The sequence below is a fragment of the Syngnathus typhle genome, linkage group LG18 (assembly GCF_033458585.1).
Source record: "Syngnathus typhle isolate RoL2023-S1 ecotype Sweden linkage group LG18, RoL_Styp_1.0, whole genome shotgun sequence".
Classification (NCBI taxonomy): Eukaryota; Metazoa; Chordata; class Actinopteri; order Syngnathiformes; family Syngnathidae; genus Syngnathus; species Syngnathus typhle.
Window position 1 is genome coordinate 4,167,540 of NC_083755.1, and position 555,606 is coordinate 4,723,145.

The 555,606-nt window shown below is 43.6% G+C and overlaps 38 protein-coding genes, 4 long non-coding RNA genes, 15 other non-coding genes and 1 pseudogene across 86 annotated transcripts; 21 read left to right on the top strand and 37 right to left on the bottom strand.

Moving 5' to 3' along the window:
- Window positions 1-1,404: 1,404 nt before the first annotated feature.
- ep300a (E1A binding protein p300 a) lies at window positions 1,405-19,271 on the top strand. 8 transcript variants are annotated; one of them, XM_061263906.1, is made up of 31 exons: window positions 1,405-1,963; window positions 3,488-4,176; window positions 5,069-5,239; window positions 5,509-5,839; window positions 6,105-6,224; window positions 6,379-6,618; window positions 6,730-6,835; window positions 6,949-7,077; window positions 7,193-7,310; window positions 7,387-7,543; window positions 7,681-7,755; window positions 7,843-7,928; window positions 8,097-8,249; window positions 8,437-8,913; window positions 9,567-9,972; window positions 10,050-10,168; window positions 10,281-10,344; window positions 10,466-10,641; window positions 10,774-10,862; window positions 11,558-11,638; window positions 11,925-11,981; window positions 12,063-12,140; window positions 12,234-12,301; window positions 12,374-12,524; window positions 12,642-12,788; window positions 12,928-13,041; window positions 13,145-13,310; window positions 13,422-13,589; window positions 13,665-13,826; window positions 13,930-14,229; window positions 14,409-19,271. In XM_061263906.1, exons 1-31 carry the CDS (start codon window positions 1,870-1,872, stop codon window positions 17,412-17,414), a joined length of 8,298 nt encoding a protein of 2,765 aa, XP_061119890.1. In that variant the 5' UTR covers window positions 1,405-1,869; the 3' UTR covers window positions 17,415-19,271. The 8 variants fall into 8 exon arrangements, with proteins under 8 accessions (XP_061119890.1, XP_061119893.1, XP_061119892.1 ...); XM_061263909.1 differs by having other exon boundaries at window positions 7,387-7,528; XM_061263908.1 differs by having other exon boundaries at window positions 6,105-6,218.
- Window positions 19,272-23,968: 4,697 nt separating this feature from the next.
- On the top strand, window positions 23,969-26,038 carry foxl3 (forkhead box L3). Its single transcript, XM_061304573.1, has 3 exons — window positions 23,969-24,197; window positions 24,757-24,925; window positions 25,001-26,038. Exons 1-3 carry the CDS (start codon window positions 24,091-24,093, stop codon window positions 25,442-25,444), a joined length of 720 nt encoding a protein of 239 aa, XP_061160557.1. The 5' UTR covers window positions 23,969-24,090; the 3' UTR covers window positions 25,445-26,038.
- Window positions 26,039-28,259: 2,221 nt separating this feature from the next.
- On the bottom strand, window positions 28,260-35,031 carry tom1l2 (target of myb1 like 2 membrane trafficking protein). Of its 2 annotated transcripts, XM_061304568.1 has the most exons (15): window positions 34,885-35,031; window positions 34,408-34,492; window positions 33,891-33,969; window positions 33,583-33,732; window positions 33,070-33,204; window positions 32,855-32,998; window positions 32,626-32,742; window positions 32,409-32,542; window positions 32,275-32,326; window positions 31,719-31,887; window positions 31,526-31,652; window positions 31,322-31,409; window positions 30,823-30,882; window positions 30,181-30,217; window positions 28,260-30,095 (listed from the first exon to the last, which is right to left on the bottom strand). In XM_061304568.1, exons 1-15 carry the CDS (start codon window positions 34,934-34,936, stop codon window positions 29,947-29,949), a joined length of 1,578 nt encoding a protein of 525 aa, XP_061160552.1. In that variant the 5' UTR covers window positions 34,937-35,031; the 3' UTR covers window positions 28,260-29,946. The 2 variants fall into 2 exon arrangements, with proteins under 2 accessions (XP_061160552.1, XP_061160554.1); XM_061304570.1 differs by lacking the exon at window positions 30,823-30,882.
- Window positions 35,032-35,242: 211 nt separating this feature from the next.
- atpaf2 (ATP synthase mitochondrial F1 complex assembly factor 2) lies at window positions 35,243-37,655 on the bottom strand. Its single transcript, XM_061304572.1, has 8 exons — window positions 37,114-37,655; window positions 36,999-37,043; window positions 36,770-36,918; window positions 36,584-36,681; window positions 36,358-36,438; window positions 36,068-36,180; window positions 35,809-35,924; window positions 35,243-35,717 (listed from the first exon to the last, which is right to left on the bottom strand). Exons 1-8 carry the CDS (start codon window positions 37,232-37,234, stop codon window positions 35,580-35,582), a joined length of 861 nt encoding a protein of 286 aa, XP_061160556.1. The 5' UTR covers window positions 37,235-37,655; the 3' UTR covers window positions 35,243-35,579.
- Window positions 37,656-37,828: 173 nt separating this feature from the next.
- LOC133171319 (glucose-induced degradation protein 4 homolog) lies at window positions 37,829-40,430 on the top strand. Its single transcript, XM_061304574.1, has 6 exons — window positions 37,829-38,020; window positions 38,354-38,413; window positions 38,573-38,680; window positions 38,754-38,855; window positions 38,929-39,059; window positions 39,137-40,430. Exons 1-6 carry the CDS (start codon window positions 37,829-37,831, stop codon window positions 39,198-39,200), a joined length of 657 nt encoding a protein of 218 aa, XP_061160558.1. The 3' UTR covers window positions 39,201-40,430.
- A 3,745-nt stretch (window positions 40,431-44,175) lies between these two features.
- Window positions 44,176-47,680, top strand: LOC133171316 (NADPH oxidase organizer 1-like). Its single transcript, XM_061304571.1, has 8 exons — window positions 44,176-44,327; window positions 44,406-44,486; window positions 44,563-44,635; window positions 44,726-44,909; window positions 44,974-45,170; window positions 45,614-45,712; window positions 45,997-46,114; window positions 46,592-47,680. Exons 1-8 carry the CDS (start codon window positions 44,253-44,255, stop codon window positions 47,250-47,252), a joined length of 1,488 nt encoding a protein of 495 aa, XP_061160555.1. The 5' UTR covers window positions 44,176-44,252; the 3' UTR covers window positions 47,253-47,680.
- Window positions 47,681-49,054: 1,374 nt separating this feature from the next.
- Window positions 49,055-60,155, bottom strand: tex2l (testis expressed 2, like). Of its 2 annotated transcripts, XM_061304676.1 has the most exons (15): window positions 60,139-60,155; window positions 56,681-56,786; window positions 56,397-56,592; window positions 54,249-55,533; window positions 53,975-54,175; window positions 53,360-53,669; window positions 52,896-53,143; window positions 52,664-52,813; window positions 52,496-52,595; window positions 51,988-52,120; window positions 51,556-51,693; window positions 51,246-51,455; window positions 51,029-51,149; window positions 50,761-50,963; window positions 49,055-50,695 (listed from the first exon to the last, which is right to left on the bottom strand). In XM_061304676.1, the coding sequence occupies exons 4-14, from the start codon at window positions 55,512-55,514 to the stop codon at window positions 50,787-50,789; spliced, it is 3,054 nt and encodes a 1,017-aa protein (XP_061160660.1). In that variant the 5' UTR covers window positions 55,515-55,533; window positions 56,397-56,592; window positions 56,681-56,786; window positions 60,139-60,155; the 3' UTR covers window positions 49,055-50,695; window positions 50,761-50,786. The 2 variants fall into 2 exon arrangements, with proteins under 2 accessions (XP_061160660.1, XP_061160659.1); XM_061304675.1 differs by having other exon boundaries at window positions 49,055-50,692; window positions 56,397-56,786.
- Window positions 57,338-58,679, top strand: neurl2 (neuralized E3 ubiquitin protein ligase 2). Its single transcript, XM_061304684.1, has 2 exons — window positions 57,338-58,255; window positions 58,330-58,679. The coding sequence occupies exons 1-2, from the start codon at window positions 57,493-57,495 to the stop codon at window positions 58,443-58,445; spliced, it is 879 nt and encodes a 292-aa protein (XP_061160668.1). The 5' UTR covers window positions 57,338-57,492; the 3' UTR covers window positions 58,446-58,679.
- Window positions 58,803-60,145, top strand: msrb1b (methionine sulfoxide reductase B1b). Its single transcript, XM_061304686.1, has 4 exons — window positions 58,803-58,941; window positions 59,250-59,392; window positions 59,456-59,573; window positions 59,671-60,145. The coding sequence occupies exons 1-4, from the start codon at window positions 58,887-58,889 to the stop codon at window positions 59,685-59,687; spliced, it is 333 nt and encodes a 110-aa protein (XP_061160670.1). The 5' UTR covers window positions 58,803-58,886; the 3' UTR covers window positions 59,688-60,145.
- Window positions 60,156-60,727: 572 nt separating the features above from the next.
- On the bottom strand, window positions 60,728-63,723 carry LOC133143158 (uncharacterized). The gene is made up of 2 exons (XM_061264951.1): window positions 60,853-63,723; window positions 60,728-60,733 (listed from the first exon to the last, which is right to left on the bottom strand). The coding sequence occupies exons 1-2, from the start codon at window positions 63,721-63,723 to the stop codon at window positions 60,728-60,730; spliced, it is 2,877 nt and encodes a 958-aa protein (XP_061120935.1).
- Window positions 63,724-65,092: 1,369 nt separating this feature from the next.
- On the bottom strand, window positions 65,093-100,456 carry LOC133171370 (uncharacterized). The gene is made up of 6 exons (XR_009718768.1): window positions 100,282-100,456; window positions 100,115-100,197; window positions 98,795-98,946; window positions 93,782-93,921; window positions 67,988-68,078; window positions 65,093-65,225 (listed from the first exon to the last, which is right to left on the bottom strand). It is a non-coding gene; the product is annotated as an uncharacterized LOC133171370 (long non-coding RNA).
- On the top strand, window positions 71,669-86,201 carry si:dkey-121b10.7 (heparan sulfate glucosamine 3-O-sulfotransferase 6). Its single transcript, XM_061304683.1, has 2 exons — window positions 71,669-72,406; window positions 84,736-86,201. Exons 1-2 carry the CDS (start codon window positions 71,958-71,960, stop codon window positions 85,361-85,363), a joined length of 1,077 nt encoding a protein of 358 aa, XP_061160667.1. The 5' UTR covers window positions 71,669-71,957; the 3' UTR covers window positions 85,364-86,201.
- meiob (meiosis specific with OB-fold) lies at window positions 97,339-98,818 on the top strand. The gene is made up of 5 exons (XM_061304685.1): window positions 97,339-97,436; window positions 97,830-97,961; window positions 98,051-98,123; window positions 98,187-98,382; window positions 98,453-98,818. The coding sequence occupies exons 1-5, from the start codon at window positions 97,379-97,381 to the stop codon at window positions 98,588-98,590; spliced, it is 597 nt and encodes a 198-aa protein (XP_061160669.1). The 5' UTR covers window positions 97,339-97,378; the 3' UTR covers window positions 98,591-98,818.
- Window positions 100,457-100,773: 317 nt separating the features above from the next.
- Window positions 100,774-102,870, top strand: mlst8 (MTOR associated protein, LST8 homolog (S. cerevisiae)). Of its 5 annotated transcripts, none has more exons than XM_061304680.1 (9): window positions 100,774-100,891; window positions 101,113-101,260; window positions 101,411-101,462; window positions 101,534-101,696; window positions 101,761-101,836; window positions 101,908-102,060; window positions 102,128-102,252; window positions 102,335-102,498; window positions 102,560-102,870. In XM_061304680.1, exons 2-9 carry the CDS (start codon window positions 101,132-101,134, stop codon window positions 102,676-102,678), a joined length of 981 nt encoding a protein of 326 aa, XP_061160664.1. In that variant the 5' UTR covers window positions 100,774-100,891; window positions 101,113-101,131; the 3' UTR covers window positions 102,679-102,870. The 5 variants fall into 5 exon arrangements, with proteins under 5 accessions (XP_061160664.1, XP_061160661.1, XP_061160665.1 ...); XM_061304677.1 differs by having other exon boundaries at window positions 100,790-100,891; window positions 101,084-101,260; XM_061304681.1 differs by having other exon boundaries at window positions 100,818-100,891; window positions 101,063-101,260.
- Window positions 102,871-102,975: 105 nt separating this feature from the next.
- On the bottom strand, window positions 102,976-104,642 carry bricd5 (BRICHOS domain containing 5). The gene is made up of 5 exons (XM_061264855.1): window positions 104,345-104,642; window positions 104,106-104,264; window positions 103,917-104,024; window positions 103,301-103,454; window positions 102,976-103,166 (listed from the first exon to the last, which is right to left on the bottom strand). The coding sequence occupies exons 2-5, from the start codon at window positions 104,127-104,129 to the stop codon at window positions 103,072-103,074; spliced, it is 381 nt and encodes a 126-aa protein (XP_061120839.1). The 5' UTR covers window positions 104,130-104,264; window positions 104,345-104,642; the 3' UTR covers window positions 102,976-103,071.
- Window positions 104,643-104,872: 230 nt separating this feature from the next.
- Window positions 104,873-106,955, bottom strand: pgp (phosphoglycolate phosphatase). The gene is made up of 2 exons (XM_061264856.1): window positions 106,104-106,955; window positions 104,873-105,849 (listed from the first exon to the last, which is right to left on the bottom strand). Exons 1-2 carry the CDS (start codon window positions 106,696-106,698, stop codon window positions 105,524-105,526), a joined length of 921 nt encoding a protein of 306 aa, XP_061120840.1. The 5' UTR covers window positions 106,699-106,955; the 3' UTR covers window positions 104,873-105,523.
- A 227-nt stretch (window positions 106,956-107,182) lies between these two features.
- zdhhc4 (zinc finger DHHC-type palmitoyltransferase 4) lies at window positions 107,183-109,968 on the bottom strand. Its single transcript, XM_061264906.1, has 6 exons — window positions 109,475-109,968; window positions 109,319-109,392; window positions 109,069-109,247; window positions 108,861-108,986; window positions 107,887-108,131; window positions 107,183-107,786 (listed from the first exon to the last, which is right to left on the bottom strand). Exons 1-6 carry the CDS (start codon window positions 109,595-109,597, stop codon window positions 107,487-107,489), a joined length of 1,047 nt encoding a protein of 348 aa, XP_061120890.1. The 5' UTR covers window positions 109,598-109,968; the 3' UTR covers window positions 107,183-107,486.
- Window positions 109,969-111,221: 1,253 nt separating this feature from the next.
- grid2ipb (glutamate receptor, ionotropic, delta 2 (Grid2) interacting protein, b) lies at window positions 111,222-124,439 on the top strand. Its single transcript, XM_061304878.1, has 26 exons — window positions 111,222-111,297; window positions 111,662-111,915; window positions 111,980-112,309; window positions 112,385-112,539; window positions 115,373-115,654; window positions 116,354-116,439; window positions 117,265-117,334; window positions 117,845-117,988; window positions 118,049-118,204; window positions 118,281-118,432; window positions 118,503-118,637; window positions 118,851-118,936; window positions 119,064-119,214; window positions 119,546-119,832; window positions 119,916-119,954; window positions 120,253-120,966; window positions 121,036-121,185; window positions 121,258-121,345; window positions 121,727-121,816; window positions 122,267-122,463; window positions 122,529-122,684; window positions 122,757-122,843; window positions 122,906-123,035; window positions 123,111-123,229; window positions 123,301-123,465; window positions 123,536-124,439. Exons 1-26 carry the CDS (start codon window positions 111,222-111,224, stop codon window positions 123,605-123,607), a joined length of 4,371 nt encoding a protein of 1,456 aa, XP_061160862.1. The 3' UTR covers window positions 123,608-124,439.
- Window positions 124,440-124,590: 151 nt separating this feature from the next.
- On the bottom strand, window positions 124,591-136,673 carry arhgap17a (Rho GTPase activating protein 17a). Of its 6 annotated transcripts, none has more exons than XM_061304883.1 (21): window positions 136,173-136,673; window positions 133,242-133,281; window positions 131,233-131,337; window positions 131,114-131,146; window positions 130,664-130,740; window positions 130,472-130,583; window positions 130,333-130,409; window positions 130,135-130,252; window positions 129,749-129,817; window positions 129,583-129,664; window positions 129,205-129,332; window positions 128,850-128,961; window positions 128,702-128,783; window positions 128,527-128,607; window positions 128,340-128,453; window positions 128,170-128,261; window positions 127,895-128,042; window positions 127,380-127,607; window positions 127,125-127,249; window positions 126,550-127,044; window positions 124,591-126,095 (listed from the first exon to the last, which is right to left on the bottom strand). In XM_061304883.1, exons 1-21 carry the CDS (start codon window positions 136,238-136,240, stop codon window positions 125,962-125,964), a joined length of 2,520 nt encoding a protein of 839 aa, XP_061160867.1. In that variant the 5' UTR covers window positions 136,241-136,673; the 3' UTR covers window positions 124,591-125,961. The 6 variants fall into 6 exon arrangements, with proteins under 6 accessions (XP_061160867.1, XP_061160864.1, XP_061160865.1 ...); XM_061304880.1 differs by having other exon boundaries at window positions 127,380-127,643; XM_061304881.1 differs by having other exon boundaries at window positions 127,380-127,643; window positions 136,188-136,672.
- Window positions 136,674-136,680: 7 nt separating this feature from the next.
- On the top strand, window positions 136,681-139,116 carry lcmt1 (leucine carboxyl methyltransferase 1). 3 transcript variants are annotated; one of them, XM_061304886.1, is made up of 12 exons: window positions 136,681-136,808; window positions 137,010-137,103; window positions 137,173-137,264; window positions 137,336-137,457; window positions 137,545-137,621; window positions 137,687-137,748; window positions 137,807-137,909; window positions 138,000-138,120; window positions 138,188-138,289; window positions 138,359-138,450; window positions 138,550-138,647; window positions 138,718-139,116. In XM_061304886.1, the coding sequence occupies exons 1-12, from the start codon at window positions 136,799-136,801 to the stop codon at window positions 138,738-138,740; spliced, it is 996 nt and encodes a 331-aa protein (XP_061160870.1). In that variant the 5' UTR covers window positions 136,681-136,798; the 3' UTR covers window positions 138,741-139,116. The 3 variants fall into 3 exon arrangements, with proteins under 3 accessions (XP_061160870.1, XP_061160871.1, XP_061160872.1); XM_061304887.1 differs by having other exon boundaries at window positions 138,362-138,450; XM_061304888.1 differs by having other exon boundaries at window positions 136,698-136,808; window positions 137,043-137,103.
- Window positions 139,117-139,175: 59 nt separating this feature from the next.
- Window positions 139,176-141,641, bottom strand: LOC133171471 (RNA-binding protein with serine-rich domain 1-A-like). Its single transcript, XM_061263853.1, has 7 exons — window positions 141,507-141,641; window positions 141,055-141,198; window positions 140,813-140,956; window positions 140,608-140,716; window positions 140,233-140,386; window positions 140,019-140,160; window positions 139,176-139,946 (listed from the first exon to the last, which is right to left on the bottom strand). Exons 1-7 carry the CDS (start codon window positions 141,524-141,526, stop codon window positions 139,844-139,846), a joined length of 816 nt encoding a protein of 271 aa, XP_061119837.1. The 5' UTR covers window positions 141,527-141,641; the 3' UTR covers window positions 139,176-139,843.
- A 267-nt stretch (window positions 141,642-141,908) lies between these two features.
- LOC133143246 (solute carrier family 2, facilitated glucose transporter member 11-like) lies at window positions 141,909-144,173 on the top strand. Of its 2 annotated transcripts, XM_061265089.1 has the most exons (2): window positions 142,608-142,748; window positions 142,850-144,173. In XM_061265089.1, the coding sequence occupies exons 1-2, from the start codon at window positions 142,743-142,745 to the stop codon at window positions 143,588-143,590; spliced, it is 747 nt and encodes a 248-aa protein (XP_061121073.1). In that variant the 5' UTR covers window positions 142,608-142,742; the 3' UTR covers window positions 143,591-144,173. The 2 variants fall into 2 exon arrangements, with proteins under 2 accessions (XP_061121072.1, XP_061121073.1); XM_061265088.1 differs by having other exon boundaries at window positions 141,909-144,173.
- Window positions 144,174-144,442: 269 nt separating this feature from the next.
- On the top strand, window positions 144,443-145,408 carry LOC133143159 (solute carrier family 2, facilitated glucose transporter member 11-like; annotated as a pseudogene).
- A 6,846-nt stretch (window positions 145,409-152,254) lies between these two features.
- On the bottom strand, window positions 152,255-155,028 carry LOC133171422 (uncharacterized). The gene is made up of 3 exons (XR_009718779.1): window positions 154,794-155,028; window positions 152,574-152,677; window positions 152,255-152,402 (listed from the first exon to the last, which is right to left on the bottom strand). It is a non-coding gene; the product is annotated as an uncharacterized LOC133171422 (long non-coding RNA).
- LOC133171420 (bone morphogenetic protein 4-like) lies at window positions 154,183-278,919 on the top strand. The gene is made up of 18 exons (XM_061304784.1): window positions 154,183-154,342; window positions 154,629-154,714; window positions 155,352-155,512; window positions 156,826-156,933; window positions 157,549-157,614; window positions 158,314-158,403; window positions 173,113-173,182; window positions 181,596-181,686; window positions 186,109-186,157; window positions 188,087-188,187; window positions 188,263-188,404; window positions 269,930-272,175; window positions 272,503-272,642; window positions 272,807-272,923; window positions 273,010-273,199; window positions 273,256-273,678; window positions 278,517-278,641; window positions 278,781-278,919. The coding sequence occupies exons 12-16, from the start codon at window positions 271,884-271,886 to the stop codon at window positions 273,663-273,665; spliced, it is 1,149 nt and encodes a 382-aa protein (XP_061160768.1). The 5' UTR covers window positions 154,183-154,342; window positions 154,629-154,714; window positions 155,352-155,512; window positions 156,826-156,933; window positions 157,549-157,614; window positions 158,314-158,403; window positions 173,113-173,182; window positions 181,596-181,686; window positions 186,109-186,157; window positions 188,087-188,187; window positions 188,263-188,404; window positions 269,930-271,883; the 3' UTR covers window positions 273,666-273,678; window positions 278,517-278,641; window positions 278,781-278,919.
- LOC133171419 (transcription factor Sox-9-A-like) lies at window positions 181,485-184,518 on the bottom strand. Its single transcript, XM_061304783.1, has 3 exons — window positions 183,810-184,518; window positions 183,480-183,730; window positions 181,485-183,053 (listed from the first exon to the last, which is right to left on the bottom strand). Exons 1-3 carry the CDS (start codon window positions 184,244-184,246, stop codon window positions 182,269-182,271), a joined length of 1,473 nt encoding a protein of 490 aa, XP_061160767.1. The 5' UTR covers window positions 184,247-184,518; the 3' UTR covers window positions 181,485-182,268.
- On the bottom strand, window positions 273,905-281,502 carry LOC133171417 (uncharacterized). Its single transcript, XM_061304782.1, has 2 exons — window positions 281,038-281,502; window positions 273,905-280,184 (listed from the first exon to the last, which is right to left on the bottom strand). Exon 2 carries the CDS (start codon window positions 280,104-280,106, stop codon window positions 274,668-274,670), a length of 5,439 nt encoding a protein of 1,812 aa, XP_061160766.1. The 5' UTR covers window positions 280,107-280,184; window positions 281,038-281,502; the 3' UTR covers window positions 273,905-274,667.
- A 2,606-nt stretch (window positions 281,503-284,108) lies between these two features.
- Window positions 284,109-292,119, top strand: vstm4b (V-set and transmembrane domain containing 4b). Of its 2 annotated transcripts, XM_061304786.1 has the most exons (9): window positions 284,109-285,006; window positions 285,346-285,753; window positions 288,453-288,506; window positions 288,580-288,687; window positions 288,774-288,807; window positions 289,351-289,475; window positions 289,905-289,969; window positions 290,251-290,412; window positions 290,837-292,119. In XM_061304786.1, the coding sequence occupies exons 1-8, from the start codon at window positions 284,958-284,960 to the stop codon at window positions 290,374-290,376; spliced, it is 969 nt and encodes a 322-aa protein (XP_061160770.1). In that variant the 5' UTR covers window positions 284,109-284,957; the 3' UTR covers window positions 290,377-290,412; window positions 290,837-292,119. The 2 variants fall into 2 exon arrangements, with proteins under 2 accessions (XP_061160770.1, XP_061160769.1); XM_061304785.1 differs by having other exon boundaries at window positions 284,110-285,006; window positions 290,251-292,119.
- On the top strand, window positions 285,760-286,785 carry LOC133171423 (uncharacterized). Its single transcript, XR_009718780.1, has 2 exons — window positions 285,760-286,004; window positions 286,141-286,785. It is a non-coding gene; the product is annotated as an uncharacterized LOC133171423 (long non-coding RNA).
- A 1,496-nt stretch (window positions 292,120-293,615) lies between the features above and the next one.
- On the bottom strand, window positions 293,616-305,478 carry polr3a (polymerase (RNA) III (DNA directed) polypeptide A). Of its 2 annotated transcripts, XM_061264660.1 has the most exons (33): window positions 304,777-305,478; window positions 303,981-304,685; window positions 303,396-303,531; window positions 303,171-303,308; window positions 302,750-302,921; window positions 302,510-302,664; window positions 302,177-302,416; window positions 301,897-302,059; window positions 301,623-301,759; window positions 301,445-301,548; window positions 301,233-301,374; window positions 301,022-301,162; window positions 300,888-300,957; window positions 300,598-300,725; window positions 300,326-300,464; window positions 299,860-300,024; window positions 299,612-299,784; window positions 299,380-299,491; window positions 299,041-299,159; window positions 298,826-298,963; window positions 298,571-298,741; window positions 298,179-298,292; window positions 297,908-297,943; window positions 297,457-297,543; window positions 297,311-297,393; window positions 297,071-297,241; window positions 296,870-296,963; window positions 296,707-296,799; window positions 296,110-296,274; window positions 295,783-295,947; window positions 295,514-295,645; window positions 295,262-295,394; window positions 293,616-294,915 (listed from the first exon to the last, which is right to left on the bottom strand). In XM_061264660.1, the coding sequence occupies exons 2-33, from the start codon at window positions 304,022-304,024 to the stop codon at window positions 294,767-294,769; spliced, it is 4,209 nt and encodes a 1,402-aa protein (XP_061120644.1). In that variant the 5' UTR covers window positions 304,025-304,685; window positions 304,777-305,478; the 3' UTR covers window positions 293,616-294,766. The 2 variants fall into 2 exon arrangements, with proteins under 2 accessions (XP_061120644.1, XP_061120645.1); XM_061264661.1 differs by lacking the exons at window positions 297,908-297,943; window positions 304,777-305,478 and having other exon boundaries at window positions 303,981-304,491.
- A 4,738-nt stretch (window positions 305,479-310,216) lies between these two features.
- tekt3 (tektin 3) lies at window positions 310,217-312,471 on the top strand. Its single transcript, XM_061264701.1, has 7 exons — window positions 310,217-310,781; window positions 311,051-311,134; window positions 311,198-311,268; window positions 311,350-311,493; window positions 311,558-311,780; window positions 312,045-312,199; window positions 312,255-312,471. Exons 1-7 carry the CDS (start codon window positions 310,245-310,247, stop codon window positions 312,469-312,471), a joined length of 1,431 nt encoding a protein of 476 aa, XP_061120685.1. The 5' UTR covers window positions 310,217-310,244.
- Window positions 312,472-312,503: 32 nt separating this feature from the next.
- LOC133142992 (uncharacterized) lies at window positions 312,504-356,290 on the bottom strand. Its single transcript, XR_009710335.1, has 6 exons — window positions 355,945-356,290; window positions 355,670-355,771; window positions 355,433-355,544; window positions 353,811-353,904; window positions 316,267-316,409; window positions 312,504-315,499 (listed from the first exon to the last, which is right to left on the bottom strand). It is a non-coding gene; the product is annotated as an uncharacterized LOC133142992 (long non-coding RNA).
- Window positions 316,781-322,353, top strand: pmp22b (peripheral myelin protein 22b). The gene is made up of 5 exons (XM_061264700.1): window positions 316,781-316,940; window positions 317,228-317,322; window positions 317,478-317,571; window positions 320,523-320,663; window positions 320,860-322,353. The coding sequence occupies exons 2-5, from the start codon at window positions 317,245-317,247 to the stop codon at window positions 321,018-321,020; spliced, it is 474 nt and encodes a 157-aa protein (XP_061120684.1). The 5' UTR covers window positions 316,781-316,940; window positions 317,228-317,244; the 3' UTR covers window positions 321,021-322,353.
- Window positions 356,291-357,892: 1,602 nt separating the features above from the next.
- hs3st3b1b (heparan sulfate (glucosamine) 3-O-sulfotransferase 3B1b) lies at window positions 357,893-366,683 on the bottom strand. The gene is made up of 2 exons (XM_061264215.1): window positions 365,905-366,683; window positions 357,893-359,873 (listed from the first exon to the last, which is right to left on the bottom strand). The coding sequence occupies exons 1-2, from the start codon at window positions 366,399-366,401 to the stop codon at window positions 359,255-359,257; spliced, it is 1,116 nt and encodes a 371-aa protein (XP_061120199.1). The 5' UTR covers window positions 366,402-366,683; the 3' UTR covers window positions 357,893-359,254.
- Window positions 366,684-369,127: 2,444 nt separating this feature from the next.
- Window positions 369,128-425,476, bottom strand: LOC133142736 (protoheme IX farnesyltransferase, mitochondrial). Of its 4 annotated transcripts, none has more exons than XR_009710252.1 (8): window positions 378,963-379,107; window positions 378,317-378,456; window positions 377,336-377,654; window positions 377,147-377,271; window positions 370,886-370,956; window positions 370,030-370,262; window positions 369,390-369,928; window positions 369,128-369,267 (listed from the first exon to the last, which is right to left on the bottom strand). XR_009710252.1 is itself a non-coding variant. In XM_061264214.1 (8 exons), the coding sequence occupies exons 3-8, from the start codon at window positions 378,401-378,403 to the stop codon at window positions 369,531-369,533; spliced, it is 1,233 nt and encodes a 410-aa protein (XP_061120198.1). In that variant the 5' UTR covers window positions 378,404-378,456; window positions 424,686-424,730; window positions 424,821-424,962; the 3' UTR covers window positions 369,128-369,530. The 4 variants fall into 4 exon arrangements, 3 of the variants coding, with proteins under 3 accessions (XP_061120198.1, XP_061120197.1, XP_061120196.1); XM_061264214.1 differs by lacking the exon at window positions 378,963-379,107 and adding exons at window positions 424,686-424,730; window positions 424,821-424,962 and having other exon boundaries at window positions 369,128-369,928; XM_061264213.1 differs by lacking the exon at window positions 378,963-379,107 and adding an exon at window positions 424,686-425,476 and having other exon boundaries at window positions 369,128-369,928.
- On the bottom strand, window positions 380,349-380,421 carry trnar-ccu (transfer RNA arginine (anticodon CCU)). Its single transcript has one exon. It is a non-coding gene; the product is annotated as a tRNA-Arg (tRNA).
- Window positions 380,829-380,901, bottom strand: trnar-ccu (transfer RNA arginine (anticodon CCU)). Its single transcript has one exon. It is a non-coding gene; the product is annotated as a tRNA-Arg (tRNA).
- Window positions 381,146-381,218, bottom strand: trnar-ccu (transfer RNA arginine (anticodon CCU)). The gene has a single exon. It is a non-coding gene; the product is annotated as a tRNA-Arg (tRNA).
- trnar-ccu (transfer RNA arginine (anticodon CCU)) lies at window positions 381,309-381,381 on the bottom strand. Its single transcript has one exon. It is a non-coding gene; the product is annotated as a tRNA-Arg (tRNA).
- On the bottom strand, window positions 381,466-381,539 carry trnar-ccu (transfer RNA arginine (anticodon CCU)). The gene has a single exon. It is a non-coding gene; the product is annotated as a tRNA-Arg (tRNA).
- trnar-ccu (transfer RNA arginine (anticodon CCU)) lies at window positions 381,630-381,702 on the bottom strand. The gene has a single exon. It is a non-coding gene; the product is annotated as a tRNA-Arg (tRNA).
- Window positions 381,947-382,019, bottom strand: trnar-ccu (transfer RNA arginine (anticodon CCU)). The gene has a single exon. It is a non-coding gene; the product is annotated as a tRNA-Arg (tRNA).
- trnar-ccu (transfer RNA arginine (anticodon CCU)) lies at window positions 382,404-382,476 on the bottom strand. The gene has a single exon. It is a non-coding gene; the product is annotated as a tRNA-Arg (tRNA).
- trnar-ccu (transfer RNA arginine (anticodon CCU)) lies at window positions 382,567-382,639 on the bottom strand. The gene has a single exon. It is a non-coding gene; the product is annotated as a tRNA-Arg (tRNA).
- Window positions 382,884-382,956, bottom strand: trnar-ccu (transfer RNA arginine (anticodon CCU)). Its single transcript has one exon. It is a non-coding gene; the product is annotated as a tRNA-Arg (tRNA).
- Window positions 383,047-383,119, bottom strand: trnar-ccu (transfer RNA arginine (anticodon CCU)). The gene has a single exon. It is a non-coding gene; the product is annotated as a tRNA-Arg (tRNA).
- Window positions 383,353-383,425, bottom strand: trnar-ccu (transfer RNA arginine (anticodon CCU)). Its single transcript has one exon. It is a non-coding gene; the product is annotated as a tRNA-Arg (tRNA).
- trnar-ccu (transfer RNA arginine (anticodon CCU)) lies at window positions 383,516-383,588 on the bottom strand. The gene has a single exon. It is a non-coding gene; the product is annotated as a tRNA-Arg (tRNA).
- trnar-ccu (transfer RNA arginine (anticodon CCU)) lies at window positions 383,833-383,905 on the bottom strand. The gene has a single exon. It is a non-coding gene; the product is annotated as a tRNA-Arg (tRNA).
- Window positions 425,477-427,070: 1,594 nt separating the features above from the next.
- fbxw10 (F-box and WD repeat domain containing 10) lies at window positions 427,071-431,107 on the bottom strand. The gene is made up of 13 exons (XM_061264952.1): window positions 430,629-431,107; window positions 430,267-430,440; window positions 429,742-429,872; window positions 429,568-429,669; window positions 429,400-429,506; window positions 429,132-429,335; window positions 428,950-429,071; window positions 428,636-428,790; window positions 428,433-428,575; window positions 428,193-428,354; window positions 427,961-428,130; window positions 427,740-427,897; window positions 427,071-427,235 (listed from the first exon to the last, which is right to left on the bottom strand). The coding sequence occupies exons 1-13, from the start codon at window positions 431,044-431,046 to the stop codon at window positions 427,071-427,073; spliced, it is 2,211 nt and encodes a 736-aa protein (XP_061120936.1). The 5' UTR covers window positions 431,047-431,107.
- A 387-nt stretch (window positions 431,108-431,494) lies between these two features.
- trnag-ccc (transfer RNA glycine (anticodon CCC)) lies at window positions 431,495-431,565 on the bottom strand. Its single transcript has one exon. It is a non-coding gene; the product is annotated as a tRNA-Gly (tRNA).
- Window positions 431,566-439,319: 7,754 nt separating this feature from the next.
- On the bottom strand, window positions 439,320-452,620 carry LOC133142902 (glutamate receptor ionotropic, NMDA 2C-like). Its single transcript, XM_061264530.1, has 15 exons — window positions 452,279-452,620; window positions 451,974-452,072; window positions 449,024-449,089; window positions 448,731-448,919; window positions 448,316-448,656; window positions 447,608-447,722; window positions 446,842-447,053; window positions 446,011-446,179; window positions 444,818-444,971; window positions 444,486-444,611; window positions 443,988-444,217; window positions 443,350-443,510; window positions 442,906-443,093; window positions 441,909-442,141; window positions 439,320-441,823 (listed from the first exon to the last, which is right to left on the bottom strand). Exons 1-15 carry the CDS (start codon window positions 452,618-452,620, stop codon window positions 440,309-440,311), a joined length of 4,140 nt encoding a protein of 1,379 aa, XP_061120514.1. The 3' UTR covers window positions 439,320-440,308.
- An 8,626-nt stretch (window positions 452,621-461,246) lies between these two features.
- bhlha15 (basic helix-loop-helix family, member a15) lies at window positions 461,247-463,185 on the top strand. The gene is made up of 2 exons (XM_061264698.1): window positions 461,247-461,508; window positions 461,925-463,185. The coding sequence occupies exon 2, from the start codon at window positions 461,950-461,952 to the stop codon at window positions 462,508-462,510; it is 561 nt and encodes a 186-aa protein (XP_061120682.1). The 5' UTR covers window positions 461,247-461,508; window positions 461,925-461,949; the 3' UTR covers window positions 462,511-463,185.
- Window positions 463,186-463,273: 88 nt separating this feature from the next.
- tecpr1a (tectonin beta-propeller repeat containing 1a) lies at window positions 463,274-469,105 on the bottom strand. Of its 2 annotated transcripts, XM_061264696.1 has the most exons (24): window positions 468,942-469,105; window positions 468,384-468,635; window positions 468,133-468,315; window positions 467,943-468,065; window positions 467,764-467,883; window positions 467,530-467,704; window positions 467,366-467,466; window positions 467,204-467,305; window positions 466,998-467,140; window positions 466,493-466,923; window positions 466,279-466,424; window positions 466,065-466,220; window positions 465,851-466,000; window positions 465,628-465,785; window positions 465,374-465,568; window positions 465,213-465,309; window positions 465,073-465,152; window positions 464,951-465,007; window positions 464,721-464,889; window positions 464,517-464,652; window positions 464,356-464,448; window positions 464,176-464,282; window positions 463,988-464,107; window positions 463,274-463,895 (listed from the first exon to the last, which is right to left on the bottom strand). In XM_061264696.1, the coding sequence occupies exons 2-24, from the start codon at window positions 468,606-468,608 to the stop codon at window positions 463,794-463,796; spliced, it is 3,369 nt and encodes a 1,122-aa protein (XP_061120680.1). In that variant the 5' UTR covers window positions 468,609-468,635; window positions 468,942-469,105; the 3' UTR covers window positions 463,274-463,793. The 2 variants fall into 2 exon arrangements, with proteins under 2 accessions (XP_061120680.1, XP_061120681.1); XM_061264697.1 differs by lacking the exon at window positions 468,942-469,105 and having other exon boundaries at window positions 467,366-467,704; window positions 468,384-468,634.
- Window positions 469,106-469,323: 218 nt separating this feature from the next.
- baiap2l1a (BAR/IMD domain containing adaptor protein 2 like 1a) lies at window positions 469,324-478,223 on the bottom strand. 3 transcript variants are annotated; one of them, XM_061264629.1, is made up of 14 exons: window positions 477,987-478,223; window positions 477,024-477,099; window positions 476,828-476,914; window positions 474,519-474,580; window positions 474,316-474,387; window positions 474,100-474,234; window positions 473,289-473,441; window positions 473,071-473,211; window positions 472,585-472,702; window positions 472,119-472,329; window positions 471,466-471,525; window positions 471,246-471,393; window positions 470,281-470,321; window positions 469,324-470,164 (listed from the first exon to the last, which is right to left on the bottom strand). In XM_061264629.1, the coding sequence occupies exons 1-14, from the start codon at window positions 478,035-478,037 to the stop codon at window positions 470,092-470,094; spliced, it is 1,428 nt and encodes a 475-aa protein (XP_061120613.1). In that variant the 5' UTR covers window positions 478,038-478,223; the 3' UTR covers window positions 469,324-470,091. The 3 variants fall into 3 exon arrangements, with proteins under 3 accessions (XP_061120613.1, XP_061120612.1, XP_061120614.1); XM_061264628.1 differs by having other exon boundaries at window positions 471,246-471,396; XM_061264630.1 differs by lacking the exon at window positions 477,987-478,223 and adding an exon at window positions 477,224-477,275 and having other exon boundaries at window positions 471,246-471,396.
- A 1,163-nt stretch (window positions 478,224-479,386) lies between these two features.
- Window positions 479,387-482,079, top strand: tmem130 (transmembrane protein 130). Its single transcript, XM_061264632.1, has 8 exons — window positions 479,387-479,538; window positions 479,604-479,674; window positions 479,739-479,910; window positions 479,978-480,123; window positions 480,199-480,283; window positions 480,346-480,548; window positions 481,089-481,195; window positions 481,473-482,079. The coding sequence occupies exons 1-8, from the start codon at window positions 479,531-479,533 to the stop codon at window positions 481,602-481,604; spliced, it is 924 nt and encodes a 307-aa protein (XP_061120616.1). The 5' UTR covers window positions 479,387-479,530; the 3' UTR covers window positions 481,605-482,079.
- Window positions 482,080-482,526: 447 nt separating this feature from the next.
- Window positions 482,527-485,028, bottom strand: nptx2b (neuronal pentraxin IIb). The gene is made up of 5 exons (XM_061264506.1): window positions 484,375-485,028; window positions 484,074-484,293; window positions 483,755-483,999; window positions 483,517-483,696; window positions 482,527-483,449 (listed from the first exon to the last, which is right to left on the bottom strand). The coding sequence occupies exons 1-5, from the start codon at window positions 484,813-484,815 to the stop codon at window positions 483,219-483,221; spliced, it is 1,317 nt and encodes a 438-aa protein (XP_061120490.1). The 5' UTR covers window positions 484,816-485,028; the 3' UTR covers window positions 482,527-483,218.
- Window positions 485,029-487,161: 2,133 nt separating this feature from the next.
- On the top strand, window positions 487,162-529,742 carry trrap (transformation/transcription domain-associated protein). The gene is made up of 72 exons (XM_061264289.1): window positions 487,162-487,309; window positions 487,849-488,042; window positions 488,361-488,410; window positions 488,486-488,596; window positions 488,659-488,763; window positions 488,897-488,980; window positions 489,146-489,202; window positions 489,279-489,404; window positions 489,618-489,695; window positions 489,966-490,054; window positions 490,585-490,681; window positions 490,752-490,890; window positions 490,991-491,069; window positions 491,523-491,757; window positions 491,823-492,159; window positions 492,232-492,329; window positions 492,424-492,618; window positions 492,693-492,884; window positions 492,960-493,125; window positions 493,194-493,450; window positions 493,515-493,715; window positions 493,835-493,986; window positions 494,888-495,087; window positions 495,188-495,405; window positions 495,465-495,662; window positions 495,733-495,993; window positions 496,061-496,222; window positions 496,298-496,394; window positions 496,503-496,624; window positions 497,370-497,540; window positions 497,637-497,705; window positions 498,907-499,026; window positions 499,100-499,219; window positions 499,417-499,581; window positions 499,646-499,827; window positions 499,934-500,132; window positions 501,959-502,087; window positions 502,481-502,747; window positions 502,829-503,035; window positions 503,875-504,033; window positions 504,394-504,528; window positions 504,811-504,921; window positions 507,914-508,060; window positions 509,711-509,924; window positions 509,996-510,124; window positions 510,515-510,664; window positions 510,730-510,929; window positions 510,995-511,116; window positions 511,661-511,874; window positions 511,962-512,141; window positions 512,313-512,459; window positions 512,526-512,645; window positions 513,099-513,386; window positions 513,456-513,593; window positions 513,664-513,776; window positions 514,109-514,244; window positions 515,636-515,827; window positions 516,788-516,983; window positions 517,359-517,477; window positions 517,555-517,701; window positions 518,627-518,727; window positions 519,703-519,904; window positions 521,117-521,278; window positions 522,716-522,806; window positions 522,888-523,093; window positions 523,168-523,429; window positions 525,173-525,398; window positions 525,485-525,702; window positions 526,214-526,398; window positions 526,462-526,665; window positions 527,973-528,167; window positions 529,116-529,742. The coding sequence occupies exons 2-72, from the start codon at window positions 487,943-487,945 to the stop codon at window positions 529,398-529,400; spliced, it is 11,529 nt and encodes a 3,842-aa protein (XP_061120273.1). The 5' UTR covers window positions 487,162-487,309; window positions 487,849-487,942; the 3' UTR covers window positions 529,401-529,742.
- The last annotated feature ends 25,864 nt before the right edge of the window (window positions 529,743-555,606 follow it).

Consider the following 555,606-nt stretch of genomic DNA (forward strand, 5'->3'; position numbering starts at 1 on the left):
CACAGTGGCGCTCATCAATTACAGTGGGATTGAAGCTGCCCATTGAGGAAACTATTGGACTTAGACCTCATCTAGTCACCATCTGTAAATCTTATGCACCTTTTCAAAACTCATGACATGCGTTCCTCCGTGCAATAGTATATTTGTGCATTATTTATGCAACAGTATGTGTGCATTATTTTTCCAACAATTTATTCTCATGAAATACATTGCATAGAATTGAATGATAAAAATATATTCAAGGTATGGTTATAATGATTCATATGCTGAGACTACTTGTTTTTTCAGTCTGCAGAAAGGATTTAGTTGGACAGAAGGAGCCTGTTGGTTCTCCATTGGACCCTAAGGTCAAAGGTAAGTATATTACCTTTTGTCTTATGGTTTGTTGTAAGGGAGATTATATTAAAATTTCTAGATAACATGAAATAACAGAATTGCCGTTGTGTTGATCTTTGTCTGTGTTTTGTGCTGGCATGTCAATCTTGTCGAGTGTGTCTCATTTTTGTAGCATTACTTTTTGTCGACAATTTATCTAGCTATACAACCTATCAAATACAATTTATTTCAAAACCACTTTTTGTTCTTTTTGTTCTTGTTGCATCTTGTCCAACATGCTCATTCTTTTGTGTTTTGGGTCAGGTTATGGTATTTTGTAAACAAATAATTGTAAGATATAATTAATTTAGTTAAATAATGTCTTAACTGGGGTGACGCAGGTTTCTGATGGGGCCATTGCACCCCGTCAATTTGGTGTTACGCCATTCTCACTCCAGCCAGGAACTGTCAGCTGCTCAGGTTGTTGAGAACGCCTATCTTTCCTTGCGCTTGGAACTAAGCAAAGGCATCACATTCTCTTTGTTGGTTGATAATCTGGCCCACATAGAAGCAAAAACTATTGGATGCAATTTGGGTTTGAAGGATGCCTTTGTGACATCATACTTGGACATTTCCTGACAGACCTCGCATACTGTATGATCATACATTTGAGGTCCTGGAAACAGTGATTGTCTTAAACTGTAAATTACAATTTAAATAACGTTGTTAACATAATATTAATGCTCGTGCAAAACAAATAACAAAACTTTGAGAGAGTTGCGCACATTATCTCCAAAGTGGATTCTATTTGGTGTAAAGTGGAGCTGCTTTGGTTCACTAAAATGTCAAAACTACTTTAATGTATATATTCTATGCACCTACAAGGAATTTGTTTATATAAAAAATCAAAAGCAGACGTTTTGAAGGGGCAAAGGATTTATTTATAATCAACTTTGAATGCAAAAGGGGGGAAACTTTTTTACCCCACCGCCGGATTGAGACGAGTCAATTTATTTTGTTGTATGCTCACTTTTATATATTTTTTTCAATTGACATCGCTTCATCCTCTCCCGCTCCCACCAGCGGAACCACCAGCACTTGGCAGGCAAACGAGCCGTCTCTACCCGACATTATCTCCAGTCAGACTCCGCTGGAAAGGAGGCTGAAATGACGGATGCAGCCATGGACGTGAGACCCAGGAACAGTTTATTTACATCCGAGGAAGCTGTCCAAGTTTAGGGGGGAAGCCGCTACGTGCGTTTTCCCCTCTTTACTTTCACCGACCCCCTCCTCCTACTCCGCTGGCAGAAATTTATAAAGAACAAAAAATCCGACGAGGGAGGGAGGAGGAGGGGGGCTGATTATACGCCGAGGCTGAAATCGAGAGGCGAACCCAGGGAAAGAGGAGTAATTTGTACACGGGACTTTCCCCCTCTTCATCCCCCTAAAGGAGGGGGAAAAGTCGCAATATTGGAAACGGAAAGGAATGAGCTTCTGACGGTGTGAAATCGTCCGCAATTGTCGATACTTTATATATTTTTATTTCGAAAAAATATGGCCGAGAACGTTCTGGACTCTGGCCCGCCTTCAGCCAAGAGGCCTAAACTCTCCTCTCCGGCACTTTCCGCCTCTGCCAGCGATGGAAACGGTACGTATGGCTTCAATATATCACCCGGGACTGTTTTATTTGTCAACATGGTCATTTCGCCTGTTTTTGTGCGCCTGGAAGCAGGCGAAGACGAGGGATTCCGCTTGTGTTTTTGTCGTAGCTGGCTAACGTTAGCCTTGCGGAGGAGCCATGGACGAGCCCTCTCAGCTAGCTCGCATGCTTCCAACCATTACAGCCGGGGCTAGCCACCGTTAGCCGTTTGCTAAGCTACCCAACCGAAGACTCCCGTGTTTAATTGCCTTTATAACCGGGCTTCGGTACAAATTAAAACCAAGCTCAAGTGGTCACGATGGGACACTACATTACACTGACAACAAACCAATAGCTTCCGGCCTTGTCTTACTGAAGTCATATTTTGCAAGCGTTTCAAACAAATCAAAAACCCGAGTTTCCCTTGATAGTTAGCAACAGTTAAAGGGGTTCATTAAGGCAGGGTCGAACTTGAGCTATTCTTTTAAACTGGTGCTTAAGCTTTAATTGCCATAGCTGGTAGTGGCCTCATCGTCAAACTGTGTAGCATGGAGTATGGACAGCGCCATGTCCAAAGCATCAGAATCAAGTTTGGCACGGAGACACTTCAACGTGCATGAAAGTCAGTCTTATCTAAACCTTGTCGTTTTCGTTTCACTTTATTTTCTGAATAGGTGTATTATGTGAAACACCTGCAATCAGTTTTCAGTGTCAACTTTTTGCCATTACACACAATTAATATACTTTGTGTTGTACATTCAAAGTACTAAAATGACTTGTCCTATGTTAGGGCAGTCTTTCAAAGTGTTGTGCATTTTTTTCCCTTGTGTGTTAAGTTGCTTTGATATAGTTCTCGCACCATCAAAATGACTTCAAAGTTTGTTTTTTGGAAAATGAAATGGAAGCGTAACCATCGGACATGTCGATTTGTGCGACTCTTTAACAGAATAGACTTTTTATCGTCATTGAAATAGCAGAAACCGCCTCAAGTTGGTTTTTGAACAAGAAAATATAAAGCAAATATAAAGCAAAAGCAACACCAAAGAACACAAAATTATGCAATGCAAATGGCAGTAAGGTAGTTATGGTCCATGTAGACAAGCAGCAAAGTAAGGAATGTAGGAAGTCAACTTATACGAACTATGCAGTGCAAAAAATACCTCTGATTGATTTATGTTAATATCTACAAAGCTGAAAAAGTAAAGTAGATCAGCTGTAGTAAGAAAATCCGAATGCGTGCTCACATTGTAGTATTAACTATTATTAAGAAGCAATTCAGTCATGTATTTTGGTCAACATAAATGTCTTTTTTTTTTTGCCTGTTCATTTTGCTGTGAAACGCAAAACAATAATTACCGACTTTGTTTCTATTAGCTATGATGCCGTTTTGCGCACATTTACAAGAGGGGTGTGTGTTTGCACATACAAACTAGCCTCAAGTGTGTTCATTGTATGTTCACTGTCACATAAAAAAAAAAAGTGTTATTATGCTTACAATCCTATGACTTATCCAAACTTTGTCATCCGTTTCAGATTTTGGCTCACTATTTGACTTGGAGCACGACCTTCCAGACGAGCTCATCAGCACTAATGATCCGGGCCTTGTCAATGGGGGTGATCTCAACCAGTTGCACACCACCCAGGGGGGAGGCCCCGGAGGTCTCGGTCCCGGAGGAGGCAGTGGGGGCCCAGGAGGAGGGATGGGATTCGGGCTCGGTCCGGGAGGAGGCGCCGGTGGCATCGGCGGAGGTCAGGATGCGGTGGCCAAGCATAAACAGCTGTCGGAGCTGTTGCGTTCAGGGGCGCCCACATCCGCCCCGCAGGGGCACCAAGGGGCCTTGGGGAGCACGGGAGGCCCTAGCGCCATTGGACAACACATGGCAAACATGAAGGCATGCCCTGGCCAGGTACCTCAGCAGATAATGGGGCCAGGACAGCAACACCTCTCCCCCCAGCAGCAGGCAAACATGATGCAGCAGAATGCCGTGGCTGGAATGATGGGTGGCATGAACAGGGCCATGATTGCGGCACAGCAGAAGGGAAATAACGGACAGACGCAAGCGGGCATGATGGGCAACCACATGATGAATGGTTCTCCCAGGATGGGCTTTGGGAATCAAGGGATGGGCAGCAACAGCAACCTGTTGGCTGAAACGTTACAGCAACAGGGAGCCAGTGGCCAGCCAGGCATCAGAGGACAACAACCTGGCGCTTTGAACAAGGTGAGAACTCTTCTAAACAATCATAATGGTATGAATTTTAAAAGTGCATGTTGTGTGTGTGTGTGTGTGTCCTGTTCGAAATTACAAGAATTTCTTCTGCTCATGTGTTTGACAAATAACTGGTACAGTCGCATGCATTGGATGTTATGAATACGTGGTAGAGGTTGCGAGGTTTGCTTGGTTGTCATTTCATCGACAGCAATATCTTGTCCCAGACCATCTATAAATGTCATTTGTTTTTTTCCCCCCCTCTACTATCCCAGGTTATTTTGTATATGTGAAAACATAATAGGAAAATAGCCCAAGTAAAATCAGGAGCGTTTGCGTACCCATGTTCTTGGTTTTGGATCGGATTCAAATTTGAGAAGAGTCATAAATATAAATTGCAAAAGGAGCTTCTGAAGCTGGTGACGAATGGAACTAGGGCAAAATCATAGAAATGGGAGCTGCTGATAAATAGATCTATCTATGCTTTCGGTCTAGTGAGAGAATGTGAATCGCTGTTAACCGCAAAAGATCCAGTCATTTAATTCCAGGTAGGCTGTTAACACTTGTGGCATGTCCGAATCGTTATGGTCGTTAGAAATTACATAGTGAGCCTGAGGGCATATTTCAACTATGTTGGTCACACTTTCATTCCCCCTTCTCATCAGGTAGATGTTATATAGAAGTCAGTTAACAGAACCATTTGCGATGATTGGTTGGTAGATGCCCAGTGGGAGACATTGTAATTAATTTCTTGCATTTGTGGTTTTATGAATAGATCATTTAACACTCTTTTGACTTTTGGCCAAGATTGCAGTCTCAGGCTTAGTTTTTAACAGTGCACAACGGCTGGCAGGAGGTTTGTCATCGTCCTTGCGCTTAAATGTTTTGCCATGTGTCGGTCTAGATGGCGATGATGAGCAACCAAGGGGTCTCCTTTGGTGGTCCTTATGCCGGGCAGGGGAATCAAGGCCTCGGTGGAGCGGGAATGGGCCCTCAACATCCCAATAAAGGCCCAATGGCTAACAGCCTGGCTCAGTTCAACATGGACAAGAAGAGTCAAGGAATGGCCACTATGGTAAGAAATACTGCTTTGTACTGTAGTTCAAATGTTTCGCTTCCATGTAACCTTGACACTTTATTATTCAGCTATCTGGCTGTTGTATTCTAAATGTGACTCAACGGTGACCGTTCACTTTAATCTTCTATCTGGCCTTGTCTTTCTCATTCTCCGCCTCCTCCTCCTTTTTTTTTCTTTATCTCTTCATTTAACTGTTCATCACCTTTTATGTCTTTGTGTACTTATCCTGTGCACCTTGCTCACGCCCTTTTATTTCTCTCTTGCAGGGCTCACAGCAGTCCCAGTCAGGTGTTAGCGGGCCCTCGGTTACATCTGTGGGAGGGGCACCTGGCATGGTTCCCGGTGCTCAGGGAGGACTGGTGGGTCCCGGCACCCAGGTTTCGGCGGCCTCCGCCGCGGCCGGGGCACCACCCACCGCTGATCCCGAGAAGCGTAAACTGATCCAGCAGCAGCTCGTTCTCCTGCTCCACGCCCACAAATGTCAGCGGCGCGAGCAGGCCAACGGCGAGGTCCGACAGTGCAACCTGCCCCATTGCCGCACCATGAAGAACGTCCTCAATCACATGACTCATTGCCAAGCCGGCAAGAATTGTCAGGGTCAGTTGACGAAGCACCACTCATTAATTCAACATGAATTACTTTTCCTAGTCATTCGCTATCAGTTCTTTACCACCATGTATTTTAATGAACTCGTCAAACAACAATTAAAAAGGATTATTTCAGTCGTTTGTTGAACAACCGTCAGTGTACAATTGAAAATAATGTGTCTGTTTCTGTACAATTTGATTTCTTTTTCATGGCTGGGAAGACAAACAGCAAAGCCACAGCAACAAAGTTTATTTTCATCCCTTTTCTTCCTCAGTCGCTCACTGTGCATCGTCAAGGCAAATCATCTCCCACTGGAAGAACTGCACTCGACAGGACTGTCCTGTCTGCCTCCCACTGAAGAATGCTGGGGACAAGAGGAACCCGCAGTGTGAGTGTCTGTATCCGACCAAAAGTTTTTTTTTCCCCCCCATTATTTGTCCCATCATTGGAAGATATGAGCTCCTTCGTATTTCTATTTATCAATTTGTCATTGCGAATTTTATGCTCAAGTGTATCTAATAGTCCTCAATTTTCATATGCCCTCACAGCTCTTCTGGGCGCAGCTGCCGCAGGTCTGAGCAGTTCTCTCGGGTCAGTCCCCGGTAGCCAACCAAGTGCTCCAAACCTAAATCCGCCGAGCCAGATTGACCCTAGTTCGATAGAAAGAGCCTACGCAGCCCTGGGTCTTACCTACCAGGGAAACCAGATCCAGGGTCAGCATTCTCAGTCTAACATGGTCAACCAGGCCCTTCAAGGCCAGGCTGGTATGAGGCCCATGAACCCGATGGGTAAGTTGGCTGTATGAAGACTTTTCAATTTACAGCAGTGAAGTTAAATGCAGTTTGATTGTTAATGAGTGATGCAGATGTGTAAAGTGATTGTGTTCTCTTCATGTCTAGGAGCGAATCCTATGGGAGTTAATGGAGGCGTGGGTGGTCCTTCTCAGAATCAGCAAGCCAACTTACTGCAAGACACTATGATGCATCTCAATGTGAATAGCCAGGGGTACGCAGGAAGAATCCTCCTGAATCACTTCAAACTAAACTAGTCCCTATTTCTCAACATAGTTTTGAACGTTAGCTAAGATTTGAAAGACGCCCTCCTTTTCTGTTCTTCAGTTTGATGAATGATGCCAGTGGGGTCGTCGGCTCCATGCCTGCAGCAGGCCCTCCTTCTACGACAGGAATGAGAAAAAGTTGGCACGAGGACATCACGCAGGACCTGCGAAACCACTTGGTACACAAGCTGTAAGTACCGACAACCCCCCCCCCCCCCACTCATTCTCATTTTGTCTATAGGATACTGACGAATGATCTGACCCTTTGTTAATCGTATTTTTTTATTAATTTTTTTCACCCGCAGTGTTCAGGCCATCTTTCCAACTCCGGACCCCGCAGCTTTAAAAGACCGCCGGATGGAGAACTTGGTGGCTTACGCCAGAAAGGTTGAAGGGGACATGTACGAGTCGGCAAACAATAGAGTAAGTTACCACAGCAGTTGATGATGCGTATTGGTATTTATTTGAATTTTGCTTTCTTTGACTTCTTTTGGGGCAGGCTGAGTACTATCACTTGCTAGCTGAGAAGATCTACAAAATCCAGAAAGAGCTGGAGGAGAAGAGGAGGACCCGTCTCCAAAAGCAGGGTCTGGGTCTTGGCCCTGCTGGTATGGGTCAGTCTCCTACTGGACTGCCTCCAAGTGAGTTTGGGGATGGTATGCCACATTTGTTACCTGACAATCTTACTAAAGGAAAAAAACAACTTAAGAATAGTTTCTTAAGAAATAGCTTGTAAGAGGGGGTTGCTGGACCCTCTTCGGCACGTACATAAGCATACTTCTGTTTTTCCCAGATGGTCCCCTCCCTGACCCATCTATGGTACGACCCACCGGACCCAATCAGATGGTCAACAGGATGCAAAGCCCAGGTATAAAATCACCGGGGACCAGCACACATTATTTCCAAAGCGATTGAAGCGCTAAGTGTTGTGCTAACAGTTGACGTGTTTTGCCAGGCATGAATCAATTCAATCAGATGGGGATGCAGTCTATGCGCCAGAGGTCCACTCCTCCTCTCCCCTTGGGAACATCTGGCAATCAGGTCAGTGCAAAGTAAAGTTGACTTGTGTCTACAGATTTATTACTGGATGATTCTCTTCCGATTGTTGTTTTGATTAGGACCACAGTGGCAGACGACTGCTGTTTAATCATCTATTAGATGGACACATTATAATTCAAAATCCTCAATGATTTCTATGTTTACACCTAGATGGGAATGGTGGGACCGAGGATGGGTCAGCCTAATGTCAACCAGCTCCAGAACCAGTATCTGTCCCAGGGGCAGTTTCCTGCCGCAGGGCCTGTGGTCGGAACGGCTCCTCCTGGGATGGGACAGTCTGGACTCCAGGGAGGCATGGCACAGGTACGGTCATAAAAGCTATGTTCAGAACACAATACTTGCTTGCTTCTCATATTCATTATGGCTCTGCGCTGTATCATGTTTTTTTTTTCTTTTTGCTTAATTTGAATTTACGGAGAAATATTTTTGCCATATCAACAAATGATAGTGATGTTTTCATGACCCTTTATTGTATTTGTCCTCTTCTCAGACGCAGATGGGCACTCCTCCCTCTCTCCCAGTTGGTAGTCCATTAGCGCAACCAGGTTCTGTAAGCGGAATCTCTGCGGTGGGACCCATGGGTCCTCAGAGTGTTGGTGGTGGAGGCCCCAACTCCACCGTTGGAGCCCCTACCTCCTCCATGACTCCGAATGCAAACCAGCAAGCCAACTCCATCCCCCATTTAGGAGCCATGCGCGGCAGCTCGCCCTCTCCGGCTCACAGTCGCTCGCCCACGCCTCACCAAACCCCCCCCAGACTCGCCGGCTCCCAAACCCCTCAGCCTCACACCCCTAACGCGCCGCAGTTGGCATCACTGCAAGCCCCCCAGCAGACCCAGCTGGGCCAGGGTCCTGGCTCCAACAAGCCCCTCCAGCAGCCGCACATTGGGGCTGGCTCCACTACACCATCCCACCCCGGACTTGGCTCGGGCTCAACACCACATGGGGCTCAGCTGCCACGCACTCCGGTCAGTGTTGTTTAACTATTTGCACTAAAGCCCTAAAATAAACACATTTGATAGATACAGTCTTTCCATGTTTCGCTGCACCGTTCTAATCTTCTAGTCGTTGCCTTTTTGTGTTATGTAACAAAAACTGGAATTTTGTATTGTCCTCAAAATGTGTCTCTGAGAATTGCTACTTGTAAAGAGCAACAGTCCTTGACTGTGTTCTTTTTATCAGTAGAACATTAAATTATTGCATTTATTTCCCCTCACTTTAACTGAGGTTATTTCTTTTTTCTCTCGCTCTCTGTCTCTCTCGCTCTGTCTCTCTCTCGCTCTGTCTCTCTCTCGCTCTGTCTCTCTCTCTCTCTGTCTCTCTCTCTCTCTGTCTCTCTCTCTGTCTTTCTCTCTCTCTCTGTCTTTCTCTCTCTCTCTGTCTTTCTCTCTCTCTCTGTCTTTCTCTCTCTCTCTGTCTTTCTCTCTCTCTCTGTCTTTCTCTCTCTCTCTGTCTTTCTCTTTGTCTCTCTCTGTCTTTCTCTCTGTCTCTCTGTGTGTTTCTCTCTGTCTCTCTGTGTGTTTCTCTCTGTCTCTCTCTGTCTTTCTCTCTGTCTCTCTCTGTCTCTCTCTCTGTCTCTCTCTGTCTCTCTCTCTGTCTCTCTCTGTCTCTCTCTCTGCAGTTGTCCCAAAAAGGTTCGTTTCAAGCAGACAGCCAGGCTTTGACTCCAGCCTCGGTCAACAGCCTGGATAATTCCTCTCAGCACGTACAGTCGGACTCCACGGGCGCCACCCTCGACCATAAGTCCGAAGTCAAGCTACAAGATGATGCGGAAGACAGCGACTCTGGCGCCGGCTCCAAGGGGGGTAAGCTCGGCAACGTCGCAATGGAGGAAAGTCCTGTGAAAATTGAGGTGAAGAAGGAGTGTTCTGGAGAAGGAGGCAAGGTAGTACCAATGGATACATCAGCCGCCCCTCCAACGTCGCTGGTCAAAAGTGAGGACAAGAAACCCGAGGTGAAAAAGGAGTTAAAAGACGAAGAACAATCATCCGACTCAGCTGTATCACAAGCACCAGCAAAAAAGAAGAGTACGAACAAGTTGATCTTAAATCTACTCTGATGACTTGTTTTGTATCATAACCAAAATGTGTTTCCATTGTTCAAGTTTTCAAGCCAGAAGAGCTTCGCCAGGCCCTAATGCCAACACTGGAGTCCCTCTACAGGCAGGAACCGGAGTCGCTGCCCTTCAGGATGCCTGTTGATCCACAGCTGCTGTGCATACCTGTACGTAGGCAAATTATAGACACTTCCTCTGTGGCTTTTCATTTTGGTCAACAATGTTTTGATTTGATCCACTTTTATGGGATATATTACATAATCAGGATGTTTTTTACAGGACTACTTTGACATTGTGAAGAACCCTATGGATTTGTCCACTATCAAGCGGAAGCTCGATACAGGTCAGGATTTGTTCTTAAAGATTTTTTTTTTTTTTTTATCTTGCAGAAACATCTACTGGTTTGGGGTCATTTGCATGTTACTGTAGGTCTTCTCTTATGACGCCAAGTGTTTTGCTTCTAGGTCAATATCAAGATCCCTGGCAGTATGTGGATGACATCTGGTTGATGTTCAACAACGCTTGGCTGTACAATCGCAAAACATCTCGAGTCTACAAGTGCTGCTCCAAACTGGCGGAAGTCTTCGAACAGGAGATTGACCCAGTCATGCAGAGACTTGGCTACTGTTGTGGAAGAAAGGTGAGATCTGGGAAGAAATAAATAAGCAGTAGCAAGTCATTTTTTATCATAAGTTCCAAAATGATGTTGTTGTTTTTTTTTGTTTAATAATAATATATTGCCACAACCAATTTCTGTGCTTGTGCCCATCAGCTGGAGTTCTCCCCTCAGACACTGTGCTGCTATGGAAAGCAGCTGTGCACTATTCCCCGAGACGCTGCTTACTTCAGCTATCAGAACAGGTACAGAGGAAGGAATTTCCGATCGAGGGAGCTTATACATGGGCCTTCTATAAATCAATCTTCTAGTATCGTTTTGATAAATGACAATATTGTAGAAATGAGAAGTTCATTTACGTCTTCTCAAACTCAACATTTTTTGCCTAGTTTCCATACTTTCATCACACCACCATTAAAATTAAGAATTTCAATGACTCTGCGATTAAGCAATCATTTGTGTTTATTTGTTCATGTGTGTGCATAATATCTTGTGCTGCAGTTTGCTTCCCCTGTTAAGGCACTTATTGTTTGTGCTCCCCCCCCCCTTTGCACTTAGCTGTTGATTTTTTTTTTTTTATGCTCATCCTATTTTGTGTCTAAATAGCTAATCTTTGCTTTGCCTCGGCTCTCTGCTCTTGTGTTGTCATCCATGTTTGTCTTGTCATGTTCCTGGCCCCATGTGACTTGTCTCTCCTCCCCTTCCAATGGTTGTGATTTTTTTTTTTGTCCTGCTCAATGACCCCCTCCCCCAACCCCAATGTACCAAACATATGACGGGCTTTTGCGCTGACGACTTCCTCCTGTCCTGTGCTGCCACTTCTGCTTGCTGCCTTGCCCATGTTCCACCTGGGGACTGCCCTCCCATGCGCTGTCGGTCATTGACTGTGCTGTTGGGGAAAATGGTGTAGTTCACCAAAATTTGGGCTTATCGCTGACAGGTACCACTTCTGTGAGAAGTGTTTCAACGAGATCCAGGGAGAGACCGTGTCCCTGGGCGATGACCCCACTCAGCCGCAGACGTAAGTATTGTTCTATTCATTAACAAATATGAGTAGGATACATTTATTTTCAAAGTGCTGCTAACCTCAGTGCAAATGACCTTCAAATGAACAAGCCAAACTGTTCAACTGTATTTCATCTGCTACAAATTACACCATTAGTTTTTTGGGTTAACGGATGTTACTTTTATTTATTAATTTTGTTTTATGTTGCGAGTAAAAAAATCAAACCTCGCAGGGCACTTTGTTTGGTTTTCATTTTGCTACTGAAGTGTTCTCGTGCTCACTTGACTTCAATTTCTTTCAGCTCTATTAACAAAGATCAGTTTGAGAAGAAGAAGAATGACACACTGGACCCTGAATTGTAAGTCAAACCGCTCACTCACAGGCATCAAAATTGACCAAATCGCATGTAATGTGTGTCTTACGCCTTCTTGATTTTAAGGCTTGTTGAATGTTTGGACTGTGGACGCAAGATGCACCAGATTTGTGTCTTGCACAATGAAACAATCTGGCCATCGGGGTAAGGGGACTGTGTTTTTTTTTCTTCTTCTTGTCATCACAAGGAAAATGATGTCGTTGGCTTAAACTCCATTTTGTTTTTGTTATGCCTCAGTTTTGTATGCGATGGCTGCCTCAAGAAGTCTAATAAAACAAGGAGGGAGAACAAGTATTCTGCTAAACGTAAGTCGCTCTTTTTCTTGAGTTATTCTGCGGAATTATGAAAATTACTTACCTGTTTTTTTCTCCCCTCAGGGTTGCCTCAGACAAAGTTAGGCTGCTTCCTAGAGACGAGGGTGAACGACTTTCTGAAGCGTCAGAACCACCCAGAAGCTGGGGAGGTCTTCATCCGCATGGTGCATGTCTCGGACAAAATTGTGGAAGTTAAACCTGGCATGAAGTCCAGGTATGTCAACAACAAAGAGGCATTGTGTTCAAACTGTTACCAAGTCACTTCCTTTTTTTTTTTTTTTTTTTGCAGCCGCGGTTTTAAATTGTAGGCTTTTCTTGATTGTCTTTGCAGATTTGTGGATAGTGGAGAGATGTCGGAGTCTTTCCCGTACAGGACAAAAGCCCTTTTTGCATTTGAAGACATTGACGGCGCAGATGTCTGCTTTTTCGGAATGCACGTTCAAGAGTATGGATCAGACTGCCCGCAGCCTAATCAGAGGTATGCACATTTTGCAAGTAAGATTGGGAGCAACTGTGAATGATTTCAGTTTTTTAAAGTAAACAAATCTTCATAAATCAAATACTGCTGCCGCTAAGTTAATCAAATGAAATTCTTCAAACTTTTTTTTCCCCCCCAGACGAGTTTACATCTCCTACCTGGACAGTGTGCATTTTTTTCGACCACGAAGTCTACGAACGGCTGTTTACCATGAAATTCTCATTGGCTACTTGGAGTATGCCAAGAAGTTGGGGTAAGTCTTTGTTCATCTTTGCAGAAATCACGTCGCTCCGACAATCAAGCATAGGTTCTCTTCAAATTCCGTCTGCTCACATTTTTTTCGCTTTACTCCCCAGCTACACAACGGGCCACATCTGGGCGTGTCCACCCAGTGAAGGGGATGACTACATCTTTCACTGCCACCCTGCTGATCAGAAGATTCCCAAGCCAAAACGCCTCCAAGAGTGGTATAAGAAGATGTTGGACAAAGCTGTGGCTGAGCGAATAGTGCACGACTACAAGGTAGAGAGGCACAAATGTCGTTTTTCTTTGGCTTGCTAAAGCTCGCTACATTGAACACTCCCAAACCTCCATTATTCACTGAAAACTCACAAGACCTTTCTTCTCTTGTAGGACATCTTCAAGCAGGCGACAGAGGATCGTTTGACCAGCGCCAACGAGTTGCCATACTTTGAAGGTGACTTTTGGCCCAATGTGCTGGAAGAGAGTATTAAAGAGCTGGAGCAGGAAGAGGAAGAGCGGAAGAGGGAGGAGAACAGCACTTCTAATGAGAGTATTGATGTAAGTCTAGGAGTGTTGTAAACACATCGAGTTGTGCTCAGTGACACTGACACCCCGCACTTCTTTTGTGCGCAGGACAGTAAAGGTGACAGTAAAAATGCCAAGAAGAAGAACAATAAGAAGACGAGTAAGAATAAGAGCAGCCTGAGTCGAGCCAATAAAAAGAAGCCAGGGATGCCCAATGTGTCCAATGACCTTTCACAGAAGCTCTATGCCACCATGGAAAAACACAAAGAGGTACGAGCAAATAGCTCACTGCACGTGAGGGCTGGGTTAACATATTATTTTATTGATGCTGTTCAATGGGCGTTTTTAATATTACACGTTTGTTTCACTGTAGGTCTTCTTTGTGATCCGGCTGATCGCGGGCCCAATGGCCAACGCGCTGCCTCCCATTGTCGACCCCGATCCTCTGATGGCCTGCGACCTCATGGACGGCCGAGACGCTTTCCTAACGCTAGCCCGGGACAAACACCTGGAGTTCAGCTCGTTGAGGCGCTCTATGTGGAGCTCCATGTGCATGTTGGTGGAGTTGCATAACCAAAGCCAAGACCGCTTTGTCTACACTTGCAACATGTGCAAACACCACGTGGAGACTCGTTTTCACTGTACCGTGTGCGAGGTGAGCTATGGAAAGGAGGCAAGTGTTGCGGGACTTTTTTCTTTATTGAAAACATCTTTTTGCTTGGAAAAAGCAAATGATTTTTATTTACGTCTCATGATTCATTGGGGTTGTAGTGCCAATATTCCTAACTTTTTATGAGGTAGATTAATACAAGGAATGATGAAAGTAATTTCTCGTCATGTCATTTCTCGCAGGATTATGACCTTTGCATCACGTGCTACAACACTAAGGGCCACGAGCACAAGATGGAGAAGTTAGGCCTTGGTTTGGACGACGAGAGCAGCAACCAGACAGGCGCCGCCACTCAGAGCCCGGGAGACTCCCGTCGCCTCAGCATCCAGCGCTGCATCCAATCGCTGGTTCACGCCTGCCAGTGCCGAAATGCCAACTGCTCTCTGCCTTCCTGCCAGAAGATGAAGCGCGTCGTACAACACACTAAAGGCTGCAAGAGAAAAACCAACGGCGGCTGCCCCATCTGCAAGCAGCTTATCGCATTGTGTTGCTACCACGCCAAGCACTGTCAGGAGAACAAGTGCCCGGTGCCCTTCTGCCTGAACATCAAGCAAAAGCTCTGTCAGCAGCAGCTGCAACACAGGCTCCAGCAGGCCCAAATGTTGAGGAGGAGAATGGCCAGCATGCAGAGAGTGGGCAAACCGGCTCCGGGGGGCAACGGCCTGCCCTCTCCGGGAGCCAACAACGGAGCGACCGGTCCCGGTACGCCTACGTCTGTCGGAACGCAGCCGACCACGCCGCAGACACCTACCCCGGGAAATATGCTGGCGCTTCCTCAACAGCAGGGAGTCGGGGTGAGCCCGATGGGTGTCACTGCTGCACAGCAACAGCAGGTTCCCCAGCAAAGCGGCGCCATACCTCCTCAGCATCATCTACACCATCAATTTCAGTCAATGGGCGCAGGTGGCGGAGGGGGGGTGATGAACTCCCCCCAGCAGCAGATGGGGATGCCTCAGCTCCAGCAACAGCAGCCCCCCAGTCTCCAGCAATTGCAGCAGCATGCTGGCCCTTTGCCGCCGTACAATCCCAGACCACCGGGAGCTTCTCCTCTCCACCAGTCACTGGGCAAACCTGGACTGGGCCCCACCACCCCACCTCAGCAGCAACAAACACCCAGCCAGGTTCAAGGGTCCATGCCCGTTCAAGGCCAGCCGCACGGACCCCCTTTGGCGGCCGTCGAGACGGCTCTAAAAATCCAACGGCTAGCAGAGACCCAGAGGCAGATGGCTCAGGCCCAGGCTCAGATCCGAGGTTTAGGACAGGGAGGGATGATGGCCCAACATCCTCACCACCAAAACAACCCGGCCCAGATGGGCATGCCTCACATGGGAGCTCAGGGAATTCCCCCACAGGCTCAAGGGATGGTAGGCAGGACTATGTTAGACCCTCAGCAGCAGGGGATGCTGGCTGGGATGCAGCAAGGCGGCCCCCAGTCGCAGTTGCCCCCTCAAGTCCAGCAGCACCTACAGCAAGCCAACCAGCAGTGGGGCCCAGCGGGACCGGGGATGAACCCGCAGCAAAGGTCTGCCATGATGGGTCACATGGCGGCGCAGCAGCAGTCAGCGGTTGCCCAGCAGCAGCAACTCAACCAGCAACAAGCCCAGCCGGGAAACCGTGGGCTGATGCAGGTGATGTCAGGAGGGGCGACGAGTGCAGGGGGGCCTGGGAACCTGCCACAAGGGGCGCTGCAGGATCTCCTGAGAACTCTGCGCTCCCCAAGTTCGCCCCTCCAGCAGCAGCAAGTCCTCAACATCCTTCGTTCCAACCCCACGCTCATGGCGGCATTCATCAGGCAGAGAGCGGCCAGATATCAGGGGGCGCAAGGTGGACCCGGGGTACAAGGGGGGCCTCCGCAAGGTCCTGGAGGCGTGAGGTTCCAAGGGTCTGCCGGCGGGCTACCTGGCGTAGGAGCACCCGGGCCTAACCAGTTGGCCAGCATGGACAGCCAGCAGATGAACGTGAATCAATCGGGCCAGCCGGGAATGAACATGGCCCAGGGGGGCAGCGCTGGGGGGAGTGTGCCCACCATGGCTCAACTTCAGCAACTGCAACAGCAACAGCGCCCAATGTTGCCTGGCAACTTGCAGCAACAGCAAATGGCAGTCCTGCAACAGCAGCAAGGGCCCATGCAAACGGGCCAACAAAACAATATGTCCAGCATGACTCCTCATTTCAGAGAACTGTTGTTGAGAAGACAGCAGCAGATGGCGAACCACGGACAGTTCCAACAAGGACAGCAAAGCTTCATGCAGCCCGGCCAAGGGCAGCCAGGAATGCCCCCTTCTTCCCAACCCCAACCAGGGGGTGGCGTAAGAGGTCCGGGGCAGCAGCAGCAGCAAGGAGGCCCACAGGGCGCTCTGGGGCAGCAAGGTTACCCAAGCAATGCTTCCCAAGTGGCTGCCGCTCTCCAACAAAGGCTGCACCAAATGCAAATGCACCAACAACAGTCGCAAAATTCCATGGGAGGTTCTCAAGTGCAAGACGGAGGGCCGGGCGGCGGCGCGCCAGGGAGCGGTCAGCTTCCAACGGGACAAACCGTACCGGGGCAGCAACAGCAAGGTGGCCCCGTGCTACCCCAGACCTCTCAAGCTCTAATTCACCAGAACATCCACCAGAGGCTCCTCCAGCAGCAGCACCTGGGCGGTGGATCCCCGGCCCAGCACAGCAGCCCCATGAGCCCTCAGCAGCAACTGGCCCAGTCCCCGCACCCCCACCTCCAAGGCCAAGCCGGCTTGGGCCCGGCGGGGGCGCTGGGCAATCAGGTGAGATCGCCGCAGCCCTCACCACGGCCGCAGTCGCAGCCCCCTCACTCGAGCCCGTCCCCGCGCATGCAGTCGTCGTCATCGTCCCAGCCGCAGCCGTCGCCCCACCGCATTTCCCCGCAGACCCAGAGCGGCTCGCCCCACCCCGCCCATATTGGCCAGCATCACCCCAATATGGCGCCGCCCCAACCGCCGCAGCAGCAGCAACAACCACAGCAGCAGCAGCCGACGGCGGGCGGTACCGTAGATCCCGGACAGTTCAGCTCGGACCAGAACTCCATCATTTCTCAGCTAAGTGGCATGGCAGCCATGCATGCCAACCAAGGGGGGCAGCCAGACATGTTGGCACCAACTAATAACAACAACAACAACAACAACCAGGAACTGGCACCAAACATAAACCACAACAGTTTGGACCACATGTAGCACACGTTTGTGTGTCTTCATGATAAACTGCCACCAGAGAGGGGAGTCCCAACTAAGGATTTTACGAGTTTTCCGTTTTTTTATTTAAATATTTTTGTGATGTATAAAATCGAACTCAAGCTTCCTATGGGAGATAGGCAGCCGAAAATCCAAGAAGTCAATAAATGAATAAATTAAAAACAATGGTAAGTTATTGCTGTTAATATATAGCTATCTATTTTTGCCAACTGTGTACAAATAGTGGAAGGGCAACATTTCAGGTTTAAGATATTTCTTCCATAGTCTATTACACAATATTTTTGGGGATGGATAATTTTTTGCCTTTTTATGAATATTTTTAAGATTTTAAATGTGGCAAAAAATTAGAGTTAACAAGCTGTACCTTTCCCCTACCTGCCCCCCTTTTCTAAAGGTTTTCCTCCTCCAATGTCCAGTCATGATTGTATCCATTTTGCAGAAGGATGAGAAGTATATTTTGTTTCTGAACTTTGGTTTTTCAGTCAGCGGATCATAAAACAAGCCTCAACAGATTTTGCATTTCAGCTCTTTTTCATCAGTACGTTCCACTTAAAATAAGATGTTTGGGGGTGGTTTTATAGATTTACTATTACACCCTCCCCCCTCCAAAGAACTGGCAAGGCCAATTTAGGTTTAGAGTTTGGGTTGTGATTAATTTAAATTTGTGTACTGTACATATATTTTCCATCCTGGCTTCGGAGCTATGAGAAGAGATTATATTTTTGTGTGTGTATTTTTATTTGAATGTTGCAGAGTTTTGCAAAAATGTCTGTCGGGCTTATCCAACTCCCTCTTTCATCCTCACAACTTGCTCTCAGCCACAAAATTTAATTCATTGTAGTATTGTACAAAGTTGCAAAGTGGGTGGATTTGATACTGTATTTTATAATGCAAATGAAATGACAAAAACATTGTGTATATAGTCGAAACAATTACAATTCCCCTCTTTACATTGGATGATTATGTATATCAAAAGGACACCCAAGCTGTACAGTGTTGAGGTTTTGGCTGACCTTCAAGGTTCGATATAGATGTTTGGAGGCAACCTGCACCGATGCGCCTTCCCCCCCCCCCCCCCTCCCCTTGTATAATGCTTGGAGTGAAGCATACGTTTAGTCACACATGAACAATCCCACAAGCTGGATGTGAAAAGCGCCAAGTCTATGCGACGCCGCGGGGTTTGATTTCTAGTCATGTGACCATAAGGATTTCAAAAGTGGTTATTTAGCTTTTTGCAAAGACAACAGTAACATGATCACTATTTTTCATTCAAAGGTTGCTTTGGGAGGGCGGGGGGGGACCAGGTGGCAATATATCTTGAGACTTATTTTATAAGAAAAAGAGAAAAAAGAACCAAGGAAAAACTGTCTTTTATATATAGATATATTATTTAATTTTATTTTTTGGGAAGTAAAACTTGAAGCTACAAGAATTATTAGATAAAATTGTTTTGTATTAAATATATGGTGATGCAAAACGACACTGCAGACAGTCATTCATTTTGCCCTGGGAGATAGTTATCCCATCCTCTTTGAAGAAATGTTTCATGTACATGATTATAGATGTAAACAAACGGTCACTGTACAAACCCACAGCAACTGAACAAAAATGTTTTGTTGATTATTTCCGCTCCAATAAAGAAGAGACTGGAAGTAATACTATTTAAATATTTGTTAAGTATTGAAATGGAATCTTTGACCACTTGTTTTGTTCTTGTTAAAAAAAAATTGGTGCTTGCTGAGAGAAAGCAAAAATAACTGTTGCTCCATTTTCATCTTTTTTTTTTTTAAGTTATTTTGGTGGTCTGACTGTTTTTGCCAATAAATTAATTGTACTATTTGTACTGTTTGGTATTCTTTTGTCAAACTTGCACATTTAATGGATTTTACTTGATGTAATTAATAAAGTAATGCCTTGAGGACCACATTCATAATAAACACTCAACTCCCATGCCCCCCTTTTTAAACGAATCGCTTTTAATTTCCCAAATTAAACTCAACAAAATTGTCACTGATGGCATCTCATTACCGACCAGGAGAGAGCGCTGTTCGGAAACGAAAGCAGAAAAGCGTTTTTTTTGTTTGTTTTTCCTTGCTCTCTTGGGAGCTTAAGATCAAGGGATGCTTTGCGCAGTTCGCTGTTCTAAAAAGTTCATATGACTTCGACCAGTAGATGTCAGTAATGACCGTTGAAGCTGGTGCCACCTCGCGTCTGTGTGACGTCACAGATCAATCAGCCAATCAGGAGGTGGGGGTGAGGGTGGGTGTGGCACTTTTCACTTTCAGTTCAGCTTTGGCCATGATTTTTCCCTAATAAACTGGCCTTTTTTTAGTTACGCTTGAAAATGGCGGCGTGTGACGTCACAGATCAAACAGCCAATCAGAAAGTGGGGGTGAGGGCGGGTGTGGCACTTTTCACTTTCAGTTAAGCTTTGGCCATGATTTTTCCCTAATGAACTGGCCTGTTGTTAAATAAAGGTTAACCTAAAAAAAAAAAAAAAAAAAGTGAACCCTGAACTTTGAACCCGCGGTGACCCCGTGGTGACCCCGTGGTGACCCCTGGGTGACCTTTGAACCCTGAACTTTCAACTCTAGTTAAAAATCGAAAATGTGCACATGACCCCGTGAACTTTGAACCGACCTTTGACCCCTGGGTGAACTTTGAACCGTAAACTTTGACCTTTGACCCCTAGCTAATTACGTTTTTTTGTTTTTTTTAAACCGGCATAGCAGAACGATCCATGGTCTTCAGATGCCGCGCTGTCGCCATCTCCTGGTCAGTTAGTGAAATGCTTTTGCTGATGTTTTTTTTTCTCTCAATTAAAACAAATCAATTAGCCAGTTGGTTTTCTTTATTTAATATCTATTATCAGACAAAACCAAATTGTGAATCAGTCACCTAGGCTATAGCAGAACAAACAATCCATGGTCTTCAGATGCCACGCTGTCGCCATCTCCTGGTCAGCTAGTGAAATGCTCTGCTGTTTTTTTTTCCTCTCAATTAAAACAAATCAATCAGCCAGTTGGTTTTCTTTATTTAATCTCTGATATCAGACAAAACCAAATTGTGAATCAGTCACCTAGGCCAGTGCTTCTCAAATAGTGGGGCGCGCCCCCTAAGCTATTCCTGGGGGGGCGCGTGTGACCCTGGGGAACAGGCTTTTTTTTTGGCAGTACTAGAATAAAGTGTAATTGCGCGTTTACTACAGCAGAGGGCAGTGGCGCTCTCATTGTTACTTCTGTCACGTTTGCGACAGTGCAACATTTTACGACTTACAAGACAAGTTAGGATAGTCACGGTGGGGAGGGGGGGGCGCGAATAGTTTTCTTCTTGCTAGGGGGGGGCGTAACAGAAAATAATTGAGAAGCACTGTATTAGGTACACGTGAAAATGGCGGTGTACCTAATTGAGTGTCCAAGTGACGTCACAGATCAAACAGCCAATCAGAAAGTGGGGGTGAGGGCGGGTGTGGCACTTTTCACTTAAACCAGGGGTGCCGACCTCCAGTCCTCGAAGGGCTGCGTTCCAACATGTTTTCCAAGTGACCCTCGTTAAGCGCACCTGCGTGAAAAGTTTTAGCTCCTTTCACGTTCTGCAGGAGCTAAAACTTTTCACACAGGTGCACTTAACGAGGGAAGCACACGGACACTCCATTAGGTACGCCGCCATTTTCAAGTGTATCTAATAACAAATATCATGATCAAAGGTCACAGGTGTCAAGCTCTAGTCCTCGGGGCCGCGTTCCAATATGTTTTCCAAGTGACCCTCGTTAAACACACCTGCGTGAAAAGATTTTGGTCATTTTCATGTTCTGCATGTCTGCTCCAGCATGCCCGCGACCCCCACGGGAACAAACGGTACAGATAATGCATGAATAGGTGGAAATTCAGATGGCAACAATGCACGCGGTTCGCCCGAAAGTTCAAGATGGAAGCAACTTATTTTTTTTAGGTCAGGCTGAGACTCTTGTATGGAGTAATGAGAGTCTCTCAAAGATCCAATTATTCAGTTTGCATCGATCATTACCGCAGTATTGCGAATACTGCCCTCTAGAGGTCATGTTTGCATTTTGCAGCGGATTTGATGGATGTTTTATTGTAATCCTGTTTGTATGACAAACATATGGCATTGAAAACTTGGGGGGGAAAAAACAGATTGTAGATTTAAACACGTCTGGCAAGGTCTTGGATTGGATTTAAAAATTGGATTAGATTTTGAAGGTCTACCTAATGTTAGTGCCAACAAGCAAGAGTGTACAAAGATTTGCATCCTTGTAAAGTCACACTAGTACTGTCCAAGACTAGCCACGCGTCGTCATCTCCTGCGCCAACGGGCCCACACACAGAGGCCCTCGCAGACCTCGGGGTGTTTTCCCCGCCTCGGCCGCCTCACGGGACCCGTCCAATTGCTCCGTTAAGAGTCCCACAAAAATACACATCCCCTCTATTTTATAGACACGGAAACAATTTATGGTCATTACAGATCATTACAGATAGCATCTCCAAAACTTCCCGTTGTTGACTAAATGTCTGCCGGAGTGGACGCACATACACACACACACACACACACACACACACACACACACACACACACACACACACACACACACACACACACACACACACACACACACACACGATACAGTCAAAAGAGTTAAATGGGAGGAAAGAAAAAAACAAAGATGCAAAGCGTTTGTTTGTTGGTTTGGGCTTAGCAGTTTCAACTACAGCAGCAGAGATTAGACCAGGGGTGGGCAAACTTTTGGACTCGCGGGCCGAACTGGGTTCTAAATTTGGACCGGAGGGCCGGACAAGGAGCAGATGGACGTAGGTGTTGTGTGAAGTCATATAAGCGACCTGTAAAGGTCATTGCATAAAAGATCTTGGCCTTTAGTAGGTAGTAAAGCATGGATATTCCAAACATTTTTTTTGAAAACAAATGCATTTATTAACAGCATTAAAAAAATAATAATAATTCACTAAAAAACTGCTATCAGTGATTCTCATAAAATACGACACTGTTATTATGAATAACAATCTCCATCACTTCAGTGCCTGCAGGTCAGATTAATGAAAGATGTTTATCTTATGAGATCACATCAAACGGCAAACATTCTGACCAAATATATCATCTTGAAGAATCGGTGAAAGCATACATCCAAATAAAGTAATCAAAACAGCAACACGGTGAGGGGTATCTGAAAATCAGAGCAGAGTTTTAACTCGCAAACACCTGGTAACAGAGGTGAGGAAACGGGAAACACCTCCTTAAAGTAAGCCTTAAGAACTTTACAGGTTAAGATTAGTCGCAAATAGGTGGTGCATGAATGTCCTTGAGCATCCTGCATTATTTGAAAATGAGAATGGTCGCTAGTTTCAATCCCTGCTATGTGTACAAATCATATTCAAAATGCATTTTTTTACAATAAACTTGAGAGCCTCCCGTTCATTTTCAGTGGGAACAGTGTTGTTGGTCTCCCTTTTTTGCTAGTGCGTCATAGTCTGGAGTAAAATTTGTTGTGGCAATTCTTAGGCGAGATCCGAGGTGTTGGTCCGTTTACCTTGATCTGTGACGGGTTGATGTTGATGTGGCTGAACGTCACGTCGCGTACGTCGAGCCAAATTGTCCACTCTTTTTTAACATTCGGCACTCACTTCTTTTTTTCGGGCCACTCATTTTAATGGAAGGATTCCAGGGGAAGGTTTGTGGGTGGCTTTAGCGCAAAACTGCATCTGAAAGCTCAGCGCGCGAATTATAAGAATGCTGTCGTCAAAGCTCACGCTCTAAATTCGGGACTGATACGAATAGAGCGAGAGTGCGCCAAGTCCGTACTACTGAGTACGTACACGCACTTGTGAGTGTGCACCGAGCTTTCTGACACGGCTTCCGGTAGTAAATGCGCAGGCGAGCGCTTCGCCATCTACTGGGAAAACGCAGTCATTGCAGGCAAAATGACCAAAAAAAAAAAGTTTAATAATACAATTTGTTCAGGGTTGGCGGGCCGGATTAAACGGTCCCGTGGGCCGGATGTGGCCCGCGGGCCGTAGTTTGCCCACCCCTGGATTAGACTATAAAAAGAAGCAAAATAAAACATAAAAGCAGCTCGTAAGAGATGTGGACCACCCAGAACCTTCTTGAATGCGGCTCACGGGAGTGTTTTTCTTTCCCTTTGGACAAGCAGGCAGCTACTGTGAGATGGTCTGGACTGACTAGCGCCATGATCAATGTCCTCCACTAGAAAAATTAAAAAATAATGGATGATTTATGGTGTGTATTTTTTTTTCCCCATCCTAAATCTGCATTAAGTGGTTGAGGTCAGGGCTCGGTCAAGTTCTTCCACACCAAACTTGTCAAAGCTTCCACAAATAAAAATGCACTTGCTCAACATATTCTAATTTAGAATAACACTAACTTGTTGTTAGGAGTGGTGACAGCCATTCCCGGAGAGCATCTGGGGCAAGACGAAGGGGTGGAGGGGCTGTTGGGGATGTTGAAGGTGGGAGGGGCGGGGGGTCCGGTGGAGGAGGCCGTCAACGGTAGAGCTCCCAGTGGATGACAACCAGCTTAGCAGAGCAGCAGGAGAGCAAGGAGAAGCTGCTGGAGATACACAGTTATTTTCCCGAGGGGGGGGGAAGATCACACAAGTGTAAGCGTAGACATGTTTGACGCTTCTCACTATCCATTCAACTGTTTCAACTATGACGGAGACGCATACGCTTCCTGTAGCAGCGAACAGGAGAAGAAGATGTGTCGGCCCGCCTACAGGTAAGAAAACTTCCTCGTTTTATCTTATAGCACTGTTGCAAAAAAAAAGTTATGTCAAGACATTTTTTGTGCTATAAAAGATACTGTGTTGGTTAATTTCTTTTTTTATTAAAAACTAAGTTTATGGTACATTTATAATTTGGTTTTATATACTAAATACATTTAGTGACTTTATTTTGGTGCCTTTGAAATATTTTAATGAAAAAAATTTGATTTCCTTTTAAGAAATATACAAAAACTAATTTCAAGTTATTTGATTTTTCTTTCTTTTTAACCCCTTTTTATTTTTTCAATGTAGATTATCAACACAGGCCAAGTCTAGATTGTTAAATAGTTTAAACAGATTCCGTACATTTTAGGGTCACTCTAATTAAAATATAAATGTTAAGTTCACAAAATGTTGACTCAAATTCATGTTGATATAATAACAATAATAATATCGACAAAAAGATACAACATTTTAATGCGCAAATTTTTTAAAAATACTCTAATGAACTTTGATAAATACAGAAAGTTGGAACCGTTGCCTGATTTAAATTTACATATGTGTGTGCGTCAGCTACATCGCCCTGATCGCCATGGCGATCCAGCAGAGCCCCGAGCAGAGGGTCACGCTGTCGGGCATTTATGAATTCATCATGAGGAGGTTCCCTTACTACCGCTCCAACCAGAGAGCCTGGCAGAACTCCATCAGACATAACTTGTCGCTCAACAGCTGCTTCATCAAGGTGGACACGCAAGTCATTTATGCAGCATTTATGCGGAACGGTGGCCATTTAAAGCGTCTTACTAATGCGTCCTAGGTTCCCAGGACGGAGGGCAACGAGAAAGGAAAAGGAAACTTTTGGACTTTTGCCACAGGATGCGAATCCATGCTTGACCTCTTTGAAAACGGCAACTTTCGACGTCGCAGGCGTAGGCGGAACGTGAAAGTTGGCCTCCGCGACCCAGGAGAGGCCCCGCTCCGGCCCGCCGAGAGCCCCGGCAAGCAGCGCGCGCTTGCGGTCCACCACCCCGAGGCAGACTCCGACCTTCGCCCTCTGAACGCTTACAGACCTCGGCCGTGCCCCACGCCAAACCCCGCCGTCCCAAAACCCGAGTCGGAGATCAAGTTCAGCATTGACTACATCCTGTCCACCCCGGACCCGCCCGTGCCTGGGATCAGATCCTCACACGTAGGCCCGCCAGGACCGCCCTTACATGTTCTGGAGCCCCAGCACCTGAACCTGCACTTCTGGACCCTGTGAGGGTGGCGGGCCTGCTTGATTCTGGGGGAAACTGAGGATTTTTTTTTTTTCTTTTCCCAAAGACAATAATAATTCCATTGACTTTAAATTGCAATTAGGTGACAAACTAATATGTTGGCTTGAAACACGGAAATATATTAAAAAAAAAAAACTATCGTGTCAAATATATATACCAATACACGAATTGAAATAAGGTAATGTTTTTGTCTGTTTTTTTTACATTGCTGAATCCAAAATCTTTTCTTTAACCAAAATATAGCTTTAAGGAATAATTAGCATATTTTGTCAGATGTTGATGAACCCGTCAGATTCAAACAGATGATTTAAAAATATATATATATTCAATATTTAGAAAACATTACTGAGATTCCAAAGTATTTCATGCAAAATAAATATTGAAATCACGCAACAAGTTTAGCCTCATTACAAAAACACTGAGACTTAATCGTCGCAATGGTTGCTTATTCTCATGTGGCCTGTGATTGGCTGTCGTTCTTTGCAGAGGATAAAGAATAATCAATTCAATTGAATAGTAATGCTCTTTGTTTTATGTTTAGTTTGACAGTAAACCTCCACCAAGAGTGGCAATCAACAGCTTCAAGCCTGTTTCTTTGAACAAAGTAAACGCGGAATGCCGTAAATATTGCACAAAGGCGGCTCAGAATTAGCATGTAGCGTGCAAGCGGACATGACGGCTGGAGACGTGTTCCAAGCGCCTGCCTAAATTCTTTCTTTGTCGTTGACCTTTGGAAATCCTGATTGACTGACACTTAAATCCTAATCCACCCGCTCCTTATTAGAATACATGATATGCACCTTTTTGTTAATGGAAAAAAACAAAACACATATTTCCTGCGCGAGGCAGATCAATCATACTTGTGTGCCGCTGAAGGGACATTTTTCAATTTAACCTTTATATAATGTGTTGACTACATCAGAGAACACACTTAACATGAGTGGCATTTAATATAGCATAACACTTGCAAGGTGAGGCCCAGATGTGACCTTATTTAAATAGGTGGGGGGGGGGGGGTGCTTGCGGCTGAGCTTTAACAACGCCGTCCCCCCACTTCCACCAGCAAACCTCTGATGCTATTCTAATTAAACACTTTATACCTCCTTTGCAAATGCCCCTCATCGATCTGTGAGATTTTTTTTTTTTTTTGCATGAGGTGCCCCCCAGCAAACGTCTGCAGCGGCGCCAGTGTTTATGGATCAGCAAGTTTCCATTAAGAAAGTTGTTGATGTCGAATAGCGGGGGCCACGCCGTGGATATATTTGGGTAAATTAACTTAGCATAAAGTGCTCCGAGGCTACTGGGGAGGGGGGGCTCGTAGCAGCAACAAAGCGAAGGCCTGAAAAGTCACTGTGCTGGGAGAGATTGCGAGGAGCTACTGGGCTATTAAATAACAAGCCTCGCTCAAAATCCTCAACTTGAGCCAGTGGTTCATAATTGCTGACGCCGACCATCTTTCCCCATTTAAATAGATTTTGATAAGTTCATTAAATGCGTAAAATGAGCAGCTTTGGGCGAAGTAGTGTTGCAGGTCGGATTACATTGAGAAAGCCATTGATGTGAGACGCTTATAAAATCATAAACACAAATGGGTCATTTAGTTTCAAGTGATTATAATGAGGCTCGTGAAAGCACTGGGAAGGATAAATATTTGACAATTATTTATATTATCGATTTATTACGATGAGGATGTTTCCTTTGTAGAGTGCTGCAGGGGAACGAAAGAATTATCGAAATAAAGCCATTTATATTCTTAACATCATCATAAAGTGCTTTCTATTGCGATTGAGTGAAATCATCATGCGCCGCCAGCTAATGAGCTTTGTTGAAATACCCTTAAGTCTTTCTCACACACACAGACACATGTACGCGTGACCTTTACCATTAAATGGCAACCCCAAAAAAGTCGTCTTTACATTGACCTGGCACGTGGTGTTAGTCCTGTAATGAGAAAATCTACTTGTCAATCAATGGCCGCTAGGCGACGTGTTTACATTTTTTTATTTTTTTTTTTACTTTGATTTGTGATGGAGATCCTGCGGTGGTTGGTTGGCAACAGCACAAATGTGATTTGGAGTGACTGGAAGGGTTTTTGTATTAGTTTAAAAATCATGGGTGACATTTAAATCAAAATACAGCTTGAATATTGGCCAGTTTGTTTGCCAGGTAGGTAAACAGACCGCCCTAGTGTTGATTTCGGCGTCTACTGAAACATGAACAGCATCGCACTTGGAGTGGAATAAACATGCAATATAACTACAATGTACCTCAGCGCTGGCCATAATTGATTTTCTTCCACTTGCGATGACGTCACTTCATCTTACCACCAGAGGTCGCTGGCAAGCTGTGCTCTCCATTGGGCCTCCACAGATGAATGGAAATCTGCAATAATCCATAGGTGGTTATTCACTGAGTAAGCAATGTTAACCAGAACAATAAAAACGTTTTTGGGTATACTTTTACAAAATGATTTTAAATAACAACACAGCAAAGCAATTATGACTAATGGTCACCTTCAGCAAGCTTGTTTTAAATCTCCATTGTGAAAAACATACCAAACTGCCACTAAACTGCAGCCACAGACTTTTCATTTTGACTAGGAAAAAAAAAAAAGCTCCCTCCAGAGACAAAGGCATATTGCAGGATATGGCGATTCCCCAATTGGGAGGCCCTTGGTGTGGGGCCCACAGTCTTCCTGTCCGTAGGGGTGGGACGTAAGGGGGGGGATAATCAGCAGAGTTTACCACCGGTCAGCTTTGTTCATTTAACTCTTCAATAAACCCCACACTAAGGAGAATATCACACTTCCAAGGTTTTATTTAGTTCATGCAGATCTCAAAACACAAAGAGGAAAATCAAACCTCCACACACAAACATTAGCGTCTCTCTTCTTATAAAGTGTCCAGTGATGCACACAGAAACACAATGGTTCCGATGAGGGAGAAGTCCTAGGACCCATTTACACATCAAAGATGACACACTGGCATGGACGGACGGATTCACAAGGCTTACGGGACAGCAGCAATGTACGAGGTATGTCAGTAAAGTTCCAAGACTGGTGCCCCAAAAAAAAAAAAAAAAATCTTGATAGCTACCTATGGCGATGATGTTCTCAGCCAGGAACAGCTTGCGTGAAATTTTGTGACATCAGTCCTGGAACTTTTCTGCCACACTCCTTGTCTGACAGTCTACAAAGATGTTAAGTTGTGGGAGGAGAGGATGTCAACCTAAAAAATAAAATAAAAGATGGATCCTTCATGACACGTGATGCTTCTTTCCATGTTTACATTCAACCCACAAGAACACCAACGGAATTATTAACATCACACACATCAGCAATGTATAAAACATAAAGACTCCATAAAAAGCCACAAAAATAAACAATCCTTCCATAGATCATTTCCCCATATATTTTCCTTGAGCGCAAAAATAAAATACTCATCTGAAAGGGGGAGGGGGGTGATTACAAATAAATAATTTCTACACTTCCTGAATCTTTAATTACATCCAAGTGCTTGCTTGTCACACAGCTGATTTACAAAAAGTACAAGTTCAAATGCCACGCCACAGTCGAAAGCGCACTCTTGCTCTGAGCTCACGGAACACGTTCACGCCCGTCAAGAGCGTAAAAGGTCTGGTTTGTTGCGCCCGAGCTCATTTCTGACGAACAAATAGTGGCGCTGGAAAGGTCAGCTCCTTTTCTGAAAACATCAGCGGAGAGGAAATGCACACAAATATTGCGCAAGCAGCACAAAAGACTGATATCGAGCTGTATTTTGAACTTGTTCTCCTGAAAAACACATTTGGTCATTTCAACTAAAAGAAAAAGGAGAATAAAATACAACTGCCGTCCAACTTTTTTTTCAGCATTACGGTGACCGCACAAAACTTAACCTCAGCAAATACTAAGCCGAACACACACAAAAAAGGCAGATTGGACCCCAAATAAAACACATTTTGTACAGCTACATCAACTTTTTCTTTTCTTTTTTTAATGTCAACAGGTTCCCTATCCCTGTGCAGCATTGTGGGGCGCATCCATAGCAGACAGGAACTTTGAGCTCATTGGCCCTTCCCTTCCTCGCCCCCCGATACAATCCCACCGCATAATAAATTCCTCTGGTACATACGAAGCTTGAAATATACACACGGGATCATTTGTCATTTACACATTTACAACAGAACTCATGCCGGCTTACTGAAGGGGCACTAGCGGAAACGCAAAATTCTCAGGGTTTAAGAACCAAAGCTAAAAAAAAAGCATGCGTGGAGGTTTTATGTCCACATGCTAGCATGAAGATACGCATACAGGGACTGAAATCCCTTTTTTTCTTTTAACCTATGAAAATAGACTGTTTTGTTAGGTTTTTCCCTTTTAGACAGACAGATTCTCTTTGAATAAGGATACATCACTGCCGCTGATCGAAATAGTGTTAGTGGACGTGTTTTGGTCCGGGCCATCCTGTCAGGTAAGCGGCCGACAAGTCTACATGGCAAACAAAGCGTCCTCCGGTCTGTCAGACTTCTTGCGGCTGGGGCTTCCCTGCGCTGCGCCGGGGTCGCTACTCGGGGGGGACGGCAGGGTGGGGACCATCTCTGCAGCTTTGGCTCGCTCCTCGAGGAACTTGTCAAACTCTGAAAGCAAACAAGTCGATGAAAATCCCACACGTGCAAAATAGGTGTCCCTGGGCTAAATGCGAGTTCACGTTTTTGTACTAACCTTCACTTGTCACACCCTCCTCACCTTCATCTCCTTTCTGTAGATGGGAGACGGGCTTTTTACTTGTGATACTGACCAAACGGGAAAAATAATCCCATTCACAGTAGAGGCACTCTCAGAAGCAGCATGCAACCATTCACTATTTATGAACACTCATTTGTTAGTTCATACAAGGACCCCCCCCCCCCTTGCCATTCAATTACCACTCACTTAAAAAAAAAAATGACACCAATATGAATTATATAGCCAAAAACTTACAGATGGTTATAATAAAGACATGACAGGATTGCATATTTGGGTAAAATGAGCATGAGCAGAAAGCGTGCACAAGCAGATGCTGGCAATTCTGTTCTATAATGTTAGTATATGGCCCTCGAAATGAATATTAAAAAAAAAAAAAAAAAAGCATAAGACTAAAAAGTAATTTGTGCATTGAAAATGGGGTAGTCACAGCTTCATTGATGCTCATTTTTACAATATGCTGCCACTGGTTCCCAACAAGTGTTAGAAATACATTCTAAGATGTTAAAATTGAATGATCAGAGGGAAAAAAATGTATGTACCATGACAAAAGGATGAAGCGGAATGAACAAAGTAAAGAGGAGGCATAAATAATACAAAACAAAATCATGATGGGCTCACCACATCAGTACTGAGCCACTCCTCTATGTCATCCATGACAGAGGACTGACCTCCGACACACTAGAGGGCGACATCAAAAGGGGGTGGCCATGGGGAGGGGGGTAGCAAAGCCACAGAAGAAAACAAAACCCAGGCCCAAAACACAAAAATAATTATGACTAATTTGGAATGAAATAATACAACTTAAAATAAGTGATGAAAAAAGTTGATGAAGGCGTTCCACAGAGACTCCGTTTCAACCACTTTTGGCAAATTTTGTTTTACCCCTTGAGAGTTTTGCTTTATTTCTCTGAGCCCAGCCCTGCTTGTTTAGTGATGCGTTCATTTAAAAACAATCATTTACCACTGCTATTCTAATGATTCGTGTAGAAATGAGTGAATTAACAAGGTGCTACCTTGATTTGCAATTTGGCTTCGTGGGATCTGGCAACATTTGCTCCAGGGTGCATACTTCTACGTCTCTTTCAAACATATACGAACTGAAAGAGTGGAGACTCACCGTTGCTGCAGGTGGTTGTTGGACATCCAGAGTAGGAGGAGCAGCAGCAGCAGCAGCAGCAGCTGCCTGGCTGTCCTTTGCCGGAGTCCTAAGAAAGGAAGAAATACATATTTTTTTTCTTTTCATGTGTCATTTAAACCATTTTCGCAGTATGGGCCGGTTTGACACAAATTATTTTTTTGACAGATTGCCGATTTGCCTTACATCTTATTAGGTTCAGGGAGAGATCCGGTCCTGGTTTGGGCGAACACGTCAAAGTCATCCTGGGGAGGTGGAGGCTTGCCGCTGGATAAAGAGCTCAGAGTGCTGCTCACAGTGTCTGCGGCAACATCTGTAAGCAAGACACCTCACAACTTACCACATGCTCAACTTGAGGGGGTTACTGCGGTAGACGTACCCATTCCAGCGAGGCGAGACGCCAGGGAGGCCGGAGAGGATGCTCCCCCGGCGCTGGGGGTGACGCTCGGGGGCAAGCTTGTCGTGGCCGCATTGGGCATGTTGCTGACCACTGCTGGCGAGGCGGGGCCCAGATCGATCAGGTTATCCTCTGTCGCTTCGCTCAAGACCTGACGGGAAAGGGAGAATATTACATATTGTGAGTCAACGCAAGACTAAATCACACTTGAGCTTATCTTTTTTTTTTTTCCCGGAATTTTGTGTATGCTGCACAAGACAATGTGTGGAAATGAAATCGAGCTGATGCAGTTCCAGGACAGTATAAAAATTCAAAAGACTACTTAACGGGCTACTGAGCTAAGGGAGGGCGACCGACACTGGCTTCATACTTGCCTGTCTCAGCTAGCCACAGAAACAGAGAACAGAAAAGAAACGTGAAAAAAGATAGTGAATAAAGTGACATGACCAAAGGGCGACAGTGACCAAAAAAAAAAGTGAAATGTATACAGTGCCTTATTCTAAGGAAACCCAACAAAGAGAAAAATAAGCTGACTCACCCCATTGTTGACAGTCTGAACCGTAGACCTTCCGGATCTGAACCTCTCGTATCTGCAGCGGCACCCAAGGCACGTTAACAAATACGTGTCACAGTCCCGTGTGTAGCCCGTGACAACCGTCTGCGTCTTCTCACCTTTCGTAGCGCAAGAAGATGTTATTGAGGTCATCGTTTACGTGCAGCAGCTCCTCGGTCACTGCCTCGTTGGAGACGCAAGAGATGAGCTCCACTACCCTCTGCTGCATGGCTCTGCAGGTCCTGTTCAGCTCCTAAAACACACACCGTGTGAATATATGCGAATGGGATGAGTGGAGAAGCATTACGACGCACACAAACACGAGGGCTTCCTTGCCTGTAGCAACTCGTAGTCGGAAGCATCCTCCTGTCCCGGGACCATCTCAGTCAACATCTCAGACATGACTTTAGTGTTTCCGCGAACGACATCCAATTCACTGCGCAGTCTGCAAATCTGACGAGGAAAAAAAAAAAGACAATGTAAAAAATATGTAGATGGCTCACTCCTCAACACAAAGCACAGTCATTTGACATTTCCAGTAGTTTGTACGTCTGTCTTATTGCACCTGTTCAGACGTTGGGTTGATGGCTCCGGACGGTTGAACGTTTGGAACTTGAGGGGTGGTGTAGGCTGCCGGAACAACATGCGGTGCAGGCTGAGGGGGGCTGCTGTACTGCAGAGTCGATTCTCCCTCTGGTGCCGATGCAGTCTGGGTACAAAACAAATCATGACACGAGAGGAGCATCGAGCCGCGCTTGCCACCGTGTGATGTCCTCCTACCCGCTGAGGTGTATGTATGGGCGAGAGGGTCTCCAGCTCCGACAGGGGGAACTCGATGCCTTTTCTCTTGAGCTCCTCGTAGATTTGGACAACGCCTGTGAGATCCGGACTGCTCCTGAACGCATCGGCCCATGCCTGCGATTGCAGTCACGAGACGAGGAATAGCGGGATTAAACAAAACCACTGGATTGATTCCCAATTTGCATTAGTATATGTACATCTGTTAACATGGTAACAATTCTTGCATGATGCTAGTGGAAGAAAACTGGTTAGCCTAATGGCTCGACAAACACTGCTATGTTCCACGCTGTAGTCGGAAATAAGAGCATTGCAAGGTTACCTAAGCCGAGCCCGGTAACATGAGCCGCACTGGGTGAAGCCCGAGAGATACTCGCTTTTATCTGACTGCTGCACAGCCTCATAAACGTGTCATAAAACCCCTCTTCCAATACCTCCTTTAAAAAAACATTTGTCGAGTGCCGCCAATGAAAAGCAAGTTAGTTGTGATCTTACCTGAATGAGCGCCAATACTTTGTCCTGAACGATGGTGGGAGGGTTGTTTTTAGGAGAGATGATTTTAACAAGCACACCGTCCACAAAGTCCCTGGCAGTGACCAGCGCATGAAACCTGTGGCCGCAGTTCTTTACGCAAGTCTCCAGCACCTGATGGAAGCAGGGGTGTCAAAACGATTGTCAAATGAACACCTCTCGTCATTGTAACTGTAAAATGAGGAAAAGTTTTCATATGAACTATCCCGAACAAACAGGACGCCAAACTTTGAGGTACAATGCAATTTCCTCCACCTCAGCTTTGCACTCACCGTTAAAGCCAGCATCACCTCCCTGTAGTTTCTATTGCCATTCAGTCTCTTCTTCATTGCTCTTATTGCATCTTTTGGCCTGCACACAACCACACACTAAAAATGAACACCGAATATAAAAAATATGCCTGGAGTATTTTCAAACAGGGAAAACAACCGAAACATTGAGCGATCCATTTAACAAGTCAATGATTTCCTCAAAGCTGGAGTGAACAGACTGTAATAATTAACTCATGGACTGTGATTAAATACGATAAGAATATCATACAATGAATACAAAGGAAGAAAAGCAAATTCAAGCAGACTCTTTATAAAGTGGCATGCACAAGCTTAACCCATCGGACACAAATTACAATCCACTAATCAAACACGCTCTGGACTTCACACAAGAGCTTAACTACAGCTGTGGAGCTCAGTATAAATCGTATTTGCAAAAGAGGAGATGATTTTCAAATGCAAAATACAATTGAAGCAGCAGAGAAGAGATCAATGTGTTGACTTTCTCTGTGCAACTCACCCGTCTTCTGTTTCATTGATAATGTCACAAATTTCCATGTTAAGCGTCCAGTCTTCATTTGGTAGGGATCCGTCAGTAGCTCTTTCTAGAATATAAATACATAGAGGGAGGGAAAGACGTTAAGTCACCTTTTATCAACGATTGCACTTAGGTGATGACTAATGCTTAGCTAACACCCGGCTAACTTAGCTCTAGCTCTGACTCGCCAATGCTCCAAAGAACGAGCAAATGTCTTCGCAGATAACATACGGCATATTATGGGATTATGTATTACAAACAGTTTGGTGTTGTCACCAATAATACAAGCAACATGGGATAACATGCTAGCTAGGCGGCTAACGGATATGGTTTAAAGCGCCCTGACGTTAGCTTGGTGCTAGCTTGTACGTAAACAACTTAAGCACAGATTCGATGCATATTCGAAACCTAAGCGCATATTTGAACACAATACAGTTAACGTGATGTCTTTTTACATACCAATGCAATGCCCCACTGGGGTACTGTACGGATTTCCCATTAGGAACTCCATCTTTGCTCGTCAACAAACAAGTCAGGTCAGGGAATAGTGTTGTTGCTACATCGGGAAACTTCCTCTATGCCCCGCCCCTAGAGGTATCTCATTGGCCGAGAAATTCTGCCCTTTATTACGATTGGCAGGTCGTGATTTCACTCACTGAGGTTAGACAATTATAAACAAAGGCTCCAAAGGTTAAGACCATAAAACGCAAATTGTTTTATGGTTGTGTTTCTTTTTCTGGTTTTGTAGCTTTCTTGCTATTTGTTTATTTAATTGTCTGGTTTACAACTTTAAATAACCATTACGATTTGACTGTATTGATGTGCATTTTATATGCATATTGTGGTAGCTCCTGCAAATCTATTGGTCAGAAATATTTAGTGCATTCTCCACACATTTAGCATGTTTCAATGTAGTAGACAGCAGGCTGGAAACTCAAAGGTTAGCTGGGATGGGCTCCTCTAACACACACACACACACATTTGGTGTCTGTCAGACAAAGAATGTATTTTGAAGGGTGGACATGAGCACAATGGGTGAGAGACTGAGCAGCCGTCAATACAGAATAAAGTTAACAGGATATATACTATTTGAGTCATACATTGTGTTGAGTCAGTTGATCTGGAAGCTTGCATTTCGTTCTTCTAGCTTCCTCTCAATCCTGCAAAAGTTTGCGTTTGACAGTCGAACTCTCAGACGAGAGGTGAACAAACAGAGCGCCGGCAGCAGTGCGAGCCCTTAGCTCATAAATGTCATAGTCGTGAGCCCACTCCACGTTTCCCCAGAACTGAATCTGCGAGGGAGGAAGACCAACACCTTATTAGTTGAGTCAACAGAACAATCTTGTCATTGTCGCTGAGCAAAAATGCAAACACAATTGTCACCTGGTATTCCTCCTCCAGCCTAGAGAGCAGCACAGCCTGCTCCACACTCAAATGTCTGTCAATAATCCCAAGTGATAACACGACAGACTTCAGCTGGGTGATGACGTACTCAAGTCCTACACGGATATAATCACATTATTATGTACCTCTACTCTAGTCAAATAACAACTTGAAAGTTGAGTCAAGCTGCTGGACCTTATATTAGTGATTTGACAAAAAGCAGCTTTTGTTATTAAGTAAACAATTGCACATGCATTACCTGTGAGAGACCAGAAGTTGTATGATTTGAGATGTTGGCAGAATGTCTCTTTGGTAGCCTGAGGGATCTCTGGGCCCATAATATTGGACGAGGACCCGATAGTTACGTTATATCTGAAATGCACATCATACTAATGAACATCTGGAAAGGCCTTTACAAGTCAAGCACTGTAACCTTATTCATCTCGATCAATCACAAATTACATCTGCAATGACAAACTCAAAAATTCCATTCCGACTGGTGCACCTAAAGTTGTGGCCGATGAGTTCATGCACTTCAACCATGATTACCTGTTCTCAATCCATTGCAATACAGGGTCCCACTCATTCTTCTGTAGATCAACCAAACCGTAGGGCTCGTCAACTCTGTAACTACACCAGATAAATATAGATTTGACAGAATTCCTCTTTTATGTCTTTCCATAACTTTTTATTACCACTAGCAGCATGGCGATAGCTAGTTTCAATCTAAGGTAGAAATGTATAAAGGTTGACGTGATAAGTGTAAGTAACATACCAAACAGTGTCTGTCTCCAGAAACTTCAATGCCGCACTGATCATTTGGTCCTTGTCGCGTTGTGTGGGATTGTCCAAAGCAGTGTTGCAAAGTGTTGTCTGCAAAAATAATACCAGGAAAAATCGATTTATATATATCTATCATATCTGAATGACACGCTCTTGAATGTCAGGTGACAAACTTTACCATGTGCATGGTGTAAAACTTGAGCGTATCCCTTTGAGCATCCCATTCAGTTGCCACGGCGATGGCGAGGGCTTCATTTGGCACGGTGAACAGCTTCCCTCCAGGAGTTTTCAGCTTCCTTCGGTCTAGGTTTATCTCAAATAAACCTCCTAAAGGAGACGATTGGGCAACATACATTATTATTTTACTGTAACATTTGTGATATATAAAACAAAGGAAGTTCACACACCTTCACCTTGAGATATACTGACGTCCTGATAAAATCGTTTTCTCTCTGTAGGCAAATAATGTTTTGTTGAGTGTTCACAGTACAGATCAAAAACATTATAAGGTAATTATCTTACCTGTCGCGGCCGATGAGGAGTATTTTAACGAGCATTCGAAGTTTTGAGGCTTCGTGCGTGTTTTACACTGCGACAGTGCTTTTCCGAACTGATGGTGGAGTCTTGCGAGGCTTTTAAACATTGCAGCGATGATGTGAAATCTTAAGCTAGGTTAGCTAAGGAGCATAGACAACGGGTTGTTGTTGTTGTTATTAGTAAACGAGACGCCACGTTTTTACTTGCATATTTGGGAGCATTTACATTTTTTACAATGCAATGGTTACCCGTGTAATAAGTCGACTGACAGATTTTTTTTTTTATCTCAGTTGCAGCCTCAGAGTTCTCAAGCACGCGTGTGACCTTCTACGTAGTCTGACAGCACTGGCGTAGTGAATTTTTAAGAGTAGGGAATTGTAGTTTTCCACATTACTATTTGCACTCTTATACAACACGAAAAAACTACATTGTAAACCGGCGAAGCTGTCATCCAAACGAACCAATGAGAATGTAGGATGTAAGCACGTCGATTAGGGTTAACCAATGAGTGGTGCGGATGCTTTTGCCTTCGTCGCTGCGACGAAGTCCACTACTTTCCTGGGAGCTCGGTCCCTGGCAAAGTACAGCTTTCAGGTTCCAAGGGGATTTTATAGGCTGGAGGACAGCTTCAGTCCCTGCAACGCTTCTTCGCGGACGCCGGGATCACGAAGACAGCGATTGACTAGTGTCAGCGGGAACCATGCCTGTCCCCGCTGGATTCATCAGCGACTCCCAGTGCGCGGCCTTCGCATCCTCGGCTTCGCTTATTCCACCGCCCCCGATCAACACCCGGCAGCCCGGTGTTGTCACCTCGCTGTTGTATAGCGGCTCCAAATTTAGGGGACACCAAAAGAGTAAAGGGAACTCGTACGACGTGGAAGTTGTTTTACAGGTGGGCAATCGGTGTGGTATTTTTCACTTGAAAGGTGAACTGCGAGGGGCAATGGTGATCGAGCTGTCAAACGGGGGCGTGATGATTGACAGTTAAAGAATCAATGAGCATGGGCCTAGCTCGCCAAGCTAGCAATCGCATAGCAATTAAAACATTACGACACATTTTATTCATAACCCTGATTTTGCATTTGCGGATATAAATGTATTTAAGTCCTCCTTTGTACAACTGCATGATTTTTGTGCGTTATATTCGGAATGGCGGCACATTCCTTTGGCAATTCTGCTTTGAGGTGATGTCAACATGATCACGTTTGTTTTGTTTTCCCTCAAGCACGTCACGATGGAGGACTCCTACTTATGTGGTTACCTGAAAATAAAAGGACTAACGGAGGTGAGCCGGGTTATTATCACTATCGGAATTGACATGTGAAATAAATGACATTCATCAACAATCTGCTCCATTTACTCCAGAAGCAATTTCATCGAAAATTTTCCACACACGATCCCCCTGGAAATTTTAAAACAAAAACCTAATTGTCTGTTGCGGCAGGAATACCCGACTCTAACCACGTTCTTCGCTGGAGAGATTATCAGCAGAAAACGACCATTTCTCACCCGGAAGTGGGATGCAGATGAGGATGTGGATCGTAAACATTGGGTAATCATTTACAACTAGATGTTTTAATTTCAGTTTTCTTTTAAAATGACCAGCATTTCATTTTTGTCATCAGGGCAAGTTTCAGGCTTTCTACCAGTATGCAAAGACGTTCAACTCGGATGATTTTGACTACGAGGATCTTAAAAATTCCGACTATATTTTTATGAGGTGGAAGGTAAGGTATCAGTTCATTGCCTAAGTTTGATACTGTACTGGTAATAATGTCGGGCATATCGGCTTTTCATTAGGAGCAGTTCCTGGTTCCGGATCACACAATCAAAGACATTAGTGGCGCTTCCTTTGCTGGATTTTACTACATTTGCTTCCAGAAATCCACAGCAACGATCGAGGGCTACTACTACCACCGAAGCTCTGAATGGTAATCATCGCCATTTTTTTTTCTTTGCTGCCGTAGCGGCTCACATTTCAAAACGTACGCTGTCTCACCTCATTCAGGTACCAGTCTCTAAACCTCACCCACGTCCCCGAGCACAGTGCCGCCATCTATGAGTTCCGGTGACCCCGGCTGGCATCGTGGATCCTGTTGGGATGGACTTGAGGCGAAGCAGAGGTCTGCAGATGCTACTGAGACTAGGAAAAGAAAAAAAAAAAAAAAAAGACAAAAGCCAACGTGGGTTAACAGTTGGGCGGATAGAGTGCGGACCAGTGGATGCGAAAGGACTTCTGAATGTATGTGTATGAAATGAGGTTTCTTAAAAAAAAAAAAAAAAAAAAAAGGAAATGCCGTTGTGTTCCCTGGCTGAAGCGGGTAAAGTCCGATCCAGCCTCAGAGCCCGGATGTGGTTCTTACCCGTCACCACGTTTAAATGTCTGGTTTTTGTTGTGTAAAATTTGGCACACTTTCTCAAGACACTTTATAAGCAAAGTCGGGACCGCAGCTTTCCAGACATTTGACAGGGGTTGGAACAGGATTCCTTCCAAGGGGAGGGGGGGTCTGCTTGGAGAAGCAACTGGGGCTCTTCAGGTTTTAGAGATGGAGCTTTAATCAGCCCAAAGGTTTTGACATGGCAGTATGTACATTCATTTGGTTGAAGCCGCTTCTTCGTTTGCCTGCCAAGAGAATATTTTTTCGTGATTCTATCACAAAAGATGGGACACTTTGCGGCACTTTTATGACCCTGAGCGGGTGACACGCTAAACATTTCCCATCCTTGATGTTTTGTCAGATATGCTTTTTAATCACAAGTGATTGCCGTGGATGTTGTTTATTGTACCATTTGCACAAAGATGAATAAGGATATGTTATTAATGCTAATGCTCACATGGCCCTGGTTCACAAGCTCAAAGCTGTACGGAGGAGGCTTGCTCATTAATTTTCGTGTGTTGGAGTGTTGAGAGACAAATCACATTATAACAGAGTATTTTTTTACCCGGCTCTGCCACTATGTGTTAAACTTTTTGAGTGTTTCGCTTAAATTATAAATCCCATCCTCTTCCTTCCATCGACGTCCCTTTTGACTATGCAACGTGTTCAACATAGCACTCTCCAAACACCAAGCCTCCATTGTCAAGAGATTTGATTCTATCCTATCCTTAAAGTATATGAAATCAACAAAAAAAAAATCTTAGTTAAAAGTAACTATTTTTGTTAAGATTCTCTACAAAGTCCCTAATCATGTGACTGTGCCATGTTTTTAAAGTTTATCAGAGTTGTATTATAACAGATCATTCTTCCGATTGAGCCTGAGTTGGATTGACTGATTGTAAAGAAAGAGAAATATCAAAACGACCTGCTGGCAGTGTGCTTCTGTATTTTCTTTTTTACGCATTTGCTTCCCCCTAGTGGTTGGTAATGGTACATGCTAACCCATAAGTAGCCAAGTTTGTAGGTCACCTAGATTAATGAAATAAAAGTAGGTTCTTTGGAAAGTAACCCATCACTTATTTTTTATTGATAGGCATGTTGCAATAGAGAATATGTAGCCCGGGTATTTTGATTCAAAAATTAATTATTTAAGTTTTTTATCAATAACTAACTAAGAATGCCATCCATTTTATTTCTTGATAATATTTAATCCTGGTCCGTGCACGTACTACTTTCCAGCATGAGAACAAATAGGTTTGATGATGCATGTCCATGATAGGGGAATGCCTTGTAAAACTAGTTTGAGCTATGAACATCCACGTCAGTGCACTTATAATCCTAATTGTGCAACAGACAGTGTACACAGGGTACGATACACCATCTAATTGTTGTTGGGCAACCTATTGCGTCGTCTACATAATACGAGTTCAACAGGTCAGCTTATGTAATGCTTTTTTTTTTATGAAACATTTTCTAAAAAAAAAAAAAGACTGAGGGGCGTCTTTTTTCAAGGCATGGAATTGATAACGAGCGGTGTCATCTTTTCTCCTCCGAGCAGGCCCCATCGGTTCATGCATCAATAAGCCTTGACGCATGATTGGACGAGACACAAAATATCCAACCAGAAGAAAAGGTTGTGACAAATTCAATACATTGCGAATCAAATGCCCTGGATGAATGACAAGCATGTTCCTCTTATGTAAAGGCATCTACTCAGGCGTTTAAGTCAAAGAGGCTTAATTGTTTTGTTTGTATTTTTGAGTCACTGTTACGCGCTTATGTAAAATTCATATGTCGGCTGGTGCGATACTGTTTAATGCACTCAACTGAGTTGACAATGAATCGGTAAACTCCAATCATCTGATACCAAACAGACGTTCTTGCAGTGGAATGAAAATTCCATCCATTCATTCATTCTCACGGGTGTGCTGGAGATTTTTCCATCTGACTTTGACTGAGAGTCAGGGTAGACCCGTATTAGATAAACACACTCATTCAGAAATAATTTAGTGTTTATTTTGCACAACTAGTTTCCACTCACTAAAAGATTTACTTTAAAACCAACAATGCAGTTAGAGTGGATTCAATTGCGAACATGCCAAATCAACTAATTCTTTTTATACATTTGAATAATAATAACAATCGGGACTTCCCCATATGCTGCAGATTAGATTTTTTTTTTTTTTTTTTTGATGCCAAGATTAGGTTTTACCGACAGAGGCAAGACTTAGTGATAAATTCTATATGACTCATTATCATTTTATATTCCTTTCTCGTGACCCTGCCTCTTTTATTGGCATGGAATTTCCAATCAGGACCATTTCATGTAAAAAGAGTAATTAAAAATGGCAATTTAGCATAATATATAGCTATATAAAATAATAGCTTTAATGAAATGGGTTTTGCTGTTCAGTGAATTCATTTCATTTGATAAAAGAATTACATTAGTATCAACTCAGATTTCCTTCCTTATGACAAGAAGTAGAATAAAGACTTCCTTCTCCGTCAGCTTCCTTGTTTGGTTTCTGTGGTGTGTCATCACCAAATGGCAGTGTAAAAAAAAAAAGAGATTAGGACTTTGGCATTCACTTCTGCAACATCTTCCTATTTTTAACGCATTCAAAGATCAACAGCTTCCATATTTATTAGTTATTAATAATGTAGCAGGATATTTGCAGTCGTACACGTGCGGGTTTGTTGGGATTTGACATATTACGGTGCACATGTTGAGCAGATGGATTTCAATGAAATAAATGCTGTGCACCTGCACAGCCCGTGCGAGGCGGGGGGGGGGGGGGGGATGAGGTGTCTGACAAAGGGATGATTGTGAAAGCAGGGAAAAAAATCAAGCAAATATTGTGTCAGGGGGGGGATTCCCTAGTGGGAAATTTACGCCATAAAAACTTATCTTAATGTCTTTTTATTTCCCAAAAAATATTTAAAATATTAAATAAAATAATGATTGATATTGGATACATAATAAAAATATTTCACTTTCCTTAGCACTAGTGGCATCCTCACAGCGTCCCATCAATTTCTTTCTCATCAAATTTCATACACTTCCTCATTCGCTGCAATTAGTAAAATTGTAGTCAGAATAATTGTCATGATCCTGCAACAACACAGCGGAACCCTGACCAAGATATTTTACAAATTACATCGACATGCATATTTTAATAATCTGCATCACTTTTAGCCAATATTATATATAATATTTAAATCCTCTTTATAGACCCAGGTGATTTAGTGTGTTATGCTGTCTTTACTTGTGCTTCAAAAAAAAAAAACGTGCCCATGCTTAATTTGGGAAAACTCACGTGGCTCCTCAACTCAGGTGTTGACATCTTCACTGACCTTTTCACTGATGCTGTTTGAATAATGGATGCTATGTGTGTGTGTGTTGTTTATATTCGTGTCAAACAGAAGAAATCCTGGCATTGCTTCAGACAGGAACTACACACTCACATCATACAAGGGCTTGAGATAAGCCACTCAAGAGTTTTTCACAGAGCGTCTTTGAAGAGACACCTGTGACTCTCACACACACACACAATCGTATACAGGCAAAGTTCTCTTGAGTTGCTGATAAGGAATATTGCTGCCACATGACAAGTCTGGGATAACTGCACGTGCCGCTAGGGAATCCAGGAATCCTTCACTTAATTGCAGAAATAAAAACAAAAAGCCTCAGTCTAAATACACACACACACACGGCTTCATACCTCCCTGGAGCATTTCTTTAGCAATGTACAGCAATGTAGACACAAGAACTTTATGATGGGTACAAAAAAAAAATCATTACTCAACCCTTTGTTACATGACTACGTCAAATTTGGAATTTACATTCCACAATGCAAGCTTGCGTGCTCATCATAAAACACCATTCCTTTGCGCGTCATATTTCTTTCTAGCACAGGAGTGTCTCTTGTCACGCAAATCTCAAATGAAAAGAGACAACTTGTCATGTTGAATCGTCTGAAATGACAGAGTCTGCTGCATGTTGAAATTTGCAGAGATTTAACATGTTGATTACTAATCAGCACACCGCACGCATCAGGCTTTATCTAATATTTCAACTTCTCAATATGTCTCGGTGCAGATGCACACCAGCAATCACAAACACAAAGTTCAAGTCATGTGACTTGGCTTAAACTGCAAAGTAAGCTTTATCACCTCAACTCCATTTAAGTTTCTTGAGTCACAATTCAACTATAAAGTGTGTCGGAAAAGATCCAGGATTGCTCTCAGCTAGGAACTGTCAGATGCACTACTGTCGCCTCTTCTCGCACCCTGAGCCAAACGCAAACCACAAAACCAACTGACATGGCAGATAACTTTGTGACATACTTTTCCCTTCATCTTGCCATAAACAACAAAAGCTTGTGATTTTTCTTTCTTTCTGAATTAAAGGCAGAAGAATTGCTATTGATATTACACAGCAAATCATTTCTTTATGATTCTCTCCATCCATAATCACACGCTCTATCCATCTATCACATAAATATTCTCAAACAACATCTAATTTGTTGTAAGCACATACTGTACATGTTACGTCATTCTCGTGTACGTGCAGTCTGCGTGCCAAGTCAGATTCGCAAGGCATTGTTTTTGCCAGGAGTTTGTGACTCCGCCCACTAGGCACATGGTTACTATTTAAACAAGGCAGCCAGGCAGCCAACCAGCACTGCAACACTCCCCAAGCATCACTGTTGGCAGCTTTTATCCCCGCCAAAGTGACCAGTCAAGATGCCGGGAGAAAAGCGTTTTGTGTTCTCCGTTCGTATTATAGGAGCCATGCGCAGGGAGACACCAAAACTCAAGGTGAGTGTGAAGCTCCAAAAGTGAACCTCATTTGGATTGATAAATGTATTTTTTTTTTTGGGGGTGGTGCTTTTACAGATGTTTGTGCTATCAGTGCTGTGGTCGGATGAGAATGAAGTGATTATCTACAGGTCTCATGATGATTTCAAGAACTTTCATGTAAGTTGAAATCATCATTGGGAAAGAACAGCTGTTAAATTTCTCAAGTTTTTAAAAAAATATATTCTTCAAACAGAGGCAGCTGAAGAAGAAGTTTCCTTACTTCAACCCTTCGCAGAATAACAACAGAATGATCCCCAAATTTAGTGGTTAGTGCATTTAAATTTGAATGACTATTGATGAAAATCCAAAGATCATAGATGGCAGGAATTAAAAATCAAGCCATGTCTTCTCCTCAGGGGACTCTCAGAAGAACGGCCTCCAGCAGAGAGGATCGAAGCGAGCTATTCAACGCATAAAGAACTTGCAGAGTTACTGCAACAAGCTGGTGACGTGCGAACAAACGGTGACCCGTTGTTCGGAGTTCGTCCAATTTTTCACGCCGCTCGACCGCGACTTGGATGGAGACTTCACCAAGAACAGGTAAATTACTCCTCAATCAATGGTCACGTGAAGGCAAACTAACCCGCTGACCTCTGCTATTCAGCGTCATGATGCTGCTGTCAGATGACAACTCAGATGGAGGAGGGGGAGGAGGAATTGACGAAAGTGCCTCGGTCACTCGACCGTTTGTCACCGAGACGTATCGTTGCGTTGCTGCCTACGAGACCAAAGACATCAAAAACCAGCCCTTCAAAGTAGCCACGGATGAAACCCTCCAAGTCCTGATCAAGGACCCTGCCGGTCAGTCAACGACTATAAATCTAGCTCCATTTTTTAAAAATCAACCTTTAAGTACTAAAAAAAAACATTTATATATATAAAAAGTCTGCACACCCCTGAATTCCAGGTTATAAAATATAAATAAGTGTCCATACCACACTGACAGCTACACACATACTGTACATTTCTACATACCACCAACATGTGAAGATATTTTAATTACCGCTACACGCTGTTCTTCTATTACAACCTCGCCCTTTCCCACGTATGCACGTATCATATTTTCGAATGAATTAGAGGCACGTCGGAAAATTTAGGTGCGTACTTTTTTCCGAATTTGCACTGTAGTTTTAATCCATTCCATAAAGTTGAACTAGTTTTTGCTAGTTCCGCCTAAATAAGCATTGTTGGAAAAGGAGGGATTTAATCCTACCTGTTTAATTGTCTGTCAACTTTTTCATCAGGTTGGTGGTTGGTGGAGAATGAAGACAAGAACATTGCCTGGTTTCCGGCTCCTTACCTGGAAAAGGAGGAAGATGATGAGAGAGGACTGCAGAGGGAAGGTAGGACATTTGTGTTACTTCTAAGAGTATCATTGGATATTTTAGACTAGGTGCGCCATCCACTCTTAAATATAACCTCGATTTGAAAAACCAACAAAGAGGTTTGTTAGGAATGAGTCATAATCAACAAGTGCAACCTGTACGGAGAAACAAAGCAATTCTTAAAATGGCTTGTTTTGGAATGGCCTATTGCGTCAACGTTTTCCGCAGTTTGACCAAAATCAACAGACAATTTATTCATGACAAATTTGCTAAACTGGTCGTCTCTGTGTTGTCACATAAAGGTGCTTTCTACTGTGCCGTGAGAAATGTCGTCACCAAGAAAGCTGATGAGCTGTCTGTGCCCATTGGTTCTGTTGTGGAGGTGCTTAAGATGTCTGATGATGGCTGGTGGCTTGCCAGGTAACCTAGTTAAGAATAATAACCTTGAACTTACACGATTAGAGTTGATGCTGCTGTTTTATTTTACGGACAAATGTGGAGAATTTAAATGGAAGCAATGGAAGCTCTCTCAGTACGAGTTCTTGATCTGTCGGAAGACATATAGGTATTAATTAATTACGGAAGGACATTTTTTTTCTGTATCCAACTTAAATTAATGGGAGAGGTGCTCCCATTATGTCAGAAACCAGTCTGTGCTTTGCATTAAAAAAAGGGCACGGTGACTTGCAGTGAAAATTGATGACATTTAAATTAGTTCGGCATTGTTCCAAGACTATACCTGCCACACCGGCCTGCCCGGCTTGGCTGTGGCTGGTCTGCCAAATTAGTATATGGTTATGGAAAAAAAGGGGTTAAAATTCCAGATTTCTTTTTTTACTCTCTTAAACGGTTTGTAAAGGTTAACAAAAGTTCTGGAACTTTTCTGTTTGATTTTAGATTCAATGGCAAGGTGGGCCACGTCCCCTCCATGTACCTGCAGCCCTACAGCAACCCTCGTTCGGGTCTTTTCACTTTACAGAAGAAGATGAGTAAATCCACCCACAACCTGACCATCAGCGGGGTTCCTCTGGATGCTTCTTCTTCAGCCCGCATTGTCAGGGAACCCCACGCAGGGCAAAGGTCTGCAATCCAGCCCAGTTCTCGGTCTAGCGGCCCTGGCTATCTGTCCAGAGCCAGATCGATGGAACTGTTAGAGACCCAAAACCTGTCAGCTGTGCCCTCCCCGGTGGAGGTCAATAACGCCCGCTTAGAAAACCGCACTCGCAGCATTAGCACAAGCACAGAGTCCAGCATTTCTTCCGTCTATACCTCGTCTTCACGTTCCAGAGCGGACGTGTCGAGCGTCAGCCCGAACGAGTGCGGTGACCGGGGACGTCGCAACTCCAGCACCAGTTATATGAGTTATGGAAGTTCTTGGAGTTCTGGGAGCTTCAGTTCCAGAGACAGCGACACAAGCCCGATTACCCCGACAGTGCCACCCAGACCCAATAAAGAGGAGATTCTGAACCGGTGCTCCACCATGACCCGCAAAGCCGCCCTGGAGGCCAAATCTCGGCTCCAGACGTGGGCCGAGCCAACCATTGAAAGTTACTTGTAGGGACACCTCCCAAGTGACACACAAAGGAGTTCTTCATGATTTACTCACACTAGCTCTCATTCACTCTTTCTTATAAGCAAGTAAGCCACACGTACGTATTTTGCTCCAAAGTCATCGATCCAGTGATTCCAGAATTACTTGACTGGAGAAGAGAAGGAATACAAGTGTCATGTAGCTTCAATGAAGCACGAGAACGAACCAGGAGAAACAACACATTGTTGGTAAAAAAAATAATAATAATAATTGAGATGTTAAAGTGGATCGTTGGATCTCAATATTTTGGCTTAACTGAACACTTTCCTGATTTCTTCAAATAATGAAGCTGCTTCGAGAGACGCTGTTAGCAATTGTATATTTTACTAGCATGAAGAATAATAACTATTGTAAGTTGTATTATATGTGATATAAAGATTATTTGATAAACTCCCCACAGTTTACTGTCTGTCTTCTGTGATATATATCTGGAATGAATTTATAAATAAATAAAATAAATTACTTCTGCTGTCATTTTAGGAAGGTGACTATATTGAATATTTATAACGTAGAGGATCATTGTAAATTTTAATATACGCCGATGTTTGTCACAGACATTTATTTAGCCACGTTTTTCTATCCACTGCACTCAGACTGAACCGCAAAAACAAGCAACTCTTCCGTGACCATACACACACACACACGCACACACGCACACACAATCCATTGGAAGTTAACAATCATGACTCCTGTTTTGGCTTGACGACAACTTTCATTTTTTACCACAACAAAGGTTGCTAATCCTCCAAAGGTCCCAATGAATGAACTGATTGGAATGTTGGTTTTGTTTGTGTGTTTAACAAGTACAGTGGTTCCATTGTAGTCCAAATGAAAGTGAGAATTGGCTTTTAATTTAAGGTGTGGACTATTGGTAGGTTTGACTTTTTCACAATACATTGCCACTACGTATTAAAAGCCATTGTACGCCTTGTACGTGTTCTAATTTACTATAACATTTATTTTGTTTAAAGAAACAAAACAAAAATATTTGAGTAAATTATTAAAGATACAGACAAAACAAACTCTTGTTTGCATGTGAAGCAACACTTGGCAAGTGTGATCATCAACCATGAATCACGGTTTGGCAATGTAACGACTTTCAAAATATGAAAGGCTGTTTATTGCACTTCAGTAGCCTGTAAAGAATGATGTGAATGGACTGCGGTGCACGAGAGCCAACCCAGCTCGGCTAATTACGGGCGAGAACACGTGCATGGTCTTGGACTGTGGGAAGAAGCCTGTAGAATGGGAATATTTGAGGTGGGACAGGAACGGATTGATGGCGTTTCCATTGTTTTCAATGGGAAAAGACGATTTGAGATGCACGTGTTTTTGTGGCAACATTGTATTATATTTTTGGACAAATTATTTTGGAATTAGAGCACGCAGAAATAGCAGTTTTCGAGGTTCGGGGTCTGAAACTTGGCTGTGCAGTTTGCATATTTGCCCCACACATTCCAAAAACATGCAGGCTATCTTAATTGATGACAACAAAAAAAATGCCCGTTGAAAGAATGCAGCTCCGAGAGATGATGTGTTGCTCAAAAGTTTTGAATCTGAGACAACAATCAGCTTTATGACCTTGGATTCCAATTCCCAGCACAGAACAATTTCCCTCAGTGAGGAGCAACTTTTAATTATCTTCTCAAGGTGATGCATTTATGACTAACTGAAATAAAAGACTCTTTTTAAAAGCTACCATAAAAGTTTTAGTAGTTGCTCAAACGGCAGTATTAGTTTCAGAAAAATAATGTGGACAAATTGAATAAAAGAAACGCAATACTTTAATTCACGTTTTGCGCACACAATAGGTCATTAGTCACATTTCTGTTAGCATTGGGAGGGAGATATCGTCAGCCGGGAAAGCACGGATTGAATTTGCTGACAAAAGACAAGGAAATAACCAGTGAATGGTTGACCAAAAACATGAGACTGACTGGAAGAAGGGTCTTTTTTTTTTTTTTTGTTATACATTAGTCCTTGAGAATGCGTGCACGGTAATGTGAACAGACTACCCAACATTCTTGACGGATGACTTCAGAGATAAGGTTTCATGTGTTTAGATGGAGAAATAAAAACTAAGGTAATAAAGATAATAACCGAACAAGCATAGGTGCTATCAATAACTTGGTGACACGGTCATGCGTAGTTTTATTGAAGCGACTTAAGGTGCCGTGGCTCAACCACACGGCAATTTGTTTTTCCCGTACGGGCATTTAATTTTGTGTGCTTAATGAGTGCACTAATTATTAGTTGTTCAGTTGACTTGAATTAATTGCCACTATTCACAGTGAAAGGTTTCGCAACAGCAAGGTAAACACTTACTGATCTCAAGGTCATTTTTGTTGTTGTTTTGTGGAACTAATTTACAGTCAAATGTTAAAAGTTAATGTAATTCAAGTTGTTTGGTTAGCGCCCAGCTACAACATTGGCAGCGACCGTTGGGCTTCCAAAAAAAGTTGATATTATATTATTTAGATTTTAAAGTTCAAACTTAAATGACTGTTTTAGCCACACAATAATATATATATATTTTTTTTTTTTTTGCAGCATAGTAGAGTTATGTTGGATCGTCATCATCATTCATAGAGCATGACAGGTGACTGACTCAAAAGTGACTCAAACTAATTACATGCTGTTCATTGAAAAGCAAGCGTCTGAAACGAATTAAAAATAAAAACAAAAAGAAAAATACAATTCTCGGGATGCTTCCTTTTCATTGGCCAGCGACAGTATGTAATTATGATTAGTATTCAAGTCATTGAATGAACCCTGTGGTAAGAAGAACAGGGTGAGCCTGCTACCCCTGGTCTGGTTGTTGGCCAAAGCCAAGCGAGACTCAGAACAAGAGTGAAAGAGAAAACGGATACTCACCGAGGCTTTTTAGCAAAATTGATAAATCAAATTCAATAAAAGAATGAAGTCAAGTTTGTGTCTTTTCTTTCTTTTTCTTGTCATTTTTTTTCTTTTTTTTTTTTCTTTGTTTTTTGTTTAATAATCACCACCGGCCAATATCAAAGCGGAAAATAATCTCATAGGAATGTAAACATTTGTCCAAAGCATCATTCACCATTTTTTTTTACTGTCCAGAAGATCAGCACTCACCAACTTTTTCCAAACTGTTACTTGATGGGCCCTGAGTATTAATAGTCAGACATTCCTCAAATGTATCTGTAAACACACTGATATGAATGATTAGCAACATTGACTTAAAAAGGCAAAAAGACAAAAAATCAACCGCAACAATTCTTCATCCATGCAGCGTGTTGGTGACCCAATTCAAATTGTTCCTCATAATATTAATAACTCAAATAATAATAACAAATCTGACTTGCCATGTGAACACTAACAATAGAGTGCATCCATCTTCGAAGAACCTCCTGGTTCTGACGGAGGGATTGAAGTCTCTGCTTTGGAACAATAAGAGTCAAAACAGCCTCATGGCTCCATATGTGTATTTTATTTTTTATCTCACCTTCAATTTGGAGAATAGCGAATGTTTTACACCGGAGCCGCCCTCAGGTCCGACTCGTTTAAAGTCGCCTCGGGTGGATTAGGCTCTAAGGACTCAGTGGAGCTTTGGGACTGGCAGAAATGAGAAGATGCGCCGGGTTTGTCAACGCCGGCGTGCGTCATGGGTAAGTAGATGTCATCCATATTTGGCAGGACAAACACTTTCTAGGAAAAGAAAGCAAACACAACTAAGAGAAATTCATTCATTGAGGCAGGTTGTACTTCATTACCTGGAATTCATCCTGCAGTTTCTTTTCAATCCATTCGGTCACATGAAATAACGTCACCTCTCTTTCGCCGAGTTTGGGTCGGACCCGTAAATCCAGCTTGGGTGGTATGCAGAAGCTATACCTGCATGGGACAAAAGAATATTTAGTACAGAATGCAAGTATCAAGCTACTACTTATTATTTTTCATAAACATTTATGACAGTTTCCCGGCTCCCACCATATCCTGTCAGTAGGGGGCGGTGGAATGTTGACAACCAGAGACCCTGACAGCTCTTGAACCTCCACTGTGAGCAGCAGAGGCGTGTTTGACATCTCTTCAAACTTCTTCTTGATGAACTCATTCTCTGCTGCCTTCTGGAAATATTTGGATTTGGCGATTTTGTCCACAAATCTCAAAATCTTCTTTCCCGTCCTTCCGCCTCCTGTCCTGTAAGACATGATTAGAGAGAGGGGTGGGGAAGTATTAGCGTGGGCACACATTGAATTGAAGAGAAGGAAAAATGCATTCTAAGAATATTTGCAATTACCCATCGGTTGCAGACGAAGGGACCTTTTCCCCAGCGGGGCCTTGTGGCTCAGCCAGGAGAAACTCTTCATCATCAGACGAGCCAGCGCTGGAGGACTCCTCATCACTGTCTGCCAGCACACTTAGAATTGGTTTGCAGCTACAAAGGCAATTTGAAAAAAAAGTTTTAGCAAAGCACTAAAATGCTAAATGAAGACTAAATATGAAGTTGATGCTTCTTTGACAGGAGAGCTTACAAGCACGAATGTCTAATTTGCAGGGAGAGACTTAAAAGGGCTTGCAGAGGATGTCGAACTGTGGCTGGATTTTTAATCCACAAGTGAGCTTGTGCGACAGTCTGTGTGAATCTTTTACGTCATCCAATGTATCGTTTCTTTTTTTTTTCAATTTTTATTTCCCATGCCTACACAGTCCATAAAATATAATTAGTCACCGTGCATTTCCAGTTTCAGTCAACCAGTCTGTGTCCTGGCCGCCCTCTTTACCCAATTTGGACAAGTTGAATTTGGTCTGTAGGGTCATCTGCAGGGTGCCGTTGTAGGCCAGCTGCAGCTCCAGCCACAAGCCTGCAAAGCGGGGAAAACCGCAGAGGGGTCAGAATCAGTGCAGCACGGGTAAAACAAATCTCCCTCAAACCTAATCTGGGTCGCCGAAGCAGTTTGTGATTACGCGGCCTTGCATATTCACGATGCACTCCAAGGAAGCCACGTAACACATGATCTTTTCAAAACAAATATGGAGGCTGTGCTAAATTTAGAGGCCAGGTGCTTGATTTAAAACTCACCTTACAACGTGAGATGAACAGGATAATGATACTCGAGTATGTTGTTATGCAACCATTCGCCATAATGGCAGGGCGCGTCTGCAGGTGTATGCATGCGTGGCCACGTAAGCCAAACACACACTCAATAAAAATTCCCAAAAGAAATTTCAGTGCTCACCTCTGTGATTTATCTCTGGTCGGGAGGTAGATATGATTTTGGGGATAGAAGAGCCCATATCCAGCTCAGTCAGCTTCAGTTCATTCATAAAATAAGGCAACTGTCAAAAGAAACGACATTGTTTAGGAAGTATTATTAATAGTGAGGGAAGGTGGAAAGATGAATTACTCTGATTTTGCTGAGCTTCTTCTGGATTTTGTGTGAAACCACATCAGCCCAGTGCTTCTCCCACAGGAAGTCCCAAAAGATTCGACCAATCAGAGCGTTCACCCACAGGGCCGAGTTCATCCCAGAGCGATCCATGAGATCGCAGGTACACTGCGGGAATGAGATTTGAGTTGATGGAGGGCAGGAAATCTGAAGTCCCCCTTGAAGATGCTTCACCTTCAGCACGACTTACGTTTCCTTTGGGGCTGGTCTCTGCGCTGCCGACTCCGGGGCTGCCGAGAGGGGGCGAGTCTTCTACCGACAGAACCCCAGACATGTAGGCGGGGTAGTCAAGCAGTGAAAGGCCCCTGGTGGTTCTGCTGCCGGAGGAAGTCTGACTGGGAGGAACTGCGGGCGTGGAGGAGGTGTCGTCCTCACTGCTGCCCACTTTGCTGGAGCTGCTCGGGATATGGCTGATAGCCTGCGACAGTACTGGGTCACCTGCGGGGGGAAATGGATTTTTTTTTGTAGTTAGCTAAAAAGAAGGCTTGTGGAGGGATTCAATTTGGACAAGTTTCTTAGACAAAGCAAGACAAACACTCCAGTTGAGATCTGTATGTTCTCATAAATAGGATTGGCTTCGACATGTCAAGAATTGGAGCATGTAATCCATAATCCACACGTTGCTTTATCTAGAGGCCTTTGTGATTCTCCTACCCGATCGAGGCACACGTCCGGCGGACCTCAACCCGCCCCCTTCCTTGTCGGTGGATGCGAGCAGGAAATGACGAAACCACTCTTCCTTTTCTCTCCCGGTGCGGCCAAAGAGGTAAAGAGTTTTGGGTGGCTCCGAAAAATGTTGGCATGAACTCGTGGGCGTAGTTCTCGGCTGTTCTACTTCCTGACTGTCCTCCGACCTTCGTCCAGATTCCTCTTGGGAGTTTCCTCCACTGGCCAGCTGGATGCAGATTGGATATTTGGGGTTCCATAGTCGCTTACGAGCCAACACAGATGGCAGCAAGAATACCTTTGGGAGAGAAGATAAAGATTTTTTTTTTTTTTTTGTATAATATGTCCAAGTCAACGGATGTGACATAAACGTGAAGGTCATGAGTGCTAGGAAGTCTTTCTCACGTTGGCTCAAGATGAATTAACATCTGTTGGATTGGACATTCCCAGATGTATCATTTAGCATTCCATCTGTGGTTTTGGGTCAAATGTCTGCCAGATGAATTCATATTCAAATTGCAATAGGCATTTGTGTCCCTCTCAGGAAGACATAAAAGCGAAACCAACGAACCGTCACTTTTTATGATCGAATAGTACTCGTACTTTGCTCTGTTCCAGCCGGTAGCCGCGTGACTTTACGAAAGTGGGCTCGTTGAGTTTCTCGTCGTACGTGGCCCTGCGGCTGATGTTTGACTGGGGGGTGTCGAGTCGTAGACGGGATCCCTCCAGCGTGGCAAACACGGAGTGGGTCAGCGCCGAATGATACGTCTCCGGGTCGTAATCTTGAATCTCATTCATCCAACCCTTGAAAACACCAAACAAAGGAACAACTTATTCCAGTTTTTCTTGGGATCTTACAAAATCGTTTTGTTATTACCTTCATGATGTCTGGCTCAGTGGAGCAAGCGTTTAGAAGCGGTCTGCTCGGGGTAGCTGAACAGAAAGACCCGGAAGAGCCCATTCGAATCAGCACGAGTCCCAGCAAGAAACCCATTGCCAGACCAAGAGCCAGACCGGAGAAATATGGATTTAGAGGAAAGGTAAAATAACCGTAGGATAGTATTGCCACACAGAATAAACTCATGAAGGGTGGAGGATTGCTTGCGTGGAGTGAAGATGCAAGCTGTGCTGGTTTTGGGGCTCGCTGGGGAGGAACGATGGGAGAAACCCACATTGGGTCTCCATCGGAATAAAATCCTTGCTCTTCGTCGCTAAGATGGTGATGGACGGGACAGGCGCTGCGTGGGCTTCTCCCAGGATGTCGAACGGAAGACCAGTCGAAAACATCCCCATCCGTCCTGCCGCCACTTTTCACTGGAGATTCCAAGACGCCTGTGTCTGCGCTAGCTTCTCGGCCCAACCCTCTGGAAATGACCTGGGTGGTCTTACACGTGTGCTTGGGGCTGCCGGTGCTATCTTCTCTCCTGATCTTATTGAACATATTGCTCAGCGGTTCCTGTACCGCCTCTGAGAGTTTCCTCTTGGTGTCCTCCAGTTCCATTTTGAAGAAACCGCCTTTAAGACCTTCTCCGCTGGGAGATGGCGGCGCTGTCCGAGAATCGCCGCCGCCGCTTCGGTTCTTGGGTTGCGTGAGCTGCTTCAAGAGGTGGAGATTGAGACGCGAGTCCGATTTGGACTGCGACACCTCCGGCTCCGAACGGGAGAGCTCGGTGGAGATGGACTTCACCAGGTTGAGGAGAGGTTTGGGCCTGAGGGTGGCGCCTTCTCTCAGCTCCAGCTCCGTGGAAAGTGACTTCACCAGACTGGCCAATGGCCGATGCGTTGGTGAGGACGGGCCCGGGGAGAGGAAAGCGGCGGGGCAGTTACCCAAAGAACCGGGAGACGAGGGTGAAAGTGGAACGTGGAACGCTTGCGATCTTCTGTCCTCATCGCTGGAGATCTGCTTGGGACTCGAATGAGGATAGTCCTCGTGGTGATCTAGCGAGAAGATAAGCTCGCTCTCGTCCAGGCTGCTCCACTCTCCTTCCGTTCCAGTCAGCTGGATAACAATCCCTCGAGGGAGATGGCGTTTTGTCCCGAGCGGGTTCGGGACATCTGGGTTGTGGGCGTCCGGGGGGGTTCTGCCACCTCCTCTCGCATCCTTCTCGCATCCCCGCGCCAAATTGTTTCCGCTCGCTGCCATTTTTGGTGACTACATCACACTGAAAGAGAAGAATGGCAGGATTATTAATAAAAGCAGACTTTTCTTTTCATAGCCTCGTTCTTTCAAATGGTCTTGGAGCAATCAGATTGATGTGACAATATTACAGGTTTGCATGGCACGATGTCAACCAATTCCACAGCAGATGGTGGATTGTGACTAATCTGCTCGCACCCAAAATGCATGAGATAAAACCTCGGAGAGTCACACATGCAGACGTTAGACCTTCGTCATAGATTTTCACACGGGGTCGGGGTGGTTAGGTGGGGGCCGGAACATTTCCACGCTATGAATGCGATTTGATTCACCTTTCATGGATTCCAGTGAAATCATTTATTTTCGGATATTGTCTCAACCATAACGTCCATTTCAGTCAATAAGGCAAAAGTTTCAATTCATCTCATCAGACATAAACAGTTCCAATCTGCGATTAACATTAATTCAGGGTTTAACTTGTGAAATCTGACAAATCACGTTGGGATGGCTTATAGATAAGCCATCATTTGGCAGTGTGGTTTTCCAAGCTAGCTCATCTCTGTGACCTAAAGTCACATTCTAAGGTCACGAAATAATTTGGTGATAGTTGGGACGTTGCTTATTCTCACTGCTAATAAAACACAACGAATAAAAATGGACAACCGTGAAAAATAAATACACGTTTATAATCCTTCCAAATTTGAACTATTCTGCCCCGAATAGTTTGGTGCAATACCTCGACTCCAAACTCTCATGAGTTCCCGCCAATGATAATAATATAGAAAAAGAAAGAAAAGAAAAAGAGTAAACCTTAATACCTCTGGATTATATTGCACTTGTTTGCTGTGCTGAGAGATGATCTGCAAAAACAAAGACAGCAACACTCACCCGTCTGTTTGTGTTAAGCACGGGATAAAACGAAATGGTCTCCCATCGTCCATCTCCCATTGGCGTGCGGGAAGATCTGCCGAGTCTGCGTGAGCGCACTCTCCTCCACCACCATCTCTCTCTCTCTGTCTCTTTCTCGTGGGCTCACACACACCTCCTCTTAAGCCAAACTGCCCGTATCCAGATGTGTCATGCGCTGCAGAGAGTCACCAACTGATTATGAAAAGCGTGGCCGCTCGGCATGATAATCCAGATTTAGAGTAGGGCAGCCCCAACAGACGCACTCAAACTAACTCGCCCATCCGACGTGCTCGTACGGGATGCTCCATCAGTCTTCATTAGTCGGGTTGGCTGTCGCGGCTTTTTTCTAGTTGTGCACTTCATCTTGGCCTACATAAAGGAAAGATTCATGACAGTGTGAGGGGGTCGCTTGAGACATGCAGTTTTTAGGCCGTATTAGAATAAAGTGTAATTGCACATCCACTACAGTAGGTGGCAGTGGCAAGCTGATTTATTTTATTTTTTTAATTTCAGGCACATACAACTATTCAAATATTTTCTGTCCACCCCCGCCCAAAAAAAAATTTTCTCTGACTGGAGTCACTGATGTCATTCAAAATGGCTGAAGAATCGGAAGAATCACTCGTAAATAATTGCTTGTGGCATGTGACTGCTACTTTAACTACTCTAATTGCTCTGTAACGTCTAACCCAGATCTATATTTAGAGCACACCTTGAAAGAACAATTCAAATAGATCCCAATGTGCTAAATATAGCTTTTCAGGTCGGTGACATCACGATGAATGTATTCCAAAGTCAATGTGCATGAATTATCCAAGGGGCTCTGTATTGCTCAAGCGGGGGACTGCATGTTGGCCAGCCCCTCTTTACACCAACACACACACATGCAGAGACACACATACCTTACCATCTGTTCTCATGTGTTCAAAAATAGCCCAACCAGAAGCTTCCCAAGTGAAGTGATAGCTTGACCGACTGCTGGTGTTGCTGTCCCGATTGCGGAACTTGAGTGTTTACTTGCACTTTTCAATCATGCTCTTCCATTCCTAGCACTGAAGTGACGCCTTCATAAAAGATGGAAGCTTTTTCCAACCACTTTATGGAATTCCACCCGGTCCACGGGACCAACGTGCAACTGGACTACTCGGCGACCCAGGCCATACGTGTGGAGAGCTTCGCCAATGGAGTGTGCTTCAGCAAACAACCGTTAAAACCCGGGGAGATTTTTCTCATCGAGATTGAGGACAAGGAGCTCGGCTGGTGCGGCCACCTCCGGATGGGCCTGACCGCCAGGGACCCCAGGGACTTGGAGGTGGTTCCCGAATACTCCATCCCCGACCTGACTGACCTCGGCGACAGCTGGGTGTTTGCCATCACCCGCAACCACAATAAGGTCACGGAGGGGGTCGATGCGGGTGAAGGTGGTCAAGACCGCGGAGAAGAACTAGCCGGGGGTCAGAGACTCGGACGAGGGGAGGCCGATAATCGGGGTGACGCCAACAGCAAACCAAAGATGTTTTTCACAGACTCTCATTTGCACATTGACGACGTTCGAATCCCCAGAGACAAGCTGGTCGGCCGTAGCCGGCCTGGACGCTTCAGCCACATTCTGGATGACTTGTACAAAAGTAACGCTTTGCCGCCTACCGCTAGACGCAGCCGGATAGGAGTTTTGTATGTGGCGAAAGGCCGCGATCGAGGTGACATGCACATCGTCATCAACGGGGAGGACATGGGCGCTTCGGCAAAAGGCATCCCTACCGTAGAGCCTCTTTACGCTGTCGTGGACGTATTCGCTGCTACTAAGTGTGTCAGGATTGTGCAGGTGGAGTACGGATGTGAGTGTCAACCCTCATTTTTGGTTGTTTTTATCTCTTTGACCTCTTTCCTAAATGATCTGCTTTTTTTTAAGTCTCTTCTTTGCAGACACTGTGCAGGAAGTCAATCCAGAAGCACATTGTCCATAGAATGGCCATTGATTGGCTGGAGCTACCAGAGGCACTCAAGAACTTCTGCAAGTACGAGTGAAAACTGAAAATCCATAACGGGCAAAGCCATGGAGGAGTTTCCTTTTGATTCACAACGACAAAGTGAACTGGGATTGTTTACTATCATTTTTTTTTTTAGGAGTCAACTGGGATAAATAAGATTCATCCTGCAATATTGTGGCTAAAATTTCCTGTGGTGTAAAATTAACCAGAAAACCAGTTGGTGCAGTTGTACACTACGACAAGAAGCAATTAAAACGGAATGCTATCTTTGGATATTTTCATTTCAATTCAAAAGTCAAGCTCAGATTGTCAAACGCTGCCATCTAGCGGCCATAAAGTCAAATGCAATGGGAGGAGTTCCCGTTTAATCCCACGATAAAACAAAACACGGGATGCTGCAGTTTAGATCTGTTCTACATAGTCACTCACATCCCCTTGATTAATTTAAATCAATATTGATCGGGTGCACACCATCAACATGTCTTTCTGTCGATTTTTTGGCGGGGAGACCTACAAGGATCATTTTAAACCAGGTAAACCTGCATTGTTACATAATGTGTGACTAAACCTGTCTTTCGTGTGGATTACAATAGATGCAGGCCAGCCTTGACTATTGACTATTGTAGGTTTATATTGTCAATTACTGAATAGTGTTGGAGAATTATGTAACCATACGAGGTGTGATTGTGTTGATGTGATTGTGGTTCGTTGCCCGTGGCGACCAATTTTACTCACTGCCAATTGGGAAAGGTTCCAGTTCACTCACAAAGCTGTCATTTTTTTTAAATGAATTATCTATTTATAATGAATGAATATTTATTATTGAATTACTTTGATCCAGGCATGTACGTGTGCTCGAATTGTAACCATCCACTGTTCTCGAGTCGCTCCAAGTTTGCTCACTCATCACCGTGGCCCGCTTTCACCGAGACCATCAGAGAGGACAGCGTGACCAAACTGATGGAGAGCCTCACAGCTTTCAAGGTCCGTGTGGATTTAACTGCCAGTGTGAGGTGGGAATTTATCATCACGTGTGTGTTTTTCTAGGTTCTATGCGGCAAATGCGGCAACGGGCTGGGTCACGAGTTTGTAAACGACGGGCCGGAAGAGGGGGTGTCCCGATTTTGAATATTCAGCCACTCTCTCAAGTTTGTCCCCAATAAAGGTGAGAAAACTACTCGAGATAATTATTGAGTGGGCTGAGAACTAATCCAGGATGTAAAATGCATTCTGTAAATTTCTCTATTTTTTTTTCTTTCCAGGCAAGGACAAATATTAAAGAGCGAGTTTTCTCTGTTGTACATGGCCAGTATGAGCATGTGACGCAGCCAGGAGAAAGTCCCGAGAAGGACATCCTGTCTGCTGAAGTATCTCAGACCAGCCACTTACACACAACATGGATGCTGGACCACATCAAAATACTGCTTTAGCAAAACACTATACCTCATATCTAAATTCAAGCAAGTTATACACCACTTAAGGTCGAAGGTCAACAAATGTTTCACATGATCTATGCACTCTATTTGGTCCTATGCACAGTTTTTTTTTTTTTAAGATAATTTTTTGCCATTGTCATGTGAAATACAGAACACTTCATAAACAACTTTTGCAATTGCATCTGTAATTTGAGTGCCGTTTGCCGGGTTGTCCTCTAGAGGAAGCTATTCCTCCTTCATTAGCTTGAGGCTAACCTGATTCAAAAGTGTCCTTGTACAAAACACACTACTTACGCACTTCATCTGCCGCCTGTAGAAACTGGATGTCCTCTCGGTTTGGGTCTTTGAAGTTGAAGCTTTAATAACTTTCATTCATAGTTACAGGTAGTGCAACATTGACTCCTCGCTCGTTCTGTTTAACTATAACTCTCCCGCTCTCTGTGTCACGCCCTCTCACTTCCTCCGTGTCTTAAAGGGGTAGTGTCTAATTATCACGACACTACATCTCTCCTTTTCTTTTAAATGAAATGTCTTTCCTTAGTTTCAGCTTACTTACCCTGACAGAATGTACAATTGAAATAAAGTGGTTTCCAAAATACAGTCATGTAAAATTGTGATTCCGTATTATACTATGAATTCAAAATCAGATATACAAACACTTTAACAAATAACTAAGCTTAACATCTCTGAGCAGTACTGAACACACATTACTCTTGTGTCGATAACAAACATAACGGTGGCGAGAATTTGTCAGTGTCTCATCACTCTATGTAGCCTTTGCTATATCTCAGTGATGAGTCTTTGAGGCGGTCGTCTGTTTACCCTCACAGGGCGTCGCCTCCTGGTTTCAAGGTTAACGTGTTCAGGATCACCTGCTTGTCCATTAACACTGTCGTCATCACAGTTATCACCGTCTCGTGTTGTGAATGGGACTTCCGGTCTGTGCTTCAAGAGTTTGAAGTGCGATCTATGTCTTGTGAGTCTGTGGTCATGTCTCTGTGCAGTGACCATTGTTCCTTTCACTGTGATGACTTTGTAGGGGTTTGGGTTGAAGGGTGTCACAAGTTTTCCTGTCTTCCTCTGTTGTATTAGGACAACATCACCCTCCTTGAGCACCGAGTGTGACGCGTTTCTCCTTTCGTCCGCATACTCCTTCATTCTGTCCTTCCTCAAACCATCTGTCCGACGGAGACCATCATCACTGGGGGGATGGGAGATGGACGGTAGCTTTATATTTATGGGGCGACCATAGAACACCTCAGCCGGAGGCCGGTTGGTGGTATGATGAGGTGTCGCACTGTAGTTCCTGAGGAACTTGTATAGCTCTTGTTTCCACGGCTTGCCTTCCAGCGTAGCTGTGTGGATCGCTTTGGTCAGAGTCCTGTTGAATCTTTCAACTGCAGCGTTGGCCTGTGGCCAGTAGGGGGTTATCTTTCTGTGGTGGAATCCAAGGTATCTTGCAAAGTCCGAAAAGTCCTTGCTTGAGAATGGGGGCCCGTTATCGCTTTTCACCACTTTTGGAATTCCCACTGTTGAAAATATTTTGTCCATGACGGGGATGAGTTTGCATGCCGATGTGGATGGCAAAATCTCCACAAAGGGAAATCTTGAATACTCATCTATGAGGACGAACAGGTAGTCACCTGAAGGAAAGGGGCCACAGAAGTCCACCGCAACATCCTCCCAAGGCCCCTGTGGGAGTTCAGACATTTGCAGCGGTTGATGCTCAGTCTTGGGCGTGGATGATTGACAAGGAAGGCAGCGGGATATCAGTTCCTCGGTTTGTTTGTCTATCTTCGGAAACCAGACTTTCTCTCGGAGTAGCTGCTTAGTCTTGACAATGCCTTGATGTCCCTCATGAGCAAGTGCGAGTGCTCTGGATTGCAGGGTCACAGGCATGACGAGTCTGGTGCCCTTAAGAACGAGGCTGCCTCCATCCACCGTCGTAAGTTCTTCCCTAATGTTGTAAAATGTCCTCAGAGTTGATTGATCAAATTGCGTGGCGTTGTCATGCAGGCCGTCCCAGTTACCTGAGTGAATAATTCCTACAACATGTTGTAACAGTGGATCACCTCGAGTCTCCCGTTTCACTTCCTCCAGTGTCATCGCTTTGGGTACCGCATGCGCAGCAATGAAAGAGACATGCATTTCAGTGTCCACGTCATCTGTGATACTGGGCGTGTGGAGCGTTTGTGGGTGGCGTGACATGTAGTCTGCCGGGTTTGATTTTCCAGGTTTGTGAACAACTTCGAACTTGTAAGGTTGCAGTCTGAGGGCCCACCTTTCAATCCTAGCGGGAGGCTTGGACTTTGGGTTGTTGAAGATGAGCTCCAGCGGTTTGTGGTCTGTGATCATAACAAATTCAGCTCCATATAGGTATAAATGAAAATGCTCACAACTCCAAACAATAGCCAGCGCCTCTCGTTCGGTTTGAGAATATCGCTGTTCCACTGGGGTCAGAGCTCTACTTGCATAGGCTACGACGTATGTTTTGTTGTCCACCCTGTCAGTCTGTGCCAGGATTGCACCGAGACCAACTGGACTTGCGTCCACAATGACCTTTGTCCTTCTCTCGGGGTGAAAGTAGCTCATGACCGGACTGCTGATCAACCTGTCTCTTAGTCGATTGAGGGCCTCCGTATGTTCCGTCTTCCATGACCACTCTGTGTCCTTCTTTGTGAGCTCGCGCAGCGGTTGGGTAATTGAGGAGAAGTCCGGGATGAAACGAGCGCTGTAGTTAGCCATCCCCAGCAGGCTGCGGACCTCACTCGGATCCTGAGGGAGTGGCATGTGTGTGATGGCTTGTATTTTCTTCGGGTCAGGTGAGATGCCGTCCTTTGAGAAGATGTAGCCATAAAATTCCAGAGACGTCTTGTGGAACTCACACTTATCTCGATTAATTGTGAGATTGTTTTCATGGAGTCTTTCGAAGACTTCTTCCAGGGAGCGGTCATGCTCTGCAGGGGTGGTTCCAAAAATGATGATGTCGTCGCTGAAATTTCTGACTCCCCGTATTCCATGGAGCACATTTTGGATCGTGTGTTGGAAGACCTCTGCTGCTGAAGAGATTCCAAAAATGAGGCGTGTGTACCGTCTCAGTCCAACATGCGTTGAGAAAGTAGTGATGTATCTGGACTCAGGTGCTAGTTCAAGTTGGTGATATCCTGCATTGAGGTCCAGCTTCGAGAACATGGTGGCGCCGTTGAGATCATGCACGATGTCATCTACCGTAGGTGATATGTGTCTCTCCCTCTGGACAGCTTTATTCGGCAGGCGCATGTCTATGCAGAGGCGTAGTCTCTCCGGGTTTTTTGGTTTCGGTGACGCCACAATGGGTGACACCCACGGTGTTGGGCCTTCTACTTTTTCGATTATGCCTTGGTCCTCCAAGCTTTGTAATTCCTCCTCCACTTTCTTCCTCGTGTGAAAGGGAATACGACGGTGGGGCTGGACAACTGGTTGCACACTCGGGTCTATGTGCAATTTGACTTGGAAGTTTTTAAGTTTCCCCACGCCAGAGGTGAGCCTTGGATATTGTTGGAACAGCTGATCTGCTTTAGACATGTCCTGTGGCACGGTGTGGTTGGAGAGCACCACATGTATGAGGCCCAGTTTAGTTGCAGTGTCATGTCCCAGCAGTGAGCCGTGGTTTCCATCAACAACGTAGAACGCTGCCCGAGCTGTTCTCCCATTGGCAGAGACCGTTGAGGTGACCTTACCACGAAGGGAAAGGGGAACGTTTGTACCATAAGGGTATATCCTTTTGCCTGACTGCTCGAGTTTGAGTTTCGTTCTCAACGCGCCGTAGGCTCTTCGATCCAGGAGATTAGCTGAGGCTCCCGAATCAACAAGAACATCAATGCATTCACCAGCTACCATGACTGACCTCACTGGCGGTTTTCTCCCCTCCGCAGCTCTAGTGACAAAGATGTACTCATCATCCGTGCTCGAGTCATCAGCCGCGAGATGACTGATGGGAGCGGTGTCAGCACCGTCAGCAACAATAGTTTTGATTTGTCTGCGCCTGTTAGGCCACGACATCTCTTGTGCGCTCTGTGTCGGTTCCATTTTCCGTCCATGTTGACGGTGTTTCACCTTCATGCCAGGGCCGGAGAGACAGCAGCGGGCGAAGTGGTTGAATTTTCCACATGTCCGACACTGTAGACCTTTCGCTGGACATGCTGCCTGACCACCCTGATGAGGAAACGCACCTCCACAATTCCTACATTTCATCCCTGGCTGATCTCTACGGTCCATGTTTTCCATACGGTGTTCAGAGGTGGACCATCCTCTGCGTCTTGAATTGAGCATGGCTGCAACATGTCCAGTATCTTGATTGTTTTCCATGCCAGACGCCTGAAGTTCCGATGTCTCGAAAGCTCGGGCCAGATCCAATAGACCTTTCAGAGTCATGTCCGGGTCCCTCAGTGCCCTCCTCCTGAGACGTGATGATGTGCAGCAGAGTATTATCTGAGACTTAATTTCCTTGTCTACATTAGTGAATTCACAATTCTGAGATAGCTGTCTCAGTCTGGTGTGAAAAGCATCAACAGTTTCACCTGGGTTTTGTTTCGATTGTCTAAACACGTAGATTTCATATTCTACATTATGACTTGGACTGAAATATTCGGTGAGTAGTTGTACTGCCTTATCAAAATCACCTGGTTGGCCTCTTTCAGGAAAAGTCTCAAAGATATCCTGCACTTGTTCCCCAGCGTAGTACAGAAGCATAGCCTTTTTTCTTGTTTTATCAGTTATGGCAGCCGCCGTGAGAAATGTCTCAAATCTCCTCATCCACTTCGTCCATTTCAGGGAAAGGGAAGCCGGCTCTGCATGTACATCAAAAAGGGGAAATGCGGGTAAACCAGCCACACCAGCCATCGTTACAATAGGTTTTGTTCGACAGCGTTTTCTTTTCCTTTCCACAGGAATACCACTGTCCACGTGTGTGCGTAGCCGTTGCTAGCCCCGATCCAGCAGGCAAACCGTTGTGAGCGGTAGAAACTCCGTCGCGGGGATCCGTTCACGTCAGTCGCGCAATATCCTCGTCGCCATTGTAGAAACTGGATGTCCTCTCGGTTTGGGTCTTTGAAGTTGAAGCTTTAATAACTTTCATTCATAGTTACAGGTAGTGCAACATTGACTCCTCGCTCGTTCTGTTTAACTATAACTCTCCCGCTCTCTGTGTCACGCCCTCTCACTTCCTCCGTGTCTTAAAGGGGTAGTGTCTAATTATCACGACACTACACCGCCCATGTTTATGTGATTGAATGTGAACGTCGGGTTGCATGAGTGGCGCTTTCTGGCTCAGCTGCAGGCCGCATTCCTTGCGGTGGTGGCTTGGCAAAAGTCGCGGCGGTTTTGAGGAGTAGCCGGGCCGCCTGGTTAGAGAGGAAAGGCTGTCATTAGACAAGCAACACACACACGGTCATAGAAGAGTGTTTGGCAGACAACACATGGCTGTATTCTTGGATATGGCCCACGAGAGCTACTACTTTGAACTTTTGTTGATATATTCACTGGTGTCACGCTTTTCTCTTGCCTTGTTCGAGCTCTTGTTCCCTCGTCGACTCCAAACGGGCACAAATAAGAACTTCAATGAGTGTGTACAGTAAAGTCAGCAGGCCAAGGTATTCCAATGAATTACAGCCTCGGTGTGGCTCAGTGAGTCCACTCGTGGGTTATTATAGTTTCACATGGTTGCTTTGTGGCAGTGGAGTATTTATAATACATTAACTGAAAATACATTTGCAACCATTTAATATGTCTTCAAGGGCCCAAAAAAAGACAGTTTGATTTGGACGTAAAAGAAAAAAAAAGATGATTTTTTTTTTTGGGCTTTCAGCCACAATGTAAGATCCAGATCAGATTAAAGATGACTTAAAATGATCTCGGTCAGCCTCCAAGGCAAAAGCAGGTGTTGTGTATGACATCATTGTTATTCGATTGCGGTGCCAACACACACATACCATTTTTGTTTTGGGACTGCGCTTGCAATTGTTGAACTGGAACGACATTTTTTTTGTGTGTGGTTTACTGTCTGACAGAATACACTCGGAAAAAAAAAAAAAGCACATCCGAAAAGTCTGAGACGAAATGTGGTTTGGTTGCGATATTTGCGTGAGTGTGTGTCCCTCATCCTCACATCACACACAAAAGAAAGAAAATCATTTGATGATGTAAGTTTAACAGTGCAGCTGTGGTTTAATTTGATCCGCCTTTTGTAACTACTAAGTGTGACTTCCTGCTAGCATGTCCCAGAATGCACAAATTACCAGGCCCGGACTTGTTTCCAGACAGAGAGGGCTTATAGAATTTAGAGAGAGAATTTTCAAATTGGTTTAAGGAGATCAACAAAAAAAAAACGTGGTCACATTGATGTGCTTAAATACAAATGATCATCAAATAGGGTAGTTTCGGTAATCCATGAGACATATTTTTATTGAGACTACGAAAGCTCAATTGGCAGTGAAACAATCAAATGTCTGCTCGGATTGCTACTCGTAAAGTTTGCTTCAAGAACAATGGAGAAGTTGTCTGAGAAGTGCTTTGGTTACATCATTCATCCTTCCCTGTGGGTGACAAATTGGTGGTCCAAAAAGTTCAAACCTAAGTGTTCACAACCCGCAGGCAAGCTACGCAGCCAGCATGACGAACGTCACTTAGCATCTGGGCTAAATTAGAGCTAAATCCTCTGGACACGCAGCAAATCTCAACCATCCATCTTGCACTTCTGGCATGTGGGACCTTGCAGGCTGCAGCACCCCGGCGCGTTACACACTGGACCCAGGGGTCACCATATATCACGTACACACACGTAGCTGCCGCTCAATACGTCTGGCAACAGAGTATCGACACCTTTCAGCCTTTACGGGGTTTATGTTCGTCTCACAATGGCTGACTAGAAAAAGGCTTCATCATCTACCATTGGTTATTCTCCATATATAAACTGTGGAGCTTCATTTAGATAAAAGTAGTGCTCCACCACTTTAGTGGCATTTGTAAAAAAAATATATTTTTGTTGTCTGGGCGAGATGGCACATAAGAAGAAATATGACTTGACATACAATTGACTTGAGCCAACATGGCTGCCTCACGGTGTCTGTTGGTAAACACAATCCCGGAGCGCTGTCTAACCGCGTTATCTTCAGTCACGACACACGATAAGAGTCAACTTCAGCGACTGGCTTCAAAGCTGCTGAGCTCATTGAGGCGCTGCGACACACTCGGCAAAACTATTTAATCAGGAGCTTTTCCACGGCGACACACGTGCAACTGTGATACGCCATGACAGCCTGCGTGTGTGTTACGGGAGGTTAGATGAGGTTTGTTTAGGCTACCTGTCGTTCCTTCGGAGACGCATTCCTGATTTTTCTTTTTTTTTTAAAAATAGTTCAGTAACGAAGAACGGCGTCACCTAGCCTACTTTGGGTCTAACTTTGAGAAAATTATACCGCTAGCATCAGTCTTTATCTTGGCCTTGGGCTCCGTCTACCCGCTCTTTATATTTACAGCTTTTGCCGAGCTTCTGATATATCGTGCTCCTCTGCAGGATTTGGTAGCAGCGAGAATGGACTGGAGCGATTATAGAGCGGTCTTTATTGCATGAATGACATCATGACTGTAGATCATGGAATCGAAGGGTTATACTGGGCTCGGTAAATCGCATAGTAGCTGTAGCATGTCGTCCAAGATTCTTGTTGAAAGGTTCGCGTTTGGCAGAGAGGAAAATGGAAGGCTAGAGGAGGAGAGCCAACGTGCAAGAACACACAGTATCGAGAAGTCATATAATGTAATGGCTGAGTGTCTCCATACAGGACAGGGTGGTCTTATTAATTCAATGTAGACATGTTTGATAATTTGCCAAAAAATGCAGGAGATCATCTACAGTACCTTCTAAATTTTTTCTTAACTTTAAAATGATGGTGTCAAACTCAAGGTTACGGGGCCAGATTTGGTCCGGCAGATTTATTATGTGGCCTTATTAAGCGTCAGGTTCTTTCCGGAAAGCCAACTCAACTTTCTGCATATTTTGGGGACATCAATGAGCAAAAAAAAAAGAGGCATCACTTAAGGCTTATCGCGACAAACATGTCAGATGTAAAGAGATCAAATGTGTTTTTGTTGTGTCTACGGGGCCCACCTGACATGAAGTCACTTTGCTCTCTGTGTTGCTCCTCCGTGAAGATATTCTGGCTCCTTTCACATTGAAAGTGTGTGATTGGTCAGCATTCCTTCGACACAAATCAACAGCTCATTAGAATTTTTTTTTTTTCGAAAAGCAGCTGAGTTAAAGCAGTACCATTGTTTTTTTTTTATTGCTATTGACTCTCGGGGCCCCCTTCAGCTCTGATCCCTAAGGGTTTGCCTACCCTGTTGCGGTGGCCCATCTGAACTTGATTTGTTCCACTTCTTCCTTTTTCTCCCAAACAACCAGGCAACGTACATAAACAAATTAAAATAAATCGTATGATCCGCTTTTATCTCAGATCACCACAGTATATGTTTCCATTTCAGCAAATGCTCCTGATTCCCTAAAATGGCCTCGTGGTGGTCAGGGCTTGCACGCCACCTGTCAATTTGGCATGCACTTAACAGTTTGCAAACATGTTTTTGTCAAGTCTTCTTTTTTTTTTAATGAAATTGGAGATTTGACGGGACCCCATCATTAAACTACAAAAAAAAAAAAAAGATGGGTAAACAGGGATGATTTTGGTTTTGTCACGGAATAGTTTGACAGTCCTGTGCAGGCATGCTTGTCACGCTTTCTTTTGCTAAAACGTTGCGAGCTCTTAGGCCACACCCACGCGGTAATGCACGCTGTTGACGTGCCCTATACTTACCCGGCTCACCACAGAACTCTGCCCTGCAGTTACGGCGGGAGAGTGTGTGGCCTTGCAGCTGGCCTTCACACAGCTTCTCTTCACAGAATACCTTCTCCCGTCCATCCGTCCGTCCATCCTTTGTATATAATGTTCCCAAATTACCATTTTAAGAGGTTTGTTTTTTCCGACGATACGCCGAGTGTGAAATGCGGCCGTCGCGGTTAAATACCACAGAAACGTGTTGTTGTTTCGTCCTCAAGGCCAATTACGTTTCAAAAGAAAATATGACGTATGTACATACCACCTGTATTTATTTTGCGAAATTAACAGAAAATGCGAATCTTTTTTTTTTTTGTTAAATCCTGCTCACTACCAAACAGAATGGTGGATCTATCCCTCCACCTGAACTTTGATTAAGTAATAATAATAAAAAAGCTAGCATTCATCCTCTAATCCATGCTGACCTTTAATAATAATGGTAGGGGGATTGCGGTGACAAGCGTGCAGGGCAAGTGAATGTGCATGTGTGTGTGTGTGTGTGTGCATTCCATGCAGGTGAGCTAACAGGCCATTTGAAGAGCAGCTCTTCAGTAGGACATCTGCTTTATTGTATCCTCAGTGACTGCCTTTTTTTTTTTTTAACCCCACACAGTTTGCTTTGTTTCCATTGTCAAAATTATTAAAATAAGCAACTGACCGTTTGGCTACTCTGCTATTACAAATAACAGGAACAAATGAAACCACTCAACTAACCTCAACATAGGTGTTAAATTATGGCAGAAAATCACTACCGTATTTTCCGCCCTATAAGGCGCACCTAAAAACCTAGAATTTTCTCAAAAACCAACAGTGCGCCTTATAGTCCGGTGCGCCTTATATATGGACCAAATTCCTAAATTTAAACTGGCCCAAAGCATTGTGTCATGAAATCAATCATAAGTGGCCCGCTGAAGACTATGAATCATGACTCAAAAAGACTATGGATCATTATTTTATGATTATAAAGTAATTTGTTCCGTCTGAAGTTGAAATAAAAAAGATAAAATGGAGAATGATTTGATTTGGATTAAAAATCTGACATGATGCATTAATGGTGCGCCTTATAGTCCGGTGCGCCTTATATAAGGATAAAGTTTTAAAATGGGCCATTCATTGAAGGTGCGCCTTATAGTCCGGTGCGCCTTATAGGCTGGAAAATACGGTACTTTATTTTTGTGCTAATGAAGATCCTTAACACACCCCAACATAGTTCCTCAATTCTACCCCTTGATGGATTTAATGTGAAAGTCTGCATGGACAAAAAGTACACAATTCCACGCACAAAACATGCACTCCACATTTAATCTGATAACACGCCGCAAATTAATCTCATGACTTTTTTTTTTTTTATTGTGACGTTCAAAGGCCCGATAATGACGGGCGACGTGTTTGAAGCAGCCGGCGCTGGCCGTCAAAGGGAATTTCGGGAGGATTACAGAGCACAAGTGTGCGTGCTGAGCTTTGGACAGCTGTCGACGTTCCCACAGCCGCATGCATACCTGACAGGTGGACAGGTATTCAACATGGAGGAAGTTTGTTTATGCTTGTTTACAGTATGTTTGCACGTGCCAGTTGACATTTTATGCCACTAAGCATAAAAATGTACCTGTGTGGATCATATTTTGACATGCTGCTTACAAAGCTTTTTTTTTTAACCCAATGCTTCTAAGAAAGTTACATAACCAAATGTATTCAGTTGCATGCGTGTTCTAACAAGCCACAATCGGGGCTATCCACATTTCTTTTTAAATCAACTTTTTTTAAATATGGCAATAGGTGCATAAAAGATTCTTTGCATTGCATTGTAAAGTGAGGCCTTGCTTTTCAATGGACAGCTGACAAAACATCAACCCAAGTTCTTTTTTACTCGACTAAGTGGAGACAGAAGTTGTGCATTAGCAGTCATTAGCTAATGCTAGCTGCCAAAGTCAGATCAAATAAAGAGCTTAAGTGAATTTCGTCAAGCGGGTTCGGGCTTGGTTATCCAAGCCCATTTCAATTGAAAGTATACTTCTGTTTCAAAATGCACGAAATGTATAATGTTAAAATGCAAATGAGATATTTGTTCAAATTTATATCCTAGTTCTACAAACAGCCACGTCCGACAAAAAAAATAAAGTCAAGAAAGTTCATTATAGAACCAAAAAGTGACAGTTGTTTTTCCGACATTGCATCTGATCAATCCGTGGTAACTACAGACGGATAAATGATGTCGCCTCCGTTTAGGGACTCCTGGAAATTGACATACTGCCAGGTTGGAGGAGGCTGGGGTCGATTGAGACTGCCTACGCCCCCTCCGGGTGTGTCATCCGTATGGATGTACTGTCGTGTTGCGCCTCACGTGTTCTTGAAGGTGCCAATAATATCGGATCTATCCTGAAACACAAATAGTGTGTTTTGCTACAGTCCCAATTAGCAGCAGAAATGCCACTGATGGATTCTTCTCGGGTTGGTTAAAAACCTTTTAGTAGATTTCTAATTTTAGGAAAGCTTCAATTTTATCTTAATCAAAAAAAAAATGGGTGGTGGTTGTTCTAATTTCAAAATCAAAAAACATGACAATCCATTTTCCAAATAATCTTCCATTGTTAGTTTTTTCCAGAAAGCTGATGGGTGGTTGGGATCACTGCAGGTTGCACGCTCGCACAGAAATAGTGAGAAATGAGCTAGAAGTGATGGCACCTGTCTGTCCCAGAATGGCAAGAGTGCAAAGGTTAACTGAGTCACTGGTGTTTCCATGGGAGCGTGTGGTCAGAGGGGGGGCTCAAACAGAGCAGGTGGCCACTAAGAAGTCACATAAATCGGACTAAAATGTCCATGTGACAAGAAGATCAACATCATTTTCTTTTATATTGCTAACTACATTTTTGCTTGCAAAACACGGCAAAGGAGGCGTCAGCTAATTATTTGGGCGACTGACGATAGAGGGGCGTGCGTTTTGATGGCGAGGGCGTGGAAATGGCAGCTACTCGGGATGAGCAGATGAGCGCTTCCCCTCAGAGACACTAAACCAGCACAAGAGGATTCGTGTTGGACACTCAAGACTTTCAAAATCCTCCCAGTGGGGGGACTCGGGTCGTCTTGGGCGGGGGTGATCGTTCCTGAGAGGAAGCGCAGACAGAAGATGGGGCGCGTTTTGACGCACGGCGCGCAACTTTGGCACCACTTGTTCCAGCTCCGAGGAGATCTTTTCTTCTTTCGTCTTTCAAAACGTGCCTCTTAAAAACAAAAACATAACTATGAAGACTCATGGGATGTAGTAAATGGAGAGCTGCGTTCAATTTGGGACACCTCAAGGTGCAGTCCAAGCTGTCAGTCTTCTTGACCATGATCATCCTTTTTGTTTATCTCTTTTACTGCCTTAATGGATTCTGCGAGTCCTTGCCCAGACCCGTTTATGACCAACAGACTCACCACCACAAAAATGTCCACAACGACGCACAAGTGGCATCGCCGAAGCAAGCGTCATTTGCACGGGACCAACTATCGGACGTTCCATACGGCGCAATTAACAACACGATCTCCATCGCGAATAACTTTGGGAGCAAAAAGTTTCCTCAGGCTATCATCATCGGGGTGAAGAAGGGAGGAACGAGGGCTCTTCTGGAGTTCTTACGCATCCACCCGGACGTGAGGGCAGTCGGAGCCGAGCCTCACTTCTTTGACCGCTTCTATGATAAAGGGCTGGACTGGTACAGGTAAGATCCTGATTTAGATCATATAGCAACCGGCAGAAATGAAATCGGAATGTAGTAGAAACGACGCAAACTGAATTTGAATCAAATAAAGTAGGATGCGACTGAACAAAGTAGAAATGTTATACTCATATATTCCATAAAGAATCTAGAGATCATTCTACAAAATTCAAAATTACATATTGCATTACACGATCGAGTCATTTTTGACCAATTGAAAATAGATATCAATTTACAATCATTTCGATTTTTTTTTTTTGCTTTAGACAAGAGTCAACACTTCCTGAGTGCTACTCTTTGTATTTGTTAGTTCAGATCTGTTTGAATACATCTGCTGCTGTCTTCATTTAACTATCTTTCCCTCACGGCATAATAAAGCGCTCGAGCTATCTCTCTTTCTCTCCCTCACTCTTCTACATGCATTTGAACCGCCTATGCCAATGTTTGCTCTCCACTATCATCAACATTATAATACAGTAGTGTAGAAGGCCCATGTGTTCATCAAAAATCAATTTATGCATGAAATGCTTATTTAATGTATACACAGTCTGAATATTAAAGCTACACTTAAATATGGGTTATACTTCATAATTCGAATATATTGCAGACAGAAGGTAAATAAAAAAAACTGCATCTAAATACTTTCAAACAGTTCTTAATGCAAATTTACATCATACAAAAGTTAAATACAACTGAACTGTAGTTAGGCAGCGATCCTTTTGCATACCACTAGAGGGAGCCTATGGAACACTTGCATCACACCAAGAATCTTTGTTTTTAAAGTTCTTCTGACTCATTGTTTTCTGACTCATTTAAATGCATACATGACTCATATTGTGGCCCGACAATAAAGCTTCGACGTGCATTTGAATCAGTGACCAACTAAAAGCACACCAGTGAAGTTTAACGTCACTGCACAGTACACATTGCGAAACCTAGTGGTCGTGTTTTTCTTGACCGTTAGCCAAAAAAATAGCTGACTTTAATAATGCAATGTCTTGTCACTAGTCCATAAAAAGCAATGCTGTAAAAAAAAAAAAAAAAAAAAAAACACGACTACTGCACTATTATAAAATACTTACATATTCGGGACATGTGAAAATGTGCATACAGTTACCCTGGAGAGCGATAATTAAATCCTCGTGTAGATGTTACCTCGAGGGAGCCATAGGACAGCCTAATTTGATTTTAATTTCATATCAGAATTTAATAGTTACATAATACATCTGGGGGGTCATACTATTACGCAAAAAAATAACATTAGAATGTGGATGAGGAGCTTTTCTTTATCTTGAGTGAGAAATGAGGGAGGATTTTTACAGGGATTTAGTTTCTATTTGAGTACAGCGAAATACAGTTTAGCCAAGGGTTGGTCTGATAGGTCCATAAAGCACACATGCAGTAAAAAATAAAAAGTATCATCTGGCATGAAGAACACTATTTTATCATTGGTCTGTTTGATTGATTCCGAGGCATCTTCTCAAATTCAGCTTTCCATGAATAGAGCAAATAAGTCTGCATGATTACTGAACACAAGGATGTTTTTTGCACGGCATCACGCGTGACACTCTCGGTTATATGACACGGCTAAGAGCTCGGCAGTGTATTCAGTCCCTTGCCAATAAATTGCTGTTTATTGAGCTGACACGCTGCTTCCCAAAGTGTCTGTGTTGGTCCCCCTGGGGGGGTGGCCTCCATCACCAAGGCGAGAGGGAGGATGGGCTTAGTGATGCTCTTCAGTTAACTGGTGTGAACGCTATAATAGCCACTGTCATTATTTTAGTTTGGAAAATTTTTTGAATCGGAAGCGATTTTATTTAGAAATTTTAATTTATTTTTTATTTTTTTAAAGGACAAACAAGCCTAACGTACAAAAGATTAAGACGGATCAATACGGCCGTGTAATGATCAGGTCAGGGTGAGGCTCAGATGGAGCAGTCGACGAAAGCGTGTGTGTGTGTGTGTGTGTGTGTGTGCACAAGGCTCGGTTTGTTTTGGTTCGTAGCGCGTTTCACAACAGTGATGCAATAAAAAGCCAGGAGGTGCTCAGCTAATGCATTTCTGATGAGAGCATTGAATAGTGCGCCTAGTTCATTTGTGGACTAGTAAATGGACTCTCATGCGTATTATTTGTCAAGGTGGGTGATTTCATAATACAGAATGCGTCAATACAAAATAAAAGTTGTTGAGATATGCTTCTATAATCCATCAATAGAATTCACAAATAGCTCAATTTATTATTGAACCTGACACTAATAAATGTACGTCATACAAAAGATGTATGCACATACAGGATGCCATGGGGAATGTGGTCGTCATGGCGACTTCCCGCCATGCATGTCTCATCTTATTATTTTGCCGCAATGGTCTGTTTGGCTCAAGTGATTTATTTTTATGATCAATGGTGAGTGTATCATAGGTCTAATTATATTATTTGAATAAAACGACACCCTCGGATCGAAACACAGACTATTAATTTGAAGTCACCATCTCAAATTAAAATGATTCATTCTACGGTTAAAAAAAAAAAAACACTTTTTACTTTAGTCATGATCATTTCAGCTAATGGACTGGAATATGCCGCCGGTCCATAACTCTCATGTGATGTTATAAATTTTCCTCTTAGATTTTTGTGCCAGATGCACAGCTAAGAAAATTTTCGAGAAGCAGCAAAGTCAGATTTACAGCAAAGCCGTCGACGTCGTAAATTGTCCGCCTTCGCCGCGCCAGATTGACGTCGACTTGGAGGTCAGAGGAAGTTTCGGCTCAACAAAATTGCCATTGTGATCATCAAACCGCTGTCTATCACAAATATTGATTTGAAACTCTAATATGTCATTTTTATATGTATGTCAACTGTTTTATAAGCACTTAAGATGAGACGCTGGCAATTACGGATAAGGTTTTATTAGGGTGACTAAGCTCTTGAAAGCACCACGACGGGTTGCATGTAACAAGACCTTTCAAATGTTCCCTTTATGGCTTTCTGCTGATGTCAAACTGGCCGCCCCGTCCCTTGTACTCGTTTATACAGCTCATTATTTGTCGCCATCGCTCTCGTGACGAAAGGGCCGCTTTAGCTCGCTCTCTAATGCGCTGACAGCACACGTCAACACTGTGCGAATTGGACCCGTGTAATGACAGGTCAGGCATTAACACGGACAGCTCAGGGACACGCAGGGCGAGGGGGTGCTTGGATGACAAGGATTAGGCCCCCCGGCCGGAGTCAAACGAGATCTTTTGGAGCATTAGTCGCTCCCCCCCCCCTCCCCTTCACCTTGTACCGCACAATGATGGGACTTGTATTAGAGCGATGCCGTTTTGACATTTGGAGTCTTATTAATTAAGCAAGTTTTGGTTTCTTGTTAGGAAAGTGGAAAACGGGATTATATTTTACTTATATTGTTAAATTGGGGGATAATTAAATCTGCAAATTCTTATTTGCCAAAAAAATGGGGACGCTAATTTTCAAATTTTGTTGACTTGTGTCCAGCTTGAGTAAATTGACTACTTGATAGTCCCTAAGTGTGAAAGTTTTTTTTTTTTTATGCAGTGCCAAAGTCACCCCAGCTCACCTTCAATCTTAATGAGCGCCATAGAAAACAGATTGATGGATGTCTACTTTTCTCGTCCCGTCTTTTACTCCCTCATCTTCTTTTCCGTCCTCCTTCCTGCCCATTCGTGGTGATTTGTTGCCTATCTTTGACTTCCATTGCCATCCTTTCTTTCCATTTCCCCTTACCCTTTTTTTTGAACGAAATGAAAAGGAAATGAAAACAGAACCGCGAAATGAAAGGAAATGAAGGGAAGGGTATTAAAAAAAGACCTTTGACACTTTATTGCCGGTTCAAAGTCTTTCTCATCCTTTCACTCATTGCTCTCTTTTATTTCAACACACATGACGTCCATGTGTTATGATTCCTTTAGCATAATCGCACGCTAAGTACGACTCCCATATCAATTTGAAGGAGAGTCGTAGCGTGCCAGGCCAATCGAAAATCATGAAAGCGAACTGGAAAGTATCACTTTTAAACTCTCCGCTTTCAAAGCGCTGTCTGCTTCTTTGAGCTCCGACGAGAGAGCCTTGGCCCCTCGTGCTCAGCCGCGAACCAACTAAAACACATGGACATCCTTAAAGGAAGCATTTGGCAAATTGTTTTAGAACAAACGCTTATATGTGGAAAAGCCTCGGATTTGCCATCGACTGGAAGTGATTCTGCGGTTTCCTGATGGAGAGTGAACGATTTGTGCGGACGTGTGTGTGCGGGCCCGTTCACACCATTCTTACCTGAAGTTCCATCAACTCTTCTTCTCGCCACTGTAAACAGATAAATATTTGTCATTTGGCCGTATTGATCAAATCGTATCGATCCTGCTCCTCTTTGCTTTTATCACGTCGTTACAGAGGAAATGCATGAAGTATTCAATCATGTTGACAAGGGGTTGTTACTCCTCTCCGTCACTGACATTTACACCTCAAGGTCGGGGTGTCACCCGAGTAGATTTATCGGCTTATTGAGGCCACTCAAACTGTGCAATTCAAAGCCATTGGCCGAGTTCTTTTTTTTTTTTTCTTGTTAGGTCAGCGTCCCTAAATCTGTCTGCTTATCGACTCATCTTCTGCCCCCGTATTTCTTGCCTCGTGGCTTTAAGGGGAAGCGACGTTGCGTAATTCAGAAGGGAGCGAGATGCGCTACTTAGCCAAGAATGCCCAGGTTTTATTTCCTGTCGGTGAGTTTTCGAGCGATCGCGAGGGAATCTTTGGGTGAATTCCTCCTTGTGCACATTTTTTTTTTTTTTTACACAAGTGGAAAAAAAGAGCAATGTATACGTTATGCTGCAATAAAGAAGGCTTTGTGCAGCAGATGGAATGGGGGGTTGGGGGGGATGCTTTTTAAGCTGCATCAATGCTTAAAGGAAATACTTTTAGCAGGATGCATGTCACAAGCAATCAGCGCTACACGCGTGGAAAGAAATGCACTCGCCGGACCCAAAAATTAGGAACACCTGCACAATGTAGAAAAACCGCATCAAGCATTCAACTATTACAACGCTCAATTTTGATGGACGCTGTTACAGCGGTATTAATCAAACAATATGGTTATTGTTACTGGGGCGTGCGGTGGTTTAGTACTGCGTACTGAGAACTTGCGCTCGTCAAGACGGATAGCGTGAAATAATAGCCGCCGTCACCACAAAATAAACATGTCGTTAAACAAATACCGCAATGGCGCTTGTATTGTACTGTATTGCTGATGTTGGCAGCTGGTGATTTACGATCAAGAACCGCACGCTAAAATAAATGACCTCATTTTTTTTATAAAAGGATGAAATGTATACTTGTTATTTTTAAAGGACGATCGTAATTCTTGAGCTAATTCTTTTTCTTTAACTTTAACTCAACTTAATCCTGCTCTGACTGTGCCATTCAAAATGGAGTGCGAATTTAAATTCCATGCATGGACTTTGCATCTTTGCAAGAAAAACATCATCTTGACATGAAACCTAAACAAAAACAAATATCATTCCTGCCTCCCTGAAAGGTGACACTTTTATGCAAAATATTGTTTAAACTCCAGCTTTGAATCACTTTTCGCAATCTGCAGCATTGCAGGATTCATATACAATAAAAGTGTGACGACTTAATTATGGCTTCTTGTGGTTTTAATCTGACGTTAGTTTGCGAACAAAAAATATGACAATGAGCCAGAAAACTTTAATTATAAATTCACAGCTATAATTCATTTTAAGTACATGGTGAAGGAAGGCAATCCTCCCAATTTTAATTACTATGCGGTAACAGGATCAAGCCTGAGCAACAACATTGTTTTTGAAAGGTTATTTTTTCACACTCCACTTCTATTATAATTACCATTGTAGGTAAAAGACTCAAAACACTTGAAAATTGCCTCCACCCGGTTTAGTGTGTTTGGAAGGGCAGGTAATTATTGATTGTGTGTAGCTGTCAGTGGTGTCCACCTCTGCTTAATGTCTGACGACCATGGAAAGAAAAGTTGAGAAGAAGGGGCGGGTTGATTTTGCTCAGCATGAAAACCAGTCCTCATCCTGAAAGCAATAAAAAAACACCACCGCTGTATGTGTCGGTGCTAGAACTCTTCCTGAGTACGTCCTGTCTCCTCTGACGTAAACACACAGTGAAGAATCAGCTAACTGTCAGCGATGCTGGCCCTCATTATGCGGGGAAATGAGATTAATTATTCCGGGAAGACAGCCTGGTCTCAACAGTCAGGACAAGCAGGACAAGACATAGAGGGTGGAAACAACCAGAACCACTTACTGCCTCACTTCAGTCCAAATACATAATCTCATGGGAAAATTCCCATTAATATTCAATTTCGGTAAAGATGTGTAAACAGAAACACAAAATAGAAAAACGATATTAATTGCATGCAATTTGAAGGAAAATGCGACATTAGTATGTACGTATATATTTTTATTTATCTATCTTTTTTTTCTTCTCTATCAAAAGTAGTACCGTAATTTTCGAACTATAAGTCGCGTTGTTTTTCATAGTTTGGGTGGGGGGGGCGACTTATACTCAGGAGCGACTTATATACATTTATATGTTTTTTTTCACTTTTTCGGGCATTTTATGGCTGGTGCGACTTATACTCCGGTGCGATTTATAGAAAATTACGGTAGTTGTATTGGTACCTGGTATCGGTACTATTTAGAAGTTGAGCACTAGTGTGAAAAAAGCAGTGTCAAATATCTTGGAACCTAATTTGCTCTTGTAACCACAAAACAATACACACTTCAAATCCAGCAGAACGTTACAAGAAATATTTTTGTACACAATAGCCCAAAAAGGGAACATAGTGTAAAAAGACTGCTCAATGGTATACAAATAGCAATTGAGTGAAACGCTATTTCCAGTCCGACAATCTGGCTTTTATTTTCCTTTCAAAGAAGCTGTGAACAATGAACCTGAAAAACCGCAGGGAGCAACAGGCGGAAACTGCTCGGAAGTGACTTTGTCAGGATCAGACAGTATCGAGCGCTCTTATTGGCCGGCTCCTGGGGAGTTGCCAGCCAATTTCACATTGAGTCGATTAAACTTTGTCTGAGGCTGTGTACCGGTCTCCTGTGCGTATGCACATTTACAGGACTTGTTTTATTGGAGTTTTTTTATTTTTATGATTCTGTTGTTGCCTGGGATAGCCTTAAGCTCACCCGCTACCCTAATGAGGACAAAGTGTATGTAAACAAACATGCTACTAAATCCAAAGTCTCATCGCTATTAAGTACACGATGGCACTTTTAAAATGCTCAAGGGGTGCAAATAGTCCGCACAAGATCCTTATAAGGCTGCGCCGTTGCGAGTTTGAGCCTCTCCCGGAAAACACGCACTAATTATGTTTACTGGAAGAGACGAACATGCCTTGGTGACACAAAAGCTGTAGTATGAAATAAAGGCTAAAAACCACACCCGTTGGGGAAAAAAAAAAAAACTTTTCTTAATGGATGAAATATGTCATTTGTGTATGTTCCACAGTGCTCATCCACAGGGATATCGCAGCCGCATATTTCCATTTTAACAGCCCAATTATGGTACTGTGGTAAGGACACTATGACATCACTGGGGTCAGGAAGTAACGCCAATCTGTAATTTGCTCATCTCTCCGCCCCATCTTCAGCGGGTCCATCCTGTGTTTAGGAGAGCGGATTGAAGGCTGGGGGGAGTAGCGTCGAGATAAAGTGGTCCACATGTGGGCCCGGCGAGAACACGGCTGCAGATTTTCCCATTCGATAAAGCGAGCAATCAGTGGCGACGCGTATGCACGCTGATTGCTGAAGTACATAAACTATAATGTAATTAAACGCTCGGCACATGTTCGATAAGATACAAAAAGCGTAATCTAGATGGACAATCCAGACAGACAATGTTGCCCTAACAAAGCTAAAAATGTTCAACGCGGCGAGCAATTACGCAAGCAAGAACAGGAAACGGACAAAGTCAGCAGGAATGCACCAGCAAAGAGGAACAAGCGAGCTGGCACAGGGACGAGCCATCATAGCGGCCTAAATACATCGGGAGAGGTAATATGAAACAGGTGAAAGAGGGGGGGGTGAAGATAATCGCAAGAGCGAAAACAATTCTGACGGTGCAAAATACTTTTTCTTTCCTGAACAATGTCGTCAACTACCGGCCTGTGTCCGCTCCAAGTTTTGCGGTATTTTTTGTTTTGACACAGCTGTCATCATTTCATTCCCTTGTTAGCATACCGACAAAAATCACGTTATCTGCTTGACTTATGTGACTATTTACAGCTCAATCAAACATTCAACTACAAAGGGCAGCTTCCTGCCTTTTCCAGGTCACTGTGGTTTCTAAGGACCCTGAGTGACCAGTGCTCACTAACTTGTGGCTTTCAGTCCTTGTACTGGTCTGGTTTTCCCCTCAGCTACACACATTTTTCCACGCTTTTCCAACCGACCTACCCCAGAGATGCAAAACCTCTATGGCGAGAAAAAAACAAGACTTTTCACTACACAGAAGCGTCTGCCAATAGTAACATTAGGTGTGCGGAATTGTGTACCACACACGTGCACAGTTTTTTAAGTTCCCCCTGCAAGATGAGTGATCTTAAGAACCATAATGACAAAGTCAGAAAAAAACCCCAAATCAAATTGTGGTCTACTGAAAGGAGATATTAAAGTTCTTTGGTTGAAAACGCAACAAAATGCCCTCATTTTCCATGGAGTTGATTACAGTTTTTGCCGGCTTCTAATCGACCCACAGAGGCTTTTATTTGCTCTCAGTAATGACAAACGTCTCCCTCCGTCCACATCTTTGAAGCAAGCTTAAGTGGTTGAGGATGTTAATACTTTTTTGCATACATCCAGTAGATTCCATTGGAACAAAACAGAACGGGTTGTGTCGAAGAGGAAAGAGGGCAAGCGTGTATGAGCGTGTAGGGAAGAAAAGTGCACATGATGACAACTTGCATTAAATGATCCTCAGTGATTATACCCTGTGGCTTGGCCTCGTGAATCACTACCATCTGACTCTGAAATTTAGGCTGGAGGAGTCCATTTTCTCATTGGGTGAATGGTGGGGGGGGGATAAAGAGGGTCCGGAGATCTGGCTGTGTCGCCGCGGATCACGGCTTTCGGGGTACTGAACGTCAGGAGCGGAGAAAAACGTCCTAAGTCAGAAACACTTCCTTCATCTCCCCTAAATAGCTCGCACAAACACTCTCATCTGGTGCGGGGCTGGACTTTCATTGCTCCCAGATGTGGATCCGCATGTTAGGATAGTTGTGTGTGGTTATGTGCCAGTGTGTTGCGTACAAACATAATGAAAACGTGCGTGCCCTGAAGATGGAAACAAAGCAAAGGCGGGCAAGAAAACCAGTGTCTTTATATACATGGATAGTTCAAGAAAGCGGAACCGCTCATTTTGACCACAATCTGTTCTAGGATGTCTGTTATTTTCCAAATAGGAAATCTTGAAAAAAAAAAAGCCTCATCCGTTATATCCGATGCAATTAGGAAACAGACAATTTTTCTCCTGGAAGTATCTTTTTCGAATGAATTTGAGGTTAGCGCTAGCTATAGCATACCTCGCTCACATGTGTTCATATTCAAGTCGTAAACAGCAACCTGCAAACCGGCTGCCTTGTAAATGGGCCCTAATAAAGCTCAAGACCACACAAGACTTGTACACATGTGTACGGCCAGATAATCTGCCATATGTTAACACAAAAGGAAACGTCGCTTCCTGGATCCCTAAATTTAAGGGAAATTGGTTAATTAGTCTTTGCTTAGTTGTCCTACCATAAAAAACATCACAACCTAACCTCCCTTGTTGACAGAAAAATCTTTCCAAGATAAAGTGTCGTTCCAGTCTAGTGAGTGACTTGTGTTTTCTTTCCTGCCACTGTCTCTTTGCTCGGCCTCTATCGTGGATTTGTTGCTAACCGCCACCCGACATTCTTCAAAAGCTCCATCGCTGTGTGGGCTTCTTTCGTGATTGCGGGCCCGGTGGTTGCTTTCAGATCTACTTGAGGTCAGTCAACTGTGGAAGGTTTTCTTTCCAGAAAGGCAACATGGATGTTAGCTGCGAGACACGAGCTCGCGATGATCAATTTCAGGATTTCCTACTCTTGGTTAAACTGTGAAATACAAATCAAGCAATTTTTTTGAGATTATCCATGTTTTTTTTCAGAATTTTATCAGTCATATATACTAACTAAAGTGGGAGTTCATATTATTAATATTTATCCATATTACCGTAATTTTCGGACTATAAATCGCACCGGAGTATAAATTGCACCAGCCATAAAATGCCCAAAAAAGGGAAAAAAACCATATATATGTATATAAGTCGCTCCTGAGTATAAGTCGCCCCCTCCACCCAAACTATGAAAAACAACGCGACTTATAGTCCAAAAATTACGGTAGTTAGCAAGATACTTCCTGGTCCATTTAACATTCCGTAAAATGACATGGCCATTTAATTTTTAAAAAAAAAAATTAAAATATTTGTTTCTTTGGTTATCACACATACAGGCTTGAAGCGCTCCAATGGAAAAAGTGTCAACGTTACCCGAGGATGAGGCAGCATAGTTAAATGAGTGAATTTACTACAACAGCGGAAAAAAAAAAGAAAAAAGAAAGAGGTTCCTCAGTTGGAGTTTCCTCCCTAAAAGTGTTGCTAACTGTTCCTTGGCTCCAGATTCTACACACCACTCACGTCACACGGTGCCTGAAATAAATCTGTGAACCACAGTTTCACTTAAGCGGCCTCAGAGCGAGAGACTGCTTCTGCTGCTACTCACACTTTGGCCTCCATTGCTCTTTGAAATACACCCTCATCCATTTTCATCCAAGCTACTTTATTGTTTTGAACTTTTCTCCCCCGTCTGACTTTGTTTAGCTTCAGTCCATGTAATACAACTCTTACGAAAAGTTTGGTGTCGCCCCGATATAAAAGAGTCGTCTCCATCAAAGCTCTAGACGCCTTTCACTTAGAAACCGACCGCAAAGCCCAAACTAAATCTGCTCACTCCAGAGAAAGGGAGGAACTTTGCTGAAATAATCCGAGAGAGCTTTCTCACGTGTAACTGGCGCTGCTCCCCCACCGCGATGTCTCTCGCTTGTCAGATGTCTCGGAGATGGACCGAAAATCCCCCCTTTTGTCTCCCTTTGCGTGAGGGAAGTTGGCAGGATGCTTCTCACAATGGGGGTTACGACATTCCATTTTTTACCGCTTTGCTAGAATCTGCATGAAATATATGAGCCCAGTCCCTTTTTTGTTTTTACCATTCCATTCCCAATCTGCTTTGGCACGGCGGCCTCATCTTTTTTTAAAAGTAATACGTCCTCTGAACTCCAGTCGTCATCTTATACGAGCGATGAATCAAGAAATATGTCAACACGCCGAAACCTTGAAAACTCAAGAACGGACAAGAACAATAATAAGCGGAGGGCCAAAAGCAATAGCCGAGATTTAACGAGAACACGCGGCCCTCGGTGAGATTATCCTTGGATAACCTCGGGTACCATTGGCACCACAAATCTTGACAAGCGTCTTTTTTTTTTTTTCTATTACTAAGCAACACCTGCACAAATTCATGAGCTTGATCAAAAAAAATGCTTTTACAAAGATAATACCATTTCCAGAAAGGTATTAAAGTAGTGTACAGTTCTATACTGTCGGGAAAACAGTAGGTAGCTAGCATATAATGTGCCACATGGGGTTAATTATTCCACTCTTCTTCCAGAAGTAAAAAGGTGGAGGTATGTTCCCAAGCTATAAAAGTCAAGGCTACCTCTTTACATCTATTGCAGTGATGTACAACTGCGCTGTTTTTTAATATCGAGTCCCTCTCATGTCATTAAATAAAGCAAAAAGAAATTTGCTCAGCACCGTAAACTACAAGCAAAAATAAACACCAATGTTAAATGACTGGCGGTGTTTAATAAAATCGAGGAGACTTTCTCGATTGCATCTGTGGGGGCCTGGAATTATTCTAAAAAGAAAAAAAAAGAAAATTGACGAGTGACTCATAAGAAAGCGGACAACGGCTTTTGTGGAATACTACAGGGAATTCAAATGAGGCTACAAAATCAGCGGTTTGACAGCCATTCTAGTTGAGTGTGTTTAAGAGCAGGATGCAAGGATGTGAGTCATCTTGTGGTTTCCTACAGTAGTCGGCGCTGATATGGCCACTCCATCATTGTCGCAGGCATAATCACACATTAAGTCCACTAATAGCCAAGCACAACAATCAAGAAGCCCACAAGGCATCTGAAGTTTGGGTTTTAAGATTTCTCCCCCCCCCCCCCCCCCCCTTTCTTCTCAGGGATCTGATGCCCCGAACACTAGAGGGTCAGATCACCATGGAGAAGACCCCCAGTTACTTCATAACAAAGGAAGCCCCTCGCCGTGTCTACGCCATGAGTCGCCACACCAAGCTGATCGTGGTGGTGCGGGACCCGGTGACCCGCGCCGTTTCCGACTACACGCAGACCGTGTCCAAGTCGCCGGGCCTCCCTTCCTTCAAGAACTTGGCGATCCGTAATGCCACCACGGGTTTGATTGACACCTCATGGAGCGCGGTGCGGATTGGCATCTACGCCAAGCACTTGGAGAACTGGCTGCGCTACTTCCCGCTTTCCAGCTTCCTGTTTGTCAGCGGCGAGCGTCTGGTGACGGACCCCGCCGGGGAGATGGGTCGCGTTCAGGATTTCCTGGGACTGAAGCGTGTGGTGACAGATAAGCATTTCTACTTCAACCAGACCAAAGGATTTCCCTGCCTGAAGAAACCGGAGGGGAGCAGCAGGCCACGCTGCCTGGGGAAGTCAAAGGGCAGACCCCATCCGCAGATCCCCTCCCAAGTCCTGCTCAGACTCAGGGACTTTTACAGACCTTTTAACCTCAAATTCTATCAAATGACGGGTCAGAACTTTGGCTGGGACAACACAGCTTGACACCAAAGCTTTTGAAAGTTGACAGCGGCGAGAGACAATGTGCATTACCAAAGTTTTTTACTGTGTTAAACAGTCCTTGCAATCATTTCACTAGCTTTAAAAAAGGCAACAATCAAGCTAAATAAATGTTCGGTTTTATGTGGTGAGAATTTTATAGATTAGCTCTAGTGCTATGATTAGATTAAGATATAGCGCGAGGTGTGTCAGATAAATTCCAGAACTTGGGTCACAAAAGCAAAGCAATATCGCCCCCCTGTGGGTGCTTCACTACCATGCCCTGAGCATCTGACAGTTCCTGGCCAGACAGAACTTCCCATGCTCGAGAAACTTTCCTTGTCACCTGACCAAAGGGGCAACGTGTTCATGATAAAAGCTAGCGATGGGAAAATGAAGCTTCAATTTTGCTTCATGAACCAGTTGTATTTTTGGCTCCTCAAAACGGCACTGTTGGTTTTAAGAAAGGGTTAAAAAAAAAAAAAATGGACAAGCCCTGGAAATTTTCTGACACACCTTGTATATGCAGTAAGAGGCATTTATATTTCCTTCCCATGGAACTCCATATCCTGTACTGTCTTTACAATTTTACAAGATGAAAGCACGGAAAGATGCAGCGGAAAGAGGAGCAAACAAGCACTTTGCAAAGTGTTATTTATGTTGCAGAACTCTCTAATTAGAATTTTTTCTTGCGGAACATCCGCAGCCCGTACTCTCATTTAGCTGTACAGTTTATTTCAGAGATCCTAATTTATAAAATGACAAGATATTATTGAAATGTTTTTCCTGAGACTTTTGTATATGGAATTCTGCTGAAATTCTGACTAAAGTTTTTATTCTGAAATGTGTTTTGTATTATTTAGCTTAGTGACTTTCTAAACTTGCCGGCTTGGACTCCCCTGATCTGCCAATGAAAATATTGCACGAGTTTGCAGGGAAAGGGTCAATTATAAATTTGAGGTTAACATTAGGCAGAGCCTTTCTGATGTCTCAGCAATCAATTCAGCCGGCTGATTGGAGACCTGGCGATCTTTGACATCTTCAACCCTCCCCCCCTTCTCTTGACCTTTTGACCTGAGAGTCTGCTCATCATATAGTGCAGAGCAAAACCCCCAACTCAGTTAATGGAGTCGCGTTTCGTGAGCCACACACAATGCGATCTAGATCCTCAACAAAAAATAGGAAAGCCTCCACATTAAGATTGCATCATCAGGACTTCCTCTGCACGGGAGACAACGTGGATCAATAAGTGTCCGCTTTGTTTATAGGCAGCGAGGTTGTGCTTATATGTGCTATGTCTCACTGTCACTTTGATTTAGCTCAAGGGTCAAGCGTAGGTCGCCATTAAAAAATTGTAGAATATTATTTAACGCTTAATTCATGTGCGATCGATACGGAGTCTAAACCACACCCGGGGATTTATGTTTTTGTTTGATTGGAATATTATCGGCCTACCTTCATGATTTACATCAGCGGCTCTCAAAGTGTGGCAGCAAATCCCTCATTCATCATCGGACTGATGTTAGTGAGGCCTAACTATATCGATATGTCAACAAGACGCTTGAGCTACAAGCCCTTTCTACCATAAAGACCTGGCTTGGGTCCTAATAGCTTTGTTGATGCTACACTGAAATTCCGCTGATCCGTGTGTGTCTCCATGCAACAGTGAGGATGCACGGTATCCATCACACTTGAGGTTGAATAAATCCTAACTATACACAGACAGCGGATTATGGTTATTCATCATTATCATTGGGACAGAAAAAATATACTTTAGTACTTCCCTATCTGGAAAAACATAAGCCGGGTCACTTGGATCTCAAGGTGCTACACCTTTAGTAATATTTAAAAATATTCAGTGAATTAATTCTAATTTATTGTTATTTATTTATTTCAATTGAATTACTTGAATTTATTTTATATATACACTAAATTATTTAAAAAATAAAAAAAAATCAGTTACCCGTGGCCTATAAAAATGAAACGTTGCCCTTGAGCACACAAGTTTGCCCACCCCTGCACTTAAGCCATAATCTTGCTGGCTTTCCATTTTCTAAATTGCGTTGCTTCGGCTCACACACAAAAATCATCTAATTGAATGATAAACCACTGGAAGCCGAATATTTGGGATAAGATACATCTTGAAACAATTCTCTCATCATTATGGGATTGTTGGCAAACACGCATGACAACATGTATCTGACAGTAATGGAAGGGCGTGAGTCACTGGCTCGACGTTTTATACAAAGGCGACGGCATAGCTTCCAACTTAGCTCACGAGTGGGAGCAAACTTCAAAAACCTTTAATCCTTCAATCCTGCTGCCGTCTATTCATTAGAACTTCCTGACCGGCTAGCAAATTACACGGCATGAGATTGGTTTAATTATCCGTCCGAGTCCACTTTAACGGGCGGCGTTTTAATTAGTTTCAAAGTCAAACCGGTTTACATTGTGCGATCGGTCGCGGCTTCTCCAGCAGAATCCCGCCTGCGAAGGGTCGACCGTTTGCACCCGCGTTTCCTCTCAACCTGGCAGATCAAGGCAGCGCTGGAGACTCATATGATACGATAATTACTGGGAAGACATCCAAATCCCCGTTGCTGGATGCTTGTATGTTCTATTTTCCGTTTGAGCGCTCTCCTGCTGACAGCTTGTTAAATGAACGGGCCCTCTCGTTGATTGCGGCGCGAGCGAGCGCCAGGTCAAGTGAGGATTCGCGTTGCTTCGGCTCCAACGCGTTTGGTGGTTTGCTTGATTTACATTTCAGGGAAAGGAGGGAAAAGCAGCCAGGCGTTGACTAAATAAAAAATAAATAATTGATTTCGAGAATCGGCTCAATGTTATTGATGTTTGGAATCGGGTTGGCATTGAATGTGTAAGTCGGGCTGAGTCGGCAAAGGAGTAAACTTGCCCTCGGGGAGGATCATTAACACCTAATGAAACTGACCTCTCTGGTGGATATCTAGGGATGAACTTTGACCTCTTCCTAAAGTGCATGGCAAGTGCATAGCAAGTTCTTAGACAGAGGAGGACTCCGATACGGAACACCATGAAGTGCTTTAAGATCGACCCGTGGTAATTAGTTCACAAAAACTACAAACGGAAGGTTTCAGTCAGCGCTTTAGTTTGAGTTAAATATGGGGAAAAAGAACAACTGCAACTCCAAAATATATATATCTGGTTCCATCAAAAACACTTACATAGAAATGTTATCCTGTGTAATAGCAAGAAAATATTTTCTTGGTTTGTCATTATAGTAGTATGACATGGAATAAAATGAACGAAACTATGCTGTTGAGTCAACATGAACTTTTTTAATGTTTGCTTAACTCGGTGATTATTAAAGTGTGGTACGAGTTCCACTAGTGGTAAGTGGGGCTCTCCCATTGTGGTATGTGGGGGGGAAAAATTGAATGATATACAAATGGGGGGGGGAAATGCAAACATTTAAAGGGAATGTCAACTCAGAAATGTCATCATACATTTGTTTTTCAGTTTTACCTAACATCCTAATATCATGTTTGAAAGAAATAAAGACCCTTGCTTCTAATTGTATGTTTCCCTTTTACCTCCCAACCTTTGTTTTTATTTTCTCCCCCATCTGAGCAGAGGGTAAATTAGATGCCACTCCACATAACAGATGTCGGGGGAGTCATGTCTCCTCTCCTATGCCGCCTGTCCCTCTCCGAGGACTTACTTAGGTGGGATGAAGTTTCCACCTAAGCACCCATTGAGGAGAAACTCTTTGGGGACGTGATCGCCTTTCAAGAAGTTAAGAGAAATATTTCAACTCGAAACTTACCATATTTTTATTTTTATATTTATTTTTTATTATTTACATTATATATTATATCACATCTTATTTTTATTTCATATTATTGTGAGACGCAAATATTTCAACTCAAAACTTGCCATATTTTTATTTTTAGATATTTCTTATTATTATATACATTATATATTATATCACATTTTATTTTTATTTCATATTATTGTGAGTCACATTTTTATTTGCAGATTTGTGAATTGACCCCAAGGGCTGCACACAATAAAAAAAATAAGACACTAATAGTGACTGAGTGTCCTCGCTGACTTTCAGTAGTTCAGTCTGAGCACATATTAGCTGTCAGCATGAGAAAATATCATTAAGCTTTATTGTCTCCGGCAATGCCCCCAGTAGATTGGACCATGTCCTCTTCCTGTGTGCTGCTGGAAGCCGAGCTAAACTTAATTCCCTCATAGGAGCCAGAGATACAATATCCCATCTCATCCCTTCTAGAACCTAACAGGACCAGATTTCGCCTCCCCGACTTTCATTATTTAGCAATAGAGGACGTTTTATTGAGAGGCTGCAAACAGGTTTGAGATTTACAGTTTTTCATCACGGGCGCAGAGCATATCGAGATTTACAGTTTCGAACGGAGGAGAGCGCGTATAAGCGAATGACTGGTGGAGGGAAAAAAAAAAGACTCAAGTGTGACGAATAAGAGTAAAAACATGGGATTGACAGCAATTAGACTGAATTTAGGGGCAGAGAAGATGGAGGTGGTCCAGTGTCCAGGTCAGAGACAAGAGACAAGACATTCCCAAGAAAAATAGAATTTGCTGGCCACACGCATTTTCCAGCTTTCTTTTCCTTTCGCTCCATGACAGGAAACACATGGGCTGAAATAGAAGATCCTCATACTAACTACAAACAGATGTGGTCATCATGCACGTCTCAAAAAAAAAAAAAAAAAGAATCACGTATGATATGAATTCACTGACAATGTAGTCATAATTACTGCTGATCTGCCCCAAATTATGAGATTGTTTTTCCAGCCATAATGAGCCTATACTTTGCTGACGCTTAATTGAGCTCAAACACGAACCCTAATGAAGAAAAGCTGTAAATTGCCATAAGTAAATATTACGTCATCATTTTTCATTCCTTATGACAATGACTTGTCATTTACTTGGCTAATATCCTAAAGCACAAGAGCCAAGAATTAGCCATTTTTGCCATAATTGAGCAGGCCGAATTACTAAGGAATGACAAATTTATACAATTGAGGTCAGCATGGCCTTCGACAACCATTCCAGTTTTTTTTACATGATCCCATCGGAAATGTAATTTACCCACCCCTCAACGAAATGATACCCCCACTTACATCCCTTGATTGTAACGCTCCCATACAACAAAACTCCATCCCAGTATAATGGGGGCAAGGTCGTGGAGAAGTGGAGCTAAACAATTTGTGCAACTTCAAATGAGGAAATCAGACGGCTGAGAGTCCATTGCTTATTTATTCTTTCCAGGCGTGATTTTTTTTTCCCTTGAATTGCTATTTGATCACGAGTTAAATATTTAGAATGCAGCAACCACAAATTGCAAAAATATGTACAAATATTTCAAACTGTTATCTACCTACTATAACCGCCAGTGCCGATAGATGTAATAAACTGAAATTTACAACTCACCGTATCGTATTGAACGTGTATTATAACTGAAATTAATATTGACATATGAATGGGTAATTTAAACGCCAAAAAATCCCTTTTAGTGTTGGCACCTTGAGAAAATCCATCCTGATCCAACCTTAATCTATGAAGCTAACCAAAACATAGCTCTCATGCCACAAGGCGTCCATCTGCACCGGGAAGGCTTTGCGTTTTTTTTGGATCAATCTGCAGGCTGCATGCTAATCAGTCAAACACACACCAATGTGCACATTTGCCAAAAAACATCCCTGATCTGAGCTCAGGTAATAGAACACATCGTAACCAGCGCATGACCGGCAGCTGTGGGGCTTGATCAATAGGCAGCGAAAGGAACGAGTAATATGATATTGATGGAAGCACAATTACAGGGATGGTAAGCAGATGTATGTGATTTTACTTGTCTGTCTCCCCGCAAGCAGCCATGCGTGCACCTGGATGCGAGTTAATGCATGTAATTTTTTTTTTTTTTTACAACATAAATGTACCAAGCCTGATTTGGCGTTTTCTAACAAGCACTTCGCAGGCTCGGCATCGATCGGCCCGAGGCCTGCGGGAAATCAATTACACGGTGACTATGTTGTTAATATCAACATTACACAGGCTCTCCATTTACACATTTATCAAGTGCTACTGAGAAATAACCATAGAGGAAAAAAAAAAAAGTAGTAGCAGTTTCCTTTTTTGAGTCATTGGACATAGAAAGGTAGCCAGAGTGAAGGAACAGAAGGCCAACTCTGGTGGTCCAGAACATGACGTCACAGAAGAGGAAAACGACTTCGGGGTCAAAAGAAATGACCGATGGAAAGAGAAGGAGGAGGTAAATCCTCTAATCCAAATATAGCAGATGTCGGCAGGTTTTTGTGGCAGACAGACAGATGAAGACTGCGAACTTCTGGTGTGGTCACTATCAAGTCGCTGAAAGCGGGGGAAAAAAAAAAAAAGTCAAAGCACGTGTTTAGACAGCCAACAGGCCAAGTATAAGTCTGCCGCCACCCCAGACGTAAGTCATCACGAGCAGGAACTGAAATGCTGACACACAGGTCATGAAATTCCACTTTAATAGACATTGCACTTGTCTTGATGTATTTCCATTCCCTCCATGGCTTGATATTGATAGACAAAGTTTTGGACCGCTACATGCCCACCCAGTAACAACTTTCCCGGCCATCTGCTGTTTGTGTCTTCATCCGTTCCCAAAGTTCACTTAATTAAACTCGATTGGCTTTTCGTAGCTTGACGGTCGTTAAGCGTGTTGACGGCAGGAAGTATACACCCAGGTGGTCTCCGGTACAAGAGACCTCCAAGACGTCAACGACAGATATGCGACATGAGGAAAAAGTCCGACATTTGAATCGAGCTCGCAAGTCGGTAGTAGCCTTTTTTATTTTTTATTTTTTTCTGTAATCAAATCTATTTTCTTGGATCCGCAGACACCACAAAAGGTACTGGCACACACACTCAGTTGGATCTTGTTAATTCACCCCAGGCAGTCTCTCAATAATAATAAAAACCACATATAAATCTTCCTTCCATTTTAATCAAGAATCAAATCAACAATCATTGTCGAAGTGCTGTTGATGTTCCCTTTATCCCTCTGTCTCTGCGGCGCCCACAGGCTTCCTCTCGTGACAAGGAGCCACGTGCATGACTGGGACAAGGCCATAATTGGTTCCATTCCTTTTTATTAAACTTATAGCCTGCATTGTTATTAGCTTGCCTGATGCCTTCCATATGGGATGTTACTAGCAAAGGCAAAAGGAAGGCAGCTTTTTTTTTTTTTTTGCTTCCGATGTCAACGTTTGCTTTGAGGAACGGCCCAAATGTTATCCGATATGAATTCAGAACATTATCCCATCAGAGTAAATAATAGACTCATTTCTGCTGTGAAATTGCTTTTTTGTCTGCCTCTCATATTTTGATTCAGCTTTTCTTAATACAGTCCAAAGTCCCATTTTGGAGATCAGGCAGATGACAAATGAGGACAAAGATGAGGAATTGGTGTTTGGATTTACTTCTTAAGAAATGACTTCATTGCAGGATGATCAATGACGCACATGCATCAAACTTCTGTCGGTGAAATTTCCGAGCGTCGCCGTCGTTGTGATTCATCGAATCGCAAAGCGACAAAGAACGTCACCCCTCTGAATCTTTTGAGAAGAATCGTGCAAAGTGACAATATTCTATTTTACATCAACATAACTGCTAACTTCTCGCGACTTATATTGACAGGGAAAAAAAAAAAATACTGCATGAGGCACTCCCATCTGCGACTTTAATTACAGCCATTCGTCATTCAAGTTAAGAATGCTTTTTAATTTTTTTCACACGACACATAAGCGTATTAAGATGCGACTTCAAGGGAATATTATAAATAATTGACCTTTTTGATCTTACGAGCCCGCTGAAAATCTGTGGGAATGAATCAACTGCAAATTTGTGCTTCATTTATTTTTCCGTCTAACATTTAATTGAAAATAGCAAAGCTGTGCCCATCCTTTCGAGACAATGCGTCATTGTTCCTGCTTAACGTATCACTCGGCTGTCATTAAAGAAATGACTTGGCTCCCTTTTACATCCTTAGAACTCTTTTAAATTGTTAAAAAGAATGGGGTCAAATGTGGCGTTCGATATTTCTGTCGGCGGGGGGATGGAAGGATGTAAAGATTTGAGTCTGTGAAGACAGTTTGATGGACTGGCTTTCCTTAAGTATGCAGGGGTAAAGATGATGAATGGATTAAGTTTTCTCTTGGCATCGATACATTTTCACTGGCAGTATATCGAGCTCCAAGAGGAGGAAAATTGCGAGCGTGAGTCACTCACATATGATTCGACGTTAGCCGTGGTGTAATTCAACTTAAGTACATTTACTCAACGACTGGGGGCTTCTGCTAAATTTTGGCCTCCTTTACAGTTCATTCTACTCAAAGCAAACACAATTTCACTTACTTGAAATGACTGTAAGTGTTGTGGATGGCAGGAATCTGTTCATTTGCAAGGACCAGGACCCAGAGGAAATCAATCCAGGCAAACAAAAACTTCCATTCAGCCCACAGGTTGGAGATCAGGAAGTAGGAAGACCAACACCACTGTAGAGAGAGAAATAAAATTAATTTGATGAATGATCAAATATTGTAGCATATACACAAATGGTCCGCTAGGACAATAAAAAGGGCAAATGGATATTTATTTATAGCAAATCTATAAAAACTGTAAATAATAGCCTACACTTGCAATCGAGTGGTACTTCAAAAGTGAGTCATGAACTTGTAAAAAAATATAATAACAGACGTCTCATTTTCTGTTGATCCTTCTTAGATTTAGATTCGTGTGACTACAACCATAATAGCGATGCAGTGTGATGAGTCATGGGATTATTTCCAGATATTGTTCAGAGGATGAGACCTTCCAATGATCTGATCTCCATTAGAAACTATTCACAGTTGCTAAAGATTAGCACTGATGTTAATGTTTACATCTAAGCGGCTATGTTCTTCATTAGAGTTCTAACACAAAGTGGATTATGTGAAACAAAATTTAGAAAATGCATCACGATGGCACCGGTGGTGGTTAAAAGAGGTTGTCCCTCCGAGGCATGCCGCATGAAGAAGAGGCCAGAATTGTGGAAGGTAGACATGCCGGGAGACAGAAAACATGCCTGAGGGACATGGTACAAAGAATCCTTGTATATTTGTGGTTTTGTTTTTATTTGTATTATTATTTTTTTTTTAAGTACAATATTGTGTGTGTGTTTTTTTTTTAATAAGTTTGTGTGGCTGGAACGGATTAATGGCATTTCCATTCATTTTAATGGGCAAAGAGGATTTATGTGGTCACGGAATGTAGCTAAATATAATTTTTTATAATTACCGTTTTTGCTAGACATAACTACACATTTTCAGAATGTGCACCCTAGTCAAATGTCTCCTTGTTTAAATAGCCCCCCCCCACACACACACACCTGCAAAACATGCCAGCTGTAAATTTCTACTGCTTTTTTTCCATTCCATCTCAGTAAAATGATGGATGGCAATAGGCGCCACTGTTTTCCTTATTCATTCTGCTTTTCAACAGCTCATTATTAGCATCATTTAACATTTCCTGCACAGCGCTGTCTCCCTGGGTGAGACACCGAGCGCGCACGTTGTATGATTCCACCATGCAGACCAGTAAGTGTGCATTCCCTGCCTTGCCAACAACTGCAAAACCTAAACCTGGATAGGGGAAGGTTCTGGAACAAATTTGACCAGCCTATATGTTTAATGAGCTGAAGCAATACAATAATGGGACAATACAGCTCTTTCAGGAGCTGCTACAATAAAATTGTTTTCTTGTGTGCTTGTGAACTAAAATCACCGGTTAAATACGTCAACCTGTCTTTGGTTCCAGCACTGGAAAACCTGCTTCGCATTAAACCGCATCGCATGTGGACTTAGTGTAAACACAAGACTAAGACTTCCTGGTTGCAGAGGCTCTCCTAGATGAAGACCTGCACTTAGAAAAAAGACAACGCAGCGTAAGGACTAACAAATGTGCTGCAGGCCCGAAAAGACTTGAGCTTGGCGAGGAACTGTCATTCTGCTGCCATGCCTCTAAGTAGTCACTGGCGTCTGTATTTCATCCTCTCTGCTTTCGTGTTTTACACAGGGTTACGCTGCTGGACCACAAATCTCCCGTCTGGTGCCGTTGGGGACAGCCAGTTGCTAAATAAAAACCGTGGTGGCGTAAGGATTCAGATCAGACAAATCTGCTTTGCTAATCGAGGGAGAGACGAAAAAGTCCTGTACTTATAAATCGACACAGCCGCGATGGCTCCTGTGTTATATAAGATTAAATGATGTATTGTCTTTTTGCATTTTTACTTCGGACTGACAAGATAATTACACTTAGATGCTGGCGGGTGGATCATCATCTTCAAGAAACACATTTTAACTAGCATTCTTGCCTGATTATGTCAGCCAACTCCTCAAATGTAATTTCTTTTTTTTATGTGATCTATTTATGGTCTACTGCAAAAGATTGCACCATAAACCAAAGTTATACCTTCTTCAATACCCAATAGCGGATCAAAGGATGATTGATGTCACGTTAACACAGGCTGCGAATCAATGTCAATAAATCATTTCATCAAATTGCACAGTTTGAATTGATTTATAATGTGCTGTTGTGATTAATAGCACATAGATGACAAAAACAAATGACTGTAAAATTGCATCTCATTTGAATAATGTCCATAAATAGATCAATTCCAGCACTCCAGTAAATAATCAAATTCTGCTGTTTTCATTACAAAACCTATTGCGTGATGGACTATTCTGATATTCCTCCATGCTGTGTCAAATTTTCTCCACACATCGTGGCCTAAAACTAGAAACAGCCAAGCGTAAAAATCAAACATTAGTCGAAAGGGATAAGATATTCTATCCAATCAGCTAACTGTGAGGATTATTCAAACATGGAGATGAGACGGGGGAAAAAAGCTGCGTTTGTGGGTTTACCGTCACAGCTCTTCATTCATGCTTAGCTATAGAAGACACTATCATGAGTCAGATTTAGCTTTGTGCAATCAAACGGACAGGAAATTGTCACATTCATCTTTGCCAAGCTGTCTCTTGTTGAATCCCGTGCTGTGAATTATGATTGGAATAGATTAGCATGGCAATATCCACTATGTAGGCCCATGTTGCAACATTTAGAAGAAATGAAAACCATCTTGGCAAAAGTATTGGGACATCTCTTGCCATTTCACCTATGGAATTAATTGTTGTGTCCATTAATTCATGTGTTGCAAGAGATGAAGGGTGTCTTTTTTTTTTTTTAAATCAGCATATTTTTCACAATTTTGTCCATGTGTTTAAGCAGTATTTTTAACAATTTTGCATGGAAGGGGGAATTTAAAATAACATAAAGCACATGTTTTACTCCCTAGGGTCAATAAAGGTTGATTTACAGGAGGTGAAAAAACAAGACTGGAGTTGCGTTTTAAAATTGAGTTTTGGATTAACTTGGCTAACATTTAAAAGAAGACTTGAAATACCAGTTTTAAGCATAACTGCCACCATTAATTTAGCACAATATTAAATTACTAATTGCAAAACTAGCTATGTGAAGCAATATTCTGACACTTTTTTTTTTTACGAAAGGATTGATATTTCCATTCCTACAATATTTCCCACTGCCCCCGAAAGCATCAAGTTAACAAAAAGCCATTTTGCCACGACCACGTTGAACAAAGTTGAAGAGATACTGACACGACATTTTAAAACGTACTTGTTAACATTTTAGTGTTGGTTGTCTTTGGAGTTGTTAGGAAAAATAGTAATCTAGCAAAAGTGCTAAAAATGGCCGCGATGAACTACATTTGCATCTCTGAGCTCGATCCGAAATTGTCTAACCTTGTAAGTAAAAAAAAAAAAGGAAAAAGTTTTAATTCTTTTGGTCACATTACATTTTAATCACGGTGCATGCTGCAAGTTTGTGGCTGACATAGTTTTTTGAATGCCGGATTGCTTGATTCACGATAGAACTACTGCATATTCTTTCCAGATGGTGGTCGGCATAATAATAGGAAAAACTGATATTAAGCACTCCCCCGCCAGAAAAGGTATGTATCAAATGTATAATAATTTTAATAGCAGTACACTCAAAATATGATATCTATACCTTCGTGTCTTGTCATTGGAGTTGTTAGGAAAAATAGTAATCTAGCAAAAGTGCTAAAAATGGCCGCCATGAACTACAATTGCATCTCTGAGCTTGATCCCAAATTGTCTAACGCTGTGAGTAAAAAAAAGTTCTTTCGCCGCAAGTTTTAATTATTTTAGTAACATTAATTTTTTTTATCATGGTGCATGCTGAAAGTTTGAGGTTGATTTAGTTTGAACGCCGAGTTGCTTGATTTACGCTAGAACTCTACCTTCGTGTCTTGTCCGCTAGCGCCCTCTTCTGGTGAATAATTATAACGTGGTTTGATGATTCTTTCTCATTTATTGTTTAGATGCTAGAGTGGACAGACTCCTTTTTGGCTTCACAATTAAGGACTCTCCTGACTTCTTCATCAATGTGTTGGCCCTGGGAAGTGACGGTTACATTAATACGATGTCCAACAGTTACAATATCGGTGATGTTGGTGAGGCATCTTTCTCACTATCCATCAAAAATGGTCTAAAAAAAAAAAATGGTGCAATATTGCTGCATGCTTATTTATTATGTCTCCAGTCACTATAGAAAATCCATTGGTGGCCATCAAAGATTCAGAGAAGGAGGAAAGATTCTCTCCGACGACACCAAGGTAAGTAATACTAATAATATTTAGTTTGGAATGTCCCATTTCTCCTCTCTCTCTTTTTGTCAGTCCCTACAGGCTGATACTGTCAGAGTTTTTTTCTCAAGTGCATCTTTGTGTGGACATGGTCACCAAAGACCGCTTGCTGCCACTGATTCACATCCCAGTTAAGGACTCCAAGGACTTCTACAATCTGGGAGATATCCAGGCCAGCGGGAAGAATCTGGACGGATCGTTCATAAACATACTCGCTGCTGTGAAAGGAGTAAGTCTGCCATCTTTTTTTGCGTCCCGATTCACCATCATTTGCTTACCAGCCGCAATATTATGTGTAGATCGGCGAGATGAAACTATTTCAGAAATCAGATGGATCCCCAGGACAGAGGATGGAAGTAAAGCTTTTTGATGAATTGGTCTCATCCTTCTCACTGGTTTGGTGTGCCTCTCGCTTCAGTGTTGTGTATTTGTGCTAAACTCTGAGACCTCTCCAGACTAACTTCCCGACCTCCGATTAATTCGCAGTTGGGACAGAGAAGCCATTAAGCAAGTTCAGACTTCTGTGTGCAAAGGGAGCGGTAGGAATGAATGTTATTACTAGCTGTCACGTCCTATTAACATTTCCATACTAGACGCAAGCATAACTGGAGACTTGAGATGTTATTTTTGAGATAACTTACGCGTGTTTTGACTCGATTCCTCGTTCCAAGTGATCTTCATAGCGGATGCAAAGATTACCTTTGACAGCTTCCGCAATGGAATGACCGCAACAGTCAACTCCAAAACCATTATCACTGTCAATCCTGGTAAGCGTGTCACTGCGTCGTTCCACCTAAGTATCAACGACAATAAAACAAGAGTAGTCATTGCAAACTTGCACGCTCTGTCACATCAATCATCATTTGTCGTCAAGACACGCAAGAGGCCGGCCTGCTCTACAGATATGCTGCGGAGATGTTGAAATCCGGAGCTCTGGAACAAGATGACATGCCACGTAACTTACATAACCCATTTACTGCCAGCCCAGTTAAAATGTTTTTTTTTTTTTGTAATTATTAGCAGTGCCTACGATCTCAGAATACACCGAAATATTTGCATATCGAAATAATTGTGTACGATTTTGCAGTGGAGTCAATCACCGCCGTGTACACTGTCGCTCAACTGAAGGAAAAAAGCCAGGAGTCTCCGGAGCCAGTCTATGGCATCACAATCAGTTTCATCACCGGCTTCGATCTGGATTCTTCCTTTTCTAAAGTCATCAAGACTCGCTGGTACGCTCATTCGGCCACAGTGGATTGAGTTATTTGTCGGAATCATTGTTTTCTTGTCATACGTCTCAGCACCAATTGCAAGTTCCAGGTGACTGAGGGCATGCAGTATTGCAGCAACCAGGTGTGTCCGGGAAAGGGTCAAGTCTTCTCGTCCACAACTGGCTTTGACCTACTAATGGACCTCAGCGACCGCACTGGCACTCTGCAGTGCAACCTAAGAAGCCCCGTGGCTGACGCCATGTTGGAATGCACTGTTCGTAGTACAAACAGCACAATTACCGTATTTTCCGGCCTATAAGGCGCACCGGACTATAAGGCGCACCTTCAATGAATGGCCCATTTTAAAACTTTATCCTTATATAAGGCGCACCGGCCTATAAGGCGCACCATTAATGCATCATGTCAGATTTTTAATCCAAATCAAATCATTCTCCATTTTATCTTTTTTATTTCAACTTCAGACGGAAACAAATTACTTTATAATCATAAAATAATGATCCATAGTCTTTTTGAGTCATGATTCATAGTCTTCAGCGGGCCACTTATGATTGATTTCATGACACAATGCTTTGGGCCAGTTTAAATTTAGGAATTTGGTCCATATATAAGGCGCACCGGGCTATAAGGCGCACTGTTGGTTTTTGAGAAAATTTTAGGTTTTTAGGTGCGCCTTATAGGGCGGAAAATACGGTATTCATTTACAATCAGAGGGGGAAAAAAACCACATACTTTATATTTTCCTTTTGCTGCAGACTGAGCAGTTCACCCGTTTGACCGATTCCGATCGGTCTGCGTTGAAGTGGAAGTTTCTCCTGGAGACAAGCAAAACATACGTGAAGGTGAGGTAGCTATTTGCATTCTATCTCAAGGTAAATACGTAAATATTTCTGGAAAACCTTCCGTTTTAGATGTTCCGCTCCACTCGCACAAAGAGTGGGTTCCGGGCAGTGGTCCTGTCATGTTCACTGGTTGAAGATGAAGCGACGCAGCACACTTCAGCCCAGCTGAATGAGGACTGAGGAACTCACCGAAGATCCAAAGAGGACGTTCTAATGTTCATCTCCTTTAAGCATGACACCGAAACATTGACAGTTTGTGTTTGGATTGTTCTGTATGTTCTTCAACTCTGTTTTATACTAGTTACAATTTTAAAATGCTCAAAGCATTACACAGAAACATTGATAGTTTGTGTTTGGAATGTTCTGTATGTTCTTCAACATAAGTTACAGGTTGAAATGCTCCAAGCATTACACAGTGTTATAATTCAAATAAAGTCAAATAAGCAAATTTTCAAGACATATAGCTTCTCTAAGAAATAGAAGGTATATTACTCACGGTGTTCATACTTACGTGGCAGCTTTGTTCAATTCATGTTGAAATTATAGTAGTAATAAAACGAGTCAGCAGATGGCAGCTCTGGACGCTAACATAACGGAACGTTTATGTTCGAAGTATTTGTTGCTTGGGACTTATTTAAAAAGACGCACAGGTTTAACCAAACCAAAGGTAAACTTAATTTTCCAAGCTTATACGTCAAGGTCTTTTTTCCCTACGTTTGCTATATAGGCTCGTAAGTCTGATAAATTGTTCCTACTTAGCTAACGTTAGCTGCTAGCTTGTCGTGTTTTGCTAACGGAGTGTCGATATCCTCCATTAACTTCGTGTTTTGTTGTGTAGTAAAAAAAAAAACATTGACAGGTGCTGGTGTGCTGTACTCACTTTGACAGTGGCAGCCAGAAAAGAAACATGAACGTGAATCAGGGAACTGTGGGCAGCGACCCGGTCATTTTGGCCACGGCTGGGTACGACCACACAGTCCGCTTTTGGCAAGCCCATAGCGGGATTTGCACCCGGACAGTCCAGCACCAAGACTCTGTATCCTTCAGATGAGTATCACACCTAAGGTGGAAGAAAACAAATGTTACTTGCTTTTTTTTTTTTTTTGCTCTTAATTTAATAATTTACAAATTCTCTTCAAGGACTGTAAATCTGAGAAATTATTTTTTTAACGATTGTTTTTATCAGCAAGTGAATTCACTTGAAGTAACACCAGACAGGAGTATGATTGCTGCTGCAGGTTAGTTATTTTTTAAAAATGACTTGGAAATATCTTGGATTAAACTTTACCCCCTCCTCCTTTTTTTTAAGGTTATCAGCATATCCGCATGTACGATCTGAACTCCAACAATCCCAACCCAGTGATTAACTATGACGGCGTTAGCAAGAACATCACCTCAGTTGGTTTCCATGAAGATGGACGCTGGATGTACACAGGGGGAGAAGATTGCATGGCTCGTATCTGGGACCTGAGGTACTCCATTGCCAGACTGAATTAAGCTTCCCTCATTTAAATGTCACAACTAAATCCCGCCCAGGTCACGGAATTTACAATGTCAGAGGATCTTCCAGGTCAATGCACCCATCAACTGCGTGTGCCTGCATCCAAACCAGGTGAGATGTTTATTACAGTGGCAAATGTGTATTTAAAGCCATTTTGGTGAACTTCAAATGCATATTTTCAGGCAGAACTAATAGTCGGAGACCAGAGTGGAGTGATTCATATTTGGGATCTGAAAACGGACCACAACGAACAACTCATTCCCGAGCCGGAGGTGTCCATCAACGCAGTTCACATCGATCCCGATGCCAGTTACATGGCAGCAGTCAACAGCTCGGTCAGTGTCTCAACGTTACATTAAAGGCATTTATGAATATGTTTAATTGAACCCTAACCCATTCCAGGGTAACTGTTACGTTTGGAACCTGGCTGGAGGTATGGGAGATGAGGTTACGCAACTTATTCCCAAAACTAAGATCCCCGCACACAAACGCTATTCACTTCGCTGCAAGTTCAGCCCTGATTCCACGTGAGTCTTTGATTTTCCATCCTCACGCATAATTTGCACCCTACCGAATGACGCATTCAGTGATAACGCCGATGATCTCCAGTTTGTTGGCCACCTGCTCAGCGGATCAGACCTGCAAAATTTGGAGGACGTCCAATTTCTCTCTGATGACTGAGCTGAGCATCAAGAGCAACAATCCTGGAGAGACATCTAGAGGCTGGATGTGGGACTGCGCCTTCTCCGGGGACTCGCAGTACATCGTCACTGGTACGCCGTACTTTTATCGAGCAAATAAAAGGTTCATTTAAATGGCATTATTTCTCCACAGCTTCATCTGACAACTTGGCACGTCTGTGGTGTGTGGAGACGGGTGAGATTAAAAGGGAGTACAGTGGCCATCAGAAGGCCGTGGTGTGTCTGGCCTTTAATGACAGCGTGCTTACCTGAGGAGGAGGACTATGGAACATTGAAAGCATGACAGCATAAACATTAATCCAATTAAAGATGGTATACTTGCCATCACCTTTTTTTTCCCTATTGATTCTACCTGTTTATCTTATTTAAATAAATATGTGGTTTGTCTCATGTTAAATTCATTTGCTGTATTTTTTTTAGGGAGTATAAAATAATTCAAAGTCACATTCCAAAGTTGTGGTCCTTCATTGATCTGCAAACAAAGTGGCAAGAGCCTCGGTTTTTCTTTTTCTTTTTTTTAATTGAGCAACACTGACAATCTCATTTCCCTCAAATGCACTAACAGCATCAACGTTGGTTTTCCAATCTTGTTGACAGAGTTCAAAAAAGTTCCTAATTTTTTTCAGACATGATCAGCAGAGATAGTTACTCTGGTAAGTAGTAAAAGCAAACCGACACACAGATGCTGTTGGGAAAGCATATGTCGATGCAGAAATAGACCAGCCTCTGTTTGCCCGGCCCTGAAAAAAATATAAAGCATAGCGTAACTTTTAAAGCAACTACCGTATTTCTCTGACTTTACATTTTTTAATTTTCTCAAAAATCCACAGTGCCCCTTAATTAGATGTCGGATGGTCTGCTCTCCATTTCTTACCTTCTGTCCTCTTGGTCCAGTGGATTGTCCTATTCTGACACAGAAGCTTCAGCGGTTCATCCAAGGTCGAGACATCTGTCTGATTGGCCGACAGGACCCCCAAGAACTCTGTCTGCCTCCGGGTCTCGTTCACAGACAGTTGGAACTGACTCTGCTGGGGACAAAACAACAAGATGTTAAGATGACATATATTGGACATAACCATTTCAGCTTTTTGTAAATGAAATACAGCATAATATTGCTGCCAAGTGACAACTAAAATGGCCGGGTAGTATTTCACTCCAAAAAAAGAAGTCTTAAAAGCTAAAAAAGCTCCCCCCCACACACAGTGAGACCATTGTATCTGCTGTGGCCCCCTGTAAGAAGAGCCCAGGTTGCGGGGATCACATGTTCTGAGGAATCCAGCGGGAGAGAGACTTTAAAAGGATCTTCTTCATCCCTTTGCAGCGAGGTTAGTCATGCAGAACCACATTTTAAACGCTGAAGGATGAAACGTCTTGAATTAGTTAGAGGTGTTGATTTCCTGCTGAATATTAATTCTTCAGCGGAAAGCAGGTGCCTGTTCCAATACTTTTGCTGCTGAGTCACATTTAGATATAAATACACTACTTCCAACCTTGTGTACCGACGCTTGAAGAAGGGAGCGCACGTTCTCATAGTCCGACGTCTCCATGGTCCGCAGGAAGCAGCTCTCCTGGTGGACCGGCTGGTAACATATCAAGCCCTAGGAGAAAAAAGAAAAAAGGGAATTCAATGAGCCGCTTTTCTTCCATTGGATCCAATTCATCACTCTTGAGGGACGTACATGTTTAATGTCAAAGAGCACCATGGATGTTTGATTGGCCCCTGAGGTCACAGAAAAGGTCACCAGGCCGTTCTGCTGGTCTACGACTGCAGACTGGTTAAGGAGCAGGACCCCGGTCGGGTCTGGGGCGGTGAATCGGACTGTCTGATGCTGTTCATTCTTGGGGGGGAGGGGGGGGGAGCAAATAAAGTTTTTGGATTGATGTTTAGAAACAGGTTGAGAAATAAAATGAGCCAAACCTGCAAGTGTCGCTGAGGAAATCCAAGATGTCCGGTCAAACCTAAGACCAGGAGGCTCAAGATGAGGGAAGCAAAGAGGCTTATACAAATGGCTTTTTGGGGGATGCGACTGGAAGACGAGGAGTCCGATTCCTAAAGACCGGCAGGTTGATTACACAACATGAAGAACCGGGAAAATACATTTCTTACCATGCAGCATCTTCCTTCTGGAAGATTCCAACACCTCATCATCCTGTGTCCCGTCATGACTCCGTCAGTACGAAGCTGTGTAAATACTTGCCCGAGATCCGGTCCACCTGGCTGCTTTTTTTCCCTTCATCCCCCCCGAGACCTCCCATTCCCCCTCCCCTGGTCCCTTCAATCCTCAAATCACCTGAACTTTTACTGAGGAGATTGTTTTCATGCCTTTGACCTATCTTTTTGGCAGCCCATCTCAGTCCGGACAATAGACAAAGGCATAAAAGCAGCCTCAATACGGAAGGTATCTCTCAGCACTCTGGAGTAAAAGTGAAAGAAACAAAACTAATATGATGGAAGTTTATATTTAATCATTATCAGCAGTGCATGTTAGGTGCTAAAGCAAAAATATTTCATCATAGATTTCATCAAGATGCAACAAAATTATATATATTTATCTTCGATGAATATACTGTGTGGTTCCTGATAGTATTCTTGACATTGTTACACTGAGAATATATATGAAATATAATTTGTCACTTTTGAAAACAAGCTAGGTCGGGTTTGGCATCCCGTTTTTTTTTTTGTTCAACTTTCAACAATACTCTTTAAAATATTTAAACATTTTAAAATACATTTGGGTAAAAGAATGCTAAGAAAAAATATTGTAATTATGTAAGAATTAAGAGAACATATTTGATATACACGAGAGAACACATTTTAGTGTCTTTTAAAAGTTAGCATTAGCATCTGATTGTTTTGCTTGCTTTTCAATGGTTCAAATAGCACCTTTAAATGGACACCTCAGGATCAAATCTAGCTTTTATTATATTATATTATATTATTATTATATTATAGTGGCAAATCTAGTCTAGAGTAGTTGTGTCTTTTGTTAGACCACAGCAGATACTGCTTAGTTGTTACCTTATCATAAAGATGATAAATTATTAATATAAGATAGACAAGTGGAAGACGATGGTGCCCGCAAAAGTCTTTAGAGTCTCAGCCCTGCAGGGCCGGGAGCAGGTCGGCAATACTCTCCACGTAATAATCCGGCACCATCTTATGCTTCTCCGAGCAGCCGCTCTTCTGGTTGGCCTCGGCTTCGGCCACCGTGCTGACCCCGGTGAGGGTGAGGAGCGTCTTGAGGCCGCAGTTGGAACCCAGCATGATGTCTGTGTCGAGGCGGTCGCCCACCATCAGGCAGCGGCCGGGCTCCAAGCCGAACTTGGAGGCCACGCAATCGAACATGAAGTGGTTGGGTTTGCCCACCGTCGTGGCCTGGCGCTGGGCTGCCATCTCCACCGCCTGCAGTAGGCAGCCCGTACCTGAGAAGAGCAATTTTACATCTTATTTACTCCACTTCCATGAAAGTTTTCTTTATCATTGTTGTTAATGCAACTACAGTAATCTAAAAATCACTGACACACCCAGATAACGCAAGATAGTGGCAAAGCACTCCCTTTGCCCAAATAAAATTCAACTAACTTCAAAACCGTTCCTTGCCACCAGATGGCGCCAAATACATTTACATTTAAATGAACTCAATATTCAGCCGTGATGCAAACATATTTCTTCCTACCTGGGACAGCCGTGCCCCCCTCCAGAGGCAGCCTGGTGTCTCTGTTGGTCCCCACAAACAAACAGTCCGTCCGGGTGAGGTACTGCATGGCTCTGTTCACCTTCATGTAGCTGAAATCCTCATCAAACCCAACCAGCACTGCCTTGACGTCAGGCTCCAGAGGCACATTGGCCCAGTCGGTCTGCTTGCCAAAGATGTGGTCCGGTCCAAGTCCGATCTGCTGGATGCCGACAGCCTCCAGCTCCTGCTTCATGGCGTTGCTGCCGATCAGGTACACTTTGCCCTGCAGCTTGCACACAGTCTTCAGGTACATGGCGGAACAGTAAGCGGTTCCAAAGACCTCTTCCTCATTTGCGTTGAAGCCCAGTGTGGACATTTTATCTACGTACAACTTCCTCGTCTTGGTGCTGTTGTTAGTCACGAAAAAGACTTTCTTCCCGTGTTCCTTGAGCAGCTTGATGACTTGAGGCGCACCGGGGATAGCCTGGTCCCCCCTCCAGATGACCCCGTCGCAATCAAACAAGATGCTGTCCACGGATTCCAGCAGTTTGTTCGTCAGCTCGACATTGAGTCGTACGCATTTAGACCCGGCCATGATGCAATAAGCTGAACTCGCCAAGTGTTAAAAATAAACAAGCTATTTGGAGTTGCGCAAGGGGTTTCCCTTTCAACACCAGGAAATGTCTCAAGCGCGCAACACACCCAAGGTTACAACTCAAATACAAGATCAAACATGCCCGTAATACAGACTTAACTGTATAAAATAATATTTGCGTAAAACCTGACCTTCCAGTGAGCACTATGCTGACTCCGTTGTTACTTCCGCACCGGCTTTAAGATATAGGACCCTCAGAAGAAGCCACGCCCACTTAAGCGTCCGCTTCCGTGCCTGCCTACAATTACATTTTTAGAAATTCTTGCACACCCCCAAATTACTCAAACTTGCCCAAAGAAAATGTGCACATAAGTCACGAAATATAATTCATAGTACTAATAAAATATACTATATAATACTAAAGTACTCCATTTTGTGTGTTGTGGCAACATGATTGGTCATAACAAAAAAAAAAGAATTCTAATTAAAAATGCAAGTCATTTATTAGAGAAAAAAATACAAAAAATTCAGGCATTCTCATCCAGGTAAGGCAATATATTAGAAAAATGTACCACATCGAAATCTCCTAAAACGTTACCGAAAATTCCCCCCAAAATTAAATAGAGTAAAAAAAACAGTTCAATGATATAACAGCATGGAAGGAATACAGCAGTTTTTGTTTCTCTAGTTGGGGCACTTTTCCAGTCCATGCCAGATAGGGGATCACTTTTTTTTCCAAACGAGTAATTGGTTGTTGGATGTCAACAAAACAGCACAGTGGCAATGTCCTAAGTGCTTTTTTTCCCACCCGTTTTTCGAGGAAAAAAAACCTCTCTCAAATTCCGGAATATCCCTCGGCTATAGTAGTTTCTTTTAAAAGTGTGAGATGGCGTGCTACAGAAATGGTCAGCTGTGGCATTTGGCTGGCAGTGTTGACAAGCGTAGCCGCGGTTTCTGTACCACTCATTGGAGGTTTGGTTGATGAGCACGAGGAAGAGATGGAACAATAGGTAACCGGCTAGCAGCAAGAAGACGAAGACGACAAAACCCAGCATGAAGACGATTCGGGGGAAGGCCAGGAACAGTTGCTACAAAGGGAAAAACATTTCAATACAAGATTCAGGAATTGATGATACAGAAGATACTTGTTCACCAATTTACATTTCAATGCAAAAAAAGTCGTCTTACCTGGATGACAAATAGAGGCCCAGCCGTCTGTTGCTGGTCGTGCTCGTCAAGGTAGACGGCCCACGCGAGCCCCGAACGCAGCGCTGCTTCGAGCAGCATGTGGCTGCTCAGGATGGCGATGTCGGCCGCCATGGCGCACACGCTGAACAGGTAGAGCAGGAAGTAACGGATGTTGGAGGCGCCGATGCAGTTGTTCACCCAGATGCAGTGGTGGTCAAAACGCTGGACGCACTTGTTGCATATACCTGAAATAAAAACGTGAATTTATTCCATTACAGTATTTTCCGGACTATAAGGCGCACCGGACTATAAGGCGCACCTTCAATGAATGGCCCATTTTAAAACTTCGTCCTTATATAAAGGCGCACCGGACTATAAGGCGCACCATTAATGCATCATGTCAGATTTTTAATCCAAATCAAATCATTCTCCATTTTATCTTTTTTATTTCAACTTCAGACGCAACAAATCACTTTATAATCACAAAATAATGATCCATAGTCTTTTTGATTCATGATTAAATAGTCTTCAGTGGGCCACTTATGATTGATTTCATGACACAATGCTTCGGGCCAGTTTAAATTTAGGAATTTGGGCCATATATAAGGCGCACCGGACTGACTATATGGCGCACTGTCGGCTTTTGAGAAAATCTTAGGTTTTTAGGTGCGCCTTATAGTCCAGAAAATACGGTAATATAGGAGTCTTTGGTTTACAATTGTCCCAATATAGAAGAGATTATGAATGGCATTCAACTTTGTAAGAATATGTTGTCATGAATGGAAGCCACCTTTTGAGAAAATATGCAATGCAAGTCGTTGCAAAACAAATGCTTTCACTCAATGCCAGAGGCAATGAACAAAAAGCATGGAGGCAAACAAGAACCGATAAGATCCAAATAGTCTTTGTGAAAGAACAATGATAAACTCACAAGGAGGGAAGAATAACCAGAACAACGCAGACAAAGAACTCACTGCAGTGCTTGGAGCGGGCAGGTTTGATAAGATGACATGTTGGACAAAAGATGCCCGGGTGAAACAGCCTCTTGTCATACGGATACATGCTCAACTGGCTGGGGAGTGTCTTCTTTGTCACAGTGCCTGTAAAATAGCAAAAACAACTTGAGAGTGGAATGGACAAGGCACAAAATTAGACAAAGAGCCAACAAAAAAAAAAAGATACCTGGGTCGCTCTTAATGCAAATGTAGAAGAACAAAGTCTTGACCGCAAGTAGAATGTAAGGCACGGACAGGATGATGAGAGAGGTGCCCATCTCCACGCAGAAACCAAAAACTTCATAGGTGAACTCTGCGTATACAGCCGCCTCCAATAGGATGTGCAGATAGATGAACATGTTGCTCCTGCAGTGACAAGGAGATGCCGCTACGTAAGAGTGACTACGGCATGAAAAGTAGTTAATTTGTGCACACACCTTTGATGAAAGAACCTGTGCGATGTCCACTGAAAACACCGATTGAGCCATTGTGGAGTAAGTGGCGCAAGTAGCTGTGTAAGAGAAATCAAAAATACATCACTTGGTCCAACAGCGCCCTCCAGTGGTAGTTTACGGGAATATCAATAAACTTACCTTTGATGTGGCGTCAAAAATGTAATTAAATAGACTTTGTTGCTGCCCGGAATATTTGCAGACTAATATAATGGCCGTAAGAACTACCACAACGTAAATAGCAAACAAAGTGAGGAAGTCCATGGCTTAAAGGTGTTCACGGTTTAAACTCACCGAAACGCCGGTGGTATGACCTGAATTAAATGTTCGCAGTTGTTTTGGTAACACTTGAAGGATAAATGTTTCCGGAAGTAAAATGTCCGTCACATCTAAACTATTAAAGTGGACAACGTCAGTAAGCACGCATAGTTAAGTTATCAAACACGTTTCTTACTTTTTTCATTTCTCCTCAAACGCAAACACAATCATTTGAAAATCGATGTCACTTTAACATCTTTGGTTAAGTTGTTGTAGTTTGCGACGTGTTTATACGTTTCACGTTTGGTTTACGCCACTACTTCATGTAAACATTGCTACTTCCTTAGCATACGTGGCTAGCTAACGGCAATGGGTGGGGCTAAAATGTACGGAAAGTCTGAGGTGCCGAATTTAATTTGTTTAAACAATAATAACAACAATTAGTATTATTATTATGTTGTTGTTGTTGTTGTAATACCGCAATTCGTAAGAAAGCAAAATAACATACAGTACACCATTTATGGGTCATACACTGAGAAAAGTAAATTTGTTCGTGTTTTATCCAATTTATATGCAAAATCCTACATGTTTTCTGTTTATCTTATAAACGTCATCATTGCACGGTTATGAATTATTGGCCAAATTCTAGGCTGTAATTCATAAAACATAAAATATTTGTTCATGTATATTTAGGTCTGAAAGTCTTTATAATATTAGTAATATAATAAAAAGTATTGATATATCAGATAATTTAACATTTTTGAGTTTTCTGAATAAACTGGCATAATCTATTGTTTTCTTATGTGTCTGTCATTATAAAAAAAAACAACACAAAAAATCAACAATTCATCACAAGACACCCGCTGGATCTGGTAGCGGACTGGTCCGGGCTCTCATATTACAGCTCATGTTTCAAATGGGGGGTAAAAAAAATAAAAGTAATGTCCAGGAGCTATTGACGCTGACGACAAAGGTATGAGCTGCATGTTTCTAAATAATACTTTGCATTTTCTCTTTTGCTTATAAAACCGAATAACTGACATCCTAATATTGTTGATTTCAGATCTGCGTATTGCCAACTTTTTTGTCAATATTAAAGAACTTTAATGATTATTCATAATGCATGTGTTTTAACTAGAGGGAGGTGGAGGTAGGGCAACAGATTCAACACATAATCCATCTAATCCTGCAGTTTTAAGTCTTAAATGGCCCCTGCTGCTTCTTAATGGGCAGACTGCAAAGCATTCAAGTGAGCTGACGTTCCGATTAGTGCTCATCATCAGGCTTCCTTGCGTAATTCTGGGCCAGGAGCGGTCCCTCGGAGAGCCACCTACCCAAAAGAAGAGGAGGCGGAAAAAGGCACATGGGTGTATTTATAGAAAAATTAGGCCCTTTTTGGAGAGTGAATTATTAAGTGAAGTGCGCGGGTGCAAGCGTCCCAGTTTTCTGATTAACACGGCGAGCATCATGGGCCCAGGATGAGACGGAGGACTAACTCCTTCACAAACACACCAAGAAGCTGGACTCGCTTTTCGTGGACGTTGTCATTCTATTTATGGGGCTTTGGGTCAAGGGGTGATCAGGTTGATTATTTGGGAAGACAAACTGGATCTACAATTAGACTGTGAAGATGAAGAAATTTTTGCAAAACAAAAAAGGCAGATCGTCGTTGCGTCAGCCCAAACGGAGTCAATCCAAAGATTTCTGTGAGTGTTTTTGCTGTGTTCTATTGTGAATCCCAATTTTGTGCATTTATGTTCTGATTTAATGACTTCATGTACGTTGTGTGCTGATGGGAACGTTGATAGTGGGAATTTGTCTGCAGGGGTTATGAAGGTCTCTATCTCTGCAAAGACTCAATTTAATTGGCTGTCATGCAGTCTGTGAACCAGGTCAGGGACCTCTGGTGGTCCAAGGTGGAGAAATCCACTCTGCAGTATAATTAGAGGTGATAGTAGGAGGGAGTAGAGATTGCAGTCGTGTCAGTTCATTTGAACGTTACAGTTTGAGGAGCTTTTAAGCGGTTTTCCCTTTCAACTGATATTAGCTAACAACACCGTCCATCTTCAGTCCTCAGCATGCCGACATCCAACCAGGGCTGGCCTGAGGAATTTGGATTCCAGGTTGGCGGTAATGGACCAAGCTACATCTTGTCCGTAGAGGAAGGAAGCAGTGCCCAGTTGGCCGGCCTTCAAGCCGGAGATCAAGTGTTGGAAATTGAAGGCCACGATGTGTCGACGCTGGGGCCGCAAGCTGTCATTGCCATCGCTCAAACTCAGAAGAACATCCCTCCCAGCATTGGAGTCGTGTCTCGCATCCAGCAGGTTTGACATCAATTAATTCATCTATCGTTTTTTTTTTTTTTTTACGGTATTTTTTTATTTACAGATGGACATCACACCAGGCGCTGATGGTCGTTACGGTTTCACCATAGTAGGAGATCGCCCCCTGCTGGTGGAGGACTGCTCCCCCTTCTCCCCGGCCGGCCGTGTGGGTTTGAGGGCAGGCGATTGCGTCATGGAGGTCAACGGCATCCCCGTCAGGCAGCACGAGATGGCTGCGGCGCTCATCAAGTCCACCCAGGGGAGGACGTTACGCTTGGGTGTGCTAGGTCTCGGTGCGAAGCAAAAAATCAGCATCGGCGTAGAGGAAAATCAGATCGGAGGGGAAAACCCAAAAGCGGACCGTAAACACAAGGCTCTGGAGTTCAACAGGAAGGTAAGCAGACATGTTGGAATATTTCCACTCGGACTAGAATGGGACTCAATCGGATGGTGATTTCATCACCGGTAGGTTGAGCGGCTTTTAAGCGACGACCCAAATGTGAAGGAGAAACTTTTCAGCGTGTTGAAGCAATACGCAGCGGAGAAGAATGTCGAATGGTTGGCCTCCGTCTTGCCCGAAATCCTCATCACTGATGACCAACGTCAGCTGATCTCCAGTATCAGGTGAGATGTTTCCACTCATGGTTGTCTAACCAAGTCCAGACAAACTACTTGAGGCACTTGCTGTTGCTTAGGATTGGATTAGCCACACTTTGGATTTAGGTAGGTTCCATCTGTTAAATCCAGAGTGACCCCCTCTTTGTTTCATCCCTATCATACTTGCAATCTGATTGGCTGATAATGGATATGTTTAACTGGCCATCCAACCAATCAGCTAATCAGTCGATCTTGTTTTTTTTTTTAATATCGTTGATTGTCACTACCATCTGGTGTTTTAGGATATTCATAAAACTGGAATACTTCCAAAAAAATCCATTCCAGGCAGCCAGAATTACCTGTTTTGTCTGCTGGCCAAGAGAGACTGCAGTCTTTTTTTTTTTTTTTCCCACAGCTTGCACTTCCTAGCCAATAAAAGCGGCCAATTATTCTCGTACTACTCTGGCCGCTTACCCACAACTACTACAGTGCACTGTAAGAAGGCTTTCCAACTTGATTTTTTTTTTCTTTCCAATTGCGTCACAATGGTGACATTTGAAGTTTGACTCTACCTTTGCTCACTCATGAATAATTCAGCGGCACGGCCACTTATAATGCTTTATTTGTGCTAATGAAGGGCACTAACATAATTTTGCCTTTCCACAACTCTCTCACCAAGGGGATATTTGTCTTCTCCTCTGTTGTATTTTCCTCTCGCTCCAAGCCCCCCCCGCCTCCTCTCTGCGGTCCATCCCCACCTGACACTCGGTGGTGGAGGACTCCTGCACGATCCTACCCAATATCTTTTATCGCGTTGATTCCAGTCTGAGGTGTGCCCGATACTGTGTTGGCTAGTCGACGGTTCTGTTTGCGTTTTGGTATTTGTTTGGAACCATGGATGAGCGTTGAAACGATGAATTGCCTTGGGTGAGTACTATATATATATTTTTAAAATCTTTCTAGTGCCTATATTTATGTTTTGGATGAACTGTATTACATCTGAGTTTTTATTGATATTCAGCAATGAGTGCTGTATAATTACCATTCATCATTATTACAGTTATTATCTGTGGCTTCTATTCTTTTTTAATCTTAACTCACTTGAGTGGTTTAAGACTCCAATAAAATGTAATCTTGAAATTAAATATACCGATGTGGACAAAGGCTAAATATAGATTGGCCAGAACAAAGAAGAAAAGGAGCAGTTACCGTTTGCTGGAACTTCAGCACCATGGATAGCGCCAGTGCCAACTGTGACGAAAAAAAAACAAATACAATCAAAAATTAGTTGTTTTTAATGATGTAGATCTGATATAATAATAATAATAATAATAATAATAAATTATATTTATAACGCACTTTACATTTGGGGAAATCTCAAAGTGCTACATGGCAGATAAAAAACAAGAAAACAAAACAAGGACAAGTTTAGAACAACTGGACGACAACCAAGATATGAGAAAGAAAATTACGGAAATGCTAAGGTAAAGAGGTGAGTTTTAAGTCCAGTTTTGAAAGTGTCAGCTATTAGCTATTTTTAGCAACACGGAGACAAAATAATAATAATAATAATAATAATAATAATAATAATAATAATAATAATAATAATAATAATAATAATAATAATATTGCGTGTTTTCATTTCCCTAAGTGTGAGTTTTGCAGATTTATGATCAAAAAATTATTTCCTTAATTTTGTCATCCAAGAAACACTTATTATAATGTTTTTTTTTATTCTGCCTATTTTGTTTGCGCTAGAGAAGTATCACATTTACAGTTTAGCTTCATTTGCCTTCCTCTGAGTCACATCTGTGGGCCTCCACTTAAAAAGAAACGAGGTCTGCTCTTTGTAGTTTTCTCCTCGTCATTCTTCCCTTTGGAGAAATACACCCCTGCTTCCCTACTTGCTTCCTCCCCTCCAAGCTTCTATCAGACAATTATAAATTGTCTCCGCCTTATAATCGAGGTCAAATCGGGACACTCATTTAGTTTCCATGACTAGAAGCTGGAAACTTTATTTTTTTTGACGAGATGGCTGTTTTAACATGTCAGTCACTTTACATGTGGGGAAAAACAGCTTGGATTAGAAAAAAAATCTAAATACACACTAGAGACATAGCTTCATGGTACAAATAGATGACACAAGCGACAAATACAAAACAGCAAGGGGCTGCGTGGGTGTCGACACCGACATGGCTGCTGCAGAACATTTATTTAAATCCTATGGTTCTGTTTTTGTGGCTGCTGGTCTCAGCGTCAACACACACATTAGCAGTGTTTTGGGGAAAAAATATCAAATGGCTATAAATGGACAACAGCTAGAATCTTAATTGCCTATTGTCGCTATTATTTGCGTAAAATGAACAAAGCACAATTTAAATGGTCTTTTACAGCACGGCAAAAAAACAAAAACATAGGTGGGCAGTTTTGTTCAATTAGTAAAAGCGGCGAGGTCTTCGGGTCAACAAGATGATGACAGCTTGCCGCTTTGGATTTACGCTACGGTGACGAATGGGCGGAAGTGTGGGAGATGCTGTAGATGGAGAGAGAGAGTGAGAAAGAAGCAGAGGAATCCCAGGCTCATACACTCCCACACCTTTTTCTCTTGCTCTATTCAGGCTGCTGCAGTCACACTAGCCAGATTCAATCTCTTTGACTTCTCCTTCAACTCACAAAGATTGCCAGCGTGTCTGTTCAAAGCTCTTCCCTTTAAATTGGAGGCCTCGAAAGATTATATCGGATGTAAACATCGAGGGGCAACGTGGTGGACGTTTATCATTTGTTTCCTTAAGTGGATAAAGTTCGATCGAGATCTTCAACTCTGCTTCGTGTTTTCTTCACATGTTGCCATGTTGGCCAGAATCTTCATTCCCAAGAAGCACCGGCAGCGCTTCGACGAGTCCGTCTCTCAGAACGTAATCAACAGGCTGTGCCGCAGTAAGAGCATCAGCGAACCGCAAGGAAGAATCCGTCGCAGCCGGAGCGAGGATCACTCGGACCGTCACCGCGGAACCAAACGGGCCAGTTCGGTGCCCCGGGATGGAGGGGAGCCCGGTGGGAGGGGCGAGGGGGAACGAGATAGAAGCCACAGGAAGTCGGTCTCCGGGGTACAGACACACCCCGCTATTGGACCTAATCAAAGGTAAGCTCAAGCTCACACAACGGAAATAAAATGAAGATGGATGTTTAGTATTGGTGTACTTCTTCTTTCACTTGTTTCAATTTCTATCATTTGAATAGCGCCCCCCCTAGGATGCATGAAGTATAACTAATATTGCTGTAGCCTATCAATGACACGACGTGTGACTGGCATGTTTTTTTTTTTTTTTTTAGCCATTATCCTAAATATAAAAATGACTAAATACTTATGTGCAATGGGATCTTGGCATTGAGCAATGCCAGATGTACTTTTAAAAGGGTTCAAAAAGCCATAGAGTTATGTTACGTAATAGTCGAGGGAAGAAGGGGAGAGCGGGGGGGTCATGATATGAGTGTGACGAGCTGCTTTCTATAAGATCACTTGGGGAATCAAAATGGCTTCTAGCAATCTTTTGGTGCACTTTTACATCGAGGACCCCCCCCCCAACCCATCTGCATGTACTTATGTAAGAGCTGCCAACCTATAAAGAACATTTTTTTTAGCCTCTCGCCCCTGTTTACTTCTCAAAGAAGCTTGCCTTGATTCATCACCATGGCAACCTCCCTGTTCCTGCTAGACCGTATATCCTACATGTATATATTTATTCTCTTGTGTTGGTCTCCACTGGAGTAAACAACAATAGATGAAAATTGCACAACTTATCCCATATTCTTAATTTCACAATGCGCTTTTTTTCTACAGGCTCATTCGTGTCTACAGAGGCAAAAAGACTTTCGGCTTCACGCTGCGAGGTCACGCTCCAGTCTGCATCGATTCAGTCATTGCAGGTGTGATTCTATCTTTGAATCCAATTTTCAGCCCAGTGTGTGTGAGTGTATGTGTGTGTCTGTGTGTGTGGTGGTTATCAGTTCCTAGGCTTGAAGGCCATCTTTTGTTAATAATGAATGCAGCAGGAAGCTGATTTGACTCAGTTGAAATAAGAAAAGATAAAAGTACCATCACAACAACAATTTTTGCTGAACTCAAACTTAAGTGGTTTTGTATTCACCATGGAATTGAGATAATTCAGATAAAAAAGCACTAGAGGGGGGGCTGTAGGGGCACTGATCCCCCCCCTCAAGGAAAAAAATCCTAGCTGTGCCAGTGAACAAACAAAAAAATTGAAATTCTTCTGTCTGGACATGTGAGCGTAGGTTTATTTGCCCGCGTTGTTCCTGCGCGTGTTTCATGATGACGGCACAGCTCCCACCCACCACTATCTCCCACCATCATGTGCTGGTGAACATGTTGACTCAGTGGGCCTTATGGACGTCGGTATGGAGATGGTGGAGGTGGCAGGCGTGACTCTCATCGTGATCGCAGCTCCTCCGCCGAGGACCAGACTCTCATCTTTCACACTATGGCACCCGACGGACACTCATATTTAGTTTCCCGTGACAACGTTGTTACGTAACAAAATGTCACATGGACATCAGATTGTTTGCCGCGTGTCAGACAGACTGACGGATTCTAATGAGTCACCGTGAATCTTGTTGACAGTTTAGAAAGTCAAAATATTTATATTATATTAATTTATATATTATATTTATTATATATATTTATATTAATGGATTACAAGTCACATTTTTTTTTTGTCTTTATCACCCTATCAGATAGTCCTGCTGAAGAATGTGGACTAAAACCAGGTGACCGCATCCTCTTTCTCAACGGACTGGACATGAGGTCAGCTCATGTTTTCTATTCTTAATATTAATAACAGCAGCAATATTCTAATGCAAGTTTCCCTTACTCTAAAGTTTTTGTATTGCCCACTGCTGCTGTGTTAGATAATCCATCACAGAGCCTTTTTTTTTTATGGGTTACTGTCATCGTCTCGAACTCATTATATCACCGTAGCTGCATTGAGACCGAATATGCTGCCAGTGTCAGCTATAAATCAAAACTTCACAATGCAGCGAGATGAGCACATCTATCTTTTTTTTTTTTTTTTGCTGCTGCTGCAACTGTTTATATAAGCCTAACTTTCCTTGTGGGAGGCGTCGTAGTTCTTCTGCGTACTTTACAACTTCTTGACCTATGACACGGGTGGGAGTGAGAATAAAGAGTATTAGGAACACCTATTTAATGACACGAGGTTTAATATTTGGATGAACATAGTATGAGTCATCGTTTGTCTTTGCTATGACTCAAAGAACATTTGTTTGGGCCGCCTTTCATTTATTCCCTGCGTAGGAACTGTTCCCATGAAAAAGTGGTGTCAATGCTGCAGGGCAGCGGTGCCATGCCCACCCTGGTTATAGAAGACGGTCCGTCTGATTACTCCTCAGACCCGGAGGAAACTCCGACTCTGTCTTCCAACACTTTGCCGCGCTCGAGGTGAGTTACGGATTTTTGATCACGTGACCCTATGAGTGTGTAAAAAAAAATGTTGCTCAGATCTCCTATCCTGAGCTCCCTCCAATGGGTGGCGGAGATCCTTCCACCCAGCATTAAAGTCCACGGGAGGACATTTAGTCAGCAGTTGGAGCACTTGCTGACAATCCAGGAGCGCTACACTGTCTGTAAAGCCCTGGAGACTTTTTTCCAGCACAGGTCAGTTTAAATTCTTAAGCAAAGAAAAGTCGCTGTTGCCTTGGTAACTGTATGATTTTTTTTTTATTTGGGCCAGGAATTTGGATACGCTTATCGTCGATGTGTTTCCAGTATTGGACACGCCGGCGAAGCAGCTGATTTGGCAATTTATTTATCAATTGCTGACTTATGATGAGCAGGAACGTTGTCAAAGCAAGCTGTCGCGTTTTCTGGGTTTTAAAAGCAGCGGTGAGTTGAAGCGTTTGAATTGATTTGAATGGATTCTTTTTGACATTAAGGTTCTATTTTTGTTTTGCAGCTGTTTTAGATCCTGACGCCAGTTCGGAGCACCATCGGAGGAGCAGCTCCGTGCGAATATCTGGCACGTCGTTTCGTGGCGGAGTGCGAGAAAGAAGTTCGGATGACTGTATTATCGGAACGCACTTGGGAATGGGTAAAAGCTTCACACTTAAAATGTTGTCAACATTTTCTGGAATTTTCATTTTTTGTCACACCACTTAGCCTTGCCAGTTGCTATTAAAAAAAAAAAAAAAAAAACGGCCTTGCATGGCTTTTCGCTCTTCCACGCTATGCTTCATCCTCTCCCCCGTCTCAGCTGGGGAAGGATGCTAGAGGATGTTGCTCCTCATGCTTTATTGTGCTTCAGGAATTCATGTGGATGAATGTGGCAGTCAAGAGGAGAGGCAGTCAGGAGATGGAACCTCCTTCCCTGAATCTCCTGACCTCAGTCACGTAGGTATCATGCCTGCCCGCATTGGCATTAGCCAAGCTTGCTCCTCTCATATTTGAAAGTCTGCTATGACCTTCAAAGTGGAGTCTCCGCCCCCTTTTTGTGTGCTAATCATGCTTCCATTCATAGATGTCAGGCGTGTACACAGAGCTGGAGAATGTGTACGCAGGGAAGAGCGTGTCCCCATTGCGCGGGGGCACCCCGGCGGAGTCCGAGGGGCCGGGACAGACCGAGGCTTACGGCCGCTCTCTCTCCCCCCTCACTCTCCCCCCTCTCGCAGGTACTCCAAACACCCACACGCTCCAAAAGTGCTTCACTTGCCATCTAGACGGCGGTTGCTTTTAATTCAGTCGGGCCGGGATGGCAATGATGTCACGGTTACATAATCAAAACACTTATGTGACCCAATGTTTTAGTCATTTGTTTTTGGAGTTGTTGCAGGGGTGTCAAACTATGGTCCGAGGGCCAAATTTGGCCCGTGAAGACAAATTGTGCATTGACTTTGTGTCAATATTAAAATTGCAAATTGTCTTCACTTTTAAGAAATCGAGATTTTTATTACCTTGATTCGGTAGTCTTTGATTTCATGACTAGTTATTGTTACCTTCCAGGTAACCGTAAATCGGGCTTGTCCCTCACCTGGAAGGAGCCCCTCCCAACCAGCGTCTATGGGATGCAGCATCAAAGCAGCGTGGAATCCAACCCCTACGTCAGCTTAGAGAGCCCCCCGACTTCACCCCAACACAGCCCCGGCACGTTGGGCCGCCGCAAAAAGATCTTCACCTTTTCCCGCCCGCCCCGAAGCCGCGACACCGACAAGTTCCTCGATTCCCTCAGCGAGCAACTTGGCCACCAGGTCAATTTGGTGAACGTGCCGGGCGAGAACGACTATGAGGAGGTGGGAAATGATGATGATTATTTTTTTTACTTAAACTATGCATGACTATTATTATTCAAACTACACTTGTGTCACATGAACAGATATATCAAGGTGCTTGTTTCAGAAGAAGAAGTGTACCTGTAAGTAAAATATGATTCAAGTATTGGTAGAGTTTAATTAAAGTAGATCTGCCTTATAAGGACTGGAAACTCATTGACGTTGTATTCCATTTCACACACCAAAATATTTGCTTCCCCTGCACGGTATATTAAAATGGCGTAACTATGTTGTATTTATTTAGTGCATGTGTTTTACCTGCTGAATAGAAGACTGATGGAAGAGCAATTGCGGTGCAAGCCTGGAAAGAAACACAAAAGAAAAATGTCAAAAGTTTGGTCATGTTGATTTTTTTTTTCTAATTATGGTTTCCTTCCTCAGATGAGCTTCCCAGAAGATCAGGACATGGGCTTCATGCGTCGGCAGCTCAGTAGTGGCAGCAGTGAGGAGCACAGTAGCAGCGAGGACGTTTCTTCCCCCTGCTACTCTTCTGGCTCCGAGCACATCCCCCCTCCCCCTGAGCAGAGCCCCCCGCCTCCTCCACCCTTCCAGGTCTTGTTCCCGCCTCCAGTCCAGTTCACAGATCCCGTCCCACCCGCCCGTTTCTCCCCGGAACACGTCCCGCGCAGTCGGATGCCTTTCCATCCTCATCACCCCATCATCCCCCCTCCTCCGCCCCCTTTGAGGACCCTCCTGTCCAATCGCTCTCCCCTCCACAAGGTTCCGCCCACCAGGGAGGACGCCACCGGACGGCGTTTCCAAACACTATCCCACGGCCGCACCACCTTCACCACCACCACAATCCTGCGATCATCCCGCCCCGGCTACCTCCCCCGCCAGCTCAGCCAACCCCAACCCATTTGCCAGCCGTCCCCCCAGCCGTCCCCTCAGACGTTGCGGCCCAGCCAGCTAGTCCTGCACAGGCACCATCAGCTCCACCACCAACACAGCTACCAAGGGCCGATGCCCCCGTCCCTCGAAGATCATAACCCAACGCAGGGTCACAAACAAGACCCTGCCTCATTTCACAAATCTCCAAACTCTCACGTCACCCTCTCCAGCCACACCCTCAGACAAGACCCGGACTCCCAGCAGGTAACCACACCACTAAATAAGCCTTCAAAACAACACCACTGGACCACGTTTCCTATATTCTCATTTCAGGCTGCTCCACCTCCTCCACCACCTTTGCCCCCACCCTGCGAGCCACCCCCTCTGCCTAAACCAGGTCAAGCCTCGGACACCAACCACATGAGCGTGAAGAGGCTGCGCTGGGAGCAGGTGGAGAACTCGGAAGGCACCATCTGGGGTCAGGTGGGCTGTCATGCTGTCAAATTACGAAAAAACTTCCCCGCGTGGAGATTACAACATATCGTATTTGTTCAGCTCGGAGAAGATTCCGACTATGACAAGCTGACAGACATGGTGAAGTGTTTGGACCTTGATCAACACTTTGGAACTCAACGCAGATCCAGTAAGTTGGATGTCTTCTCATCTTTGTGTATCGTCATTTCACTGCACTAGTGCTCCAAATTGTGCCGCTATTTTTTTTCTTCTAGTTGGACGTCACTATCTGTGTTTATTGACCTTGTTTTGCTTGTATTTTTACAGTCCCATCAATCACACAGCTTGCTCCATTCTCCATAAGGCGCCAATTTTAGTGATAACACAGTTCTGGCGTGGAAAAAGACAAATTGTAGTCATCAATCAGTGACCTTTGACCTCAAGAAAGTCACAAGACAGAACTGTGTTATGAGCTTATCATCCTGGAATGTGTGTGTCTGCGAGTGTGTGTGTGTTTTATTGATCCCCGGTGCCTGGAGAGCACATCCTCACACCGTTGTTTAATTACCAGTGTCTCCATCAGAGCCGACCTTCCTGCCTGAGAACTTTAAAAAGAAAGATGTTGTGGAGATTCTGTCTCACAAGAAAGCTTACAATGCATGTAAGTACAAATAAAAAAAATAACATATTTTTTAAAATTAATTCAAATAAATTTTCATTTAAATAAAAAAATATATAAAAATGAAATAATTTTTTTAAATGAATAAATCTGGATTTCATAATAGGTCATCTTGCAAAACGGTTTCCAACGAAAGCCCTGTGTTGCCATGGCGACTGTTGCCTTCTTCTGTGCTCATTGTTTTTTTAAACAGAAGATGGTTTGTTGTGCTTTTTTTTATTAGCATTAGCGCTAGCTGTGCTTTGGCTGACTATTTTAGTATTTTTAACACTCCATAATGTGAGTAATTATTAGGACTGTTGCCATGGCGATGGAGGAAATCTTGTTACCATTCGACTCAAGGCTTGAAGAACATCCCCGAGGCTTCCGCCATAGCAAGCCAGCATTCTTCCAACCCTCAATTTTCCTGTCAACCTCCTTCCTTTCTCACAGCCATCCTCATCGCCCATCTGAAGCTCTCCCCCGACGAGCTCCGCCAGGTCCTGATGGACATGACCACCGACAGGCTGGAGCCCGCCCACATCAAACAGCTGCTCCTCTACGCCCCCGACGAGGACGAAGTCAAAAAATACGAACAGTTCGACCAGGACCCGGCCAAACTGAGCGAACCCGACCAATTTATTTTCCAGGTAACCACTACGCAATGCGGACAAGAACCAAAATTCCAAATACGATAAGTGGGGCTTTATTCCAGATGCTGATGGTGCCCGAGTATAAAACCCGTCTGAGGAGTCTCCACTTCAAGACCACCCTGCAGGAGAGGATGGAAGAAATGAAGGTGGCCTATGATTACATCTACAAGGCTTCAGTGGAACTGAAGACCAGCAAAAAACTGGCCAAAATACTCGAGGTGACAGCACTCAACACATTCGTCGCTTCTTCAGTTTTTCCATCCTTTAACACTGCTAAGCTCCGCCCACAGTTTGTACTTGCGATGGGGAACTACCTCAACAACGGTCAACCCAAGAGTCACAGGACAACCAGTTTCAAGATCAACTTCCTCACCGAGGTACCATCTTTTATCTCTTATTACCGATCGATCGTGTCTAATGGTTTCATTGCGTCTGCTAGCTCAGCACGACCAAAACGGTGGATGGGAAATCGACTTTCCTCCACATTCTGGCCAAGTCTCTGTGCCAGCATTTCCCAGAGCTTCTTAACTTTTCCAGAGACCTCACTACGGTGCCTCTGGCAGCCAAGGGTATATATATATATAATTTTTTTTATTTTTTTTTTACCTCTTAAGTCGCTTTTTAAGTGTCTCTTGCTTCTCCAGTGAACCAGAGGGTGGTGACCACAGAGCTGAGCGACCTTCACGCCACCATCCAGGACATCAGAGCGGCTTGTTTGAAAATCCCTCTCACCTCTGAGGACCACTTTGCTTCTGTCATGAGTGTACGTTATCTAAAATACAAAAACATATTTCAGTCTAGATTAAAATAATAATACTGTGTGATGTCTGGCAGAGCTTTCTGGAGAACAGTCACCCTGCAATCCAGTCTCTGGAGTCATTGCAGAGCAGAGCTATGGAGGAGTTCTCCAAAGTGGCTTCTTTCTTTGGAGAAGACGGCAAGAGCACCAGCACAGATACATTTTTTGCCATTTTTGCAGACTTCATTTCAAAATTTGAGGTGAGTGATTCAATTGGGACAGTTTTGTTGGGATATCAAAATACAGGAAATGATTGATTTGTCATTCCAGAGGGCCCTCAATGAGACCCAGACACCGGAGAACCCCAAAAGCCCCAGATTATCATCCCCTCTGGTTTGGTAGATACAACGCAGTCCGATTCCCACAACCAAAGTGCCAAAAATCACACATGAGACTGGTGACGCCACAAACAAACCAAGAGTCACTTCCTCTGCAGAAAGAATGTCCAACATCCATGTGGGAGATCAAGGGGTGCCCTCTTCTGGAAGAGAGCTGTTATTGCAGGTGCTCAGTACAACTATCCTAAAAATCAGCCTATGTAATTTATACTACAACAGATGATAGCCTAGATAGCAACAGATATTTATTGTAAGAATATAAAAATATATTTTGTGATGTAAGAAATTAGCAGGTAATTCATGACTGTTTGAAAATAGGAAAGTTTAGGTTTAGGGTGTCAAGAAAAAAAAAATCAATTACTGCAGAAATAATATAGCTCCTGAATTTTCCAAATAGAAAGGTTCTGCTTGTGTTAAACAAACAAAGGACCTGTAAATGATCCATTGTAAGTGCTATTCTGGTTACCATGGTGACCTCGTGACTCACAGTGTACCAGTAGCTGCGGTGTACTCTGTGTTGTATGAAATTGTAAATTCCCATGTTTTGGCTATGCACTGCTCATTGTTTTCAACGTGACCGCCCGGGTGGGCCTCTGAGCTCTGGTTTTGATTTTGTTGATGAAGAGTTTTTTTTTTAAGCATCGCAAAGTGGCTTGTTAGCTCTTGTAAAAGTCAACCAGAGCTGCTGCTAAGTATCGTAACCGTGTTTGTGGTCTAAATCGGTTGCATGTTGGTGCGGGTTATAGCAAACAACCTCCATTTTAAAAATGAACATATTGTTATTCTATGGAGCAAGTTGCCCCCCCCCCCCCCTCTTGTCTGTTTTGTGTTTTTAGTAGAAGTTGTGTGATAGCTTGACCGCCTACATTTGAGTTAAAGCTTTTTTTTTTCTGTTTTTGATTGATAAAATGATATGTCACTCACAAGCAAGGCCTCTCCCGTCTTATTTATTATATACATAAACAAAAGATAGAACTTTTACATACCTGAGTTCTTCATATACTTTATTTTCTTTGGAAAGGGTGTATAACCAAGCATTCATATAACAGATTTTATTCCACATTTCAGCTGACCGGACGAGAAACATACAAAACTATGGAGCTTAAAAACGCAGCATCAGCACTTCTAGTTTAATGGCATTTGTTGGTCTTGATGTGCAGTGTGGGTGGGGGGGGGGGGGTCTATAAGGCATTGAGTCACACGATCCGAGAGAAGGACATGTGATTGTCTCAGGGGGGTTGGGTGGTTGGTTGGGGGGGATCACATATTTTCAGGGCAACTGCAGCATCCAAGACTTTTTCCATTGGTACCATTTTATGTGTCAATCCCTAAAAACTGAACCTCTGCATTGCACACAAGAAAGCGAGCTAAAGAGAACAATCCTATCCATTCGTTAAAATATTTCCCCCGCACGTCACTACCGAGGTGACACAACATTGTGTTCTCAGCTCAGTGGGGAGTTTTATTTAAAAAAAGAAAAACAAAATATTGGTGGCCTGTGCTCATGTGCAACATCAGCTTCAGACAAAGAGGCATTTTTACAGAAAGAATCCTTCCGCTTACATTCATCACACTTGAAGAAAGGCAAAAAAAAATAAAAAATACTGACTGCTTGAGGCTCGGCGTGGGCGACACCCCGCTGCTTACAGTCTCGAAAGAATCGCGACAGGTTTTAGGGAGTAGCTACTTCCTATGACATCCCTGAAACACCAAGACAGCTTCTCGGAAATACTGCAGTAATACAAAAAAAAAAAAAAGCTGTTTGAGCATTTATTTAATATACTCTTGTGTTGTTTTGCTCTCACTAGTATGACAAATCTGTGCACGTCACTGAATTGTCTTATTAGTGAGAACAAAAACGACACGAGGCCTTAAAATGGCAGTCGAATAAATGCTCGGTAAATCTACAATGCTTTCCATCCAATTAAGGCTTTATTTACATGTAGTGACTGCAGCAAGTGTGCCCAGACACAGGGAATGTATACGTTTGAACTTTGGAGGTAAATAAATACAAGAGAGCGAGAGAAAAAAAAAAATGAAAAGGGGGAGAAAAAAAAAAAAGGTTGAGATGACTGGAAACCTGCAGTCACCGCTAAGTTTTTGGTTCCACCCTTTGTCATTTCATGTTTCGAAGGCCTTTTTTTTTTTCTCAACATTAAAAAATAAACACATCAAAAATCCCAAAGTAGCATATCATTGTCTTTTGTTTGCCAACTAACTCTCATGTTAGTCGGAGCTAAGATGGAGGATTTCTATTTTTTTTTCCCATGGATGTTTTGGTAAAATATTTGGAAAAGCCAAGCACACAAATCCCCGCAAAAACAATCGGCAGAACAGTGTGTGAGTGTGTGTCCTCCCTTATAGGACGGTGCTCTCGCTGTCCAGCTCACAGTCTCTGGAAGGAGGCGACGAGGAGACCGGCGCCGGCTGCGGGTCGCCGTTGAACTCCGGAACCAGAGTCCGACTCAGCCCTTTGAAGGTCATAGCCGGGTCTGAAAACCAAAAGAATAAAAGTTAGCACACATGATTCATGGGACAAGCGTGTCAGTCCACCCAGATGTGTGCTTCTCATCCAAAATTCATGCACGTGACGTAAAGTGCTGCGAGTGAACCTAAAAGAGTTCCACCAGTAGGTGGCGCTGTTGGCTTTGGGGTGACAAGCAAATAGAAGCGTGATGGGTGTGACTCCACATGAAGTGAATGTTGCGTTGCAAAAGAGGGTCATTTTCATGAGTCATGTGCACGCACGGATGTTGCGTGTCAGCTTTCGATACGCGATACGCCGAGAGAAGACGGTGTCGGATGGCCGCAGTGACACAAAGTACACGTCGGTGAACTACTGAACTACAAACCTCTTACACGAGCTTCTTTAACCTGTTAGAAATGCACATGTGACCGTTAGCGATCGAGCTGGAGGAGGAAAATGATGCGAGAGAAGGGGCTCACCCATCATCTTGTAAGCGGCGGCGCAGATACCGTTGGTGTCGCTGGCCATGGGGTTGGGCTGCGGAGGCGGGGGGATGCTGGGCCGGTTTCGGGGTTTAGGGACGGGCCGCGGTCGGGGGAGCGAGCCCGTCTGGTAGGGCGACGGGGAAGGCGGGGTGACGTCTGAGCTGGGGGTGACAGGCGGCGGAGGGGAATCCGGAGGGGTGGGGGAGTCCGGCGGCGAGGGGTCCGCGCTCAGAGGATCGCCAGCGAGTTGAGTGGGGGAACTGGCTTGCGTCGGTGGCTCCGGGGGAGGATGGCTGGGGGCTTGGATGGGCGGCTGGTTACTGGAGTGGCGGCGGGGCGTGCTGTACACCTGAGAGTTGGGGGACGTGGAGGTCGGGGAGTGGCTGGACAGGGGTCTCGGAGGGGGGCTTAAGGGCTGGGATGAAGTGGACGACTGGCCTGGCGGAGGGTTTGGCGGTTTGGGGGGAGCAGGGGCCTGTTTCTTGAAAACTGAGGATTGTGGGAGGAAGTGAAAATCATTTTTTTTTGTTGATGGACTGACTCATGACTGCTTTCGTGAGTGCTCTCACCTCGACGCGTCATATGCGGACTGCTCGTGGTGCCCGTCTGGCCGGCGGATTGGCTCCCTGCTCCAGAACCGTTCCGCTGAAGCAGGGGGGTCGGTGCGGTTGTGGAGTCTCGCGGCTTTGAGTTGCTTAATGGAGGCAAACGAAGACAAAACTTAAAATACAGAATCCCACACATGCAGGAGTTTGATGGAGTACTAAAAGTCCGTTGTCCCTCAGCCTCCCAGAGAGCAGCAGAAGCAATCAAGCAGCTCTTACCTCAGCTCCTCCGTGTTCTGCGCCAGAAGCTGCTGAGCGGCAGCGAGCGCGGCGAGACCCTGCGCCAAGCTATGATGGCTGTCGGGCCCCGCCGCCCCCGGCTGGGGCTCGGCCGAGGGTTGCGGGACCTGCCCTGCGCCTTGTCCCTGCCCCGGAGCCTCCACAGGGGGTAAAGGTGGCTGGAAGGCGGGTGAGGTGTGCTGCTTTCTACCTAAGGTGGTACTGCCTCTACGGAGGGTGTGGTCCGAGTACTTGTTAGAGGTGCTACTCGGGGGGGCGAGGGCGGCGGCGAGAAAGTGAAGGAGACAAACAGAGAACACCACAGCAGTGATTACACCAGAAGAAGAATCATCATAAACCCAGAATGAACCCAACTGTGTGTGAGTAGGGGTTAGCATCTAAAAAGCAGAAAGGTTAGTTTGTGGGACCCCCAACAAGCAAGCAAAATCAAAGCTAGCAAAGCAAAGTGCTTAAAGACCAGCTAAACAAACAACGGAAAGTAAAAAGCTGTTTACTTGTCTTTGCGGCTTGAGTCTGTCTCCGGGCCCACCAAACTGCCTGGTCTCTTCCTCTCAATTGTGCCACTGTCATAATCCAGATGGTTGTTGTGGTTGGATGAGGGTACGGGCATGGAGAACATGCCAGACACGTTGAAGTCCACATCTGAGAAAAAAAACAACATCTTGCTCTATTCATTGGAGAGACTATTAACTGTGAATGACTACAGGCCTTAAAATTGTTCAGAACCAGCTCCAAACTTCTTTGGGACGTAATGAAGACCTGAACCTACCCTCGGGAAAGAACCAATCAGCATGCTGGATGATGGGTTCGATTATGGACACCACATGCACAGATGTAGCCGCAGCCATTTCTGCCAAACTCCTGAAAGCAAGAACATTTTTATGTCGCAACTAAAATGTCAACATTTTTTTTTTTTTTTTTCATCATCATCAAACTCACCCTTCCGTTTTAGCCCAGAGCAGATTAGGTCCAAGAACAATGGCGATGTTACTGGGAGTCATTTTGTTGACTTCACTATCCTGAGCCAGTTTAGCGAGAAACTTCACCAGATACCTACACGCCGACGACAACGTCAGATAAAAGTTTACAATTGGTGAAGCATTGTAGGAATTGAGAGCTGGCTTACCTCAGGTTGGTTTTGTTGTTCTTAGGTAGCTTATCGCATACAAGCCACAGAGCCTGAAGCCTCTTGTCCGAATCTGATAAACTGAAACAGAAGAAGCAAAGATGCACACTGATGATATTTTTTTTCCTTATCTTTTGGAGGAAAATAAAAAGTGAAGGTCACATGTTTGTCTTGCCTGCATGCTTGTGTCCATTCATCATAAAGTTGGTGGGTCAATAAAGGTTCAGGGAGTTCTCTTAAGTAGGACTTCAGTGCTCCTAAAATTGCACAAATAGTTCAGAATTTCCCTCGTCGATAAAGACGAGTTCCGCTTTGGCTCGTACCGGCGACGGCATGGGGGTCGGAGTAGAACTCCTCCAGTTGTGAAGTGGAACAGTCCAGCGCCGCCTTGAGCTTTTTTAGCTTGGATGCCCCAGCTGCAATTCTGAACAGACCCTGAGCACATAGAAGACAAAATGAAGCAAAACCAAATCGAGATTACGAGACAATTTTCATTCATCGTCATGCTAGCTGAGCGGGCGGCGTTTACGCATGTGGAAAAAGCTATTTTAAGCTCGCTCTCCGTTAGCGGAACGGTTAATCGCGTCCACGGCACCGTGTGAGTTTTAATGAGCTGCGTTGGCACTTATTTCACTTCAGGCAGCAAAACTTTTTTTTTTTGGGGGGGGGCTGCTTTACCTCTTCCTTCATGCCAGTCTCTAATAGCATCATGACACAGGCCTCTATAGGCAGGGCGATTTCCCTCCCGCTCCTTTTCAGGTGTTCATCCAGCGCAGTGCCAAAGGCGGGCTTCTCAATCCATGAATCTGAACGCAAACAGAGAAATTCCTCATGAGCACACCATCACCATCTTTTTTTTTTTATTATTCAAAAACATTTGACTGTCACTCTGCTGTGGCCTGGAATTGGTCGAGGCAGCGTTTTTGTGGGGTCACAACAGTTTAGGTGAAGTCAGCAGGATTTATTGTGCGGCTGTTTTGTGTGGCAGGTGTTGCGCAACTCAACACTACACATTGAGCTGTGTGTAAAAAAAAAAAAAAAAAATGTTCGCTCTACCTTGTTGAGCCTGAATGGTCGGTAACACACTCTCCAGTAAAGTGAGAGATTTTCGATGATATTCCGCCTGCGCTTCGAGAAGCTACGGGAAGAGGAAAGAAGAAAATGATGTCATACCAAACGACATTCCCACGGAAGCCAACGTGGCTTGACTTACGGAACTCACCGTTACGAAATAACAGGCGTAGTCTCCTTCCTTTGAGAAGAAACTATACATGTCTGCAGCAAGTTGGTCCTATTCAGGATTTAAAAAAAAAAAGTCGTAAATCCTCCTGTAAGGAAACACAACTCTACCCGAGCAGAAAATATGACATAGTTCTTACAGCAGAGCGACACTAAAACACACCAATGACCAATTTCAACAGCCGACACACGCGGGCGGAAGCTGACGGGGCATTTTGGGACATCCGCGTGCGTCAGCAAACTGGCGGGGAAGGCCCGAAAGGTCTTGGAATGTTCACTCGCTGCTCTACTGTTTGGCCGGGGGCCTACGCAGACTATAAAAGGACAGACGGTATTCCTTTTAAAAGTCACCTGATTGCTTTTGTTTACCTTGCAAACTTCCATTTTGTTCATGGCCTCGTCCACCTCCTCCTTGAGAAGGTCCGCCTTGGCTGTCAGCGCTTGAGTGTTTGTTCCTGAGATTATCGATTTGGTCGCCTGCAACCATCTGCGTTTGGAGACGCCGCGATGTCAACGGGTGAGACGGAGCGGGAAAAAAAATAATAATAATTTGGCGACGAGACAGACCTCGCTCTGGCGGAATCGTAGTCCAGCACTAACTTGGCCAACTGTTTCCTCTGTTTCAGAATATTGGGGATGTCCACCTAGAAGAACATTTTTATTTGAAAAATCTGATTCATGACCCGCTTCTTATTTGGTTTCTGACCTCGCCAAGCTGGCTGAGAGGATCCAGCACGTCTTTCTCTATCTGCAGCTCGTGCTGCATCAATTCGGACGCCAGACGACTCTCGGCGTCCCCGCATACCTCCATCATCTTCCTGTCGGTGTAGATTGGGACAACCTTGTGACTTTTTGGAAGCGAGGGGGAAAAGATTTATCAAGCGATGAGCCAACTCACCCTATTAAAGAGTCTTCACCCAACTGATTTCCACCTTCCACCATAGCTTGGGACAACGCCGTCAGGGGAAGCTTTTTCTGCAGCGGATGGAAGACAACCAAAATTAGATTCATCTCAATCCGAAGCACTTGAAAATCAACCACAGTTTGTGTTCCTATTCCAAAAGCGTGAGGTCGAGGCCGATGGAAATGTCATGGAGACTTTCCATCGAGAGGTGCATTCGCAAAGTCAGGAAGAGGAAGTGAGCTTTCTGAGAAGAGAGCGGGAAGTTTAACGGGACACAAGAGGTGACTAGATGAAGTGAAGTTTTCTTTCCAAGCACCTTGAAAACAGGCAAAATGGATGCGTCCACCCAAAAAGTCATGCAAAGTGAATGGAAAGAGCTAAAGAAAGTTTGGATTTTTCTAAAACAGGCTAAGTTGATGGGACATTTTTTTTATTTTTATTTACCTGACCATTTCCTGTATAGAGGCGTGGTACGGACTGTAGTGAGTGAAAAAAAACAAAAAAAACACCGTAACGGATCAAGTCGCTATCTAGTGTTGGATCAGAACCAAAAGTCCACTCACGTGTCTTTTCTCGGCATCTGCGCCGATGTGTCCCTGTAGACATGAGACCATTTTTTTGTGTGTGTTGTGGGACACCACGCGCACCAACTCCATCCGCCGCTCAATCTGTTCGATAAGACAAAAAAACACACAAATATTTTGCTTGATGGCTTTGAGTGGATTTGCCTCGAGGGGAGTTCAAAGTTCAGCCGCGATTGATAAGGCCGGTCCCGCAGAGCAACGTTGGAATGTTATCTTGAAAGGCTCATCGGAAGCGTTTCCCATGGCAACGGTGGCCGTGTTAAAAAAAAAAAAAGGGCGTTGGGGTTACACAGGCTTTCTCCTGTCTGCGGCCCGGCGACACAGATCCGCTGTGTTTGCGATATAATACTCTCATTGATTAGCCGGTCAATGATGGGAGTCACAGTTATTTTGGTCGGAGGCCAAGTGAAGGTCCTTGTGATGCCAGGTGCTCGAGCGGGTCGGTTAGCGTCAACAATGTAGCGCGGCATTTCCCTCGAGGAAATAAGGAAAAGGCTGCTTTATCTCTGAAAAAAGCTGGCACCAGGAAAGGAAGAAAGCCGGGCTGAGTTTTAAAACAATGTTCCATGAGAACACCGGGGTCTGGAGGGGACCAAAAAAAAAAAAAAAGAAGGGGAGGATCAAGCAAATTCCAGACAATTGTGTTCCGAAAACAGAACTGAGTCAGAATTCCACCGCCTCCATAAGCCGGCCCCGTCTCCTTTTGGCCTCCCGTCGCTCTTACGTCACTCGTGACCCGTGGCGGCCCCCGGCATTCCCCAAACAGCTGGGTCGAGGACATACTCGCCAGACGCACGAGATCTAAATCGCGCTACTCGGGGCTGAGCGCGGTTCGTACTTGGCGCTAAAAAAACAAAACGGGGGATTCCCTTTATGGAGGAAATATTGGTTATGCATCGCTAGGAAATGGCTTCCTTTCAAAACAGGAAACAGAATTTTCCGAAGGGTACTACCCACAGGGTGTGTATCACCGGTTCTAACCAATTTGGGACAATCCCATGACGTACTACAGGCCAGGGAATCCCAGAAACAAAGAAGGTGCCTGTCTTGTTACCTCTATTTGTTTTTTGGTTTCTAAGAGAAAGGTGAAAAAAAAAAAAAATATGACTCACTCAGGGTGAGGTTAAATGTCAAGACTAATTTGCTGGCTATGGAAAAGTGTAGCAGAGGTTGCTTGCTCAAATTTCAAAGGAGCTCAACAGAAAAATAATTTTGAAAACATTAAATTCAAAAAATGTGCCGTTTGCTTATGTGTCGCTTATGTAACAATCGCTGCAATCTTCGTTTTCTCAAAGCGACATATTTGTCTTTGACCTGTATGGACGACAACACCCAGTTGCACACAAAGAAGCTTCATGGCTGGAATGCCTTTGGTGAGCTGCCACTATTTGGCGACAACTCCACCCGTTTCCTCAAGCAGAGGTGTTAACAGGCACAAGGAGATGTTACACATCACGCTGACCTCTGACCGCATGGCTCGGGGCTTCTTTGTTATTGGGCGAGTGTCCGTCAACAGTTCTTTGTTCAATGGGGAAAAAGTGAAATCTTAAGAGATTATTTGTTAAATTTAACCTAAATACATATATTTCTTATATATTTATTTTTGCTGTGTTAAGTTGTTTTTACTTGAAATGAAATTGTCAAATTTGCTTATTTTTAAATTTAAATTATATTGTTTTTTTCTGTTGACAGATCATTTTGCTTATTTTAAGTATATTATTTTTCTCAATTTAAATTTTTTTTGTCTTAAAATTTCCAGTGGAATTTTTGATCAAGTGAACGTCATCACTAAAAGAATGTAGCACGAAATTTGTGCTTAATAATTATTTATTTTTTTGGTGAACAGGACGCTGTCACGGATTTTTGTCAAATGCTAGAAAAAAAAAAAAAAGAAAAAAAACATGTAGCATGAGCAACACGTAACAGATGCAGCCTTTCCCTGGATGAGGTAACAAATGGTCACAGCCAAAGTCAGATTAATGGTTTACCTGTAAAAGGTCATCGCTGAGAACTTCTGTTTTCTCCGCTCTGCCAATGAGAAAGAAAAACAAAAAAGGAATCCATCAATACCGAGAAAGCAAAAGTAGCCATGTTGGATGAAAATAAATAAAAACGAATTGGGAAACTTATCTGGTACAACCAATTCCACAAAGCTAAAAAAATAAAACATATAAAATAAAATACTAATTGCAAAAAACATGGCACAGTTTCAAACAGGGAGTTGTTTCACCTCCAATTTGTATGTGATGACTCACACGTGGAGAGCAACAACACAGCGGTGCCCGACCCGATCCTATAATTAGTCAGCTAATAGTCGGGCCCGGTGAGGTCAGACAGATTAAATTCAATTAAAGGGAGAGGGCGCAGTGAGAAAGAACTAATGCTCACACCTTCAACCATTGCTACTGTGACTCAGCAGACTGCAGCAATGCACAAATATTCAAATATGGGCGGTTCTCAGAAAGCGTGGTCCTTTCCAATCAATGGATTTGACTTGACTGTCAGCCATCTTGAATCCGCCACTCACTTTCCTTGTCGCTAAACAAGACGGTTTGACTGAAGTCAACCTGCAGACACTCTTGAGTCTGCAATTTAGGTAACAGGAGCTTTGAATGAGGCTGTGGTCTTGATGAACTGTAGTAACCCCATCAGAGCTGCAGAACAGCTGCTTTCCATTACAAACATGGAGGCAGAGAGCAGGCAGTAACAGCGAGACCGACACAGACGGGGAGGATAGTTTGGGGGTTCCATGGAAAGAAACACAAATACTGAGGTTCGGGGATGGTGGGGGGGTTACGAGCGCTGAAGTCATCGAAAGCCAATGCATGGAAAAAAAAAAAAGAAAAAAATCATGACGTGCAGAGAATGAAGCTGCGGAATAATGTATATGAACTGAACAGAACTTTCTGCTCAATTTGGGGGGGGGGGGAGCAAAAATATTATAAAGTGGGATTGTGAAGCCACGGTGTGGGATTACTTGTTCCGCTGTACGCGTTCAGACGAGATATTTATGTGGTTTGGGTAAAATGCTAATTGATGTAGTCAGCAAACATGCCGAGCCGGTAACCCTGCATTCTCAACCAAGCTAACTTGGACTGTCTTCGCCGCATGGGAATAAACTTTGGGCGAAAATGCGTGTTCCATCCCCAGTCGGGAATGGTAACCATGGTGATTTACTATCAAAGTGGAAGTGGAGTAACAGAAGCCTGCCACCGGAAGCACAATAGAGCTTCTGTTAGCAGACAATCAGCGAGCTGACGAGCAGGGAGGGTCTTTCTCTTTGCAACAGTTGGCAGCTTGAGGCAGACAGTAATGGATACTGGACCTGGATGAAAGGAACCGAGAGAATCATTGACTGACTCGGTTATTTCCTCTAATGCAACTGACCATGTGAGCGATCTAGCTAGCCCTTGGACTAACGCTAATTGTTGTTGCGCAACATTTTTATTTTTTTTTTAAACTCGTTCACTCCCATTGACGGCTATAGACGTCAAAGATCTATTTTAACTGCAGGGACTTAGTTAACCATTAAAGAACCAAATATTTTGAATGGAAAATATTCAAATTAGCGCCAATTTTTCAACTTTTTCCGTCTCACCCGTTTCAACTGGGTGAAAAGCAAACTTTTGCGGTTGAACAAAACGCCGTCTCGTCTCGCTTGCCACTAAACCAAATAAACATCTGACACACCTTACAGTCCCTAGGGCAGATTCTCTTGACACTCAAGAAAACACCCATTTTCCCTTTATTCAATTGTGACATTGAGTCAGGAGGAAGTCGCCCTTCCGACGCCGACTGAATTAGTTCAGATTGCATAACGCTTAGCTAGCTGAGGCATCAGAAAGGATTATACAATGGTTTAGAATGTGAGATCAATATTGGGCTGATTAATCAAACCAGATCAACCAAGTCAACAATTACGGATGTTTTTCTTTCACCGGACTTTAACGCCAATCTGAAATAATCACGTGTAGCTTGGCCATGCATCAATCTTGCCAGCTCGGCGTCTCTCGCTAGAATGTGGCGGTTTGTCTCTGGGAGGCAGTTTCCTGTTTGCAAAAGCAGCAGAAGGAGAGATTTCCTCTCAGAGGCCGCATGCTGGACATAGCATAGTGCCTTTTGCACAATCGCAGGAACCCAAGGGGGGCAGCCGAGACGCAGACACGAATCCATGCACCACCTTCGGTTTTTGCTGCAATCCGAAACAGCAAATCACCTGGAGGAGAGGAAGGAGACTTGCTCGTGCGTGAAAGTAATGCATTCTCTCATGCGTCTGCTTTCTGCATCAAGTTCCTCTCAGCTTTAATTTACAACTGGTTTAGCGTATGAAAGCATATTATGAGGATACCAGCCGCAGTGGCTCTTAAAGCTACTTAGTGAACATTATAGGCGTGCTCTTGTTTTAGTGCTACACACGCTGTTCATAAAAAAAGTACAAGAGGTTTTTAGAATCAAAAATATCTGCAGACATTATGAATAAAGTCACCATGTCATTCATAGAGGCACAATTATGTCAATAATCATGAAAAGTATGCTTAGAATGTGCTTATCTTCAAGCATATTAAAGTCATTATCTTATGATAAGGAGCATTGTAATTGCATCTCAAATTATTATATTGCTTCATACAATGTTAACAGGCTGGATTCGAAACTTGAACCTCATCTTACTGTTGCTTCTGCATGCTGTAATGCAATTGAATTTTTTTTTAAAGAATCCCTTTTTTCTTTAAACTAATTTGGGAACTGCAAAAAAATAATAATAGAAAAACCAACAACACATCGTCTCCATTCATGTGACATTCCTTTCACAGCCTCATTGCAAGACTTTCACTGTATGAAGGAAAAGTTATGAAAGATAACACAATGCGCACACCTTATAAAGTTATATTACGGAAAATAAACAAGAATAAATAACGCACAGTTGCAATACTTGCCTGCCAACTGTTTGATTGGCGAGCTGCTTCATGCGATTAAACTGCTTCTTCATTTTCTGTTCCGTTCCACTCGAGTCGTCCGAAAGTTCACACTTGGAAAAAAATGTTGACTTGAGATTGTCATGAAGTTTGCACTGCCTCTCCCCGTTTTCAACTTTGCCAGCTGTCGCTATGACAGGCAAAACATGCGCGATCCATTTGAGCCTAAAGCCAATTAACAAGAGTTGGTAGCTTGCTAGCTTCTACGTTCTCCTTTCCCAAGTGGAAATGTCTTCTGGATGGTGCAACGGCATGGTCCAAGAACTTGCTCTTCACCGGTTGCGGCGACCTTTTGCAGGGGCCCGGACGGTGCCCGGTTGTTGTTTGCTTGGTGACACCCGCTAGCCGACGAGCTAATCCGTCAAAACGCTTTTTCCCCCTGTGCAAGAGGAGAGAGTGAACTGCAGGAGAGGGAGCGCGAGCGAGAGCGATGGAAAGGCGCCTGTCCACTAGAGGGCGATAATGCAACACATAGCTGGTTGCCAAGCGCCAATAAACACCGAAGTAAACCCTCCTGCGCATTATTGTATTTATATTCCAAACTTCACCGTTATAACTAGCCGTCCGAAACTATGATACAAGGTTTGCTTTAAATTGTAATCAAATCTGTTTTAATCACTGTCATAGTGATCTTCTTATTCTGTTAGTAAGGGTTAGGGTTAGTATGTATGTATCCCCTTCTTGTCTAATACGCACAATCTGCTAGCATTGTTAGCCTGACAGCTAGCCTCCTGCAAGAGTGCAATGGTAAAGTTGTTTCAATTGGTGAGATTTTGCATTTAGGATCGTTCATGGCAACTCGGCACCCCTTCACAGACACGGACACTTCCGATGAAGCAGTGAGGGCGACGTGTGATGATGCCACGGCGTGCAAAAGGTGAACTTTGGTGAACCTGCACTGGCTGCTGTAACTTTGCTTTTATTTTTCATGATGTCTGCTTTTTAGGTTCGCCATTAGTAAAGGCTACTGGAAAGATCCTTACATCCAATATTTTGTGAGATCTATTGGTGAGCGGAAGGCACCCGAAATCAATCGAGGTAAACAATGCTTCCCATGATGAGCCAGCGACTGTCACGTGATCACTGTTTGCCATTGTCTTATCTAACAGGTTATTATGGCCGCGTTAAAGGTGTCAACCATCTCCTTGATGCATTTATAAGGAAAACAGAATGTGATTGTCAAATCATCAATCTTGGTGCGGGGCTGGACACCGCCTTCTGGAGACTTAAGGTCAGTTTGCTAGCCAACTTGAGTGTAACGTGATCATCATAATCATCTTCTGCAAGCTTTGAAGTGATCATGGTGTGTTTGGAACAGGATGAAGACCTTCTGCCCAATAAGTATTTTGAAATTGACTTTCCTACTGTTGTGGCTAGGAAAATCCACTATATAAAGTAAGCTAACCATTTTCATTTGTATTGTACAGATTAATACATTTGTATGTTTTTAATTTACCTAGGTCCAAACCACACTTGTCCAAGCCCATCATCGAAACCCATTCAACAGATTCCTTGCTACTAGGTAAAGTTTATGATGATGTCACTGTTAGTTTACACCTAACGTGCATTTGTTTCTTCAGACGCCCACAGCCTTGACTCCGATCGGTATTGTATCATCGGCGTGGATCTTCGAGACGTAGCTACCTTGGATGAGAAGTTGAAAAAGTTCCATCTTAACCCAGAGTATGTGAGCATGAAATGTGGGTTTCATCTCGATACTGAAGATGAAAATGTATTGGCAGTGGCCGATTCTAAAGCGTGCCTGTTTTCTAGGTTGCCTACATTGCTGCTTTCAGAATGTGTCCTGGTTTACATGACCCCCACTCAGTCCTCCAATTTAGTTCGCTGGGCTGCCGACACCTTTCACACCGCCATGTTCATCAACTACGAACAGGTAACATTCATGCAGAGCTAGTTTGATTTACAAGTGCCCCGATAATCCAAAGGTTTTACATGTTCAGGTGAACATGAGCGACCGGTTTGGCCAGGTGATGATTGAGAATTTGCAGCGGCGTCAGTGCACGCTGGCTGGTGTCGATGTATGCCGGTCTCTGGACTCTCAGGTAATTTTATGAAATGTAACTTCTGTATAGACACAATTAAAAAGCTTCACACATAAAAATTGTTTGCAGAAGGATCGATTTCTCAGGTCTGGCTGGGATCACGCCGATGCTCTGGATATGGTGACGGTCTACAGTTTGCTTCCACAGGATGATGTGGCAAGGTAGTTTTTATCTTTATCTCATCAGACCACAGGATTTTTTTTTTTTTTACTGTAATTAGAAATATATATTTTTTTCAATATTGCTCTTATTTACTGCAGAATCGAGCGATTAGAGTTCCTCGATGAGAAGGAACTTTTGCAGCAGCTCCTTCAGCACTACAGCATCTGCTGGGCCACCAAGGACAGGCACAGTCTGGGTAAAAATACTTTTTTGTCTTTAGCTCATGTTGTAACCCGACCAACGCCGTCCGTATTCTGTTTCATCAGGTTTGTCAACTCTGGCGTTTTGACTGAAATTTCTCCACGTCGTTGGATGAGTAGTTATATAGAAAAGGAGACATGTGGATTTATCATATGTGCATCATTGGATTTGTTCTGCCGGCTTTTCATCAAGCCATTTGTGGCCAGTGCAGACAAAAACAATCAAACCTCTTTGCATGTCATTTGTAAGCCAAGTCATCAAGGTGGAATAGTGAAAGAATGTCTTTTAAAAAAAAAAAAAGTGCCATTTCCTTTATTTATTGATGAATTGCTCACCCCTACTCCTTTCCATAAATGCTCAAAGTAGAACGGAAAATACGCACTGTACTTCTGGATTTGCTTGAGTTATTTTAATACCATGAAATGGAGTCTATATTAAATATCTGAATGTTGTCAATTGAATAATTCGTTTTCTGTATTTTCCCCACATTTACTCTGGAAAAAAAACATAGCTGCCCAAGGCATTGTGTTGTTGTTGCAAAGTTTAAAAAAAAGATGCACTTATACAAACTAGAAAGGACAATCTTAGGTTACACAAATTGTACCTGTCTGCTAATACTGAAAACATTCACTCCCAATATACTTCAAAAAACTTAAATCTGGTAAGCATGCATAGACCTGTCAATTTTCAACAATTGATTGATTTACATTTCAGTAGTTAGTCTTAGAATACAAACAAATGAATATCAAAATAAAAAAGTCAAGATAGATACTTAGCCACATGACATTTGTGACCATCTCCATGCAAAAGTACAATAGAAAAACACTCCAATGTTTGACAAATTAAGATTAGTCGCACAAAATGTCAAATTAAATGAGTGCAACTGTCCACTAGAGGGCGACAAAAGATGACAATTCCATAAAGAACAAATGAAGTGGGAGCCAACAAAATAGGATTTCTAAAATGGTTGATACGGTCCACAAGTGTGTCTCAATCAGATTGTACATTTTATAAGTGCTTTAACTCGATGATATGCAGTTAAAGATTTTTCCGTTGATCTTTTTAACAATTGAAAAAATTAAAGAAAAGAAAAACTTGACAAGCAATTTTCTTATTGCTGCTCGCCTCTCAGCATTCACACAACAAAATTCCTTACTTATTTTTTGGGGTTTTTTTGGAGAAGGGGGGTATTTAGCGGGATGAGTTGGAACTGGACCGGGACTGGTGGCGACGGCGGACAGGTGATCGAGACCTACGCCGCACTGGAGAGCGTCGCCTTGGCGACCGGGGAGACCTGAAAGAAGAGTGACATTTATTTTGAAATGCGGCTGTAGGTTGGCGTGCGCATGACCCTGCTGCCATTCACCTCCTCCTCATTCGAGGCGGAGATCGTCGCCACATCGGGGGTGGAGGTGGCATTCTGCGGGGAGGCGAAATCCTCCGAGGTGGGGGCCGCACTGTCGGAGTCAGGACGGCTATAACTGTAATCTCCTGACCGTCAATCTGCCCTGGAAGAAAATACCAAAAATGAAATCATCTCAACATTAATGCCTTCAAATCCCACCACGGCCATCTTGTACCTCCATCCATGTGTTTGAGTGCCTTCTCCGCTTCCTCGGGGGTCTCAAACTCGATGTAGGCGTAGCCCTTCGACAGATGAGGGTGAATCCGGTTCATGGGCATGTCAATCATCTTGATCTTGCCGTAGGTGGAGAAAATCTCCTGGACATGTTCCTTCACAAAGCAAACAGACCCTTTGATAATGATTAACTCTTTTTTCCTTTACTTAACTGCCAAGTCATTACTAATAAACCTTATGACATCATTTTTTGGTCACACATTGACAAAACCACTTTGATTTAATATAGTCTTCAATTACTAATGTATTTGTAAAAATGAAATAAAAAAATACATGCCCTGACTCCTAATATACATGCATATCTGGTTTGAGTAACCTTGACGACATTTCTTGTCAGCCGGCCCAGGTAGACCTTGGTAGATTTTGAAGCGGGACTTCTCCGTCGCCGGTCGCGAACCCGATCGTCTTTCTTGACCACTTTGGACCTGTCGTCAGTGAATAGTCATCTCTGTTAGTTTGTCCTATATACATCTGAATACTTTCGGTAGTTTGAATACAAAATACAACAGGGCATTTTGTACTTTGAGGGGGAGCGCCGTCTGTTTTGTCGTTGTCGGTTGGGGCTTGGCGAGGACGACGACGATGAGGATGAACTGGAGCTCGAAGAACCGGAGGAGCTTGTGGATGAGCTGGAACTTGAACCCGAGCCGCTACTGGAACTTGAACTGCACCAACAAGTGGGAGGAAAATCATTTTGCTCACAGGTACACAGGAGTTGATATATTTAAGAACTTCCACATTTTTTAAATGAAGCATGTCTGACCTGCTGCTCCCACTTGAACCAGCGCGGCGTGTTTGGCTCTTCACTTTGCCCTGATCTTTTTCAGCCCCATCTTTTGAGGCGGCTGGTTTCCGTTTACCTCTTTGCTTACCCTTGTCATCCCCCTTTTTGATTGGCGAAGGCACACTGTTGGATTACAACTCTGATTAAATTTCAATACTGAAATGGACCACTGCATGTCTCAAATTAGTTCCAAACATTTACTGCATGCAGACAAAACTGCTCGAGAGAAAACTACAGTTAATGTCAGTTATTATATAAAATCAAAGACAAGGCATAAAACTCAATCGACACAAATGTTTTGATACATTTGACTTAAAGTAAAAACATGATGACAAACTGACCACCGATTGCTTTCATCCAACGTTTGTATCTTATGCTAGCAATAACTAAGTACTTCACATAAACTTAATAAACACTTTAGATGCACTCACATTTGTAAATCAAGACCCATTCCTTAATGTGATGTGATTAGTCAATATATTTCTCTACGAGGAACAAAATAAAGATATTAGTTTTTTTGTTTATATATACGTGCGACAATAGTCGCATTTTGATGACGTAACAAGTACAAACCCAATCAGCATCCTATCATAAAATTATCCCTCAGTTTGTTTTTTCAGGAAAAATATATTCGCTAAAACAATGTATTACTTAGTTTAAGGCTATGAAGACGTAATCCAGCATTACTTAATTTAATACTCTTGTGTTACTGATGTTTCAATACTAATTATAAGAGGCTGCAATGAGTATTCTTCTCCTTACAGTAAACGATGAGGTAATACATTTAGAATCTGGCAATACAAAACCACTTTCGTTTATTAACGCCCGTTATTCTGCCTGACAACCTTGGCAGGTTCATTTGTAAAATCCAAAGATCCGATCAGCATCTCATCTGCGATATTAAGACATTGCTTTTTGTTGTGGGACTACCATGTCTCACACGAAGCAGGCAGGAAATGCCCAAGAAGAAGCAACCAGCAAATCATCAGGTTCCAAAACACTTGCTCTGACAATCTGCTGTGCTGCAATCGGAGGCACCTTCGAGTATGGATACAATATATCGATCATCAATTCTCCCACCATCTACATCCAGACGTTCATCAATGATACCTACACAGAACGCAGTGGGTCAAGCTTGGCGACCACTCACGTGACTCTGGTTTGGACTCTTATAGTATCAGCTTTCCCACTGGGAGGTCTCGTCGGGGCCCTTCTTGCTGGACCAATGGCAGTGCGCGTTGGAAGGAAAAAGTCTCTTCTCTTCAATAACTCATTTTTGCTCCTAGCGTCTGTTTTTGTTCTGCTGTGCAGAGTTGCAAGATCATTCGAGATGATCATCTTGGCTCGGTTCCTGGTGGGCATTAATTCAGGGGTCAGTATGAATGTCCAGCCGATGTACTTTGGGGAAAGCGCCCCGAAACATCTCAGGGGCGCTGTGGCGTTTTCATCTGCTGTTTTCACGGCCTTTGGGATTTTCTTAGGTCAAGTTGTGGGACTGACGGAGGTGTTGGGAACAGAACCTCTCTGGCACTACTTACTCGCCAGCAACATGCTTCCAGGGTTAATCCAGATGCTGACGCTACCCTGGTTCCCGGAAAGCCCTAGATATCTTCTCATCGACAGGGGGGACAGAGAAGCGTGCGTTCGGGCACTTGAACGACTCCGTGATGGCGGTAATCCAGATCTGGAGATACAGGAAATACTAGAAGAACAGCAAAAGTATTCCGATCTTGGCTCTGCAGCTTCTGCTAAAACACCCTTGTCGCTTTTTAAGGATCCCGACCTACGAGCTCAACTCTGGACTGTCATGGTGGCGAGCAGCGCCATGATGCTCTGCGGCAATGACTCCATCTACTTCTACGCGTCCTACATCTTCCTTCAGGCGGACATCCCTGCTGATAAAATCCAATACGCCACTATCGGCACAGGCGCGTCTGAACTGACCGCTTCCATCTTGAGCAACCTTTTGATCGAACGAGTCGGCCGCAGGTGTCTCCTGGTTGGCGGCTACACTCTTATGTCGTGTTGGTCCATCGTCTTCACCGTCGCTCTCACGCTCCAAAAACAAGGAGTCGAAGGAATGCCTTACCTCAGCATGGCGTGCGTGTTCGCCTATATCCTTAGCTTCGGCTTGGGCCCGGCTGGCGTTACCGGGATCCTGCCTGCGGAGATTTTCGACCAATCAGCTCGTCCGGCGGCTTACATGGTCGCCGGATCGCTCATGTGGCTCAGTCTGTTCTTAGTAGGAATGATTTTTCCCTTCATCGTCAAGAGCTTGGGTAGCCTTTGCCTGCTGCCGTTCTTAGCTGTATGTTTACTGTCGGCCGTGTTTTTAGGGATCATGGTCCCGGAGACCAAAGGCAAGAGCCTGGCTGAGATCACAGAAGAATTCGATAAAAAGAATAAACGGAAAATACGGGCAAAACGATTGGACGAGCCAACGGAGGAGTTCAACATGCAGGCGGAAGTCACCAGCTTCTCTTCCTTACCAGAAGGTCTTGACCTTGAAGACTGAACTCAGGGAATGTGTCTTAAAGTCTTGCTGCATCAGAATCATTTTCAATTTATGACCTTATAAGGGACATGTAGCAAAATCTATTTTTATAATTTAATCGTATGCTGCATATTCGCAAAATTAGGGAAAGATGCCCTTGAGCATGTTTACAGAAACTCAGCCTTATTTATTATTCGCACTTTACCTAAATAATCACGCTCCACTTTTTTTTCGTGCCATTCGTTATTTAAGAACACCGCGTACTTGGTTTTGCGTAATCATTTACAGCACCAAAGATTTTACGAGTTTTCACTTGAACGAGCAGCGACGCTCGAGTTCGAAATACATCCGTGCAAAATAGACGCTCCTTTTTGTATGGTTTTCTTCTCAGGCTGTTAAATTATTTCCGAGCGGAACGTCAACTCTGAACAAAAAACAAACAACCCAAGTTTTTGTTCATGCATGATGCATATCTCTCTACTTTTTGTCAATATTGTTCCTGCCAAAGATATTTATCCCCCCACACCACTTCCTATTTCTTGTGCATATATAATTAGTTAGTCATTTAATTTCTACCTTGTGCAAATAAAACTGATATCCCGAAGCACTTTTTACTTTGTGACTTTTCTTCTTCAAGTCAAATTGGGTTACCTGGACCTTGAAGGTCATCACACAAGCCATTTAAGTTCTTCTTAAGCTAAGTTAAGCAGCAACCACCCAGCATTACAATGAACCTAAATCTTGGCCCGCAACGATAAAATATCAAACTGGACCTGAATACTTAAGCGATTCCACCCCCGACACAAAAGACTTTGCTCCTCATGTGGGTCGCCATTTTTTTTGTCCTTTGACTAGAACGTTCAAAGTCCTAGCATGCCGGCGGGAACTGCAGAACAAGACAACAGCAAAGCGTCGAGTTCCAAAACGCTTGCGCTGACCGTGTGCTCGGCCGCCATTGGTGGCACCTTCCAATATGGATACAATCTTTCCATCATTAATTCTCCAACCAGCTACATCCAGATGTTCATCAATAATACCTACGCAGAACGTTGGGGGTCAGGTTTGGAGAGCACCCATGTGACTCTGGTTTGGACTCTTATTGTGTCAGCGTTTTCACTTGGAGGTCTCCTCGGGGCTTTGCTAGCCGGTCCAATGGCGGTCCGCCTCGGAAGGTAGAATTCGCTACTTTTTAACAATTTATTTTTGTTTCTTGGGGGGTTATTTTTTCTTCTGTGTAGGGTCTACTCCTACGCGTCCTACATCTTCCTTCAGGCGAACATCCCTGCTGATAAAATCCATTACGCCACCATCGGCACAGGCGCATCTGAATTGACGGCTTCCATCCTGAGCAACCTCCTGATTGAACGAGTCGGTCGCAAGTGTCTCCTGGTTGGCGGCTACGCTCTTATGTCGTGCTGGTCCATCGTCTTCACTGTCGCCCTCACGCTCCAAAAACAAGGATTCATAGGAATGCCTTACCTCAGCATGGCGTGTGTGTTCGCCTACATCCTCAGCTTCGGCTTAGGCCCGGCAGGCGTGACCGGCGTGCTGCCCGCGGAGATTTTTGACCAATCAGCTCGGCCGGCAGCTTATATGGTCGCCGGATCGCTCATGTGGCTCAGTCTGCTCCTGGTGGGGATGATTTTTCCATTCATGGTCAAGGGTCTGGGTAATTTTTGCTTGCTGCCGTTCTTTGCTGTGTGTTTACTGTCGGCCGTGTTTTTGGGGATCACGTTCCCTGAGACCAAAGGCAAGAGCCTGGCTGAGATCACGGCAAAGTTTGATCAGAAAAATGGACGGATAAGAGAGCCTGGTGAGGAAAGAGGAGGAGGTGGATAGGTTATGATGAATCTGGTTATTGTGATAAATTATTATTAATTATAAATTGTCATAAATTAATTAAATTAAAATAAAAAACACATTTTTTGAACAATAAACTCCAAGACAGAATGAATGAAATTATTGTACACTTAAATGAAAAAAAATATATAAAATGTCAACTTGGCACCGTGCTACCAGCTGGGAATAATTTTTATATTATTTAATGGCAATAAACTAAGCAATTTATTGAACTGTGTTCATTTTATTGGACGTAGCTTGGAAACATTGCCACAATGCCAAACATTTCATTTCCAAACTTTTTCCTGTCGCTCACAAAACAAACAAAATTGAACTGAGTCAAGCCGAATACAATTTTTTAAAAGCATGCTATAATGAGTTTTAAAGAAGAGAATGAATGGAGTGTTGCAAGAACTCACCTGCAGAATTGTCTGCTCGTGAAGTGCTCTTTGCTGCAAGAACATTTTGTCAGTCACAAGTGCTTCTCTATGACAGGACACTATAATGAGTTTTCCTTGGCAACCACAAGTGGAGTTCAAAATACAAGTGAGAGCCATGAACTATAAATGCACAGCCCGTGTTAAAGAGTGCTTAGTTGCTATAGACACCCATGAGCTAATGGACTCTATCAGAGAAGTCTTAATTTAGAAATGTTCATTTAGAAATGAGACCAAAAGGATTGGTGTGGGATTATCACAATAGACAAATAAATACACTTTAAAACATGCAACTATTTTAAAAGAATGATCATGAGTAAATGCAGTCTGAATGAATACAAATATAGATACATAATTTTATATTTTATTTTAGTGTTTAAATATCACTCACTTTTTTAAGAGGAAGGCTGCAGGGCAAAAATACACGTACACGGACGGCACTGGACTGGTAACCTTGCTAATTGATGGTTGGCACCTGTTTGTATTGCACTGTCGCCACCTTGTGGTAAATATTTGAAATAACATGTTCATGTGTCGGTTTTAGCATGGCTGTTAAAAATAGTGAGTTTATATTTATTATTATTTTATCATATTTATATTCATATATGTTATCATTGGTATTATTATTATTATTATTATTATTATTATTATTATGTTTGTATTTACATGTCCCATTTCATATTTTAGAGTTATATTTTATATTTTACATTTTACATTTTACATTTTACCTTTTACCTTTTACCTTTTACCTTTTACCTTTTACCTTTTACCTTTTACCTTTTACATTTTACATTTTATATTTTATATTTTATATTTTATATTTTATATTTTATATTTTATATTTTATATTTTATAGTTTTAGCATGTGCTTTAGACTTATACCGCAAGAGGGCGACAGTGCAATTCAAAACAGTGCCAACCATCTTTTTACAAGGCTTCCAGTTCAGTGTGCGTATTTTCGCCCCGCAACCTTCCACAAAAGAAAAGAAAAGAAAAGAAAAGAAAAGAAAAGAAAAGAAAAGAAAAGAAAAGAAAAGAACAGAAAAGAAAACAAAACAAAACAAAACAAAACAAAACAAAAGAAAACAAAACAAAACAAAACAAAACAAAACAAAACAAAGCAAAACAAAACAAAACAAATACACATTTATGTTTACATTTGTTTTGCAAGCTGTTGCAAATCAACCATGAAAAATAGAAATCTGAAGATAAAATCACGTTGGTGTGCAAATTGAATTGATTGATGAGTGTTTACGGCAGCATTCGAGCACCCTCCAATCATAGTTACCCATAACGTGTACGGAATCTCATTTCCCAATCTACCTAGTGTGCTTCAATAAAAATAAATATAAATGGCAAATTCTGATTTCTCTTCTGGATGCCAAATAGAATATAAGGTTTGCACTATAATAATATGCATACAACACACACACACATACACACAACACAACACATAAGCAACCACAATAGGAGATATTATTAAAACCCAGTTTTCTATGTTCCTTAAGTCACCATGGCAATCCTACTAACAGACGATGGTAGCTATGCAACCTCCATTTACGATACCATTTTTATCTCATTAGTTGTGTCTACATTCGATTTATTTCAGCTAGACGTTTATTTTTATTTGTTTTATAGCTCTTCCAGGACACAAGAACGTATTCATTAACACCATCTTGTTTCATCTAACACAAAAGCCTACTTCAAGAATCATTTGGGAACCCGTGGGGCTTTTTATTCTCACTTATTTCCCGCAGGCTGAGCCAATGAATAGGCAAAAAGATACAATGGACCCTGTACAGCAATTCCTCACCGCAGGGTGTCAAAACAATTTAATTTTTTTTCCTTTAATTCTCTTTTTATATTCTTGTTCCATGAGTCAAACCACACCTTCCTACACATTTACATGAGATTGGGCCTACACAAGCTGACTTGTGAGCGGTGATACATTTTTATTTTGGTCAATATATCGTCATGATGACGTTTTGTTCATCTGCACTTTTTTTTCTTTCTAAAGAAGCTTTAGTTCCCCCGAGTGTCTTTTTTGTTGGAACGTCAATCCCTATGCCCTGCGGGTGTTTTGCATGGCTGCAAGTGACGACAATAAGAGACAACCAAATAATAAGGTGAGGTTGCCAGTGGGAGGGCAAAACATTCACTTTTTGTGACTATTGAACCCACAAGGTGGAAAATACAAAGTCAAAGCTTGGTTGTGATATATTTGTGGAAATATATTCTGAATCAAGCCCATATGGTAACTGCACCTGGCACGGACTCTTAGAAACGAAACATGAGAGTGTAAGCGTGTCAGATGCCAGCGAGCAGGTCACGACCTCCTGATACGGTTGTCACCTGTAGAGTTGACAGGAAAGGACAGCTTAAATAGGAGAGCAGTGGGAGGGAATCCAGGCCGATTGTTAAAAATAATACAGGTTTAAGGTTCTCCAGTAGCGGACTTCCTCTCTGCGCTATATTTGTTTCATTGATTTTTTTTCTTGAGTCACTCAGTCTTTCGGAAGCACACTAAAAAATAAACTTTCCCAATACTATGAAGTCACAGGAACCGCAACAAGCAATTTTGCAAATGAAATTTGAACTATATGCTACTTTGACTATAGAAGCTCTTATGACCATTATTAATATTGCATTTAGATAGCTTGTCTTTCTCTCATAAAATATTCAATAGTTAGTCTTCATTCTGTACTCCACAATCAGCGGACGGATTTTTTACTGTCATGTTCAATGAGAACAAAATTAATTTTCAAAAGTAACCTTATTTTCTTCTTGGTGATTATTAATCAGAAAAAAACGGCATCATCCTCAAAATATGAATAGTTTTAATCAACTGCCTTCTCTCCAGGATATAAATTGCAATTTATAGTCTGATTTAAAGTATCATCACAATCTTAACCAGAGCGTTTTTACATTTCCTCCTTTCCTGGAGATTATCTGCATTTATATCCATAATCATTGTAGTCCCGGTAAAATCCATACTGGCCTTCTTAAATGGGCTAATTTCAACAACACAATAAATAGGATGCATAAAGTGTCCTATATTTTTTTTTTTTGAGTCCTGGAGTATTTTGACAAAAGCATTTGAACTATCAGTAACTGTGGAGTATTCTTATTATTACAAACTTGAGTCATTTGCTGGTTAGATATTAAAGCTTGTCTTAATAAATAAATAAATGAAAATTGCTGATGGGCAAAACGGGATGATCCGGATTGCAATTTTCCACAGTAATGTCCGTGCGATGATGCACATCAGCAATTGCGATTCTGTTTATGCATGTACATAACTTAATAATTGATATCATCATCTCATAATGCTGGCAAATGAGTGAGCCATGCAGAAGAACCACAACAAACCAAAAACAACCCTAACATTCTTCGTGGCTCATCTCTTCTACTTTTCTTGGAAAATGAGTTATAACCTTTTTAAAAAGCGAGGTGCTGTTTTTCTTGAATTGCTCTGAATCATGTGAAGCAGACATGAAGAGAAGCAAGAAGAGAACTGACAACGACGCTGGCAGATAAAACATGACAGCGACTTTTTCCCCTGTGGTAATGAACCACCTTCAATACTGGACCTTTAAGCTTCAAGCGAGCAAAAGAAATTCTATGCAAGCTTATTTAAAATAATTGCTGAAGCTACTAATAGACAAATAAGAACATTCTACGTTACTTGAATGCACAAGGGTAAAAATTAGAAGTCGATTTTTAGCTAGCTACCCATTTCTTTTTTGCTTCCTAGTCAGCCTCAGTTTATTTTTAGAGCGTTCCGGGAGGGAAATCAAAAAGGGAGCAAGGATGACACAATCCCTTATAGATGGGTGAATGTGAAGAGGAGGAAAAGGACGAGTGGGAAGCGTGGGCACATCCGGGTTCGGGTTGTTGCTCATTGAAATACTGACAGCTGTGCTCACAAAAGACGGACACGGCTGGTAGAATCAATAGCTCACTAAGTAGGAGACTTGATTAATTAATTGGAGCACTCGTGACTTTATTCAATTTTCTTATCAAACTTTGTTTTTGCTTGGTCTTACTGTGCTCCTTGAGAGACATTCCGTTTTCTTCTCAACTGTCAAGCGTTTGGTGCTAAGCAGATTTGGTGTCGCCTGATGAAGATGAAATGGAGTCGGTCTATGCAGAAGATAAAGAATGTATGGCTGTTATTCTAAGTCTTGATGAAAACTGCAAATCAAATGTTTCTGCCTGATGATTCATTCAAATAATCCAATTGACGTCACCAGCAAACTCATTTGCGATCCTGCTGGTTGTTAATTGTCTCTCGTCATTCCAAAAATGTCCCTGAAGCAAAACTATGTTGATGTACACGTCATTTAAATTCGACATAAGGCCACCAGAAAGATGATACTATTGCAAATGGCCATTTTGCGTGAGTTGCCAATAGCAACAGCTTTTGTCATAGCCGTTATCCATCTGTGCCACACAAAATTGGTTATCAGCATCATCAGCAGTGTCAAGCGAACAGCTGAAGCCTCAAATATAAAGTAAAACCGAGAATAGTAACACTTGAATCCGAGCTGCTACAACATTTTGAAATGTCAGAAAGTGGCTTTTTGACAACACTATCCTTTTAGTTTCTATATTCCAGCGCTTGAAGGAGAAATAAGTGACAGACAGAAGAAAGCACTCAGGAACATGCTGGGTCAGGTCAATAAATTCAATGAAGATTTTTATTTCAGGTGTTTGACTATTGCCTCAAAAACACATCACTGAAAAGAATACAAATAAATAAAAGCAGACTGATTGCGATATACAAACACAATGTTTTTTTCTCCACTATTCAAAATAGAAGATACATCTTTACAACCTGTACAAATAAGACACTTATTGTTCATTGTACATTCAAATGTGTGTTTTTTTTATTTGTTTTTACATAACGTACTTTAACAAACACTCATTTTGTTGCCTTTTTGGGCTTATCTCGAATTTTAACGGCACAAAGAAACAAAACTTCATTTTAAACAGCCAGTTAACATTTAATCGAAGCAATTGACCATCAAATACGATGCTACAGCTAAGTAGGTGCCGCTAGGTCTTCTAAGCACATCACTTGCTGCTGCTAGAAGCCATTATCATTATCACATCATCACAACATTGTGCTTTACTGTACACTGGCTGACCTACATGCTACATGTCGGCTCCACTATTACGTCTTCTTGGCCTTCGACGTTGGATGCTAGCATTAGCTATAGCATTTTTTGCTACCGTTAGCTAAACTATGGATTCATTTGTCTTGTTATCTAGAAAAAAAAAAGAATGTATGTCAGCGGGAGTCGCGTCCGTTTGATTTAGCGAGGATCAAGGGAACAGTCCGTGCTGGGTTTTTTTTTCTTCGCTTTGTGTTCACTGAGGTATGCCTGGAATGGGATTTGCTCACCATACAATGAAAGGGGCACCACCAAGAGAGCATACAGCAGGAAAAGCAATTTCAAATACTATTTCCCCCCCACAAGGCTTCATCGTTCACATAGTGGCGATTTTTATGGATCCCAAACAATTGTGGATGGTTGTTATCCCGAACAGCATGGGTAGTGTTGACCTTTGATGCTTTTAGAAGTTGTCCACACAGGCATCATTTCTTCGCAGTTTGAACAATTTTTCACAGAAGCTTTCGTCCCATCAATTTTCTATCACCTTGTCATGCCTTCATATTTTATTTAGCTTGCTACACAATTGTAAACATTGCTGTGTCAAGTTTCAAGTTGAGGATCTGGATTTATTTAGAATTCTTGCATATCTCTGTGTCAGTTCCCCTGACGTGAGGAGGCAACTTTGGGGTTAGGGTATCAATAAATTTGATGGCATATTGGTGATGTCATGTAATCCTTCTGCTAAACGACACTCGGTCCAAATCGGTTGTTATTCATCTGTCCTTGTCACCGACAGTCACGCTCAAAGTGTTCCGTCAGGGATACGGCGAACATCGTCCATCACAAAGTACCCAGATCAGTGGTGAAGAACCCCCCCTCCTTCTTTTTCCTTCTTCTCAATCTGTGGGCTCGCCAACAAACGGCAGCCACCAGCAGCATCACGACACCGATGCAAAGCAACGCCACTGACACCACTTTGGTCTGGAGCAGATTGTTGAAAGTGAACGTCACACCCGTGCCCGCTATCCCGATAACCAGCGAGATCACCCCGAAAGGGAACACGCAGCGATACCAGGACTTTTCAGTGCCGCCCGTCGCTTGAGCCAGCCGCTCCAATGTCGGGTGAGACTCCGGAGGTTTGACTTCTGCTCCATCCACACTTGCGGAGCTGTTGAAATTCTGGTTTTCAGAGTCCTGGGGTAAGGTGTTTGCCTCGCTGCCGTGGCTGCAGTCCAGGTCTGGGTGAAGGACCGAGGCAGGGGGTTGGCGTCCGGAGGAGCAACCCATCTTGGAGCCAGCGTCCTTGGGGAACGATGCAGGAACGGGGGGATCCTCTCAGCGTGCGTTAGTGACTGATCGCTGCCGGAGCTCACAGCGCTACGACTGTCTGTGTCGCTCTTGTTCCTGTTGTTGCCCTCGATACTTGCCGGCATGTGCCTGCAATTTGAATGAGCGGACATTAAAATAAAAACACAAGGCTGAAAGATTTTTTTTCATGCTGGAAAGCATATTTGCATTGAAGTGGACTGAGCAGAAAACAGTGAGGCGACGGAGTTATTTTTAGCTCCAAACACACATGCACAAAAGCCCCAAAGAGAATCCACTCACCCGATTTCATCACCATCCCTCAATCCGTCACGTCTTCATTGCAGCCTCGTAGCACGAGCTCCAGCGTGCGTGTGTGCGCATCAGTGTTGCCATTGTCCATGAGTCTATATAATCACAGATGAGAAAGGGGAGGGGCTTATCGGAAGCGGTAGACATTTTGCAGCCACCCGATAGGCTCGGGAAGCCGAGAGGTCTCGGGAAGGACGGCTTTGGGTGAAGTTAACAGCCGAGTGCTTTCATTCAGTGGTGCTGGTGCATTATTCAATTTGAACATGAGTGCTATGAGAAAGGCTAGCACACGCAGATGAAAAAAAAAAAAGGCATTTATTGCATTCAGACTGGAAAAAAAAGATAAAATAATGGGACAACCACAGAGACGGTGAAAAATAAATGTGGCAGTTAATTTAATCTACATTTCATTTGTGATCATGTAAAGTTTACTCTGTAAACCATATAAGCACTGGAAATGAATCTAAATTCAAACTTTTTATTTTTATTTTGGCAGTTTTGGTCCTCCATAGCCATCTTAACACCTCTTAAATATGGCAAAGATGTTATTTCCAATTGATGTCACTTTGATTAGCTGGGAAAAACCCTGCTGTGCTACTGCATCATTTTAACACCCATTCGATTGCTCTAATTTGCAATATACTTACCCAACATAAGAACACACTCTCCTATTGCATTCCACCCCCCTCCCAATCTCCATTGTGTGCGTCATTCCCTGCATGACACCACTACCAACCGCCATGTGTGACATTCCCAAATGCAATATGCGCCCATGTTTATCACGCCTCTCTCCTTGACGGTGAGACACATTAGGCGGCCTCCAGGCCTCCCCTGGGAGACAGTGGATGTGTTTTTTATTCCTCAGCGTGGGTGTAGATTCAACCTGACTTTCCTCTTATTGTGAAGCACAGGAAAAAAATTCCTATGCCTAGGTTCTGTTTTATTTCCCGAGGTTTCATTTTAACAGAGGTCTCAGAGGAGCATCTGCTTAGGATGAAGTGATTTTCTATAATGGCTTGATCGTCAAATATCTACTACAAATAGTACGTATAGGGCCTGATTTACCAACATCCTACACAGTGGGCATTTAATTATGTGTTGGTGCTTGTTGCGCATAATTGACTAAGAATCGAAATAGCATCTGCTAAATTCTCAACAGATGTTAACGATGGTGGAGACTATAGTGATGCAAACAACAGTTCATTTGACTGTACTCAATTACTCGAATTATTTGTTCTTTATAAAGATTTGTTGGAAAAATTATTTCACCAAATCTAGGAATTTTTCCGTCAGTGATTATTTACTGAAGGATGGTGTATTCTTTGTTTATATCACATAGGCAACCACAAAAATGAATGCCAATGGAAGATCTGCAAGGAGTTATGAGACGCGCCTCGCGTCAGCCAATCAGCTTCCTGAGCGTCTTACGTGACGTACAGCGTCAAGTAATGGCCGATGTCACGTGATACAAAGTCACCTAATGGCCGCACAAATACCGGAAGTGTTAAAAATCGCGGCAAAATATGATAAATAAAAGAAAAATACGGTTAGGAAAAATAGTAAGAAAATGCGCTTCGTGTCAGCCAATCAGCTTCATGAGCGTCTTATGTGACGTACAGCATCACGTAATGGGCGATGTCACGTGATATAGTCACCTAATGGCCGCCCAAATACCGGAAATGTTAAGAATTGCGGCAAAATATGATAAATACGAGTAAAATACAACACGTACGCGGGAGCAGGTTTGGAAAACTATCTTGGTATGTTCCCCCTTTTGTTTGTTTGTTTGTTGTTGTTGTTGTTTACCGCCATTTTCTACATTGTCGTATTAGCATAGTGCTAGCCAAATGTTGAAACATTTATTTTTGTCCTCAGTTTTGCTGTAAAAATATAAAAAGTCTGCAGGAAACTTACTTGAAAGAAGGAACAGTGGAAGTGGAAGATGTCATTCCACTCCTGTCATTCCACTCACCTTAACTTGTGAAAGAACCTAATCAACCTGCTGTATTTATGTAGCTTTAAATATTTTCATTGTGAAACATACAGGGAGCACCAAAGGAGCAAGATGAAGTTTGAAATGAAGGAATTGGAAGTGTTAGTGGAAGAGGCTGACAATGATAGAAACCCCTGAGGTAAGCCAGCTGCCACATAAAAGCCCAGATTTGTTTCATTTAACTCGGCCCAAGAGCATGAAAATTTTGGAAAGCATACCCAAAAAACTGTTGTGAAAAAGGCCAGCACCAGCTGTCACTGTAGGTAAAATGTCCCAGATGCATGCAAATGGAGGTCTGGAAGGAGAGTTTTTTCTTCATAAAAATCTGGAATTACTCTTTCAGAAGCTCCAAAATCGCAGGAGAATTTCTTCGTCCCGTTTTTTCTTCTCTAAATGAGAAAAATAAATAGCCGAGTGGTGTCACTGCTAGTTGTTTTTGGTTAATTACGCAATTGCATGCATTCACTATAATCCATGACAGCCACAAATTGGTCGGAAATGCCACCCATTGTGTTGAGACGAGCCTATTCATCACCGCAGTCATTCACCGTCGGTAATCGCGGTAACTGGGTGTAAACGGGAGTGTTGTTTATTGTCCTTCATAAAAGGTCGTGTTTTTAAGCCTCCCAAACTGTTTGCATCACAAGTGTTTGCCAGAGCCGGTGAATTATTATAACCAATGAAGTTCATCTGACATTTTGCAGTACAAGTGGTTATTAAAGATGATACATTCTGGATTTTTTAAAAAATATTTGAGATTGCATTGTATGTTTCAGGTTTGGTGGCTGTGAGAGGAAAGAAGATCTAAAGTGATTGAGAACGGAGAAGGCGTTTTGTCAAGTGGCTTACATTGAAGATCCACATTGTCATGGCCACCTGGCAGCAACATCTCATGGCAACTGGTTGCTGTGGAGACCGAATGTTTTTATTTGGGGGGGTGAGTAAATAGCAGCGTACAATTGAGATTTTGACAAAGGCCGATTCCGTTTTAGTTTCGTTGTTAAATATTTGTTTTCATTCATTTTTAAATTGTGCAGTGTTAATGCATTGTCCACTTTTATCTCTACCAGAGAATTTTTTTGGTTCCCATGGCAGCTGGAATGACTCCATCCATTAAATAAAACAAAGCATTTGGCTCATTAACCAAACGTAATGAGCTGAGAGACGTTCACTTTTCCAGAAGCGGGTTGCAAACTCAATGCTATAATACCCCTAAAGTTGAAGCCACAGAAAATTAAACTATGATTGTTTTAATTAAAAACCCTTCAGAAGGGGCCAGCCCTTGAAACCTAGCAGCAAGCCGGCGAAGAATCACAGCACCAACCCACACTGCAAGTGAAGAGCACTAAAATCAGAGTTACTTTATCGCATTAGCTCTTTCGTTCTCTTGTAACCCACACACCCACCTGACGGAACAATGGTTCTTTAACCGTTTTGTAAGGTTGAGTCCCTCCACCTCCACAATCCAAATCGGTCTAACACTTCTAAGGCGTAGGAAATGAAAAGGCAATTGTATGCACGACAAAGACAAGGAAGCCAATTAAGAATCACAAAATGGTGGCACTAAGAGAAAAAGCAAAGCTCTGTGACAAAATAAATGGTGAAAATAATGCCATCAATCTTTGTCCGTAAGGTCAATTTTCTCTCTGACTATCACGATCTTTGACATTTACTTCATTAGTATTCTGCGCCAGAGCGGTAATCAAGTTATAGATTGGTTCTCCCGGCCATCTTTTGATTAAACTTATTGTTCCGTTACGCTTTATCTGCGGTTGAAGATTTAGATGAGACGCTAACAAATTCAAGCGTGCATTGCTTTAGAAACATCGTTTGTCATCTTTCCGTGGATTTATTTTTACTCCAAATGAATAATGTGGTCTTCAAATAAATTGTTATCACTTAAAAAAAGGCAGAGAGTGAACATCCGAGGGTTAGGGACACGAAAGATGCTGTTAGCCGACCTCCGCCACGCATGCATGCACACACACTGACACAAACACACACTGACACACACACATTGGGGTTGTTGCCCGGACGCTGTTGCTCGCAAATGCTCTGAGAATAATTGCCTGCATTTTCCACAATTGTCTCTTTTTTCTATTTTGGGCTTTTCGGGAAATCCCACAGTAGGTTAGTTATGTCAATGAGCAGCTAATCGAGGTCACAATCGGATAGTATGAATGAGGCTCTTCTGAATTATAAATCATGGCCAAATCCATTCATGTTTTTGCAATTTATTTTCATCCACAGCCACCAGGAAGATGTGCCGGCAGGTCCATTTGTATTAATGAGGCCCATTACCAACACGGTGACAGCATGCAAGCCTATCTTGGAATCATTCAATGGAGGAAGAGGCAGGTTGGATGATGAGTCATACTCGCGGCGAGCTGTTTATTATAGACACATTGGATAACGGCGTGTGGCCGGATTTTTTTTTTTGTTGCCAATTTGAACAGAAATAAACTCCTCGCAATGATGTCATGAAAATATGAACAGATGGCAGCAAATGATGCTTTGTAAACACATGAGCATTTTTAACAACTGACTTTTATACATTAGCAAATTGACTTTAATGATCTTTACAAATCAGGCTACTGCAGAAAAAGGCTTGAAGAACATTCCATAGTCCAAGCACAGGATGGCAGCAAAGCTCTGTCAAAATGAATAAGTAGCTCACGGTGCAACCATTTTACACAACATCTAAACCGGCTACCGAGGACATAAAAACAAACCTGCCATCCTTGAGATGCTTTCCTTACCATCAGCGGGGAATTTGTTTTATTTGCAATGATGACAGTTGGAGGCCACGTTATAAGATTTGTGATGTGCAATATGTTCCTTCATTACTAAGAAAGGCTCTTTTCATAGTCGATAATATCAGACACAGGAAGCACATATATCACCTTGACTCCCTTTCCTAACCTTGTTTGCTTTCTACTGTTTGATATCTCCTGGTCTTCTTTCTCTTTTAAGATTGCCCGGGAGTTCCATCCAGCTGGTCATGCGGGGGGAGTGGAAAGATGGTTCCAATTGAAGAATGTAAGTAATTAACCCCTCTTCCTCTCAAAACAACAACACCACATGTGCGTGGAGGGGCATCTGAGAAGGTTGTATCGATAGGTGGGAAAAAAAATGCAATCGACCAAATGTAGTCTTTGGACTACCCAAAAGTGACGCTATGTCTCCAGCTTTATGGTGCTGTATATGTACTGTAAAAGTTATTCAACCAAACAATCAGGTGGAATACATTCACATTTTCCAAATTAACAGACTTTTAAGGTGGGGGGAAAAAAAAATGTACATTTCCACTTGGCATGTTGTGCATAATGTGACACAAGAGGGGGGCATCGGAAAACTACCGACCAGGTCCAAGTATTTCTGGTACACTTGTGGTTGGCACGTGTCGCAGGGAATTTTCTCTGGGAATAGTATCAGAAACTGACAAACCAGTCAGAATATTGTCTTTAAAAGGAAGTCGATTGGGCATCTGGTATCAAGGTAGTGACGTGAAGTGTACCCCAGTGGAGATTACGTGTTGAGGTTCCTCGCCAGGTCCTGAGGCAGAGCCCTCGGGCAGTGGAGCATGGAGGAAGGGGAGAGTCATCTACAGATGTGGCAGAGAGAGCTTCCAGATGACTTGTTGCTAAGGAGTGGACAGCAATAGCATCAAAGTAGCAAAAGCATCTGGATGCAAGCTTGGGTCTTTTGGACTAGTATCTTCTGTCTCTGCACTTCCAGGCCAGCTGCGAGGACGAGTCTCTTCTGCTCTGAGGCCTTCCCGCTGCGACACACATCCGGAACACGGCACCTGAGGAAGTGTCCAGGAAGGTAATAGAGCAATCCAAATATCTCCTGAGGGGAGCTCATCCATGGGGTTAGCCCAGACACTTGTCAAAGCGACCTGCTTTAATCTCCAATCTGATCCTTTTGGGCAGATGTGACCAAGTCAAACCAAAAACTTGTAAATTACCAAGTCAATTTAGTAATAATATTGAAAAATCAATACTGAGTATTTAATGCAATAGAGGATTGGTATCAAACCCAAGGATCGGGGTCCAGATATGGCTCACCTAATCACTTTATGTGGCCCACAAAGACAAATTGTCCAGCTTCATGGGGTCAATACTAAAATTGTCCCCACTTTAAAAAAACAAAAAAAAAGAGATTTTGCTCGCTATTTTTATTACATTCATATTTTTAAAATATTGGAACCATTTTTACTCTCTCTATAGAAGGTAAGTTTGACCCTCCTGCAATAGAACAAGACCAAGCACGCTTGAATATATTGCTTATTATGTCCGTCTAATTTGAATGAAGCCCATCTGTTAAGCGTGACATTTTAATTTCAATCGAGGTAGCATGAGTCAGGGGGGTGTTTGAGGTCATATCTCACCATGGAGGTTCCTCTTTTCGACTGAGCGCAGACTCATCTTTCTCTGATCTCTGTATACTTTGGCAAGACCAACAAAGCCCCCCCTGCCGGTACAGAGCAGATATTGTCTCTATTCTTGGGGATGAAAAGGGAGAACGCTATCACCCAGTGAGCATCCTGGAAAACTTCAGCAAATGGTTTCGTCTTCCTCTTATTCCTCCACCTTTGAAGTATTCACTTCCTCCGGACAGCAAGTTGGATGCAAATTCATTTGTCAATGGATCCTTTCATTTATTATACAGAGAGTGTAGGGAGCAAATTTTAAATTTGGTTCAGATAAAAACACACTTTCGTACCTCGTTCTTATTGTTTCCTAGTCGAGCTTGCTGAATTAGCGAGGGGGGGGTTGCAGATGGGGTGAATGTACATTGTGTACACAAAGTGGTACCTGTGAGTGGAGGCAAAATGAAAATAAAGGTTTTATTGTGTAATCGAGTGACTGCTGCCAATACGGGGCAAAAATAGAAACATAATGTGATCCACCGGGGTTGCACAACTGCTTGTGGTTACGCCACTCGACATATGTTATTAAGTTCGCCAGGGGTGTCGCAGCCAGACGGTGTCGATTGGTTTGACGTCAGAGTGCGCAACCCTTTTGATTCATCTCAATGTGGACCAAACTAAAAAAAAAAAAAAAGCAAACAATTGACTTTTTCTCAAAGTCTGCAGGTTTGTCGAGTCTATCTTAGTGTTGGTCCTCGTTTGTGTGCGTGCATGTTTTGAGTACAATGTGGTTCCATTTAACCCTTTTTCTTCTGAGTGTGGCACCTTTTTTTTTTTTTTTTTTTTACCGGAGAACTGCTGTAGTGAAATTCCACTTAACGCCACATTTCCTGTTCGCTCAGCTGCATCTGAACAGCTGGAGGCAACTGGAATGACATACACACATATGTGCTCGCAAACAGGCCTTACTGCTAGCATAATATCGTAAGCATTAAAAAAAAAAAAAAGGCTAGTATGACATCTTTCAAATCAGTGCCATGACCCGGATTTATATCGACTTCTTTTTGAAGGAATGACGACTCCTGTCGTTTAACATTTGTTCTATTGTGTGCTGTAAATAAAACACAGAAATAGACTCAGCAGGATGATGCGTTTACTATAACAGCCTCCACAAAAAAAAAATGGTGTCGCCACCTCAGACACCTCATCCTGCCCTCAGCTTATTTTAGTGCCTGTTTTACACTTAAAATATCCTTTGCGGCTTACTCAAGCCTGGTACGACCTGGCGAGTATTGTTATGGTCGTTTTTTTTTTTTTGAAAATGATTAAACAACCGCATATTATTTTATCTGCTTATTTTTGAAAGTCTGTCAACTTCCTCTGTTACATAACAATGGGGCTAATTTATATAATCGGCCTCCACGGCAAATTTCTCCTCCCATGACCAGGCAAATATCCAAAACAAATCGGTTGTGTTAAGTATCCTATTATCCTTGGGATATATTTCAATAAAAACCATGTTATGAGACACTTGATACTATTTTTGCATTGTTAGCCACTTAATACATTTTTCAAAATATTGCCTATTATGTCCCATCTAATGGATAACGGCGCCCGTCTTTTTATAGGCGAATTAAACAGCGAAGCTGTCACATGCGTTTGTGAACTCATCCTTTAATAAATAATAATAAAAAAATGCCACTGAAGCAGGTGAGCATATTAAAAAGACACTACAATGACTAATGGACGTAATATCGTATTTGACTTCCTCCGATTTTAATTACCAACGCATTAACTTGAACCCGAATGAGTGTGTAGATTTCCCTGACAGATTAATAGCGGAGGAGGAAACCAGCGTGACTCATAGCCACCACCACCAGCCTGCATCTCACACACTAATAACTCCACTCTGGAGGACCTCACGAGTCACTGGCTCACCCCACGCGAGCCACTGCGATGCCCGCGGGGACTTCTTGTTATATTATTTCAATACAGAACTTCTTTATTCCGTGACCTCTTCAAATGTAGCGACAATGAAAAAGTCTGTGCAGCAGTAATAGACGTGGAAGTGGATGTTCCCTGAGAACTCAAATATTCCCACGGGAACTTCAACAAAAAAAAAAATTCACAGTTGAAATTAATGATTTACTATGGCTTCATATTAGTAATCTGAAAACTCAATTCTGTGGGAGTCATTTTGTAAGTGCATTTGGATTTAAAAAAAAAAAAAAAAGTTTGTGTGCTGGTAAAAGTCACGCCATGCCGGGGTCACTTGTCACTTGTGTATTTGCTGGATGTGGGAAGGTGCCAGTGGAAAAAGCCCTCACTCTTTTAAGGCAACTGCTTATTTCCCAGCACCTCACACTGGTCTTTTCCTCTCCCTACTTTGGCATAAGGCTGAGGAAAACCCTTAGAGTGTGTGTATGCATGTGCGTGTGTGTGTGTGTACGCCCTCGCACCTCGTCACTTCTGATGCTGCAGTGGGAAGCCGACGCTGCCAGGAGAACCCCAGACTGGCAGGCGTACCGAACGCCTACGCACACACTCACACATGCTTTTAACACACACGTGAGCCTCACACACACACACATATATTTAAATGCATAACACACAAGTCGTTCCCCTACACACCATGTACCAGCTTTTCCATAACTTTACTGCGTTTTCTCTAACAAGTCAAACTTGTTCTCTGCAATTATACTAGAGGTCAACTCAGAGGTGACGCAATTCTACACATGCAAACAAATTTATAATTGATAGCAAGGGAAAATCTATCATATAGGAAAGGGAAAGTTCTCGTGGTTAGCTTGGATGAGATTTGAGCAGAAGCTTCCTTTTTTTTTTTTTTCCAGAGTTGTCTGTTGTGGACAGTTTACATAGAGGTGCTTGTGTATGTGGACTGGAACAGGAAGTAGGCTTTAGGTTGCTCTGCAGAAATGTCAGCTGACTAGTGTTACCACCAGCGGATCAGAAAGCAGTCGGGCATCAGTGGCCCGTTTCCGGATGGAATTCTGCGTGCGGATAAATAAATGCAGGAAAATCAAATAGAATGCGGTTAAGTTGATGAATAATTTGGAATTCGTGGTTATAAATGAACCTTGACCTGCCGCAGGATTAGAAGAAATCAGTTTCTTCTTATGCCATGTTATGGACTAGTGGGCACAAATGAAGTCAGCTGTGTTTTCACGCATCTGCGAAAATAGGGAATTCAGGTCTATCATGCAAATTTAGACCGTACTGCTGATGTCAAATTTTGCAGTTAGATATGAACTATTTTCTTAATCAGGTTTATTGGGATTATAACTTGACAATAGTTATTTGGTATCCACTGTGGAAGTTCTGTTTCTTCTCTTTGTTCCCATTTGGAACCCTAGTCAACTTTTTTGTTGTTGGTTAAATTCCCAATGACAAACGTCCCTGATTAAATCCAGATGCACGTAAACATAGGGCCCGACTTCGACCCCATTTCTCCCTGGGGTTTGGATCATCTTGAGGTTTGGCACAAGAGCTGGAAGTAAGACCCGGATTAAGGCTGAATCCTTGGAAAAGGGATACGGATGTGACTCCAGTTTACAATAAGCAGTGAATAGGACAAAAATTGAGATGAGTCGAGAACAGATTATGACAGCGAGTTATGATATCACATGAACCCAAACAGTGATCTACTGGAATCGGATCTGATAGGAAGTTTGGAATCAGATGCATGAAATCGAAAACAAGATATAAACACGGAAATCATACGGCCATAAACAACAGTAACAAATTGAGTCTACATCTGCAATTGAATTTAAAATGAATCATCAATCCCAAATGTGTAATATTAAATTATGACTTTGTGTCTAATCCCAAAGAACAAAAAAGTATAGATTGTGTATTCCCTTGCCAAAACATTGTTTTAGCGTCAACATTCACAAATGAGGTTACGCCAGAGTCTGTTTTGTCGCATATTTGTGCACTATGCTGTTTATGTGTGTGGACTGAGATGATTGACACGATCCTGGCAGAATAACGTGACGGGCGCTCCAAGAAATGCGGCTGGTGGGGCTCAGTGCTGCAATTCGATCCTCGCCTTCTAACACTCAGCAAGAGACACAGCTCTATTTTCTCCTACCTGATCTTTTTCTTCCTGCTGTGTATCAACCAATAGAGCTCAATCTTTTCTACTGCCAGCCTCTGTTGCCAATGGACCAGCGGACTTGGCTCAGAACTACTCCCTTCCTCCGCGGCACTTAGTGCAATGGTACACAGCCAGTCCAGTCTGATCTCTTGCAGAAATGGCCTGGAAAAAAAAAAAAAAAAAAAACACTGCCTGAGGCTGCAGGCCGTGTTCTAATCCTCAGCAGTATGCCCAATAGTCTTGGCTTAGGCTGAGCTGCTCTCAAATACCCTCTAATTCGACTAATGCAAGGCTTTGGCTCCTTGGCGCTCTGCACTGAGAAAATCTTCAGAGTTTTGATATTTCTATTTGTTCTTTATCAGCGGCACTAGGGTGATAGTGATGTGCCGTGGAAACTAGTTTGTCTAGTGTGTACGTTTTGCTAATTCTACTTCTGCCTAGGTCAGCAAACGACAGACAAACATTCCTTCAATTGTTTGACAATCATTACAGTAGGGCAACAAAGAGAGGGAACTTTTTAAACATACGGTAAGGAAGTAGTGTGGTTTTGGAGCAGCTGCTTATTGGCTCCTTGTTTCCTGGTTTAGAGTATAAGCCCAAGTGTATAATGAGAGCACTGTAAACCTTTGGTGCTGCGGTCAGAGCGGGCTGCGACGTAGCGAACGTAATTAGAACCAACGTGAATCGAGTACCACCAATGTGGAAGAGTTTAGCATCACTGGGACTGCCATGGAGAAGAAGTGGATGACCTCAGGTTTTGAATCATTTTAGAAATAGTTCAAATAGGTACACTCGAAAGGTCAACAAAATTCAAAAAAAGGTTCATATATTATTTCGCCCCCAAATATTCAGCTATAATAGTTTCCTAAACATTAAGGGTTGTTAGGAAAACTTCTGTCGGTAGGAATAGCAATGTGGAATTTAGGCTGGAATTACCGGCTAGGTGCTGACAAGCTCCAGGTCCGACAGAAGTGATCAGATGGTTCTGCCAAGTTATGAAAATCCCTGCGGTTTTGTGCGTGCAGTCAAGTTTGTTGTGTGGTTTTTATTTGTCTTTGTTGCTGTGGATTTTCCTTGGAAGCTCCCAAAAGAGGCCACACATGCATCGACGTTTGGCCCGAGTGTGGAAAGTAAAGTTTGGGATTGGCAAGGTGGGGTCCTTTTTAATAGCGCTGTTATCTAACTTACAGATGGTTTTTGGAGTCGTCTTTTACCCATGGGAGGGAATAAATGAGCATATTTTGGAGGGAATATCCAAACATGCAACATGTTGCTAGCCCAATTCGAGGTTTGTTTTTGAATTGTTGTGGTTGGGGGTTTTGGCCCACACTAGGGATTTCTTGCAGATGCTAGACTTGTGGCAGGCTTCCTTGTGACAACAAACTTGCTCAGAATGCCCTGAGCATCTGACAGTTCCTGCCTGAGAACATTCCGCTCCAAAGGACTGATTTGGAAGGGAAAATAAATGTGTAGTTTGCATTAGGAATGTAGCACAAAGTATATACCGTATTTTCCGCACTATAAGGCGCACCTAAAAACCTCCAATTTTCTCAAAAGCCGACAGTGCGCTTTATAATCCGGTGCGCCTTATATATGGACCAATATGGGTTCGTGGATGAGGACTAATTTATTTAAGTAAGTGGTTTATTTTGTGTGTTGTGTGATATTAACGTTTGAGCAACGTTGAGTTATTGATATATTATTTGCACTATTTCAAGTGTTACTATATTGTGATTGCATTAACGTCGTTGAGTTATTTAGTCTATGCGCCTTATGATCCGGTGCGCCTTATCTACGGACAAAGTTTTAAAATGGGCCATTCATTGAAGGTGCGCTTTATAATCCAGTGCGCCTTATAGTGCGGAAAATACGGTACTAGTCCTGGAACCTTTATGACACATTTACTTTTTGACGCATTTCCTCATCGAAAGAGCTCCCATGACCCAACTTAGCCTTCAACGTTCATTTTGGTGATAGTAAAATGTCAACATGCTTTCACCCACACAACACGAACTAAACATTGTTGAGTGGAACACTCAAAACCACTAATGGGCTTAAATGGTGAATGACATCACAGCTGTTATGCCTCTTGTCATTTTTCATTTTTAATGCATCCCGTGCAAGCAGTGGCTGCAGACATTGCAGTCTCGGGTTGCACGTATTATTCTGTGCTTGGGTGTGCAATATATCAGACGAGTCTTGAGGGGAAAATTTTGCTATATTGCTAAAAGGTCCAATATCATTAAAATGGAGTCAAATATCACTCCCCAGTGTTTACGTTGGATTGGTGAACTAGTCATGTGACTAAAGTATCTCTGACCAGAACAAATAGACCACACAAGTAATTATAAAGACATGAGCATAGAAGTAGCAAAAATAGATCAGAGTAAAATACTCAGTGGAAATTATATGTGCTCTAAAAGTAGGCCGCCATTTTGCTTGAATCCTGATTTGTACGTTAAGGCTAATCGACCACATAGCAGTTGAAGAAATTCTCCACTCTGAAAGAATTTGCGCAATGTCATGTACCCCAGACATCCAATACCAGAACCTAACCACCACCCAGAACTATTCCACGTATGCAGGAATGAACCTATTTTCACAATATTGATTGCCTCCAATTACGTGACTTTGAGTCAACCACCAATCACTTTTGAGTCTAATGGACTTTCCATTGGCATTGATTCCTTGGAACTGGTGCGAATATAAAACAAATATGTGGACCCCCCCTTTTTACGGAACACAGCGATAATTTGAAGCAATTTTACAAGATTTAAAATTATGTGAGGTTTGACAATAGAGTAAAACAATAGGCAAGGGAAAGCAAGAATGCAGTTCCAGTTGTAGCACCTAATATCAGCTTCTCTCTCGTGCCAGGTAGTAGTTAAGTGATATTACCCGAAGCGTAAACACGTAGGTATGTGGCTTTTACAGAATGAAACCATAAACACTTAGCACAAGATCTATTTCTAAGAAATGGAGATTTTAATACAGGGCCACCGATTATAAGAATACATTTGGTATATTGACATATTGAAAAAAAAATGCATGGCTCAGCTATGTACTATATCGAATCCACTGTGGCATAACATCTTTAAAAACAAACTAAGGAGTTAAAGAACACTCCTCCGAAGTTATGTAACATGTCTGCAGTTTTTATTCCAAAGCTTTTACTGTAATACACTGGCAACATTTTCACTCGCCCCCCCAATCCAAAATCTTTCTCGAGCCATATTTATTTTTGATTACCGTAATTTTCGGACTATAAGTCGCGTTTTTTTTCATAGTTTGGGTGGGGGGGCGACTTATACTCAGGAGCGACTTATATACATATATATGGTTTTTTTTCACTTTTTTGGGCATTTTATGGCTGGTGCGACTTATACTCCAGTGCGATTTATAGTCCGAAAATGACGGTAGTATCACCTCTTAAACCTATAATAAACTTCAAATGTATAATTTGAATCGGCCACTTATTTTCAATGCTACGATGCGAATAATGTGTTTTGAATTAGTTGCGTTGTCCAAAAATGTGACATTTTTGTAGCGTTCGTCCAATCGGCTTCATCCTGACATCATATCCTGTCATTATTAGAACTCGGGGTTACCATGGCAACACTACCATTCTTTGTTGTAATTTGACAAGTATTCATATTGTTGTGCTTTTTTTTAATGCTAAACAAGTAATTTAGTGAGTGAGGTGATGCGGCCTCGTCTTGAGGTTTATTTTTTTTTTTTTTGAAGTTCATGTACGTATGAGTCATGACAGTACTCCGGGGAGTAAGCGAGCATGCTCAAAGAAACACAGACACCCTTTCCGGCTCTCATCTATAGTTTGCTCCTTTGCTTGAGCGATATTCCAGCCAAGGTGCTTCTCCCTGAACTCCCACATCATCATCAAAGTGGAATGAGTAGTGTAAGGAGTGGCAGGAAGAAAAAAAAAAAAAATGCTAATCACATCCCCGTGGGGTTTCAGCAGCGGAGGAAAGGGCGAAGTAAACAATTTTCTTTATCGTGTTTTTTTTTTTTAAGATTCTCATGCTTTGTTGTTGTTTTTTTTGCTGAGAAATAGCGAGGTGATTAATGCAGATCCCCTCCCCCTATTATTTACCCCCTTTTCTTCTGTTTTGGAAAAATTCCACCCTCTCCGCTAATTAATTCACAGCAGAATTAATGAGTGTGAGAAGAGATTGCAGAGGAGAGTGGAATTGGGGGCGAGTCATTTTGGGATGAATATGTGCACAATATTTAGACAGGAGAGTATTTCAACGCTAACTTTGAGAGGCTGACTAGAATTAAAAGTCTAAATTAAGTTTGCCTTCAGGCGAGTGGCACATTGAGTACAGAATGCTGAAGGGGCAAGAAGGATGAGGATAAGGAATCAAGATATCCTGATATGCGACTTAAAGGTCTGACTAATGGAAGGTGACGTATAAACAAACGGATGATGAGAGAAAGATGAGAGGTTCGGAGGAATAAGTGGCGTGGATCGTCTTTCCTCATCGGGCGGCATCGGCGTCCAAATGTACTTGCACCGACATTAGGACAAAAGTCTTCCTCAAGAATAATTCCCGTCTAAACTCAATCAAGCACTTATTCCATTTGATTCCGGGTCGAATAAATTGGTGGAAAGGCGTAACGAATCTTTGGATTGGCACCGCTTGCTTCTCGGCTAATTGTATTAAGGAACTGCAATGTGCTTATTCGTTCTCAAGTATCATCACTTGGACACTCTTTTGCTGTCCTCCTCCGTTCATTCTGTCTTCATTCCCCCTTGGCCACAATCTCACCTCAAGGTTTTCCTCCCACTCACCCATCCACATACGTACTTTTTTCCGCCCACCTACACTCTGTTTCACCTGCTTTCCACAACCGGGATCATTATTCAAGCTCCCCTCGCAGAATTATCCAAAGCAAATAGTGTGTTTTCTAAAAAATCCTACAGCCTGCTATTATCAAGAGGAAATGTAGCTTCCTTTTAGTTTAAAAACCCTGGAAAAGGAATAAAAGTCGGGACATGGTTTGTTTCATTCAACCCGTAATAATTCAGCAAACTACTCAGGCCTATTCTGCTTGTTTCTCCACAAGGTGAAGCCAATTTTAATGGACCTACAACATGTTCTCTACAAGCCGTGCACGTCTGGTAATGTCTAAAACCTCATTTAATTGTATTCCAATCGAGAGAGCTTTGCTAGAACGATTAAATCAAGATGGTCTCTGCTTGCTGATGTTCCTTCACTGTTTTTGGACCTTTCGGCTATATTTCCAGTTTCGGTGTAATCCCCGGCCGTGTTTCCCACCTCTGCATTGTGTCCGGCGTGTAAACACGCCGATAATCGGTATCAGTGTGTTTGTGTGGCTTTAAGATAGCGTGGGTGAAAAAAGCGATAAGGCTAAGTGAATGATTCCCTTCTCTAAACAGAGTTGTGCAGAGGGCAAAGCGGCTGCCATGGGAAGTGATTTGGCTTTTATTTTTTATAGGCACGTACGACTTTTGACCAAAATTTGCCGCGAAGTCAGGATGTAAATTTCGTTTTATGTTCCGCGACAATTTTAGGCCAGATTATGGTCATTTCTGGGAAAACGGCGTGGAGAGTCCTGAAAAGGAACTTTCCAAATAAGTCCACACATATCAAAATTGGGAGTGCCACATAAACAATGTTCTGAATGTGGAAAAAGTCATGAGCTCAATCCTGACTAACCCCTAACCTTAACCCCGCCTCCTCACATCACACACCACGATTTGGCCTTTGAGGTCAGCGGCCTTTTTCGTTTTACTATTCAGTCTGTGCAACTGCTTCCCATATTGAAATGCGTAAACATTTAAGACGACGACACACACCCCTTCTCTCACAAACACACCTCGAAGCCAGACTGTTGGATAAGCTTCATTTAGCTGCATCTGCGCAACACACTTCAACAGTCACACAACATTTACAATCCCCCTGTTACACTAAACAGACACACACATGGAATATGACTATGCACTTACGGATCAACGCAAAGCCCACATGCCCCTGCTACCAGCGTCATACATCACCTCCACGTCTATGTTATGTGGACCCGGTCTGGCGGTCTAATCCTTGAGCCATGTGGACCCGTTTGGGCCACTGCGTGCCACACCTTCCCTTTCTTTGGGTGGAGCACCCGGCTGCCGTCGACACTTTCTCATTCTGTCCGCGGCTACTGACAGCTGTGGAATGACCCTTTTTCTTTTTAACATATCTTTATGTAAATAAAGAAAAGATGAGAAAATAGTGGAAAAGTTCCATTTTTGATGATATGTGTACAGTGCGGATAGTTTCTTAAGAGTATGCTAAAAAAAAAAAAAAAATCCCTTTAGGTCATAGATAATAGGTTATCTAGTGCAACAATTTAGCTCAACGATTAAAAAAAAAAAAAAGTATTGATCACTGCCTAACTGGCCTGACAAATATTGACCCATTGTGACTTCCCAACTGATACATGATTTGAGATTTGTTTGCTTCACCTGTAGGAATGCAAAAGTGTGTTTGCAAAAGTAGATTGCAAACAAAACACAAGTTTTTTTAAACATCGGACTCGCGTAGTTTCACACCTCGAGCGTACCAATGTTTGGATCGTTAGGCCGGTTCATCCAAAACATTTTTTAATAAAGTATGTTTTTGTTTTTTTTCTCCCAAAAACCTAATCCCCCACTGGTGAGTCTGACGACATCTCCGGTGGGTAGCACATGTGCGGGATTATTAGACTCTTCCAAGAGAGGAGATAGTATTTCTTTCACTAATTTTCCAACTTTTTTACCATCTCAGATTTTTCTATGCAATCTGTTCCAGCTCAGAGTCAGAAATACGGGGTCTTGTTACCCAGCGATGAGGCCCTGTGGTAAGAAACAAACATCCTAGTCCAGACTTTCAGAGGAAGACTTGATCACAATCCACTCATTTAAATCCATATACGAACATTTTACCTTCTTACCGCTGAGACTGTCAAAAAAAAAAAAAGGCTGCATAGTTACAAAGTCTAGTAAATAATCACAAATATGCTATTGCATGACGTTTCTTCTGATGACATCACTGAAACTGGTTCAGTCAACCATCTCACTGCTTTAATAGTTTCTGGTGATGAGGATGTGCTCAGCAATGGAGGCGACGGGGGACATGTGAGTCACCGCATATTCATGATATCAGAATTCGGGAAGAAAACCATACGCTTGATCTGTCGCGAGTGCCAAGAATGAGAAAAGCCTTTTCGCTCATCCTCCATTGTTTTTATGTACGCTGTAGGTTTTATTAATACTCCTTGATGCAATTATAAAAATGTCTCTACCGTTCCCCATAATTGATTTTCATTGGCTGTTTTTTTTTTTTTAATCACAGCAGACTTTTACAATGTGTAATCTGTTCCCTCGCATGGCGTCATTTTTTATTTTGGCTGGCTGATGTGTGGATCCTTGTCCGCAGTTAAGTGACAAATTGAAAATAATCCACAAGTGGAAGGTAAATGGAAATAAAACGCGGTTGCTCGTGCAGCGTGACCAAACGGACCGTTAATGTGTTTATTCCTTTTTTGCTTCTCTGTAACTCTCAAGTATCACCCTGAGATTCGCTCATGCTGCACATACCTGATTACTTGGCATGACAACACAATCTACGTTGCGGAATCTAAAAACGAGATTTGTTTGCTTTTCCAGTAGTTTCCAATCCATAAGCACCGTTTACAGCGGAAAAAAAAAACACTTGAAGCATCAAACCAATACCACAGACTACTCTAATAGTAATGATAGAGTATCAGATATTACGGCAAACAGAAATAAATGATTTGGTTCTCTGCAAATGCAAATGTTAAGATAATACTTCAATCAATACGGGTGCGCTAACATCCACGAGTACCGTTTTTTTCCATGTATAATGCGCCCCCATGTATAATACGCACCCTAAAAATGGCATGTTGATGCTGGAAAAAAGCCTGTACCCACGTATAATACGCACCCAAATTTTGACTCCTACGTAAGTCCGTAAACGTAAAAATTATTTCAGACAAAAGATCATCTTTGGGAACAACCGGATGTTATTCTGCCGGTCAGTATCACTGGGCATGCGCTAGCAAACTCAATAGCGAAGAAATGTTTTGGATTTACTTTTGGTACGTTGTGACAGCAAACGAGCAGGTGATCGAGGAAGCGTCTGATATGAGAGCATTGTGTTCGTATGGAGCGTGTTTGAAGTGAACAGCAGAGAAGAAAGCGCATCTGTATGATATCCGGATTTTAAAAAAAATAAAATAAAATTGTACCCATGTGTAATGCGCACCCCAGATTTTAGGACAATAAATTAGTTAAATTTTGCGCATTATACATGGAAAAAAACGGTAGCCATCGACAACCTTTTTAAAAAAATAGCCAAAAGAAAATATTAGCCTCCACTTTGCAGCATGGAGAAATAATCATCGAAAAAAAAAACGAGGAGGAGGATAGACTGGCAGAGGACGAGAGAAGTAATAAAACAGAAATTCAGACATTGAAAATGTATTTGATAAAACAACACAGCATGGGGCGGTTCTGTTAGCTATTAGCTTACTTTGTTATTAGCTTACTTTGCTATTAGCATACTTTGCTATCTCATGGCAATAAAAGCCAATTATCTCAGCTACTGCATGCAGCTGGAGGGCAATGGCGATAAAAATATACAAGGAGGGGAAACAACAGATAAAGTTGAGAGCAAAAGACAAATGTGTGTAGAAAGGACAGGAAACGCCAGTGGAGTCAAGGACAGACGGACTGGAGGAGGGGAGGAAGCACTGGGCCCTTAGTCGGGAGCAAGGTGTTGTGTAACCTTGGCAGCAAGTTATCTAGGAATCAGCTGTTTTGTTTTCAAGCAAAAAAATAACAATAACAACCGTGTCGTTGAAATTGTTTTTTTTCGCTTTGAACTCAAACTATGCAGGCTTTGTTGAGATTTGGGATTACGTCGTCGTTGTCATGAGAAACTTTGCGCCATTCCCAGCGAAGGCTTGCGAGGTTGACGAAAGAGTGGCGAAACCCTGCGGGACTCCGGGTTAACCACTAACAAGCGGAGAGGCCGTGCGATGCCAACCGTGCTGTGCTCTAAATGGCCACTTCAACCAGCACAATGACAGACTTCTGGTGCCAGAAAAGAGGCTAGCTCATGCGGAATTACCGCCGATATTCACACAAGCGACAGGAGTTGTAAAACGGAAAACACAAGAGGGGAGGGGGGGAGCACTTTCATGTACTTTTATGTAATCTTTGTCTCTACCACAAAAGCAGAGAGGCAAAGAGATAATTGCCTAAGATTTCCAGGAACACCCAAAAAGTCTCGTAAAAAACGAACGTGTTATTTGATTAAAAGCAAGTATTAGTGTTTTGGGCTTAATTCAAAACGCTTAAAATGAAGTGACGTACTGTGAGGATGAAAATTGTATAATGTAGACTTTAGGCTATGGAAATAAAGTTGGATAAAATGGCTGTCAACTTTGTTCTCAGCCAAATTCAGTTGATACTCAATGGCAAGCTGTGTGGGTGAATTTGAGCCAACGTAACAATAAAAACGATTGTTGTGTTTGTTTGGACAAGCCGTCCAAATCTGACACTCCCCCTACGGCGCAAACGCCTGGCTTTGTCAGCCCAATAATGGCACCTAATTTGCTTGAAGTCAAAAGGACTCAGCGTTGAAGCAAAACAAGGTTGAACCAAAAAAAAAAAAAAAAGGGCTCTTGCCAGCCACCTTATTTTCCTACGTAAGCATCCTGTCAAATATTTCAGGCTTTTCCGTCCATTAACCCGAGGACTTGCGGTGATTTCTCAGAGACAGAGTGACATTCAGGAACTGCAGGGAAATGTCTCAGCTGCTTTGACAGGTTTTTTTTTTTTTTTTATGTCTACGAAATAGACGGTGATTTGCTGCAGGTAGGAGTGATGACAAAGACTCCATGCATATCCGATTCCAATTCGATTCCTCCTCAAATCCGATTTTCAATCCAATTTTTATAATAAGCTCATTGGCTCTTCTTCCTTTGTGTGTGTCTTTCCACATGTCCATGTCAGCTGTGAGGACGTGGCAAGGCAGCAAGTGGAGCGGGACTTTCCCAGAAACATTAGCCTCTCTGAGGACAAGGTGAGCTTGGTGGCCTGTCTGGCCGTCCGTCTGTTTCAATCCCATTGTCTGTCCTCGGCTGTTTGTATTCGAACGTCTTGTGCGCCTCCGCACTACAAAAGTCATTTTCATCATCAAGATACATGAGAGGCCTCTCTCGACGCGCCATGAAAGAAGGCAATTAGCATGAGGATGAAGATGATTGCCTCCGGACAGAAATGTTCCGTTTGTTTCCCCTTCTCTTCCCACAAGTCAAACAATGGCCCTAAGTCATTGCCAAAGTACGAGCCAACTTTGCCAGTCACAAACATGCCAACCGAGACGATTTCCAATTTCTGCGTGAATTTTTCCTTTCGATACCTGAGAGAATGTACCAAAAAAAAAAAAAATGAAAGCTCCATCCTTTCCAGAATTTCTTCCATTGGAACTAAATAAAATCTAGACGTGCCCAAGTGTTGCAATATTTATGCCCGGAGATTTCTCACTTTCCAAAATCCAATGAGTCATCGCAACCTGTCATGACCCATCTAAACCAAGGCTTGACATTTTGTTTTTTTAATGTTCACTTAAGAATAACCAATCATCTCAACCATTATAAAGAAATCATCTCGTCATTGCAATTCTCCGTCGACTGGTTTGAAATTCTTCTTGAGTTGTCTGGTTGGATGTTTGGAAACTCTCCGGTTTCTTCATCCGTCTTGCTTTTTTTTTTTTGTCAACCCTGTTCCACCAATATGCCGGCAAATTACTCTGTCACTCTCAAGTCTCGTATTGCAGAACCGAGTCATATTTTTGATGAGCATCAATATTTTGACGACAAAACGCTTTGTGTTATGATTAGTGACATCCATCCATCAATCAATCTGTAATTTTCCTTTGGGCGTTTTTTTTTTTTTTTTTTAATCCTGGAATGCAAACTAATGCTGTTATTATCTTTCACCTCAAAAACACAAAACTCACACTTGATCTCCCAAATTTTTTCTCACTCTCTCTATGCCAGGAACAATCTTTAACTTTGACAGGCCACAGGCAAAGAACCAAGTATTGCACCACTGGGAGGCAGTATTTCCCTTTCCATTATCTATTTTATATTTAATACAGAGCAGTCCTTTAGTCGTTTAGTTTTCTACTAGGATTGTTTTTCGCCCCAGCAACAATCAAACAAAAGTTTACTGTACCTTTAAATTAGCATTGGCAACAACATTTCAGCACAACATCTAATGAGATGATCCACAAAGTACGTCAGTGCCAATACACACACCCATAAACCCACACTGACGAAAAAGGTACACTCTGCTCCTGAGGCCACCTCACTAATAGACTTATTTTCTTCACCTTGGAAAATACGAGAGGAAGCCAAACTTCTCTCGCCTCCCTTTTGGACCACACCCATTTGCCCGCTCAATAAATTTGATGTTTATGGGAGAAGATAGTCAATTCTGTCAGGTTGGGGTTGGGAAGATTTATATTCAGGGTGTTTTCGGTTTAAAACTGTAAACTTCTAATAATTCCGAACCACAATGAGCAGCTCTTTATAAGGTTACTTTTTTTTCCTTAACCTTCCAGATGACACTATATAGCCTCTGCTTTTCCTTACTTACCTTTTTTCCCCCCAAAAAACTTTCATCCTCTGGTATTTTCCTATATTCCCCTCTTCTCCCCGTAATCTATTTTCCTGTCTTCTCTTCTTCTTTCCCCTCTCCCGTGGGGTCTCATCTTCTCTACTGTATCAACCTTTCATTATATCTTCTGCTTCATCTCGGATGCTCAATGCTAATAAGAAACATTTATAGAGTTGCGTGACCGTAAAGTGTGTGTGTGTGTTGTAACTGCAAACCCGCAACCCGAAACAAATACAACCGAAGAGGATTGCTTGGGATTTGTATTCATTTCCAGTCATTTCATACTTGAAAAAGCATTTAAGTGGAAGCTTGCGAGACTTTTGCAGGGTGCCGGATCGGTTTGGTTTATTTATTTTTTTGGCATTGTGGCGCACATGCTTCCATGATGTTGCAACTCAGGCTTAAAAATGACCATGACTGTGGTCTGCAAATCATCTTTGCACAAATGGAAAAAAAAATGATAAGTAATGTTTTTTTGAGAGGCAGAACAGTGTGAGTTATTGAATACCCCCCTCAACACATGAGACGCTATAATTACAAGCAACTATGGTGAGCCCAGTGTGTCTTCACGGTAAGATATTGTTACCCAAAAAGCTAACCGCAACATTGAACGTTTGCTCTTGAATTGCTGGCCATGAGCGCTGCGGCTTTTTCTTAATCGCACATATAAATGTGCTTTACGGCTTTATTGGGGTTTTTGACGAAAAAATGTTGGCCAGCTTTTATAGAAACTTGAATGTCAGTCAGCAACAACAACAAAAAATAAAAAGCTACTGCCATATTTGTGTGTCATCAGTCTTATTGGTTTAATACAGATGACATAAGATGTTTCCATAGTGAAAGAAATAAATAATAAATGCCCAAATCTGCACCTTTTAACCTGATCCACATTAAAAAAAATTATAGCTTCGAGCAATGCCATGCCAATGGCGCAGTGGGTGGGAGAACAGAGAGAAGAAAACAAACACAGTAGAAGTAGCGGTTGTCATAATTGAAAGCATAAACATTATAATTTCACAAACCCCTGCCGTTCTCCTTTCTCGAGGCTGCGGGAAATGTCGTTTTAAGGGTCATTGTTAAGGTCGTCAGGTTTAGCCAGCAGGTAATCAGCTTTGAACGCAAAGGCATCCCCGCCCGCAGCTGACGGAGCTTCACGTGCGACCACACACACAATTAGCGCACAATTACCCGAGTGAGCGCTTCCCACAATCAGCATCACACGACAATCCCTCCCCAATCACTATCAATGACCTCGTAATCACCGCACACGCTCAGCTAGACAGTCAAATGACGGATGGCTAGTGATGTCATCAGGATGTTATCATCTGGGCCGCTTAATGACAGGAAGTTTCCTCCGACAGAGGTCAAGGCTGTTTTTTTTTTTTTTTCAAAATCTACTGAGCTTCACAATTTGTGGCTATTTCTAAGATTTATAAGTAAAGCAACTATAAAATCCCATTCTCCTGATTTAACTCAGTCAAACATCTACAAATATTATCATTGGGTGTAAAGTAATCAGGAGACCTAAATTGCACGCCGACTACATTTGGGCTATTTAACGTTCATGCACTAGTGGTTGTGTTTTGATTGTGGTGTGAAATAGAGCATGGAGCTTGTGCATCATTAAGGGTTTGCCTGTACTTGCCGTTTGATTTCTGGCATGCGCGTTTACAACTTGAAAATAATTTGCAAGGCCTGTAAAGTTCATTTGGCTGCACCGTTTGTTTGTTCCAGAGTTTTTCACTGTTGTGTCTTTCTTGAAGGGCAATTGAAATGTAAAACTTTTGATGATTTATTTAAAGGCTTGTCATAGCAAAGCAAAAACATCTTGGAGATGTCTCTCTCTCTTTCTCGGACTCTCATTAATCAATGCCAGACCTCCCCACTTCCCCTGTCCATCCTTTGCAACCTTCATCCATCTTTTCCTGCCTTTCTTCTGTCCATTGCTGTCAAGCGCTTAGTTCTTCACGTTCGACATGATTATCACGGTGTCAAATCTGAAGAGGCGTCTTCAATAAAGGGCGCGGATGTGACAGATTAGCGGTAGCGGTGCTAAAATGACCATTTAACAAGTTGACAAGAAAATACACGTTTCCTCACAATTCGTCCGTGAACATCCATTTTTATGTAACCATTCTCAACGTCATTATTTTCAGGGCTTTATCTTTATTACTCCATTAAAAAACATACAGCGGTTTGACGGGTGAAGGTCACGAGAATAAAGAATGGCATCTATAATGGCTCCCACATTGTTCTTGGCAGCCTCGGTGAGACAGTAGCATGACAGATTTGATAAATGAGCCTTGTTAGATTTGGCAAGCCGAAGCCTCTCGTTAGCGCCGCGTGTAATATTTTTATCAGCGGTAAAAACGAGATGACAGCATGTAACCAAACAAGATGTTGTGATTTTAGTCTTAAAAATAAATGCATCTTGAGATGTTTACCACCCATAAGGAACCTTTCAAACCGAGAACAGAAGAATCCAAAAAACCGAGTCGTTTGAGTAATTAGCTTCCGAGCCATTTATGATGTCACAAGTGCGCCTTAGGGAACATTCTGTTAGGAAGCTGTTTCCTTTCACTGTCTTAATATATGAAGGACAAGCCTGTCTCTGGACACACACAATCTGCAAGTGAAGGACTCACTGGAAAATGAGCCCCGCCCCCCCTCCTGTCAAGCCAACTGTCAATCAAAATGACTAATGAGCATTTGATTACATCACTGGACCTCTAACGTTGAACTTGGGACCTTTTAGCCAGTCGAAAAGAGAGACGCAAAGAGGATGCAAAGATGGAGAGAGATAAAGACGTGGGAGATAGTATGAATGAGGGAGGGGAGGCGGGGTTTAACGAGTGAGATAATAATGAGGCCACGACATCCCCGCACATGAAGACTTGAGATGACAGATCTGGTTTCCATTCAACTCTGTTGGGGGCTTCCTGACTGAGGAAAAAGGGGAGTGAGTGGGGTGGGGGACGAGGACAAGATCTAAATTCCCCTCAGCTCTTCCTCCCTGCATATCTGCTCTATCTGCATCTTCTCCCTGGCGGAAAAGGGAACACCACAAAGTCTATTGTGCATATCTGTGACGGCCTCCTCCATCCCTCAAAGCGAGCGATAATCCGAGACAACGTTCCATCAAACCATGAGTCATAACCTCTCAATCTTGGGACCTCTTGAACCTTTTCTGGCATCTTGACAGTCTCCTTAGCCAAAAGAGCGTGTTTTGTCATGTGTATAAATTTGGATATGCAGAAGAACCTGAACGAATCATTTTTGAATGGTATTTATAATTTCCTATGTGAAGCAAATTACCTTAATGTTGGAAAACGTAAAACAATACGAATCCTTATTTCCATCAACAACATCACATTTTTTTGTTGTTGTTGTTTCACGTATGCCCGTAATCTTTGAAAAGATCACCATCTGTAAAAGATTATTGAAGTTAATACTTCATAGCCCTTTTTTTTAGGGAATTTAGAGCTACATAATACAAGACATAATCCCACCTAAAAACACAGGTAATGCAAGACCAACTCAAATCAACAATGGAAAGAGCAGAATAAGCAGCGGGGAGAGGATTAGTAATACACCATGGGAACGACAAGCGTTCTGGAAACCTTAATTATCGGGGGGAGGTTTTACATGCAAGGAAGGAAGGAAACCAGTGAGCAAGGAAGGAAGGAAGCAATGAATCGCAGTAATAAGGGAGACCTGCACAGAAGAATCCGGGTGTTCCTAATATTCTGGCCAATATGGCCGCCCCATTGGTGAGCTTGCTCATAGGAAACCTTTTCTAAAATCTCTCTGCTGTTCTTATCTGTTTCTGTCGCTCATTTTTATCGGAATCATCTGAAACGAGGGAAACGAGTTTTATTGTCCATGTTTTGCGATTGAATGTGACTATTAGTAGCATCACAACCGAGGTCAAAGTATAAACTTCTAAAAGCTATTTTGTTTCCAGAGCCAAACATGACTCCCCCATGGCCAGACAGACTGTTGTTGCTATTACTTTAACGGCACAGCCTCACGTTAGCAAAAATTGCTAATGTTATGAGAAGATGTGATATGATGACAGAGCGTCGCAGAGTGTTCTTTCAATCAGGTCTGTCTGAAGCATTTGTTAGTGTGTGTGTGTGTGTGTGTGTGTGTGTGCTCTCTCCCACTCCACTCCTTAAATTTCATTGCTCCAGGACTCGATTCCTCGGCACAAAACACAGACTATTGCTTCCTCCCGTTCTTGCCTCTGTTCTCCTTCACCCTCCGTTATCCGTCATCATTCAAATCTTCCCCGTCACTTTGAAATTTCGTAGACTCTTCAAACTCGTCGTTTTCTCAACACCGACATCCATTGTGTGACGTCAGACTACAAGAATGCTTCCGCTGTCCCAGACAGCCTATCGATTACGGAAAGTTATGATAATATGCTCTCCTGAATCCGCGAAATCTTTGAAAGGTTTGGTCGAAAAAGATAATTTAGAAAGCAGTGCAGGTGTTATGCAGAGGAGCAACATCTGCCCATGTTGTGTCCGACCTCTCAACTCACTCGACAGATAAGCTCCAGTGATGGATCCGAGATGTCACCAGGTTAAACTCGGCCTATCTATCACGGCTTTTCGCATATGTGCGAACGGCTTACGCTCGTGTGAGCCACAAGACGGATGGTTCGCACATTTCAGGGTCCAAAGGTTCTTGAGGGAGCGTATCAGTGGGAGGAGAAGCAGCAAAGAGATACGTGGAGAGGCCGTAGGAATATATATGAATAGTGAATGTTTATTTACAAAATTAAAAAGTATTTATGACCGAATCGTTTTGAGTCTGGTGAGTTGCAGTGAGTTCCGAGCCAAATCTTCCAATAGATATTTTGACAACGTCAGCAAAACAAAACAAAACAATGCAGCCCTCCTCTGTGTGGTTTTCATTTACTCTCCCAAAGCTTTTCAAGTCACTTTCATTAGTGCATTGTGCTTCTTAGCAGGCATTAAAACAGCACCTTTTGAATACAAACAGTGTTTTTCGAAGAACTCAAATCCCCCACCCCGCACAATCAGCGCTCAATCCCATTTTCCCTTCGCTCTCGTCAACAAATATACCTCGTTACAGTTTTATGCTTATGATGCTTGCATTGCGAGTTTGGCTTGTGCTTGATTTTCCAGAGCTGTTATTAACTCAAACACTGCCAGCTCAGTTAAAATGGACGTCTATTATCGTCATTGGCAGTGAATGAGTTGATTATCCTCTCTGCTTAATTTTCAGGGACCTATCAAATAAAAAGCGGTACAATTGTTAGGTGAAGCCAAAATGCACGTTAATATCAAAAAGCCTCCATAGAAATTCTTTGCCATCCTGCTCTCGTTGGAGAGTATTTAGCATTTGAAAAGACCACCCGTGAGTTCAGGAGGGCTTTTCAGCGAGGCGTTGCTTTAGAATATTAATTGTCTTTCTCCCCTTTTTTTTTTTTTTTTTCCCTGGGAAAAGCGGCGGCTCCTTTCATTGAGTCCCCAGTTCTGCATAAAGGATGCCGAAGAAATGTGAAGGAAATAAAAAAAAATTTGCATACACTCATCAATAAAAAAATAAAAATAGTCCAGCTTGCTTATTTAGGTCTTAATAGTTCAAAATTTCTATTAAATTTATAATGAGTGGTTAATTTTGCCTGTAAAATGTAATGTTGAGTAATTATGGAGATTTTGGCCCGTCATCAAGTTTATTATATGTAAAAGTGTTTTTTAAATTAAGCCCCACATTTTGATTGGGATTTGGAAAGAGATTTTACTCCTTGGATCCAAGCCATCTGACTCACTTCTTTTTTTTTTACAAATTTGCACTCGCTCCCGAAACAAACAATACAAGTGCATGCTGGAAAATCCTTTTTATTCCAAATCATGAGTTGCGCTATTTATCAGGAGGAACTTGGACTGTGCTGCAGATGAATTTGAAACTCAATCTGCATGTCGGCAGATTGAAATAATCAATGAAGTTACGCTGCAGTGCCTCTTGCATAAATGTCTCTCATCATGGGAAGAAGCGTTTTTGTTCCAAGCCTCATTGCAGGAAGGTACAGATAAATGCACCCCACTATAAAAATCAAAATATTGTCAGCATTTTTATTTATTTTTTTCCCCCTTACTGCAATAAACACATCACAATAGCCGCCCCTCCCAAAAAGCCTCTTACGGGCCCCACGGCGCCTCACCAGCTGACACGAGAGAGAGAGAGGAAGAAAATAAAGTGGGAGGCAAAAAGAAAACAAGGCTGCTGGGAAAACAAACACAGGCCGATTACTTGGCACTTGTCCGTTAACTCTTTCCTGGTGTATTAAAACGGTGTACCAAATCACGACATCAATTTGTGTTTAATAGCATTTTCCTTTTTATTGCAAATACAGATACAAAAGATTCTTTAAAGACAGCAAAAGTTGAGGGTGGGGGAAGTTGATACTGAGAGGTGAAAAGAAGCAAAACATATACACTGTAGAAACCTTCCAAATGATATAATATTTTCCAGTTCTTTCAGCCTTAATTAAAGACAATTCACAAATAACACATTTTGTAAGAGCGACCACCTCAACCTCACAAAAAAAAAGGCAAATACATACTTCATTTAAGTAAGATAAATAAAAAAACAAAGACGATTACAGCATGTACCATTTTGTATTAGTACCTCCTGGGTTTTGAAATCCAAATGAGAATGATGAGATACGCTGTGTACATTATAAAAAAAAAAAATAGTAAGACTAGAATGCAAAATCTTTCACAATAAAATTAAAGGAAATAAATAAATAGTATGTTGTTTTTTTTTTTTTTAAACAGGGGAAGGCTGAGGAATTGGGTTATATCAGCAGGGGACAGCCCAGAGGTCAAAGGTGACTTCCTGTAGCTGTCAAACACGAGCTGCTGGACGGTAAGTGTAATCTCAGCTGTTGGCACACACACACACACAGGGACGCGAACACACACTCGCACACACAAAAGAAGGAGAAAATGAACTGAATTGAAGGCACGGCTTGACTCTCCTCAATGTTGCTTTTCTAATGTTGCTCATACATGACATAAAAAAACCATCATTAAATGTAAATTGGAATGGCACATTAAGAAATTAAAAAACAAAAATGAAATACAACAGAAAGCAGACGGATTTAAAATACAAGCCTTTTCATTTTTCCCCGACAAATAACCTTCATAAACAACCTCGTGGGTTACAAACTACCAGCGTATGAAGACAAAAACCAAAAACAGTACCTACAGAAATATTAACAATCAAATCCTCACAGAGGACTTTCTCAAGTCTTTTCATCTCTTCTAAAAAATATATATCTATAAAGATTCTATCACGGTACAATAGCAAGGCACGGCGTGAGCCAATCACGAGTCCGACTCTCCTCCTCGTTGACTTCAAGTGTCTGATTCAGGCGGGACGTCTCGTTGAAATAAAGTGTTTTGGGATGCATGTATTTGGCTGTACATGGGTATTGGGGTGGGGGGTTCAGGGTCTGGTGAGCTGGGTGTAAACCGGCGCCTGCTCCCAGTGCTGGGGGTTGCTCTGGGGGATGGAGGGCACCCCCGTGTTGTCGGTGATGGGCGTGTACATGGGCCTCTGGCTGGGGCTGCTCATGTAGCTGAAAGTCGAGTAGAGGCCCGAGCCTTGGCCGGCCCCCGCGTGGGTGTAGAAGGAAGCGGCGCCCCCCTGGTGGTCGCTGAAGTCGTACTGCTGCGCCCTGGAGATGGCCGGGTACGAGCTGGGGCTGTAGTGCTGCAGATTGAAGGGGCTGTAGGCCACATGCTGCGGGGAGCCCTGCTTCTCGCTGACGTGGCTCGGGCTAAGCTGCTCCGTCTTGATCTGGGTCCTGTGCTGAGCCTGACCCGCCTCGGAACCGGCGTTGCCCCCCAATGTGGTGAGGGTGTGCTGCTGTCCCTGCTGGTTCTGGCTTTTAGGCAACCAGGCCGCTCCCGCCGACGGGCTGACCGGAGCGCCGCCGCTGATGCTGTAGCTGCCGGTGTAGGCGACGGGGGTCCCCGGACCGCTGACGGAACCCGGGTAGCCGTTCGGTGGGAGGTACTGGTCGAACTCGTTGACGTCAAAGGTCTCGATGTGAGAGATGACGTCGCTGCTCAACTCGCCGATGTCCACGTCGCGGAAGTCGATGTTGAGTTGCCGCTGGCTGGTGCCGTCAGGGAGGGATCGGAGACCCCCTTCGCGCTTAAGGTCCATCTTGCCTGAGTTGACATCAGTTTTGGGGGTAGTGGGGGGAGTCGGGGGTCCCTGTGAACCTGGAGGATTAAGGCACATGGTTTATATGCAGTACTTGTCAAGCAAGAAAAAAAACACACCCACTTAAGACTAACGCTGGCTAATTATGTTGTAAAAAAAAAGCGGATTGATTGCATTTTATGACATCACTAATTAGGCCCCGCCTTCTTACCATACACGCAAATGTACTGCAGTCTCTGTGCTTTAATTAAATTTTATGAAATTATTTTATTTCTTTACATTTGATTTTACTATATTTTATCATGTTTTAATTTTAAATTAAAAAAACATGTCACAAAGTGCGGTGACACATTAATGGCATTTTATATATTTTTTAAATTAAATTAATATAACCTATAAATTAACTAAGTCACCAATTTCACTGTGCATATGTTAGATCAGCTAAAAAAAACTTCTCAACCCCGAAATTTTGAAGCCACGCTCACCTGAGTGCTCCCCAGGAGAATGCACCTCTCCCAAACTGGAAGCTGGAGAGTCGGCTTGCTGCAGCGCTTTAAAGATGGCATTAGGAGAAATATGAGTTTGCTCGCTGCCGTCCTCCCCTTCGTTTTGTCCGTTCTTCACCGACTTCCTCCGCCTTGGCTGGTACTTGTAATCTGGATGATCCTTCTTGTGCTGCACGCGGAGGCGCTCAGCCTCCTCCACGAACGGCCGCTTCTCACCCTCATTGAGAAGTCTGTGCGTCAAAAAAGCAAGTCAATAAGTCACGAGCCTCTTTTGAAACGTGCCGTAAAAATAGACGATATCAAACTTACCTCCAAAGTTTGCCCAGCGTTTTGCTGAGTTCTGCGTTGTGCAGGTGCGGGTACTGGTCAGCCAGCTTCCTCCGCGCCGCCTGAGCCCAAACCATGAAGGCGTTCATCGGTCTCTTCACGTGAGGCTTGTTTTTTGTAGATCCGTTTACGCGCACCGGCATGGGCACAAGGGTCCAGTCGTAGCCCTTGAGCACTTGAGATACGGCGTCGCGTATGCAAGCGGGGAATTTATCGTCCTCGTCCTTCTTAAATTCGCCCAGCGCCGCTTCCACTCGGAGAAGCGCGTTCTCTGACGGCCGCGTATTTTCGGTGTCGGAACCGGAGCCGGATGGGCACGGGGAGCCCGCGGAGTCCTCGGACATACTCGGGCTGGGCGCATCGGAGAGACACTTGTCTTGTTCCTCCGACATCTTCAGGTAGGGGTCGAGAAGATTCATACGAAAAACGGTTTGCTGCCAAGCTTACGCGTAAAACAGGAACCGCTGGCGACTCTTGTGAAGAAACTTCTTCTTTAAAAACCACCAGAAGAAATCTGGTCTGCAAAAAAAATGTCCCTTTTTTTTGGCGTAAAATGGATTTGGAAATAAACGTCTTTACGCACAGTCATCCAAAGATCAGTGCGTCAATCCGCAGAAAAACCAAAACTTGTGTGGATCAAATATATGGAAAAGTTCTCCTTGCTCGTCTCCAAATAGAATCCCAGAACGCGTGAGTGCTCTGAACGGCAAAGTTGTGCGCACACTCACTTTATAAGAGCGTTACCATGGCGCGCAGGAAAGCCTGGATTTGATTGGTGGGCAGCGTGTGACGGAAACGTGAAGGAATTTGATACCATCACTTTCTCCTCTTGTGCACCAGCAAACACACGCACACGCGCGCATGCGTGCACGCGCAAATGCACCACACGTTGCACACCAGCTGCTAACAAATATCCAAAAAGAAGCCCACAGAAGAAAATTGCAATTGATCTAAATTCACTTTATTATGCATGTTTATAATTAATGTGCCTAATATAATAGTTGTTTAAAATGTGTCATGTAATAAGGAATCAATTGGACTGTTGAAGCAACTTTTAATTCTAGTACCTCATATTTGCCAATAGGGGGCGACAATAGTCAGCCAGAACCCACTAAGACTTTCTCCTTGGAGGGAGGATGGAGCTCCCCAGACTGCTGCAGTGCAACAGTTGCAGTTCACAAACACTTTTTTTTTTTTTTTTCCTGCTGATAGATAAAATCAGATTTTTAACCAAATCTTCCCATTTTCTCTTCTTCATCCAAATGCTTTTTAATATGCATTGTCTCTTCTAACTTTATTGAACCTGCCTTGCACACGCCCCATTTGATTGTTTATTATGCTTAGTGGAGATGTGGAAATGTAAATCGGGCTTGGAGCTAATGTGGACAACATGTGCTACCTGAAGTTACTTTTAATAGTTTGCAGATGTCGGGTCATTTCGGTGTGGCCGCTTGCAGATTACGCACACCCTCGAGCTTTTACTTTAACACGCGCTACGAGCATTTTTAAGATCTTTGCGTTTAACACAAATAGGCTAGCTCGTCGCAGTCGCGCGCGCGCTTCGGAATGTGACGCCAGTTTGCTCGCCAGGCGTCAGAGCTGCTTGGAAAAGTCGCTGTTTACTCTCCACAAAGTAAATACGGCTAATGGAGGTGTGCAAAGAAGAAAAGCAGAAGGAGGGAAGGGATGAAAAGAATCAGACAGGGTGGGAGTGAAGGTAAAATGTAGTTAAATAGAAGAAAACAAATCAACAAGGAATCGCGAGAACACGTATGATGCCTCGACTGTCAAAATTTACAAGGCTTATAAAACCCGGCGTCAGCTTAAATGACCTTCCCTCCCACAGAACGTCCGTTTAAATGCAGCAACATATGGCTGAACATACTTCCTCTCATCCTCCTCCACATGCCACACAGACCCCAGATCAGCTTTGATAAAAAAAAAGAAAAAAAAAGTTGCTTCCAAAGTAACTTTTTGCAGATGCGTGACTGATTAGATTTGTTTGACAAAGCTTTCGAAAAAATCCGTCTGCATTTCTGCGGTGGCTATCGGAGTCAATTTATATCCCCTAATGTACCCCTTGAGGCTAATTATTGGACGTCAAGGTTGCTGGATGACAATCCCTAAGGCCAAAATGGTGGATGCTACCAAAGCTGAGAATACCAGGCGGCAAGACGGAATGACGTCTTGGGAAACTTCTCATCTTGACTTGAAGCTACAGCGTCAAAATTTGAGCAAACACTGAGAGTCAACTGCTAAACTCTCTCTGCTTTTCTTTCAGGGCCGCTTTGCATTTTACACTCATGAAGAAGAAGACGACCGCAGCTCAGGTTTCTATTTTATGTCTTTTTTTTTTTGCTCCGTTGTCCAAACTGTCAATTTTTTCATCTCGTTGCTTCTAGAAAAGCCCGAAAGGTTTTCTGTCGAAAAAGCCGAGTGGCTCTTTTTATGACGTGTATTGAAATACCTAGGAAATGGAGAGAATTTGAGGAAAACATCTCAAGTCTGGGTGTGTGCAGCCTTCAGATAGGTGCGATATGCCATTCTTAGAAAGTCTGACGTGATGAATGGCCGCCTCGAGCTTGCGCGCAGCTGTTCCGCCCTGATCTGAGCGTCTGAGCACCGGGTGTTTGTTGACACAACGTCATTCAGCATCTCATGTTGTTTGAACAACACTTAGAGAAGACCCGGGCAACTCCCCGTGCGGGAGGATGACACTGTTGACCATCCATCATTTCACCAAATCGTTTCTGTCTGCCTCCACAGCAATCCAAGTATTATTTTAGCGCTCCCTTGTTGGAGTGAATGAGGAGTTTCATTTCAAGTGGCTTTGCTGCCATCTTGTGGTTGAAATGAGTTGAGCGCTTTCATTTGGACAAAAGTAGTGCTTAAACCGGCAATAATTTTGGGTACCACTGACCAAGCGTCCCTAATTAAGTCAGCGGCGAACTATGAAATCCAAATGATCACTTTATGTCTGCTCACTTTTTCCCCGGCAGCTTGACGCGCCGCTGATTAAAATAGGCGCATTAGTCGATCAAACCGCACCGTACGAGCGGTAGGGAAACCCGATCCGCTTCGGCCGAGTCCATAAAGCCACAAAGGAGTAGCGTTTCCCCTCCGAAGATATGACTTGTGCAAACAGGCCTCGCTTTAACAATAACAATGGTCTCAAGCAGCCGGGCCAAGCTAACTAATGACAGATCCACACCTTAATGTTGAGCGCTTGTTTGGGTTTAAGTGAGGGACGGCGTGCGTATGCGAGAGGGTGGTTTTGGAGGGGAAGAATGGCAGTTGTCAGCAGGTGGCTCGTGCCGCTGGAAAAGCAGGCCACGTGCGATGGAAGCGGAGATTGAAGGAGGAAAAACTCTGACGCAGCGTAACGCTACTCGAGGCCCGGCGGCGGACGATGTCCAACCATAACGGGGCGGCGCGTTGAGGCAGCTTACCGACGCTCTAATGAGGGCAACGCGGACTTTTTTTGCCTCGCGGCCAGAAGGGTTTGATTTCCTTTTCTTTCCTCGCTGTCTACAGATCAAGCCGATGGTAACCGGAGACCTAAAATGTTTTAATCGAGATAAGACTTGCGGGAGAAGAAGTCTCTAAAGCGTCCACTACAATTTTCAGCTTTACATGATGAGAGAAGCTGTCATTGACCTCCAAATAAATACATTTGATATGTTAGGGCTCTCTTTTCGTCTACCAGTGAAAATGAGTAGTTTTTGTTTTTTTTTGTAGACGGGTGCAGCAATAGAATTCTCAGCAAGGATGCTAAAGCAGCAATGAGATATCAAAATCTGTCAAATATTGCAAGTCCAGGTCCAGAAAGTAAAAATCATGCCATATTTTTGTTTTTAGCCACAGTTGCTTGGACGAGCTTCCTGAGTAGAAGCACCTGCGGCTAAAGCTAAACTCTTGTGTTTACCGTATTTTCCTCACTATAAGGCGCACCTGAAAACTTCCAATTTTCTCAAAAGCCGACAGTGCGCCTTATAATCAGGTGTGCCTTATATATGGACCAATATTGAGCCACTACAGTAGGCATGTCCAAAGTCCGGCCCGCGGGCCAAACGTATATATCTTATATATGGACAAAGTTTTAAAATGGGTCATTCATTGAAGGTGCGCCTTATAATCCGGTGCGCCTTATAGTGCGGAACATACGGTACTTGGGTTTGTTACGTCTTGCCAAAAATTGCCAAAATTGCCAATAATGAATTCACCATTTTCAATGAAAGGTACTTTATTATATTTTTTAGGGTTTTCGAAACACCAAATAACACATGACACTGTTGTGGGCTTTCCTGCTTTTCATGCCACTCGGGGCAGTGTGGTACCTGAATGTAGAGATTACACAGAGGTGAGTGTTTCTTTTCTTTTCTTTTGTTTTTGTTGTTGTTGTTACTGTTAAATGACCCCTCAGCTGCCAATGCAGAATAAATCAACAAGCTACACACAAGAAAGAAGGAGAATGTAAATATTTGCATATGACGCAACTTGGACAAAAAGAAAGATGGATGGAACAAAAATGGAAGGCAATGGACACTGAAAAAAAACCCCCAAGTGAAGCGACAAAGGTAAGCACAGCCATGCTGTGGATTTTTCATATTGGGGAAATTTGAAAATATTTTGTGAGATTTATTAATGTATTTAAATTGAAGGGGGTCATGGAAGTTGCAACACTTTGACAAGTTGACATATTTGGACATATATGTTCTATTTCAAATGAAATCCAAGTCACTTGAATTAACTTGAAATATAAAAATTTACCCCGAAAACACAAACATCCACCACAACACAAAGATCTGTCATTTTGTATTGCATGTCGCAGAAAATGAATAAGGTAGGTTCTACAAACTTGAATCAAAATGTCCACTCTGAAACTTTGTTTGCTACATTTAGACTCAGGAACAGATGTAAAACTTGATTTTCTTTTATTGGATAGTTTTCTAAATCCACCCCAAAAACACAAACATCTGTCATTTTGCATTGTATGTCGCAGAAAATGAGTAAGGTAAGTTCTGCAAATGACTAAGGTAGGTTCTACAAATGAGTAAGGTAAGTTCTACAAACTTGAGTCTAAAATGTCCACTGTGAGACATTTAGGCTCAAGAATAATGTAAAACTTGATTTTCTTTTATTGCATTTTTTTAAATTTATTTAATTCCGATTTACTGATAGCGTGAGCCAGCATGACCCACGGTAGGAACTTGGCAATGGAAAGTGGATGAAGTTCTGGGCGTCGTTGGGAAGTAATGAGGGATGTTGACTCTTAGGTGACGAGGGTGGGCGGATGTGACCACTAAACGAGACGCTTGCCAGGTAAACACGGCGCCATCGCCATGCCAGTGTGGTCTTGTTTGTGACGCAGTTTGGAGGCGGGACTTTTTATCGGAAGACACTGCAGACGATGACGTGGATACGTGAGGCGATCGGATTTAATTAACTAGCAATTGTTTTGTCATTGATACCGTGCCAATGACAGCCGTCCCTCGGGGTCCCCTCTAGCCTAGGGCCCTAACTTCCCGGGTTGCCTGCTCTGTCGCGCTGTCTCTGATTGCAGCAGTAATTGATTGTTTTGACAAAAAAAAAAAAAAAGAAATAACTGAGTTGTTGTTATGAAATTGCGCCCCCCACACCACCCCTTCTCTGAAACCCGCAAGCGAGTGGCGGAGTAGCTCAGGACCGCATGCAACAGTCAGCGCTCTGTCTATCTCATAGGCTCATTGAGTCGTGCGGTTTGGCAGGTCCGACGACGACGTAGGTGGTTCCCGGTGAAGATATGGAGGCCTGTGTGTGCCCCGGCTTAAGTATTCACTTTCGCTTAGCCATTAGGACACGCTACACATTGAAATAGTGTGAGTCGCCACGGAAAGTGGCCAGTCTGAGTCTTTTTGGCGTTTGTCCTGCAAACTCAAATTTAATATTCTAATAAGAGAACTCTTTTGGCTGAGCTAATACAAATAGGCCGGATAAGTGCTCGCTATAGCCCGTTCACGAACAGGCCTCGGTTATTGGGTACGTCCAGCTAAACATATACAGTAATGAGCGCGGCTCGATATCAAAGGCCCACGTGGATTTTAAATGTTGGCAATACGGGATGTTTGCTTGGATTGACCGCTTTTTAATCAACTCATTTGGGTTCTGTACATAGTGTTAATGCAGAGGCAAAACATAAGCTAAAACCTTTTGACGTCGGTCTGGGTAATACGGATTATGGGGGGGCTTAGACAACTTCCCAGAAGACACACGGCGCCCTGAAGGTGTTTTATCGCACAGGCGCCCTTTGTGCGACACCCTTGCCGTCTTTCGGGTTGATCTGAGGAAAGAGGTCAAGTTGTCGATGTGGTTCTCCTTCCTTCTATTCGACTCGAAGCCTTTTTATTTGAAAGTATCCATTGAATTATCATTTTTTGGTCATTTTGGTATACTTTTGAAATATGATGGCGCCAGAGACCGAATGTTATCCGCTGATAATATCTTATAGTTGCATAATATAAAGAGCTTCATTCACGGGAGTCTTCAGCAGTTGAGTTTTCCCTTTGCAAAGATATTTTTCAGTTTATTTCCAATGTTTACCTTCTTCCCTCCTGATGGTAAAGTATGCAGCCTATTAACAGTGTGGTTAAGTAGCTGGAGAGTTGGTATTAATTCAGAGTACTCTGACGCGCCGCCAGCCTCGTCCTGTGACGTGATGCGATGCGCCGTTGAAAATCCCGCACTTCAATGGCGGCCCCTCGCTAGGTGCCAAGTGATTTTTATCTCTGGCTAAACAGTCACCCTTCCAATCGGAGCTCTCTTAGGAGCATATGAATACACTTTACACTCACGCGAAGGAAAACAGGTAACTTGAGAGCAGGCTTGGAGCGAGAGCAGAGCCTGCAGGTAAAAAAGGGCTGCAGTGTGTCAGCGTACGTGCGTGTGTGTGCAGGGTGTCACTGTAGACTTGTTCACACTCACCGTGTGTCTGCGTTCCAGTAGAACTTTCAAGTTGGACGCCCTGAATGTTGACGAGCAGATTTAGTGCTTGTTGCAAATTTTGGAGAGTAGTGCTAGTTGAGAAAATATGTCATTTATTCTTTTATTCAACGTAAAGAATCGTAATTGCCCGTAGGTGCCACAAGATGGCGGCAAAGCGGACATTGTTTTTCAGAATAATACTCCTGAACTCACTTCAACATAGTTATTTGTTAAATGCCAAAGCACTGCTTTTGTCGAAATAAATCTTCAACTCATTCATGCGTAGTCACAAGATGCTAGAAAAAAATCGGAAGAACAACAAAGACCGCTACGTTAGCATCTCGCTATCCGTCAGTTGGCTAATTTCCATCTCTAGTTTATACAAGTGCCAAAAATTACATACACGTTTTACAATATTAGAAACCAAAAATCTCATTGGAAATTCTGGGTCGAAAGTTAAACCCAGTGTGCTAGTTTGTCAATCTTCTGGCTGCACATCAGATGAAAACATAGTTAGGAACTGCCTCTATATACTTTATTTTAACCTTTATGCACTAAAATTGTTAATGGGCCCAATCTGACCTTTTTCATTGACACGTGGGAGCTGCTCAGGGCGACAGGAGTTTTCTTTTCTCCGTAGCGCCGTAACAGAGGAACGTTAAACGCCTTGTTCTAAGATAACAAAGGCAGAGACGGTGTTTCTGTTCGGAGCGCTAATGCGAGCTCGGCTTTCACCATATTTGTCAGATGTACGTACATAAATCACAGCGCATTGCAAAGTTGTATAAAATCCTTTTTTCAACGCGTCGAGTATTTTGCTTTGCGCGACATGGAAAGTGGAAAGTTTATGGCGGCTTAGAAAACGTTATTGAGGCCCAAAGGAGAATTTATTGCAAAGCTTCTACTAAATCATTTCAGACAGACAAATATACAAATACAGCCCGAGAATTGTTGTAGTATGTGTCATTTTCTTGATTTTCGATACCGGTGCCGATTAATCATCGCCTTAATTAATCGTGGCTATTTTTCAACTTCAGCACTTTTGTTTAATTGCGCGTGTGGAAAAAAGAGAGCAATGGAAGGCTGCCTAGCATGGAAATTTTGTGTCTGGAGTGAAAACCACCAATGTTTCAATTGCGGACAAGGTGAGACGAAGCGTGTCAAAAACCTCTCCTCATCAACTTCCATTTATTTTATTTCAGATTTATATTTTCACATGCACGCGCGCAGAAATCCGTAGTCATATATCTCTGTCTTTCATTCGCTCTCCTTCTTTCAACACTCCTGTTTATTTAATTTTATTTTTTTTAGGGGGGGGGGGGGGGGCAAGCCTTCCAGGTAGCGTCACACTCATAATATTTGGAGTGGAGGGCAATTTATTTTCTTTTTATTAAACGCTGATTAATATGCAGCGTCGGGAGCGACTAATGCTGCGGGGTTTCGTTCCCTCGAGCCCGCCTCGTTCTCTGAGGTGGGACCTGCCCGCAAATGGGCTGGCCATTTACATAAGTCTGGTTTGGATGAATCGAAAAGGACTCATTTTCCATGTTCCTTCTAGTACTCTCTTCTACTGTCAAGTTCTTTCTTGGCTCCGAGATCTTGGAATTGTCAAGGCGGGAATGTACTAATTGCTCCGCTTTTGAGATTTGGCATAAAGTCCCCGTGTGGTTTCTATTAATTAGCCAGCATTAAAAACGTGATGGACGACAAGGGAGGAAGTTGAGCACGACGTTAACAATGCCGGCGATCTCTTGATTATTTCAACCCGCTTCCTTCTTTCCAAGCTAAGAACATTTCTTAGATGAGGACCCGGTAGGCAGAAATGACTCAGGTCGTCACCGTCACGTGAAAGCTGTCCTGGAACAACTTTGTAAGCGTAGAACATGCTGTTTAAAAAGGCCTCAGAGAGATGCCCTGTCATTTCCTGCTGGAAAAGCTGATCAATCATAGCTCAAGGAGAAAAGATGGCGGCTTTGGCAGGTCCGAGCAGAATGTTGAGTAAATGCAAATTTGGAATTGTATTTAATGTAATGTTTGAATACAGTAAAAGATAACCAATACATATAAATAAGCGAGATGACATTCATGATTGTGTACAGAGTAGGAACCCATTTTTTTTTTCTTCTACATTTAAAACAACACCTCGCGCCAGCCGCTCTCCATTTCCACCCGCTTGTCATTTATCAAGCGAGCACCATCATAAGCGTTTAGGCTGAACACAGAGCAGGCCACAGTAGCACCGAGAAGGAGTGGCAATCCAAATGAGCCTCTAACGAAGATGAGTTTATTTCCATAAGGAGGAATTATTTCATTTGTTTTGAGTTAGAAGCATGGTCACGTGTCAAATGAAACTCTTACCTCAAGGCACCATTGTATTTGGAGCACATTGTGACACATTGACACTTTAGGGGCCTTCATGGTTGCTGTCAAGAGTCCTACATAAAAAATATTATGGAACTACTATAGAATTTTTCTTTTTTAAGAAAAGGAAAATGTATTCCCGTCTTTTACTTTATGGGCTTTTAAGAAGTTTCCCATGGGTGGCATTCATTTCTGTGCTTTATTTGTGGAAAATCTATTCTTACTTCACAAATCAAGATGGACCTTTTTAGTCCTGCTTTGCCTTCAGTCAATCTTGGTCCACTTTCACAGTCTTTCTTCAGGGTACTTTACTGTGGCTAGTCGGTTGATAGAGCCAACATCAATCCCCAAATTTCCACGTGATGGACATTCAGCAAGTGGAATAATAAGCAGTGGAAGCATGCTCGGAGGGCAGTGTTTCACCAAAGCCAAGCCAATGTGTCATGTTCTGGCAACAAAAGCCAATCTGCTTCTGGCTCGCGCTCTGTCTGTCATTCCTCAAAACCTGGAGTGGTGGGAGGTGTAAAACATGATTTTCACACTCAGCCGCAGCACTTAGGACGTTTAAAGAGTGGCGATAAATCAGGACACACTTGTGCCATCCCACCAAACTGTCATTTTGTCGTATTTAATTTTGAGAAAGATAGTTACCGAATCTGCTGAAAGGTTCTTCGGGTCAATTTAGGGACAAGTCCTTGATTTCCTTTAGAAGGAATATGTGGTTACTTTGTTGACATCTGCTTCAGTTTTGAAATTGTGTCTTTAGGAACATAAATCATATCCACAAGGAAGTGTTCACATGATTTAAGAGGTATTTGGTGGTGGTGGGGGGGGATTTTTTAAACAGTGGCCTTCCTTCTATTGCCTTAAATTGTGTTCCCTTCATAGGAGTATGACTCAGCATTCTCCTCGGAACTCCAAATGTTCTCCCTCCATGTGAACATACATCCATGTTGACCAGCCAAGACGTTTCCTTGAAAGAATTCAATTCCTGCTGTGCTTTCCTTGAGCTGATGACTCTATCAGAAGTTTTGGGGACACCGCGGTTTGTGGCTCGGCATGCGTGCTTCTGGATGAATATGTTCTCAGAGTTGCCTCCCGCGGAGAACTCTGGCGCTCGGCCGTTACCTCGCTGCCAATCACGATGCGCTCATCCGGAGCCAGACGGGGACCGAAGCCAATCAGAATCCCAATTCATTTCCTGAGGGGAAATAGTTGCGGTAATGGTGGAGTTGTGGGCATGTATACTGACAACACAGACTGTATGAATGAACTGGACAGGCTTTCTGTGTTTTGTTGAGGGAATGCATTAAACTTGTCCTCTTGAATAGAGGACAACGGTGAAATTAAGGTTGGAGGATGTCTTCTTCAGGGTATGGCCTGTGTCTATCCTTTACAAATAATAATAATTGAGGGAACATTTTGTTAAATTTCCCTCAGGAAGTGATTGATTAGAAAAACGAAGTGGTCTTTCAATTTGCCATCTCATGTTCATCAGTCACGGCTCCGAATGAAACTAAGTGTGGCGCCACGGTGAATCCACGCCAGTGATGTGTCGGACTGATTGTTCGCTTCGTATTAATCACATCCACATCTTGTAATAAAATAGAATTTGGACTGGCAAGCTGATGGACCACCAGGGACCTCATTATGTCTCGCCTACTTTTTCTTTATTGGGTTCTGGATTTTCCCAGTCACCTGTTTTTCTTTTTGACTTCCTGTAAAAGTCTTATACGACTAGATAGTGCATCAATGTTTGAGGACAGGGAAAGAAAATTGCAAAATCCAGCTGAAGCTACCTAGCCAAGAGATAATCCTTTCCATATTATTTAATGAATTACAGCCATTTCTCTCTGTCTGTCCATTTTTTTTTCACTTCCATGTCTTGACATGATTCATTTCACCCCACTTTGACATTAATGTGGGTGAACATTATCCACAACATGAAGAACAAGTGTGATATCTGTGATTTGTAACCAATAACTCTCAGGCAGCTCTTTTCATTTTCTACACACACATTTGATGTAGTCAAGCTCACCACAACAGTATGAGCTGTTCTATAATAATAATTTTTTATGGTACATGAGGGCACACTTCAGAGTCGTTCAGGCATTCTACATGCGTGTACCGAATGGGCAATTTTAGCTGGAGTGCCGCTCTATTAGTCCAGATTTTTTAGGGTTTGGCATGCATTTATTTTCCCCTCCTGTGGTGAGAACAGAATGGGACAGCTCCCCTCGGCCAATTTGTGTGGTTCTGTTCCTGTCCCATGAATTAAGGTTGAAAATAGAGGTCCTAATGGGCTCGGCTCGGGGACCAGATGTCTGGGTCTGTTGGTTTTTGTGGTGGTAGAAGTAGGAGTGGGGGGCACAAAATAACAGGTGAAGGCAAAAATGCTTTTTCCATTTAGTTTTCTGCTTTGTGGTGGAATAATGATTGAAAAGATTCACCATTGATGTTTTGCTTGCCAAAGCAGGTGTTTAAGCTTTGGTTCCATGTGTTCTCATCGCATTTTTTGGATTGGTTGAGCTCACTTCTGGATTGAATTCTTGGCCCCAGGGGTCGCGGTTTCGGGTTGAGCCGGAGGAAAAGACTCTGCCAGAATTTGCATTACTCCATCTGTCAGACCTCAGACACTGTGTTTGCAATTCCACACATTCAGTGGAGATAGGTGAGGGAGAGATGGCAGGCAGGGCTAAGAATGGAACAAGATCAGCACTTTTGGACCAGGAACCTTGAACGGGGGAGTGATTCATGATTCAGCAAGAGAACCAGAGCTGGATGGATGATGGCTAAAATGATTATGATGAGGAGGAAATGAATCAGCAGCTAGCAAAGGAAAAGGTTAGACAACTGTAGAAGAAGCCCAGAATTGGGTGCACATGTTGGGCAACGAAAGAGAGCCCCCCACAACCAAAACGTATTCAGTTCCTTTTCCATTGGTGAATTCCCGTTGTTGCATTTTCTGCAGACAACACGGGTTCGATTCCCAGCCGTCGGCCCACCAAGCCAGGATAAATGGCTGGGTTTCATCAGGAAGGGCACCTGGCTTCAAAATGGTGCCAAACAAATCATGTGGTGGCAACTCCTGATTGGGAGGAGCTGAAATTGAACTACTACATCAAATTAAGAACCATAGCTTTGATTGTTCTACCAGTTCTGACTTTTATTGGTCTCTGTCAACACAGAGAGTTGCTCCAAGCCACCTAGACCAGTCTAGCATTTTTTTTACCTGCAGACCGCATAGGACCATACGCCAAGTTCTTCCAGATATGGCCACCATGAGGGAATGTGTGTGTGATACGTACACACATCAGTTGGAGCACATTTCCACTTCAATAATTGTCTCTCCCAGCACTTAGTCATATCCATGGTTGCCCGGAGACGGCTAAGTTTAGTAACCTCAAAATTGGTTGAAAACAAAATAATCTGGGTGCAGTGCTGTTTTTGGATGTGCAAGTTTCTTTATTTCTGACACGGCACATTCCAGCCGGATAACAGGTTTTAACCGGTTGTTATTATTATGCAGTATTGCGTTTCAGTCTTTTCGCCCTGTGTTCTGGTCCTCCGGCTCTGTGCAGCCTGGAGGATTTCATTCCAAAACATAGCAGAGCCATTCCAAAACATCACCTGATCATCGTTGCCGGCGATTTAAAAAATACTGACATTTACGTCATCCAGATTATGCTTCATCATTTTGATAGAACCTTTGGGCCATATAGCCTTTACAATCAATAGGATTTTCAAACCTTGACTGAAGTGGATACGACAGCCTGAGGCCAAATTCTTAACTGGTGTCCTGTTGCTTTGTGCAGTGGGCAATAAAGTAGCAGTAAGCAGCAGAGGGTCTTTACTTGTTCACCCCGTCTGTTTGATCTGTCACGTGTGCAACACATTGTCCTCCTGCCCACCCCACACGGCACGGAACCCCCCTAACCACTGTATCGCCTTAGGTGGAAAGTCACGAGTGCAGTACAAAAGGTAGCCACATAGCGAGAAGAGCGGTTGTGATAAGTCAGTTCATTTCTGCAATGATGGACGGCAGACGACTTTGTGGTGGGCCCAAACATGGTATGTTTGAATCCACTCATATAACAATATTGAGTAAAATGGACTCAGAGAACATTTAATTAAGATAGAACACCTCTGGTATCTATAGAAAGGTATCATCGTTTTTTGCTGCATACATGACCATTTCGCTCGTTGGAATTGGAGCACTGTGTGTCATTTTGTCCTAATCTCCTCTTGGGCAATTCAGTCCAAAACAGCCCCCATAGACCCCGCTTGACCCTACGCCTTGGCTGCAATTACAAAGCCGTGCGACGCACACACATACACACACATCACCAAACCTGTCCAAATTCATCCTGTGGTGGACAGATACCAGGACCTCCGTGGGCGTATGTTTCCAGAGGAGATGTGACCTTAATTGCTTAAGTCTTAAATTATCTTTAATTGTGCACACTGTGTTGCTTTATGGTAATGGGAGGGGGGGGGGATACTGGTTTGTGTGTGTGTGTGGGGGGGGGTCACATTGAGCTATAGTTACAGCAGGAAGCGGGGCAGCGAAAGGCCATGTAGTCACCTCCAGCTGAGTCCACACACTCAGACCAGCTTGAGTAGCACGCAAATTTGTCATTTACGTGTTCTCAAGTCATTTTTTTTCATTGAGCTCAGAACTTCTTGGGGACCTTCTCTGCCTCTTCTCCTTGGTATTAATTCTCAAGTCTCTTTCAGTCGACCTCAGCGCTGCTGTGTTTTATCAGCATGGAGTTTAATAGGCGGTCCGTCGATACCACTTTGTCATCCCTCCTGGATTTGACACAGGTGGGCGTAATACAACTGCAGCTGTCAGCCTGACAGAACCTCAGTGTCAACACATCAGCATAACACCCCGAGTCCCCCCATCCTATCCTTCATCGTGTCTTTTTATGTCCAAAGCCGTCCGGGGCCGGGCGACGACAGCGAGAGGTCGCAGCTTGACCGTCATTAAACTGTCAGAGGTCAAAGTGGAAGCAAGAACCTGACGTGTTCATCGATGTAAACCTGCTTTCATCATTGAGTGGAAGGAGAGGGGGATATAATTTTGAATAAATTAGTTTCCTATAGATTATATAGAATATCCGAAACTCTGAGCTAAACAGTGCGGCTTTATGTAGTCTGTATGTTTTTAAAGAAGTGTTTATTTTGTCTGAATTATTTCATTTGAAGCGGCGAGTGGAAGCTTTCCAGGCGCACCTGTGAGGAATGCAACATACCATGAAACTCAAAAGCTATCACAGGCAAACCCACGTCCGGGAATATTTACTGAAATGGTTTCTATTGACAAACTTAACTTGGATGAATGGGAGAGGCACTTCATGTAAAATATAGCATGTTGCCAGCTACATTTCTGTGGCTTCTACATGCGTGTGTGTGTGTGTGTTGATGCACTTGCAGCTGGATTTTTTTTGCAGCCCGGCCACTCGTCTTATGTGTGGTCCTTCTGTAAACATGTCAACAGTGCTACATGCGTGCAATATAAACTTGTGCACATCAGCAACATGCGACCAAGCGTGCAAATATAGTTTATGATTTGGGTGTTGCACATACGTTTGGTTCGTAAAGGACATGAATCAGTTTGACGTGGATCAACATTTAGCGAAATGTGCAGATGAAAATTGAATTGAAATCATTTCTTAGTCACGCAACATTTGCGTGCATTTTTAAGACGGTTCATAAATTTAGCATGTCTGTTTCCAGTCAACCATCAAGTTGCGCTAGTTAGCAAATGTAAAAATAACTCCTATAGCTCAATGTAATGTTTAATTCTGCGGCTAATTATTACTATTTGCGAACGTTTTTTTAAACGAAACAGCATTCTTATTATTTCACCTGTTTTATTCTTAATCCTTCAACGCAATATTAATCTCACGACCATCTTTTGACTAGTTCTAGCACTTAAAATATATTCTTGCAAAATGTCGTGTTTCATTGCCAATACAGCAGTGGACCTTTTTTTTTGCAAGTTTGATTGAAAGCGATAGATAGCTTACATTTTGAAATGCGATTATATAAAGGTATAATTGCTCCACAGTGTTGACTGATTTGTATGTTATGCTTGACTCTGATTGCAGCACTAAATCAATCAAAATAATCAAGCAATCTGTCATTATTTGTCCTTAACAAAGCACAGACACACATCGTGTGTTTTTCTTTGGGGAGTAAACCATTTATTTAAGTTCATTTAAATTTATAAGAATCGACTGAATGGAAATCTTTTTCTTCGACCCCTCCCCCTACCTTCCCCCTTTTTGGCGGGGGGGGGGGGGGTAGTTTTATGGCTAGAAAAACAGCATTTGTGGTTTTGACGGTCGAGGTTTGATGCAAACGGCTTTGGAACCTTTTATGCGACCTGGCGTCCAGGAGACTAAAGAAAATATTTTGCTTTCCACCCTTTTTGAGCCATTTAGCCTCTGCTAGGGGAAAAGGAGAGAGGGTCTGAAGAAGAAAAAAAAAACTTGTGGATAGAAAGAGAGAGGGGGGAGAAAAACTCTCCAAGGTCAAATGTCCTGAGTCGGATGGCTGCCAGATCTCCTCCACGACCACTTTACTTGCACGCAGGTATACATAAAACATATCGTTCGCATATGATTTTATTTGTCTTCATTCCACTGTTGCTATGCAGAAATACCCAAATGAAGTGTGCGTTAATAGTAACAAACAAGCATTTCCAATCTTGCTTTGCTTCCATTGGCTTTACGCTCATTAAGGACTTTCATCTGTGATTTTAGCATGATGTCATACATGCAGTTCTCGTCCTCCTGTGGGCAATTAGGATGCATTGTGGGGTAGCTTAATGTAAAGTCCATTACTTGAGATCGAGGCTTGATTACATTCAGGTCGCGCTCGGCCACACAGAGGACACGCTTCCACGGCCGGCGCGGCGAGGTGGCCGGCGATCCTGACTGGTTCACTGTACGCCGGTGGTCCCGTGTCACTCAGACCGCCTACCCAAAACGTTACACATAGCTGGGGGGGTTATTTTACCAAATAACAGATGTTGAGGATAAAATGGTGAAAAATGTACCCCTGAAAATGTATCCTCTTATTACATTTACAACATTTTTGGTTCATGCTTAAAAAAAGTCAGGCACACGCTTTTCAAGCTGATGTTGCTTAAATTGGACACTTCAAATAAACATCGCAAAAATTCAATGCGTCCTGCTAAAGTGCTGAGACGCAAACAGACAGGTTCAATATCTTGCAGTACAGTCACTTTAACTCAAATGCTAATGCTAACTTTTACAAGTGCTATTTTAATTGCCTTTTCAATATTCTCTTTGACTGAACAGTCAGCGTCAGTCCATCAGGTCGACACTGCGCTTTCCTCTTTGTTTGCTTGCATTCGACGTGCAAAGTGGTCTGCGGTTAATCCGCATCGTCCGCGTACATATTGGTACGTTGTCTTCGACTGTTTACACCGGGACATCTTTTACACCGCGGAGACGTTAGCCATGCACACCGTTTCTCTTTGGCGCCAACGGTCCTGCTTGTCTGTAAACAAACGGATTTGCAAGCGGCGAGATGTATGGGCTTGACACCCATCCCTCGAGTTTGTAAAGCTTTTAGTCACTCAGTCTTCGCGTATATGCGGCTAGCCGGCACATTGTACTTAATACAAAAACATAGCAGGAGGCTCTTTCTAACCGCAGCTACTTCTGATTGCCAATGGAGAGTGTTACAACACACTTCCAAGTCAGTGTGCATGTACGTGTTCGCTGATGCATATGTGTGTGTCCATGACATCATAATTACCTGTAGCTCCCTCAGGAGCAACATTGCCATGTGGGTGACCTAAGCAGTGACCTCATCTGTGACATCACAGCCAAAGGACACGGTGGCCAAACAGAAAGCAATGATTGAGCATGTGCTGAAGAAAGCGTACGTGCGGGTTTTTGTTTCGACTTTGTGCTTTTGCGGTGCTTCTGGTAGTCTTGAGGCCAGCAGAGAAGGTGTCGCTGTTCGATCACCATTCCTACAATCAGGAATTGAGGTCGCATCCCTGATAGGGACCTGCCCCCCCTTCTTAGGTCTTCACGATGCTTCTAATGACCCACCGGCAGTCTCTTCAGCCAGTAGTGAAACTGCTGGAGGGCTGGGTCGTGTGGTTGAAGGTCAAAGGTGAAAAAGTCAGCACTCCAACAGCGAGGTACTCATTTAAAAGCTGCTTTCATCTCTCTCTGATCCTGACCTCTCTGCCGGACATCAAGAGAAGAAGAGTGAAAGATTAGATGTATGGGCTTGACACCAACACATGCTCAAAGTCACTTTAGCATGTGACACGTCTCATCCAAATCCAGACACGCTTTAAAATAGTCACTTAAGGTTCATGTCATGTACCAAATAAATGAGAGAGGTAATACATTTTCGGTATGAATGAAAAATATATTCCATTCTAGCCTACCTGAAGTAGTGTGTGAGAAATTCTGCTTCAAACCTTGGTCTCTTATACACACTGTGATTTCTAGACATTTCATCACCTAGTGTAATTATGGACTCCCTAAAGACGCATTTATACAAGCTTTGAATCGCAAGAAACAGCGGTTGTATTTGGCAATGGGACTTTGGCAATTATTGGCGTTTCCCGACGAAAAATTGCAATAATTTTGCTCCCGCCTTTGGCAAACTGGAGCAGAGGTTTGGGACAACAAATCTACTGACCGCTTCTCCTCCAACCACAGGCCACCTTGAAGTAAACCCCCATCCTCATCTCCTCCTCCTCGTCTCATGACAAACCGGCTTAAAACACAACCAGTCTGCTTGTTTTCACCTCTCGCCCGCCTACCGAATTTGTGTCAAAACTTTAAAAAATCACAGCTCGGAAAAGCATCCACCGTTTGCCGTCGCCGTTTCCGATTAAAATAGCTTTCTCAATCGAATGCTATCTCCAGTAGCGGCGGCGGCACCACCCACGCTACGCATACACGCCAACCTCCTTCGGTAAACAGACGAGGCTTTTAGCCAGGGCCCGCGGTGGTCTTCACTGTGGTCCCACCTCGCAAAAGGATCCGCGCCGGCATCCGTTTGAAATCCAAAGCTGTCCGAGAAGAGAGATGCTACAACCTTTCCAGTCCTGCCTGCTAAACAGAAACCGTAAATCGGAAGCCCAACGTGCGATGGATGAGAGGTCAGGGGGCGGCGGGAAGGGCGACTGCATACAGCTGACTTGTTTGCTTAAGAAGAGTCATACATCTTGCGTTCGCAAATCGTAAGGATGCATCAGAGAGGAGTCAAACGCAACTGAAAAGCCTCACTGGTCAACTCACTCGGACTATGAAAGAAGCCATTCAAGGCCGCGGGTGGCAGCGGGTCTGGAACGTGGCTCGAAAAAATGAAAACGATTCTCAATCCGACGACCGCAAAAGATGTTTTTTCGGTAAACATTTTTAGCTTCCTCCCCTACACCCAAGAACCCCCTACTGATTTGGTGGTTGGTGGTGGGGAGATGTGGGATCCAAATGACTAACTAAGCAATATTTTTCCACAAATTCATTCAGGTATTTTTTTTTATTACCAACTAACGTAACTAAAAAGCAGTTCAACCGTGAATCCGATCTCAATGAAGAACTCCAATATGGGTTTTGTGGTGCCTTCAGATATAAATCATTTATCACCACTTTCACATATGCGCTTGAGCATGACCATGCATGTTGAACGGGTGGACACCTGGGGTGAACAAAGATGGCCTTATATCCCCACTATTGGATGCCGCTGTCATTCAACAGCATCCCAGCTGCACTGCATTCAACATTCAGCTCGTCGTGTATTCACACTCGTCGCCATAACAACATTTGAAAAGTAATGTCCCTGAAAGAGAGTGACAAAACTTTGAATACGAGCAACACGGACAATGAAATTGGGTGTTTGCAAGTGATAAAATCGCTTTCAGTACGGAAAGTTACCCCTGGCAGCAACTTCATCCCAATCATCAAGTTCTAATGTCATCACTTTATGACGCCACGGTATAATGAATATAGTGTTTAGGTGTACAGATCCAGTTCTGGCTCGTGGTTCTCAAGAGGGAAGTGTACATTTCTGTGGCATCCTGTATTTATTTGAAATACCCTCTGTCTGGTCTTGTAAGAGAGACATGGCAAGCGGGCATAGGAGAGCTTTTCTATTCTGGGATGCAGTGCCGCTTTCATGACACTCCCTTATAGTATGTATTGAAGAAATAAAGTCGTAAAAACCTCTCTCTTCTTTGCGCCAACTCAATTTGTCTCGAGTTTTATAAGGGGGAAAAAAGATTCCATTTTTAGTTTATAGTATACAATTTGTCTTCATTTCACCAATGAGGCTTTTTAAGTTTCAACGGCTTTGAGTCTTGGCTGGCTGGTCGGGATAGTTGGTGTTTTACCAAGCGCAGCTTTTGCACATGCTGGAATATATACCCAACCTGTTTTCTGTCCTGGTCGTAGTGTTCAGAAACTGACGTGCGACACTGAACCTGCACAGACGAGCGTTGCTCGAGACTACTGATGTTATTACTTGCGATGAATGCCAAGCTCAACAGTTGCGAGTTAGCTTAGCAATGTCTATTTTTTTTTATTACTCTTTACAAATTTAACATGCTTGATCTGGCATTAAAAAAAAATCTTACTTGATGAATAATACATTTGAATAACATGGATCTGCAAGTAATCATCTGTGATGGTACAGATTTAAATCAATCTCTTGCACGTGTTTGTAATAATGACCCACCTCACAATAATTAAGTTCTACAAAATGAAGCTAGTTAATCCGAAAAACAAACTGACACATACAACTAGCGGACCAGATCCTTTCCCTGCATAAAGTCTCCCTTCCCTCCTTACCTTGATGACGTGTCCAGTCACTTTCACGCAACGGGTTCAGGAGCCCGGCCGGTTATGTGAAACCCATCGAGCGGCGCGCTAACCTCGATTGGTTGTGACGCTTGGCAAACTCTCCAGCGTTTTCACGCACGAGGAAAACATTGACATGCGACTTCCTCCTGCAGTTTAGGCCGCTCTTCAGACGTCTTTCCAGTGGCTTCCAGTGTCGCACACATGGTTTGGTCCATTTTGCTTTGACTCGTGAAGGATTGGGTTCAGTGGCCTTGTTGTGGTGCTGACTGCTGCTTGTTTGGCTGGACTAGCAATGGATTCACTGCAGTGTTTATTTGAGATCAGATTGCAATCTGTCTGGCGCTACGGTGCCTTTTGGAAGGCCATGTAGACATTGCGGATCTGGATGGAGGTCATGCTGATTTATGGGGACTATTTGGGTTTTCAAATTTCCTTATCCGCAATTCTGAGGAAAACTGTACGTGGAGACAAGTGAACTCTGTAAGAGTGGAATTGAATTGAGAGAAAGAAAAGAGGCAGATAAGACCCCCAAGTGTTTTTTTAATAAATTAGTTTCTGTTCTTGTCATTGATTGTGGTCTGGCTTAGTCTAGTTAGGTGAGATTGCACCAACTAGTGTTTAGTCTTGGTAAACTGCTGCCAGACAGCCAGACTCAGACTCCACATTCCCCTCTTTCAAATGCCTTACATATTACATCATCATCTGAGCCACTGATAGGCCAAACCTCAAAGTATTTAGATTGAATTATTCCTGTGGCTAGAAGGGTAAATTGGCATTATTACTCAGTTAGCGAGATAAAATTTGCCAGCTAAATTTAACTTGCGTCCTTGGACAAGATGCCAATATCCAGTTTTTTTTTTTTTATTCCTACTCTGCTCTTTGTTGGCATTTCTCAAGGGCGTTCTTAGATGTATTCCACCCGTCTCCATCTGTGTTGCATTCAAGCAATCCGGAGCATTGTACCCTTCTGAAGGAGATCAGCGATTTAGTTACTGCATAAGCAGTACCACTCCCTTCATCTGGGATCGGCTTGCTGCTGCGAGGCCTCGTACTGCACTCTTACTTGCCGGAATTCAGATAACACCTTGAAAAAGTCATCTGATCTACAATGGGGAAGTATGTTATTGTTCAAAACACTGCAGCCAAAAGTATGAGAAGCAAAAACGGCCCGAGAGTACCAAAAACAATCCCGAGAAATAAGATCTACTTTCACCACTTATCTATATATCATGTAGTGTCAGGTTTTTTTTTTTTCTTTCCTCAAGTCATGCACGGCGTTCCCTTAAATTTGCCATTTGTTTCTTCTTCTTCCCTGCTGTGCCCTTTGCCACGGAGGGAAAGGAGGTAATAGCTTTCACTAATTTGGCCCTGGGCTGTGCAGTCAAAGCCATATGCCAGAGTGAATCTGCAAAGCTAACATTAGGCAGCATATATCTAAGGCTAGTGGCTGTGGGCTTTGACATCCTGTATTACACCTAATTGCCACCAGACATGACATCCAAGTCTCGCTCGAAATCCCCCATAACCACCTGCTCCTCGCTCTGTTTACCTTTCAAGCGGGAATAATGCCGGCGAGAGCGCGCTGCGAGTTCCTCGCTGTTATTTTCTGACACCTGATCTGAGGATTGGGGAACTGGAATGTCAGTCGAAATTTAAATGGGAGACGTGTAAGGATAGTTAAGGGGTATCCCCCTGTGCATTTTGTTGCGGGGCTACGGTGTATACTTTTCTGATTTATGTGTTTTTGTAAGTGTAATGAGAGAGAGGGTAATATGGAGGCAGAACCGTAATTAGGTGAATAATAAGTTTCGCAGTCATTTTCGTAACAAGGGGGGAAACTTTTAATGAATGCTATAGAGCGTGTCAAATAAATGTAAGCTACGTGCGAACATATGGTCGCAGCCACAATGCGGTGAGCCGACGTTTTTCGGCACGTTCGTACATTTCACCTAAATAGCGGTGTCTCTTGTGGCCTGGGTGGATGACTATTCCCCACTGTCAATGGAACATTTCACTGAAAGACATGGGAATATTTCAAACCCTGCACAGTGTAATGTGGCCTCAAAAACCACAAAAGTAGCCCTGAATTGACCGGAGCTCGGTTGCGTTATTTCACTGGACATCCAGTACCAAAAAAAAAACCCCAGTCTCCAGTTCAATGGAGTTTTTTTCACACCCATACCTGTTCGATTTCTCCGTTTTTGAGTAATCACGATACCGAGTACCGCCACTTTTGATATACAAACCCCCCTCAAAAAATACAAGACATTTTTCAGACTATAGCTGTAAGCAGCACAATCCTTAAAACGTAAGTCGACGGCCATCGATCTTTGTGTCACGTTGTGTTTTGTGAGCAATAGTTACATTGAAAAGAGATTTACAGCCCTAATCAAAAACTGGCTCGCAGATGGAAATGTAGCGTGACTTATGTCATGAAACTGTCCCCATTTGGATGCTGTGATCTATCATGCTATGGGAACCGTAAATGAACTGCTGTCAAGGAATAAAATAAAAACTAACAGGACAAAGTTTCACAAGCTTGTCCTGTGTAGTGCAAGTCTGTGCCCCGTTTAAGGCACACAAATAAATATATTTTCTTTTCGCATCAGTTGTTTCCCTAATCTCTGTGCCGCGGCATGATGAAAAACCTCTACAAATTCGGACCAGTTGTGCGGTAAATATTCCTTGCCTGTGATTTTGTTTGTTATTCGCGTTAGCGGTACCGCAGACTCTTCAGGCTCGCCTGAGATGAACCCGAGAAAATCCCTGTGTCACTCTCCATCTGTGCTGACAGGAAGCATGCGCTTCAGCCCCCATTGAACTCCCCAGTGAATAGCCTCAAACCATGGCCACTTGATGAGACTCCCTGGGAACGAGAGGCACTTGTGCAATCCAGGCGTAATCCCTTTTGGACACTAGGTTTGCATTACTTGTCGCAGTTTGGATCCTATTCGACTGGCAGGACTTTTTGTGTTAGCCTAAGTCGCTTTGGCGTTCCACAAGGCTCTATGTTGGGGCCTTTGCTGTTTTCATTGTATTTGCTGCCCTATTATTTCTACATCCAGCTATATAAATAAAGTTTTATTGTATTGTATTTTGGAGTAAATCAGAATTTGAACAAAGTATGACAGGGATAGAGTCTCTAACCCACTAGGTAGGCAGAGAGCAAGTGAGAGCAAGTCGGTGTGTCGCCAAAAATAGAACAGGGAATCCTGTTGCTTGTATTTAAAGGGCTGGGAAACACCTCCTCCTATGCGTAAGAGTGTGTCACGCTGCGGCACACGCACACACAAACAAGGCTCCCACTATAAATGAACTGTCACAGTGCTATTTTAGGTTGGGTCACTGGAATAATACAGGGCTTGGATGTTGCTTGTTCCACTGCATGAGGCGCGGAACACACAAAAACACGCAGTGTAAATTAATTCTCAAATTCCTGTAAATTTGTCAACTCTGTATAAATTATTTCACTCTTTGTGTGTCTAAGGTTCTTTCGTCCTGTTCCTGCGGTGCACTGTTCTGTGCTGAGTAGCATCTCTGATATAAAATATGATGCGGACCTGAATATCTAACACTCACCTCACCACCTCAATTGTGCAGTGACAAAAATGGAAAAGGACAAATGAGATAATTTAAGTGACCGATTAACCAAATCCCAAAGCAGTCTTGGTTTTCCAAAGACAGGAAGGTCTATGTTGCCTAAAGAAAAAGCGCTGTAAAGTTTGGCCGTATAAATAAGAGGAAATTAATTAAATGCAGGGCGGGCGGTTTGGCGCCATGGAAAGAATACACAATTTAGAGTCTCGCGCCAAGCAGCCAAATGGACAAAATGAAGGTGATCAGTCATATTTTGCTGCTTTTTGACATTAAGCATATGCTTTCTTTTTTTTCTCAGAGGTCAGCTAAGCAATTTAGACAAATTGGACAAAATTGCTAAGGTAAACATAGGGAGAGGTCCCCTAATGTTTCTTTCACTCTCTTTTTCTTTCCTTCAGTCTCTTTAAGACAATATTTTGTTTAGTAAATCCCTTACCTGAATTTTCTGTGACGGTACAGTGAGACAAAATGGCTGCCAGGGCTATCAGGGGCAGGACTGTGTCACCATCCGTTAAGCCAACACAAACCAAGTCCTTTGCCTTAGTAAATACTCAAACACGCCATGGACATCACATTTAAATGTATTTTAATACCGTATTTTTCGCACTATAAGGCGCACCTAAATTTTCTGAAAAGCCGACAGTGCGCCTTTGAATAAGGTCCGCCTTATACATGGACCAATATTGAGCCACCACAGCAGGCGTGTCCAAAGTCCGGCCCGCGGGCCAAATGTATTAATCTTATAAATGGACAAAGTTTTAAAATGGGTCATTCATTGAAAGTGCGCCTTATAATCCAGTGCACCTTATATACTACGTATGGACAAAGTTTTAAAATGGGCCATTCATTGAAGGTGCGCCTTATAATCCGGTGCGCCTTATAGTGCGGAAAATACGGTAGGATAATCAGAAATCCGTTGCCTCGCTCTACTGGCGCTCACACTACAGTTCATTATCTGAGTCGAGGTCATACTGGCCCAAAAGGTCCAATTGGACTCGCTTACCATTGGTGTCCACCAACATTGAGACGTCCTCATGTTGAGTGTGGCAGTGTTTGACAAGTTTTCTGCCACTTTATTGGATTTATGTGGAATTAAAATGACGATTGTGACCACACCTGCGAGAGTGAAGGACTAAAACATGAACTTACCCTTTTAAGTGAGGAGTCTTTCGTTTTGTTGTCATCTATTTATCTAATGACTCCTTCACAGTTTAGACAGTGAGCTAGATTCTGTCCACTACTATATGCCTAAAAAAGCACGGCGCTGCCATAAGACTAATCACCTAATTGCCCTGCCCTGCCTCATTAGAAAACAAGCCCAACTGGAAAATCGCCTTAAGTGGCTTAAATTAATGAGACTTTCATATTGGATGCTGAGTCATCAGAAGTGTGAGTCAGAGTGACGTCACCACAAGGGAAACGGCCGCTCCATAAACTGTCATTGGGGATTTGAGCAATAGGGAAGATGTTGACCTTCTGACCATCATTAGACATTTCAAACATTTTACATTATTCGGGACTCTTTTTCGACTGCAGCCATCAGCGTCTGCCAAGACAGACAAAAACAATTCAGGCATTTGATTTGGGTCAAGGCCTCCTAAAAGTAATGCCCGTAAGCCCCATAATATGGTAATTTGTAGCGGCTGGGTTAAGGTACGTGGATTTACCAATAGTAGGTCCAGCCTGGCTCAGATTGAGCTTACATTTGGGTTTGGATGGAGATGAGGGGCTCGCTAAAGGGGGTGAAACTGAGGTTATTTAATAAGGCCGCTTGTTATTCCTAAAGGGAACCAGGGGGAACTTATAGGCTGTCACTGAGCAGGCACTGACAACCTTGTAGACTGACACTCCATGTCTCTCCCATGAGGAGGGGGGGAGTAGACAACAAGTACATGCTAGTACATGCATGTACATATGAAAATACAGATAGTCAATGACGCACATTGGGGGGTCATAAAATCTATCTGAAGCTAATTTATCATGTGTCCATATAGCTATTTTCAGAATATATATTTTTTAATTTTGTGTGGGTCTTACTTTGGGCACAAAAAGGAAATGGATTTTTTAATTTGTCTATTTGCTGAGGCAGAAAGCAAAGTGCTTGATTGTGTTAATTAACATCTGAAAAGTACTTCATGATGTAGCAGCACATTGAGGTTAGGTCCAAAACTTTGACACAACCTGTGACCACGGCCGCCGACGACTGCCACTCGGGCTCTTGCTTATTTAAATGGTGCTTTTTAATGGAAGTCAGATGTGATGGTGTTTACAATATACGCCATCCAATTACCTGTGGATAACCAAACGGCAGAGGCAGTCGTGATACTCTGAGTACTCACTCGTGGCTTATAACCTTTTATGCCCTTTTTGTATCGGTGACCTTTTTCTATTTAAGAGACCCGGCAAACTTTGGAAAATAATTGTGAGTTGTAGATAGAGGAAAGTACCAATAACAGTGATAGAATAATATTTGGATGAATGGAGACAAATGGATAAAAGCATGAAATAATTTCCATATGAATAAATTTGTCAGTGAATGAGGTTCTCGCCATCCCACACAAAGCAGCCGTTTAATTGAGGAGCCACACATCTGAAGGCCACCTGTGACTTAGTTCATGAATGGAAGCAAAGGAGGAGAAGCTCCATCTTGGTAGTCCGCTTTAATTCATCTTGCAAACAAGACAATGTTCCTTTCATCATACTTCCATGTTTGGCTGTTTTATGACTCTGTTTTTCCGCACGTGCACAAAAGCAGTGGGCGATGATGGCCCCAGTGATTCAACTTGCTAGTCAGAAAGGTCAGAGTTCACGGGTTGTACGATGAGAATGGTGAATGGAGGAGGAGAGCGACAGGAAGTACGGAAGGCACAATGGGACAAAAGGCTTCCAAAAATGTAATCTAATACTAATCCCACTAGCAATAAATAATCGAGTACAATTGCATCCATTTTGATCCTTCCTGCTTCAGCAAGCAAAAAAATAGCAACAGTGATTATCATGTTCAACATAATTTTACCGTGATGCCAGAAAACTTTACATTACAGTGAATTATGGGATTAGGGACAGTTTCCATTCAAATGACACTTTCCCACACACTCCCTTTTTCCTTCAAGTTTCCGGATTTCCCTTGCCAAGCCACGATGGTGGTGGAAAGCCATCACTTCCCATCACAACTAAAAGTATAGCCCATCTATTTCCATAGGTCTTGGCTGGCTCACATACGGTCGAGTATATATCTATAGTTTTGTGGACTGATTGCAACCTTGGTATTTATACGTCATACGTGGTATTTTTTGCCAGCGATCATCAGCTGACATCGCCGTGCGGTCGGCGACGGCTTAAAGAGAAGCGTCGCAGAAAGCCAAAACACACCCACACATTTGTTAAAGGGTGGCCCGCTTGACGCAAGACGCAACAATTGAAACTGAAAGGAAGAATAACACAACACAATGCTTTATTATCCATTTTCCTTGGCTGTTAGCTTTTTTTTTTTCCATTTTTGTTTTCCTTATTCGGTTTTGCTCCAATGTGACAATCCTGGGTGATTACCGTGGCTGCCCTTAGCGTGGGTTCTGATGTGAGCAACTCATGCTGGACGGGGAGGAGCAGAGCACATCCGTAAATTTGCTTCCATGCTGTGCGCAGTGGAAGTGCAGAGGATGGAGCAGACTTGCACTGTTGAAAGAAGGACTGATCTCACACACACACACGCAGGCGCATGGTTTTATGTGGCCTGTAGTGGTCTGTAAAGGAATTCTGAACGGAACCACAAATGGACCAAGACACACAGCCAGACAACATAAAACTCAACCAACTGGTTCCTGCTCTTTGGCTTTTTCCTCTTCATCCACAGCGACTTTCTCATCGTCATCTGATTATTTATTTTCAGCTGAAATGATTTCATTCAATGTTATATTTTTATCAATATTTTTTTATGGACATATTTTTAGTTTTTTTCCTGTCAGATAATCTTTTCTACACACGCCTGCCTATTGACATTAAATTCAATGTCAGGTTATTTATTTTACTCTTTCACACTTGGCTTTGCATAAGGAAGAAGAAAAAACTCAAATTTAAACTTGTTTGCGCTTGGAAAGAATTTATTCCCCCCCTGACAAATGAGCTGCAAGTAACTGGCCAAGTAAACACTTTTATAGTTGACAACCTCTAAATAAATACTGGACATTGACTAAAACCAACATGTAAGTACACACAACTCATAACGGTGCACTTTAGATGATGACTCTTGGCTCAATCGTCAGGATCCACTTTTGTATCCTCGATTTCTTCCGCATCTTTAATTAATCGCGTCGCCTCCATCATCTCCTCAGGTGGTTGTCATTTTGCAAAAGAAAAAAGCTCATCAGCACGTGTGAGGTGGCAACATCTCCTCCTGACACAGGAGCCAGGACAAACTCAGAGTGTGAAAGCTCTCATTTATCACCGGGCACCACAGGGCTGCGAGCCCAGCCAAGCTGTAGCCGTGGGCAGTCGGGGGAAGGCAAAGGCTTGGGTAGAGTGCTGGGAAAAAAAAAAAGGAAGGAACAAGATCTTAAGATGCAAAGCAGGCTGCCAAATAGGAGGTTTATGTCGGGTGGGGTGATTTGGTTCTACCAAGCAGAATCAATTCAAATGTGCTTTTGATGGCAAACTCATGTCTTTATACAAATATCAGCAATGTGACATTTTTTTGCATTTGGCTATTTACACATGATTTAGTAAATCGTAGTTTTTAGTCCCATGTGTATGTGCGTGCAAATCTTTTTGGTCATTGTTGAATTGGATTTTATTTTTATCTCTTTGCTACCATGTACACTGGGATCGTATAGGCTGGTAATATATCAAATCATAAATAAAATATAAAAATAAATGATGTATTTCAAACAGTAAGCGCAAACCATTTGTAAACAAAATTGAGCACATAAAGTTTCAACTTTGGCCCATGATGGATGAATTAATTAATCATAAGATATATTACAAAAACGTTCTTTCACGTTATTAACATTTTTATTCAAGCCTTTAACTAAAGGAAAAAAAAAATCAGTGGTCCTGCCAGTTGAATATTATCTATTTTCAAGTCACCGCAAACAACAGTATACAAGTTTATACTCGTCAAAAGAAAGACATTTAAGATGGTCTCATTTAGAAATAGAAAAGCCCCAAAAGCCAAACTGTCTCTGTTTAGATTTGACATGGATATTGCTTGACACACACTGTACGTAAATTATGGGATATAGTTTTTTTTTTTTTTCTGCCCTCGGTACAAACCAGCCCTCATTAAAGAGCATCGTATTATGTGGTTAGGTTTGTTTGCGCTGCAGTTTACACACCAAACACAGTTGCCAGGCAGTGGAGATGCAGATCAATACCAAGCGGTGGAATACGTTAATTCCCATGTGAATTATGGTCGAGGGTGTGACGTCGAGCTTCGCTTTGAAAAATGTGGGACTGATTATGCATTGACTTGATCTTCTTGCCAAGCAACTGCGGGTCAGAGAAGAAAATGCAAATCTGTTCAAAGTCAGGCGGATCAGTTTGTCACTACGCTGGTTTTCGAGTCATTCGCGTTGTTTGTTGTCGCTCCCAAACATCAGCATTTTCCTTTCTCATTTTGAAAAAATTGAAGATGATTGAGCAGAATTTTCCAACTTCACATTCCCACGCTGAATACTTTTGCATAATAAATGAAATCATTTGTTACGTGCAAAGTGAGTGTGACACCTCTGGAACAGCCTGCTGGAAAATCAGCTTTCCAAATTCCATAGAATACATTTAGTGTATAGCCCAAAATTATAGAGCAGAACGAGAAAACATAAAAACACAAGACGGCTAATTTTATGTTGACTGAAAGTCATTTGAATGTTACAATGGAAAATTCCCGCACATTTAAAAGTTGTTGTGGTGGCTCCTGTCAATGACTTCTAAAATGCTTCATCCGTCTCAATAAATAATTCAATAATGTCGTATGAATTTATGTGGATGAGATCAACTCAAATATTGACAATAAAATAAAACATTTGGTATGAGAATTTTTACGAATCCCTCGGTTGATTGTGGCCGCATGTCCGATCTTAGCAACAGCTTTCGATTCCTTTTTTTCATAATAGCCCAAATTCCGACCACACTTGGGTCAACTTTAAGGGAAACGTGAAGAAACGGTCCATTGCACTCGAATCGGAACGGGAAATGTGAGACATATGAAGAGCTCAACTCCAGTCATCTCGAAATGATCTCTGCGGCGGAGGCTGGGAAAGGGGAGGGGGCGTTCCTTCCTCTTTTCCTGCATACTCATTGCCCGGGCGTCTTTTTAAAGTTCGACTCCAATGTTTTAGGAGGCAAAAGTCCGACCGCAGTACCAAATTTTATGTGCCGACTTGTTATTGTTGATTTAGTCTGATTCCAAGACTCATTAATGGACTTTGGACAGGTAGAGGCTACTCCTTTGGTAAATCGAATTAATTCAGCTGCATTCTTTGAGACATGTTCTAGAAAGAAAAAAAAAAAATCTCACATGTTACAAAGACCTGACTGAATCCACGACTCAACCCACACGCTTTTTCCAGTGGTTTTTAGCCTTGGCAGACCTTTACCAACTACAGCAATGCTCCAGCCTGTGCCCAATAGGAGAAGGTGATGTGCATAATTTGTTATAGATGTATTGCTCAAAATCTGAAATATAAACACAGCAGGAACGACAAGCTCGCTCGCTGCCCTCAAAACCACTTAGAATAACATCTCAGTTTAAGCGTTCTGGACGCTTGCATCTGATTAGGACAAACTCAACATTTGGATTTTTTTTTTTGTTGAAAGTTTTCTCCATCTCTTATTTTTGCATGTCAAAATGGATGAAGGCTTTCCATAAACACCTCGGAGGAACACAGGGAAAATTGCGTTGCGGGTATAGGAGACGCACGGAAAGCACAGATTTGGGATAATGAGCGTGTTGGGAAAATCGGACGTTGATCACGAGTAGTCAAATGCCCCCACTATACCACAACTTGACTTTTTTTTCTCGAACCGCATTATTGGATTTATTTTGTTTTCTCAGCTCCGGCTTTCTTTCAAAATCCCATATTACGTGCAACGGCGAATTGATAGCCTTCCCCTCGATAAAGAATGACTTCATAGTACTTTGACATTAAGAGGAAAAGGTCATAGACTGGAGTCCATATCCTCCCCGCCACCCCATCCAACCCTAACTCTCAATCCGATGCTCGATTAGCATTCGATTTGGTGGGATTTCCAGTCGCGCTGCACATCATACCAAAAGAATAACCCAAATACCTCAATGTCTGCTTCTGGTCCCTGTAAAAACATAGTTAGAGAGGGGAGATGTACGATGTGGTCGCTGCACCGCTCACACACACACACGCAATGTAATTGGACGGATCAGTGGAAAGGGGAATACGATACAAGCCAAAGCAATTTGGGGCAGGATGACAAGATATTGTGAGCAGCTGAGGAGGCCATAGAGGCAGGTGAGAATGATTTGTCAGAGGTTATTGTGTGGGCGGGGGTGCGTGTTCCATTTGTAAATGCGTTCAAACGTCGACACACAAAGTTTGTCTTGGCCTACATAATAGATCGACTGTATGTGCCATGAGAAGATCTTGGGCACCTTTTCATTGGCAGTTTACTTCTGTGACATTAAAATGTTCATAGGCAATAAAATTGTAAACACACATCATGTGTAAAGGCCCAACTGGTTAATGAACTTGTGAACCGGGAGGTCTCAGATAAACAAAGTGGCGTTTGAGCGGAACTGACGCTGATGTGCTTCACCTTCACTTAGCCTCATGTGGGCACTTGACTGAGTCCCGGCGGGGTCACGCCTAAGGCAGGGGGTCGATGTTTACTGGTATTTTCCCATCACTCTGCAGTCTGCACAGCTCCTGCAGGTAGAGAGATCACAAAAGCAAATAGATGACGGGGTTGTTGATGTTTACTCTGCTCTGATCGTATCCATAGCGACGCAAGATAACATTTGGGAGATTGGGAGAAGAAATATTATCCCAAGCAAGCTGACTTGGAGCAAAACAAACAATTTGGGTTGGGGGTACACACGATATTAAAAGAATCGCACCTCAGTGAAGGAGATGAGTGAAGGGTGTTTGTGAGTTGGCTTTAAGTATCAAGCCGTCACAGCTCAAAAGGGATTTTCATGCATTTCCGGAATTTAAAAAAAATACAGTGGTAAATTTGAAAAGAGATTTACACTGATGACCTCATGAAGGATTTTAATAAAATAAAATATGGATGACAAAAGTGATACTAATTACTGACGAGTATTTCCGACTATTTTAGTGTTGTGGTTTCAAGCTCGTCCCTTCAGACAAACAACGTTGGAAATGATTTCAGTACAATGATAAAAGCAAGGAGGAGGTCATGACGCAAACACTTTTGGGGTACAGGTCGCAGGTTCACACGCATTAATCACGCCTGTCCAGCTAATGGCGACAGCAACGCTCGGGACTCGGTTTGATCAGCTGAATTGCATGTGACTGTTGTCCCGGGGAAGTTGTCTCCCGGAATAACAAGCTCTTAATTGATTCTGGGATGAGCCTTCTCCATCCCAAGGGTTGCTTATTTGAACATTTGTTTTGGATAATATGATAATAGTGAGTGCAGATGTTGGAAAAGTACGTTCTGATCATCCAATTCTGCATTTTCAAATTATTTTTAGAATTCTCGTAGGTGACCTTGGCGCGCTATAAAGATTGTTACCATCTTAAAATTAAAAGTGGGCAATCTGGATAGCACAAAAGGGGGAGCTTGGCACAAGGTAACCGTGTAACTTGATCATCTGTGAGGGCACCGCTAATGCTAAAAGCTGCGTATTGGTTACGGAGCAACATGTGCTGCTGTCCAGACATCTGTAGCCAGACGTTTCCTTGCCAATGACAATGCCAAGACTTACCACAGCATAGTTTTAATATACCCAAGTGCAGGTACCTGCAGTCCTGACAACTTTCCGATTTGTGTGTTGAAATTCAAAAAGAAAAAAAGCTGCTGGACCTCTTAGCAGTAGAAAAACATCAAATAAAACAAGTGGAAAAAGTTGATTAACTTTGGGTTTGGAATATGGTAGTTAACATGTAAGCATGCAAGAGTTAAAATATGAGTTGGTTATTTCTTTTTCGATTTGTTGCCGATTAATTGACCCAGGAATTGGAAATGCAATGAAAAGCGCACCCCAAAGGCTGAACCATTCTAATCATAGCTTCTTCTTCTTACGTTGGCATCTCTCAGTTAAACAATAATTGGCTGCTTTGACAAAAAGGAAGGAAAACCAAAGTAAATAATTAGAATGATGATTTTACGGTGAAGATCTGCAGCGTTGATAATGGCACGTATTAATCATGTCATGCTCGTTCGTGTCAGTACGCCGTTTCATATTCTCGTCTCTTTGGATCATGCTTGATGAAAGACCACTTTGGTCCTGATTGGAGGTGAATAAGCTGTGTTGGCGTTCATTTCATCACGCAAAATCACGTTATCATACACAAAATGGGAAGCTCCAACTCTGCGGTGGGTGCGGACAAATGACAGAGACAAATGTTTGAAAAACAAAAGCGGTCGACGGTTGACACGATGAGTAAGACTACCGGAGAACGCTTTCCATCATGGAGTGATGTGCTTTCCAACTTTTTGTAGGTCACGCTCTGTTTTCCAACTCCTTTACATTTTGATGACATCATTTTAATCGTAGCTAGCACATCATCAATATTCTAACATCCTCAAACATATAACAAATCATAACATGCATTCGCTTTGATTTATGGTGTTGTAGTTTGGCCCGGGATGAGTCGAGAACTTGCACGTTGCAACCCGCTGACCCGTTGCGCTTGCGTGATGCAGTTGTGAACCTTTTTGACCCTTTAGGGCCACTGTACTCAACCTCTAACGGAACTAATCTATCTATTTAATATATTAATTTAAATAATCTATTTTAATATACGCTTCCCCAAGAGGCCTAGACAAGTTGAGATAAATCAAACATTTGCCTTTTTGACCCTTCAGGGCCACTGTATTCCAATTTTAATTGAACTCTATATCTATATAAATAATATTTTTATCTATTTCTTCTATTTAACTATTATTTTATCTAAATGTATTTTAATATATTAATCTAAATAATCTATTTTAATATGTTCTTCCCCAAGAGGCCTAGACAAGTTGAGATGAATCAATATTTGCTTTTTTGACCCTTCAGGGCCACAGTATTTCAATTTTAATTGAACTCTATAAACTATATAAATAATATTTTTAGCTATTTATCCATTTATTTAATCTAAATAATCTATTTTAATTTACTCTTCCCCAACAGCCCTTATGTGCAAACTAATTCAAGTTGCAATGAATCCAATTTTTGCCTGGCTATTGTTACCCACACACGACTATCACATTTGACAAATGTATTTCATTTTATTACTTTAGGCCAACAAGCCAAAAAGCGTTCAGCGAACCGTTTTGGAACTTGGCTCATGATTAATGACCGTTGCGGCATGTTGGAGTGAACCAACTGGAGTGCGCGTGTAAACACTCCCCTGCCAAAGTCTTCACCCTCAAAGAAAAATTAGGGGCGGGGGGGCGGAATCTAATGGGTTAATTGCGCCACCAATCTGCAAGGGTAGAAAATGCAGGCCTTTTTAATGATCTCCTTCCATCATTCGACACATTTTTATTATTTTCTTTCTCTCCACACTTTGCTGTCTGCTGCGCTTTAGTGTCATGAAAGAAAATAGAGGAATAAGTGGGTTCATCTATCTCTCTTTTTTTTTTTTTTGCTACAACGCTGTCCATGATGTTGGAAGTTAATGAAAGTATTCACAAGTTTATTGGCACGCTTCCCGGGATGGCTCCCTTGAGAAAGTTTGGAAGTTGGCAGCCAACGGTTTTGGTTATCATCTCCGTAAGCGTGTGTAGGTGTGAGATTGGAGACGGAGCCTCGGCGAGAAACAGGAAGCCGCTCCTGTGCCCACCTCAGCACAAGAAACACAATGAAAACATTCAGCAGTGCTCTTCGAGATTGTTCTTGGCTACAGAAGTTCTGTAGGAGGAAACGTAAGCTCTTCGTACTATTTTGTGTCTACTCAAACGTATGGATTTTTTTTTTTTTCAACCTGTCTGCGGCTGAGGCTTTGCCAAAAATTCTAAAATTAAAATTCCACTTAAAGGTCCTCCATTTTGTGTGCCCTGATCTTGACAAGGAAATGTAACTAATTGCCAACTTTTTACTATTGATACAGTATTTAATGTTCTGGGAGGCTTTTTTGGCCCAGCGCAAGTGATGGCGATGACGGTGGAAAACCGAGCGGCTGCTTTTCAGTCTGCCAGGCCTTGTACTGGGCAGCATTGTGGTCAGACCTCACTCCATTCAACGTGGTGATTAGTTTGTCTTAGCCGACCGCTGACCAGATGAATCCACGGGAGTTCCAGTAAGTGGAGCTCGAGACACTGAGGAGAAGATTAGTGTTTTACTTCCCTGAGAACCACCGCGCTTTTTTCTCTCTCACTTTTAAGGCTGCACGGGATCCCCCCCTCACCCCCTCAGTCTGTTCAGCCTCTTTTGGTTTGAAATATTCAACAAGCATGTCTAATGCTAATTGGATCCCAACAGGGGATACGTTAGATTCAAGTTCACCAGCGCTGCAGAGATTTCATTTAAGTATCTCGTTTATTTACGTACTAGATATAGTTTTTGGCTCATTTTAAAATATGGTTTGTATTGGAACCTAATTGTTTTGCTTGATCCTCTTTGATGCTAAATATAGCGCGGTAAATTACAGTTATCTCGACCTCTCGTTTTTACTTCGAATAACAATGAGCTCTTTATTATAACAAGTCATCAATTCATCACATTGTCTTCACATATTTATTTAAACCTCTGACAGTCGAAGCGTATCAAACTAGAAGACCGCTAAGTACATTGCAAACTTGTTAGCATGCTTCACAGTTCTCAGTTTCTGGGTTACGTTCAAAAACATGAGTTCATTGAAGACATTCCTGTCATTGTGAGTTTAGGCTGGATTGTTTGTTGGCCATTACGCTTAGCGTATTTTTTCGGGACTCTTGAAATCCTTTAGGCCAGTTCGCCCTAAATACGGACATTTTCAAAAATAGAGTACGTCTACCACCTGAATGCTCGACGGTATACTGTAGCGACATTTCAGACTGATTCCATTAGTCTTGCTTTTCTATCAGAACACAGTCTGGCTCTTTAGGCTGCTTTACTTTGGCCCGACACCTTATTATTGTCTAGTCATGTATTTGACTGGCCAATGTAATGAATGCCTCCATAGTAAGTCATATTTTTGCTGTTATATAAAAATGTAAGGCGAACGTTGCCTGGTGGTCATCACTGCCAGTCCAACCAATGGCGAGTTAGTCCAATTATACATTCCCACTTTTCCCAGTTGTGATTCAGCCTTGGGCCCCTATTAGCCGAACCTGCCCGCCTTGTAGGTAGCTTTGTCCGTCTGTTTGACAGTGTGGCCTCTACTGCCGACTTTGGGATTAATGAGAGCCAATGAAAGCATCTCCCCTCCCCTGCCCTCCTCGCCTTCCTCCTCCTGCCCGAGCGAAGCTGAAGCCAAGGCCGGCCATAGGCCTCATTATTAAGAGCAATGGCCAGGACTTAGACCCTGTCTGTGCAAACATTCAGCAACGGAATTGAGAGGGGAAGGGGGGGAAAAGGGAAACGGGCCCGCGGGGGGATGAGGTTTCAATGAACGTCAGCCAGCGTCTGCTCTGTTTGGACTGCAAATTATTGCTGGCTGATGCTCTATTATTTTACAACCAAAGATTGCTGTCGCGAGGAAGGGGGAGAAGAAAGAGGGCGAGTAAAAATGAAAAAGGAGGGAGAATAAGAAACTGTGGAAACTCTATGGATACGTCAAAAAAAAAAAAAAGTTAGCAAATACTATAATAATCTTTCAAAATATTACCGGAGCGCCCACAGCTGAAGCTAAGAATAGTTTGAAGAGAGTAAAGTGGCTGATGATAGTTCCCGAGAAGATATGAAGGGGAGGGAGGAGAGGAGGAGGAGGAATTGGGAAAAAGTCACATGATACTGTATTTAATTGTATCACAACAATCTTTGTGAGCATTTTTTGTCGTTTCTTTAAGGAGCTCCCATACTGCTTTTATTTGATACCGTAAAGTCACCCCTGCAGATTTGACAGCTTTCAAACTTGATTCTCAATCATAATCAATCATCAAGACTCCTTTCAACCAGTGTGCATGTGTGCGCGGTTTCCGTTAACGCGTACATGCGTGCGTCTTCTGTCGCCACATTGGAAAATGCCCCCCCACCCCTTGTAAAAGTCATGTGGCTGACGGGGAAAGCAATTCTTACCCTAATAAAATGATCTTGGATTTTAATGTTTTCCTAACACATTTGTACTAATATTGTAGCTCACACCTAAGTGTGGCTTATAATAGGCTGGCCCTCGCTGGCAGAGAAATAAAAATGCAACATTATACAGCCTGACCAAATGTTACACTGTTATGGGCACTTTTTGCGCCTCTCAATTGAGGTAATAAATTGAGTCTGATGGCTAATTTTAGGTGAAACCTAATACTTTGGGCTAACCTATGAGCCAGAAGGGACCATTTAATCCAAATACGTCTGGCGGTGACGCTAGAAGAGAAAAAGTCTGCCCCCCCTCCTCCCTCTCCAAACTAAGATTGTATAAAATTGATTTGCAAGACTTACAATACACGAGAAATGCACAGCGGACGTCTCTAATTGTCTCCTGGAGGAAACGTGAACTCGCCGTGTCGGCTTCGGCCTTTGAGCTTTTGGTGACTTGACCCCTTGAGGGATAGCGTTGCATAGCGTGCCAGTGCAATTAATGTATTATCTTACTGTACGAGATGGAAATCTTGGAATGATTAGCGTAGACACTCGCTGGGAGGATTACTTACCACTGTGGGAAGGAGTTCACTTCCAACTTCTGTACGACTATGCAAACACTGATATCATTATCAGGTTAAATGTGTTAATGTGAGAGGAATGTGTTACGACAATAACCCGGGAATACTATTTAGTCCATTTCGGAAAATGTATCTTCAAATTATTCGATTGGCGAAAATGTAGTCGTTCATTTATAACGAGTGAAAGATTTTATCCCGTATCCCTTTGTGCTATAAATCTCGACACCATTCCATTTTAAGCCCTGACTTTTTTTTTTTTTTTTCCTCTTCGCCATATGCTTAACTGCGGCGTCATAAGTGGCTCATAAATTGTGGCCGCCTAGTGCTGATATTTTAAGCTGCGCACGTTTGACAATGCAGCCGGCTAAAAGCTGTTAAACTGTTCTACATTCGAATGAACACAAAAAAAAACGTGATACACTTGGCAACCCGGCCTGGTGAGAAAAAACGTATCCGACACGGCGGCGTTGCGTCACACGACACGGAAATACAATATGACAGTAATTATATTTTGCATACCTCGGTGGAGTAATCAAATGATCGCCAATCTCCTTTAGGTAAATACAAGCGTGGCAAAGCAAACAAGGAAAGCTTGCGTGAGTCTTTGAGTAAATATTGCCCTGGTATAAGAAATTAGCCACAATCGAGTGTTGATAATTGTTTTTTATTTTCTCCCTAAACATTTGTAATTGCATCCAGAGTGTGAATGTGTGAGGAGGCAGCTGCGTCAGTGGCACGCTGCTATTGTTGCAAGTGCGGGGTCAAGTGGTCCCTCACTCGCGCCCACATCACTTAATCAGACAGGCGCACACACTCAACAGCACACGTGCGGTGTTTTTTTTTTTTTTATGTCGGGTTAAGCAGGAAAGGAATATATTGGTGTTGTTTTTAATGTATTTTATATTTAACAAGATTTGTGCTGTTTGTATTTAAATGTGTCTGGCTGACTGGCACACAGCAAAACTTATTGCAGCCAGTTGCACATTTTAGTAGAGAAGCTCCATAATAATGATTTATGATTGCGAAGAATGATTTATGTGCTCCGTTCTTCAGTGGGAAAAGCTGGATTGCTTCTTGTGCATTGAAGTTGCTCCAGACAATGTCTTTAGGGACTTGGAGTAAGAAAAAAAAAAGATGTGGGTGTTCTTGTTGCTTGACGTGGAGCCTCCCTTTTATGATATTTATATGTCATCTTGATTTGTTATTTTTTATGGCAAACACAAGGAGATTATTGGCGGCAGACTAATCAGAGTGACAGTGGTGACACAGGCTGGAGAGCACCCAATGTATACTTGGGGAACCACAAAATGGAGGCTCCGCCGCCGCTGCGGTGAGCCTTTTGACTTGACGTAACCTAGAAAAGCCAACAATTCCTCCGCAATTCTTTCTCCCTGCTCCTCTTTGACACACTCGTATCATTGAAAAGGTTTGCTTGTCGTTTCTCACTTCTTCCAGTTTGGTTTCTTTGGTTTCAACGGGGACGATCGAGTTTTCTCATAAGGGGAAAAAATTACTTTGAAAGAGCAAAATGGCGCCAAGGACAAAGCCACTGTTCCGGGTGGGGTTTGATACTTAAAAAAAAAAAAAAAAAATCTGTATGTTTATTCATATTTCTGCATCCTGTCCATCCGCTACGTGCGTGTAGACCACAAGGGCACGGCAGTCTTGCTGTCTACTGCCCGGTGTTTACTTAAAATGTGAGTCTGTGAAGTGAGCGTGATGCGGAGCACCTGCCCGGCCAGTCATGCTGCCGTGTGACGGCTACCGAGCTGGAAGCCTCCGGATGATATCATCAAACGCTGACAAGGCAGACAGGTCAAGGCGCCTGCGGTTGTTGCTGGAAAAAAGGCGGCTCCCTCCAAAATGCTTGTGTGTGAGCGTGTTTCAGTTGCACAACTTCAACATTTTGGTGCAAGTTTTTTTTTTTCATCAAATCGGAATGTAGTTTTTCAACCGACCTCTGATATCCTCCAATCAAGCTTATTTTTTAGCTTACCTTTACCTGTCTTAATAATACTCAGGCGTCGATTAGCACGTAAATCTTTTGGATATGTTTTCATCGTGACTACTTGTAATAATAATAAGCAACTTTGTGTTTGGCAACATACTTGAAGAACAAAAACAGGAAGGAGCCTCATCCCTCCTTTCCGAAAATATCGTACCTGTTGCCGCTGCGGTATTTTTTTTTCATTTCACCCTCAAGTTTGCTTCACCCTCAAGTTTGCTTGTGTCGGTCTGTCTCGACCACAGAGGACAGGTTAGCAAGGGTATGTTCTTTTTCCGTTCCCCCGTTATTACGGCCTATTTCCACCTGCAAACCTCCAGCGTTCCTCCGTTGACAGAATTTGTGTAATTACCGACGTCTACCCTTCACTTGCCACCTCATATCCTGAAACACAACATTTGCCGTGGCTCAAGGAAATGGAAAAAAAACCCTCCAATTTCACTAGGTACAAGTTGAATAGACAAAATATCTCCTGTCCTCCGTATCCCGCGTGCCACGTTGTAATCAAATCAGCATTTGGTTCGACTGACTGACTGCACGCTGTCCGCCCAAACATAATAACCCAGAATGCATTGCCGGATCGAGCCGCTATCCACATTTCAGCAGGTCAAAGTGTTTTGATTCACTAACATTCCTATTTGAGGAACTTCAAATGTTAGGTAAAGAAACATTAGCAGCTGAATGGAAAGCAGTGTGCGCACCTATCCCGTGCACGCATGTCGATTCCATCTATGTGTAATTTGGACATACACCTCTAAGCACACCTAAGTGTATCTAGCCAAATGTTTTTATACGGCTCCGTGACGGGCCGGAGCCTCGGTCTAACAAAGGCGACTATTCCGATGGCGCTGGTCAAGTGAAGGAGCGCTGGACGCATAATGACATCAAAAACAAACAGTGGTGAATGGGCACATGGTCCCTCTGTAACCACAAGGCTCTTAACGGGAAGAGTCTGTCCAGCGCCGCCGCTGCACAGCTCCGCCGCTCCAGGAAGACCCCGGCGCCAAGGAGTTAAAGTACACCTACTGTGTGCAATGTGTGTGTGTGTACTCTGTGCAGTGTGTGACATGAAATCTGCACCGCCACTCCCAAATATATATGAAACGGACACCCAGAAAAAAAAAAAGAATACAAGTCCATTTGTGCAGACATTTGCGCGCGTATATACAAATACAAACATTCTCGTATAGTCGCGAGGGGCACGTCCCAATCACGCACCAGCAACAATATTATCCTGCCATTCACTGTCACGCCGTGATTGATGATGCCAAGGGCAGGCCAGGCTACGGCGGCTCACTGCTTGGGATCCCCGCGATTAGCGCTCATGTAGCATAACTAGGTGTCTAAAAATCAGCATATTAAAATACGAGTTGGTGGCCAAAGAACACGCAACAGACCCCATATGGAGCGCTTTGTTGCTCCCAAGTGAAATGGTTGTATTTACGCAAAGCAAAAAGTAGATGTGATTTTTTTCGGAATGCGCCTGCCACTCGTGGGAGTGTTGAGAAATGAGAATCTGATGAGATTTGACGTGTGGAGAAACATACACACATGACACACAACATTAAGTGCACTAAGCACAATTAATGTTGCTTAGTTTGGTTGGATGAGTGTCCGATTGGTTCCAAATTGAAATTATCTTTTAAAGGTAGCCTACCTATTTCATGAAAAAATAATCCGATTTTTTTTTGTGCGTCACAATAAAACTTTTAAGATTTTACACTCCATAATGAGCCCAGCTGTATATGTTTATGTAAGACAAGTGACATTACAGCAAACCTCCTGAGTTGCTAAGTGTAGGCGGAATTGTCCAAAACAACAGATGTACATGGAAATGCGGACAGGCTCACTTCCCAGCTTGTCGTCTTCTTCGTCTGCCCACACGATTGTTTGAATAGAAATTAGATTTAGTCATGTTGTGTTTATTTTTCATCCCCACTTGCTGATTTTAAATTTGCACTCTCTACACATATCATAATACATAAAATAATGTTTGACTGACATTCTCAGAGAGGTATTCATTTAAAATACTAGCAACTAAAAACAACACCACCAACAAAAAATGCCGAGATTTTCTGGCGAAAATAAAATCAACAAAACACAATAACACACAATAAATGCTTATAAACTGATAAATCTTATAAATCTGGCCCCATGGCCTTGAGTTTGACACCTCTAGTAAAATCCAAACTGTCAAATGGTAGTGATAAAGCTCTCTCCATTTTCTCTGTTTGTTCAATACTTATCCTAACCAAAGCGGCCCGCAGTTACTTTGCCCTACATCAAAATAACCACAATATCCCACTCGCCGCTTTAAAACATCCTAATAAAACAGAAATCCGTTGCACGCCTCAGTAAAGCCCCCCCCCGACATCCCATTTGGGACATTTTATTGCTTTATTGGCATTGATCACGCTTGAATTAATATCACGGTATGACATGTAAAGCGTCCTCAGAGAAGTTGAAAAATGTACGAGGGAGAGTAGATCGCTCGTACGCGCTGCCAATCACCGGCAAATTCTCCACGCGTTAACTTCATCACGACGGGTGAAGCAGAAATGCTGAGAGACGTTTTTCAACCCCCGGCACCTCTCTGGGGTGTCTGGTCGTGCAAATGCCGCCGACCACAGCTGCTTCCCCACGTCGTTTTATTACACAAGGTCGTAACGTTTATCCGTACGCTGTTCTACAGCGTTTTTTTTCTTTCCCTGTGTATTTAGTCATATCGAACGAAAGAAATACAAATTAACAACATATGACTTTTATGTTGCCATTACGTTTCCCCGTTGCATTTTCTGGCACGTCGAAGGCATTTGGGATGAATGGTAACCCCCGCTGCTTTTAGCATCCTGTTCTTCTTTGATTCGGTTCTGGCTCTGTTATCAGCGAGCTTGATTTGGACCAAGAGAACTGAGGCCATCTCGTGAACTTGAACTAAATCCACTGATGTTGTTTGGATAGGTGCACGCAAGGCCTTGCGAGACGCACGGAAATGGCCGTGGACGTTTTTTAATGCACGTTCCCTGTTCCTTGAGGAGAGGTCCCGGGTTAAAAGAATTTGTCCGGCCAAGTAGGCTGTGCGAGCTGGAATTAGTTGAAAGAGAAATTTCTGGAGTGAATTTGGCTACTTCCAAGTGAGTTTAAGATGAGAACATTTGTGACAATGATTTAAAAGTAGAAGGTAACATCAATCATATTTTGCTCTTTGAGGCAGCCTACCAAGAACATCACAGTAGTGTTCCCATGTAAAACTCGAAGGAAATTGTAAAAACATATTCGGCAGCATTTGCTTCACCGAGACCTTTGCACAGCAACACCGAAACAAAATACAGTGGAGCCGTGATGTTGCATATAAAAGTGTATTTTGCGCCGTTGTGGGTGTGAACACAGCAAATCAAAGCGGGCTGATGTGGCTTCAGAATGCAAACATTTTAGAAGAAACCGATTTGCTCCAATGTGGACTCAAACTAGCAACTCCTTAGCCACAATCCTGTCAGCCTGCCTAATAGGCCACGGGATGTTCCTTCTTTTGGGGCTGCTTGTTGGACCCCTCAGCCAAGAATGTAAGCCACTGTGACAGTTCCTGGCAGCGGGCAGCAGCTCCACTGCTTAAGTTGTAACAGATCACCACATGGGATCCCACAGGGCGTGAGTTATGCTCCCGGCGCTTTGTCTTTGCCTTTTAATGGCTAGTTTATCGCTCATTTTTGTCGGCGGTTGAACAGAGGTTGGCGAGGAAATATTTGGATGCGTTATGTTGCCATTCATTTGACTGCTCAGAACACAGGAACTGTATATTGACAATATTGTCTTTAAGTAATTAGTCATCCGAAGTTATTTTGTATTGATTTTATACGCGTGAATCAGCAAGCTCGACATTTCATAGCGGCTTCCTTTGGCCGCGGCTTCTCCAGATGTTTAACCAGGGGAAAACTAAACAGCAAGGCTAACTCTGATGAGTCACCAGCGGCCCTATGAAATCCAATCCAGGCAGTGTCTGCCTTGAGAGAGAGCGTTTTAGGGAAAACAGTGTCATTACTACAGCCTGAGGTCTTGCAGGCCGGGGACCTTTCGCAGTGAACCAAGAATCGAACAAGATGAGAGGGGAGTGGCTTTAACTCGATACAATCGGGGAGCAGATGGAGCCCACGGGATGGATGGACAGTGGCGATGCCAAAGTCTTTGTTTGAACTGGAGCGAATTTGAATACTTGCATCATAGCGGGCCTCCAAGAATAATGTCAAAAGCTGATGACTCAAATAGAAAATAGAGAGTTAAGCTCGGCCTGTCTTGCTCAGTTAGCGCTGAGCCCCCGGGTGCATCAAAGGAGCTTTCAAACCATTGCATAATGGATCTACGCTTTCTATCAAATTAGCTTGGCTCGGCTTAAAATGTCAAAGCAACACACTTTGAAAAATAATGAAGTTGGGCGATCCATCCAAATATTGGAGATGTGTCACACTCTCTCCATCTCCCTAGCTGTTCTCCGTCAAAGCAAACCTAACGAGCTGCTTATGAAACGAGCGCTCGTGTATCTGAGGTGACGAATCGAAAGTCATGTTCTCACCTGTGATGTCATAGACCTGGGTGAAGTGACGGGTGAAAAAGCAAAGCGCTTTTTCCCCTGCTCTGGCATTTTAAGGACACCCAAGGGAGCAAGACGTCAATGTCACCGCTGCCATCATCGTCCTTCTAATCATCATCATCATCATCCACAGGAGCAAAACTCCATTTCGCTTCCATCCATTATTTTTACCCACTTGAGTAATTTCTCTTACCTTTGTTTATATTTTCACCTCGGCGTCGTGTAACTTGCAAACATTTACGTGTTATTTCACTTGCAGTTCTCTAATGTATGCACAGGCTTGTAATTCCATGTGCTAAATATGTGCAAATAATCAGGAGAGAAAAAAAAAGGCCAGATCCAAAAACAATCTATTTCTCACTTCCAAAATACACTCTCTACTTAGGCACGTGTTTCTTTCTATTTATATAAAAAGGCAATGTCTGCTCATATTTTTTTCTTTCTTTCCTGTGTTGGGGTTTTTACTTCCCTCTTGTTTTCCTTTGCCCCAACACACACACACACACTTTATCCTTTCTCCCGCACCAGCCTTGTTCTATTTGGGTTATATGGCTTGCATTACACAATCCACAATTTACATATTCAGATAAAGGGAGACATTTTTAGAGCTACTATTTCAGATGTGTGTATGAGAATCGCTAAGCAGTTGTGAGCCAGCAGACATAGCTGGAAAATAGGTGTAAGGAATTGGGTTGTTAATATTTTAGGGCCTTACTGCTTTCCAGAGGAATAAAAAACCTTGCCACGCTCAAAATATAGCATATTAATAATGTCGCAATTAGCATGGTTGTCTGGAACCATCATCAAAAGTTATTTTACTCACATAATATTAATTGAGGTGTTCTTAGCTCTCGTGACGTCAGATTCGGGCCGAGACTTGTTTGCGAGAAGAATGAGCGCTTTCAAATTGCATTTGGTGCTGTTGAACAGATAACATTGATTCTTTTCAGTTGCAAAAAAAAAAAAATCCTGAAATAATTGTCAGCCTAACAACCCAAAATGCTGTTTGCTTTTAAATTACGAGTTCGAAAAATCCAATATTTAGAGTAGAAAGTGAATGCTGGCATATGATACCTTCTAATTTGCTGGGGAGGAGAACAGCTCAGCTTTGTGCAGCCAAATTGTCCGATACACAATCTGAGGTCTAAAACAAACTGGGATCCTATGAGTTGGCACCGAGTGATGGGGCTGGAGTTCCAGCGCGCTGCGGCGTGCATGGTGGTGACCCGCTGTCCTGTATGCTAATACGAGCGGGACACAGAGTCCACTGTGAGCGGCAGCACAGTGGCCTGTTGTGACGGCGACTCGTGGAACAGAGGCCCTATATGTCCCTCTGTGAGTGGCACGTGTGTCCTCACCCTCTGCGGCTAAATATAGAAACAATAACAAAGGGGAGAGGGAAATGCCTGATTAAGGAAAAAAAACTCAGATAATATCGGTTCACGACCAATGAATAAAGCATAGAGAAATCATCGCTAAACATTTGTGTGGATTCATTCTATCATAAATATTGTGTCGAAAATTAAATACATTACATGAATTTAAAATGAAATGATAGTCATTATGATGTGGGTTATATTTTTTTCCCCCCACCTAAGCCAAATCTTGCAGTGTGAAAATGTCCAACATATTTTCTTTAACTGCTGCCCAATATTTCCAAATACAAGCAGTGCATGAGATTTTTCAAGCTGTTTATGTTGAACCAGCAGCATTTATTTACTTTCCAGCGCGGTGGCTGACTCCCAACCCTCCTGGTCCTTTAAGTGTCTTGTTATCTCTGTAAGATGTATTTGGCCAAGCGTGTTAGCGCCACGCGCTCTATGGGCGTCTTGTTCCCCGTATTTGCTTTTCGTCACAGAAGCGGCGAGAAGATGGATGAGTCTTTCAGAGCCGATAACCCTGTTTTCTGCCGTCATTAACTCGTAAGCAGGCCAACCACCCGTGTGATCCCTCTTCATCTCAAATAGACTGGAAAATGTAAGATTGCAGAGCTGTCCAGAGTGACCGCTTCTATAATCAGCCTGACCCTGATGGACAGCTTCGGTTAATACCCGGGAGCGCTCAGTGTTGGTCTTTCCTCGGACTCTATTTGCTCAAACGTACAAGAGAGATTCCTACAGGAAGATGGCGTCGGTACTTCCTCAAAGCGCAATTGATCCGGATAAACCGGCTTCCTACTGGGCTCAACGACATCGGGATTTGAATAAAGATGGAAATAAGGTTGACGTAAATACGCCACAATCCGCAACATCCCAAATTAATCAGTTTAATTCGCAGCGATGAAGCAGAGGAAAATATCATCGCAGCGGTCGAGAGAGTCGTCGTTACGGGGTTTATGTTGCGGACTGTATACGGTGGCGTCATCGTTCCCGGTTTGCTGCAGAAACGTCACGGTAGAGCTGGAACATTTTTTTTCTCCGCAGTCATGGGAATTGTAATATTCTCTTTGCTGGTTCTTCCCAGACTGCTAAGTCAAATGATACAATTAGAGCCCTTGGATCTCATTTTATATTCTTCGGAAGCAAATCGGTTTCAACGGGCTTCTATTTGAGACGGCTTGACACGTAAATGCAAAAAGCTTTTCGACCTCCTGTGCTCTCGTATCAATCACTACATATTTTAAGAGCTTAGCGGTGGGTGAAGCCCAATGAACAAATATTTGCCGTGTCCAGGCAAACATTTCCCTCATGTTTAATCAAAAGGCAGAACAGCAGAGCAGTGTAGGTGTCCTTCAGTGAATCTCAGCGCTAGATAAACACTTGCGGTGGACAGCGTGTACACAAATCTCCAGCAGACACGGGCATCGAGCGTCCACGGAAAAACCTTAATGTGTTGGTGGCATGGTCAATTTGACCTTGTTGAGAACGTGTGGTTAGATGTGTGCATTTGTCACATATCTTTTGCAAACTCGAAGATGAAATAAATCCAACGAACGCAAATCTGAAAGAATGGATGGATTTTCTATTCTCTACTGCTTAACCGTTGGTATTGCAAAAATGACTCACAAATCAACTTGGATGCCAACGTGAACCGCCTGTGTTCACCCGCTTCCACCGTAACAGAGATGGCTGGTGCCGAGTCAGCACTTTCTCCACTTGCATGCTGAGTCCGTCATTTTCAACACCCCTAACAGCCGTGTCAGGCCAGTGCCTGGTTTGACATACCGTGTTTGACAGTGGAAAAGCTGTTTTAATTCAAAATATTTGCCCAATTATTCAGAGACAGATGTGCTCATATTCTCATGTATTTGATTTCACGCAACTCGGAATAAAAAGCTCGTCCCCGTTTGCGAAACCCATCGGTGAGCAAAGTCCGCTTCGGGCGCGTTCGCTCGCGCCTTGGAGAAAAGATACATTTCAAATTGTCATCAAGGATTGTCCAAAGACTACACATGCCTTCACTGCTATACCGGGGTCTTGGCTCGAGGCTGTATTTGCACAGTTCCTCGTCCACTCCGGTAGACTTAGAGTTTAGTCGCACTATTACATTTGGGCTGCTCGAATGCCAACGAAAATGTTGTAGTCATGAATTCTTGCGTGCTGATTTGGCACTTGCCACGTTGTACAGCTACGATCATATTTGGGGCATATACCCAAGGACTTGTCAGGATGTTATAGCAAAACAAGCTGGACTCGATGGAAAAAAAGCAATTTATTCCCCGTGAGCCATCAAAGTTAAAGTCCAGACAAGCTGATGGATGAACCTGTCATGTCTGTTCCCCCGCCCCTTATTTGTCCTAGTTTGTTCGTAGCACTAGAAAGGGCAAAACTTCAGGAAGACAGACTGGAAACCATGAAATTGATATCACGTTATATACCGAAACCTGACGTGTGGTCAAACCCAGGCACACCCGCGAGCACAACCACCCGTGACATCTTCATAGCTTGGGTCCAAAGACTTATTGGATTAACACTTGGGTATGCACTTTCACGTGCGGCCGTTGGACGTTTTCTGTCAAAGAAAGTCCAAATCATTCAAAGTAATCTATAAAAGAGGTTTATTTTGACAAACTGCTCAACATGATATCCTCAGGCCTCCCAGACAATCCGATCATTTGATACTGCGAAATGCGCTTTTCCAGAGAGGCATTTGGCAAACGGACTGCATATTATTCGGGCAAAGACACTGGGATTCGACTTGTTTGATGGTAACTGTCTGGCAGTTTTATTTAGTGCAATGTTATAAGATACCCAAAGTGTTTCTGGATCTGGTGTGGCTCGTGTCAGAGCTCTGTTCTGATCCAATAAAATATGAGAGAATAGAAAATCTGGATCGGATCAAAATGGATTCGCGCGATGACATTTCTCCTACAGATCCAAGATCTTAGTTGCGCAATAGTAATACATTATTTTATCGAGAATTTAGTATTCTTTTACTATGCTCATGTGACAGATATGGTCAAGCATCTGCCGAAGTGATCTTACCAAAGAAATAAAATGCAATCTGAGAGGTTGTCAATATTTTCCCAATCTTTGACCTGATTATGCCTCGCTGAGGTGGACTTCAACTGAAGTTCAAGTAAAGAGAATCCCACAAATGGAAGCCGAGAGACCGAAAGACACGGACAGCGTGGCCTTCTTAATGGACCGTGACGGCTAACTTGAAAGTATCTGTTTTGCATCAAAGGAAAAATAGGAATATTATTCTTGACAACGCTATATAAAGTGCAAATTATCTAATCCCTCTGGTGTTTTTTTCCAGAAACTCTTAAAGCCGTGTTTGGCAGAAATATCCAGCAGATCCCAAAAGAGCCATTTAGCCTTAATATCTCTCAATATGCAAAACTTTCCAAATTCTCCAGCAGTTTTAGTTGGCAGGTGTTACTAACTATATTTTGGGGGAATATTTTTATGCTTAGCAACGGCCTACCTGTTCTCGTAAGCGTGTATCTCATTTGGTTCATGGTTGGATCGTTTGAACCAATAATGCATCGTAGCATTAGCATTTTAGCCACGACTAAGTAGCCACCGAACCCAAAAAAGGTTAGGGACCACTGCGATGAATAGTAACCAGCTTCAGTTGATTATAATAGTAAGCCACTAATAAGAAACATCACATTTGCGCAACTTTGTCTCATGTGTCCTTTGTCAGTTTGACAAACTGAAAGTTTCGCTCAGTGTGCTTAGTTTTCCCCAGACTACACTTAACACCAGTCATCGCTGACAGCCAGATATAATGATCCACCGCCTCTTATGGCCCATGCATCGGGGTCCCCTTTCAAAGCGAGTGATTCATGGGAGGAGAAAGTGTGGATAGACGGATGAGCAAGGTGACGCTGAAGATCCATTTTGACCCGAGTAAGCTGAGAGTGAAAGTACAGCAGACAGTTTGATTGGATGTAAACTTAAGCATGTCGGTGTTGTAGAAGGGAGGGGTTCTCCATTTGAGGGTACCCCAGGGGTGACGTTGCGAAGTAGCCCCATAAGCGTCAACAAACCTCAATGCTTCCAGCAGCTGTTCTTCATGTCTGGCTTCTGGGAAACTCATTTTGCCTACCACCGTTCTTGCTCCTGGATCAGATAGTAGGCCTGCTACAAGAAGTGATTTTTTTTTTGACACCACCCAACCTTGTCCTAATCTTGAGACTTGCACACACTTTGTCCTCCAAAGATAACATCAGTGTTGACCTTATGCCTTGTTAAAGAAGTGTTAATAGATGAGCAGTTGTCACATTGCAAAACTGCGATCTTAGAATCCAAACAATTACGAAACACATTTGAAAACATTGTTGCAAAAATGCGTAGACGAATATGAAGAATGCTGAGAATGCAAATAGTTTGGCTATGTGCAAAGAACAATGAACGTTAATGTTCCAGGGGAAATTCAAACCTTTAACCAAACAGAGCTGCGAAAACAGCACTACCAGTAAGCCTCGCCTCGAGAGGGGTAAAAAAGCAAAAACATACAAAAAGTCAGTCGGAAAAGAACAATCATTAATCAGTCTACAAGTTCTACCCTGAGTGGTGTCAATCCACATTGTCAACAAACTCCATTGTGGTTTACAAAACCAACCAGGGCCCTCCCCTCCAGAACTTGCACAGCTGCAATGCCGAACATGACCCAAATCTCTCTGAAAAAGCAAAACAAATAGATCACAAACATTGATGATGAACAGAAGTGCAGCATTGCGGCTAACACGGATCCGTAAAACATGAGCGTCTTTTCTCCAGTGCCTCCGCCATGCGCATCGTTAGCAATAACTTGTCATCCGACTGCTTCCTCTGAGATTATGGCTCTTTCCGTGGTAGCCATGTTCTTCGTCTGCAGCAGATATGACTCATCGGCGAGGCTAATAAGGGCACGGTCATGGCATAATGCAACAGATACATTGAATTAAACTTTCCCAGACGCATACACTCATAGCTCAACGTTGAGAGCAATTAAGCGTTTGGATTACATGTGACTTTGCGTGGCTCGTGTCCGCCGCTGCTGCCGGTCGACCCGACGGTAGCGCCTCCTCATGGTTTCCCTGTCAGTAAGGTGAGTCAGGCCGTGACTAAACAGTGAAACTAAGCCGCTAGCGTACATGGACGGGCACAAATGTGGAGAGTGCACCCGCCTACTCTCTATACACAACAATCAACTATTTAGACGGAGAGATGGAGGGTGGGGCCGTTTTGTTCCTTTTCTAAGTCTTGACGTGAACCTGGAAGCGTTTGGAGCCTTGGAGGCCAAATGTCTGGTGGGGGCTGGCTGGTCCTCAGCATTGGAAATGGGCCAATGCCAAAAGGCCTGCAAGTCTGGCCTGGGTGGCTTCTATTCAACAGGAGCCCATGTAGTGATTTCATATGAATTAGGTTCCACTGGCAGATATGTTTAGACATACTTTGAATGTTGAGCAAAGTCAGAATGAAATGCTAATGCTAACTTGATGTCGAATCGTAGCCTTCACTTTGTTTGAAAACTCTACTTGTGTGTTTGTTGTTTCCAATGGCCACATTGCCAGCGACATGACAAGACAGAGCAAGAAAAAGCCAGGCCAAGCCACTCAGGCATGATGTGGAATTAAGCAGTCGAACCGCACTAAGCTAGCCAATCAGAAGGAGACTAATGGGAGTACACGGACGTGGTATTTAGCTGTCACGAGGGCGGGCGGCCGCCGATGAAGATGCAACCACGATGCGGTGCGGCGCTGTGATTATGTTGTGCCGCCAGAGGAAAATCAAAGCGCTGATTATACTCTGCGCTCCGAGACTCGGCGGTCGGATTTGACCGACACTGCAATGACATCGGAGAGAGTTTCATTTTTATGTCGCGATCATCACAGCGCCCATTCGGCTCTGGCAATCCCTCAAAATGTTGACGCTAATATTGGCATTAAACAAAAGACAATCAAGGAGTTTTGTGTTGAAAGTCGTGACTGGAAAAATCCATTTCTCCGTTTTATTGCTTCATCCAATTACAAGCTAACGTGGGGAAGGTCATCAAAAATAAATGTTTTACATCATTATGTTATGAGCATTGCTCATGTAAACATTGGGATTGTCATAGCAGTAACGTGAATCGAGCCTTAAGTCAATACAGTCGCCTTATCCAAATATTTAACGCGGGTGATAGTTTGTTTATCCCCAATGTAAAACGTAATTAGTTTATTTCGCTGAACATTGTCTCGGTTCAAGGTGCGCGTGTGAGTCATTTCTATTTTGAATAGGAAAAAGAATCAAGCAATGTAAAAACATATTTACAAAATGTTCCCCTTCAAAATCAGCTCCGCTCCAATGCACCCTTTGTATATGATATCCATTTCATTTTACGAGATTCAATTAAATCTCCGCATTCCCCGACACCTCCTCGCAGTTCCTTTAGCTGACCATCCTTCAAACGTAATCTCCGGTGACCCATCCACAGCTGGCAAACAGCCTGTCACCGTCGACCTTTAACCCCTCAGCCGACATGGCAGCCATCTCTCCCAATTATCCGCAATTGGTCAGTTATTTTCTTAGGCCACCGAAATTACCATGCCGTCAAAAGTAAGCAGGCGATAAAATGTAAACGCTTCCATTTGCACATCAGAGAGGTGCGCGCCCTCACACATATGGGGCAAAACTTCAATTAATTAAACTGAAGCAGCTGTATTTGAAATCAGAAGCATTTAATAAATCCTTCATCGTAACTTCCCTTTGTGCAAAGAATCGGCCGTCCAATCCAATACATAGATTCCAGATCTGTGACGCCTTTTCCAAACAATACCTAGCATACGCGAGAATTAGCGTTGCTATGAAACCCCCATTCTTGCGAGCGAGGGAAAAACTGAGATGGAGCGAATGGAAGAAGCGCGAATGGAGACGTTAATAGTTGGGGTTTGGGTGACTTAGCTTTGACAGCCGTGATTACTGTAGTGGTAAAACAACAGTGCTTACAGGAAACTGCTGACTCTCATCCAGGACGGATCAAGTGAGATTGACATCGGGCATCGGCCGTGAGAGCGAGCACTGCCATGACACTGCCACTTCCAAAATAAATACGCTTCTCAATTGATCCGGAGAGTGATTTACTGTTCGGGGACGTTCCGAACATGATGAAGTAAGAGCCGTGGCCACTCTTGTGGAAACTCAAGCGCTACAATGCCCATGTTTTTATTGATGCTAACTCGGCATTTTATTTCTTTGCGCGCACGCGTACCTGTGTGACACAGTTTGGCTCGTGTGTGTTTACGTTGGGACGCAACTTCTCGCTGCTGTGTTTTTTTTCCTGCTCTTTTCACAACAACCTACGTTCCGCCTTGTTTGTGTTTTTGCTGACCCAGCCTCTGACGCACATGTAAATTGGGTCTACGTGTCTCCATTTAGGCCCAAATGGAGGGCAAAGCAAATCGGGTTGACCTCACGGTTGTTTTTCCATTTGGAACCAACGAAGTGATGTCATCAGCCTTGCAACTAAATTTTTTTTTTTTCTCAGCCTCTGCAAACACAGCAATTTGCCGGCTGATTGACAAGGCCATGATGTAATGCGCACCTCTAATATTTGTATTGACTCGAATATTATCTGCCAAAATGTCATTTATTTACCAATACGCCATTGCTTGGGCTCATTTTTCCGTCAAAACTCCGTCGTGATATTTAACTGACAAATTAGTGCTTTATTTACTTCTTTTCTTCCTCTAAGAAGAAAACCGCTCAACCAATCTTATTTTACTGAGGAAACTAGACAAAAACGAGGAGGGGGGTGGGGGGGAAGGAACCTTTATTGCCACGGTTTGTCGGGTCGCTGACTCAGGCCGGGGCGCCGCGCCGGGTGCCAGGCGCCAATCACACTCGTGTACCACTTGGAGCTGCGAGTCTATGCCACCCTGGCTTTTCTCTCAAGCCTTACCGCGAGACAGGAATAAAAACAAGGGATAAAGAGGAGGACGTAAAGAAATGAATACCCTCCCCGGCATGTGACGGGCTTCAGACATTTGGCAGGGTAGAAAAAAAAAGAAAAAAAAAAGGCCTGTTCTTGTCAATAAATCAAGGCTCTAAAAAGTTTTGTCATGCTTTCCTCTCTGCCTCAAACAAATGAGGCGTATCGGAGAGAAAAATGATTCAGTCCAAACAAGGTCTGAGGACATCGGCTCACAAATCAAACCTTATGAAATCATACCTGCGCTGCAAACTTACAGTATGACGCATACAAATGCGTGTTTCGCTAGATGCTCTCAAATACATCATCTAATCTTAAATACAAAATCTTCATTGAAGTGTATTTTTTTTAACTGTAAGGAAATATCAGACCTACCTTGATTATTAAAAACCTCAAACCTCACACAATTAATGCACAATTAATTCCTAGTCGACAGACACGGCAACTTCGTGCAACACAGCACCCGGATGTTTATAAAACATTTATTTTGAACAATATACAAAATTCTCACCGCTCTAACCAATACTGTATACATCATTAATAAAGACATAGTTTGGATGACAGCTTCTTTAACTAGGTGGCCCGAGTAATTCATTGGCATCATTAGGATCCTGACAGTGAAATGAGCGTAATTAAAAAGAATTACATGAAACACACACACACCAATCATTGCGCGAGAAGACAAGGCAGAGAGATAAATACATCCAACTGTATGTAATCATGTCCATGCCTGTGGGCATATGACAATAGATTATTTTTTTCATCGGAAAGGAATAAACTAAAAGGCATTTCCATCCTTGTCATGATGCGACTCCCACTTGGGGGGTTTTGCCCCCTCTTGTGGAGATGAGTTCAAGTGCCTCCAGGTGCTTGTTCGGGAGGCTATCCAGTGTAAATAATCAGCACGGCCTTGGGCAGAGTTGAGATTTTATAACAATAATATAGTGAGTTTGTTCTCCTATATTTAAAAACCTCAAAGCAGCATGTTATGCAATAAATCCGTTTTTCTGCACAGAAATAGTTTGATTCGACCACATAAGCAAATCGGGTCAAGTGTCGTTTTGCTTTCTGATCAAATTGCCTTTTGTGTATTCCACTTATGGAAATATAAAAGCTTTTCAGCCACTTCATAGTTTTGCTTGAAAGTGGAATGTACCCCCCCCCCCCCCCACAGCTGTTGCAAGAAAACCAAAACCCGTTAATGCTTTGTATGATTGTGGGTTGACGCTGAACCAGACTTTCCTTCCAATCCACCGTAGCATCTGCTGTTTTGGTTTACACGGAGCCGCCAGAGACCAAAAGCCACATTTTCCTCATGTCAAATGGTTCCGTCAACCCTTTTCTTCAATTTGACCCCTCCTCCCCCCCTTTATTACTTCTAATGAATCAAGTCAGAATGAAGGATCACAATCATTCTTCATCATCCTGCCATTTTTACAAGTAATTAAGCCTGAGTAAAAGTGGAACACACCATGTCAAACATACAGACGCTTGTTGTAATTATTGAAAGGGGGGGGGGGGGGGCGTAACCCCGTCTGATAATTGGTGGCTGTTTTAAGAAAATCTGCCCGGCTATCAGTCACCTAAATGGGGCGTAGGAGGGGCCCGAGCTCACACGCTCACGTCTTGAGCAGAGGAAACAGAGAGCCGGCCGGCTGTTTTTCAGGTTCACGGGAGTGTTGTTAGGGTCTCTCGCCGTAAACTAGCTCAGCTTCCCTGGTGGTCGGCCAAGAGAAATGGCGCGGCCCCTCGGGGAAGCGGATGACTCACAATGTGTGTTTCTGGGAGCCAACCAACCACCATCGTTTTGCTCCAAACACACTTGAACCTTAAATTCAGTCGGAGCTCCACTTTGAGAGCTACTTAATTTCCCAGTGCATTTGTGGAAGTGGTAAATCACGGCTGCTATTACGACTCCCGGCGAGCATTAATTGATAGTCATTTGTAACGGCGGAGCATGTGTCATTTTTCTTCGCTATTATTCAACCCGGCTGTCATGTTTTCAAACGGTGAGTAATGCTCAACGTTGGCTCTGTTCCTCACAAGTGATATAATCATCAAAAAATAGCTTCAGTAGCAAAGCGGCGGAGTAAATACATTCAAATAATAACGATTTGGAGTCGATTATGTAACTTCCTCCATAATCCCCAAAACGATCCGTGCTAATAAATTGCAATCTCACTATGCAGAAGCTAAAAGCTACATTAGAAGTTGTCATTGTGGTTGTCGTCGCTCTCCCGGTTGCTTGTCTTGGCTGTGACTGCGTTTCCTGTACGTGCTGTCAGTGCAGCTTAAGCGGCGGTGGCGACTGGGCAGCGGAGTGGAACATGGTAGTCACCGTACGGTAGTCAACCGTGGAGCCGGAGAGTCGCTGTCCTCAAATCTGGAGCGGAGAACTGGGATCTCACTGTCCGCCCTCGCTATTCCCTTTCTCTCCTTCGCTATACGGCCGCAGGTGTCACTCTTCCCTACATCCTCTCTCACTTCCATTTTCCCCTACGCTCTCCTTGTGTGGAACAGGTGACACATCGCAAGGAACCCAGCGGCCTGCTTCCAAAGTGACGGCATTAGTCACCTGAAAGCAAACAAACTGCAACTAATCTTGGGACTGTTTACCAGTAAATGTCACCGCAGCGGAGACGTAAATTGGTGTGGGTCGTCGCCATGGTGAACGCTCGCACCTATCCAACCTCTTCCACTCTGTATGGTTAATGGGAATTAATGACCCCCCGAAATAATACGGGAGGAGGCTGAAACGGCGTCTGCTTTCCTCGCCAGCATCTCCACCCTAACGTGGCTTGCCCGTCGGTGACGTCCAGCCAGGAATATGTATATGGCGGAAAGCTGCATTATGGTTTTCATTTTGGCTTTTATTATGACTGAAAACACAGCGACAGTGATGTGTGACGCGAGCAATGGCCGAGCGTCTCTCCAGCTTCGTGCCAGGTCACTAACGTGGAGTGGCTAGCCAGCTCTGAGGCTAATTTCATCTCATTACACGCGAGGCGAGGCAGGTAGACGCTCAAACTCTTTCCAGCGAAGGAAAATAAAACAACATGTGGCCGCAGCAACAGTCGCTCGCAAACCCGGAGTCCGCCTCGCTCAGGTAGATTCGAAACTCTTCCACCTGCTTCTTGCGACATCATTCAAGAATATGATCCACCACGTCTAAGCTCACCTCATCTCCCACGCCATTTTTATTTACTCACCTCTGTCTGTCTTCTCCAAAGATTTATATAGTGGTAGATTCAGTTTAGTATGTGAGCAGTGAGTTGTGCAAACCACATCACGACAACTCACACTCTGCCACACACTATAGCAGACTTCCGGTTATCTCCACACACACGTATAAGTTGCTGACTAATCATAATTCAGATGGGGGGGGGGGGTCGTGCAATCGTGGGTGGGATGTATGGATAGAGAAAGGTTACCTGATGTCAACACCTAAGCTGACACGCGTGACATCAATCTCTGTGTGGTCTTGGTTTCTTGTGTGTTAAGTATGTGACTGAGGTTATTAGAAAAAAAAATTGGAAACCACAGTGATGGATCCTCTGTCATGTCTATGCCCGACCACTGACTTAAGCAGGAGAGGGCATAAAACGGTTGAAGAGTGGCTAACATGGTCACGACTTCACATCTCACAGTATTACATTGATAAATTCCAACAGGCGGGAAACACTCAAGTTTGCTAATCATGTTTCATGCACGTATAGCTTCTCTCAAATCTTCCATGTTTAGATTTCAACGTCAAAGCAAGTTCATGCTAGATGAAATCGAATCTGCTTATAGTATCCAACATTTATTTACAGAAAGCATTCATTTTCTGGGTGGATATGGCTCATTGTACGCCTGACATGTTTGGGTGAAGCTGGAGATATTAATGTGTGGCTTTGTCAGTCAAGCGAGTAGTTTGACCATCAAACTGTAACCTCAGTGGAGTGAGGGGTGTGGGTTACATAGACCCATCGGTGTCAGTATAGGCAGGCTCCTGACCCGGTAATGGGCCTCTGCTTTTGCCGCATGCAAGGTGCTGCGGGGTTGAAACACTGTCGCACATGTGTGGCCCCTCACTCACATCTTGTTAAAGTTTATGGCTAATTCGAGATGGAAAGATGCACTGATTAGCGTTAAGACTTACTGGTTTGATACCCAAGTTCGACCCAAGCCCGCCCGGCAGTAAATGGGTTGTCCATTTGCTTGCTAGAGCCTTTCAATCAGGCTAATTTCAACAAGTCAAAGAATACAGTGTGTAAAGTGTACTGTATGTATATTTGTTTCATTTTTGGAAAATTAAGATAGAAGCATGTCCTTGGAGAACGTTTTGACTGATGTCAGCGAGTTGTTATTGTTTTACCTGGATTCTCCATAATCACCTTGAAAAATGACTCTTTGGGGGTTCTTGTTGCAAAAATGTGTTGAAATGTAAATTGGGTGTTATGATGGTAGAACTTTCATGATTAGTGCTAGTTTGGCATCAACTTTAGGAATAACCTGATGGAAGTTTGGATTTACTCAAAGCACATGCTGAGCTGTTTTCTCTTGTTCTGTATGCCAAACGGAGTTTATAATAATATCAATCATTAAATGTTGTCTTTGCTAGTTAAGTAATTTCTTCTCAAAATCCATATGGTATGTGTGTGGTAAGGTCCAATGCTAACAGTCTAATCTGCAATGGCAATGTGACTAATGACTGTTTGGGAACCAAGGTCCTGGTTAAGGGAGGAACTCATTAATCAGCATCCCAAACACTTTTGTTCTTGTGCCGAGGTCCTCTAATCAGCCTTGACGGTCGAACGTAAAACCTGTATTTTGAATCGTCCACTCCTTTCGACTTCCTTGGGGGTCCGCAAACCGGATGAAAATAGTCAATTATCTGGTTGGGCACCTGGGGGGTCCAAGTATATTTCAGGGGGGTCAGTGTCCCTGTGCTCCCCCTTCTAGCTCCGCCAGTGCTCGTTCGGGTATCTTATTATTGCGGAGTGAAAGTCAGTGAAAATGTAGCAGTTGGGTGACGGTGTGTCAGTCCCCTGACTCAATAAATATCCGAGGACAAATGATCAGAGACGTAAGACTAGAAGAGAGACGGAGATGGGTGGTCGGAAAGCAGCGAGGCTTCATCAGTCCAGTGGAAGATTTCAATTAGTCATGGAAACAGAGGAGTGGTCCTCTGTGCTTCAGCAGCGACAGACTTCACTTGTCCTCCTGACACACATTTGCGCTACTCCTCCTCTCGGCCGTCTACTGCTGTCCATCCTCATTTCCTCCCATCTCGGCATCTCCACTCCCTTTTCCTCAGTAGTCTTCCCTAACCTCCAATTTGAACGCAGCTTTTCCTTCCCCGTTTTCCCTTCGTAGCGCCTCTTTTCGAACAGTTTCTCGCTTGGTGACAGCTGAGCTTTGACAGCCTTTTACGTTCTATTTTTCTCCACCACAGCGAGAGAACACTCGGGCATCGGGGGGCCTTGTTCAAACAAACACGAGGCCATGTGGTTCGCCGAGGGTGGCGACACGCCATAACAAACCGCCGGCTCCTGGCCGTCGCAGGCGCACGGTGATTAGGGCCCCCGCTACGGCGGACGGGGGGTGAAGCCGGACCTTCCATGCTGGTCTCCATGACAACCAGACAACAACACAGCAGCCGGGAGGTGCGGCGCGTTGGCAGATGAGAGCGTTAATGTATCGAACCACCTGGTCCAACGTGTATGAGATGGAATCATAACAATGGAAATGAGAAAGGGAATTACTCAGAGCAAAGATTGAAGAAACAAAAAAATATCTATTTTATATAGCCAGGCTCCAGGGTGAGGTGTGCGGAGTCTGAAAAGGCCAAAAGTAAGGATATGAGTCAGGCTTAGTCATGTCAATTTACATCCACTGGACTTTAGCTTGCTCCAGAGTCCATTACTAGAATAAGACACACATTTCATGTTCTCTGATACAGCAGTCAATTAGAGAAATGTTTTGATGGACACACCCATCTGGATCTTGTTTAGACAGAGGAACCCGACTTGTTCGGATTTCGGAGCAGGTTCCACTCTTGACATCTCGTTCACAAATTGTACCTTGCAACATCTACGTACATAAATATAATTTTTATCAATTTACAGTACATTTCCGATAAAAGTCCCATTCAATAAATTTAATGTCCACATCTAAGTTATCCTCACCTCTGGACATGAATTTTCTACTCCACTATATCCGAGTTGGTGCTTAGTAACCCGGACCTACCTGAGCAGCAAACAAACAAGACTACTTAATGTCAACCATGTTCTTTTTTTTTTTTCAGCATAAGCTAATTAAAGCTAATTTTAATGGCTAAACTGCTCGACTGCCAACATGCAGCGTTTTTGACAACAGCCAATTTGGCCATCATGCCACCATCTCGCTTGCCAGTGTGACCGCTCATATGTTGTTATAGTCTCATTCCAGCCAAAACTGAGTAGGAGACAGAATATAAGACATGGAAATATAGAAACTAATTTATGAGCACGGAAAACCAATGCGAATTCCAAATGAGGTCTATACTAAAAAACTATGACACGGTAAGAAAAATACAAAATTGCAGGTGAAGAGAAAATAGTCCAAACAGTTTACGCCACGTATCTCGATAAGATCTCCCGGCCACAAATAAAAAACACATTAGTAGTTTGTTTCCACAAGCCTCCCTTAAAAGTTGGACTCCCGGCTTGCACTTAGCACAAACTCATGGAATAAGTGGCCAGATCTGCAGTGAGATTACACAAATGACCCTCACCGTTCTCTTCATCTCTTTGACCAGCTTTCCTCCACATTACTCCATCTCGAGCTGTCGAATGACCTCCGACCCCATATGCTGATTGTAATTCACTCGTAGTCCATCCTAATATAGCTGCACGTTTTCAGAACGTAATTCAAACGCTTTCCTCGTTCAATAGCCCCAGCATTAACCTTCACCTGTATTATCTAACCCCATTATCGACTTGAGCGATTGTTGGGACGAGAACTCACTGAAAATCAGGTGAGGTCTAGATGGAGAAGAATGATAAAGCACATTTCTTGGGCAGATTACGCAAATCAAATCACAGCAGTCGCTGGAGACCAGAATGGAAACAGGCTGTTTTTGGTTAAGTCTTCATCAATAAGCAACTTGTGTTTGTTTATGTATTTACGCTGGTGACAAGCGTTAGGCAGATTCTTGGATGACTACAAAAGTGGGCCAAACTAACGTAAATAAAATACGTTTCTTGCTAGCTTAATTTGTTATTTACGTTTTGGCGGAAAAGCTAAAATTCCTTTTTTTTCTAATATTAAAAGATTTTTTTTTTACAGTACATGTATAAATCGAATAGTGCTATACTCAAATATCTACCTCTGCATCTTTGAAGATTTTTTTTTCTTCTTGGGGGTCGGGTTAAGATCAACTTGTATTTGGTGAAACACAGCAAGAGATCATGCAGTAGCATATGCTTTTTTTTTTCTTCTTCTTCCACCCTTGGAGGGAGCAGTGCTTAGTTTGACGCCACTGATTGCACCCCAAGGCCCCGGGAACATTGGAGGCGTTGTATGGTGAGGGAGCCTCCAAGTCTGATAGATTAACATTAATATGGACTGAGGGAGAAGGCGAGCCGTATTAAAGGTCATTTCCCTCTTCACGGCTGCTGAGGGAACTCGTAACGGGCCATTGGCCGCTGCGGGGCCACACGTACATTAACAATGCAAAGAGATACAATCAGATGGAGATAGAAAGGGACCCAGATGTACAATCATATCAAGATCATGCAAAATCTAGTATGAGGAGAAGGAATATGGGCATGCGCTGCTGCTGACAGGCTATTAAAAAAAAAAAAACGTGAATTTATAACTCCCAATTTGGTGATTAAGGATTCAAGCTTCAGCTTGGTGTCACACTGGGCTTGTTTTCTGTCCGTAAATCTAACAGCCAGGCTTCCCCACCTCCCCGTTTTATGGAGGTGATTACATCAGCCAAAGTAGGATGAGGGCCTTTTCATGTCTGAGCGATTACCCCGATACCAGGTATCGATATCGGTACTCATACCAATATTGGCCGCCCTCTTGTGGCCATTTTATGTTCACCGGCACAATATAAAAAAAATGTAACGTCCTGGCTATGTTGTCTTTGGTTGTCCTCCCATTTCAGTCGATTTAAAAACGGGCACAGCCTCATGCATTACCTGTCCTTACATTATGTCAAGAAGGGATCGCGTTTTTTTTTGCTCCGGCACTTAAAAGCCCCCCGTTGACGGACAAAGACGTAATCAAACAAACTGTGACCAAAAGACGCCTGCCTTTCCTCTGCACAATGAAAGCCACCCACCAACACGCTCAATCTATGTTAAGTGATTTTGCACTTAAGTGGCAGCGAGACGAAACCGCATTATCTACAACTTTAGTGGTCGGGGGTTCTCTCTTGAAACATTATATCAATCTCAAAGGAAGGGTAATAGTCGTTTCCCCCGCTCCATTTTCCGAGCCGCTAATATGTTAGGATGTTCGTCCACTCCCACGTGAAGCAACTAAATCATCACCGTTCCCGTATTACACTGACTGTAACCATATGTGCGTTAGAAGACATTCCACTGGAGGACTCCCCGAGCACAAAACTCATAATCATAAACTTGCTTAGTGAGCAAAGACTATTTGACAGCACCGACCACCACAATTGTCTGACCGGTCACATGAGTCACATGACAGGTTTTCCCTCGCCAGTCAAATACAAGTCTGAGCAGAAATAATGATCTCATTTTTACCTTTTTTTTTTTTAATGACCATGCAAATGCCCCCCTTTTTTTTTTTTTTTAACTGTACAAGAGTGGACTTAGAAATTAGTTGGCGTGATGGTTTGTAGCTCCACAAGGAAAGCATTGCGTCTGGTTGCCCAGCCGGGGCCAACTGGGTGGTCTTGCAAAAATGGGTTTCTGGGAAAATGTGTTGTCTGTCACTTTGTGAAGAAAGGTGATGTAGGCATAGCATAAGACATTTTTTTTTTTTGGCATTCAGTAGAATTTTTTTGGGAAAAATCTGCCATAACTTGTCCTATCCCATGTTATGTTTCTCTTTTTTTTTGTACATTGCAATTATTTACGTTCTCATACTTAAAGTAAACACCGCCTGTGAGTAAGTTGCATGCCACAACTGTAGGGGGAGCCACGGAGCGACACTAAAAAAACACAAGTATTCCTTCGATAGCTTTCCCCTTCATTCCTCATCACACATGCCGCCACTGCCGCCGCCGCCGTGAGCCTCAGTGCTGCAATAAGAGCCTCCGGCTGTCAGCGCAGCTCTGTGCAAACAAATGGGCCCAATGATTGATGGAGAGGAAGTTGAGCGAGCAGATCATCCTGCTGTGAAGATAGGACACCCAGTGGAAAACAGCATGTGGCATGCAGTCAGACAAACCTGCATGCAAACACTCTCTTTTTGTTTTTTTGTTTAATGTACACACGCAAATTCTAACAGTGTTGAGGCCTCAAGGGGGCGCCAAAAAGAATGGTTACGATTAATTCTACAACTTGAAACGCTGATATAAATTCAAAAGTAATGATTATACTAGATATGCACTTCAGGAAAAATACTTTGTATATCATACATGGTAAGAGGACAACATGTATCCATTTCTTAATTTATTTCATTTTTAAATAGATTGTTTCTAGATTTTTCAATTAAGTGATATACAAACCTTGCAAAAATTTAAAAAATATTTGTTTGCTTGCAAACTGGTTCATGTTGCAAAATGTTTTATATTTATGACTTTAAAGATTTTTTTATACACATATTTATGTTACAAGGCAAGGAAACCCAGAGGCGATATTAAAACCTCAAAACTGTCAGGCAGACACGCTAACCACTAGCACACCGCGCTGTCTATATTTGAACATTGGCACCAAAACGGAGCAATCCCACGTCAGCATATTCTCGAGTCCTCTGACTGAACCGAGGAGCAAAGATTGACAGGTGAGGGAGCTGCAGACATGTCATCTGTCAGAAGGCGGGCGATGATAGATGGAAGTTGGGACGGGTGAGTGGAGAAAAAGACAAACGTGTGTTTAGGCAGGAGGGCACGTGGATGAGAGGCGAGAGGCCCGAGTCCCTCTACAGTGTATGTAACCTAACCAGCAAGAAGACTTAATGGTATTTGATATAACTTTTATACTGAATATAGAAAGTCTTTTTATTGCATCAGTGCATTTAGAACCTCAACCATTGGAGGTGGAGCAAGGGGGGGGGGGGTTAAAAAAATAATAACAATAAAAATCATTCAAAGGTCTCAGCCAAAATCTACATTTTGATTTACAAAACAGTCAATCTTGTGCACGATCCGCTACGCACCTTGGGTTTCATATGTGACCGGGGTTCATCCACAGTGGCTCGGGCTGCCCGCTAACAGGCGCGGCGCACTCTGCGGCTGATGGCCGACCGCCGTTCTCGCTCCCGCTCCCCCCCGCGGGCTCCCAGCGGAGCTGACCCGGAGCAAAGACGGGCTCGAGTACTCGTGCTGATGGAACCAAGCTGAGGGAGAGTTGTGGAAATTTGCTAGGCTCCGTCGAGCGCTCGAGGAAATTTCTAACCTCTTGCTCTGAAATTCAGAACTATGCCAAAGCAGATTGTGCACACTTTTTTCTTTTTTACACACGAAAAATTAGATTTGCTCTGAATTATACAAATGTTTTAATCAGATGAACTCCCAGGATTTGATATTTTATGTGGATGAAATTAGTAGCTGTATTCATCACTCTCTTATTAGCATCATGTTTTATACTAGCATTTTTATTAGCAGCATTTTCAACAGCCATCTGTGGGTGACTGTTTAAGGCCACACAGCAGAATAAATAATTAGCAATATTTTCAAAAGCAGTACATGCTGTACCTGGCGAGAAGCGCCACCATTCATCCTGTCAGGGGAGTCCGAAAAGACTGATGGCACAGAGGGTAGGAAGGAAAGCAAGACAGACGGCTGGCACACGGAGAGGGACGCACTGTTGAGCGGGAAGGTGTGCAAATTGGCAGTGGACGGACAGATGGAAAGTGCAAGCCACGGCGTTTGTGCAAGGTGGGTTAGTTGAGGAGAGGATAATAGAGTGAAGGTTGATGGCGATGGACCTCCACAAGCTTCCCTTGCTCCAATGATAACTTGCGGCTTTTAAAGTGTTCCTCCGAGCCACAAAGAGACCTTAAGAAATGACCGGCCGGCACTTGGGCATAGGCGTTGCGTTCCATCACAAACAGAGACCTGAGACTGTTTCTCTTCGAGTGGGAAATGTCTCTTAAGCCAAATAGCGCCCGGTTTACTCTGGCACTACGCTGGAAACCAAGACTTTTATATGCATAGCTTTAGCATCGAGCAGATGATGGACGAGGTGCTGGTCTGAGGAACACCCGAGTGTGACTTGTTTCGCTAATTTGTTGATGGTTGTACGTATACTGGCATGTAAAGCAAGCAAGTAAAATTTGCAACAACTCCTCCTCCTGCTCCTTCGCGCTCTTCTCCCAACCTCCCTCCCTCCCTCACCTGCCTTCACCCCTCTGCCCCGCCAGACCTAATCCATCCTAAGTGTTTACAGACCACTCTGCTACTCAAAGAGGTCCAGCTAGTGTTCCTCAAACAAACCCCATCGAAAACAGATGAGGGAAGAGCCAGAAACTTGGGATAACGTCATACGTAGAAAAGACGGCACAATAGTCGAGAAAGTCGTGCTTACTGAATTGGTGATACCAAGTCAGGTCACTTCCTGTTTTTATTTGGACTTTTTCTTTTTTCAAAAACAAGATTGATGGGGAATAAATTACGGAACAACTCTTTCTTAGGTTTTCTGTGAAAGCTTCTCAATGAGTTGGAACGTGAGATCCTCCCATGGGGGGTAGGTGGAGATGAAGATCCCAGACCTGGAGGCTTCCATGGCAGCAACCAATTGAGAGGTCTAGAAAGAGGATGGCACTACAATTCTCAAAAGCTCAAAACTGAAAGGCATCCTCAAAGACTTAACATCTGTGCATCTGATAAAAAAAAAAAAAAGATATGCTACAAATGTACGCAGGCACGTCTCCCCCTTATTTGGCTGACTACCTGTCATGACCCGAAGCAACAGTTGTTTTGTTCGCACGGATCATCGTGGCGGTAACATTGTTTTTCTTTCTGTCTGTGGTGGGACGACACACTGGGAAGGGGATGGGGAGGGAGGTGAGAGCTTCATCACTGTTGACTTTCTTCATTCCATGCTCGGATTGTACTAAAGCTGTGTGTGGGCCTGGGACCCCCACAGAGACCGGTGCTGGAACAACTGTCAGCGGCGAGGACAACAGCGAGTTCACCTCCCGTGCCGCCGACAAGTTCCGCACCATTATCTGTTGTCTTGCTAAGCGCCATACCTCATGTGTAAAACAGTCCGATACAAAAAAAAAGCACTTAGATATGATTGTTGCAGATGTTCCTGCTGGACTGCTTTGAGTTGATTTTGAATTTTTGAACACATCTGAGATAACATTCGGATGCTCTTCCGTCCATTTTATAAAGCTGCAATCGTTCTAGGGAGGAGTGCGAATCATGCTTTCCCGTTTGTACATAATGTGGTCAAGGAGATGTTCCATAACATGAGCTTGTTGTTAACTAATGCCGCATTCCAGACTGCTGGGGAATAGGAAAGATCCCACATGGAGCTTAGGAGTTTAAAGTCTTCCAGTGGAGAGTAAACAAAAGAAAATGGTGTAGAATGGAGCTACATTCAAATTGATATGCTGAAAACTAGTGGGGCTACTATGTACTTGGTTGCTTAGCAACCATCACCAATTATGGATACACAAAGCAAGTGCAGCATCAAAGTATTTTTAGATTCCTCTTCAAAATGTACTATTTAGATTGAACTCTAATAGAGTGTTTCTTAAATTAAATTTATCATCAGCAAATCATTTGTAGAGCCAAGTAGCACAGATGGTGGTCTTATGCTAACCATTCTGGATGGTCATCATAAACAGATAAATGTTTACCGTTGAGCGATGACATCACAAGAGTGAAAGTCTGTGCAAATATACAGGTGCTCCATCATCCTCGGCACCCTTCACTTCCTCCAGTCCATATTCTTGTACTAAAACAACCTTTAAGTCCAGCCTCCCGTGTTCTTTTATTTATTTTGACGGGCGCTGAAAATATAAACTTTTACTTAGCTCTCTGTTGCTATGGTGTAACTTTTTTTCCATTGACATGCTCATGGAAGTGTGTGTTTTTGACGTGTGGCGGCAAGTCGGGACACTTGCTGATTCTATTTCTTGTACTCCCGCATTTTTCTGCCATTTTTGTCTTCATCATGTGTGGGTTCTGTAAAAATAATGGTTGCGTCCCACTTGAAGACATGGGGTCCAAATGTGGCCCGCATTCCAAGTTTGAGAAACTTTTTTTTTTCAATTCTCCGGCATTGAAAAGTGTCTAATTTCCTGCCATAACGACAGACGCAAGTCCAAAGGGGGGCTCAGAGCAGGAAATTCGGCTGCATTTTTTTTTTTTTTTTCAAACTGTGTACATAATCTTTTCTGCTGAAGTTTCACTTTCCTCTGAATCTCATTGCTGTCACACCCGCTTCTCGCACAAGACTGACATCTTCCCTCGTTAGACATTCAGCAGCCGCGGAGTAACCCGAGCCCTGCGCACACACACTTGCGTGCACGCCGCACACACGCAGACATTTAATCAGAGCGAGCCACTTGCCATCACACTGCTATCACAACCTGTCTACATCTCCTGCGCTGTGTGTCTATGTACACACATGCACCTCAGCTGCAGCTGACACTCAAGACCGGACCAGAAACTAATACCATTGGAAACACATGTGGTAGGTCTGACAAAAGCAGGCATGTTCCCTGTGCCATGTATGCCAGCAGTCACTTTGTCTCCATGCTGTCTCACTTTTAGGTCATGTCTCCTTCCTCCCATTCTTGGTTGTATATTGATTTATATTTATCAGGACCTAGAAATTGGAGAAATTAAAAATTGACAGTAGCCACATTTAAATATTGGGATATAATATATATAGCTTCAAAATGATCTTCTTGATTTTTTTTAGGGGCAATTTTAAATTAAAATTTTTAAATTAAATTTCAAATTTAAATAAAATAAAAGTACTAATGATATCGGTACTTGGTATCGGTATTAGCGTCGTACTCGTAATGGTATTGCTCTGAAAAAAAGTGATATCGGACATCCCTACTGTAAACATTCACCTTAGTTATCAATATTAATTATGGTTTTTTATTGTGGTGATACATTGGAATTGACTGTATTGCCGATACTTTCTAGTAATGACCGCAAAAAAAAACATGTTGAAAATGTTAAACAGATGAAACTACTTGAAAATTTGATTACTACCTCAAACCGAGCCAACACTGATCTATTTAAGTGGCATTGAAATCATTTATTCAAGCTTGAATTATTGTGCTGAGTGTACAGTGATGACAAAAAGTTCCTGCAAGAAAAGCCGAGCTAAGCGGCTGGGAAGACCGCAAAACATCGCACCTTCTTAAAGAGCAAAAAAATACCGCCGTGGTCGCTGCTGGCTCGCGCTTTTACTTTTTGGCCTTGGACAGATTGCGGCCGAGCTTCACTCAGCTGCACGGACAGCTTGTTGCAGCCGCAGATGTTTTAAGTACACCTAACGGAACTCGACTCCATTCTTTGCGGCCGCCGACTTTTCATTTCTCGCCCATTTGAATGACTAAATAACTCGTAGAGCGTTGCTGACGTTCACTTCTGTCGAGTGGCGATTAATCAGCGCTCCTTCAAGTCGGAGGAAGCAATCAAGTCCGTTTTGAAACGCGCCGTGTTATGACAATCTGTTTGGGTGCTTTGTCAAAAGCCTTCTTTTGTCACCACCGTGACTTGGAGAACTAATAGGTGCTGAAAAGGCCGCTCGGAGACACAGATGAGGCAGATTATTATACGAAGCAACGCGAGGGATTCCGAGCATTAGCATGCGCGCTAGCCAGAGCCCGCCCCGAGAGAGAAACCAGAGAAGGCCTCTGGCGTCTCAATGGACATCCTCCGCTGAGCTTGGCATATCCTCGTTTCGGCTGAGCTGCTGAAAGTTGTCTGTGTATTTGTGTGTGCGTGTCGGGGTAAGGGTTGGACCGTGCGCGTGTGTGTGTGTGTGGCCGTTGAAAGATTTGTTATTTGGGACGGGTCGTTTTAACGGCATTTGTCAACTTTAATATGCGGAACTGTCCAGCGATGGACACGACTGAAGTGTTCTCAGCTCACTTGGAGTTTATTTAAGACAAGTGCGGGTTAGCAGTGCAACTGTTTCTTCTGGAATAAACACAAAGACGGGTTTTCAGAGAGCCAAATACGGAAGCGTAAATCCGTATTTTACTTAGCACACATCGAGTAAGTAGTTGCAAAAGTTAGTATTTATAACTTTTGTTCAATTCAGTTGGTTTTAATGAGCTGTTAGTTAATTAGAGCACCGTAAAAAGTAGGTCACAAAGTAAAATGAAATAAAAATACAGCTATGATTATTTTCAAATTTAACATAAAAGCTCATGTGTGAATTGAAAACAAGACTTTTGATACAATTATAGTTGGTTTTTAGTTAGTCGGAGTTATTTTTGACCAGTTTCAGTTTGGTTTTTTCCACACTTGCTCCTCTTTCCACTTTTTATCTTTTATTACTAAGTATTTTTTTTTACACTCGACAAATCAAGATTATTCTTTTTCTCTGTTCTACTAGTTAATAGCATTAAGACCTAATCTACCCAAATCTCGTAATGCTGTCTGGAAAACAGGTTGGATACGCGTAATGAGGCAAAACATTGATGTTGTCACAGCTCCTGTGAATATGTTACTTTTTACAAAGGTTAGCGTTGAATTGCTCTGGACCGACTCCCAAACGCTTCTCAGCGCGAATATTGAGGAAAATGTGAAGCAAGGAAGGCAGAACATATGCCTGATGAGTTTACAAGCTTCAGTGGCAGACCAAACAGCAATTTGTACCGCCGTAATTGCGCTGAGCCTGTGTGTGGATATGAAATACATTGTGCTCCATATTTATGTCCAAACAAGTCATCAGACTTAAGTGGTTCTACAAATGGAAATGTAAAGCTTTGTGGTGATATTTTATGATTCTTGGGAAGATATATTGTTTGGTAAATTATTATGTTCTGGATTAACTGACGTTAGTCATTCCAAGAAAAAGCTCATTGGGTTGTTATTTTTATTTTTAGCATTCTGTATTTTGATATTCGCTACGATTCCTCGAATCAAATCTCGGAACGAAATGCTAGCATCTCATTTAAATAGCAACCAGGCAGTGTTAGTGCTAGCAAAATGACACATAGAAAGAAACATAATATATTTTCTTTTTATTTCTCTTTTTCGGGGGAGTAAATATTAGCCTAACTTCATATATCCTACATAACATAACACGGTGAAGGTTAACCGTATATCAACACGAGGCCAGGGTACAATGTTGACTGTTATATTATATATTTTGCCTCGTAGTAGGTGACATATTCTCCAAACCAGACGATTATAAGAACGGATGTCTCTTTCTATTTTTCTTGGAGGGTGCCCACAAACTAAACACACGCAGAGAGAGACACATAGACACCATCCCTCGCCGTTGCAGCTCAGCATGCTTGGCTATATTATCCTAGGGTTGCTGTTTTTAAGCTATAGACAACATTCCGAGCTCCAGTGGGACAAGCATATGATGGACAGGCACTTTACTGTACCTGAGCCAGTCTAGAAAGGAAGGGGGAGGGGGGGGAATCAATAGTTGGACTTTCTAAGTAAACACATGCACACTCTGTGGACATTGTTGGCAGTGGGAACCGGGAACCTGTCCCTATTGATGGAATCGAACACCGGAGCGCTTGCCATCGAGGTGCCGGCTACTGGTAAAATGGGATGTGAATAGTTGTGTTTACGTAAGGTAAGAGAAGAACGGCTGAGCAATTTTAGGAGAGCGATCTTTGCCGCTGTTCAAGCTTTTTCATGGCTTGTTGATGATGTTAAATCTGCCTTAACGTCCACGAGGGTGATGCCCGCTTGCCAGGGATCGTGTTAAATTGTCGTAACTCGAAAGCCACGACGTCCGTGATGATATTGTTCCAAATTCTGATCTGATTCCGTTTTGGTGCTGCCATTGTTGACAAACTGCTACTGTATGCCGGCCAACTGAAGCTGAGCTGGCCCAGGTGGTGCTGTGCAATGCGGAGAAGATCTCGCACACAGCTGGACCCTCACACACACACACACAGCTGGTCCCTACATTGCAGCTGTCACTTCGACTGCTAGCCGAACCACCTGCAGCCACACGCCCTGTCAAGGTGATAAGACCCACTCCGGAATAAAATAACAGATCCAGATCCCAGTTCAAATAGGCCAGCTGCAAAATGTGCACTTTGATTATATTCCCCATTTCGAGAAGAACCAGGATGAGGATGTAAAATTTCTACACATTATTTAGTATATAAAAATCATTGGATTATTTCTCCACCTTTCATCAACAAGTCGACTCAAAAAGCTTTACGCACAATCATGGCTGCTGAACAGCGGGAGAGGTCGCGTGGCTGGCAGTCTGCACAGACCGCAGCCGCCCAGCCCGCCGCTTATGAACGCCTCCTTTCACCTCCGTTCGCACAATATTCATGCGAGCGGGCGGGCGACTCCCCCAGCCAAAACAAGGCCCGTTTTAAGAGAAAACAATCAGCCCTCCCCGAGAAATTCCTGCTAATTTGCCAGCGCCAGAGAGGAGCAGAATGAGTGATGGATGCCTGCCCGTCTAGCTGCATTTCCTGCTCGACGCTATATTTCCTTAAGTGCGTCAATTTAGTGTCGCGTACGTAGCGGGTGCCAGCCGTTCCATCTAGCGAACACCTAAGAACCATCCAAGTTCTGTTTCCCCCGTCGGTGCATCACATCTGTTCATGATTCCTGGTTCATATAATGTTGCCATTTCATTTCAATGAAATACATTCAAATTCTGCATCGCAGTGTTGATTGTTCCAATATGTGTGTATGTGTGTGTAAGTCCACACACCCCCTCTGGTTACAGTAGCCAAACTGTCTCAGCTTTTAGCAGGTGGGACTCGTCTTTAACACTTCGAATGTTTGTTTGCATGTGAGGCGTTATGTGATGTGAGGCAGGGAAATGGCGGCTTGGTGCCGCTTATGCTAATAGGCGTGGTATGCTGACGTCAGCAATTTGTAATCTTTCATTACCACCATTTGACTGGAGCCGATCCGGGCCACCTTTGTGCACAATCGAAGTAACCAGAATATTTTCCAGATTCTGTGTTTTATCTTGGCGTGATTGCAATATTGCATCATGATAGCTTCCAATGTTCTGCTTTTGCACAATTTGACAGTTTGGAAAAATGACTGGACCTTTCTGTTCCTGGACCAGGCCCAAACGGAGTCCAATGATTAGTCCTAAGGGCTACATTAGTGTAGATTTGCATCAGAGTGGACAAAACTGGACTTTTACTGTACTCAGAGACCGACTGAAATGAACCACATCATGCTGAGTCAGGAAACAAGTAATAAAGGGGTCGGGAAATGTTGACCTAAAAGTCAGGCAAGCGGTGTGATCAAAAATTCCTCGTCTTTAATTACTCCACTGCCGGTTAACTCCTCGCTTTATTCCTCTTCTGCCGTCAGCTGGCATGGAGAAGAAGGCCTCTTTGAGTCATGTCAAGGGAGGAAGGGTGAGGGTTTTGGGGGTGGGGGGGTTGTTGGAGTCTGATAGTCTGGCTGCTTCATGCAGGTTTTTCCTCCGGGGTTTAAATCAGTCACAGAGGCGAAGGTGAGAGAGGAGGTTTTTGACGGCACATCTCCACCATGTGGACTCCGAAACAGGGAGACCACTGAAAGCATACAGACAGGTACACATTTAATAGAATCACTTATTGTTGATTTGAGGATCAAATTTCAATCATTTGAATGATCAGAATCAGATGATCCAAAAAGGGCATCAATCCAATCTACACATGCATTCATTCTGTCCATTCATCAGTATTGTTGAGCCACACACACACCTCCCCCCCGCCCCCCCCCCCTCCCGGTAGCTGTGGACCCCCATCCTGACACCTAATCCAGAGCCTCGCTACCATAACATTTTCACAAGGGTCGCCTGCCGCTTAATAACAGCACCACATGCATCCGTGAACTGCTCCTTTTATAAGAGAAACGACACACGCAATTAATGTTCATTGGTGATCGCCTGCCGCCGCTTTTTTTTTTCCCCCCCTGTGTGTTTTGATAACAGCTTAACATGATCCTCTGATCGGGTTTATTTTGAAGGGAGGGTTCCAGGATGTGTGTGTGTAGGTACATTCAGTCCCAATGTAAATGATTTTATTTATTTTTTGTCTCTTTTGGACAATTTGTCATTTTGAACGGAGCAGTACACACACGATTCCCCCAAGAGATTATTTTGCCTCCAGGTATTCAACATTAAGACGTGACTGACAGATTTCTGGCACTATTGTAGCCGCGATCATATCCAATTGAAAAATTCGAAGCTTTAGCTTTTTATTGGACTGTTAAAATGGATTAGCTATTGCGTAGAATGTGCACAACATGAGTAGCTGTGGTAGAAAGTAATCGCAATTACACATTTACAGGTAGAAGTCATGTCGCAGTCGTCTAGACTTGATTTCCGATCATTGTGATGTTATTTTAATTGAACACTAAGGCTATAAAATGAATGATGGACATTCCATATGGTTTTCTTACCGTGGCTATAAATTGATTTTAAAGAGCTATTTATAATTCGGAATGTGTGCCTCCTAATGCCTCTGTGGTTTTGCTCAAATGTGGAACTACAAACATGCATATGAGTCAGCCTTTTTTTTTTTCTTTTTTCTAAACTAGCGACTTTACTGTTTTCCTGCTGGGCTACATGTTAATTTAAACTAATATATCCCATAAAAGCCACCGGCAGTAGCATGTTTGAGTTTACACAAATAATTAGCTGTGAGCAGACACAAGCAAACCCCAAAGAGAAATATGAGCTGCCCCGAGTGCACGACAGAGTCGAAAGGTAATGACCTTCTATTGCGTAATTTCTCGCCGGCATTCAGCAGTAAACAAGTAACAGAAACCTCTTTGGGTTGAACAAACTCAAGTGGCCATATTTACCAGCAATGCGTCTCTTGTCCACCCTTTCCTTTTATTTCCCCTCAATTTACTTTTACCACATGTTCAATTTGTAGCCGAAGCCTTGGAAAAATGACAAGAAAATGTGAGTTGAAAGCAATTTCAACCTCCATGCCCATATATGGTCTTGCTTTTTAATCATGGTAGCCAATATACACACAGGTACAGACAAATGGAGAATCGTATAAATGACCATGACATCACCATCACATTACCGGCCATTGACATGTTCTTATTTATGTACAGGCGTCCACAACGTGCCACCAAGACCATAAACACAAATTCTGACATACCACACCCTCACACACACACTCCACCTTATACACACCCATGTCGCCACCTAACACCGCAGACATGGTCACCGTGTATTTTCTGCGCCCCTCCTTTTGCAGGACACGTACACCTCGACCTGTACAACAAACATGGAGCAACCCAAACATCGGCTCTGTGTGTGTGTGTAATGGAAATTTTCATTGGTCTAAAGGTGTCGCCTTCCAGCCTGACGTCACGCATTCGACATTTACCAGAGGTTTCCTACTTGATGCTGCCCCGCCTCCTCCTGAACTTCACTTTGTCAGACACTTTGTCTAGAAGTCTCTATTTCGTTCAGCTCCTTATATTTTTTTTTGCACGCCTCAACCCGAAGAAAAAATTCTGGATGTATTGTTAGAGTAGTTGTAACATATATACAGGGTGGCTAAAGCTAATATGCTAGTTTCTCCAACATTCCCTCCACCTGAGCCACATTTTATTGGCATCCTGCTTATAGCCCCACTGCTGTGCCTTTTTTTTTTTTAAGTCAGCAAAGTTCACAATAAAGTAGTAACATGTGGACGGACAAACGAAAGCTGCAAACTCACCCCATCTAATTAAAGTCAAAATGTCACGTCTGATAAATGTCAGAAAGGTTTACTGTGCGACAGGCCGGGATGTTTCACTCTCCAGATCTGTTTTCATTGACAACAAAATAACGTGTTGAAGGAAACCCCGGTGCGTGCCTTTATTGCTTTAACATTTCTGTCTTCCTACTTCTCTGCAACCTGTCTCGGTCAGGCCGTGTTCTGTTTATTTTCCATATTGTTGATATTCCTGAATCGGCTTCTGATTACCATTGCTTCATTTGTGACTCATTCCCTGACGTTCATATTATTGGTTATTATTATCATCATTATTTCCCATCAATATATCTGTGGTAGTTTTGTTCCAAATTTGGCCGAATTGTTTTTAAAAAAATTATATGTAGGAAAACAAAGGTTCGAGATGCTTCATGAACCAGTTGTTGTATTTTTGTCTACTCTAGATGGCACCATTAGTTTAAAGAAAGACATTTTAGAAATGTCAAATGTTGAACAGAGAGTGCCTTCCAGAGGAGTAAAAAAATACAACAACTGGTTCGTGAAGCATCTTTGAAGCTTCATTCTGGTGGCAAGGGTGCTATTTGTACCGAGCTTATCTGCCATAGAAGCAAAGGTTCCACTAAACAATCTAAAGGCTTGTTATCCTTCTGTTTAGGCGTGGTCGTGATGGTATTAGTGTTTGTGTGTGGTTTGGACACGCGTGAAAACTCCACTGAGCTCTAATAAGCTTGCTGCAAGAGAGTCTAAAGTATTTGGTCCAAAATTGGGCTCTGGTTTCAGAGCGTAGAATCTGCTGTAAGCCTCCACAGACGCAGACTAAACACGAGAGCCGACCCCTATTGTTGTTTTGCACTGTTCCAGCCCTCTCTGGGGATTCAGCAGGAACCATAACCCTTTGCTGGCGCGATAGGCAGCCAATGGCCACGCAGCTTACTAATGACCCAGCCAGTCAGGTTGCACCGCAGCTTAATACCGAGCCTTTATACGGTGCCTAACTGGAAAATGATGGAAATTGAACTTTTTGACAGGTCTCGGGTATGCTCGGGTGAAAAATCCTAACTAACTTTGATTGCTTTCCCCGTGCAAAGCGAAAGCGGAGGCACGGGTAATGCATGCGCTACCACAGTTGTAATCAATTCAGCATGTTCACCATGTCCAACCATTGTATTTTAAGACGTTTCACATCATTTACTTTCCAGTTAATACATGACTAGTCACTCCATCATCGTTTTTTTTTTCTTTTTCGACCAGTTTGCGTCACGAGACGCTCTGCGGTTGGAAGCATACACAAGTCGGTCGTAACGGGAAGAAAGGCGTGAGTTTACTGGAAGGGGAGGCCCATTACTGAAAGCATAAAGGTGGATCCACGGATAGGTTGAAGGTCAACTCAACCCGCAGCATATGTTCCGTCGTATTGAACGCTTGTGCGTGCATTTAAGCTTGTATGAATTTGGATATATTTGGTTTTGACTCCACCTGGCTCTGGGTTTCCTCGCCATCTTCCACTGGCGTCCACCATGTTGAAGTCAATGATTACCTATCATTACCTAGCACCCCCTCCCTTTTTTTGCAAGTGAATAATTCCCTCATTCAATCCAATCAATATTTTAGTCTTGGTATCAATGATATCTGTTGGCGGAGTTTCAATTTCCAAGACATGGATCAATCAAAATTTAAAGTGTAACACCTCCGGCGTCACTCTGAACACAGATGTTATTTATCATGCTAACAGTAAATTCCAGGCGAGATCTCGTGCAGGCTGCTCGGGTTTCCGTTTACGCCGCGTGTGGTCGGTCGCTTGTCTCGATCCTCTCTAATACAGTACGCTATCCCGCGGGATCGGGTTGCATACGTGTTTGCGCAAGCCAATGAACAAGCTTCAATATGAAACACACGTGCATTCTTGATCCCCTGCTTTAAGTCGCATTACGGCTCATTTATGTCAAGAAAATGTCTGCTACGAAATGTAGTGGGCGGAGCATCAAAATGGAATGGTTAGCATGTGTTTTAAATTTCATTTGTAAAGTATTAAATTGTCCATTACAGTAAAGTATCGGATTACGAGATCAAAAAAATACTAGACACGCCCACTTTTTCCCCCAGCTCCAAAATACGCTGTTTAATAAACCATTGCAGTGCTTCATATCTTTTAACTACACGCTCATGGCGTGTGTAAAAGAATATTATTGCCACCGAAAGTAATGAGGAAAAGCGAGACGAGGCCCGCCGCTAAAACAGAGCTTCCATGCCGTGACGTGACCTCCCCCTAAAAACGGCGGGGAGGTTTCACTGAACGGCTGACCATTAAAATTCACGACGGCGAGCCCGAGCGTATTGCTGCGGTGGAGAAGCTTTGACACTGTCTGTAATCTATCAACACATATTTGCCTGAATTTCCACAAATTTCAAACCTTCCATTTTATAGTTAATTTGTTTCAAACACTCGAGAAGAAGTAGTCAAAGTTGACGTGACCGCACGCCATCATTTCCTCCGAAAGTGAGCTCGGTAGGAATATATTGTGTGACCTTTGGCTCGATGCGTGATGATTTATTTGTCTGAATATGAAAGTAGTCATGTTATTTTACTTGAGTGGCTTGTTTCTTCAAAATCAAGGTGAAGTCACCACTTTTCAAGTGATGTTTTTTACCCGCCGCTTTTATTTGACTGGTGTTTTTTTGCGCCAGATTTATGTAAAGGAGCAATGTTTTTATGCGTTTTCCATGACTGCGTGTTATGATTATTACTACTGCAATCTAAACATCCATCACCATCTCCTCCTTGACTCTAACCAGAGCTCGCAGCAAAGGACGCGTGACTAAACAGACGAGAGAACCAAAGCTCGCCCGCTAATGCGTGGACGTTATTTACATGAGATGGCCATTAAAGATCAGACTGTGTGTCAGCCTTTTCTCATGCTGCCCTCGAAAAAAAGCTACTTTGTTACAACCTGGCTCCGATCTTTCAATGCTACTACTTTGTCGGATTTAGCGCCACGCTGGCGGCGGACTACTTTTATCCGAGTGTCAATGCCACTGAGTCTTTCATATTGCGATGCTTTGACATGACATACGTGATGTCACCGGTGTCCTTGCGGGTGAGTGTGTGTGTGTGTCTGAGAAAGCGTAGCAAGGCCCATTACCGCGCGGTAATGGGAGGGGATATTGGTGGTGTATGGACGTAATTACCTCGAGCTAACATAGAGCTCAGGCGGCGTGGCGCCTCCAACACAAATATGAACAGCGGAGCATAGATACCACTTTGTCCTCCTTTAGCGCTCGACCAACCGGAGAAAGTTCAACAAGGCTCGCGTGTGTGATTGTGCGCGGTGGCGGGCACTGGCTGTTTGGTTGGATGTGAAGCGTGTTACTATAAATTTTCAAATTTTTATGTATGCTCCCCATCTGTGTCATCCGCAGGTCACATGAGGACATTTCGGCTGTTCGAGGTGAATGACCTCACAAGCTTGTATCTCGCAGGGCCAGAAACGCATGACTGTGCATATGAAGCATTTTTTTTTTTTTTTGTAACTCCCTCATTGAAACAAGGCTTCTCATTTCAGAGGGGAAAGGTTAGCAAAACCAACTGACCTTGCGTTTCCTTGAAGACCTGTGTTTACATAAGCGTATTCATACAGCGTTCATGTATGGAGCAAAAGACCGCAAAGCTACCCAGCAGGCATTATCAATCATATGATTTGGGCATGTGTGCCTTTTTAAAGAGCCAATTATTTCCCTCAAGCTTTTGGATTGAAATTTCGATGGTTATAAGCAATAAATATTTATTTAGGGAAAATCCTCGCATCTCTATCGCGTATTTAGATATCACCACACGCGCTGTGTTCTAATCACACTCTATTCAGAGGCATGTTTTCCTTTTTCCTTATGTTGCTGCTGTGTTCCTCTCTGTTGTCATAGAGAGAGAGCAGGAGCTTGGTGGACAAATGGTTCCCACATGTTTGAATATTACTGTTCATTAGCTGTGTCTGCATGCGTGTGCGCGCGCAAATGTGTGTGTCAGAGAGTCGTGATTAATTATTCCTATCCGTTAAGTTCTGGAAACAGCAAAGTTCAGAGCAGGTCTCTAATTGTCATAAAGCGACTTTGTTTGTTTGCACTGCTCAAGTGGACCTCCCCAGGCGTGCGCGCAGATGTGTTTGTGCACGTGCGCTTGTTTGTGTGGCACTTGTTCCTTTATTGCCTCTTTTGTCATAGTGTTGCCTCTGTTCCCTTATAAGACCCTGGGTAAATACGTCAAATAATAAAAATTGATAGAAAGTCATCTGCCTGTACAGCGATCCCTCGCTACTTTGCGTTTCGTTTATCGCGGCTTCACTACATCACGGATTTTTTTTCCAAATTAAAAAAACATTTAAAAGTCAAAATAAAACTTCTAAATTGAGGAAACGTGTCTAATCTCTAGGACAATGTAGTATTGCTCCAAATGTTCGTTCCTTTAGAAGTCCGTTTTCGCGCGTTAGCACAATCGCGAATAAGCATCTTTCCGCTAACTCGTTAGCCTACCCAATACTTCTTGTTGGTGACCGTACTTTGCGGATTTCATTTATCGCGGGTGGTTTTTGGAACCAATTATCCGCGATAAACGAGGGATTACTGTATTTTGGCCTTGGAAAATAAACCAATGACCCAATTAGTATCCAAATGTCACCACTACAACTTAAATGAGCAGTTTTAGCTATATAGTGGTATATAGTATACATTAGAGTTTCCAATCTGTAGTATGTACAGTGTAGCTAACAAAACTTTGATCCAACTGAAATTTGTTCTTAAAACATATATTGCTTTGAATCTTTTCCTGGCCACAATTGTGGTCAACCGCCCCCCCCTTCATTGCCTCTGGCTGACCGCTAGCTTTGACCCCGAGCACCAGCAACGGGTCTGCTTCCCCTCTCCCCGGCACGTCGTAAACATTGACAACAGCTCCTAACTAGCGACTAATCGCCGGCCCGCACTGGTGAGGAACGGGAAGCCTTAATGAAAACTTTCCCATGAACGGCCGACCGGATGAGGCACCTGTTAATGAAGACGTGATGTCACTCTGTTGCCACTGCTACTGGTCCAATTAGTAAACAGAAGTGTTTCCCTTCCCTGTTTTTTTTCTGAGGGCCACCAATAAGACTTACTTGTGTGTTAACAGTTGATGAGGGGCTACAAAAGCCACCAAATAACCAACAAGCTCCTCACACACATTGTTCCAGGTTCACTAGTAGTTCACGGCTCGCTGTTCGGAGAGCTAAATCAACCAATATAATCTCAGTAAAGCAGTAAAACACGCCTCCATTCGCCACCCCAATCAGCCGATTTAATCAGTCCGCCTATAGCGTCATCTAATCCCTAAAAAAGCCCGTGAGAGAAAGGCGGCCCTCATTCTTAATTTGACCCAAGTGGTTTTCGTCGGGCGCCTGGTCCAATTTCAACTTTATGTGGCCCCAACACGTCTGAGAACAATGTGGATGTCCTTGGGGAGCAACTATGGTGACAAATAAGGGCCAAATAGGTTTGCTGTCGCTGGATTTAAAGTGGCTAATCCCTCAAAGTTTTATTAGCTCTGCAAAGTTCGTAAACCAGAAATCAGAGAGGACCCCTGTTAGTTTGTTCTTTGGGCAGGTCACACACAAATTAAGTAATATTTATTCTTTTTTTATTTTAGAGATGATAAATGAAGACCCCTGAAAAACTTTTTGCCCCGCCACACGTTGGTTTTGCGTCATTGCATTTGATTTCTTTTATTTTTATCAGATTGGAGATTAGTCAGCGCACATAACATGACCTCGGTGTTTGTTTTTATTTGTTGAATTTTTTTAAGAGTTTCCCAGCCAAGTTTTGTTCTGTTGGGGTGTCCTGGGACTCTTGTCATAGTTCCAACCCATTACTTGTTGCTCATAAACTGCGTTTTAGTTCCTAACAAATAAACGCAGATTATTTACATCAGATCTGGAGCTTCCCTATTTTTTTTTTTTTTTTGGTCACAACCCCGCCTCCACCTCTCCTTTCCTATCATGGCCATTTTACAAGAGGAGCTGTATTTCATTGTCTGTTATTTCAGCTTGGTGCTAAAAGGATTTCACAGGAAGTGAGAGTCAAACTGAGACAGTTGCTGACACACTTAAATCCCACAAACCTCCCACCATTAGTTTTTTAGCCGATTTTCTTCTCTCACTACCATTAGTCAGTCCCGCCGCTGTGTAGAATTAGACTCGCGCGTGTCATGAATTGCAAAACATAATTGAAGGTCCACTGTGTTGATATTTGATCTTAAATCCATTTTATTTTGTAATGTCATTTCTGGACTACTTCTGCAAATACGAGCTCATTGTTTTTATTCTGCATAGCAACGTCAAGATGTTCTGAATTAGACAAAGGTCTTCTTTTCCCTTCAGCAACTGGACTCGGCTTTGGCTCACGCTTGGACTTCTTGTAACCCCGAAAAAGATCAGAGCGGAGCCGCCGGGGCAGTTTTCTGAGAACGGATTGTGTTCGCAATAGCTGTCAAGTATCTCCTTATAGCTACAAATCATATTTTCGGCTTCTGCTTCCTGTTTCTTTTACAGTATTAAATATGATCCCATATTTATTGAATTCGGTAATGTAATGGAGTTTCAGTGTTGCTCAATTGTTTTTTTTCTTATGCGTAATTTTCATTAGTTTATCCCCCAAATAATTTTCTAGCCAGCAAATCTGATTGTGCAACGTTTCTTTCTGCTCGTAATTATCATAAGAAAGCATGATTGATCCGAAATGCAGTTGTTTGCCAATTAATTTGCAGCATAAATATGGATCAAGCTTTTGTTTTTCCCATCGATTGGATTGAAATTTCCAGCAAGCACGAATCTGACGGACTTTCTCTCTGCTCCCTGTAAACCACGGCGGCCTAGTAGAGGCCTGGGCAGCACATGTTTGCGATAGTATCAGTTAAGTCACGGATCAAGACCTGGCCTGGCCCGCTTATGTCACACCATAACAAGGCCAATTTAGACAAACAAAATGAGGTCAATTCAACACGGCCATTTTCTATTTATGCATGATTAGACTAATTTGTTGCCAAGCCAGATTTTTAGGGTGTGTGGGTTCAGATCTAAATGTGCTCCATTTGCCACAGCGGCACAGTAATGTAATCGCTGGAGCGTGTACAACATTTCTCAGAGCCATCAGGTTCTCCAATGTCCGTAATCTTGAAGTCATTTTGGCCGGAGGAGCGACCGTTGCCACCGATCACACTGCTCCCTGTGTGTTGTCCAATCGCTAGCAGCTGGAAGCAGCAGCATCCTGCCAGTTTAGTCCGGCGCTGACAATACCCAGGCATGATGGGGCGAGTGGTTAGCAGTTAGCACATCTGCCTCAGAGGTTCTGGGTTAATAATTGCCAACAAAGGCATTTTTTTTCCCCTCCCTTAAATTGGACTCTTTAACTCACTTCAACCTAGTTCCTTGAGGCAAATCCACCACAAGACTGCGGCAAAGCACTATTTGTGCTGTGTGTCTGTAGCAGCTGCTTGGATGATAACAGTAGCAAGTGATGACAGGGCACTCTGGTTTAATTAAAGAGGTCGTGCAAAAAAAAACACCAAAAAAACTCCGTGGCTGATGTCAGTGACACTGCAGCTGCAAGGTTCACCTGCACATAAACACCTTTGGAGAAGGATCATAGATAAGTTGCTGACTCAGCTCAGAAGTTGCATTAACTGGGACTTCCCCATATTTTGGAACTGCATACAAAATAAATTACAGCCAAGTCTTCAATGACTGACTTCCTCCCAAAACACGCTCATCTATTCCCGAAAGTAGGCTAACACTATGTGAATATTTCTCCAAAAAGTCTTTCTTAGTTGACCTCTGATGACCCTTATCTAATAGTCGAGAGCATTGGTGAGCTCGCTAGTACGCAATAAAAACCTGCAGCTACCTCAGATTACACATGCGTATTGAGTGGGCGGTCAACAAATAATATATTTTATTACAAGTGGCTGAGAATAGAAAGAAAACACAATTCCTTTATTTCTGTATCGAGGTCAATCTTGTTGCATATTTGCTTGTCAATCAAGACCTTGTAAAAAAGTGTGCTGAGGGGCTTGTTTAACTTATATGTGGTACTTTACTGCCCCCTATCCGGACTGATTGATGCCTGCAGGAGGCCATTGTTGGTCAAGGAGTGCAATGGTAGCCTTTGAGTATGCTTTTTTTTTAACATTATTATTTTACATTTATTATTATTATTATTATTATTATTATTATTATTATTATTATTATTATTATTATTGGACAGTTAAAAATGGTGTTAATGTTACTGCACAGTAAATATAGAGGTCTTGAAACGACAAATAATGCGCAGTGACCAAATTTGACGCAAGCATGCAGTTACCGATATTGTTTTTTGATAGTTTTATATTTATGGGCTGGCAGTGATGAATAAAGTTCTATCATCATTATATTGTGATTGTGACCGTTTTATTCCTATTATTCCCTACGAAATGAGTATTTTCAAATCAGATGTCAAGCGGTGTCCTGGATCGGATTTACTCCGAGTTTAGAGGTTCCACTGTTTAGAACTTTATGACCACACATTAGAGCGCATCCTGGGGGGGCTGCAGCTATGGGGGAATTGGAAATCTCACAAGTTGAGTCCAATTCCTTAAGCACAAATGAAACAATGCTGGCTGTAATTTGTTGCATCTGCTACTTGTTGGCCCTTAACACCTCTCGCTCCCTCTCGCTCTCTCACTCACTCAAGTGCATCACTGAAGCAAATAGAAAGCAGAAAGAATCGCCTCCATGACCTTATTTGATATTTTGAAAGGTGTTGCATTGGAGGTGATAAAGTCTACGCCGCAATCTGAGCGCTCATAAACATTCCGCCATCATAATGGCCCATTAAAAAAAAAAGAAAAAAAAAAGCAGTAGCTGCTCCAAACCCAAGCGTGTATAAAAAGTAGAGGTTGGCTTTTATTTTTCACTCAATAATGAAACTTAATTACACGTTGGCCAAGCGCTTATCAGCTTCTTCTCAAAAGCATTTTCGCACTTATTATAAAACAATCCTTCTAGATATGAGCGTGGACACATATGTGACCTTTGACCTCCGTGCAAGCAATTGAGATTCTTTTGCATAAATGAGGCTTGTCTTGGATTATTCTTGGGAGGCTTTGCAGGAAATATATGAAACCTTGACTTTGCGCGTGTACTTATAGTCTCCAAAACCACAATGACCCAAAGGGCCCTTGGAGCTTTTTGATATTTGAAGAGCACTTTAGAAGATGTTTCTGAAGCCAGACAGTGGGAGAAGGTGATGAGGATGAAAGAGCATGGAGTGTATCTGGCGTGTATAAACGGCCCACCATTAGACACTACAATAGAGTAAGGGGAGTAGGGTGACGATGAAAAATGGATGCGTGCGGTGGATGAATTCCATATGCCGCTCTCTCGTCTCAGACGGGAGCCTCGGATCGGATTACTTTGCGTAACTCCTTGTCTGAAAGAGGCCATTCCTCATGCTTCTGCTGCAAAGTACTATAAAAAAAATTGGGAAAAAAGTATAAAAAAATTCATGTGTGAGCAGGTGTAATTAAAGCTCAAATCAAAGCAATGCATTTTCAACCAAAAGACAAAAAAAAGAAAATTGAAGCAGATAGGCCCGGCTCCAGTTTCTCTTCGCATCGTTTAGCATCAACATTTTTCCTCGCGGTGACCAGTTTATGCAAATAAAGACCGCAAAAAGGGGTAGCAGGAGATGTGCGATGCAGATAAGAAACCTCAGCAATAATGGGGTTGCAAGCGTGACTTCAAATCATCTAGAAGCATTCATAAACACGCGATATGATTTGATGTTTAATTGCGCATTTCCAGAACACCTGAAGTCACAGAAGCGTTTAGTTTTTTGGGAAAAACTACGGCTACGGTGCAACATGTAACCTTTTTGTGCCTCAAAAATGATTTAAAAAGAAAATATATACAGTAATCCCTCGTTTATTGCGGATAATTGGTTCCAAAAACCACCCGCGATAAGTAAAATCTGCGAAGTACGGTCATCAACAAGAAGTACTGGGCAGGCTAACGAGTTCGCGGAAATATGCTAATTTGCGATCGTGCTAACACGCGAAAACGGACTTCTAAAGGAATGGAAACAAACATTTAGAGCAATACTACATTGTCCTAAAAGTTAGACACGTTTCCTCAATTTCGAAGTTTTATTTTGACTTTTAAATGTTTTTTTTTTAATTTGGAAAAGAAATCCGTGATGTAGTGAAGCTGCGATAAACGAAACGCAAAGTAGCGAGGGATCACTGTATATTAAAAAAAAACTTCTCTTTGAAACCTGACGTTTGACGTAAATAAACACTAGAGGGCGGCAAATAATGCTACTACTTTGCAAATTCAATGGAAAGTCATAAGCGTCTGATTTTGGGCTCATTGTCATTAATCAACAAAGAATAGAGTCCTAAATTAAATTCTAATTACACTTGAGTAAAGGGAGTCAAATTAGACAAACGTGCATTTATATGTGAATGGATTTCTATAGACGAAACCACACACAAACACGCACGACCATTAAGCAGACCATGCAGGTGGCCCTTAGCATAACAAACAAGCTAATTACAAGCAGGCCAACGTCATATGTCACTTTGTGCCGCAAAATATTGGAGAATAATGAGGCCAGAGTCAGAAGGGAAACAAGTATGTTTCGCCGATTATGAATATCACCGAAAACCGCAGCAAGTTGCCAGATGAAGTAGCGTCTGGCAGACTTAATAACGCAAAGGTGAGGTGTACTCGTGCAGCGTGCTCTGCGTACATGTGCTGGAGGAAGAAAAAGAAAGTCAGCGCTGGGCCGTGAGCACATATAATTTAGCTGACTCTGGAGCTTGAACCAAAACTAAATAGTCTTTTGATGGCTTTCCAAAATAAAGCTTGACCGACATGAAATCTTGCACAGATATATTGGCTAAGCAACATCAACACGGTATTTCAAATTAGAACTATTTAATCGTATTTAAATTGCGCACGACTACACTAAATAAGCAAATATATTTCACATGGGCACTTTTAGAATTATTTTGAGGAAATATACACACTTTACATCCATATGAATGCATAGTGCTGGTGTGCCTAATTTTGTGGCCATATTTTTGATAGCTAAACAAGTAATAACACATATATAGTAATTATAATAATAAAAAATAAAAATGATAATTTAATAGAATATTTAAGAGAGAAAAAAATAGTAATTATAATAATAAATAATAAAAATAATAATTTAATAGAATATTTAAGGGAGAAGAAATCCCCAAACTCCCAAACTGAACATGTTTGCAGTCAGTGGCAGTAGGGGGGGAAAGGTGGGTGGGAGGGGGTCACCATTTTAAATGTCACATTGAAAGTCATGTCATGTGGTTCCACTTTGACTGTGATTGTATTCCTCTTCATTATTCATTCAGAGATCGCAGCGGCAACAGCAGCGGCAGCGGCCTCCAGCACTTGTGGCAAAATGCCTTCCATGTGTGTCTAATTGCCTCAGTACAGGTATTTAACACAAGGTGAGGTCATTAACACATGCACACGCTTGTCAGATGTGAATCCAGGTGGCCCTTGGCTGATAGTGCCCAACCAAAATGAATGTGACGACCGTTTCCCCCCCACCCTCCTCCAAAATATTGATCACGAATGGTTGTGAGGTTCAACATTTGAATCCCAGCTATCAAGTATTGAACCGATCCAAAATAGATACTGGAGGGAGAAGGTCCAATTGTGTAGTACTGCTGATTGGACTAAAATATGTAATGATGGACTTGATGAGAAATAATTAAGTCCCATGAAAGCATCAGGCAGATGAACATCCCTTTTTACAACACACTGTGGTTTGTGAAAGGCCATATCCTGGTCAACGGCGCCATCTGGTGTTCAATTGTGAAACCTACAATATAGTTTGTGATGGGAACTGTCAAAAAAAGAAAAAATGCTGAGAGATTTTTTCAGTATCAGTGTCCTACACCGTGTGTGTCCAACAGGACTGCATTGAAAGACGTGCAGTCCCTGCAGGCATGACTTCTGCGTGTATACAGCGTGACATTGACGTCACGGGTCTTCTGTTGTCATGTATCTGTGCTTTGCACACGGTTCATGGTAAACATGCCTGCACCACAGGAATGACAAGACTCAAATCTGGCCCTGTTTCAGGATTTGTGTATCTCCTTGACACACTTTGTCACGTGTCCTTGACTTGTTCACATCAAATTCAATCAATATGGACCGTATGTTATCTTAAATTATAACCATAGAATGGATCCTATCTTATCTGACATTCAATATGATGGGCCTAAAAATGAGTAACGGGTCCCCCAAATACAAGTCATTACTCTGTCATCAAATGAACAAGAGGGGGAAAAGAGCTTTTGATCAACCTGATTGTCTTGAGAATTTGATCCTCTTTATTCCATGCGATTGATTGATTGATAGGAGATCATATCGGATTAATGCTCATGCCTGGGGGTCACAAGCGTCATGCTCTGTCACTGTCCAAACAAACCCAGGGGGCGAGGGGGACGTCGGTGGCGAGGTGACCAATGTGGGGGCGCATGTGCACGCTAACAATACGCATCACGTGCGTCATGGCTCTCGCTCTTCGTTTGCTTTCTTGCGACTGGCTTCACACTGATAACAGACAGATGGCTAGAAAAAAAAAACGTGATGATGGAGAAACTTTACTTGGGTTGAACCCTCCTCACCCTGATGATAAATACACATGAGGTGCTGTAGCAATGCAAGTTTTTTTTGTCGTACAGTATTAGTAATTATGAAAAATTTCAAATATTAGCTTATAAATTGGCTGCCTGAATTTCTTTTATTTTATATTTATTTTCTTTTAAAATGTCACATTTTCAAATTCCAATTAAGGGTTTCACGTGCATGCATTAAATGCAGGTATCACGTTATTTAAATAACTGATGGTTCGAGCAGCAGCGCATTGGCTCCCTCTAGTGGTATATGAAAGGATCACTACTTGGATGCAGATCAGTTGTGTTTAACTTTGTACTAGTTATTGTTCCCTAAACTACTGTGTGAGTTACTTGCATACAGTAGTAATACAGCATTGCCTAAAACATTTCTAATCAAATAAATATTTTATCTTTGTCCTAAAAACTATTAATATTAATAAGCATTAGCTTGGATTTCTGGATAAGGGAGCACATTGTTTGTTATATATTCTTTATTCTCTCACTTTTGACCATTTTTACCTTTCCTTTGTGTTTGCGGGGTGTTTTTGCCCCCACCATCCATCATCATCAATCAAGGTCCAATCATCCTCTGATGTTAGCTGAATAGTGTCATCAATCGGCACATTAGTGTCCTTATCACACACAGTGGCGCACGCTCAGTCCGCCCTTTGCCAATATGTCAAGAGGAGCGATGCGCGTCTGGCTCGTCCTCGCGCTCCATTTGCGCTGCGTCACAGCCGGCGGCAGGGACCCGGTGGGGACCCGGACGGACTTGGACCGTGACAACAAGTTGACGGAAAAGCTCGGCGCTTTGTTCCATTTGAAGGATCTACTCCGCGGCGCCCCACACAGGAAGGCGCCTCAGTTCATGTTGGATCTCTTTAACGCCGTCTCCGCGTCGGACGGGACGAGAAAAAGTCAGAAAGACATACTGGAGGGGAATGTCGTGAGGAGCTTCGAAGATAAAGGTTGGTAATACTTTGAAGAAGATTTTTCTGACACGATGTGGCTCACTCGTGCGCTCTCTAATGGACGGTATTCAATTTAATCTACTGAAATGCATTTTCAGGTATCTGACTTTTTACTTTTAATCCCTACATTTCAGCTTGCTGTACATTTTTGATTGTTTGATTCAGATCGTGCACAGGGACGCGGGATAATTCCGTGCACTGTTTGAGTATTTCTCCAATATTTGCTAAACATGGTAGAGTTTCCCCAAATGCATGAAAAATGTGCCCATTAAAACAATTTTGCCTTATTAAGTGGTTTAACCAAAGTTGTATTTGATGTTTCAGATCATGACGGCGAGAGGTTTCACTTTTTCAACCTGTCTTCTTTTGGACGAGAAGAGAGGATGGTTAAGGCTGAATTCCGTTGGTTTCGAAAGAAACAGAAACATTTCCTGGAAAAGTCATACAGGCCCCATTTTTATAAGGTAGATGATCTCCATTATGTATGACAGCAGATTGTTGCTTTTCAAAATTCACAGCAGGATACAGATTAATTTTTTCACGTAAAACCTAAAGATGGGCTCAAAATTGCCATCTGTCAACTTGGTAATTATATATCACAAATTCGCACATTCTCGTTCCCATCCAGCTGGATTTGTATGAAGTGCTGCATAGTCAAGTGAAACCTTGGCGAGGAAACCTCATCACCTCCAGACTCGTTCCTCTTTACACTCAGGGATGGGAAGTCTTCAATGTCACGCAAACAGTTGGTGTTGTTCATTTTCCACCATTGCTAAAAAAAAAAAAAAAAATGAATGAAAGCCAAACTAGCTGACTTTTTTCTTTTTCAAGGTGTCCAAGTGGCTCTGCAACAGCCAAGATAACAATGGCATCCTGGTGGTGACCACGCTGCCATCTGGGACTTGGATGGACTCTGTGGTTACGTCATCCAAGCTGTGTGGAGAGCCAGTAGGCACTCACGCTTACTTGGTTATCTTCTCTGATGATGGCAGGCCTGGAGCAACCAATCAATCATACTTTGGTAAGATAATAGTGAAAAAGTTCAAACAGTACTGTCATCATGTTGTGTCCATCCAGGACTTGCTCAGTCTTCAGCTGTGGAACTCCATGACCACCCCACTAGGATGCGACGTGGAGCCTCAGGGCTCTTACCCCGCGGCAATTCGCGATCCTGCCAGAGGGTCTCCCTCTTTGTAGACTTTGAGGAGATAGGCTGGTCGGGCTGGATCATCTCGCCACGGGGTTACAACGCTTACCACTGTAAGGGCTCGTGTCCCTTCCCGCTGGGAGGAAGTCTCCGAGCCACCAATCACGCCACCGTGCGCTCCATTATGCACGCACTCAAGTTGTCCGCGGATGAAGTCGAGGCACCCTGTTGTGTGCCCGACAAACTTCAGTCCATGAGTTTGTTATATTTTGACGACGAAGAGAATGTGGTTTTGAAACAGTATGATGACATGGTGGCTATGAGCTGCGGCTGCCACTGATGCTCCACAACAAGTGAGATGTTTAAAAATTATTTTACCAATGTTGAATGAGTGATACATTAATTGGCACTGAGAACAGTCATGGGATGTAAATACTGTACATCACTCTATATTGTAAATTCCATGCAAATACGCCCCCTAGCGGCTGATGACATCAAAACATGGTCTCCCCCTTGAATGAAAGGAGAATGTTACAATCCCACAAGTACTCTAGAAATAGCAAAAAAAAAATCCCAGCATGAGGTTTAAAACATGACTGTTTAATTACAGCAGATTTTAAATGTGATTTCAATATTAGAATGCTCTCTTTGCACTTTATTTCCAATTAGCTGTGCAGTTCCTCTGTCTTTACCTAATCTTACCAGAAGAGGGCAGCGTAGACAACACACGTTGACATGAGAGTGAAACCACCGCTTGCCATATTAAATGAGGAATTCCTCATCAGCATGCAAAATGTTTTGATACAAACTCCCGTCACCGCCGTACTTTAATAACACACTGCATTTATAATAAATATTCCACATTTACATTCAAACAATTGTCTTTTTACATATTAAAGCATTGTCAAAATCTCCTTTAAAAAAGAAAGACCATCTCTACTAAATCCTTCAACTCATATTCAGCAGGCCATTCATTTTTTTTTGTGTACATTCAAGTCTTAAGGCATAAAGGTAAGTCAATAACAATAGGCAGGCTTAGCGAGTTAATCTGTGATGATGGAATAGTGGTTGGCACATGAGTTTCAGTTCCGAGTATTTTGGTTCACATCTTAGCTCCAACCTACTCTGGCTGCCTTCCACATTTTAAAAACATGCATTGTTTCTAAATTGACTAACTTCTTGAAGTGGACAAAGATCTGGCATCTGTTAGAATGAACCTTTAGAGAGCAGGTCACATGGCAGTTTATTTTGTGCCTGTGAAATCCATCAATTATATGTTGTTATAAAAAACAGTACTTGAATAAAACAAATAGTTATGTGCAAAATTCTAATTCTTGTCCCATCAACTGGGACAGTCCACTTCCTCAGTAGCAAGGAACTCGCCCATTGTGTGTTCATGCTGCCCATAGACAGGCTCCAAATAAGGACGCCCATCCTTGCAATGGATTTGCCTTGACATGTCCAAGTTCTGTAGTTCTTCTTGCTCCATATGAGGTACTTGGACGGTAGTGTTCTGGGCCAGAGGCACTGGGACAAAGCCGTGGTAAACAACCAACGGCGTGGATAAAACCTCCATGGGGGATGCCTGAAGAACTGCAGCGTCTGGGGGCTGGACTGGCAGCTGGACGTAGCTTCCCGTCTCAGGATCGAAGAAGGTTTTTGTTTTGACTTGGACGGGCATGTCTACAAAATAATACTGTCCCGAGTCCGGATCTTGAAGGAGCTTTCGTTGGGTCATGGGGATGGACTGCGTGACGATGGCGTGTTCGATGCTGGACTGGCGAGAGAGTTGTCCGGTGCGGCTGGACTGACGGGAGAAGGTCGGCGGCTGGGGGGCCTGCAAACAGTGCGTGTCGATGCTCTGACTCCTTCTCAGCGGTTTCTCTCGGCTCGTTTTTTCTCTGGCTCGGCCTCGCTGCTGAAACTCGTCCATGATGGATCTCTCGATGCGTGTGCTTCTCGGGTCGAGCCTCTCGCTGAGAGACGTCTCGGTGCTATACCTGCGCCCCACTCGGTCTCCTAAGCATCTGTCAATGCTTTGCGAGCGAGAGTTGGGTACTGGTCTCTCACCAGGTTTGTAGACAGGAACATTCCTGATGAGACCCTCACCACTGCTGTGTTTCTGTTCTGGGTTCTCTCGAGGTTGTCTGCCACGACTTCGGCCTCGGTCAGTCGCGAGCCCGTCTTTGAGGTGATGGCCTTCTAGCAACTCGTGGCTCAATCTTCTTGTCCTCTGGCTCATCTCTGCTTTGTTCTGAGGACGTTGGTCGTCGTTGACAACAACGACATCATTACTCTTCCCGTCATGTTTCTGACCTTCTCTGTGATGCCTTTTCTCGCTACTCCTCGGCACAGATTTGTCACTCTTTTGTTTGCTCGGAGTCGACTTCTGAGCTTCTTCCTTCTTTATCCGTCGGTTCGTCAGCTTTATGGCTTTGAGAACGGCCCGCTCGGATTTGGGTAAGACAGCTGGAGGTTTGGCAAACCCTGAGTGACTGTCGTTAAAACTGCAGGTGGAACCAGAACGCTCGCTAGGAACCTTTGGTACGTCCCTCTCTGTTGTTGGCATTGTCAAAGTCTCCATGGCGAGACTGTCAGGAGGTCCTCCTTCAGGGTGTCTCCTTGACTTCCCCTTTGGCAGAACCAATGGAGGGGACAGTGGTGCTGGTGAGACATTTGGCAAAGTCTCTTTAGACTTGAAGACCTCACTTGTTACTGGAGGACATGTTTCATTTGTCAATGGTGGATTTGAGGTTTCATTGAAAAGATGCAAATCCTCCTCTTCCTTCTCTGAGTTATTCATTAGACCCCGGGGTGTCCAGGGTTGTATGATCTTCTTTATCTTATTACTCAAAGTGTTGTCTTTGATTTTAAATAAAGCAGGAATATCCAATGTAGGAGAAAGGAGGCTAGATGCGGACATTGGTGTTTGGACATCTTCATCTCGGGATGGGCTCGGACATTTACCGGCACTTTGCTTATGAATCTCTTTCTCTTCTTCAGACTTTACTACTACTTTGACAACCTCCGAATCACCTTCCAGATCACTAAATGAATAATATTCCATATCTGGCTTGTCTGAATCTTTTTTCATGGCTCCAAGAACATGGTCAGGATCTCTCCTGTTGTCCAGCCCAACCTTATCGAGGTTCTCCCAAGAATGATTAAAGTTCCACTCCTTCTGTGGTGGACTCTCCACGGAAAAGTAGGAAGATTTGGAGGACGTGCTGGTGTGGTCGTCAATAGCGACACCATTTACAAGAAGTTCAGGGGATTTGATAGTCTCTGCATCCGTATCAACCTTGTCCTTAGTGGATTTGTCAAGATCTTCTGGCAGGACATGAATTGCTGCAGTGTCTGGTTTTAAAGATATCTCGATTTTTTCGCTTGTGGCCATCTCCATATCTGCTTCTATGTCTGATAACAGAGAATAGCGTTTTTCGCTGTGGCTGCGCTTGGAAGGCAAATGTGGGTCATGAATGGTTTCTTCATTGGAGCTTTTTGACAAAGCATCTTTTGTGCTTGTTCCATCGTGTGCCATATTTAGATCCTCCTGTGCGTTATTTTTATCATCTTTGTTATAAAGATCTTCTTTATCATTTTTACTGTTCTCATTTCTTCTGTTTTTACTTCGGGGTGGTATAAAGGGGGTATCTAACAATGTGTTCTTTTCAGGCCAATGAGTGGAACTCATTTCGTGGGCATGGTTGAAGTCCAATCTCGAGGTTGAATTTAAATCACTGTCAACATTGCTCATAGTAGACAGGGTAGCACTTCTGCCATCTGGTTTCTGGATCCCACCAGGCCTGGGTTCAGTCTGGGAGAGAATCTGTCTCATGTGCTTATGGTCTCTCAAATCCCCCAATCTTTCTCTGAGATCATTCTCTTTTTCTGCGCTGTCATTTTGGTCTTCTTTAATTGATTCTTTCTCTACATTTTCACTTGCCTGTACCCTTGATCCATAACTTGCATCAGTCACATTTCCTGCAAATTTGATATTTGCCTCCTGATCCGTGGCCTTATTCCTTGTCGTCTGCCGACTCAAGATAACCTCTTCCAGTGCCAATTTGGCCTTGTCGTAATTCTCATTCACAATTGCTTTGTTTATCATGACATTGCCGCCCATCCTTGTTGGGACCTCCTGCTTACTCAGCTCCTTCTCTTTCTTGTCAAATATTTCCTTCTTCGCCAAAGTGTTCCCTCTCATGGATAACATTCCCTTCTTAATGTTCTTCAACTCCCTGGAGATCAAATCATTTTTGGCTCTGGCCTCCTCGTCTATGTTGGGACGTCCCTCGCATAGTCGGGCCCTCTCGAGCTCTTTGAGAGCATGCAGGTCGTGTATGATGTGCTCGCTGTCTCTCGTAGCGTCCGTTTCCGTTCTCAAGTTCACCTTAACATCACCTTCATCATCTCCGTGTTCCTCGTCCGTTCCAGAATACCTCTGACATTTGATATAATTATTCAATCTATCTGGGAAAATGTGCTTTAATTTGTCTTCACAATCTGGGGTCGTTTCCCCGAAGTCACAGTTAGAATGTTCATGACTGCGTCGCGTTTTCTTTTTGTCCATTGAGAGTTGAATATCACGTTTGGTATGTTTTTTCTTTGGAACCGGCGGCGGCTCTTTCTTCACAGTCTTTTCTGATTCACTTTTGACTGGATCATTTTCCACCACGATTCTCTTCTCAGTCGTGTCTTTGGAACACACAAGCATCTCGTCTTTGTCCTTAAATTCTCCTTTGTGTGACGTGGCTTTGTCGCTGCTCTCGGACGGAGTTGCGTGTAGCGCTTTAGTTGCGTTAATGGCATTCTTTGCAGCTCTGATGACATCCATTGTGCTCATGGCTTGGCTCCTGCTTTCTTTTGTTTTTAAACTAACACTCTCTTCTCCAGAGTATTTTTCTCTTAAGGGTATTTTAGTTTTGTTCTCCTGATCATCCTCTGGGGCTTCGAATAAAGGCGAATGACCGCGATTGATGTGAGGTGAAAACCTCAATGGTTCTTTGTTCGGATTTTGAAGCTCGTTTGTGGACGCAGGAGAGCTGGCTTTCTTGTAAAGGTTAAGTGAAGGATAACTTTGCTTTTTAGCCGTGTGGTTTTTGTTTCTTTTTGCATGAATGATTTGCAAGGTTGGGTTCTCTTCACCTAGATTGCCATTACTGACGGCGTCTTTTTTGTTTGGTTGCAGATTGGATAACAAGTAATCGTCAGACGGCGGCCTATCGGCTACGTGCTCGCTATGACCGTCAGTCTGTGGGTTGGCAGACTCTAAAACTGGACTGCGGAACGTGTGAGCTTCCTTTGAAATCGCAGGTGTGCTTAAACCAGATCCATGATTTTGCTGTTTCGGATTCTCTAACAATTCCGATTGGTTGTCATTCCCAGGTGCTTCTAAAGTTTTGAATTTCGGTGGACTGTAGCGACTTTTAACCCTCTTTCTGTTGTCTTTGAGGTTGAAGAGGATGCTCGAGGCGAGTGATTTGTAGCCGTCCCTCTTGATGAAAGGTTCAGGTGTCCCTTTGGCCTCCGAGTGTGGTCTGTGGGGAAAGTCCAGCAGAGAAGGTGAAAGGACAGCTGAGAGGATTTCCGATGTGTCTGTTGGTTGTCTGGAGGGAATGAGCGGCGTCATCAGCTGGCAGATGCTGAACGGAGTTGACGCCAAAGGTTTGACTTCTTCAACCGCTTTTACCTCCATCGACCCGTTTGGGATCGATGAAACGTTTTTCTCGGTTTTGGCTGTTGTGCTCTTCTCCTGAGGCTCTTGCTTAATTGTGTTTTTCACACTCCTCCAGGGGACAACACTTCCATCAGTGATATCTGAGGAGCACCTTTTCTGAGAGAGTGCAGCTGAGGGCTTTGGCGGGACCTTGGGTGGTGTCGTGGAAGGTTTAGGGGCAACAGGAGGAGGGGGGGGAGGAGGTGTTGGAGAAGGAGGAGGGGGAGGAAGGGAAGGGGGAGCAGGTGGAGGAGGAGGTTCACCTGCTTCTTTCACTACCTTTTGTGTGTGCAGAATTTCTTTGCTATGAGCCTCTGTTAAGTCTTTGTAAAATGGTAGGTCATACCATTTTGGAGTCATCTCTGCAGAAACGTTCTCATGGCTAAAGCAGAATTGATTCACACCTCCCCATGTCTGGAAAGGGCTGAACTCACTGTGAAGGAAAAAGTTTTTGATGTTTAGCTTCTTAAGCTTGACTGTTGCCTTCCCGTTTTTCATCTTGGATGAGTTTCCAGAAAATAAACCTTTGCTCTGCTTGCTTGACGAATGTCCACCCACGAGATTGGTGTGATAATCGGTGGAGAATTCCGACAGTTCTCTTTGGATGCTGCGAAGCGCAGATTTATCCCACGATTCCCCATTGGAGTCTGCCACGTCGCCAGTTTTGATCAGCATTCCGTCACAGCTCTCTCCTGTGGTTCTCAGCGCCTTGAGAAACGATGACATGTTTGAGATGTTCTTCTCTTTGTCATTTTTCCTCTGCTTTTTGGATTCCTTCTGGTGAATCTTTTGGAGCGGCTCTCCTGCCAATGGTTTATGACAGCTGAACGGCGAGTATCCATACAGGAAGTCGTCGTTGTAAACAGCGTCGTCTCCGACGCAGAGACTCCGGAAGGCTCGGTCGGTGAGCGTGCTGACCTCACGGTCGGTCTCGTCCATGAGCAGGTCGGTGAAGCCATTCGGAAAGCGATGGTGGAGCATGTTGCCCACCCGGTGGCCCATGTGACGCTTTTCCACCGAGCCCTTCACGTCAACAGGCTTCTTCTTCCTGTTTTGCGCCATCGCCCGTCTGGCCAGCTCAAACACGAGCAGATTCCCTCGTCCTCAGGTTGAAATCAGGCATGCTGTAGAATGAACCTCCTAGGAAAGAGAATAAATCAGATCACAAATTGTCTTCAACCTCCACGTTTGTGGCCCAGTAATATCCGTGACACGTGCGGGGTTTCTGTCAAACACTTCACCATGTCTATTTAAGGCACTCTATTGAGCACCATAGTCATGTGACCACTTTCCATTATAAGAAATATACTGTCACCAATTTTCCAAACAAATGAAATCACTTACTTGATAAGTCAGAGGTCAACAGGGAGACACCACACATTGCATTTAGTCTTGTGCGTTCCTTCGCCCGCAGCTGCTCTACTGTATCTGACTTTAGCTATCTGGGTGAGCTCTTAGAATAGCTCATTAACCCATTTATATGTCCTGACCAAGGAGCACTGGTCACTCCGTGGCATATGAATACGCGACTAGCCGTGTAACCATAGCCTGATATTCGCTCAGATTGTCTTCAGTATCAATATAACCGTTTTGTCATTTAAATACAATTTCCCTCTGTTTGGTTAACCATCCAGTCAGATTTATAATATGAATCAAACCTCATGATTCAACTCAGACAACCCATATTTACTTCTTTTTGACTCAGAAGTTAAATGAAATGTTTTGCTTTTTTATCGAAATTTTTACTAGCCAATGAGCGCTTCCATAACCTGAGACTGTAAGCAGCCGCGGTACTTTCCCAGCATCTGTTTGAGTATTTATACCCGAGGAATGAGACACTGTCTCTCTAATTGCACTGTACACATTGGAAGATGATTTCATAGTCTTTGACTTGGTTCTCCATATCTGCACTTTTAGTTTTGGCACATCCAAAGTAGACCAACCTTCAAATTAACCGCTATCCAACTTTAAAATACAAACAGGGCTCTCTCACCTCGTTTTTCTTTTTCATGTTGCACCAAAGAGTCCGATCTGGGAAAAAAGCGGTACAAATCCTCAGCGCAAAATCCAGTTTGAAAACAGAGAGCCCTCACAGAGTTCTTAGGCCTTCTGCTCCATGTTCAAATACTCTCGGCGTGGCCAGGCTTCTGATAGCGAGCTGAGAATCTACCAAAATAGAAGCGCAAGTCAGTGTGGCCAAAGCGAGCAGGGACGCATCCAGCCCGTTCCTATTGAAATAACCGAGAGGTGTCGAGTAGCAGGGCCTAAGACAGGCCAGGCCGAACGGGATGAAATGGACACTGTCATTGGTTATTTTTGAAAGCGAGCAGCACGGCGGGGTTGACGACCGCATGGACTTCCTCTTTACTGTTAGTCACCTTTAAGAAGATAATGTCATTTGGATTGAGGCCTATGATACAATTGGCGTCAATATTATCAATATTACCGGGCTTTTTTTTTTTCCTGTGAAATTTATTCTCAGGCCAATTTTTTTTTTTTTAACTGCTGATTAGCCAATGTGTGTCGACATGATGCTCTCTTTACATAGCCATGTTTACGCTGTGATGTTGTTGTTTGGTTTTGGGATACACACAGCTGTTAGGGGGGCTTGTTACCCTTCGTGAGTCACACTGAGGCAATAGATGAGGTCACACTCGCCGGGGCCTTACGTGGCTTTTATGTAGTCTGGACATGCCCTCCATCATCATTAAGGTTTGCCTTTTTCTCTTCACAGCTATTCTGTGTTCATCTGAGGGTGATCAAATGGAGACCTGAAGAAGAAAAACGATTAGTCTGCTGGTGACCTTCGTGACCCGACAGCTCTCTGGTTCATAGCTGTGCTCCCTCAACGTGCCATTTTTAAGCCATTCCGTACATGAGCTCATCTATTTTTGTCGTGTTGGATTTCATGAGGTAAGTGCATGCCAATCTGTCAATTGCACCTTCGGCACATTTGATAGATGCTCACGTGACTTGCAGAGCCGTCTCAATAAATCAGAGTGCTGTAAAAAAAAAAAAAAACAGTTGCTCAAATAAAAAAAAAATTAGATTATATTTTAGATTATTCTTTTAGATGAATTTTGACTCACGTTTGTGTCGAGAATGCAGTAGCAAGTAGCAAGTTCATGATAAGGAGTGTGATAATTTATTGGATCAGGCTAGGGATCACAGTACGTATTAAATCTGCATTAACACACATTGTCACCACCTCCCATGTGAACGAATGGAAATCAAATGTAGTGGCCAATGATGGCCGAGTTGAGGCGAGCCCAGGGAAGGAAAGTAGGTGAGGAATGCAACAAGAGGCAGCCTTTTGTTTATGCCGCCGTGACTGACACCCACATGTGTCGGCCTGCGGGCAGCCAGCTGGTGATAAAGTAGCCAGTAGGAAACTTGGACCCGGAGACAGATGGGTAAAGTGGCCTTCGGGACTTGACATGCATGGTGGAAGATATGAAAGTCGACTGGCGCGAGTCACGAAGGGAGGTCGTGCGGTTCACCGTTGCATGAATTGGACTCCCAATGAAAAATGGATGGAAAAAAAGTTGATTGGATTTAGGTATTTATCAAATTGAATCATAATGAATTTTCTTGAGTGATTAACCTCAGTAACATTCATTGAAGGACTTTTTTTTTACATTTATCAGTTGATTTTATTGGTTTATTTATTTGTTCATTTATTTATTTGTTTTTTATTGCCTCACAGCTGCGACGACTACGCACTTGCAATATTATCTACTCGAGTAATCAGCTCGAAGTAGTACTTGAGGAAATCAGGCAGGGCAGTCACGGAAGCTTTTTTCGGCATGCAGTTTTTGATCAGCGCCATCGTCGTTTTTGGTGAGTTTAATTTCGTCCCAATTTGATCGTTTTTGCAGGGAATATTAATATTCATAAGATATGATCAAAAGGAAATTTCAGCATATGTATTTTTTCCAGTAAAATTGTTTCTGAGTAGAAAAATTTCAACTTTTGTGAAATTTGTGAACTTTTGTTATATATTTTGATTCTCTTAAAATTGTCCAAATATTTCACATTTCTTCTTGTATGTTAAGCGTTACATTTCCTAATATTTTGACTCATTCGTTTGTTGCATCTTAACTTATCAATCCATTGATTTAACAATATAAAATCAATTATGATAAGAAGGTGTCGGGTCAGGCACGGGAATTCATGGGGTCCTGACACTTGCTTGGCTGTTTACAACAACAGCCACATGGCATGCAAAGTCTAAAATAAGCACGTGAACTTTTGTTGACCTTTGTTGTCCTTTGAGCGTTCACTCCATCGCACCCCGACAAACGCAGTAATGATCATTTTGCATTCATAATTAAACAAAGTGCTAAATTTTGGAAGCAGCACAGTGCATGACCTTAATGTCCTTCCTGCCACTTTTGTGACCCGATTACTATTTGTTGCAGAGACACTGCTGACGAGGGTGATGGGAAGTGGCGGAGGCGGTGCGGAAGCCAAAGAGAAACTGGGTCAGTCACGTTAGCCGTTTTTTTTTCTATATAAGCATGCATGTGTTTACTGGTTGTTTCTCCTTTCAGAAATGGAATACATTTTCATTGGATTGGGCCTTGGGCTTTTTTTGACTCTTTTTATTATCATTTGCAAATACTGCATCATCAGGAAACACATACAAGACAAAAGGTAAAGCTACGATTCAAAAACTGTAACCCGAAAAGTGTTTTCTGACAAAAATGTAGGATTTATCAAGGTGACCCGTGACCTTTAACATGATCTGACCCCGACGTGAGTGGCATCTAAAGCAAAGATAAATAACGTGGATATTTCTCAATTTTTTTCTCCATAGGTCTGAAGACCACGTTGCTTTCATTCGGATGGGAGGAGCTACGCCGTTTGAAAAGAGATTAAAAATAAGACAGCAACTCAACAGCGTATAGTTCCGTGTGCCTTGCCGTCTTCTTGCTCTACTGACACTCATATTGCAGCCTCATTATTTGGCAGGAACTTGCACAAGGAAAATAGTTGTCTGCCACAAGGGGACAGCATTACACATGGAAAACTTTCAGAAGATTGCTACGTACGTATTGATGATTGTGTTAGTTTTATTCAAAATTAAACATTGATGAAAACTTTGATGAGCTATTTTCAATGTGCAAGTTGAAAAGCTTCATTTTGAAAACAAAAGTTTGTCATGATGTGGCCTATGAAATGTGTTCAAGTGACTTGAGTCTCATTTAGACAAAAGTAGTGCTTTGTTGCCATCTTGTGGCCTCCAGAGGCAATTATGAACCTTTATGGGAGCGTGTCCGTCATTTGCATAAGTTGTAACCTTCAAATAGTCCGTAATCATCATTTTGTCTTTTTTTTAGAAAGAAATATATTGATCAATATTAGCAATAACTTAATAACATTTTCAAATAATCACTTCTACACCATTCCCAGGAAATCACAATGTCCCATCACTTGTGAACTATCTTTGACCTTTCCACAGACTCCTTTGGGGTCACGGATGTAGCCCAACTTATTTCTCAGCCTAACCAAGGGCCACACACAATCTCAAACTAATTCACCCATTGCCACCCCCTCCCTTATCCAAAATACAAGCCGTGAATGAGAGCCACGCCGACCGCTCTGCACAGCTGGAAGTGTGATTTTCTCGGCCGCACACGCCCTCCATCCTACGCAGGAACTCACGTTTCCCTCGCGTTTGCCAGATGCAAAGAACGCAAGCGTGCTCACCTCTCAATAGTGTGTGTGTGTCGGCATGTGTGTGTGGGTGAGGCAGCACGGGGGGAGGTTCTGAGTGTTTCATATTACACTTCTCTGTTGGATGGGAAAAGGGGGGGGGGAAGACGAGGAAAAGGAGGCGGAGGAAACTTTGGGCTCCTTTTCCTCAGAACCATTCAACTTTAAAGTTAATGGAGGCTGCAGTCGTGGAAAATGGTCTCCTCTGTGGTCTTTGCTCTCCTGATTCAAGCTCTGTTTGGAGGTAAGAATGATGCACAAATGTTGCCAGAAAAGTTTCATTTTAACAGTTGCGAAAAGTAATTGAAGTTGTTTTGATGGTGCACTGGTCGGAACAGTTCCAATGTTTCTGTCTGTAGATAGGAAAGTGGATGCCTGTCAGACTATACATGCACTTTGACCTCTAAAACATTTGACGTCAAAACTTGCAATGAATGTCATAGTTTAGATGAAAGAATGAAAATTTCAAGTGAGTTGAGGAGCTTCATTTAGACTTTGCCGCCATCTTGTGGCCATTCCAAACAAATTTGCCACCATTGCACTTGCCAAATGTTTTTCATGAAATTATCCATTTTGTTGATAGATTTGTGTTCCGCTATCAACGTTACCATCACGCCGTCCCCCTTCACGGTGGTCCAGGAGGGCCAAAACGTCACACTCTCGTGCGTCGTGTCCCAGCGACGTCGCAATTCCGCCTTGCCCGTTGTGAAATGGACCTTTCTGCCGGCGGGCTACGACAATCCGGAAGACGAACTTCTCATCGCCCGGGTCAACATGAGAAAAGCCCGCTTCTATGGAAACTACACCAAGAGCTTCTCGTGGCCCAAAATGAAGCTGACGGTGGTGAAGCAGGGCAAGATCTTTGACTTGCTGATCTTGAACGTGTCCGAGAGGGACAGAGGTCTCTACATATGTCGGGTTCAGGAATTCAAAAAGCAGCAGGATCGCTGGAAGGCCTCGTGCAACTCCACGGCGACAACTGAACTCAGAGGTGAGAACCTTTAAGAAGCTTTCCGTCACCCAACTTTCATTTTCATAAGAAGCTCTGGTCGTTTGTTGCTGGATGAGCTCACTGCATTCATCATGTCGGGGGCGGCGACTTCGACAGCTATTTCAGTCACCGCAACAGAAGCATTGTCAAATGTTGTTTTGCTAAAACTCCAACCACATTTTTTTTACTCCACAGCCATTTTCTATGGAGCTGCAGATGTTGCTAAAGAGCTCCCAGATGCGCCGTTTGAGGTTTTTACGATGAAGCTTTTCTGCTCAGTGTTAAATCCGACTCCATTAGTAAAAAAGCGATAAAGATGACATTGCCCACATTGCCATCCGAAGCATCTGGGAATCATTCAAACGTGATAAATATATTTCCCCGCAGGTAAAATGCATTTCAGATGCCGCTGGTTACAATCCAGGCTGAATATAGAAGGATGATCCACCGCGGCAGTAAGATGACAGGAGATCAACTTGAAGTACGACCCGAAGGCAGTGTGAGGTTTTAGTGGCGCTTTTGACTGACTCACAGAGCGGAACGGATGACACATGTAGCACAGAAGCCTTTTCACTTTTATTCAAATGAAAAAATTCAAACAAGGACTACAAGATTATTTTCAACTTTTGTATTTCTTGCCTGCAAAAACACAAAATGTTTCTCCGTCACCACATTTTTCCACGGACGTGCGATCCTATTGGCCGTGACTTTCGGAACCGAGTGACCGTGTCTCAGGCCAAGTCTGGGTCGGGCCTACACGCAGACCTGAACGCGAGCTGTTGACATTGGCCACGTCCGAGAGTTTCCTCCCAATGTAGGACACGAGAGTGCAGACAGAAATGGGACAAAAATGTCACAGGAAGGGGAAGCCTTCGGAATTATCATATGGTACTGTTATTATTATTTTTTTCTTTGTCCTGTCGTATATAATTCCCGGAGTCCCTGTGGCCCGATGACATCAGGTGCCCAGGTGTTTCCTCATTTGGTGTTTCACCTAAAAAAAAAAAACGGTCGCACTAACAATAATAAAGACAGTTGTTGTTTGATAGCTGTGTTCAGCCGATGATGAATGCATAGACTCATCAATTCATCAGTGTACAAATGTTAGCTTTGTTGTTGCCCTCCTCAAAAGAGCCTTGACTGTCTTAAATGAAACTCTGTTCCTCGAATGGTCGACTCATTCATTCTTGTCTAATGTGGTCTTTAAAATAGAGAGCACGTTCTAAAATGGCCATTGAAGCAGTTTAGTCCTAAAGCCAAGTCCCTAAGAACCGAACAAGTATTGTCTCCAATGTGGTTTTTGCTGTTTTATTCCACGGAAGTGTCAGTGTCAGTGTTTTCATTGTCACTCACAAAGCCGTCTGTGTACGTTCCGTGGAATTCGACGAAAATGTTCTGTGCCATATTCCCATGTGGAAACGGCATGATGCCCATTGAAATGTTGAATTCTGGATTTTCATTGGTGCGGTCTTCACTTTGTAGGCTGCTTGCATCGCTGCCACTGTCTTCCGTTGATGCCTCGCTGTCGTCGTTATTGGGTTGGTTGTCAACGTTGATATCGTTGGCCTCGTTGTTATCGTCTTCCAGGTTGCCGTCGTGGGGTTCGACGCTGGCGTCGCTGTCATTGTGTTCAGTATTGCCATCGTTGTCTTCAACATTGTCATCGTTCTCTTCGTTATTGTCGTCAATATTGGCATCACTGCCGTTGTTTTCAATATCACTCGCAGGGTTATGGTCGCTGCCCTCACTTTCTTCAATATTAGCATCATTGTTTTCAAGAGTCCCATCATTGTCTTCATCATTGTCTTCACTACTAGGATTAGGGTCAATCTCTTCACTATTCTCGTCTCTTTCATCTGCTTCGGCATCGTTGACGTTGTTCTCGTGGTCTCCGCCTGATCTTGGAGCCACCCGAAAGGAAATGGTAATCTCCTCGTTGGAGACGCAAACATTGACTCTGAGGGCTCCCATGTTTGGTGCTCCTCGTCCTAATCTTCGTCGGAAACGGCGGCCTATAAGATTGTTCAAACACGATATGCTAATTTAATTGACTTAAAAGTTGTTGCTAAGCAGATAAATACTTACGAATTGGACCGTTGTGTTGTCCGTCGCCTTGTACTTCCATTTTGTCTGAAAACAACCAACAAATTAGCTGTAGTGACAGTAGTGGGCAAACGAAGCTTCAGATTTGCTTCATGAACCAGTTGTAGTTTCTTTTATTTTTTACTCCACCAGCTAACACTGTTGTACTCCAAACATATTGAATAGGCTGCACAACTGGTCGTTGGTCAAATGTGTAGTTGTCATGCAGCTCCTGCGCTACTTGAGGCCTTATCATGATGGTTTCACAGAAATGTGGCCACTTTTAAGATCAAAGTTGTGGCATTGTGACTTGCTCCACAACAGTTGTGCATGGCATCACGCGCTATTTGTTTGTAACACTTTCATGAGATCATCTCGTATGATCATATCATTGTGATGAAAGTGATGTCATCATATACAACCGTCATGGTGGCCTGGACACACTCACAATTTGCAACACCTAGCGAGCACCTTTCTTTGCCATATTAATATGAACCCACAAGTTCTACTACTTGCTAAATGTAGCAGTAAATTTAGTCTGGCAGCAAGGAAGCCACAATGATGACTATAGGCTTTCTTTTCTCACTGTGTGTTTTTTTTTCTCCCCTTCCATGTAGTACATGTGTTTCCGCCCACCGAGGCCAAAGACAGCTTGTGGACTTTGTTTGAAGGTAAGTTATTGTAAAGTATGAGTGTGTGCGTCAAAAATAGTCCAACCAAAAGGAAATACTTTCTTTTTTCCAGATGTTTACCTTTGCGCTGTGCTCATTTGCTGCGTGGGCCTGCTGTGCATGTGCATGTTCACCGTGACGGTAACTTGCCAGTGTATACAGAGGAAACGACGGTTAAAAGGTCAGCAGACAGAGACATCACTATGACCTCAAAATCTGCTTTAGTTTGCAATTCACGTTTATTTTTTACTTGCTATTTCCTTGTAGATAATTACCACTTGGTCCGAAGCTCTAGGAATAGGTAAGAATTGCCCAAAATGTGGTCTTGTGAAATGACGAGCCAAATAATGGCTACCGTATTTTCCAGACTATAAGGTGCACCTAAAAACCTAAAATTTTCTCAAAAGCCGAGCGATTTTCTCAGTGCGCCTTATATATGGACCAAATTCCTCAATTTAAACTGGCCTGGAGCATTGGGTCATGAAATCAATCATAAGTGGCCCGCTGAAGACTACGAATCAAAAAGACTATGGATCACTATTATGTGATTATAAAGTAATTTGTTGCGTCTGAAGTTGAAATAAAAAAGATAAAATGGAGAATGATTTGATTTGGATTAAAAATCTGACATGATGCATTAATAGTGCACTTTATGGTCTGGTCGCGCCAATATAAAGACAAAGTTTTAAAATGAGCCATTTATTGAAGGTGCACCTTATAGTCCGGTGCGCCTTATAGGCCGGAAAATATGGTACTATGGTGCATCTTTAGGTCAATTTTAAACAAAAAAAAAAAGTGTTCATCTATTTTCTAATGATGCCCTGGATTTTTTCTTTAACTACAGCTCAGGAGAAACCGTTACCGGTGTGGTCAATGTGTCTCCTGCCTTGACCAAGAAGGAGAGAAGATACAGAAAGAAAAGGAGCAAAGATTATCAAAAGGAAATACCACCAGAGATTCCGGCAAAAGGTATCAAATTTGAAAATGTTTTGGTCGTCAAAGTCTGCTTTATTGTCAAGCTAATATGAGTGTAAAATAAGTTTATACTTAGTGCTTTAGTTAGCAAATTTGAGTAATGGCGCTTTAAGTTAACATTTTTAATTCAAGCAAACCACATCTCGGTTGCACTTGGTAATTAGCCGCCGGAATGCAACGATCAGATCTAGATCTGTGTTGCTCTTTTCCTACATTGAGAACATTGAAAGACAACTCAAAAATGAAAGATGATGACACGTGACTTTAAGGTTTGCGGCTGTGTTTTTCAGAGCCGAAAATGCTGATTGTTGCTTTTTTTCCGGAACCGCAGCTTATTGTTCTGTTTGACGCTGTTGCTTGTTTAAACACATATTTGCCCAAAGGAAAAAAAACAAAACCCCAACCTTTATTTCACCCCTGCAGTTCCCATTCCAGACAAAGCAAGGAAACCTAAACTTCTAAAACCACAGCCAAGGAAATTAGTTTTGGTGAGTACAAATCACATTTTCAACAATGTTCTGCTGATCTGCATCATTTTTTTTTTTTATTGATGCCAAATGATGGGAAAACCACCCAATAATCACTTCCATTTGTTTTTTAGTCGCTATTGTGCTGAATGGAGACCTTTTGATTTTATGACTGATACCAAATAGGCCAAAAATAACTATGATTATTTTATTGACATTGCAATCACTTATGAATAGTGCAGTTATGTCATTTTTGTGTGCCATTGATTTTTGCATGCTTCCTTCCTTCCTTCCTTCCTCAGCCAAAGATAGTGGAGGAGAATCTAACCTACGCAGAGTTGGATCTGGTTAAGCCAATCCCGGAAGCAAAGGCGTCTCGGACTGGCACGGTATACGCTCAGATACTTTTCGGGGAGCAGCAGCTATGAAAGAAGACAACAGTTCTCGACTCATTTTCCCTTTTTGTAAATATTTCCTTTTTTATTTATAGTCTGTGTTTTGATTGAAAACGCTGTCTTTGATTTGGCAGACAAACAGTGGAACTCCCGAAATGCATTATTTGTGATGATTGCATCTTCATCAAACTATTGCGCCACACTCTTACATCTAGTGGGTTCTCATTGACAAAAAAGAAAAAAAAAACCTGTGGAGACAGACACAATAAACCCAAACATGAACGTGACCTAATGTAATTCATGTGATTTGCTTCCAGTGTGCCCAGCCTTATCTCGCCACGCAACATCTGTGCTCCGTCTGTTTCTCGGTGTCACGCTGCAATTTACGCTCGCCACAACTCAAGACACTTGATATGAAACTAGCGATTAGCCCTTAGACTGCAAACCTCACACTGTCAACTTTGTCAGCTGCTTTCATCTTGTGTTTTAACAGCCAATTTAGCTGCGACATGCACAAACGCAGCAAAACAAGCCTGCAGCTACGCGGACGGCGGTGGCGACGACTCGACATTTTCCTCATTTTGCTTTGTGAAAACATTCTGACGCCTCCAAAGGACACAACTGATCAGACTATAACTTCAATTAATCGTATTCCCTACCCCTATTGCCAATACTTTTAGCTACTTCTTCTTATGCTATAATTTAATAGCAGCCCCCCAACCCACCCCTGACAGGAAAATGAGTCCCATGTGTGGCAAATCTCAAATAACCGACTGCAAGTGGGTTAAAAAAACGGTGCTGTGTTTCAATGCAATCCAACTTGGCTGTGGCCAGGAAATGCATAAAAAGACACATTTGAAAATTCTGAGTGTCCAACGCAATTATATGGAACGCATGATACCAAATATTAATGTAAGTTTATTTGAAAAACTGAAAAAGCTCAGCATGATGCAAAGCCAAGTGTGACATTTATATGAAACGGTGAGGAACTGATTGTCTGACAAAGCGATTCTCCACATTATGACAAAATAACGGACTTCACAGACATCCTTTTGCTAGTGATGTCACCGGTTCAAAAGAGGAAAACAAAACCTATTGTTAGACAAAACCGCTGCATGTCTCAATAACCATTATGCCTCATGTCCTCATCTGCTCAAACAGCATATCCTGTACGGTGGCACAAATGCACAGTTTGAGCAGACAGAAAACAGCAGAATGAAAGCGTAGAGCAAAATCACAAGATGGAGGAATGACATATAAGATCTGTCTGCTTGCTTGATTTGTCTGCTTTTCTGTGGATCTCAAGGCCAAGTAGACTAAAGGGAAACAGATTGGCTCACATTAAGTCTGTCATATCAATGACATCATATATGCATAATTACTTTTCGAGCCAAAGTAACAAATGGTCTTAGAGATGACTGATTTTATGAATACTGGCCCAGTTTTTGTTTTTTTGGCGGAGGCCTATAGTTTGAAGCCGGGAAAGCCACAACTATTTCAAAGCTTAGACGGATACATGAAGGGCTGTGTCCATGGTGCCGGTTTTCCGAAATATGTTTGGCAGGCTATAATTCTTCTTGCCCACTTGAGTTGTTTATTTGGACTCAAAAGGCATAAACAATAGTGTGCTGCGTTACAAAGGCCTTGTGACCATTTCTGGAGACGTTTGTATGTTGATCCCGAGTGCCTCATTTCGTTTTCTCTGTGTGTGCAAATGCGGAAGCTCCGACTAATCGCTGTGATATATATGATGTGAATAAATACATTTAAAGTGTATACATTTAATCAATTTATTTCAATTGAAATAAGGAAGGTACAGACAAAATAACATGAGTGCTGATAAAAATATTGTACAGTAAAAATGAAAGAATAAATTGGTTGATTGGGTAATAAAACAAGTCTTTAACTTAAAAATGTACTTACATTAAAAAGAATACAAGCAAATCATTGTCAAATTTTAGTAAATCTAATGTTTAAATTTTCAATCATGGCTGTATGGAATTCATTGAAATAAATCCTGGGGGAAGATTTTTTTTTTCTTTTGTATGAAGGCATCTTGAGAATTTTTGGTTGAACTTCCTGCCTTGAACATGTATTAAATTGTAACCTTTATCCGCCAAGAGCGCACTTCAAGCAAGTTAGTGGGAAAAGATTGCCACCTAGTGGTAAGATGGTGTCACTGTCGGTGACAACCTCCGGGAATCCCAAGGTTGCCCATTGCTTGAATTTCCAGAGTTAACCGAACCAGCTACCAGAACAGGTCACCTGGTGGCGCTAGCGTGCAAAGCGCCGTTGGACAAGCAGGAGAAGAAGGTTAAGATTGGCGGACGTGACGTCAGGCTTTCTCACGGTGCCCTTTTGCTTGTTGCAGGATTTTCACACTTGAGGACCGCTACATCGTTTGAGGAAAGCATTTACACCACGAACAACGCCATTATGGCCAGATAAAATTTGTTCAAAATGACTCCTGGCAATGCAAGTGCACAAGCCGGGAGATTTTCTTATCGCCATTATGACAGAATAAAGCCAATTAACATCTAAGAAATCTCCTCAAAATTTAAACAAAGTTTAGATTAGCGCAGTGCTTCTCAAATAGTGGGGCGCGCCCCCCAAGGTGCTATTCCTGTGTGACCCTGGGGAACAGGCTTTTTTTTTGGCAGTACTAGAATAAAGTGTAATTGCGCGTTTACTACAGCAGGGGGCAGTGGCGCTCTCATTGTTACTTCTGTCACGTTTGCGACAGTGCAACATTTTACGACTTACAAGACAAGTTAGGATAGTCACGGTGGGGAGGGGGGGCGCGAATAGTTTTCTTCTTGCTAGGGGGGGGGCGTAACAGAAAATAATTGAGAAGCACTGGTTTAAATAAAGGTTAACCTAAAAAAAAAAAAAAAAAAAAAGTGAACCCTGAACTTTGAACCCGCGGTGACCCCGCGGTGACCCCGTGGTGACCCCGTGGCCCCGCGGTGACCCGGTGGTGACCCCGTGGTGACCCCTGGGTGACCTTTGAACCCTGAACTTTCAACTCTAGTTAAAAATCGAAAATGTGCACATGACCCCGTGAACTTTGAACCGACCTTTGACCCCTGGGTGAACTTTGAACCGTAAACTTTGACCTTTGACCCCTAGCTAATTACGTTTTTTTTTTTTTTTTAAACCGGCATAGCAGAACGATCCATGGTCTTCAGATGCCGCGCTGTCGCCATCTCCTGGTCAGTTAGTGAAATGCTTTTGCTGATGTTTTTTTTTCTCTCAATTAAAACAAATCAATTAGCCAGTTGGTTTTCTTTATTTAATATCTATTATCAGACAAAACCAAATTGTGAATCAGTCACCTAGGCTATAGCAGAACAAACAATCCATGGTCTTCAGATGCCACGCTGTCGCCATCTCCTGGTCAGCTAGTGAAATGCTTTTGCTGTTTTTTTTTCCTCTCAATTAAAACAAATCAATCAGCCAGTTGGTTTTCTTTATTTAATCTCTGATATCAGACAAAACCAAATTGTGAATCAGTCACCTAGGCCAGTGCTTCTCAAATAGTGGGGCGCGCCCCCTAAGCTATTCCTGGGGGGGCGCGTGTGACCCTGGGGAACAGGCTTTTTTTTTGTAATTGCGCGTTTACTACAGCAGGGGGCAGTGGCGCTCTCATTGTTACTTCTGTCACGTTTGCGACAGTGCAACATTTTACGACTTACAAGACAAGTTAGGATAGTCACGGTGGGGAGGGGGGGCGCGAATAGTTTTCTTCTTGCTAGGGGGGGGCGTAACAGAAAATAATTGAGAAGCACTGGATTAGCGACACAAGTGCAAAAACGCGACATTTTCTTATCCAAACGCAACCTTGCAATCATTGCAGAGCACATTGACTTCAGGTGCCCGCTGTCGCCATCTCCTGGTCACCTTCCTCTAAATTTACAGCCTGCTCGCTTTCTGGTCATTGAATTGACTGTAAATAGTTAGACTCAACTTTATAAATAGGAATATTACAGTCCATGCTTTTTTTTGTTTAACATTTTTTTAAATATATATTTTATTTATGTGTAAACATGTATGCATGTATGTATGTATGTATGCCAAATCCAACCAGGAGAATACACATTACAATGCTTCTGTGCCAGACTCCAGAGGCGTAGTGAGCTCCAAAAGTGGGCGGGCTGTCTTGTCATAACTATCATCCCCAAAAAGCCTTTAAAATCCCTACAGATCCTTTTAGTCACCAACAAACCTTCTCACTGTGAATAAACAAAATACATAATGCATTTTTTTTACTGCACCCGCATTGAGGGAATCATCAAATAAAAAAGCAAACAGTACACATGTTCACTGTTCATGATGTAATATCTTCGAAATAATCAAATTACAAAAACAAGTCTGAAGACGTGAAATAAGCAGGAACTTAAAGACTGTCCTCATTGGCTTCCTGTTACGAGAAGAGAGGTAGGTGATAGTCGGGGTTGTCAAACAGCAGGGGCCTTTTCGGCGGGGAGGAGTCCCTGTCCGCCTTGAGCAGTAGTTTAAATAGGCCCGTGCCGATGTTCATGGGACTGCCCGTGATGATGCATTCGGACACGCCTGCAAACAGGATGAACACCATTTGGTCGGTCAGTGACAAGTTGACAAAGGCCACATTTTGACGCTACTTGGCTGACAGTGAAGGAGGCATTGTTGGTTTTGACGCAACTACTTGTCAGGTGCATAAATATTGGGACACGGACACAGATCTCATCTTTACGCCAGTCACACCACCACAACGGATTGGATATCAAAGTAATACTGAAACTGCAACCTTTCATCTTCAAGTTGAGGCAATTTACATCCAAATGAGAATGGTGTAGGGAGTGAAAGGTTGTAGGTGCAAAATTCTCTCAGCTTTTTCACACAACATGAGAAAGAAGAAATCCCAGAAGCATGGGCCTACCGCAGACGGAGTCCTTCTGGCCAAAGTAGGCGGCGTCAAAAAGATGGTCGGCCGTTTTCTCAAAGGATGCCAGCATGAGAACGCTCTCCTTCATTTTGGCCAAGCCGAACCTGGTGATTCCAAGTATCTCCCCCTATTTTATTAAAGTCACAAAGTATGCTTATGTTACTCAATCTAATATTGGACTACCCCACGCCCCCAAAAAAATCCCTATCCAATTTCTAATTTTGATACACAAACAAGAGACAACACCTTGTAGGACATGAGGTCGGCAAGAAGCATGACGTGGCGTCGGTCGATACTCATCCCGTGGTTGACCATTGTGTACTGGATCTCGTTGATGATTGTTGCCCTGGCCGCCTCAATTCCCAGCGTCTTCTCCACCTGTGTCAAATCAAAGCACCACAGTGACATCGGGGTCAGGAGTGCCACGTGCCTGTCGTCGGACACCCGGGTCACATTGGAAGCAGACAAAAAGCACAAGTTTTTTTTTTTCCCATTGATGGTCTTTTCACTGGCACCTCATAGATGTTGTTGGAAGTGGTCCTGCTTCCATTCACGCCGTGGGTTGCCATGACAGCTCGTAGATTGTCACCCTCCACCAGCAACTTGTACTTGTGCTTGCCGCTCTGCTCGTCGATGTGAATGACAGCACGGGCCACCTCGGGTATACCTTGAACCACCACCTTTCAGGCCAAGAAATGAGATTGTGATTTGGAAGAGAAGGCAGCTTTTCAGGATTGTTGCTAAGAATGGTCCACAAGCACCCGGTCTGCTGCACTGCGTAATACAACGAGATGAGGGGGGGGGGTTTAACTTTCACGTTCACAACTCGCGTGCATTCTCACCTTGGGAAGCTCGGCCTTAAGCGACTGCATGACGTAGTACATGGAGCTTTTGTTGTTTTCCCGTGGCGACACGCACACCACAGCCTCGCCGTGCACGGCAACGTCTCCCGGCTTCACGCGCAGCTTCGACGTGCAGATGGAGTATCGCACAGTCTCGGCGTTCACCTAGGAAGGTCGACCAGAACGTCATGACCGTGACTGTGCGTGAGAACAATGGACCTTTTCAGAATGTTCCAGGTGGCAGAAAGGTGAGTGGCTAGCTCATTACAGATATAAATATTTTGTTTCGTTATCTTTCATGAAGTTACAGAGAGGAACTTGAATGTTGTCAAAAGTCAATTCATTAACTACTACACCTATCTGAGCTTCCACCATCTCGTGAATGAACTGTTAGCCAATGTCGTGTCTCCTTTGCAAGCAGGAGACCTTACTCCTGCTCCGCTGACACTTCGTCACCCCTTCACATGACAGCGCTTGAGGAAAAGTCTAAAAATCATAATTGAAGCCAAATTTGGCGCTTTCTTCATTCGCTCAATGACAGCCAGGTTTGTTTACAATTTGAAAGATAAGTCGGAAGTACAGTGCGATGTGTTGTACCTCCAATCGAAGCAGCCTTATTCGCTCTAGGGACAATTTGACCAAGATGAAACAGTCATCGGGTAGGAAGACCTCTTCGATGTATTCCGAAATCTGAAAAAGAAAAACAAGTGCCATCCCATTTCTTCTCTTCACTCCAGGATCAGAGTAAGTTGCGGAATACCTCGCCCAGGAGCGTTTTTTCAATCCTCCCTTTCACCAGCCGGGCAAAGTCGGCATCGTTCTCCGTGTCCAAATGCGCGGTGATGATCGGCGTGCTGAGCGGGGAGCATCGAAATCACAAATAAGAAATACTTGAGATGAGAGTTGTATTCAAAATCCAGCCACTTTTCACTCGTCTTAACAAAGCCTTTCAATGTCTGACCTGATGTTCTTCGAGGCGTTGATGATCTCCTTGATGCGAGGGACGCCAAGAGTGATGTTCATGGACGCCACACCGGCAAAGTGGAAGGTCTTCAGGGTCATCTGCGTTCCGGGCTCTCCGATGCTTTGGGCACACAGGGCCCCCACAGCCGAGCCCGGTTCCATCTGCGCTCTGCGGGACAGCGGTCATGATTGGAAGGCAGCCTTGAGGCAACCGAAATGTGTCAGCCAGCAATCCAACCTCATGTATTTCTTCCTGCAGGTTTCCAAAAATTTCTTCAGCTGCGTAGGTGTAATGCGGTCCAGTTGATAGAGGACGTCCGGCTGCAGGCAAGTCAAGAAGGTGAAAAAGATTTGAGCACATGGAGATCTCAATGTTCCACCTACCTCGCTGGTGCCGTTGTCGTTGATGCCGTACTTGTCTCGTGTCTTCTTGATCCGCTCTGAGACGCCCTTGATGAATTTCTTGACTGTCTGCAGACGGCCAAGAACAAGCGGTGAGAGTCAGCTGCTAAGACATGCGCATCGCATGCTGTGCTTAGGACACAGGACAACCAAGCAGCTGGGCAGGCCATGCGTTGCGCATTTCAGGCTAGCAACAAAGAGTACGCGCTACTGTTAGCCGCAAATGTTACGTACAAAAAAAGTCACATTGTATCGGGAGGAATGTTCCAAAAACACAGTTCTAGGTTCAAAGCAAATGTATTGAACTCCAAAAGAGACATCCATGCCAGGTGTACTTTACATGGCAGACTGAGAATCACTGCTTCAACAAATGAGGCTTTTAGGTTTCAAAAATTAGAACAATGACACTCCATTCAGGTCTCGGCCACGATACCTGCAGGTACTTCTCTGAGCCTGTCTCAGTTAGCGCCTATACAAAAAGTTCAACAGCAATTACCATACACACACTCATTCACCCAGAGTAGAACGCCTTTTCCAACACAAAAACAATTCATAGTCTGATTTCTTTAAAGTTGATCAGAACACTTTATGGATTCACTAGGCTTCACCTTTTGAGACTTAAGGAATAATAATAATAATAAAAATAACTTGACAATTGGCAATTGGACCGATCTCAGAACACAGATGGGCTTCGACGTGTATACCTCCAAGAAGCTGTCTCTGCAGCACATAAAGTCGGCTTTCTTGATGATAGCATCTGCCGCCAGAACCAGCTCGCCCTGGCTGAGGGTGGGCTCGTCCTGACACGTGTGGACAGCCTGTGGGGACGCAAAAGGGAAGGGTAGAGGAGAGACAGTTATCTTCATTGGACGACATGGGTGAAAAAAGGCAGCGACTCTAGCTACTTGCTAGAAGGTGAACAGTTACCAGGCTGGCGTTAGAGTGGTGCAGATTGGTGGAGCTATGAATACGTTACATATTCTTTCTTTATTACTGATGTGTTTAGCCAAATGTCTTTTGGCAGACACAGGCGGTTGTGGCTCACATCAGAAACCATACAAAGCAAGGTGTAAAGAGTGTGTGTATCCATATTTACCCGGATGTTGTCCAGGTCCCTCTTGAACTCCAGCGGTTCGTCCTTGCCCTCCATGTAGGTGGGGTCCAGCCCATCACCGCCGTAGATGAATTGGATAACATCGCCAGTGGAGCTTCGCACCGTATGGTCATACTGGGAGCACAAATCTTCCAGGGACTTCACCAAACGGCGCTGTCAAAAAAAATTTAAAAAAAAGAGAGGTCATTCTTGTGATTTTATTATTATTATTATTTTTTAAACTCCCTTCTAACTTACCTGCATGTAGCCAGTCTCTGCGGTTTTCACAGCCGTGTCCACCAGTCCCTCACGACCGGCCATTGTGTGGAAGAAGAACTCGGTGGGTGTCAGACCGGAGTAGAAGCTGTTGGCCACAAAGCCTTTTGCAGCGGGCAACTGTGGAAATGAAAAAGCTTTTTTCAGAAAAGAGAAAAAGGACACGCACTAAGCAGTTTGGATATCCGGGCCCCTACTTTCGAGTGCTTTTCAAAGTGAGGCAGGGAGCGATTTTCAAAACCATCAGGTACTCGGGATCCACTTATGGCCTGCTGGCCCACGCAGGCAATCATCTGAGAGATGTTAATAAAAGATCCTGTATGCACAACAAGGAAAGAGGAATAGTCTCAAGTGTGCATGGACACAAGTCAAGGTAGTTTCATTTGTGCATTGCACAACTGCGCACAAAAAAAGAAAAACAATGGCACTTTGATTGCTAAATAACCATGTGGACTGATGGAGGCCGGATGTAGACTGGCTACCAAGTGGGGCACTTGTAAGTCAAGATAAAGGTGTTAAGATGAACAAAAACTTGCCTTTGGAGCCACAAAGAGCCATGGTTAGAGGACTGTTGCTCTTGTCCAGCTCCCTGAGGCAGGCACTGCCAGCACGGTCTCTGATGACTGACAGCTCTCTCAAGATAAGCGCCTGTCGACCAAAAGAAGAAAAATAAATGAATCACACCATGTGCAACCAATCTCCAAGCAGACAATTGAAATCATATGGCGCAAGTGAAGCCAACGCTAAGTCCAAATGCCAAATGCAAACCTCCAACGTCTCTTCAGCTGTGCAGCCAGGCTGTTGCTGCAGCTTGCCTGTCTTCAGGGCTTCGATGTACTCATCACATTTGTGATAGCCCTCATCCAGCAGGTCCTGCTTGGCCTTCAATAAACCCTGGCCGGGCGTCACGTCCCCGATACCGATGGAAAAGCCTCGGTTAGCTGCGAGTAGTTTAGAAAAACAACGACACCCTGAATATCAAGCAAAAAATCTCTGGGAAAGAGGTGATGACGTACAAAGATAGGCAGGGGCGAGTCGTGCGAGGCGAGACATGGCGTTTGCCGCCTCCAGCTCTCCCCAGTCTCTCAGCAGGATGTAGAAGATATTGTTCTTGGAGCCCGAGCCCAAGGTGCTCTTGTCCATGCTGCCACACATCAGTTCGCTGTTGTGGATGACCACGACTGGAAACAATTGGAAGGGGAAGGTTCAGATCCAAAACAGAAAATGCAAACAGTAAATTCCTGCTTATTACAACTCATGATCATGTCTTGTGGCATCTTTGTGCAAAGGAGCTTTAAAGTGAGTAGAGGAGCTTCATTTTCATCAACCCATAGCTGGCAAAAAGTGCTTTGCTGACATCTTGTGGCAATTGCAAATATTTTTGAGTTGGTGTTTATTACTCGCGGGAGGTTTCAGTCCCGACCTGTGTGACAAACAGCAGGGTTCACTATACACTGTGTCGGCAAACTTTTGGTTGCTTACAGGAGTCGTTGTGGCACAGGTCCTCGCCTTTGCCGCAGTACTGCTTGCCCTTGGTGCGCAGGTTGGCCTTGACGGGGCAGTCTTTGTTCGGCCTCAGGATGAGGCTGAATATCTGCTTGCCCGTCCACAGGGCCATGGGCTGGAGGACACAAAAATTACACACAAATGAACAACAAAGCAAAAAAATGCACAGCGTTGTCGCACCAAATATTTTCTTGTCACTTCATAAATAGCAAGTGAGATAGAGAAGTGCTTCAGAGTGCAATCCATACCTTCATTATGGACGGGCGAGGCAACGTGATCTTGAGTTTTTCGTCCTGGCCGACGAGGATGGACGCCGCGATCTGACACGCTTTGGATCGCTCAAAGAAGGTGTCCTTCAGTGTCAGAAGATAGCCCGCTAGGAGGGACAAACAAGCGTGTTACTTAACCTTTCTCTCACAACGTCAAAAAGACCTGACTTGATTTTAAAGCACATTATGTACGTAGTTGTACTTCAAATCATGTGAACACAAACAATATGCGAGGGTTTAAGCGGTCATTAGCCAGAGCCCGTCGTTACCTGTCAGGAAGTCCTGAATAGCAGCAATCAGCGGCTCGCCATTTCTCGGCGTGACAAGATTAGCTTTTGTCTGGGGGAGAAAAGAAAAAAAGGTCGGAATAGAGGACAACAGGGCAAAGAATTCCGCCATGTACCCCCATGAGGATGAGAGCCTCAGCTTTGGCCTCCTCAGTCTGAGGCAGGTGCAGGTTCATTTCGTCGCCGTCAAAATCAGCATTGTACGGCGTACAGACGCATTCGTTGAAGCGAAACGTCCTGTGCGGCTTGACTCGGGCCTGCCAGATTGAAATAATGGTGAGGGCCACACATGGGAAACGTCTGGGTGGAAGGATGAAGCAAGCTTACAATGTGAGCCATGATGCTGAGCTTGTGCAGCGAGGGCTGCCGATTGAAAAGGACGATGTCTCCGTCGATCATGTGCCTCTCCACCACGTCGCCGAAGCGCAGCTCCTGCGCAATCTTCTCCCGGTTGCCGTATTTTAAGAACCTACCCGGAAGTAAAGCGTTTCAGTGGAGAAAAATCCACGCGACAACTGAGTGCTGACCCGTCGCGTCACCTTTTCATTTTGTTGCGTCGATCTTGGATAAAGTTGGCCCCGGGGTGAACATCTGGGCCGTTGCGGACCAGTTTCCTCATAAGCTCCAAGTTGGCTTTGTTCACCTTCCGGAACACCATCATACGGTCAACAAACAAGATGCGCCAAAGGCATCGTCAGGGGATGCGGCGGCGCTTACCTTCTCCGGATAGGTCAGGATTTTGGCCACATGAACGGGTACGCCGACTTCATCGATTCTCAGGTTGGGGTCGGGGGAAATGACGGTACGGGCGGAAAAGTCCACCCTTTTGCCCGAAAGGTTGCCTCGGAAACGACCTGCGACATCAGAGCACTTCCTTGAAGAACATTTCGCAAAACAAGTCTTTTCATTTCTGTCTGTCTACAAAATGCAGCCTGTAATGGACGCCCACCAATCTAAAAAAAATAAGCTTCCCGAGAAGGCGGCCGCATACCTTGCTTGCCCTTGAGTCTCTGCACCAGGCCTCTGGTCCACTTCCTGGGCGCCATGTTAAGCGGGATGCCCGATAACTCGCTGTTTATGTAGAGGGCGCATTGCAGCTGCAGGAAGTCCCAGTCCTCCATAATCATCTGCGTCTTGGCGCCCGTCATGCGATGCTGGACCACAAGAGTCAAAATTCACAGTAAGTGGAAGACTTTTCATTTTTGCAGCAGGGCTCAGACCCTATTTGTGAAGCAAAACAGTGAAGGTAAAAAAAAAAAAAAAATTTAAACCTTTCTGATGACGTCATTGAGAAAGATGATCTCGGTGAGCTTCATGGTGAGGTCGTCCTCGTTTGTGCCTGACTTGAGGTCACTGACCACAGAAGGCCGGATACAGAGCGGGGGCACCAGCAGGCGAATGAGGATGAGGTCGGCCGGCGTGCCTGCCTCGGGATTCATCAGCAGCAGCGGCACGTCCTCGATGGGAATGCGCCTGAAGATGTTCAGCACCACCACAGGGTTGAGGTTTTCCTAAACACCAGACGGCCGTACACACTTCACTCTCTTTTTCTTTTGCCAATTAAAAATGCCAAGAACAAATCGATGCATGTTTTTTCGGGTCACCTGCGCCCGTGCCAAAAGAGGCTCCATGAGTTTGTTGTGCTCGATGGCCTCGTCAAAGGACTGCAGGAACTCAGACACGAAAGGCTCCACGACCTTCTTGGTGGTTTTGTACTTCTCGTGGATGATCTTCAGCAGGCCGCACTTCTTCACCATGCCTGAGCAAATGAGACAGATGGAAAGACCGTATAAGAGCGTGACAGCTCCAAGTCTGACGGATAATTTTGCGGCAGGACTTGTCACCATTGAACGCCGAACAATTGGGACACACGCTTTTTTTGCGGCATTTGTCGGAGATCTTCTTCTTCAGCCCTCGCTTCTGTAAGTAGGCCAAATTGGGCCGTTTCACCATGTCCATGAACTGTAGCTTGTCCTCTTTGCTCAGCAGGATGCTCGAGCACGTTTTGCAAACCATCTGGAGGAAAATGAACACAGTTTGCATTTTTATGTTTTTTTTTTCTTTTAAATTCTTTTATATATTTACATTTTGTCTTACTTTTGCCACTATTTTTGTAACTGAATTTTGGATTGAAAAACAGAGGTTGGAGGTAGAGATTTAAGAATTTGCTTTTATTTAACTCTGCTGCCAGGTCACCATTGCAAAAGAGTCTGTTCTCCAAAATATATAATAAATCGTCACTATTAGCAATTCCCCCGCACTAGCCTGTAAGATTCCTATGGTGGCTTTGAAGTATCCAACGTGAAAACACGGAAGCTCCAGATCCAGGTAGCCGTAGTGTCCCACGCAATCGGCCAGATTTTTCCCACATGTTAAACAGGGCCGGTCTTTCTCGCTTGTCCCCTGTGTGACAAGGAATATGAAAACAAATCAACACACAACCAATGATGTGTTTGAAATGACTCGCTTGAATACAGCATTTCTATATACCATGCGGTGATCCAAAACTCCATAAGGCAGCGGCGAATGTTTTGTGTCCTGGCTGTACAGATTCTTGCTGACCACCTGAATGTGGGCCTGCTGACGCATTTGCTCAGCCGACTTCACTCCAAAGCAAATGTGGCTTCTGTTGAATTGAGAAAAACAAAATAAATTGGTAAACTTGAGGGACAACAACGCACTAATCTTTTTCTGCTTCTGAGATTTCCTCTCTTTGTTGTCATTGGAAAAAAAACAGAACAGCCTGGAAAAAATAACTACAACTGTCTCCTGGGAGGTAGAAAAGTTTGGAACTAAATAAATAAAATAAGTTGTTGGCGAGACATAGGTGCATTTCCACGGGCTTTGATAATATCATTTAATAAAGTTGGAATCAGTCTTTTGGTGAATGTAAATATACTTTCGACCCAATCAGTGTCATGTCCGCTATCGGGACGCCAATGTGAAAGGTTATGCACCACTTTCACGTGGTTGAATGGCACATGAGAAAACAGAAACAACAAAAAAGTAATACAAGTTCGTAAACTGTCATGACGTTAGATCAAGCCAGCTAACTCAAGCTAGCGAGCGACTCACATTTTCTTGGCCACGTCCGTCTCTCTGAACTGCTCCTTCGGCATCTTGGCAGTGCTTCGCTTCCTACACCAATGTAGAGAAATGTTTTATCTTCTCATTCTAGCCAGCAAAAATAGCGGAAATATAACTTCACAACCGCATGCTGTGGACTAGCCTAGCAAACAAACACACGCTGACATTGTACGGTGGCCGGTAAGGCTCACAAGTCAATCCAAGCATCGATAACATAGATACTGATGTGTGGATCGATATCAACTCGGTGTCAAACTGCTAGTATCGATTCTTACTCTTTATTTATATGATTTAAGTTATTTTCAAATAATTAATGTGTATAGTGTGTGGATCTAGGAATTTAAGAAATGGGGAGACCAAGTATATGAATATTACTACTTTGCAGATTGTAACATAAAACAACAATATAGTATTGATAGTATGGCATGGTTAAGGACTCCACAAAAAATGTTTAATTTGCACAAAACATGTCATTTAATAGGACAAACATCTAAAATAGCTTCTTTTTTTTAACCGAAAAGTATTAGTAAAACACAGACAGGACACAAGGGGGCATCCCAGGACCATGAAGTAAAACCTACCTCCGGTACCAGTACCTATTATCAGGAGAGCTGAGTATACTGCTTACCATAGGCGGTTTTACAGGGTGGCAGATGCTTACCAAATATTTTGCCACCCCAATTGGTAAGTGATCTATCAAAAACAAATTCAAAATGTTCATAGAAATGTTCCTTATATATATCATAACAAATAATGCAAATCAGTCAAAGCCATTAGCCCTCACACTTTTGGAGCTTCCGACGATATGCGCCCCCACATGAAAGTGTTCATTCATTGGCCTTTCACAGGAAGGAAGAGGGTACTCGTCCGCTGACGGCAGGAAGCGCCGCCTGACTGGATGTGTCGTGTCAGGACTCCGTGACCTCACGTTGGGTGGAAACGGTCACGACATGGTCACTCGGAACCTCGCCCATCAGCAAATACTATTCAACATTGTTCCAAAAAGACACACCGAACAGGAATGCCTTTTCTAGCTAGCAATCAGGATGAGAGAGTTTAGGGTTTGGCATTTGTAAAGTTAACATTAACCATTAAGGGTGAAATGGGTTATGGCTAAGTTTGAGTTAAGGTTAGTTGGGTCAAACACAGCCATGCACGTTTGCATATAAACACACACAGACATGCCCATGCACGCAATGAATGTCAGACATGTTTAAAGGGAGGTTGAGGGTGGTATTTATAAAGTGCGAGCCGATCCGACCCGACGTGCTTGGGATACTTCGGGTGTTGGCGAGAGTGAGCGAGCGAAAAGAGCAATGGCATTTGCGTAATGCTAATGCTAACACCACTTTCACACAATCCTCCCAATGGGAGATCTTGAACTTTGACCTGCAGGCCCATACTTGGTGTGGCCATCATGTTGACCCAAGAAGTGTCCCGAACTTAAAATGAATCGCTTGTGACTAAAATGGACTGTCGCAAAAAAAAAAAAAAATTTAGTGACACACCGTGCAACTGAACTTGACTCTTTGCTTTCCGTCTTTGTATGACTTCCTCGGTGGATATTATCCCAACGCCCTCTGAGCGGCCCCTCCCGACTGGCGTCCCGTCCGCAGCGCTGACGTCACGCAAACGATCCATTCCACCCCCGCCTACGTGCCGCGGTTGGGAGAATGCGAGGCGGACGATCGCACAGAGGCGGGTTTTGTGGCACTGGCGGGACAATAAACGCAAAGATGGCGGCAAATCGCCTGAAGCGACGCAATAAATGAGGTCGTAAAAAATGTGTCTGACATGATGTATTAGCTATAAAATGACCGGTAATTACAAGTGTTTCCCCTCTTGGTGATACCGACTGCAGCGTGTCCAGTATGTGAAACTCTACTGTTTCTTATTTTTATCCTTGAGGTGTGACCATTCTAGTTTGCAGGGATGCATGAAGAAAATCAAACATTTTGAATAGTTTATACATTGACTGACACGCTGTGGCTTGGTTGTTCTTGCAAGACTAGCTAATGTTTTGGCTGTTGAGTTGACATGCTCTTGGGGCAGCCGAGGCACGCCCGTGGTGGGCAGCTTGATGCCAAAGAGGCAGGGCGCTTCCAAGTCGGACTAGGATCGGCCACGTGACCCGCGGGTCTTTGGGTGGTCGCCCACCAAACCAAGCGCAGCTGGACAGATGACGGACAATTTTTTTTTCCCGGAGCGATGGCGGCTACGATATGTCACGTTTCCTGACATTTTACCGCAGGGCTTTCCCGGAAGTTGATGACATCACGCTCGGGTCACGGCAGGGATTTCAGCCGTTTTGGCGGCGGCTGCTAGGATCGCGCCGTTTTCGAGTTTTAAATTTCCTCGCCGACCTTGGCAGAGTCGCTTTGAGGTTGACGGGCATTCCCAGCTGCTGCCGGCCGTCTCTCACACACAATCACACACATACACAAGGACCTCTCACGTGGCTCGTGCACCTGACACAATGAATGCATGGCGGAGAGAAAACACTCCTTCATTTACAATGGTGCTTGTCCTCATAGTCAGTCTCAAGGCACATAACCATTCCCACTTACATTCACAACTATAGACAATTTATCAACACGCTTGTTTTTGTAGAGAACGTGCAAACTCCGCAGAATATAGTCAACCATAGTGCTTCAAAAATGCGAGGCAGATGTGCTAACAGAGCTGTAGACTGAGGAGATGAGGTTAGGGTGGGGTGATGCACTGCACTAATGAAGAGCCCGCTTCATCCGGCAAACAGACCACAGACACAGCCAGGTCACACTTTGACAAAAGCCTCGTTCTACTCGGGGTCCCAAATTTGGGAAGCAGGAGGACAATTTGAGCACTTGTGCGGGGCGGCCGGCATGCTCGCTGGGGGAGGTTTGGGTGCAGGGGTTGGAAAATGCCTGGAGAAACAAAAAGGCCTTGGTTTTAAATGCCTCTCCTCCGCCTCGCGCAGAAGTGGCGCATCTGAATCTCCCGCCCCTCTCGCTTTTGTTTGGGACGAAGGAATTTCGCCGACATGGCGCTCAAACGTGTCTATTTGGGTGTGCGATCAGAAGCGGCTAAATGGCAGCGGGGCGTGTCTCGCATGCCTGCCGGCGCATCCGACACCTTCCAGCGCGCACTTTGGCCTTTGGCGGCGCGCGCACACACAGATTGAGCGCAAGGCGAGCGGGAATGCGTGGAGAGCAGCTGTTTGTGTCAGGTTTACGTGTCGCACGTAGCTCGCAGAGCTCCGGTTGCAGCCTTTTAGAAAACATCCCGCTGGACAGTGAGCGGGATTAAGGGTTAGACATTTAAATACATTCCCTCGATCGACAAATCATTTCTGAACGATTAATCGAAGACGTCAGAGGATACTTGGCGAGCGTGGCTAGCTGGATTCATTTTCACCGAGCTAAGCGTATTGTCGCAGAATAAGATTACATGGAAACACAGCAATCATCACCCTTAAATTAAAAGAATATAACCATGTCTTATTTGCCTCCAAGTATTTCCCTCCTCGGAAGAGACGGTAGGGGTGAGCAGTTACGCAGAGAGAAGGAGGCTTTTTATTTTTACAAATGTATCCCTTTTTTTTAACCAGTCCAGTGTGACTGTAACTCTGAGAATTGACGTTCTCATAGAGACCGCTACTGCAGTTTGCGCTTGTTGAGTTAGCGCCAGCGGTTGCGCGGCGACTGGCTGCACTTGGATGAGAATTTTCGCCTTCCTAAATCTTGCCCGACTTTTTTGTTCCTCACCGCTTTCAATCACCTGCTACGGCGTTCCACTGGCTGCCGTTGTCGCCTCAGTGCACCTTTCATAGTAGCTGGAGGCCAATGTCCTCTCCGCACAAAGAGAATTTTGTCGGTGTGTGCGCGGCAAAGTCTGCACAGCTGGACTTGTGAACGGGCACTAGGTTCAGAATTGAATCTTTTATTTTGTATCTTTAACATTGCCCCAATTTCATATCAACTCTGCAAAACTTCCTGTTTTACTATTTAATAAGAAATTAGGTAGGCAACCCCAGCATGACAGGACGTCCAAAGACGTCCGACAAATACTCTATTGTGCCCATTTTAACTATCATTAACATAAAATATTATTATGTGACTTTTGCAAGTTCACAACAGGTTTGGGTATATTTTCCATGTTTCCTATAAAACATCCTCACTGTTTTGTACAATCCACTGTCGGCGTGTTAATAACCCAACAAGAGTGTAGATGCCACTTGCATGTTTATAGCCAGTCGCACGGCAACAGCAAAGACTCTATTGTGTTTCCGCACTGGATAGTCTTGACAGGAAGTAGACGGACATGTTTAAAAAGACCTTCCAATCGCCTTAAAGTATTTCAGCCATGTATTTGATACTACAGAACGAGTTACACTGGGGCGGACACAAGCCTCCCCTGTCCCCCCCCCACCCTCCCTGTCCCCTCATGCACCCCCTCCCATCTGTAAAATCAAGGCTCCCAGTTGCAGGCGTCCAGTGTGGGCCGAGGGGCCGTGAATGGTGGGCTTTGTCCGCTCCGTGGTCATCACATTCCATCGGAGGCACTGTGTCGAGCACAGCAGAGCGGAGGAGAGGCCGCAACCATGCGGGCTGATGGGAGGGAGGGGAGAATTAATGGAGAGTGGGGGGGAGGGCACTGTCCAGACCCTAACATATGACTCTGTGACAGTTATTTATTTATTTACTCACTTGGTGCCACAGAGTGCCAGCATTCATGCGCCACAAGCCCCACTGGATCAGCGCGGTAGTGCTAATACCTAGCGGATCTTTTTTCACTTTTTAGGGTGACGCATTAAACATATAAATGAGAAGAAAAAATGTCTTTGGCCGTGTTCCTCTTTACTATGGCAAGGCAGAGTAGCTACAGAACTTTATGAAAATCACCACACACAAAGTGCCCGCAACACACACATGCAACATATGTCGTAATCTGCAATGGTTGCAGAATACACACAAATTCTTCTTATGCTCGCCAACTTTTTTTCCACTCACAGGAGGAATTTCATGGCGGGTTGGCTTATTCCTACTTTCTTTGGAAGGGGGTATTATTTATAGCCAGTGAGGTCACGGTTGGAGAGTGTGTGGGGGGGGCTTCTTTAACCTTGCCATGTTAAGCGATGCTGAGATGCTTCATTCCATTCTAACTACAACTCACAATGTTTACAATAATGTCGGCTTGATCGAAAGCGCAGAATGAGTGGCTCAAAACAAAATGGCCGACATCCGATTTGTTTTACGTCAGGCCTACGAAAAAACATGTGGCTCAAGTCTAAATAAGCAAGCTTGTGCAACAAAACAATTGGTTGGCAGGTTTAATGTACATTACAGTTCCAATTTTTCTTTCTTGTGTTACGAAACATCTCAAGAAGACTTCGGTGTAAATGACCCGCATTTTCAACATTGTGTAACTCAACACAGACTATGATTGCATGTCCTCTTCCTGCTGCATGAATTATTCAACAGGTGAGTGTAATCCAAACTGACAGCTTGGCGCTTTGCTTGCCAGCTCAGATTGCTTGTCGTCGTCCCATTCGACACAAAAATATTAGCGGAAAAATAAAGTACTTTTCTACAAAGTAAACTACACCAGTCTTGCTATGCAACTAGCCTAGCTTGTGGTAGCTATTTTGACATTTAAGGTAACTTCAACTCTAAAATTAAAAGGCAGGACCAGCATTTCCTCAATAAGTGCGCCTAGTCTAACTTGTGGTAGTTAAACGTTGAAATAGAGTAGAGTAATCAAATTTAACAGACACTAGCAAACTACACCCTGGACTGGTCACCAGTCAATCTTTGGGCACAGACAATCATTCACACTTACATTATTTTCTCCGTTAACTCAATGTAGTGCAAGTCAACAATTTTACTTGACACCTGATGTCCCGAGTTGTGGGAATTCGATTCTATATTGTATTGTAGATTTTTAAGTGAAACGTGTCATTTTACACTCAGAGGCTCTTTAGCTTCTTTTATTGACAAAGTAAAAGCACCTGCTCAGCATGAAAGCTGCCCACAGGGGAGGGCAGCGGTAACCCACGGCAACCAGCATTGTGTCAACAGAAATCTTGGACAGACCGCTTGACGCTGCCATTGGTTGGCCTGACCAATGAATGACTTGCACGCTTAGAATACAGCAATGAATTATGCAAGTGGCATCACCTTGTGGAGGACTTGAGCTCATTTGCAGGTGAGTGGCACAAAAAAGCACAAGCTTGAAGTTTTGACGCTAAAGGAAGACAGTCCAGTTTTAGGCATGGAGATGCCAGCCTCATATGGTCGACCCAAGACGGGCCACTTCCTACCCGCTATCTCCACCATGGGGTTGAGCTACCGAAACACTCAACCTGCCAGCCACAGCGCCAACCAGTGGAGAACCAACAGCTACTACAAGAACGAAGGCACCGTCCCTACTTTACAGCGAAGCATCCCAGATCTGATCCGCACAGATACCATGTTCTACCCATCCAACCGGAGCACGATGAGCACTCGTTACACACCGGATGACTGGTTCAAGTCCAACCAGGGCAACTACCGCCAGTCGGAGGCATCTCGCAACAGTGCAGAGCGGCTCCGGCGTGACACAATGCGTCTGATCCAGGACAAGGAGCAGCTGACGCGCCGCATGCAAGAGAACACCAGCAAGGACATCGGCGAGCGCCTCAACGATATTGCCTTCTGGCGCTCGGAACTGAACCACGAGGTGGACAACGTGGCGGGAGAGACAGCGGCACTGGCCGAGGTCAAGCGACGGCTGGAGAGGGCCTTGGCTGAGACCGAGCGGCCCCTTCAGGTAAGCGTTGACTACCGATGATGTCAAAGGTCAAATAACGGTTAATATATAATATTGCTGTATTAGCACTGCACAGGATTTTAGCCATTTGCATTAAGACACAGTAAGTTGTGTTGAGTTCACCTGAACCTGAACTAAGACCATTGACAGTTTTTGTTTCTTTGTCCGTCTTTAAAGTCAGCAACACTATTTGAATAGTTTTTGTCTACAATTATCGCAGAGAACTAAACGGTAGCCGTTAGCATCAAGGTGTGTTAAATTTCCACCAGGTGTCCCAGGAATGTCTGTACCACCGCGAAAAGCGCATGGCTATCGACCTGGTCCACGACGACGTTGAGAAAGACCTCATCAAGGTGAAAAATGGAAATAATAATAATAATAATAAAATGTACTGATTAACGTACGGATTCAAACAGGAAGTTGAGGTAATAAAGTCCTGTCAGACTAGGATGAGGCAACATCTGGAGAGAGCCACAGCCCAGCTAGCGTGAGTCTCATCATGGCGGTGGTTGTCTGATCACATTGATTGATAATTGTCGATTTTTTGGGGCGGTGAGCCACTAAACAGGTTAAACCGCGAGGCGCAGCACGAACTGGAACGAGACCTGAGCAACAAAGTGATGGCCCAAAGGATAGACGACCGCTGCCATAACCTAAGGAACACTTCGGATGGCATCGGCTTTTTCCGCGGAATCGAACGCCTTGACCCCTCGTGAGCGGCGACCTATCAAAACCGATGTTTTTCAATACTGTCAACGCAATGCTTGTCCCGCCAGGGTCTCACTGCCGGAGTCGTGGTCCAAGTTCACCGACAACAACGTTCTGCGCTCGCAGAGCCAGCGTGCCGCCTCGCGCAAACTTCGCGACGAGATCGAAGTGCTGCTCAGCGCCACCTCCGGCGAAATGTGGAGTCAGTTCAACAATGTCAACGTGTCCTTCACCGGTCGCGTGGCACAGACGGCCGACGCTCGCAACAGCCTTCAGGCCCATCTCGCCAAGGTCCATCATCACATGATCTCACTTGTTTGTTTGCTGATCATTGTCAGTGAGAAACCACCTAAAACATTCCTACCCTTCAAGACAGTATTGTAAAGACCTACACGTCTTTATATTTGGAAAGCAGCCAAAAGGAGAGTCCATCATTAACCACATTTTCCACAGTTAGGAAATTAGAACCCAAACTTCATCTGAATACACTCAAGTGCGTTTTTTTTTAACCATGCACACTGGAGCGCTTTGGTTTGAGCTGCTTATCTCATTTAGACCATGCAGGAGATCTACCAGACGGAGATGGTGATAGAGTCCCTGAAAAAGGCTCTGCGGGACAAAGAGAGTCCATTGAAAGTGGCTCAGACCAGGCTGGAAGAGCGCACCCGCCGGCCCAACGTGGAGCTCTGCAGGGACAACCCGTACCACAGGTATCAGAGTGTGCCAGATTTGATTTCAAATAGTCCAGCATTCTACGATGCCCAGGTTGGTGGAGGAGGTTCGAGAGATTGAGGACACCATCCGCAAGCTGCAGGAGAGGCTGCTCGAAGCCGAGGGCAGCCTCCAGTCTCTGCTGAGGACCAAAGTCACGTTGGAGCACGACCTCTCTATCAAGGCCAACTCACTCTTCCTGGACCAGGAGAAGTGCATGAGCATACGCAAGACCTTCCCCAGCGTACCGCGACTCACAGGATACACTTGAGCAATATTAGTTTACAAGGTTACAATTACAAGGCGTAGGAGGTCATTGCATGATAGTAAATAACATGTAAGTGTTATTACTTTTGTGTGAGTTTCTGGACTGGAATGCAAAACCCCAAAAAGCCTAATAGTATGTTATGCGTGAAACACCAGTAGATGAAATAAAAACAGGAAAACAAATTTGGAGTTGTCGCCCCCACCATTGTGAGCATTGACGAACTTAACGTCACACCTTATCCATGTATTTTGGCTACTGCAAATTGACTATAAAAATTGCATGTTTATCACTAGTGTAGGAACACACTCTTTCACATTTGTCATCTTAATCTGACATGAGTGTCACCTCATGGTCAAGGCCAACATGTATACACATACACACTCACACGCATCTATCAGCAGCTTTACGATGACTCGCCACTTCGCTTCGAATGGAGACGCCGCAATCGGCCCCGGCCGCACACCGGTTCACGCCGCCCTATCGGGGTCCTATCCACGCCGTGATTGAGTCGCCGCCACCGCCCTGAGCGTGGGGCAGGGTTTGCGGAGAGTTGCAGCATACTAATGCTTTTAAAATCAATAGATGAGCAGGCACAAAACTAAATGCGCAGGCGTGGTTCGCCATTTGTGACACTGGAGGGAGTGACTGTACTGATAAAACTGAGAACTGTGTGTGTGTTTTGCCATTGTATTTCTGCGTGTTTGTGTGCCGCTTGCACTTTGCTTTGGGTGTAATATTTTACAACCTCTCTGTTACCGTGCTGTGCAAACAACACCGGGAGCTACATGCCGTCCTCAGCGCGTGTGTGTTTAATAGAGGTGTGTGTGCATGCACACGCAGAAACATTCAAAAGCCCAGCAGATGAAATTGGCTTTTTTAGTCCTGATGCTATTAAACCATTGTGACTCAGCGGTAATTTAAATTTCCATCAGAATATGCAGAGAAATCTTAGTATGTGGAGTGAGTAAGGCTAGCTTCATAGCCTATCACTGCAATCCAAAGCTATCGGGCAAATATTTGCCTCTCGTGCCAGAAGGGATATAAACAGTATGCTAACTCGCTGGGTCAAAAAGGGACCGAAAGTGAAGTCAACAAAGATTGAACTCTTTCCGACCTCACAAAATGTACAGGAATTCCCTGCGGATTCTTAGAGAAAGTCTTCTCTAAAGGGCGGCAATGAAAACTTGCATCGCTATGTCTCCTTTTAGGTGGGACGTAAATAGACACTCCTCTTTGACACCCCCACCAACAGGGCCTCCCTTTCCCCGTACATGCGGAATGTACGCTGGAATCCTTGCGACGCTCCAAACATATTGGCGGGTTATTTTTAACGGCCGTGTGTTATTTTGCATCCTTACATTCCGACAGCAGAGACTCGAGAGGGAGAGAGGGAAAGAGAGCCTGCAATTATAAACGGAGCCCGAGTTTAAAAAAAAAACCCACATTGATTCATGTCAGATTCTCTTATTGTGAAGGATTACCCAAGTCAAAGCAGAACGGTGAATAAGTCTGATATACAGTCGCACACAAAATCACGTGAACGCATCGGAGAGCTCTCTTTTCCCCCAACCTCAGTAGAACCAAAGCACTCGTTTTATATTAACTAGTCAATAGAATAGAACCTATAAAACTTGTGGGATGAGGTATCTGAAATCCAAGATAAGTAAAGTACATGTCCTGTAGATCAGAATTGTATTAATCAGTCTCTGTAACCTGGAAGGCCGTATTGTCATTTGCCATCAAGCATTACACTAGCATTAGCCGTTAGCATGTAACAAGGACCTCCCTTGCGGTCTCTGTGGTGGTTCACGTGAGACTCCGGGCAGGCGTTGGGAACGTTCATGGGAACTTCCTGTGGCTGTTGGAACGCGGCCACAGCGTGGAAGAAGCCTCTCAAGAGGCTGCTGAGCAATACTGACAAAAAAAATATACGAGGCAAGGAAGCCTTAAGACGAAAAGATAAGCACCCTGCGGTTTCCTGTCCCAACGGGCTCACACTTGGAAGAAGAAGCATGTTTCTAATCTGTAAAAAGCATTGCCATTGTGCTTTGGCCATTTGAGGTTACTTTGAGCAGTTTGCTATGAAACATACTTGATAGCTACAATAAAGTTTGTAAATAAAAATGAAAAGTTAAGGTTGGCATGGTGGTTCTGTGCAGTCGCACGTGCATCTGTACTCGTCGGTCAAAACAAACAAGTCCATCTGTTGTCCCGTCCCCATCTCTATTTTTTGGTTTAAAGGCAAGGTTGCTCCAGGTAGAGAAGGCTACTGAGTTCTAAGGATATACCGATCAATAACCCAACTCCTTTTGAATGTGCTACCGCTTGGCAGGCTCAGACCAAAGACCTCAATTGATTCTCTATTAAGGACTGTCAAAATGTCTCGCAAAGTACGTGTTAATATCTAGGTGCCATCTTATGAATTATTAACTCACGGTATGGTATGAACGTGATATTTGTTTACTTAGACGGATGCTAAAGCCAGCTACAGCTTGCTTACACTCTAGCTGCATTTCTTGATTTTGTGGACTTAGCAGTTCATTATTTAACACGAATGGCCATGGGCTAACAGAAAGCAACAATAGAATGGATCACACTCTTGTTCTGCTTCTTACATACACTACAGCGTGCTAGTGGCCACCTTTGACTTTGGTCCTTTAAGCTAAGGAGATGAGATTCTTGGATGCCGCCCCAGCACCCATCCCGACTCACCGCCTGACCCTTGGGGCTTCCTTCTAATCACATTGGCTAACCCTTAATGAAAAATCGAAGGATGTCTTCATACATCGTTCCAAGATTTGCAGCTCTCAAGCAACAAGGTGCGTCCACTATGTCGCGTCTGCGCAAACATGGACATATAAGGCATGGAAAACATTTAACAAGAGGCAGCAGTGGCGCGTGTTTTACTGCAGAGAGGAAGCTCGCTCCCTCGCCACCGTCCCGTCGGCTCATTGGGCTATCAGAGAGGTTGCTAAGCACCCCGTCGGCGGCCACTTTAAGACTCGTGCTAGCCTCCATCTTGACACAAGTGCTGTGAAGAGAGAAGATGTCGACACATCTTAGCGGCTGGAGATGAGCGCAGTGTGTGTTTATAGCGATAGGAAACGCACGCCCTGACGCACACGCGCCACTTCCTGTCTTTATGAGGATCCTCGACAGCAAATATTTGGGAATATTTACGGCTTTGACCGCTCCTTGTACATTTCCTGGAATTCCGCTCGTTGCATCGCTTTGAGCAACACGGGTGGATATTTTTACACGGACTCACACACACAGAGTGGCCACAGAAGAATGAGTCATATCAAACAGAGGGGAGAGCCCTCCACTGATGCTAGCTAGCGCAGCACGTATGTTCACACGGGCCGTGAGTCACGGGGCTCATGACACAAGCCTTGATGTTTATTTTTCCCATTGCCCTGGAAACCACAGGCAATGTCTACTGGATGGAGCCCCCTGGCTGGCCGCCATCATCAAGACGTCATAGTGCTAAACAGTCGACCTCGACATACTTGTTGGTTCGACACTTGTGGATTCGTATATTCACATTTTATTTCAATATTCATTAATATAAATAGTTTTAGGGTTTCTTTCTTTATTCCCCCCATGCATTTGAGTGGGAGTCAATTAAATATAGATTTGATGCGCGTTGTAGGTACAGTGCACCGTCAACAAGCTAGCCAGGGCTGCTACTACATTGGCAGCATGAATTATTATAAATAATTTATCATAAATAAGTTTTAAGGATATATTTTTCTTAATGTACATCCATTTGAGAATGGAAAAAGGTGATCAACTTACCTATCAAGCAGAAATGTCAATTACACATCAGTTCAGAATCATCAGCTGCTTGTGGCCCCTCAATCTCAAAAAGATTTCATCCATATTGTGTCTCAAGAGCCATGGACTTTTTCTGCTCACCAGAGGTGGCTTTTCCTGATCTCCTGAAACCCAAGAAGTAAAAGTCTGTGCGCAGAAAATCAGTCAAACCTTCCGTTGCTGACAGTTCTAATAAATGTGACAAAAGCGATTTTACTAAAGCCTTGTCCTTTTATTGTAATTTTTTTTTTTTTTTGACAGGTGACAACAACAATAGAGTCATTATTATTCCAACTACAATCAATTCAGATTATTTCTTTTATTTTAGGTTCAGAGTATTTTGGTAAGCGTATGTCTACTACGACTACTACGAAAGCAAAACAGTGATTACACACACATACACACAGGGCTGGTAACCAGGGAAACGGCGCGCCATTACGCACCGTGCGTCTAAATGCGGAGGGGGGCCGGGCCGCCTGGGCGGGTCTTGTCTCTTCCATAATGAGACACTTTATAAGAGGCGGCCGGCTCCCAGCGCGCCGTCACTCACAGCCGCTTGTGGACAACACTCGGTCCTTCTCCTCAGCCGCCTGTTTGGACAAAACCTTATTACCGCTTTTTTTCACCGTGCTGTGAATACACGCTCGCGTCTCCAAGTAAGTACAACTTGCTCTATTTTTTTTTAAAGTGCAATGGAAGTGGACTTTGTGCTTTGAATCTGATTATGGCTGACATGATTAAGATCATAAAAATGGTTGCATGGGACGTTTCGGCTCGGTAAAGGTGACACTTGATGCGGCGTCATTGCTTTCGGTGCGTAAAAAGTGGGAGCGCTTGTCCTGAGCGTGCTGCAGTGACACACCCATGTTCCGCTTGTGTGCGCTCACATGAATGCACGCACACACGTACACTCTAATTCCTCTTCCTCCTCCTCCTGATCCAGACTCTTCTCTTGCAAAGATGCTGCTGCTTCTTCTGGGCATCGTCCTCCTGCACATCGCCGCTCTGGTGCTCCTCTTCATCTCCACCATAGTCAGCGTAAGTCCCGCTTTTGCCCGATGGGAGCAGAGTGGAGGGTGGGTGTGGTTAATGGGTGGTCATGATGGTGGAGGGTCTTAATGTAAACAATAAATGCTGTGTCACATGAGTTTGACTGATTGATTGGTTGATTGATTGATTTTGGGGCTCCACAGGTGTGGACCTCCAGTGACTTCGGCACCTCGGACCTGTGGAACAACTGCTCCATCATCAATGGAGCTTACCGTTGCAGCGGCGCCTCCACTGGAGGTCAGAATCCACGATTATTATTATTATTAAGAATCATGAATTGCAGTCGATCGTGATAGTAAAGCAGGCCCAGTGCAATGGTGGCGTCCAAATGTCATTGATATGTTTGCTTGCATTATTAATAATTATTGGCATTATGAGTATTGACAATTAGCGGTAAATGATTATTAATATGATCGTCATTATCGCTGATGAATTGTGAGAGCAGTAGGAGTACAGTCATTATAAGTTTAGTTACTGAGATGTCATCATGATTATTGACATTATTATTAAGGATTGGTAAAGCAGTGGGAATGCAATGGGAGACCCAAAATGACGGTTAATGATTTATTATTATTATTATTACTATTATTAGTACTGCCATTATTACTATAATAAAATATTTCCACGAATGTTATGACAAAATCAACAATGGCATTATTAAAAGCATAAAATATGACAGTACTATGGAAGACTTTCGCAACATGATACATACGATGATCAGAAGTAATAAAGGAGTGGCATTGCTTGAGATGACTTCTTGATGTCCTGCAGTGACATTAGTGTCACTATAGAGCTGATCAGTATCATTACCAATAGTAAAGCAGTGAATGACTTGTTTTGATATTTGGGATTATTATTTGTGACAATATGGAGGACGCCTCCAAAACCTACAGTGGCATTATTTGGATTTTTCATACCATGACTATCAGTCGTACGGCAGTGTCTGTGCTATGGACGACATTGCAGAGCCACCATGGCAACATTAATTCTATTCTGCTGTCGAGTACACCAATGCAGTGCAGGATGACTTGCCGATTGTGAGGGCGTGTCGGGGTTGCCCCTCTGGCGCCATCTAAGGGAGGGAATGTGCCGGTGGCCTTTGGAAAGGCCGCTGCTTGTATAAATAGTCAGTGGCGTGATGTCCATATTGAGGTCCCGTGTGCAGAAACAGTATAGTGACCAACCATTTGGGATGCGTGTGCGTGTGGGTGGGGTTGCGGAGGAGTATTTAAAGCATGCCTGTCTGTGTGCGTGTGTGTGTGTGTGTGTGTATGTGCTGCACATATGCTGATGGAGGGTCACGCCCAGTGCCAGAGCACAGTGTCCCATCTTAGCTTGCAGCGTCCAGCAAGACGATTTAGGGCGGCAGCAGCTGCACTCTTTGAGATTTATATAGCATATGTGTATCTATGTGTGACAATATTTGAGTGGAGGTTATTTTGTGCCAACTTTAGAACGTGCAGCACATGTTTGTTTTTTTGTAGGGTTTCAATGCCAATGATGTCAGAGGCCCAGAATGGGTCGAGCTTGGCCGGCCCAGAGCCGGCCATGTGTTTTGTCAGGTAGTTTGTTTGACTTGCTTTCACGAGGCCTCATGACGCACTGTTTATTTAAGCAAGCAGTGTGTGCGTGTGTGTGTGTGTGCGTGCGTGTGTAGGCAGATGATAGGAAGATAGAGGGCTAGCCAGGGCAGGGGGCTTCAGTAGTGCAGGGCGTCACCAGGCGGGATTGTCTGCTGAGTAATCAACTTAGTTTTTGTTCCCCTTTTTTTTTTACACTCCAAACTCAAATTGAGCCGATTTTTACAATTTTGGTCGCCACAGAGAAAAGCATGTTGAAGGGGCAAGCAGTGAGGGGGCGGCGGTCACACATTAATGCTAATTTAAACAATCCACTCGTTCATCCAAGAAAAATGATTTCATGGAATTTAGTCTGGAGGGTAAAGGTCACAGAGACAAATGTTAGCATTGGTAACGCCTGGATTTTTTGTGAAAATATCTGATGTTAGTAATGTTGATATGCACCCTTAGGGTTTAGTCTGTAATTTGACAAGGCAACTTTAGTAAAATTTTAAAGATTGCTATTTTATCTACCTAGTCAAGACACAAAGTATGAGACGCGAGTAAAGTTTTTATTATTTTATGCGTCCTTAGTAACACAAACACATAGCTACCTAGTGGCGAAAAACAGGAATGAAACACCAAGTACCTCCAAGACCATTGCTTATCAACTGTTATTTTCCTGTTTGGCATCAAAGTGATGCTCAGCAACATGATTGATTTGTGTGTTTTCATGACACCAGGAGGGGGGGAAACGTCCCGTGTTGACAGTCGAGGAAGGAAAAAGGCTCGCCGGTGTAGCATCCGTATTTAAAGGCCAACGGATGGAACATTCCGCCGACCTATCAATTTATCAGCCTGCGGGATTATGTAACAGTCGCAAAAACTAAATCCCGCCATGGGGTGGTGGCCGCGTTTTGGCGAGATGGCTGATGCGCCGCTAATGAGGGTGTTGGGTTTCCTCGCTTATCTTATCCATCTTGTTTGACAGGAAGCGGTCCACATACAGATCAACACTGCATGCTTTGTTTTGAAAGTAAAAGCACAACATTGGCATTGTGTAGCCTAATTTGATTTCAATTTCCAGCGTATGCATCGAGAATCAAAGCACATTTACAGGACACGACAACAATCGCTACAGCATGTCAACATAATGTTTTAAATTTATTGACAGGTACAAATTAATATATTAAGCACAACCAATAATGCCTCACATGATTTTGAAGAATTGGGTATTAGATCTGGATAGAATGTGTACTGTACCTCGTGTTGTGGCCTATCTGGGCTACATTCCCAGCATGCTAGGCGGTTAATGGGTTAATGGACTCCACTCTTTCGGACTTGGAGGTCTTGCTGTGTCTGGATCGATGATTAGTCGCCGGTCCTGATGCAAGGGATGGATGGAGGGGAGAGGCTGGGGGTGGGGTTCAAGAACAAGATACCCAGGCTAGTAGCATCATTATGGATCCATTACAAGCTCCCTGAAGTAAACATGCTCCCGACAGCCTTTGCAACATTGGTTGCTCGCTGCGCTCGTTACAGGCTTTAATGACGGAGGTTTATTCCGCTGCTGTCTCCGGTGACCGGCCTGTTATTGATTATGTCTCCCCTTGCTTTTTTTATGTCCAGAGTGGATCCAGGCGGTCCAGGCCCTCATGATCCTGTCCATCATCTTCAGCTGCCTGGCGCTCTTCCTTTTCTTCTGCCAGCTCTTTACTCTGCAGAAGGGTGGACGCTTCTTTATCACCGGAACCTTCCAGATCCTTGCTAGTGAGTACACTAACTGTACACGAGCAGTAATCAAATACAAAGAACATCTAAGCTGGTTATTCTTTGCTTCTACAAAATGAGGACATCTCACAAAGGCGAGACAACCCTATTTAACGAAACAACTTTTGCTGGATATTAGATGCCAACACATTGAGCAAAGAATTTTTTTTTTAAACGTTCTCCCGACTTTCTTTAGGTTTGTTTGTGATGAGCGGCGCTATCATCTACACGGTGATGAGTCCGGAGTGGGTGCCTGAGACGGACGACTTTGGTTACTCTTACATCCTGGCATGGGTGGCCTTCCCCTTGGCGCTGATTAGCGGCCTCATCTATGTTATCTTGAGGAAGCGAGAATGAGCGGCGGCATCCCCATCACCGCGCTGACGTCATCTCCAACCCCCCAACCCCAGCATCGCCGCCACATGCCGACGCCCCCGAGCAAACCGACCGTGTCTCCGTTTCAAGATGTATATAGTATCTATGGTTTAAAACCTATTTATAATGTAACACTTTTACATACATGTACATAGTTTTTGTGTTGCTCTGTCACGTTAGCTTGTTTAGCTTGTTTAAGTGCCTCCGCGTTTGTTTGTTTTTTTGTTTGTTCATTTGCCAAAGGATTAACAGATGAGTACATTAACCAAAGTGCATGTTTAAAACAAACTAGAAGGATTAGCAAGTTGTTTTGTGTGCGTGTGTGTGTGTGTTTAGTTTAAAAAGAGTGGTAAGCAAGCCAGGATACAACAATAAGCGATAGATCTGGTCCTTTTTTTTTTTCTATGTGTGAGCTTTTTATATTTCTTTGACAAAAACAAAATATGGTGCTATTACTCTATTATAAATATTTATCATTCCTCTTCCATCACGCCATTCGTGGGTCGCTCGGTGGACGTCGGATTTCAATCCATGCAGTCATTTGGACTATCAGTATTAGCTAGAATAGTACAATACAATAACATGATATACTCTGCGGCTTTTGCTTCGCAGCTTTTTTCTCATTATTTGACTGTTTTGTTTTTGTTCTTTTTCCATAGCGGCTATACCACTTTGTATTTATGATTGTTAACCACATATGCAAACTAGATGCAAACAAGGCCAAGTTGGCAAAGATGCGGCTGCACGCATACTTGAACTCCACCGCACAGCAACTTTGCGTATTAAAGTTGTGCGTAAGAAAATCATGCACACGCCTTAACTCCATTGAAAAGGAAAACTCATGATTAGCTAGCTAGCGTTGATGTATTCTGCCAAGAAAAGGGACTGAAGTCGCACTAATTACTTGATGCATGTGGGGATAAACAGATGTCACACACATAATACACCACACACACATACACACACGCACGCAAACACTACCAGGGCTGCAAACGTGAAAATAAAAGCTAATTTCGAACCATTTGCATTGTATTAATCTGTGAGCTGATCATATACTGTAAAACAAAGCTGCCAGCACTATCAAGCACTAGGCGGCAGCCATCTTGCATATATACATCTATTGTATAATGTCCAGTGTGGCTTGCAGTTAGAAGAGACGTTGCGCTCTGATGACGACTGCCCGGCCATTTTGCCGCCTGTGCTTTGTGTGTAGTGTATTTTTTCATGTTTACACGCGTGTGTAGCGTTCGCCGTGTTACCAAAGCTAACCGTGACTTATAGCGTAACCAATAAAGAGGACCTCTCTGACTACCAACCAGCCCTTTGGTTTCATTTTTAGAATAGATACAGAATATTTTTACAATAGTTATAATAGTTTTTCAAGCAGCGTCCAAATATCTGACATGAATAGAATGTTTTAACTTTGATGTTGATGATTTAATGACATTTTTCACACCAAAAATTGCAACATATCTTTTTCTGTGAAGATATTTAGTTATAGACCGTGCAATTAAAAGTTTTTATGATGCTTTTCAATCAACATGTTGTTTTCTGTTGTAATGGCAAGGCCATCGCTGGGGAAAAAAATTCAAACGCTCTGCAACATTGCTATCTGGTGGTTATAGTTGCTTAGTGCAACAAGACGCGCACAACACGATATGCCTAGAGCGCACTGCCCTCGTGTGGAGAAATACCGGCATTGCAGCTCAATTCTCATGACTTGGAAGGATGAGGAGTCTCCCCTGGGTCATGCAAGCATTTTTTGGCTCACTCCATTGTCTCCGAAACATTAACTCGACATATGATTGATTAGTCTGGTCTGGATGTGCGACTGGTCCGCCTTAGCCGCCATTAGTTACTCATGTGTCATTTGGCACCAGTGTCATGGTCATGGCTGGTCATTAATAATGATAGTGATTAAAGGCCAGAAAAGGGGATTTGGTAATTAGAAACAACGTGAGAATCCAAGTAAAATAGCTGGGATGAAGGATTGATATACTTTTCAATTTTTTTTTAAAAACCATCTTTAAAATTTACAGATTATTATTATTTATTACAATATTTTGTTATGAGCAAGTTGTAAAGAAATGTAAAGAAATATAAAATATTACAATGGTGCAAATGTGTCTACTTTTACGCAATTTCTGGATTTTTTGTCAAATATTCAACTAGCATTCTCCAACCAGAAGGTGCACCATCATCTATCAATCCTTGGTAGGGGGGTACACCGTGATGCAAAATTAGCTCCGCCTGTGCGTGGGGGTCTTTGAGAGGTAGGGGGTGCGGTCAGCAGACTCAATTAAGGCTCATGAAATGCAAATGGCACACGATATTAAAGGGTCGGGGGTCTCACCGCCATCTGCTTGCCATCGCCGGCGCTCTAAGAGCCTCCAGGCGCGGCTCATTTGTGTAATGCGAGCTCATTTCTGCCTTTAGCACGTTAGCATTAGCGCACCGTTCACACGTCAGAGAAGGCCAAACTTCCCTCCCTAATGACAAACTCATTTACCGCGCACAGCTGACACTTCTCATGACGTCCATGCCGACGGGCCTTCCAAGGTCGAGCCCCACGCCATCATCCATCAACATGAGCGCATCAAAGATCTTTTGGCTTGAGACGATGTGGAAAAAAAAGAAATGGCATTTACGATTAGACGATGATGAAGCAGTATTTCTCGAAGTTCAAAGTATATCAGCGTGACTTGGTTAAAGAGTCTACTCTACAATCTGGTCCTACAGCACTAATTTGTATCTTCTCATAAGTTAGTTTTCCAGTTAATTCATGGCTTAGTCAAGTCCGTTCATCAGATACTTTAATTGTTTTTCAGTGAGCTCCGTCTCTCATTTATTTAGCAGCACTGCACGATTTCACGCGAGGAATCAAACGAAAACTGCTTGCTTCAAAGCGCACAGCATGCTTAACTGCCTTGATGAGCGTTTACTGTTTTAATTAAAAGAAAGAAAAAGTGCATTGTATGTCATCTTGATGGCAGTCCTTCAGGGAAGCCGTTAGCCACTTAGCTTGCCGCCTTAAAAACACTGTTGCACTCACTGCAGTAAATCACACGCACACATTGAAAGGCCATGTGGTCAACATATTCCTCTACGGTTCAGGGACTTTTATGGCTGGTGTTTAAAGAAAGGGAGGTGGGAGGCAGTGGGGGGGGCTCTACAGGCAACCTAATATAGTCGGCCCCCCAGTCCATTAGAGAGACGTTACTTCTATTAGGCGTGTCAGAGTGGACGCCATTGGAAGCCTCTGTTACATTTGGGAAAAACATGCTGCTGTATCAAACTTAAAATTGCTTTTTCGCCACAGTGCCATCTGCTGGATCTTGTTGAAAAATCCAACCTGGTGGTGCCACAAAGTTACAATGTATTGAACATTTGGAGGAGGAAATTTGCCGCTGTTTTCCTGCTCTTGGCAGCTGGCAATAAGTCAAAGGCCTTGAGTGACCCCGAGCTGCCACTTCGCGCTCTCGCTGATCCAGAACAGAACGCGTGGCGACACCCCGTACTCTGACCCCCACCTCCCGTCGGGCTAATGTGTCAACTCCCTCCGCAATGAGCTGCCACAACATTAGTGCGACGCTGACAGGAAGTCCATCTTATTGGACTCCTTCTGCGAGGTGTTTTTCTTCGTTCGTTTTTTTTTTTTTTTACGATGCGTCGTAAGTCACCCCGAGTCGAGATGGCTTAACCCCGCATCTGGACACCACCTGGGGTGGTGGAAAAGTGGACCTGACAAGTGCTAAAACATCTGGAAACTTCCTCTTCTTGAGCTGTGATTTTACAAGTGTTACTTTTGCATTCCAACACTTGCGGTTCGAGTAAATCGTCTGCGACACAAAGACGACGCTAACAATTGAAGGGCTCCCACAGCATGTTTGAGTCAAACATATCTGAAAGAAAACATTTCCACCATCAGTTTCAATTATTATCGCTCTGTCTTTGATCTTAAATAATTAGATGACTGTAATTACATCACTAAAACTATTAAAACAGTTTTAATACAGTTTTTTGTTGTTGTGATTTACCTGAATTACTTTTGTCCAATGCAACAATTGGTCCATTTTAGGAGTTCTCCAAATGATTAAATACTGAATTACACACACCATAAATGGGCCAAAACATATCAGACTTGAAACGGTCTAAATTTGCACAGTTTGCGTTCTAGTAAATTAAGACTGCAGCGTCCAAAAACAGGCGCGGCTAATCAAGGTTCGGCAGGATAAACGGGCACTGAGACTCAAACAAGTTCCGGTCAATAACAGATTAGCGTCGTTAGCCTAGGGCGCAATCAACGTGGACGCAGCCGGACGTCGTATCTGTACCTCATTTGCAAGTAAGCGTGGCTGCATTGTTCTATCTTCTTCTAATTTAAAAAATCATTAGAAGCCCAAAGCGAGACAAAAGATGCCATCAGGCGGTCAATAAAGGCGTAATTGGTCAACGTCGGACAGGCAAAAGGAGAGATAGTGGTATTACCAAAGCGCAGCAACCAAGAAACGCTGACGTGGTTATTTTTGTTATTTGTAGTTTCGGCAATGACAAATGCAGCTGACCAGGCACTACAACTAGTACCTCAAAGTACCACCCAACAATTGGCAGACATCAATAAGGTTCTTGGAAACTAGCTTTTAATGATGTCTGCTTTCATTAACGGAACTGTTATCAGAATTGATCCACTGACAACCCACTGTGTGACCTTTGAACCTCCAGTGATATAAGCTTGCCAGAACTGTGTACAGCTGCCAGGCGGAGGAGGAGACCTTGATGACCGCATTGCTGTCCAGAGACTACTGCAAGGTGCCTGGGAGTCATTTTGGAGGATCTCAGGGGTGCGCTACGGTCTCAGATGCTGCTCGCGTTCTTCTCTTTATATGCTAATGGTGCCGCCAAGATGTGCTGACATGTAACAGCTTGGCCCAAGTCGGCGGGGGAGTACTTTTGGTTGCCGTGACGCCGCCCAGCGGGTGCTCCTGGGCACCCCCGGGGCTGAGCTATGGGGGCGGCAGGTGGAGCGGTGCACCAGCAGTTCCCGTTCTGTTCCGTCATCATCTGGCAGAAGATACCAACTGGGCTTCGTTTCCACTTGTCATGACCCCCATGACAAGACACAATGGGAAGGTCTCCATACTCTGAACCGCAAAACCTGGTCACCGAATAAACCATAACTGTGTGGCCACAATCCAGACAAATTTATCTTCTGTGCGTATGACAACAAATATTTTACGGACAGAGAAAAAACAAAACAAAAACCTACACCAAATCAAAGCAGTATTCAATGCATTTGGAGCATATTTAATCGGTCCAAAGGGCACATTTTACAAAAAAGATTGTACAAAACCTCTGAAAACGTAAACCGTGATTTACTGCTCCTAAATGGACAGTTTTGCAACAATGACCGGCAATTTTGGCACAAACAATCGATATGAAGTTACTTAATAATGTATGTTTATAGATGGACAACTTTAACAGCCAACACGTTTGCTCTCACTTAACGTTTAAAGACGAAAACAGATGTGTCCTTTCAAGCTTGGTGCTGCCTGCCCGCTGCATTTAAGAGCAAGTCAAATGCAAATTGGACTTTATTTCTCCCGTCAAGCTCTTTAAATCACTCGGGACATTTGGATGCTAATGCTAGTAAGAAGAAGGAAAAAAAGAAGAAGGAGGTGTAGGTCTACAAAGGCCACAAGTGCCTTAATCCCCAGCAATTGCCTCCGAATGAAGCAACTTTCCAGCAGGAACCGTTCTCCTTTCAAAGTGCCATCATGCTGTCATTAATGAGGTGCTGTAAAAACACATTGTCTTTGCTGCACAAGGGGGCGGCGGAAAGGGGGGCGGGGGGCAACTCTCCATTGATAGTAAACTTTCACTGTAAAGTCGAAAGCTTGAGCCACAATTAGAGCGTGTAACGCCGCCAGAATGGAACCCACAAAGCTGCTTGCGTATTAAAGGCGACCTGCTGGTGACACTGGAAGCTTCGAAATAATCCCATTGTCTTTGGAAGAGGCTCAAGTGCTGCTGAAAGTGGATGACCAGGCCAAAAGTAAAATATTTTATTTGGAATATTTCAGGGTGAAACTGACACGACGGATATTCTATTTCTCTTGAATTGAAAACAGTGTAAATCACTTTAATTAATTTAGAATTAAGTGTTACTTTTTACTCATTAAAAAAAAAAAAGCACCCAAACTCAGCAGGGCCATAAAACGGCAGGGACAATTTGCACTTTTTTAAATTAAATGGCAGGATTGTAGACGCCGTGTCAGCAGGAAAGCGGGGGACAAGTCGTAAAAATCCAATGAGGCCACACATAGCTGCGTTTTGGGGGGATTTGTTTTTATCCTACCGTAAGGGCTGAAGCTGTGATGAATATTTGACACATTTTGAGACCAATTGACAAAAATGGCATGAGGCAAATCTGCTTTTTTTCTAGTCCTTATTAGAGTTAAGACCGAGTATAATTTTGATATATTAAGTGGTTCATTCATTACAAACTAGGACGCTTGTAAAACATTTTTAATAAAGAGTTTTGCCCCTTGGCTAATTAAAGGTTAAATAAATTATAAATAAATTATATATTGCAAATAAATGTTAATGGATTAAAAGGTTGTGCAAAGCTACTCTGGTCTGTAAGGTTAATTAGTTAGCATGAGTATGCAAAAGCTGCACTTAGGTACATTATGAACAGCAGCCTGGCTTGTTTGGTAGTTTTGGAGGTTGAAGATTGATGCACGGACGCACACTCCCTGCCTCCCCCCTCCCCCTCCCATCCCTCCCGCCAATCAAAGGTGGCCATTGAATCAAACCTGAAGCCCTTGCACAGCCCATTGCACATAGAAAAAAAAAACAAAGCTAAAAAACAAGCCGCTCGGTTCCTTTTGAGCCGTAAGAGGTAAAACCCTAAACTTTTGAAAGGACCAGCTCATTGTCCAGCTGCCACAATGGACGCCCTATCTCCTGCGCGACAATAGCAACTCATTCACGCCGTCATTAACCCTTCTGTGGAAAGCTGAGAATGGAGGAGTTGCACCGTAACACCTCACCCCGCCCCAGAAGAGGGGCTCGCCTTTGGCGGTACAGCCCCTCCCCCTTTGTTCTTTTGTGCACCGAGTGATGGATCGTGTCGGGCGGAGGGCAAATGAGGACCGGGGAGCGTTACGCAGGATTTGACTTACAACTTCAGTTCAGTGAGCAACCAGGTGGTATACATATACAAAGTAGCGTGTATTCGTTTAAGTATTTTAGAGTACGTATAGAAGACTAAAGGTTGTCTTTTGTCCTAACTCCATGATCAATGTGTAACACTATGCCATGTCTTCAATTATAACAGCACGATATATGTCATTTGTAATGAGATCACAATTCACGTAAATACTTCCATCTCCAGATTTTCCCTTGAACTCGGTTGGATTAATCAGTCACAGATTGAAATCCAACCCAAACGCCACTTCTTAATTACAGCGGGTTAAATCATGTAATTAATTAGCGTCGTCTTATGAATAATAAAGGATCTCTCCTTTCCAGATGAAGTTGAGCATGAGGCGGGTGAGACAATAATAATAATAATAGATTTCAAGAGGGCCCTAATTTTTTAAACCTTACCTATCCTGCTTGATTTGATTTTATTGACTCATCAAAGTTAAATTTGGAGCCAGTCATTTTATTTGACTGTATATTGCCTAAGCAGGGTGATGGTGCAAATGGAATAAAGAGAATAACTTGCAGCGCCAGCATTCCCTCTCTCGTGACTCACATCCCGGTGTGTGTTCCCTCCTTTAATCAGCACAGACAGGCGCTGAGTAATAAGCACTGGCACTCAATGATAAGGTAAGTGTGCGTGGATTGCGTTTGTGTGGAGGCCTATGTGGGGAAAGTGTTCATTTGGCGGGAGTGGCAGACAGCAGCTAAGCTTCTTCAAGCTTAATGAGGAGCCGCACGACTTCACTCGATTCTCTTCTCGACGATACGACGGCGTCTGGGGTTTTTTTTTTTTTGCTACTCGGCTTTCATCCGTCGGGATTAAAACAATTTCGGGGTGTGCATTTACGTCGTTAAACTCGTCACAACATGTGGTTGGAAAAGTTGCCAAGTTGAGTTTGTCTTTGAAAATAATATGCATTTCAAAACGTGGAGGTTATTTGATAAAAATCCAAGTGCTTCACAGTTTTCTGTGACATACAAGAAAAAGATCTGAAACCATGAGATGAGTGTCTTTAGAACAATTTTAAAATGACGATCATTGTGTTATGACAATAAATAAAAATCGCCTCGTCCGCCCGCTTGTTATCTTTTGTCGTTTCGTTCGCTTGCGTTTGAAGGGATTTGACTGGCCCGGATTGCTAATCCCAATTTTGAACATGAATCAGCGTTCCGGGCTAATTCCCCGCCTCTTTCTCATGATAATGGGCCAAGTCGGGGACGCCGCCGTCGCCATGAAAAATGCCAGCCGCGCTTATCTCGCCGCCACAGCTTGCCGGACGCTGTCAGGAGAAGACAACCGGTTCCCCGTTTTGAAATGAGGCGCGTTCGCCATTGCTGGTTGGTGATGTTGCATGCGGAATGCTCTAACTCATCAGGCTCGCATTTCTTGGTACTGGTAGAAAATAAGATTCCATACATACATACTAATTTGCCTTTAGCCACCTTTAGCCAGAACAGGATGAGAAGTTTATCAAATGGAAGACTAGATGGACTCCTGAGGTGTTCACCCTACAGTGGGGAAAGATGGACTCTTCCTCTTCTAAATCATTGCTAGCTTAGTAGCTCACAAAGTGTTCATTTGAATGCCTCAAAATGGAAATCTCCACACGGTCTCAACCATGCAGCCAAAGGCCGTTATCAACTGGGTTGTGTTGGAGATAAGCCCGGCGGTGTCCGATGTCTCGACGACCCCGAATGACGCGCACCTCCTCAAATTAAATCCACAAAAGCTCCTTGAGGAGCATCTGCGAGGCCGTCACGGGCGGGATAACGAGCAGGGACGGCGATTACGACGGGCCCTGCAGGGGTGTTAGTGGGGTAAGGTTATCGTGCCGGTGGCGTTCCGAAACCCTGAGCTCACAATGTAACGTATTTGTGACGGCGACCTTTTGACTTGGACAGGATATAGTGTGTGTGAAATTTTCAGGTGTGACATCATGCACATTAGGTGGCAACTGTATCTGGAAATAAATGTGATTGGTAGAAAGTGTCCCAATTGGATCCCATGTTTTTTTCTTGAGGTTGTCCTGATTTATTAAACACAAACTATCTCCATTTGCCCCCCCACATATATTGACAGAGACCCCTGTTCTAAATTGTCCACAGAATTACAAACAAAGATAGTCTTTATATTTTGCTAGATATAGACAGTCTTGTACAGTTCTTAAACTATTTCATATGGCAGACACTTTTGCTTAATACCGCGCAGCCCTCGCAGTCACCACTAGGGGTTGCATACACCACACGATTCCGACCTGTTTGCCTCCATGATGAAGCGACACACACACACGCTTCTCTCCACACGGGCACATTATTTATACACACGCATGTGAGTGTTGGAAGATTTTTTGCAACTGCTTGAAAATTTGATACCAAAATAAAAAATGCATACATCTTATTTATAAGCGTCAAGGGAGCTGCTACCCTTTAACCACAAATGGATGACAATCATCATGAATGAAAGTGATCCACAAAAAAATAAAAGGCAGGACACATGAAATGTGAGGAAAAACTCCACAAAATGAAGAAATAAATGCAAACCTAAATAGAAACCTGTTACAATTCTAACTCAGTCTGAAACTCCCAATTTCCAACTCTAAACATTACTTTAAACCATAAATTGAATACCACGCTGACTTGAAAACTCAATTTGGAAGCCTAATTTGAAACACTAACCTCGTTACTGAACTTAAACTGTACTGAAGCCCAAATGTGACAGCCCAACACCGTCTCGTTACGTTATGTTCTTAATTGGGGTAATCAAAGGTTAACATGGTTTAATATTTGACTGTTATCCAGTAAAGGATTCTGACAAACGGGATAAAAAAAAAAAAAGACCATGTTGGCGTTATTACATGCGTGCGAGTCGCCATCAAAGCGGATTAGCGGAATGGGATTGCAATGCTGTCTTTGATCAGACAGATTACTGTAAATCTTCCTGAATGAGAAGTTAGCCAGCGACAGGGCAGAGGGGAGCAAAGGGGGGCTTGACATCCGCGCGGGGTCCCGAGCTTAGCCGAATTCTTCTTGCCTCGCCTCTCGCTTCCAGGAGATTGGTCGCTTTGAGTTTGCCAGAGAGACAAAACAGATGACAGAAGAGAACTTTCATTAACGATGCTTTTGTGATTTCATGTGGATTCAAATGAGGAAGAAGCGGCTAAAGGGCGCAATGCTACTTGAACGCTCTTGTTGGGACTTCCAGAGATGAAGTGGGACAAAGAAAACTAGTCTGTGATTTTGTGAAGCATCACCATTTTGTATCATCATGACATTGGAATAATCACGTCACTCCTTTTGATGTTGTCGTCCAACTACGTACAGCGAGACCCTAATTGTTTCTTGGAACCCTAATTTGAAACCCTAGCAAGAAACCCTAACCTGGTGTAAAAATGAATCTTGGAGATCAGATACTGAGAGGTACCAACTCTGAACTGCAGTCGAGTATTAAATACGGATGGTCAGAATTTGTCAGGACACAAGATGGACACAAGAATGTTGGTCCAATGAGAGTGAGAGATAAAAAAGGAGGACAGGGCCATACAGGAGCTGGCAGCCTCTTAATCCGGCTGTGGAATAACAGCCAGGTCCTCATAAGGACTCCTTTCACATGAATCGGTGGGGTTTTGCTACTTTCTAGTGCCTGGGGTGCAGGGACAAACCGCCCACCTTCCCTCCCAGCGCTCCTTCTCTAGTCATCCTCCCGCAAGCCTTTGTGGGCCTTTTCCACTCGGATTTCATGTTTGCCCATCTCACGGCTCGGAGACGAGGCAGGCGGGAAGGCTCCACAAAAGACTTGGTGAGACGTCGCCCCCCATTCTCAACCTTAGCCATATAGACTTGTATCGGTAAAGGCATGCACGTTGATTGTTTCCATCGGAGGAATTAAAAGCTTTGGCCAGTTTGCCACAAAGAGTTTTCTGTGTCATTTTGGGTTTTGGTGTTTTGGTGGGGGTCGGCATTTCAAGGGGTGACCTCCCTATACATATGTCCCGGGATGATAAACCTAGCAGACGAGCAGAAAAGCAGACATGGGGTGAGGGGGTCCCCTCAGCTGTTTCTCTCGGGCAGAGGGTCTTGGGGTGTCCCCCCAGGGAGCCCCTGGAGATGCAAGTGTTAGTGTTGCCGTCGGGGTTTATATGGACTCCCCGCTGAGAGCATCTCCTCACAAGAGACAATGCCAGGCATTTATGCTCCGGCTGACCGTGCCGACCCCCTCAACTCATTCCCCCTTAAATCTTGCCGGGCCTGGACTGGCGGTTCCTTTTCAGGGAGCCCTTTCACGAGGCCCCCTTTGGCGAGCCGCCTGGGCGACGCGTCACCGAAGAGAAAGGAGGTTGCAGATCTAAGCATATTTAGGACCCTTGGTGAAATATATCATTTATTTTGAACAATTGTAAGACCACCAAGGATTGTGGCTCTTTGACGCTGCTTATTTTAATTCCGTCTAGTTCTAGTTTGGGGGAAGGGGTGTTGGATCAGTTGCGGTGTTAAGGTGCTGTTCCGCAATGATGGACACCAGGCTACAAACATGTCTTTGTGCACGCAGAGATGAGAGACCCTCACCCCACCTCCAATGAAGATGAGGCGTCCTTTCATTCTTTTTTTGTGTTCTCTAAGCATTCCAACGTATCCCTTCAGAGACGATTTTAAGAGGCCGTGTTAAATGCGTCGAAATGGTTGTCCGGCGAGTGATTGACATCTCGGCAGTTTGTCAGCGGCGGCCGCATTTCTGCCGCCGCCACCGCGACTGATTTATCATCGCTTGCTTTTCTTAGCGTGACATCCCGTGAAATCATTCCGCTACAGTGTCGACATTTCACATGATGCAAACGTGTGGAAAAAAAAGGCCAGATGTTTTTGTATGACGGGAGATTAGTACCTTGAGCATGTTTTTTTTTTGTTAATTAGTAGGATTTTCTTAACTGGACATTTGGTTTAGAACTCAGCTCTGCTGAAAGTTTTGCAGCAGATTGTCGCGGACAGGTGGTGAGTCAAAACGGTGCATAATGAAAATGTCTGGACGATGATTTTTGTTAACTACCAAGTCCTCCTAATGTACATAAACTTATGTTCATGCTTCGACATCAATCGTGGCTAAATTTTCCGTTCGCCTTGCGAGTCTCTGGAGCCGGTTGCCCCTTCGCACACGAGTAAATGTACAACTGTGGCCATGTTTGATGTCCTTTGCAGATGGAAATAGGCTGCTTGAAACCAAGCACTCGTTAATGAAACGACACGGTGGTCGACTTTGTGTAGCCGAAAATGGGTGGCGGACGTCAGAGCGCCGCAATCACTGATTGACCGCGAGGAAAATTGCAAACCTTCGAGGCAGAGCACCTAAAAGTAGCCGGTGGAGAATTTAGAGGTAGCGTTCAAATGACGTATGCTTAATAGAGGGTTGGGCAAACCGGCTTTCAAATAAATTGTTTGTTTTACCCTTTTGTCAAAACATATACATCGACAAAAGTCTTAATAAAGTCACACAGATCGGCTCCAACTCCAGACAAATTCCTTACGTCTTTTAACATACTTGGCCAGTAGATGATTCTGATTCTGATTTAGTATCACAAATTGAGCCGTCAAACTGCACATTTTGGCTGCTCCATACGTCCATATGTTTTTTTGCACATGTTAAGTTTAACAGGTGAGGTAAGGCCAAAAGACTTTTAACATAGGATCGCATATGTTGGGTAAATCATTGCTTTTCTGTCAGTGTGACTGACTCTGAGATTGCCTTTTATCAGACTAATTTCTTGTCATACCCATTTTTTAATTTCAAGAATGAAACTGGCTTGTTCCTTGCTTCATAGTTGTTGGGTGGGCTTTCTCTCTTGAGCAACCAAATGTTAAAATTGGCAAAGACTGCTTTTTGGAAATTAGCGCCTCTCTGTTAGCATTCCTGTTCTATGCAATTTCCCCCCTCTCTTGCCAGAATAAAAGTCTTGGTGTTTCCCCAGTGTTTATGGCATTAATATATCAAATATTGCCACAACACTGTTTGTTGTGGCAGTGACGAATGGCCCCTCGTAGTCTAATGAAAGCGTGTTGACATGTGCGAGCGCCACAAGGCAAACAAGCGGCGCGTTGCTGCGCTGTTTGACTTGCAGTTACTCATTAGTCTTTATTTTCCAAGCGGCCCTTTTGTCAGAGCTGTTTGTTGTACTTGGAGTCTCTTTGGCGGGCAAAAGCAAGACAAACGCACCTCTTGCTGTTCTAATGAAGTAGAGTGGGGCAAAGAATCACTGCTATTAACTGGAGAGTATATTTGTCATGCTTTACATATAATAGGCAGCGGGGTTGTTTGATTATGACTAAACGGCAGTTTTCTTCTGATGGCGGTTCTCTGCCAACCGCCAAGGTGAGGTTCTGTCTGGTGGCGAGAGACAGACTCATGGAAACACACTAGTGCGGCAGTCGACATGCACATTGTGGTAACACCCCGGTTGTAGATCTGGAACTAATATGGACCAGCGTGGAGCGAGAGAGACTAATGCAAAGCAGACAGCAATACAACATCACTAAATCTTTAATAACCAATTACAGACTACTTACTGTAATATTCCAACATTAGGTGTTGGCTCCCTATTACTGGCTAAATGAAACGACATGTAGTCTACTTAAAAATTTTATCAGGAGTTGGATGATTTTATTTCATTATGGACAGACTAATGTATGATTATATTACTGACTTCCATACATAAATCTCACTGATATTTACAGATGGACGGCTACATGGAAAAACAAGCTAACCAACCAAGCACCAAATGGACCAACTAACCAAACGCTGAGTCCAGGAACCAACTGACCAATAACCCAATTGGATGGACGAACCATTCTACTAACCAACTAACCAGGAGAATAACCAACCCAAACCTCGTAAATTTCCATATTTGGTTAAGAGATCAACCAAAGCAATCAACTGCTGAATGGATGAACGCTGAGGCAGGTTCAATTGAGCTTCAGAAGCATAGTTGACATTTTGGAAAACGAGGGTGTGACAATGAGGATGTCATGTGTGCCTTGGCTCAAGTGCAGGGCAAGGGGTGGGGGACATATGGTGTTCGTCCAGAGGGGTCTTGGCCCACCTTTGAACAAGATGGTCATGCGAATAATGGTCGACATCTCAGGCCAACAGCTTGCTGTGGCAGCCCCCCGACAAGCATTTCATCTGCTTCACCCTTGTGATGAACAATTTCTTTCTGGAGAGAAAAGTGTGCCAAGTGGTCGGAGATACAAGGAGAGGGGGCAGGGGGAACCTCACCCAATGGCTGCAGTTCCCATTTTAAATCTGCGCTACGGCGTCGGCAAAACCCAGAAAACTCCCACATCGGTAACCCCTTAGGAATCCTTCTTAACATGTTGCGGTTTTGTCCTCATTCCCAAATCTAAACTTTTTCCTCCAGCCGCCGCCGACTCATCTGGCCGCCATCAGCATCGAAATGTGCGAAATGACAGAAACCATGTCTGAAAGCGCACAACATCATTTGCTAACCTCAAACACGATATTGTGAGCCATCGGTGCATTTGTGGTATGGCTTCAGCGCCAGACTGTCTTCTTATTTGCGTTTACTTCTTGCAGGAAAAAAAGAGAAAGTCTATCTGTCCATCTACCCATCTTCCTGTAAAGTAACCTGATGTCTTTCAAACAGAGCTGATGACAGCACATTAGATAATTAGATTCATTTTTGGACTCTAGTGGCATTTATAAGATGGAATTTGGCACTTTTCTATGGTTAACCAGCAAATGTCGACTATTTCATTCCCTCTTTGGCAAACCATGTAAACTAAATAATGAAAAGGGGGTCAGGGCGGTGGTGCAGAGGCACCCTGGGATGCTTCTCCAAATATGATACTGATAAAACAAAGCCCCACGCCATGAAACATATTTCCACTGCATCGGTTTACTTTCACAATTTTAAGGCTGAGAAGCTAAAGGTTTTGGCTGTCGCTTTGAATTAAACAAGAAAAAAAAATCCTTCAATCCCTGTGCCCAAAAATCACGGCGTCTGGGGGCAGAACCAAGTCCCTGGCTCGGAGACACTAGGATTCAGGCTTGTAATTTCTCAAGGGAGAAGAAATACAGTAAATTGCTCCCTGGTCTCTTTTTGGCCTGACGTTTGGCTCTGTCATTCCTTTTCTGCTTTCTCGTGTCACATTTCCAACTATTTCACATGCTCATTAGTCCCATTAGGGTGGAACTTGAAGAAGAAATAAGGGTGGGGTCTGCTTGGAAACGCCAAACACAAATGTGACACCACAGCTCGATTAATTCATTTACGTAGCGTCAGCACTAAATGTACACGGTGCACGCATTTGCTCTTTTTCATTGCCGTAAAACCCTCTACAAGTACGTACATACAATTTAGGAGAACTCTTTGGACGCAGTTTGGGTTAGTAGCAGCAGATTAGGGTCGTGTGCGTTGCACATTGAACAGAAACTGCTTATTCACCGTCTTGCTTGATGTTAACACACGTGTTATACATGCACTACATCTGCTTTGGGTTTATTCTCATGCCTCTGGCTGTCTGAGTATCCACCGTAGTCCCCACCCCCCCGCCCATACTGAATCCTCTGACTTGTTGCATCCTGTTTGCCTGAGGGGGTGTATGCAGCCTCCGGGCCGATTAGCGGTTGCTCATCTCTCCTCCGATTCATGCAGCACAAAACCATACAAAATCGACATTTCATTTAGAGTATTAGTTTACGGACTAATTGACGTGTTCAGAAAAGCTTTTAAAAAGCGCCAAGGCTTCACTTTAGGATTGGCTAGCAGTTGGCAATGTGAATGTCAAGGACGGCGTGTTCCAATCGGAAATGTACTGGATTTGGACCTTGGATATTAAACTGTGATCACGATGAAACCTCGAACAAAAACAAACAAAAAAACAGGAACCTCATCTGTCTTCTCTTACTTTCATGGTACTGTCCTTTCTCCCTATGAACAAACATCAGTGGAGTGCTCATTGTACTCCTCCCCACTCAGTCAAGGACACACACAATAACAACAACAACAGGACGTTATCACGAGTGCTGATGTCCTCCGGTTCATAACCTTGGCTCATATCCGCCACCGCTGGTTCCTGCTAACTGAATTGGCAGCTTTCGCTTGATGGGATCACAGCAGCCCAGCAGTAGCAAGCAACATTACAATCGGAAAGGGCTGAGAATTAAAAACTTTATTACTGTGCAACAGATTTCTCAGGTATCTACAGGACGTTTTCTGACGTTTTGCTTTTACTCTCTACATTTTTTCACGTTATTGGAGTACGACGAACGGAACCACATGGGCACATCCCGCCTTAATCATGCCGGTGTTGCGGACAAACGGATGACAAATGACGACTTTACTTTCCGGGTCTGGTCAGAGTCACGCAAGCCTTTCTGAATAATACAAGGGGACATATTGTGCTGTTATTTTTCCACAATTTAAAAGAGCTACTAGGAGTCATAATAAAAGTAAAATAGAAGGAATATAAAAGTTCTGCCGTGGTGTCAACTTTCTACCTTTGATGCCATGTTTGTGCACACGATTTCAGAAAAGCAGCTAAGTAAGGATGTACTTGGTTGTTAAATTTCACACATGATGGGAGGTTAGGCACTCTCGAGACACAAGCATTTGTTTTCAATTTTCTATCAAGGAGGTAGAATTTTTGTTATTTCGATGTGTTCTTGGTTCCTCTTGCCTTCCATGAAGTCCTGCTTTGGAACTTTCCTAATACTTGTACTTTATAGTTTCGTACTTTATTGATTTTTTCTTTCCATAGGTCTTGAGAAACGAGGTCTCCGATCCGTCTAATTCTACGGCTTTCGGCAGCGCGCTCATAAATAAGAGTATTACTGCAAAGATATGAAGTATGGAGTCGTTGGATCTTGGCTTTGAAGCACTGCCGAGGCAGTAGGAGCCATTAAGGGCCCCCAATGAATCTTTGGTCCAGGCCAAGTGATCCCCTGAGGAGGTAAATCAATCCGAATATCCAGCAATGTCATTGCACAGCTAATAGTTATAAAAGAGCTTCACAAGAACCACAGTTGGACCTTGCATACTTTTTCTTCTGTAACATTTTCATAGCAGGAAGGTTTTGATCAAAGAAGACCTAGAATGGTATAGCCAATAGCAATATAATTTTGTTACTAAGTTAGTGACAAAGTAGAAAATATATGAGGAGGGGGAGGGCATTTAGTGAAACCCATTTCCAAGGAGGGTTAGTGGAATTTTGTCCAGAAAAAGTAATGCGTTACCTGGCAACAAAACTAACGTAACTCCATAATAAATTGAGGCACTTTGAATATGACAAAATTGACATTCTGAAGTTTAATTGGATCTAAAAAACCCATCCAAAAAAAGCAACCACAAAAAGAAATGCAGTGTTTTATGGTTTTCGCTCTGAATACAAAATATTTCCAACGAACATCTTCTGCTGACAACGCCCTGTCCATTGTTCGGTCTCCATGGTTTCCTCCGGTTTGTTGTGTGGACATTCTACTGGCCTCCGCAGAGCCATGACTTCAGCTTCTTCGTTGGACTTACGGCATCTTGAAATATCTTGCGGGAATGTTCCAGGAAGGAGCAATAATTCATGTTTTACACTCTTGTTTTGGATCATCTTCGGGAGAAAAGGCCAGAGAGCCGATGCACCCGCCCATTGTCTTCTCTTTCTTCCCAGTCGGGGTTCTCGATAGTAAGGCTTGAGGGGTCTTGGGGAAGCATTGGTGGTTTGTTATCGGGGCAGCCAATAACGCTTGAGCATCTTGAGCTCCTGGCTGAGCTTTCAAGTTTTGCCTCATATCTTCCCCCTCGCTGTCTCAGGCGGTCCCACGGGTCCTTCAGGACCCTCAACTTCCTCCACCGTGTTCCACCGCCTTGGCCTTTTTATATCTCCTCTAAGCCTCAGCAGCTCTCACATCGGAGTTGTCATTACTCATTCTTTTTCAGAGCGGGTTAGGGTTTGATGCTTGTAGCATGGGATTATGCATGAACGTGTGCTTCAGATGTGCTTGCGCTTCAAAGTCTTGGGTCTGAAGGCGCCGGTTTCAATCACACGCAGACTCATTATCGGGTTCTAAAAAAATCGGCAGGTATTTATCGTGGAATGATGTGCCTGTTCTGATCCGATCAAGTGTTCAGCTTGTCAAGTTCACTTAGATTTGAGGTCGCTACTCCTCGCATCTGGGAATTTGTGGTGAAAACGGACTAATTTTGAAGCGGTTCATTTCAGTCTAAAACGGACTGATTGTTTTTATCGCAGCAGGAGACTTTGAGAATTCGCATGATCTGGCAGCCGGTGCAGGTTCCCATTGCTTGGATTAGCATGTGCAAGATCCGGCTCAAAATATCTGCTGCGTTTTAAGGCTGGCTGATCCTTAAAGTTATTTTTCCCTCTACCAGTAGGCTACCAAAGATTTAGGATTGAAGTTTTTAAATATTCATATATTAAGGATTTTGTTTACATACATGAGCTGAAAAAAGGGACCTTTAAAATACGGATATGTTCATTTCTGCGGACGTTGACACAATGAAGTTTTGAAAAATGTCACTGCTATTTGCTTTTTTCAATGAAAGTAGAAATAAAATAAAATCTAAAATCTGATTAGTTATAAAATCTTTTGGATTTTACAATTGTATTTTAATGCTACATTAGCCCTAACGCGCTAGTTATTTAACTGACGTGTAAATGTCATTTCTAAACATATATGGTCATGCTGGGCCTTTTTCCTCAATTTAATATATGAATCTACACTTGAGTGGGATGCGGTTGAACATATTCATGAGTAATTGCAAGTTTGACGCCGTAACCATGGAACAAAGTACTATATTGGAACCTGTATAACAAAAACATGCGGACACTGTTCTCTATGCTAGCCAAACTTAGCAGCATTACCAATGACTTCACTTAAGAAAACAATAAACACAAAGGTGACCTTACACTTGCAACAAAAACAAAGAAACATGACTTTTTAATTGCTTCTAAACATATAATGAGGTCTCAAGAGTGTGGCTAATTTGCATAATACACCACGCTGCTGAGTTAGCTACGCCCCTGGTCGTCATGGTAACAAAAGCCATCCAACAAGAGGGGGTGAGGTGTGCAGGGCTCATTTTAATGAGCCGAGGATGGCCCCCTTAAAACAGACGCGTCTAAAATGTGTTAGAGACATGTTAAGAAACCTGGCAACTATTTGAAACTGTGTGTGTGTGGGGGGGATTTATTCCTCCTTTGAGTGTTGGTAAAACCATCATAGGTGATAGCATGTTCTTTTTATTTACCATTACGGCCTGCTCTGTTGGCATGGCAACCCTATATTTCATATATATTTATTACAAGACAGATTCTTACCCGTACGCCAAGAGGCATGCAGGGAACAAAATGAAATTCCATAAAGCGAGACCGCTCCAATTGCATGTGTGCCTATAAAACCTCCCCGGCTGTTATTGGCTGTGGGTCAGAGTTCAAGTGTTGAGGGAAGCGCTAGTGTCCCCGTGGGGAATGCCAGCTAATGGAATGGGAGATTCGGGTCAAACGACATGATTTGGAGGGAACGTTGTCCGGTCTGTGGGTGAGCTTCAATCTGCGACAAAGATCTAATGTTCGATTTGGGCCGGGCGGGTAGCAACTAGCGACGGCAGTTAAAATCCCATCGAGCGTCAAAGAAAGGAGTAAATCTCGATGCACGTCAGCCCCCATTGTGTTAACGCTAAATAACTCTACGTTTCCTTGCGTTTTCCAACAATCATCATGTCAAAGTCATTTTTAATAATGAATAGAGCCAGTTTTGTTACGATATCACTCAGTCGATGCTGAGATCTGACAGGAAAGAGATTTGGGGTAATATTGCGTAGCACTATTTCCCAGCATTTATTACGCCAAGGCACATATTTCAATCTCATGGCACACCATGAAACAAAAATGTCACAATACTAGCTATAATAGATATGCTGAAATAACAACAGACCGAGTTCATTATACAAGGTATCTGAAACTTGGGCAATTAGCCACATGTTGCTTCACTAAGCCGGTGAATTTCCATTACACTTGACTGGCTACATTATCGACCGTTGGATGCTAGTGCATCAATATTGAACATGATACACTGCATTTTTTTAAAAAAAATTGTCTCAGCTCAAGTATGTCACATTCCCAGCGGAGTATAAAAACTTCTGTCAAAACACAAGAGGACAGCAAGACTATGTTTATATTCCACTTCAACTAGCCACTGCACAAACAGCAACAACAAGTAAACAGACTGGAAAATCCCCACATGAATCACTCCCAGCTGCTTCCGCAACCCCATGAGCACTAATTTAAACGCCAAAAGTGTCACTGTATGTGTTGACCTATTTTTCTTTCTACTACGTCTTGAGTGGCAGAAAAACACTGAATAAAAGCTAAGGCGGCGGTGCTTGCACAAATAACCGGAACGCCGGGAGATGTATGACGGGGCGGTCACTTCACCGGTCAGTCTTGTCAGCTTCCTTGACACACGCAACCCCCCGAACTCCAAAACACCAAACCCCTTATTCCACAAAGTGCCAGTTTGGGGGCAGAACGAGAGTGACAGGCAGTTGGCGGGATGTCGATTCCAGAGCGGAGTCTTAACTTGCCAACCGTTTCAAACGCACTGACATGCCTGAACTATGTCAACACTAGCATTAATCTCTAGACTGAGCCCATGATCTCTGGAAATGTCTGAAATGGCCATCAGATGGCTGCTTCATAACAAATTGACCAAAGACGTAGGTTGAGTTTTTTTTGTGTGTGGGTCTACTCATGATAGTCATGCCTAGCAAATTCCATCTTTGAAGGACCCCTAAAAGACTAAATAAACACAAAACGGAATTTATGTATTTTTTTGAGCATGGCTTTCTGAGAACATTTTAGTGGGTCTACTCATAATAGACGCACCCACCAAATTTCAAGCCTCAGCACACACTAAAGCACCCAGAAGCCCCCACCCCAGGCAACACACGCAGGCTATTCCATCCTAAACTCCGGAGAAGGCTCGCAGAATACACATTAAGGGCTTACAGGATGGTGTGTGTATGTGTAACAAGGGTCTGTGGGGAAACAGATTACAACATCAGCACCAATATTTATTCTGCACACTTCAAAAAAGACGACGCAGTCTTCACTTCCCTTCTGCCAGATGTTCAGCGTTTCGTCACCTGCTTTAGCTAGTCTTGTCTTCCCTGAATTTTTTTTCCCTCCAAATCATACACTTGGCAACAAAGTCAACTTGCGCGTGAATGTGTGGCTGGGTGCATGTGTAAGCAAGCAGCCAATTAAAAGATAAGTGCACAATTAAAACAGGGTGCTAAAGCTTCTAGAAGTTGTCCTTTATCGGTGTTTGTGTTAATTGTGAGTCTCGCTGGCTGGATTAAAAGGTCAGGAGATATGCGAGGGGGGGTGATGGAGGACCGCGGTCGGATACAGTTGAGTATCCGCCGAGTGTCCTCCAGAGATCCGATCTCTACGGAGATGCTTGGATGGAGGTAGAGGAGGGGGGCGGGCAGAGATAAAAATCTCAAACTGATCCAGACAATTAGTCTGTGTTTACTTCAGGAAGCTTGTGGTGATGCATCAAAGAGAGTCTTTGGAAAGGGGACGGAGATGTCATTGGTCGTGTCTCTATTATCTATCCATGCTATCTCATGTCTAAGCAGGAGAACCTTCAGGCCTTCAGTTGGTAGCAATTCGACAAAAAATGAGTTTCTTTTCAAAGCAATTTTACAGTTAACAAAATCAACCAAAAATGATATGCATTTTCAATTATGGACTTATTGATTTTTTTCTGGGTTCAATAGACATTCAGGTTGCTGAGGTAATCTGGTATCATAGGCTGAATTTTGAAGAACATTTCGGAATTAGCATTCCTTAAAAGACAGAAATCGACTTCTGTGGTATCCTCACTTAAATTGCCCCTTAGGAATTGCCGCTCAGACGGGCTTCATAAACGGTCTGCAAAGGGTTATCAGCGCCGGGGTGAGCTCGGAGATCAGAATTGAGCGCTGCCTCTGCTCTGGGTCTCTTATCTCTTGTCTCCGTGCTCCCAGAGGTCTGCTGAAAGACACCCAGACCCCCACCAAACACCTCTGCTGCTGAGCATATTCCCTGGGTGTCTCCCAGGAATACGTCACGTGACATCAGGCTCTATGTTGGATAATTAAACTAATTCATCAGCGTAACTCTTAAGTAACTGACTAATAATTTGAATAATTCCCCGTTAAATTAAACAACACATGGTAATTCACACGCCCTCCCAAAAGCCACATCCACTCAGATGAGCACATGAAAACAGTCTTGCATTAGCCTCAAGGCTATTGCGTTAGTGGCGGGAGACAGAGATGGCTGAGTAATTCAGAAATTCAGATCCGGGGATAACTAGTGACTGACTTAATTACTTACGACTTAAACGAATGTTTAACCGTCCAGTCAGATCAGAAGCACGATGCTGTCAAATCTAATTCCAGATCCGAACTCCAAACATGAGAGTGACTAAAGATCGGGGGTCAGGGTACGTCCTGGGACGTAAGGTCCTTTGAGGGCGTCGACCTGAGGTTGAACGAGCAACGTGGTCTTGATGACCCCTTAAGCAAACGCAGCTCAGGGGTCAATGCGGGGTGAATGTCCCGTGGTGCTCAGGGTTACTGGGAGAGGGGGCAAAGGGAGTTGACTTAGTTCAAACCGAACACCTTTTAGGCAAGCAAAAGTATCAAGCTTCAAAGTCGCCGTCGACCTCCGGTTCTTTGGGTGGTGGGTGTGGAACTTGATATCTTAATTGATGGTCATCTTTACGAGTCACCGAAGAAGAAGGATGGCGTTCAATGTTGACACGGGAGCACGAGGGTTGGGGGAAGGGGGCGGATGCCGCGTCCCCAAAATATTGATGCCGCGCCCAAATATGCAACAGTCAATTTAGGAACGAAGCTTGTATGCTGGGTCTGACGAGGACTGGCAGTAATTAGCATGAAAAGCACCGCAATATCTATGGCTAAAGGTTTTAACCATAAAGTGTAAAAACTGTCTATTTTGTGGCTAGGGTTTCCTTTTTGTTCACCTTTTATCTCAAATGTCATGAATAATTTCAACCCCCAACTGCATTTGCTTGTCAGTGACTTTAAGGCTGTTTGCCTAATAAGTCTCATTTCACTTCATTAACTTCTGGCTCGGGGGCCGTTAAAGCCCTGATGATATATTACCAGATGACACACACAAACACACACACTGTGTTGGATAGCCTGAGGTTTAGCGGTGCACCCAGCTTGTAGGAGAGCAAAGAATCATGTCAATCATTAATATAGAACCAAAAAAGGCTTTCTTTGAATTTTTGTCCAAAATCTCAACAATTTATGGATTTTTTTTATCTAAACGACTGTTATTTATTGTCTCTGTAGATTGTTGGCTTGGGATAAACAAGGCGACTGGCAAAGTCCCCCGAAGACGGCCATTGCCAAAATTCCTGATATGCTCCAGTTGCGCGAGTGTAATTTTGCAGCGGAATAAGAAACGATGACAGCTTTATTACGATGCATTCGCTGAGTTGAGGCTTTTGCACTGGACAAAGGGATGCTATACGAACAGTTCTCTCCAAACATATTTTTTGCTTTTTGATGCAAGTTGGCCCGTTCTGGGAGCATAATCACTTACACCAGTCAGTTAGTTAGTTTGTCTCCAGTTAAATTAAAGCCATAAAGCACTCGAGCAGAGAAGCCAATAATGAGGTTGAGCCCACGAAATGTTTGATTGGTGCCATTGCATGCAATGTTCCTTATCATTTAGTTAGCCTGGAGTGATTCATTCCATTCGTTCAACTCAAGGATTGCCAAACTTTTCACAATAAGATTAAAATTTCATTTCCTGTATAAAATGCAACTTCTTTATACAAGACGTTGTTCCTCCACATTATTTTCTGTTAAGTTGTCGATTAAACTTTTATGGTAGCTGCGCTGCAGAGAGCATCTTTTATTCATCTGGCCTACTTTGTGAGCAACATCACTCTGCTCATATTTTTAACTAGCAACAGTAATATCTTAATGTGGGTTGATTGGACGGTATCTTTAAAGCAAGGTGTGGTCACCTTGCATTTTCTATGTATGTATGTGCACAAAAGCCAGCTATACAAAATTATACACGAGTACCACCAATGGCTCAGCAAATGGGGAAAACCGCCTGAATTCTTCAGAGTACCAAAATAACCTTGACCTTGGCTAACACACCATACAATAGAACACTGAACTTTCTTAAAAAATATTAGGGAATATTTCTGGCACTAGATCTTACAAACCAAATCTTTGAATGATCTTGAAACGGATTGAACTTTAGAGGCCGTGTAGCGTGGTCGTCAAAGTTCTGCGGTGGCATGCAACAGAAAGAGGCTTTAAATCTCAACAGGTCAACTTAAGTGCACAATGTCGTAAATTACCCCCGCCGCATGCTCACTGCTAGCGTGCTTCCAAGTCACACGTTTATTGGTTATTGTAGCCATCCCGTTAACCGCGCCGCGTCCTGGCCACCCAGCAGAAAACTCTTAGGATGACGACTACAGAAATTCTTTGATACAGTCCAGTCCACTGTGACGTCCCCTAAAAGATCCCTTTTTTTTTTTTTTTTAAATGGAAACCAGTTACACAATGGCGGGAAAAGAGGCCAGGAACTGACATGTGGTTCAGGCACTGAGGGAGAACGGGTTTGGGGGTGATGAGGCGCCGGGACCAGGGTCAGAATCAGGGACGCGACTGTGATCGTGAGCAGACACAAACGCCGGATGCAACAGTTTTTTTTTTCCTGGAAGCTTCCTTTTAACTTATTCATTAACCGGATGGCAACCGCGCATGTTCAACATCAGATGGGGGTGATTGGGTTAGGGTTAGGGTTATATATTTGGTAGCATACAGTATATTTCCTGATTCCTCCATGGAGGCCACACAGGTTTTTATATAAATCGTTTTCAATATTTCATTGATTCAATGTAAAATTTCGGAATTTGATATTCAGAGTTGATTGTTCAGGGTTGTTGACTGCCCCACACTGGAAAGGCTCGTCACTACTTATCAAATCCGATTCATTTTGAATAATCTCAAAAGAAAACTTGAGCTGAATGTTTGTATCACTTGATCCTTGAAACCAGTCTGGACTTCTACTGTGATAAAGCAAAAGTTCCCAATGGATTTCTTTTAACAACAAGCACAATTTCCAGGAATAAATGTCCAAGCAAGATCCGTGCCAATGTTGAATGGTGAAAATCAAGACAAATATTTTTTCGTCTGAAATAAAACCTTTGGGAGGATGAATACATAACTTGGTCGAGTAGATGGTCTGATAAGTTGCTCTAAAAATACGTGGAAGGATTTAATCAAGACACGAGACTTTGATGGACATTCTCGCGGGGACGGCGGCAGATTGCGCTAAGTGCACTGCGGGAAACCCTCGGCGCAAAAAGTTACAAATCCAGCACGGCTCCTGCAGACAAACCCAAACACGGAGAAGATGAGCAGATAGCCTCTTAGCTCAGCTGAGGTTTCACATGCGGGGAAATCTAAAGATTATTCCTATCCGCGCAGATCTGGAGATTACGACGTCTGGTTTTGAAGCCCTGGTGGAGTTATCTACATGCAAAACAATCCGCTATTTTGGTGATTTATCATCTCCAAAATGTCTCCTTAGTTTTAGTTGAGTGGTTCTAAAAGCTGTGATGGAATTCTTGAGGACTTAATGCAAATCTGTTCTGCCTTGGGTTTCCCCTTCAGGTCTTTTGATTGGAAAATCATGTTGTGCAGAGGTCTGATTGGGCTAATTTTGGCTGGCTGGTTCAAAGTTTGCCAGGTCCCTGCTATGTCTGAGGTGGAAAAACAGCAGAATGCACTTTGTTTCTGCCACCACCTTTACAAGCATCTCAATGGCACATCGGTAATAGATGCTAAATGTGGCGCATCCATTTTGTCTTCTCTCCTACTGCAACTCTATTTTCCCCTAGTCTTTCTATTCTTCTTCCAGCGGGACCTAAAGACACCTGTTCCCGTGCGAGCTTATCAGGGTGTTAAAGAAGCTTCTATTCCACGCTGGCAGTGGATCGTAAAAGATCCTGAAGGTTTCTGCCCTGCGAGGGAAAGGCTTATCTCAGATTTGTACCCAGGGAGACTGGCAGACCTCCAAGAGAACATCGTGAGCCCTCAGCTGGTTTTACCTCCCTCGTATCTCATGCTGGCATACGTGGTCAAGAAAGTTGATTCTGCTTAGTAATTTGGTTGCTACATTTAGCACCTTTCCTGACCCCTGTGGTAATTACTTTCCAAAAAGAGCGATTAATGACTTCAATTCCTGCTAATAAAATGAGCAAAACCACTTTAAAGGAGCTCACTGACAGCAAATAAGTCAGTCAATAGTTCTGAACACTGCCAAAGATCTAAGATCAAAGCTATTTATTCACAGTGGAAGCAGTGATTTATTCATCTTGGAAAATGTCTACCCAAGCTGGATAAAACATGTGCTACCAAGTTGTCTTGCCTCACCTGTGCAACTCTACATGAGGAAAGACAGAGGTAAGTAAGGGGGTGTACTTTTATTGTGTTTACATCGCAAAGACGAAAACCATACGCCACAGCAATAAAGAAAAAAATAAGTATTTATGACTGCTATCGAAGGTAACACTGAAAAATAACCGAATGGAACAAATATCTATCTGAAAAAAATAAAGCAACGGGAAGAAATATGTTCAAAATAATGCCAGTCATTTTATTTTTATATAAGCTAATCATGAAAAAAAAAAGATTGAAATCGAAGATCTGATTTTTGGCCTCAGACTATGCACTGAATATTATTATATTGAATGTATATTACAATCCCGGAAATGGGATTCGATGTCCGCAGGGACGACTAGCATTTTGGCATCAAAGAGCTTCATTAGCGATTGTAAGCGACTGTTTTGTCTGCAGGGCCAAAGATATTTATGATTTCGGTTGCCTCTGAGAGACACGCAGAGTTGTTATTGCAGGGAGAAAAACATTTACAGGAATAAAAACAGTAAAGGCCAAACAAAAATAACTCAAAATCAGAAGTCGTAAAATGGGGAATTTGAGTTCAACACGGTTCACGAAAGGACATTAGAGTCCTAACCGAATAAGTAGCCAAGTACATGGAGAACAAAAGAATGGGATTGAATTTGCCATAGGAAACGGACAAAGCCATCATAAACTATATTGGGAGGGGCGACGTTAGCAAGCAGCTTTGCAAATATAGCGGCGTGTCCTGTGGTCGAACCAGGTGAACCGACTCCTGGTTGACCCAGACGGAGCTGCCACTCGTTGAATACAGTGATGTTTCGAAATGTGTGTGGTATAAGTGGAGGCGGTGGGGGGGTGGCAGTGGGAGAAGGGACAGGTGGTAGGTGCCCCACCCCACCCCACTACCACCATAAAAGTAATAATATGTGCCCTCCTCCCTTCCTAATGTGATGCAGGAAATCCAAAAACAAATACCTGCCTTTTCTTATTAAGATAGATGTGGGCCAACGTAAACACCCAACGCAAACATTCCAAGTCTATCGGGACATTGACCTTTATCCCCATCGCACTCCACAGTGTCACAAAGTGGGCCAAAGTGACAAATAATGAGGCTGGGTTAAAGAAATTACTATTCAAACACTACATTCTTAGAAGAACTAGGACGTTTTCTTGTGTTGGCAAAAACGGCTCCCCCATTTGTGGTTCTTCTGTAATATGATTCAGGGTGAGGCCACTGGAGAGTCGCCTTGAGTGGCGTCCCAAAGACCTTTGGCCAATAGGAGGTCAGGCGAGAGCTCAGAGAGCAGACGCCGTGCATCCGTCACATCATCCGCGATCCAGATTCTTGATGGATGGCGAATGTGGTACAGCCGAGAGGCGTCCATATGGAGGAAAGGAGGTTGAGAGGCCAAAACCTTCTTTGTCTATCTGATGCTGGTACAGCTTTTATTTTTGACTTGTTAGCAAGCAAAACTCAGAAGTTTCATTTTATAGATGCTGCACTGTTCCCGTTAACCAAAAAAACAAAACCCAGAGCATCTTGTGCGATTGAAGTAAAGATACATTAACCCAAGGCGAGAGACCGAAGGTGACTCTCTGGTTTATTTCTTGACGTGTTTCCCAGATGTATGACAAGGGTGTGAAAATGAGAAGATGCCAGAAGTCCCAGAGCGCATATGAGAGAGCAATCAGGGTAGCCGCGTCATCGACAGGCACGGCGAGAGGGTGTTATCGCCTTGAGAACGAGCCGAGAGCAGACGCCGCTGCCTCCGGGTAAGAGTGGTGACACTTTTCAGTGGGATGAGACAGGATATGACGGGAGCACTTCCTCTCAACATACTTTCTTGGGGTGGGAGGATAAGACTGAGGGAAATCACAAAAAAGTTCCACTTCATCTCCCCACCAGCCCCCAACTGCTCCAAATAGTTCCTGTAGATAAAAGCATCCTCTTCCCGAACACTGTGAGAGGTGGAAGCTGAGATGTTGACAAAAAGAAGGATAAGGATGGAAGGGAAAGATGATAGAAGCTGCTCGCAGCCATGCTGGAATACGAGGTGCTACTATGCCAACAAGGTTTGCCCAAAACAATGCCATAAAAATCACTGCCTACATTTTTTTTTATCTTAATAATGACAAAGAAACTAAGCTAATGATTGTCAACAGGTGGCAATAAAGAGATCTTCCCTGATGTCATTCCTCTTTATCCCTCTCATCCTTCTTTAGGACTTCCAAGAACAATTGAGTTAAGACACTTAAAGTAACAAATTCATGCTAATTGCCTCCAGAGTCTCTGGGAGCTGGCCAGTCCTGAGGGGGGTCAGTGAGGTCGGCATCAATCACAAGGAGAGTGGGCCGGCCACACAAATCCCCCACACAATGGGGTGGGGGCACAATAGGCCCAGAGGAGCAGGCAGTGGCGGGGGTCACTGTCCTGAATGGATCGCGGCCAGCAATGACCCGCGCTTTATTGCGAGGCAGGATCATGGACAGCGGCCGACGGGGCGGGATGGGAGGCGATTGTGAGACATGATGCAATGTTTTCATAATTTAAGTTCCCAAGTGTCTTAATAAAAACTCTCTGACGTCTTTCTGTCAAAATACAAAAAGAATTTAAACATTACAGAATACATTTAGCTTTTAAAAATTAAGCTTCTGCTTTTCCACCTCATTTGGCAGCTCAGAGGCCAGCGAACCAGCGCTTCATCTTCAAGAGCAAGATTTATCTTTGTGATGACAGACAAGCTTCAACTTTTATCTCTTTCTTTGCAAAGCTCGCGTGGCTTTCAAGTTATTTCCAACGGGGCTCCGTGTGGTGCTTGTTTATTTTATGACACTCACGACGGCAGCGTATCTCTTGAGGAGTAACGTCAGATATTTATTTGCGTCATCTTCTCACAAATGTGGGACTCTTGACGATTCATGCTTAATTTGATATTAGCAACGTCAAATTGCCTGAGTGTCTGACACTAAGTGGAAGGCCGTCCTGATCCTCAAACCCGTGTAGCTACCTCAACCGTCGTTAGGAGCGCCTTTGATTGGGACTAATGTAAAACACAGGCTGCGAGCACCCGGGGGCTCTTCCAAATGAGATTAGAGACCCTCACATATGGCTCCTAATCCGCTTGATTTTGAGGGGGCCCGGTTAAAGCGTTTCCCATGTTCCCGCTTCCTGTCAACATCAAATGCCCTTGCACGTGTCTAGCTAAATGGAGTGATTCCTCTGGCATCTTGTTTTTAGGATTAAAACATCACAGATTACCCTTCTAAATAATTTTGTCATTAAAAATGATATCTATTATGAAACATTATTAGAGAGGCATCAATTACTTTACTAACAGCATCGCCCAAAATATTTTACCAGCTCTGTACAACACAATGCCATTGTTAATGCCATTAAGTAATACAAGTAATTTTATTTCAAAACGAAAATGGGAAAAAAAAACATTTAAAGTACTAATCAAAATCAAAGACGCCCCGGGCAACAAGAGCCTACTTTATTTTTGTAGTTCTCAGACTCTCTGATCATGCACCTCCTGCTTCACCTTTTGCAAACATTCCCTCTCTCAGTTCGGGTTTCGCTTTACGTCGTCATTCCAGCTGTCTCCAGTCTGGCCGTCCTGCGTTTATCCAGTCGAGCCTCGTCTCCGCTAGCCCTGCAGTCCCTCGACTCTGACCTCAGCTCTCCTGGCGGGTGTGATTAGACCCCAGCCAGGGGGTTTATGACTTTATGGACAAGGGGGAAGGGGGGCTGTCCAGTCTTATCATCACAATGTTGGAAAAAGGTTTTGGAAAGGACCTACCAGTGCTAGTCGGATAGCTGTTCAACTTGGCAATGTTGCAGCTCAAACTTTCCGAAGGACATTTGTGTTCATATTGCAAGATGGGAGGAAGCTCCCACTTGACTTTTGCCTGAGGGAGTGTGGATCGGAAGTGAAAGGGTTGGCTTTGGGAATGCGGGGAATCCCAGACTTTAGGGGGCAGGAAAGACGTCCCGAGGCCTACAGGTGGGATGAATGAAGTCACCAAGATGAGAGACGTTTGCTAGATTTTGCGCACAATGGAATTTCTGGCTAAAATTCCCATTTGGGGAATTTAACTCGTCACCAAGAACCCCGTGACAACTCCACCCCACAGTTGAATGGAGACAACTGGAAGTTGTCAGCAGGTGTAGCGGTGCTACCTTTTGGAAATTCCCAAACATACCTTGAGGTAAAAACTTTTAAAGCTTGCTGTACACTAATAACTATAAGAATGTTTGACATTTCACCACCTAATCAGTCCTACTCAGAAGAAAGGGCACTTGGTAGACATGTCCGTCAAAACTAAGTGTCTCGAACCCACGCCTGAAAATATAGCAAGAAAAATGATCCTAAAATAGCTGATTGAAAGCAAAAATGTAACTTTTTATTTCAAGCAATCTCGTCCTGGAGATTTGGAATCATATTCGAACCATGAATATAATAGACAGATAGCAGATGAAGACCACACACTGAAAAAATTCATCAGCGCCCCCGACTGGAACAACACTCGCTGCTTGCCACTTTAATTAGAGCTCGTGATCATAATTAATCAATCACGTAGATACAACATTTACAACACTTAACCACACGTAACTGTCATTTTGCTAACGACACCGTTAAGCTGTCAGTTGGGAAGCTTCAATGTGCCGTTCGTCCTTGCTCTTATGAGGCCACGGCGCCCGCTCCATCTCCATCTTGGCCCCGGCACCGCCCATAACGAACCTTATACGCACGCTGGGATTAAATGAGTAATAGAATAATGAATCGGGGCACGTACGGGTTGAGTGGCGCGCCTCAGACGGACGGACTGTTAATATCTCCTATGAGATCCCGAGGCGGGAGATGCCAATTACACAGCACGCAATCCTCCGAACCACTGGCCAGGAAAGAAAACTGATTGTGAGTGTGTGAAATTGACACAAAACAATGTCAGCCTTGTGTCAAAACAAATGGAAACACGCTTGCCATTTCACAGAGTGTAGGCAGTATTAGCTGGCGTGCTCGCTGCAGGCAGTGTTAAGATGTGGTGCCTCTCCACGGACGCCATTTTGGATCCAAGCCAAAACTATCTGCAGAATCTGTCAGACTCATCTTACGGTTGTTTTTAGCTCGTTAATATTTGCATCAAGGATGATTTAATGTATTTGTGGTTTCTCTGTAGGATGCTACAAAAAAGAAATGCTGCGGAGTTTGACCTCTAGGAGTAAATGCGGACAAGCTGCATTATGCCCATGTGAATTCCTCACTTCCCCCCCCATTGATCACTATCATTCTGACATCTATTCTCTCATTTCATTTCAACACCTCCCCGCCACTTTTTTTTGAGTCTTTGAACCCCAACACCCTCTGATTCGTCACAGCCGTCGCAAGTGTTTTTTCCCGCTCTCCCATCACGGCAAAGTAACTCGAAACCACATGTTGCTGTCATCCCGGTACGTACCTGTAGCTCAAATCCTTGTTGAGTTTCCCGGCACCTACCTTGGTCGATCCAGATGCATCCATGATATAATAGTATATAGTACATACAATGTATAATATCATAATATAATATAGCAATTTAATATATCTTGATATGAATATATGTATATGTGTATATACTACATACAAACAAATATAGTGGAATAGAAGAAAGATATTAAAGTAGGGCTCAGCTTATTCTCTTTTTTTTTTTTTTAAACATATAGTACATGCATAAACACAAACATTTCCAATAGTCACTAGTAGGGTTGGATAAAACCTTGTTGAATTTCTCGGCACCTACCTTGGTCCATCCAGATCCATCCATAATACAATAGTATATAATACATACAATGTATGATCTATAGCAATATAATATCGTAATATAGAAATATTATATAGCTTTATAAACATGTATTTATACGTATATACTACATACACACAAATAGAATAGAAGAAAAATATTAAAGTAGGGCTGAGCTTCTTTTTTTTTTTTTTTTTAAACATATACATGCTTAAACACAAACATGTCACTAGTGTGGTTGGATGAACTGCTAGCTATACTGTAGCTATTGAAATTTGGTACTCACTCAGTAGCTCGCCTCTGTTCACAGCCATATTGTTCGTGTCAACAACGCACAGCGGCAAGGAAGTGCTTTCAACTGCCGAAGCTGTCAAATAAATCTAAAGAGAGAGAGAAAAAAATAACATTATGACAAACCCCTAACAAAATAATCAATAAATCAATTGCCAACCCCTATGTGTATAAAAGAAATTCATAAGCCTCACAACAAGCAGGTAATGAAACCGAATTGTTTACACACAAAATGGCCGCTTTTATTGACCAGGTGTATTTGCTTTCACCTGATCCATTTATTTCTCCCTGCATGTGGCAGACGTTGGCGGTGGCGGGATCTCTCTCCCGCCTGAATCATTGATGAGCGTTCAGCCCGCCGGCGTAATCCCGACCGACACTAAAAGTCTGTCTAGATTTAGCGTCATCAAATTTTCATCGATAAAAGTGCGGCAGCAGAGCTCAGACTCTTTGCTCTCCCAAGATGCACTCTGGCTTTTACCCAAATTTTGCTCCGTTCGTGCACTAAGCTAAGATGAAGTGGCCAAAATAGTAGAAACAAAACAGTCGTGATAATTGTGTTGTCGTAAGATTACACTTCAAGAAAAATCAGTAGTACGTATTAGTGTGTTTTTTTTTCTAGGAACTTGAGAAAAAACTTCGATGGAGGTGAATGGTAGCTAATAACATGAGGCCTCTTATCAGACAGGCCATTAATTGGCTGGCGGAGTGCAACTTGTCAGCATCAAAAGAATGTCGCGACGGGTAGATAACCCCTCGACATGGAGGTAATATTTCTAATTACCACCCACTTGTGCCACTGTCGCTTCCATTTTATTCTCAACAATCCCTTCCCCCCCAGGGCACTCGCATTAATCGGAGAATACGGCTGAGTCGCGCGGTCGATTCCCCTCATCCTCGTTCCAGCACTTTACGCCTAAATTCTACTTTTTCTCTTTCTCCTTTAGCCATCCACTCCTCTTTGCTGGTGAGAGGGAAGGTAGGTGGTAGCCTCTTTTCGGCCACTTGCACCTTGTAAGAGTGCCGCGCTGTAAAATATGCATGACGACACATTTTCAAGCAACCCACTGACTCTTAGCTAACTAGGGAAAAAAAAAGTATAATTAAGGTTTTTTTTGTTTTTTTTAAGTAAGTGCATTTTCAACCCTGCAGGTGGAAACAGAAAATGGTTGCCGTACTTATTTAAAATATAAATAAATTATTTAATCTATACGGGTAAAAAAAAAAAAAAAAAAAGCGTGAATAGTAGCATCAAACTCAATGACAATGCTCACGTAGCACCCTGCTAGAGAGAGTTTTACTCTTCCTTCCTTTCCTCATGCAAAAAGGAATTACCGCCATCCGTCTCCAGATACGGCGGCCTCCGGCGGACCCGATGATTCCCCCTGATGATAGCGGTGGCCGGATGCTCTTGCCGTGTGCATTATTGATGGTTGCACGCTGCCACCATTTTAGTGCCTCAGTAGGCGAGCAGCAGGGGGGGGTGAGCGCCATGCATCAAGTGAATCAAGAAACATTCAAAGTGGCACTAACATGTAAACAAAGAAACCCGAGGATTGCGTGGGAAGAGTTATTGATCTTATGGAGCCATATTTCACCATCATGATATATTCTCACCTTTGTTCGATCAATTTGGCAACATCAGCAGCTGTAATGCCACAAACATCTGTCTCGCTTTTTAAACATATTCTCTTTCATCCATGCAGCACACCTGTCGGCCATCTTGAGTCTAAAAGAGAGGGGGGTTATGAGGAAGGAAGCACATGTGAGAAAAACACTTCAAATCCTGAGATTATACATGCAAAAATAGGCTGTGTAAAAATAAAAAAAATCTGACAATGTCATTCAAAGTACCTGTGATGATAGTTTTGTTGTTCTAGTAGGCTTTTCTTGGCATTTGCGTAAAATTGTTTTGTAATCTAGCCAAGATCGCGTGCGTGGTGTCCGCTGCATCTGCTATTCGAAAAGAAAAGCAAGCATAGACAACTAAATTATTAAATTTATCCACCCCCACCCCAACAACTACCTCTGACCCCGCAGCCCTTCTAGCATGTTTGCCGCCTTACGACAAGTGAATGTTGTGCAATTTTAGTGAGGCAGCAGGTCGAAGCTAATGCGATCAAACGCACCATAGAGCGAGCCGCTCCGGCGGGACGTGAGGGTTGGGCGACTCGTGAATCGGTGGGCTTGCGTGCCAAGCGCTGCCAGGTGTCTTCGCCCTTTCCTGGAGCACTTGTATCCATAACAGCCCTGGAGGCATGCCGGATGACAACGCGTCGTCACCTGCAGAGGCTACACTTTGTCATTGTGCACAGCCGCCATGTTTCTTTGTTTTGCTTGTGGAAATCGTTTCCCGCCATCGCCTGGCAGCGTGCCCGGACCGCCGTCGCTGCCGTATCTCCTAGAATCAAGTAGAGTGTTGATCGGGTTAGCCAGCAGTAAGTGCAGGTGTAAGTCAGGCGCTTCCTGTTTGTCTTCCTCGTGTCTTTCAGCGCTCCAGCTGAGCAATTATCTCGACATGTACACATCCATGATGGTGTCTGACAACAGAGTTTTTTTCTTCAACCGCCCCCCTAAACATATAAAGGCTTTCAAGCTCGGTAGGATGAAAAGTTAAGGTTTCTAGATATGGTTTCATTGTTGGGTTCCTAAAGTATTTTGCGACGTTTTAAAACATCCTGAATGGTTGTTCTTGTGCAAAGGTGTTTGTGAAGCTTGTAAACAAAACAGGTGAGCTATTGCTGCTGCCACGTCTCATAACGGAAACATTGGCGGCTTTTACAAGAGAATAACAATTCCCAAACAGCTGCGGGCCATCTGAAACCACCCATGCTGCTTCCGTCACGGCCCTGCCACACTGGACCAGAACAGGAAGTATCAAAGCACCCATCGAAATTCTATTACACTGATTCACGGGTGAACAATAACCTATTCTGGATGACTGGGCGAGAGGCTGCATGAGTACACCCTGAACTGGTCGCCAGCCAATTGCAGGCCCAGCAACTATATACATTCACGACCCAAGTACCATTAAGAGTCTTAAATGGACCTAACATGCATGTTTTTTAAATGTGAAGTGAAGCTGCACTATCGGAAGAAAGCCCACATACGCAAATTGGCTGAAAAAAAGACTGAATTAAAACCTGGAACCTCAGAACTGTGAGACATACATGTATGTAAATAAATATTTAAAAAAATACATACAATACTCAGCTTCATGATGGAATTTGTGTCACTGAAAACCGGAGGGAGGCAGCCCAATCTTGACTTGAGTGCTTTTTGACCTATTTGAAAAACCATTCAATATCAAAAATGAATGAACAAACAACAGTCATACGTAAATCCTATCTAATTATTTCACGTTGTTCTTACAATTTAGTGACCATACATATACACACCATTATTGTATAAAATAAATGTAAAACATACTACATTCTGACTTATATCTATCTATAGTATAGATTCTATACAAAAGTAAAAAAGTCTTACCTTGGTTACGTAAAAGTGCGTCGATTTTGTGAAAAATAAACGAAAAGGAGCGTTTGAACAGGCATCCAAACAAACAAAATGTCCTCGAGGAGCAACGTTCATGGTGTCAGTCTACACGTCCTTAAATTACCACTATTTATTTATTTCTTTTTATTATCAAATACATCTCCACGATACGTATTAAACCTAATTTTTAGAATAAATAAACAAATGAACACATCAAATTTGACAAATCGTCTGACGTCATTTCCGGATCACTTCCGGTTTGGACCGGAAAATCCGCCCTCCGCTAATTGTTCGCACCTTCACAACCCGGAAGTGGCTCCTGACGTCATATCATGTTTATAATTATTAAACTTAATCAATGTGAATTACTTTTTAGATGCAAGATATGTACAGTGCTGTTCAAACTTTAATTATGCAGTATTTTTTAAAAACCTTTGCGACACTTGATAGATTATAATAATAATTCTATAAATACACAAATATGATTTATACTATATTCATTCTGTATAATAGTAGCATATAATGCGTTGGAATTGTATCCTTTATTTGTGGATATAATTCAAAAAGACAAAGCCACAAGAGTTTGGTAAAATATATACTTATTTATTTCTTCATACAAAGAAATATTATGAATGTTTAGTATTTAATTGTCTAGAAACAGCCGTTGCATTTCGCTCTTTGTATGGTATGTAAAATTCATTCACCAAAGACAATAATGATCTTTTCAGCATCCGTGTCACACGTGTTGTTGTGAATAACACAAACAAGTCAGGTTGAATAAAACTCAACCGCATAAAAACAATGCAGCTGCGAGCGCAGGGTCACTTTTTAATCTCGTTTTGCTTGATTGCGGCGGTCCCATTTAAACCCTCCATCTCGAAAAAACTTCAGTTTTTCTATGCAGGACATGACAACTGTAAATGCTTCTTTAAACATTGCACCGGGGATACAAGATGTGGACACACGAGTTGGAATCCAGGAGAAAAAGCAACTAAAAAGAGACAACAAGCAGTCGAAAAGAGTGGAATTGTATAAATTTAAGAGGCACAACATCAGATCGTTTTTTTTTTTTGCTACATTCAGGACTCACGTTTTAATACGTGACGTCTGCTAATGTACAGTCAAACAAAAAAGCGCCACGACAACCGTGCGCAATCTCCCTTCTTGCATATTAACGATTCAAGTAGAAAACAAACGAGAAAAAGCAAAAAGATAAGATATGTGTAATTTTGATGTATTTTGGGGGGCAGAAAGTTGAATAAGGATCGTGAGATGCGAGAAGGGTTTAATAATAAGGCATAAAACATGTTGGTTGGATGCTAAAACACTTGCCTATGAGTGTTAGTAGTTTTACTAGTGACACTATCATTAGAAGGACAATACTGGTAATTCTAACTATGGGAGCTGTAATAGTGATACTAGTAATAGTAGCATAACTAGTATCACCAATAGCAGTAGTTTCATTGATAGTGTTTCTAGTGAAGCTATAGTTAGTTGCGCTACTAGCATTTGTAACGATAGTAGCCATAGTAGAGACTCTAATGATAGTTAGGAAACCTCTGGGAGCACTTTATACCCGTAACATGGCGCTTTTTACTCGGAGCTCTGTGTTCAAGCCATCAATGCTTCTGGTTTTCGAAATTGGAAACCAGTGTAGGACATCATGCGGGCTGGAATCACTTGCCAAATGGACAAAAGGAATGTTTGTTATAATAAAAAAAAAAAAAGTGTGAGCCAGATGCTATTAAAATTATGGTTAGGCAGCTTAGTGAATTAATTGCTTAAAAATAAAAATAAATTATTATAAAATAGATTTCTGTACATTTTACATATATATAGCAATATCTCCACATTTTGCCATTCAATTACCAGGGATCTGACAATAATAATAATAATAGTAATAATAACAATAAAAAATACGGATGAAGTCTTTTTCTGCCCACATCAATCCCAGCCAAAGTTGTGAGCTGTCATCTGGTAGAACTTCATGTTGAAGGGCCGGTAGAAGTCTCTGAGGCGGCGCACGACCTCGGGGCGGATGTCGGGGTGAGTGCGCCCTTTGGTTTTGCCCAGACAGTGGGGCTTGCTGCTGCCCTCGGCCTTCTTCAGGCACGGGAAGCCCTTTGTCTGGTTGAAGTAGAAGTGTTTGTCAGTGATGATGCGCTTGAGGCCAAGGAAGTCCTGCACGCGTCCCAGCTCCCCGGCCGGGTCGCTGATGAGTCGCTCGCCGCTCACAAACAGGATCTGCTCCATGGGGAAGTACTGCAGCCAGTTGTCCAGGTGCTTGGCGTAGATACCGATCTGGATGGCGCTCCAAGACGTGTCGATGAGACCCGTAGTCCTGTTCTTGAAGGTGAGGCTCTCAAAGGACGGAATGTCGGGCTTCTTGGACAGAGTCTGCGTGTAGTCCGAGATGGCCCGGGTCACCGGGTCCCGCACCACCACGATCAGCTTGGTGTCCCGGGACATGGCCGAGATCCGGGCGGGCGCTTCTTTGGTCACGAAGTAGCTGGGGGTCTTTTCCATGGTGATCTGGCCTTCCAGGGTCTTGGGCATCAAGTCCCTGTCAGGACAAAAGACGGCAGTTTAGCCATGTTGTGTCACCTAATCAAGTAGATGGAATGTATTTGTGATCAATGACTTACTGAGCCCCACTTAGCCTCATTGGAGGAGTCAAAAAGCAATTAGTTGCTAGATTAACCTGATTAGCTCAAAGCATTAGCATAATCACTCACTCTTAAAACGTCTCTTTGCACAGATTGACCGGGGGAATTTATAAATGACCGCTAAGACGAAGAAATTCCGCCGTTGTTGTTTTGCTTTGGGAAGTGTGATACAACTTTAAAAATGGCAGTGCATGAAAACTGAACTTTTTCTGATATTTATCACTTGTAATGTATTTTTTGAAGACACACAGAAAATGTTAAAGAAAAGAAAAACAAGTTTAATCCTACTTGGTGGCGCAGACATTTGGGTTAGCGATTATGCTGATCCGAGCGGCACGAATCCCTCAAAGGCTTTGCGATCGCAGGAGCGTTAAAAAAAGAGGACGCTTGGATGGCGAAACAGTAAAAAAAAAAAAAAAAAAAAAGCGCCAAATTCCTCAAGAAGAGGCCCTTGTGCACATAAAAAAAAAAAACTCTTCACCTCTGACTTTTCTGTGTTGCCAGAAAAGTAGGGAAAAGAGAGCGGGTGGACTTTGGCTCTTTGGGAATAACAATGGCTATTCTCCTCCCTTGTGATTTATGAGCTGATTCTCTTGAAAGATGCTGTCAGCGAGCTCTTGTGTTTCTTGACCGCCTTTTCAAAGCCGGCCCATTGTGAGCCGCGGTAAAAAAGGTCCGAAGCACAAGAGGCGCTTATCGCCAGCGCCGAGAAACCTTTCAAGGGGTACGCTTCAAGTGGAACGTGCAAAAACATCCCAACGCCAAAAACGTTTATATGGACGAGAAACCAAAGACTCTTTTTGGCAACGTTCATCCCGCCTAAAAAAACAGAGACAGAAAGTCAAAAGCAGCGATAAGACACAAAGCAGAGGCTCTTGTCACATGACGCCATCAAACGGAGGTCGGCTGCCCACCATCCTGCACCCCCCCCCCTCCTGCTACCACCCACCAGTTCCCAGCTGAGATAAACAGAGAGGAAGTGGGTTATTTCTGTCTGATGTGTCCCTCTTCCTCCTGTCGCGTTTGATTGGACGATAATGGCCCACCGCAGGCTGGTTTCTATTTGATACAAAAGGTTGGGTGCCGAATGCATTTGAATGTCAAATGATGGAGGGATTTGAATGCAAGCAAATAATCGTGCCAGGGTTTGTGTGGCCTCGAAAAGGCAGAGTGATATTTTGTCTCCGCACTTGAATCCAAGATGACCACTAGCCTAGCTAGCTCAGAACTGTATTTTGTCCAGAATCCGTTGAGTGACGGCTATCAAACATGTTTTATTAATACCGATTGTGTAAAATCAAGAAGTACTGAATTCAAATTTAAAAAGACGAGCACTCAAGAGGAAACAACCTTGCGCCCACAAGCACCATCAACACTTGAGTGGGATCCAAAAGCCACTCGAGCGCCACTCCACATTCATTCCCGCCTCCATTGATCCCCGAGATTTCCCGGCAGGCTCCATAGGTCCGACGGCAAAGTGGCATCTCTCAAGAGGGGAAGGAAGAAATGAGCACTGAAAGGCTGCCTTTCTTCTCCAGAGAACCTCTCATCCTTATCCAGATCCTTCACATGAACATCAAGTGGGAGACCCAAAGATTTTTTTTGCCAAAGGGTCCAATAAGGATCTTAAACGCCACTCGATTGTTCACATCAAACATGTGCTAATGTTTACACGGGGACGCTTGCCTTCATATGAGCAAGCTTTATGGTGCCCATTCATCATCAGAACCAAGCCATTGCGGGCTTCTGTTGTATATTTTATAAAGTGGCAATTAAGCACAAACAGAAGCCAGACGTCGTGAAATAAAAGTCTGCACCGACACGGAGTTTAACCGCTCGTAAATCCAAAGAAGACGACGCGCTTTGGAGTCGGGCCCGCTGCGTAGTTACAAATGTCAATCCACCCCCATAAATTGAATCGAAATACCAAAGAAAGACGACGTAGACAGCTAACCCTTGATGTCATCCAAATAATCGTAGTATCGGGATGACGTCGAACGCCATGACATCTTTGCTGTGTCGTCAGAAACCATTGAAGGAGGCCTCTGCTATTGTGAGCTACTGCAGCAGAAAGCTTATCAAAAAGATTCGCTTGCAACTTCGAAACGATGCCAGTGTTACACCGGCCTGTGAACACGCTGACCCAACCCGAACCCGAGTCGACCCCGATTGCTGTAACCCGTCCCCATCCATCATCAAGCTGTTGAGCAAGTAAAAACAAAACAACTACAGAAAGAAATAGTCGCTTCTAATCCACACCGCGTCTTGGAGGCGACATCAGAAAGTAGTGAAGACATAAATAGAGAGCAGAGATGATTGTGGTTGGGGTTGCGGTCGACTTGTGACAAGCTCAAATGATTCAATCCCATAAGTAGCCATCATGCGTCCTCCTTAAAGAAGAAAGCGGGAGCGCTTCTAGTTCGTAACCGCGGCGGCCCAGAATTACCCGGCGCAAAATGAGACCGCGGCTGAGCTAGCAGCATGTGCTACCGAGGAGTAGTTGCAGGTTCAGCTTGGGAGACTTTAGCTGTGTGAAGGTGAAGAGTCAGTGTGAGTCCATGTGTGTGTGATTGTGTGGATTTCCCGACAGTTGACATGCACCATGAGACATGCGACGCCTTGATCTCACTGCAGGGAAGCTGAATAAAAGATGAAAAAGCACACGCCACCTCAATCCCTGACTCCACACACGGGGGGGATTGTTTTGCATTACTGGTAGTGAAGCTTTGGAGGGTCAAAAAGGTGAAAAATGTCATTTCCAGGAAGGCAGTCCCTTTAACGAATGCTAGTTAGTTAGCATTACATTTACTGTCATGCATGGCCACCAGTTGGTTTGAATACAGGTGAGTCGCTGCTGGCATTAAGCCAGTCGTCTCAGGGGACAGGGACGTCCACATATTTGAGGACATTGGCGAGAGACTCTAATGAGCTCTGCGCTTTTACTGCCTGGCTAATGGAAATCTCAGGAGACCCCAGCCATGTGTCTCCCGGAGGCGGTCGCCCTTCTCCTGCAGCCTAATGGCCACCTTTGGGACTTCATACCTGGGACAAGGAGTGCAGCTTCATCACACTCGCCTCCTTCTCAAACCAAAATCGTTGGACGGTAATAATGATTAACGTGCGTGTTATTAATATTAGCGCAGACTCTGGGAAAAGCTGAAATTTAACGGACTGTGTGTTTATTTAGTAGCGGTGAACTGGAGGTGGGGGGGCGGGGGGTTGAAGGGGGTGCGTACTGGCGTCTGAATTATCACCTCGTTAAAAATTAGACTAATTTGAAAGGGACACACAGGGAGTGTTTGTGTTTTTATTGTGGATTGTGTTAACACAAACACTAGTGTGTATGTGTTTGCAGTGGCCGTATTGTCCCGATCGGAGTGCACTGGGGTGCTTGAGGGGGCGGGGGGGGGGTCTTCCCGCTTTCACAATTAACCACTTGTAATGACAGCTTAGGCCAGGACTGGAGGGGGAGGGGGGCATACATGCTGGACCAAAGGGGGACACTTGTGGTCAGTGAGGCCTGCAGGGAACGTTGCCCCCTCATTGGACGGGTTAAGCGTGACACAGGACTGAATGAGTGAGCTTCACACATTTAGGGTCAGGGTTGATTTGAAAAGATAAATCTATGTGTATTGGAGGTGGAAAGCAAGGTATGGTAGCAACCGTCCAATGGTCAGATGGTCAACAGATGTGTGACTGACCCTGCACGCCCTCCAATCAGACTCGGGCAGTCGATAGCCGCAGAGCGATTCCCATAAAGGTTCCGCACCAACGAAGATGTAAACCTTCGTGTTGGCAAAACGACGCCACAGGAGGAAACGCGACGGTTTGATGCTTTTGCGAAATGGTGCAAAAGTTAACAAAAGGAGCAGGTGGGCCTCTTTTTGGAAGGGGAAGGAAGGAAGGTCACGGGCGATAGACACTGGACGGGGGTCACCTGCCGGGAAACTTAAGCGCACCCCGCTAAGGATGAATAAAAGACTGAGCAGCCATCCAGGACTGTCCCGGATGCGTCACGGGGGGCAGGAAGAGAGGAGCTTGGAATTTTAGGGTTAGTCTGTCAAGTCTGAAATCACAAGACCACTATTGTTATTATAACAATTCTTACCATTGCTTTATTTTTCATCATTTTACCTGGCACTAGTTGATTTCACCCGAAAAAAGAAATCTGAACAAAAACCTTGTGTACTCTACTAGCTCCTCACATGCTAACGCTAGCCAGCCACACACTCCAGACCAGCAAACAGGTGCAAAGACAAAATGGAGAAGGAAAACAAATGCGCTTTGCAAGGCGAGGCCTTTAAGTGGAATGAGGATTTGTTACAGAGAAAACAAGTGAATGTATTTTTTTGGATGAACAATAGTTAAAAGTGTCGTGGAAAAATATAGTGCCACCTACTGATCAGTGTGAGGAGACAATTAAACTATACCAACTGATCTATCCGTTTTTTATACCGCTTATTCTTATTAGTCTCGGGCGAGCTGACTTTGGGTAAGAAGTAGGGAGAGGAGCACACTGGGCTGGTTTTTCAGCCAATCAGAGGGCACATGGAGACAAACAACCATTCACAGCGATGAACAATTTAGAGATGTCAATAAACCTAACATGTAGTATGTTTTTGGAGGGGGAGCATACAAAAGGCCATTGCAAAGTTTCAAATCTTAAAATTTTGAGGTGGACGTGAAACCCACTAGAAATAAAAAAAACATGATCAGTTTTCCAAAATAAAAAGGTGAATATAAATATTTAATTTTATTATATCTTTATTTTATAATCTGACTGAATAAAGAACTATAGAAATCGGAAAACATTTACTGATGAGAGACTGAATTTCTGAGCATTTGGATACTTTTACATTAGATTAGGTAGAATTGTTCAATTGTCCAAAATAGGCGATCAATAAATTTTCAATCACTCCTTGCATCTCTGATAAAGTTACGCAATACAGTAACGCCCTACACAAAACTAATACTGCAACACAAAGATTATTTATCCTTTTCGGGAGTGCAATGTGGAAATAAGTGAAAATAAAAAAATATTCCTGATTTTACTCATTTTTTGGGTCAAGCTTGGAGGAAAATAAGTACAATATACACAAACTGGTCAAAATAATGAATTACACTTACTTTTCACTTTAAAAGTTAATTATGAACTCAATCGAACTATTAATACAACTTAAACTGTGTCTTTTAAAATTACACAAAATAAATAACTCAAATAAATTAACTAGAAGACATGAGCCTATTAACCATTTTAGAAAAATAAATAAATGCAATTATGCATTGTTTTCCCATAACAATGTAAAAAAAATGTTTTTGGGGTTAAGAGCATTACAATTGTCAAATTCTGAAGAATTTGGGAAATTTTAAAGTAAAATGTGCCAAACCAAAGCTGCTCATTTCATTCAAACCAAACATTGGTTTCACAGCAATTTATGCAAGTAATAAGCCAGAAGAGCTGCAGTGTTGCACCGCGTCCAATAGAGATCAGTACACGCTGCACATATTTAATAGCTGGATAAAAATGCATAAAAAATGTATGCCAGTTTGTACCAACGTGCTTTTTTAAAAATTATTATTATTAAAGACTCGATTAGGTCTTAAATGGTAATCTTAAATGGTAAAATACATAAACGACTAACACTAACCAAACAAATAACTGAAAACACTGCAAAACTGGATTGCAATCAGCGCCAACGTACTTTTGGATCGAAGGGTGAATAAAGTAAAAAGGTTTTAAGAGAAATATGCATGAAATGGTGCAAAAACTGTCCTTAAGTGTATTTGAATCTGTGCCAAAGTACTTTATTTTGCAATCAAGCGTCATTAAATATGAATGACGCAGACTAAGAACTTGATTTTTAAAAATTCGATCAAATGATGCACATCTGTGTAAAATGATTCATTAAAAGGTGAGGGGGCTTTTACCTGTACCACTCGAGGCCATTGTCGTAGTTGCGGTCGAAAAAGTGCGGCTCGGCCCCCACTGCCCTGATGTCCGGGTGCACGCGCAGGAACTCGAGGAGCGCCCGGGTGCCTCCCTTCTTCACCCCGATGATGATTGCCTGTGGCAGCTTTTTGCTCCCAGCGCCGTTGGAGAAGCTCGACATCGAGCTGGGCTCCGGCGCCCGGGGCTCTGGTTCGTCGCTGAGCAGCAAGTCCCGGGACGCGGCTCCACGGGCGGCCCCCGGCTCCTCGTACTCCACGTCCTCCCACCGGAGCCTGGAGAGCAGGTCGGCGCGCTCGGTCCTCTCACTAGCCGCAGAGACCGGAGCCCCGTCCCGGTCCCGGTCGAGCAGCACCCCAGTGGAGCAGGGACCCACGCAGGAGTAGAGCACGAAGATCCAGATGAAGAGCATGATGCTGAGGAGGAGCGCCTTCTTCTTGCGGCAACACGGGCTGGGACGCGGTGGGCTATATTCCATAAGCCTCCCCGGTCACAGGCACGTCCCAGCGGGGCATGTCGCCTCCGTCACTCCGGTAATCCGCCTTGACGATTTGCGCTCATAGCTCACCTGGAAACGTCTCAAATTAGGTGAGTTCAATGGAGAAGAAATATTTTAGGAGACTATATCCGACAACGGAGGATCATAGAGTGGATTATAAATCATTTTTACACGACTCAAAACAGTGTCAAAGTTGGCAACGTCAAGTCCCTCCGGATGCCGACGCGAGTTCACCTCACATCGGAGTCAGGAGATGAGTCGAGCGGAGCTTTATATAGCAGCGGGGGAAATGATTGGCAGCCACAGTGGCCAATCAAAGCGCTCGCTTGAGCAGAACATGCAGAAATTTGTTGACAAAATCCAGCCAATTAGACGAGAGGAGGTGTGCCTGAATTCATGGGATCATCAAGTATGGGCATTGAAAACTATTTTATAACTTACCTATTTAAAATTTTATTCTTTATTCTCAGAATTCTGACTTTATTCTCAGAAGAAGTTGAATTCTAACTTTATTCTCAGGATTCTGACTTTAAAGTGGGAATTCTAACTGGCTCTAATTGTCTTCCGTAAAAAACTGCACTTCAAAGTGTTAGTTAATTTTACAAAGCATATAATTCTGTAAAATAAAACTAAAGTTGTACCGATCTTATTACATTTATAACAAATTATCTGAAGTATCTCGGTCATTAAAGTCATTCAGTCATTAAAAAACAGGGAACGCATGCAACTGTTGCATTTAATATAATCAAGCGATGATCTTTTATTTTTCTCAGTAAGGTTTGACACTAATTCTTTCAAAGGAACATGCACAAGGGCACTATTTTATTTTTAAAATGGTAAATAATTTAATAGAGAGTCATTCATATATAACTTAAATCACGCTGAAATCAACACCAGATTATAGACTATGCGGTAATAAACAAATAACGTTTTCAATAACTAAACTTGAAAACAATTTAATTTACTCGGCAGCTCATTTTGATTAGTGTTGCATATTAATTGTGTAAGTACATGCAAATACATTAAATCAAAAACGTAAAAATCCATTTCTATTACTACATATTTTTGTAAAACATAAATGGTATATTTAATAATTAAGTTAGACATTTTTGGATAGTTATAAATAAATCAAATATTTACAAAATGCCACAGAAATAAACAAGCCAAATGTCTGTGAATGTAGACTAAATAATTAAAAATATGTGCAATTAATACTCTAAGATTTCTTTTATTAAAGACAAACACTTGGACAAAAATACATTTTGGTGACTTTTGGAATGTGCATGCAGACTTACTTTGGTCCAGCTGTGTGTTTGGTCGGAATCGCTGTTGGCGTTCCCATCTAAATATTGCAGTTCAAAGGACACACATAATTATAGACACAACTTTGCCTTATTTTATAAGAACAAATACGTGATTTTTTCCATCAGCAAACTCATAAATGTCTTTGTATCTATTATCTACCCAAAAGACAAAAACACAGATTTCTCACAATCAAGTTTTTCCCGTCATTTGTTTCTCAGCACAATTTAATGTTGACAATTTAAAATGCTAGTGAGTGGACTTTAAACAGGCCCATCGACCACCGGTTTTGCAACCTAAAAAGGATCACCTTGTCTTTGGCAAGGTTCAGCACAAACAAAATGCTTAGGGTAAACTCGAGCACTGTAGTGTCGTAACAAGCAAACAAAAACATCTAAATTTCAGATCACTATCTTGATGTTTGTCTTAAAAAAAAAAAAGTAGTACTTTGCTCATTTATTTTTTTCCAAATTTAGTCATTTGCAAAATAAAAAATGTAGTCATTTGCTCATTTACTTTTAATGTTTTCCAAATTTAGTCATTTGCAAAATTAATTTGGAAAATAACTTGCCATGCAACTTTAATGTAAACATTGATTGCTGAATTTCAATTATTTTTTGCTGTCATGTAAATGAGTTTGTGAAGTCAATAAACACCTAAACACAAAAATATGCTGACAATAAATTTGAAATTTTACCAAAGAGACAAAGTGACTTTTTTAATTGAACTTTTTGTCGAAAAAGGTTTAGTCATTTGAATATGGCCATTCAAAACACAAGTTTTAAAAGTGTGCATGCCGGTCGGTGTTCTCTCCCCAAAACAAACACAAACAGATCACTTTGCAAACATTTGTTGCAAAATATATCTTGCGCTGAGTTTGTTTTGTGTTGACTAAGACTACAATGTTACAATTTCGTATGATTTTTAATGAGTACAATGTTTCTCAACAGGATGCTTACATTCCCGTATTATTGACCTTCCAGTTAGCAAACGGGTAATAAAATCTGAGATATAGTGTTGCGTTCCACACCGATGAAAAAAAGCAAATATGTGTTTAGGGATGGTTGATATCGGATCTCCGAGCAGGTCGCGTTTTTCCGTCTTCTTGTTCTTCGGATGAAACAGCTGGCCTGCTCAATCCCCTTTCACCCTCTCGAATAAAACTCCGGATTCGCTTGGGCACTTTACGAGGACGCCTCAGCTCCGGCGGCCTTGGACGAAAGAAATCCCTCAGACCGCCCCTCCCATGCCCCCCCCATTTCCCTTAACCATGTCCAAACCTTTTATGGCGACGGGATGGGCAGCGATAGCGATGTAACCAAACACCAAAACGTTGGCCTGAAGGGGCAGCAACAGCCCTCGTGTTGACCAACAGGTGGCGGGGCTATTACAAATTCAGCCAATAGCGTTGATCGTCTTTTTTTAATAGTTTAAAATGTGATGTCTTAACATAGTTTGCATAGAAACTACAGTGGCATCATTACAAGACATGATGAATCAACATCTCAGTTTCACGTCCTTCCTCTTCAAGTCCATCTACATTCTGGTTTCAACCAATCAAAAGAATTTACGATTCTTCCATTAGACTGATGGTCATATGACAGTTTTAAGTGATTAAAATGTAGCATTTTCTGTACAGTCAATGAAGGTTTTACGGTGGCCTACCTTCGATGTGGGCTGTTTGACACCCCAGCCTTACAAGAGAGGTAGTGCTGGGCCCTGTTATAAATAAATACATATTTACAATGGAAATATTGAGGCCTTTAAGTGTTCCTTGGTGATGAGTCCGTCATACGTGCGATTGCGTTAGCTTGTGCTAGCTGTGTCGTCGTCGCGCGGCGTCTTGCACGTGAGCGCGAGTAGCAACAGCATGGGCAGGTGCCACAAGCTGCAGAAGAATAGTTTGCGGGCACTAGCCCGGTCACCCTTCCTGTAAAATCGGAAGGCGAGCAGGGTGATGTATGCGTTGATGGGCAGCGACACGAGTGGAAAGGTCCACGTGGTGACGCCCAATGCAGGCGCGGCGGCGGCGAGGCCTATGAGCGCCACGCTGTGCCGCAGGGCCACGCGTCGGCACAATGCCGGGTGCGTGACTGACATCATGCGGTAGCCGCCGCGCGAGTAGTCCTCCCTCAGGTTCCAACTGAGAGAGTTGAAGTGTGGAAACTGCCAACTGTATAGAAAGCCGCCCAGCAGCAAGGCACCTGTGGCGAGAAAGGGGCGGGGCTTAGTGTGTGCCCACACGCTGCTGACTACTATTCTTGCTGCAAAAATGAAACAATTGGAGATCTTTTCAAATGAATACCTGGGTCCAGGCAGCCCGTGGCGGCCGTCCAGCCCATGATGGGCGGTATGGCGCCCACCACGGAACCAGCCCACGTGTTAGCGATGGTGAGCCTCTTGAGCGGCGTGTAGCAACACGTGTACAGCAAAATGTTGAGGGCGCCCAGGAAACCCGTCAAAGGATTGACGACGCAAGTCAGCAGCATAACGCCGGGCACACCGCACGCCAACGCAAAAGTGACAGCGTGGAGGGGGCTGAAGATGATGATGATGGAGAAAAAGAAGAGGATCAGGTGAGTTAGAATACACACTCACATACGCGTACACACGAGTCAGCAGAGCGTCTCCAAACAGGAGGCTTAAAGAAAGCTCATCTGATAAGAGTTTTAGGCCGGAAACATCGACAACACGCCAAAGATGAAAGCCCGAAAGTAGAAAAAAAAAGGAAGCCTTTCAACTGGATCAAGACCTCCACATTCTCCTCTTCATCCACTTATCTCATATTGAAAGCGGCTTGACGTTTGCCACTAAACGCTCCATAAATTAGAGAGTACCGATTAGCATCTTGACCAAACCCGGGCGCGTTCTTCTTCAAAATGAAAAGCAATTTTATTTTGCGGTGGAGGCATTAATGTAATTAGAGGTGTTTTATGTGGCCTGAGTGTGCGGGTGGGCGGGCAAGAGGGGGTCTGGATCTGTGGGCTTCAAGGGTAAGGGGGGGGGGGGGGGCTGCATCACAGGGTTTTGATGATGAGGTCAGGTGGGTAACGTCAAAACAACATTTTGTACTGCAAAGAATTCACATTTTGCATCAATTTGTATGTGAGGGTCTTCTGAGGGGGGAAAACAAATAGCAGCAACCAATCAGAGCACTGTACCTGATCTGTCCTCGGACTAGTGGACGATTCTTGGTTCGGTTCATGTTGGAGTCAAAAGGCACCTCGAAGTACTGCGGGGGGGGGGGGGGGGGGGGGGGGGGGGGGAACACAAAGCTGATAATTGCATGAGAACACATTATGTTTACTATATTGTATACATCTATAGTGGAAGTGGGTGCGCCCCCGCCCCCCCCCCCTCAAACAGCAGTAAGCGACTGTCACTTCCATTGACATAGTGCAGCCTTCCTCTCCCTCTTCAAGCAACATTTATTTACATTCAAGCGACATGTCTTCAAGTGTTATTTTTAGTGCTGATAACCTCAGGAAGGGAGGACATGAAAGGTCAAGCGGTGAATTTGCTGAGCTGACTGCTTAAGAGTTTCCTGTTTTATTGCAAGTCGTCAAAACGCTGCTGCGAAAAAACGAGGTGGCGCCCAACTATTTGAATTGACCAAATTTCCCGCAGCTAACTGAAACTGGCTTCCGGAGCTACATCAGGTTGCTTCGCGCTCACCCGCCACTCAAGTTCGAATAGTTTCAAGGTGGTAGGTGGAGGCGGTTGGGTGGGAGGTGATGCTGGTGAGTGTTGTGGGATACAACTCTGTGGAAAAACGACTAATACTCCCGTTTTATGGTCCGCTCTGGAGAAGGCTTCAAAGTGCTCCCACGAGATTGCCAATGTGTGACTAAAATGCAAACACATGGGGTGCTTAAATACAGGAACTAGCTATTGTGTGCGTGTGTGTTTGCTTCCCTCATAACGGCCGAGGATAATGAAGAAAACAGATCAAGCGAGTGTGACGATCGCTTAAAAACAAACAATGGCAATCCCTCTCGCAGTTTTATCAAAAGTAGATCGGGCATCTTCGAAAATACGGCGGTTATTGTGAAAATAGCGCGTGGGTGCTAAAATACATCACACGCCCACAACGGCGGTGCTTTTAATGTTCCGTTCCGATCGCACAGCTGCGGCCGTGGGACCTGGAGGTCGGGGCGGAGGTGTTAATTCGATTTCCTGGGTCAGGAAATGGGGCGGGAGAGAAGCGATCATCTTATTGTTGCTGTGCCTAATGATAAAATAAAGTCAAATAATTCCGGGCTGCAGTAGTTTGTCCGCCATCTTTACCATTTTATTTCGTCTTTTAAGCTAACTAAGAGCATCTGTTTCGTATCAGCTAACCGCCCGGCCCATTTTTATTGTTTCCGCCCGACACCCACCGCGTGTTACCGTCACAGCGCCGAAATATTTGCATGTTAGCAATTTCAATGACGAACTTGGAAAAAAAAAAATTGCTGTATATGTACATCCAGCCTTCAAAACAATGACGTAAGCAAAAAAAAAAAAGCTTGAAGTGGAGTCTGTTCTTTTAAACACACGTACTACAAAAGTGTAATGACAATTACGTCGCAGACGGGGGACAGAAAACAGGCGACGGGGGAAGTTAAAAGAAGATCAGAAGATCCTTTGAGCTATTACGGCTGAACGTGATCCAAGACCGAGCGGCAGAGGTCCACTGATAACAGACCGCACGACAGCCTCTTCTTACGCAAACTTGACACTAAAGCTTTGAAGATAATAAGGATGTTCCTGAAAACTCCACAATCAAGGGATGGGGGGGGAAATTAAACGGTCGATAAATTGCAGAGATTTAATGCGAGCGATTGGGTTGTGCCAATCCAATTGTTGTTCATGCACAATAGCTTTAGCGTCAATGAAGTTTTGAAAGGACTTTATTGTGGTGTGTTTGTGTCTTTTAAGTTCTATTCGGAAGTATTTTCCCCAATTAAAGTGCCTACATTAAAGCCAGCGTGTGTGCGCGCAGTTAAACAGACGTCAGAGTTGAGCAGCTGGAAGGCTTTGGCTTCCAGAAACATCCGCCGGTCCAAACACGACGTTCCTCTCGGCTCGTTTGAAGCCAGCGCAGGTGCTGGGGGTGGGGCCCGACGGTAAACAAGACAACGGGACCGCCTCGGCGCTTGTCGGGACATCGCCCCGTTTCTACTGGAGAGGTTCTGATCGAGCGCTAGGTAAACAACGCGCCAGAGATGGACTCCGATTAAGCTCTCGTCACAAGTCGCTTCAATGGTCGTGACGGGTGAGAACGCGCTGAAACTAAACAGACGCTCAACGCAAACAAGGTTGCGTGGAGGTGACTTTGAAAAGGCACCGCTGTTTGAATACAAGTGTTTGGAAGATCAAAGTTAGCTGTACAAATAATGGAGGAGAGGCTTAAGCTAAACAAATTTAAGAGGCATCCATTGTAAGTCCTCAAAATGATCTTTTGATACGAGTCGAAATTTATATTGTCAATTCAAACGCGGAGAGAGGTTTTCAAGGGTGAAGGAATTTGCTCCACTGGCACGGAACGCATGTTTGGACTGGAGTGAGAGAAAAAAAAAAAAGAGCGCATCAGCAGCAACAACGTATGAGTTTGCGCCGCAAAACGATGCCAAACCACGTTCCACAAATCCTGCAAAATAGTCCAAATCACGAAACCGCTAAAGGATTGAGCTGAATAAACTTTTTAAGGGCGCCGTTTGTATTCCGATTAAATATCACAAGTTATGATTTAGGATCTGTCATGGTCATAATTTCTCCGGGGCAATAAATAAAAGCTGGTAGTTTCCAATAGTTTTGCATTTTAGATGGCTACATAGAAGGTAGACATGAATGCTTCGGGGGAAAAGAAAAAAAAAAAGATTATACTAAATCTTGCCACTAAATAAGCCACTGATTAAATATTTAAATCCTGAAATATTTCAAACTAAATACTTCAAATAAAAATATTCTACAAATTCATAAGGCCTAAAAATCGGATCTTTTCTTACTTAAAAAACGTCTATCTCATGCTAGCAGCGATACACCAAACGCTCACGTGCATAAAAATGGATATATCGAAGAACTATTCTTAGCGCCGCACAAGTGACAGAAGTAATGATAAGACACGCTGGGTATGCGTAACAAACTGCGACATAATTTATTCCCCGCGCTCATCAAGATTACACAAAAATAGAAAATTCTATTATTTTAAGCCTCACGTCAAAAACTTTCCCGATGTCATTGACTGGATATAAAACAAAGCTTGCCTTGATCAAATGGAGAAGAAAAAAAAAAAGACTAACGTTCTAATTTTAGTCTTTTTTTTTTCTCTCTCTACCAAATCTCCATCCTCTTGACTGTATTTTCACCAGCAGGGCTCGCAATAATTGCCTGACTAACGTGAGGAGATTCAAGCTGTGTCCCATCCTCTCAACGCCTTTATGCCAATCGGAGCGTCGCCGTCGCTAACGGCGGCGGTCAAGGAAGCTGCCCGGGCCCGTAGGAACTGTGTCATATTTCGAGAAATTTTATTAGCTTGATCTAACGGGTGTGTTAAAAAAAAAAACGATAGGAAATAGGGCTCGGACAATCTGTATCTCGAGTCGACCGATTGCTTTTAACCAAAGCCATACCGCAAGTCAAGAGCCACTATTACGGTTGAAGGGGCTTCTTCTGCCAGCTCAAGCGCTAATTACAGGGCAACATTTAAAAGATAATAGGTGCACTCCAGCAGGAAAAGGAGCATCGTGCGTGTAGAAGACCACAACATCGTCTCAGCGTGAACACACAAACTGTGACTATTTCATCCTCGGGATCTGGGTAAGATACACAAAGGACGGCGTTCTCCTCCTTCATTAAACCTAAGTGGGAGTACAACAAATGGTCGTCTAGAGCCAGAGGTTAACAAAAATAAAAACGATGTCCGGATATTTTTTTCCACAGGAGACAAAGGTGGAAATGAATGCAACGAGAACCAGGGCTAATTGTTTAAATGGAGCGTGCCGAACAAACAATTTTCAGATGTGAAACGCTTGAAACGAGCTTGCGATGTTGTCTCGCGGGCATGGCCTGCACTCGCTGGTCTACTTTTGTCAATTATTCACACGTTTCAGTGCCGCCTCTTCCCTTCGACTGACGTGCCTTCAAAAAGGAGCGGGGCCAAAGTTGAAATTCGATTGTATGCTAATGCGTAAAGAAACTCAAGATGACCTAAATATCGCATAACGCTCACACGGTAAAGAAGAGTTTAACTGAAGTCTTTTTGTTTCTGCGCAAACAAAAGTCTGACGATTTATGTAATCCAATAAATTTGTTGCGAGTTGTTTAACGCTGACACGTGCAATAAAATACGTCAACAATCCGTCAGCGTAATTCTTTCACCCCCCCCCTGCTGAAAACGGCAACATCGCGACGCGTTCCGCTTTGTTTCTGGACATTGACTCAGCTGTTGCCAAAAACAGCGGCAGAGGTGTAGAAAGGTTCACTGATGTCAGGCGCCGTTCAGTTGGGCGGTTCCTCCCCTTCAGTTCTGACTCAAGTCTGGTTTGTGTCGAAATTTCAGACGGGAGGGCCGTAATCACCGTGTTTTGTGCTCAACTAAAAGGCTAACCAGCGAGGCGGGACGCGACGCCTCCACCTGTCTAAAAAGCTTTTTTTTTTCTTTTTTTTGGAGTGGAAGGCAAGCACGCGACAAGTTTGCCCCGACAAGCTCGTGGATGGGAAATAATGACACGTTGAGGTCATGGTCAGTGACGTCATTTGAACAGAGACTATTTGCGTAAAAATGATTGGTTAGCGGATAAGACTAAACACTAAGCATGTACAAAACCTACAACCTAATTTCTTCTATTTCTTTCCATAAAATCGAAAAGACTCATTTCTCTTGGCTTCACTGCTTCCTGTATTGTGATTATTCATTTCTTTTTTAGAATTTTATTATCTAATCTGCTAACCTATTCCCTCGCCGTCGGCGCTTATCATGCAATTTTTTTTGGGGGTGTTTTTATCAGAGCAATGCATCTGTCTGCCATCTGAGGCTGCGGGGAGATTTGTGTAGTTCAAATGGACACGAAACAAAAAGGCTTTAAATAAATTAAGCCCAAAACAAGGCGGCCTCGTTAAAGATTCATCCGTGATGGGAGGGCGGCCGTCGAGGAGTCCTCTGCGCGGCAATTAGAAGAAAATAAAAGGACACTCCATGTGTCCTCCGCGAAGCCGCCGGCATCAAAGACGCTCGAGTCAAAGATCAACGCGCGCTTTTGTTTTAGCTCAGCTCGAGGAAAACGACATCTTAACCGCGGCATCTGCCAGCGAATGCGTCACATGTTCTTCACCTCTAAAGCTTAACCCCCCCCCACGGGAAAATAGCCACAAAATAAGGTGGCAACACAACGATGCAGGTTGTTACGTTCTGGAGGCCATTTTGAGAAATTGTATGAAAGCAGTGGTTGATCGCCCGTCGCTTTTTGTTGGTACGGAAAGCAGACGGTTGCCGGGATGACACTCTTTTTACAGTAACAATGCCAATGGCGATAATGGCGGACGCTTTCAAAAAAGAAAACGGTGTCATTACGCGGCTATGACGAAGTTGAGAACGATAATACGGGCGCTGTCATTGTCGCGCATTGTCAAAGGTGCCACAACGGTGGGTCTTCATGACATCCTTAAAAATGAAAAAATAAAAAATGCAATAATCTCCTGTTACGAACATGACGCTGAGTCACAATCTGACAGCTTGGTACAATACTTAGGTAGTATACCAACAGTGATTATTATTTAGATTATACATATGAGCTCAATATTAAATGAAAATATAGCCATTTTTTTTAAGAAACTTTACTATAAAATCCAAAAACGTTTCAGGGCTCCACAGACGCCTTGGTGAACGCTGAAATGAAACGACTCCCTATCAAGACGAGCGAGGGCCCTGCCCAAAATGCAAACAAGCAGAATGGTAAATAATGCATGTCTGAACAGGGCACAGTTTAGAGTGGCCAGGCAGAAGGGGAGGGGGGGCGGGATGTCTTGCGGGGGCTCGCATATGCGTGCCAGCCTCGCGGCGGGAGACGCCGCGCAGACACAAAAGAAAACAGGAAAACAGAAATGACACAAAACGAGCCCGCTCCAACGCGCACAAAAGCAAACACGGCGAGGCTGACTTGGTTTGGAATTACACGGTGGGGGGTTGGGGGGGTCGACGCGTCTATTAGACACCGGCTCGAAACTCTGGTCTAACTCAATTATCCAATTAGCTCACGTAGGGGGGCCAGACTGCAAGGTGGCGACGGCCGGAACACCTGCAGCGGCCAGAGTTTCTTTCCAAGAAGAAACAGAGAAACTTTGTAGTCACACCAAAGCATTACAGGAAAAAAAAAAAAAAGACACGAAAAATATTTTGTATAATGTACAAAATAGGCTTGTTTGCATTCATGCAAATTCACCTGGTTGATGGAATTGGCAGCACTAGAGGCGAGTCCTGTCCCCAGACATGTTACCAAGAAGATGACGGGGTCAAAGGGCACCGGCGCCATTGCATAACCAGCCGCCGCCGTGGTCACCACAAGCGCTGAAATGAAGAGCAAGTTGAAGTCGCACGGCGTGAACAATCATGGCCGTGAGCACATCCTTACCCGTGAGTTTGATTTTGGCCAATCGGGCGTAGATGTCAGGCAGGTCGGCCGTTTCCACTTTCATTTGCTTCCACTGTCGGTCCAGACGCGCATCTCGAGCTTCGTCTGTCTCCACCTGCACGTGGGGCGTCTCCTTTGAGGTCGTCGCCGGGTTGGATGTTTCCTCAGCGACCTCAGAGTTGGGCAAGTCCTGCACCGTGGGCTCGATCGTCGGGATTCTTTGGACCTGCCTCTCTTCGCCGCCGTTGTCGTCCACGTCGGCAAGCACCTGTTTAGGAACGGCACGCTGCTGAAGCTCAGCCGGGTTCTTTGACACATACTGACAGGGAAGAAAAAGGAAATTCAATTTATATTGGATCATTAATTTTGTAATGATACAAATGACCACACAAAAATCTATCAAAATACACAAAAGCTCCCTTCACAAAGGAACTTTGCATAGAAGTGCAGAATTTTATTTGCTCTTAGTTAGTTAGTTAATTAGTAAAATGTTTGCATTAGTTAAAATGTGAACCATATTAATATACATAAAAACCAAATTAAAAAAAAATATCTTAACGTAACATAAATATATGCATGTAGTGAAAAACATACAACTTACACAACATGAAATGCAAATAAACGTTGAACAATTAAATATTACTAAACTAAAAGAACAACAAAAGCTGCGCTTAAAACTTTATTAAACTTAAGGAAATCAAAATAAACAAGTAGAATGTAGTAAATTATAAAAAGTACAAGCAAGCTATGAGAATTGGTTAAATAAAATAAACAAAAATGAAAATCTACATAACTAAATTAGATGATGGATGTTGGCTAAACAAAAACACTGCAATAAAAAAATGCTTTAAAAAACAAATATGTCAAAATAATATATAAATGTGTAAGCAAATATTAAGCTTTGTTTAAGAGAAAGCACATGCAGAAAATAATCATGCATAAAATGTGCATATAAAAAGGAGACAAAGCAATCCAAGTTACCTGCCGTTTGAGGAAGTTGAGGTGTTGATAGGTCATCCAGTGTGACGGTTCTCTCCTGTGCAGAACGCGGCTGTGGGCTGTCTGCATGCATCGCAGACCACATCCCACCAATTTTTGCTTTATGTTTACACCAAACAAACCTAGGAGACAAAAACAAGCAGAATACTTAGTATTTGTAGTAGTGATTCAATCACAAAAGGATAATGTACAACGGCAACTAGTTGTGGAAGAGATATTTGTGTGCTTGCAAACACTGACCCAAGAAGTGCAGCACTATTTGCTTTCACTCTGACCTCTTTTCTTGCATGCCTGCATGTGTGATATACTTCTCTGTGGTGAACAACAATAATCAGAAGAGCACGATCAAAATTTAGCTGGAAAATCGTGGAAAAGCCAATCTAAGCTTCACTAATGAAATAAAATTCTGTTGCCGTCACAGATCGGCGTGTATTCAATACATATGTAGAAGTAGACGACCTCATTATAAAGGTCAAGACACAGATTAGGAAAACATTCTTGCATTGGGTAACCGTGCACGACTAGCTTAGCTACCTAGCTCGTCCCCGTTGATTTTAAAGGTACGCGATTGGATTACAACAACGAATATCAACGTGCAGCCGTCCAGTCCGCGTTTGAGAGACGTTACCTGTTAGCCGACTACATTGCGTCTTATACATGATCTTTGGTCAAAATAAAGCCGGTTTCCTTCTTGGTCTCCTTCACATGCAGCGAGCCGCCATTATGACCTCAGGATGTGACGTTACAAGTACGTCCGGGGCATGTGACGTCATGCGACCTTAAATAATAAGTTTGGGGCACATGACGTCATACGACCGCAAATAATAACACCACCACCACCACTAATAACAATAACAACAGTAACAACATTAACAATACTACTATTACTACTATGTACTACTACTACTACTACTACTACTACAAATAATAATAATAATAATAATAATAATAATAATAATAATAATAATAATAATAATAATAATAATAATAATAATAATAATAATAATAACAACTATACATCATATGTATATTTCATTATCTTTACTAATAGATGAAATATAAATAACATTGTTGTGAAGCCCCCGTTTGATGTACATTATTCTTTTGTATATGTTTAATCCTGCTAAGAAAAGCCAAACGCATGCAGGCTTTTATTGCCTTTTGTCCATGAGGTGCACATCAGCAACAGATGGGCGACATGGAGTGGAAAACATTTAACAATGGAAAGTTTGTGAGGCCATTTTTACCCCGACATGCCTTTTGTCCTAACCCTGGGTTCAAACCCAAACTTTAATGCTAGGCTGCGTTTTAAAACACAGCTTTCAAATTGTACTTAAAACCAAAATTTGAAATCCTCATGCACCACATTCATTTATGTACTTTCCCTCCACACTTGTCTTGATTTTAACAGAATTTCTACTGGTCAAAACACTGACCTGTAAAGAGACCACCCTCCGCGCCACTCCAATAAAATGGCTTCATGGAATAACAGAGACTCCCCCATGCTTGTGCCTGTCATTGCCCCATTTCTCCCACCCTGATTTACAAGCGGTCCCACTGGCTTGCAGTGCCATCTCTAATCCCAGAGGAACGAGCATCGGAATGGCGGCGGAGTAGGAAGCAGACAGTGCCGCATAACTCTCGAGCAGAAACAGATGCGCCGGCGCTGTCCTGTTTGTAATTGATTTTTAAGGGTGACTCTCTTGTTGTCTCACAAGCCTCCGGCCGGCGCCGTGCTGCACGTTGAGCAGAGGGCTTGAGACTGACTACAAACACTTGTAGTGGCCCAGCCCACAAGTAAAGAAGCAACTTCCTTTTACTGTCTTCTTCAGGACATGTGTCCACCAGATGCAACTGTACTTCCTGGACACATCCTAACCCTTTGGTTAAGTAGGTGAGTGACTTATCCATGAGGGGAGAAGGAAGAGAAGCAGTTATAGAAGAAAGACCTTTTAGAAACTCTAAAAGGTCAAGACTAAGGAAATTACAGTACTGAAAAATAATGGAAGGACAACACCCCAGATGGGACTTGAACCCACAATCCCTGGCTTAGGAGGCCAGTGCCTTATCCATTAGGCCACTGGGGCACAAAAGTACATGTTGCTGAAGCAATGTCATACAAATTCCAATGTAACGGCCAAACAAAATTTCAAAACAAGACAACAAACGAAGGACACCACCCCAGATGGGACTCGAACTCACAATCTCTGGCTTAGGAGGCTAGTGCCTTATCCATTAGGCCACTGGGGCACAAAATTACACGTTGCTGAAGCAATGTCATACAAATTCAATAGTAACGGCCAAGAATTAGTGCAGGACGACAAAGGAAGGACATCACCCCAGGTGGGACTTAGCCCACAATCCCTGGTTTAGGAGGCCAGTGCCTTATCCATTAGCCCACTGGGACACAAAACTGCCTGTTGCTGAAGAGATGTCATACAAATTCAATAGTAACGGACAAGCGAAGTAGTACAGGACGACAAAGCAAGGACATCACCCCAGATGGGACTTGAACCCACAATCCCTGGCTTAGGAGGCCAGTGCCTTATCCATTAGGCCACTGGGGCACAAAATTACACGTTGCTGAAGCAATGTCATACAAATTCAATAGTAACGGCCAAAAATTAGTGCAGGACGACAAAGGAAGGACATCACCCCAGGTGGGACTTAACCCACAATCCCTGGTTTAGGAGGCCAGTGCCTTATCCATTAGCCCACTGGGACACAAAACTGCCTGTTGCTGAAGAGATGTCATACAAATTCAATAGTAACGGACAAGCGAAGTAGTACAGGACGACAAAGCAAGGACATCACCCCAGATGGGACTTGAACCCACAATCCCTGGCTTAGGAGGCCAGTGCCTTATCCATTAGGCCACTGGGGCACAAAATTGCCTCTTGCTGAAAGGATGTCATACAAATTCCAATGTAACGGCCAAACAAAATTTCAAAACAAGACAACAGACAAAGGACACCACCCCAGATGGGACTCGAACCCACAATCCCTGGCTTAGGAGGCCAGTGCCTTATCCATTAGGCCACTGGGGCGCAAAATTACATGTTGCTGAAGCAATGTCATACAAATTCAATAGTAACGGCCAAAAATTAGTACAGGACGACAAAGGAAGGACATGACCCCAGGTGGGACTTGAACCCACAATCCCTGGCTTAGGAGGCCAGTGCCTTATCCATTAGGCCACTGGGACACAAAACTGTCTCTTGCTGAAAGGATGTCATACAAATTCTAATGTAACGGCCAAACAAAATTTCAAAACAAGACAACAAACAAAGGACACCACCCCAGATGGGACTCGAACCCACAATTCCTGGCTTAGGAGGCCAGTGCCTTATCCATTAGGCCACTAGGGCGCAAAATTACATGTTGCTGAAGCAATGTCATACAAATTCAATAGTAACGGCCAAAAATTAGTACAGGACGACAAAGGAAGGACATCACCCCAGGTGGGACTTAACCCACAATCCCTGGTTTAGGAGGCCAGTGCCTTATCCATTAGCCCAATGGGACACAAAACTGCCTGTTGCTGAAGAGATGTCATATAAATTCAATAGTAACGGACAAGCGAAGTAGTACAGGACAACAAAGTAAGGACATCACCCCAGATGGGACTCAAACCCACAATCCCTGGCTTAGGAGGCCAGTGCCTTATCCATTAGGCCACTGGGGCGCGGAAGTGCGTGTTGCTGAAGCAATGTCATACAAATTCAATAGTAACGGCCAAAAACTAGTACAGGACGACAAAGGAAGGACATCACCCCAGGTGGGACTTAACCCACAATCCCTGGTTTAGGAGGCCAGTGCCTTATCCATTAGCCCACTGGGACACAAAACTGCCTGTTGCTGAAGAGATGTCATACAAATTCAATAGTAACGGCCAAAAACTAGTACAGGACGACAAAGGAAGGACATCACCCCAGGTGGGACTTAACCCACAATCCCTGGTTATCCATTAGCCCACTGGGACACAAAACTGCCTGTTGCTGAAGAGATGTCATACAAATTCAATAGTAACGGACAAGCGAAGTAGTACAGGACGACAAAGCAAGGACATCACCCCAGATGGGACTTGAACCCACAATCCCTGGCTTAGGAGGCCAGTGCCTTATCCATTAGGCCACTGGGGCACAAAACTGCCTCTTGCTGAAAGGATGTCATACAAATTCCAATGTAACGGCCAAACTAAATTTCAAAACAAGTCAACAAACAAAGGACACCACCCCAGATGGGACTCGGACCCACAATCCCTGGCTTAGGAGGCCAGTGCCTTATCCATTAGGCCACTGGGGCGCAAAATTACATGTTGCTGAAGCAATGTCATACAAATTCAATAGTAACGGCCAAAAATCAGTACAGGACGACAAAGGAAGGACATCACCCCAGGTGGGACTTAACCCACAATCCCTGGTTTAGGAGGCCAGTGCCTTATCCATTAGCCCACTGGGACACAAAACTGCCTGTTGCTGAAGAGATGTCATACAAATTCAATAGTAACGGACAAGCGAAGTAGTACAGGACGACAAAGCAAGGACATCACCCCAGATGGGACTTGAACCCACAATCCCTGGCTTAGGAGGCCAGTGCCTTATCCATTAGGCCACTGGGGCACAAAACTGCCACTTGCTGAAAGGATGTCATACAAACTCCAATGTAACGGCCAAACAAAATTTCAAAACAAGACAACAAACAAAGGACACCACCCCAGATGGGACTCGAACCCACAATCCCTGGCTTAGGAGGCCAGTGCCTTATCCATTAGGCCACTGGGGCGCAAAATTACATGTTGCTGAAGCAATGTCATACAAATTCAATAGTAACGGCCAAAAATCAGTACAGGACGACATCACCCCAGGTGGGACTTAACCCACAATCCCTGGTTTAGGAGGCCAGTGCCTTATCCATTAGCCCACTGGGACACAAAACTGCCTGTTGCTGAAGAGATGTCATACAAATTCAATAGTAACGGACAAGCAAAGTAGTACAGGACGACAAAGCAAGGACATCACCCCAGATGGGACTTGAACCCACAATCCCTGGCTTAGGAGGCCAGTGCCTTATCCATTAGGCCACTGGGGCACAAAACTGCCACTTGCTGAAAGGATGTCATACAAACTCCAATGTAACGGCCAAACAAAATTTCAAAACAAGACAACAAACAAAGGACACCACCCCAGATGGGACTCGAACCCACAATCCCTGGCTTAGGAGGCCAGTGCCTTATCCATTAGGCCACTGGGGCGCAAAATTACATGTTGCTGAAGCAATGTCATACAAATTCAATAGTAACGGCCAAAAATTAGTACAGGACGACAAAGGAAGGACATCACCCCAGGTGGGACTTAACCCACAATCCCTGGTTTAGGAGGCCAGTGCCTTATCCATTAGCCCAATGGGACACAAAACTGCCTGTTGCTGAAGAGTTGTCATATAAACTCAATAGTAACGGACAAGCAAAGTAGTACAGGACGACAAAGCAAGGACATCACCCCAGATGGGACTTGAACCCACAATCCCTGGCTTAGGAGGCCAGTGCCTTATCCATTAGGCCACTGGGGCACAGAACTGCTGCTTGCTGAAAGGATGTCATACGAATTCCATAGTAACGGACGAAGTAGTACAGGACAACAAAGCAAGGACATCACCCCAGATGGGACTTGAACACAATCCCTGGTTTAGGAGATCAGTGCTTTATCCATTAGGCCACTGAGGCCCAACGGCACATGCTAGAGAAGGAAGATGTTATAGGAATCTGATGGTAACGGCCTAAGCAGCAAAATCGAGATGGGACAGGAACCCACAATCCCTGGTACCCATTAGGCCACTGGGGCACAAGTATAGAAAATGTTATAGAAGATAGAAGTTATGAAAATTAATTCTGCACTAATTTTCAGTACCAGCCACCAATGAAAGGTCAATAGCCCAAATGAGGTACAAAGAACAGAATAAGTTACAGTAAGCAAATAGTACTAAGGAATTTACAGTACAGGACAACATCCCAGATGGGACTTGAACCCACAATCAGTGGACATCCGCAAGGATATTTTGGAGCCTCAGCTGCCAGGCTGACACCAAGCCCTGAACAACAGACAGTAAGTATTCTCAGCCACCTGATGTTTACCAGTGTTTATGCACTATCTTAGGCTAAGCTTGTAACTGGTCACGGCTCATCCATCACGTTGGGAAGCCCCCTTTCACCCAAAGCCTCAGGCAAGCATGGGAGATGAGTGGGCCTCGTGGAGTGGACTTCTGAAAAGCCTAAAAGCCTGCTTTGAGACAGGAGGTAAGTTTGTCTATGGTCTTTCGTTCCGGGGTCCACACACAGTGCCTGCGTTTGCTGCGTCATAAACAAAAGTGCGTACGCTCAAAAGGACCGCATCCAATTCCCAGCAGCAACTGGGAATAATAAGTCGTGCCACCCCTGTCGTAAATCTGAGTGCAGCAGCGGCGGTAGCTTTCCGCCTAGGTGAGAGTAAATAGGCCTCGCCCAGTCGCACTTGCCTCCCACTCGTAAATTCTGTGCTGTCTTTGCGGGATCGCTTTCCTCCCTGAAGAGGTGTGCACTTCTTCAAAACGCTACCCTAGTCTTGAAACTCCAAATACCTATCGTGGCTTGAAACTCTAATTTGAAATATGCAAAGGATCGTGTTCAGCAAGTTGTGTCCGTCAAAAGGGCAAAAAGAAATCCCAGTCCAGGCCCAGTGAATCAATGATTGCAAAAGCAGACATTAAGAGACAATTCCTGCTGAAGACTTCCCTCCGCTCTGTCGGACGTTTATGGCTTCGCGGGAGGAATAATGTCCCATTGACCTAATCATAACCCATAACCTAATCCGGCTGTGTACTTCTCAACCTGCTATCAATCCACTTTACATTGCCGGGAATCTGCCTCTCCATCTGAATTGAACCCAATTGACTTTTAAACTTGAGGAATGACAAGAAAACCGCATCATAAAACCTCTTGAAATATTCTTACTCGCCGATGTTTTAACCGAAGAGGCATGTTTTGCGCAATTCCTTTTCTTCTCCTGTAATATCCTCATGAAAGCCTTTGATTGTGTGATCACTCTGCCATACCAGCCCAACTATTTTTGACTTTTTATATGCCTTTCTGTGTTCAAATGCTGGAAGATGTTCTCCTCATCTACGCACTTGACTGCCTTGCTCCTCCCACACGCAAGGACAATGACTCCAATTTCTCATGATTTAGCATTGCCGTCTGTCGAGTATGTTGGTTCCCGACCGTTTGTGAGCCAAGGCACATATTTTATATCAGGATAATGTCACGGCACACCACCAGACAAAATCGCCCCGAACATCTATTTAAATAATACAGGTCTTTTTTGTGGGGCTACTCATTCCAAGATTCTTTGTACTCCAGGAAGAAATATGAATCTTGGTATCTTTAAAGCAATGATTACTGTTTAACCCTCAACAAAGAGTTATTTTTCTTACTCTGTCTTTCAAAAGACCTCTAGTTTTTTTTACTGAAGCCTGTAAGTTTTCATTGGGCGGATTTCCATCGTTGTTTACGACACAGAGCCAATCCCGACGCCACTTCTCGCGACGGACATTCAGCAAATGGGTTTCTGTGATGTGGCTTTGTGTGTGTAGGGTGACCAGTTGGAAACTTGAGCTAGTTGGACTTATGAAGGGCTTCTTTCATGTCCCCCTCCTTCTCGTACACTGCCCGGCTGGAATTGTGCTTCTTTATGCCAAATGTTTTCTCCGGTAGTCGGGACTGTTCAACGGTACTTTTGGCAGGGAGGTTTTATTCTGTCATCCATTTCCATCAACATTCCAAGCTCATCCAAACCAAAGGTCCACATATGCTAAAACTGCCCCGAACACTGCGCCTTATTTTTTTTCTTCTGGTCACAACTTTTTAGGATATTGGTGCCACATGGAAAAGTCATCATCTGGCACTTGCGGCCTAAGTCACAAAAGCGGAAGACGAAGGGGGCGGAAAAAGATGGACATTCCGTACGTTCTGGAATGCACGGATACTTTACAGGGCTGTTGTGATGGTCACCACACGTGCGGTGCGTTTTAACCGCCGGCACTCCCGTCAAAACAAGAAACCGTCGCTCTCTGTGTCGAGGTCGGCATCTGGAGACTTCGAGGAGAGATGCAGTGATGCATTTCCAAAATTCTGTATGTCAATAAATAACAGGAAGGAGAGGTCATGCATCGTGTTAACGTGCATCAATGAGGGCCTTGAGCAAGTCATGCAAATGTAAGAAATACAAGTACGTTTGTGTGGTTTTGGTTAATGGCATTCGAGGTAAGGCAGGGCGATATGGTTTAAGAATAAATTATATTTTTTTTCACAAAAGCAGATTTCAGATTTTAATGTTTATTTTTAATCTAATTCCACCTATACGATAGTTTCTGCCCATTTCCTCTTGGTTTTTAACATTTTAGCTGCGATACTCGAAATAAACATTGGGACATTAATGGGATTGCCGTGAAAAGTAATAAGTGGCTTCGGAGAAGAAGAAAGAAGCCCAATGTGTGCCGTAATGGATGCAGGAAATGGATAGTTAGAGGTGAAATTAGGGCACAGCTCACCCGTATTTGTAGAGATTAGCCTTCTGAACATCTGACACTATTTTATCGTTTCGACACATTGAGGAAATGAGGTAACAAGGAGTCAGTCGAGGAAATATACGCCAAAGGAGACATTGTAAGTAAAAGATACAACACAAAACACAAAAATGATTCAAATGTTGAGATTTTCTTTTGGTAGCAAAATGGCAATGTCACGGGTGATATGAGATTTTATTCTCAGGCATCATCGAAACATGGAAATTAGCGACGCTAATAGCCAAGTAATAGAGGAATGCAAGATATGGATAAAATTGCCTCTGTGGGGTCAACATTTCCTGTGGGCATTGATCACGCTGACCATCTTGCAGCGCTCTCTGGCACGCCTCATGAATAACTCGTCCGCTTTTCCTCATGTTTAATTCATCTGTGGTGAAACCATCTACATGCGCGCTAACTGCCTAGCGCCCGTCGCTTTTATTGGACTTTTATCGCCGCTCATAGATAAAGGCGCAGCAGTGTGTGTTCCCGGCACGATCATTAAAAGGAAACGAGCGCGTCAGCAGCGGCCGGCCCGCAATTTCTCCATTGCGATCATTTTCGATTAGACTTAATTGGATTATGTCAACACGCTCGTGTATCGTTGTAGGATATGTTTATGCAACGCTGGCCCAGTAAAAACAGCAATATTTTTACTAAGTGATTTTGACAAGCTTTATGTACATGTTGACCTGCAAAGAAATAAAACATCTAATGACTAACATGTCCCTGATGGGTCCGTTTTTTCACATTGGCATCATTTTTTTCCTTATCTGTCCCAGAAACCATCCTGTTTCGTTTCTGAGATAATTTCCACTCCTTCACATTTCTCAATCAATCTAAAGCCCTTAATTGGTCACATAGTCTGGTGGGAAAGCAGAAAGGAGGGGAAAAAGGGAGGAAAGTGTGTAGACTGTCTTGGTAAACAGGCAGCGGCGGGAGTGATAAAATTGTGTCTTCTTGGAGGGTGTCGGGGAAAGAGAAGTACTAATGAATCCAAACTTGTGTGTCCACACACAACATAGTAACAATGTGGAATTCCACCCTATACAAAAAGGTCAAAGCCAAGATTTGAACCCAGGACCTTCAAACTAAGGCAGGCATGCTTACCACTAGTTCACGACACATAAACGAACCAGTACGGTAAGCAACACTCATGCGTTTGTCTAACGCGGGATGTCTTTGTAGGAGACAAACATTGCCACATATAAACATTTCACGCAGGAGCAGCTGCAAGACGCAGAGCAGCTGCACCGCCGTTTGATGACTTCATTACAGTGCGTCTACTTTGTCTTCTTCCAAAGTGGCGCCGGCGTCAGTCTGATAAGAAACCGGCCAGCACTTACCTTTATTAATGGCAGTTCGCCCCCCCCACCACCACCAGCAACCCCGTGCCAATAAAAGTTAACACTGTTCGAGATGAGCGCCCTGCTACGTTTGTATACGACACACTAGTGTCGGTCGTATTTGTACCAAGTCCAAACAAGATGAGTAAGTTGTCCTTGTCCAGACGCAGGCCGTATTAATATGTCAGAGGATATGATTCACGGCGTGTCCGTCCTGTGCTCAAACTAAATGACTTTTTGCCCGAGCGCCCTTCTCAAAAGGAAAACAAAAAGGACATAATGTAACGGAAAATAACGTGGCTTAACACGATTGGACAAAACCAAAGCAGTAGCTAGTTAGCATGATGGCGCAAAATGCAAACCAAGCAGCTGATACTTTGTAACTCATCCATGCTAATACAAATAAAAAACACAATGCCGGGGTCAGTAGTGTTAGCCATAACCGATTCCGGTCAATGAACGGAGGCGTCGTTGCTAAATCAAAAGTAAACTTTGTAATCCTGAAGAGATTTACACGGCTGCTAATCCTACATTTTGACTCACAAAGAACTTAAAGCGCCGCGCACTAACCAAACAAGGATTAGCGTAGACGAGAAAAGACGCTTTTAAAATCTGGTGGCTTAGAAAGTTGTGTGAAAGTATTGACGTGGGGCCTCGCTGAGCGGCCGATTTGCAGGTACCACACGGCGGTCCATTTCACCCAAAACGACTCCCTTGAGTGCCCTTGATGCTCTCTAAGAGAACAAGCTTGCATAATAACATCTGCTCCTCCTGAAAGTAACTCCTTTGAGGCAGCAAAGTGCCAAAGGGAGGACTTGTAAGGCTGCCAAGAGGAAGTTGCATCCATCCGTAATTTACTATTGACAGCGATGAGTTGCCTGGGTATCATTATAAAAGCATATATTTGCCTAATGTTCTCAATATCACTGAAATAAGAAAACACATAAATAGTTAGCTCATCTTGTTAAAGTTGATCTTAAAAAGTTTTAAAAAAAATACAATCAAATATTTTGATGCATCATAAACATGGCCACGCAATATATTTCTTCTGTTGTCTTAGCATAGACAAACGACAACATGGCACACTTCTTGATTGATAAGCAATTACTGTCCGGCACGTGGAGCCACGTGAAGAACAGCCGCCGCTGTGTGACATTTTAATCTCACTGCAGATTAATAGCATGCCGCCACTGTGCAGAATATTTCCACTATTGATTTCTCTTCCCTGATGAATCAAATGCTTCCGTTCAAGTGACAGCTTTCGCATACATCTAGTAGCTATGGGAGATTTATTCATTCACTGTTCATTTAGTCTACTCTATTGCACCAGGCTGACAAATATTTCCTCCGAAAATCAAAATAGCACATAGCAAGCAAAAAAAATGTGTGTGACTTTGGCTTTACTACATTATCGCCGCCATCTTTTAAGCTTTGGGATTTAAGTGAGTGTGGTATTTGTCACTGCTGTTCACAGCCAACGAAGAAGTAAAAAAACAAGCTGTCAAAGCAGCTTCCCTTGTGATTTACGGCATGCTTTTAATTGTCTTGTAAAAATCAAACCTGAGTTGTTTGAGGAATTCCAAAGTGTGACTCCCTGGGCATGTTTACAGCAGGAGGGAACCACAGTCAAGGACGGTCAGTAGATAGCATGTCGGAGAAAGCGGAGGACAAGGAGATGTGGGAGGAGAGGCCAACGCGATAGGAAGAAAGTCAGCCAGATAAAGACCTCGGTATGACAACGTAAGACCGGAGACAGTGGAACGGTGCTGACATACCATGCCGAAAAGAAAGATTTCAAATACATATATACCGCACGTACGTGGCAGTAAAAAAATGTAGGCCACACTAAAAGCTAAGAGCGAGCATACTGTGGGAGGAGGAGAAAGGACAAGCTGTCACTAAAGCAGGATGATAGGCGACAAAGTGGTTTACTCCAAAAACTGTTTCGTTTAGTCCCCATAAGCCTCGGTTCAGAGGTGCCAGCAAAGGAGGGACTTGGCCGCCCTTTGGTGTCAGGACAAAGCCCAGCTAAAGCAAAAGACAGCCTCGAAATTAGCCATGCAAATCCAGCAGCGCACGGCGGGATTACGCTTGAAATGAAACTTTTAGGATGGAGAAGACTCTTATTAGGATTTTTATTCCCTCGTAAGGCATCAGAGAGCAGTTTAGAGCAGGTTTGCAAGAACGGGGAGGGGTTTCATCAGTGCCAACATGCTAAACACTCGTCCACTAAATTGCCAAAGTACCCTTCTGTAAATATTTGGTTTTTTGTTTGTGGGCCTGCGTCAACCTAATTATATAAACAGTAGAAGAAGTAAAAGCCTGGCGGGTAAAAATAGGGTTCGCTTCAGCATCAAAGTAAGGTGTGATGATAATAAAAATGTCCGCCACGTACTCAAAGGCTCGATGCTAAGTCGGTTGTGAAGATTGACAGCTGAAGTGTGTTTGTGTGTGTGTGTTTGTATTTGTATGGTGGGTATATGTGAGTGTGTGTCTTTAAAGGCCGTAGACCAGACAGGGGGGGGATTGGTGCTGTCTGACTGCGGCTTATCACCAGACTGGCTGTCACCTGGCGAGATATGACCTAAGCTAGCTTGCGGTTAAAGCCCCGTGGTACGATGACGAGCCGATGCTATGCTAGTGTTCGGATGAAGCAACATCAGTTCAAAAAAATAAACACGTAGCATTAGCAGCATACAAGATCAGCGGTACAAAATTCGGTGACTTTGACGGTTATTTCAAAAAACTTTAGTCACTGCTAAAACCCAGTTGTGTGCCATTGGAAATAAAAACACAAAGTTGGGGTCATTTACTTAAAGCGTTTCTCACATGGCGTGGAATCCAAACTGTGCCACTTTGTTTTTGCATGCCACGGACTCCTGTCCACTTTGTCAATCAAGCGTAATGCGCGGTGTCATTGCGTCACGCTGCAAAAACACACATTTTCCGTCTTCTAAGCGGTCCTTGATTACTTCTCCTCACCTCCCCGAAGTCTTGGTCATACTTTTGGGGGTTAGTTTTAGGGTTAGGGTTTAGTTTAGAGCATAAACTTTTTGAAATATTTTATATAATATTGTCATTTATATAATAATAATAATATTTATAGAATGGGGTGGGGGAAATGAAAATCTGAAAACCATTTTTTTTTGCATTGCCATGGTTTGTCTCATAAAGACAGAACTCAACATTTTCTACCAGGGATTCGAGCGGCGTAACATCACGTGGACACAATGAGGACTTTGAGGGTACGGTGGTCGACGAAAACAACTTTATGACGTGGACGTCGACACGTCTGAATAGTGTGCAAAAGTGGAGATGAGAGTCTGGAAAAAATTAGAGAAATGTTTGACTTTTGGGGGAGGCTGCGCATGCACGCACACACATGGATATCAGACAATTTGCAGGGGTGTGTAATGACAGCTGAGGGGTTTAAATATTTAAAAATAAATAAAAAGCAGCGGTAGCGTTTGGGAATGGGTGTCCGACTGGACCGTTTTTCAAAAGGATATTGTAATTGTTTCCATCAGTAATTTGCAACTTTTTCTTTAAACCGAAAACTACAACTTAATCCTCATAATCATACGAACGTTCTTGTAAAACTGCAACTTGAATCTTGTAATATCAAAAACACGACTATGGTTATTTATGCAACTGTGAAGACAAGACCTCCAGGTAAAAATTTGAAAACCGTTTTACATTTCTGGGGGAGGAGCCAAACCCACAAATACACACATCAGACAATTTCGAGGGCTGCGTAATGACAGTTGAAGGGTTTAAATATTTTCCCCTCAAACCCGTCGCATTCCTCACAGCTAGTGCATGTATTTTTTGAACAAGCAGGTGTTTGTGTGCAGAGCCGTCAAGCTTTGCCTTATTAAAACGTCGGCCGGCGCAGGCGCATATTTATGTGCTGTTAAGAAGAGCCGTTGGATACTTGGCTCGGCCCAGTCAGATGCACTGTCACCCACAGATAAGCTTTATTACCGTGCTGTGTGTGTGTGTGTGTGTGTGTGTATATGTGTGATGGATGCTCCTCCATTATGATGATGTTCTGGCAAGGTAATATATTCCAGGCTCGCAGTTGTAAATGAGTGGTGTCAAACTGTGGCCCCCATCTTTGCTATCTGTACATCCAAATGAGATGGCGCTAAGGCACTTGGTGTTCCGGTAATTTATGTTTTTTTTGTTCCTCCTTTCGTCCTGGATGAATTAATAAGAGATGTTCCAGGAGTTGATGTGGTCAGGCAGATATAGGAGGACGGAAGCTGGAAGTCTTCACTTTCCATATCTATCAAGTGTAAATTACAAACAAGGGGCTTGATGTTGTTATAGTGATACTCTACTAGCGCGAAGGCCACAGTACAGTGAATCGTCGCTATTTCGCAATGAGATCATCGTCATACAATTCTTTTGTTTCAAGTTTCGAGACTTGAGACAAAATAATTTTCAAAAGAGCAATGGTTAGCCATGATAATTCCATCACTGCCTTTTAATAACTATCTGTGGAAAGCAGTCATCCAACAGGATTCCCGAGTGTGTCTGTGTGAGTTGTAAAAAAAACACACAGATGACGATTTCACGGGCAGACGCTGACAATAACAAATGTTCTTCATTACATATTTTGCGGCTGACCGGGTAAGATCTCGTGTGTTGTGAATACGGAGCTCGGCGGGCGAGGAGGTTAGCGGCTCGCTAACGGCTGAACGATGTTGAGTTTACGACGCGAGTGACAAGGACGGATTGCCTCGGGGGATCGTGGCACCATCGTTAGACAAGCGAAGACTTCTGGTTTTCCAGGATTGTTCGGGAATCAAATGCAAGAAACCCAAACCATTCAATTGCTTTCTAAAAACAAACCATTTTGGCTTGTCAGCGTCAAGGAATGACATCGCTCAAAACTTGCAAAGCATGTGACTCTGCTGTTTTGAGTACGGTTTGAATCTATCAGTTGTCAGCCAGACGCTCACAACAGAGTCTCTCTGGCTGCCAATCATCCCGTTTCTCATTAGCCACAAAGTTTTACCCGGCTCCGCTTTCGGAGAAGCCCGCCGTCTCCCTAAAGGGCGACGGATACCGACATTCCTAGAAATCTTGGGTCGGGCTGGCGTAAGACCGGTCTTGTAACGCATCCAGGAAAAGCGGGAACGTCTGCGGTGCTAAATGGATCTTTTTCCAGCCACTTCAACCGTCCGTTGGTCATTAGCAGCTCATCTGTCTCCTGAGCGAAGGCAATATCCGCCACAACCTTGTCTCCTGCTGTATCTCTGCTCATATGGCCTTCAGGGAGTTTATTATGAGTAGGGAGGGGGCGGGGGTTCAGCTTGAATCTCTAACCTATCCTTCACAACCTATTTTGAAACCCTAACTCTAGCTTGAAACCTTACTTCAAAACCATGATTTCAGACCCCCCTGCAAATTCAAACGCTGGGAAGAAACCTCAACACTGAATAGTTTGAAATACTAACCCAAGCTTGAAACCTACTTTGAAAACTTAACTTGGGATTTACGTTCCACTTTGACACCCTGAAACTGGTACAAGTGAGCGAAACACCTGATTCAACAAACGCTTAACAAATTCGTCTTGCGAAGCTTTCACATAATCCGGTGTGTGTTTTGCGATTGAGCGCGGTGATTAGAAGCACGCGGCGTTCGCTGTCGTTTTTGGATCCGCAGGGTCCGATGGGTATCTTCAGGAAATGGCGGATGGGGACATCCACATATTGCTTTTTAATGAACACGCTCTAATGTGACGCCTCCGCTGCTCATTTGCTAGTCGGCGAGATCGTATCACCCTCTAGCATCTTCAGCTTTTGCCATTTCACTTGAAATTGGTCACGTCAGATATTTTGCTTATGTTATTTACGTTAGCTGGGCTGTACAGAGCTCACTTTTTTTTTTTTTTAACAAAATAATTTATGTTTGTCTCTGAGGGAATGCAGGCTTACAAAACGATTCCGCTGTGATTTGTTAAGTTATGCTAGGGACCCGGGGGTGGGGGAGGCACCCTGGCGCATTGTCCCCCATCCCAACAACACGACGGCACATCTGTCCCGTCGTGTCGGGGTCTCCGTCCATTTTCCGCCGCGCCGCCCCTCACATTCTCATGCTAAATTGCCGCCAGGCAGAGCAACAGATGTGAAACATTTGGTTCTGTTCTTGTCCACTTGTAAAGGAATAATAGGGCCTGTTATCAGCATTTTGTTTCTCTATGTGTAAAGAGTTCATGGAGGTGGAGGGAAACTTCCCTGGTGGCCTCCTTGCCGATGGGGGAAGCAAGGAGAACCATTGTTGTCTTAAAAAAAATTCACATCCGTGTTGGTTTTTGACTGATTTGTTACTTTTATTGCTTTGGCCTCCGACTGAAAACAGTGAATAGGAAAGATTTTCTCAAACACAACACACAATTTAAAAGAATTTAAAACAATGTTATTTTTGCAATAAATTCAAATCAAATGTTCTGCCTCCTGAAATTGTTTTCTCAAACACAACACAATTTTAAAAAATCTAAAACTCAATTTTGTTATTTTTGTAATAAATTCAAATCAAATGTTCCGCCTCCTGAAATCATCTGTAATTTATTTGACATTTTTTAAACTAAAAATGATGGCTTATCTATAAACAAAAACAATTCCAAGACTGTGCTGAGATTGATATAACACTGCAGTTATTCCAGAATTAAGGTTCCCTCCAAATAAAAACCTCTCCATGGCAAAATTCCGAGTTTGTGATTAATTTTGTCTGTCACGCTGAGTGTTGCCGGTTCACGTTTCCGTGGCCCGGCGAGGGAATAATGGGATAATGCCGCCTCTGCAACCCCCCCCCCCCCTCGCCCATTAACTCCACTGTGTCTAATGGGGCAGTGCTATATAGAAGGATTAGGGTCCATGATAAAGGTTACCTGAGTGTCTCAGGAGGAATTATTCAACTTTTGCATGGAGTTAACTACCATTAGTGGGCCGGCCCAACCAAACTTTTCCTCTCCACAGTCCACACACACGGAGACTGGCTCCAAGCACACACACCTCCCTCTTTGTTCCACCATGAGAGTGAACATTCTCTTTTTGCCATCACTCTTTCTCACCCTTCTGTTTACCTATTCATCCATTGTAGGATCGCAAGGAGGAGAGGGCGGGGATGAGGGGGTTATATCCATGAGGGTCCCATCTATCCCCAGACGTTGCCAAGATTCCCCGGAATCCTGGACCGTGCCGCCAAGGACGGCCCGCCCCCCCCCCCCCCCACTCCGCCGCCTCCTCCTTTTCCATGCTGCCCATTTAAGAGAGAAGCAGCCTTGAATGGCAAAGAGGAATAAATAAGTGTTAAAACAAGCAGGCTCGCTCGGCAGGAGTTCATGTGCTGGAGTGCTGTCCTTTGATTGTGCCCCCCCCCCCCCCCTCCCCGCACTTCAGATGGGAAGTGGTTGGCTCAGGGTCACGGGGAGGCATGTCGAGGCTTGTGGTTTAAGCCGGAAATGTTTCCGCCTTTTTACCCAGGTCGCTGTTCGGTGTTAACTGAGTCGAGGCTACAAAGTGATCTAAAGTAAACGCCCGCCAGGCAAACTGCGTGAAAGCTGAGAAATGTGAAAATTCATAAAACCATCAACAGCAACATTTGACGTTCCATGTTGATTCGAAAGCAAGTCTGACATCTGACTGGTCTTAATTTGAATTCTCATCTCTAAAAGTTATGTCATCCCTCGTCTGCATGCGCGAGGCACGCATCCATCGCAGGATCTTTGTTTATCGCCGGGGCCAGGACGGGTCGTCGGCGCCAATCCCTCCCCGATGGGAACCCGCCGACCATATTTTAACGCCTCCTAAGCTCTTAATGGGACGTGGCAGCTCCAACAGGCCTCCTTCTCCGACCCCCCCCCCGTCCTCCCTCCCGCACTTGTCCCGCTTGTGGGAATTTCCACCCGGCGCCCCTAAACAGTCGCTCACACACCCAAAAGCAATGATGCAAATCGCTGTCATTTGTCATAAAATCGACTTTTTCCACTGCATGCTGCCTCGCTGCTAGTTTTGGGCGATCAGACATCCTCTTGTAAGAATAAAAGCTTTCATAATGGACGTAAATATATATTCATACAGTATGTATACATGCCTAAATATATAAGCTACATTAGCTTTCTTGCTAAAATTGTTTGTGATCCGTTTTTACACGTGATCCCGATTGGTCGGACGTGTGGAAAAAAACTCTTCGCTAATCTGCCTGCCACGCTCCATCTATCATCTCTGGTTGTGGTCCGCCAACAGAGGAACTGCGCTGCTCTCATTAACATGCAAATCCTCATCTAAGGAGAACACCATAATAATGGAAGAAGAAAAAAAAAAAGATCTGTGTGGCGAGGATGTTGCTACCATTAGGTCCACGACTCACTTGGAAAGCAATCTCCCTCCAGTCTAGCATGCACTTATTGTAACAATTACCAGCGCAGGATGAGATTAATCGAATTACCGGGCGGCTTCCTTGCACTCGGACGCCGGCGCATCAATCACGGGGCCCAACGCACGCCGCGCCGACCGTTCATCAACGTCCTCGCGGGATGCCGGGCCGAGCTGTCGCCCTCCATCTATCAATAAAGCGGTCCGGGGTGGCAAACTCATTTTCTAGCACGTTCTTTCACTTTAATCAAGCCGGCTGGCATGTGCGGCGGAAGCTGTCAGCTATCTTTCCCGCAAACGAGCCGCATGACGGACAAGATGGAAAGTAGAAAAGGCCCAGAGTGAAGAAAAGTTCATGTTTACAAGTCAGTTGCTCCTGCCTGCAGTCATTGAAGACACTCCAACAATTTGCAAAATAGAAGTCAACATTGTTTCTATTGATTTCAATGTTCCATTTATTTTATCTGAGTGGCGCCAGAGTTTTATTTTTTTTGATGAGTCTGACAGACAGACAGCTGTACACACAAAGACACACACATAGGTTGGGCACTCAAACAGAGGTTTGCGCCTGAGGAGGTTCTTGCCGTCTGGCTTGTTCTGTTCTCCGTCCGCAATTCTGCCAGGGCAATTGGCGCCGAGCCGTGCTATCGCTACACAGGCGGCTGCAGATAGCAAAACGCGACCAGAGTGCCAGCGTTTGTGCCTTACAGCGTACTAGCGGTGGATGCTCCGAGAAAAAACTTCCTTCAACAATTTTTCTCTGTGCCAGGGGGAAAGAAATAAACTTTCTTTTGTCACTTCCTGGACTTTTCAGGAAAAAAAATTGGCTAACATTAAATACTATTTATTCACAACATTAAAATATTAGATATTGACTGTTGTTACTTGGCGATAATAAAACCGATTGAAGCAATTCCAGAGAATCCACGCGTATTTCTCCACACTTGAGCGACAATAAAAAGTGACCTCCGAGCAGTCCTTTGGAAATACGAATCCCAAAATAAAAGCTGGGTTAATATATAGGCTAATACCTCATAAAAGGCACGACAGCTGCTAAGCGGACCAGAGATATGACGGGAGGACGGGGATACTTTGCGGGTTGGGGTCACACAGGTTGTCGACTTGTGTACACACAAACGCCGAAAGTGAACAAACCAATGGAATCCTTGAAACAATGTAATACGAGGAGCAAAACTTCTCAACCATCTGTCGGAGCTCACAGGGTGGGCACCTTCAGCGGACCCCGCTCTGAAGTCATCGGTCAAGTACCCGCTTAGCTTTGATAACATATCAAGATTATCATCAGAATAGTGACCAAAATGATCAAAATTAGGATCATAATTATCCAAATAGAAATATGACAGGGATTTACTAACAGGAGGGAGGAGCTCCGGCCAAAATATTAGGTACACTTGTCTTAAAACAGCCTTGGGTGAACTCACGAGTGGCCTAACAACAACTCTTATTTTAGCGATGAGTGCGTCAGGTGCTTGTGATCCAGGTGGAGCAACCCTGCACCTGCTACCTGTCCTCAGACCACATTGGAGGGCAGCTGCTGACAAGAACTACTCTGGAGATCCCAGCATGGGGCCTCACAGGTTCAGCTGCTAAAAGAATGTAAGGATGTCAGAGGGAGGGGGTGGCGGAGGTCAAGGAGTCGGCCAGCGAGAAGTGGGGCCGCCTGAGGAGGAGGGCGCCGTGTTACATGCCTTCCCCGCGAGGTGAAGTCCCACTTTTACAATCGCGACCCCTCGATAATCACTCTCACAATCCAAAGGCGGCTCAAGTGAGATCAGGTTACATCCGCCGTGTGTGCCTGCCAGAGACCTCCGCCTGGACCATCCGCCGGGCATCGCTTCACCTGCCACCTTCTCACTTGATCTAACCTGGCAGAAGTGACACACTTGCAAGGAAGAAAGTTGAAAACACAGCAAATCCATTGGTCAAGTCTTTTATTGTCTTTTTCCAACACCGTCAAGCTTTCAGCTAGTCAGAAATTCTTTGAACACCCACTGACTTATTGATCCTATTGTTTCCTGGTGTAAAGGTGTCGAGCCCATACGCCTGAAAGACTTTTTTTTCTCTTTCCTTTAATGGGCTGCTTTTATGTGGAAAGCAGACACCTCAAGAACGAGGGGGTTAAATCACCTTTACGGTCAAATCCATTTTTCAGACCCTCCTGTGTGTACTACTTCTTCACCACTCCTATCTTTTCCTCCCATCTGCTAGCATCCTTCTGGCATCTGAACAACATTAAATCTTGTCACTGGCTTCGAGATAAACCATCCAACTGTGTTCTTTGTCCGAGGTTGGTCTTGGACGTCCTGATGCAAACATCTTTTTGGTCAAAGTAACTAAAAACAATTATTCATCTTGAGGCTATGACAGAATTGTTTGGACACCATTCTGGACCCTTGATAAGTTGTCTTAACCTTCAGGCTTGGGGTGGGCGTCTTCCAAACGATTTGCAATATTGTATTCGCTGTCATAACCGAGTCATTAATAAGGAGGAGTTGCAAGAGAATGAGTGAGAGTGGGATGCTCTCGAACAAGACGCCCGCGTGTTCTTTATCTAACAAGTACGGGCCCCCCAACCCACATAAACTATTAACCGGGCCAATTAGCAAGACTGCATTATTCAATGGGAAGCTGCAGCAGCATCCATTAATGGTGGCGCTCTCTTCCCGTGTGACAGACCATGGAGGCCCCACCTCCTAGTAGCAAAGTCTACATACAAAGACCTCCACTTTGATCAAATGCTATATTCCAGAATCCTTCATCAACATCCACTCAGCTTGTCACCACGATTTATGTAGCCTCATATCATTGGAGAATCTCTTTTCCAGTTGTCCCTCGTTTCCGTGGATCGCCAGACAGTCATTTGATAAGAGCCATTTATTATCATTTGCTTATCTGTGTAATTGATGCCCAACTCTCTCACGAGCCCCTGCCTGCCATCATGTCATTGTCTAAACACTCTGGAGAAATTGAAAATGGCTCATGTCCAATATTCTAAGACTGGGATGTAGCCTCGTCTTGCCCGAGAACATCTTCACCTTTAGCAAGAGTCTCACATTAAGTCCCTCGAGATGCGACCGCATCGATTGTGGTCTTTTAGGATTCACCTGCGGCGTTGATTTATGGACCTTCTGAGACAAGCCGGTGTAATTAGGCTGGAGTTGAGCTAAATCCTCCTCCTTCCACCCCACCACTGCCGCCGCGCTTGAGGACCGCGCAACGGGTGAAACATTGTGTGAACGGCCCACGCCGACCCTTCTTCTGACACACCATTTGTTACCGTCACACTATTTTCCACTCAGCAGCCCGGCGGCGCTAAATGTTATTTTGCACTTTTTCTGGCTTCTAATCGCTGTCGGCCTGAATCCAGCAGCAGCAGCAACAACCGGGATACCCCACTACCAACCCCCTCACTCTTCGCATCCACAAAATCTTTTATGCCAGCTTCTTCTTGAATGCACAAAATTGATCTTTGAAAAGCTTTTTAGCCTCATGACCATGTTAAAAATGTTTTAGTGTAAAAGTTGAGTAAAACTTTTATCATTTTAAATCCGGACCCAAATTAATTAATATGTCTTTCAAGTATTTTTTCTAGATTATGAATCCAACAATTACGACTTCAATTTTGATGCATCACCAAATTTTGGCTAAAATTGATGTTAACTTTTACTTATTTTTTCCTTTGTGTGTTTGTGAGCACATAAGTCCTTATGCTAATGTGTCTGACAGTGTGTCACATTAGCCTCAACTGTCAGGAAAATGAACCACATTAATGTAGTACGTCTCGTTTGCTTCTTCTCTTCTAATCGAGTATCTTCTGAGGGATGACTGTTGTTGTGCTTTCTGCATTTGTTGTTCTAATTGCGGTGTGGACAGCAGAAGCGTTTATTCGTCCCCGCATTCGTCATTCGAGCCTGGTTGAGTTTTATGACGCAGCCGTGATCTCCCGGCGGAGTTCTATCTCAATGTTAATGTGCTTTTAGGATGATGGGAATATTGAAAAATATCCTTCTGATTGATTCCATCAATTATCCTGCCTATGAACGGCTCATTTAACGTCTCCATGGCAACACAGCATCTGAGTTGAAACATTTTTCTATTGGCTTTAAGCTGTATAGATTCAATGGTTAGTTGAACTTCATTCTCCTTTTACTAAGCTCCGCCCCAGAAATGCAGACTGACCAATCAAATACATTTTCATTTTCAATTTTGGTAAATAAGGAATAGATCTGATCATCCATCAGCTGATAAAGACGCGTCACAAACACATCAGTGACACTCTGATGAAGGCGGAAGAATCTGCCGAAACATGTCAGGTAAATGAACCTAAAACAAATTTGTTTGATATAGAAGAACCAGAGAAGTAAGTTAAGGAATAGAGAAAATCCAGTACGAGATATTTTTCAATGGGGTCCTATGTAAAGTACCTAACACAAGTGTGATACTTAGAGTTGCTTCTAATATTTGTCTTATAGCAACATGAGAGGAGTAGTACGCCTCACAGGGAGGTGGACCTGCACTACACTGCATCCTTTGTCCTCGGGCCCCCGTCACGCTATTTTATTCCTAACGCTATCCGTCTCCATGCAGCGAGGCCCGACAGGCTAAAACATTAGCACGTTGTCAACGGCAGCTCAGACACCACCATCCTCTGTTACACTTCATATTCAGCCTTGGGATGGAGTTACCTCGCAACAGTCTGGGGAGGAAGAAGAGGAACCCCCCCCCCCATTGCTTTCTCACAATCTGGGCAGGGGGGTTAATTAGGGGGTCTAGTCGAGCCGCCGGCAACCGCTGGCTCTACTTTGGCCTGGAATATTTTTCAAACTTTTTCTCACCGCGGCGTCCCGCCCTGCTGGTCTCGTGTAATGTGACCTTAAACACTTCCCGACTGTTACAGTAAAACGTCCCCAGAGACTGCACGCTTAGTTTATTGTAGTAAGTGCTGCTGTTTTTGTTAGCAACCGAGCTCAGCCGTTTTGTCGAACGCAAGTAATCTAATCTATGTACCTTAATCTAATCTATGTCTGAAAAAAAGGCAGTCTCACAAAATAAAGGTGTGATTCAATGGAGAAAATGTCAGAGGTTTCCAGCTTGTACTAAGTGGGGAGCATCTGTAGTTGCTAATCCTGTCTGTGCCGCTCTCGCTGTGGCTTGGCACGAGGATACGGGAAGCGATTGACGCTGCCAGCCGCTTTGTGTTTCCGAGCCTGGGAGAAATGGGACGAGGAATGGCAGAACACACGGAAAAGAAGAGCCGGCATAATCGCATTGACGCTCTTCCGTGTCACGCCGGACTCTCACACCCGCCTCGACTTTCGTATCTTGGGACAGAAACCGGAGCTGGGTGCTTTACACCGGCGGATTTGAGCTATCTCGTAAACTTGTTGGTCCTCCGTTAGCAAAGCGCACGCCTCTGTTTTAAAAGTTTTACTGTCAGATATTTGGCTTTCGCTGCAATTCAGCTCTCTGCTTTCATACGCAGATGAAGTTTCACTGCTTCTCGCCGCTGGCGGCCCGCGGGTTCTAACACACCGAAGTGTAAGGACTGTGTAAAAAAATAGAATGTAATATGGTACGTGACCTTAAACACTTCATTCAACTGTTCAAAATTTCTCCTTCTGATTCCCTCAGTCAAGTCCAACCAACTGAGCCACTTAATATAAGAAACCCCAAAACCTAGGAAAGGGTTAAGAAATGAAAGACATAAGAAGAGCGGCAAAGGATTTCCGGCGAAAGCAATAAGGGATAAGGAAGACGGAATAACGGGATGGGATTGTCTTTACGCCAGTGAAACACTTTTTTGCGGCTTACGGATCAGTTAACATTTGAGTTGCGCTCACCAACAGGCTCATTTTGGAGCATGTTGCCATGGTAACCAGGCCAAAGACAAAAGCTGCTGGCTAATTATCACAGAGTGAGTATACCACCCCAACTCCAAAGCTCTTTTGTGCACTCCATCAATTTTACTTGATTTATTCAAATCGGGCTTATGTGGAGCATTTTAACACCCTCAGATTAACTCAGCACTAGAGAGAAAAGTATGGGGTGACTGGGGGTTGGTGGTAGTGGCGGTCCTAATGACGCCACATTGACCATGTAAGCTAACATTCCGGGAAGCACAATACGTTAAAAATAAGCTTTGCTATTAAACGTTAAGGTATCTTATCTTTCCGCGAGCCGCTTAAGCCCGCTAAAAGCTGACTTGGCAAAGAGAGGAAGTGTCAGTGAAGCTAATCCTGCTCGAGTGTCATCGCCGCAAAGTGGGTCAGGGAAGTATGAAAAAGTAATGCAAGGGTTCGGAATATGTCTTGGTAGCAGGCCGCTAGAGTGCGTGAGGTGCTTAATAGCTCGGCATAAAAGAATTCACAGCTCCAGGCTATAGTGCTAATTCCTCAGGTAAAAAAAATTAGCCATGAAAAACAATTCTGAATTTGAGCAGAATTGGGTTCTGCGGGGGTATCGGTAATTCATTCTTTTTTCTGCTATGTTGCCCCCTGTTGGTTTGGAGTTTGAGAACTAGCATGTGCTAGTCAGCAACAAGGGTACAAATATGATTTTATGATCGTATTATTGATATATTATTCTTTAGTCATTTATTTTTGCATCAATAATTCAAAACTTCAAAATATTATACGTACACAGTATTTATTCATATGCTAATGTGAATAGAAGGAGTAAGAATACGCAGCGGCGATCCGTGTGACCTCATCATGTTAGCTTCTCACAGGCTAGTTCACCCAGTCCCCCTTTCTGGCTCTAAAATAATAAGCTTCTAAGTTGAGTTATGACATATTTGTGCGACTTTATCCTTCCTCACTCTCAGCTATCTTCCCCACACCAAACCACACTGATACGCCTACCAGCTGAATAATTCACAGAACATGTTGCCGTAAAGATAAAGCTTTTTTTTTGTGCTCCTCTCTCTTACGCAATAAACTGGGGACTAACTGGCACAGCACAGTGTGGCAGAAAAAAAGACAGATCCCGTTGTATAAATAAATTTATAAGGACGCACCAGCAAAAGCTAACTCTATAAAATTTTTACTTTGCTGGATGGTGGCAGCTTGAAAAATGAGGGTAAACTCGAGGGCAAGGTGAGTACTGTATTTATTTTTACAAGATGTTATTTCTACTGTGAATGTGCGGTACAATACTGTTTCTCATAGTCCATTTATAATCCATATCTCACAAATACCACGTCTGATTATTATTTTTTTCCCTTCCCGTGTCATTTATGGGGCCTCTAATATTTGAGGGTGAGATGGATGTTTTCCAAGCGGAGCCCCCAGATGAGATAGATTGCTGTGGCGAGAAGCCAGATGAACAAAATCGGCTTTTTCTATGGATTTTTTTCCCCCTCTGACAGAGGAAAACTCCATTATAAAAATGAATATTTGCATAAGGATGCCACTGGACATATTTGTCCGACTCTCGGTGAGAACTGTACTAAAGTAGATAAGCATACCACAAAACACAATCACGATTGATTATATCAGCCTGACCGATTAATCAGATGGCTGATTTTATATATTGACTCGTATATAAAGGGCAAAGATGGGCTGAAATTTTTTATTCAAATTGAAATTTATTTAAAGTTTTAGACAACATCCAAACTCTGAGCGTCATGATTTCTCAGTGTAGTGGTTCAAAGCTGAAAATTGCCGCATTAGCACACAAAAGCAAAACTTTCCAGACCGGCAGAAACCAAGCAGGGTGGCGCATGGGAACCGTGTCCGGGGGTAGGAAGCAATTTGGAGAGACTAGACAATTACGAGATAAGAGAGCCATCATCTGGTCGTGGAAAAAAAACATGCGGTGACGCCGTCTTGGATTCATCCGCTGGGGAAATGACAAGCTTTTTTTTTTTCGTGATAAAAAAAAAAAGCAAACGGAGATAGCGACGTCACTCAGTCGGAAAAACGAGTCAAAGAAAAAGCCAGTTTTAGAATAACAGGAAGTTGATTTTGAGATTGATGGAAATGTCCATAATAAATGTCGTGTCCAGGATAAATTTGAAGTGATATGGAAAATACTTGAGAAGCATGACGAATATCCTTTAACCGTCTTAAACACTTTGAAAATATCGTCTGTTCTTTGAAGGTCTATTTGGATTAGTTAGAAAATCTGGTGTTAAGGGATAAAGTGTGGATGAATCAACTGCTCTGAAACATGCACGGTTTGATTGAAATAAATGGACAACGAATGCCTCATAAATCCATTCTAATGTGTTGTGCTGACGGATAACATATGTTGAAGCTATTAAGGTGACAAAAACAGGCGCTACCCCAAGTGTCATTGCTACTCTATCGTTGCCTGGGGGCTGGCAATGTATATTTCCTATTGAGTTGGTTCTGAGCTCATATTTGATGATTATGATGAACGATCTCCAGATGTTTGCTGATACTGGTATAAATAAGAACTTCAAAGGCTAGGAAAAAAAATCATATGGAAGTCATTATGATTTAACATAATGAATAGGAATGAATCTTCATAACACTCGATCTTGAAAAAAGTTCCTGGTTAAAAAAAACTGAATTGACTCAATAGCACCCAGCCACATGTTGAAATGAACCAGAATCTCAATTAGAACAATTTATCATATATGGCGAATGACGGCTCGGCAGGTAAAAGCTTGAAGGTTTAAAGCCTCTGGAGGTTCATCGCAGGGCAGCCATTACTCAAAATCACAGCTACGACCTCCTCAGCACACATCCACTGACCTGGAAAATATGCGCCGGGGTCCAAGCCTCGGCGAGCTAGCCTTTGCTTGGCCGGCAAACAGCAGAAATATTGAGCCAATTACAAGATGATTATCTGCTGGAAGTGGCAGGGGAGCTCGCGGCGGGTCTGAGTGTATTTATGCCTGCCTGGCAGTAGGAGCAGGGAAAATGAATCAAAAGGCCTGCCATGTGAAGGAGAAGCACTTCGGCTTCCTTACCGCCGCTTGTCCATTGACAAAACGCTGGCTCACTTCCAAGCACTTTTGTTTCCTGGAAGGAGAGGCGGCTGCCGTATTGTCCGCAAGACCTGGTGGTGCATGTAGGCGTTGATTTTGTGGCTTTCATATGACAGGCGTACATGAGTCACATTCATTTACAAGCGAAGGGAAACGAGCGGTGCATCAGACTACTTTTAAGCTACAAAGGCAGCATTGAGAGATGCACTGAACTTGAGTGTGTACATTGGATTTGGTCTATGAAAAAGACAGGGTATGCCTTCGAACTACCGAATCCTGGCATCCCGTTTGTTCTTTTCCATCAGTGACGTCAAAATCCTGACAGGTTCACAAGATGTTCCTGCGCCGGTATCCAAATTCCTCCAAAAGTCGTCTTGTTCTCGCTGTTTTTCTTGCTCGCCTCCCAAAAGAAACGAGGAAATGTAAGATTTAAAGCGGTCAAATAAACACATCAAAGTCAAGCGGTAAAACTCGACATTGCCCATAAAGTATCTATCCCAATTATAAAATCTACATTGCCCTAAATACATGTGATGACTCACACACTTGTTTGGCTTCTGGCCACACGTCGCTATCCACCTCACTGACCCCGAAACTGTCTAACCCCCTTGAGCGGCCCTTAGCATCTTTGCTACATTGACCACAGAACAAGCGTGACGCTCACCATCAAATATGGATGCCTCTTTTAGCGCAGTCCCATCTCTTTTTCATACACTCAATAATGTTCTTGTGTGAGGTTGTCGTAAGGGCGCTTTACCTCAAGCTGAAATTAGTGCGCTTGTGGTGGCAAGGCAATTTATCAGTGCCAACATCAAGCTTGATGGGAGAATGTCCAGCAGGCATTTCTGCGAGATTTTGAACATTAGCTACTCACGTGGCACGTGCCTCAGTACCAGTACCATATAAGTCATGATTCCTTTCCCGGCCGAATTCAGAAGCAATGATTGTCATTCAACGGAACTTCGACCGACCGGTGGTATTCCACTGAAAGTCCGTTGAAGAGTTTGGTTATTTGGAACCCTGGGACAAGATAGTTTGGGAAAGCTCGCTAGCAAGAAAAGTCTTCAATCAAGTTTGGCTGGGTGCTCATAGTGGGACGTCCAACTAGGCCACTGTCAAGTTTCAGTCCTCGCCTGCTGATGCTGATGAATAATTGACATCTGTGTTCTGTACTTCAGTGAATTTTAAAACTGCGTTCTGCAGAGGTTCTAAATGGCAGAGAGAGGTGGTGTTAATCATTCATGGCTTGCTTTTTACCTGCGTTGCTTCGGGTCACTGGATGGGAAGTGCAGAAAGAAGCGTTGGGACGTTTTGCCAAGAAAACGTCTTGGGCCAGCTTTGTCGGCGTAAATATTTGAGTCTGGATTTATGAAGCGCCTTTCATCAGTGGGGTTTCATTTCAGGGAGATTTAGAATCAACAGTCAAACAAGTGGAACTGCTTAGCTCCTGGATTCTAGTAGGCTCCACATGCCCGCCACCTTATTTCAAATAAACTTGATGGTGAAGCAAAAGAAGTGAGATAACCACATGCGGGGCTGATCTTGGTTTAAACAGGTGATCAATTATGCTGAGAGGCCCTTCAGACTATCAATATTTCACAAGTGGGCTTCACATTATATGATAGCCAAGGTATCCTCTTTCAAAAGTCCCCAAGGGATCAGCCAGGTTGCTCTCACAAACCCCTTACAACCAAATGGTGGTGGAATCTTGAAGGTGTTCACCGCAAGAATGTCCTGAGTCCCCGGGACACGCCGACACTGCAAGAATCAATATTTGCTCACACCACCCCCTCTCAGCTGACACCTGATCAAGATCAAATAAATAAACGCGGTCCTGTGTTATTCTTGACTGATTGAAGCTGCAGCAGACCCTGTCACATTTCCCATGTCTGTGTGAAAGGGCGCCATCCATCCATTTTACACCGCTTGTCACGTCTCAGTAGTGATGTTGTACTATTTGGACTGCTCATGGAACTGATTCCTTCCTGTCTCTCATCGTGGGAGAGACCTAATACCCAAGACTCTGAAAGACCAGATCAGAAGCGCCAGCCCGGACGTCGGCCATGTTGCGTGTCGGACACCAAACTGATCATGGTGGTGCCATTACGGACTATACACAGACGCTGTCCAAGAAGACCTCACTTTCAAAAACAGGACGATGGGCCTCATCGACATATCGTGGAGCGCCATCCGGATCGGCATCTACGCCAAGCACCTGGACAATTCCTGGGCCTCAAGTCTTCAACAAGACAAAGTCTCGAAAAGTATTTTTACAAATGTATTTATTCCACATTTGTTTTGAATAACTGTGTCCAACAGCTCAACTTGGTGTGTTTACAACACATGCTTATATTTCACTTCCACTCTCTTGTCCTTTTTTTCCACACTCCCCGCCACTCGAGCTCCCTTGTCCCCAAGCGGGACTCCAATTTCCTTGGACGTGCCTCCGCTCGATGTCACTTTTAAAACCTGCGGGGCCGCGTGTGCCGTTCGCGGGGAACAAAGGCCCGCTTGTGTTCCTGCTTTTGTTGTGTGTGGACTTGTAAGACGCAGAAGTACATCAAAACATTAACGGGTTTACTTTTTTTGAATAAATCTTTCATTCTTGTGATTCTTGTAAATGTTCTCCGCAGAGAAGCGGGAAGACAATCTGGGGTTAATTAAAGTATTTTGAAAATACATCATGCGATTTGAATCATATTTCCCAAAACATGAAGCAGTTAAACAATCAAAAGTTTGAAACTGTGCACGAAAGCTTGACTGGCTGATTGCTCATCACTAAAAACATTTTTGAAAAATGATTTGGTGTGTCCTTGGTTGACATTGGACCTCTTTTTATCCCAGATGACCTGCTAGGGATGTGATTTTGGTCTTTATATTCGATATTATATGTTTTTTCTATTGGTCTTTGGTATAATCAAGTTTTTCAAAAACACATAATGATTGCGGACCGGCAGTCAAATGGAACTCTGTAGAGTCTTTGTTAGCCAGCTGAATCTTAGCAATCTGTTTTCTTGACTCGTCACATACACATGGCCGTGCACCTGTGTAGGGTCACCTGTGCTCAATTAACCCCTCTCCGAGACCCCCCCACCCCCTTTAACTATAAGCCAACAAAATCTAACCCGTTCATCTGCACACACGCAAAACACTGAGCTGGGTCTTTGCGCACAAGACGGGTGGGCTACCACAGCCCCCTGACAGCAGCCCCTCGTATGACGATGACGCGAGGAAGGGAAGGTGGGGCGGGGGGGTCATAGACCAGGAATGCAGGCCTTCTTTGTGACCACACGCACGGCCAAAGACTCAGACAAAGCGCGGATCGCAAGTGTGTTTTCTCTCGTAATCCCCCACTGGCCAAGTCTGAGCAAATATCTCCAACAGGCACGCTCCACGCTAACACCAAGCTAATCAAAACAGCCGACTGGGGCGTGCCCCACCCTTCCCTACCCCTTTGGCTCTCCAAACCCTAACCATCAAGCATACTCGTACCTTAGCGAGTGACGCTTTGATGCCAAGTAATCCTAGTTAGAAACAAATAAATCGGATATTCCCGTGAGAAAAAGAATTGACAACGCCCACCTTGGCATTTCCTTCAGTCAAAGTATATTGCTTGGCAGAAAAAAAAATGCATCTGCCGCGGCAACAGTAATCCGGGAACTGAAAACAGGCCTTTTCCGCATCCGCCGTCACGCAACTTGTCAGCGAAAAGAAAGCAGCACAAGGACCAGCCTTGCTTTAGTGTTTTCAGGAATGCTATGTGTATAAACCGTATTTATAACAGTCTTCAGACAACCGCAGAATTTCTTTCCAGGGTCATTTAAAAAATCTTGCTAATTATCGGGCTCCAATGCAATGTTTGGGACTTCACGGTAGTTGTCTTTGATCTTTGGAATTTAGTCTTAGTTTGGTATTTTCCTTTGGTCTTCCACTTTGAATTGGTCATTGATCTTGTTAAGATTTTGGTCTTGGGTATCAGTCATTAAAAAACTTCATTTTTGGTATCGATCTTATCACAAGCTCTGGAATGCCAGAGGCAAAAACATCTAAAAACTGTGAGGGGAATACATCGCAAACGTTCTTTTTGTTATTGTGGTGCGGGTGTACAAATGCACTGCATCACACCGACAGCTGTTTCTCATAGTTTTTATGTCTTATTTAGTGACATGAGAGGCTGAAATTATGTTACAACCACAATAACAAACAGTCAATTCATTAAAACCATTTGGTTTTTGATCCAGTAGTTGTATTTGGTGCAGCTGTACCTAATATTGTGATAAACGTCTCACAGAAAGAACTCTGTCAGTTGGGGGAACTCCCTCCAAACAGCGGGCGTGCAAAGGCCTCACCACCATGTGAGTCAGAGGTTCCAGGACGGGGCTCAGGGCCCGCGGGGAGTTTGAATTGTGTCGCTCGGCATTTGTGAGCGTGCGGGGAAAATTTGAGGCGAAAATGAATGCGTGTTAACCGGAGCGTCAGGCTCAATCAAGACCTCGATGAGAGGGAGCAGGTCCTCGGCGTCTACGATGTAAGAAGACGTCTGGAAAGCGTCCCGTCAATTGCAACATGTGACACTTCAAAGAACAGCCGTTTTATTTTGGAAATCGACATAGCTTTTTTTCCTCGCAAACAAACCGGCGGCCGTTTTGACCAAGAACTTTGACTACCTCAGCACGCCATGCCTCAGTTGGCTGCGCCATATTGAAGCACACCTAAAAATGCAAAGAAGGGTCAAACTCTTCAACTAAAGATCAATAATAATGATCTTGAGTATTGACTTTGGTTAGGGTTAGGTTTTGGTCTTTCATTACAGATCCTTAATCTGTTTAAATGAAACCAATAAAGTAATATGAACGGCTAAGATCTAAAGACCAATACAACGGACTGAAAGCAATACCACAGACCCATACCAGGGATGGGACCAAAGATCAAGACCAAAAGCCAAAAAAGACCAGTACTTCAGAATCTTCTATAGTGTATCCTACTTGTAATAACATTTCCAATCTGAATATTGTGCAGCGAGAGCGTCAATAAAACACACTGCATTGTTGTGTATTGCTGTGAAGGTTGTAAACATTTGTCGTTTGATAAAGTGCAGGTGGAGAGAAGAAGTAAATTAGCCGGTGAAACAAATCACCTTAAATAAAACATCAGCAACTTGTTCCCATTCACTCCACTGTGTGCGCGTGTGCCTCATGAATAAATGACATGCGGTACATGTTTACCTCCCGCTCATTACATTCACACACACATACACAACTTTTCCAAACACACAGAAAGTAGCTCACAGGCCAAACGGAGATCATTAATAACTAACTCAAATGCAAAACAAAGTCCACACGTAATTATTCATAACCACAGGGGCGTCTCTGGGGTTACTGTTTGCACCAACCAATCAGATTTGTTGATTACATTGATAGGTTTTCGCCCACCCAAATGTTTTTTTTGGTTTCTTAGCCACTATAGTGGGGGAACTATTTTAAAAAACATTGTTTCCAAAGTCAACAACTATCATCAATGTGACGGTGGACGTTTGACCCCTTCGGTTGTATTTCCCGCAAGGTGCGTGTCAGGTAAGCGGCACAGGTGGACGAGCGCGCAGAAGTGGGCTCGGGTGTCCCGTTTCAGGCGGCAGCTGGTGAGCGAGGCCCGGCCTCGAGGTCACCCCTTCCCCTTCTGTCTCCTCGTCACCCTTTCCCGGGCTCCGGGCCACCTCTCCGCTACGGTCTCGGCCCGCCGTCACCTGATCTCTGCCCGGCTCGCATGCAACCACCGCACGACAATGAAGTGCTTTTAATTACGAGGGCCCGCGTGCTCAGGTACCAAGCATCTCGAGCGCGCCCCGTGTCAGCAGTCCCGGCATTCGGGCGTGTCGTCTCGCAGGCATGGCGATAATTGACCGCATTGTAGAGGCGTGTAGCGCGCACAAAGGCCACGGAGGTGAGTGGTGTTAATTTTAGCCCGCGTGACAAGCGCACATCACGCTGATGCTATTTTTAAAACAATAGCTCACTTTTAACTCTATCCTGCACAGTGGATATAATAACACAGTGGAAAGATGTCTTGTCTGTGTCAAAGTTGAACATCGGTTACTACAGTAGACAACTGCTCAAAGGCGTTGGTCTTCAAAATGAGAAAAAGGATAGCGTATAGTACAGAGATTGATGAACGTAATGTGTTTCTTTATATAATTCATGCACAAAAGAGTTAAGACAAGTTCTAAGGGCAGGCGTTAACTGGAGGCCTTCACATGACGGAGCTCTCGCCGCTCTCGGCTCGTCTAACATTGCTGCCCCACTTGGCGGCGTTACGTACCTCGCGAGCCGATTCCGATGAGCTCACCGGCGGGCATACGTCGGCTTGCCTGAGTTTAAAATGAGCGTTTTAATGACGTGACAACGCTGGCCGAGGCACCTGATGCATAAACGGCCTAACCGCTGTGGCTAGGGGACCGATGGCGGCCCGGGTGGCCATTGGTGCTTCCTTGTTTGTTTGATCCTCGGCCTGTGTGACACGCGCTTCCTGGCTTGAAATAGGCCACGGTTGCATTACGACGTTTGCACTTCCAGCATTGGGGTCATACGGCTCTCCGGCTGGGAGATCTCACTGGCTGGCCCTACTTTTAATAGTTTTATATTACAAACCATTTGAACTTGGGTGTGTAGACTCCCTAATATCATTGTCCGTATTAAGTCATCCAATAAGTTGCCTCCCACTGGTCAGGCGTTGGGCATCAGCCACTGCAGTGGACAGCTATCCCTAATCTGCTTTCTTCCATACACTGGTGTCTCAGTGTCAAAAAGAGTTTTTGTTGGTCCCCTGACAAATGAAACAGGCTTCACCAGGCTTCACTCAGGGGTCTTAAAGCGTCTCCAAGGAAAATTGAGTTAGCAAGCTCTTTGCTCTTTTTTCCCTCCTGAGCAGCCGTCACAAAAGTTTCTCTTTGAAGGCACAAACGAGGCAGGATCGACTCTTCTGAGGGACTTATGGAGACCCTGATCCGATTACCCAGCAGGCACCACCCTCCTGGAAAATGCGTTTGCAGGTGCCCGTGCCGCTGCTTTTTAACTTTTTGCTTGCTGCACTTAGGCAGAACATTCAATGGGAAGGTTTTGGACAAGGTGACATATGTGATTGGGAATATGTTGAATTTTATGAGGTTTTGGGGCATGTGACACAAAATGGGCATTGAAGATTAGAGATATGATGGGATGTTCATCATTTGAGAAGGAATATTTGGGAAATTTGATGGGGGAGCTTTGGGAATGAATCGGTTTTTGGCATGGGACAGACATTCCATGGAAATTATTCCGTAATGTTTTTGGTATCTGATTGGAATGTTTTGAAATGTGACAGATACAATTTGGGTATGTTTTAGACACTTGAGAGGCATGTTTGGGCATGTGACGGACACATCTTAGCGAAGCTTTGGGGGTGCTGTATCTCTGGACGATGAAGGTTTGCAATCAGATCCCAGGAATTCTGTCAAAGTTTCTTGCGAGGGTCAAAGTGTTGGAAAGGCGACTTGATCCCATGTGGGATTTACCACTGATGAAACGTCCTAGCTGATTAAGGGCTCACACAACGTTTGGAGGACATAGCTAAGACTTTAATTGAAGCAGACAGCAGCTAACGATTGACTTTTCAGAGTCTTCAATGAGCAGAGGAACCTGATTAGCGTGTTTACTTGAGCACTTGTCCCCAATTGGGAAGGTCAAGTGTGGGCGGTGGATTGTTCCCAAATGAAAAGTGATGCAGGTGCTTCGCAGCAGAGGGGCTTGTTTGGGGCGACTCCCAAAGAGGCCAGACTTGGAAAAATCACATTAACAAACCGATTGAAGCATCCGGAGTGACTCTGCAGTCGCTGATCCCATTAGAGCGATACCTCCACCCCCACCCCTGACTGCCTTCCTTCTCCTCCATCCTTCCTTTAAACCCACAGGAAATGGCCTTCTATGAAGTTGAACTAATTTACCATGAAACCGGCCCACTTGCACATCTTACAGATTATGTTAATTGCTGATTTATCACATGTTTCTCGAGTCCTGTCAAATTAGGACTGCACGAGAAGTATGGGAGGGTAATTAGCGAATCCCTTCTCAATAAAAGCGAACATTCTCTGTTTTGGGCATTTGGTGCGATTGTATTTCCATCCCTGGCATTGTCAGGTATGGAATTTGTTGTTTATTTTGTTAGAGATAAGTCCCACCAGCAACAGATGGCAAGTTGTGGCTCCATTAGTCCGAGGCGCTCGCTTCGGTGGCTTCCGTCAACAATGAGGCGCGTGCTATTGATTTGTCGCTGATGAGGAAACACACCAAAACGTCTACTTTGCACCTCACGGCGACACAACGCAGGTATGTTTTACTTGATTTTGGCAGACATGATGGATGTATTCAACACCGGCCACCTGTGCTTTTGGAAGTTAAACAATTTAGAATCAGATTCCAGAAAACCTTGAAAAGTTTTGCAGTGCGAGCCCCCCCCGCGGAGGTTCCCGATGTGCCGATGACTGCAGGCCACTAATGGGGGCTAATGATGCGGAAACAAAGAGTCTGTTTGCAAAGTACAAGCAACAACACACAGCTGCCTCCTGATATTCAAACTTTATATAATATGACTCCATACATCACTTTACATTACTTACAACAATACAGCTTTTCTTTGTCATATGAGAGAAGATATTAAAACTCATCTCCTGTTCTACGGCTATCATCACGTCTACCACTGCCTTAACTAGCATGCGTCAGAGGACCACAGTCTCATGAGATTTGCTGATTTTGCATCCCTGTGCACTACATTCCTGGATGTTCCAAAATGTTCCATTCCCGCATGGTGAGACAGGGCCACAACTGGAATGTTCACCAATTAGGCATCCCTAGCATCCCAATGTTTTTTTTTTTCCCATCCCTGCGTGTCTCTACTTGGCTCCCGCCCAGTCGCACCCTAAACGTCTGTCTGTGTAAACAACTTAATCACACTCAGGCTTGCGGGCTACGAGTCGGGCCGCCCCTGTCAATCATCTGGGTTGGACTTCTTTGGCGAAAAAAAAAAAGATACGACGATCATGTTTTAGTGAAGACTACCTGTTAACACAACTGCAGCAGATGTTTGCTGGCTTCTTCACGCAGATGCGCTTGATCCAAGATGATTGGTCGTAATTACAGGCTGTAAGACGATAGCGGAGGACTGACTGACTGCTTGAGCGTCGGAGTGACGGGTGAAAGCTGCTGCATAATAGGAACACCTGGTCAGTCCAGAGGACCAACAGGGATGTGTTTGTGTGACATCACAGCAGGGGGTGATGCGCGAGGCCACAATGGAAAATGAACTACAACAACACAATGTGCTTTTTGTCGTCACCGATCAGAACATGAAGGCGACTAAAACCACTGGGACAAATTCCAACATAGCTACCACTAGCCCTAAAAAAGCACTCTGGTATATCCAAACACTTTAAAGTTGAAGATACTCAAAGCAGAAAGTTTTCAGACATTTTTGTGTGATTAATTTAGCCATCCCTCTCCACATCACGTGTCCTCCGTCACACTACAGGTGCACAAAATGGTGCCATTGTCGTCCATACGCTCCATCTGCGCCGACGATGAACCCCCACCCCCACCCACACACATCCCACTTGTTGTCGCGGCGACGCGTTACCGTCACCTCGTAATGAACTCGGAAGGCTGATTTAAAGCGCCATTAGCGTCACGAGGCGGCGGGCGGGCCGCAGGAACGACGGCGGCGGGTGCAGATGGCGGCGCGATCATTGTAAATGTTAGCGAGGAAACGATGAGGAAACTTTGTGTGGCCAATATCCCGCATCACTGGACTGGAAAATAAAAGAAAAAGTCAAACGTGACTCGGCGTCTTTGAAAGCACAAAGAAAAAGTGCGGGATGACACTCCAGTTGAGTTTGTTGACTTGCTGTCGGCCCTCCGCATCTTTTTTCATCTTGCCAGGCCGCCATTGTGGAAGGTCGTGAGGAGACGAGGCATGCTGGGATATACACGAGTTAGTAGGAGCCTTCAGCGGGGTTGGCGGCATCGGTTGCTAAGATACGCAGGGGAGCTGGCTAGTTAGCTACCTGACAGAACCTCTATGAATGTTCTCTTAAAAACACAAAAGTAGCTGTTAATATCAATTACTTTGAAGCTGGAACTTGGACTAGAAACTATTTTATATCTATTCTTTCAGCCTTATCTTGAAACTTTAGCTTTAAAAGCGATAAAAGAAACGGTACAAAAATATAAACCGATGGTGTCCTCTTACTTTTTCAGTTTTATCTTTGTGGAGTCATAAATACATATTTCAGCAGCATCCTTAAGCGGGGTATGGAATTAAAAGAATATATATTGAAAGGCAGTTAAACGAGACGATTGCTACAAGTGGAGCGAGTAAAACAAATGGAGCTTTTGGCCGCCGTCTTTATGTGATGGCAAGTGCTGAGTTAGTGCCGTGACTGAAGAGATATGATTAAAAAAAAACAAATGGCGTCAAGTCGTCATTCTCCAGCTGGCACGCATGCACGCAGGCAATATGAAAGGCATAAAGCCTCGCTGTATTCATGACTCTCCACATAAAAGCCGCTAAACGTCCACATAAACATCCTCGACTGTGCCGTCCTTCAGTTCCCATGAAAATAATAAGAATAGGAGGCGAGTCTCCAGTAACTCGATAGCAAACTCGATGACATGCAATCAGAACAAGGTGATGACAACGTCAGAGACGCAAAGATTCCTTCCTATCCTATTTCCTCCCCCACCCTGCGCTCTCTTTATTCTTCCCGCAAAACCGCTAGTCATTTTAATTTGGACTATTTATTTATATTTTTATCTGTACTTTATTGTAGTGTAGCAAAAAGTAGCCCGCGTGAGTAAATACTAACATGATGCTTATATTTAAGGTTTCTATTTCGATTTTAGTTGTTATGGAAGATAACGCAAAAGTGTTTCTGTGGTGTGCAGGGAACATCCAGGGAATGTGGGTGAGGTCTTCAAGTAGCAGTCAGGCCTTTAATCAGTTCTGTGGTGGCAGGGGGATAGGTTAGGCTGTCATCTGTCCGGGGGTCCCGGTAGCCTCCTCAGAGGGAAGCCTGAGTCCCGAGAGAGCAGCTCTCATCTCAGCGTTACGTTTTCAGGACGAGGCTGCAGTGCAATCAGCGTCCACTCATCGACTTTAAGCTACATTGGCCCCCGTTTAACCCTTCGCATGTCTACCTCTTTGGCAAGGGTGGCGGTGTCCCGTTTCTCTGCTGCTTTAGCCTCTGAACTGTGAGGACAGATGGGAGGGGACCTCAGGCCCATTAGGGACCTCCTGGGGGGCCAGACAAGTGAGAGAAAATGCATGTTTGGTGGCCCAGTAGCATTCTGTATGGGAATTCAGAGATGACATCTTTTACAGTACACTGGAAAACGATTGAAATGTCCATTTGATTGGAGTCAGCAATCCAAAGAAGTGGTATGGTTTTAAGGGTGGTTCTTAGGGTTTGAACAAGGGTTTCAAGACACATTTAGGAGGGTATAAGATTTTGGAGAACTCGCCTACTTAGTGCAGCAACATGCGGCTCATTAGCCAAGCTTATTCCTGTTGGCAAGCGTCAACAATTGTATGTTTGTCATCATCACATGTCATGATATGACAACATAGCAAAGCCGATCCATTCAAGTCGTCACACGGAGGCATCTTCCATAAGTCATTTACGGGCTGTCTCATAAGATGAGTGGCTGTTTACGGCCCGCTGTAATTCTTAGCAGACTTGTAAATGAAGGTCTGGGTTGGTGGAATTCACTTAAGCTAACAAGGGGCAGACAGGCTGAGGTGAGAGGACACATCACAAGGGGGAAGGCCGAGCGCCAACCGGTGGGACAACTAGTATGACGATGTTCATTAATCGATAATCTATAAATGTTGTCATTCATCCATTCACACGAGTAGAATGCTCTTTTCCATTATTATGTAAATGTTAAGTTCCTTATTCTCGATCTAGTAAATATCACGGCCACACCTTGAAGTCTCAAATGCAAGCCAACCTCGAGGGCAAAAGTGGTGCAGACTTCAGTTTTTGAAGACAGAGCGGACCTCAGAGAAGCTTTTCCTCGCTCAATAATTCAAACAAACCAGCGGCCCACAATCTTGGATCCAGCTGGCACGGCCCGTGTAAACAGCGCAACCAAGAACTCCTAAGTAGTGGCGGCACAAAGGCCACATCTGGGATCGGTGTGTTGAGTAAAACTCAAGATGTTTCAGAGACGGATGCCCGGGAAGGTCTTTTCCAAACGGCCGGGCAAAAGAATCCATGAGTGTTTACTTCTAGAAACGTGCTCGCTCGAGCGGTATGAAGACGTGACGGCTCGCTCTGATCCGTCTTAAATGGGCACGCCGTCAACGTGACGGAAGGTGAAAACAAATATCCCTTCGGTCTCAAGTGAGTCTAACGTTTCCCACATGGAAAGACAGACGTTCCGGGAAAAGTCTGGCTCAGACAAGAAGCCCCAAACCTGAAATTCGGTTGGTGATAATGTACGCTGGCAAAGAACACTCATGTCTCCGCCCACAAAGGACGAACGTTCGCCAAAGCGACGCTACGCCTGGCTTTTATCAACATGTAGAGGAGCTAATTGTTGGCATCACATCCATGACAATGAAGCCTAATATAAACACGGCAAACATCCAAAAAATTTGAAATTAGTGTCACGGGTCATGAGACACAATGTTTAACTCCTGTAACCAAGAAACCATTTTTTGTGAGATGATTCTGATCACTGATTTCAACCCATAACTGGCATTGGGTGCTGAATTTTTCCAACAATCCCAAAGAACAGAATCTACTTTTAATTTTCATAAACAAACAAGAACCCGGAGGTTCATCTTAGTCTCAATAGCAGCAGACTTCCAGATTCTCTATGGGCAGCTTTTGAGACAGACACGCCTATCAAATTTCACACTGCTAAGTGAAACTAGCTTCTGGTGCTGAATTGAAAATAAAAATGTTGTGGTTATTTGAGTTTTGGGTTTGGTGTTGAGTCATCAAACGTCTAAAGAAATGACCCCTTAAATGGCAATTGTGTAGGGTGCCACTTTGAAGTTGAAGAGCGCCGCAAAGTCAGCCGTAAAAAATGGACGGGATGAAAGCGTCTTTTATCAGTGGAGTGGGGGGGGGGGGGGGGGTGCAAAGAAAAAGCAGATAGGCGTCATGGTAACAAGGTCACTGAGCGCTGCAAACAAAAAGTCTCAACGCTGACTAATGTAGCTTAAAAATGTAAACACTACAAAATGCTTACAATGATTCGACAAAAGTATTTGGACGCCTCCAGGAAAACTGCAGAGTGTGCAGGAGTTAGAAGTGTAGAGTGGCTAGACGGAAGCACATTGCAGTCCGCTTTGAGTTTGGCCAAAGGCACCGAAAGATTCTCAGACCAGAAGAGAAAATTGTGTGGTTTGATGAGACAAAGAAGACTTGAAGCTATAATTTGGTGGATACGCTGGCGATATACAGGAATTCATGGTACGTGTGATTCCACAGACAATGAATTTAATCCATTTTGAAATATGGCTAACATTATAAATGTGGAAAAAGTGAAGCACACTGAATACTTTCCAGATGCACAGCAAGTCTGCGAGATGAAAAATGTTATTATTAAGGACTTCAGATATCTTCGGTCCAATCGAAAAGTTGTTTTCTAGGGACCGCCTCTCAGCACCTGTGCAATGACAGTGCAGTTTAAGTCGCGAAACCGGATGCTCAGCAACAGTCGCGGGTCTTTTTACTGGCGCGGATTTTACCCGTCCACTTATCATTCCCAAGCCATCAGCAACTCGGCTGGCGAGCGACATTGGAGAGCGATTTCTAATACGCTGCACGCAATGCGATGACAACACACACATGGAGATTAATGGACCAGCTCGGGATTCTTTTTTTTTTTGGTGTCTGTGTGAGCTGGCCCACTCAATCCAGTTCCAAGCCCCTTTCAAATTCGATTTAAAAGATGAGAAGTTGCATTCTGATGAACATAATCAATGTTTGTCAAAGACATTATCACTGATATCTATAACGTTGGACATACAAAACAAAAATCTCAAATTTAATCAATTCTGGGGTTTTTTTTCTTCTACAACGTCCTGAACCGTACGTACATGGTCAACATCTTCAGACGTGTCAAAGACGTTTTGGGTCACCGCTGACAAACAAGATGTCAGCGTCCAAGTTATGTTTATCTCCGTGGACGTTCCTCACACCCTGGCTCTGCTCCAGCAACAAACGCAGGAGATAAACCTCAATCCGGAGACAACGTGAGGATGAGGAGACCCAGCTAGTGCAAATGTTTGGAGTGCAGGGGCTTTAGCATCACATGACTCAGCGCTAATGCTTTCGGCTCCAGGTTATTTCAAAGCGTAACCTTTTACATGACAATGTCCAGGTGCCTGTAATAGCTGAAATATGCTCTTTGTGAGCGTTGGCATCCCCGCCAGGAAAATATTATGAATAATGCCACACACGCACGCAAGCTCAAGCACACACGTGCAGAGCATTAGCAAAATGGCAGTTTGTTTCATTGTACATGGGATGCACGAGAAGCCCAAGCATCGCTCATCAAGCGGCGGCAGCCGGCGGCTCGATCATGCATGCGGCTGATGCATTACCATCCCTCCTCCTCATGAATGGCACAAAAGTTGTTATTAAAAAACATGATGTAATATTAAAGCTTAACGAGCAGCAGACAAATGGCTTGGCTATATGCCGTCTATTTTATACACCAGCTAAAAACACAGCTCAGCAGAACGACTGTTTTGCTTTGTCTAATGGGAATTTTGCTGTCCAATATAAAACAAAAAAGCAGCCTATCTACAAATTTCACATTTACCCTTAAAAACGGAACTATTTTTAAAAAACACACACTAACAAAAACAGTATTAGCAATATTTTTGAAATTTTCAGATTTTATATCAACATAAAATAAATATTTTTTTATATCTCCATTTATTTACTGTTATTTAATTTTTATAGAAAATAAAAGGCCTTTTTTCCCCCGTTTCATTTATTTATACACGCATCTCCTTTTTCTAGTGATTGTCATTTTATTTATTTTTACCCTCTAAACAAAACCAGACATTTTTAGATGAATCTTGAGCAAAATTCAATTAGACGGCATCACATCCACTTGTGAGGACTGCAAGCAGTGTGTTGACATCATCACGAATGAAACAACGGCATTCAAACAACTTTGACGCTCATAAAAGTAGTCTGAGCTTTACTTTGAGCAACTTCTACAAAGTCATCATAAAAGTCTGTCTTATGGTCGCATAAAGGAGGATGAGTCTGGAGGAAGAGTGCGCTCACATTCCACTCTGCCATGATGTGTGTATTCCCAGCGACGTTTATGGCTTGCCGTAATGGATTGCGGCCCGTTAAAGATTCCCTAACTGCTCTGTCTTTTAGTGCCAAGCGGATTTGCGCTTGGCACGCCGCCGTTTCTCTCCCGAGAGCGCTACACTTTCAATTAAGCGCTACCAGTGCTTTTCCGACTGCTCGCTAACTTGATTTCTTGCAGATATTCAAGAGTGCCGGTCATCCGCATCTTGTCTTAACCTGGAATAGTTTTTCTTTATTCTTTTGTGAAAAGCTACTAATACCTAAACTGAACCATAACCCTAACCTAAACCAGCAACAACCATAACCGACTCCCAACGTGGTTCAAAATTCAATCGGAAAAACCGCGGACCCCGATCATTCCGTTGAATTAGAAGAGACGAATCGGGAAAACCCCGATCATTCCGTTGAATTAGAAGAGACGGATCGGAAAGCCTGCGGACAACAACACATCGATTCAACTGGAATCCACGAGATGAACTGAATTTACTACCATGATGACAAAACAGTCAAGGAGAGGTCAAGGTTTTATTATCTCACAAACAAAAAAATAGACGTGACCTGATTCAAAAAGACGCCTTTGTCTGCGATATTAACATTCTGAAACAACAAAATTGTCTAGTCCATGTCCCACCCTTCTTCGCAAGGTCATATCTTGGGATCAATTTCTCCCAAGAGTGGAATACAATGGAATCCTCGGTATTTTTCTTCAATCCGACTTCACTGCTACGTTTTGTTGACAGCTTGAAACATTTAGCAAAGACACCTTTTGTCCTCCCAAAATGCAAAGCAGACATGATGAATTAGTTGCGAGGGACCGCATCCATCGTGATGCATCGCATTGAAATTCTTCCGGCAGGACTGCCGTGCCACCGGATCGAGTGGCCGTGGGGGTTTGGGGTGGGGTGATGGATGCCCCTTCACGTCACACACCTAAAGTGCTCTCATAGATTACAGCGACACGCTGGACGCCGTCTGACAAAAATGCGTCGGGATGACGGCTCATCTTTCTTCCTGTTTTGTTCTGATCGATATGCCAAGGACCTTTGGACAAACAGGTAAAAATATCACCCAATCACTGTCATGTTAGTGGTCAGAAGCTAAATGACTTGACCTTGGACTAGGAACTGGCCTACCCTAGTAGGACACTGACTTCAGGTCAAGTCAGATTCTTGTCTCTTGAGTTGTTGGTTTCACCTTCCTTCGCCACATTCTGGTCTTTGGGTTAACGTCCTCAAATATTTTTGTCTTGTTGTTCCAGGATGAGCAATGTCCCGTCTGAGAACTTCTGGCACTTGCGATGGCAGCTTCATTCTTCAAAGCTCTCCTCTGCACGCCTCCTTATCATTTTCTGTCGCCGCTTCCCTCCCGCCCTAAACTTCCCCTACCTTCCTTCTGCGCTCTGTCTTCCTGTCTGTCAGCGGGACGCCGACAAACGTCGAATGCAGCGTGTGGGCGCTTTGTGATAGGGGTTAATGGATGGGGGCAGGATGAAGCCTTGTGTCCCGCTGTCGCAAAATTGCCATTTGTTTTGTGCAGGATCGGCGAGGGGATCTGGGGTGGGCTCCCACGGGATGTGACGGACTAATGTATCACTACAAAACCAGTAGACACTGCCGGCGGGAAAGCGTCCAATCGCTGCAACCATTCTGCACTGATTTCATAGCATTCCTGAGCGTGATAACCGCATCCTTTATGACTCTTTTATGTGGCAGGAAAATTGGACAACAGCTGTTAATTACAATCCTTTAGCAGGATTTGGCGAGGGCGAGGGATGGACGGTAAAATGGAATGCAAGCACAGTCCAGCTTTTAAAATGGAATCTCACTTCAACTCAATTCCACTTTATTTATTGGGCCCTTAAAAAAAACAGCTGAAACAAAGTACATTATAATAAAAAAAAACTTACCTTGGTAAAAAAACTTACCTGATTTTTGACGTGTCAAGTGTTTGTAAGTAGAGTAATAAAAAGAAACTTACCTTGGTAAAAAAAACTACCTGACTTACCTCGTTTTCGAAGTGTCAAGTGTGTTTTACATGTCGCACACAATTGTGAGCTAGTAAAATGTATGATGTTGAATTGGTGAATGGAGGTGTGATGAAATGAATGATCATCTTTAGCACAGAGGTTTAAAACAGCAAACAATACAACTGATTTCAGAAATTACCTTTTTTTTCCATCTTTTATTAAAATTATAAAATGACATGTACTCGACTGTACTTTTCACATGACGTCCTCCGATGTCAACTTTGGTGATCACCTACCGTGTCATTGCAGTAATGATGATCAAATGGACAATTTCTCAAGCTGTCGGAGTCGGGTTTTTTTTTATTCGTTTGTGCAGTTAATTCAAAGCACATGAAGCTCTACTGAAGGGCGGCAAACCACAACTCTCAATCTGCAGAGAAACCGCCGTCTGATGTGGCCTCGTCAGGACGCTCGCTATACAAACACTCGGGGAATGAATTGACGTTTCCAGACTATCACAGGGTGTCGGATTTCCTGTGTTTGGGAAAGCGCTCGCCCTAAAACGCTCCTGGAATCTCCTCGCTTGGAATCCATGAAGTCCTGAATTTGTTTGTCGACTTGATTTTATCCAACGTTTGGGAATGCCAATTCTAGCCTTGTCATTCCTACTTTGCACTTTTATTGTTGAAGGAAAGCAGCGTTCGAAGCAGAGAGCCGTTTTAAATGCTCGTATGCGTTACGACTGCAGCTGCACCAGTATCACTTATTTTTTATCTCACCTGACTTTTTTTTTTATTATTATTCACTACCCCGATGAGAATCGTAAATGTGTTCTGCTCAATATTGGATAGTTTTGTATCCAAATTTGCACATAACTCGCCTTTTTTCCCCATGCCAAATTAAATCTCAAACACCTTTTACAGATGTGCGTGGGGGGTTATTTTGTCAATTATTATTATTACTTTTTTATTGTAGAACGATTTTTTAAAAAAATATAAGGGGGAAAGTCGCATGTAAGAAAATTGGTAAAAATTAAGGTAGCTGGCCAGTTTTTGTTTCAATGTCAAATTTTGATGATACATATTGGTACCAGTGGAAAAATCATTTTAAATTGACGGTTTTATACCGAAATGGCAGCTCCGTGAGACTGAGCAACCCATGAAAGACATGCCTACCAAATTTCACGCTACTAAGTGAAACTGGCTTTCAGGGCTGGAATCCCTAATAAATATTGTTCACCGCAATGAACTCCATCATGTAAATCAGTTGACGCCTTACAAAAGGCTCGCACGTCAGTCGGGGCCAAACAGATGTACGGCACTGCGTCATTTATTGAGAATGTCCGACACCTCCGACCCCGAATGTGTGCAAGAATTAGAGTTTTGGGACAAATCAACTAATAATAAAAAAAAGACGAGTCCTTAAAAAAGTTGAGAAAAGCCTCTATGCATTTACTCCCTACCCCTTTCTTTTATTAATTTTTTTTCAAACAAAAGTTGCAATATTGTGAGAATAAAGTCGCCGTTTTAGAAATTGAACTTGGATCTTATAAGATCAAAATACAAGAATTATAGCTGTTGTATTTTTTTTAGTGGCTCACAAAATAATCTGTTTCCCACCTTTTACAGCAAAAATGATTGATGAAGCATTTTAACATTTGTAATTTTCACATGTACATAGATGCAACAAAAGTGGAGTCAACCTTACCTGGCTTGTATCTCTCTTTTCGTGTTGTTTTTGTCTTCTACCAATCTGTAAACAAACAAACTATCAAACACACAAAAATAATAACACAAAAATTGTAACGAACTTTAACGCCAAAGGAAATAGCCTTATGCTAACCTGTCAGGTATCATTCAGTTTTTAGTTGCAGGTTGTGGTGATTGAGCATTATTCATTGACTTCATTGAGAGGTAGAAAGCAGAGGGAAGAATCCCTTGTCAGCTCCTTCACTTCCCGGACGTTGAAGGGATGCTACCAAGCCGCGGTTGAAATGTCGGAAAGAAGTCGGTACCGATACCGCGGTCGGCAGTTTCACCTTTCAGACTTTAAACACTGCGTCAATACTTCTCTTGAAACTTTCCTCTGACTGGGCTGTGATACATGATTCGGGTAGGCGGTTCCAGCTATTAACTACACGGGTAGAGAGAGTGGCGTCACCATGGATGCGTAACCTCCTCGGTTTGTATAGCTTCAAACTGTGACCACGTGTCGAAGTATCATTATTTAAGATGAAATACTCCCTCAGGTCTTCACCAAGTTCGCCTCGGAGAATGCGCCGGGTATATATCAGATCTCCTCGGTGACGACGGTAGGCCAGAGAGAAGAGATTCAGCTGTTCCAGTCGATCCTCGTAACTTAACTTGGCATTAAAACACAAAGTAACAATGTATAGAAAATATGCTGTGTAATTTGGAAAGAATACCAACCTGGAACATGACCAAAAATATGTTTAAGTTCGCGTGTCCCTCGCAGGATACTTTGTCGGCCATGTTTTCGGCTACATACGTCACTTCCGGCGCGACACACGCAGACTTCGTTTCCATGGCGACGTGAAAGCGTCGTCGCAAAATGGCGTTAACTCCCACATTGCGCCACTCTTTTTTTTTTTTTTTTTTAAACAATCCTTAATGAACATTACTATTTAAATTTAGAGATGATAAAGCAACAAAATAACTAATATACATGAATGAATGAATTTGAGCGACTAAATTTGGATTTATGGATATGGAATTTTATAAGAATTATTAATCCACTTTATTCAATCAATCATGTGGAACACTTCAGATATGGTGCCCAGTTTCAATATTGTAAAAGCAAAGATTTATCGACATGTTGACCTTTGACCCTGTGGTATGTTCTTCCAAATAAAACTATTTCTCCTTGTTTATAACTTGAGAATAAAAAAGCATGAGAGAAATTGCTAAAAACAGACCAGGTGAGCAATGCAGATTGATAGCTTAATTTATTGTTTTAAATGTCAGGGATACAACTTGTAAAGCGGAATAAAGCACATCAGAGGTAGGGAAAAACATTGAAAAATGTCAGCTATTCACTTATTCAACAAGTGAATGGGGTTAACATTGATTAGGAATAAAAATCAGACAGCCCAAGTTGGTCAGATAAGCTAAGTGTTAGCTCATTTATCGTCCTTCAGCCTTAGCAATGGCGTTTAAACTCCAAAGAGGTGACACATGAAATGTCACCACGCTTGAGGAAGTCCACTCACTCTCCATGAATCGCCTTCTTGTTCCACAACAGCACCCCCCGCCCCTCCACCAACTGCACCAAATGACCTCTGCACGGTGAAGTTTTACGCAGCTGCCCTTTGACTCTCACGTCTCCGCATTTACGCGTGAGAAAATAGCGAAATTATGACTACTTAACATTGGTCGCCATGCGTCTGGAGCTTTTGCCCAATGACGCCCCCATAATGAACCCTTTCACACGGGCCCGTTGTTACACAATAAAAAGCATATAGTGACAACATTGAAACTGATTCCAAGGTTATGCTTCAGTCGATCTGTCGAAAAATGCAAATAGAGTTATCAGTAATGGAGTCAAGGCTTTAAGGCCTGCGGAGGTCAAGCTGTAGCTAAAGCTGGACCCCTGGTGGACAATGTATGAAAGACACTTTAAGCTGGGGTGTAATGAAATCTGCAATGTCACGTGTTTAGTAATATTTTGCCTTCTCATGCAGCCTTCTTCAAAATTAGGTGTGGGCTAAAAACGAAGCCTTCAGATGCAACCCGCTGACCCTGACAAATGCCGCCTTCGAATGCGTGCTGACTTGACAAGAGATTTGTTGGTCAAAGCTTGCCACTGACACAGCGTGACCAAAAACGGGGGGAACAATTAATTTGACAAATGAACTGTGATGCAAATGTACGACGCCTTTGAAGACGAGGACAGAAACGGTCCTTTTTTGATCCTGTGACCCTTAAGACCTCACCTGTCAATTCTGTCAAACTTTTGCCTCATGCATACATAAAATCAGAGCCTTCTTTTCTCACTAGGATTTTGCACTCTATTATCCACGGACAAGAGCCTTTATACCTTCGTTCTTTGTTGTTCCCAGCTGTTCCGATGCTGTCAATGCAAAGGGGGTTGTGGGGGCCTTCCACCCTTGATCCTCAAGTCTAATGACGCCCCGGAGGCAGTGGGCCAAGAGGGCAGTATGGTGGAGAGGGAGGGGAAGGTGGGGTATAGGTCGCCCCATCCCTCTGATGATGACTTCACTTCATCTTCCACCAGAAGCTGAACAGGAATGACTTGTAAGGAATGACTGAGAACTTTGTGGTTCAGACGGTGGGAGCTCGTTGGCCGAGACTAATGATTATAAATTATTTGGAATTGCTGTCTCTCAACTAATGGATATTTCAGCAAAAATGCTTGAATGGTATGATGGGGGGGGTGATATGGAAAAAAAGAAAAGTGAAGCGTATAAAATAATCAGCATAAAAAATGTACCATTCAATGATACTATACTGACCTCTAGTGGACTTGATGAAATTACAATAGCTTATTGCGTGGGCATGTGACTACTGACAATCAGGTATTTAGAAAATTTAGAAAGATTTAGAAATTCCAATAAAGATCAGAAGATGATTGATTTTCCATCCACCAAATAAATTTTAAGTTTTGAGGAATCAGAACTGAAAATGTTGCTCGAAGCTACACAACAAATCTTCACAATGTATTCCTGCTTGTTGCACGATTTCTTATCGCATGGGGAAGTCTGGTGGTGAAACCTTGACTGACAGCCCGCGGCGGGTTCCGGACGGATGTCAAAGGTCGGCGGCGTTGGCAATGCGGCGGGCTGTCCTCCGAGCGGTGGCTGCTTATCTGGCTCACGTGGCGTGAACGCTGGCTGATGTTGGGCGTTAAAGGTTGAAGCAGGCTTTTCAATTTCTGTGTGACTGCGGGAAAACAAGAAAAATTAGAAGATTGTGCTGAACGGATAAAACCCGACAGTCACTCACCTTCTTCTGTAGTCACGTGCTTTGACTTGGCAGAGGTGGAGGGAGGGTTCAGTTCGGGCGGTGGGATTTTGATCGAAGCAGAACTCGCCTCGTACGCCGGCTCCTCGTAATCCCAGAAAACTTTGGCAAACTGGTAGAGCTTCACGCAGCTCGTCGCGTTGACTAAAATGCTAAAGCAGAAGACGACTTCAAAATAGTGTTTACAACCTACGTGATGGTCAGTGAGGCTGACTTGTTCTCGCAGAAGTGCAGCGAAAGCATGCGACCGGTGGTCTCGGCCTCCACCACGATGGTCCTCAGGCAGTCTCCCGTGAGGAAGTTGAAGATGCGGATCTTTCCGTCCACGCAGCCCGTGACCACTCGAAGATAAGCCAGGGTCAGAGATTTGACCTCCCTGTAGGAAACGCCAATCAATCACAGGAGTTTCAAATCGTAATATTAGTTTGAAAACTTCTGCCTGGTCAGAGCTTACTTTGGATGACTGACAGTCATAAGGCATCCTTTGGTTTCACATCGGCTGCTCCAGGCCATCACCTGACCGTTGGTGTCGGCGGACAGGAGGTGCCACTCGTCCACAAACATACATCGGACGGCGCTGCTGTGGGCGTCGATCACCTAACACCCAGTGCAAATTAACACGAACGAGCTTCAGAAAGTTCCGAAGAAGACTCTCACCCTGAGCAACGAAGCATTCTCAGCGTCCCATAGTTTAACGACGCCTCGGTCGCAGCTACTGAACACGGCGGTGGCGTTGATCTTCACGCAGCGCACAGAACTGCGGTGCTTGAAGTTAAAGTCCTCGAGGTGCTTCTCTGTCTGGAGACTCCACACTGGGAGAGTGAACAAGAGCACAAAGATGGAGACAGGAATTTATCAGTTTTTTCGAAACTGCATTTGACTCAAGGGCTATACGGACTGAACAAAAAGGGTCAAAGGATTGACCCTTGAGGGACTCCACATCATGGATCAGATTCATCCAGACTATCTACCTTTGGCCGTGCAATCCTTGGCACCTGACACAAGTCTATCGGCATGGATGTCAAGGCAGTTGATCATACTGGAGTGACCATAAAGCACCAACACACATTGGTCCGTCCTTACGCTCCAACACCTACAACACATCAATGGTTAAATGACATTGATTGACATGAGCGGACATCTTCTCGGCTACCTGATGCTGGTGTCGCAACTGGCCGTGATGACCAGTTGGCGCTCAGGGCATAGCAGGACAACACGGATGCTGCCCACGTGGCCCTTCATCAGCCCCACCTCCTTGGTCGTGGCCCCCACGTACAACAGTCGCACGGCGCGGTCCTTGGACGCCGTGCTTAGCATGGGCCCGCCCTTGTAATCTACCACACGGTGGGGATCTTCGCTGAAAACGTCAACGCACCATCACGACATGGTCAGGTGGTCAAAATAAAGGGTTAGATACTTACGTGTCAATCAGCACAGAGGTGAAATACGGGCCGCAGTAAATGTTGCGCTCCTCCATCCGCACCGTCTTGGTTGGGATGTTGGCGTAAGCCGATTCAAAGGGCCACATCTACAAAAACACAAAATTACTTGGATTCCTGCCAACGCACAAGCCGACCGATCGGCCTTACGTGTGTTGACTTCACTTCCCCCCGCTCATGTTCCTCGGCCGGCACCGCGACGTCCACCATCCTCGCGTAGGAAGGATTGACCATTTGAACACCTTTGTAGCGCTAAAAACAAACCCCTGTCCCGTCAACAACACCAAAAAATGTATGATCATCAGCAGCGCCAACCTCACCAACCTTCATCATGGCCTCCACCTGCTCCTGGTAGAGTTTTCTGAAGCGTATCTCCTCCATGGTCTCCCCTGCCCGTTGCTTCCAGGTCTTGCATACCCTCATGCAGCGCTTCAGCATCGTCTCGTCGAGCAGCCCTGACTCCACATACAACATCCACATATAATCCAATCTGACTTTAGGTGAGACACCACACCCATCTGGAGTCTATTTACAATCTTCCTCACCAATGATGATGATGATGGCACAGCAAGTGCTCTGTGAACGCTACTTAGCAACAAGTGACACAACAAAATTGTGCCCCATGACCTCTGACGAGTGAAGAAACAAATTGCTTAGCAACAAGTGACCAAACAAACGGCACTTTGTAAACTCCGCCTAGCAACCACTAACAAAAATGATAATCGTCGTTTTCCAAAGCAATTAATTGCAAATGTGTTATTATGATTAAATGCAAAGATACTTTTCTAGATGAAGCTGAGCATATTGAGGACAAATCAAAACATAAAAGGGTGCTATTTGTGAACGTACCCAAAATCCTCTTGGACAAATCAAAGGGAAGTTTGCTGATGAAGTCTCGGTTTCTGTTGAGCCCTGACAAAAACTTTGAGATTGCAGGTAGGACCGGAAGGACGGGAGAAAATGCATCTTTTTTGGACTCATCTCTGCTGGCTGGGTTTTGTTGTGTACTTGTGCAACTCTGCTCTGTAAAACACACCAGAAAAACAGTAACTGGATTGTCTTCTGTGAAGCAGCATGTGGCTTTTGCTGATTTTATTAAAGTATCTACTGCAAAATGTCATATTTGTGCCTCGAGTACTGTTATCGGCGACCTCGACAAGTACTCAATACTCAGGTAATACTAGGTATTTTTTTTTTTTTTTAAATCTTACCTTCCAGCTCTCGCCGGAGCCTGGTCATCACCACACTGATGAGATTCTTGACCATACTTAGCAGTTCCGGATCGCACCGTAGCAGCAACAGGCAAAGGTAGCGTGTCTGGACCCATTCCGGACTTTCGTTGAACCATTCCCAGATCTCCCGGATCAAGGGCGCCGGGCGCGTCTTGCGGTCTAGCCGCGCGTAAAGCTCCGGCAAAGTATTGCCCTTGCTGGGCGCGTAGCTAAGCAAGTTCCAGGAGGTGAGGCGCAGCGAGTTTTGGATGTTCTCCAGCACAGGCACGCTCCTGCACCGCAACAGCATCCCCACAATAAAACTCCGGCGGGACTCGTCAGAGATCTTCCACAGGTTCAGCGACCTGGGCGAAGACTCGCTTGTTCTGGAGACGAGAAAGAGGCAGGACGGGCACATTCCACACGGCTCGTCCGCATTGTCACACGCCGGCTGTCGGGCTGGCGAGCTCGGAGACTCGGACATTTGGACTGGCTTGTTTGGGCTGTCAGCGTAGTTACCAGGCAATGCTCGTTACTACCATACATGATTACCTCACAGTGTGCGGTGCATATTTGGAATGCATTTTAAATGAATAAATGTAAAGTTTAACGCTTTAACAATTACGTTTAGTATGTGCGTTAGTAGCGTCTTGATGATGGATTGCGCACACGCAGTCGCGACACAGAAGACGACACGCTTCAAAGATGACGATTCTGCAGAACATTTTTGGGTGGGTGGGGGTTGTGGTGGGTAGCAAGAATAGAGTTAAAAGTAAATGTTATGGGGATTTTTAAACATGTCATATGCATGTCTAAAACGTAGATAAAAAACGATCAATAAAAGGTGTAGTTATAAATAAAAAACGTGCGCCGCCCGGGAATCGAACCCGGGTCGCAAGAATGGGAATCTTGCATGATACCACTACACCAGCGGCGCTGACGATAGTGATGGTCGAATATTTTGTATATATACATACTTACATTAAGTTGAATAAAATTAGGCGAGCATTTTTTTAGCTGTTCAAATGTTCTTGCAAACCTCACACAATTTTTTGTTATCACCTTTTATAACAAAAATGCTTCTATCGAACATTCGAAAACGTTGCTTCATTCCGGACGCCTTCGAGCTTCGTAGCTGTAAATACTTTTTAATAATTTTTGAATCAATAATAGTTAACAATGTGAGCAACAGGTAGTAAATATAGGTTAAAACGTCAGTTAAAAAACAGTATATATAAAACAGGTTATACCGTGTAATTTGTCTAAACGGAGTTTCCGTACAAACTTTAAAATCAGTTATAATGTTCACATAATGGCCACAAGGTGGCGGTATTGTAATGTAAATAAACAAAATACCGCTTAAACGAGCCTTTCCGGAGTGCCTGACTACTCAAATGAAAAAATACGTTCATTAAAATCATTACTTTCCCCATTCAAGCTCCATCTTAGCTAATCAATTAGCTCTCTTATTATTGCTTATGGTCCAAAAAGGTTCAATCAAAGCAACTGGACTATTCCTGTTTGTAGAAAACTTTTAATTTTATTGTTATATTTATTTTTCCATAAGGCTTCTTCAGTCCTAAAATTTAGGCATGGAGTCTCAATATTTATACCTTGGAGGGTTTGTTCAACTATAAATTCATGGTCACTCAGTTTAGGGTCAAAGGTGCCTTTCGGATTGTGAATAGATGCATTATTGCTTTTAAGCAGCTGCAGGCTTCCTGTGCAATCAATCCCAACTTTATTACATGGGGAGCAGCATCAAAATTTAATGTGATCGAGATGAGGCGACCAAGTTATTTAGGGGTTGACTAGCTCAATTGTCCTCAGTTCAGAGGCCAGACGCTTCCAAAAGGTCACACATTTGAAGGGTTAATGGATGTCGCGGCGCAAAAAGTCAAGTCGTGGATTCGTGGAATCGACGTGCAGATGTTGTTTTGATTTGCTAGAAACACTGCATTTTGCAAAAGTGTTGCCGTGATGCAACTTAAATTGCTCAACGGAGGCACTCAAGCTTAATGAAGTGTTTATTTTAACATGAATTATGCAAAGTTTGCATTTATTGTCAGGGCAAGGAAAAGGAGTGGTGAAATCACAAGAAAAATCAAAAGGGGACCTATGATTATTCTTTTTTTAACATTTATAACAATAAGATGGAAGATTAGTCAAACGGATAAATATTAATGAATTTCAAAACAGCTTTTATTATAAATGACATTGCAAAATTGGTAGATAGAAGATTAAAATGGCAACTGGTCAAGCGAGTGAATAAAATGGCGGAATCAAGGATACATTACTTGTAATATAAATCTTATCAATAATTCAGTCACTTCATTATTACACTCATTTTTTTCATATTGTTACTTTGTCTTCGCAAATGAGTGATTTGAACTTTAATCCTCGCGTTGTTTCCGACATAATTGGATCAGCTTTTCTCGGAAAGTATAATTACTTCTTTTGTGCCGCTTGATTTTTTTTATTCCCTAGTGAGCGAGCTGCACGCAACAATAGTCACTTGTGTTGTATTTATATATAAAATGTGTCCTGAGACACACAAGGAGGGATGGTGTGTCTTCTTTAAATGTTAGCAGATTGATATTGGCAACATCCTCTGAAATATACATATCCTATTCATCCTTTTTTTCTATTATTATTTCTAATATACCGTTGCGAAAGAAAGGCACAACAGATGGTTGATGGGAGATTATCACTAGAGGAAGAAGTGCCATGAGGCCAATTAGAGAAGCGGATAGATGGCAGGAGGACCAATGAGAATTCTTCTTCCTTAGCTACTGGACATATTTTGGACTTATCATTTCATTTAGTGACGAATAACAAAATTGATGCTAGTTCGTATCGGGAAGTAAACCTACGCTACACATAATAACCAAAATATTAGAAACTAGCATAGGGGGAGGGTCGCCTGCTCGGAAAACGTGAAGGGACGCTTTCCTCTCATTAAGAAGATTTCCCACTCCTCATGTGGCCCATCACGGCGCCGTCATGTGGAGGAATTTTTGATGTCTTTTAATCACCTTTGAACTCCTGCAAGTTCTCAAAAGAAAAGAGATGGAGAGGATTCCAGCGTCGCCTAATAAATTAATCAACGGTAGAGAGTTTGAATTGAAACAAAGGGAAAGGATCTCCAGTGGAGATGTGGAGGAGCAACAACATGACATGTTAAGAGGATTATGTTCATGAAACATTTTTTGCCATTTTTCCGACGAAATATGTGATGGGAGGCTGACAGAAAAGGTGGAATAATTTGGACCCTCAAGACGTTCGGCTGTCAGACTTCACTTCCAGTAGGACGAAGTAAAAAGTTGCCCTCAAAAATCACTCGTGGGGAAAAGAAAAAAGTGTGACTGATGTTAAGTAGCCAACCACTTGGTACTGCATGTTATGATTGACAGTCAAGAGGGCGGGACCGAAAGATAGTCTACACTAATTGGCCAATTTGAAGTGTGAACCTCAGACCATGAAAAAGTTCAATTCATTTGCATATTGAGATGTCAATCATCCCACAGTCGGGACCGAGCACATCCCACATGGGCTTTCCCAGTCCGAGGCCTAAATTAGCATAAAAAAAGTAAAACACATCAATCAGTGCCTTTCATTCTTTGACTCCGTGCAGGGAAAAACTGACCTGACAATTTTTTGACAGTTAAAAAAAAAAAAAAGACCAAACAAATGGTGGCATTAGGCTACACTTAATTCAATTAGCCTGAAGGAATAAGTTCAAAGTCACTTTATTGTCAATCCCTTCATATGTCGAGACACACAAAGAAACAGAGTTTGTGCGCGTGTATGTGCGAGGCAATCTAAATATTCCCCCCAGTAATATTATGGTTAATAATGTGTCATTGGTGATTGATGGTACACAAACTAATTCGCAAATATACGTCGGTGCGTGTTTGTTACGGTTCCGTTGTGTGTGCATGTTCCTTGGGTCATGTTTATACATATTTTTTGTACTATATATTTAATCATGGAAGTGAATATAAAAGTAACGTAAAAGAAATTGGGATTCAAAAGGCAAAAAAAAAAAAAAGGTTGCGATCTTGCTAGCTAATTTACAGTCGTGGCGAGAATCGAAAAACTGCAAGATACCTGGAGGAGCCATTTTTTGATTCATGTCACACTTAGCCTGAATGTGTTCATCTCTCTTCCCTTTTGTTCTTTACGTTGTGTCACGCTGGGCGTGTTTGCACGTGTGCGTGTCAAATCAATCTGATTGTGAATGAGAGGGAAAAAAAAAATGGCAACCCGGTAAAGGTTGAGCTGCTTTCGTTTGGATTATTAGATTTTTGAACGTGTTGCCAGTTGGGCAACTCCTTTTCCGAAAGCTTCAGGTACTATCCTGAGCGTAATCAGCGTTAGTGTCATTACGGGGCAGAATCTTTCCTGCCCCTGGGGCCGCCGTTCCATCATTGCGACCGGCGGTAATAACCGCAAATGACAGCTGTGATTCATAAGCGCTGCTTTTTGCCTCTCGTCTCTGCAAAAGACAGAATTTAGTTGACATTGAGCATTTTTCTTTTTTTTGTAATAATAATCAAATGTCGCAATCGCTGCGATGACTCAAGAGTGTTTTTTTTTTTTAAATCATTCTTCAAACGCCATGAAGCGCTTTAAAAAGTCCTCGGTGGATATTTAGTTCAAGTGAGGGGCTTATAAAAATAACTTCAAAGTATCTTTGATGGGATTGTGTGAGGTCAAAGTTCAAACTAATATTAGTTTTTATATTACCTGCATTGAATTACATTTTTTGAACCCGTCTCGGGGGTAGACCCGGGTTCCGGATTGCGGTTAAGGAAAGGGACAACATCTCCAACATATTTGACCTTCATCATCCAAGCTGACGGATGGCAGCATTGTGAGGGACCACCAACGATATTTTTTATTTCTTCCTCTTCATCACACCCAACGTTTGGGTGATGACATCATCAAACGATGGAGAGCGGTCGCCCTTGGGTTTTTTTCCTCGGACCTAGTCACTCATCACTTTGTTGTGACAAGTGGCATAATGGGAAGAGGAGGGAATGAGCCTTCATACCACTTAACCCCTCCCACCATCAAGGCCGCCGTACGTTCCTGTTGGTCGCAACACTGGGTACATTTACACCATCCAGGAAGATCAAATCTTGATAATTAAGATTTCATAAAACAATAAGTCACTTGATGACATGCCTTCCAATTGACCTAATTTGCATGGAAACAAATAATGTGTCCTCAAAGCGTCTCCACCGAGTTCTTTGTTGTTGAAAAAGGGGGTCAATGACACAATATTTCATGTTTTGTTCCCTTGCTGTTGTTTTATTGCAGTGTAATAACACGTGCCAGTGACGTGAGGCTATCATGATCGTCAAACTGGGGTTTGTCCCATCAGGGAGTATTGATGGCGATGATCTTGAAGATGACATTTATCGCTTCCATTTGACACGCAAGAGGACAAAGAGGAGGGTCCGACGCATTTAGTGACGTTCGCCCTCATTCCGCCGAGGTCAGGCTATTTCACCGTGTCTTTTCATTTCATGTATTGCCATTGGGAAAAAATCTAGGGTGTGGCGACAGTTACGTTTTTCCGTTAGGATTCAATATCTAAGGTTAGGTCATAGGATTGGGTTGGGGTTAGGATTATAGGTTTAGGATTGGCGTTAGGACTATAGGTTCAGGATTGGGTTAGGGTTATAGGTTCAAATTGGGGTTAGGATTACAGGGTCAGGATTGTGGTTAGGATTATAGGTCAGGATTGGGGCTAGGAATATAGGTCAGGATTGGGGCTAGGATTATAGGTTTAGGATTGGGATTCTAGGTTTAGGAGTGGGGTTAGGATTATAGGTATAGGATTGTGGTTAGGACTATAGGTTCAGGATTGGGTTATGGTTGTAGGTTCAAATTGGGGTTAGGATTATAGATAGGTTCCGGATTGTGGTTAGGATTATAGGTTCAGGATTGTGGTTAGGATTATAGGGTCAGGAATGTGGTTAGGATTATAGGTCAGGATTGGGGCTAGGATTCTAGGTTTAGGATTGGGATTCTAGGTTTAGGAGTGGGGTTAGGATTATAGGTATAGGATTGTGGTTAGGATTATAGGTCAGGATTGGGGATAGGATTATAGGTTCAGGATTGTGGTTAGGATTATAGGAGCAGGATTGGAGTTTGTTACTGGTGAGGGTGCAAATGAGGTTGCAAAAATTTGTGCCGAGACGCTGCACACACGTCTCAGGGTGTCGTCATTATTGCATTGTTATTTATTCATGCTGATTTTACACCGTAGGTCGGAGCTGAGTTGGGAGTGCGTGCATGTGTAATTGTGATGCGGCATTTAATACTCTTTAATTCAGCGTAATCACATCAGGAGCTGCTCCTCTCGTTTCAGAAGTGCGCCGACCGGTTCCAAGCGGCAAATCCCACGGGCCCCCACGTTCAATTATCCGTTTGTGCTTCAAATCACAAAAAAATACGGTTGTTTGAACACGATGTTCTGGATGAGTTACACTTTTAGATGTTTTTTGCGCAGGTGGAATTGGGAAGCGTTTACTGTCACACTGGTTGTGTGTAAAAGGATGCCCGCGAGGGTTTTAGAGGTCACGGACAAATTGAAGGTGTGCAAACTGTCACCGATCTTTTTAATGACTTTACGCTCCACATCCTTTGCCCATCTCTCTTGCCCTGCAACCTCGAAAACACAAAATGAAAACCGCAACACCTGCCAAATGAACATGATTGTGAACTCTGCCCTAAGGAAATACTACGTATGTGGGCAACAAGGAATATTGCTTTGACATTCCATTTCTTTCATTTCAGGTCTTCTAAGAAATATTCCTTGTATAGAGACTGTTGGGAATGATAAATATTATATATTAGAATTTAGGTTGTAAATGTAGGTCAGTGCTTCTGGTTGTGTTTAGGCTGGCAGAAAACAAAGTGAATTTTCACCATTTCATTTTAGATTGGTGCCACTGGACTTATTCAACCAGAAGAGTCAAAGAGTCAAATTTATATTTGGATCGCATCTTTCACGTAAAATTCCCAAATTGGTAAATCTTTGTTGTGTGTGTTTCATGGAAAAAGCAACAGCATGTGTAGCCTCTGGCTAAATGACCTGATTTAGCATCTGGACCAGTGAGTGAGACAGAAGGAGGACGAGGAGATGGACATGAATTCAGCGAGTCCACAGAAACTCTCTCTAGAGGGGTTGCTTTTGTCTTGGAAATTGATTATCCTACATTCTAGACTATAAGGATTATGTAAAGTAAAGGATTAAACTGATAAACAATCAGGATGAATGTCACCTGGTTTGCGAATCCGGCAGGTTTTGGAATCGTCTCCCCAAAGTTCTAATAGCCGCTGTCGTCTTTTTGATTTCCTCTGGGAAGCTAACGGAAATGGAGTTGGCTCTTCCATTTCATGAAGTTCTGTCCATATCACCTCCAAGTAACATCTACACATAAAAAATAGCCCGGAGAAAAGCAAAATTTGGATTTACCCAGGTTTACGTTTTGGCGATGTAGAATCTTTTGGCTTGACGAAGGAAAAAGCACAAAGTTGTGATGTCACTCATACAAAAACTTTGATATGGTAATTAAGATGCAATCTGTCTCATTAAGTCACTTACCCTGTCTTTAAATCGGTGACAGGCACAATTCCCCGCCACAGGCTCCATTATCCATCATCACCCCGGCTATTTTGGAGATTACAAATGAGATTTAATATTTAAAATCGCACGACGGGGGCGGGAGAATGTTTCTCTGGATTCCATCTTTATTGTTCCGCTTATTCGATTACATTCTTTCCACCACCCCCGTACCTTGAAATTGGGTTTGAATAGGAGGCAGGGCTTGGTTTCCGGGCCAAGCGGCGGCGAGATGGGAACGATTGTATCGGAATTGTGCCTGAAGATTGGGCTGGTAATTAACGTTCCTGCTAGCCGGCAGATCCAATCGTCTCGGATTGGGAGACAAGCTGCGGCCCGAGCCAGACACGCACACACACACTTTAGTGCTTTCACAGTGATAAAGCCTTGATCGTACCTCTTAATCCCAACGCGTGTTTGAGTGTCCAGATTTGTTAACCTCTGACCCCTACCCAACTTTTCCGAGAATACTAACCCTTTACCCAAACCGAAAATTGCTATCAACTCAAATAATTGTCAGATTATACTTTGAAGACTTCGTCGCAACGATGAAACGGGCCGCGGTGGACGTCACATGGTAACTTTCATCTTCTTTGATGAACGAGGTTTCCAGACACCTTTGGAGGGATTTCCGCTCAAACGTCTCCCACATTTTCCTCAGTATTCTCTCATTAACACCCCTTGTCTCGCAACTACAGAAATAGATCTCGCGCTCACTTCCCCACCTGTTCTCATATATACCCCCCCCCCGTCCCCCTATCTCTGTATGGCTCGCTGTTATCTCCCCCACTCAAAGTCACCCTCAACATCTCCCCCGTTCTTGTGCTTTTTGATCTAAAGGTAAAAAAAAAACTTCCTAATCTTGACAACACGAATCAAAATGTAAAAGGCTATTCATAAAAATAGACACACATTTGTAGTCATCCAAAAAGGCTCTTTAATTGGTCTAAGTGATTAATTACAGGGTGAGGGCAATTGGTAATATAGATAGTATAATAGCTTTCAATCACCTCATTTAAAAATGGATTATTAAGCAATTAAAAGTGGCGCGAGGGAAGCGGGGGGGGGAGGATGACGAGGGAATACAAAAGAGTGGAAAAGAGAGAGCGATGAAAATCCTAATAGGCAAACTGAGCACGTAGTATATTAGTAACAAATATGTGAATAAAAAATTTGTGAGTGACTATAAATTCCTATTGTAAGTCGATTACATGAATGACACTGAACATCTTATCAATATAACATTTTGGAATAAATATTCGAAGTATTGTGAGGCCCTTGTGTAATTTCTGTGCTGTATTGTGGCCCTACAAGGAGCACATGGTTGGAATGAATAAGACACCTCGTGCTGGTCAGTGCTGTCCGGATCGTACCACCCTCGTGTTCATGTGGACTGCGTTCACGTTTTTTTTTCCGAGACTCGTATGGCACCCACCTGCAAAGTTTAGCGGCAAGCCGTTTTTGTCTACTCCTGCTAGCAAATGAGCTAGCTTCCAAACAAACGCTATCAAAACATCTAACAATAAGCTTAAAGCTTACTGATCCACACGATTCTTCTTCTCTGACAATAATAAGCTACAGTAGTACGTTGTTATAAAAATAGATAGCCGCTTTGAAGAAGTTACCTGATGTCTGTTCGCAGATGTCTCAAACCGATATCATCCTAGCATAGCGCTGCCCTGTCAAAATTTCCTCAACTCTTCACATTCTTTCATGACGCGTTTGTGTTTCTTTTTGTTTTTTTGTGACAGATCTGATCCTTTAATCCCCGTCGCTATCTCTTCACAGTTGGCGACATGACACCAGAGTTTGGATCCCATCCACAGTAAAATATGTACACCGCAAACCACGAATCACAGCATGAAAATTCCGGTTATACTTCCATCACAAAGCGACACGATGGACAATTTAGTGCACAAAACGCACAAGCAAGAGGATCCCCATCTTCAGTGCATATGTTCACAATCGTTGAAGGTCTCCCCAAAAATTAGCCAACCTTCTCCACAGTGGTCAGTTGTAAATTCTCATTGATCTTTATGGTTCAAACCTCCGACTCCAAACTGGACACCCGTTTCCAGGGTCGGAGCACGCAGGGGCTCCCCGCTGCCAGGCCAACTCCTCCCTGACTGCCTTGCTTCCCCGATCCATTCTGGGAGCTCTGATAAATCCCGTACAGGCTGTCCTGGTACAGCAAGGACCGCTGTCCCCCGCATCGCCCCCCACCGCAGGCCAGGAGCTGGCATACGGGACTGGCTACTGGGTGATTGCCTGGGGTCTGGTTGTGGTTTTGAGGGTCAAGGGGGGAGTGGTAGAGCGGTAGCCCGGGATAGGAGTTCACGTAGTGGGCGTACTGTCTGCTGAGCAGGCTGGTGGCTCTCCGTACCATCCCCCGCCCTAATCCGGCACCGTACCGCACCGCCTCACCGTATGTCGGGAGATGGGTGGACTGGGAATACCTCAGCCGTTGGCCTTTACGACCAGCGGGCCTCCTGTGATCCTCCCGTATGTGGAGGTACGCCTGGTTCCGCGGGAGGCACAGGTTGTTCCGGAGGTGGGCGGGGTTGTTGGCCTTTGCAGCTATGGTTGGCGTGAGGATGCACGGGAACAGGTCAGGAAGCGTGGAGGGCGACTGGCTGGAAAGAGATGATTGGGACTCGTCGAGCTGGTGGATCTGCTCGCTGCCCCATGTTGCTTTCAGGAATGAGGGGCGGCGGCGCCGACGTCTTCCCCTCAACATGAGATCCTCCGGAGGCCAGGATCTGTAGTTCTCCACCGGAGGACACGTCCTTTCCACCGAGTAGATGCTCTCCATGCTGGGGGCAGAGATGTGTTTGCACTGGAGGTTGTTGGCTTTGAGCTCGCTGAGGGTGAGCTTGTTCTTCTCGTGATCCTTGTACTTCCTTCTCTCTGTGTCGCCATCCCCAGACTGGAAGCTTTTGGATCTTCGTTTCCTCTGGTGGATGCCTCCCTCCGTGTTCTGGTTTTGGACCACGGGGACAGGATGGGAGGTATAGATGTCAGGCAGCTGCAAGTCTGTGTATGAGATGAACCTTGAGTGCGGGTGAGTGTCTACATATAGTCTTCCGGTGGTCTGGTAATGGCGGGGATGCTGATGGGGGAGAGTTTCGCTGACCGCCAGGTGCGGGCTGCTGAGGCTGGACACGGGAAGCGGGCGCTCGTATAAACAGGAAGTGGAATGGGTTGGAAGCGTGTAGCGCAGTGGTGTGGGCCTGCTGACACACCTCTGCGGCGAGATAGATTGCTGCGGGAAGGACACGTGGTTCTCCATGACATACGCAAAGCCTCCAGGTACCGTCTCGGCAGCCACATGGGGGACACGGACCGGCAAGCCGCTCCCGCTGTGCCGGCTAAAGTGCTCGATGGTCTTGGTGGCATTGTCAAGGGAACTCTCAACATTGGCGGTGGACACCAGGTCCTTAGCGGTGCGCAGCATCTTCAGCATGTTGGCTTGGGCGTAGTTGGATGTCAGGTCAGGTTTGGCCAGACCGAATGAACGGCCATGATCTTCCACACCCTTGAAGCAACTGTAGATGCCCTGAAAAGGAAAGAAAACCGAATAAATAGCTCGTGATTGATGCTAATTGCAAACAAGCATTAATTTTTCTTTTTGTGGGCCTCACCCGACTGATGGCCAACAGGAAGTCGAGTTTGTGGGACTTGTGGAGCGAGTGACGCAGCTTCCAGTAGAGCAGATGCTCCCAGGCGAACACCAGCAGGCTGAGCCCCATGGCCACCAACAGCATGTAAAAGACACCCGCCATGTTGTCAATGTCCAGCTTGCTGCTCATCACCTCGTTCTTCTCATTCTGGCAGATGCCTGAGAGCCACACCGTCTCCAGGCGTTGTGTATCACCTGGAATGGTAGACTACATTGAAAAGAAAACATGGCTGCCGCATTTTATCACTTGGTTGTCCATACGCATTATCATAGCTTCATGGAAAGCATAAAAGAATATGTTTATGGATAAGTGTTGAGACTTAAAGCCCTCCGTGAAGGTATGAATATTAACTCCAGCAGCATTCATGGTTTGTTTATGATGCTGTATACAGTGTGTGTGTGTTTGTATAATGTATTGTAGATAATCGCACACGCTCCATTCCCATGGATTTCATTCTTCACGGAATGCCTGCCTCCATTCTGCAAAATGAATTGCTGAATAGAAATAGGGGTACGCCCTATATTTCCTTTTAACCGAGTAGGCCGAGGATGTAAGGCAGGGGTGTCAAACTCTGGCCAGTGGGAAATTTGTGTCAATACTAAAATTGCAAATTGTCTTCACTTTTAAAAGATGTTTCTAGATTTTTTTTATTACCATTCATCTTAGTGCTTACTAGTATCTGATATACTGTATCGTCATATTTTGAGATACAATCCCAACGTGTCGGATGTCATAACAACGGGTAAATTGTCGCCGAGTTTGTTAAAAACGTTCATCTTTGATTTTTATCCAACTCTGCCATCTTGCTCATTCTCAAGTGGTAAAATTGTCCTTTGAGTTAACAACGGCACACATTGACATTTGCCTCGAGAACACAGACAAAGCAAAGCAGGGGTCCGCGTTTTCTCTCCACGCTTGACACAATGGCGTTACGCAAGCTTTTTGATCGCTCGCCCACCGTCGCCGAGGAACTGCAACAGCGCCAGGTCGATGAGCCTCTTCCAGCGTGAGTCTTTCTGCAAGGCGATGCCGTAGCCGGTGGTGGCGAAGACTTTGCCGCTGCCGATGGTGACCAGCTTGCAACCTTCGTCCTTGCCCGCCATGTAGTTGAGCACGGCCGCGTCGTAGATGAAGGCATCCAGCTTTCTGCAAACAATTCCACATTTCTTACACAGTGACCATGACGTCAATCTGTCTTTTGTACTCTTCCCAATATAAGCCACCCCTCCCCCAAAAAAAGACAGCACTTTGAAATACAAACGAAGCATTTTTAATCTAAAAATATATCCAGCACATTCCTGAAATATGCGCGACTGAAAAAAAAAAAGTGTCATCAAACGAAGTAGCAAGAGGGCGAGTTAAAAATAAGTCTTTTGTGCAAAAAAAAAAAAAAAGACCGTACCCGGTTTTGAGGCTGTCGAGTGCCTCCTCCACACCCTTTTGGTTGTACTTCATCATATGCGTGTGCATGTCGGGATAGTTGCTTCGGATGTTGCGCTCCGTGCTGCCGTTCGGGACCGTCCCGAAGCGGAAGGGGGGGTAGTGCTCGTGCGGCTTCTGGAACTGCGGGGAAACCAAGGAGACTTGATGACGGGATGAGAGGAAAGAAAAGGGACTGACGGGAGGGAAAGTGGGGGAAAAGAATAAGGAATACGTGAGTAGTAAAAAGACATTTAAATGAGGAAAAAGGGGGGGGCGAGGACTCCGAAGAAGAACGGAGGTGAAGACGAAGGGAGGGGGGGGAACGGATGAGGCACTTCTCCCTTAAATCCAATTTTAAAAGCATCGTCAAATCAGCCGCAAGATCCCACGAGCGCCGAAACGTGTCGCTTTGTTGCGCTGGCCTCGCGCATAGCTAGGAAAACTGGATAGATGTGTTAAGATGTCTTCTTATTGACTACAGTTGACATTTAGCGACGTGTTTTTCTTGAAGCGGGGGGTGAGGAATGCGAGCACACGGCGCTGGAATATTGATGGACAAACACTCTGATCAAAGTCACTTATTGATTGGTTTGAGGAAATCGTCGGAGAAGCTCTCACCTTCTTGTCGGAGAGGCCGGAAACGGTGTCGATGTACTGCTCCTGGATCATGAAGGCGGCCAGGTTGGCGGTGTACGACGCCAGGAAGATGACGGCGAAGAAGGCCCAGATCAGCACCATGATCTTGCTGGTGGTACCTTTGGGGTTCTCGATGGGTACCGAGTTGTTGAACACGATTCCCCACAGCAGCCAAACCGACTTGCCGATGGTGAAGGTGGGGCCGCCCGGAGCTGCACGCCGAAAATGGAGGAAACGGCCAATTCCCATTACGGCACAAGCTGAGCGGGCTCCGACATCCATCTTAGCTTCGATTACCGCGCTGACGAACGCTAATTAAAAAAAAACGAGAAAGTGACCTTTCGGACTCGTGCAACCGGGGACGCTCTGTCAGAAGTGCATGGCGGGATTGATTAGCTGCAGTCCGGGAAGCCGACACGGGTTCACGCATGCCGACGGAGGTTAGTTGGAACGTACTGGGTTGTTTTCTCCAAAACGTACCTTTGGCGCTCACTAGGCTGCGGTTGTACCCGACCGGACTGAAGTACTCGAACACAAACACCGTCACGGCCACCACCGTCAAGCACATAACGAACATCATGACCCACACGGCCGGACTGTACGGCTCTGCGGGAGGAAACAAGCGTCAGTGGGTATGAATCAGTTTCGCATTTTGTTGTTTGGAAGAGGACATGAGGGATTTAGTTGTAGGCTCCAGCTAGCGGCGGAATAAAAGCTTAACAGAAAGTTTTCCTGGGGAGGCGGCGGAGGCAGGCACTTTTTAAAAGTAGGCCATCCCGGGAGAAAGCGGGAGGAGCCATTAACGTCCTCACCGAGGAAGGCGGACGGGGAGACGGTGCCGTTGCTGCGGGCGACCATGACGCTGATTCCCGTTTCCACAAACGGCACAGAGAAGTCGATGATCTCCGAGCGCTCCTCGTTGATGGTGAGCGAGCCGATGGCCATGTCGGCGCGTCGGTACACAACCTGGAAACACACGTTTGACACTTACTCATTATATGTCGATCGGTAAATTGTCACGTACATAATTTTATCGCATATACATGTGCATATGTATAAATATAAATACATATAAAAATTAAAATTATATAAATATACCATTTAAATTTATATATATAAATAAATTTAAATTATATATATAAATATAAATACAAATATAAATACATCACAATAAATATAAATATTATAACAATAAATACAAATATATAAATATACATACATATATACATATAAACATTGGGAGCAGATGCACATGCAAGGCTCCTCTCTAGAAAAACACCTGCTCACGCCGCCTTACTCTCTCATGCAGCTGTTTGATGCGGTCCATATGCATGTGTGTGTTTATGTGTGTGTGTATGTGGCAGCATGTGCGTGCGTATGCACACTGTCACACCACTGACCCACTTTAGAGTCCATCAAAGAGTCGACACTGTAGCGAGGCAGGTGTCTGTTGGGAGCCTTTCAGCGCTAATAGCGTGGAGGAAGACGACATAACGCATATATTAGAAGTTTATTATCGATTGGTTCCAGCTCCAAAGTGTGAGAAGCTTCATTCGTCGTGCCTTAGTTTGTACTGGTGTACAATTTGAACTGCAGCAGCAGGATAAAGAAAATCTTGTCGGTCAATGTGTTGATGAATGGAAAAAACCCATTTATTATTTTATTGCGGTTTACAAAATTGGGACGCACAAGGTTTCAAATCGTGACTGTCCATTGCAGACGATAATAATAGAGGCCTATAAAAGGTCATTTATTCGGTATTAAAACTGGTAAACGTTTTTGGATGACAAAAAGCTGTTTTGTCACTTCAAAGAATTTGAAAGTTCCCCTGAACGGCAGCTCTGCTCTCGACAGTAACTTGTGACTGCAAGCAAATTTAAAACTACAAATGCTTGTTGTGCCTGCAGGTGAAACAACACTCAAGGAACCTGCGGCATATGTTTTTGTTTGTGGAACTGACGGGAAAAACTTTTCTCTGTCCTTCTTTGATGCCACCTCCACTTACCTCACCAATCATACCGTTCCAAGTGCCGCGCACCAGTTTGCCGTGCTTGCCGTTGGTGACCAGGTAGAGGTCGTAAGAGAATTTGATGGTGCGGGAAAGTTTCTTCAGGATGTCAATGCAGAAGCCCTTGCAGCACAGCTTTGTGTACGACTCAGAGTGGCCGATGATGCTGGGAAAAAAATAAATAAATACAATTTATTTTCATTATTATTTATTTTTATTTTATTATGTTGATTATTTATATTATAATAATAAATAAAAGTTATTTTCATTATTATTTTTATGTTATTTTAATCTATTTTAATTACTACTTTTTTATTTTATTTTGTTGATTATTTATATTCTAATAATAAATCAAATTTATTTTAATTATTAATTTTTTTATTTTATTTTGTTGATTATTTTACATTATAATAAAATTATTTTAGCTTGCATTTTTTTTTTTTGCCAGAGTACAATCTGACTACCTGATTGATGGAGGGATGTGTGGGATTAATTATGATGAATTATTTTATTTGTCATTTCATTTCTAGTTAAACCCATACATCCTTTTTTGTCCCGACTTGCTACCCATAGAGTTGTTACATAAAAAAAATATATATATATCTGGCATACTGACTGCTAAAAGGCAGAAGTTCTCCAAACAGGAGCTCAGTGCATGTCATTTGCATAAAATTGCCAAATTTAGATTCGGCTCGCGAGCTTTTTGATCAGTGAAACAAACAAGTCAGCTCGACGGCTCGCTCTTGACCTTGCAAAGAAACAAAATATAATCTCATCCCGGCGTCTGGTGACACGCTTTCGGAAAGGAGCCTAGACGTCTGCATGTACCTTTCAGAGTAATTGGACTGGCGCCTGCAGGGCACCGTGTTGCGGACGCATGTGCCCGTACCGGGGTCCACGTTTTCAACTATGACGAAGGGGCGCTCCTCAAGCGTGGCCACAGTTAAGTGGCGGTCATCTGTCACAGGCTCCAGAAAGTTGCCGTAGCGCGGCCACACTGGGTAGCGCACCTGCAGGATGCCCCGACTGTAGGTGCCCACCTAGGGAGGGAGTAGGTGGGGCACAATCATCTCTGCCCCTCTGATAGGAACATTAACCTGATCAGTATGTCAGATTCTGGTAAAATTTTGGTTCAGGTAGAAGATGCGGGGCAAAATAATCAAAGTTGTAAAATTCATGATGAAAAGGAGGAAATGGCACATACATGTTCATATATACACACATACTAGTCGACAGCCGGTCTAGCTAGTCTGGTGGCAGTGATGAATGAGGTTGCCTCCAAAGCGGAAATAAATGTGTTTTTTTTTTTACGTCGAGAGCTTTTCAGTACACCCGTCAAATAATTACAAAAAACGATGAGATTCTTAGTTAGCATTAGGCTAACATTAGCCCGTCATCTTCCAAGCAGACAAAACAATATTGTTTTGCACTCATTTTCGCTCCTTTTTTTTGTGTTTTTTTTTTGTCAGATGAATAATATGTTAAAGCAACATAATGCACATTAGCGAAACCAACCATCTGCGGCAATAATGTCTCGTCAGGAAGTTGCGAGATTTACGAGGGGGGGGGGAACAAATTTCCGCCTCACCCGTACCTTATCCCACACCCGTTCTCTATCCAGGGCGATGACAACCAAAGAAGGGTTGGAGAGGAAGCCTCTGCTGTTGAACGACAGGTCCCTCCTTTCCCAAGTTACATTCAGCATGTGCCTGCAAAAAAGCCATCCTTATTTCCAATCAAGAAATTTCTTACCACATCACAAGAGAGGAATTTGCATATTCATTTGTACGCTTGCAATCATCACTTTCTAATTAAACCTGCAGCTTCCCCAGGAGGCTTCAATTTAATGGCGGGTAAGTCATTAGGGGATAATAGGAGGCCGGTAGTGTTGAGGCCATTTCCGCTGTTTGTTATACGGCGTACGTACCATGCGATACGGCCATGACAGATTGGCTTCTGAATAATAAATCAAGGTTAATTTGCATGTTTGGCCACAGGCAAGAAGGACAGAATGACTCATGAGTCAAGGGTTAAAAAAACACACATAAAGATGATTAATGAGTTAGGAAAAGAAAATGGGTAACAATTAAATCTGGTTTGGTTAAGTTGGGTGGTAAAATTTTCCAATGATGAAGGTGTTTTGCAAGTACAATATTGTTTTGAGTTACTCGGGACGGGGAATCTAAAAATAACCTTGGGCGATGAGCCATACGCTGCTTCACCGAATCTCAAGACATGAAGAACTTTGCAGACTTGGAAAGTAGCTGTCAAAATGGTTGAGCGGGGGAATTGGAAAGCCTACCTGAAAAGAGTGTTGTTGCCCGAGTGCTTTGCGGGTTTGCTGCAGTCGCCGTGTCCTTCGGGGATGAAGCCGTGCTGCTTCTTGAAGCTCTCGGCGCCTTTGGCCACGACGGCGACGCCTTCGCGTACCCGCTGCCGTAAGCTCTTGCGCCACTGCTCCGTGATGACGCCGATGACGCCCACGGGGAAAATGGCGGGCGGCGACACCTCGGGGTTGCCCACAGCTGAGCTGGGCAGGATCCAGATGTAGCCCGGCCCCACCAGACCCACCTCAAAGGCTTGGCGGAAAAGGAAATGCGCCTCCTCAAAGGAGCAGTACACCAGAAGGACCTGCGAGTCCACCTGACGATAACACACGCTTCAAGTTAGCAAAGAAATTGTAGGATCATTTGTAATATGTATATTAAATATTGGACCTGTTGCAGAATGCGCCGGGTCCGCATGTCGTTGGCCCCGACGGACATCTCCATGGTCAGGACATCCTGGAGATCCCACATAAAGTAGGACGTATCCGTGTAGGCCTGAACGATGTCCACGAAGGTGGAGTATCCCGGCAGCAAGCTAGTGATGATTGCAAACTCGCCCCAGTCGTACTCCTCCATCATCTAAAATTGAAAGTGACAATCAAGTACCGGTAAGTATCGGTAAAATGATTCCTATCCAAACCTCAAATTATTTTTCTGGTGGACAAAAAACTTGAGCAACATACCTTGAACATGCAGAGGACCTGCTGCTCCAGAGACGCTCCCATTTGCAGGAATGACGAACCTTCCGACTGCCATAGTGACACAAAAGTATGCTAATTAATGAAAAACTTAAAACATTTAAAAACATAATAATTTGGTACACAATTTAAGATTTTATTTTGAATTGACTACATTTTGAATGTCTCGAACTGTGTGCTCTTTCGTTATATTTATAGTTGAAAAATTTAAATCAACAAATGCATAAAAAAGCTCTTTTCTAATAAAGCAATAATATTTTTTTAAACATGACATTTAAATTGAACAAAAACATCAAATGGTCCTTCTTGCACACGTCTTTTTGGAGGAACTCTCGCGGAACACAATGACGTTTGACATTTTATGTATGCTCATTAAGTTTCTGTGTTTGCTCTCAAGTGTGTGAACCAGCTGTTCCCTTTCTGTCACGACGTTGCATGTGTGTTAGCATTCGTTAGCATATCATCTGTGCGCGCGTGTGTGTGTTAGCATACATTAGCATATCTACTCATACAAGATAGGATGTGATCTTTCGAACTGACATAGGGACTGATTTTGTTACATTTGCGTCATCCGATGTTACATAATGAGGTACATAAGAATAAAAAAAATACATTCTGATATGTTTTGTCATATTTGGGAGATTTGAAGGAGCTTGTGATGTAAGCAGGTGCAAGGAAGAAAATATTTGATAGCTCCTGCAAGAAGCCACCGGAATGAAGTACAGTATTTATTTTAAGAGCGGCACTACAGGCGCTCCATCGACATCACGTCTTCTCGCACACGTTCGCCGATAAAAAGTAGTGAGGGCGGGAACGCGTAGTGTTAAACTGTCAAAGTGCCTTTTGGGATCTGACTCTCCGGGCCTCGTCTCCGAGGGCGTAGAGCTGTCATCCCCCCCCCCCCCCCCCTACTCTTGAGAGCTGTGAGCCTGAGGAATCGCAAAAGAGTATCACAGCCAGACTCGCCGTCATTCAATTTAATCTCAGTCTGGGGTTGCTCGGGCTTCGCCCCGGGAGGGTGCGGTGCCGCCGCGACACGGAGCCGGGCCTTAAAAATAGCGCACAAGCGAGTCCGCCTATCACTGCGAGAAAAAAAAATAAAAACACAATGGGGATTTAGTTCTTGATAGTGACAAGGTGCATCACTTTAAGAAGTAGCGTTAACCTCGAAATGGGATGTCACCTTAAACTTAACTCAACGAATGAGCTAACTGTAAAAACTCCAACATCCAATTGGCAAAACACAAACAAAAAAGCAAAACATGACACCTTGCCGTCCACTTTCTGTCGCCATGACCTTGGCGTGGTCACAAATATGTAATTAGCAATCCTACGGGAGCGTATGCTAACATAGCAGCGCACCTGCGCCGTGTCGCAAACAAAACAAATAAAACGACTCAAGCCCGTGATTGATGTTTGCAGCCAAGAGACTTTTACACGTAGAAGCATTTGTCGCAATTTGAGGCCACCGCCACGTTTGCTGCACTCTTGGACCAGAAGTGGCCCAATAAGTCTCACCGGATCACACCGCCGTTTCTTTTTTCGGATCTATTCATGTATTTTTAACAGGACAGTTTGACCCGCTTTCTCCGTTTGTGTTTCTGATCGCTCACTTCTGGCCTCTTCCGAAAAGGAGGTCATCCAACCCCGAAGCCCAGCGGTATTCCAATCGTGGAAGAGTTTTCTTTTTTTTTTTTCTCGCCAGGAATGAAACTTAATTAATACCAGCTCGCCTTCAAGTCGTTGGCTTGATAATTTATTAGGAGCGGTGAAACTAGCATGGGTGACACGGAACTTTAACCCAGGGTTGACCCTCCGATTTTAAACTGAACTAACTTTATACACAGCTCTTAAATTGAACCTATTCGACTGCTCAGGCGTGTCTAGTAAATCTTCAAGTCGCAAATGGAAATGACGCATCTGAATGCATTCCATACACACAAAGGCCATAACCCGCTTCCTCCCCCGCCTTCCGTCTTTGTTGTTAAGCGACCCAGTTGGGTGTGTATGGGGGGGGGCGGATGGAAGGGCCGGGGCGAGGCTGCCGCTTCTTCTTCCGACACCATCAAAGACGTTCGTCATAGCGGGTATTGATAATCAACTTCCATTGAGGCGAGAAAAATCAGCTTCTCCACCTGCACTATTGTGTCTGACAGTCTCTTTTTCCCATTCGGTGCTAAAAAAGACATTTTAATACTGAATAGATGCAAATAAGGGATGGGGAGGGGGGGCGTTTTGGGGTGACGGATAAGATCAACGAGGGAGCCAAAGCCTCCTGAAGCGTCTCATTAAGGCTTTTAATGGTGTCCTGCAGCTCGGGGGCGAGCAGACGCTTCCTTAATTGAATTCAACACTTGAGAGGCATTTACATGTGGGCAAGAAAGGAATTACGTAAGGGGGGAGCTCGGCGGTACGTACGCCGTTAAATAAATAAATATCATACAATAGAGATCTAGAGATTATTAAATGCCATGTATGGTAAATATCATATGAGCTAATCAAGAGCATTATTCCTGGGTGGATTTAGAGCCCTACTCTTAAAACCCTAATTTGAAACCTAACAAGCAATGGCTCCAAGACTCGCGACTCCTTCTCCTACTGTATGCTATTATTGTGTGCGCGAGTGTTGATCCGCGTCTCCATGTGAGAGCGAATGCTAAAAATACAAGGTGTTGATAACGGCGCTTACAAAAAGAAATGAAGATGTGTGAAGAGATGAAGACTTTTGTTCCCCGCCTAAAAGCTGAGCAAGAACAATAAAAGACTTGAACGTTATGTCAGGTTTCTCTTCTTCATCCGCTTTAAAAACCATCTCACGCTCGAAGAAGGTTCCTTCGTTAATTTGCCCCTCCCAGCACCTCCTCCTCCTTCTTCAAGATGAAAGAAGCTGAATGAGGTCAAAGGCTGCCATCAAATGATTCAAATATTTCAATACCTTATAGGGGATGACCACCGCCGATCCGCCGCTGATGCCCACGATAGGCAGAGCCGTCTGGGTTGACAGGAAGTCCAGGATTTGCGCCACCTCGGTCACCTGAAGACCACCCCGAATGATGTCAATGAATCTCGGCCGTGTATCAACGCCCTCAATGCCACTATCCTCCATAAAAATGGCTTTCCTCGGCTGATTGATGACAGCGCGGCAATAAAAGGCGGCGAACGGCGACGGTTTCGCATTTCAGTAAAACAGATGGTAAGAAGGACGCTTGAGGGTTTTCATTTCACAACATTGACTCTCACCTGTGTCGTGGCACCTGACCCGACATCGTCTTCAAACACAACGCCGTGCAGCTTCTCCGTCGCCATGGTATCGCAAAGGCGGGTGAGCAGGTCGCGCGGATTGGTGTCGTTCACCAGCACCGTCACGGGGCTCACCACCACGGGGAGGTCCACAAAATTCTCGCCGCTCAGCCGGCCTCGCACCTCGCTCTGATAACTGGAGCCGCTGAACACCACCGCCACGTTGATGGACGAGTGCAAGAGGAGAGGCCGCCCGTGTAGAGGTCCCGGGGATGCGATGAGGAGAATGAGAAAAAGTGGGGACCAGGGAGAAGGTGGGAACTTTCTCCTTGGAGTGGCCATGTTGGCACCCTACTTCCTATGTAGACAGGACAGAACATTCTCAACTTCAGAAAATAATAACTTCATATATCACCCAAACGAGTACTGATACCTGAAGTACAGTAACAAAATATGTTTTGTTCATACCCGATAAATGTGTCAGTGTGTGTTGGTGCATGTAATCCGCCTTAATCCTGTCCCTGGTGTCATGGTGGTAATCATCATTCCATCGCTACACAAGTGACAGACGAGCCAAGCGACGGGTCGTCAATCCTCCATCGGTACGCGCCGCGTGACACCATTGTTAGCATTAAGCTAGGTGGCTTTTGTTGGGGCGTAATAATATATACCGTAATTTTCGGACTATAACGGTTTTTAGTCCGAAGTTTACGGTAGTTTGTTTTCATGTGTGTCTGCTGACCAGCATCTATAATAATTTTTTGTCCGCAAAAGTCTGAAACCGGTACGGGGTTTATAATTCTGAAGCATCTGCCGAATCGTCCTTTTGATGCTAAGTTCAGGTGCAGCAGACATTCGGCCCAGCTGAGCCATTCAGTGATGTTCAATGGTTAATTTATTCAGGATCACGTGTTCATATTACTCTACGGGTTTACCGACCTACAGCGACGATACAACACCGTGCAAATCAACTGTCAAAACATCCAAATGTGAAACGGTTACTTAAGAATCCGAAGACGTTTTTTCCCGGACCTTTGACTTGACACTCGCTATGCAGGACAGGGCGGCTAATTAAATATTCAGAAGGTCAACGTTGGGTCGGGGACAGGCCAATCGAGTGGTGCGTTCCTCATGAATGTTAACGATACCGACCGAGCTGACATGAAAGGACTCCCGGGGAAAGAATGGCTAGCGGAACAAATCAACCTTAACGAGCCCCCGGCTAAACGTTTAAGGTCGGTAGTGTTACGTTCTCACCTTGCTTGTTATACAGACGGACATGGGACAAGTTCTCGTTGTTCTCGTTCAGGAAGTGACCCGTCTTTATCTACTAATTGACACACTTGGCAGTTTAGCTCTGACCTTTTGTTAGCTTGCCACCAACCTTGGTAGCAAAAAAGTGAACCGTGCTGAGCAGTGGTTTGAACATCTGCCTCACTGGTGTTCAAAACCTGAATGGAAATAAATCCTCATGCTCTTGGTGGCTAGGTCACGTGACACCATCAACATTTGCATGCTCTTGAATCAAAAGTCTTTTGAAGATCTTTCCTTCACGGATCAATAGCTTTATATCTTTAATTATTGTGCAGGTGGGCCATAACCAATAAAGACTTGGGCGTCTTTGATAGGCCACCGAAATGTCTGAAACGTCCGCGGCCATCAGAGACCTCTGGGATAATTAACAACACATGCCCCGCTTTGATTCAAAGCAACAGCCGAGCGGGTTAAGCGCGTCCTCGCTACTCTTGGCGGGCTATCAATCATTCATCTTAATAAGGTTTTGATGCTCGCGGTCTTTGAGGTGCACGGCGCGAAAACAAAGCGGCGCTTATTAGCTGCCGAGATCAGCGCTGAGGGGTCACGCTTTGGAAAGATGGAAGAGGAAGGCGCCTCTTGTTTTGGTTTTGCACTCTATATAATTTGGATGCTACTTCTTTGTCGGTTCTCTAATCTGATTTAATTGGTCCTACACGAATAATATATCTTTTTTCTAGGTCAGCGATGGCAATTGAACACTAGATGGCAGAAATTTATAATAATCTGAGATTTTAGGAAATCGGATTAATGACATTACCATTCATTTCAATGGGGAACTTTTCTTTGAGATACAAACGTTTTGTGTTTTCAGCGTCAGCACGGAATATCGTAGGCAGCGTTCCCGGTAGCTGCTCTTCACAACTGATGAATTACAAGTCAAGCCTCGGTATTTGGCAGTTTAATAAGAATAAGCAAATAAATGGGGGAGGCAAGGGGATAGAGTGTTCCTTTAACAGTTTAATCTCTGCTAGATGATGCAGATTACTGCTGCGTGTGTGTGTATGCGTGCTTGTCAAAGGCCTTCGATGGATAAGCGGAACGGTAACAGAGAGATTGCGACATACAAAGGATATTGTGTTTAATCTGGTGCAAACACAGCACGACTTGACCTAAAGTCTAAAAATGCTTGAAAAGACCTTAAGCTATTTTGGTTAGGGGCGACAAACTTTTTTGTAATTCACCTCCACCGAGTCTACGTGGCCTTTCCAGCCTATGCGGTGACAACCTGTTGGAGGGAAATGCCGTCAGACGTGTTCGGTAAGCGCCTGGGGATACACACACACACCGCACGCCGCCGCGCTACACAGCAGTCAAGTCGTTTACGCGCTAAGCTGCGATGGGATGGAGTCCTCATGCTGAGTCCCCGGAGGGCAGGCAGAGGAATGTGCAGAGAGGATCTACTTGACGGGATGAGCGCCACCATCACCATCGTCACCAGAGATATGGTTTGTGAATTGTACCTTGGTAGAACTTCACCATGTCTTTCCATACGGTGAGATGAACCGTGACGATAGTCATTAAGGTTAATGTTCAAATTGGCCTCCCAGTTTCGTCAGTAACGTCCTAAGGGAGTTCTGGTAATGGGAAGAACGGAGAGGTTGACATATAAATTGGCTCAACCGCTTAACGACTAGGGAGATGAAAGAGGGACTCACGTACGCATCTAAGAATTCATATGCATACTACAATATTCCACACTGTGAATGACGGGAACTGGAGAAATACTTTTATTCCGTGACAGTCCCAGTGTTCCATGGAAGTATACAAATGAAAAAATATTTTTCATTTAAGGATCCATTGTCAAAATTCAAGACAGTTAACCAGGTATTATGATGAGTGAATATTTCCAAATTGATGACAACCCACTGGTTAGCAATAGCGGCTAATAGCGTCTAAATTGTCTCAAAATTGGAATATGCACGACACACGTCTGCTGCCATACGCATTTATCACAATTAGGATTTAAGCGGCTGCCGCGGTATAAACCCCCCCCCCAACACCCTTCTCCGCACGGGGTGGGGGTGCCGCCCGTAAGCATTTGACAGCTGTACAGGAAATCGTTGGCGGATGCGCAAGATGAGTGACTTTGAGGGGACAATTGGTTTTCTGACACTCAAAAGAAAAGTGACAGTAAGAGTACAGCTGTCATAGTTAGACATATAAATCTCACGGGGATATATGTTAATATCGCAAATTGTGGTGTTGAAATTAATGGTGGCTGTAAGATATGAAAGTGAATATATATTTCAATGAGAATATATATTTGATCATTCCAACCTTGAAGTCTGAATAGTAGAAATGACAAATTTGGTAGGCAAAACAAAAAAGTCAAGAGGCCATTTTGGGTCATTCTGAACAGCTCGACAAACCAAATCAGTTTGATGAACTTTCAGCACTAAACTATGTGACCCCAAGACTCAAAAATGATATGTTAGCTCCACTCAGATGTTTTTTCCAAAGATTAAAAGCTTGTTCTTGGCCCAGTGGTTACACTGTGTATGAATGTGTGCAAGTACTCACCTAGGCTTCGTGCAGCCATCCACCACTAACCCCCACCGCGCCATCCCAGGCATCGATCCCTTCCCAGACGGTGCGATGTTGGATCTCGCTGTAGCTATCAAACTTCAGCGTCCTTGCAAGTGTGTGTGGTCACTTGCTATGTGTGGAATTCTTAACTCGGGGTCCGCAGGATGCAGAAAGGAAATCAGCTTGTGTGTATCCCAAGTTGAGGAAAGGTACGGCAGGAGATAGAATACAGCTAAGAAGCCTCCAAGTTAACAACTTCCTTGCTTTCTTTCCATCTCAGCTCTCCCCCTGCTGCAAATAAGCTCCATGGGGTTTGGGTCTAGGAAAAAGTTTTCCATCATGTACTCCGCAGGGACAAAAGCAAAGCTGGTCCTGATGTTGGAGTGAGAAGTGCAGGGTACTAGCAGGTCTTCATCCTGTTGATTTTATAATTTGGGGAGGGTTGGAGAGTTTTGCGTACGCCGTAATACCGCCCGCTTCACCTTTTCATTTTGTCTCCGTGTGCTTCGTCAGAGGAGGGGGCTTCATGTGAGTTGGGATAATAATAGTGTGAGGATTTATCCCGCTCGCTCCTCCTCCTCCTCCCCCTCCTCCCTCCGCCACCGCTCACTACACTCCGCATTTCCTCAGTAATATTCACCTTTTCTCATCATTTCAACACATCCCAAGTTTCTGCTCAATCACCTTTGGTTCCTGTGCCATCAACAGGTCTGAAACCAATGCAATTAATAGGAATGTACCCCTGCACCCCAACACATACACATATATGTACAAAAATACACACACACACACATATATGTATATATATAATAAAATAAATCTATATATAAATAAATCTATATAAATATATACACACACACACATAAATATATATATATATATATAAATAAGTATATATATATATATAATATATATATATAAATGTATGTATAATACATTTACATTTATATATATATATATAAATGTATGTATATATATATATAATATATATATAAAAATAAGTATATATATATATATATATAATATATATATAAATGTATTTAGACATAAATAAATGTATATATATATATATACATAAATAAATATATATATGTATGTCTGTGTGTGTGTATATATATATTTTCTTTTATATATATATATATATATATATATATACACACACAGACACACACACACATACTGGATGCGCATACGCACACAATCGCGGCGATGGGGTGGAAAAACTCAAGTGTGTCTTCTTCACAGTTAGACGTCACGTTTACCTTAGTCGTGCCTGTCACGCTCACACCATCCGGCGGGCTTTTTTTTTTTTTTTTTTTGAAGGTTTTTGAAAAGTCACTTCTGCTGATGAAAGCCGAGCGGCGTGGTCAGGTGACAAGCCTTTTTAGCTATAAATACGCACATGCCAGTTAAAATAGAGCATTTGAGTTTGGTTGACTCAAGCTCACAGACGTGTTCATTTAAGTCATTAGGAGGTATTCAACGATAGCTGTCATTGATGCTGTGATGCCGTATAACACATTTTTGACGAATATTTCTGTTCTAATTAATTATTTTAAAGGGTGTCAGAGGAGGAGTTGATGTCAGCACTATCATCAGCAACTTCATAAACGCTCCAAGCTAAAAACAGCAACTCTGCCTTCCCAAATGGCATCCATGCCTGTTTCGACGAAAAGCTAGCCACTAGCTAAAAGACAGCGAGTTCATCTTAAAAGTCATTAAAGTCATGCATAGGCACATTTTTTACTTTGTAAGTTTAAGCGGGGGTCAGTCACGAATGCGTGAATTTGAATCCTGGAGTGACCGAGAGGGGTCAGGACTCAACCAAACTAGAATCCATCAACGTGCCAAGATCAGAGATATTGGTTTTTGCTGTCTTGCCCAAATAAAACATTAAAAAAATCAAATCAAGTAAAGTATCTGAAGTGGCACGGGCACGATCCCAAGAGAACGATTCATGCAAGCCATCCTGAACTAAAAACAAAATTGCTTTCGACCGTTGTGCTGGTCTGATCTGTAACTACACAACAGGAAACATTTTATTGGTTATTGCTGTCAAAGTTGGCTCGACCAGTTATTAAATCCAAAGGTTCGCATTCTTTTTCCTCTGTCATGTAAGTGATTGTTTTAGAAACTGACCAGTTTCACAAACAAACAACGAGGCGGCTTGCCAATTGTTTAGCGAGAACGGAACCGGCAACGGAAAAAACTTAGTACTCTGTACTTTCAGTAGCGTCTGGTCCACTGACCTGAGGAAGCACAATAATCATTAAGGGAGGCTGTCTGATGCATAGCGGCAATTTAATCCACAGTTTTGAAGCGGAAACCGAGAAGGCGCGATCACCTCTGAGTTTGCGGCGGGCCTTCGGGACAACTAAAAGCATTCGGTCCGTTGATTTGGGAAAACCGAATGGAGTCTAAGATTGGTGCATGTCTAATGGAGGCAGGTGCAAGGCCATGTCAGGTTTTAAAAACAGATAAAATGATTTTAAAATGGACACAGGCAGACAGAACTTGAGCTCTCGTTTATGGGACCCAGTTAAAAATTGAGCAGTAACTGTACAAAGAGTCAATCCAAGTTGAGATAGACGCATGGATTACTGTTTCAAGGTCAGGAGATGATAAAAACAGTCGAACTTTTAACAGTATGAGTTGGAAGAAACTTGGTTTAAGAACTGTACTAATTTGGTGCTTCAGTTTAGAGGGTCTATTTTAAACGCTGAGTGACCATGACAGGTTCTATTCAAAATCCCACACAGTCATTTAATGGCAATGAATCTGTAATCGTCCACATAGGAGTGGAATGAAATGCCATGTTGATCTAAAAACAACAAGGGGACCAAGAATTGAGCCCTGCGGAACTCCCTTGGTGAGACGATTTGAAATCACCAATGCTTTCATGAAAACTGATAGATCTGACCTGAGCCATTTCTGAATTCCCATAAACTACTTCAATCAACTGCTTTGGGTTGCTGGGAATTAGTTGGGGATTCAAAGCAGTGGGGACCTGAACAGTAGTAGAAGGGTTAATAACTGGATTAGGTCACAAGGGGAGCTGATCTAAGTTAAACACCAAAACATGAGCAAAGTGTGCCATCTGATGGTCATTGACGATCGGTGACACAGACCCTGCTATTCTTCTTGGTTTTCACTTAGTAAGTTTTGATCTGAGCTGGTTAATTATTTACTCAACAATAACTGTGCCAACAGCATGACATTTGACCCTTATAGTTGATGGTTTCTAAACACAATTAATTGCCTCTAAATAGATATTTTCGATATGTTGGGTTGTCTGTACATCTTTTTTAAAATCAGAACTGAAGTTAGCTAAGCACCTGCCGATCCAGAGGTTTTTGTAAACTAGGTCAATAAGGCCATCTGCTGGATTTCAAGAGATACTGTACCACCACTGTTCCTACTTTCACTGCTGCTTTTACTTTCATTTGCCTTCAGAGCCTTACCAACAATGATACATTTGTGTAATTTGAAGGCTGCTTGATGCTAAATCATCTGAACCTTAGCAGATTGTTTCAGATGGATGTGTGCATGCGTGTGCATGCGTGTGCATGTCCTTTACGTCACAGTCGCTGTGAGTCAGCTCCCCTCTACCTTTCCTGAGTCACTCATCCAGCGGTTGCCTGGTTACCTGCGAGCGGGGAAAGTTTCCGATTGCGTATTTGTTTCCGTAGATAGACGGGGGGCACTGATATTTATTCAGGAACAATAATGCATGTGTTTGTGTATCATCTAATGGACAAAAGCTGACAAGTCAGTATTAGGACAATCTGTTGTTTAGCACGGTGTGTGTATTAGTAAATGTATATTGTGCTTTATTAACAATGAGCAAGATTTGGGAGTTTATTCTTAATTTGAAAGAAAGCCAGAGTAAATGAAGCTTCATGAACCTGTTTATTTTTTTTTGACTCCTTTAGATGGGACTGTTGGTTTAAAGAAAGGGTAAGGCCAGTGTGCTTTCAGATCAGGGTGGAATAGAGAGTGGCATTATTAGGAGTCAAACTGGTTCATGAAGCAATTTTGAAGCTTCATTTTCCTATTACTACTGAAAGCCACTATAGGGATCCAAGAAGAAGTCATGTGGGACTTCTGGCTAATATAGATATAAGGTGAGGGTGGAAAACATTTAGGCAAATGTTAGATCAACTGAATTCACAGGCTGCAGGCTATTGACCTATTTTAAAAACCAACTGTGGTTTCGCTTGCAGGTTCACCATGAATTGAGCACTAGCAACCATTTTGACTATTTCATCACAACAAACCTTTCTGCAGCAACACACATAAACCGGATTCAGTGCCAGAGTGTTTCATTAGGTCCACCTAATCTATTACAACCTTGAGCTGAGAGATAACAAGAAGGTACAGGACGCTTAGGCCCGACGTGACATCCACACTTGTTTTCCTTTTCGACCCGCGGCTTCGGCCTGATGGAAAAAGTGACAAGTCTAGATCTTGACCCCCCCCCAATTCGACTCCCCGCCTCCTTGCTTTCTCATGATGAGTCAGGGGCGTCTCCGCTCTGTAAATGGATTCAAGGGACCTGTTGTCCGTGACATCACAAGTGTGTCAAGTAGTGGGAATGAAACGATCGCCCCGCTGCCCGTTGATTACACAGTCGCTTGCGTAAGAGCTGCTGGTAGCTTTCCAGTAGCACGCCGCATCCAACGTTACTTTTGAATGCCAACTTCTATCCTTGGAGCTAAGCTAACTAAAAATTGTCTTTATGTGTTGTGTTTTTTCCCCTTTTCTTAAGTGCAGAGGCCAATGTTTGCTTGCCTCATTACTGAAGTGTATTCAGCTCCGAATTTATCAAGGCGGTGGTGACTGAATAAACAGTGCAAAGCCTTCGGGGCCTACCAAGTTAGAAACTGAACAAACTCAAACTAGAAGATAATGTTTCCACACAGCCAGCATCAGCGAGTTTGGGTTGATTAGATACCTGGCAGGACCAGTCTAACACACATACACGGTTACAATTTACTCAAGGACGGAATACATTATTCCTGTTAATCTCATGTTTGAGCTAAGCAGAATTGACTCATAGACATTTTTTTTTTGTTTTGCCCATTAGTGTGAATTAAAGCTCCTTGTTTTACAATGAAGTTACTGCAGGTCCCATGAGTGTGTGTTTGGAGGGAGGAACGGAAGGTCGGGGGCGGAGCTTTTGTTTGTGAGACGAACAATGATTGGCCGAGGAGAGCTACGTGTACCTCATTCTGCTCCGGGTCCCTCGTATGTGAGCCTGCCACCTGCACGGTCATGCATCGTGGCTTTCCCCACGACCTCCTCATCCACGTATGATGGTACGTCCAAATACTGACTGCAAGATTTTTCTGTGAACCGTCAGGAAAAAGAAAAGTTGAATTAAAAAGGTAAGGCACTGTATTTTTATTTATTGCATTTATTTATAAGAAGTTAGATGTAAAAAGTAAGTGATGAAACAACATTTATTTTCTTTATAAAGTGGTTTTGGGGGTTTAAATGTGGGCAATTCTATTTCAACATGAACATCCAGATCAATAGAGCAATGGTTGAATTAGTCATTTGTTTGAATGGCGTTTGTGAGTCTAACCTTGAAATTGACATTATCTCGGGGGCAAGGCGGATAAGCCTCAGGCCAACATCGTGGAGTTTTCTCACTGCAACAGACTGATTAGATGCATGGCTGGAGACTAGTTCTGGAAAAAAAGAAAGTATAATTCCCGATAGGAGATCATACTTGTGCATTATTGATCCTGGTAATGTGATTTGATGTCATTAAAACTCATCTGTCACTTTGTCTTCAAAGCTCACAGGCACATATTTGGAGCAGGATGAAGTCCAAGGGGAAAGCTATAAAAGCATCCAGAAGAACCTGGTCTGACCCAGAGCCAGAACTTGAACCAGACACAGAAGCGGAACCGGGCTCCAGTGAGCAAGAAGACTCGGAGGCCTCGGTGAGGATCGGCTGCTCCTGGAGAGGTTCGTTGAGGAGCAGGGAGGGCAAGCGGCAAGGAGGGGGCGGAGGTCGTCGGCGACACAGCTCCACCACCAAGGAGCGCAGCGTCCGGCGTTTGGAGAGCAATGAGAGGGAACGTCAGCGCATGCACAAACTCAACAACGCCTTCCAAGCGTTACGCGAGGCCATCCCGCACGTGAAGACGGACAAAAAACTCTCCAAGATTGAGACGCTGACACTGGCAAAGAACTACATCAAGGCCTTGACTTCCATCATCCTGGACATGTCGGGGGCCTGCCTCCCCGCTGGCGAGGACCCGTCGGAGGCCAGTGCCGCCAAACTGCTTGAGTGCTACCAGAAACATCTTGAGGAGGAAGGCGAGGAGGGGCTCACCCAGTATCTCACCCACATGCACAGTTTAAGCCAACACAGCTAGCTTAGCAAGCTAGTGGACTTTGGGGGGGGGGGTGAAATCAAGTTCCTGCAGGTGCACTGCTTGAGGGATCCATTCAGGAAGGGAGCCCAGTTGACTTTATACTGCAGCGCTTGAACACTTAAGAGGGCTGCTCTTCAAGCAAAACGAAGGGTGAACTTAATTTGGCAAGATCTTCAGATTCTCTTTTTAACGTCTTAGTTGGGAATTCTTACTCTCCTTTTTGTAACTGAGTGATCTTCCTGCTTTTTTTTTGTCAGCATCGCCTTCAGTCAAAAAGTCAAGGAAGGGAGCACATGCATTTAAATGAAGTGTTTGCTTATCTGCTCATGGTGATGATGATCGCCCTAAGAACACAACTGACTTGTCTGACTTGTCTGCAGAGATGTTCATTTTTTTCTTGGAATGTCCCATGATGGGACATTGTACTGAAGATGAGCTATCAATAAATGTGTGTATTTATTGACTGCTCTTTTATTATGCATTTACACGATAGCAAATAGATATCATTTAATGACCAGGGGCGGAGCTAAGATGTTTTTCTTGCGGGGGGACAGGGGGAGCAAGGATATTCTCAAGGTGGTCTGCAAAACGTTTTTTTTTTAAATCCCCCACAAAACTGTCCAAAAAACACTTCTAAAGAGTCAATATTGGTTACCTTGTGGAAATATGGAAAATAAATTCTGGGGGGAAAAAAATGGAATATACCCAAAATATTATTGGCTGTCCAATAATCCTATTTTTTCCCAAAAATATTCTGAAAATCTTTAAACACAGTGACAGTCATTTAATAAAAAAGTAATATTTTAGAGATTTGTTACTTTTTTTTTTTTTCCAGCAAGCCTGAGATAGTTTTCTCCTTTTCCATTGCACATGCTCAGTAGTGGTCTAACAACATTCGACATCAGTTTGTTGAGAGGCAAAAAGTAACCACCAGGTTAATGAGAGCCTCGTAAAGCAAATAATTAGGAGGGTGGTGCCGAGAGACCCGCCCCAGTAGATCCTCTTGACTAAATTCCAGTCGTTTATTTGACTCTTTACACAAAGTTTATTGAAATCGCCGCTTAAGGGTGTTTTTCTTGACTTTAAAGGTGTCCCATTTAAACTTGGTGGTTGCTTCTGACACAACTTGTTTTCCTGTCACTTTACAGCACTCGATTTTAGACGACGAAAAATATTACGGGTGAATACATGAAACGGACGATAAATGAAGCATTTCGGATTGTTTTCCACAGAATACTATCATCTCTCTAATGTTACCACAATACAGTAAACGTTGAAATGTTCTATGAAGGAAATGACGTGACCCGAGGCTCTGCAAGGGCAGAGAGACAGAAATGAGGGGGCTCCATGGTATTCCCTCGAACTGAAATGTGGTCCCACCCACCCTAGAAGGCAAAAAGGAGAACAGGAATTCCTTTAAGACATTTCATATCTATTTGATTTAAATACAGCCATGTCATTCTGATAAATGGCTTACCCCAATGCCATAATCCCACGACTGTCCTTTAGGTTCCAAAGGATGGATTCCGAGTCGGTGGCACACTGTCCCGCGACTCAGACTGTGACTTCCCTGTACTTTATCAGCGATGATCCAAACCTAAAAAAATCAGACTTATAACATGAGCTATTTTATCAACAAGATATTTGCGGGATGCTGGTACCGACCTGATCAAAAGGCCCGACAGTAACTTTGCGCACATTATTAGAAACATACTCCCACGAGGAGCCCTGAGGATAACTGGGGGTCAAACCTTTCCGGTACCACAAATGACCTGACCGGGGGCAAATCAAGTGTGAAATTAGAAATATGACATATCTGGTAACTATGACGACAAAAAGCCTCACCGTTATCATCGACGACGAAGACTGACGTCCTTCCGACAGACACCTGTTTCAGTTTCTGTTTGGTTGGGGATGGGATGTGGTACCAACACTCTCCTGCAGAGGGAGACAAAAAGCACAAGTTATGGCGTCATTATCAAAGTCAGCCCATTCCCTCCACCAACCTGCAGGGGTCTGAGGAAACACCGATCCCCTGAAGAAAGCCGAACCGTCCCTGGCGATAGCCCACAACTGCCTTGCGGCCCCGATGGAAATAGATTTAAAGGGCTGGTCGGTCCCAACGTGAAGCCATGACGTTCCCTTGGCGACAAAAGCGATTCAATATTATTATTTACGTCATTTGGGAAACGAAAAGCCGCCTTCCTTACAGCAGGAGTGAGTGCGGTGACTCCCAGCCGGCAGAGCACGTCCCCCTTGTCGCTGATGGCCCACACTGGGATCACATCGTTGTCGGGCCCGCACGGCATGATGGACACGTCACTCAGTTGAATGGGCGGGACTTCCTGCCAGGGACCCGTCGTCGTCAGTTTGCACTTCCTGCCCGAGAGAAAAGATTTATTACTAACCAGTGGGCACAAAAATTGTTTTTAAAAACTACCTGGCCCATCGTCTGCGTCGCACAAAGTCCTTCATGGTTTTATAGCCATGATACCACCTGGATGGAAAGTTGAGATTAGAATTCTTGGCCTTGTTTGGTTGAACTTAAAGACCAAAACCCACGCTGGGAAATCAGCAGCGTACTGCCAGCCCTCTCGGTCCGTCCCCCCGGAGACGCCGTAGTCGATGGCCCACTCAGACACCTAAAGACAACCGATAATTATTTTTTTTATGTTGGTGTTACTTCATTTGCGTTGACTTACCCATGCCCACTGAGGGGACGGAGGTTTGGTGCTTGTTTTGGTGCGCTCGTGCAAACCGGAAGCATCGCTCCACATGTAGCGGTCAGTTGGAAGCCCTCTAAAAAAAAGGAGTGCTTAGACGCCAAATTAATGAATACAATAACACAAAGTGAGGAATTTACCGATTGGTGTAGCCCGTGACGGGGTTCCATCTTTGGTTCTCGTAGATGTAGACGCTCTTGACGTCAGTCTGCGTGTAACCGTGCTCAGTACCTCCTCCATTGACCCAAGCGGTGTGGTCGTACCCGATCCCCCACACGATCCCGACGCTGTTAGACTCCACGACGCGGAGGTGACCTCCGATCTGACGCCAGAACCTGCGGAGTCCTCACGTGAGTTACACGGGAAGCAATGGCGGCAAAAATGGCGTGTTTACATCTGGTCGCAGGGAGTCGGGTACGGCATCGCCTCAAGGCTCGGGGTGGGCTCGCTGACAAAGATGTCGCCTTTACAAGTGATGGACCAGATGGCTTGTTTGGAAGGAGGGCCGCGAATGCCTCTGGCGTCACAGCACGACGCACTCAATAGCGCCAGCTAGAGGTGAAACAAAAAAAAAGTCAAACTAGCTCCTGGAATATTTCAGACTTTAGGAATCTTACCCAGTCATGCATTTCTTCTTCTGTTGCAGCCGCTACTCGAATCGGCCACCTCTTTTGGATCCGCTCGGGCGTGTAGATGGCAAAAGTATGTTTGGCGTCGTTGAACACGGGCACCAGGATTGTCACCTCGTTGATGAAGGCATGAAGATACTGGAAAGAAACCAGAGGAACTGTGTATTACTAAATGGTAAGACGCATCATAGTCCCTTCTCACCTTCTTCTCCTCATAGTTGTTATAATAGACAAAAAGGATGCCATCTTTGTTGCCCTCAGGTCCTGAGAACTGCTCCAGTGCAAAGTGAACGTCGACCCATTTGTGCGGCTTCAAGTCCCTCCACCACTGCATGGTCCCCTTCTTCACCCACACGCACTTTTAAGGAAACAAATATAAGATATGGGCAAAATCTCTCTTGCGTCAATTTACTCACCTGCTCGACGGCTTGTTCATAATGTCGGAATTCATCCACTTCTCTTTTGGTCCTCTCACCGAGTTGCTCGAAGATTTGCTTCCGCCAGGTGGCCATTTGGGCTGAAGTGAAAGACAGGCTCAAGGACTGGACCGACTGAGCCAACACTGGAAGGAGAGATTTTAAAATCATTAAAGAGATGAAATTCTTCAATCAGCTCTGCTGTTTAACCTACATGACGTGTTCATGGTGCTGTGGAACCAGTTCAGTTGGGAATGACTGTCCACGGAGCAGCCTCCTCCGCTGACCCACGCCCATAGAGGATGCCCATCTTCCCCGTAAGGGTCCTCCATAGCTAATGCGGGCAGTGACGACAGGCTGCAGGTGTCCACGTTGTCTAGCGGTACCTCCAAATCCACATTACTCCACTGGGGGTCAACGGTTTGAACAACATCAAGGCTCTTATCTCCTTCCTCGGGGATGCTCTCCTCTTGTGGGTCAACAGCACAAACTGGATCTCTGTCAGAAACCAGCTGAGAGATGAAGCTGTCACTTGTGACCTTTGGAATAGGACCTTTGGGGGTGTCGATTTTGACTTCTTCAGTTTTTTCTGTATCAGACTCCACGCCAGATGGAGGATGCGACTCACTGAAGTAACATCCGGCACTGTGGCGAGTGAGCAAATAAATGATATTGTTGTTGCACATATATAATTTGGATTACTTAAAATAAAAAATTACCTTTGCTGACTGCTAGCACTGGAATGAGGTCGATCTCCATCTCGGAGAACAGCGATGGCTTTCCAGGTTTTCCCGCTTAGCTCACTCGCCGTGACACCCTGCCGGAAGTACACGGCTCGGTCCTCGCTACCAATCGCCCATACCTGTGCAATTTTAGTACATTTTAAAAAAGACACACCAGGAAAAGCTTTTACAGTGATGCGGACCTGATCATTAAGTCCGACGTTGATCATGAGCATTTCTCCAACCATGCTGATCCAGCCTGAGCCTCGCGGGTTATGGGGGTTAACACCGCGCCGGAACCACACCTGAGAAAGCAAAATGTTATCATTCAAACTAAAAATACATTTTGCAATCTACAGACTTACTTTGTTGTCTTTGGTCAAAGCCCAAACAACGTTGACTCCTACCGCCACATGCATGACTGCTACATCAGGATCGGGAGAGTCCACCATAGACCAAGAGCTACCTGAAAGGAAGAAAACAATCCCAATAACAGAATCCAAAGAAAAAAGACTCCTGATATCAGTACCTCGGGGATTATCTCGACTGACACCCTCCCTCACAATCATCTGGCCCTCCCACAGCACAGCCCAGACCAGGTCCCCGGGGCCGCAGCTGATCTGGATCACCTCTCCAGGGAGGGTGATGTCTTGCCAGGTAGATCCCTCAGGATTGTGATGGTGAATACCTTCTCTGTACCACACCTGCACAGCGAGCATATTTTTATGCTCTTACATAACTACAAAATGGCAAGAAGTTGTACCTTCCCCTGTAGCGACACAGCCCACAATGAGAGTAGGCCACGGGGTTCCTCGGTTATCTCCCATCCACCACAGCTGATGTCACTGAAGGGATCTGGTAGGGAAGTCTTCTGGGAGGGGATCTAGCGAGAAAAGAGATGAAAAGAGAAGTAGCATACTGGAGAAAAAGATGAGGACTCACCTCAGCCCATGAATCCATGGCTTTGTATCTCCTGTGACGGAGCCATCGCCTGCGACGGACACAGGAGTTCCATTTTTTGTCCTTGGTGTAAAAAGCTGGAAAGTCAACGGAGTAAGTCCATCCCTACGGAACATATTGATCATTAAAAAAAAAAAAAAGGTAGTTGGGGGAAAAAATTTGATAAGCTCACCTCTTTCTCTGTGGGTTCGCCTTCAAAGTTCTCATCCACATACCAGTCACCTTCCCACTCCCAACTGCTGGATGGGAGCTGGAAATGTGAAGGTGGCTGGTGATGCAAACCTGTGACATCACTCCACTGCCAGCGGTCGCTTGGCAACAAGCGCTCGGAAAACCCATCCACAGGATTCCATCGCTGATAAAAAAGATAAAAATGAGACTTGAGAAATCGTCCACTCGGCGCGGACTTTTGACAACACCCACTTGATTCTCGTAAGTCTCCTCCTGGAAACGAATGTGCACGTCAGACGCGTGGACGTTCAGGTAGATCTTGTTGTCACAAGCGATGCCCCAGCAGCACTGCTGAGCGGCGGTCACCCGTTTAAACGCCATCTGAGCGTCATGGCATCGCTCCCACTGCTGGCCCGCTGTGGACAGGCTGTAGACACATCCGTGCACATCCACTGCCCAAAGCCTGGAAGTGGGCATGCCTGCACCTGGGACCACCGGCTGGACCTTTGAGAGAGGACCAAAATGAAAGATTTGGGAGAAGGCTGATCATTTGATTTAATAGTTATTAAAGACTTCTTCCACAAAGTTTGAAGCATTCCCATTGATGTGTATACAAATCAAACATCAACCTGACATTTAAATGGCTAATCGCTATGCTAACACATGCACCTAAGAACTCGACAAACTCATCAGATCATTTTACAGAGATGTTGCAAAATCGCTTCTAACATAAACATCTTGAGACAATCATGTAAATAATATTTGGTGCTGGATTACAGGCCTCCTCAGATCGCAAATGAATGCACGTACCTCGAAATTCCTTTCATTAACTGACACGTTAGACGTCCTCGTTTCGAGTTCCTAAAAGAGATATTTAGAAACGCAGGAGAGCCTTTATTGTTTATAGTTTGGGATTTAAATGACAGACGCTTTCAGGCTACGCAAACCCGGAAGCGACGTTCGGTGCTTAATTCTCATTGGCTGATTCCGTTGTGCGCTTGCATGTGACGGTAGAATCCGCTAGATGTCGCTGTTGCTATGTGTTTCACAGCCTAGGCCTCTATTTCCATTTTTTTTCGTTCAACTTTGACATATTCAAGTTATTTCTGTGATCATTATGGTTTTTTTTTTTTCTTTAAAAGAGTGGTACCAATAATTTTATCCAGATTTGGAAATCATTTTACACATGATATTAAATATGTAGACTTTGTTTTATTAAAGAAAAAAGGCTACATTGTAAACACAACGGGAAGGTACACTGAAGGAGGCACTGAGGAATAACAGTATATCATTTGTCCATCATACAGTACACATTCTGTAATTCAAATACGGGTCCAAAAAAAATGATCTCACAAAATCTACGTTATATATTTCAAAACTGTGACCCTGACATATTGAGGGATAACGTAAATGTCAACTAGTGATGAACAACATTAGCATATTGCACAATTTGCCTGCCAAAATCACTAAGCATGAAAAATATTCTCTTCATCAAAATGGTCTCCATTTAATACACTGGCAAACCAAAAACTTGGTTTGAGCACATGGTGAACATATGTTGAACTATTTATTTAAATATCTCTTACAAATATCCTGCTTATGAATAGAACATTTTATTTCAGGTAATGACATACTTCATTGCTGGCTCTCAAATGACAAATCATTTTTTTAAGCAACACAGCACGCTCCCTTCATTCTCACAATCTCCGCATAACATTGCAGCGCTCTTAAAAAAAAGACAACTCAATATAATAAAAAATAGAAAAGTAAACGCTTTCTTTTATATGCGTCTTTTGTTTTCTGTAAGTCAGGAAGTCAGCCTGGTTGCATTGTAGTCAGGAACATGACAAAAATAATGCATTTATCAATTAAATATTATTTTGAATTACACGAGATGGCATGTACAAGTCATAGATGCATTCATATATACTTTTGATTATATGTCCATTCTGTTTTGTGTTTAGATGGCAGGTGCCGATCGATCATTGGTGACAGTCGGTCTCAGCTTGACAGTAGCGAAGGGATTTCCTCCTCTGCGGCAAAAAATAAAAAATAAAAAATAAAAATAGAAATTATCGTGAGGTTGTTTTGCTTGTTAATATTAGCAGCAACATTTTTGGATTGGAAGTAGTTGTGCGACATCACTCACCCTAGAAAAGGAACCTTTGCATTACCGTTTTGTAACGAAACCTACAAAAGACAAAAAGAAAAAATTTAGACACAATCCTTCCTAATTCCACACAAATTACTCCAGAAGTGGAGGCAGTGTTACCAAACTGGTCGGATTAGATTACACAACAATTGATGGTGACACGTGTGCAAATGTCAAAGCTCCCCGTTTGGAATTTAGCTAACCAGTTGCTCCTCTTTTTCTCTTGCTTGAGCAAGATGATCATTTTCTGATGAGCAGAAGTTTTTTATTTTATCACATTAAACTTATTCAAAAAACAATCAAAGATTAAAAAGTGCCGGTTAGCCCTGCGCTAATAATAACAAGGTCCGACTTTGGTCTGACAGCCTCATAAACAAGATTTAAAAAGAGCATTTAGCTTTTTGACCTTTTCTTCAACACTGCACATTAAAAAATATATATCATAAAATAAAAAGTCGTAAAAGAAAATTAAGATCAATGTGGCTTGGAGACAGTAAAACCCTGAGGCAGTAGGAATAGAGAGGACATTGAGTACAGGAACAGGGACAAGGAAATGGAGGAGGGACGTGCCTGGACTTGTATGCTGGTTGCTTGGATAAATTCTCGCTTTATCGTCAGACATATCGTCACCTTCTTGTCTTTTTATTTCCGTCTCTGTAATTAGTTACTGATTCATCTCATGTACTCGAAACACATTTTTGTTTTAATATAGGACATTCTTATCAAGCATAGATAAATATTGTGACGTGTAATATGACCGGCTGGAAGGATTTTTTTTTTAGCCGTGCCTCGTTCAAGGGCGTGGTTGATAAGAAACAATTAGTCATAGTTGAAAACGTGCGCGTGGCCGTGATCATGAACGGCAAAAAAGTAATTATCACTTCAGGAAATATTTCACATCGGGTCACCCACCTTCTGGAAAATGATAAGCAGGAACAGAATGTTCAGATAATCCAACTGACCGTATTCTGTGGCGATTGCGTTGACGGGATCGTCGTGCGTGATGGGAAATCATCCGAGTAGTCCGCCGGCGGTAGCAACAGCGACTCGAAATCATCCGGCTCGGGTAGACTGCTGATGCTCAGACTTTGCAGCGGTGACTCTAAATCGCTGCTGTGTGACATTTCGACACATTAGCACAATTAAGTTTTTATATTTAACACACAATGTATGTCTATTTACCTATTTGATATAATCGACTCCGAATAAGGTCTGCAGTAGGATGTTGGGAACCAACCACGCCTAATAAATAAAAACACAAGTGAACCACAATATTAGGCACACTACTTTCCATATGTTAATTAATGCATTGAAATTTATTAGCATGCAAAACAGTTTGTGGGATTTTCCTTTTATGGATCTGTGGGAATTTATGCAGTCGTCGCTCAGGTTCTTCCACGTCAAATGTGGCTTTGGTAAAAATGTTCCCATGATGGCAACTCCAGTATTTGTAGCACATACTGGTGTTGACTTTTTTTTTTTTTTTTGAACGTTGCAAACAGCTAGGCAAGCACAAAGAGTCACCAGAAGAGGTATGCTAGCACAAACATACCTGACATATTCTTGTGTTCTTACTGGCCGTAATAACACAACAAAATATAGAGACAAAGCACAAAGTTGCCACTGTGGAAAAATGTGACAATTGTTGGTATGAGCGTCGAAGTTGACAATGGCTGAGGGCGAAAAAGGACAACAAGACATTCTCTAGCATTAAGGAGAATGTGCTTGTTTACAAAGATGGAACAGGTTATGTCACACTTAAAAGGTCACGGAAAAATAACTTGTGTAACAGCCTACAAAAACATTTTTGAAATGTCCAGAAAAAATATACTTACTGGCTAGTCTTTTCCATCTCGCCATAAAGCCAGCCGTCCTTTTCTTCCTTAATAAGTATAATGACGTCACCCTCGTCAAAGCTGAGGAGGGTGTCGTTGTTTCCCGCCGAATGAGGAAAGATAGTCTTGACCCGAGGCTTTTTCCTCATAGTGGGACCCGAAATCTGGGAGGTCGACCGGGATGGACTATAATCGCTGAGGATGCCCTGGTCTGGGAAAAAAAAAGACTCATTAAAATATGTACTGTAAAAAAGGGTTGAGGTCAGGCAGGGGCGGTGCTAGATGGTTATGCTTGGGGGGGCTGGGGGTCAAAAGAAAGCAAAAAAGAAAATTCCGAACCCCAAAAAATCTTCAAAAAATGCTGGTAAACATTCAATATGTGTTGTTGATGGAGAATGAGAACAAAATTTGAAATAAATCCAGAAAAAATATATTGTTAGAAATAGTTGATAATTAGTATCTGTACCTGAGTGATTCTCGAAAGTGATTGGAGATCTGGGCTCAGGGTTGAACATGTTTGCGAGTGGACTAGTGAGCGCTTTCAGTGGGGGCGCAGGGGGCGGCACCATTGACTCAACGCTGTTCTAAGGGGACAAAAGACAATCAAAACCTCATGAAAAAGACATTTTCAACTGATAACCATGCATGGCTCAAAGTCCATGTTGAGTTATTGATGTCAAACATGATTATTATCTTATCTGCGTAGCAACACGAGAAGTGGCTCAAATGTTCACTAGGCTTTATCAGAGGGAAACAAAAGCCGGAAACTTCGTGGTTGATAATCAACTCAAATCCACGCTTCACAAACATCTGACTCATCAGATGGTGCCGCCATTACGAGATAATGACACTTAAGCCACTCAAAGTCATTGATGGTGAGATGCTATGTCGATTTCGATCGATTGTGACATCCAACAGATCTGAATAAATTTAATGAATAAAGAAAAAATACCCTGAAGCGGTTGGCAAGCAACGATTGCTCTTGATTGACGTAAAGTCCGTCTATCATGTGCTTGACGGTGTCCGGCACCTTGCTGACGTTGCAGCATATCTCCTGCCAGCCGGGGATCTTCTCGCTCAGCATCACTTTTGCCTGAAGGCGCAGATTGAACGCTTTTATGTAAAACCCAGGGGCTGGCTTGGTGGGATTATTTATGAATCCGTTCTTACTTTATCGTGGAAGTTGCTAATGTGATAAGAGAACATGCAGTGTTTGTCAGCCAGGAAACAGAAGCGTCGTTTTTCTTCCAGCAGAGCCTCTCTGCAGCCGTCGGCGATGAACTTTTGCATGTCCATCTGGCGCGAGGAGATGGTTTCCATGTACTGGGGGCACAAAATAAATTGCAAGGTCAGAAAAGGCAGGGCAAGACATGGGTGGCCAAAGTTTTGAAATGATCCTCCTGGTTAAAGTGTACACAGATGGAAGACAATCCCAGAAAACATCAAAACACATCTCACCCTTATATTTTCCCCCTTTCTCATAAATCTTGCAGAGGTTGTCATGGTAACAATAAAAGCAATCTATTCCTCAGACCTCTAATTTCACTCCCTACAATAACCAGGCCTCACTTCACTCTTGCTAGAAATCCACTTGAGAGATGGGAGGCTCACCGTTTCAGCTCAGTAGAGTCGCGTTGTCATGGTAACGCAGCCATGAGTTGTCATGTCACAATTCTCACCTCTTCTGGCGCACTGAACCAAGTTTATAATATAATATAATATAATATAATATAATATAATATAATATAATATAATATAATATAATATAATATAATATAATATAATATAATATAATATAATATAATATAATAGTTCCTGACAAGACAATGGACAAATTGCCATCTTGTAGTATTTTAAAGTGCACTTCAGCTAAGGTATTTGGGTTCATAAAATGATTGTGAGCTTCGTGTCATTTGTTTCTAGACGAGCTAGATTCCAGAAAGACAGCTCCGAGTTTGGATAGTAGTTGTTTTATGCTCACCTCGTTCTCCTTCATCTCGTACTTTGACACGTTCTTGCCTTGGCTTTTTCTCCTCAGCTTCTTCAAGTCAGTCTGCGAGCGGTCCAAGGAGTCTTGCTTGGACTTGTGTTCTGACTGGTAGCGCTTAAATGTAGCCTGAGCAAGGGGGGGGGGGGGGGGTGAAGCACTTCATATGTATTCTTTAACTCTAGATAAAATAAACATGGACTTGCTTACATTCATATACTTCACATCCATTTCCGTCTTCTTTTCCAACTCTGAGAGAACATCTAGGTGGAATCTCTTGAACTGCAATAAAAGCGACAAAAATAAAACCTTATCGAAAACATCTTCCTCACGTGGCGGTATTATGACAAAAGGTCGTCATAATGGACTCACCGGTTAAACATTTCCTAATGTTATCTCTCTTTGCTACTTACATTTTGCTCCAGTTCAAAATGGACCTTTCTGTGGACATCTGCAATGTCCATCAGAACCATACCTAGAAAGAAATGGTACTTGTCAATCATTGTCAGAACAATCTGTATGGTTCTGGCACTGGACCGGGAGCAGATATAGAACTGTCTCCATTCAGAGTCAGGCTGCAGCACCGTACAATAGCAGCGAGTCAACACCGACAATTGTAAATAAGCAGGGGTGCTCCATCCATAACAATGGGGTGAAATCTAGACCGCTGGTTTACTGCCGGACGGTGATCCAGAGTAAACCTCTGCGTGGTTTCTAGGATCATATACGGTGGGTGGACATATGTAGCAATGAGTTAGCTAACATAAACATGACCAGAATTTTCTACGGTTTCAACAAAGTATGACATTTGACCTGACACCCCCACCAATGCTATTTCCAACATCCAGCTACAACAACATTGCCCTCTGAAGGTCAGCAGAAAGTACGAGTAAATGCTGCCTTTGTGCTTCCCGTACGACTGTTTGGACAAGCCACGTAACAGATCGCTGCGGCACGGGTCGCGAGATTAGTTGAGGAGTAGGCGGGGTCAAAGAGGCCAGCGTGCACCTGCAGGCTTTTAATAAGGTGTGAAAACTTGCTGAGGTTGCGATGTGTTACTTGCAACAAAGTACGTTCCACAGATACTCATTAGCCCAAAAGTGGGAGATCTCATAAAATATAATGACATCCAATATTGGACCTGCATCAAAAATTTTTACTTTGTGCAGAAGCATGATTTATGAATACAGCTCCAGTCAACCTTGCTGGAGAACTGCAATACATCATAGCATTTAATATTGTGGACAAAAAGATTAGGAGCCATATTGTAGAACATTAGAAATGTCACTCTTGAGAACATAACATAAAATATATTTCGGGGGATCCTAAATTGTTGCGTCAAATTTTTAATAAGGTGTGAAAACAATTCTGAAAAGGATTGTGAATAATCAACCTAGCCACCTACGACATTCTTATCACATGACATCATGCTCAAACAAATCAACCATCACCTATTTGGCATCCATTAATTGTGCAATATGAGTCGATGTTAGTGGCTTTATTTAGTTTGTTACCCTTGGCAGACATTTGGTCATTCCGCCAAGTACGGATCTCGCAACTCTGCCTTCCAATAAAATGCATCACTGAGCTTGCCCGCACAAGCATTGTGTGACCACATCGTCTGTGCGTCACGCTCCAAAAGTTTTTTCGCTATCGTACGTGGAAGGGCAGGTTGCCTCAGACGTGTTACGCCCAATGTGTTGTAAGAGTGATAAAAATAAAAAAAAATCGTGAAAACCATATTGACTCAGAGCACAACGAGAAGCTTGTGAGCTCATCTTTGTCATCTTTCTGTCGGCTATCGCACACTCGATGCAAGATTATAAGAGGGAGATTGTGAAAATTATTATTAAGAATTAAAAATAGTCTTCCTGGGCACTCTTTGTGTCTTAAAAAAAACTCCTCAACTCACTTTCCATAGTTCCTTAACACCAACATGGCAGTAAACAACATTTTACCCCCGAATAAAGCTCTTTCAGTCATGTCAACATAGTTCGTTCACACCAAGATGGCGCCAAAGTCATACTTTTATTGCTTTAACACAAACACAGCAAATCTAAGTTGAATTTTAAAACCCAGGATCTTAGACATGCTAACTAAAAGACGTGGGCGGTTCAATCAAAAAAAAAAAAAAGATCAATTCGGCTCCACTGTGAGTCTCCCACAAACAGTTGGCGGATTAGGGTGAGTCAAACTAGGGAGTAAGCAAGGATCAGCAGTGAGAAGACATTCTTCTGTGCTCGTGTTTATTCAGCATGTTTGCCGTATGACGCCGGCAGCAGCCTGCAGGAGAATTCACACTCTCTCGATAAATAGTCCCCGCAGTAGGGAGTGACATCGCTCTGGGACGGTCGTTCTGAACTTAAGTATACTTATACTTCCTGCCAGCTCTGTTGAAATGAATCTATTTTAGTCTAAAGCTAATTGTGGTTGTTTCAAAACATGCCAAGGAGACTAACAATGTCATTTAATTATTCACATTGCTTCAGATTAATTGACAACACGTTCACTTGTTTTGTGTCTAATTAGAGCCGAGCGGTAAGTCGATAGAGCATAACAAAATGTATTATGATCCCTTTGAAAATTAAGAGCGGCTTTAGGATTCTAGCACTTATACTGTAATGGAAGATAAGTTAGGTGATGGATGAAAACACGTGCTGTCAGAATGTTATTTTTATGTATTTCTCCATCCAACTCAATTTTCCTGATTAGCGTGACTTACCAAGTTCCCTGGAAATTGGAGACATGGTAGCGTTTTCTCCAATTTTTGTGACGGCATCAAAGTAGGCCTTTCCTGCGAGGGTCATGGCTGTGTGGGAAGATCACAAACTCAATTTGTGAGCAGGACTAAGCCAAGCAGTTCAAACATGCTAACTATTTTCAATAGTTGTCAACAAAACAATCAGGCGTGTTTTTACCTGTCACTGACTTCTCATAGCTCTTGCCTAGGTTGACCAGGTTCCTCAAGCTGGGGTTGTACTGGTCCATCACATTCTGGGAGAAATGTTAGAACTGTGATTTGCACGTGCTCAATTTCATGTTTTGATAAAAGAGGCTCTTTAAATTCAGCAGCAATAAAAGCTTCAATCTTTAACTTGACCTTGTGTGAATTCCTTACGCTTTCTTAGAGGAGCAAAGTCCTGCACAAAAGTGCCCCCCCCACACCCCCACCCACTCTATTGAAATGCCTGAGCAGTCCAGGGTTGTTCACCTCCCCGTCTTGCTCTCCTGGCACACCCGGAAAGTAACAATGAGGAGACAGGCGTGACTTTTAGGAACGTGCTGCAGAGTGAAGTTAAGAGAGCTTTAAAAAAAAAAGGAAACAGGTTCCTTTCTCTCCTCCCTCCCAACCCATTTCGCTGAAACTAAAGCATGTCTGCCATCACAGACACATAAAAAAATCTCATTTAGTATATTGAATTCATTTAACTTCAAAATGGCCCCTGTATCTTATTTTTTCTGCATGCCATGTATATCAACTACTGGATTAGATTGAAATAGAATTTTTTAAAAAAAAGCAAAATTAAAGTAATCACTGTTCTCAAATGTGTATAATCTACAGCAGGAGCAAAAAAAAAAACTGTGATTGGCACACTTTCAAACAATCTGATGCACCAGAGTGTGCCATTCTAGAATGGGCTTGTTGTTGAAAGCTTAATATTGCAGCGCTTCAGTCGAAATTGTTTTCAAACAACATGAAAACAATGGTTCGTCATATAGGTGACTAGAGGGAATGAAAGCCCCGAAAAATATTCAGGTTGTCTACTTTGATGGACTTTAGAAGCCACAGCAAACTTTACGGGAAAAAACAAGTTTCCCATTTTAAATCATACAAACTATAATAACGTCGTTTATTATAAGCAAATATTTGCTAGACTCACTTTATAGGTTAGCTCGGTGAGCTTGCTCACGTCTTGCGGGGTCCCGGACATGTTGGTGCGTGGTTTCTCCCTCCCCCCAAAAAAGAAAAAAAAATAATGATAATAATATTATAATCCAGTCGCTACCGTCGGTCCCACAGCAGGAGAATTACTCCGGGGCATGCCATGCACCTCTGGCGCAATGCACGCGTGCATAAAGCAAACCGGCTTGTTGTTGCACACTCCCTCACTCGCTGGGACGCTGTCAGATTTTACTCAGAGGGTGGGACTTTGACGTCACAAGGGTTGACTCAGCTGCTGAGTTAAGAAAAAAAAAAAAGCATACTGGGACCTTCATATACGAGTTTAATTCGTTTTGCAGCCATGCTTGTAACACAAATTATGTACCCATAATATAATATAATATAATATAATATAATATAATATAATATAATATAATATAATATAATATAATATAATATAATATAATATAATATAATATAATATAATATAATATAATATAATATAATATAATATAATATAATATAATATAATATAATATAATATAATATAATATAATATAATATAATATAATATAATATAATATAATATAATATAATATAATATAATATAATATAATATAATATAATATAATATATAAATAGAATAAATACCGCTGACTTTCTTAACTTCTTTCTGCGGGGCGTAAATACACGTACACTAAAAAGAACATGTGGAATTGATGGTGGAAGCATGTTTTGCATTGTACTGTCGCCCTCTCGTGGTTAAAGTCTGAATCATGTGCTTAAACCATTATAATGTAATACAATATAATGAAAGAAAGTAAAATAAGTTAAAATAGCTAAATTATGAAAGAAATAATTATATATTCATATATACATATATATTCATATACACATATCATCAAATTTTAATTTATTTTACTTTATTTCATTATGTTGTATTACATTACATATAATGGTTGAAATGTGTTTCATACCTTAACCACGAGAGGGCGACAGTACAATGCAAAACGTGCTTCCATCATTAATTCCACGTTTTTTTTTCCAGTTTTTTCAGGATAGCTTTTAAGAGTGCTGAGAAGAATGATAAAATAAAATAAAATAAAATAAAATAAAATAAAATAAAATAAAATAAAATAAAATAAAATAAAATAAAATAAAATAAAATAAAATAAAATAAAATAAAATAAAATAAAATAAAATAAAATAAAATAAAATAAAATAAAATAAAATAAAATAAATTCTTTGAATTCATTCAAATATAAATATAAACTCTTTCACTTCCCAAATGGATGAAAGCGAAATTTTATGGGGTGGTTTGAGCCAATGGTCAGCATCCATCGCAAAGAAGACCAGGCTCAAAAGTAGGTTGTTGTTCTTTCAGGGCCACATGACTTAACTTCATGGTGGCAATTTCAAGCCTTCATCGACATGATGGGAATCTGAGAGAAGCTCACAAGTCCTCTGCACACATTGCTTCCTTTTCATCCTCTGGATTTTCCTGTTTATTTAGGTCCTCGAGGGGACCAGCAGAGCAAATACATGGACAGGTATGCTTTTATTCAAAAAGTTTTTATCTTTTGAACACTTCATTAACTTGATTATACATTTACAGAACACTAGTGTTGCTTTTCATCCTGGTTTCCCCGGGTGTGGCAGAGCCTGACGTTCCTCTGACAAATTTAGGTAGCCCACCATGATTTTCTACTTCTTTGCATGCAGCAATGACATATCACCTTTCTTGAATCAGAAACTATCGCTGGGAAGTTGGTTTTCTACCAAACGGATGGCAACGCCACCTATCTGAGAGACACAGGAGAGCTGGCTTCAGACATCCCCACCGAGACCATGTTCCAACTTTCTGATCCCCAGCAGAATTTCAGCACGGCAAACTTCAGCTACACGTGGGATTTAGGAAATGGGTATGAGGATTGCCAATTTAAATGTTGGGAATTGTTTGTGCTGATCATTTTGTTTCCGGAAATGCAGACAGGTAATCCAAGGGATCGAGCCTGTTGTCCGCTACAATTACGCCTTGTCTGGAAACTACACACTCCGGTTGAAAATCAGAGTCAATATAACTGAATACACACCTCCATTAACTGGAATATACTCCAAGGATATTCAAGTGCTTGGTTTGTAGTGGGATGTCTGTTGGTACATTCCAAATATCATTGTTTTGAGTAACAAGTGTGAAAATTGATTTACAGATGCCGTTAAAAGCATCAAGTTGACAGGGCCTTTCGATTATGAGGTGTTTCAAAGAACCGGGCTGGCTTTCCATGTGGACGGCAGGTAAAAAAATCACATTTTGCTTTCTATTTTTGATTTGAAGCTGAGGTCATTGCGTCATTCAGCCCCCCCATGTGGGTGTCTTGGCGCTTTGTGGCCAACTGCGTACCCGACGCGACGGGGGGCTGCACGCTGACCATGTTGTACGGGAACACCTTGTGGCTCAACCACACCTTCACCACGGCCGGGGTTCACTGCTTGGACATCAGCGTTCGAAATGACATCAGCAAGCTACAGACCTCCTTCAATCTCTTTGTCAGGAAAAACAGTAAGTGGAATCTAAAATGCTAATTATTATTTTATTTTATGATATTATATTGTATTATGTTATGTTATGTTATGTTATGTTATGTTATGTTATGTTATGTTATGTTATGTTATGTTATGTTATGTTATGTTATGTTATGTTATGTTATATTATATTATATTATATTATATTATATTATATTATATTATATTATATTATATTATATTATATTATATTATATTATATTATATTATATTATATTATATTATATTATTATTTTGTATCAGTTTATCTTCTATTGAAACAGTCACAGGGAAGCCGGATTAGATTTGAGACGTCTCACGAGGCGCATAAAATTTTCAATGTGCTGTTCAGCGTTAGTTCCACAGGTGACAAGAGGCCAGTCGAATCTAAGAAATGCGCTAATTTAGCTGCGCTTAATTGATTTGCTCTTGTTGCCATGCTACGATTATGCTCAAGCCTAGCATAACATTCTTTGTGGGAATATATTTGAGTCCAACTCGAAAGTAGTCCCACAATTGTCCATCATTTTTATTTCAGACAACACCAACATACTCTTCATCTTGTGTTCCGCTGCTATTTTTGTGGCAACCTTCACTTTCATCACAGTCATCGCCTGCCATCCTCGATATCAAAACAAAGCTCAGGTACGGTTTGTGTACAGTCTTGCTGGCTATTCTGCCACTTTTCTCATATTAAGTAACCTTTTGTGTGATATAAGGTCTAAATTTTAGAGCAGTCATCCGGATTGAGTCCTTTTTAAAAGTTTGGATCCGGATTTGTCTGATCCGATCCAAGGTGCTTTGATCAAGTAAAACGGATAACCGGAACGTGATCTTGAATAACCAAAAAAAAAATTAAAATCTGGATAATTTTGACCTAGATTGTAACCAAACACACTTTTTTCTTTCAATTCTTTTGCAGATGGCAACACCCAGCAACGCTTTATTCTTGAAAGGTCACGCTGATGGCCATATTATTTTAAATCTGTTTCCTGCTCAGCGAGAAGAGAGACAACCTCTGTGGGTACAGGATTACACACCCTATTACGGTTAACCAATCATATTTATGAGTCCTTTTATGTGACTGCCGGAGATTTGGTATGTTATGAAAAAAAAAAAAAAAAGCAGTGTACATAGTTGAACTGGAGCAATTGTATTCCTGTTTGAATGAATCATTTAGTTAGCCACGTTGGTTCACCCGGCTCGTAGGTCCGGAAGTACCTTTGTATTGCATCTTGTGAGGACGATCAATTAGTGACCCACAGCGCTGTAGCAAAACCCATTATGAATTATTAACTTTCATAAAGGTCATTTTATAGCACCCACTGTTCGTTTAGGCTCAATGGGAAGTACAGTGCATGTTTTTTCTTTTTTTTTTATGTGTGCTTTTTTTTTGTGAATTACTTTACAGTAATTCTAGAAGTATTGCTTGATTATTATTTTTTTTACAAAATAAATACAGTGGATCTGGTTAAAAAATAAATAAAAGGCTATTAATAATAAAGTGACGATGTCACTTGAGGACTTTTCCCCAGCTGTGATGAAAAACAGTTTGTCCTTGTTCATTAATAATACTGACATTCCTAATGAATGTGTCCTGACACAGACACAGTTAGGGAGCTTGCAGTTGCTATGGTGATCTTCAACTTTGGCCTCATCTTATCTTCATTTTTTTTTTATTAGATCAATATTGGACAATATTGTAATGTAACATTTGATTTCTTTTACACGTAAATGCTATAACGTGTCACTGTTGACCTTTAGCTCGGTTAAGCGTTGCTAATGCCGCCCACGCTACCTGCTGTTGTCCTGAAGCCAAGCCAGCTCAGTCAAAATATCCTGCTCGGCTTACGCTATATGCTACTTATGTCACACCCACGTCCTTTATCGTACCTGACAGTTCCTACTAACTAGTTCCGGTTTAATGTATCGGCACTGATACAAAAAAAAAAAGCTCAACCATTCATTTAGGCATTACCTCTTTTTATTTAATGGCATTTTCAGACATATAAAACCACTTTTTTTTTTTTTGGCACTTCAATCCCTATCAAGGCCACGTAAATATAAACACAAAAGCATTGCAGCACATTGTAAACCACTATACATACCACAAATTACAAAGTAGACATTCTTAGTTAGAACAGTGCCAACAATGATGAATAACGCTGTAACTATACACAATAAAATAAATACAAAAATGTTTACAATCAAATCATGCCATCAATACAAAACAGGTTTTTGTTCATATGGACAAGGCAAGGAGAGGAAAGAAAAAAAAAAAGCACGGTGATGAATCAAGGATACAACATGTGAGTGATTTTGGCTCCAAGCCGATTTTCCCGTTAAGCAACAGACATAACATGAGCCGGACCTTGGAGTTAATCTTCTCTCCTACTTTCTCCCCAACGGCACGCAACAGCAGCTCACATGTGAACGCCATTCCGGGTCTTCTGCGTCTGGGATGCATCACCTCAAAGTCTCTCAAGGTGGCAAAGTTATAATAGATTTGACACCAGGTAGTAAAAAATAGAAACAGAGAAACCTAATTTACACATTCAGCGCTATGTGGATCACTTATAATGTTTTTTTCGCAAACTGTCTGACAGTAATCATAAAAGATGTGATGAAATAGCAGCTAATTAGCAAAAACAAGGCAGATGCTAATTGCTTAGGTATTAGGCAGACGCTCCAGACACATCTCCAAGGGCCTCTTGAAGGCTCCCCTTCCAAACACCTCCACATTGCTCGCCAGCCACGAGATCACGTTACCCGGCAAGTACGACGTGCAGTTGGCCATTGATTGGATTTCGGCTGGCTTCAGAACCCGGTCCCAGATATTGACTTGACTCAGTTCTCCCACGAAGGCCTGACCGGCATCAAAGCGGCCACCTACGACATCCTGGGAACGACAGGATCATTTTTGTAGATCATCACACATTATGACATCACAAATTTGGTAGTCGTACCTGCTCTTGACCCAGGATGATAACCCCTCCTGGTTTAATAGGGTGCCATGCTGCCAGGTTATCTCCTGCTCCTTGCTTCTCTCCATCTTGATAAGCTTCCCACTGACCATCCCTGGTGGTCCAGGAGATGCAAATATGGTGCCACCTCCCGTCACGAACTTCCAAGGGCAGCTGTGCAACCTTCACGGTCCAAGTTTGTTAGATAATGACACTTTTTCAAAAAGTGCTGATGACTCACCTTGTCATTGATTAGCAACTCAATCGGGTTATTTCCCCATTCGATCAATACGATCTCATTGGCTTGTCCGGGCACGCCGTAGGAGAAGGGGGTTCCGATACCCGGAGTGGCGCTGGACTTGATCCACATGCAGAGTGTGAATGCGTACATCTCCGGGAGACTCTTGATGATGCGGCCATATAAGTAGTTTGTACGCTGCGGCAGGGAGATCTTGAACTGCTCGGGGGTTTTGAAATCTTCACCTCCTGTCCATTTTTTTTTTTTCAATATATATTTTATGAGGAAAAAAAATCCATCACATTTACCCGGGTCACATTACCTTTCTCCAGCTCACTTATCCTCTCCACCAGCGCGTTGAGCGTACTTTCCGTCTTGAGTCGGTACGCTGCGGTAGCGTTGGACAACATGCTCTTCTCCTCCTCCAGGTTGCTGACTTTCCTCAGGAGCTGTTTTTCCAGCTCGATCAGGCGACGCTGCAGTAAATCACGCAGCTCGCTGGGGAACGAGGCGCCGGATATGTTGGCCCGCATTTGCTGTTGCTAAAGATGGATGAGCAGGAAGTGCGCACAGGTGACCACGGACGGGTAGAAGCTTTTACGCACATTAAAAACCGAACTTACCTCCAGGTTCTCCAGCCGGTCCTTGAGCCCCTGCATTGTTCTCCCGAGATTCTCCACAGTGTCGTTTGGATCTCTGGGGACGTCTCCCATTGTGTTTTGCTTCACTTTTCCCCATTGAGCTCCTTTCTCGTACTTTCTATCATCAGTAGTTGTTGCGCAGAGGGACAGCTTGGTTGTTAGCTCGTTGATTGTGCCGATTTGCTTGGAAAGTGTTTCTTTCTGCTGGAGAATTGTCTCTCGAAGCTGCATGACCGTGTTGCGGAGCTCCTCTTCCTGCCCACCGGCGTTGATTTCGGGTAATAAGGTCACCGGGCAGCTTGCGTCGCCGACGAGGGGCACTGCTCGGCAAATGTAGCGCTTACCGTCGTCCGCTTGGCCGCCCGCGAGCTGCCGGTAGCCCAGCGCATAAAACATTACAAAACCGTAAAAAAGTGAAAACATACCTGCAGAGGATGCCTTCAGGTACGAGTAATAATATAAAGAAACTCTTTATGAAGCCATTCGGTCTGTGCGTAATTTACGCACGGAAGTTGTATTTTTACAAAATGGCTAAATTGATATATCGAACAGCGCAAAGTAGAGTGAAAATCCGTTTAATGGGGCTTGTTTGCGGGATTATTCCTGGCGCAAACGACGCCGAGTGCGGGGTACTGATCGGACAGCTCCTCTTTAGGGAAAGAGGATTACCAAAAAAAGGTGTCTAGAGAACGCCTGCGATTGGCTGTAGTAGGCTGACGTCAGCAGCCAGCTGGGTGACACATTTATTTATCTGTTGGAGCACTTCATTAAGCAATGACGAGGCGCCTATTGGAAAACAAGGGAGGAGGGATACACAATAACCTTATTTAATTCATTCATTTAAATCAAGATTTTTTCATCAGCCATTTTTCTTTCTGTCTATATAAATTAAATATGCTAAGAATTTCTCAAGTGCAAATGCACACAAAAGGCATATCAAGAATGACGATGCAACACGTAAACAATTAGCAGCAGCTAACTGCTTAGTCGTGAAAGGTCAATAAATCCCGGTGAGCAGACTGGAGACATACTGCTGAGCATTGAACTTGGCCTCCAAACAAAACAGCACAACCACAGTGAAAATATTGAAACATAAATTAATATACAGTAGCAGAACAGGAACAATCCAAAGTCCAAAGGCTCCATCCTGGCCTCAGAGTCTCCGTTTAGCCCTCGAGGCACCCGGCAGGTGCTTATAGGGCTGGAGGAGCTCGGAGAGGGAGCAGTTCATTATGCAGACCATGAAAGAAGAACACGGCTTTAGATGCATGAATAGGTTTTCAGACTATTGTCAGTCTACGGGAGAGTGCACTTCTCGCTACGTGTGATCCAGCTGCACTGAGAGGTCGTCAACAGGCATGAGAAAACACATCTAATGGACACATGAGTGGTCTTTTATAGATGGGGAGCTGCTGGTTTTTTTCTTTACCCCTTTATAAAAAAAAAATAAAAAAATACCTTAATGAAACAAACAAGTCTTGCAATAAGCCTGTCACATATCTCTTCTAGCAGATAATTATTACCTGGGGAACACTGTGTGAAAGAAAAGCAAGCATTATCATCAATATTATGCGACATTTGTTGGAAGCGATATTGTGTTCTGAAGCCTCTTGCTATTAGGTTAACTGATAGACAACTGTTAATTAAAGCCCACCCGAGACACAAGGAGGAGGGGGTTGATAGGCCGATGTATTTAATGATAAATCAACACTGCTATTACAAAGGCAATTTGATCCTTTTCCTCATTAGCCTGGCCAAGAGAACACCACCAGAATCAATCATTGAAATAACACCAGAGAAGCAAGAACATTAGGTGTCCAGGTTTTAAAAGCGGATCGTTTCAAAGATGAACTGAATAGAGAAGATGACTTGCATTTGGATATTGAACAGCTTTTCATTGCTGGTTATTAAACATCCACATTCATACCAATGGACAATGTGGAGCGTGGGTGTCAAACTCTTTTTTTTTTTTTCGTTATCGTTTGCTATATTATGACTGTGAATCTAAATATATCCCCCTTCAAAAGTATTAGCAACAGCAAGGTCAATTCCATTTTTTTTTTGTATACTGAACATAATTAGGTTTCAGATCATGAGATGATATGAGACAAAAGTTAAGATTATTTCTTGTTATTTCTCTCTATACATCTTTGCAAAGTCCGATGTTGCATGAGTCAAGATGATTTTATTGAGTACTTTTATGTTTGTTCTGTGTAAGAGCTACCTTGGGTCATTAAAGGCTTGGTAGGACGAAACCTTTAGTATACTGCCATCTTGTGGGAGAAAAATACCACGTTTTTGTAATATTGTACCATGATATTTACATAAAGACTTTTAAAAATTGCGATGATGCAAATATGGATTGCATATGGAGGACTTTTATGCTCACTCAGTCATTTACCTTACGCATTTGACCCCAGAAAATAATGCCGTATAAATATGTTTCAACGCTATAATAAATTGTATATGGTGGGGAACAATTATAGTGAAATATTTTGTGCACTCAATATTAGGAATAGCTTCGTAGTACTTCCGTATTTAGAGATTTATTAACATTAAATGAATAGGATTTCGCGCATACAGAATTAAAGTCCTTTTGCGGCCACCATACAGTCGCGACAAAACCATCGAAAACGATGGTCTTATACCACCCGCCTTTAGGACTATATCCTTCCATTTGCACTAGAATATCATATGTTATAGAATACCGCTAACATAGTTTGAAAAAATTGGATACAAATAATAAAAATGTATTGTTAAATCACAAATAAACTATAAATTTGTTGCCAATATATGTAAAATATCTGCATTCTGAACGTGATGTGCGGAGGGATATCGTTCACATCCATGCTGCTCAGTGTGCTCAGAGGGGCAGCGCAGTGCTTTCTGCAGACTCGCTCTTTTTAAATCGGACAAGGTAAGATAATGTTTTCTCTTTTTGATAAACTTATGGGTAATTGTTTTTTCTTCTGCAACCAGTAGGGATTTCGGCTTTGGATGCTTGGGGTTCATACCTTTGTTGTAAAATATATATTTCTCAAACAATTTAACAACGTCAAAGAGCTCTTTCTTCATCAAGCTAATTGGGGGCGAATGCTAATTTATGTTGCTCAAGAAGTATTGCATTGTGATTGCAATAAAAAATACTTAAACGCCTACCCTGAAAGCACATTCAAATTTTGATGTGGGTATGGCAAGTATTTAATTGAAAAATTCTACTTGAGTGTGACAGAATTGTGCTAAACGGCGCGCGATGTGACGTCATCATTAAGCGCCTGTGTTTTGAATGGAAAATTGCTTACTGTTATTTCAAACTAATTGATTTCTTGAACTTTCTTGGTTTTGGGGAAATCGTCACAGAAGAGAATAAAGGCTTTCATCTTTTTGGCAATGTTACAGAACCAGCATGTTTAGATTTCTACCAGATACTTTTAACCCCTCCTTTTCTTTATGCAGGTCAACACATCATGAACAAAAACTGAGGTCCGTGCAGACCTCCTAGTCTGTCACGTTCCCCTTCGGTGTCTCGCTGTCTGTTCCAACTTCCACTATGGCCTTTGGGCCAGCTCCTAGTCCCACCGTGGTGGACCAGACCACTCTGATGAAAAAGTACCTGCAGTTTGTGGCGGCGCTCACTGACACAAACACACGTACGTTCATTGGTCTTAGCAGTTAATATAATAGATGGGCACATAAAAGGCACGCATGTTTGGCATGGGCAATGATGAGAGCGATACGCTTTAGTCCAGTCAAAGGTACATGTATGTGAGAGTGCATGTTTGTCCGAACGTGTGTGTGTGTGTGTGTGTGTGAGAGAGAGAGAGAGAGAGTGTGTGTACCTTTTTTTGACCAAACTGGCAATGAAAGTTAAACTGATAAGATCTGAGAGCCCCCTGCTAAACATATGGGGAAGGAAGGAGTATGAAATTGTAGTTAAAAAATTGGATTAATTGTTTCTCATCTTCCAGCTGATGAGACCAAGCTCAAGATGATGCAAGAAGTCAGTGAAAACTTTGAGGTGAGTTTGACACATGGCAATTATCTCTTTTTTTTTTCCCTAAATACATTATATTGCTATGTTTTGTCATTTCAGAATGTGACCTCCTCGCCTCAGTACTCCACCTTCCTGGAGCACATCATCCCGCGCTTCCTCACCTTTCTTCAGGATGGAGAGGTGCAGTTTCTACAAGAAAAGCCAACACAGGTATGGACATTCCCGGAACACTGTGTGGCATTTTATTACGTGACACTGTTTTGTTACTGTAGCAATTAAGGAAGCTGGTGCTGGAAATCATCCACCGTATTCCCACAAACGAACACCTTCGATCGCACACCAAGAACATCCTGTCCGTTATGTTTCGCTTCTTAGAAGTAAGGCTTCTTTTAAATCCTTTAGGAACTCTTTGCATCATGTCTTTAATCTAAAACAAATTACGTAACGCTTGCACTTGTTTTACATCAGCTTGAATATGAATTTTTTGTCCCTTTTTTTTTCTGTTTTTAGATTGAAAGTGAGGAAAATGTGCTGATATGCCTTCGGATTATAATCGAGCTACACAAACAATTTCGTCCTCCAATTTCACAAGAGGTGAGTTTTTTTTTTAGCACAATTTCTTATATTTATTTCTGGAGCGATTATTTAGTAGGCATCTGGTTTTGTAACTTTGTAATAGTAAAATAATTGAAAAGAATTGTACTATTTTACAGTAAAAATTAAAATAAAAAATCTTTTTTTTTTTATATATCTTTTTAGATTCATCACTTCTTGGACTTTGTGAAGCAGATTTACAAAGACCTCCCAAAAGTTGTCGTAAGTATTTGCTTGCTTTAATTACACCCATTTATACAGCTCACCGCCATTTATTATGCTGTGCTGCATCCACTAGGCCCGGTACTTTGAGAATCCTCAGGTGATTGCTGAGAACACGGTGCCCTCCCCGGAAATGGTCGGGATGATCACCTCCGTGTTAGTGAAGACGGCGCCCGAGAGAGAAGACAGTGAAACGCGAACGGTAATCGCAACGCTCATTCCCGGTTGAGTAGTTCACAACTACCGCTTCCAAGCGCTAGATGGCAGCGGTGTTCCACATCGGGAGCCTTTTGTAATTTAGATATATGAATCCTCATGTCTGAAGCTGACGTTTGGTTGATACCTGATGAATTTAACATTTTGTGTGGCTCATTTTGATTCAAATGATGAAGTCATTTCCACGCTCTGTTTGTAGCACACCATCATCCCAAGAGGATCGCTGTCTCTCAAAGTGCTTGCAGAACTGCCACTCATCGTAGTGCTCATGTATCAGGTGGGTGAAATGAAAATGTGGGTATTTTTTTCCTCCCCCGACGAGAGATAAAATAAAAAAAATAAAAAGAGTGCTATTTATTCAAGGGTTTTGAACCTTGATTGACTCATTTGCGTTTTTTGGGATAATTGGAGTCGGGAGAGGTGTGAGTGGATTGAAAATATTCATATCCTCCCCAAATGCTTGTTAATCCCTCGAATAAAATCACCTTATCTGTAATTGTGTGGCTGTATTATGATAGTCTTTTTTTTTTTTTTTCTCTCTTCACAGCTCTACAAGCTGAATATTCACAACGTGGTGTCAGAGTTTGTGCCCCTCATCATGAGCACCATCATGCTGCAGGTGTCTCCACAAGCCAGGTAACATCCATTTGCCCAAACAGAAATTCCAACACCCTCACTAACTAAATTAATTTTCATTTTATGGCCTTCTGAATGAGATTGCGGCACACTTAATAGAAAGATACCTCCCCCCCCCCCCCCCTCCCTTCATCTCTTCTGCCTGGCAGAATTTTTTTTTTTTTTTTGATGATGATGGTGTCGCTAAATCCGTTTCCATTCCATTTAGGAAAGTTAAAATAGTGGAAATTGGCTTAGCGGGAGGTGAAATTTGAGCGTAAGAAGATGGGTTGCATTAGACGTCGGGAATAGGAAGGGAAATGGAGCAGAGTTAATTAAGGAACAACAAACCTCGGGAATCTGTGGCAGGTACGGAGAAAGTTTCTTTGGGAGCCGCAGTAACAGCTGCCACACAAATGAATAAGTCATGCATGTAGAATTGAATCCCATATGTAGATCCTCATTTAACCCGCCATTAATTGTCACCTACTCCAGGAGATGTCGAGGAGGAGGAATTGACTTGCTATTTTTTTTTTTTTCTTTCTTTGCAGGCAACACAAGCTTTATAACAAGGAGCTGTATGCAGATTTTATTGCCGCACAGATCAAGACGCTCTCCTTCTTGGCTTACATCATTCGAATCTACCAGGTATCGATATTCATTCAGTTGTAAAAAATAGATCCTTTTCATTTTAAAATGTGTGTTTCCAACTCGTCAGGAGCTGGTAGGGAAATATTCCCAGCAGATGGTGAAGGGCATGCTCCAGCTGCTCACCAACTGCCCCTCGGAGACGGCTCACCTCCGCAAGGAGCTGCTCATCGCCGCCAAACATATTCTCACCACCGAACTACGCAACCGTATGTGCCCCACGAAAACAAACACTTTGCAGTTAGCATGTGAGATTTTTTTTTGTCACTTGGTGGAAGGGTTGCTTATAAGTTTTTTTTTTTTTTGCAGAGTTTATACCTTGCATGGATAAACTCTTTGATGAATCTATCCTCATTGGCTCGGGTTACACCGCCCGGGAAACTCTTCGGTAAGTTTGCCCCCCGAGTGCGCATCTATCACAATCATCTCCTTGTTTAGTGGACGATTGCTCTGACAGCTCCGAGTCCTTTGCATCTTAATGAGGCACATCTCTCAGAGCTCTGACCGCATCTGAGATCCGTCTGTCAGATTGTCATGTACACCCGCGGTTCCCGAGGGCCGACCCCCACCACCACCACCACTCTCTGACCTGCCACCCCACCCTCGCCACTTGAGTGATCTGTCATTTCAAATTAGCAGTCCGCAAGAGCTGGCGGGAATATCATTGTCACTCATTAGCTCACCTTCTCGCTCTTTTTCCCGGACAGGGGCCATTTGCATAGTCTCCGTAACTGTCGTCGCCTTTCAGAAACAGCTCATTGCGTTCCGTTATCACTTAGCACCTTTCTCACATCCCCTAAAAGAAAATTCATTCTTGTATCATCATCACTTTTGTTTTCAGACCTTTGGCCTACAGCACACTCGCCGACCTCGTCCACCACGTCCGTCAGAACCTGCCCCTGACGGATCTGTCCTTGGCCGTGCAGCTGTTTGCCAAGAACATTGACGACGAGTCACTTCCGAGTAACATTCAGACCATGTCCTGCAAGCTTTTGCTCAACCTGGTGGACTGCATTCGCTCCAAGTCCGAGCAGGAGAACGGCAACGGGCGGGACATCCTCATGAGGATGCTGGAGGTAGCCGAGCTTGGTTTTCCCGCAGTGGCTTTTCTGAACGTTGAAAGTCATTTCTGCTTTATCAGGTGTTTGTGCTGAAATTTCACACCATCGCACGCTACCAGCTGGTGTCCATCTTCAAAAAGTGCAAACCTCAGTCGGAAATGGGCGTGGTGGAGCCGGGAGTACTACCGGGTGTACCGGCCACGCCCACTCCATCCATCACGCCCGCCATCCCGCCTCCCGCTCCTCCCACGCCCGTCGCCAGCGCACCGCAGCCCCCCGCGACCGCCTTCGACCGGCAAGGCGAGAAGGAGGACAAGCAGACGTTTCAAGTGTCAGACTGCCGCAGTTTAGTCAAGACTCTGGTGTGCGGCGTGAAAACCATCACGTGGGGCATCACCTCATGCAAGGCCCCTGGAGGTAAGGCGATGAAAATCAATCGTGATGATAAATTGTTAAACCTGTGGATTTTTTTTTTTTTTTTTCAAACAGAGGCGCAGTTCATACCAAACAAGCAGCTCCAGCCAAAGGAAACGCAGATCTACATAAAGTTGGTCAAGTACGCCATGCAGGCTTTGGACATCTATCAGGTATCACGAGAGAATTGCTGAATTTGGCAAGAACCTCCGTGCAGTTTTCTAGAAAGAAGGAAATGAATCCGTCTTTTTTTTTTAATATGCTCAGGTTCAGGTCGCCAATAACCAGCAAGCATACATCCGAGTGGCTAACTGCCAAGCGGTCCGCATGAAGGAAGAGAAGGAAGTTCTGGAGCACTTTGCTGGGGTCTTCACCATGATGAACCCACTTACTTTTAAGGAGATTTTTCAAACAACCGTTCCCTACATGGTGGAGAGGATTTCCAAGAATTATGCTCTCCAGGTACACACGGCAACTACACAACAAATCTTTCCCCTTTGTATTTTATTTGTTCAATTCATCTGGTTCTTCCGCAGATTGTGGCCAACTCATTCCTGGCCAACTTGTCGACATCGGCTCTCTTCGCCACCATCTTAGTGGAGTACCTTCTGGAAAGACTACCCGAAATGGGCTCCAATGTGGAGCTCTCCAATCTCTACCTCAAGCTCTTTAAACTGGTCTTTGGATCCGTGTCGCTTTTTGCGGCCGAGAATGAACAGATGCTCAAAGTAAGTTGCCACACGATTGGTTCATATTTATGTTTTGCTTTCACATAAGTCATCAAATACTTCCTTTCTCCTCAGCCGCACCTTCACAAGATAGTCAACAGCTCAATGGAACTGGCCCAGTCAGCGAAGGAGCCGTACAACTACTTCCTGTTCCTACGGGCACTCTTCCGCTCCATCGGTGGCGGAAGCCATGACCTTCTCTACCAAGAGTTCCTCCCGCTTCTACCCAATCTGCTCCAAGGTGCAACTCTCAAATCGAATCTCTGCGACGTTTCCACAACTCACCCGTGTGGACTTTTCCCGCGTTAGGTCTGAACATGCTGCAGAGTGGCCTTCACAAGCAGCACATGAAGGACCTCTTTGTGGAGCTGTGCTTGACCGTGCCGGTGCGCCTGAGCTCTCTGCTGCCATATTTGCCCATGCTCATGGATCCACTGGTGTCAGCCCTGAATGGCTCTCAGACTTTAGTGAGCCAGGGTCTTCGTACTTTAGAGCTTTGCGTGGACAACCTCCAGCCGGACTTCCTGTACGACCATATTCAGCCTGTCAGGGCTGAGCTCATGCAGGTAGGCGCTTTTACAGAATAAACCGAATTTCAAAGATGTTAAGCATTGCGTTTGGTCTTCCAAGGCTTTGTGGCGGACCCTTCGGAACCCGGCCGAGACTATCTCCCACGTAGCCTACCGGGTCTTGGGGAAGTTTGGCGGCAGCAACAGGAAGATGCTGAAGGAGTCTCAGAGGCTGCATTACGTGGTGACCGAGGTTCAAGGGCCCAGCATCAAGGCCGAGTTCACCGACTGCAAAGCCTCCATTCAGCTCCCGATGGAGAAGGTAAGACCACGCTGCCAGCTACGGCTCCCATGATCGAATCTTTTTTGGGATTGATTATTCCATCGATCAATTGGGGCTGTTCAATTTTTTTTTTGTGTGTGTGCCGTATTCCATTCCAGGCTATCGAGACAGCCCTCGACTGTCTGAAGAGTGCCAACACAGAGCCCTACTACCGACGACAGGCGTGGGAGGTCATCAAATGCTTCCTGGTGGCCATGACCAGTCTGGACGATAACAAACACGCTCTGTACCAGCTTCTCTCTCATCCCAAGTAAGCATGTCGCAAGACGGGCGGACATGTCATGTTGATTCTCAACGCAGGCTCTCGTTGAAAATGAGCAGGAGCTCACAGACACAGAAGGGGTGCCGGTGGGATGGCTTAGTCACATTAGCGTCATTGATTCCGGGCAGGGGCTAATTGACTTTCTTCCGTCTGTTTATGCTACATCCTGGCCCTTTTGCTCTCCTTTCATTACAGGCGCTCTTACGCTCACGCAGGAAGACAAGTGTGTCCGTGTGCACGCTTCTGCCGGGGTAATGAAGTGTGTCAGTTATGATCGGGGGCGGGGGGGCTGTCAGACATCTTGATTTGTCCTCCCTCGTGAACGATTCTCTCTGCTTTTCTTCTCCATTCACGCTCATGAGATGACTTTAAATATAGCCTTTGTGAGAACACAGTAAGGTCGCCGTGGTAACCCGCCCGTGATTGACAAAAGGCCAATTGATCGGACGTTCTGGCAGTCGCCCACCGATCCACTTCCGCTTTTGTCCCCTTTTGCTCACCTGCCCACCCCCACCTCCCCCCTCCGGTCGCAGCCTTTTAAATAACAATAATTAGATGAAGCGATCCATCAGGTCTACCCCCGGCGTGCGGCGTTATAAAACACAAGCTCAAGCATGGAGAAAACAGCTGCTCGATAACATGGCGGCGTCGTTGCCTTGAGCTGTTGTAAATAACAAATACCAACAGAGCTGCGGAAAATAGGACAAAAATGCAAATCAAAAGCTTTTCATATAAAAATGTGCTTATTGACTTGACAATTTGCTAAACAAATAAAACAGTAAAATGCTACTTTAATGGCAAATGTTTTATGATGATAATCCTGCATCTTAATAGCACAGTCAGCCCAGTAAATGGAGAGTGGAGTCAATCTTGTTTTTATTCCCTCCAGCTTTACTGAGAAGTGGATCCCCAACGTTATTATCTCTCACCGCTACAAGGCACAAGACACGCCTGCCCGCAGAACTTTTGAACAGGCCTTGACCGGAGCATTCATGTCGGCCGTGATAAAAGACCTGAGGCCCAGTGCGCTACCTTTTGTCGCCAGCTTGATTCGCCACTACACCATGGTTGCCGTGGCTCAGCAGTGTGGTGAGACAAATATTATTTAGGATTATTAGGATGTTATTAAGATAATAATATATTATTTAGGATCATTTAAAATTCATTTGTGGATTTCCGTTTGACGAAGGTCCGTTCCTGCTGCCGTGCTACCAGCTCGGCAGTCAACCCAGCACGGCTATGTTCCACAGCGAAGAGAACGGGTCAAAGGGCATGGATCCACTGGTTCTGATCGACGCCATAGCCATCTGCATGGCCTACGAGGAAAAGGAACTGTGTAAGATCGGCGAGGTGGCCCTGGCCGTCATCTTTGATGTGGCCAGCATCATCCTTGGATCCAAGGAGAGGGTGAGTCCATTTTTCCTGGGGTCCCGAAATCTAGTGACTAAATTTTGCTCCATTTGCAGGCATGTCAGCTTCCCTTGTTCTCATACATTGTGGAGCGTCTGTGCGCCTGCTGCTATGAGCAGGCTTGGTATGCCAAGCTCGGTGGCGTGGTGTCCATCAAGTTCCTGATGGAAAGGTTGCCTCTTATCTGGGTTCTACAAAACCAGCTTACTTTTCTCAAGGCCCTGCTTTTTGTAATGATGGACCTCACAGGAGAGGTGAGCTTCAATGAGTTGAGTTAGCCAATTCTGAATTGCTCAACTTTTTGAATCGGCCCTTTTGACCCAGGTGTCGAATGGCGCTGTCGCCATGGCAAAGACAACCCTGGAGCAGCTGCTGGTCCGCTGCGCCACTCCATTGAAGGATGAAGAAAAAAGCGAAGAACTCCTAACCGCCCAAGACAAATCTTTCCACATGGTGACGCACGACCTGGTTCGAGAGGTGACCTCCCCCAACTCCACTGTCAGAAAGCAGGCCATGCATTCACTGCAGGTGCTGGCCCAGGTCACTGGCAAGAGCGTCACTGTCATCATGGAGCCACACAAGGAGGTAAACGTCGGATGACCGATCAAATCCTGGATTCCGATGCGAATCGTTGGTCGTTGGTTCTCATCAGGTTTTGCAAGATATGGTTCCACCCAAGAAGCATCTTCTGCGCCACCAACCTGCAAACGCCCAGATTGGCTTGATGGAAGGCAACACCTTCTGCACCACCCTGCAGCCACGTCTCTTCACCATGGACCTCAATGTCATGGAGCACAAGGTCTTCTATACCGAGGTATGCAACATGGCAGCGCTCCACCCATTATTTTTTCCGCTATACTTCAACCTTGTTTTGCTGTTTTGTCTTCAGCTGCTGAACTTGTGTGAGGCGGACGATGCGGCGCTGATGAAGCTGCCATGTTACAAGAGCCTCCCGTCTCTGGTGCCGCTGCGCATTGCTGCTCTCAGTGAGTCATGTCTTCTTGAAGCGGGTTCAACCAATTAGCCGTCCAGTCGACTGGGCTGCAAAAAAAGTTTGGAGGTCTATTTTTTTTTTTTTAATGCTCCCTTCTTAGATGCATTGGCTGCCTGCAACTACTTGCCGCAGTCCAGAGAGAAGATAATCGCCGCCTTGTTCAAGGCCCTCAACTCTACCAACAGTGAGCTTCAGGAAGCAGGGGAGGCGTGCATGAGGAAGGTCAGTACAGAAAAAAAAATCTCCCCCTCATTTGTCAGGATTATACGCTTTTAGTTCTTTTTTTTTTTAGTCGCTCAAACTCTTATTGAATATAAACCTCCTTTAAAAGAAAAAACCTTGAGACCCTCACGCACAACATTCCTCGAGCTGTGAGGCGCTTTCATGTTTCTTTAACGACTAGGTTTCCCGCATCTCGATGCTTCTTTTCCGTTGCGCCGCTCATGACATTTTCAAACGCGGAGATCATTTATTAATTCATCTGAACTCCCCTATGCTTTATCAGACTGAGCGAACCAGCCTGGCCTCTATTTATCAATCGATCCATCCCACGAAGACCCCAATCCATTCACCCTAGATGCTCTTTGTCCCCTTTCTCCTTCAATTTCCGTGCCCTTCATTTTGTGTCTTTACCGTCATCGCTCTTTATCCCGTGACCACCCCGCCGCCCCTTCCCCACTCGTTCTTTCATCTTTGCCCTGATAGCACTAATGAGCATTGCTGTGGCCCGATCAATACAGGATGGAGTGTTTGTTCTCTCCACTGAGAGGAAAATGAATGTGGCTTTCTCTCTTCTGTGTGTGTGTGTGTGTGTTTCATCTATGTTGTTCTGTGCTTGTTTGCAACTGGACCAGCCTACTTTTGTCTGGACAGTTAGAAAACCCGTCACACACTACACGTATCTTATCGTACGGACTCGTGGAGTTCCCCGAAACGATAAATCCCGCCCTGTGTTTTTCTTTTATAGTTCCTGGAGGGCGCCACCATCGAAGTGGACCAGATCCACACTCACATGCGGCCTCTGCTTATGATGCTGGGCGACTACCGCAGCCTCACGCTCAACGTGGTCAACCGGCTGACCTCTGTCACGCGGCTCTTCCCCAACTCCTTCAATGACAAGTTCTGTGATCAAATGATGGTAAGGAAAAATTTTTATTCGCTTTATTCCATGTGGTCTTTCGGCTCGCCCACGTCGTCTCACATCTTTTTTTTTTTGTTTTTTCCGTCTCACCAGCAACACCTGCGAAAGTGGATGGAGGTGGTTGTAATAACACACAAGGGAGGCCAGCGCAGCGACGGAAGTGTGAGTATCGGCGCTCAAGTTGAAGCCACGTACACTGTGAACAATTCCGCAGGCGCCACCGACGTGTTGATGTACCTCAGTTGAGATTCGGTTGGAATCCGTCGAAACTTAAGTCGCTTGTCGTCAACACATCCTCTGCGTGGCCGCCTCCCAGATGGGTTGTGAGTGGCCATATTACAATCAATGATTAATTAGGCGCCAGGCGGCGGTAGGCACGGCGCGGCGTGGCGTCTCCTCATTATCATCCTGACAGATAACCTTGTAAAGGCAAAGAAAAAGCGAGAGCATGTAAAAACAGTCGCCTCTCTTATGGAAGTAAAACCATTTCGACCTTTTATTGCACGAGAGTTACAACTTCCCCAACTCGAAATGCTTTGCATAATCACATGCAAATTAGCTCCCTTTATCCCCCCCACCCCCACCCCTGGTGCCAGTTGACAGTGAGCTGTGAAGTCGCAGTAAAGCCAGGGGTCACGTGGGTCAATTAGCCGAGCCTGATAACAACACTCGAAGGGGATGAAATAGTTTCATTTGTGACCTTTTACCTCCAAATGTGGGTTTAGTTTGTGTGCTCCGCTCACTAAAAGTTGTTCCTAAGGTCGAATGTCAAGGTTGCAGCTGGCCGACCATTCATTTGACTATCAACTTTGTCTTATCTGATCACTGTCTCCCGTTTTGGTACAGCCTGCATTGGAGGGCTTTGAGGTGAGATGCGACCTGGTAGCGCGCCCTCTGTTGGTGACGTTTTGAAGCTTCCTTGAGCCAATGTTGTGCTCGTGAAAGTTGCCCTTTTGTTGTTTCTTTGTTTCTTTGTTTGTTTTTGTTCCGTGTGTTTGTCATTGTCTGCAGACACTGTCATGTCAGCTCTTCTCACATTTTTGATCTTTTTGAAAGCCTCACTGACAACTGCACCTCCCGAGATGCCGACGACAGTGGTTTTTAAAGAATCAATACACTCGATGTCCCTAAAGTGTTTGTTTGCCGTGGCTTTGTAATTCTGTAACTCATTTGACTGTCCGTCCCCGTCGACGTTCTTTTACTAATTGACGCAAAATGCATTTTTCATTTGACTAAAATTCATCCTTGTATTTTTTTCCCCACAGTGGCTTCTCATCCGAAATAAATTCTTTTTCCTGAGCTGACATTTCCCCGATTCTTTGATTTACTCCCCTCTGCTTGTGTCTGACTTGTCTTTTTGTAGGAGATGAAGATCTGTTCTGCCATCATTAACCTTTTCCACCTGATCCCCGCCGCACCTCAGACGCTAGTCAAACCTCTGCTGGAGGTGGTCATGAAGACTGAGAGGGCCATGCTGATCGAAGTAAAACAGAAAATTAATAAATGAAAAAATGTTTGTGAGTGAGTTAATCTTTCCCATCTCTTCCACCTTCCAGGCCGGCAGTCCATTCAGGGAGCCTTTGATAAAGTTCCTGACTCGCCACCCTTCCCAGACTGTGGAGCTGTTCATGATGGAGGCGACCCTTAATGACCCCCAGTGGAGCCGCATGTTCATGGTCAGACATTAGCCGCGCTAAGCGGTTACCCCTCCGCTGCTGGGTTCTTAGCGCTCCCACTAATAGGTCATAACGAGGATGCTGTTGGCTTTTCCGATACTTATCTTTCCATTTAGCGCCAAACTGAACAACGCGTAATATTTGGGTACGAATCGACTGTATTTGGAGTTGATTAATGTGTATGTGTTTGTACACAGAGTTTTTTGAAACACAAAGATGCCAAGCCACTAAGAGACGTACTGGCGTCCAATCCCAACCGCTTTGTCACCTTGCTGGTTCCCGCCGGCGTGGCTGCCCCTGTCCGACCTGGATCTCCTTCCACCACCACAGCCAGACTGGACCTCCAGTTTCAAGCCATTAAGGTATTAGAGCCTCGAGAGTAAGACTTGGCATGCGTGTAACTTTTTTTTTTTTGCCTCCGTTTAGATCATCAGTATTATTGTGAAGAATGACGAAGGCTGGCTAGCAGGCCAACATTCGCTCGTCAATCAGCTCAGACGGGTGTGGGTCAGCGAGGCCTTTCAGGAGAGACATCGGAAAGACAACATGGCCGCCACCAACTGGAAGGAGCCCAAGCTGTTGGCTTATTGTCTTCTTAGCTACTGCAAGTATGTAATATTAATATTTAATATTAGCGTGTAATTGTTAGCCAAGAGGACTTGAATATTTTGACTAGTGCGCTGAACTTCCCGACCCCTTTGTCCTAACCAAAAGGCGCAACTACTCCGAGATCGAGTTGCTGTTCCAGTTGCTGCGTGCCTTCACGGGTCGCTTCTTGTGCAACATGACCTTCCTGAAGGAGTACATGGAGGAGGAAGTTCCCAGGAACTACTCCATCGTCCAGAAGCGTGCCCTGTTTTTCCGCTTTGTCGAATTCAATGACCCGCACTTCAACGATGAGCTCAAAGCCAGGGTAGGTTTGTCATCGACGGAGATAATTCCCTCCCCGCTTCTGACATTTCTATCAACTGGAAATTAGAATCGACACGCAGATGGCGGCTGTCGACTTCACTTTGACGTCAAAGCCCCGGCATACGACTTAAACAACAAATACGAGCTCGTTTGCTGTTGTTAAGCAGCCATCCATTTTGTCCCTTCTGAAAATCATCAATAATGCAACAAAAACGTGTGACAAATGTACCCTTTGTCTGGAGGGAAAAAGTTTGGCTTCGGCTTGAAACGTGTTTTAACTGTTCTCCCCAGCGTCATAAATTATAAGGCATGAATTATGAGTTTGTCACCTCAGCCCGACTTGCTTTGTTCCGGTGTGAGCATTGGCGACGTAGTTCTTTGATAGTCACAGAGGTCATGTTTTTTTTATACTGTTTTTCCAGACACGGTAGATGAATGCCTGCCTAGTCTCGACCTGACACGCCGCTCGCTAGCATTTAAATCATTCTAGCCGCTTTTTTCTTTTAATTGCACGCAAATACACTTTGAGCAGCAATGCTGGCAGAGAGTAGCTCCAGCTTTTGCACGAAAACAGGTCAGCGGGGAAGGTTTGCCCCGGCACGCCGAAGCCAAATGACTGTTTGGCAAACATGGATCTGTACATATACTTAGAGCACACATGGGTAATTGCACTCCGACTCCCAATCCTGTGATAATTCCGCCGCAAACTCCCACCCGCTTATCCAATTCGAGTTTCTTTTTAACGGGTCCTCCTAGTGGAAATCTTCTTATGGTTAATTTGTTTTTTTTCCCCCACCCCCGTGCAGGCCATAAAGATGGTTTTTTCTTTGGTAGTTGCGGTGTATATAAGTCAAGCAGACATGCGAACAAAAGCGAGCATGAAGTTGATGAAGCACATTGTTTCACAGTGCGCGGCCATGTGGTTTTGTTTCCGAACATGCGGCGCAAGCAGAGTTTGTTTACAATTCAACTGCTGTTTTATGATCAGCGTGTGCTATAAATAATTAATGCTCCTTCCCACCCCCCTCCTCTATACTATAATTTCTTTTTTTGCCCCCCTTTAACGCCGCCTCTGCACCAGACTGCCCCTCAATGATGGCATTTTTGTTCCTAAAATGTCATTACAAATTTCGCATCTAATTTTTACACTCTGCTCTCCACATGCACAAAGAGCTTCTGCATGTGTTTATATGCATCAAGTCGCCTGTAGGATCACTTGATCTAATTATACGTATCACCAAAATGTACTGTGATTGATGTCAGAGAGGCTAAGAAATGATGGGAACAGATGAGGCCGGAGAACCGACCGGCGCTTTTTCTCGCCGTCTTCATTCCCGGCCGCGTGTCGCGCGTCTGCATTTGTATCCGTCACGGTTGCCGAATGTGCGTGAGTAATGACCTCACAGAGGAGGGGGAACATATGCCGGCGTGATCGTTCTTCAGCAAGCGTCGCCCCCGTCCTCCTCGATGATGGATGGAATCAGAGGGCTCATTAACAGATAGCAGCTTCTTTAATAAATGCAGTCGTTAGCTTTATTGTGGGCACCGTCTTGTGCCTTTCGCTGGCTAATCGAGCCCCCGCCGCCGTTTGCTTATTCTGGCATCAGCACTTCCCCGTAGTTTATCGTTTGGTTATTTTTATGATGCGGTAGGATTTGTATTTTCAACAAGTCTGGCAAGTGTTCAATTTGTGTTGTCGCATTTTTCCCTTCCATATATTTTACAATTAAAATGTGAGTGAGAGCTGGAATATTAGCGATTAGCGCTGGCTTCCTTCTCAGAAATGTAATCTGTGAAATTATAATCTGTTGTTTTTCTCACCGAAAGGTGCTGCAGTATATCCTGAATCCAGCCTTCCTATACAGTTTTGAGAAGGGCGAAGGAGAGCAGCTCCTCGGCCCGCCAAATCCCGAAGGGGACAATCCGGAAAGCATTACCAGCGTCTTCATCACAAAGGTAAATTGCGCAACACTTTGAAAGCACTCCATCTTGATTGTCTTTGCTCCCTCCAGCGATCCCGCTGGTCCCATTTCATTTATCAGACCAAACTATAATTCCCGGTTTAAATGTCACAATATGACCATGTTAAAGGTCGGTGAATTATTTTTATTTTTTTTGTGCAGCTGTAGATTCCGTCACTTACAAACATATGTTGGCTGGTTTTCTGTAGAGGTTTAAAATTAATTTCCCCTGACAGGGTGCGCTCTCATCTGAAAGACTCGGCGGGTACTGAATGCAATTAAAGTCAATTAATATTTGGATGAAATGGGATTTACATTTATATTCCCATGATTGAACACCAATTTGAATGTCAGTGTTGTGTGGTCCCAAAAAAATTCTGTCTTTAAGGTTCTAGATCCCGAGAAGCAAGCGGACCTGCTGGACTCTCTCCGAATATGCCTGCTGCAGTTTTCTACTCTGCTGGTGGAACACGCCCCCCACCACATTCACGACAACAACAAGTCCCGCAACAGCAAGCTGCGGCGACTCATGACCTTCGCCTGGCCGTGCCTGCTGCCGAAAGCCTGCGTGGACCCCGCTTGTAAATACAGCGGACATCTACTTTTGGCACACATCATCGCAAAGTTCGCCATTCACAAGAAGATTGTACTTCAGGTATTCCATTTGGTCCGCGGCGGGAAGTCAAACTGCGGCCCTGCTGTTTGACCAGAATCAAAAATGTGGGGCTTGTTTTAGGTCTTCCACAGCCTTTTGAAGGCCCACACCATGGAGGCCCGTGCCATTGTCCGTCAGGCCATGGCCATCCTCACTCCAGCTGTGCCGGCCCGCATGGAAGATGGCCACCAAATGCTGACCCACTGGACGCGCAAAATCATCGTGGAGGAAGGCCACACGGTTCCGCAGCTGGTCCACATTCTGCACCTAATCGTGCAGCACTTCCGGGTGAGCAGATGTCCAAGAACGAAGCATTTCAGGTCTCTGCACAATTTCCAACGCGTCCACTTAACCAACGGGAGATTTGTTTGTTTGTTTGTCAGCATATAAATCACATCGTTATCCCACTTTTAAAAGCCACTTTGAACTCGCACCCTATTGATGGAAGTTATTGACAGCGGGGGGAGATAATGGTCCTCGGCTCCCTCGCGGCGACCATCTTCTGTCTGTAATCGCCTTTTAAAGCAGATACATTCAGAAAGCGTGACCCATGAAATAAGACCAGCAAAAGGCTCATTGACCCGTGTGTGAGCGCTCGTCTTAAAACTTGACGGACACTTGATGCCTTCTCATTTCATGTCCGTGGCTTCACAGGTTCAGGGAAAGTGTGTTTCTCTGCACAGCTTTGACATTTTTTGGCTCTTTCTCCCTGACAGGTTGCTCTCATTGGGCCAGATGACTAATCTAATGTAATCACATCAGCATAATTGCACTGGGGGAGATAATGACAGGCAGATGAGAGACTTTTTGAGTATGTGCACATGTGATGGACAGGGCTTAGCCTCTCTGTCGTTAAGTCCTACCCCATCGACTATAATTACCCTCAAAGTGAGAAGCGTGAATGTTCTTTGTCACTAGCGGCAGCCTCCTCCTCTATCGACGTTTCATGTCGTGCTCTTTTTTGGCTGGATGCTCGAGAGTCCTAGTTAGGAAGCTTTCTGTGATTCGGGCATAACGGTGATTGCGCAACGCCTTGAACTCAGCATTACCGGAGTGTGAGAATAAATCAATGAAGAGCCAATTTTCATTTTGTAAATGAGCAAAATTATTGATGGTTACATCTGCAGGTGTACTACCCGGTTCGACACCACCTGGTGCAGCACATGATCAGCGCAATGCAGCGTCTGGGCTTCACCCCCACCGTGACCATTGAGCATCGGAAACTGGCCGTGGATCTGGCCGAGGTGGTCATCAAGTGGGAGCTGCAAAGAATCAAAGACCAACTGGTGCGTACATGCACGCTTGGAAATACTCGCAAGCAGTGCTTTGTCAATCGGTGGTTCGCGGCCCTCTATTGGTCCGTGGCAATATTGCAGCTGGTCCGCGAAATTTTAATTTATTCATTTTTCTAAATAGAACTGATTTATTATTTACACTTGATTTATTTTCAAGATCATTTTGTGAATCATTTACCCATCCAAATGATGTCAAATGTAGCTGAAATTCCCAAACTAAACATACAGAGGCAAATAAATACCCTGGATATGTTTAGCCTTCTTCGGTGGAAAATAAAATAATATTCCGCCAGAGCAGTGGTTAGTTCTCGGTTATAACGATGGTCCCAATTCTTTGTTCGGGTTATCCAGCCTGATTCCGAGGCAGACGGAGGATCCAGCGGTGAAGGGACGAGCGGCGCCGTGAAAAGCGGACTCTCTGCAGATGGCGCCACTCCTGGACAGGATGCTAAAAGATTCCGCCTAGCATCGGGAACGGCCTCTACTGTGAGCTAATTTCCATCTTATTCTTTGTCGTTTCCACTTCCAACCGTGCAATGGTTGCCCTTGAGCTGTTTCCAAAAGAATATTTGCAAAACACTTTGATCAAACAGCATCTCAAAACTTGCCAGGAGGCGACAGCATCATTTCTGTCATCTTTCATGTGTTTTCTCTTTTGTTTTTGCAATCGCAAACATAACTATTTTCACTTTTCGGAAACTAACTCAAGATGCTCCAAGGGCAATTTCTGTCATCTAAATCAAATCAACTCTTCTTGTTTGTTTTTAGGTGTTTGGTCGCAGTCAGTCCATGCCGGGCACTGAGACGATGCTCACCAAACCCGTCGACAAACAACATACGGACACCGTGGTCAATTTCCTCATCCGGATTGCATGCCAGGTAACACCTCCGACGCACACAAAGATCCTTGTAAGTGTTGTACTAGGTTCATCTTGTTTTTTCTTTTTCAATTACTTCTCTGGTTCTTCTATATCAAACAAATTTGTTTTAGGTTCATTTACCTGACATGTTTCGGCGGAATCTTCCGCCTTCATCAGAGTGTCACTGATGTGTTTGTGACGCGTCTTTATCAGCTGATGGATGAAGGCGTGGCTCACCTGTCAGATTTGACAGGTGAGTCACGCCCTCTGCTGTCAGTTCACCTCTCCAAAACACTGTTCCAGGTTGTAGAGAGCATGTATGCTCCCTCGTCCCTGTTGATGGTCCTCGGGCCCCGCTTGCGGATCTCAATGGCCTCCCTGATCCAACGCTGATGTTTGTTTTCTTCAGTGCGGATGACTCTGGCCTTCTCCCAGTCCATGATGTGGTTTTCCCTTTTACAGTGGTCGGTGATGGCTGACTTGTAGTGTTCCTGTTCTGCTTGTAGTTTTATTGCTCTTGTTTGTCTTGTTGCTGTCTCCTTCTCACATTCCTTCTTGTGTTCCATTTTTCTTGTGATGAAGTTCCTCCCTGTCTCCCCGATGTATGATTTATTACATGATTTGCATGGAATCTCGTATATGGAATTGCATTTATTTTCCGGATTTACTCTGTCCTTTGGGTGGACCAGTATCTGACGGAGTGTTATATGTGGTTTGATAGGTGTGCTTATGTTGTATTTTTTCATGGTTCTTTTGATGCGTTCCGTAATTCCTCTCACATACGGCAACGTCACCATTCCGCTGGGTTCCTGTTTCCTTGTTTGTTTCTTTCTTTGCTCCTGTGTTTTGTATTTTTTGTTTTTTACCTGTTCTGCACCTTTGGTTATTGCCCATTGTGGATACTGACATTTTTTGAGTGCGTGTTGTATGTATTTTTCTTCCTGTGTTATGTCGTCCGGATCTGTGATTATTGTTGTACGTTCGTATAGTGTTCTGACTACTGACAGTTTGTGTATAGTGGGATGTTCTGATGTCCAGAGGAGGTATTGGTCGGTGTGTGTGGGTTTTCTGTGTACTTTTGTTCTTATGTCACCATTGTCTGTGTGGTGTATGTTAATGTCTAAAAAGGCTATGGATCGAGCTGTTTCCTCTTCATGGGTGAATTTGATGTTACCCGTGGTGTCTATGGTGTTGAGATGGTCTGTGAGGTGTTGTGTATGTCCTGTTTTTACTTTTTCCAGAATGTCGTCGACGTAACGTTTCCATAGAGTGGGTTTGTATGTGTCCGGGGCTGTTAAGAGTGCCTTCTGTTCTAAATCTTCCATAAAAAAATTGCACATGATGGCAGAAAGTGGGTCTCCCATGGGGAATCCCTCTTTTTGCCTGTATATTGTGTTTCTGTATTGAAAGTATGTGGAGGTAGCGATGAAATGAAGTAGTTGGGTGATGTCTTGTGCTGTTAGATTTGTCCGTTTCTTGAGTGTCTTGTCTGTTGATAGTCTGTCATGTACTATGCGTATGGTAGGTTGTGTGGGCGTTTTTGTGAAGAGTGAAATGACGTCGTGTGATATGAGCATTTCATCTTTCTGTACTTTTATGTGTGTGAGTTCCGTGGCAAGCTGTCTTGAGTTTTTGCAGTGTTGATCCGTGTGTCCTAATAGTGGTTTTATTATTTCTATGAGTGCTTTTGAAAGGTTGTATGTGACTGACCCTATGCTGTCTACAATGGGGCGGAGAGGTGTACCTGGTTTATGGATTTTTGGTGTGCCATAGATTCTGGGAACACAGGAGCAAAGAAAGAAACAAACAAGGAAACAGGAACCCAGCGGAATGGTGACGTTGCCGTATGTGAGAGGAATTACGGAACGCATCAAAAGAACCATGAAAAAATACAACATAAGCACACCTATCAAACCACATATAACACTCCGTCAGATACTGGTCCACCCAAAGGACAGAGTAAATCCGGAAAATAAATGCAATTCCATATACGAGATTCCATGCAAATCATGTAATAAATCATACATCGGGGAGACAGGGAGGAACTTCATCACAAGAAAAATGGAACACAAGAAGGAATGTGAGAAGGAGACAGCAACAAGACAAACAAGAGCAATAAAACTACAAGCAGAACAGGAACACTACAAGTCAGCCATCACCGACCACTGTAAAAGGGAAAACCACATCATGGACTGGGAGAAGGCCAGAGTCATCCGCACTGAAGAAAACAAACATCAGCGTTGGATCAGGGAGGCCATTGAGATCCGCAAGCGGGGCCCGAGGACCATCAACAGGGACGAGGGAGCATACATGCTCTCTACAACCTGGAACAGTGTTTTGGAGAGGTGAACTGACAGCAGAGGGCGTGACTCACCTGTCAAATCTGACAGGTGAGCCACGCCTTCATCCATCAGCTGATAAAGACGCGTCACAAACACATCAGTGACACTCTGATGAAGGCGGAAGATTCCGCCGAAACATGTCAGGTAAATGAACCTAAAACAAATTTGTTTGATATAGAAGAACCAGAGAAGTAATCCTTGTAAGTGATTTGAAATTGTTTCGAATTTTCTCCCTGCTTTCTATTTCAACGCATTGTACGATACGACATAAATCCAAAGCGAGACAGTCTTTCAGTTATTTGTTGCTTAATAACAGGCTATTGTGATACTACATCAAACCCAGCAGGAGAAAAATGTCAGGGGTAATGATCAAGCAGGAGTACACAAGACTCTTGCCGGCAGGGTTTTATTGTCAGTGCTCGGCCTTGAACCGGCACGCTGGCTGAATGATAGTTTCCATCGTGAAGTAGAGACTCTTCTACTTGTCACATGAATGAAATGCTGCCCGAGAGCAAGCGTTCTTCCTTCTCCAGTCTCTCCTCGACCTACGTGATTTCTCTCCGCCCCGGGAACTCCAAGTGATATTAGAAGATGAAGACTCTTTGGCAATGGCGGTGATAAGTGTCTCAACCTTTTGTTATACTCCCCCCGCCCCTCCTCCCCGCATAGGTGAATGACAGCACCAACGTGGCCGGGTCTCCGGGGGAGCTGCTGTCTCGCCGCTGCGTCAGTCTGATGAAGACGGCCCTCAGACCTGACATGTGGCCTCGCGCCGAGCTCAAGCTGCAGTGGTTCGATAGGCTGCTCATGACTGTGGTGAGAAGGATTTTGCCAATTACTCGAGTCCATTGGACACCTTTTGTTGCTTAATTGGTAGTCCACAAACACAATAATCAGAATTGGGGCTACATAAAACCTATTGTAAAAAAAAATTGAGGACTTTTAAAAAAATATATATACATATTTATTTTATTTTTTTTAATTCTTATAATTTCATTTTTGAAAAATAAATGTATATTTAATTGATTTTTTTTTTTATTTTGATGATTTCATTTTTGAAAAATTGCACCATGAACAGGAAGACAAATTTAATTATGATTACAGCAGCAGCACACCCAAATTATTAGTGTACTATATAATCACCAAGAAAGTTTTTAAACATGCACTATTCCCACTGCGGCCGCTTGCCTCTTCCCTAAGGACAGCAAGAGTTTCCTCGTTCCAGCTTAGCTACTGTCTGGCTGCTTACGCAAATGCCCGAGTGCCTTGCTATCAGTTTTACTTGAAGTGAAGCGCCAACTGCCATAATGACAAAATAATGACAGTGGCGAGATAACAACAGTCTATCCGGTTTTGGCCTGCGACTTGTTTTTCAACTCCCCGTCCTCTTCATCTTAAACCCTCTGTCCTTGCCTGCAGTATCGCTAGCCGGTGCCCCCCCCCCCCCCCCCCCCCTCTTCTCGGTCCCTCGCCGCAACCTTCTGCTGTCATCATCTCAGCCTCTGTTTTCACTTTGTCTCCCTTATCTGTCGCTCGCCTCCGTCTTTGCTCATCTCCCGCCGGTCTGATTCGCGAGCACAGACAAGACAAGGTTATCGGCGTACCCCTAGAGTTACCCCATATTTTCTTTGTACTCCTGCAGGGATCGTTGCATCAGCTCTACTTGTCGTCTCTGCCTGTGCTTGTTTTGTACCTGCCAAGTAGCCTCTCTGGATTTCATAGGGACGGTGTGACAAATAAGGGTCCGCGTAGGTCTTCAGCAGACAATACTCTGTTTTTTTTGTCTCTCGGGGAGTGCGCAGCTCATGTCCATCGGGTTAATGAGCAATGCCCTACATCAGATTAGCTTTTATTATCTCATTGTATTGTCATGTCAGTGCTGGAAGGGGGTAATGTGAGAGGGCGGGAGGGACGAGCCGTGTACACAATTACAAGCGGGCATATTCCCCCGTGCGCATGTTGAGAGATACTCGCTTTTTCGTCATACGGCGAGAGATCAATAGCGCCGCTAATATCTACCCAAAGCCTTATCACCGGGGGGGGGGGGGGGGGTTCACCTTGTTCATTAGTCAAGATTAGCGGCGTGGTTCTGTCTCCGATTATCCTCTTGGCCTCGTCATCTTTGTGCACCTTGATTACAAGTTAGAGCAAATTAGGCCTGTATGTGTGTCATCGATCTTTGCTTTAGCACAAATCACAGCGGCCTTGTTTCTTTTCTGAGAGTGATACCTCTGCGCGCACCGTATTGATTTTGAAGTCGTCTCGATTTTGGATTTAGAAAGGGGTAATTGGTGATAATGACGGACAAAAGTAGTCGGACCACCTGGCCGAGAAGTGGAAGCAATCAGTCAGCCTATTTGATCAGTCAGCCTATTTGCAGATGTTTACTGCAAGTTTCTCGTGGGATAAGATCATCCTCGATATTGATTGCCGTGTCGTTTTCTTTTTCTTCTTTTCCCTTTTCAGGAGCAGCCAGCTCAGGCTAACATCTCCAACATCTGCACCGGATTGGAGATTCTCTGCTTCCTCCTGACTGTGCTCCAATCACCTGCTATCCTGGCCCACTTCAAGCCCCTCCAGAGAGGAATCGCCGCCTGTATGACCTGCGGCAACACCAAAGTCTTACGCTCCGTTCATTCTCTCCTCTCTCGCCTCATGAGCATCTTTCCCACTGAACCCAGTAAGGCGACCGACACTTAAAGTGGGGATTTAAGATTGAAAGTGAAACATTTCCGCCTTATCTCATTCCAGGCACATCCAACGTGGCATCAAAGTATGAGGAGCTGGAGTGTTTGTATGCAGCCGTAGGCAAGGTCATCTATGAGGGACTTAACAACTATGAAAAAGCCACGAGCAAAACCAACCCCACGCAGCTCTTTGGTAAGATAGACTCACTGACTTTTTTTTTTATATCGCCTTTGCAGAGGGAAGGGGGAAAAAAAAGCTATGAGTGATGTGTCACATTTCCCCGAACTTGCAGTTGTGCTCAATAAAAAGCCTTTGGTCTCTTTATGTCACAGAGAGAGTGTAGTAATGCATCCATTTGGCCAGGAAGGCTGACATTCCAACATTTGCTCCAGGGAGCAGTAGCAACGGCGGCAGAATTGTTTGGGGGCGTCGGGCTTACTCATTCCGTGACACCACGGAACCGTCGTGTTACAATAAAAAAAAAATCAAGCCGAGGAGAAAAAAATGTACCGAGTGTGGGAGTGTGTTGGTCTTTTGTTTGTATTGGAATTCACACCACTTGACTCATTGTTTGTTTTCCAGGCACATTGATGATCCTCAAATCAGCCTGCAGTTACAACGCCAGCTACATCGATCGTCTCATCTCGGTGTTCATGCGCTCGCTGCAGAAGATGGTGCGTGAGCACCTGAGCCCCCAGCAAGCCAACCAAACAGCTACCGAAAACAGCACGGGTAAAACGAGGACGACTTTGTCGAGCCTCGCCGTGGATTTGAGCTCACCGCTCGTGTTTTCACAGTGACGAGCGAGCTGGTCATGCTGAGCCTCGACCTGGTCAAGACGCGACTCTCTGTCATGAGCATGGAGATGAGGAAGAACTTCATTCAGGTTATTCTCACCTCGCTGATCGAGAAGTCGGCGGATCCCAAAATTCTCCGTGCCGTGGTGAAGATTGTGGAAGAGTGGGTGAAAAATAATTCGCCTATGGCCGCCAATCAGGTAAGACGCGGGAGTAAGACAGACACAGATTGAGACAAAGTAAACACTCTGCCTCCTCCTTCTAGATGCCCAATATTCGCGAGAAGTCCATCTTGTTGGTTAAGATGATGACCTACATCGAGAAGCGTTTCCCCGATGAGCTGGAGTTAAACGGCCAGTTTCTGGACCTCGTTAATTACGTCTACAGGTAATTACCGCTATTCATCATATGGCCAAGTGGCCGTGCCACGGCTGCTCAGTCGCCCTTGCATCCGTCTCATCATAAAGGATGGAAGGTCGGGCAGGAAGAAAATGACATGAAGAACCGTGTTACCGCCAGAGCTCGCCATTTCATCCCGTTGCCGGACAGTCATCAACTGTCATCTTTTGGCCGTGACTTGCGGCCATTAGAATTTTAATCAGGCAAATGCAGCCCCTCGCCTTTTCCACCCCATCTGCTCTTCGTGTCAGGAGATTTAAAATGAGCGGTAAAAGCTATGATTGACAGCGAGTAATGATATTGGGATAATAAAGCAGCTGTGCCCGAACAATGTTGGATCAAGCGTGGAGCCTTGTCTGTTATTTTTTTGGTTCCTTTTATCTGACTTTTTTTTTCTCTCACACTCATTACGCAACAAAATAATTGCAAAGTATTTTTTTTTTTGTAGTGCAAATGGCTCGATAATGTAAAGGCCCTTAGAGACAAGTCGAACAAGTTCATCAGTAAATATTTCATCCTTGTCGCCATCCAGGGATGAAACACTGTCAGGAAGTGACATCACTTCAAAGTTGGAGCCAGCGTTTCTCTCCGGACTTCGCTGCACTCAGCCGCTGATCCGAGCCAAGTTCTTTGAGGTGTTTGATGGCTCCATGAAGCGACGAGTCTACGAGAGGCTCCTCTACATCTGTTGTTCTCAGAACTGGGAGGCAATGGGGAGCCACTTCTGGATCAAGCAATGTATCGAGGTAAGCCATCTTTCTCGCCAGCGAATCCCGAGGCGTTACCGACTCAAATCACAACCGTTCGTCGTCTCATTTGCATTTTCTCGTTAGCTGCTGCTAGCGGTGTGCGAACGCAACACCGTCATCGGCACCAGCTGCCAGGGATCCATGCTTCCGTCGATCACGAACGTCATCAACTTGGCCGACAGCCACGACCGCGCCGCTTTTGCCATGGCCACGCACGTCAAGCAGGAGCCGCGCGAGAGGGAGACGAGCGAGACCAAGGAGGAGGTGCGGCATGAAGCGTTTCACATCAATTAGCACATTATCCCATTAGCCGCGTGCAACATACTCTCCTCCCGGGGAGATGGAAGCATCGCTTTTCTTCTCACATTCACATCACATCGTCCCTCTCACACATTAGTGTGAAGTGAACGCCTTTTCCATTTCCTCTCTTTCCAGGATGTGGAGATTGATATCGAATTAGCGCCGGGTGACCAAACCGCTCTTCCAAAGACTAAAGACCAGACCGAGAGAGACGCCGGCAACCAGTTGCACATGCTAACCAATCGCCACGACAAGTTCCTCGACTCTTTACGGGAAGTCAAGGTAGTGAGTAAGCAATAGTTTGGAAATGATGGAAGTATTTTGCTTGAGTTTTTCCTTTTTTGTTAGACCGGGGCGCTGCTGAATGCTCTTGTCCAACTGTGTCACATCGCCACTCCTTTGGCCGAGAGATCCTGGGTGCAACTCTTTCCTCGTCTTTGGAAGATTCTATCAGACAGGCAGCAGCATGTGAGTAGCTCCAAAATCCCAAAACGGTTACACAAATATGACCTTCGTTTTGTTTTGCCTTTTCAACTTAATGAGGGAGGATTCATTTCGTTTAGTTCAAGTATGGAAATGAGAAGCCGGGGAAAGGGAAAGCTTTTGATGAGCTGAACTAATAACCAAATGAATCTGGAGTAGAGGTTGAAAGGCCTTGATTTGAAGTGATTGAGCTCTTCAGTTTCAGAGATGATGCGGTCGTGAGAATTTGAATGATGACACACTTCCAAGTCCGATGGCCGCGTTGGTTTCTTATCGCACGAGAGCAGAACGTGGAAGCGAGGGCTCTTTATCTGCCTTCGCATTTATGTAGTGTCTCATTTGGTCTTCATTATTACAATATTGTTTTAAGTGACCATCAATACTTTTTTGTGTGTGTTTTTCACATTTGCGACCCACATTTTTTATTGACCTCTGCAGGCATTATCTGGAGAAATGAGTCCCTTCCTGTGCAGCGGCAGCCACCAAGCCCAACGAGATTGTCAGCCCAGTGCCTTGAACTGCTTTGTGGAGGCCATGTCTCAATGCGTGCCCCCGATTCCCATCCGCCCTTGCGTGCTGAAGTACTTGGGGAAGACGCATAACCTGTGGCTGCGCTCCACTCTCATGCTGGAGCAGCAGGCCTTTGAAAAGGGTCTCAGTCTCCACACCAAACCCAAGCAAAGTGCCGAACTTTATGAGCAGGAGAGCATCACGCCACCTCAACAGGTGAAGTGTTGATCGTGACGTGTCTTAAAAATCGGTTCTGAAATGTGTTTTATTTTTTTTTTTTTATAGGAGATTTTGGACTCCCTGGCAGAACTGTACTCTCTCCTCCAAGAAGAGGACATGTGGGCGGGGCTGTGGCAGAAGCGATGCAAGTTCCCCGAAACCGCCACAGGCATTGCCTACGAGCAACATGGCTTCTTTGAACAGGTGAGCTGATGTGAAGGAGGATGGTTTTTTTCTCTTTTTTTTTTCTAAACGCATCTCAATGTGTCCGTAGGCTCAGGAAAGCTACGAGAAAGCGATGGAGAAAGCTCGAAAAGAGCACGAGAGGAGTAACGTGTCTCCCGCCATATTCCCCGAGTACCAGCTCTGGGAAGACCACTGGATACGGTAATTTGTTTCCCCCTAAGAGAAGTCAAGATAATCCACAATGAAGTTATTGCATTTTTTTTTTTTTTTGTGCGGCACGTTCCTTCACTTCTACTTCTGCACAATTTTCATACAAAGTTGTATTACTGATGTCGGGGAAATGTCAGATTTTATGAGCCATCTCAGTGAAACGACTTCACGGAAATAGCTTGACACAGTCTAGTTCTCCCTGCTGAACCGAATGATTCTCCTCCACCAGATTTTTTTTTTTTATGACTATTTAACTATTTATTTGCATTGTGAGGCACAAAGTGTTTGGAGTCACCATTTCCTTTTGTTTGCTACCTCTCCAGCTGTTCGAAGGAATTGAACCAGTGGGAATCTTTGACAGAATACGGCCAATCTAAAGCCCATTCCAACCCTTATTTAGTGCTGGAGTGTGCTTGGAGGGTTTCCAATTGGGCTGCCATGAAGGAGGCTCTGGTGCAGGTGAGGAGAAAACACTTACCGTGTCAAATCCGCTCACTTGAGTCCGCACACCTTTGCATTCACACGCACGACGAGGCGCTCGCTTTTCAACTAAAGCGAAAAAGCTTGACGGAAAACGGGCACGGCAAAGAAGCGTAATCAAAAGTCCCCACCAAGAACATCACAGATGGTGCGAAACCTTCAGGCTTGAACACGCTGAACCAGAGACTCAATTATCATTTGATTCCCGGAATTGAGTGCAATGTTTTATATCCCGCCAAGACCTCACGCCGACGCGGGGAAGCGACTTGATATTGGAGCGTCCGGCCGATCGCTTCGCAACCTCCAGGGCGTGTGAGAGAGAGCCGCCCGTAAAGCGGCGTTAATTTATCGGCGGCGTGTTTGCTAAGAGGAAGCACCGACGGATGGAAAGTGTGTGATACCACCTGACATATAACAAATAATCCTACTTTGCTCTTTCAAGGAGACTTGGAACCAATCCATTGAGCCGCCCGCCGTGTCCTAAGGCGACACCTAATTAAATTGTCTCGACGGCAACACCAAGTCCACTTCATCACCTTCTTCTTGCTCTGATCCTTCCGTCCCTCCGTTACCAATTTTAACTCGTTCAAGTAAAGACACTCGTTTGCCCATCTAGCCGCTCTTCTTCGTCCCTCGCTCCATTTGCCCCCTTCTAATATTTACGACATCTCGCCGTGTGAATAATTACCCCCGGCATCTGGTGCGGGCTGATTTGTTTTACGGCGTGTAGCGAGGGAAGCTTTCCCCGCGAGCTCAGAAGCGGATTCCAAAATGTCCCGGCTTTCAATTAACCGGCTCTTGATAAGGCCGCGCCTGTCTCGGGGACATTCATCAAGCGTCACCTCTGATAACCGCTCTGACCAATCACTGTAATTTTCTCAAGTGCCAATGCAAATACACAGCCGTGCTTCCTGCCCTTGTCCACCATTGGAGTTGTCTTCATATTCTTCTTTGGGTTTAAACACAGGTTGGACTTGAAGCCCCCCCTGGGGTCCCTATTTGTTTTGCACTAATCAACTCAGCATTTTTTAATCAATAGCGGAGCCCGTTCTGCTGCCGGCATGTCAAACCCAGGTTGATTAGTTTGAAGTAAAAAACTCCTGAGGCACAATATGAATTGGAAAACATGTTATTGTTTAGTAGAAAACGCTGAGTTAATTACTTTTTTTCCTTGTTACGTCTAAAATTGTTTGTTCTGTTTTGCTTGATATTGCAAAATAGCTTCCCCCCCCCCAGATGGAAAGAGAAAATTATATTCCAACTCTACTTCTAAGAATTCACCTGCTTCAATAAAAAAAAAATCCACAAACATTAATTTAAAGGTTGTGCACATGAACGCATTCAAAGACTGTTTTCATATTCATCTCCAGGTGGAGTTAAGTTGTCCCAAGGAGATGGCCTGGAAGGTGAACATGCACCGCGGCTACCTGGCCATCTGCCACCCCGAGGAGCAGCAGCTCAACTTCATCGAGCGACTGGTGGAGATGGCGTCCAGCCTCGCCATCCGGGAGTGGCGAAGGTTGCCTCATATCGTTTCACACGTGCACACGCCGCTGCTCCAGGTATGTTTTTTTTTTTTATCATACCAGGCCATCAGTTACGCCGATAAAGGCTTCTATCTCCTCTCCTCATTCCATTTTGCAAAATTGAGTTAGATGAATAGATGATGCGCAAAGGGGGGGGTTCTTTAAGCCTCTTTAGTTCCTCCACAAGAGATTAAAATAGACAGGAGAAAAGATGAAAAAGGGAGGATGGGCAAAGAAGAGAAAACGAGGTGATGAAGTTTAAGGACGACGAAACGCTGCGAGAGGTGAAAAGAAGAGTTAGTTTAGCCGTAATTACTTCGCTGCCTTAAGATAGCATTTGATTAAATACCTGCGGCGAAATTACATTTACATGATGAATAGCACAAGCCCCGATGAAGGTTAGAAGCGGGCCATCAACTGATATCAACTGATAATTGTGAATAAATATTATATTACCCAATTTATTTTGCTCGGCCGCTTAAAAGGTAATCTATCAGCTCATCTCTTACTTGCTGCATTTGTCCTTACAAAATTGGAATGCAAATTGGGTGATTACCTTCTTTGTTGTTCTTTGCGCACACACCTGTGTGTGTGTGGCACGTCCAGCTCGGAGAAAAACAAGCTATTCCTTTCTCGGCAGGCATTCTAGCAGCCAGCTGTAAATCTCCATTCCAAACTTTATGTCCCACATCCAGTTTGGCTTGAGAAAGCCCGACTCGGCAAATAACAGAAAGGCTCAAAAAGCAAGTTATCATCAAATCCAGCCTCCCAGTGGCGTCTGGCAATCAATGGATGATCACCAGCTCACATCGATCGGGAGAGCTGGCGCTAATATTGATTGATGCGTAGTTATAATGGAATGATTGATTACACTTTCACAAAGCAGCTTTGGGCCAATCAATGAGGCTTCTTTTCACAGAATGAGATACAATAGCTTACTTGTCATTTTTTACCCTCCCTCCCATCTCTTTCTCTTTTTGGACCACGTCTGGCCAGGCGGCACAGCAGATTATAGAGTTACAAGAAGCGGCCCAAATTAACGCCGGGCTGCAGCCGACCAACCTGGGCCGCAACACCAGCCTCCATGACATGAAGACCGTGGTCAAAACGTGGAGGAACCGACTTCCAATTGTGTCTGATGACCTGTCGCACTGGAGCAGCATTTTCATGTGGCGCCAGCATCACTACCAAGGTGCGATTATTATTATTTTTTGGACACCCCGGTTATATCGGGTACACCTATGAAGCACTGCACTTGTCTCTAATGTAGCTCGTACATGAGTCCACGCATAAACTCCCCCCCCCCCTCCCTCTTTGTCATCCTCTCTGGTTCTGCTCCGCAGTAGCAATAAAATCCATTCCATTTGTACATGACAGCCTTGAAACTTCTGCTGTAGTGAAATTGAATTTTCTTGATAAAATCCATTGCCATGCCCCATTTGCCGTGCAATATTTTTATGTCCCCAGTGCATTGCGCTCCTCTTCAATGATGGCACCTGTATAATAAATACAGACTGCTTTTTTTTAAAAAAATTTTTTTTTATGACGGTTTTCTCGCTCCCTGTAGCCATAGTGACAGCCTACGAGACAAATACACAGCATGATCCAAACAACAACAATGCCATGTTGGGAGTTCACGCATCAGCATCTGCTATCATTCAGTACGGCAAGATTGGACGCAAACAGGTGAGTCATTCGAAGCTTGGAAATGTTTTTGTTTTGGGGGCATATTTCATTTATTTCATCTTTTACCTCGTCACAAGGGTTTGGTGAATGTTGCTCTGGACATCCTAAGTCGTATCCACACCATCCCGACAGTGCCCATTGTGGACTGCTTCCAGAAGATCAGACAGCAGGTTAAATGCTATTTACAGCTAGCCGGCGTCATGGGCAAGAACGAATGCATGCAGGTGAGGATTTCAAATTTGTTCACTTGAATTGACATGCAAATTTATCTGCCGTAAATGCATTGCCGTCCTTCTATGTGATTTTCTTTATATCGACATGATAATCTCTGAAAGCTTATTCCGGCAATGCAACGCTTGGTTTAACCTCAGAATTGTTTCTATATTCTAGAAGGAGGAAGATTACTTTATTGTCCCTCAGAGGGGAAAGTCAATTTACATGCCCAGAAATACACACACGGAGCAGCATAGGACAGAAACTCCGGCAGCTGTTTCATGAAATATTTTATTGGAACAATATATGGTAATTATGTGCGATGAAAACACAGCAAACGGGTCCACTCTAATTTAAATCCTTCAAATTGAATTTGGTTTAGCGCTCAGTTGCCGTTGAGCTGTCATTTGATCACATGGTAAATTTACCGCTCAAAGCAGCAACTGAACTGAATCATCTGTCAGGAAAATTACGAGTATAGTTGTTTAATATCTCTCTCTATATATACACACTTATAATATATATAATGTGTCGAATTTTGTTTTTGGCATATTCTAGCCAATAGTCCAGAATTTTAATCTAAAAAAAATATATTTGCGGTAGCTTTTGCTGACATGTTATTACACCAAGATTTGAAGGCAAAGGTTTCTATCTCAAGGGATTACACTTAAGCCTACTGACTTAATAGCTCTGATTAATGGAAGTGGTTCAGTGCAGCACAAGCTATTAAAAGTGGCAGAAGAACCCCTCCTCCTCTCTCTCTTTCTCCTCCTCCAAATCTTCTGGCTTTCTCCTGCGCTCTCTGGCTACACGCCGTTTGTCACGGCGGCGCACTGGGGACAACTAATCAGACGCTCACGATAATGGAAGCTTGCGTTCCTTACGTCTTGATGATCACCTGCGAGATGTATATCTTTTTTTCTTGATATCTCTCAGGGCTTAGAGGTGATCGAGTCCACCAACCTGAAGTACTTCACGAAGGAGATGACAGCTGAGTTCTACGCCCTCAAGGGCATGTTCCTGGCTCAGATCAACAAGTACGGGATGACACTTGGCAACTTTGCCGCCCATAGCACTCCCCTTCACATTTCGCGTTAGCCGTTAGCTACCACGTCGTTTTTGACGTGACACGGTATCCTGAGGGGTGAAAGACAAATTGAGGAAACCTTATTAAATGGATACGCCGCTCAATAATTAACCGGAGGCAATTTTCAAGAATCTCCACGATCAGCAAAATTTGCCTCTACCTCAGCGGGGTTCATTGCAATCATGAGGTTTCGCTTAACTACGGGAGGATTAACAGCGGCGTGGCGGTTATGTGGGGAAAAATTCCACGTGGCGGGACGTGTTTACGTGTGTGCTAAAAGATTTGGGGATCATTCCATTTAACGGGTGTCAAAAATTTGACAGTCCGTCGGGTGCCGGTAGAAACATTTAATGTGTTTTTAACGCGGGCAAAGTGGCAGAGGCAACTCCAATACGCATCGCTCAAGGGTCTTTGGCTCCGACTCCCATAGCAATCAAGCTCCCGTTTCTTAATCACATGCCAAAAAGCCTTTCATAAGAAGACAATTTAATTGATTGTCTTGGGAGACATTTTGTTGTATATAAGCGGAAAAGTACTTTGGAAGCTTTATTCACATCCTGCTCACCGAAGCTTTTTTATTGACAGGCCTGTCTGTCTGTTGTGACGGCAGGGACGCGTGCGCCTCGTGCCTTGTTTATTCATCCAACGTCGAAATGGGTAAAAGTTATTCAGGCCGCATGCCAAGCGGTTAAAAGCTGCACGGTGTGACGCCAACCGCCGATGACTCCAAAATAAATTCCCCTGTCAGCATAAATGGCACTGCTGCCACATTGCACCTGTCTTTGCCTTAAGTGTGCCACACTGAATTTGCAGGAGTGGAAAGTGTGACTACTAGACTGAGAGCCAAGAGAAGAAAAAAAGTGAAATCAGAATATGACATTTATGCATTTTTTTTTGCAAACCACGCATCTACTTGTCATTGCAGGTCAGAAGAAGCCAACAAGGCCTTTTCAGCCGCTGTCCAGATGCACGACGTGTTGGTGAAAGCGTGGGCCATGTGGGGTGACTATTTGGAGAACATCTTCGTGAAGGATCGGCAGCTCCACTTAGGAGTCTCCGCCATCACCTGCTACCTCCACGCTTGTCGCCACCAAAACGAGAGCAAATCTCGCAAATACCTGGCAAAGGTGAGAGCGCCCTCATTTTTATTATATATTCATATACATTTTTATTTATCTTTTATAAATTTTTTTATCATATTTTATTTTTATGTATTCTTGTATATTATTGATACATTCCATATTTCTATTTTATATATCATATTTATTAGGGCAATGCACATGAATTATTTCCTCTTCACTCACGGAAAGAAGCAAATGTCATATATTAGCAGCCCGCACACGTGAATGATTATACTTCATTCATGGAGGCTGAGCTCTGATTTCCTCCCATGCTAGCCCGAGCCAGGAGTTTGTAGATTTACGAGTTGATATGAGCATGAGCAACCATGCCTGTGCACCCGCGAGAGCGCCTTTCTCCATTAGACCTTTTTTTCCCAAATAGGGTCATTGTTAATTCCCCCGTCTCTAAACCCCATCCAGCCCATACATTATTGGTTCTGATGGGCCCAAACACATTTTATTCCACCCTCAGCCTCAGTCGTAATTTGATTGCTCACAGTCCAAGCGGCAGTCGCTGTGGATGGGTTCCCACGGCAGATCAATGGTGGAGTGGAATCCTCTTACACGGACGCCGACAGTCTAATGGCCTCCCCTGACACTCCAATCTCCCCCCACCTTCCTGCACGGGCAGACCTTTTTCAAAGAGTCAGACTAATGCTATCGCACTCGCCAGTCGAGCGAACCCTATGCGGGAGGTAATGAGACGGACTCCTCGCTAACAAGCATCGCGCCGACTTATACAGACACACCTCAGCACGTTCATCGCAGCTCCTTCACAATTGCTTCTATACATGAATAGACGCTACTTTGAATTAAATAGCATTATCGTCGCTGCTACTAGCTTGATATGCTATTGCGATGCGGTTGCGGCGACACCACCTTCGCTGATGGATGCAGCCAGTTGACCGCTCATTACCAGCAATTATGTGCAGTCAGTAACCTGGTCGGAAATACAGGGGGGGGGGGGGTAATATCTTCCCCATAATGAGGCACGGCACAGAAATGGCCTCCTACGTCGTCTCATCATTTACGGCTGTAACGATCAGCCAGAAGGATCTTTGCCTCGCTCTGCAAACTTCCCTCCTGCTGTGCAGAGCCAGTCTGACTGATGATCCAAAGACCACCCTGATTGAGTTATATAAAATATTATTTCCCCCCAAAAAATTAGACTCTCCATCTATTACCAAGTTTCACAGCCTTCTTGTCATTTCTTTGTAGGTATTGTGGCTTCTCAGTTTTGACGACAAGGACACTCTGGCAAACGCGGTGGACAAGTACTGCATCGGAGTCCCGCCCATCCAGTGGTTGGCATGGATACCGCAGCTGCTGACCTGCTTGGTTGGATCTGAAGGCAAACCGTTGCTCAATCTAATAAGCCAGGTCTTTATATTCTCTTTCAAAGTCATTGATTGATAATAACAGGAATGAATGATGTTCAGTGGTCCCGACAACATTTTGTCCAAACGTGGGCCGATGCCACTGATGAACTATTTTGGTGGTGTTGCTTCATTCCATTCATCCAGTCCAGCACATCTGGCTCATGCATTTCAGTTTTCATCGGCGACTTGCTAATAGCGATGAATTAACCGCATTCAAGCTCAAGCGATCGCTTTCTAGCCTGTATTCTATTTAGCAAATTAAGCATTTAGCCCCCCCCTCCACTTTGACACCCCATTTATTGGCTCCCACTCGACCCCAGCGAATTGGATTTTAAATTATTTGCACATGAAATGATTACAAAATTGTACGCATCCACATTGCAGGAGCAGAGTAATTAATGCAAGGACTCATTTGCGTATGGTTAATGGATTTTTTTTTTTTTTTATCCTGCGTGAGGACAATCTTCAAAGAGTAGACGGCAGGGATATTGTTTCAAAAAAAAGATGAGGGTTTGTTACTTTTGAACCGACTTCATGCCAGTGACAATTCCCGTATAGATCCATTTTGTAATGATCGATTAGTAAAAGGTGAGCATGGTTCACTTCAGAGTGAATCTTGTTTTAATGCATGGCGGGGGCTTTTCCCTGAATTATTTAGAATTTTTTCTTTTAGCGGCGGGATGTTTGAAAAACGTATGTTGAAAAATTGATGAAGGTGAGGCAGAACGCGCCTGGGGCTAGGTGGCGAGATGAATCAGAAGTTAAGAGCAAATTTCGGCAGCCCCGCTCGTACACCCTCCCAACCTTTTTTCTTGTTAAGCCTTCTGCCCTTCTGCCACGTAGAAGAAGTCTTAACTTCCCATTTGCGTGCTGATCTGTCGTTCCGTCCTTTGCCCGTCCTGTCTGGCTTTCTCTTTCATCTTTAATGCTGCTTTTAGATGCCACCTCCATTTTCCTCTTCCTCTGTCTGCTTCGTCGCCTCCTTGCTATTTCCGTCCTTGTTCTCTTTTTGATTATACGTTTTTTTTTGTTTTTTTTATTTCTGCCGACATCAAAACAATCTTTTGTAGCCTTTAAAGAAAACATTTTAATCAATTATTTTGACAAACTACAAATAATCGGTAAAAATCGATGAATCGCTCAGTGATTCAGGATTTCGCTTTACCCAATGTTGTCAGTGATTTTTTTTTTTTTTTGGTCAAGGGAAAAGGTCAATTTCATCATCACTCACATTCAGTTTTGCATTCCAACTCCCTTGACACACCGCTTCAAAGACTCGCTCTGTTACAGCAGGGGCAGGCTGGCTTTATCAGTGTGATCTCGCTCCTGGCACACACACAAACACACACACACCTCTGTCTGCCTCCCTTTGGGTGTGTGTGTGTGGGGGGGGGGGTCCTTGAAATGTAATATGTGACCCTCCCTTTTTATCCGGCAGGTGGGACGAGTCTACCCTCAGGCTGTCTACTTCCCCATCCGCACCCTTTACCTGACGCTCAAGATCGAGCAAAGGGAGCGCTACAAAAGTGGTAAGAACACAACGTGGTGGGAATGAGATGATTCTCTTCATTTGATTTGATGTGTTGTAATAAAAATAGTTGCATCCTTAGACGCTTCAGGGCAACAGCAGCCTGCTTCGGTGGGGTCCCAGTCTCACTCAGGGGCCTCGGACCCTGGACCCATTAGGGCCACGGCCCCAATGTGGCGCTGCAGCCGAATCATGCACATGCAGCGTGAGCTCCACCCCACCCTCCTGTCCTCCCTGGAGGGAATCGTGGACCAGATGGTGTGGTTCAGGGAGAACTGGCATGAAGAGGTGAGAACAAAAATTTGTTTAGACTGTATTTTTTTCGGGGGGGGTGTGAACACGGGTTCCTTTGGTCTATGCAGGTTTTGAGGCAGCTCCAACAAGGCCTGGCCAAGTGCTACTCGGTGGCCTTCGAGAAGAGCGGCGCCGTGTCCGATGCCAAGATCACACCGCACACGCTCAACTTTGTCAAGAAACTAGTCAGCACCTTTGGCGTGGGCTTGGAGAACGTTTCCAACGTGTCCACCATGTTCTCCAGCGCCGCCTCGGAGTCGCTGGCCCGCCGCGCCCAAGCTACGGCCCAGGACCCGGTTTTCCAGAAGATGAAGGGCCAGTTCACGACAGGTTGGTCACATACCGTTGTTTGTGTCGACGAGCGAACGGGCAACGCAAACGCCGCCGCGCCGCTAAATCTCGCCAGAGGTTGCGGCGCCAGCTGTGCTCACGCAGCCAGACATCATCCCGCCTCACCGCCAGCCGGCCCGTCCACCACGGCTACCCAGCTGTCCCCACGGCCGAGCCTTCGCCAAAGCGGAACAAAAAGGGTTTACAGAACGGCTGAGCCGCCAAGCTCCCCGCGCCGTGCTAGTGGCTCACTTGCTTTTCGCCGGGTTTGTGGGCCGGAAAATATGGGTTTATGTGAGCCTATATAACATCTGGCAGCAGGGAGGCATTCAAATCCAATTACGGCAAACGTTATTTGCATGAGTTGCTGTTTTAGTCAGGGATCTGAACGGCAGACTTTTGTCACAGCCGCTTTTCTGGGATGGGGGGGAAATTGCGTCATGTTTCGGTTTATTCCAAATCTGTGTGTTCTGCCGTGCAAATGTCTTTTCGGGTAGGATAAGCGTTACGCCGCATATTGGTTTTTCACCTGCTACTGACAGCACACTAATGTGTCTGGCTTCTATGACGATTTCATTTCCCTCCGGGTACCAATTGTCGGCTTTACTAACTTTGTTGTTTGGTGCCACACCGACCCTCACAGTGAACATGCATATGATGGATGTTGGCGTCAGATGGGCAGATGGAACCAGAATTGGCTTAAGAACACGGGTCATAGAGCAAGCTGTCCAACTTTCTCGCCCTTGCCACTTTCGCAGCCTCCCGGGGAGTCTGCTGCTGCTGCTTGTTAGAGGAGTCAACTTAAGTGCTCGCTCTGTATCTGGTCTGAGATTGAATATTTACTGCTTTGCTTTGGAGCTGCTATTTGAGAGCAATAAATTGTAGCAATTTCTCGGAACCGTCGCAATTTTACCGCTGCGGGTGAATTGCAGGCAACAAAATGGGGGCGATGCTAAAAGAACATTTTCATCTCCAATTTTATAAAGGCTCATTTAAAAAGTATTAGGTGTTCTGACTTTGACAGAGATTGAACTGATTTTGAAATGGCACGGCTTTGCGGTTGTCATGGATTTGTTCGAACCGGCAAAGCCTCAAATAGGGAAGCTATACGTAGCGCGCATCTTCACCTCCCATCCAGAAGGGCTTTGCAAGTCTTTGCAAGTCTTTGCTTCCCCTCCTTCTTCATTGTCGCTGATTATAGCTCATCAAAACATGCTGCGTGCAGTTTAATACTTTAACACTCTTTTTTTTTTTTTTTTTGTAGCTCTGATTTAATGATGTCTCAACCTCCTGAAGGGGATTTTAAGTCAATGAAGCAAATACTTGTGCTGCCTGCCAGGCGTACTGTAATGTTTCCTCAATTATTATTATAAATTAATATAAATTATTATTATTAATTATAAAAAAAAAATCTCGATTATTTTTATTATTTATTTGATTTTTATTTTTTTTAATGTAAAAGAGGGCTTATGTTTTTAGTAACTGCTCGGGGAGTACGCAGCTCCGGGGAAGGTTAACGGTCACACATGCACAAGCACACGTGGGAGCTGCCCAGTCGTGTTCCAGCCGTGTACTTTTGGCAGCTGAGATCAGCTCCAATGGAGCAGTCCGGAAGGTTTGCATTTCTCAAGGTCACCGAGGCCTCGTGCTCACAGTTTGGTGTTAGGAAGCCTCTGGGTAAACACATCAGTTGTTGTTTGTTGTCTCACTTGAGGGTTTTTGTTTGTCTTCCGCTCCCACCAGACTTTGACTTTAGCGTGCCAGGCTCCATGAAACTCCACAATCTGATCTCCAAGCTCAAGAAATGGATCAAGATCCTGGAGGCTAAGACCAAGCAGCTGCCCAAGTTCTTCCTCATTGAGGAGAAATGCCGCTTCCTCAGCAATTTCTCCGCTCAGACTGCAGAGGTGGAGATCCCCGGGGAGTTCCTCATGCCCAAACCGACGCACTACTACATCAAAATTGCCAGGTGACTAGCACTGGAAAATTCCACTCTGCATTTTTTGATTTTCCAGCTATAGAAATATGGGATTTGCTCACGGTTCCTCTCCTCAGGTTCATGCCGAGAGTGGAGATTGTCCAGAAGCACAATACGGCAGCACGGCGCCTTTACATTCGCGGGCACAACGGCAAGATCTACCCTTACCTGGTGATGAACGACGCCTGCCTGACCGAATCCCGACGCGAGGAGAGGGTTCTGCAGCTCCTTCGACTCCTCAACCCTTGTCTGGAGAAGAGAAAGGAGACCACCAAAAGGCACCTCTTCTTTACGGGTAGGACCACGGAAAAAAGGGTCGCAAAGTTCGGACCATGAATTAGCTTTGTGCTAATAAGCAATGACAAATGCCATAGACATGCTAAGAAAAATAAGCTTTGCTATTGTGGTCATTGCAAGTCAACTCTTTTGGATATCGGGAACACTGCACTCCTCTCATTTCTTTTTCTGGCCGTCTGCCTCAAGCACAGCACACACAATTTCATTTCCGTCTCAAGCCCGCTCTGTCCTCCCACACCGTCCGCCCCCCCTGTGGTTCGCCTCCGCTCAGATGTTTGCCTACTCTCCATTTATGCTCTTGATTGGTTTATTTAAGGGGCAAGTAAGGATACGGAATTCAGCCGTGGGTTCCTAGCCAATTCCTTCAATCAGGCACGGCCAGTCTTGTAAATGTTTAGGTTTGTTTTGACTGCGCGGTTAAACCCGCCGCCTTCTCGGTTTAGACTGACGTGATGCCTCCTTCCTCTGCCCCTCATCTCTCGCTCTCTTTTTTTTTTCTTTTTTTCTAGTGCCGAGAGTGGTGGCGGTGTCCCCTCAGATGCGGCTCGTGGAGGACAACCCTTCGTCTCTGTCACTGGTAGAAATCTACAAGCAGCGTTGTGCCAAGAAGGGGATCGAACACGACAACCCTATTTCCAGATATTACGATCGCTTGGCCACCGTGCAAGCCAGAGGCACGCAGGCCAGCCATCAGGTATGGAGGGAGAATCACGCTAGGTCTCCTCTCGACTGTGTGTAACCTTCGTTGACCCACCAGGTCCTACGAGACATCCTGAAGGAGGTCCAGGGCAACATGGTGCCACGCAGCATGCTCAAGGAGTGGGCCCTCCACACTTTCCCCAACGCCACCGACTACTGGACCTTCCGCAAAATGTTCACCATCCAGTTGGCTCTCATCGGCCTGGCTGAGTTCATGCTCCACTTGAATCGGCTCAACCCGGAGATGCTGCAGATCGCTCAGGTATTATGACATAAATTCTTCAAACCAAATGAAGCCTCCCCCCCCTTTCCGGGATTTGCGTCAGTTCTCAGTAATATTCACAAATGAAATTGATGAGTCACCCACTCCAACTTGTTTCAAGGGCACGCAGGCTTCATGCACCTCAATTGAATAGACAGCCGCACATTTGTGTAGATGCGCCGAGATGACCATTACCCTCCTCTGTATCCGTCTTCATGACTCATCCGTCTCCCCCCCCCCTGCGACATTCACATTAACGTCGATCAGTCAACAGCCGCTATAAATGCAGCGGATGTTTTGACAGAACGTTCAACGCAGTCCCTCGGCGCGCCAACGCTCGGAAGATGTTTCAATTTGAAGAGGCTGCGTTTGTTTGTGTGTGTGTGTGTGTGAGAGCGCATCTGCTTCTCAGTCCTCACTCAAGGTCCTCAGCCAGCTTTTTCCCCCCAAGTCATTATTAAAGATGATTGTGTCAGTCAGGCGCCCCGCCCCTCTGATCCTAATCGCCCTTTGCTGACAGGCGTTCCTTCGGGCAGCTAAGCGCCGGTATTAAGCCCCTACTCTGCCTGTTCCATTCGGCAGATCCCATTAGACACACGGGGGGATTACGGTGCGGAGTGTGCGCCAAGCTGGAGTTTGCAAGGACAGGACATCAGCGGCACATATTTATGCCCCGCCCTTGTGGAGTTCATGAATGCATGAATGCCATCGCTTTTGTCAGCAAGACTTAATTGACATATTGCAGGGATCCAGACTGCTTTTTTTTTTTTAGGTCAAGGAACTATGAGCACTTTTTTCAGGCCTGTATCTCATTTCCCAGCAGGCCCTTCAAATGCTGATTTAGTCTTCTGATCACTGTCTGCAGTCTGACCAGAGTACGCTGGTGGGGTGGGGGTTGCGGCTTTCTCTGCCCACCGCCCCGAGGCTCCCCGCAGGGGCCCGGCGAAGCAGACGGCACGAGCTGTAGGGAATTGCTTGGCCGTAAAGCTGTCAGAGCTGCTCGCCCCTTCATATAAGGGAGCTTCTGAGCGGAATGGCGGCTTCTCGCTCATGAATGCAAACTCGGCCTGTATGTATCGAAGTCCGAGCGGGAAGGCGGTGAGAGCGAAAATGAGGATTATAGATGTTCAGCTGCTGATAGTTTGACGCGTTACCGTGTCTGAGAGGACTGATCAATAACAGCTCGCAGCCTGTTTTTGTCAGCCACCCTTCCCTAAAGTGCTCTATCAGCTCAAGGTTGACGCGCAACTCACTCAATATCGACCCCGGGTTGCGCAACACGGCTGACGCCTCGCTCTCGCTCGCAGGACACCGGCAAGCTCAACGTCTCGTACTTCCGCTTCGACATCAACGACGCCACGGGTGACCTGGACGCCAACCGACCGGTTCCTTTCCGCCTGACGCCGAACATCTCCGAGTTCCTGACCACCATCGGCGTTTCTGGGCCGCTCACCGCCTCTATGATCGCTGTGGCGCGGTGCTTCGCGCAACCCAACTTTAAGGTCGGTGCCCCTCTATTTTTTTTGGTTTGCTATTTTATGCCTTTTATAGTCCACCCAAATGCTTCTCCAGCACCTTTAGAGTCTTGACAAAATGTTTGTTTTAAACAAAGTCAGCGCAATGAATAAGCAGCAGGCTGCGTTTTACTTCGCGTAACCCAGCGGGGCGGTAACGACGGCCATGTGGTGGTTTTGCTGAAGCTTACGGAGGGAAGCGGACAGCTTTACATGCACAGGAACACAAGCACGCAGACTCGTCAAGGCTCCCGCTGTCTCCGCGGATGTGGCAGTCATCACAACCGGCCAGATAAACAAGCTTAGCAACCAAGCGGAAGCATAAGCGAACAGTGTGTGTATTGTGTACCTAGTTAGGTGATGATTATTGCTGTTGTGGTCCCGCGGTGGTTGAACTGGTTGTGTATTTTAAGTCTTGGTCACCATAATGAGCTGCTAACGGCGCACGCAGCTCTCCCCACCCTAAATTGGAGTCTGCTTTATGTGTTTGTTTGACATTGGCTTTAGACAAACAGTCTTTTTTTGAAAATGTTTTCGTCTTAAAACACACAGCCAAGGGAAACGCTTCAATCCAGATTGGCACATTGTGCCCACGTAAACAGCATTCTCAGACACATAATGACGACTTTGAGATAAACCCGCACGGTTATCGAATTAACTCGGAATCCGGCTGTGATGTGGGCAGCTCGCAGCCACACTTATGGTAACGCCTCAAAACATTCATACTGTAGTCTAATTTTGAGAGACTTGAAGGACACTCTGAAAATGTGCCACGGTCAGCTAGAGGTCATTGGTTCTCGAAACACGATCAAGAGCCAAATCAAACAAGTCAAACCACTAAAGTAATGGTTGGAAATTTTCTGTCACCCTTTACAAGTAAACAATTGGTTTTTTTTTTTTTTTTCTCTCAAAGCTGACGTCTTTGCTTTCTGCCAGGTGGATGGAATCCTGAAAGCTGTCCTGCGCGATGAAATCATCGCTTGGCACAAGAAAACCCAGGAGGACACGTCCATGCCACTGTCGCCGGCTGGCCAGCCAGAGAACATGGACTCGCAGCAGCTGGTGTCGCTGGTCCAGAAAGCCGTCACTGCCATCATGACCCGCCTGCACAACCTGGCGCAGTTCGAGGGAGGCGAGAGTAAAGTCAACACTTTAGTGGCTGCCGCAAACAGCCTGGACAATTTATGTCGCATGGACCCTGCGTGGCATCCTTGGCTCTAAAAAAAAAAAAAAAAAAAAAAAAAAAAAGGACATGCCAGTCTTTTACTTAGGTCGGAAAAAGGTTTGGGTATTCAATATCCATCTTAAATAAATGCTAAAGTGACTTTTTATTATCATGCTGAATGGGCCACTTTGTATAATCCTTTCTGTATTTATTTTTGTATCGGAATCCTTTTTTTTTTTTTTACAGATTTTCAACTATAACATGGTTTTAAGGAAAAATAGTTATAAACAACTACAAATTTCATTTACTGCCAAGCTTTTATTTTTGTTACAGAAGCCCATCGCGCCGCTCTTGTAGGTAAGCATTTTGTTGGAATAAAATGCTATTTTTTAATTCTACTCTCTCCTTTTCCATTTTGTTCCATCTCCAACACCTGACTGTACCCGTTCTGATCATAAAACAAAAAAAAACTTTGATGCAATTAGTTCTCTTCCTAGTTTCTTGAAGTTGGGTTATAGAAGAGCAATAATAACTGGTAATCGCCATCTGTGCCTCAATCCTCCCGTCATAATCGCCCTGAAGGACACACTCCTGGATGTTATTGTGATCATAACTCACACTGTGAAATAACTGCACACAAAACCGGTCCCCGACATTTCCGAAGTTGATTGCCGTCATCCCGCAGCCCGTCGACGACGGTTATGGAGAGGCGTTTCGGAGCAGCGGCGTTGCACTCATCGCTACAATAACCTTGGGGGTCATTGCCTCCCCCTGCTTAGAAAGCCCTGTCGAAGTGCGTTGAGGCTTTTTTCCCCCTCCTCCCCTGCTGCCTGATGAATGTTCGCCTTTAGATCTCTCAGCAGGCCGCCCTCACTTGACTTACACGGACTGTCAGATGGCCCGCCTGCGCCCATAAACACAATTTAGGTCTCCAGCACACACACTTGCATCCTTTTGCTTGAACATATTTACATCAGCGAACATTACTTTTCTCTGATCCACAAGCTATTAAGGTCTCAGTTCCACTTGGGAGCAATTTCTAACATTGTAGCCATTTTTTAGACTTGACAGATTCAATTATCAGGTGAAAAGTCTGTTGTTGTTATTATAGACAAATTTAAAAAAGTCACTGAAGTAGGTCAGAAGTGGGATAAGTAAAAAATAACTATAATAAAAAAATTAAATAAAAAGCAGGTAGTGCATGAGAAGGAGGGGCATATGGGGCGCGTTTGGGAATATTGTTCCGAACGAGCCGTTGATTCAATCTTATCGTTCGTTAAGATTCAAGATGAAAGAAAAAACAAAAAAAACAGCGTTGCTCAAATTTACCGTTCCGGTATTAAGACTGCACCAAAAACGGAGTACGGGTGCACTTATTTGCGCCGCACAGTGCGCAAGTGCTGGACGCATGCGGGAATTGATCCAAGCGGAGCGACGGAGTTAATTTTCGAACGCGCCCTTGAAACACCTGTGCGACCGGGGTGAGCAGCGTGGCTAATTGGGTGGCTAGCTTAAGCTGACGGGCAAAATGTAAAATAAGTAAAAAATAAGGTAAAAAAAAAAATGGTGCTAAGAGTACTTATACTTCACACTTTGAATAAATCTCTCCTCCTTCAATCGAGCCCTGAATAAAAACGTTTCACCGTTCTTCAACCGTAAGTACCAAAGGAATCGTTTTCTATTAGTGAGTGGGATTATGACCAAATTGTTCCGTGTCATTTCTTTGCACCTTATTTTTTCATGTGTTTTCGAGATTTCAAATCTGTTATTATAGAATATAGGCTTTTATGTTTTTCCCTTTTTTCTTTCAGCCACACTAATTGCACCCAGCACTTTTTCATCTGTGACAGGGGTTATAAGTATGAAAAAAAAAAACATGCAAAATGTGCTATTTCATTTTTAAGAATAGATTTCAACATTCATGTAATATCAAGCCTTACAACCATGGTTTGAAAAATAAAAAACTTTTTTGTAAATATTTCTTTTTGCTTTTCCTTCCATTACAAAGGGTCTCATGAATAAAAATTGCCTTTCAAGGATGACACAAAATGGCTGAACCAACAGTAAGTGCAAAAACACAATTTGTGCCTTTTTTTTTTTCCTCCCACAAAAATCAACTCACAAAGAATTTCAATGTTATCATTTGTCCTGGATGTCATTCCAAATCTGTAAAGAAAAGAAAAAAAAGGGCTACTTGAGCTATATAATGTTTTTATTCCAATAATTCAATCATCTGACTCTTCAGTCGTCACAGCCGGCATCCGACGGTTTATTGTTTTAGGCCTTGTTGCGCAGTGGGAGGCGTGCACAATTCTGTTTGGTGTCCTCGTGTAAACAAACCGTATTAATCAAATGACAACGATGTGTTTATCTGCATTCCAGGAAGAGGGCTCGTCTCATATCTAAAAGCGGAAGGTTGGTTTTGTCGCTCGCCAATGGAGTCCCATTAGGATTTCTAATGACATTTTCACTTGGAGTGCAGCGCGTTGGCTTTGTGTCTCAAATCTGCTATTCCAATTTTTAATTGCCCAAGTGGGATGCAGCAATCAAAGTCACTTTATGTCTCAGTGGCAGCCCCGCTGGAAAAAAAAAAAAAGTGCAATTTGTTCTCGAGGCTTTTAAATGGATCGAGAAAGTTATGGAGATTTGTATTCACGTAGCACCCGAACATTTCATACTCCTCTACTCAAGCCTATTTAACGACAATAAACTAGCTACTTAGAATAGATGGAGTAATTATTTCCAAATTTTCTTAATTTAAATGAATCAAACAGAAGTCCCTTTCCAATTAAAAAGACACTTTTCTACTTCTGTGAAGCAGGATGATGTTATTTTTTTTCCCTCTGTGCTCCTTATATGTACTTATTCATTTAGTTAGTTATTTTCCAAATATATTTTTAAAAGCAAGCCATGTAATGAGCCAGGATGCTAATGAAAACCTGTTTTCAGTAATTTGATTCATTAAGAGCTTTTTATTTGCTTGCCCGGTGATCTTGCTAATCAGTCCCGCTTATGTCGCAAATTGTTGACGGTATTTTTTTGTTCCTGAACTTTTTCCTTAAGTATTTTAAACCAATTTGTTAACTTTCTCCCATCTCCCCTAGCGACATCGAGTTCTCTCGACTGCTGCCAGTTGGCATCGTCAGCTGTGCTCAAGTATGGCGGAGAACGGCTCGATTAATTATGGAGGCCACGTCGTGCTGACACGGCGCTAAAGTAAGTGTGCGTAAACTGTCACTTGTGTGTTTCCTCATCGTTTGGACAGGAAGCATATGCTCGGTGCAAGCGGCCATTAAATTTCAACGCATCCGTGATGATCACGATGGTCTTAAAATAGCAAGAGAGGTGAAACGGGGATGGTCGTTTTTGTTTTTGCTTACTATAATTCTCTGCCAATCCTCCCCATTTCTTTCACTTTTGCTTTCAATGTTGATTATGCCTTCTCCAGTTAAATGCGGTCCAAAATGATGTGCATAGATAATTGCCTGGTGTCAACATTCACCAATTGATGTGGTGCGGCTGGGAAAGTGCCATCTGCTCATTGACAGATTTGAATGAATAGGGTATTGTTTCAGAAGGATGTGCTGATACTGTTCAAATGAGTCATTTCTTGGTTGTTAGGCATTTGAAAAAAAAAGCTTTACACAACACTGTTGGAATGGTTTGTTTTTTTTAGATTGCTAAGGAAAATGATCTGCAAAAGCCACACAATCGAGATTTTACTTCAGAGTTGCTAATAATTCAATTTTATTTTACGGCACAAAACAGCATGGAATGGAATGGTATTATATAATTTTTCATTTAATTTTTTTTAAACAGTAAGAAACCCCCCAACATTAAATTGATGTTAATGTTTTATCTTTTTTTTTTTAAACATTTCAATAGTGTCTATGCACTACTTTTAGAGTCACAAGATGGATTTCCATAAATTATGATTTGATTTCAGAACAGCAAAGTATGTACAGACTAATATACTATTACGTTTATGCATGTTGATATATATATTTTTTTGGGTGGGGGCCATCTGTGAGCATTCTCAAGTCTCAGCAAAAATGCTGACCTGCATGTTGGTTCTGTTTATCAGGCACTTTATATGTAGCAGGGTCACAATGGCGTGTTCACAGCTGTGCAACCGAGCGATCTTAATGCCTCCCCGTCGCTTATGTCCTGATCGGACCGCACACGCGTCGAAAGCTGCCGAGCCTGGTTGACAACAATAACCCGCCGCTCGACCCCCGGAGCTCCTTGCCCTCCTCAATGATTATCCTCGGCACGACCTCTCTCCCTCCCCGCTCGCCCGCATCCAAGAACGTGATTTAATTTGTTTGGTAATATCGGGATTGGCACGTTCAGCCCAGCTTCACTCCAAAGTGAAATTGGACAAGGGCATTGGAGGCTCGCTGTGTAAAAGTGCCTCACCTTGACAGCTGCTTGAGCGGATTGTGGAGAGAATGAAGGATGTATCACAGAGGGAGGGGGCGAGTCAGTCAGACGCCGACACGCTCGTCTTTTTCTCACCTCGCTTGGGAGTTGGCGGCGAGACGTGCGGCTTTCAAGGCCCAAGCTCAATTTAAAGTGGAGACAAAGCACCAGGTGCAACTAGGGGACCCATCTGCTCCACAACAACATGCTGGAACTTGTCCAGTATGTCCAATTAGTTTCCAAGGAGACTTTTTTTTTTCCCATACAGCTCGTCGTTGTCAGGAGATTGATCTCATTGCAATTAAATTTTTGACAGCACACATCTTAAATGGAATCGAATCACACGAGAGATTTTTTTATTTTCATGTTCACCTGAAACATAAAGCACCTCTTCAGCAAAGAGGTGTCGCACTCCCTTGGCTCGATCCCCGAGTCTCAACAGTACGAGAACGAAAGAAAAAGGGATAGTAGTCCAAATGCTTTAAGCAAAAATCTTAGTAATGATACAATTTGAAAGGTTTTTATCATGAAAGGTTGTGAAGATTAATTGCAAACTCAACTTGAAAGTTAAATACAACTGAATTCTTCTTGGGCAGCAATTCTGTTTTGTACCACTAGAGGCAGCACATGTTTTCCCCTACAGCCATATTAATTAAGACTGTAAAGTCCAATTTTATCTCTGCTAAACAGTAAACTCTGATGCAGCAAAGCAAGATGTTAATCAATTGTTTTGTTTTTTTTCCCCTGTATCCGGTCCAAAACTTCAGTGTCGACAGGTGGCTATCAATTGTGATGGCACCACTCTGCCAAGGCTTCTCTTGTTTTTAATAAGTCCTGCTGGCTTGATGGACAGTGATGAAGCGAGATGGAGGAAAAAAAAAAAAAAAGCAAGTCCTTGACTGTTACGCTGACTCTGCTCCACTTGCCGTCTCTGATCAACCCCTGAGAAAGAACCACAGGTAATTGCATTCAATAAAATTACATCCCAATCGATCATCTATTTATTTATTTTTTGCGTCTTGACTGAGGTGCACGCGCTTGTCAAGCGGTTCCATCCTTGGATTGCGGCCTAGATCTGTGGAACCGCAGAGAGTAGAGTGAATGTGAGGCGGGCTTCATTTCCACCTCCAGTGGAGGGAGACCACCTATTTAGTGGGGAGGCCACTTGGATGATAGCGGATCACACCCCATCAGCCGCGAAGGGGTGGGGTGGGGGGTGTCTCGCATCTAACTGATGCCTTTGAGAGGCTGCATCTCGCCAGCTTACAGCTTCAATTTCCATATCATTAGGCTTGTCTGCGAATCTCGTCGCCACTCTCCATTAATCCACGGCGTTGCGTGCAAAAACCGGTTGTCGTCAAAGCGCTGTATAAGTGCTCATCCAAGCGTGGTTCAATGTTGTTGTTTCGTAACCCCCCCCCCCCCCCCCCCCGTCGCCGCGTTCAGTTCTTTGCATCCACCGGACAAACAGGAGAAAATGCGATGTGCTCTTATTTTTATTTTTTTTGTCTGGGGGGGTCTGGGCCCAATTCTGCGTCTCCTCACCTCATTACCCCTACCTGGATGGGACTGCAGGGGATCCTAATTTAAGTCGCTTGTTAACAACGCCCTAATGCGTCCTGACAGCAACAAGAAGAAGGGATGAAGGAGAGCTTGAAAGGATGAGTGCAGGCATGAAAATTGTCTTAAACGAGACCATTGTCTGCCTCCATTTGAGATGACTTTATCATAAATCATCCAAGCCTCCATTTGTGCACACGCCATTAGCTTCCTTTGCTAATGTTAATAAACTAATGGGCCCAAAGATTGTTTTGCGATGCGCCACGTGAAACAAATAAAACGTCAAATAGATTTTTGTTTTGGTTCAATGTGCCCGAGGGTCAATTGTGTGCTGTGCGGCAATTGCAAGCAAGTCAACACATGGGCCTGCTGCTTAATGACGACGGGAAATGAAGAATTTTTATTCTTGTAACTTTGGGGTGTTTGAGATGGTAAATTTGCACCTCCCAGTGTGCAAGATTTGACAAAATCAACTAACAACTAGAGACCTTTTTTTTTTTGTTGCTATTAATTACATTCAGCAGGAATGACCTTTTTTGAAATATATTAAAAATGGCTCCTTGTGGCTGTGCAAAGCACATCAATATATGTGCTAATGTCTTCAGCCAAATTTAAACTGATTTGTTTTGGACTGAGAGTAGATACCATCTTACCTTCCAGAATGAGACATGTTTTTTTTGGGGCCAAGTCTATATCCAAAGGGAAATTGCAACTTTATTTTGTGGCATTATTGTCGGAAAACGCTCAGCATTGGCTCAACAGAAGTCTGCGGATGGCATGGAATTGCAGTAGCTTCAAACGAGGAGGAGAAAGTTCTTTTTCAAAGCTTTATCTGACTTGCAGAGCTGAAGTGAAAGCTTCAGCACCAGCCCACACGATTTTGGGCAAAGCAGATTATGAATATGCAATATTTGTTCTTGTCCTTGCTGCAGCCTCCTGTGATGGTAATGCAACCCCACTGTTTATGCTAAGTTATTCTCCTCCTGATTGGAAAAGTAGTTGTGGGGAGCCTGGAGCACGTAGATATGACTTTTAATTTGCTTTGCCCATGCATTCGCCGCTATAAACAAGGAAGATGGCGGCGTGATCTCAGACATGCAGAGATGAATTTCCTGCTTGCTTTTTTTGTGGGCGTGGCACCTTGTAACATGCAGGTAATGAGATTCTTAAGTGGGGATGAAATTTGAAATATATATTTGCTAGCTAACAGAACATGAGAATGTCTTGGAGGTAGACTGCAAGCAATTGTAGATTTTGTTCAAATTGATCTACCTGTAAAAACGTTTGTGACTATATGTTGAGGGTGAGACCCAAAATATTAGAAACACGGGTCAGAATGCAGTTACGTACAAGTACAGCAAAAAAAAAAAAAAATTACTTATCAGTCAAAAGTGAGCATTATCACCATCAAACAAACAAAAGCGTTGTGCTGGATATAACACAATCCTGAAAACAATTAAAATGGATTTGCCAATAAAAGCAATAGACACCTTTCGCAAAGAAAATTGCTTGTTAATAAGCTGCACCACAAAGTAGAAAAAGGATGAGGAAAAGTTTAGAGATCAATTTGGCAATTGGATTTTTGGACTTCATTATATGCAGCCCTTTTTTTTTTTTTATATAGCTGTGCAAACAAGTCTCCCGAATTTTCAGACTCCAAAACAGCTTTTATTGCTTTCCAATGCAATTTAACTTTAGGTCAACCCCACCAGCACCTCCCGACCTTTAGCTTCTCTAGTAGTGACGGTATCTTAGTCGGAGGACTTGTAAGGAAGAATTAAACGGCTGTTCCCGTGAAGCAGGTCAATGTCAAAGGATGACCGCAAACGTTCTCCTTATCTGTTTTTTATCTGCCGCCGCGTAACGGGCCGCCCGTCAAATGAATCAAAGTTTAAGCGTTTTTTGCGGCAGCAAATAACCTCATTACATTTTGTGGGAGGATTGAGAGATGACTCCCGTCGACTCCTCCCTCGTTAATAATTAAAAACAGCGACGCTCTTGTCACTTTCCATAAATCACATTTGAACACTTAAGGCTTTGTGTGTCGCCGTGCCAGCACGCCGGGGGAGGTTTAAAACTGCAGGTAGCTGACTTTGCGAGGTGACCTCCACCGTGCGATGATGGATTGCCGTCTTTGCCGAAGTATTTTGATGAGTTGCCGACAGTTATTTGCCGCGCAGACTGTTTTAGTGAGTGCTTGATAAATAGATAAAGTCTACACACCCCTAGTTCAAATACCAGGTTTTTATGTGATTAAAAAAACGAGAACAAATAAAAAAGTAGTATGGTTGCATAAATGTGCACACCCTCTTAAAAATAGCGATGTAGCAATGTTTTTAATATTTTGTCTCTCATTCAAATTCATCTAAAAGAGGAGTCACACATGTCACTTTTTAAAGTGCCTCTAATTAACTGAATGGAGCTTTTCCTGACATCCGGCAGCTAAAGGCATGGTCTGCATAGAATTTCTATGAACGGAAATGAAATGCAGCTTGTAATCGAAAAACAAATCATTTTTCCGAAGCGGTTTGCTGAGTCACCTAAGCATTCGCCTCTGTGTTTCTTCCTTGACTTGCTCTTATCACCAAGGACAGAGGAAGTAATGCACGCTGTTCCTCTCGACATTTTTGGGGGGCCCCGTGCGTTGGCGTTTTAGTTTTTTTGTTTTTCTTGTTCGCCTGGCGGGACCTCAGTTATAAATTGTTGACAACCTGCAGTAATTACTGATGTGCGCTCCGATAGCCCGAGCCTCCGAGTCCAAGGAGGATAAGCAGATAAAGCCGATAGTTTTCAATCTCACACTTTTGTCATATATAATAATGAGATTGTTCCTTCACACATCAGTCGGCAATGTTTGAACATACGTCAACGATGATTCCCTTTCGAAACATTTTCAGCGCGTCTCCTTGCTGCGTTGTTATGGCGATTGTAAATAGCTGCAAGTAATGAATTGCCGCCGCACATCCTGACATGTGAAAGGGCCGGATGACATTTAGATCACATTTGTCTCTCTCTGTGGGTGAACCGTGTCAAAGAGCAAATCCCCTTTTCATCTCGCCCCATCTCTAATTACTGTGCAGCGAGTCGTGTTATTTTTCCGCTATTGATATCATCTCCCTGGCTCATTCGCTCGCTCTCTCAAACACATTCAACGGTAGAAAGATTCGGGAATCGAGTAAATTGCGTCAAAGGAGTCAAAAGTCTTGTAGCATCTGTTCATATTGTGAGGCTTTTTTTTTTTTATTCATTTTGGCATGCGCACAAACCTTTTGCTTCGTCATTTCACACCAAGTATCGATTGGTAGTTTGGAAGAAAATTTTTAGAATGCAATTTGGCCTTTAGTGGTAAAATCGTCAACAACACGACACCAAGAAGGAATGACAATTTAGCCGAGCTGTTGTTATAATGCCTTTCTATAAATAGCAACTTTGCTAGCTCTGTAAGAGCTTTTGAAGAACAACATATTTTGTTTGGTTGACTCTTGTCCTTCTGTTAAATACTTCCCACTTTAAATTTCTAATCCCCCATCATGTGCTATAATTAGTTTAGTTTGCTTGATTGCTTCATTTGATTGATTTTTAGATTGTTTGACTGTTTCCTAATTACCGAAAGTGTGAATGTACCGACACGCATGATGAGCAAAACAAAACGCTTGTTTAATGTCTGCGTGTCAATTGTGTGCGTTAACGCTTAACTTTGACTGTTTGACTTTTGCGGAGAGGAAAAGAAAAAAAATAGAAGACAAAATGGGCTACTTATGGCTTTTGATGCGTTGGTGTGAAAAGTAAAATATTAGCCTGATTCTTGGTGTATGCATTGAATGGGGAAGAATAGGAATAATGCCTTCATAAAATAAGTGATGTCGCCTCTCAATAGAAAGAGGAGCCTCCATTTTAATAAATCCTATTATCAACATGCTGAGGTAGCCGTTACACGACAGAGATGTGCGAGCGAGCGAATGACAAAGAGGACAAAGGTAGGCGAGGAGAGCCAGCGCGATGTAAAATTGCGTCAAAGGGAAACAAAAGAGGGCAGGCCGGCGCTGGAGGGTCGAGAAGGTGGGGGGGGGGGAAGCGGGGGGGCCATCATGCATTCACTTCACAGTCCAACCAATTTCCAGTCTTAACCTCATCCACGCCGGGTGATGATTAAGAATGGGGTCACCTTGCGGCAAAAACCGGGAGCGCTTATGGATTCATGACATGCGTACAGTCGCTTTGAATTATGTGCCAATATAACAACTGGAGCGCTCGGAATTAGAAAGTGAGACTCGCCAAGATACTTCCCGACCAAGAAGGCCGATGACGAGCGCTTCGATTCAAATCTCTAAAATAACATCTAGTTCACCAGAGCGATGGGAGACGAGAATAAATTTTCGACGCTGAAGAAAGGACACTTTGCTCCAATTTTAAGAGTGTAAATGGATTTTGTGAGTACACCCCGAAATGAAAATGTCCCAAGAATAAAAAAAAAAAAAGCTGATTTGTGACATTTTGCATGCATACAAATAAAAGTCGCAAAGTAGGGGGAAAAAAATAACATTGAAAAGTTTGAATTTTTTTTTTTTAAGCTATCCATTCATTCACGTTAAAGACGCTTTCCAAGAAGCGAGGGAGCAAAGCGAAGCTCGCGGGGGAACATTTAAATCTTATGTAGAGAAGAAATGAGAAAGGCATCCGAGTCGCTCCGTCAACAAGACCCGCATCAACCTTTTGCAAAACGCTGTTTGCCTCGCCGGCACCCCAACATGACCCGTGGGCTGTGGTTGTGAATATTTATCGAGACAGCGCAGAGAGGGAAGAAGCTTTGCTCAACATGATCCCAGTGAGAAATGCATCTCGCCTGCAACAAATGCTTTACAAAGCATATTTCCCCCCCCCTCCCTCCCCCCCCAACTGTAAAATCCACTTCTCCGATTATCCCATCTTTTCACCTTGAATGTCTGACATGACTTACGGGACTTTAACTTGAATGTCACGCCACATTAGATGTCCTCCACGATGCTTTACCTGACTTGTGATGAGTCACCCTCAGGCAGATGCGCAGCTATTGATAAAACGCAGCAGCTTACATTCTGCCGCTCGGTCACTCGGGTCGTCGTTATTTCAGTTTCCAAAAGCCCAGCGACATTTTTATCTGAGACGCCTTGAAGTTTCCCTCAACATATCCTTGAGACTGATTTTGGGGAAAAAAACAAATCCTCTCTGTGACAGAAAATAAATTATAGCAGCTAACATAAAAGGTGTGAATAATTAACCTAAAATGCAAGTTAGTGAGTATCTTGCCCAAAGTGTTTATCGGATTCACACATTTTCTGGTCCGTGCAAAGGCGTCCTCGTGAACAAAACCTGATGGCGCGCATCAACTCAGCCAGCCTGATAAATGCAATTCCTTAATGATTCCTTCTTATCGCACGTTTTTGACTTTGTTACCTGTCAAAATGTCTTTGAAAATGTAAAAATAAAATGCACATCATCGTGGCAGTTTTTCGGTGATAGCAAAGCAATACATCAAGTTGTCGCCCCCGCTATTCGTCTTCACTGCTGTTGGTATTTGAATCTGCAGAGTCAGCTCGAAAATAGTTAATATTGTCTCGTGGAAGGTTTTTCACACCACCAAAATCAAGGCTAATGTACTTCATTCAATATGAAAATATAATCCGTGCCATGTTAACCACCCATTAGCATTAGCACCAATGCGATTCGTACGAAATTCCCATTTTGACCAAAATATTTGTTAATGAACAAATTTAGCTCTGCTCATTTCGGTTTTACTTTAGTGGCATTCTAATATTTTGCCTGCTGCTAAATGCTAGCAAAGCTCGGGCCAACGCTCTTGTTTTGCTTGTGAGGCACTTTAATAATGCCGCTAACAAGGGCTGACAGAGAATTAATACAAATTAAATTGGACCTAAACGTGCCTGCAAACTTGTTTTCATTAACGGGAAAGTGACAGATATGACTTTTTTTTTTTTTTTAAAGGAGGGGGTCTTCTTGCCAAGAGGCACACGCAGTAAGCTGACATGAATTATTTCATCGTATTGAGCTTAATTAGCTTTTGATAAATCTATACGAGGGCGACGTCAATGAAGAAAGTGTAAAATAAAACACCTTTGACTGACTGATGGCCTCCGGCGAGGGTTTCATATGTTCTCCTCCGAATTAGGTTATAATCATTTACACAGGGGCTATCTATTGCAAGAGAGATGACGAGCGCTCCGCCGCCATTTATCTCCCCACGCCGAAGCCATTCGTCATGTAGTAGCGCCACGGCGTATTGATTATACATTTTGAAAACGTAGAGGGCCTAAAAGCTGCCCTAAATGAGTTAAAGGCAGCTCAGCGAGAGCCGCCGGAGAATTAGAAAGGAAAGCATGGCCCCGGAGGAGCTCGTTTGAAGTATCGGTCAGATCATATCATGAATGGAGGAGATCTACATCCAGGTCGGCCATTTTGTTTCCTAACTGCTGGAGATGTACTCAACAATGAATGACCATGCAAAAATGACCTAATGTAGCATATGATCATTGAGAAAATCACCAACATGTAAAATTCCTTAAATCAGAAAATAATTCAGATATCCATTTGTATCTGGCGATTCCAAAATGGCTTCCGAGGCGTCATGCTTTTGGACTGTCATTTTGAATCATGCCCGTGAAATATAATGCAACTTGTGACACTGGCGAGAAGCAATGAATCACTTTTTTATTATTTTTTTCCCTCCCCTACCTATTGTACAGGGTGTGCCATTGCGTAGAAGTGTGAGAAAATTATTTTCCAAGGAACACCGTGTCTCTCTTCCACTATGAAATGTGACTCAGGGAATGTCTACTCAAATCTTCAAATTAATGGCAAAAGTTTGCCATGCATTGGTGGTAATATTATCGCTCACATATTTGGATTTAAATGCAGGGATATGTCATAATTTTATTTGTGTGTTTTCTGCTTAGCTTCCATTTCATTTCGGGCCCTATTATTCCACATAACAATTTTTGCAAAAAGTGGGCAAGGAACAAGCATACACAAGCTGTCGTGATGCTGATATGACTTCAGACCACCTTGCTTTCTTCCTGGTGTCACTTCCTGGTTAGCACGTTGGACAGCAAGATGAATGTGTTGCCGTGCATATTTGGGTGCCGTTTATTACAATGTCTTGTTTGTGCTGAGTATGCCGAATCGGCGCGTGTCCTCCACCTTGTCCGATGCGTGGGAATAACGAAAGCGCCAGTCATCTGTCTTTGTTCAGCGCTGCTATACGGTGGAGGCAAAGATGAATGCACTTAATAGACTGTGACACGGCCATTAAAGACAGCTGTAATAGAAGAACACCCCCCCCCCCCAAAATGAGCCATGCGACGGTAAATGTTTGAAGACCAGTTGGCGTTAAGACTCCTGTCTCTTCTTCTTTCATTCCCATCATGCTTTGCTTTCATCTGCTCATTTTTTTTTTTTCATCCACTCCACCCCGCCCCCTCCCAATTGTTCCCTCAAGCTTGTCCTTGAAACTCCATGAGCCTCAAACCCAACAGAAAAGCAATCCCTTTTAACGTGCTTACATAATGGAAGTACAAGCATATTATATATACCGTAATTTTCGGACTATAAATCGCGTTTTCTTTTCATAATTTGGGTGGGGGGGGCGACTTATACTCAGGAGCGACCTAGATACACATATATGTTTTTTTTTCACTTTTTGGGGCATTTTATGGCTGGTGCGATTTATACTCCGGTGCGATTCATAGTCCGAAAATTACGGTAAATAATCTAAATTATTTTCTTAAACCAGGAATAAAATATAGATAAGTAAAAAATATTTTTATTAATCTAAATTATTCTATATTATTTTCTTCTACCAGGAATAAAAGTAAGATGTGTATAAAATATTTTTATTCATCTAAATTATTTTCTTCTACCAGGAATAAAAGTAAGATGTGTATAAAATATTTCTATTCATCTAAATTCTTTTCTTCTTGTGTAAAAAAAATATTTTAAAATACAGTAAGAAAGGAGGCCCATAAGTAACTAACTTTTGTTGTGTGTAAAAAAAATGGCTGCTTCACACGCACGCGCACACACACACTCACACATACACACAACTCCTTCATCCATTCCCGTATGGGATTACCATATTGATTGGCCAAATCGTCGTTTACGGTCCAGCTCTTGAGTTTCAGATGCTAATGGAGGTTCTGATATATAAAATCTTAGACAGCAAATCATTATGAAATGGAGAATGGTTGTATTTTGTCCGGATTATTTTTTTTTTTGTCCATTTAAGAGCACTGGGAAGAATCATAGCAAATGTGGCTGTGCTGCGTTAAAAGATATGTCTGATGCCCGAACCCCTTTTTAATATAAAACCGCTTTCTTATTTTGCAGGAGTACGACTTATTGAACCACTTCCACCTTAGGGACACAATTGCTAAGACGTGGGATTGTTGTCATTTGGCTTGGACACGGTTGACCGGATGCCACCTGCGGTCACCGCGGGACACAAAATGAAGGTAAAGACTTTGGGATTTCTTTTAACGACACGACATTGTTGTTGTTGTTGTTGTTGCACAAACTATACGTCGCTTTATGCCTTACTTAAAATGACCTCCACTAATTTATGTGAAATGTAGGATGCTATGTTAGCTAAATATCCATCAAATTAAAACTGACCCTAAATATTGTTGTTAAACGTCTCCAACCTATTACCAAGTACGACCATTCCCCCCCCCCCTCTGTTACCATGGCAACCATCGTCCTTCCACACTATTGGCAAGGTTATCTGAATGGCTTCTCTGACTGAAGTGGCCCGAGTCATTTTGAACCTGATACCGCTTTTCCCACCTTTCTGCATCAAACCAATCGATTCAGACTAAACATTGGCAATTGCCTGACTTTTGGGCCTCTCGCATCTATCCGGTGCTGCAAAATCAATTCGAGGGCTCATCTTCTGCAGATATCGATGTTTCTCGGTGCAATAAGAGCTGTTTCTAACCACTGACCACCCACCATCTCAGTGCCTACTGTCAACTTATATGAAAAAAAGTATAAAAGAATAATAATAATACTGCTGATATCATGCGGGCCTTGGTGTTTGGTACAAAGATAACATGCATCGTGTTACATTATGGGAAGACACATGATGCCGCCTGTGACCTAAGTAGTAATATGGGGGAATTTTGCTGTCAAGTGTTTTTTTTTAGACAAAAGTAGTCCTTCGCCACCATCTTGGTATCAAGGAACTGCATCCTTTATTTAGTCGACTGGCGAGCAGTGGCATCCGTGATGCACGCACAGACATCCTCAAGGCCTTGCTCATTTTTCATTCATGTGTGCTTTTTGTTTTTGCCAATGCGGGAAAAAAAAATCCTTTATTAATCATTCAAAAAAGAACTCCTGAATAGGCACTATGCGAATGTTCCGGAGCAAACAGTACATTGAATAACGGCGTAACCTTTACTCTCCTCTGCAGAATATAAATCAGAAGATTTCTCGTGTATCCACAGAGCTGTTAGCTTTTACCCTGCTAGATGTACACAAAAGAACGGTCGGGTTCACCTTGCCGTGTGCTCTGCGTAGGAAACGTAAATGCGTCGCTCGGCTCCCGGCGGCGGCGGCGGCCCGCTGCGATCAAAGCACAGCCGCTCTTTCCCCCCCCCCCACCCCTTGCAACGCTGTCCTCTGAACAATGCTGGATGCATGTATTTTAATTGGTGCCTTCGCATGTCTCTGTCTGTCTCCGTGCTGCTTTTAAGTTCCGTGCCGCCTTTATCATTTGAAATATAAATGGCCACAAGCTCATCTGCTGTTTTTACAAGGGTCGTTCGTGCGGTTGCTTTCATCGTTGCCTTTCCTCTGCTTCTCATTTCATTTCTTTGTTCAGGATCTTCTTTTTTTTAATTCGTACAGTAAAATATTCGTAGCTACTGTCAGTTGATGAATTCAACAGCTTGTTGCTTGGCAACGATAACAACATCAAGGTCTCGGCTGACGTGATGCGTCAACATTAATGCAACATATTAGCTCGATTAATGTCCCAAAGTGTTCTTGTCCCCATTAATGGTGAGAATCCAAAGTGCCTCGAAGATGGTCAAACAATTTTCAAGACCAGCAACTTTGAAGTGTATAAAAATTGATCTGTTTGTCATGAGAGCAGAGCCATTTGGGATTCGTCAAGCGTGAAATCTTCACGAGATGAGTGTATCAATCGGAAAAAAAAAAACAGAGATTGAAAGATGATGACGGAGAGGGACGTGAGTGAGATGAGCCAAATGCTAAAAAAAAAAAGGGCAATGTTTTCATGAAAGTCATCTGCTGAGCTCTCGCTTAGCACTCTCGTCTCTTCTTCTGCAGAATGCGGCCGCAGATATGACAAGCAGATCACGTTACCGACATAAGTGCGCGCTATCTTGTATCAGTATACCCCTAATAACATCAGATAAATGCTTTTGTATCACCCCGTATTGTGGCACAGCAAAATTGAAAAACGGCAGCAAGCGCCGGGGCCCTTTTTGCTTCCATCGGTCTCGCACGGCGCTCGCGACAGCAATTGAGTCAAAGTGATAACGTCGCCACCTTTATTGAGACAATATTCAAGACGTACGTTCCAGCTGTTAAGTGTGAATGTTGCCACTCCATCCATTTTGAGGGTTGAAGTAATGACAGTAGTTCTAGTCCGTGGTGGCGCCGTCAACAACTGCGGCTCGGCTCCACTCCCTCTATTTCCCATTGGTGTGGGATTGAGAGAGAGGGAGAGAGAGAGCACCTAGAAATGAGAACAAGGGTAGAGATATAATTGCTTTCTTGTCTTTTGGGGTCCCCTCGGCGGTATGGCTGGGCGGAATCGCCGAGGTTATCTTTGCGGCGCAATCTGCTGAAGTCGCACATTAATGAATAGTGTATTCAAAGTTGGAGTCTGACTCAAGCATTATGAAACACTAAATCCTCCATATTTGATGACAATGAAGTTATACAGTGGACTAACAAGTTTAAAAAAAAAAGAAAATATATGCATTCGGAACCGAGTCAGCAGAAGAAGCAAAAATTCCAATCACCGTAACGTAAATGCTTAGCTAATTAGCTTTTGGGTAAGAGGCTGCCCATCCATTACCTGCTTAATTGGCTTCCAATCAGCGCAAATAAAACATAGCATCACACACGGCAGTCTGCATCATTGCGCCAGATGATTTCATTTCCTCTTGAATTATCGGGATAACGAAAGGAGAGTGACTGACGGCGGTAAATAGACTCTAGGTGTGTGTTTGTGGACAAATGCAATTGCAATCTAATAGGGCAGACGATTATTCCGATTCCAATTGACGTCGGAATGCAGTCGAATGCAAATCACGAGGGCTGCAATTCGATTTTTTGTATTATCTAATATTAATTATTAATATGATTAATATTAGAATTTATTTTTCAGTTCAGTTTTTTAGGTGGCACTAAAATGGTGGACTGACCAGTAATATATATTTATTAAAAAAAAAAAAGTGGGTATATATAGGTGTGTTTTTTGCTGATCTGTGGCTGATCTTCATCTCTCAACCACACTGTTCAAATAAAGATGCCGCCCCTCGCCTGTGTGTTTGGATCCATGAAGATAACCTCCAAAAGCTCCTGACCCCCGAAGGTGTTTACTTAAAAACCTCCCTCTCCTTAACGCCTGCAACCACATTGGCTATTTTTACATGACATGGAACTCCTAAAAATGAAGAAAATATACAGCATGTGTTTGTGGTGGTGGTTTATAAAATAAGAATAAAGTTTCTTTGGGAGGCATAAGAACATCCCTGAGTGGATTTTCACAACAGCCAGCCTCTGTGAAGAAGAAAAAGAAGTAGAAGAGGCTGTCATTATGCTGTTCAGTGAAGCGGCAATATCTGGAGCTGCTTGGGGACGTGGTGGGTAGGGGGGGTCTTGCGTGTACAAAGCCCACCTCTGCCTGTCTACCTGCCCTCACTGTCTACGTGTATGCTTGGATGCATGCGTGTCTACATCTGCTTTGTCAGATTATGGGTCTGTCTCTCAGCTCTGCGTGTGTGCCGCGCCCCGGGGATCAAACTCACCACTCGGAGACAGCGGGGCGGATAATAAGAGTGTCCCTGGAAGATGACTCGGACTTGCTTCTTGTTCTTGCGATGGCAACTCGAGAACAAAAATGGAAAATCATTTCCCGTAATCATTTATGCCGATTCTGCCTCCTTTGACCGCACGTCTCTGCAGTAGTCACAATTTTTCCATTTTTTTCTTTCATGCTTATTTAGTTCAATCACGACGAGCTTTACCATCATGATCACTTTGGAAAACCTTTATTTCTGTGCAAAATAAGGATTCCCAAAAAATCGGCGCTAAAGCTAATTGTTTATCCACCGAAAGGCCGAGGCTACATTTAAATGGATAAAGCAGCTTAAGATCCACTAATGGAGGTACTCTTAAGCATCCGTTATTAAAACAGACCTTTAATTTATAGCAAGTCTGTCCTTCACTCTCATCACCAGCCCCTCCCCTCAGTGCTAATCCAGGCCCAGTGGTGCTCATCTTGACAGCCAATGAAATTGAGCCTGGCACTCACAGCCCAACATTATTAGTGGAGGCACAAGAATGGCTGCCTCTTCATGCTTCCTCTGTCTTTTTCACACTCAGTGCTGCAGGGCTACAATTCCCTTTGACAAGCTCACAGCCCACATTGTGTGTGTGTGTGTATGCGTGCGTGTGTGTGTGTGTGCACTAGCTTGCTAATTGCAGCTATTAGGGCTCCGGGGAGCGTCTTTAAAGCCGAGCACACTTAATGAGAGCGCAGTGAGATAAATGAGAGATTGTATTTCTCGTGTTGGAGAAGCGATCGAGTGACGCCCCCTGTGAAATTGGGGAACTTTCGGGATATCAGTCAGGAGCACCGCAGGTATATTTGACCAAAGAAGTAAAAAAACATTTTCATTTCGGAGGGAATAAGTGCTGATTACGCTTTTGTTCCGGACAGTTAATCACACATCTCTAGGTTTGCAAAACTAGATTCTAATTCAGCCTGTGCCTTGATTGTAATTAACACCAGCAGTTATAGTGCATATAAAAAGTCAACACACCCCTTGGGCCGTTTGGTACCTGAGGCCTATAATTTTTTTTGGCATACATATATATAGATATACTACTATTTTATATACATTTTTATATATACTGGCATGGTGTCAAGTGCAAGGAATATTTATGCTAATATTATGTACATGGCCCCCATGTTGTTCTATAAATACATAAGAGGACATATGTAAATATTCATGTTCTTATTGTACGTCACCACACCGTTTCCCATTATAGAAATGGCCGTTGTCGTTTATTATTTTTTTTTTTTTCTGGATGTCATTTCACGAGTGACTCACAACCCGTTTGCTACGAAAAGGTGACACGGATGCGTCCAGAACGCAATTCCAACCTGAAAACAGATTCGCCGCTTGAGGGAATGAGAATGACCCGGTTACATTTCCTTCTTTTTATGCAAATGATTGGATGCTGAGAGGCTACAGTGATGCTATTCTTGGACATATGGCAACCGTCAGAACATGAATTAACTTGCTATGCTCTCACAGTATTGCTTTTAATAATGAGGAAGATGGAGGGACATTCACTCTCTCTCGGATCCTTTTGTGTCTTATGAAGTTGGACTCATCATTGTCCAGGTCCAGCGGCGCTCCAATGTGTCTTCTTTGCGCCATCACAAATCCAGATGAATATATTCATCCCTTCTTGTCTTCCGCCTCTGTGTTCTGCTCCTCTTTCAGATCACATCTTTCCCCCACTGTTGGCCGAAGGCTTCAATTTCACCGTATCTCTTCAGCAAATCCTTCTTTCTCAGCCACCCTGTTTCTTTTTCCCGCCTTACCTTCACAATCGATACGCCGGGAAGAGTAAAACAGTCAGGAGGAACGGAAAGGAAGACGAGTCGGCCAAGTCGAGCAAAAACAAATCCGTTGTTTTAATTATATAAACAGATTAGAGTAAATGAATGCAAAAAAAAAAAAAAGATGACAAGACGCTCTGTTATAAATGATCTGTCAGCAGCATAAAAGAAACATAGCTGGCTGTTTAGCCATCTCTCCTTTAAGGCCCATCTTCAAAAGGCTTCATTAACATTGTAATTTGCCTCCGCTTGGATATCTCATGCATGTTATCGCCATCTCTATGTCTGTCTGTCAGACCAAACGTCACTCGTACAATTTAAATGCAAACGACGGGATGCGTGATGTCAAATGAGCTCGTTTTAGTTGGAAATTCAAAAGGAAGAAAAAAAAAGGTGCATTGTGCACACGGTTTATTCAAATGCTTGAATATTTTCAGTGAATGCCTACGTAGTTTTTTGGAATTCCTGAATAGGCTCATTGTGCGGATAAAACCCAAAGACTGACAGATCTTGCATAAAAAGTCTACACACCTCTGTTCAAATATTAATTTTTGTGGTATATAAAAAGACCAAGATAACAACAGATACATTAATAGGCTTTTTTTTCCACAAATCAATCTCATGCTGGACACTGAAGCAGCCCTGGAAATATTTCCTCCGGCCAGAGATCAATAATTGGATTGAATAGCCAAAGACTACTAATCCAATTTACTTTTTTTTCCTTGTGCGTGTGATTTAGTTCAAAGCCGCTGAATTTTGCGTCATCAATGTAGCCAGGTGGAAACTAGCAACCAAACCACAGTTTTAACTTGAATTGAGCTGCTCGGTATTTTATTCCAATTTTTTTTTTTTTAGCGACGTCATCTGTGTGACGCCACGACTCCTCGCCACCTGACCTGGCAAACGCACAATGTTTCTCTTTGCACCCTCAAAAGCTCAGCCCGGTTCTCCGAGGGAGGACAGGGGAAGTCCGCGAACTCTTTTAAGATGTTAGAAAATCAAAGTCAAAAGTCGACGCAGCATTTTTTTTTTTCGTTGCAGTGACGCACGACGGGTTACAGTGTTAAGTGTGCGCTGAATTATTAAGAGTAACGGGTCAATATGTAGAACATGAGCACAAGGGCCTTTAATCTGCGCTGTCTTGAGGGAAATCAGACAGGAAGGGTTTTGTGTAGAACGGAATCGATATGTCCTTTGAATGCTAAAACGCGGAGCATGCGGAACACAACGTTCTCGCATGGATCAGGTTTGCATATAGACGACGTCGCTTTTATGAGGCCACACCAAGGTTTTACTGATCGTATCTTATACTGACTTTATTGTTGCAAAAATACAATAAATTCCATCTTGAATGTAGGAGAGGGGAATTATTACGAGCGTGTAAATTCAGGCCTTTTATGCTTCATATCACTCAGTAATAAGTCTGTATACGTTGTCCTAAATGCTATTCTCTTAATAGTCTCGAAATAATGCAAAGTAGGGTCAACACCTTGGGGGGGATGATAAAAAAAATAAAAAACATTGTTTTGGAAAAATAAGTTTTTTTCTTCTTAAACTGACATTTAAGACTGCCGTTGCATCTTTTCAAATCCACTTTAGTGCGTGGTGAGGACTATTCATTTACAAGCATAAAAGATTTTTTTTTTTTTTTGCAAATGGATTAGGGTCAAGCCATGCTAGCGTCACGATTTTGGCTTGGCATTTACGAAAAGAAAGTAGAAAAGCTAGAGCAGCGGCTCTTTCACACGTCGGCTATTCAATCTAGCGAGGCCAAAGCAACAGCGGACACACCTTTTCAGCCTGTGGGAAGGAAAGTCCCCCGCATGGAAGTCGCCCGGCGCTGAAAGGTCAAACCACTCGCAATCTCGTGGAAACTCCACACCGCCACTCCACTTCAGCAACAGTGCGCGCTCTGTCCGGCTATCTTCTCGGGTTCTATCACATTTCCAAAACAGGCGAAGGGATACCAGGCTCCAGATGTTTGCAGAATGTCAGGACAATGTTTTGACCTTTTTGACGGGCGTGAATATAAATGGATATCTTGTAACGTCGACGTTTGCATTTACCCTGGCCTTTTGCCGTCTTTTAACATTTAACCACTGTAAAGGCAGAAAACACTTTGAAATTGACAGCAGCGCATGCAAACAAAGGTGGTCGCTACCATATTTATGAATCCATGTTGGCTTTCGTTTTTCCAGATATGTCGTTTGAGTTCAAGCGTGTCTGCGGCTGACTGTTTGACACGCGGCGGCGAAACGGTGAGGCGATACGAAAGAGAAGCGTGGAGGCTGCACGCGGCCTTTATCACCTCCGTGCACATTGGGGTGCCAGGTTATTGTGTCATTAACTGACAGCAACTCAACCTTGATAATATTGAAATTATGTACGACGTGCCGGCACCTGCGCTCGGTAAAGCGTTTTGCCTTTGCCGCTCGGACTGAAAATGGTATTTTATCAAAGTGTTTGTTAACACAACGTGTACGAGAGAATATCTCCGTTTTTTCCAATTTGTAGTCGAGACGAGTCCTTTGATTTAACCCTTAAGCAGATCATCAATCTTTTAGCAATTGTTTCTCTTGGACTTGGCAAGAACACAGCAGTACTTTGGGGTTTTTTTTCAGCATAAATATCTTAATATATATGTATATATTATAATGAATAAAGAAATAAATAAATAAAAGGGTAAATTAATTAATTAATCAATTAATTAAAATAGGATATACTAAATAAATAAATAAATACTATATTTTAATACATATATATATATATATGAAATCTGGCTAGAAGCTTCAAGATGACTTAATATTCTTGCAAAAAAAAAAAAAAAGTACGTTTGTGGACGAAATAGGACGAGTTGGGGCAAATGTGTAAACGAAAAGGATGAGCTAGTTGCAAAGTCAGCGGTGATAAGTTAGGTGCGCGTCGACTGTATATTGTCCACATTGAGTAAGGACCTCGATGGAATAGCTTCATCTATCATCTACTAATGCCGTTGGCCCCCGAGTCAAATTTTGGGGCGAATCGCTCTTTCTCTATCATTATGACTTAATGACTCTTGGATGTGTCTCCTTTTAGCTCTGCATGCTGTCTCAACTGTGAGATTTAGTGCTCCACTCCCACCGCATTTGGCAATGAGGGCGGTCGGCTCCATCCGACTCCTTCCTCTCGGGCTTTTTCCTCATAAAACCCTTATCATGTACTCTCGTAAATGGCGATTTGAGTGAGATAAAAGCGTGAAAGTGGCAGAAAATGTCACAAAGATACGAGGGGGGTTCTTTTATCAAATTCAAACAGTGGTTACGATAAATAATTGAGGGGGGGGGTGGAGCAGTCGGATTTGGACAAATACAATATGGTAAAGTAGAGGACCATTTCAAAAAAGGGTTACTTGCGGACCAATCTGGTGTTTAACACAACCGCATGCTAAAATAAACTCCAGATATGAACAATCTGAGCAGTTTTCGTTAAAGTGGCCCGCCGTAAACTTTAATTATAGGGCGAAGAGTGCAACCATGAGGACAAGGGTGCTTGGGTGCAACTGCTCAACACACACACACACACACACATATAGATCCAAATACTCATTTCAACATCTTTTCCCCGCTCCAGGCAGGCAGCTGTACACAATTCCGAGTTTTTGGAACCAAGTCACAAGAGACGAGCGAGACAACACCTGGGTGAGCAAAGTCTTGACCGATGGTCTGGCCAACACTCCCACAAATAAGCCCAAGGTCATTTTGTTATTTCCACAGTCTGATCGCAGATAAGGTTAGGCTAACTCACGAGGGAAGCGCTTCAATAACATCACAGGATTCTTTGTTTGTTTGTTTGTTTACTTCCAAGCACTCTCTCATTCATTCAGCCGAGCCGAAATCATTACGATGTGCGCATTTTGACCATCCATTTGTGTCAACTATGCAAAAGCTCTTTGACTATTTTTAGCTTTAGCCATTCTGAATGGCTTTTTATATGAACCTCAAATCATCGTCATTTCCACTTTGAATTTAAACTTGAGTATTTCCTCGGCAATCTCCTGACTTGTATATCGCCGCTAAATGTTGGCAGCGGATTGTCGTGTCTTGCAAGAGTAAACACAGGACAGAAGCAATCAAATAGTTGGCCGCGCCGTGCAAAACACTCAAGTGTAATTGGCGCTCTGAAGAAAAGCACTCGGATTATTTTGAAATCCTCAGGGATGGTCTTAAATAGGCGCTAATTTGTCTGCGAATATTGCAATTGCAACCCACGATTGAGTCAACAAAACCCCACGGTCATCCATTCCAATGTTTTAAGCAAGTCGACGACAAAGAATTAAGAGAAGAGCCTCCGGGGGAGGCTTGAAGCAATTTGCAGCAAAGCCTCGTGAGCTTTTTGCTCGCGATTATTATGACAGTTGAAATGTGTGTGCGCTCACAGCCGAGAAGAGGGAGAGAGGGAGGGAGGGAGCCAGCCGAGGGCAGCGTGAGCCTTATTGAGGCCAACAGAGGCCATTGTTATCCCTAATATCAATTCAAAGCTTGGCTATCAGATGCAGCTGCTCAACGATGGAAATTAGACTTGTTCCTCGCTAAAGCGCGGTCACGCCAAGGGCGCGTTCGGACGAATGAATACGGTCGCCGCCACCAAAGATGACGCCTCATTTCGCTTTCCAACTTGCCTCCCCCCCCCCCCCCCCCCCCCTCCGTCGCAGACTAATAAGCACATGGCGAAGATTTTATTTCCATGCTTTTCATTTGAAACGTCAGCTGTAAGTTTGTGTGATAAATCAGTTGAGATGTTCTACTCTGGAAAAAAGTAGGATGCATTAAAATATGCTATTTTAGTAACCTGACCGTATTTCTTGGAAAATCGTACACAACAAATCCAGCCAACCTGGTTGACTGGAACCATCTTGCCAGTCTTGATCCGGCAACACACCAGTAAGAATCCGGCTCTGCTTTTTTTTTTTTTTTTTTTTTTGCACTATCACTCGAATCCGCCGTGGAGCATCCAGGATATAAATCTTGTGAATTTACAACCTGTGCTGCAGTCAGCTATCTGTTCCGATGCCCTCCACCTCCTCCTGATCTTGTCTGTGTAAAGCCTGCTCGCCTTTAATACTGTTGTCACGCCACATATCAGCCAACGTTGTTTGCTCTGTCGCTCTGCTACTGTATGGCATCCTCTACGATAAGAACCTCTGAGGGGAAAAAAAAAAAAAAACAGGCACTAAAAATTTACCCCACAACAATCCACCCTATTACCACATCATACAAATAATCAAATGAGATTTGCGCGTTAGTCAGAACCAAACGGCTCGTCTCGATTTCCACCCAAAGGCTGTGCGACAATCGCATCAGTCGGGGCCTTGTGAGGAACCGCTGACCCATCGACCGCCGTGATCCATGGCTGACTGACATCAATAGACATTCATCAGGGATTGTTTCAGCTCAGGCCACAGCCTGGCGGCGGCCGCGGCGTGAAGAAAAGCAACAAGCGTCACTTTGTCCTCCACGCTGACATCGAACACCCTGACCAGGGGAAATGGTGCAATGCTGGAAAGGAGACCTTCACATGGATAGAAATGAACAGACGATGCAAGTGCAGCTAAACAAACGGGAATGGGGAGCGGCTATGTTCAGCTTGTGCCTCATTAGCATTCCCAACCGCTGTTTTGCTCTTAAGTCATCTCTATTTTTCTCCCTTATGAATCTACTGCTTAAAATGAACAACCTCCACTCTCTTAGGCCCCTTTCAATTAGAAGATCATCTAAGACGTAATCACAAACGGAATGAAAGCTCACTCACGTTGCATGCTAGCTCTTCATTCCGCGTCCCCCCTCATCCCCTGCTGAGTTAAAGCCGCGAGTGGAGTCGGAACACGGTGCCAATTAGCGTTAAGAAGACGATTGCATTTGATTATTGTGGTTGGTTTTTGTTTGTTTGATCCATTTGTTTGCTTGAGTAGATTGCAAACATGCAGGGTGGGTACAAGTGGAAGACTTTCTCATGTCGCTAAGCTGCTTCCTGCCCAAAGCAAACACGGTGACTCCGCATTTTGCCGCGATGCCGCAGGCAAATGGAATAATCTGCCAATGTGAAGCCATCTTGCATTGTGCTTTGAATGACTTTGTGTTCATTTTCTAACCAGTGTATTGTGTGTAAAATATGATTATTTCTGAAATGGATTCTCAGTTATTTTGTCATGGGAATGAATATCTTTCTTTGATGTTTTCGAGTAAAGACAAAAGTCTTCCATCTTTTCAAGCTACTGAAGCAGAGATGGGAGTGGCTGCGGTGACTGATGCGCTCCTTAATACGCCTAGCCTAATGTTTCATTGATGGACCGACTTGTCGTCTCCATGGAGGCATTTCGGAGAGATTCCAGCAGATGAATTTCATGTGGCGAAAAAAAGAAG

What these genes read in the sequence shown, in the direction of transcription:
- LOC133142902 (XM_061264530.1), bottom strand. Translation starts at nt 452,620, where the DNA reads ATGGCCACTCCAAGGAGAAAGTTCCCACCTTCTCCCTGGTCCCCACTT. An exon ending in CGGTGGTCATCCCCTATAAG is followed by an intron (nt 449,090 to 451,973) that starts GTATTGAAATAT and finishes TCACTATGGCAG; the next exon opens with TCGGAAGGTTCGTCATTCCT. An exon ending in GAGAACGGGTGTGGGATAAG is followed by an intron (nt 447,054 to 447,607) that starts GTACGGGTGAGG and finishes CTCCCTCCCTAG; the next exon opens with GTGGGCACCTACAGTCGGGG.
- polr3a (XM_061264660.1), bottom strand. Translation starts at nt 304,024, where the DNA reads ATGCCGAAGGAGCAGTTCAGAGAGACGGACGTGGCCAAGAAAAT. An exon ending in CCACCATAGGAATCTTACAG is followed by an intron (nt 302,922 to 303,170) that starts GCTAGTGCGGGG and finishes ATTTTCCTCCAG; the next exon opens with ATGGTTTGCAAAACGTGCTC. An exon ending in CAGCTGAAGAGACGTTGGAG is followed by an intron (nt 299,492 to 299,611) that starts GTTTGCATTTGG and finishes TTTGGTCGACAG; the next exon opens with GCGCTTATCTTGAGAGAGCT.
- baiap2l1a (XM_061264628.1), bottom strand. Translation starts at nt 478,037, where the DNA reads ATGTCCGGGACCCCGCAAGACGTGAGCAAGCTCACCGAGCTAACCTAT. An exon ending in TCACCGAGCTAACCTATAAA is followed by an intron (nt 477,100 to 477,986) that starts GTGAGTCTAGCA and finishes CATTTCTCCCAG; the next exon opens with AATGTGATGGACCAGTACAA. An exon ending in CTATGAGAAGTCAGTGACAG is followed by an intron (nt 476,915 to 477,023) that starts GTAAAAACACGC and finishes CTTCCCACACAG; the next exon opens with CCATGACCCTCGCAGGAAAG.
- pmp22b (XM_061264700.1), top strand. Translation starts at nt 317,245, where the DNA reads ATGCTGCTGCTTCTTCTGGGCATCGTCCTCCTGCACATCGCCGCTCTG. An exon ending in TCATCTCCACCATAGTCAGC is followed by an intron (nt 317,323 to 317,477) that starts GTAAGTCCCGCT and finishes GGGGCTCCACAG; the next exon opens with GTGTGGACCTCCAGTGACTT. An exon ending in AACCTTCCAGATCCTTGCTA is followed by an intron (nt 320,664 to 320,859) that starts GTGAGTACACTA and finishes GACTTTCTTTAG; the next exon opens with GTTTGTTTGTGATGAGCGGC.
- trrap (XM_061264289.1), top strand. Translation starts at nt 487,943, where the DNA reads ATGGCCTTTGGGCCAGCTCCTAGTCCCACCGTGGTGGACCAGACCACT. An exon ending in TGCCGTGGCTCAGCAGTGTG is followed by an intron (nt 495,088 to 495,187) that starts GTGAGACAAATA and finishes CGTTTGACGAAG; the next exon opens with GTCCGTTCCTGCTGCCGTGC. An exon ending in CGCCTATGGCCGCCAATCAG is followed by an intron (nt 510,930 to 510,994) that starts GTAAGACGCGGG and finishes TCCTCCTTCTAG; the next exon opens with ATGCCCAATATTCGCGAGAA.
- tmem130 (XM_061264632.1), top strand. An exon ending in TCTCTTTGTCAGGAAAAACA is followed by an intron (nt 480,549 to 481,088) that starts GTAAGTGGAATC and finishes TTTTTATTTCAG; the next exon opens with ACAACACCAACATACTCTTC. An exon ending in GATATCAAAACAAAGCTCAG is followed by an intron (nt 481,196 to 481,472) that starts GTACGGTTTGTG and finishes ATTCTTTTGCAG; the next exon opens with ATGGCAACACCCAGCAACGC.
- LOC133171316 (XM_061304571.1), top strand. Translation starts at nt 44,253, where the DNA reads ATGCCGGGAGAAAAGCGTTTTGTGTTCTCCGTTCGTATTATAGGAGCC. An exon ending in GGGAGACACCAAAACTCAAG is followed by an intron (nt 44,328 to 44,405) that starts GTGAGTGTGAAG and finishes GTGCTTTTACAG; the next exon opens with ATGTTTGTGCTATCAGTGCT. An exon ending in GATGGCTGGTGGCTTGCCAG is followed by an intron (nt 46,115 to 46,591) that starts GTAACCTAGTTA and finishes GTTTGATTTTAG; the next exon opens with ATTCAATGGCAAGGTGGGCC.
- bhlha15 (XM_061264698.1), top strand. Translation starts at nt 461,950, where the DNA reads ATGAAGTCCAAGGGGAAAGCTATAAAAGCATCCAGAAGAACCTGGTCT.
- LOC133171471 (XM_061263853.1), bottom strand. Translation starts at nt 141,526, where the DNA reads ATGGGTCTTGATTTACAAAT. An exon ending in TGACAAGAAATGTCGTCAAG is followed by an intron (nt 140,387 to 140,607) that starts GTTACTCAAACC and finishes TGCTTTGTGAAG; the next exon opens with GAACATGTCCAGGAGATTTT. An exon ending in CCGCCTCGAATGAGGAGGAG is followed by an intron (nt 139,947 to 140,018) that starts GTGAATGGCAGC and finishes CTCTTCTTTCAG; the next exon opens with GTCTCCCCGGTCGCCAAGGC.
- neurl2 (XM_061304684.1), top strand. Translation starts at nt 57,493, where the DNA reads ATGGAAGCTTTTTCCAACCACTTTATGGAATTCCACCCGGTCCACGGG. An exon ending in TGTGCAGGTGGAGTACGGAT is followed by an intron (nt 58,256 to 58,329) that starts GTGAGTGTCAAC and finishes CTTTTTTTTAAG; the next exon opens with TCTCTTCTTTGCAGACACTG.
- atpaf2 (XM_061304572.1), bottom strand. Translation starts at nt 37,234, where the DNA reads ATGTTTAAAAGCCTCGCAAGACTCCACCATCAGTTCGGAAAAGCACTG. An exon ending in AGTTTTACACCATGCACATG is followed by an intron (nt 36,682 to 36,769) that starts GTAAAGTTTGTC and finishes TTATTTTTGCAG; the next exon opens with ACAACACTTTGCAACACTGC. An exon ending in CAACTTCTGGTCTCTCACAG is followed by an intron (nt 35,925 to 36,067) that starts GTAATGCATGTG and finishes ATATCCGTGTAG; the next exon opens with GACTTGAGTACGTCATCACC.
- foxl3 (XM_061304573.1), top strand. Translation starts at nt 24,091, where the DNA reads ATGTTTGACGCTTCTCACTATCCATTCAACTGTTTCAACTATGACGGA. An exon ending in ATGTGTCGGCCCGCCTACAG is followed by an intron (nt 24,198 to 24,756) that starts GTAAGAAAACTT and finishes TGTGTGCGTCAG; the next exon opens with CTACATCGCCCTGATCGCCA. An exon ending in TCAACAGCTGCTTCATCAAG is followed by an intron (nt 24,926 to 25,000) that starts GTGGACACGCAA and finishes AATGCGTCCTAG; the next exon opens with GTTCCCAGGACGGAGGGCAA.
- LOC133143246 (XM_061265088.1), top strand. Translation starts at nt 142,007, where the DNA reads ATGTCTCACACGAAGCAGGCAGGAAATGCCCAAGAAGAAGCAACCAGC.
- meiob (XM_061304685.1), top strand. Translation starts at nt 97,379, where the DNA reads ATGGTGGTCGGCATAATAATAGGAAAAACTGATATTAAGCACTCCCCC. An exon ending in GCACTCCCCCGCCAGAAAAG is followed by an intron (nt 97,437 to 97,829) that starts GTATGTATCAAA and finishes TTTATTGTTTAG; the next exon opens with ATGCTAGAGTGGACAGACTC. An exon ending in TTACAATATCGGTGATGTTG is followed by an intron (nt 97,962 to 98,050) that starts GTGAGGCATCTT and finishes TTATGTCTCCAG; the next exon opens with TCACTATAGAAAATCCATTG.
- hs3st3b1b (XM_061264215.1), bottom strand. Translation starts at nt 366,401, where the DNA reads ATGGAATATAGCCCACCGCGTCCCAGCCCGTGTTGCCGCAAGAAGAAG. An exon ending in AATGGCCTCGAGTGGTACAG is followed by an intron (nt 359,874 to 365,904) that starts GTAAAAGCCCCC and finishes TTGTCCTGACAG; the next exon opens with GGACTTGATGCCCAAGACCC.
- LOC133143158 (XM_061264951.1), bottom strand. Translation starts at nt 63,723, where the DNA reads ATGGTAGCTGGTGAATGCATTGATGTTCTTGTTGATTCGGGAGCCTCA.
- LOC133171419 (XM_061304783.1), bottom strand. Translation starts at nt 184,246, where the DNA reads ATGAATCTTCTCGACCCCTACCTGAAGATGTCGGAGGAACAAGACAAG. An exon ending in ACGCTGGGCAAACTTTGGAG is followed by an intron (nt 183,731 to 183,809) that starts GTAAGTTTGATA and finishes TTTGACGCACAG; the next exon opens with ACTTCTCAATGAGGGTGAGA. An exon ending in TTCTCCTGGGGAGCACTCAG is followed by an intron (nt 183,054 to 183,479) that starts GTGAGCGTGGCT and finishes TTAATCCTCCAG; the next exon opens with GTTCACAGGGACCCCCGACT.
- vstm4b (XM_061304786.1), top strand. Translation starts at nt 284,958, where the DNA reads ATGGTCTCCTCTGTGGTCTTTGCTCTCCTGATTCAAGCTCTGTTTGGA. An exon ending in GTCCGAAGCTCTAGGAATAG is followed by an intron (nt 288,808 to 289,350) that starts GTAAGAATTGCC and finishes CTTTAACTACAG; the next exon opens with CTCAGGAGAAACCGTTACCG. An exon ending in ACCAGAGATTCCGGCAAAAG is followed by an intron (nt 289,476 to 289,904) that starts GTATCAAATTTG and finishes TCACCCCTGCAG; the next exon opens with TTCCCATTCCAGACAAAGCA.
- grid2ipb (XM_061304878.1), top strand. Translation starts at nt 111,222, where the DNA reads ATGAAGAAATTTTTGCAAAACAAAAAAGGCAGATCGTCGTTGCGTCAG. An exon ending in AACTGGCCAAAATACTCGAG is followed by an intron (nt 122,685 to 122,756) that starts GTGACAGCACTC and finishes CTCCGCCCACAG; the next exon opens with TTTGTACTTGCGATGGGGAA. An exon ending in AGATCAACTTCCTCACCGAG is followed by an intron (nt 122,844 to 122,905) that starts GTACCATCTTTT and finishes TGCGTCTGCTAG; the next exon opens with CTCAGCACGACCAAAACGGT.
- tom1l2 (XM_061304568.1), bottom strand. Translation starts at nt 34,936, where the DNA reads ATGGAGTTCCTAATGGGAAATCCGTACAGTACCCCAGTGGGGCATTGC. An exon ending in AAGTATTGGCGCTCATTCAG is followed by an intron (nt 33,205 to 33,582) that starts GTAAGATCACAA and finishes CTGCAATCGCAG; the next exon opens with GCATGGGCCGATGCGTTCAG. An exon ending in CTCCCTGAACCTAATAAGAT is followed by an intron (nt 31,410 to 31,525) that starts GTAAGGCAAATC and finishes TTCCTTTCTTAG; the next exon opens with GACTCCGGCAAAGGACAGCC.
- tekt3 (XM_061264701.1), top strand. Translation starts at nt 310,245, where the DNA reads ATGGAGATGCCAGCCTCATATGGTCGACCCAAGACGGGCCACTTCCTA. An exon ending in ATCGAACGCCTTGACCCCTC is followed by an intron (nt 311,494 to 311,557) that starts GTGAGCGGCGAC and finishes TTGTCCCGCCAG; the next exon opens with GGTCTCACTGCCGGAGTCGT. An exon ending in AGGGACAACCCGTACCACAG is followed by an intron (nt 312,200 to 312,254) that starts GTATCAGAGTGT and finishes TACGATGCCCAG; the next exon opens with GTTGGTGGAGGAGGTTCGAG.
- zdhhc4 (XM_061264906.1), bottom strand. Translation starts at nt 109,597, where the DNA reads ATGGACTTCCTCACTTTGTTTGCTATTTACGTTGTGGTAGTTCTTACG. An exon ending in CACAGGTTCTTTCATCAAAG is followed by an intron (nt 109,248 to 109,318) that starts GTGTGTGCACAA and finishes TTGTCACTGCAG; the next exon opens with GAGCAACATGTTCATCTATC. An exon ending in GGCCTCTATTTGTCATCCAG is followed by an intron (nt 107,787 to 107,886) that starts GTAAGACGACTT and finishes TTCCCTTTGTAG; the next exon opens with CAACTGTTCCTGGCCTTCCC.
- tecpr1a (XM_061264697.1), bottom strand. Translation starts at nt 468,608, where the DNA reads ATGCCCACTTCCAGGCTTTGGGCAGTGGATGTGCACGGATGTGTCTAC. An exon ending in ACAACTATGAGGAGAAGAAG is followed by an intron (nt 466,001 to 466,064) that starts GTGAGAAGGGAC and finishes GTTTCTTTCCAG; the next exon opens with TATCTTCATGCCTTCATCAA. An exon ending in AAGAAGAAATGCATGACTGG is followed by an intron (nt 465,786 to 465,850) that starts GTAAGATTCCTA and finishes TTTCACCTCTAG; the next exon opens with CTGGCGCTATTGAGTGCGTC.
- fbxw10 (XM_061264952.1), bottom strand. Translation starts at nt 431,046, where the DNA reads ATGTGCCCGTCCTGCCTCTTTCTCGTCTCCAGAACAAGCGAGTCTTCG. An exon ending in TTTGTCCAAGAGGATTTTGG is followed by an intron (nt 429,873 to 430,266) that starts GTACGTTCACAA and finishes ATGTGGAGTCAG; the next exon opens with GGCTGCTCGACGAGACGATG. An exon ending in GGGAAGTGAAGTCAACACAC is followed by an intron (nt 429,507 to 429,567) that starts GTAAGGCCGATC and finishes GTGTTTTTGTAG; the next exon opens with ATGTGGCCCTTTGAATCGGC.
- LOC133171319 (XM_061304574.1), top strand. Translation starts at nt 37,829, where the DNA reads ATGCCTGTCCCCGCTGGATTCATCAGCGACTCCCAGTGCGCGGCCTTC. An exon ending in ACGTGGAAGTTGTTTTACAG is followed by an intron (nt 38,021 to 38,353) that starts GTGGGCAATCGG and finishes TTTTCCCTCAAG; the next exon opens with CACGTCACGATGGAGGACTC. An exon ending in ATATTTTTATGAGGTGGAAG is followed by an intron (nt 38,856 to 38,928) that starts GTAAGGTATCAG and finishes GCTTTTCATTAG; the next exon opens with GAGCAGTTCCTGGTTCCGGA.
- mlst8 (XM_061304677.1), top strand. Translation starts at nt 100,793, where the DNA reads ATGGCAGCTCTGGACGCTAACATAACGGAACGTTTATGTTCGAAGTAT. An exon ending in CAGTCCAGCACCAAGACTCT is followed by an intron (nt 101,261 to 101,410) that starts GTATCCTTCAGA and finishes TGTTTTTATCAG; the next exon opens with CAAGTGAATTCACTTGAAGT. An exon ending in GCTCGTATCTGGGACCTGAG is followed by an intron (nt 101,697 to 101,760) that starts GTACTCCATTGC and finishes AATCCCGCCCAG; the next exon opens with GTCACGGAATTTACAATGTC.
- LOC133171420 (XM_061304784.1), top strand. Translation starts at nt 271,884, where the DNA reads ATGTCAAGAGGAGCGATGCGCGTCTGGCTCGTCCTCGCGCTCCATTTG. An exon ending in GAGGAGCTTCGAAGATAAAG is followed by an intron (nt 272,176 to 272,502) that starts GTTGGTAATACT and finishes TTGATGTTTCAG; the next exon opens with ATCATGACGGCGAGAGGTTT. An exon ending in ACAGGCCCCATTTTTATAAG is followed by an intron (nt 272,643 to 272,806) that starts GTAGATGATCTC and finishes GTTCCCATCCAG; the next exon opens with CTGGATTTGTATGAAGTGCT.
- bricd5 (XM_061264855.1), bottom strand. Translation starts at nt 104,129, where the DNA reads ATGGTGCTCTTTGACATTAAACAT. An exon ending in TGCTCTTTGACATTAAACAT is followed by an intron (nt 104,025 to 104,105) that starts GTACGTCCCTCA and finishes TTTTTCTCCTAG; the next exon opens with GGCTTGATATGTTACCAGCC. An exon ending in CTGGACCAAGAGGACAGAAG is followed by an intron (nt 103,167 to 103,300) that starts GTAAGAAATGGA and finishes TATTTTTTTCAG; the next exon opens with GGCCGGGCAAACAGAGGCTG.
- ep300a (XM_061263906.1), top strand. Translation starts at nt 1,870, where the DNA reads ATGGCCGAGAACGTTCTGGACTCTGGCCCGCCTTCAGCCAAGAGGCCT. An exon ending in TCCAGGGAGGCATGGCACAG is followed by an intron (nt 8,250 to 8,436) that starts GTACGGTCATAA and finishes TCCTCTTCTCAG; the next exon opens with ACGCAGATGGGCACTCCTCC. An exon ending in GACACACTGGACCCTGAATT is followed by an intron (nt 11,982 to 12,062) that starts GTAAGTCAAACC and finishes CTTGATTTTAAG; the next exon opens with GCTTGTTGAATGTTTGGACT.
- arhgap17a (XM_061304880.1), bottom strand. Translation starts at nt 136,240, where the DNA reads ATGAAGAAGCAGTTTAATCGCATGAAGCAGCTCGCCAATCAAACAGTT. An exon ending in GGCAGGCAAGTATTGCAACT is followed by an intron (nt 133,282 to 136,172) that starts GTGCGTTATTTA and finishes TCTCATTGGCAG; the next exon opens with AGCGGAGAAAACAGAAGTTC. An exon ending in GGTGAAGACTCTTTAATAGG is followed by an intron (nt 130,584 to 130,663) that starts GTGAGTTGGCTC and finishes CTACACCGACAG; the next exon opens with GAAGATGATGGAGGTATGCG.
- lcmt1 (XM_061304886.1), top strand. An exon ending in AACAGATTCCTTGCTACTAG is followed by an intron (nt 137,749 to 137,806) that starts GTAAAGTTTATG and finishes TTGTTTCTTCAG; the next exon opens with ACGCCCACAGCCTTGACTCC. An exon ending in CCACAGGATGATGTGGCAAG is followed by an intron (nt 138,451 to 138,549) that starts GTAGTTTTTATC and finishes TATTTACTGCAG; the next exon opens with AATCGAGCGATTAGAGTTCC.
- si:dkey-121b10.7 (XM_061304683.1), top strand. Translation starts at nt 71,958, where the DNA reads ATGGGATGTAGTAAATGGAGAGCTGCGTTCAATTTGGGACACCTCAAG. An exon ending in AAAGGGCTGGACTGGTACAG is followed by an intron (nt 72,407 to 84,735) that starts GTAAGATCCTGA and finishes CTTTCTTCTCAG; the next exon opens with GGATCTGATGCCCCGAACAC.
- tex2l (XM_061304676.1), bottom strand. Translation starts at nt 55,514, where the DNA reads ATGGCAGCGAGCGGAAACAATTTGGCGCGGGGATGCGAGAAGGATGCG. An exon ending in ACTGAAACTGGAAATGCACG is followed by an intron (nt 51,694 to 51,987) that starts GTGACTAATTAT and finishes TTGCCTTTGTAG; the next exon opens with CTGCAAACCAATTCTAAGTG. An exon ending in CCTTCGTCTGCAACCGATGG is followed by an intron (nt 51,456 to 51,555) that starts GTAATTGCAAAT and finishes CATGTCTTACAG; the next exon opens with GACAGGAGGCGGAAGGACGG.
- nptx2b (XM_061264506.1), bottom strand. Translation starts at nt 484,815, where the DNA reads ATGTTTTCACTTTTTTACGGTTTTGTAATGTTTTATGCGCTGGGCTAC. An exon ending in GATAAGTGAGCTGGAGAAAG is followed by an intron (nt 484,000 to 484,073) that starts GTAATGTGACCC and finishes AAAAATGGACAG; the next exon opens with GAGGTGAAGATTTCAAAACC. An exon ending in TCATCCTGGGTCAAGAGCAG is followed by an intron (nt 483,450 to 483,516) that starts GTACGACTACCA and finishes TGTCGTTCCCAG; the next exon opens with GATGTCGTAGGTGGCCGCTT.
- LOC133142736 (XM_061264212.1), bottom strand. Translation starts at nt 378,993, where the DNA reads ATGTATAAGACGCAATGTAGTCGGCTAACAG. An exon ending in GCAATGTAGTCGGCTAACAG is followed by an intron (nt 378,457 to 378,962) that starts GTAACGTCTCTC and finishes TTTGTCTCCTAG; the next exon opens with GTTTGTTTGGTGTAAACATA. An exon ending in CACGGGCTGCCTGGACCCAG is followed by an intron (nt 369,929 to 370,029) that starts GTATTCATTTGA and finishes TTCTCGCCACAG; the next exon opens with GTGCCTTGCTGCTGGGCGGC.
- LOC133171417 (XM_061304782.1), bottom strand. Translation starts at nt 280,106, where the DNA reads ATGGCGCAAAACAGGAAGAAGAAGCCTGTTGACGTGAAGGGCTCGGTG.
- pgp (XM_061264856.1), bottom strand. Translation starts at nt 106,698, where the DNA reads ATGGCCGGGTCTAAATGCGTACGACTCAATGTCGAGCTGACGAACAAA. An exon ending in GGGGGGCACGGCTGTCCCAG is followed by an intron (nt 105,850 to 106,103) that starts GTAGGAAGAAAT and finishes TGCTCTTCTCAG; the next exon opens with GTACGGGCTGCCTACTGCAG.